The sequence below is a fragment of the Scomber japonicus genome, chromosome 11 (genome assembly GCF_027409825.1).
Source record: "Scomber japonicus isolate fScoJap1 chromosome 11, fScoJap1.pri, whole genome shotgun sequence".
Lineage (NCBI taxonomy): Eukaryota > Metazoa > Chordata > Actinopteri > Scombriformes > Scombridae > Scomber > Scomber japonicus.
Window position 1 is genome coordinate 13,929,852 of NC_070588.1, and position 576,716 is coordinate 14,506,567.

Below are 576,716 nucleotides of genomic sequence, written 5' to 3' on the forward strand. Positions count from 1 at the left end.
AGAGGAGCATCAAACAGAAACTGGACAATACAGGAAATATTGAGTAGCGTAAAAAGCTTAAGTCTCACCTCAAGAACCTCTCTGGATAGTCTCCTCCTTTCTTAAAATCTTAAAACGTCATCCTTTCAGTGTCATTCACCACACGTGATGGTTGTGATGGCAACCAGATCTGGGGTGTAAACCCTCTACTATGTCTGTTCTTTGGTCTGTCAAAAGTGATAAAGGCTAACAAGACAGGCACAATGGGAATATCACTAAATAATTGAAAAATGCTGGCAAATGCAATGCTGTGACAGGCTGATGTCTAGTATGTTGCATCAACAAGTAACACTGGTTAGTTGTAACATTGAAATAGTGTCACAATGTTAGTGACATTGTTGTAACCAGTCCAACAAATACCCTGCCAAATATGCATTCAGCTCTGTGTCCAGCTTTGAGTCCAATGATCCTTTCAAATGCAGTTCATATGTCCAATCAAGTTTATTATATATAGTGCATCGTGGGTAACTCATCTTCAGAACGTTTAAAGCCTCAACAAATATAAGTAGCAGAACTTGGTATTCATCAGCAATAAAACGATCCACATTTGACAACCAGCATAGTTATTTATTTATGGTCCCAGTAGGTTACATATGCTGTTTTATACCTTTTTAAATTAAAGGAATACATGACACAAAGAAGGACCTGAGCACCAAACATCACTTCTGTTACTTTTTTGGAAAGGCCATGGCCTATTTGACCACATTACTTTAGTTGTTTTTTAGTGGAGATGGTATGTTTAGTAATAGTGTGCATTATGTTGTTCCAAGATTCAAGGTCAAATAAATGTTATTGTATTATCACAATTTGATAGAAATTGTCTTAGGTTAGGGACTCACAAACAATATAAAACATACACCCATGAAAGACTCTCATAAAGTTGGATTAAAACACAAATAAATCCTTATATAGAATAGAACAGGTTGTCAAAGCTGCATTAAAACGTAGTGATGGTCTATTTGGCCTTGTTTAAAGTGGACATTGCATTAAGAATGAGATCATATTTGTAAGTTCACTGTCCCAAGGTGTTCTGAAGCAGCTGCCTGAAGGAAGAGTGAAGAGGTCGTGAAGGCTCCTCATTGATGGAGTCCGCCTTTCTTATTATGTGTGTAACTGTAAAGGTCAGAGAGTTTGGATTGAGTGGTGCCGGTGATTTTGATTTGGTTTGGCTGATGAGTTGTTTGGGTTTTTTTCTCTCTGTGAGGAAGTTGTACCAGAATGCAATGTTGAATGTGAGGACCAATTCAGTATATTCTATTAAAATGTTAAAACCTTTCATCCTCTTCAGACAAAACATGTGCTGTTGGGCCTTTTTGAAGATCCCATCCACATGTTGTATGGAGGACAAGTGGTGGTTGATCTCAGCGCCCAGGTACTTAAAGAACTTGACCTGTTCCACCACCTGCCCCTCTAGTCTGAGTGGTCCAAAGAGAGGGTGCAGGGTGTCAGGTGCCCTGTGCCCCCTGCAACACAGCTCTTTGGTCTCTCTGATGTTCACTTCCAGGGAGCTCTCCTCGAACCAGAGGACCATGGTGTCCACATACTGCCTGTATTCCCATGTGATAGCATAGTCTCTTATTTTTTTCTTTTTTCTTTATTTTTAGCCAGAAGTGTGGTGATCTTTTTGTACCTGCACTCAGCAAAAAGACCAAGGATCTTAAAGGAGGCACAGAGGAGTGAGGGTGGGTGAGAAGGAAGGAGGGAGGGATGGATGGATGAAAGTTGGCTGGAGCTGTCAGTCTCATCTCTCTCCTGTCTCTCTTCATCCATCCTCACCATGCTGACAGCAGTCTCCCAAGCAGAACACTGCCTGCCTGCCAGGTAATTCATATTCCCTACCTGCACAGCCACCAAGGAGACAAACATACAGTGAGGGACTGGTGGAAGGAATAGAAAAGCACCAACAATTTGGATGGCAACACCAAACAATGAAGATGTTGGATAATTAATATAATGAGGCACTTTAAGGTATTTTTTAGCATGCTCATTTTGATGCAGGGATTCATAGCAGACTGCACGTCATCTTTTGTTCTCTGCAAGTTAAATGCCATCCTTGTTCAGTTACAATCAGTTCCTTTAAATTGCTTATATAGAGATTAATGATAATGAATGTAGCTCATCCACATCCCCATCCACTGAATCACTGTGCAACAAACACATGATTAAAAGGAAAGGCAAATCATCATATCCATTTCATCCTGATCATTATCTGCTCCAACATTTGCCTTACGGGAGCAACGACAGGTCTCCTTCCACCAAAACAAACTGCTTCAAGAACAGCTCTGAACTTGGCCTTCTGACTCCAAGATATATAAACCTGCATTATTGCAACACGTTTCTGCACATGCAGTTTTCTCTGTCTACCTCAGAATACTGTGAATTATTATTTATGGTATTATATTTTATATTGATGTATTTCTCATAGCTATGAACTGAGCCTTTTTACTGTGTTGTACCAAAAACAACTTCCACAGAACATGGTTGTGTGATCATTAAAAGTAATGCCTCAAGACAAAGCGCCATTGTGAAGCTTTAGTATATTGAAACAAAGTGTTAAACAGCTTTTTTCCTGCAACAGCATTTGAGCAGCACCAACAAAGTGGCTTTCTCTCGCTGCTTGTCACAGCTATTAACAGTAACCTCTATTTCCCTTTATCCTCACTTTAATTAATTGCAGTATGAGGTGAGAACTATAGCTTGGCGACAGATTTATTTGATTTATAAGCTATTGTACATTGCTTAGGACAAATATCTGTCAAATGTATAATGTAATATTTTTCTCTGATATCCCGAATTCCCACAAACCAAGCAGGGAACAACACAGTGACTGCTGAAATGAAATAATGATATGTTCAACCCATGAACAATGATACCATCCTGCTGATAGGGAAGTCAGATCAGATATGGATTGTTTTGGAACGCAAAAAAGATTTGGTTCGAGGTTTGAGGATTTCTTGTGTATTGTACACAGTCTTTAGGTAAGTGTTATGGAAAAGACATTACAATGTATATTTGACATTTTGTCATCACAGCATGACTAGACAATGTGACACCTGCGCCTTAATCTGACCATTCACTATTGGAAACTAGCCTCCTTATTTGTGTGCCTCTCTTTGTCTTCCTATTTGTCCTTTGCAATTCAGGAGCCATCACAAAGAAATCTCTGCCATTGGATGAGGACAGATTGTGGGCCTCTGTAGCGTAGCGTAACCAATAGGTGATTGGATTGAGAATAATTCCCTCTAATGACGAGGCCGGCTCAAGGCTGTTAGTGGTAATGAGAACACGGTACGTGCACAAAACCAGACACTACTTTGCCTCCCAATGCTCCACTGGAGGCCAGGAAGCAGCACACATACATACACATCGACTCACAAGTAGAGACCCTGATACAAGGACAAAGCACACACTGTACACTGTGATAAAACAATCAAGTCCTACCTTGCTAAATATTTACTCAGCTGAAGTAGGCAAACACATACACTAAAGTTCCAATAAAGATGTGCATGTATAAATTAAACAAATGTAACAAACTGCACTTATATTCCTGTTTTCCTTAATTTAATTGAGTATGCTTCAGAAAACATTGTTTGGATTGGTGAAGGACATTCATTTATACGAACTACTGGCTGTTTCTCTGCTCTAAATGAACCCCATGGCAGTGGCAGGAGATTGGCATGGCTCCACTCTGGTGCTTAGTGCCTCTAACTGGCACATGCAATACCACTGGTGTGTCGCAAGCCACATACCAGGCACACATGTTACATGCATGTTGCCAAGAATGGCATTTCCGCACCCCTGCCGTACATAGTGTGAACGCAGCAGAGCGTCCCTCTGTCTACCTGTGTCTCCATCTCCTCATTCCCACATGCACACAATGTAACACACACCTGCAAATCATCTACACACATGCACACTTATTCACATACAAGACAACCCATCTAAACACGAGCAGGTATAGCAGGTCATTCAACAACAAACTGACAGATGCTGATGCTGGTGCATTCACAATCTCACAATAATAGCAGGCAGATTGTGTACCACAGTATTGGGAGCCTAACCAAATGATGCATGGCTGTGGTTGTGTAATCATAAAACTCATCGGCTGTCCCCTGTGTGGGAGTCACAGCAGAGTATGTGAATACTAGCACTTCAGATGCAGTCTGTAATGACGGACCGCCAGATGCTCAATGGAATGCTCAATAGAGCTGATCACTGCTGAGTGTGATCATGAAGCTCCATGTATAGCGACTATTCCCACTTCCACTGGCATGGAGACGACCACTGGTAGCAGTCAAGCAGGTCGTTCCAGTCTCCAGAGCCAACTGAGAGGACAGATGCTGAACCCCTTATAACCACTTGAACGCTCTATAGCTTTGTTTTCAGGGAATAGGGTTTCATGCACAGGTACACTCTTGTTCAGCAGTTTAGGTAGTAATGCACTAGAGGAGTTGTCTGGTAAAGCTGTTCACCATGACATCAACACCCTGAAGATGTTGCTTTATATGTTTTTTTATGATTCACGCTTCATTCTGCCCATTAGTAGTATGTTTAAATGGGTCGCCTTGCATAGACTCAACTATAAAAATTAGTATATTTATGACTCAGCAGCTGAATGAAGGCCTGGTCTATCAGGTTTGTACTGGCTCTAAATAATATTTCGGCTGTGTTTTGTGACTAAGAAATAGTTATTTAATGGAAGCAGCAATGGATAGTTAACACACTGAACCTCATATTATTAACCTTTTTTTCATAACCTTTTTGAATTGACATCCTGAAGATATATCTCCATGAAGTCACTTTTAAATATTCATCATAGAAAGAGATGTCCAAAGAATGAAAACTCTGGTGGTTTATTGTAATTGATCTTATTTTGATTTGAGTTAAATTTGAGGCCTCTATGGTTCTCTGACTTTGTCTCCATGACTTTGGCTTCAGGTCAGATTTTATCCACACATGAGTACCACAGACGCTGAAGTGAAATCTCTCCTCAGAGAGGGATAGTGGTCAGTGTTCCCTAAATCCAGCAGGAGGAGCTATTGCAGCTCTTCTTGACTCAAAGAGAGCTCATGGGCCCAGGAGTTGTGTAACAGTTGTGTACAAAACACACCTGGGTTAAAAAAAAAAAGAAGATAAAAAGTGCTGTGACTGAGCAACTAGCAAGTAACTAGGTTGGTACTTTCTAAATCCATTTTGATTTTGATTTTATTTGGAATGACTTGTCCAGTAAAACATGCAGAGTCCTGTAAAAGCTGTGAGAAGAACTGAAGTTACTTTAAAGCCTCCGTTGGGTCTTTAATCTGTCACACGTTACTTTGCAAGTTATCTTTGAAATCTGTGCATCAAAAATTATGTCACATGTCAAAAAAGCCAGTCTGAAAACGTTCATTAGCCTGGAATATCCAGGAGCATGTACAGTAAGTGTAGGTATGACTTTTAAAGAGATGAAAGCAGCTGAGGGACTTCCAAAGGTGCATATCTGTGTATTAAAACCAAGTGAGTGACAACCCAGATCCTCTACACAGACCTGCACACACAAGTGTATGACAAAAAGGTATTCAAATATTCACTGTGTATCAGTATTTGTCAGTGGCATTTGATAAAAAGTCATCAAAAAAAGGAGAAACATCAGTCTCTGTTGTGCTTCATTCCAGGAGTCAGTTTCTGGTGTTCGCCACAGATGAGAGAATTAACTCACAATTATGATTGCTCCTCATCATCCATCTACCTGCTGTGACAGTGTGACAGTGATGAGCATGGGGATAATACTACTACCCATAGTCATATTTAGCAAACAAACAATGGAAGCTTAATGGGAGCACAACAACCACAATCAAACTATGATCTCAGCTTGTCGCCATCCTAATCTTTACACCTGTGTCACAACAATTGATATTCACCTAATAATATTCTCTTGTAATAACAAAAATACTTCACTGTCCCATTTAGCTGTAAAAAAAATTAGTTATTATCAGACTTCAGTTGTTTCACCGTTTTATTCTGATGTGGAAGGTTTCTTCATTCCCTTTTTCAAAGCACACAGACATCCACTGTTTTCACTTTTCTCAAGTTAAAAAAATATTTAAATCACACTTATAATAATTTCGACATGCTTGCAATGCTTTTTCGTAACATAGATATAAAAGAGGAGAATATTCTACTGTCTTTGCAGTTTCATATTACCTCTGGACCAGCAAACACTCCAGCGCTGCAGTGCAGGCTCCCAGCAAGTCAAAGGGCCCCTATGCACACATGTGAATGACAGTCCCCATGCTTCTATGAATCGGTGGATGGCTTGTGGCAGTACTTGCCTATTCTGCCTGTAGTGGAGAGTAGGTAAGCCCCCACCATTCAAAAACCTTCTGGACTGAAGGAGTTCATTACTGGATATCACTATCACTTCAAAGACAAAGTGGAAAGTTTGGTACAATGAAGCATATGTCATAAAACATAGGTCACAGTAGGTTTGGAAAATATATATATATATAATTTTTTATTCAGCAGTCCACATTGCAAGCCCCAGACACAAAATCAGCCAGCCTTTTAGCATTAGCCTTCTCTACTTTACCTTATAACAACTGATATGCATGCAACTGCAGTTTCCAACAACTGCAATTATAATAAAGAGGTGGTCAGGTACAGTCAGCAGCTTAATAGATAATTTAGTAAATAAAAGTTTTAAGCCACAATTAATTAAATTTTGATTATTTCAGATTCCATTTTTCATACTCCTTAAAACTTGCATTTTTTCTGAAATAGCGATTTTAGTATTTATTTTCTGTTTGTTGACATTATTATAGTTTTCATTGTTATTTGAAGTTCTGCCACCAAGGCAAGGCAAGGCAAGGCAGTTTTATTTATATAGCGCATTTCATACACAATGGCAATTCAATGTGCTTTACATAAAACAGAAAATCATGTAAAATATACAATTAAACCCCCCCCCCCACCCCCCACCCCCCATAATAAAAACAAAGTACAGAAAAATAGAAAGACATAAATAAAATGATTGCAGCATAAAATAATAAATTAGCTTTAAAATCATTAAAAGGACATAGAGTAGTAATAAAGATTAACAAGAAATGATGCACACATGTTCTTCCATGTACCCACATTAGAACTGTATTAAGTTACTGCTGATGCAAACTGAACATCTCCAAATTCAGTCTTACGGAAAATACTCAGTTAATGCAACCTCTGGTGTGCTCTTGTCACTGAGATTGGTGTATTAGCAAAAAAGACATAGTCATTTGTGATGCTTGTTAACACATCAGTTTAAATTATTATGAAGGAGGGATGAAACAAGAGCAGCTGTTAGATGAAGAGCTGAATGTCATCAAGGTAAAAAAAAAAACCCAAACCTATCTTTTCTGCGTCATTCTGTTGTGTGGAAGATGACTCACTTTCTTCATTAAAATTTACAAATGTTCTCATGCCACTGTTTGGCTGTGCTGCAGGCAGATAGACGAGTTACCTGCATTGACCTACAGTATGTTTATGTTTTTCTGACAAGTTGACTTCTTGTGCCTCCGTATGATAGGAGCAATTCTCAGAAGCAACAACAGAGGCACTGTAATGTTATTATGCACCAAAACTGCTTAGGAAGGAGGTTGAGTTTATATAACATAAGAGTGTTATGTCCTACAACCTACACATTAACCTAGGTTTCTTTAAATTATTACTGTCTTTCCTATCTTTTCTTAACTTTAACCAAGTGATGTTTATGCTTAAACCTAACCTGTTACCATAGAGAGGGCAAATCAGAGAAATCACTTTTATAATTTGTCATTTGTAATGATTTTGGTAGAAAATGACAACTAATGTCATCATACTAGAGATCAGAAAATCATCATATGGATTGTTTTTGAATGCAGTTATCAACAAGTTATCTTGTCATTTGTTTGGAGGACTTGTCATCTATAGACATGGCAACCTTGGATAATCCCTGATTCAGAAACATGCAGCACAACCACAACCAATGTCTTAGCCTCCCAACAGGCCAAAGACCAATAGATGCACTTTTGCTTCCAAGAGCACCTTGCTGCTGAATTCACTGATTTGGACTGAATTGTGTTGTTCCTCACTCCTATAAGACCTCATGAAAAGGAGCAGACTTTTATTCAACATTTGCGGTGTATATACTTAGAATACAATTCAGCAAATAATAGCTCCAGGCTTTGTTTGATGAGTTCGTCCTCACACAGATGCATTTTAACCAAACAAAGGAAGAGTGAGGCACTTCAGAGCCAATCATTATTAACAGAAATTCTCAACTTGATGGCATAAAAAGAGCTGTATTGAAGATGCTTGTCAATCAGGCTCCATAGTCTGCCTGTTCTTCGCTACAGAGCTGTCAACACTGACAACTGACAGCAGCCAAACCCTGTCTAGTGTGTGTGTGTGTGTGTGTGTGTGTGTGTGTGAGAGTGTGCGCAGTCGCGTGCACACTATACCAGAGACAGATTTCCACAGCCTAACTGCATGGTCATTAAAGTGAATTGGGATTGAATGTATGCAGGCTCAAAGGAATAATCATATCTTGAGTGCAGCAGTTTGGCCATTGGGACTAATAGGTTACCACATTGACCAATAATTTGTTGAGTTACTTTCACCAGAAATGTACTAAATTTTCACCACTGAGGTTGTGAAGCTAGCTGTGAAGGTAGCTTGGGGTTTAATGGATTGGCGCACTGATTGGTTTATCCTGTTTTCTGATCAGACATGCTTGAGTTTGTTACAAGTCAAGTCATAACCAAATCCACTGCCAGAGGCATTACATTAAGAAAATACATCACTATTAATATATGTAGCAGAGTTGGAGCCACAGAGGGGTTTTCCCAACAGAGACCACAGACAGGCAGGTGTTGTTCTGACCTTTTCATTTGAGAACTTAAACTGTTGTGGAGCTATCGTGTGTGGCAGCCCAGTGCCCAGTCTCTGCTGACAACACAAACTTAAAAGACCAAAAAGAAACTTAAACTTTGACTCTGTACTTTTCTTGTGCAGCTCGTCCCAATCCAGCCACTATTGCAGAGACAAAGAGGGGTTGATAAGTCACCTCACCCCAGCTGAGCTAATCAACTCACCTGGCGCTGCTCCTGCTGAGCCAGCTCTGCTCTGCCTCTCTCTCCTACAGCTGACTGCCCAAACCACGCCTACCTCCACAGTATATTTTTTTCTGTATGAATGAGTGTCAAATGAGGGAAAAGGCCATAAAATGATCACATTGAAAATTGCAGTACATTAATGGTTTGGGGAACTTTGGACCAAAATATCACAAAAGCATGTGTGCATTTTTTTGTGCCTATAGTGTGGAGCAGCTCCTTTAACATGGGAACATGGCTAATTGTAAGCAAGAAAAACTGACTGACATAACTGCATAAAGTTCCTTAGCAGGGTTATTAAACGAGTGACCACTGTGATTAATTATGTAAGCAGCAACAGATATGGCAAACCAACAGTCCAGAAAAAAAGTAGATTTGGTGTTTGTGTTGTTCTTGAAACTCAAATAATTTACTTAAATTATATGAGCAATATCGTGCTCCAATAACTGTTGAGAAAGTTAGTCCCATTTGCGGTTATGATATCCTTTCCAAAGCAATTAGATAACAGATAACAGAGGAAGTGAGTTACACACCCAAAGCCAAATGCTTTCTTAAAAGCTAACATTTCAAAGTTTTCTCTGCAGTGTGCATTAGTTTTTAAAGCAATGTAAAACTGAGAGATAAGAGTAGTGGAGAGGAAGATGAAAAAAAGACTGGAGCAGTGTGTCCTCATCATTGGAACAAGAGAGATAATGAACATTTGTTGGTAAACACACACACGTATACACACATGCACTTCATCTTCAGGTGTTAGCCAGCATAGCTTTGGTGTTTAGTGTCTTTCTCTAAGCTGAAGAAGGTATTTTATGTTAATTGCCCACTTTCTGCAGCACTGGTTATCATCTGAATGCTGTTAGAATTGCTTGTTTCTCTCTCAACCACCTGTCACACAGAATAAGATGAAAAGATGAAGGAGGGGATAATGGGAGCGAGTGAGAACAGGGCAGCTGTACTTTCTACCTTTCTTTTTGTCTTTTTGAAGAGAAATCCAGGATTCATCTCGGCTGTCTCCTCCATCTTCGCATACGGGCCTGCCTGTCCACAGCTATCACGTTAGAAAAGATGATTAGCAAAATCTGTGATTGCCCCTGATCCAATCTCTGAAGATATCCCTTTCGCTGCATGCAAGAGCGCAAATAGGAAGAGGATTGCGAGAGCTGTTGCAAGAAAAGCAAAAACGACCTCATCCTCTATTTGAAATGAACCCTTATTAATATTTCAAAATGTTGGATATGTGTGGGGCTTTGAAGAAAAGAGCAGCCTTTTTCCAGTCATTTGCTAGTGGAAAAGAGGGACCATGATTGGAAGCTATGGTATTAAACAAGAGTGAAAAAAGGCTCAGAATGGAGTCCTCTTTCATACAAAAAGAGCTCAGCAGCATTTTACTTACACTGAGGCAGGAGAGCATCGATGTGAAGTGGTTAAAAAGATCTTGTAGAGGAAGAAAGGTAGAGGAAAAGTACACCTGGTAGTGTTTTTGTCATTACCTCTTCACTTTGCACGCTGCCAAGCCCATTACTTAATTTCCCTTGCCACCCTTCACTATGTCAGAAGTTTAAGTGAGTTAAAAGCAGACCGGCAGAGGCATATCGCCCCAGAGAAATGTGATGAAAAAGTCAAATCAAACAATATCAGTTTTGGAATATGGTCAAAGATGCTTCTGATTGTCGGATGTAATTGGCCCGAGGCCCAAAGGATTCTACTTATAATACATTACACAGATGTTAGCATGCAGCACATTCACACATACACGTACACTCACAGACTGACACATTTGTGTATAGAAAGCACTTCCCTGCTATCTCACTGAGGCAGCACTTTGGCCAAAGAGATTTGTGAGCTCAGTTGCAGGAACATTAAAGCTCAACTCACTTCATCTTGAAAAAAAATGTCTCAGCCTTTTTGACAATTTTTTATTGTAGAAGTGCAAAACTCATTTCGGTGGTTGACACTTGGGTATTGATATCAGAGATACATGTAATTTTGGAGAGGAGCTAGTGCGTGGAAGCAAGGTATGTCTGTAAATTGGATGTGCAAGCATTTTTTGGTGTAGGCTGTGGTGGGTTGGGGGACATGGAAATTAAGTACACCATTTTGCTTTAATGATATAAACTAAAGTGTGTGTCATCTGAAATAGCAAGTGAGAACATCTTCTGAGATGTCTCTGATAAAAGTCCAAGCAGTTGGCAAAAAACACTCCACTCTTATCAGGCTTTATTTCCCCAGAAAAAATAAGCAAAAATGTTTTTGTTTTTTTGTGGGGCAAAAAAATAAATAAAACAAAATTGTGCAGGAAGTATTTACTGCACCAGCAGAATAAGTATGGGAGCTTTGGATTAAGTCTCATTGCTCTCTTGCTTTGTTCAACCTACGGCAGCAGTGTTCTGAATTCATATGCTTTAAAAGCCCTCTTTTGCCAAGCAGCCAACAAATGATTAGCAGGGACAATTACCCAGGAAAGGCCCGCCAACCAAATAGGGTAAACAACAAAGGCCCATTAGTTTGTGGAGTGCACCACAGCTCCACTGGGGACCGTTGTACTGGGCTTCTGGCAGAGGTATACAGACGTAATGGGATGTTTTCATGTAGCCCCACATGTGAATGCAGTACCTTGACGTGTTAACAGCCAAGGAAAGCTGACATGGTTGCTAATTAGCTGGAATCAAACACAACCTCACAAAGAAACACAGCCCTGTGAACAGGACCTGCATGATGTAGAAAGAAAAGGCAGAGCATTGTTATAAAGGGTTCTACCTGATGTTTGATGGAAAATGAATCAGAGATAATCAACATGTTTTTCTCATCAGGTGGTTGAAAGTAAACCAGAAACTACAGACAGATATTCATTTTAACACAGACTGATTAAAATGATCTATGCTGGATTTTCTGTACCCCCAGACCAATAATTAAGTTTTCCCATGTCCATACAACTAGTTGTGTGCTGTTGCTGACCTTTTGTGAGCCAGATTGCAAGCATTCCTTCAGCACTCTGTTTCTATGCTTGTGCTCCATTTGGCTTCTTGTTACAGTTCGTAGTGGAAAGGGTAGGGGAACCTGCTTGAATGGAGTGCAGCCACCATAAAGTTCAGTCAGTTGATTATCAGACACCAGAGACTGTCCTCCCAAGAAAAATTACACAATAGAGTATAATGTCAGTTGCCCAAAAAACAACTTATAGTTACTTTTGATGGACAGATGCCATCTAGCAGCTGTAGTAATTATTACTCTGAGCAGTGGCACAGTTCAGATGACGTCTATGTAAGTTGATAAATGTATTATTTGGAGGAGCAGGAGGGATGGATCACTGTTATATCCCAACAGTGGACTTTGCCACTGGAGAGAGCTGTTCCTTTCCCCTCTCTAACTGTGAGTCATGGCAGTTAAAAAAAAAACAACATAACTATGATCATCCCCTAATTAGGGCTGGGCGATATGACCAAAATCTCATATCCTGATATGTCACTTCATATCCCAATAACAATACCTATCCCGATATAGTACATTTTAATTCATTGAATAAATAGTTGGTCTGTATTCTAACAAAGTCAGGCTGTGCACAGAGCGGATTGAGTGAAGGTGTTTCTGGCTGCCAGCGCTCCCTCTCTTCGTTAATGGTGATAAAGGTCACCTAAGTGATTTTAAGTGATTTGTAAGGGTTTTGGAAAGCACAGACAAATTATGTTCTGCCCATTACTGCCAATAGAGGTGCCAGATTACAAAATGCTTCTATGTGTTGTTCTAGAGTGCACACGGTCAAATACCATATTTGCTTGACTTGTTGCACAGCAGTAGGTAAAGATGGTGATGTTTAATTTAATCTCATGAAAACAAGCAACTGTTGGTAGAAACAGTCCAGTACCTCGTATCTGTCTATATATGAGTGTATCACTTTGTATTGCTTGTACATTTTTTTTGTTTACTTGCACAAGCCATTGATTCAAGTCAGCATAAATGATGTGCTTTGGTGTGTGCTGAACTGAAATGAACTAGAATGAGAGGTACTACATTTCTTGGATGTATCACTATTTTCAGTATATGATCATGGTAAGCTGACCCAACACTCTTGTGGTGTCACCTTACAGAAAGTTACCTCACTGAACACCCACTCACTCCCATCACCCCCATAACAACCCTACCTCCAACTTTAACCCTCCTGTGCCCCAGAAATGCTGCATGTGTAATATTACAGCCATATTATTTTAATTCATGTGGATGGAGTTTTTGGGTGGCCCTGTTTAAGACTGGGACAAGAGCTCTGCTGCTGGTAAACACCAATTTAGCCAACCTGACAGGCTAAGAAGAGCTGCAGCAGCTGGGGGAGATGGCATGTATAAGAAATGAACAACAAGGATGTGTCAGACACAAGCAAAAAGCAGTGAGAGGGAAAAAGTGGCAGCAAAGAAAATGTCTCCGACTAGAAAAAGGCTAAGGGGGATGACAATGTGCTGGTGTGAGCTCTTGCAGCTCCCCCAGGGTGTAGGTACTGTATGCTGAAATACTCTGAAATATAAGTGCTGGCCCATTTTGCCTGTCTGGAATAGTAGTACAGATAGAGAATCATGTTGCATGCGTAACAGAAACTAAAAGTGACATATAGGGCCATGTTGGAGAGGCGTTGTAGGAAGTTTACAATATTCTGCACACAGGAGATGAATGGGAATGATCATCTAGGGCATCAAAGAGTTGAGAACATTCAAATAATAGAAAAACTCACATTTACCTGCACATATTTACATGCAGGTAAGTCATGAGCCCAGAGTAGTAAAATATGTCTATAACATTATGTTTGTGAAGAAGAACAAATGGCTGGTAGTTCTAGTTGTAGATTGTGCTAATTAGTAATTGGGTGCTCTTGGATAAGGGGGATCAGTCTATGACAAGAAAGAGATATATCCAGGCACTCCAAAAATATACAGGGCATTGAGCATGTTGGACCTATGGAAAGGGGTGGTAATAGGCTACAGAAATTAAATCAAAGGGAGTCCTTTTGGATACATCACCTAAATGCAACGGAGTATCCAGGTCTAAATGAAGATATTGATTTTACTTGCTTCTTAGAAATGTTTTGGATGGGAATGATGTGTTTTTCCTTTTGTTATGGGATCTGTAAATACTATGCCCATTTGAAGACCTCTGCATTAGGTCGAAACATGTTGGCTTTTTCATATGCAGTAGCCAGTTACAATAAAGGCTTTTTAATTAATCTGTTCCTCACTATCACCGTTTTTGGAGTACCTGGATATATCTCTTTCTTGTCAATATTATGTTTGTGTTCTCATATGTTCCACAGGAGCGTCATCAGTGCAAACCCTATCATGGTTAAAGATAGAGGAATGGATTTGGGGAATTGGGACAAGACAGCAGCTTGAGCTGAGAGGCTGAAAAGCCAGCAGAGCAAAGCAGCGCAGACAGTAACTCCCCACACAAATCAGCATACAAGAAATGTCCGCCAACAGAAAAGGCTTTCTCACACACACACACACACACACACACACACACACACACACACACACACACACACACACAGTTTTATATAGACTGAAAATAAGTCAAAAGAGCTTTCTTTGTTATGTCATATTTTAAAAATGTAATGAAACATATACAAGCATGGGGTACCCTTGTTTGGTAAAGCTTAATAAAACCCCTGTATGACAGTACTGACTTGTTAGCTTGTGACTCAGCGTGGTATGCAACAGTAGCAGGGGCTGGTACTGTGCTGATACTGGGTTGTTGGCTTCTCTTGTCTCCACCACTTTGCCGGTTGATTATTTCACAAAACTGCTGTCAAACTCTTATCCTGAACCTGACAGGTTTTCACAGTCCTAATAAAAATAACCCAGGGATGTAAAGAAAGGGGGGGGTTGGGGTGGGAATTGAATTAAAGCAAACAAAGCCAGATAAATTGGCTTGCTGGCATTTGTTATTTAGAGAGTGCTAATCCAGAGCAATGCTGCCCAAATAAAAGCGAGGGCAGAATGAACTGTTGCCTTTAAGCTAATGAGATATTAGCCAAATCCTCTTAGCCAAACTATTTTGTGAGGGTTCAGTGAGCGATTGCCTTGCTGGCACTAATATGAATGAAGAACTGTGGTTTTGTTAAGTGCCAGCCTGAAAGTGACTCAAGTTGAAAGACACATTTAACATGCTTGAATAAAGCAGGCAAGTTTTAGTTTCTAGCTTAAAGAAAAAATATAATTGAAGAATCTCCAAACTTTCTCACATTTTATTGTGTAAGTCTAGACTATTATAAGAGAAGTAAAAGTGAAATATGTGATATTCTTAATAAAGGAAAGGTTAAAGCTTCATTACTTGAGATTTTAGAATAGATACAATGAGGGACTTGATTTTAACCTTCCCTATTAAAATTATTTTGACAATTGTAGTAACCATTCATTTTCCGATGATTTTGTGCTTACTGTTGAGATTTCTATTTCAGCTCAACAATGGCAACATTTTCACACCTATAGTAGACCAAGGCTTCCATACTGTGCTTGTTGATACTTGTAATAGTTGTTCATACTTGCTTTTCAAATACTTTATATGTTGGCTGCTGATAGTGAAACAGAAGGCCCGTTTTTAGACGAGCAAGTCTTGATTTGAAATGTAAACCAAATAACCAAAATTATCTGTAATCTATTTCAAACAAACCAGTGGGGTATTGTACCAGAAGTCAACAGAAGCTTCACAATAGTCAGTGGGAGTGTGAAAGAGTGTGGTACCAGCCAATTCTTGATGTGAGATGAAGAGCTTAGAATAGACTGACATGTGCAGACTCTTTCCTTTGCCAATTCACTTTCTTTTCCACACAAGTGGGCTTGACACTGGGGTTGCATTAGCAATTGGATTTTTACAAAATATCATGTTAATTAAACAATAAAGTCCTGAATGCCATAATATTATAAATAGTACTTTGATTTTCCCAACTTAAATCAACTGAGCTTACATGATGTAAAATGTGAATGAATAAATTTTAAAAAATCACCAGTTGAAGGAGTATTCTGATTTTTTTAGTTTTTAGCCTAAAAGTACCTGTATCTGTAAATGTTGGTAAAATTGTCATTATTCCCTTATGTCATTGCATTTCTGAGGGGCTTGGGATGCTTGAAAACTGGCAAAAACGTGAAAACGTGACCCATTGGTTTGCATTGGTGCAAGTTTGAAGGCCAGAGTTGTCAGCACCATCTTTTCCTTGTGGAGCCAGGACGTTCCAAATAAGGAGTGCAGAGTGTTGCCCTTCACGTTCTAGAAACATGACCATCTTGGCCCAAAGTGAATGTTTGCTTAGTGGGAACATCGAAAAGTGCACACTCGGGCTTACATTAGCTACTTTAGCTGAAGGTAACAGGGCAGATCAATGCGAGCTGTCAATGCACCAGCAAATGTATTAAAGGGTCTGGATTTAGTGATTGAAACCTTAATGGCTAGTTGAAAAAACAAGTGTTTTGGCATTTTTAAATGGAGTCAATTGGAGCCAGGGATTTTTTAGAGCCAGAATCTAGTGGCCATTGGTGGATTGGCTCCAGCATCAAGCCTTGGTAGTTGCCACTTTGTCCACCAGCTAGCTGGAAACTTCTTCCTGCAATTCTGCAATTTAGTGGTAGGCAGGTAGTGTTCGCTGAGCTTGGATTTCTTTTTTTCTGACAACAGACTATGAAAGTAAAACAACGAGCCAAGATCTTTAAAGTCGAGGTAAACTGCACTTTTCTGCCTGCTGTGGATTCATATAACGCATTTGTTCCATCAATCATAAAAACATATTGTTAATGCAGCTTTAACTACAGTACTTGTGTAAATGTCCTTAGTAACTTAAACCATTAGAATAGGTGATGACTGTAGTGCAATGAGGCTCAATTACTTATTTAAACCAAGAAATCACCTGCTGTGATTAAAGCTGTCCTCCCTATCACACTGTAAAACTTAATTATTTAATCTCTCACCTAAATCAAGTTGTTTAACTTGCCTAAACTTAAAACATGTCTATAACGTATAACATGTTCATTTTACACCCTCATTATCTGTTGATCTAGCTTTTCTGACCTCAGTGATACAAGTATGTTTTATATAGAGCAATCACATGAACTGATAACAGAACCCATCTCTTTACTTACTCCCATGCCAGTACAGGGAGCAGTCTATTTTCTGAAGGGAACAGACTTCCGTTTCTGCTTTGTATGCTAATTAATTCTAAAGGCAAAAAATAAATAAATAACATAAAATAAAAAATACATTGATTTACAAGTTGACCCTTACCATCCCAAGCAATATTACAAACTGCTCTGATTTCCTTGCACCCAGGGATCGGGGAAAACAGAGAGGGCAATCATATTCATCTGTAGCCGCCCTCACTCTGCATTTGCCAGGTCTGACAGAGAAACCGCGGGGGTTGTGTGCTCGCTGAATGAAATGTGAATAAATAACAGAGGGAGCAAGAGGGAGGGAGAGGAGGAAGGAGATGCAATAGCATTAATTTCCCTCCTTCATTCATATTCACGCAGTGGGGCCATCGCTCTCAGATGTGTGATCTTAAACAGATTTCTTGGCGCTCACCCCCATCAGCGTATTTTCTCTGTCATGTATCAAAGCTGTCGTATATATGAATAAACCCCCAAACCCAACGTCATATCCTGCCTGAGCTAAAGCGATATTCAGGACAGAATAGGGATGGGTGGGGGGTGCCAGGCGGCATGGACCCTAGTGCACATTGCGGGGATCGTGGCAGGAGACGACACCATACATCAGTGGGGACATAGGCTGTCAGAGCGTGAATGGGTTTTGTCATGAATGAATAACTACCAGAAATGTGCGGTGAGGGGAAGAGGAGAGCTTTACTTGCCTAAGCCTTTTCATCTCCTGTGATCCACACTTCAGGGTTTGAGTGAAAAAACAGGGGGGTCGGAGTGGGGGGAGGCTTGTTGAAATAAACAGATTCCTTAGTGGGAGAAGATGAGGAAGGAGAGTGTCCTCTTCCCACAGAAGGAAGGAGAGAACAAGGAAACAGATAAAGTCTGTAACAGAAGGTGCAGTCAAGCCAATCCGACAGTGTAAATGGAGTGTGTACTGTCTGCGCTAGCATTTTGTTGTATACTCATGTGAACTGTCCCCTCAGGCTTGTGTCGTCTGAACACTTTTGTTTCTGAATGTTGAACTAATTTCCTACCCAAAGGAAACTGTCACAAAGAATATGCAATGAGAAAAAGACTTACTGGAACTATCAAAACATCACTGCCTTGCTGTCACCATTAATGTCCCCGATGGTGACTTTTTTTACAGCGCTGGTACAGTTAGTACCATAATGGCAAAAAATGATATGGACCTTCTGCATACAGGAACTGAAATTAGTGTAAACTGTAATAAGAATTCTCTCTGGTTAGTGATAAGGAGATAGCTGCAAAACCAAGTAGGATAAATGGGCATAGGGAAAAAAAAGTAGACCCTCCTACAGGATGAAATAGTCCATACTGTGAGGAGGTGGGTGAGATTGAGAAGGTGAGGGAGCTGGGCTGAAGTGGGAGGAGGGGGAGGGGATACCAAGACTTGCCCACCACACTGTGTGTTTGTACTTTACCGGCGCTATCCCAGAAAGCCGCCTGCTGATTTCCCGTCTGCCCTGGCACTGCCTGTCATGGCAGCTGGCATCTCTTCTCCACGTCCCTCCCTTCCAAGAATGGCAACAATGGATCGGAGGGCTGGACCACTGCCAGTGTCAAAGATTAGCTCCACCTCTCACTTCCATGCTTCTGCTCTCCTGTTACCTTTTGACCTTTTGCCGTTTTCACCCAAGGATATGATATGCTGATGCATGCATACACACTATATGCATCCATATCTGCTGAAACATTCACAAGCATGTATGCCACCTCTATAGCTCTGAACTCAGGGATCTGGAAAAAGGAAAACCAATGTAAGCCTAGATTTACCCTTTTCATATACTGTTCATATCAAACTAATATAAGGTGACTGATATCAAGCTATTACAAAAACTGTGTTGGTCATTTATGTATTGCATTGCCTAGGTTCATCTCGTTTGTTTCATGGATTGTTGTAGTATGGTGATACCTTGATACCAGCAGGAGTGTAGCACTAGGTTAGTGTCCCTGTCAATGCCACCTCTCACACACAAGCATATTACTTTGTATTGTCCACTGTACCCTTGACTGTACAAGTTGGGTGTGATTTATGTATTTACAGGGACAGTGAACAATGAAAAACACTTATTAGGTGTCATGTTCTTCATCGTTCATGAGCAAGGTTAAAGAAGGCTTTTAAGCATGTGCTGCAGTATAGAGTGTGTGTTTGCCAGTTCCCAAAGGCCTAGTGGTTCCCCCTGACTAACTGTGTAATCGATCATAAAAAATGCTGAATAGCTCAGTCTGGAAAAGAGACAGGAAGGCAGCAGTGTACAAGGGACATTGACCGAGTTAATGGTGGTTTGTGTGATGGGCTGTGTTTAACTGTCTTTATGGTCACTGGTATGAACTCAGTTGCACTGAGATATTTTCAGGATTGAATAGTAATTTCTATTTTCCCCACAAAAAAGCTATGACAATGTGTGAGTAGCATGCTGATTACTTCTAAAATATAAAGATCTTTGAGTTCTTGACTTTAGATTGTAGTTTGTATTCTCTTATTTGCCCACAAATACTACTAGAAGCTTTAAGGAACACCCTGTTTGGAAAAAAGTTTGTTAGCTGTTGTCTGATGAGAATATTAACTATCTCTCTGTAGAACAGAGGTCTGGTGTGGGGTGTAGTCAGCAACTAACTCAAAGACTGGTGAAACAGTCTGCTAGCTAGCAAGTAGTGAATACAAGGCTTAATCTGTAATAGTTGAGCATTATTATGAAAGGGTACAAAGCCGGCAGAAAGCTGCAAACGCAAAATGAAATGTGATCAGGTTCTAGTGGAAGAAGTTAACAAATATATTGAGTTATAAACATAAACATACTAAAAATAAGCAGAAAAGCTTGGAAACATGGTCAACACCTATCTCAAGGATGAAGCTCAGTGTGAACACAGTACGACCCCAATATGACCAAACCCCAAAGTTTATTCACCATTTGGTACCAACTGCAGACACGTGCTTAACAATGTTTGCACCACACATTAGATTTTTGAAATAGAAAATAATAACTGGTATAATTTGTGGCTTTGATCATTAACATGTAAATGCCATGAACATTTAAAACCACACTAAAACCTGCCCCTCTTTAACAATGCAGTTTGGTTGCATTGGATGGGGTGTGTTGTTTAAGGTACTAGTATCACAATGAAATATAACCCCTAAAGTCATGCATTTAAAGGGTACCAAAACCCATGCATGCAGCCAGTAGCATACTCTAGCTGCTAATAATGAAACACAAAAATACCTCCACAGAGCACATTATTATATTTGGAGAACATCTGCACCATATTTGGAATTATTCATACCTTTTTCTTTTTTAAGTAGACCTCACTTTCACTTACATTCTGTCCCAGTGTACTGTGGGCCACAAATGGCCATCTTATAAGAAATGTTAACAGATTGGACATTCTGCGCCCCCTTGGCAGTGCACCTATAGGAGGAGTGCCACCTTCATCCCAAGATGCTGTGCCAGGATTGTAGGCCTGCTCAGAGAAAAGAGAAGTTATTTAGTGGAGGGGGATGTTCCCATTAGGGTGATGAATGGCCTAATTACTGGAAGTAAACAGTCCCTGGGAGATAAAAGACGAACCGGGGTCTGCCAGGAGGGATGAGTTGCTGTATTACAGGCCCCATCCAGCCTGGATTAAGGTGGGATGCACAGCTTGATTATGTGTTTTTGTGTGTGTGAGTGTGTACATATTTCTCAGACTATCTTAATCCTTGTTACTTACTTTGTATTGGCATGTAGTTGCTTCCTTTATAGATTTACATCCTGTACATGATGTGAAAGTTCAGCATCAACCCAAAGACCACTAGAAATGTTTTCATCTATGTCTCTGAAAATAAAGCAGCTAATACCAATGACATAACATGTAGTCAGTGTTTGCTGGTGTTGTTCTTAATGGCTTTCTGTTTTTCCACCAATCATTGTCTAATCACTGTGTTACATACAATAGAATAGAATACAACTTTATAGTCAGAGTTGAAAATGACCTTAGGCTCACCAAAAAAAAAGCAGCACGAGAACATATGACATATAGATGAGGGATAAATTAAAGGGGAAAACCTGAAAAAAACAACAACTGCAGATGTTTTCACACAGGTGCACTCCATGGTACATTAACATCTTGTCATGCTCTGTGGCATGTATAAAAATTCTGAGCAGTCCCAGTTGACTCTAATTTTGTATCAAAATGGCTAGAGGAAAAGATCCTTCTCAAATCTGATTTTTAGGACTGTCCACACTGTTTTTAGCAAGTGTCCAAATCAGATTTGGCTCTGTTCAGACTAGGCCACATTAATGACCAATCTGACAGGTTGCTGTGGCAACGTTGTCGGAACAGAGGCGTCATCTAAAATCGGATTTTGGCTTGCAGTCTGAACGCAGCCTAAGTGACTTTGAAAGAGGATTGATTGTTCAGATGGCAGGAGTTTCAGTCACAAAGACTGCTCAACTGGCCGTTTTGATAGGGGCAGTGACTAAAGTGACATCTGCATTTAAGTCACTGGGAAAGACATACAATAAAAAGTGAATAGGGTTGTGAATTGTGATAGACAGTGCACATTTGATGATTGTGATGTTCGTGCATTAGTGTGATATGTAAGGAAAAACAGAAGAGCAACTCTTTCTCAGGTGACTGACAATGTCAGTGCAGGACATGATCAGTCTGTCAGCAAGAGCAGTCTGTCGACAATTACATAGAGAGTGATATTATAGTAGGGTGGTAGTGCATAAACCTCATTATAAAGATGAATGCACATTTTAGAGTTCAGTGGTGCAAAAAACATAGGCACTGGTCTACAGGGATGTGGGAAAAAAGGGATATGGTCAGATGAGTCATCCTTCACCTTATTCTCGACAAATGGGTGTGTGTGGCTTAAACCAAGAGAGCGGTACAGGCCTGACTGCTTGATCCCCACAGTAAGGGAACCTGGTGGCTCTGTTATGCTGTGGAGGGCATTTTGCTAGCATGGTTTGGGTCTACTTGTTCTCTGTTAGAGGGAAGAAACACTATAAATCAATACGTTATTCTGAGTGATCAACTGTATCCTAAGATGAAACACTACTATTCTGATGGGAATGGTTTATTTTAAAATTTTACTGTTGACCTTCAAGGTTTTGCATAAATTATATGAAAGATCTACCAACCCTTTATGAGCCCACGCAACCCTTTAGCTGCTAGTGGCTTGCTAGTCGTTTACAGAGCCTCGCTGGTGACTAAGACCAATTAAGCTTTTGAAGTCCAAACTCTGGAAAGACTTACCTACTGAGATTAGGTTTGCTAAATCTAACACTGCTTTTGAATCTCTTCTTCAAATATTCTACTTTAAAAAAGCCCTTTTCTCTGTGTACATTTTATTCGATTTCATTTTATCAATTTATATTTTATTATTATTATTGTTTATTGTATTTTATCTGTCTGTGAAGCACTTTGTAACATAGCAAAGTAACAAGTTTTTTGTAACATTATAATATAATTCCCTGGCCACAACATTATGTGACATTAAGGTTATTCTTCTATATAGTCTGTCACATCCTGCACTGTTAAATCTACTGTAAAAACCATTTCATTAGGACAGGACTGGTTGTTACTGAGCCTGCCCATTAGTGCATTTAAGCCTTCCCATGCTTGTTTTATGTTAATTGTTAAACAATTGATTTCTATCTTGTTAATGTTTCTTCTCTTTCAAGATCTTCCCACATAGTTGTCTCCTTTTTTAGATAATAATTCAGCTTCACCACTGCAAAAGGTTGTTTCATTTTCATTAAGAAGTAAATTATCTTTAATCTACTGCAAGTTTTATTACTGTGACACTAAATTTAATTTTGAATGTGACTGCTACAGCTCCCTCACTTGTAACAATGAAGTGAGGGAGGTGCAGATGGAGGCGAAAGGCCCTCCACAGACCCATATCATCAGCATTGTCTTGAGACATATGCTTGGTAAGCCACATGCACTTTTTTTTCTCTCTCAGCAATCCAGTCAAATCCTTTTAGAAATGACACGCACACACTACTGGTTCTAGTCAGATATACAGCATGTGACACAGCTATTTTACTGGACTAAGAGAGCTGGGCACAGTGTGTCAGAACTTGCTGCCAATTTGTCCCAGTGGTGATCTGTGGAACTGCAACAAAAGCACTACCCTTTAGTCAAAAATGCTGCAATTAAAAAAAAGACACTTTTTTAAAACTGTTCTCAGGGCACTTAAAATGGTACAAGGTCATTATTGAAAATATGTAGAATATGTTTTTTTTCTATTACAACTTGAAAAACATCTGCTAGTGAAGACCTTGTGTTGAGATTGTTTTCTCAACCGCAAAAAATTAATAATTATGATGTCTTTTTTGTATGTGGTTTGTGTGTTTTTCAGAAAATGCTATTCTCACCGTGTGATATCATCTCACTTTAAACTCTGTTCGACAACCAACAGGTTCAGGTACAAAATCACTAATGTGTTGTGGACCACAAACCACTGATGCAAACTTTTTTAGACATATGCACTGGTTGAGCAAATTGAAATGAATATCTGCCTTCTTTGAGCACTGCATCAATCCATAATACATCCATGTTTTTGAGTATTAAAATGCTTCCAGAAACCCCTAAATTGTGAGCATATTCCCAGCCTCTAATGATTTTTTAAAGCGAGCAAGCACTAATTATAGTTAATACATAAACAGATGGTTCCCCACAAAGCTAAATGTGTATAATGGTGCAGGCTTTTTATCTCATTGACAGGCTTGCTGTCAGTAAGAACAACTTGGGAAAACCTCATCTTGAGTGGAGGTCAGTAAAACCAAATAATTGCTAATTATTTTCCCCTTCAAGGAGCTCTAATGCTGCTTCAGAGTGAACAATAGCTATTGTGGCATGGACAAACACCTCAGACAAAGCCCAGGGAAGAGAAAGGGGGTATATTAATGAAACACCAGTGGGAACTGAGCGGAAGACAGATTGGTGAGTTGATGGCTCCAGTATTACTGCCTTTCCATTCATTGACCTGTCCCGCTATATTGGCACAGGCTGAAGTCCAAAGCCTCATCTTGTCCACTGGGAAAGAGTGGACAAGCTGGACTCCTCATCTACCTCTCTGATCACCACTGAGCTCTCCGAGGGTGGCATTGTGTGCTGTCCCTCTTCATTAAGATACTGTAGGCCTTAATGGACTTTTTCCAGGCCTTGATGTGCTTGCAGAGACAGATAGAGACTAGGAAGATGTGAAAGGTCACACATGGCTGTGGATGAATGTGCTCCCCTTCTATTGCCACCTACACAACAGGTTAGACTGGCTAAAAAGAAATTCCCTTTCAATAAAGAAAGGCTCTCTTTCAATATTTGGTCTCACAGAGAGAAATAGAAAGATAAGAATAAGGAGGGCAGTGCGTTCCTCTCTTTTCAGAGGTCTGTCTACAGAGGGTTGTGATTTGGGCCAGCAGCTCTACCTGCTTTGTATTGTGAAGTTATTCATATTTGAGAACTGTAAAAGATCAGGCGCAAACATGTATCATAAAAAAGACATGAATAGAGTCTGTGCTCTTTTATTTAGATGTGTTAGTGGAAGTTCCTCTCCCTCTTTTGCTCGTTCTTTTCTAGGATTGTGTCCATTTGGTTCATGGCTCCTACTTCATCCAGATGTATTTGCTCCATGTTATTAGTCATCCTGGAAACTAAACCATGTATTTGCTCCATCTCTGTTCATAATAGCTCATGTATTGTGTATTTTTTCACAATTAACTGCAGTATCATCTCTCAGTATGTCATACCTCTTGTCCTTCTGTGTGAATGATAACACTGAATGTTGCCACTTGTCAGCTTTCTTTACACATCTGCAGTACCAGTCAAAAGTTTGGAAACACTTTCTCATTGATGTGAATTGGAAACTGTCTGGTACTGTACATTTAAGTGGTTGTGAAACAAATAACAGGATAGGAAAGCAGGAAGGTGATTCAAAAATTTTTAACAAAATTAAATATTTTTTTCAGATATTATATATATTTTTCAGATCTAATATCCAGATTATGCTTCCCTTTTTAGGCCCCTTAAGAATTATTCAAATACCCAGTTGTTGGTGGACGTCATAAAACCTATGCAGTCATTGATGATTTGTCACAAGTAGTCGTAAGAACCACTGCTCTAAAGTGGTTTAATTGTGCTTCAATAACTATTTTATTTCGATGTCACAGAGAGTGTATAGCTGTAATGGGGTCTTGTGATAATGGAAGGAAGTTGAGGATGTTTTATACTGTACATACTACATACACTGACTGAGCACTTTATTAGGAACATCTGTGCAATCTAATGCAATCCAATACACCACCACCATCACCCACTATGACCTCCATAATAAACATAAAGTAAAATTATCACTATACAGACAATTAGATTGCACAGGTGTTCCTAATACAGTCCTCTGTGAGTGCTCTGTGACTACTTCTTTCCATTATCACAACACTCCTATACACTTATACACTCTTTGTGACATTACATTTATAAAAACATACTCTGGTAAAAGCAAGTAATTAATGAAAGAAAAGAGTTTAATGAGATACAAAAAGGGTGAATTTAATGAAGACTATGAATCCAGCACAGTCATGACAAACACAACTGACTGTGTCTCACGAACACAGAGCCACTTCATCTGCCCATCCTCCACCACCCTTATCAGATGCAGGTTTTGTATTCAGCAAAGGATCACTCTCATTAGTCAAACCCTTGTATGGCATGGTAATGAATTAAATTAGGTAGCTCATTAGCCAACAACTGGGTGATAGGCGAACTTATTTGAAGTGCGTGTGCCTTCTCTGGTTTCAACACTGATGAGGATATTATTGGAACAGGAAGGTGTGCTGCAGTGGGATGTTGTTTTGCTGCTCACCTTTGAAGCTTTTACAAAAGGCAAGGGAATGAAACCAGTTTCCATCCACCAGAGCCAGACTGATGGGAGAACTGGGAAGTACATTTACAATGGAGAGAATAAAAGAGAAAAATGAAAAGACCCAATTGCAAAGAATAAGGTTTGGAGCAGCATTGCCTCAACACTAAGTTGCTGTGTTATTATTTCCAGTGTAGAATCAGATTAATATTTGTTATGACATTAGAATTAAACTTATTCAGGTGAACTACAGGTTAAGCTACAGCCCAACACTTTTTTGTATAACTTTGTTCAAATTTGGTAGAATTGACTAAACATGAAGGCAGGAATTCTGAGTAAAATTGTTCCTCTTTGGCTTTTCTACTTATTCTTCATTAAAATCAAACTCAGAAAAGGAAAAAAGAGGGGATTATGGATCCACACAGTGCCATCTGCAGCATGAAACAGGCTGTTCTTCTGTTGTTCATGCATTCCTCATGATAACGCAACCACTTCACGACTAGAAAACAGCACCTTGCACTTTTTATGGTGGCTTAAAGCTACAGATGAAAGTTTATTCTTGACCTTGAAAGTAGTAGTTTGACAAAGCAATCTCTGTGCAATGCTGCTGAAAGCTTTGAAAGAAAGCAAATAAGTGGACCATGATTGTTTTTCAGTACGTGTTGAGGCAGTGCTGCTATTTCTCAGTTGCAGTTGTTATTCCTTTGAAAGTATTCCTTAATATTCAGCACTCTTACCAAAAATACAGCTGAATAGTGCTACAATCAATATCTACATAGGTTCAGGAAAGCCTACCTGAGGAAGACAAACTAACAGTGTATAAAGTTAGTTAAATATATTCCCTGTAGAGTAATGTAAACCCTAACATAACAGCCATAGTTCATGCTTAAAGTCAGTGTAAAGTAAGAATAAATATGTGTTCTGAGTTTGACATACCACAGAAAAATGTGTTGTTAACCACCCTGCCAAATTTGAATGATTAAAAAAATTGCCAAATATAGGAAATTGGGCTTCAAAACGAATTTCCCCACGGGACAATGGCTATCTATCTATCTATCTAGCTACCTAGCTAGCTAGCTATCTATGTTGCATAAAAAGCAGCCTCTTTCTCTGCTCCCAAACGCTGTGGGAGTGCCCGCCGAGTCTGCTGAAACCCCGCCCCCTACCAAGTGTCACCTGTCAATCAAAGTCACCACTATGGAGTTAGATTTGTTTCATAATGTTGTGTGTGTGCAGATCGACAATCTGTGTGTAAATGTGTAATCTGTAAATATAAACACCTTCCACAAATACAAAAAAAAGATTTGTATATTCACAAAAATATTTTGCAAATATAAAACGGATCTGCAAATACACAAACAAATTCCACAAATATAAAAAATGCATTAAATTAATTTTGTGAACTCAGTTTTTATTTGTGAATCGAAAAAACATTTGTGGATCTCAGTTCTACGCTTGTGGATTTGCTTTTTACACACACGGAGTTTTGAAACAAACTTTCCGCCGGTCCGAACGAAAATCCACTCGTATCACTCGGCTATTTTCGGATAGCAAGTGATCGCCTACTGGTGACGTCATTTCCGCATATCAAAGTAAGAGCACGCAGTCTTTCTATGAGCTTTTTAAAATGTTTATCAGCGATAAGTGACGTGCATTCATGGTTTCATGTTAATGTCATACAGTGATTATTAGTGTGTTTATTTGTTCTATGTATATTATCTAGCACACACTTTCATATACATTTCTGTGTGAGTATGAAAGGCACCAGGATGCTTGTGGGCAATGTTCAGACAATTTTTATCGTTAAACAATAATAAAAAATAAATAAATAAATAAACACAGCTATTCATAAAACAGAATGAATACAAATGCAAAATATATTATCATTATTATTATTATTTTTATTATTGTTTAACGATAAAAAATGTCTTTTAAATGCTGTGCTGAAAATGTCTAAATCTTAAACCCCATAATTTTCTACTGATTACACTAGTATTGAAAGGTTGTGAAGAGATGTCTGGATGTCAGTCACCAGCATCTTCTACAGGGGCCCTCTTTACAGGTTGGATTGTTATGACTTCTGGTCTATTTACAATGCATCTTAATCATATTTGCAATGTATAAAATCCTGCACCCTGTTCGTTCTCCCAGCCCGCAACATGAATGCTTACACATAGACATTAGAACTACATTAGTAAGAGTACACTACTAATAAGATGAAGTGCGTTATGACTTTTACCCATCTGAAAGAATACATGAAAAATATAAAGGATGAGGTGGCTGATAACTGCTTACTGAAGAAGCAGCCAAGCCACCGCTTTAGAGAGCTGAACGTTGCCCACAAGCATCCTGGTGCCTTTCATACTCACACAGAAATGTATATGAAAGTGTGTGCTAGATAATATACATAGAACAAATAAACACACACTAATAATCACTGTATGACATTAACATGAAACCATGAATGCACGTCACTTATCGCTGATAAACATTTTAAAAAGCTCATAGAAAGACTGCGTGCTCTTACTTTGATATGCGGAAATGACGTCACCAGTAGGCGATCACTTGCTATCCGAAAATAGCCGAGTGATACGAGTGGATTTTCGTTCGGACCGGCGGAAAGTTTGTTTCAAAACTCCGTGTGTGTAAAAAGCAAATCCACAAGCGTAGAACTGAGATCCACAAATGTTTTTTCGATTCACAAATAAAAACTGAGTTCACAAAATTAATTTAATGCATTTTTTATATTTGTGGAATTTGTTTGTGTATTTGCAGATCCGTTTTATATTTGCAAAATATTTTTGTGAATATACAAATCTTTTTTTTGTATTTGTGGAAGGTGTTTATATTTACAGATTACACATTTACACACAGATTGTCGATCTGCACACACACAACATTATGAAACAAATCTAACTCCATACACCACCTCTACCAGAAACATGGACGCTATGTCTGAGCTGCTAACTCAGCTGCAAACTTGGCGGCTAGCTTGGCGGCTAGCTCAGCTAACTGGCTAACTGTAGACTGTAGTAGTAGTAGTGTGCGCTGAATGTATGTATACCTCTACAGCAGCAGGGGCAGGTTAATGCCAATAAAGACCTGCCCACTAAATCCTGAACACAGAAATCTTGAAACACAGTTTGTGAAGCCTCAAGTCTAAATGGTTGAAATGCTTTTTACACCTTTTTTTAGAAATACATTTATGACCTATTTAATGTGTTTAGAAGAAAATGTTTGAATTCACTTTAGGCTACAAGGTCTTTAACCCCAACCTAAAGAAAGCGTTTTAAATCTGATGTCTAATGACTCACCAGGTTTTGAGCACATATGATAGGTGAGACGGACACACATACACACGAGAAACACACATATTCGTTCTTTTTTATCCCCAGATTGTTGCAGGCCCTTTCCCATTGCTTTAGTTTGCCTGTATGAAGGACACATAATTCAATATTTGAGTGGTGGAGTGTACAAAGAGCACAGCTGAGGCCCTGTTTACTACATAATGGAAACAAAGGGACAGAGAGTGAGAAAAGGAGAGAGACTTGCTTTCATGAGGCTTTACCATTTCCAGTGAAAAAGACAAGTTTTTTCCCTCTTTATCTCCCCCTCTCTCCTCTCACACACAAAGTACACACAGTCCCTTCACAAGGACAAAACGCACAGTAATCAGAGCTGTGAGTATCCATTATGTTATAAAAGGGGGAAAATGATTGATGCACATATGAATTAAAGTTCAATTGAAGGACACAGCTCCCAGTTATGGCTGCTATTCATCAATTAGATCCTTAAACACCCCCTTATAAAGAGAAAAAAAAAAGGTAGCACAGAGTTTCCTCCTTCCTCCTCCGCTTGGACATAGTAAAACTCATTGGTTCCTTTTAACTTTAAGGAGAAATGGCAACCCTTTTGCAATAATTTTGAGTTTACAGAATGTTTGTAAACAGAAAAATATATTATGGAAGTGAGGCTGGCAGAATACTAATAGAAAATGAATCTCTCTTGTTGGCTTTACGTGCACAGCCTCCAGAGTGTGATGTTCAAGAGCAAATGTACTCTACATCTAGCTCAGTTTGTCTGTCGTTTTAAAATATTTTCAATGTTGTATTAATTTTTGTAACCTTGTAAACAAAGGGTTGTACCTGACTTATTATCAACTTTTAAATTGATATTGCAAATTTGTTAAACAGTGGCCTTTTTTTTTTACACACCAATCCGACACGAAACCACACTTGCATATACCTGCAATTGAGTTTCTAACCACCTGATGAATATGAGAGTGGTGAGACTGAGCTGAACAGTAAAGCTGTGGACCAGCAAACAACAAGCTGAAGATGCTACAATGCTCAATAGAGCCAAGGAGAACTACAGACTTGTTTGTCATTACTAGCAACCCGTTTCACACAGTTGTGAGATCAATTTCTTAGATAAAAATGTAGTTTAAAGCCTTTAAGCTACAAGTAATATTTGTTTATTCATCCCTATATAACACATATAAGTAATCATACTCAGTGTCTGAAGAAAAGAAAGATGGAAAAAGAGAAAAGTCTGTCTGCTTGTAAGATGGCAGAAAACAACCGTCACTGGTTGTTCATATGTGTGCTTCTGACACTAACAGCAGACAACATCCTCAAAACCTTTTTGAAAATCTCAACACGTTTTTCCACCATGACTGTTGATGCTTTCTTCAAATACCAGACAATATTTCTCATACTTTCGTACTACAATTGAGCTGAAAACCAATAAAGAACCAAGCTTCCTTGACATTTTGCAGCTTTACCTGTGTCAATTCTACCGTACATTGTTTCTGAAGGAGATAATCCGTGACACGGAGCTTTGATCAGGTACTTGTTTATGGTGCTGCAATCTAAGGCCTTAATCTGCTAGGGAGATATCAGGTAGTGTCATCCCTGGGTGGTGTTGAGTGGATGGGAGAGTGTCTGGTCGTGACTCTGTGTGCATAGGAGGGGATTAACTGAGAACAAAACAGAGTAGAGGAGAAAAAGAGAGAAACTTATATGATGATGACTATGCCTCATATTTCTTTTTTTCAGTTTTCCATTTTTTTATTACAATTATCTATACATCATGGATGTTCACGGATCCTCCTTTACAGCATGACCTGGGGGTGGGGACTGCTTGAGCTTCTCAGCCTTCTTCTTGTTTGTCATGATCGGTGTATACAGGTGTCTGCAATGCACCTTGAGTTTCAGCCTGCCAGGGAGGGGATGAAAAGAGCTATGTCTCTTAATTGAAGGAATAAACAGATTAATGGCTGCTTTCAGAATGATGAGCAAGACCAGGTCCAGTGTCAACCATGTATTCTGTACTATTTCATTAGAGGAATACAAGGCCACTGACTTAGTGGCATTAGTTGTGTATCCAAAACCATACAATTAACTGTCTCATCGTACACATTCAGGAGTCATTTCACACTAGGATGAACATGTGTGTGATGTTCTGACAAATGTGTGTGTATTTTCTGATCTGAAGCCACTTCAGTTAAAGTATGTTCACATTTTGGTAGGTTTGCAACAAATGATTATTTTCATTACATATTATATCGTTTTGTCTGTAAAATGTCCCATAATAGTGAAAAATGACTTGCATTTCTTGGAGCTCATGGTGACATCTTCAAATATCTTGTTTTGTTTAACCAGTAGTCCAACATCGAAGACAATATCTATAACATAACATATAACATATAACATCACAATATCGATATAATATCAATTTATTGCCCAGCCCTAGTTATAAGCTGTCCAGTGAGGGAGGCCAACACTTTTACTGCAGCTGGACTTTTTCATATATCACTCTTTTCACTTTTAAGTAGTTAAAAACTGTGTTTATGCGTGTACGTTTATGTGTGTTGATACATGAGTATTTACAAGAGAAACATCTGCATAGTTCTGTCTTCAGATATGAAATTGCCTTTAGGGTAAGCAACACAAAGCAGAAAACAAAAGGTCACCTCCACATGACTGTGCACACACAGTATTTACACTGACAGTCAGTATTGGGTCAGTAACACATGCACATTCATTTATGCTGCACATTCACTGCCTATATCTTTTGGTGCAGCAATGCATTTGTATCAGCTCTTGTATTGTAGCAAAGGGTTCACATCGCTCATTATGCATCACCATGCCAAGTGGAAGAGAGATTAGATAGAGTGCAGATTAACGAGACTCCATTATTTTATGCCCCGAATGATTTTGGAATCAATGATCCAACAGAGGAGCGTGATTTTCATGTCAACGTTGGCACACAACTACAAGTTAGTTTTTACTACCAAAAGAGACACATTCTTAACAGTATCGAATCATGTGTGCAATATAAGGCACACTAACAGATGCTTAGCGTTTATTATTGTTTTAAGGTTTTTTTTTATTACAAATGAACAAATTGTTGGTTCTACAATAGAGTCTGTGTAGCGACACTGGATATAGCTTACACCTAACTGCCTTTTTGTCCAAATCTTAAAAATCTATAAAAAAGACATACTGTTGCATTAGGAGATACATTATTCATTGTGATGAAAACAGCCACTGTTACACTGCTAGCTTTTTGAGCTATTATTGATTATAGCTTAAAGCTATCAACTAGTAACTGTGATAGTTTTCAGTAAGTCAAATGAATGAATAGGAGGAAACTTGTCTCCCCTGAACTTAACGGAGTGTCCATACTGTTCGTGAATAAACATGAACCGCAGACTGCAATTCATTTCTTCTCTCTCTCTCTCTCCATTTCTTTTTCTCATATATTTGAGGAGAGGTGAGACTGCTGTGGACATTTTATAGACTTAATTCAGAAAGAAAAATGAAGTTATAGGAATGACCCGTCTTCCCTTTAAATTACACCCAAAGTCCAAGTGCATCTCACATGGAGTTGCACTGTTTAGATTACAAGAGACAATGAGATACGGAGGGGAATTGCCTGGAAGGGTTAACGAAAAGGTGGCTGATCATTTTTCAAAATGATGTTTTCCTCGGGACAAGGCTGGGAGGGGGACGGAGATGCAGCAAAAAGAGAAGAAAATCACAATAAGAAATGCTAATATACACTGAAATTAATTAAATGATGTCGAGTCTGATTTTATCTGACAGGGAGGTAATTTGTCTCTCTTTGGCTGCCTGAGGACGATGGCTTTGTGTGTGTGTGTGTGTGTGCATGTATGTGGGTGTTATTGGTTCTGTAATTGCTTTGTGCCAATGGGGCACATTCTCTGCATTGTATGTGACTGTAATGTGAGCATTCTTTTGATTTTGCACGTACTTTCTTATGATTCTCCAAGTGGGATGTGTCAGCTGAATCACACAGGTGAAGGACATACTGTATGGTGCAGTCATAGCTACAGATGAATGGGAGAATAATCAGAGCAGACGGATGGTTGGCTGTTACTTCCAGAGATACAGTGGCCATTCAGTTGGTGAATGTGAAGGACTTTCAGTGCAGTAAGTTGTACCCTGCAGAGATTTTAAGCACTATTGCTTGTCTCCTACAATGTTTTATTGAAATAATACGATTTATTGCACATTGAGAGACAGAGATTCTATATGTAATCTGGCAGCAACACTGACAGTACACCACTTTAAGCAGACCACCAAGGAGACTGCATGCCCTCACTTGAAAAATGACAGCATTGGTCACTTTTCCAAAACATATTTTCTTGACATATGACCTCTTGTGGTTGTGTGATAAGTAATTATTTTTGCAAAAGCATGTAGTATGACTCAATACTTTGGCCACACCATTTATAACAGCAAGAAAATACTTAATATTGCAAACATCTTCTACAATAATGCAATTCAACAAGACAGGTCCAACAAAAATGGAACATTATAACCTTCATGGCAGACAGAATGGATGGAAAAAAGAATCCAACTTTGACTGATGATAGGTGACAGGATACAAACTGTGTCTCTGGTGTCAAAGTCAGACATCTTGCCGAACCATTCATTCCAACTTCTTATTTTTGAGCATTTTTTGCCTTTATTTGAAAGTACTTGGCATAGTGGTCACCAGGAAACAGGGAGAGAGAGGGGGAATGACTTGCAGCAAAGGTTTCTTGCTGGAATTGAACCAAGGACGCTGCCATTATGTGGCATGCGTGGTAACCACTACCAAGGTGCTCCACCCCAACCTCTATCTTAGGCACACTGGCTCCATTACTTCTCAGTGAGGAAGGTTAGAGAACAAACACTCTGGTGGGGAGAGTCTTGAACAAATTTGCCAAAAAGTGGCTAGGAGCCTGTAACACAAAGCAGAATATTTGAACATTTCTTTTCGAGGTTTTTAGCTATATCAACCACTGTGAACTGAGAGACTATAGACTTTTTTATGCTATCAAAAATCCAAACCAGTTGATTTCTTTGATCTGTCTCCGATCTCCTGCACTGCATACACTAGTGAGTAAAATCAAGTTTTGTTGTGCCCAGTTGGATTGAAAGCTTCGCAATCAGTATTTATAAATTCAGCCTACTGTCGTAAATCTAATCTTACAGATATCTTTAAAAACAGAGTCTAAATTTTCCACCTTACTCTGAATCTATTCCAGTTAGTTGAAGTTCAGTCTTGCTCTCGTAACCCTTTCCGGAGACCCTGAGCTTAGATCTTATTGATAGCTTTTCAGCAAACATAGAAGTGGTGGACCAGGAGGGTCTCCCACCAGACTTTAATCCTCTGCCCTCCTCCACAGCCATCTTCTACAGCCGTCAGTGGCTCTTGTGGTTTGACTATGTGAAGGGCTAAATGAGAGTGGGATGTCTTGTGGGAGGATCTCAAAGCTTTTCAAACACTACTGTTCTAATATAAAAGTGCTGCAAAGATGAGGTCAGGAAGGGGCTCTGCCATCTGCTGTATTTTAGTAGCTTGGATCTGTGAACTTTAAAGGAAAGAAGTACAATCGCCTCTACTTAAAAAAAAAAAAAGTAATAAAATTGCATCATGTAGGACGATGGTGACAAGGATAATGGCACTCTGCATGATATCAAGACATAACATGTTTCTTCCTCTAGCACCAAAAAACACAATTGTTTGTTAGGGAAATGTGTGGGAGCATTCATCAGCTCTTCTTTTGATGTGGTGATGAAACATGTAGAAAGCCAACATGACCAATCAGTGCAGACTGTCCACTTTCAAGCTGCACTTTATAACTGTGTGCCCCCAATCACAGCAAGCACAATGGAGGCACACTCATTGTGGGAGCTCTAGCTTCTGCAAATGACCATGCACTGATTGTCATATTGTCATTTAGAAAAAGATTAAGTTTCTGACAAACACACTCAAATATGGTGGATACATAATGACTGTAATCAGCCGTACTTTGATCATGTCTTGTTTATTCTTGTCAAACAGCTATCTCTTGATGTTTTCTTGTCCTCATATCATCGCGTGAATGTAAAGATGGGATGAGGCGAAATGAAAGATTCATTTTGGAGGCAGACAGAGAATGAAAGGGAGAAAATGCACGCAAGCACACAGACACACAAAGTCACATCCCATCGACTGTGTTCTCCGTCATATAGTCAGTCTGCACCCTTTCCTTTCAGGGGTAGGGGTCTCCGGGCTCTTTATTTTTCACTCACATTAAGTGGACAGAATAAAAGGAAAGCATTCAATAGAGGCCAAATCTTGTCCCCAGTTACTTTCCCAGTCAGAATTTTGCAATAAAGATGGCTGGATAAGCTGCTACGAAAAAGGTCAAATGGCCTCCAAAATCAGTAGGTTTCTCATTGTTGGTTACATGACTGTGAACAGCAAATATTGTAGCAATCGGAGTTCCAGGGTAAACTTTAAAGACTGTGTAAAGTGAATTCAGACTTTTTCTTCTAAACACATTAAATAGGTCATAAATGTATTTCTAAAAAAGGTGTAAAAAGCATTTCAACCATTTAGATTTGAATTTTGGAGCTAGGCTTCACAAACTGTGTTTCAAGATTTCTGTGTTCAGGATTTAGTGGGCGGGTCTGAAAATCACCGCCGAGTTACGCAAAGCGGCGGTGATTTGCATAAACCCGCCCCTGCTGCTGTAGAGGTATAAATACATTCAGCACACACTACTACTACTACAGTCTACAGTTAGCCAGTTAGCCAAGCTAGCCACCAAGCTAGCCTCCGAGCTAGCAGCTGAGTTAGCAGAAGAAAGCTCTCAGACCTAGCGTCCATGCTTCTGGTAGAGGTGGTGACTTTGATTGACAGGTGACACTTGGCGGGGTTTTAGCGAACTAGGCAGGCACTCCCACAGCGTTTGGGAGCAGAGAAAGAGGCTTTGAAGCTCAATTTCATACATTTGGCATTTTTTTTAATCATTCAAATTTGGCAGGGTGGTTAACAACACACTTTTCTGTGGTATGTCAAACTCAGAACACATATTTATTCTTACTTTACACAGACTTTAAAAGATCAAATTTATAATAGTCTGACCTGATGATAATAACAGTGGAAAGGTCATTGGATTGCCAAAATCGATTAAAATTGAATGAATGAGAACAGCAAATTTCACCTCATTCTGTAGGCCCTATAATTCTTTTAGCCATGCTGACAGCTGAAAACAAATCACTTGCTGGAGGATATATTTGAAGAATGACAGTGTGACAGTGAGCCAATATGCACAGTAACCAAAGCAGCAAATGGAACATAGGACATCATTAATGTAATTATTTACACCTGTGCTTTTCTTATTGTCATATGTCAAAAAGTCTCCTGTGAAGAAGGCTGATATGCTTTGACAGGATAAAGAAGTAATGTCTACCTTATTACTGAATGAGTCAAACAGAAAATTGAGATGTGTCATTTTTACGTGTGAAAGGACGCAATTATGCTTCCACTGTAAGCCAACAAAGAACTGTCGTTAAGTCATTATGTTACACATGAATAGAACAGCATAAATGCAATGGAGGGTTGACTTTAACAATGACGCCTACTCGCTTAAGACTGCTGCTTAATTAAAATTCAGCATTGCCCACAATTGGTCTAATTTATCACTCCGCTCACATGTTAATAGTATATTCTATGAGCGGAAGTCATTTAAAAACCTTACCTCATTGTCATTAACTTTGCAGACATGAGGGAGTGTTAGTTTCCCTGTTAATCCTTGTCCTTGATTAATCTCTAAAGTGAGTAAGAGGATGCTCATACACAACTTAATTAGCAACTCTTACCATCATAATGTGGCCACTTGTCTCCATGTTTAGGAACATTGTATGCTTGACTGAGTTCAACAATTATGTAGCAGATCTAATAAATAGTGTGCTTGGAAACTAAACCAACAGAATAAACAGGCATGACTCACCACTTAAGCGAAGCAGAAAATAATTGTAATATTAGTTGTCACTGACTCTGAGGACTAAAATTACAGTCATAGAGAAGCAAAGTGTTAGTCAGATAAACAGGAGCTTCCTCTGTTAAGTAAAGAAAGACTTCAGTGCAATATTATTTCCAGAGCTCTAATGATCCACCTGAAGATGATCTGATTGCAATATATATGAATTAAGTTGGTTTAGAGCTACCTGTGACACACCTAAAATTTATGATAGAGATGACAGGGAATTTAATGCTTGAGTTTCACACTAAATGGGAGCACAAGTACTTCCAAAATCCAAGGGGGGGGGGGTATGTTTGACTGTGTATCAAATTTGATTGGTCAAATGTTTAGTTGCATTATTTTAATATTCCAGCCAGTTATGTTACAGGTTGGGTCATGTGCTATGCTACATATAGAATTAATTGGGCTGGGGTCCACCTGCAAGTTCAATTTAGCTCTTCTTGGATTACCTGGCATCAAAAAGCCTAATATTGGTGATAATCAGTACCCTGAAGTTAGTTAACATTTGGTTCTGTAGCATGCAGGTAGTCCAGTGGTTAGAGCGCATGGTCGAATGGTTCGAATCCCGGCTGGAGGTCCTTTGCTGCATGTCATCCCCCCTCTTGCTCCTGTTTCCTGTCTATCTACAGTTAAGTAAAGGTGTCTGTGCCAAAAAAATCTTAAAAAAAAATATACAATGTATAAATAATACATTGGTTCTGCTAACTTTGGGATTTCTTATTTGGCTACAAGTGCATTCATGTGGAAGAGAAATGTTGCATTTATAATCTACTGGGAGATAATTAACATTCTGGGGATTATTTTTCTAATAAAATGATGTATAATTTCTATTTTTAATCACAAAGTCACCATATGTTGTTTTGAAATGCAGTGATGGAGTTTAAAACTGCCACAGATACTGGGATTTAGTGCAATTAAAACAAAGCTATAATCACCATTCATTATGTGGTTTAATGTGTTAAACTTTCCCCCTGTTTGTTAAAAGCTCTGTCGTAAATCCAAAATGGACTCGTGAAAGCCCGGAATAGCGAACTCAATCTGCTGGTCTATAAAAATGTCAACTGCATTTTATTACTTTATTGTAAACTCAATACTTTTCTCCATGTCAGGACCCCATAGGAATAATAAATCAATCTTTCCAGTGATCTGATTGGTCAGTAAACAGGCTGTTGACAGCTTCATCAGGCACAGATGACTTTCACAAGCATCTCATTATACATAGATCTCTTAACGATGACAATAAGGAACAGGTGTCCAGTCTTACAAGTCCTAAAGGCCACTGGCTACAATCCAAGGCAACCGTGTATTTGTATATGGAGTATTCATCAACCACAAGTGACAACAAGTGGAAGTCAAAGCAAGATGATAAGCCTGCAAATAATATAAAATAATATTAAAATAATTAAAATACAAGAAAAACAAAACATAGGAGAAGAAATGAAAAGGAAAAGTTAGATAATCCAAAACAATCACAACAATAACTAAAACAAACATGTGACTGGATATGTGGCACATGCAAAAGAAAACATTTATGCCATATGAACTAAATTTTAGTTCTCTGGAAATTATCCATTTATAAATCACTGAACCAATAATGTCAGAAAAGTTCACAAACAGTGAGTTCAATATCAGATTCATGTATTATCATGTGGCTATAGTGGATACACTTTATCAAGATAAAAGATGGCTAGATCACTGATCAGCAGTGTCTGCTGTAGGTTAACATACATTTTGACTGGCTCAAGTGAAAAGACTTTACTTACATTTTTTGTGTAAAATTAGGATTCAAACTGTTACAACAGCAGCAAATACAGCAGAAGTATGATTGATTTCCTTCTTTTATTGAATCCTTCTGTATGGGCTTTTCACACAGGCAAAATACTTTGAGTACTTTGGTTAATTAGCATTATAGAATTTTTGACAAAACGTAGCTGAATACTATCCTGCAAACTAAACCTATTCCTGTTGGTGTCTGCTTTACTTCTTCAGCTGCAGAACGTTGACATGCTTTCACTGAACTCAGATGGGGAGCATTATGTATTTGGCATGTTCTTGAGTCAGTTAACAATGCTGGCAATCCCACACAAACACTCAAACACACACTCCCTGGAGGTATTCAGTTATCACAGTGTATCTTTCAATATTGGAAGAGAAGGGAGGTATAAATGAGTTGTAATGACCACTTTCTCATTTAAAATGCCATTGCAGTTTCGGTAGGAGCCTCTCTGCGTGAATATTGCCTTGCCTAACAAAGCGAGTGATAAACACTAAATGCTGAGCAGCTCACATTCAACAGTAATCAGATGAGTTGTATTTCACAAGCAGTATGCAAATAACCAATGAGATCATATTATTAATCTTAATGTATGTGTTGTCAACCACTACTTAGTGATAGTCTGGACAGTTTTAGGTCTCCCCAAGCTTGAAATGACAATTTGAATGTAGCCAAAATTAAGTAGCTTTTCCAAATCTCTCCTTACTGCTGATTAAATTTTAATGTGTCTAATAAATCATTAAACGTAAATGCATTTGGGGTAGTTGGATTTATGTTATGAAACTACTTGATCATTCAGTATCTTGGTGTAATTGTTCAACACAGGTTGTGTACTTTGCCTCAGGCCATCATTTTAGTGATGAAGAGTATAATATAACCATGATATGGCAACTGAAAACCCAGTCGACTAAATGTTAGCATGTTCTCATTACACACATGTTCAAAGACACTCTGGTAATCACATTCCTATGGAAGAATTATCCTATCTTTATTCCAGAGCGTAGATTTTTAGTTTGAGAACATGATTTTATTCCTTTTCAGTGACACAGCTCCTTCTCGTGCTCAGATTTATTCTCCTCATGCTCACATTTTGTGCTCGTACTGAGATGTCTGCTGCCACATACTTGTGCTCACATTTCTTCTTCTTGGATACAAACATTTTGCTTGCATTCAAATATGTCCTGTGTGTGCTCAGATCTAAAGTCCATGCGCTCAAATCTAAAGTCTATGCGCTCAGATTTAAAGTCTGCATGCTTAAATCTAATGTGCACGCACTCAGAACCTCTCAGGTTGAGGTATCTGCTCAGACTAAAGGATGTCCCTCCCTACGCTTAAAATAGTGTGTTTCACCAGCCAATAGGGAGACAGCTCGAGTGTCGACCAATCAAATGACGGATGCCGTCTTGGGTGCATTCCTTCGCACTTTTTGAGCGCTCCCTAAGGGCGGGTATATGGTCTGTTTGTAAAACTGCTTCTCTCAAAATACACCAATTTACTATATTAGCCAGCTTTTTGAATCGTCAAAAAATGTAAAAATCCATGACAAAAAGTTTGCAGATTTTTGCATATAGAGTTAGCTGAGCTTGAATATTGTCACAGTCTTCTGTGGGTGGCTTGTTTATGCTGTTAAAGTCACTGCTCATTCTCTGCTGGTGCCTGTGCTATTTCAACAAGTCATGTCCACTACTTAGCACCCATGGGCTTTGTTTTAACCTCCTTCTGTCTCATTTTTGCAGATATAAATTAAGCCACGTGGGGAGAGATATACAAGACATATTTATGTGGAGCGTGTTCCAGACTGTGATTTGAGCTGTCTTTAAAGAAATTTACAATGTAAATACAATTGATGAATGGGACTGAATAGAAATGGCCAGCAATGTCTGTCTAACTGTGACTTAACATTGGAGTCTCACCCCTGAGGACTGACGCCAAAGAGTACTAGAATTGAAATATGGATGCATGAGAGCGAGAGCAGTGTACTGTAGATGAATGCAAAGAACAACTGTTCAATGAGACTGTGATTGACACTGAATGATAAGCCCAACTCCTGTAGCATTTTATTTTAGTGTCCGTATTTGTCTATTTCAATCAAGTCTGAACTTTTAGTTGCCCATGTCTCTCAGCCACTGATGTAAAAGCAGCTGGATCCAGGGTGACTATACAAAGTACATTTCAAAAAGCTCAACAAGCAGTCTGGTTGAGATAGATTGCTATTGTTTAGTAGAAAAAAGTTGCCTAGCAAAGATCACCAATTGTCATTTTCTGGTAATCATTCCAACTGGATGATGATTCCATTCAAGGTATGTATATGTATCTGAACTTGTACTTCTTGGTGGACACTGCATTGTTCCTACTATAATGGTCATGTGAAATACTAGCAGTAACAGTATCATGGTGCACTTATTGTGTTTGCGCTGTAAAAAACAGAAACACTGGAAATCAGAGATGTATCACAGCATTGCCTACATGTTGTCTTTATTGTCCCACAGAATATGAAAAGACAACAACAATCAACATAATAAAACACAGAGCAAGTGTGCAAATGTGCAAAGGAAGTGCAAGGAATACAACCAGAGCGCTGTTTGCTATTAAATATATCAATAGCAGTGTGAACGAATTAGACATTGAATCTTTTTAGGGTGCCCTGAAACGAAGTCCTGAGGGCAATAGCTTAAACTCCCTCTGGAGTGGATGATGCTTTGTGTTGTGTGTGTGTGTGCACGCACGTATGGGTAGCCTCCAGAGACGGACAGTCTGTGAAGAGAATCCAATATGCTGTTTCATAATAAAAGCTCTCAAGGGGGATAGCAACAGTGCTTAGTGGGCTTTGTACAGTCCATTCAATCAGAGGCTGCCAGCATGCTGGGATTTAGAGGCAGGCGCCCTTTCCACTGGCTCTCTGAGAAAAAGAGATAGCAATGCCAAAACAGTGAAAACAAGACAAAACAAGTTTTCAAGCTTTGGTTTAAAGTTCTGCCTTCATTTGAATCATAATATTATTGTATGATTATTATTATTATATCAGGTGATAGGATGTGATTGTCTGAGACTGCAACACGATGAGTAACCATCTGCTCTCGTTGAAACATCCACAGCATGTCTCGTCTACACTGAAGGTCGCATAGCTTAGTTGCAGTGCAGTCAGTTCACTAACTAAGGATAAGACAGCTAAAACAGAACACAGTGTGTACATGACACCAAATGGTACTCTGTGGAAAAATGTCTTCTCACTGGTGCAAAAAAGAACAAAAACAACTGCTCTTCTGGCTCACAGCCATTTCTTAAACCCCTTTTGGTCTTTGGAAGTGTTTACATCAGCACATATTAAAATAGCTGCACATGAAAACGTGTGGGGAGTAAAATGGCTCTGCTGTGCTGTAGAGGTGTTGTGGTAAAGATTGATGTACTGTCAAATAGAGCCTTCACTTTTATTTGCCACGAAGCATCAGTCAATCGATTCACCTAAAGACATTAAAGATCATTTACATTCAACTGTGCCGATCATCCCTCATATCAGATAAAAATCCATACACTTTGTCGGGAGGGGTCTGAAAGGGAGAGGAGAGGCAGTGACAGATTGTTTCGATCACACTCTATTACCATCTTAAGGCAAGTGATTTGACTTTACATGGGGCAAAGGCTCCAGGATGCCGATCTCGTTATTGGATTTCCTATGATAATGCCATAAAATGTCATCAGCTGGCAAAGAGATGCATCTATCACACACGAGCAAGTGTCAGAACAAATGACAATTTATGATTGGTGCTCCTGTGTGATTTTTCCTGCAAGTGTACAAGTTTGTATGTGTGTGTGTGTGTGTGTGTGTGTGTGAGACAAAGTAGTTTTCATGTGGAAAAACCTGAAGAATAGATGTTGTGCTCATGGCAGTGGAGCTATCTGACTCCTTACTCTTTCTAACCTAAAGGCATAATCTGCTGAATGGTGAGAGATGTCTGCAGCCAGGCCTCATCTAGCCAGAATTAATATGTCATGCTGTGACTACAGGCTACACAATACAGCCATGTGTCTGGTTGAACTATTTAAGAGTGGACTGACATTTGAAGTATGTGGGTGTAAAGAGCCCTCAAAAGTGTAACGGTTGAATTGAAAGTAGCACTGGATCCCATCTAGAGGGGAATAAAGAAAGATGGCTATATTTAAGCCAATCATATTTTGAAAGAAACATTGAATGATTTATGTGCACTCACTTCTGCTATTCCTGTAAAACCACAACCAAGTTGTAGTGGACGACTACAAAGGATGGGTCATTTATTATAACTGGATGAAAGGTGAACCATCAGTGCTGACATTAGTAGCCTATGTCTTGTGAACCCCACCAGGATTTAGATTCCCTTGGGTGACCCATTCTAGTATGTATGACCCAGGAGTATACTTTTACACTGGACCATACACGGTCCAGTGTAACTTCCAAGACATTGAATTTCATTGCACACGCCAATGTCCCAATGGGACCCCAATGGGCCTTCCCAAATGTAGTGAGTTCTACTAGTTCATCATGACAAAATGGTAATATACATATTATGGCCAAGAAACCACAAGAATAAACACAATCCATCTTTAAATATTGACTGATCTTTATTCATATTGAATTAAAAATATATTTTAATTCATGTAACAAAACAGAGAGAATACGCATTTAAATGTTCTAGCTTGGGAAATGTGTCAATTAACCAGTGAAAAACAAAAACATTTAAAACTGGTAATATGTGACATGGCATGGTCTATAAAACCTAGTTTTCAATCACTCAAATGAGTTGATACAAAGAAATTATTATTTATGATCATTTTCATGTTAGAAGATTAGAAGGTTTCTTCCAAACTTCAATGTATTTTAAACTGACAATAACTTTTGAGGAGCTTGCCACTTTCACTTGTCACTTTTCAGAATATATATGTGAATGCTGGATATTATAAAATGACAGGATTGCCACCAAATTCATCTGTGCAAATGCCCATACACTTTTCAGTGGTAAGTGTACAATAGGCCTAGAGTATTCTGTGGGCAATATACAAAAGATCTGACCAACATTTAAGTAATCCAAAGTTGATACTGGTTATGTTATAGCCCGTACACTAGTGAAAACAACTATCAGTATTCATCATTTGTCAGGTTTACAGTTTAATGGAAAAACAGCACAAAACCTTTAGTTGTCTAGCTCACTTCCTGCAAATGCAACACAGGTTGTTTATGAACTCCTATTGTGTGTATTCCAATTCCAAATTGTGCAACCACAAAATGTTCCTAAATGTTTTCCCTGACATGTTTAGATTGTAAATTTAATAAACCACCCAGCTTCAGTTTTTTCCGCTCTGCAAAACTTGACATCAAAATTGAACTGCAACACCATTCAACTTTGGTGCAATCATGTTCACAACTAATGACCAAAATACCAAACAAATGCTGCTGAGGACTTTTTCTACAGCTGATGAAGTCCTCCAGTTGATGATATCGCGTTAATGGTACAAAGTCTTACTGTATGTGCACCATGAGCCACAATGAAGACAGTTCACCTTTTTAAGATTTTGGTTCCAGTCATATCAAATATTAGGCAAGGTGTCAAATAGGCCAAACTCTCAAAAGTCCTGTAGAGATCCAGTGAGATGAAAATATTGATTTCCTGCAAAAGTGACTTCTGGAATAGAGTGAACATTTTAGTCCTGGTGAAGCCAAAGAAGTATAGCCACTAACCTACCTGTACAGGCAAATTACAGTGATTTAAATGATCAGTCCAGCCCATGCAAACTGTTTTCCATTTAGTTTAAAAAAAAACAAAAAAAAAACACATTAAATCAATCTCAGGGCTGTGACATAATATTGCTACACCATTCAATCAGTATTGCCCCAAATGGATGAAAAGCTTGATATCATCTGATAGTAAACAATAACTGAGCTCAGTGCAAATGGAAATTAAGTTATCCAAGGAAATATAGTATAGGTCCTCATAACTCAGGATGTAAAGTGACACTGGTGGATTAATAACATTGGTGAGATAAAAGACTGAGGGGAAACGGGGGTGACATATTGAATATTGATTAGTATTGCAAGAGCATCTTAAGAGTGTACAAAATCTTTAAAAAAATCTCAAGAGGTGGATAATACTGAGAGAAGCGTGGAGGGTATAATACACCCAATAAAAAAAAAAGAAAATCACTCCCACAAAGTGAGCAAGAGCAAAGGTCGAAACACAAAATCCACCAAGTTGTGCTGTAAACACAATCACGCAATCACAGGGGGAAAAGATGGGTTGGGGTGACAAGAGACCCTGCAAGCATTTTAAAAGTCAGAGTTCACTCTTCAAATTACATTTACAGAATATATATACTGTATATATATTTATATACATACAGAAAAGATATTCCCCCAAAAGAAAAAAAATACAGATTCAGTAGACCACTAAAATGCAATGATGCAAGGAGAAATAAAAACAACCAACCAAAAAAAAAAAAAAAAAAAATCTTCAGCTGGAAAAAGACGCATCATTGTCCTATTTACAGATGCACCTGGCCATCTTTTACCTATCTATAAAAATACTCTCCACTTTTTTATTGATTTTTACATTTTTTAACAATGGTAAAACCGTTGAGCAACCCATTATTTAAATGTTTAAGCCATTTGGTTAAAACATAATTCTTAATTTCATTTAACGGTTTTACCATCACTTCAATATATTGTAAACTGTGCTTACTCAACCACTGTCATCTATCCCTGTTATTGTGGCACTGTAGAATACACACATATAAATCAGTGTAGTATGACAGCCATACACACTTTGATTGTGTGACAGAGAACGTAATGGTAAATAGTGTCAGCTGCTTTATAGTTCTCTTTGAAAACATGTGATTTGTTTAATGATGCTTTGACCCAAACTATTTCTAGTTAAGTAATTAATAGTAAAGTTCTCTGAGATGTAACATGTGTTTATCTGGTACAGTAAGACCATTTAGACAGTTTAGATGGATTGAATAAAATGTCCTCATGATATGAATAATCAAAGCATAGAACAATGAAATAGTGCACACACTATAAATAAATTCACTGTGTTCCACTTCAGGGGTTGAACCATCCTAATTTTGGGGCTGTTTTGGGCGATAAAAGGGTGACATTGCGGGGGAGGAGGGGCCCTATTTCAAAGGTCCCACAAAATGTGGCTGAGAAGTGAATCCCAACCTTAAACATGAAGGGCACAACTTCTTTGCAGCCCTTATTATCACACTATCAATTGTTCACCAATCAGTTTTGAAGTTGGTAGGTCAGGTGATCCTTGCCAAGTCATAAAGCTGGGTTATATCATGTGACTATATGTGTATTTACCAAATGTTTTACTTCAGGTTATCTATAACTGGTAGTCATATCACGTTTACTAAACTAATAAAAAAGGAAATACAGAGTGTAAATAATGGAAGCCAGGCATGGGCTCCTGTGCTTGTTAGAAGCCTAGACATGTTAATTACAGGGAATTAAAGATAAGTGGATGCAATATTAACCAGATCTTATCCGCAAGTTGTCCATCATGTGCTGATGTTGCTATCAAACTTTTAGTGTAAAGTCAGGTGTCATAAAACCAATTCCTGTTTAACACTTTTGTCTGTGTGTCTGGGCTGTTTTATTTGGCAAGGAGTGGCAGATTCAGCCTCACCTTCAGGGCCCATCATAGTGGGCTACATTCTTGGATATATACAGCCCCTGAATTGGGACACAGCTTGTAATTGCTTTAGAATTGATCAGATAATATGATAGACATAAGACAATGAAGCCTTCACAATGCATATCAAAAACTCTGTTGCCACAATGAGACCCTGAAGAGCAAAAACAAGAGTATAAACAAACCTTTACACAATGTACAATACTTGGGTTAACATTAAAATTCACTAAACCCCCAAAACAAAAGTAAATGCACCAAATAAATATAACCGTTATTATAAGGCTGATTTACTGGGTGAGAGGGAGTTATTGTGCTCCTTGGAATGCCTACTGTACTTATTAGGCTTACATTTTCACCAAACATTATCTTCTCACATGAACTTATCACTCATGTTGACTACAATCATTTTTCTCCTCCATTTTCTTTGTTCATATTCACTCCAAATATAGCTGCTCTTCGGTTTTCACTGCTTCAGCACTGCACAACAGTGTTTGCTACATACAATCCTACAGTCATCTCTGAGGAGAAAGAAAGAATGGCAATTGCCTCTAGTCTCCATTGCCAGTTACAGTGCACTTGCAGCGTCTCCGTTGCTAGCTTTTAACATTGATGCATTGGCCTGGTAACATTTCTGGAATGCTAATACGTTAGTTCTATCCCCGCTGCAGGATTACAACCTATTGCCTGTCGTTCAGGGTTTCTCAGCTGGTGCTCTAGTCAAGATGTTGGGTAACATGATTTCCCCCCAGAACAACAAGGGAAAGTGGATGAATTAGCATTCAAAAAGCTAAAATCCCCTTGTGATCGTTGCTGGCTGAAAGCGCCAGCAGGTTTTCTCCTCCAGAAGATTGGCTTTATTTTTCCATTGAGATCCATTACGAAGCCTTTTGGTGACTCTCCACTGCTGCCATTACACTTATACACATGGCCATACAGTAGTCCACAAGCGCTATTACTGATACCTAATGGGCGATGGTAAAAATAGACTTGCGTAACTGACTTTCAACAGTAAAAACATAGAGAGGACATTTCCATTGTACACATTTACATGAATGTATACATGGGTTAAAGCTCAGACTAGCAAATCTGAAATCAGCAGTATAATCAAGACCAATAAATCAAGGAAGTGTGAGAGGACAGATCTAGCACAGCTAAATCAGGTTAGTAACAGAGCAATGCCAAAGTGATCCTTAACACAGTGCCGACTTCAAGAGTGACCATTTAAACCCTATCCCCCCATAACATCCCTCCCACCTACAAAATTCACATTTCAGTTGAGTTTCAGCAATGATTCCACTCTGGTAATATGGTACTGATATGCCCTACATTATTCTTTTATTCCAATAGGTTTGACGCCTCTTTATGCTGCGGCAACTTGTGCCTCAGCTGGCGCTTAACTGGATGATAATTATTCCCATAAAACCTGAGAGGGGGAGAAAACACTACGCCTGGGCAACATCTGTGTTTTGGACAGTAAATCATCAGCACTGTTTGTCTGAATCTTCGCTTTACCGTTTTTTTTTTTTCAGTGTAGAGGCACAAAGTTGTGTAACAGTGGTTGTGTATTGGTATGTCAGCAGTGAGACGTGCACAGGCATTAGTCGGTCTACAACTTTCATGATATTATCATTATAATCTAATAAAGGTGGGCGATAAGGTTCATTTTATTTTGCTATGGATTTATAATGCAATATCACTATACATTTATATTGTGATAAAGTACATTTCTTCTCTGACTATAGATAACATAAGCTGATGCAAATGTCAGTTTTTCAGTTAAAGGCCCACCAATTTTACACATTATATCTAGTTTGCTTGTCACGAGGACCACTGCTCAGCCTGTGAAAAACAATAGGTTGTATAATTTCTTCTGTTGCTCTTTAGGGATTTTTCTAAGGTTTGAAAGAATAAGCCTGAGGATATAATGTTTGCTTGGGCTTGAGACTTTTTTTTACCGAAAGCCCTTGTTACAAATTGGAGATGTTGGGTTTAGAAGAAGTGGGCATTTAGGTGGCAGAGAGGGTCTTATGAAAGAGGCTGTTGAGCTGCACAATGGTAAATATAGTCTTTTATGTTTTTGGAGGTTTAACCATACTAGCGATTGTTTAAAAAAAAAAAATCCTGTTAATCAAATATTTCCACCAGTACCTGTAATACTGTAGTAAAATGAAAGATATTAAAGGGATAAATACATATATTCAAAAACTGACAAATTTCTATCCCCTGGTGTACCGTCATATCGCCAAGCCTCCTGTTACGAATATGATATTCATTAACGTGGGGATATTCCTATACTAGCAACAGGAAACACAAGGCAGTGGAAAGAATTTGTCTCACTGTAAAATATAATTGCAACATGATGAAGAATGAACTGCTGCCAGAGCATGAAGTGCTATTAGATTATCAACAAAGTCATTGAATGACAGATGCACGTGGGATCCATCAGCAACAGAGTTTACTGTGGCATCTGGCAGTATTATATGAGCACAGAAAGTGTATTCAGTGATAAGTACTGGGCAGTATTATGGTATTTTTAAATACATGATTTAAGATGTATGGTGTATTATTCTACAACAGTAGTACATAGAGTTTACATGAATCACTTCAAAAGTTTGTTTCTGAGTCGGAATGAAAGTAAACACAGGAACTAGCCACCTGTAGCAGCATTCTAGCTAACTGCATAGAGATCTATATTTTAAGAGATGAAAGATAAAACAACTGTAAGAAGACAAAGCAAAGCATGGAGGCAGAAGGGTGACACAAAAGTCAGTGTATAGTAATGGTGACCTCTGAGAAACTACTGCTGTTTCTGTGGTTACTGCGAAAAACTTTCGGACCCGTAGCTGCCAGACTTGGAAAATCAGTATCCATGGATGAGCATTATCCCAGTTTTGATTTACAGCATTTATCAACATTGTTATTTTAGAGATTGTTTCACCTCCATAGAATCAACTGGAAGAAAAGAGCAAGCCAGGGTGGGTTAAACATTTCAGAAAAAGAAAAATGTGACTACAACACGCAGCTGTGTGGAATTACAGTATGTAGTATATCCAGCAGTAGTCTATAAAAACAGCACAGCGTAGATCCTGACATTTTAATCCTTGACATGGACCATTTTTAGTTACTACTTCTCCTAGCATGAACATATGCTAAGGTATCCACACCTTCAAAAAACAATGTTTAAACTGCCCTGGATGAAGTTTCTCATACAGTTCACAATAATGCTGCTCCAGGTGGCTAGTTTCTGTTTAATTTCATTACATTCAACAGACTTTTAAAACAATTCATGTAAAAGTTCATGTTTATTAGTAAAGCAGCAGGAGGCTGACCATCATTATGCGCAAGGCCACGTTTGCCCAAATCTCAATCTGAATCTCCGCATCTCAGTAACAGCACAATCGGTTAGCTACCTTGCTGCACCCGTCGTGCCGTTCAGTGGTGTAATTTTGTAAATCATTAGTGTTAAAAATTATTTATGTGTCACAAATTGTTGTGTGCCATGGGGTTTTGTCCTGTTAAATAGAATTAACTGTGGGTTATCAATTGTTATTATAAAGTTATGACCGTAAGTAAGAAGGTTAGACAGTTAACAGGGGTCCCCTCTCAATACACTTTACACAGCTTGCCCCTTTTCACAGCGATTATATATTTTGCTGCCTTTTGAAGAGTTACATCAATTATTACTGCTATGCATTGGAATGGCGGTATATGAAATATTCATATGGCACAGGAAATTTAAAATGAATGAAAATGATGGTCTAGTATACTGCCCAGCACTTTGTCTCAATATTATTGTAAAATACCAATACAACAGGAAGTGTCCCACTTGTAGTGTTCCATAGTAAAATATGGAAGAGGCATCTTAAAACAGTTCTGACAATCTCTCTTCCTGAACCAACCCTTAACCTAAGAAATAGAGGAAGGCCTTGTAGGCAGGACTACACGGTTAAAGTTAGTTATCTGTTTTTATGTAATACAATTGTATGAACACAAGAGAGGTGAAAAAAAAGAAAGAAAAACATATTTTTATGTACTTTTCCAGAAACAGCTTGGTTCACAGAGCCTTTTTTCCAGGAATATGTCTGTCTGATAATGACATGTAATTGGCTTATTTACAGCTCTGCAGAGTTTGCCTCTTTGCCATCTTCACAGTTCAGTTTCATAGCTGGATGTCTGTGCTGTTTATCCTGCCTTTCATGAGTCAAATCCAGTGTAAGACAAGGTGACAAAATAAATGCATTCCTAATGCCTAAACAGAGGGAAAAGAAAGAAAAATAGATTACTATATGCTCTGTTCCAGTTTCAGATTTTTGTCCCACATGTTCTATTTATATGTGCTCAACAATCATACTTGTTGCCCTTTTCAAATATTTGTCCATTCTCTGGCACCAGTTCCATTGCAACATTATTCCTTGTCCTTTAGTTATGTTAGTCACAATGGTGCTCACAGCAATCTTAAGATGAACATACTGAACTGGATGATTTGTTGTCTCTTTGAACTGCATTGGTGTGGAAAAGGGAACAAGAGGGATACCAATGTGGGAAGTGAGGAGTCATCTTCTGAGCAATCAACCTTTTAAATCCCACCCTATCCATGCCAATAATCCGTCGGATGCTTTCCACCAGGTACTGGGTGATATCACAGCTTTCCATAAAGCTGCAGTGACATTTACTTTGGTGATGACCGCTTCTCTGCGTTACACCACTGACTGCCATTATCGACACATTCTGTCTCCCAGCTCAAGGTCAATCAAGCTTCCCCCCCAGAATGTATTTCAAGTGGCAGCAGGCTTATCTGACAGTATGTGTATATGTAGCCATGAATTAATGTATGGTTATTATTGGTGTGTCAAGGGTGGAAGCATGTAAACATGTATTAGGTATGATATGAGCTGTATGTGATAAATATTTGAATTCCATTACTGGTGCAGCAACATGTAAAAGAAGCGTGAGGACAGACATGCAAGCCAAATCTGGGCTCTTCAGCATGACTGCAGGTTTGCTGGTAGACACAACTCAATGTGCATGTGTCATTCATAGACTGCACCAATGTGTGCATACTGCAATGTGTACTTCTAGTTGGGTAAAAAATGTGCTAAAACGATGCAGTGAAGAGTAATTTATGGGTGCATAAACAAAAGCAATGATAATTTATGTAAGGTCATGGTAATACTAATTCTCTCTTTGGGCTAACCTCAGTCATTTATCCTATTTTCCTGTTAAACATCTCATTTCAGTGTTTGACTGTGTTGTTCTTGTGTGTTTCTGGTACTAATGGTGGCAGGACAATTTGCTTTAGGACAGAACCAACCTTTAGGGGTCATGGTGCTTGAATGGAGCTTAAAAAAGATGGTCTGAGTGTCAAGTGAGGCTGTCAGTGACTGTAGTCAAGAAAAAAGGCAGAACCTTAGAGTGAGAATAAAAGACTTGCAATCAGACATGACCGAGAGAAGTGTTCAGGGAGGGTGCAGGGACAACTCAGTTTGAGAAATACTGCATGGAAATGAAAGGACTGTTCAAGGTCCATTCATCTCCACCCCTATCCCTCTATTCATCCCTTTGCTGTGCTACAGGTGGGTCACTAAACCACAGTGTTCCTCTGTCTGTATGGAGGGGGTGGCAACACATTGCCGGCTTTCATAGCAGCCTCAGACAAGTATTCCTGGTTTTCGGCCACAGCAGGGCGAATGCGTCCATTCTGCCTGTAGAAGAAGCGTGTGCTGCAGTCCTGCAGGTACTCAGGGTTGTGCATTGAGGTTTTCGGGGGGAGACTGTGCTGCCAGTATTCAGGATTGTCAAAAGTGGCCTTTTTGCCTTTCTTATCAAAGACGATGGTGCTGCTGGTAATCCCTGAGTGCAGGGCATGTCCTGAATGCCCCGGATGCAGGGTGTGTGATGGATATGATGGATGCGGGAGGTGGCCAGGGGGTAACACATATCCAGAGGAGGAGACGGTGTGGCTTGATGTTGATGGGTTGACTGTCTGCGATAATGATTGGGCAGCAGAAGACCCAGGGCCAGAGATGGAGACTGCGCCAGCCAATCCGTTCTTGTCCCCAGGGTTAACAAAGGTATTCAGGTACAGTGGCTCGTTGATATACTCATCGTTCCCGTGAATGGACTGGCTCTTAGGAGCAGCAGCAGCTCCAGCCATGTGCAGGGTGTGGCAACCTGCTCCATCAATCACTGCGTGGGCTTCACCATTCCTACGACGTGTGACGAAGGGGTTTTCCTCTACAGGGTTGAGATAGTCTGCAAACAGAAAGGAGAGTTTCAGATTACCTCTTCTTACCTCAGTCAATTTTGCTGAAGGTAAATACAGATTCTTGTGAAATGATTTCATAGTCATCAGAATGAATGCGTGTAGAAGGTCTCCTGTTCATGTGACTATATGCTATTGCAGCCAATATAATGACATGAAGGCAAAATAATGCTTATAATATAAAAGCACAGAGTTGAGCATTATTTAAGTTTGCATTACATATATTAAAGTCTAAAATATGATGAAATTAAAACTATTCTATTTAATTTGTTAGACATCCACTACATTTGTGGATATGTACAATACAGCTCAAAACTGTCAGAGTACAACCTGAGTTGTTCTTGTCTCTCATGGCAGTCATGTATGCATCCTGGTCTTTCTCTCCTTTTGTTCCTCGTTCTGCCAGAAGACCGGTTGGATCTGCACTGTAACGCTGCCCACTACTGTCATCCCCTCCACCTTTGGAAGCAGAAAGAAAGAAAGTATTAAAGACCCTGTAAAGTGAATTCAAACATTTTCTTCTAAACACATTAAATAGGTCATAAATGTTGTTTAGGCTAAGAACATAAAAAATAGGGGCGTGTATTAAGAGATTAACCTAAAGCACCAATTTCTTACTTTGAAAGACACCCTCACTGACAATGATTGCAGTGAGAACTATAGCTGTAAGTAACCAGCAGGTAACCCTCCACACTGGGGTACTCTATCTCAGCAGGGGCAAGGTGTAGGCCACAATGCAACAGCAAGATGGGCTCATCTTGACCCAGTGCTGAGGAAAATTTGAGAAAAATATCCAGGTGCCCAAAATATCCACTTTATTTCAGATGGCCCCACTTCCAATTATCGGAACAAAACATTTTTCTACCTAGCCTCCACTGTGCCCTTCATGCACATATTCCAATGGGTGACCTAGAACTATACTGAGGCATCACATGGCACAGGTGCGTCAGACTGAGTAGGTGGGGCCTTGAAGCTCACAGAATTGTGTCTTATGAGACCAGTATTCCTGATGCAGATTCTCTGTATGACCAGCTGAGTAATTCGTCCATGACTCTGTACAAAGTATCAGACGAGAATTAAGGCAAGCAGTGGACTGGTTCCTCCATACCTGAAACCAGTTCCTGTGACAATGGAAATACATCAAGTGAGTCAAAAGTTAATTAATAAGTTAAAATTAGTTGAATAAGTTAAATTTAAGATAGACATTCCCACACAATTAACTTTAATAGCAGTCTACACGCACCATTACCTCAAATAAGCTCACAAAAAAATCTGTCTATAACTTGGTAGTGTGTTACTTCAATTCATGTTTTTCTTTTTGAATTTCACCAAACCGCTGACATCCACAAAACCTGGAGTCATCAACACAAGGGAAGTGTCATGCTATTGTGAGGGAAATTGTCAGTGCTTTTCTCCATATTGCCATGCCTTCTCCGAGAGGGGAGAGGAGGGCCCTGAGAGCACGGAGGCCACCATAGAGGTTGGACAGTGGGTCCTGGATGAATGTGATGCCAATTTGTTCCCTGGTACAGTCACACAGGTGAATTTCAATTCAAGATTTCTATTCATCTTGGAAAAAAATATAATGACATTCTTGTTGGACTAGCATAGTTGTCCTGTTACATTACAATAATGTGCCATTCAGCCCTTTTTAATAAAAAAACTTCAACAGATTGCTGATGGACAGTATGAAGTTGTGCAGGGAAAAAACACTTCTTTGTCCCGAGCATCAGATATCCAGAAGAAAGGGTCTACTATCGTCAGGACATAAGGGACATAATCCCAGACATTTCTGTGTTTTGCCTGATGTATGGGCAAAATGCAAAAATCACACATGAATGTATTACAGTTGGGGAAAAAAAGACTGGTAAAAGCAGTCGTTCCAGTTGGTCAGTTGTTGGCTCAAGTCATTCATTGAGTTGCTGCTATTTAAGTTCTTGACATTAAATTATTCCCACAAAAGGTTGTGTGGTTGATTGATGGTTAGGACCAAATGGTTTTTTAAACTAAAAGTAATTTTACAGGATGTTAAACTAAAACGATTATTCAGACTAATGGTTGAAAATGTGATTATTGTTAGTGCTATAGCTTACATGCAATGATTCTTTATGGACAAAAGATTGTAGGTTACATTAATATTAATTTTGGTAGTGAGTAGTCAGCAATAACAAGTATAAAATAAATATATAAATATATATATATAAATTAAGATTCAGCATTAGTATTCACTGGTATTATGAATGCCCCCCCCCCCTCACACACTAGCACAATGTGTGTGTTTTTTTTTGTTTTTTTTCCTTTTGTGTGTTTTTGATTGCTTGTTTTGTGTTTTGTTTTTGAATGTGTGTATGGTCTTGTATTCAATGTTTTTTTTTGTGACAGCAGAAAGCTGTGATCATATGTTGCCCTCTTGATGAAAATTAAAAAGAAAGTTAAGAAGGAAATAACAAAACACAACAGCATTAGAGAGACTCAAACCGGAAAAGGTAGGTACATACCTACCTGTAGGTATTCTGCGATTTGCTGTTGTGTTTTCTTATTTGCTGTTGTGTTTTGCACTTCAGGGCCACCGTATTTTAGTGACCAGAGATGCTTTTCATTTTTTTTTTTTTTTTTATCTGCCAACAATAAATAGATCACTAAGAGTGCTTGAATAGGATCGCCTCTAGTATGACACACTCATGTCCTTTGATTTCATGCCTTACAGTGTACAACCACTCTCCGATGAATGCACAGGAAGTAGATGTACATGCATTGATAAAGCTTATTTTAGAATAGATTTTTCCCTTTTTACCCGAACAGTTCCAGAAAGGAGACAAGAATGTGCTGTTCAGTGGTAGAAATATAGACAGGTTGACTGACTAATGCTACCATCACAAAGGCTGTGAGTCACATTCAGAATATGTTTTAAAGGTCTCAGTTTCCCACTTTGCAAGGATGTGTATTCAATGATTCAATTTAGGCCCTGTGATTTAAAGACATGTAGGAAATGTTGTCTTTGCCATTGTGTTGTCTACATACAGCAACCCAGTCTCCTAGAAATTGGAACAGTAAATATGTTTTGCTAGATAATGCTTTTTTTTCCACCAAAATGTTTGATCTTACAATATAATATCTGCAGCTTTTTTATGATTATGTTTAGGAACTGGTAGCACTTGTTTAAGGTTAGGGAAGGGTCATTTAATACAGCAAAAGAGCCACACGATGATCTTTCCAGTAACCTTAACCAATGTCCTTTTGCCGCCTAAACCTAACCACATGTGAGACTCAGGATGCGATCCTGGGTCTGTGGTGTCAGAATCCTGGATCTTGTGCATTCCCCTTCCACCCTGACCTCCTCCCTATGACCTATGACTTTGGGGCAATATATAAATGTAGTGCTTCATTCATTCAAATAAAGGTTACTTGTGAACATAATCCAGGTAGTGTGTCTTTGTCAAAGTAACGTAATTGGGAAAACTGTTAAGTTGTATATAAACATTATTATGAATGTACCAAGACATGCTTTACTGCCAGGTAAAATTTGATAGTGGTTAATTAATGTATGTACTTTGCTGATGTAAAATATATATAATGAGGAGAATGTAAAAATAATGGCCGAATCAGACCGTTGCTATACTTAATGTGTCATCCTTATTTAGATTACTATGCAGATTTTAACACAGTAAATATAAAGAATAAATATCAATATTCAAATTGTAACTATCATATCTTAAAGCTGTAATATCTAAAATCCACAATGCATTCAAACACTATGCATCTTTAAAATATGTCAAAAATATTTTTTATCAGGATTGATGCATTGGTCCCATAGGCCCTCATTGTTTCTCTTGCAATATCCATCACTGTCACACTGACTCCTGCTCACACACACACACACACACACACACACACACACATACATGCCTAGTGAAGAAATTACTCATCTTCTCAAGTTTCTATAAGTCTCAGATAGCACTCTACCTTGTCCAGCAGTGAGAGCTGAGCCAACCCCAAGGGTACTAGACCTTGGAGAGGCCTGCTTCCTCAGGGTGCCGTTACAGCGTGGGTCCTCCTGGTTACCGCGGACAAATCCACCACCAATCTGCCCCACTGAGACCAGGTCCTGGGGTGCTAGGCAGACTCCACTCACAGGAGGAACAGAGACCACTCTAGGCAGGGTGGCGAGCATGTCCTCCATGCTGAAACTGGGGTCCTGGTAGCTAAACTGGTTCTGAGTAGGAGAGGAGACAGAGGGACAGAGGAGCAGGAGTTTTTGGTTTACATGCTAATTCCGAAAACTGTGATTTGATTTAGTGCAAACTACAAGGAAGGAAGTAAATAAAACAAAAATAAATAAATACATTCTACAAATACATTACAAAGTTTGAAATTGTATATGATGTCCAAAAGAAAAGGCAATGCAAGTTCTAAATGTGACAGACAGGGAGAAGACTAGCATTGTCAAACAATAACATAACAGCATGACTGCCAAGGACAATTTCATTAAAAGGATTTTAATTAAAAGGCTCCGTGCAGCAAAGCCTTAAAGTAGCCATATCAGCCCTACCCTGCTGTGTGCATTTGTGACTACGCTCATAACAAAAAAAGGACTTTTTCAGAACCTTGCTGGGTGCTTTATACTGAATTATCTTTTTTTTTTCTCTCGGTTATCCAGCTGTTTGGGGCTATTTTTGTTTCTTACATTTTGTGTGTGTCAAAAGTGAAAAGTTTGTTACCAATAACTTAATTTCCTGTTGCACTAATTTTTCAGTAAAGTGGGTAAATGGCTGGTAGGTGTGGGTTAAAATCACCAGCTTTGATTATCATTAATTTATCAGGTTCCCTAATTATCCAGGACTTTTGACCTCCTGTATACCAAAAGACACTGGTTCCTCTTCATAAGACTCAGAACTATATACAGTATTGTATTATGATTGTATTGAGCCAGTCAGATTATATTATTACTAAAAGATGGGTTATTTTCTTATTTCATGAACATTCATATTCAAATTTAGTAAGATATCAGCACAACAAATGACAGCTTTAAATGACTGTCCCTGGTCGAACCCTGCTTACATATTTATATAAAGTTATAGTATATATAGTATATATATTTAAAGAAAGGACTTTTTAAGAGGCTTGCTCATTGTAACTGCTTCATTCACTTCCACTGACTGTACGTTAGTGTCAGATTTTTTCTCACTCTCTTATGCAGTGATCTGTACTTAAGGCTCGCAGGTATCAGATGAAGCTCCAGTGCTCATCCTGTGTTCCTACATCTACGATTCTATGAAATCATTTGAGTCTTAATTTGCACCTCTTCATCCTCCTTCTTCCTTTATCATTTTAGTATTCTGACAGAAAATGCTATCACTAACTTAAACACATTGCAATCATGTATAAAAGTGAGCAGCCACAGTCACATTATTTCACTAAATCATGGCCATCTTAGACAAGCCCATCACATGTAATTCATGCCATTATCATGCTTTAATATTCACTGAAGAAAAGTGACCCATCCAAATGTGTCTGAGCCTGTGGCTGTGCCCACCGTTTCGGTTACCATTAAACTTGCAAATTACATGCACTTGGGAATGTTTTCATGGTCATCAGTAACACAATACAAAATGAAAGAAAACTTTCATTGTTTGGCCTTGGTAGTGAGGCAGGATACACATCAATAATGGCAGTTTAAAGTGTAGCGATAACAATGTGTTTGTTTGTAAATCTTGGCAAACCTCTTTCAGTTATGCTACACCTATGCAAGTGAAGATAATCGTTATGTGTAAATATTCCATTTTGCAGTAATTGAGTCCATTACAATCATCTGCATGATTTATGTGTATTTATAGGCATGAATTTAATCAATCAGTATCCACCCCAATAAGAAAGCATCAAAATGGTGGAGGATAACTTTACAAATATTATGCAAATAAATAATATTTCATCCTCTGAAATGCACCAAATAGAGCTGGGAAAAGAGTCACATATCTCTTTGGCATTCAGCAGGCATTTTTATCCTGACACAAAAACAGGGGGATATTGGAATACAAAATGACTGAGTTGCCTGGCGGTGTGACTGGTTTTGCGATAGATCGAAGTCCAAAGATAGATGGTGAGCAGTTGAAGAACTGAAAGGAATCTGGCTGTAAACTCCAATTTTGAAGAAGGCAATTACCAGAATTTCACAATTGAAAAATACAGAGAAAAAGAGCAAGAGGAAGATGAGAGTAAAACTGAGAAAGCTCTGTGAGCTGTGTTTTAAGATCTCAATCTTCTGTGTTTGAACTGGAGAATTCTGAAAGACATCTGTAGAAAACTCTCTCACTTCACTAGTCAGACCATCTAAATGATCCTATCTGATAAATATTTTGACTTTATATTGTATCCTTTTCAGTTATGGTTCAACCCTTCCCTCCCTGCTGCTAAACTCAAAAAGAAATGGTAATTAGAAATGGTAATCAAAAGCCTATGTGAAATGTAATAATAAATTATAGATAAATTACAATTTACTCTACAAAGAAAAAGATTAACCAATTAGTAAGTCAAATATTAATGTTCCAAGCCCCTCCATTCAAAAATGTATTTTGGTCATTGCTACTTGACTTGGATGTTTGACCTGCATTGTGCAGTATGCTGTTTATTGACGCCTTCATATTTCTGTTAAGCAGCTGAACGTAAATGTTTGTGTGGAGGCTGCTGGATCTCTGAAAACTGAACCGAAATCTGAAATAATTGTGATTGAATGGTTGGTATACACACGACCCATGCAACTCTTGGGCTCTGCTTTTGTAAACCCAGAGCGCGGTGTAGATCAGAGTCAATTGCGTCCTGCGCAGTTTGCCGGGGGTGTGCCCCGAGCGCTTTTTGGTATTGCCAGGCGCACGTGTTACGCACTTGGATACCAGGCAGGATCAGAGAGAATATATTATCATACTTTATAGGTGGGCATGTTGGAGGTTGTGACAATCATGGCCAAATAATTTCCTACTTTCATCAACGTTTGACTTTCCCCGTCATGACTGACAGTTTGGGAATCCTCAAAGGAAACATATTGCTTCCTTGGATGTAATACGTTTCAAATATGAATACATGATGCCAAGAACGAATGATGACTCTTTTCAAGTTGAATTTACTTCTCTGGACACGTTTTTAGTGTGTAATAGCCCGTGATTTTACTTTACAAGAATTCACACAAAAACCATTTGTACCTTCATAGTACCATCTGAAAAAAATGAAAGTTATATTTAAAATGTGGTCTAGTATTTTTAAATTTTATTTCTGAAGATATTTTTAAAGTTTAAAACTGGGAATAGTTATTAGTTTAATTATTATATTACGTGATGTTAGTATTGGTCTCGATTTTTAAAAGATGCACAGAATATAACTGGTGTGTGTAATTGTACTGTGACAATATGCAACATCATTATCATTATCGGCCACCTTCAGATGGGTTTAGAGTCTCAAGAGTAAAATAATCTGTATAGGATGCTAGGTGTTGTGAATGAGAGATGCTGGTAGGAATCACTCATTAATCTTAATAATCTTAAGTGTAAGAAAAAACTGTTTGCATGTTTCAGAGAGGTTTATACTGGTTTATACTTCACCAAATAAAGTCAAATATTACAGAACAAACATCCACTGAGGCATGCCCTCTAGTGTACTGTGGTGCACGGTGGGTCACCAAGGAAACAAACCAGCAAGGTTGAGGAAATAATCGTAATCGCTGCAGGAAAAACTAGTTTACTAGTGCATCACTGCGCTTTGCAATGACACGGAAAATAGGGCCAAATATATTTAACTTAAATCACAACTTTAGTCTGTTACAACCTTTACTATCATGTTTTCAGATATCAATTTTTTCATCTGAATTCTCTAACTACAAACTAAACAATGCTTAAAGCTGCAAATTGTGTTGTTAAATCACTTAATATTAGCTTGTGCCCCATCACAACCACTATGGCACAAATGCTAATACAATCACATATCACAACACAGTTCATCCTACTGGTCAGCCAGATATCAGATTTTAGATTTTATACCTTGAGAAGAGCCAGTCATTTTAGGACTGCACTGCTTATATCATTCCTGCCATCTGGTAGCTAACGGTAGCTAACAGTAGCTAACGGAAATAAAATGCAGATGTATGTCTCATCGAAAAGAATTGGTTCCCCCAGACATCTTAATAAATACTTCAAACAAAAACTAATAGGACTGAAATTTACTGACATTAGAGACTCTGTGACCTAAATTTCACAATTTACATGTGCCTAATGCTTCCAGGTCTAACTTGTTCCATAAAGAAAATACCTTGTTAGAGTCCATGCGTGTTCGTGGAGTGTACGCCAGTGGTGGAATGTCAAAGGAGTGGGGCACCAGGTACTCCTCAGCGTCCATCAGGTCCTCCAGCTCCTCCTCGTCGAGCAGACTCTGGAAGAACTTGCTGTCGTTGGGGCTTGGGAGCTTCATGCGGTCATCGCCCTGAGAAAAGTTGTGTCAATATGTGTGTTTGTGGTGGTTTGAAGATGTAAAATGCACACAATCTATATTTAATACCTCCCCATACCATGATCAGATTAAATTCTAAATCCATGTTAAGATTGTATAGAGGACTACACCATATATTAAAAGCAATTAATGTAAAGGCTGACATTATGGTCGTAATGTACAGTCATTACAAAGATATATTTGATTCAAATCTTGTGGGAAGTCTTTAACATTCACATACCTGGATTACCAGGTATCTCTGGGGATCACGAGCCATCCGAGTGAACTCTGCAGCCAGCTCCTTGAACTTAGGCCTGCTGTCTGCATCAATCATCCAGCCTGGAAAAATGTATTAGTGTATGATGAATATGAGGTTTCAAAGATAGATATAGATGTACTAAAACAGTGAATATATTATACTTTTTGCCAATAGCCCTTGACTTTAAAATCGACCAATTAATGTGCAACTTTCAACAGAATGATATTCTTGGCAGAAAGCAAAGGCTTCATCTATACCCATAAAGATCAATTTATTTCCTGACTCCCTGTGAACCTAACTGCATCCAAGTGGGAGGAAAGGTGCAGTATGTAGGGTATGTGTCAGTGATGATATTTTAAGTATTCTACACAGTTCAGACAGTCAACAGTTCAGACCTTGTCAGAAATGTATCATGTTATGTTCTGTACCATTAAAAACATTCCTAACAATAGGAGCATGCGCCTGTAGTGTAAATCACAGTAATTCAACATGAAAGTATCCCTATGACTAAGAGTAATAACTGGGGAGAAACTACCAAGGCACCTCTACCTTCTTACAATATTCTTCCTGATTCAACCCAACTCAGCCACTCATTTCAACCATGTCAACACAATGTTGAACTCAAAACTGCTACAAGTAAGTCAAGCTACTTTTACTACTTATTTACACATCAACAAGAACAATAATAATGCAGCGATCACATTAGTTAACAATGAGTAACTGACCTACAATAACACCTCAATGCATTTTGTCATCAAATTCCCACTTCTCAAAAGATTCTCTGTTTTAAACAAATTTCTTTTGTATAAAACCACCCTATTTGTTTCACAATGAACAATTACAGAATTTTTAAATAGTGTTGTCTTTATTGTAATCACTTTTTCCAATCTAAAAGATAAATACTGCTTCATCACTAGAATGGCCATATGGAGTATTGCGCTCTTCTGCCAATTTCTCTGTGAACATATGAGTACGATGCCAAAGCAATCATGTGATCTGGCCCTGAGTGGAGCCTGTAGGTATCCAGGGAAATAAGAGATAGAGCTCGAAAGAGAGAGACGTGGCACGTTTACACACACGCACACAAATACAGATACAAGAGATTTCATATTTAAAAATGATCATCTTTCATCTTGGTGCTTAGTTTCATTCCAGTGAAGCGAGAAGTAGTGAACTCAACTGAATTTGAGGAATTCTTATCACATGTGGGCACCATGTGTGTGATTGTGTGTGTACTTAGAGTGTATGTTATGTGTGTGTAGTGATGCAAAGAAAGCAACATAACAGGCAGGTGACAGTGACCTCTCCCTGCTGTGCCTGTGTGTCTGCTTGCCAGGTTGGCGCAGGTTCTGGGTGTCAGTGAGAGCCAAGGTGACAGTGAGGGCCAGAGGCTTCAACTCAGAGACTAGAGGACAAGGCTGGGGTGGCCTGGCACTGAGTGTTTGTCCTGGCAGTAGTGGCCAGAGGTTATGATGCCACCTGTGACCCCAAAGCCTGACAGCATGTCGGCAGTGACCAACCAGTAAAGCCAACATGTTGGTAGTGGTTGATGAGTTCCTAGTTCTACCAGCTCCTCATAACCTTTGTCATTTTTGAAGGATTATCTACTACCAGAGCCATTAGAAAGATATTTCAGTGGCATTCATAATGTAACACTAACAATTGAAAAGATGAACAGAGACAGCTGGATTTAATTTTTAGAATTGTAATATTTCAGATTTAAAAACATCAATCTTTGACACCACCTGGACCCTTTTGCACAAACCAACTGTTGTGGCATTTTCAAAATCACTCAATAGAAACATAATTATTTTTGCTTGCTTCAACTGAAAACCACTTGGTTTTCTCTTCACCCTTAAAAGCCACTGGCATTTCAGCTGTTTAGAAATACAAGGGGTGGCCACAAAAACTGACAAACCTTTACAAAATACTGAATCCTATACAGAAGTTCTGCAGGACCAGCATATATTTCTTATTGCTTTTAATGTTTGATGATCACTTCTTTTCTGTGTATGCATAGAAAATACTGCATGTTTGATAAATGAATCACAATCATTTCAAAGTACAGTTATGACTGATAATTTGATATTTTCTTTTATTTATCAGTGGTATCAAAGGTATTATAAGCACTTATAATATTACACTATAAGATATTAATACTTCAGATATTCAATTCATATCATGATATCATTTTGTAAACATCTTATGTCCAAATTATTGATTCAAAGCTAATTGTAATTACACACTACACCACAAAATAAGTTGGTCAAAGTTTTGTTTTATGCATTTGAAGAGTTTTATCTGATCTCAGGCATAACAGTGAAAAACACTTCCTGAATTATTTTTGAATACATTTACCATATCATGATATATATTGATATTTCTTATTAAAGGACCGATATGTAATATATTGTCTGTACTAACTTATATGTTATGAGAGATTAAGCAAACATAATGAGTTGAAATACTGGCTTCTCCAACTTTAATACTATACTAGTACAAGTTTGATCTTTTTTGAAATTTCCATACTAGTTCAGAATGTTTGATTTTGTTTTGGCCTGTGTGATTCTGCCTACTGCTCATTCAACCTGATGCTAACCCATTTTGATACCACAAGTTGCCAGATATGAAACATTGGCACACAAACATGGAAGCAAGCAAACAAACAAACTAACTCGATCAACTGAGACAGAGTTCACCAAGTCTAAAAACATGTGAGCTGTGACTCTGGGGAGCAAGGGCGGGGGGGTAGATAACTCTTTCCAATATTTTGAATTTGGACTACAGTACTAATTTTAAATGCTTGCTGTCAGTTACATATATCTATTTTAATGCTGTGATATTGATCAACGCTATCCAGTGCGCTCTACGTGCACTAGAACTGTATGTGTATGTGTGTGTGTGCACTGCTGGAAAACCCTGTACAGTTAATGCTGTTAGTGTTTCATTTATGGATACAGCATCTGAAATTGACATTTAGAGGAGAGAGAGGGACTGCGACAGGTCTCCTCACTGTGGTTGTTGTTTTGCACACAGCAGCAGTTTGGCCATTAAATGTGTGCGCACCATGTTGCAGTGTCACGGCTATACCGCAGCAAACTGCATCTAGTTGATCAATGTCCACTGGACGAGTGTGTCTCTGCTATTGTGACTGAACTGGTGAGGCTAACACTGTGTGTGTGATATTCACTTGGAAATATATATCTTTAACTACTCGTGTTTGACATATCTCATAGTTCATCACATTTTTAGATAACTATAATGGTTCATGTCTGAGGGTCTGTGTTCTTATTAAAGGCTATTCACACCACTGTACAGACAGGGGCAGTAGAATTATAGTGTATTAAACTAAAAATATATTCTTTTTTCTGCTAATATCGTTCTCACTGGGGTGCAGAGAAAAGAGAAAGTGCTTATGTGTATGCTCAACAGACTGAGAAACATTTTTTAATGCATAACTGATGCCAGACAATAAGAAATAATGCATGAAATAGCTCATTATCTGTGTACTGTAGTACAGGTTTGTTGAAGACTCATTACTTCTCAAACTCATTCAGTGGACATCGGACAAAGGCAGTATTCTAACTGCTTCTCCTATGTTCCACAAATTTCAAATATTTGTCCACACAGTCTACATTTTACATGGTGCTCACTGAACACTTTATTTGGAACACCTGTGCACCTGCTTATTCATGCAATCATCCAATCAGCCAATCATGTGGCAGCAGTGCAATGCACAATCATCATGATGCAGATACAGGTCAAGAGCTCTAATGTTCACATTAAACGTCAGAATGGGGAACAAATTTGATCTCAGCAACTTTGACTGTAACATCATTGTTGTTTCCAGATGGGCTGATTAGAGTATGTCTGAAAAATACTTATCTCCTGGGATTTTTATGTGCTCTCTAGAATTGACTCAGAATGGTGTGAAAAACAAAAAATATCAGCATCAGCATTTCTGTGGACGGAAATGCCTTGTTGATGAGAGAGGTCAAAGGAATGGCCAAATGATTCAACCTTACAGAAACTCAGATATCTGCTCTTTACAACTGTGTTGAGCAGAAAAGAATCTCAATATGCACAAGTTGTTGATCTTTGAGGCGAATGGGCAACAAGAGCAGAAGACCACAGGAGCTTCCACTTCTATCAGCCAAGAATAGAAATCTGAAGCTGCAGTGGGCAAATGCTCCCTGAAACTGGACAGTTGAAGATGAGAAAAACTGGTACATAGATGGTAGGGTCAGAATTTGGCGCCTACAGCATCCATGGACCTAACCTACCTTGTATCAACAGTCCAAGCTGGGTTGTAGTGTGGGAGTGTTTTCATGGCACACTTTGGGCCCCTTAACACCAATCAATCATATGAATGCCACAGCTAATCTGAATATTGTTGCTGATCATGTGCATCAGTTTATGGCCCATTTACCCATCTCCTAATGGCTACTTCCACCATGTCACAAAGCAAAAGTTATCTCAACCTGGTTTCATGAACATGACAATGAGTTTAGTGGACTTAAATAGCCTCTCCAGTCACCAGTTTTGAATTAATTAGAACACCGTTGGGATGTTGTAGAACGGGAGATCCGTAGCATAAATGTGCAGCTGAGAAATCGTCCAAAATTAGGTTATGTCAGCATAGACTAGAATCTCAAACTAATGTTTCCAATATCTTGTAGAATCTATGCCATGAAGAACTGAGGCTGAGAAAAGAGAGACCCTAATTGGTATTAGTATGGTGTTCGTAATAAAGTGCTTATTGGGTACACTGACCATGTGGACATCCCCCCAGGAAAGATAACATGCTACTGAACCAAACCATTAAAACAGTAAAACATTTATAAATCTATTTTCCAAAAGATTTTGGGCTGAAATGTTTTTTCTGCAATGTTTCCAGGCCTGGAAAGCATCATTTTCAGATTTTATGACTTGTACAGGTTTTTCATGACCATATAAACCTCTGTTCACTATGTTGCTGCAATTGATTATATTATATTGTAAAGTTTTTAGTACCCCAGAGCTCTACCTACATTTGACCATAACCATGTACACGTCAATGGTGCAGATGGGTGGCTGAGGAAGACGTTCCCCTTTCTCTAGCAGGTCTGGGATATCTCGGGTGGAAATCCCGTCATATGGCTTCCCTCCAAAGGTCATCAGCTCCCAGATGGTTACCCCTAAAGAGAAGAGGGACGAGAGAAGAAAGGAGAGGGGATGATGACAATTTAAGAGAACAAAAGAAACATGTTCATCGAGGAAGGAACAAGGACAGAATAAGATAAATAGAATCAAGATGAAAGGAAATGAGTGTAAAGTGAGTAAAGATGAGTTTGGAAGATTAAAGAGTTGAGAAGAGAGAGTTTTTTCATCAGGAGACGAGACGAGTGAAGACATCGAAACAAAGTGGGAGATTTGAAAGAGGAAAACAGAAAATGAACCAGGGCAAGTGAAAAATAATAAAAGTGAAGATAGAAAGAGAAAAAGAAGAGGATAAAAAGGAGAAGTGACATATGAGAGAAGCAAAGATGTGAGAGATGAAAAGATCAGAAGGTAGGTAGGATGGAGGGACAGAAGAGTACAGAAGCAAAGGAAAAGTGGATGCAGCAAAACAGTAGTTAAGGAAAAAGATGGCAAGATGAGAGTTAAGAGATAATAGAAGATGAGTAGAAGAGAGGAGGCAATCAGAGTCTTGAAAGTCATCAGTCATTTTTCAACTTCTAGCACCCTTCAGTCTTAATCATGTTAGTGTTAATGAGCTAATGAGTGGCAAGTGGAGTTAATGCACATTATAAGATGGATATATAATAGCCCTCGGCCATAGAGGACCACTAGGGATTGGACACATCAAACCATATGATACTTTTAATCAAACACACATTATTCTCTTTGATATGACCAATCACACGTTTTTAAGAGTCAAGATAGAAGGGGAATTGTTATTTGAACTATAGTAATAAAAATCTCATTAGGCTGAGGAGTATTAGTGGACAATGGTCTCCAGATCTAAATCTTGCTGACATACTGATGGCTGTAAAGACTGATTTAAGTATAACAGGAGATAAAGAAGTAGATCACCCAGTCTGCATTTTACAGTGATTGTGACTGCCACATGTTCCAGCAGTTATAGGAGTACTGGAAATCATCAGTCTGCTCCCATTTGTCAGCACTGCTACGGTGGCAAAACTCTTCCTTGGCTCGATACATTTTCTGCCGGTTCAGCAAGTAGTCTCGAGTTCACTTCACACGCCATGTGCAAAATATCCATTCCCAAGATTAAGTTGCATCAATGATTACTCAATCTACAGCATTCCTATATTCGTTTTAAATCTCTCTCCTTGTTCTTCTGCCTACATCTAAACGATTCTGACCAATATGGATTTTTTTTTTGTTTCTGGCATGATCATTGCGCTCCGATTGTCCTTCCTGATACTTGGAAGACTCATGTGGTCACTAATCTCAGTCAAGGCGCTTTTCTTTTCTTACCCCACAGAAGTGGAATAAACTCCACACTGACATCAGGATGTTGTAGGAGTTGCTGCCCTAATTCTGACGACAGTACATCAACATGTGTCACTTTGAAAAATAACTTAGGAAAGTCAATTTCTTTCTAGGGCACATTTAAAAACAACCAAATAGCTTTGCTGAGTCATTAGAAAAATAAAGTGAAATGATTAAGATTAAAATATAAACAACTGTGACGAAATCTAATTATATAGTTGTATTAATAATTTAGGGCACTCATACACAGTTGTAAATCTTGAGATGGGAACTAATAGTGATGATAGATGAAGACATGGAAAATGCTCAGTCACCTTCAGACTTGGACTGGAAATGCTGAATAGTAATGAGTAATTGATCAGAGAATATGAAAGCACTGGACAAACAGTATGCTAGTACAGGCCCATTTAGTGCTTCAAAATAAATAAATAAAATAAATTCACACATTGACAGGGATCCAATAAAAGATAAAAGCATATAAGACAGTCTCCACATCTCCAAAATAGAGAGAAAGTTTGATTTTCACAATAGACCTGATGTAGAAAAGCGTTTGTTTGTGAAATTGTAAAAGCCATGGCAAATGGTTACACTCCAGTGCACTTTGCAGGACCAGTGATGAGGACCTCAGTCTTATACAATAAAGCTGGAAAACATGTTTTGACATCTAGATTTCGACATCCATTTAAGTACTCATCAAGTTGTTTAGAAGGTTTGCACTTAAATTTTTTGACGTCCTACTCTTACTCCTGTAGAGACTAAATACACTTTCAGTCACTTTGCACAAAAGTTTCTGCTAAATGAATCTCATGTCAGTTTGTCATGTCAAGGAAAATCACTGAAGGAATATACAGTATTTGCACTCCCTGATATACAGAAAATATTGGGGTCATAATGATTTTGTCCTCTGCAAATTTCCCAAAATGAAAATTTGAAGCTTACCGTAACTCCAAACGTCACTCTGATGAGTAAACTTCCTGTAATGAATACATTCCAGGGCCATCCATTTGATAGGCATCTGTCAAGTAAACATAGCATGTCAGTATTGTATACGTACAGCATCCACTTGACCATGATCTCCTTTGCATATATTTCTTTAAGTAAAATTGATAGTGAACTGTCAAGAGAGGAATGTCACTGACAACTCATGCATACATACACACAAGCTCCATCTGTATTAGATTACAGTGGGGCAAGTGGCAGGCCAGTCTGGGATGCATTTTTAACACTGTGATTAGATTTTGAGGCCAATTCTATGGATTACAGTGATGGCGATTAAGAGGAGTCAGATGTCGAAGGTGTCTGTCGTTCATTCAGTGGAGGGGATAATACCAGAATGTTCAGCAGCACTCACATAAAACATGATGGACAGACTGGAAACGGGGGCGGTTTGAGACAGGATGAAATAGTGTTTCATGAGAGGAAAGGGTTTAAAAACAAAATACAAAAGAGGCAAAGGATGAATAAAGATTAGAAAAGGCCAGAAGCCCACGGAAAGAGAACCCCAAGGATGGATTTGTTTACTATATTTGTACAGTTTTGAGATCTCCATTCCCCAAAAGTAAATAAAACGGTCCAGTAGAGCAGAATAGTATCTCACTGACTCCACGAAAACTGTCCTTTTGTGATGGGCTAAGTTCCTCCCTCAGGATATAAAACCCCAATTAATGTTAATGTCTATTGTTGTCTTTAAAGCATGTCAGTGCAGGCTGAGCTTAGAACTGCACAGTTTTGCAGTCACAATACCACCAAAACTACTAATGCCATAGTGCTAGTAATTCCACTAATAATGCTGATTTAATACTAGCAGTGTAACTACAAATGGTGCAATTGCCACTAGATGCACAAATATTCCTACTTATAGAAATTAATTCATAAATTAAAGACAATATAATGAAACGTATTTCACATAAAACATTGTATACATAGTATTTAATCGTATAATTCAAATACAAATTCTATTTGAGCTTACAATCTTTTTTTTCTAAATGTATCAATTCAGAATTTATTATAATTAGCCATTCAAAATGTTTTGACATATCCCAGGAGCTTTTTCTGGGCTCCATAATCATGGAAAGTACAGCAATGTAAAGGCTTACAATTTCGGTGTAAACAAACAAAATAACAAATTACAACTGTCAAGTGAGTCAATGACTTACCTTGCCTCCATCTGCATTATATTCCTTCTCATTAACATCCAGCAGGCGAGCCAGGCCAAAGTCAGTGATCTTGATATGGTTGGGAGATTTCACCAGGACATTTCGGGCTGCCAGATCCCTGTGGACCAGCCTGCGTTCCTCCAGATACATCATACCCTGCAACACACACACACACACACACACACACACACACACACACACACACACACACACACACACACACACACACACACACACACACACACACACACACACACACACACACACACACACACACACACACACACACACACACATTTTCTATTGCGGTCATTTATATACAATACTTGTACCTTCAGGCATGAGTGTGCCCTGGTATACTGCACAAACACGCACATGCAAGCTTGATTTCTGTTCAACATCACCATCTGTCTTCATCATCATCATCACTACCATCATCAAGACCCCATTAGAATTTTTATAATTATTCGTGTCATCATCATTACCACCACATTGTTATTTTTATGGTTGTAATTCTCATCAATCAACAACTAGACTGTGCAGAAAACCTTCTTTATTGCTAAATGCTTGGTGATGCAATAACAACAGCATTCATAAGCATCAACCCAGAGGCAGTTTTTCAATTAAAAACGGGACCCATAGGAGCGAGATATGTTGGAGTAAAACATTTCATTCAGTACATTTATTGAACAATTAAGAAACCACCTAACTGCTCCTTCTCTCTGTCCTTACTTTAATTAATAATGATTATCTGCCTTGAAAAGAGGAGATATTTTTTTCCTGACATTCTAAGATTAATTTTCTAGATTAATTTAATTCATTCCCAGGGGATAGTAGCCCCTTTCTTCAGTAAAAAGAGTAGCTCCACCCCAAACCCTTTTGAGCGTCAATTCAATGCAATTGAGACATTGAACATGCACACTTCAATAAAGTCTTTTCTTTGTTATAAAACAAATAAAAACAGTATATTCTACCAGCAGCATCAACCTAAAACTGTCTGCATCCGCCTTCAAAGAACCAACTATCAATTATGACAAGTAATCCCAGACCCATACTCACACATGTACACTCATATTGTAGAAATAAAGTAGGCATCACACTTTGCATCACCACAAAAAATGATTGGATAGGCTAGTTTGACACAAAATGCCAATAATGCCCTAAAGCTATGAAAAACAGCTTTGTATAGTTGTGTAAAAGCTTTGTAGTTGCTGCATCTTGTGCTTGACATCTAGAGTTTACACTGCACATTAGAGCAAGAGTGGACCTAAAGAGAAAGAAAGATAGTACCTGAAGGGAAAGAATGATCTGGAAAAAAAAAACAAAAAAAAACACAACAATTTCAAATTGGATGAGCAATAACAGAAGCCACTTTGTTTGAAGTGGCGAGAGGACAGAAAAACGAGGTCTTATTTGAAACCATAACAAATTGGATTTAGTTGGAATGGGCTGAAATGAAAGGAGGAGTGGATGGAGGAGGAGAGGGGAGGAGGGCTGAAAGTAGGTAGGGGTTGAGTGGTGGCAGCCTAAGAGGTGAGATTACATTGGTAAGGCTGCCTCATTTGGCTCCCTCCTAGGAGAGAGTGCTGCACATTTTAGCACACACCTGCACATTTACACACATACCTGCAAACATGCAGCTCAGATGGAGATACACCTCCATTTAGGTGTATGTGTGTGGGGGGAGGGATATAAGTTTGACCGTACATGTTGAGCTTTAGAAGAGATTTAAAAAACCACAGTAAGAAAACCGTTTTTATTGGATGTCATTATGTGACCCAAGTGAAATAATGATTAATCCACTTATATAATTCATATATCAATGCACAGCCATGTCATAGAGACATGCCCCCCCCCTCACCCCATAGCTTTTAGCAAAGTTCTAACCTGATGGTCAATTTCATTAAACTTCATTATTCTGTTACTGACAGCAAAGGAAAGGTAATCAGTACTTCAAAGATTGTATAATAAATATGACTTTTTTCAACTATAACACAACAATTAGTACGAGTTGATTGCCAAAACATTTTGTGATAAATGAATATGATAGCTTATGTATTTTTTTACATTTGAGGAATACATCATTACTGTATATGTGGTCTAAGAGCAGGGAAACATAGCAAATAGTATATAAAGTAGTTCATTACCTCAACTGCTGATATGTGATATGTGTGATCTCCTCTGAACAGGACAGCAACATACAGCTAGGCTAGAGGCTCTCTGAGGCTGGACTAAGGCAAAGCGGTGATTCCAGTTAAATTTGTGGTGCTAGATGAGAAGTTAAGGTTGTCATCCAAGTTATCACAGTTTATCCTGAAGGGGAGTATGAATGTTATACTCATGCTAGAGAAAACATCAGGGGATCAAAAAAGTCAGTAGGATTAATTCTCTGGAGACAGTAAATGTCTTTACAAAATTGTATGGCTCTTCATCCAACAGCTGCTGAGATAATTCAGTCTGGATCACAGTGGTGGAGTAACAGACCAGTCCAACATAGCCAAGCCTTGATCCTGCCCACTAGCATGGCTAAAAATAGCTGATGCCAGTGTTGTTGGCAGTAAAAATGATGCTGGGTGTGCAGCAGTGTGAACTGGTGTTCAAAGTAAAGGGAAAATACATGTTAGGACAAGTGACACTGATGTAGACTAACAGTTTGTTCATAAGTATCAAAGCACATTAAGATTTTTGTTTTTCTTGATCTCGCTAGTATTTTGTCCTCTTCCTGCATGCATGCACTGCACAGTCTCAAACTGTGCAATTGAAAGAGATAAAGGTTGGGATTTAAGGTATCCCATGCTGCCCATCCCATAAGGCTTACAAATAATCAAGTGTATGTGTTTGTATGCCAGGTACATGCCAGGTTTCTGACAGATTCATATTTGTACATAAATCGCACCCGGTAATCTCCTCAATTTTCAAGACAATTAAGCAGTGGAGGGAGAATAGATGGCTTGGCAACCCGTGAATTTTAATTTGCCAGCACAATGCGATGGAGAGGGGGAGGTGTTGGAAGTGTGCAGAGTGGGAAGTGACTGCAGACGTGTGTTAGGAACAAACTTTTTTTCTCCTTTACTCGGCTGCTCTCATTTACTGCCTTCCCATGTGGACATGATGAGAACAACTCACGGCCAGAGGTTTGTAATTGCAGCAAACTTGGATGCGACAGCCAGGAAGATGCCAGTTGTGGAAGCATTATTTCAGGTAAGCCTGCCACCAGAGAAAATCCAGAGGCTTCAGACAGATTCTGTTATGATCGCACCTCCAGACGAGACCTGTTTTCCAATCCGTGGGGATCAGGCCTATGCCCTAAACCCTGTACACACAGATTTCATATGGAAAAGCAAGCCAAGGTAAAAAAAATCAATGAAGTTGGAATATAAAGGCTTTGAATCATCCAGATTTACTTTAACAAGTATGTGTCATAAACCAAAGTACAAAGTTTTCTACTTTGTGACCGTGCTACATTTTCACATGGCTTCATAACAATAATTTTGCACACAGAGACCAAGCTTCACTCAATGTTATATTTTCATTTTTCAAAGGTCTCTATGTAAAGTCCATTGTCCATCTTTCTGACTACCTTTTAATGGCTGCAGTGAGTGCAGAACATTATCGCATTTATGCATAATGACTGCATGTTTGTTAAAAGTAATAGAGGTAGGGTTAGGGTTAGGTAAAAGATAAAGAAAATCTCTTTTACTCTACTTTCTTGTCTGCAAGTTTTACAGGTCTGAATGCCCTCTCACTGGTCTAGAGAATTACTGTACTCACTGAATTTTGACCTCCTGTTATTTATGCTTATTTCACTGAGTCATATGAACAAAACCTGAGTGGACAATATTGTACACAGATGTGTTTTGCAAAGACAAATATGGCATCAAGTGGCAGAGGGCTGGAGATTAAATCAATAGGAGGAGAGAGTGAAGAGGTGGTACCCATTTCTTCAACAGCTGGCACTTCCATTGTTATGTATTCTGGCAAGATAGACACACACACACATGCACACAAACACACACACACACACATAGAAAAGCTGTCAACACTCACAGGAAGCACACACACATACATACACACTCACAGAAATCTATAATCAAGTGATTCATCCTGATAGAATGTTATTCATGAGGAAACACTTTTAATGAGATTGAACATATAGAGACTATATAAATCTCGTATATATCTTTGAGTGTGTGTGCACGTGTGGGTGTCTGTGTGTGTTCTGGTAGGGGTTCGGGAAGGGGTGATACGTCTTAGTGGGGATTTGTGTTCATAGTGATACTAGAAGAATTTATTCTTAGGTCTCACTGCAGGCCACCATCAATTGTTTGTTTTAATTTAATAACCATCCATTCGTTTTGTTGGTGTGTTTTTTGTTTTGTTTTTAATGGAAACTGGCTTTTTTGCTTATCACATCACTTCCACCAAGCTGATCTTGATCTACTCAATTTCTGTTCAGTTTAAAATGTTTCCAAATAGAATAAAAACCGACATTTCACTATAAGTGCACTTGCTCCAATAGACAAAGTGCACATGGAGGTAGGAAAAAGTCTTTATGTAGCTCAATACTCTTCAGATAACTCTCGTGACATATTATTTACTCTCTAATGGTTGCTTCCATGTTTCAGTAGATTTCTAAATAGTCAAGACACTGCTTGGATTTCTACAAGTATCTATCTATAAATGACAGGAACGTCTGTCTGTCTGTTATTCGCATATCTCTTGAATCATTCATCCAATTGATTTCAAATGTGACAGGTGTCTTGCTACGGGCACAAGTAAGCGCAGTGCTGCTCTATCCGCTGGCCACTTCTCCTCTCACACAGCACACTGAGCACAGCGTAGGACCAGAGTTACCCGGAATTTCCATCGGGTCTGTCAGCGGCGCGAAACAGCAGCCCAATAAAATCTGACAGAGTGCCTTTAGGCTACTGTAATTACTGTAGTAGCAGCACAACTAAAAGTTAATTTTGTTAACTTGCTCAAATTTAGTTGATTTGGTCATTTTATTAGATTTTTGTGCTGAAATACAATCGGGAGGCTGCACGGGTTGTTTTATTTTGAAAGACGGAAGTTTTATTATTAGCTTGAAACGATTTAGAAACGGCTCCGTCAAAAATAGAAATAAATGCTGTGGAGCTTTGGAGCTAAAATGTGAAATACACTTCAGACCCTCAAAAAATGGATGAAACTGAAAACACTTCGAATAGCCCAGGCTACATTGTAGTAAAAACACTGCTCACAACCCAGTAACACATCTTATGATTGGACAAGAGAAAGTTAACATGTCTACCAGCAAAATCATCACCTAAAGTACATAAAACATAACATTAGCGCTTTTTAGAATTTCTTGAAAGTCTCCAAAATAACACATTGGTTCCTTGATAGATTGTCAAACCCCTGAATGGATTATAAGAACAAGTGATGGCTTGTTTTAACAGCGCAGGACAGGAAAGATTTTAAAATAAGTTTCTAGCTTGTAGCATGGTCAGAGATAATCTAAAAATAGTAACTAGAGTACTTTTATGTTGTATATGACATTGTTACAGTTAATCAAAATAGTCATGATTTGTTTTAGTTGTGGGAAAGATAAGAAGTTTGGCATTGTGTATTTACTGGAAATTTTGCTGGGGATCACAAATGACCCTGTGGCAAGAGGCCCAAAAGGAAATGTTGTGAAATGTCTGATGTGGATCAAAGGTAAGGTATTTGAGATTTAGCTGCAAGAAAATATGACATCCAAGCACTGAGCATTTGTGTAGAGACAATTGTGCAAAGTACACAGATTTGAAAGTTCCCCAGTTTTCCCCAAAACTGACATAATCAGGATAAATATGATAAGACATACAGAACCAATTGAGTGTTGCACCAGTAATCCTAACCCACATCCTCAGATGACCTAATAAAATATTATGGTCAATGGAAATCGAAAACAGCACTTTAGTGTAGAAGAAGTAAAACAAAGCTTTAGGCATGATCAGTGTGTAACAGCATGTCATTTGTGGCCATAAGCAGAGCAGTCTCTTTGCTGTTTGAACCTAGACTGAATTTTATCAATTAAATGAGTTTCTATGTCTAAAAGCTCCTTTGATATAACTTTTCTCAAGCTGCTCTTCAAGGAATGAAATGTCACCAAATCACAGTGAAATTAATTTAGATTAGCATTTTATTTCAACAATGCCAGAATACTGTATGCGCTCCTCCTTTCTGCAGGATATTAGACTTATTATAATTACAGTGAATGAGAGTATTTTATTCTTTTTTTTTATCTTATTTTATTCTGAGCACTGAATACTCAGCAGCAAGAGAGTATGATTCATCTGTGTTTTTTTTCCTCTTTTATTATACAGCCTCTGTGGCTCATTTTGAGAGGGATGCCAGTATTTCTGGAGGGCACAAGATGTTTGGTGACTATCTGTTTTGTGTTATCATATTATGAATAACGGTGCAGCTTATTGGCGGTTTGTGACACCAGTACAGCATCTGCTTGACGTAGTACATGTTTAATGTATGGTTTGGATATAAAAAGATCCCAGTGGGCATGGGAGAAGGTGAATCATTGTTTTGGGATTGATGTGAAACAAATCAGACCAGTGTGGAGGAAAAGCAAAAGAAAGGGGAGGAAATGATTACACAATAATGATGAAAGCGGTAGGCTTTCATTTCATTTTGAGCTCCCATGTCAGAATGAGTTTAGTAAATGACATTAGGGAGCAGCTTGAATATGAACAATCTGTCTGTGTGCAGACTGGGTTAGCAGTGTATGAGGGGAGACCTTGTCCGTATACATATATTTTGTCTGTTGAATGCTTAATGCAACATTCACTACCGTACCAATGGCTCAAAGGTGGATTTATATCTCTTATAAACACATGCACACGCACACACACACACACACACACTCACACGCACACACACACACACACACACAAAAACACTCCCATGAGTGTAATCAAACTGACACAATATACAACCATCCCTTTTAATCTAGAAATCACCTGACTTGCACTGATTAAAAAGGAAAAGATAAATGACTGTGCATCCCATATTAAAAAGTGTCTGCAATATTCAAAATGGTTATTTGCCATTGTCAAAAATCAAAAATCAAGGGCACTTTCTGTATTGTATTTTTGTTGGGACAAATGCATAATGCCAGTCTATTGTGCCTTCATCTTTGTTTGTGTCCCTGGTAAAATTATTTGTGCCCACTGACATGGAAATCATAATATTACGAGAAATTAAATATTTGTTGGAATTTCCTTTGATCAGCTCAGATTCTGTATAGGAAGTATTTTTGTTGTATTCCAAGTATCACGCAGTGCTGAGTTCTGAGCTTTTTGCATATTTTGCCTGAAAAATTTGTATGCAAATATGATGTGCTGATGAGAACAAAGAACAGCACATTTGGCTTTATTGCCAAGTGTTGTGTGCAGAACTATTACACACTCACACACGCAGTGCACCCAGACAGTCCTCAATTGTGCGTAAAGCATTCATGAATGCCTCGGAGCCAGCAAGCTGGCCTGAATCTTCTTATAGAATTAAGTCTTTCTTCTCTCTATCGCTGCTATCTCTGGTTCAGCATTAATAAAAGAGGTTAGAGAAGCAATTCAGATGCCAGCTGAAGTCAGGTCAAGGTCTTTACTCACCGAGGGCCCGTTCACATAAATTTTCTGACCTGTGCTCCAACAGAAGCAAAGTTGAAATGATGTCATGATAAACAATAAGATGGGTTGGTATAAGTACACAAAAAGGATAATTTAAAACCTCAGAGCCAAATTGCTTTGTATAAAATCTTAATGGGGAGAGTATATTAGTGTATCAGTGGTGAGATTTTGTGAAAGCGATAATTAATGCAAAACAAAATCATCTTTGCCTTATTTGTGGAAGTTGGCAATTTTGTCAAACTATTTCCATTACCATCATTAGGAAAAGGATTGTTTTTAGACTGAGTTTAACTTTTTTAAATCACTGAAATTAGATGAGAGCTAAATTATACTTATAGCTTCGCAATGCAGCTGTAAATATTCATTATTACACACTAAAACATTATGACAATAACTGCAACCTTTTTCACCAGCTTTTTACCTCAGACTTTGCAGAGCTGCTTGTAGCCTGTCCTACTTCCCACACCACCACCAACACAGGTTCCCTGACATACAGGGTACACCTGTGATTGACAGCTCACACAATTGATAGATTCATCCCCTAGTTAAATGGATAATAATGAACATTTATGAATAACTAATGCATAACATTACAATAATATAAAGTATTGCAGGCAAGCTCCATCCTGGAGGCTACCATTTTTTTTGGTTTTCTCTCTCTTTGACTTGTAGTTGAAAGAGTAGTGTGGGAAACACATGGGTTGGCTGAAAATCTGTTGCTCTTTGTCGTATTTTTGAAGTGTTTTTATTTTTATTTTGGACATCTGTGCAGTCCAGTGAGGCATCAGGTTTACCAACAGATCCTGCTCAAGGACATATCAGTGTATTTGATGTTTGCCTGCATGGAGGCTTGTCAAGCGCAAAGTGGCTGATGAATATCAGATCAACATATCAAACTAGGCAGTGCTGATCAAATATGATCAGCATTCTTTAACTGCATTGCCCGTTTCTTGCCTCAAAATGTTTTTGGAAACTCTTTAGCTGTAAAATGAGTTTGTGATGTGGCCACCATGTTGAAAACTGCAGAGCAAAAACCAAGGACAGACCACCTGTAGTACATCACCCACCATGTCACCCACCTGCTGGGTTGTTCAGTGTGTCCAGATGTGCCTGCAACATAAGACTAGCTACTCTGGTTACTATTTTACGTTACTGCCTAATCAAGTAAATGCACTTTAAAGCAAAGTTCAGCTGCCAGTACAAAAAGTGCTGATAATGTTCAGAGATGTTCAGAGATTACAAATAGCAGAGGGCAAGAATACTCCTCTGATCCTAAAGTAATCATGGATCATGGAAATTATTTGCTGAAAAAAAATATAATAAACTAACAGTCTAGCGATGATTGAAAAACATTGTGTTTTACTTCAAGACAGCGGCAGACTGTGTGGGAGATGAGGATGTGGTTCTGGGGGAGATGGGTTGTTCTGTTTTTGCTGAAAAGCTGTCAAGCAGTCATCATTCTAAATAGGATTCAGCCTCTTTCCTGTAACTGTCACTGTGGCGGCTTAGCAAGGAATGACCTCACTCAGCCATGATTGTTTTATTTTTTTAAGTTAACAATCTTGCTGTCATTCAATGAATTCATTCTGTACCTTTATGTATCATTTCTTTAATGTAATCTCACTTTAGCTCATGAATGTTATTAGATGGTCCAATAATTTGATGTTTGTATCCAGTCAGTATTTTTGAAATAAAACATCAATGATATCTTTTTTTGCCTTGCAGAAAAGACGAGGGTTGATAAGGTTGCATAATTATATTTAAGTAGATAGGATGAGCAATAAAAAAGTATAAGATTTGAGACTGGGAGGGTAACAAGGAAGGAACAAATCTCATCAACAATCCACAAAGAATCCCCATTGCCTCTACTTTTGGGCTCTAAAAAGTGCATACTTCAAAAAACGACTTTGCTAGTAAAATACATACTTTATCTCAAGCCTATTAGGCAGTTGGAGCACACATTTTTATAGACTAATGCATTAAGCTAGAAAATGAGTTAAGTTGTTCTTTCTTCTACAAGCCATGAATTCAAATGCTGTTTTGATTCAGTGGAACTAATGTTCAAATGAACTGTAATTTAAATGAAGAATAATGAACAAAAAAATTAAACCTGAGACAATAAATGAGAAAAACACCAGTCTCTTTTGATTGAGAGAAAGGTAAGTGTTAAGCTAATATTTTTGAAAACCTTCATCCAGCTTCTTATGAATAAATGTATGAAGGGTATCCTTTGACCTAGCCACCCACAGAAGGTAAGACAGAAAAGAGCTCAGGCAGAGAGACAAATAAAGAGCAACAGCACAGCAATACAAATAAATCACAGTTATTTAAAGCTGCTTTCACTCAATAATCTTATGTATAGTGTCCATTTGTTGATATCCACAAACATAAATTGTGGATTCAAACATAAAGCAATGTCCAACCATACCCACATGATTACCAGTTACTTGTGTTGGTTACTTCTGTGCATATGCTGACACGCCATGCACTTCTAATAGCAAATATTACAAGGCCAAATAATAAAAATAAACCACTTTCTGAGATATTTGGGCCAATTTATACATGACTAATTTATCATTGCATAAAAATATCTATTACACTTTTAAATCTTGATTTGTGGCTGACATAAAGATGAAAGAAACCAACCAATAAAGCTAACATTAACATTATTCCTTAAGTAAAGTAATTAAAGATACCACTGGAAATTATTGATAATGGGCTCAGAGTTAACAAGTACTTCCAAACCAAACAAACCATCGTCCATTTCCTTTTGTTCAAGTTTACATAATCGTAGGTACAATATCACTGGAGTCCATCTTTGTTGAAAACTCTCTCTGCATTTACTGTTTCCTTGTCAACTCCACTAACAGTTGCCTTGATGGTCAATGTGCATCTAATCTATTCATTCTTTACTTGTAGTTTAAAAACAGACAGCGATATCCACAGGGGTGAGCTCACCTCTCTCAGAACCCATCCACTCTCTTGATTGTTATTCCATGTCACCACAGCACTGAGATAACCTGCCTAGAAACAATATGTTGAATTCTGATTTTTGTTTTGTCCTATAAATTTGGATATGATTAGTCCAGCCATTTGGATGGGCCAGACTGGGCTGAAGGGCTGAAACAAGAAATCTGGGCAACATAAATCTTCTCAAACATGTGTTGTGTGATCTGTCTTAAATAGAACTACTCTCCACAGACTGAAAACATGTTATTAGTCTTTGGGGCTGTTTCTAAACTAGTCATGTGATATCTAACTTTGGCCACCACTGTAATTTGGCTTCATGTAATTGACAAGCAAGCAACCTAATTGCTCTGTTGCCCATCTAATAATATATCTATTAATAAATCAAAGACCCTCTCAACTCTGTAGGTTAATAGCTCATTCAACTTAAATCTAGTGTTTGTTTCATACTTATGTTATTGCTTGTGCTTGTACTCTCTAGTGTTTTAATTTAATTCTCCAGTTCATGCTGTTTTTCAAGCCTCAGTTTATTTATCTTAGAAGAAGATATGGCAATTATTTCCCCTCGCCTTCCATTAACACAGAAGGAAAGACACTCTCATTATCATTAAAAACTTTCTGCTGTTCCTGATGTATATTTGGGCTGTCTAACAATGAAACATTAAGTCTCTGGCATTTAAAATGTGTGTCTGGAAATAAACACATTGTTCTATGGCCACAAATAATGATATAGTCTGTTTTACTTCATTTTACTCTATCTATCTATTTTTTTTAAATCCAGAAGATCTATTCTATATTAGCCCCAGAGACACATATATGGAGTCCCTTTCTGTGAGGTAGAGTGAGCATCTACAGTAACTTAAACTCAATCTAACTGCTAAATTCCACCAGATCCGGATCCGCTCCGGAATAGCTGTGCTGTGTTCGGGCTTGACTAGAATGGAAATGGACTGGATCCGCCGTTGTGCCGGAGTGGAGGCGGACCGCAGACGCAACCGGTGGAATTTAGGGGTAATTCATCCCTCAACCCTGGGACAGTCTTAGATTTTTTGGATTTAAGTCCCTTGAAATTTTGTGGTCTAATATGCCGTTGAAATGTTCCCCTATAAGAATTAATTAAACAATCATTTACATAGGAAATAGATGATACTCTAATATACAGTGTATATATTTGCTGTAAAACTCCCTTTGTGGATATATTTTTAATCTTCTTGTTTTACTGTCTCTGCTCTTCACCTATGTATGTATAAGGTAGAAAGGAGCCAGTCATATGACAGAATATCATCAACATCTAAAGTCTGATGGGGTCTTAGGTGTTTAGGTGAGGTTGGAAGAAGGGTAGAGTGTGCAAAGTAACCCATTTAAGCCCACAAAATAAAAGGACACATCAAAAAGAAGAGCAGGTGTATATGGGGTGAGGGCAAAGAAATGCTAACACTCAGCAGAAACACATCCATCTTCCCTCTTGTTAATCGAATCATCTCATACTGATAGGTCAAAATGAAAGACTAAACAATGGTGTGGAAACAGCTGGTTTCAGCAACTCACTATTCATTTCTGTCTCAACCTCTGCAGGGGCATCGGCTCACTAAACTCTAAGTGAAGTCATCGCTTCTAAAAACCCTCAAGGGCCATTTTCATTTTCTCATGACAAAGAGAATGCAGCATCTAGACCTGCTGATTCAAAGTTAATGTAGGGCAAGAGACAGTGAGCCATCCAGTAGCCATTCATCTGAAGTGTTCATCTCAACTTTCACTGAACACTTCCCTTTTTTATATTATTTTATTGCAATGCTAAAATACACAACAAAACAAAAACTGGTCTATCCCACAGTTGTCTAAATTGTAACTTTGCTATGACTTTAAACAGCCAACTTTCTAGCCCAACTGCCCCACAGTAACAATGCACAGCAGCTTGTCACTAAGGCAACAGAGCATCGTAAATGAACACAATGTCAATGCCACGGCCTAGTTTTGGATCAGACAACTTGGGCTGTGTTCACATTAATTCACACTAATTAAGTTTTACTTCTCACCTGGCTTGAATTCTCTACTGATATTATTATAATTTTGGCTAATGCTAGGTACTTGCTCTCTTTTATACAAATAGAAAATGCATGGCTTGGACTCACTTGAGCTGCAGTTTAAGGTTTTAAGTTAACTCAAAATTACTAAACTAAATTAAACATCATATAGTGCAATTCTATTATATTTCCACTTTATTCACTACAGTCATACCATCTGTGTTAACCTGCCCCCCCCCCCCCCCCCCCCCCCCCGCCCCCCACTCCCATAGATATATAATGTATTGGCCACATTGTACAGTATTGGACACTTGGCCATTACTGACCCACATAGAACCTGGCTATGAAGCTGAAGGGACTGCCAATACCTGCAGCAGACACACAAACATACACACAGGTCAAGTCAAGGAATTTTAAGGAAAATACAACAATTATTTTCTAGCTAAAATATTATAGCCTGATATTAGAGTAATGAGGACAAATAAAACAAAGAGGTAAACACATAAATGGAGGAAAGACAATGCCAGAATGATGTAACTTTTTGGATTGTGTGTTTATGTATGACCCAGATTGTGTGATCTAGCCATGCTTCCTGTCAGTTTACCACTACCGTCTCTCTACTGCCAGCCTGCCAGTGCGCCAGGCCCCCACAGGCACCTTTGGGATCAGGTGGTAAATTCATAACATACGCCAACAACATGACCTTGTCCTGGAAAGGCTCACTCAAGCCCAGTGATGGGGGCAAGAGGGGCCAACGGGGTGAGTGGGAGTGCAGGAACAATCAGACACCAGATGGATATGTTAATGTACTTGGCATGGAGTAATACACTACTACTTGTTCTTTCTCTCTTTCAGTCTGACTCTTGTTACTCTTGCTCTCTTTGCCAGTGAGTATCCACAGGAGAAAATGTCATTCTTAAAGTGATGTCCATAAATATATGACTGGTCAGCTTATATCAGCAGCCAAAGAGCAGCTGCAACATGAACAGGTTTCTGGCACAGATCCACCTAATTTTTGTCCCCTTCAATTACAGTAGCCTCTAATTTGCACAGTAAATCACCACACAGGGCACTAATCTTGCTAATTAAAGCAGGGATCCAACCAAATATATGCTGAAAAAGTTACACAGTTTAACACCACACTACATAATGTAATAATAATCATGGATGGTGCACTTGGATGAGTAGTTTTGCAGTTTTTCTTCCCAGGGCTAGAAGGTGATAATGGACAACCATAATTCTCTGACTCATTGTTATTGATTAACAACCCTTAAAACAGCACTTATCTTTTTTTTAATAACAAAGGATCAAACAGCCACTTTATGTATAGCCTATGGTATCAAACCCACAGAGGTCACTTTGCAATTATCTTCAGCTTTATGGAGCATTTTAGCATCTTTCAGTCATTTTTTTTGGTTTCCGAGCTCACAAACTTTGCCATTTTATTAATTTCTTTTTACAGCCGCAGCAGCAGCAGCAGCAGCAGCAGCAAATGACAGACAGAAAAGACAATGACCAGATGTCGTTGAGTAAATTTTGGATGACTTTTTCTTCAGGTGTAAATATATAGTTTGTATATGTAAATATATCCAGTCTATGCTAACTTCAATCATATGCTGGAGACTGGAGAGTTTTCAAGCATTACTTTTAGTGGAAAGCTGGGAGATGTGTGGACATTCACACTACAGTAAGAGAGTCCTCATTGTACCTGTTTTTGGTTGTTGGAGGAAGCGGAGTACCTGGATCAAACTTAATATAATAAAGGGAAAACATTCAAAGCTACCTAATATTGTTTTTCATACATTTTTTTAAAGGTTAGTTACATTATTCCTTGCTATTTAGTATCTGACTAAAATGTACATTTACAAACCAGGAACACAAAGGTTTAGAACGTATTCATCCAAATAGAGTGAAATAAAAAGTTACATAAAGTGTGGACATATTTCAAGACAATACATCTTTATTCAGCCCCAAAATCAACATCATTTGTTAAAGTGATGTGTGGGTATGATGCTGAATAGATTGAAAATGTGCACAGGAATCAGTTTTCACATGTGAGTAAGTACACAACAGTATGTAAGTAATAAAACAAAGCAATCTGCAAATTATATATTTTTCTGAAGTGCACATTAGTAATTATAGGCATCAATTAAAACATATGAAAACAATTTTATTACTTTGTGAAACGTGTTGAAATCACTGGCTAAAGTGGGTTTGTTAATTTATTTTTTGACAAACTGTTAGAAAATAGAAAATACACACTGATGAGGAGGTGTAACTGTAATTTGTGTGCATAGAGAAGAAAATAATGGAAATAAGAGTATCTACAGTAATTGTGCGTGTGAGTCTGCATATTTTTTTGTGCTAAAACCTTTTAAAACAATGACACCAGAGGCAGTTTTGGATACAAACATGATATAAAAGATTTTTCAAGTAGAGCTGTTCAAACGCAACCCCCAAAACTATCAATGAAATAATTCTTCCTTAATGGCCAATAAAACAAAAAATGATAAAGTAATCACCATCTGAAAACTTAAGCACCACAAGTCACACATTAATGCAGAAAGAATAAAGCATGCAAAAAATGAACACCCTCCACTGTGTCAAATGAATGACACAAAATAGATGGATAAGTAACACACACACGCGTACAGCTATGGTGTGGCAGTGTGTACCAACCTCTCAACCTGTAGAGGTATTCAAATTAAGAAACAGAAAAGCAGTAAGTGGAAAAACAAACAAACAATTGTATCCGACCTCTCAAGGAGAGAAGCCGTTTTGTATTCAATCAACTGGTTTTGGCAGGAAATGTATTTAGAGATTTTCCACACTCTTTACCATTTTCTCCTGCTCTGTGGACTTCTGCTTGTAATCATTGTAGTGCAGTGTGCATTTAAAATGTGCCTGTTCAGTATGGGCTGATTGCTTGGCCCTGGTATTGCTATTTCAATGTTTAGAAAAATAAATGCTGTTGATGTGAGGGCTGTGAGCGCCTTTTGAAACACATGTGACCTGTGCTTAACAAAGCAACCTGAACACTTCCTGTGTAGTCACTCGCTGCTTCTTATCTGCTAAACGTGCTGCTAACGCATTGCTTTCTGTCTGGACATGGGCTAAAAGCGTCCATTCTTCATTAAAAGTTCTGTTTTTGCTGTCTACTTTTCTCTTTTTACATCACTTGTCTCTGACTTGTGTCACACCTCGTCTCTGGTCACTCCTTGACATGCTTGAGTCTGTTGGCAGAGTCCTGACACTCCACCCTGCCCCCGCACAGAGCAGAGGGGCTTACTGATTGCTGGTTTATTCAAAGTTTATTAATATTAAATGTTCCCTTAGTAATTTGACCTTTGTTTCTACTATGGCATGAATCTATTATAAAGTGAAACTCTCTTCCTGTCCCAGCTTCTTTAGTTTGTGCTCCAATTTCCAAGTTGAAGACATGTTTTGAGCCAAAATAGAAATTGAGGTTTAAAAGCTATACTGATACTAAGGCCTATATGTATTTCAATCACTCAACTCACAAATAATTGATTATTTGAATATAGAATATGTATAGCCTTTGCCTCTCCTATACAGCAGGTAGTGGCAGACATCCCAACCTGCAAAAAGTAATAAGCGGCAACACAGAGCTATAACACACGCACTGCATTTATAGTCACACAAACACACACACACGTGCAGTCACTCTCTGGTGCGCACTCTTGCTCGCTCACTCCAGATTCCAGGAGATTGGATCTCATTTGCGGGCATCAGGGAGCTGCTATCAATATGCGGGAGATTCCTGGAACTTCCGGGAGAGAGTGGGGATGAGCTATATAAATGAGCAATAGCAGCAAGCAACAATATCGCTTGCGTGAACTGTGAGAAAGCAGGCATGTGTCAGAAATGAGAGCACTGAGTACGTCACTATGAGTGTGCTGGACACAGTGAGGGGAATATGCGAGTATGTGAGTGGAGCGGCGACTTGAGATGGGCTGCCAGAACTAGATTGCAGGCATGGCTTTATATATTATATAGGCTACTGTACATCCTGACACCAAACTGACAGGTAAAATGTTGAAGCATTTTAGAGTCAACACCATATGTGGAAAAATCATAGATAAATATGAAGCTCTTTGCTGTCTGCAACTGCCTTGCAGTATTACTATGACAACAAGAAGTCCCCTGTTAATGTTTCACCAAGACAGCAAAGCTACCATGAATAAAAACAATGTCAACTGTAAACCATTGCATTTTGTGTTTAAATTAATTTGAAATAAATCCAGCCTTAGCTCTCAATGATTCAAACTTTATTCACTGAAAAAGTGACAGCCCTAGTGTGTTTTGGCTATTCATAAAAAACAGATAAAAAAATGCCCACTTTTGGAGGTTTTTGCCTTGTTTGTCATTGTGTTGTTTAGACATTGAAGCAAAGTGGCAAGTTGTTTTTGATTTACTGTAATGCTGTCAGTGATTTGCTTCCTGGTTTGTTTTTTTGATCGTTTTAGGGTGTGACTTGTCAGTGGGGCTGAGGTTTGAACAATCTGCCTCTGAACGCATGATGGCTGGCCCACCCTACTGATGATGATGTTGTCTTGATATTTGTAGTTAATTCACTCTTCATAATGATGGATAGGTTGATGGATAGACTGATGGATAGATGATGGATAGGCACTTTTGCAATTTTTAACTTTGTTAAATCTAAACTCAGAAAAAGACCCTTTCTTTGTGCGGCTTTTAAATGAAACAATGTCTAAAAAGAAGAGAAATGAGAAGGTAGCCTACATCTCAATTCCCCTAAGTGCATCCACATTTCCATCATTGGACCTTCTTTTTATTGCATCTTCTCCTCACATCAAATCATAATTGCTACCTGAAACACGGAGATTCACAGCTTCACGTGACTGAATAGACATGGTGATATAAAATTAAAATGTGTCTCTTGTTGAAGAACAATAGTTTCTCCTGACTATTATATGTAATGATTAAAATGAAAAATAACACATTTAAAACAACAAAAAACAATTTTTCTAATTACTGAATAAACTAGCACATTTCCAAGTAAGGGCTTTGTTACCATGGTAGTGATTTTGGGTCAGGTTTAGTTTGTTTGCTGTGCTGTGCTGGGATACATCACACCGATGAACATATATTTTTTACTATATATCAGATCGCTATGGAGATGAATACTGTTAGTGTACTTCTCATATTTTTCCTTGAAATAAATCTAGATATGTTTCTCTGTGGGCTGGGAACAGTGCATGACCTTTTGGCTTATGAAACTATTTCAAAGCCTTTTGCATTATTTCCTAAAATCCATGGTTGTCAGTGTAACCCTAAGTGTATTTGTCTTATTTAATGAAAACTTGACATTTGTGGAGAGAAAAAAAAATGTTCTGCCAACAGCAGCGTAATGCGACATTCTTCCTGTCCTTAATCACATTGGTACAGCTTGTGTGTCTGGCATATAGCAAACAACTGAGTTTATGAGTCAGTCGCTGACTAAGGTTGGTGACTGTGGGAGACAGCAGCTATTTAGAGGATACATTTATTCTAATTTCTTCAGCTTTTAGAGAAGGGACAGCTCCCATATCTGGTGAGCCATCCGTCTGCCCATGTTTAAATGTAGGAAGCCTAGTGTGTTTGTGCTTTCCAGTGAGGAAGTGTGTGGAGATTGCCTCAGGTTGTTTGCAAAGGGGGACAGTGGGTATGTTGAAACACACTAGTGAGACACCTCTGAAGTAAACATCAACAGAGTACACGATTTGAAGTGCAATGTTGCTCACAGGATGGGCCTTAAGGTGTGTACACTTCTTTGTTTTTTGCAGATACTTCTGGTTAGTCTTTAAATCTCCTTCAAATGATACAAGATAGTTGCACCAATGTAAATGTTTAAAGCGAGCAAAGAACTACAAAAAACATATTCAAAAACAGAGTAAAACAGGTTACTGATGACTGGCTCAGACTGGCTGATATTTACTTAACTGTTCATGAGATTGGTAATTGGTTAACCTATGATACTACAAACTGGACGTTAATAATAAAATCTTCTTTTTTAATTGACAATTGCCAGATAGCAAAGACTGTTTAGTCAATCATATGAGTGAAGTACTTAATTTTGCCTCCCCACTCTATTCTTTGTGTGATCTGTACTCTGAGTTTGCAAATTTATGACCCAATCGGTCAGACCTGTGGTAACTGGTGGAGTGGCCGGTGCCATGTCAGCACTCCAATAACTTCAGTTAGAGCAGAAAACAGCATGCAACAAGGTTTGTAACCCCCAACCAATCAATAAATGGAATAACTGCCACTTAGACCATTATAGGATCCTGTTTCAGGTCTGGAGTAATGAAGTGTAATAGAGAAATGATAATAATGATGATAGTCATAATTAGTATGATAATAACAGGGCAATCACAGAGTGCCATAACAGGAGACATTAGCTGCGATCTATGATTGATCTGTTGCGAGGCTGGAAGCTTGGCAATCAAGCAGGAGTTTCCGGGAATGGGCTGATGCAGAGAGTGTGCATCCAAGTGTGTTTGTTGATTAAATTTCAGGAAAAAGAATAACAAATAATAGCAATATATATTTCCATGAATCAGCGTCCCACTTTTTCTAGATAATCCATGGAACACACTGTCAACAGGCTTCATAGGGTTTTTTATTAGATAGTAAGAAGTTCAAATAAGTCTTTTATTTTAGATCCAAATGTTTAATCACAGTATCACATTTAAATTACATTGACTTTATTGGGGTGAAGGCAGACATATCTGAGACAATGAGGGTAAATAAAACCAAAACTATCTGTATGGTATTTGTATAATATGCATTACAGCCAACTGCCTTTTACATTTTCTTTTGTTTTTAATGCCCCTGCCCTGCTCTGCATGAACAACATGTATATCAATATTCATAAGGTCATTTATGGTTAATTGTGGGAATGTAGTGGACGGGATGTGAAACTTGTCCACATGTGCACATTTTGATTGTGATTCATAAAGGGAAAATGTCATGCCGGTGTGCTCTTTGGTGCACAAGCAAAACAAATTTCATGTGAATGCTAAACACCATTTTGTAAATGAGGCCCCTAAAAAATGACCAGGCCTGCATGCTGAAAGTAAAGTAAAATAAATAAAAATAAATAGCAATGCTCTGCCCATTTCTTAAGCTCTTGAATCTATTTCCACCCACCAACCCGTTCTCTCTCCTCCCAGACAGTATTTACTCATTCCGAGTTTGCTTTGTCCCCTGTAGTTCCAGTAAATAATACATACAGTATCTCTCTTCAGTCCAGGAGGTGTGTGAGTATGTGAACACGTAAATCTGTATATTATGGTCTGTATTTGAACCCCCCTGCAAGTGTGCATGCTGTGTGTGTGGCTGTAGGTGATTGTGTGGTAAGCCTCGGAGAGACTGAGGTCTGGAAGCTGCTATCAATATTGTACGGTTTCCTCTTCTGAGCCCTGGGATGTGTTGTTGTGTATGTGTCTGGATGCAGTCTGAGTCTGAGTGTGCAAGGCCTATACAGCCAGCCCCAGTTTGCTGAAGGGAGTTTGAGACGTGCTTGCATTTTGTCCACTAGTTTTAACAAAAGCCATATTGTAACAGGAGGATTCTGTCTTGACCATGATAACGGATTCAACAATGCAAAACCCTGCGCCCCGATCAGGACAAATGAGCGGGACAGGTTTTCTATAGTTCTGTTTCATTTGCTACATTTGTCAGATGATACTGATGACACTCCAAAACAACCTTGAGCTGTGACAGCTCCACAGGGCATCTTGAGAGAGTCTGAATGAGCTGTGAGCTTTCAAAATATGCCATTTTAGCTTTTCAGATGTGTTTGCATATGAAGCTGCACAAGCTGGGTCCACAGGCACAAGGTTACACAACAGGGTAAGGACAAGGAAAGTGAAAATATAAACAATTTGACCCAAAGACACATTAGTATGCTTACAAAGTCCTTGTGATAAGCACACCTGTGTGTAGGTTATGTTCTTCATCATCATTTTTTCACAATTTCATTTTTTTAGCGCTTTGAATTCAAATTAAAGAACTGTAGGCTATACATCTTCACACCTAATGGCACTGACTAATCATTGTGTCATATCATTATGTCTGTACCTCTATACAAAACACATCCTACACACATACACACACAAACACGCAATGTTTGCTATAGTTTAAGTTGGAAAATGACCACATATTTCATTAGTCAGGTAACAGGTAAGACATGATATGATTGTTTACATTATTATTAGTAGTAGTATTGCATTGTCCCGTGTACACTTTTGCAAATTTAAGAATGAACTGTAAACAGAGAATACATGTGCACTGTTCTTTCATTAATTCAGTAATAATTATATACTGCAGTATCCCCACACTGAGGGAAACAAACACATGCATATTATGAATGACACTTACATACACACACACTCACACTCTCATTCATGGGAAGCAGCTGCACATAAGTACTGGATCTACAAGATAAATCTTGCATATTCATACATATGTCCATACATACATACATATATTAGTAGTCACGATTCAATATTAATGCATTATATACCTCTGAAGCCCAATTTGCAACTCATCTTCTATACTAATTAGGACTGACTACCAGGTATGCAGGAATGACTCCAATCTATTTTCAGACATGTATAATAACCTTTCAAATGGAATTAAATTCAGGAATGCTTCAAACCAAAGTGAAACATCAGGAGGTTTATCACCAATCCACATTTGAAGATTACATAGCCTTGCAGCATAACAACACATTTTCAAAATATATTTATACTTCGCAGCATTCTTTGCTGCTTCACCTAATCCTAATTTAAAGATAAATTACAATAAAAATACAACAAATTATATTGCAAAATTAGTTCACAAACAATTTAGTGTTTATTATTTATGACTCACTAATTGAAATTTGCCTTCTTACGCTTCTTGATGGCATCATTGTACAGTAAAAAGAAGAAAAACAATCAGCCAGAATGGGAGGTACTTACATTTCAATGCCCTCTGAATGAGTCAGACACCACTGAAAATAACAGATGGTGCAGGTCTGTACCATATAACTTGACCTGCACTCAAACAGCTACATCATAAGTCCACACCCGTTAAGAGTTTTATTGCTAATTGCAGTGAACTGGAATATGGACAGGCTGAGATCATTAAAAGGTTTAATGGCATGTTGGTTGTGCTTGACTTTGATTGCTTTTTCTTCAGTAAGCCCCACTCATCTTGATAACTGCATTCTTACAACACCAAAACTGTAACTAAATCAATTGGATGTTTAACACATTTTGGGCTTTTTAATAGCTGATATTTTTTGGGTCAAATGTGGTCACAGATTCGAAGGCATTTACTTATTAAAGATATACCTATAAATGCATAAACTCATCTTCACACACAAAGGAAATGTGTATAGACTCCACATTTCATTAAAATTCATTAACGCTGTATTAAAATGCACATGCATACATACAGTATATGCACATGTCTATATACTTTTAAGATCAAACTGTTATATAGAAGGAGAAGGCTAAACACCCCACTCAACAAACTAGAGTCACCCTCAAGTCTCTCATTCAAAGATCTGGCAGGTGCCTAGCAACCCTGAGGGGTGAGATGTCACACAGCCTTGCACCTGTCTAGCAAAGGGATGGAAATGTCAACCGGACATCATTGCACACACACTTGAACACAGACATTCATGAACCACCTTCCTCCTTCCACCACCGCTTTAGGCAGGACAATGCACTAACACACACTTTCACATGCACGCGCACACACATTTTATTTACATAAAATACGTAATAGGGATGTTCATTCCCATCAGCTATCACCCATGCAGTTGCTCTCTTTTTGTTACAGACACACACACGCACACACGCACACACACACGCAAAAACACACACACACACACACACACACACACACACACACACACACACACAAACACGCACGCACAAACACGCACGCACACACACACGCACGCACACACACACACACAAACAAACACACACGGGGGTTTGAGTCACTTCCAGAGAGACTGGTGAGGAGGCATCTACAGAGGCAGGCGACTAATTGAAAGTGAAGTGGGTCCAAGCTGTCGCAGAGTTGGCCTTATGCCTACATGGCTAAGAGATGACAAGCTATTCACCAGCGTTGGCACCAGAGGCCTCAGAGCTCACATTGTCACATACATCTACACAATCATATACACATGGATGGATGTACAAATTTATTCACTTGAATAAACCAAATTTCAAAGCAGTTCCAGAGATTTAATCACCAACATTTCCCACAATAAGCTTTTTCTTTTCTACATTTTTGTTTATTACCTAACAGTTATTATACACACGCAAAAAAATAATGCACTATGGTGCTTACATTAGAATATTATGCATTTTGCTACATATTGCAAAGACTCAACGAGTCATTCACTTGATGTGTCTCCAACTGTAAAACTGTAGGGAAAATATGTCAGTGGGCAAAATTGTGCTGAATTCATTAGACGGGCACACCGGAGTATTAAATACTATCTGCAAAACAAGTTTAGCCAGCATGAAAAGATAGAAGAACCATCTATTTCACTTCTGAAATTATAATCTTTTGTCAAACAGTGGCTATAATAATGTCTTCTAACAATGTATGTAATGGCAATGTGTAAGGTGAGAGACGTAAGTCACAGTTATGCACCTGCAGACAATTATCAATCGATTCTGCAGCTCCTCTCAGCTGTGCAAGGCTTTAATGTTTTGGTTCACTCTCTCACCACTTTCTTAGGAAGCAGGAAGGGTTTTTTTTTTCTTTAAAAACTCTAACACACTATACACTACCTGCTCAGCACCAAACGACAAACAGACACAGCTGGCAACCATGCTGAACTAGCTGAACTTAGTTGAGCATTTAAAGATCCAGATACTTTCCCCAAGAATTAATAGAGAGACCAAAAACAGCTACAAGAGAATGAACACTGGACTTACATTTACAACTGTTTTTATAGTAGTCAAACCTTAATTTAATTCTGTGGCATTCTCTTGGCTACATTCCTCACTTTCTCAAATTTCAGTTCAATTGCCTTTTTGAAAGAGTTCACTTTTACAGCCTCTAGGATACATAAAGACTGGCGTAGAGAGGCTTAACACATACACACTACTGACACAAACACACATACACATAAACACACACAAAGAGAGAAACAGATGTCTAGTTGCAAAGATGTGAGTATTGGTATATCTATGTCCTTGGGGAAATAAATATAAAATCACAGGGTACACCTGTTCTGTAATGAGTAGTGAGGGGAGCAAATATAGGGCAAAGTGTTGACACAAAGCAGTGGATAAAGACACATATATCTGTCACAGTGTGTTTGTGTGTGTGTGTGTGGTGTGTGTGTGTGTGTGTGTGTGTGTGTGTGTGTTTGAAAAATAATAAAGAAATGGTCAGAACATTTGCAGTTTGTCACTGATAGGTAGAGACAAGAAAAAGATAATTAATTGGTAAATAAAAAAAGACTGATAAGATACTTTGTTTGACATGCAGTGTCTGTATGGTTGGGTTTGTTTGTTTGTAAGTTTGAGGTAATCACAACACATCAGGTGTACATGCATCAAATCAAATTATGAAAATGCTCCCTTTGTTAACGTCTGTGTTTGCCAGGTTAGATACCTACAAGCCTTCATTTCCCTGTGTGTGTGTGTGTGTGTGTGTGTGTTTATGTCTGGCAGTCACTCATTAGTGTAGACCTGTCTCCCTCAGCTGCCAGTCTCATCTATTGTGAGGGCTGCCTGCAGTCATCCATTACCCCCAACCGCCCTACCTGACCACATCCATCTCTGCTCAGCCAGATGCTGTTAAAACTGTGTCACTGCCATATATATGTGCGAGTGTGTGTGTGTGTGTGTGTGTGTGTGTGTGTGTGTGTGTGTGTGAGATAGAGGCAAACGAAAAGATACGGAGAAACTGAGTCAATGTATTCTCTCGGTTTCTTGTTTGTGTGTGTATGTCTGACTGACAACACTGTCCTTTGCTGTGACTGCCTGCTGCTTTCAGGTTTGTGCTTTTGCATTCAGAGCACAATATGTCCATTGGCCCATGTGAATAATTTTTTCAATTTTTTAAAGCTTTTTCATGTTACAATCGACCAAACGAAAACGAAAAAAAAAACTACACAACTACTAGTTCAATTACTACAATGACAACACATCAATACATTCATTTTCCACCTTTATATACTGTAGCCCTGATGCCCCTCTTCCTAGCATTCCCCCCAGCTATTCCTGAGAAATTCCAACATATTCTCAGGCCAGATAGGATATATGATGCCTTCAACATTTTCTGCATCTGCCCTTTCAGTCTCCTCTCAGTTGGACACGACTGGAAAACCTCCACAGGGATCCTCACCTTGCAAATGAAACTCGTTTCCACCTCTGTTATCTTTCTGTTGGTCACCACCCAAAGCTCATGACCTTAACTGAGGGTTAGAAAGAAGAGTCACTTCAACTTCAGGCTAAGCTATCATTTCACCATGACAGTCCATACAGCGTCTACTGACACAGCACCAATCCGCTTTCAGTCCCACACTCCATTTTACCCTCAATTGTGAACAACACACTTGAATTCCTTTTCTTGGAGTACAGAGGTTTAGAGCCAACAATCTGCAGACTTTCATTACAACCGATCACCTGGGCAGGAGATTTTTCTGACACTGATGAAGAGCGGTACTCCAGACTTACAATTACCTGGATCTTTATGTCAAACCCTCATTTGAAAAAAGATCTTTGGATTTTAATCTTTGAGGCAGCAGGCATATTATGTGTGGGTATTACCACAGCCAACATAATGACTTTCTGCTGTTGGAAGCCCCTGTAAGTCTTTTCAGACAAAAATGGCAAAAATCAACTCTAATAAATTAAATGAAAATGGTCAAAAATATCAGAAACTAATGGAATGTTGGCTGTGCCTATAATAACAAACTGCACATTCATGGATTAAATGCACTGACAGCAACTGACATGTGCCAACTAGTTGGAGTTTTGCTCTTAATCAAGTGCATCATGTATGGCTAACCCCTAAATTCCACCGGATGCGACTGCGGTCCGTCTCTGCTCCGGCACAGCGGCGGATCCGATCTGTTTGCATTCTAGTCAATGTGTGTACTTCCACCGGCTGCGGAACGGCTCCGTCATGACTGTGGAACGGCTCTGACAGTCCGGAGGCCTCCGGAGGACATACGCAGAGCTTCTATTTTTGCCGGATGCCGGATCACAGTGCAGCAATTCAGCACAGAGCAGATCGTGCTGGACAGGAGGTCGAGCACAAATACAAAATAAAAATGTCCGGTTTTCAAAATAAAATACACTGTGTTCACGGCGGATCATATTTCCCAGCACTATACCTTGAAACTGACAAGGCAGATCAACAGGTCAGCACCCCTACTACTCCTCCGAATGGATGTGTTGGTTTTGTGGTTATCTATATAGAAAGTACTTCCCGCTATACTGCGTGATTATCCGTGAGATCTCGCAACACGGACGGAGGCGGTGGGTGTTGACGGACGGCGGAGGACGGAGCCGGAATGCAGCGCAGCCATTCCGGAGCGGATACGGATCCGGGGGAATTTAGCAGTATGTCAACCCTTTTATCTAAAGGATAATTTAAGATGGGCGATGTTTAACGTCACAAATCACTATTACTTTCAGAAGAGAATGAGATTGCATTTTCATTCAAGACTACATATCAAATATAATTTCATTTAATAATGGATTTCCCCACAACTTAAGGAAGACACTATAGATGATACATTACATTGCACAGGTGTGGATTTGTGTCACCTGACTTTGATGCAAATCCGACTTTGCTATTCATGTGATTGTCTAATCCTAATTTAAATCCTATCTGTGTTTATTTTTCAGTTTTTTCTTTGAGGCAGCAGTTATATTACTGCAGTCAAAAGAACAATTTCCTGCTGTTTAGAAATCCCCTTAATTCTTTTTACTCAAATAATTCAAATGAAAATGGTCAAAAAGATATTTAGGTTGTCAAGTAAGTAACAATTGCACATTCATGGATTGAGTGCAATTGAGCAATTGATGTGAAGTCTATATAAATTGATTTTCCTAAGAACTTTAGCAATATGAATGATGACTCTGACTTGGCAAATTCATACAGGACTCGACTTGGACTTTAACACCATTGACTCATGACTTGACTTGGACTTTGACCTTTTGTCTAGGAATGACTTGATATCCTCCCTATGCCCAAACATTCAATGTATGTAAAAAATAAATTAAAAAAAGAAGAAAAACAGCGTCCTGCAAAACCAACTCACAACTGATAACAAGTTAATCCATCCGACAGCAGCCAATCATGCTACCCAAGTGAGAAGAAAAGGTGAGTGCAGAATAACCTATTATAATATTCAGATTTTTTTTTATCTAAACATCTCCATATGGTATTTTACTATAGAAGTGAAATAGCAGCAGTAAGTTCCACCTCTGTTACGCTGTACTTCAACACCACTTACATAAAAAAAACAAACACCCATTAATTCTACCTAACCACTTCTTCACTTTGATGTGAATTGCATCTGATAAAAACGTGCATAAAGCTGCTGTCAAACTGTACAGAGCATTCAGGCTGATATTTAACCCAAGAGGAGGGAGGTATTCTGGCTGCTAACATTGAATCATATACTTATTTATGCAGTCATGAAAGACCACTACAAAAAAGCCTCAGAATTAATTAGATTGAAAATCAAAGAGAGGCAGACAGCAAGAGCGAGAGATAGAGCGGGGGGAAGGGAGATAGGCGGACACTTGTTGACATTTTTAAGGGTTGGTATGTATCAAAGGCTTGACGCCTGTGATCTGCTTCTAGCTCTGTAACATGCAGTCTTGGAGCAGGCATGCTATGTGGCAGTACTGGCTGGAACTGAACATCTGAATGCAACTTGAGTACTTTCCATAAGAGTGGGAGAAGAGAGTGGAAGAGGTGTTTGGTGAGTTCTTGTTGGTTGATAGTCACACAAACATGGGTGGTCCATATCAAATAAGAAGGAAGTGAGCAAGAGAACATGGGATGTAACTGGAGCAACAATGTTAAAGTTGCAATACATGTTGTTCAGCCACTAGATGTCACACTAGAGCGCCAACATTTCCGACCAAACAAAGTTGTTTACTCAATGGAATTGAAAAAAAATAAGTAATGGACCCTGAACCAATCACACACAGACGGAGTGTGATTTCATTCACTGCTCAGGTCTCTATTACTCCACTATATCTTTACCTAGCCAATAGTTGTTTCCTGACAACTTTCAAGGCTGAACGTCACTTATTGCACCCTTAACACATTACACTCAATTGTTTAAAGTCAAAATTGCTGCAGCACTCCTTACTCCTGTGTACAAAGTGATGATAAGGTAGTCATTACCAGGCAAGTCCACTGTATTACACCAGGAGAATCATATCAGAATCATAGTCATTCCTTCATTGAAATCATATAAAAAGTAATCGCTTTCATTCAAGGACAGACCTTAGTTGCCCTGAACTAGCTGGTGCCCTTAAAAAATGGTCCCAGAGGATATAGTACTCTAGGAATTTTTGCATGTTGAATATTTTACTTTTACTGTGATGAACAGATGTCCCATTCAAATGGCAAACATTCTGAATGTATTCTATGAATATATGTTCTTTATTTATATAAAGAATGAATTAATGGACAAAATATGCTTTTCATACTAGTGCACAATAAAAAAAAGCATTAAAAGGAAAGCATCATTAGAGGTTGCCTATAGAAGTGAGGGTTTAGAAAGTAGCAATACAGGGGAGACAGTTGGCTAGTGAGTGGCTTCATACAAGGGTACATTATTACTGACATGACAGCACTGATACAATATTTGTACCAACAAAAGATAGAGAACTAAAATGAGCATATATGGGGGCCTACTGTATATTCTTCTTGCACAAATGTTCAGAGAGAGACACACAGAGAAAAAAAAAAGAATAGGATAACACACTAAAATAAATACAAACAGAGAGAAATCAGAGGGAGAGTACTGTAGACAGAGTAGGATGGGACGTGAACTCAGTTTTCATTGGAACCCTGGGGGCGTATGTAATGAGTTGAAGGAAGGCATGTTTGCGCAGTCTGGTTTACCCAGAAATGACCCTGTGATACACACTGTGGGGCCTTCTTACTACACACACAGATATTCTCACAATACCTGAGTGAGACAAATCCAAAGCAGTAATGTAGGAAGGTTTTCCACTGTAACGCTTGCTTCGATGAAGAACTCCTATAGTAAAACTGAGATTGACAGCTGAAACTGAGGCCACAAGAGTCTGTTGTACTGATGCTGTTCTGACAAAACATATCACCTTACATCATCCTGATACAAGCCCCACAGATACTGGGACAACAAGTTCTGCTTCAAAGGCAGAGGTGTGCAGTTCACACGAAATATTAAACAGGAAAATTAATCATGATAGCAACTGTCAGTGTTATGTATACCCTGTGCAAATGTATGACATCATATCCCCTTTTTCTGTCTCTTCGTGTCTTTTCTACCAGTTCAAAAGCATTCATGCAGAAGCCTCCAAATTGTTCCCTTTCATACCAGGGAGCGTGTCACTACAGTGCCTTACAGAATCAGTGCAATTTTCACACTACAATGCAGCAAATAACTGGAATAATTGGATCATCACCAGTGTTTTCAAATGAAACTTAAACTTCAGATGCTTTCATATTGGATAACAGTGAGTTGGGCACAGTGTTAGAAAAAAAATCATCTCCTATTGATTTCTATTTCAGCTGTCCCACATCTATAGTGTACAGGTGTGACTTGTTTTTTAAATGCATTTAGAATGCTGGAGCAGTGAGTTTTAATAGCTGAAATATACACAGTCAAATGTGTGTACTAACTCTGACAGCACACCGAATTACATATAAACTCCAAAAAGTGGCACCTCAGGGTAAAACAGTTTCAGCAGCAATGGAGGAAATGTTAATGCACTGCATATGTAGGAGTTAAGTGCTTATCATTTTAAAAGACAATGCCAGCAACATACAATTTGTTTGGCTTATTGACAATTTATAGCAAGTAATAATGGTGGAATATTTCTTGCTATCTGTATGTTATCAGCTCCTATTATGACATCATCTCCCCTCTGTCTCTTTTGGTATAATGGAGTATTGGCAGACACAGTAAAAGTGTTGCATTAGTATTGGTATTGGAAATGCAAACGTGGTATCAAGCCATCTCTACAATTAAAAACCTTAAACAGATAACCATGTCTGAGAATGGATTTCACATTCTCTAATCTGCTTGACAAATTTGTGCAAAATACGGAAACATTTCATACAATAAAGACAAAGCAATATAATATCCATGTCCATATCAACTGAACAATGCATTGTTTGATGGTATCATGCTATTGATATATCATTTTTAGAATGGTAGGAACAGTTCCAAAGTCAAAACCTAGCAACACCACACTGTAAAAAGGGAAGCAATAAAGGTGTTAAACAAGAGGGAAACTAAAAAAGCAAGCAGACATAATGCTGAGAAAATGATATACTGTAATGGGTTGTAGTAAGGGGACATGGAGAGATGAAACAGGAGAGAGAAAAACATTTTGTGGCATCAGAGCCCTGCATGCTTCTTAGTTCTGATGAATTTGCTCATTAGTATGACTCTCATGGTGGATCACTCCATTATTAATCTATGGCTGTGATTGTGGCTATGACAGAGAGGGAGGACCACAGGGATTCTGCCTCAGAGAGTGAAGCTCTGTCACTTGCAAGAGTCCTGAGAGCCCCGTAAGACCCAGCAAGAGTGTATGTATACGTCTGTGATAAAGATAATAAAATCATTTGCAGAAAAGATGTTTTAAAGACTCGAGTGTCTAGAATAAATTATTATGAGTGCCACACTTGGAAACGTTGATGGTGTTTTGTCTTAAGTATCCCAAGTCACCTTGTTGGAGGCCTTCATTGTGGAGGTCACATGACTATGTCTATGTGATAATGTGTGCATGAACCCATGTGTGGGCATCTTATTAACTGCAACACCTGATGGCTATTTGTGTCCCTAGGAGGTGTAGCCAATTATTGAAATGAGTAAACAATACACGTGTGAGACACAGTATAATGGTGGTAAATAATACATCATCATCAACCCTTCATGAATTATACACATCTCCACAGCAGGCATATATTTTTGTCATGTGTACATAGCCGACCTCCCTCCTTTTTCCAATTTGGGTGATTAATTCCATACCATGAACATATTTGTGTTGCGCAGCATGGGAAGTATGTCAGTACGGCAAGACTTAATGCATATCCCTTTGGTATGAAAAAAAAGCACCTTATGTGGTATGATTGTAACTGTGACCCAAAGTTTAATTGATGGTTTAATATTTTCCTGCGGATGCTCAATGTTACTGCCTGCCTCTGATTTAGCCAAAAACGGCAACAGAAATATTTGTCTAAGATATTAAATCTGGGACTGCAGTGATTGCAAAGTCATTTTCATTCTGTTTCCCTGTCTTTTCAACCCATTACTTTTCTCTCTGTGCATAACACTTTCATCAGCCATCGACCTATTGCAGCATTTTGGAGAGATAATTATATGGTATGATATAAACAGAGGTATAATGCAATCTAATACAAAAGCAGTGCTATAAATACCTTTTTAGTAAATAATGTTAGATGAATAAAAAATTGTTTTTCAAGCTTATAATGCTCATATTTTACAAAGGTGGTTAGACTGTGCCAGAGAGGTTGACTCAACATTATGGTGATTTGTGACCCTGTAATTTCCCCCCCAAACCCTTAGAAACAAAGACAGATGGAGTAAGAGAGATGTAGCTGTCAACTATTAACATTGACAACTAAATTATAACTAATTATCATGCACACCGTCATCCATGATCCCATACCAGTGAGTTCCTTGCACTCCACACTTTCCCCTACAAAGTCAAGCAAGGCTTTGAATTATTTACTTCAGCTCTCCAGAGAGGCTGGCAAGGGGCGCCGCTGTCTGCTGTTGAATCCTCCCCATACACCAGCACACACTCACAGGCACTTTACCAAATCTCCAGTCCTTGTCTCAGGCTTGCAGCTATTTACTAAAGACCAACGCAGATAGATTTTTCACTCTGGACAGAATGTGGTAATTCACTTGGCCTCTCTTGGCTGAGACATGTTAGAAAAGGGTATGTGTGTGTCTGTGTAATCCAAATAAAACATCTATATAGTATTATTTCTGTGCAGGAAACGATGCTTGGCAGCCTGCGACAACACAACACAAATGTGGAGGAGAAGGAAAAATGTAAAACGATTGTAAAACTTGTAAAACAGCAAAAGCAGATGTAGTGAGACAGTGGCATTACTCACTCACTGCAAACCAAAGAAAAGGTAAAAAAAAGGCAGAAACTGAGAAACAATGAATTATTATAGGAACATAACAATCACAGTAGATGAACCTCTACAAAATATCATTAAAAAACACTCAAAAACAACTTAATGAACTATATATCTTGTACAGCTTTGCAAATATGATTGCAGTATTACAGTCTTATCCAGTGGATTAATAGTCTGCAGTAGAGGTCCACTTGCAGTTCAAGGGCTTTCCAACTCTCCAACCTATCACATATCATTGATCCAGATAATTGCTGCAACCGTCAAAGGTGCAGAAGTACAAATCACGATAATGATCCACGGATTAACAAATTGTTAATCCACAGATTAACAACTTTGAAGTATCAAAGTGAATCAATACTAAAAAACAACACCTATCTTATTTGTCAATCCACCAACCTGACAACTACCCATCCAAGCATTCAAAACATCCAACCAGTTAATTAACAAATAAATACACCAACCGCATCAACCAACCGTTGATACAGCCAGTCAAACAACTAATGAAGCAGCCTTTTCCATCCTTACCTTGGCAATCTGGACACACCAATTAAGCAACAGCTGGGATCCGATGTTGTCCTTGTGCTCGTGGACGTAGTCAAGCAGGCACCCATGAGGCATCAGTTGTGTGACCAGCTGGATGGTGGGGCTCAGGCAGACACCCAGCAGACGGACCAGGTGAGGGTGCTCCATGCTAGCCATGATCAGGGCCTCCTGAATGAGACAGATACACACTCAGGCATGTGGGGCAAAGGCTTAGGGGTGAAGTTTTGAACATTAGGTCAACTGATTCTACAATGTTATTTAGTTCAGGGAAAAACCAACCGTTAAAAATTGGTATGCTTAGATTTGAAAAGCAGTAGTAAAGAACAAACAAGCATTCAGTAGATAATTGAGTTTGACATTCTCCTCCAAATATGTACATTAGAAGGTCACTGTAATACAGGTAAAAAATGGCATCTATATAGTTATTGAATTGTAAGCTAATGTTAACTTGTTTGTAATGAGAATAGCATATTCGTCTTTTTATTCAAACTATAATATATTTGTCATATTAACTAAAACACATTTAAGCACTTGTAACTATGTGTGACATTTCCCTGATACTGAGCCTAAAGATGTTTGCCAGTTAGTACCAAAGGAGAAATGAGAGAGCAAAGGTTCAAAGACTCAGCACAACTCAAGAGCTGGCAGACAGACCATCCTGTGTACAAGTATAGACTGAACTATCAAAGATCATAAGACCCCTTATTCTGTTTTAGGCTAGAGTTTCTCTTGAAGCAAGCAGCAAGGTTCCACTAGGTCAAAAATAGTAGAATTTCATTTAAAACATATAGACATCAAAGTGACTCACTGCTTCATAAGACTGTCAGCAGTCTTTGTGTTAATTAAAAATGTAGTAAACACTTAGGTGTGAGTGTTATATTGCCAAACAGTACAAAGTTTATAACAGCAAATATGATAAACTGATCTTCAATATTGTATATACTGTAATTGAAGCATCGTAAACACCAACATAGGAAACTTATTATGCAAATGATACATATCTAGCAAATGTACCAAAGATAAGAATAGGCCTTCATCTATTCTGTGCAACTATGTAACTACTAACACACATGAATTCACACACACACACACACACACACACACAAGCACGCACGCACGCACGCACACACGCATGCACACACCCACGCACATACGCATGCACGCACACACACAAACACACACACACACACACACAGTGACTACAGGGGTTATGGGTTAATATGACAATTCATCATGAGATGGATAGCTGTGCGGCAAAAATATACAGCATACCGTAAGTGATAGTGTGTGTATGTGTGTGTGTGTGTGTGTGTGTGTGTGTGTGTGTGTGTGTGTGTGTGTGCGTGTGTGTGTGTGTGTGTGCGTAACGGAGAGACAGATATATACCGTGTGTAAAGCTCCACTGAACACTGACACTGTGAGATACAACCACACCACAGTCTAGGATTTATATGGCTCAAGTATCACAACGCTTGCATATTCAGATCCTGCTTGCTGGAGATGTTCTGAGATGGCAGTACATGAGGGTGATGGTAAATCAGACCCCATGTCTATGAAACACTGGGCCTTTCTGTCTGCCTGCTGTTTGACTGCCTTCAAAGTAAACATATGTTTAAAGGATGACTGTAGGGTTCAACTGTCACTGTGACATGATATCCTAAAATGTGTTCACTCCTGTATTATCTTGTATCCATGCTGCCTACATGAGTGAATATTCAAAATACAGGGAGAGATTATTTTTGTTGTTTGTAAAAGTATTTTTTTTTTACTTTTTGTTCCACTGTTGCACCACAATGGGAACATTGTTTTTTTGACTGAGATAGAAGAGAATCTACTTAATAACTCAAAAAGGCTATTTCACTGTGTTGCATAGTTTATTAAACTGATGTATTTTCTTTGAGCATGTTTAGGATTGAGAAATGCACTGCAGTGATGTTAAAAGGCTGAACATGGTGCTTTTAATCTCTCTCTTGGCATTTTTACCTCATGCTGCTACAGCCTGAATTTGACCTTGTTGAAATTGATACAGACATGTTAAGATTACCATTGTGACTTATGTAAAAATGTCTACCACTTATTGAGGCATGATAAATGTTAAATTGCTATCAGATGAACCTAAAATGGTTCATATCAAAAAGGGCCTTTAGGTTAACAACTAACAGAACTATTGACTACACAACACTCAGCTTTTTAGACATAGACTTAATCAAACTCTGTTCCAATTTAGCTGATTTGTCTGAATCCTTATCTTATAAAAACATGCTGTTTGGAATTATGCTGATAGAGTTTAAAGTCATCAAGTAGATAGTATGTGTTTTGTGTTTATGTGTACAGAAAGGTACAAAATTAAAGGAGACCCCAACCCCAAGTGTCTTAGTAAGGTGTTGGGCCACCAAGGGAAGGCAAGGCAGCTTTATTTATATAGTGCATTTCATACACAATGGCAACTCAATGTGCTTTACATAAAACAGATATTTAACAGTAAGAATTGGAAATAAAAAAACATAAAAATATGCAATTAGAGAAATAAAAATAAAACCCAATAATTGTGTAACACACAATTAGAAACATTAAAACATACAATTAACTCCCCTAACTCCTCTAAACCATTCAGTGATTTGTAGACCAGTAGCAGAACTTTAAAATCTATTCTATAGCTGACTGGGAGCCAGTGTAAAGACTTTAGAACTGGAGTAATGTGCTCTGATCTCTTTGTTCTGGTAAAAACTCGAGCTGCAGCGTTCTGAATGAGCTGCAAATGTTTAATGCTTTTTTGTGGGATTCCAGTCAGAAGACCGTTATAGCAGTCGAGTCTACTTGAGATGAAAGCATGAATCAACTTCTCCTGGTCTGTTTGAGACATAAAACCCTTTATGTTCTTAAGCCGATAGAAGGCTGTTTTTGGTGATTGATTTGATATGACTGCTGAAAGTCAGATCTGAGTCTATCAGCACGCCAAGGTTTTGCACTTGGTCCCTAGTTTTTAGAGAGAGTGACTCGAGACCAAAACAGCTTCAATGCCCTTTGACATTCATTCTAAAAGTCTCTGAACTCTACTGGAGTTCTACAGTACCATTCTCCCAGTAGATATTCCCTCATTTGGTGTTTTGATGATAGTGGTGTAGAGCATTGGTCCAAAATCTCCCACAGGTGTTTAATGATGTCTTTTCCTAGATGTAAATGCAGACAGCACTTCAGTCACTGTTCTTATTCAGCCAGCTCAGAAGTCTTTGTTGAATCTCTTGCCATCCGTTCCCCTAAGTGATTTAAAATCCTCTTTACAAATCACTTAGATCTTTTCCTCTTGCCATCTTCATACAAAATCAGGATCAACTGGGCCTTTCATACATGCCACAGAGCATGATTGGATGTTTATTGCTTAATTGTACCATGCAGTGCACCGGTGTTGAAGCAACTGCATTAATTATGTTTCTCCACTCATTTTTTCAGGTTTTTCCTTTAATTTGTCACCTGTCTGTATATGGCTGTATGTACTGTATATGTACTGTAAAAGAGAGAATACTGTGTGTGTGTGTGTGTGTGTGTGTGTGTGTGTGTGTATGTATAGTTATAATGTATCCAGATAGCCACAATGTAGACTATTGGCAAAAAAAATACACTGAGAAACAAAAGTACTGTAGATATTCAACATTGCTTTAGGCTCTGTAAACGTAACTTTTGAGTTGAGATAACCTACAGTATGGCACAAAATAACTTTTTTTAAATCCGTGCCTTCAGAAATCATGTCATTTGCCACTGATTAATTTCCGTGTGGCTTTAATACCTAAACCGGAAGGGAATTGTCTTGAGTAATCACATTAAATATTGAAACAATGAACACCCTTTAAGTGTAAGTATTGTTGTGATATATTAATATAATTTTATCTTTTTCTTTTTTTCTCAGTTTTTTCTCGCACTGTATAACTTTGTCAAAAAAAGTACTTCATAATATTTATTATAGTTTTAGAATTGTGTTGTATCTATACATGTTTAATACTAATCAAACCGACTAGAGCAACAAAAAAAAACAACTAAAATCTAAGCAAAACCTTACTGAAAAGTACAGATTATTATCATCTTCATGAACAAGGGAAAAAAGGTTAGTGAATACAGTTTCCAAGGACAAACCACAAGAGTGTATCCTGCTACAGTGAAAAACAAGCCTTGAGCGGTAGTTTGGCCTTCAGCAGGAATAACACAGCGCACCCTGTCTGCCTGTAGCCACTTCTACGTTTACACACAAGCACACACACTCTTACACACATGCATACATACATACGTGTGACAATCTTGAACTGTATTGACACCCTCAAGCAGGGAGGCAATTTTGTTGCTGGGGAAAACATGCCCATTTGACTCTATGTGATGCTGTGCTTTGATTGCAGTTTAAAAGGATGAGCGTGTCTCCTCAGAACCCTCTACAGGTACGGAAAACAGGTGAGTACCAGAGATAGGGACAGAATAAGAAAGACTGGAAAAACTCCAATCTACTGGCAAGCATACACACACACAAACATCCACACACAAAAACAATCAATCCTCAGTGACATTCTTCAAACAGTGGCAAGTGAGTGTGGCCTGCAGTGAGAAGGTCAGCAGTCACAATTCCCAGACGGGATGGGAAAATATGGATGGGTAAAGTAAATGAATTCCCTTCTCTTTTTGTAACTAACGCAGATGATCCCTTGAGCAAAAGCGGAGTTGCTCAGGAGTCAATAGAAGAAGAATGTTGAAATGGATGAATGTGAAGTGAGGTGCCATTGGTAAATGTGATGGAACCCAAATGATTTTACTGGGAGGCATACAAAATGAATAAAGCAAACATCAACAGAATTGGACTGTACTTCTCCACTGTTATTATTTTTAGGTATGTAAATGTATTTTCTTCCACTGTATGTAAATGTACCTTCTAGTTAATATCTTAAAACAGAATTGGATTATTCTCTTTCTTGCTGCTGCTGTTTCCTTACACACATTTTGTTTAAAAGTCAGTTATATTAAAAGTAATGTGATCTAATTTGTAAAAAGTGTTATTCTTTGATTAAAACACATTATTATGTATATAGGTACTCTACTTCTCCACTGCCTAGGTCACCTCTCAATGAAATATAGGTGAACTGTATCTTTTCCAGTTGTTATTGATTGGTTAGCTCACAACAGCCACAGTGTAAAGACTTTCAGCATGCCGTGTTAATGAATGCTCATTTGCAAGACATGCAGATTTTGTCACACAACCCATCTTGGTGAGTGTTGTTTGTGTCATGCTACAGTATGCATACATGGAGCTGTGCATTCATGTTTTTGTTTTTTCCTCCTAATACATGAATATGCATGGCCTATATGTTATTGTATCTGCCTCTCTATATACACTATGACCACGTAAAACCTTGTTTTTTCTCCCTTCTGATTGTCAGACAAGTGCTCAAAGCACACAGCGCATAAAATATACAGTAACACACGTAGGTTATTCATCAAAGACATCCTGATAAAAATAGAAATGCTAACACTCCAAAACTCTTCCTCTTAGACTGTCAAACTAAGTGCAAAACATGAGTGCAATTGGGTCGCTTTCGATGTGTGTGTGCCTGGGTTTGCATGTGTACGTGTGTTGATGGAAAGTTATTTCATCTGCATTGCATCATCATGGGGTAATAATTTAGATTTTTTTCACTTTTCCTTTTGAAATGAGCCGAGCTGTGAATGTTTTATAAATGGGGGCCATGTGCACTGTGCGTGGAGCCAGTGGCATGGTGTATGTGTGTGTATGTGTGTACGTATATGTAGGGGTCCTAGGAACCCCTCATAGTTTCTTTTCTGGTGTGTATGTGGTTGAAGTGTAGTACTTAATAACTTAATTTCATCAATGGAGTGGATGTGTAAGTTGTGAGAAGTGGTTCAATATTTTGGCAAAAGCTTATGAGATGGTCATATTCCAACAATTAAGTGTGTACCATGGACCCAGCAGCCTGGAAGGTTATATGATGTATGATCTTGAAATACTTCTATATAATAAAATATACTTTGAGAAACCAACTCATTTTTGTAAGACTCAAATTAAAACTGTAAAAATGACTGTCACGTTTAATCTGGCCTAAAATACAATGAACTGCAATGAATTCTCTTTTTGTTTTGGAGATACTCACGTCCATGAACTCCACATTAGCCTTGGGTCCTGTGGCTTCGTTCAGGATTTTAATGGCTACAGGAATCTTCACCGTTTCACCCTCTGGGACCCAAATACCCTTAAAAGGAAATAAACAGATCATGACTCATTATAGTGAAGTCACAGAACACCCACTCATTATTAAAAGAAAGTTATACATTTGAACAGGATGATGCCCAATTAGTAAATTGACGATTTCTCACTCTCCATTCTCCTTCTTTAAAATAACTTCCTTCCTTATTCTCACTGGCCAAGTATGAGGATGTAATGCCTGATTGTGTGAGTAAAGGTTATTTTGTCCTTCAAAAAAAGCTTGGGTAAAACTATTTAATCATTTTGAAGTATCTAATTTCAGGTGGGATTAAAGTGATTTAGCAGCTGCCAAATTGGTCAAAGCATTTAAAAGAGGAGATGATTCAAGTGCCTCTCAACTTTTTAAAATGCTTCAAATGTCTTCCACCTTTGTTCAGCGTTGATATGACTACATATCCCCAGTGACAGCAGGCCCAAAGCCTCCACTAATAAAGTTAAAAAAACCTGTCCTATCAAAGCCATAATTTCAATGTGATGCCTTTTGTTTTGATAGTCTCTTCAGCCGCATGTGTGTACTGTACATGATCATTATTCAGCAGAGTCAATCTTACTTTTCAAATTACCTACACAGACAGCATGTAATATTGTGCAGTTATTCCATAGATAATAAGTTTGAAGCTTGTACATCCCTCAGTATTTCAGCAATAACAGTTATAGCTACTAAACAATGTGACGTATTGCTTTGAAAGGAGCCAGCTGTGTTTTTATGGTCTCTTTCCTAATGGCCAAAGACATGTTCTCCCTTTTTACTAAAGCTTTAATGAAAATGTTTTCAGTTTATCGCAATATCAATATTAATATTATACGTGTGTAGGAAAGTGTATGTAATGCAGCTCAGTGTGACATACTTCATGTCAAGGTGAACTGTTTGACCAAGTGTTGAGTGAGAAAGTGAATAGTAGAGTCAGACAAATAATGGTACAAATGGACTGATTCCTTGTTAAAACTACCCTGTAATGTAATTAGATGTGGTTTAGATTCAGTGTTTCTCACCAAAACCCACTTTGTGTATCTCTAAGGCCAATAATGTGTTATGCATTTTTAAGATTTAAAAAATACTTTTTGAAACCTGACTGCATCTTGTTTCACTTGTTCATCATATTTTTTGTGCCTTTTGGCTTTCACGTACTACACCTGTGTCCCCTGTGTGCATGTATAATGTGAGATCTATATTTAAGTATTGTCTCAGCATAACTCCACTCTTGCTCAACTTTGAGAGGATCCAGTGGGGAGATTTACTGTAGGTAACTGGAGCCTCTTTGATGCCTCCTGGTCACTATAAAGACTACCAAGAGGTACCTTGAGATTCTTCTGGGGAATGTGCAAGATGTTGCTTTAGAAAATGACACATGTTATCCTGCTACCTTAACTCTGACCCAGAAATGTGCTGTAATATGAATGGATGGATCTACAAAATGACCAGTGATGGTTTCAGTCAGTCCATTCATTCTAATTTCAGCCGTGTCTGTCTTTACCTCTCCCCCCTTACCCATCATCACACTTCTGGTGACCTCAGCTACCTCTTTTTTCACTGTAACCCCAAGGGTCTCAATGTCTGCTATTACTTATTCTTTTCATCTCCCGCCTCCAGCCTTCCATCTCATTTCCTGTCATTAATGATCCTGCAATCCGTCTCTCTGGTCTTCCTCTTTTTTTAAAGGAGTCACATTATGATATCAAATTTAGAAGTTTATTAGTTAATTTGGCCACAATCCAACACAGACAGAATGCAACTGAAACACAAGCAAACAGTTATTTTGAATGTCTGATTTGTGTATGTGCGTTACCTTGTAAACAGTCCCGAAAGCCCCAGAACCAAGGATCTTCACCCTTTTTAGCTCTGTCTCTTTCAGAATGCGAAGCTGGGCTTGGTTGGGTGCTGTTCCACTGGGTGTTAAAGGCTCCACCAACTAAAAACACACACAGTAACACAGAAGACACTCAGTCAGTAAAGTGTATAACACAGAGTCACAGAAAAATTACTTATTTTGTCATGCAGTCATCTGCCAATAACTCATAAGTATTTATGGGTAGATGCTGGGAGAGAGTTGAAATACATCTCATATTGTTGAGTAATTAGTGATTATTTAAAACGTAAGTAACACTGTAGCTCAGTAGGAACACTTTACACTTTCATGGTTAAGGTATATTACACATATACACCAGGGACATCTAATTACCCCCTTTACTGTGGATGATGCGACCTTACACACACCCCCATTCAAGCAAAAAAAGAAAAGACAAAAAAAAATACATGGTATTGCTCATATTCAGTTAAAACATTGTGCCATAAATCAATGGCAAAACAAACAAGAATTAAATTTTCTAATTTCCAGGAAGTCATACCATGAAACTTTAATCATAATGCAAAGAGAATTACCATTTCAGACTCCTTGAAGTAATGACTAAAAATAAGCACTTCTTCAAATAAGAATAGTTTGCGTAATAGCGTAATTTGATACCATAACTGTATCTAACTGAGGTTTCAATTACTAAGAAACCTGGTAATATCACCATGTGTTTTACAAAATAATAGTAATGATATTCTTAACAATGAAAATAACTTGTCACAACTGGTAATTAGTAATTACAGTCAGTGTGCAGTACTTATGATGACAGTAGGGTTACAATGGCATTTTATCTCAACAACACAAATCCATACCTATTTCAGTATCACAAATGAGATATTTAATATGTGAACAGAAGAGGAAGATGGAAATAGGTGTATGGAGAGTGAGAGAAACAGGAGAGAGGTGGATAATTGCAGAGTCCGAAAAGGAGTTGACACTTTTGTTGTCTCATTACTGTTCAAGTGGAGGAAAGAATGGATGAAATAACAAGAGAATAAGAAAGATTATTTGAGGAGAGGGAGGGCGGGAGGAGGATATGAAGTGGGAGTGAAACTGTGGCAGAAAAAAACAACAACAAGACGACGATGAAGAAGCAAGCAGCAGAATTAGTCAAAAGGATGCATAAGTGTGAGAGAGGGAGCAATATAAAAATAATTAGGAAAAGGGTGGAAGATTAGAGGGAAGGAGGGCGGCAGAGAGAGGAAAAACAGAGAGAGAGAGTGTAAATCAGCCTGGCTGTAGTCGGCAGCTTCTGTCCCTCTGGCTCATGGTTACCATTTGATTAAAAACAATAGCCATTCTTCATTTAAATTGAACAACAAATCAGCTTCTGCAGGGTGGAAACAAGAAGGACGAGGGGATGAGTATGACACACACACACACACACACACACACACACACACACACACACAGACACACACACACACACACACACACAAACCCACACACAAACAAGACAACACAGATGTCTTAAAAATGACCATGCACACACATGCTATCCAGCATTAGTGGTGCTGAATATGTTGAGGTTGTTGAAAGCACAGTGGAGCTGTCCACCTTCCTATTCTGCAATGGGGTGCTGAAACACTGAATAATGCATAGTTACACTAACCATTCAGTTATGTTACCATGCTACAGTTGAAAAACATCTCACAGTAACAGTTGACAACAGAATGATAAGAAAAATACTCAAGACATGCTGCTCTGGCATGTTACAAACAAAAAACACTAAAAATATCTACTGACCACTGCTTGATAAACAGCCCAGCATGTTGAGAGTGACAGTGAAAGTTTGGATGGTTGGATTCAAGATTGGCATGTGTACCCCCACTAATGAAAGAAGGCACTGTAGTATGTGTGGCCATGGTTATCACAAATGCTTTGGTAGATACAATTTACATTCAAGTTACCGCTTTTGACTGATCTCCACAGGATGCATGTCACATAGCTAGCAAAAGTAATCACTCTTCATTTTGTATTATTATCAATCAATACACATGCAATACATAATTTGAGGTGGACAAAAACACAGTTTAATAGAAATGGGAAACATTTGAAAAAAGTGAAATTGTTCCCTTTGGGACCAGATCACAGAAGCAGACAGTATAGTTTCAATCATAACATGAAGATTTTATATGAAGATTTCAAATGATACCTTGTGAATTTTGCATTCATTCCAAAAGTTGACATTTGCCTCTACTTTTGGAGCAGCTTGAAACAGCACAGTCCAGTAAGCTTAGTTTCAATTGTTTAAGCTGCCAAGGTAGCTCATAAAAGTTTAATTTAGATATCTCCCTTACATATAACTGAACACAGGGACAAAAACACTGCTTGAACAGTGTTCAAGCAGTGTTTTTTATCGAATAAAAAGCAGTAACAAACTGAAAAGCTTCCATAACTACAGCAGTATTGTGTAGCTTTACAATGCCACTGCAATAATAGAGGTTTGTAAGCTTCCGCCTACTTCTTGGATTGCTGACTGAAAAAGACGTTTCATATATTTATTAAATACTTTCAGTTTGGGTATGCACCTGACATTTAACATTGTTGGTAGCACATTTTATTATAGCATCATTAAGATTGACAGCAGGTGCATATTCTAAGAACTCTTTATTAGTGACAGTGTATAATGAGGTAGGCCTCTGCAATATATTGAGCATTAGTCTAACCAGGATTGTGTGTGTATATAAGAAAGAAAAAATAGAATAATGCAAACACTTAAAGAGAGAGAGTATAAATGTCAATCATATATGAGAGGAAGATGTGTGTAATAATGTGCGATATCAGTGTTATATAGTCAGTAGAAGCCACACTGATACTTGATACTGAGCTCTGAAGAGTAAGAGAAAAAAGCAAAACGCATCCTTCTTCTCACTATAGACCCACAAGTGCATTAAATGATATACTCTTCTTGTTTCTAACACAGAGGAAGAGTGCTTTCTCCTCTGCTAATGGTGTGGTCCTTTACTTTTTCCCAACAGAAGTGTCCTCTCCAGTATACTATGACAAAATCATCACCTGAGCCTCTAGGTTTCTGACACTTTTCTCTACCTCCGCAGTCACCATCTGGAGACATGAAGTCTCATTCTCTGTTCTCTCTCTTTGAGTCTGACACACACACACACACATCCACAAATGTACAGAGCCTTGAAAGCATACACACAGATATGTGCACAACAATGTAGTCAGACAAATCCAGACAAAAGTCCTCAGGCGTTTCCTCTGTTTTGATCCTGTTTTCTTTAGAAATGAATGGGAGACTCTAAAGGCTGTCAATCATGTGCTAAATAATTCTACCCCTCTTTTAATGAGAAAATGTACAATAAATATACCCTTTTCACTAATTCCCATTTAATTTTGCATCTCATACTGTATTTCTTATATGGTTCCAATGCTTTCAAATCTGTAAACCCAGGGTTATGGCAATATTTCCCACGAGTCCTATCCAGTAAAGAAGTAAAGATTCACTTTGGCCAAAGTAGGATAAATAGTTGTCATAGTTGTCATACAACTGTCTCCTATGTCCTATGTTGTGTCTCATGTGTCATGTACAGTCTCCCGCCACCCTTATCTTCCAGCGCTACAGACAGCAATTACCCCCTTCTCTGTTTATCTCTTTTTCATCTACGTCCCTACTCACCTCTGTCTCCAGGAAGCGACGAAGAGCTCTCTTCTTCTTAATGTTCTTCCGGCGCACAGACACAGCTACGCTCAGCCCCATGATCACCACCATGAAGAGGCCACCGATCACCCCTGCTGCGATCAGAGGGGTTCTTACGAAATGTAAGTGGAAGAAGGAGGTAAATAAATTAATGATGAAGACAGAGGAGGATGCAGGCGATGATAATGCATGAAACATTATTAACAGGAGGACAGAGACAATGACAGAAGGAGGGCGGGGCAGACAGGTTGAATAGGTTGAGTAGCAGCAGGGAGGAAAAGGACGAAAAGACAGCAGTTGGCACCAGGCTTACACTGCCACGTGTGCATAGACTCACACACACACACACACACACACACACACACACACACACACACACAAACAAACAAACAAACAAACATGTCTCGACAGTATATGCTTTTGTGGGCGATCCTTAAAAAAAACCTCTTCACCTTCATTTTTTGTGTGTTTTCCACTAAGCTTCATATGGTAAGAAATATCCCTCAATACCCTCTCATTAAAAGTGAGACTGGGATAAAAAAAATGGAAATAACCATCAAAGTGAATTCTCAGCACCACACCAACGCTGTCATTTGAAATCAAGCCTCTCAATAATTTTCCTGATATGGTGCCCAAACTGTCTACAAATTTGCTGCAGAAATGAGGAGGAAGAGATGGTTTTCCAGTATTCCAGCCCACACTCCCCTTTTTTTTGTAATGAAAGAACCTAATTTGGTCAGGGCATACTCAAGCTCTGCCCTAAATCAGTAAAAAAGGCTGTTATTCAGGACTATATATCACAGACTGAAAGGATACACCCTATAAAATGTTATCACAGTGAGCCATCTTCACGGGGTGTGAAGAACTCTGTACTCCCCCTAATCTCTCTTCAGCTTGCACAGGGAGAAAACCCCTAGTTTGGGGACTTAAATGTGTGGTTGTAAAGAGCCTGTGAGAACTAGAGCCTGCCCAATAAATCAGCCTGGCGGATATGGCCATTATTAGTTTATTGTAGACATGTCAGTAACTATACTTGACAAGAAATAGAAGTAAACATTCTTAAGATTTTATTTGAGCTAATTAATCCATTTACTCGACAGTTACTGGGAGTTTAGAAAGAAGTCCGATTTAAAAGCACCATGATTGTATACAAAATCAGTGGAAATATTAAACAGGAATTTGCCTAGGGTGGTATGAATTAATGCTAAAATATTGTTTTCTGTATATAGCTTTCTGTCTAAACATACCTTCACATGAGAAGATCGATACATTTTCCCTGATCATGAAGTTAGAGACAGGAGAGGGCTAGCTTACCTTAGCAGCCACCAACAGTCCCTCTAAAGCTGACAGATCAATACGTTATCTCTTTTGTTTAATCTGTATATAAACAGAGATATAAGAAGGACAAGTTCCTGGTGATAACATGTGGTGTTTTAATATGTGTGGAGTCTATATTTCATTATGTCTATTTCTAGAAAAACAAATAAATCCTGTGGTAATTGTAAATATGTACATTTCACATAAAAATCCTAATGCATGTGGTCAGTCACAATTGCTGTTTCTACATTAGTATGACAAATATTTATGTAATCCAGGTATCAGAACACATAAATAAAGTATGTGCGTGACTTAAGCAAAATGACCACTAAGGGCCAGTGAACCACAAATGGCCACATATCAGTCTGTAAGAAAGGCCACAGAGGATTTGACGCATGACCAAATGTCATTTTAGCATCAAGATCCACTTTAGATGTCTAATCTTCACGCTTCACTTACATGGTCTTTCCAACTGACATTAACAGGTCCCTTGAGTGATTAGATGAAACCCAGCTGTGCTGTAAATGCACTCAAGACACACAGTTCTAAAGATCGCACAAGACACCTTTGCACATGGTCAGAGCGTTTGACCACATAAAATGCAATGTTTCTCCACCATACAAACATGAGAATCTGAAAAAATGACGTCAATTATATGCAAGAAGCCAATCACAGAATATTGAGATAAATAAGCAGTTTTGATTACATGGTATAGGACCATGTCAGATGAGGTATTGTCAGACTATATATTACGTTACATGAGTAAGTGACAGATTAATCCATCTTAATCAGATATGCACAGAATCCCTAGCACCAGGTATATGTTAATGCCAGGTGGAACGGTGGCCTTTAAAGGCTTAGTCTAATCAGGTATTTCTGATAAGACACTCACAGACATGCTCAAAAGCCAATACCCCAGACACGTAACAGATTTACAAGATGTGTGGCAGCTCAGAGCAGGCAGCTGTGCCTGAGGTTAGCTGGAGGTCTGCTGTAGCCCAGCCAGTGCTATCGGAGATCTGATAAGGGCTGATCTGCTCACCAGGTCAGGTGATATTTACATTCCCCCTCACCTGCTGCAGGAAAATACTTTTTCAAGAGGAAAGGTGTAGATTTTGTTTAGTTCTCATAAGGGGGGCATGGATTTGTTTCCCTCCAGATTCATAAATATCTCCTTCATCGACTTGCCTTAGTAAGTTTTAAGAAATGGAGTTAATAGCCTCAATAAACAAACAAATCTATGTGGCTGTGATTTATAATGTTATTAATAAATTAAATACTGTCAATTTGTCTCTGTTCCAACTGCAACTGTATGCCTCCCTTTTTACAAGCAGCCAATATTGTCTCTCCTTCTCCACTGCTACTGTTAGACAGTTAAAATGCATTCTAATTTTCACCAGATGTAGTTTAAAGTCATACATTAGCTTTTAGCATTCTTGTCATGTTCTATATATGTCCCTGTTCTTTATGGTGGCAGTGTTGTAGATATCTAGATCCACATTTTGTTGTTGTTTTTTTAATCATCCCCCAAACCACACCAAACAATTCTCAGTGCCACCTGATGCCCCAAACTGTTTCTCTTGAAATCTTGAATCCATTTGCTGTAAACTGTCGGCAGCATTGTGTTCCCTTTTCTCGCCCTCAGTCTCAGAACAAAAGCGAAAGCGCTATCAATTGATCAAGAACCAGGCAAATTGTGTGCACAAACACATACACACAAACACATACACACACAGAGAGAGAGACACAGACATGCATGCATGCACAGAGAGGCATTAAGGACACTCAGAGATTTTGGGCCTCAGAGCTACCCATTCATCAAAGACTTTCTTACTGAGATTCCTTTGTATATGTGATGTGTGTGTGTGTGCGTGTGTGTGTGCAAATGGTGTGTTACAGTGTGAGGTGTTTTTGATTAGAATAAAGGAAATCAAGAGAAAATTATTTTGTACCTGTCCATCCAGCCAATACAGTCTTGCAGCCTTGGTCCAATACACCTAAACAAATAGAACAAAACAAAACACAAACATTCACATTTTTTCATATTTTTCACCATATCTGAAAACTATGAGACCCTTCTTACACCAAGGACCTGTGTTCATCCTGTGGTTCTAGCACTGGGATGATCAATGTTTTATATACAAGCTAATGGCCTATTGTATACTCTTACCACCCATTTACACACAATGATGTACAGGATGAATGCAGTATTAATATTGACACTGGATAATATAAATGCATGGTTGCTCTCTTCATTTCAACATCTGTCAATATCTTACCATGTTTAATGATCGAAACAAATATGTATCTAGGTTAACAATCAATTAAAAATTTAACTTGTAAGAAATGATTTTTGTTTTTTTCTGTGGCCCTTATTAGCCTTTTGCTACATTATCCAGTTCAATAACACAAACCAAAAAAATGTGGAGTGTGCACAGACCTATAATGCTGACTAAAATTACATTTTCCATGCATGTATCTGTATCACAGCATACATCTCTGGCAGCCTTCACATGTCAGCAATATAATGTATAATACATTTTCTCAATAATGAAGATTGAATTTTTAAAGATTTATATTCCCTACTTTTTTTTTTCTTATTCAGCAGTGATGCACAGGTTATGTTTAGATCTGCCTGGTGGACGCTAGATGTTTTAACCCTTTGTAAATACAGCCCCTGAACTGCCTCACTACTTTTCAGCCACTTTATCCTTTAGTTTCAGTGTGTGCACATGGGTGACAGATAAAAAATTATGTTTCACATTTCACTAGTCGTATGATTTTTAAAATATATAATAAAGTACTAAAAGTCATACAAAAGTCAACAAAAAATCAACACATTATAAAACACAAAGGGAGTAAAGGCAAAATAAAAAAAGCGTGAAAATAAAAAGAAATAAAATCAAGTAAAATAAGCAGACTGCTGAGGTGAATTTCTGGAAATGTATACTGATAAAAGTACATTTTAAAAAGAGACTTGTTGGCTTTTAAAATCTCCCATTGCTGTATGCTGCATTTGACAAATGTATAACTAGATCCAGAAATTTGGTGTTTTCTGAATATTTAGAGGCAAAGGATATTGGTTTCATTCCTATCTTCCTGTCTATTTCTCTTTGTCGGTCTATCTCTCATCCCTCTCCCTCTGTCAGCTTGTCGTTTTTTGAGAGGCGGACCTGCTTATGAAGCTGTACCTGTGACAAAGTGTCAGCCTGGTGTTTTCCATTTACGACTACATTGTCATGCTCCAGCAAGCTGGAGGCTGTCACTCAAGAGAGAAGAAATAACACCCAAGAAAGTGACATAAACTCCCTGTGGACAAAACTCCCTGTGAGACAAAATACTGTCTCACCTACCCTTGTTGAATATTACATTGAGAGATCAGTGGCTAGTGAGTAATGTAGAGTGGCGAGGGACTTCACTGACTAGTATCATTTTCATTCTTCCTCTCTTCTATCTCATTTTCTGATTCACTTCTTTATTTATCTCTCCAGGCTTGCAAGATGTTGGATTATCATTTTATGTTTGTAGGACATGGATAGTGAACAGGAGTTTCTGTGAGAGCTCTTCAACCACAATTCATATGAAAGCCAAATGTACTTACAGCAAGACAATGACAAGATGTAGTGAGAATATTCTGTTAGTAATCGGTTTCAACCAGAAAATGGTAAAACCAGCAACATTTATTTGAAATTCTCTTGTGAAACAGGTAGTGTAGGAAGCTTTGTGATGTAGTGACTATGTGTAAGCTCTGGCAGTATATTTTACAATCGGTCAACGGTGCCAACGTGCGTATTAAAGCTTACCAAAGTGAAACTCTATACTAAAGCTTAAGCACAAATTCATGTCACCTCTGTTTGTAAATCCACTAATTATGGTGATGCCTTTGCAGTATTAATATTGGAATGATATTTTGCAGTTCAAATAGCTGGTGTGACTGAGCCTTTAGGGTTAGTGCCAGGAATGTAAGGTTACACCATTTTAAACACAATTGGTTGGACTGTGTATGAATGTATTGTTTAGTTATATTTTTAATTGATTAAATTTAACAACACTGGACATCTCTGCTGTTTATTTCCATCCATTTACATGTACAGATTGAAGTAGTAGTGTCTTCCATGCATGAATTATTGAACCCAACATTTAGTCCTTGTCCTGATGGTACTCACCCCTGAGTGCAGTTGGCATGGCAGGGATGACATTCATTGTTGGCCTCTGCGTACTTGAAGATGAAGCTGTTGGCACCTTGAAGGCCATCCGGGCACTTTTCCACACAGTTAGGGCCATCCTTAAAATGGAGGCATTTCACACAATGGTCTGGGCCCTGTGGGAAATAAGACAAAAACCTAACTTTACATATGCACATATTTACATGAAATGCATATAATGTATGTATATAATGTTTGAGAAGTAAATCTTTGACCAACAATGAGGTGCTAAGCTGCCATTTGGCAATCAAGGGAGGCCTGCAAGCGGTTCAAATGCTATACTCTTCTCATTTCAACATCACTTAATCGTCACGGTGATGCACTTAAGTTATCCGTTTTCTGCTCACCTGCTGCCACACTGTTCACTCAAAGCTATGCCTCCACTGCCACTGTTCATATTACATTTTAGAGGAACCACTTTTACCCCAGCGTCCAACTGAGAGAGAGGGGGGATGTGACAAGCAGCCGGGATTCTAACCGGGGTCCGCTACCTATGTGGCATCCGTTCTTAACCACTAGACCACCTGCGCGTCCCATGTGCCATTTCTGATGAAGCATGTTCCATAAGAGTTTGGACATTGCATTATAGCAAAGGAAGAATTGAACTAAATGAAAATTTGAACTGAAAAAGTCATGTTAGTAGCAAGTGGAAGACTTTTCATCAGGTTCAGTTATCTCTGGTGAGTCCAGCTTGCTGTGTTTTCTGAATACGAAGCACAAAAAGAACATTTTTTCCTATGTTTAGAGAGGATACACTATACCTATACCTGACAATGTTAGGTCAAGCATAAAGAACAAATCTATGTTGTAACAAATTTAGGGGGCTAGAATGTCTACTGTAGTCTCAATTTGTAAAGCATAATGATCGATGAGTATATTTCTACTTGATCGACTTGCCTAGTTTGTCTTGTTGGCTTTATAGATTAAATTGCTCTACTTGCATCTGTGCAGCAGTGAAAGCTGGAGAGTGAAAGAAAGATAACAGGGAGAAAGAGACAGAAGGTGAAAGCAGGGAGAGGAGAGACAAGGAAACAGAAGTGCAGTAGAGTAATAAGGGAAAGAGAGAGAGAGCGTGGACAGACGCATACAGAATGCCAGAGCAGTGGAGAGAGGCAGTAAGAGCGAGCAAGATATAGTGTGAATAAGAGAGAGAAAAAGAGGGAGAAAGTCGAACTGGGAGGGGTGAAAGCAGACAAGACGCATAAAGCAGTGTGAGCGGAGCAGGCAGATAATAACCATCGCTCACAGCACACACAATGACCATAACAATCCGCCTAGAACAGGATTTATGGAGCTAATATAGGCGAGGGGGGAGGTAGGGGAGGAGAGGAAGAGAGGCGAAGAGCTCTCCCAGACAGGCCCCGTATCATCAACAGGCCTAAAGAACACCTCATTGACAAATGCCACACGCACTCACTAACACGCACAGACAAAAATAAACACCGTAAGTGGAAATCTACAGTAATCAACAACCATAACATAACACATGCACAATAATTAACATACGAACATACATTACACATACTGTCTGACAAATACAGGTAAGACAGAATCACACATGAACATACTGTTCTCACTAGAAACCCTAAGGGATAGTGATAGTGAAGGCAGATAATTATGTGGAGGAGTGTTCTTGTATGAATGTGTGATTATATATAACCTGAAGTAGTAGCTGTGCATGTGCACATGTGAGTGTGTGCCAATGATGACCACGACAACCAATGTTTCTAGGCTACACTGGATATCTGTACCCAGATGTCCTTGTTTACATTCTGATTAATAACTTGCTAAATTAAACTGCAAGTGCATTAAGATCAATTTGTTTCTTTTATTACACAAGTCGAACATTTCTCCATACAAAGCACACGCATTTATACTTTTTGAGGTGTTTTAGGTCCAGAGGATATTTTGGCTAATGTGTTCTGTCTCTTTCGCTCCCCTCACAGACTGTTTAGGGAATACAGGAACAGAAATGGAAACTTAAATGCTTCTGATACCAAAATCTTGTCCCTTGCCTACAGATTCTGCATTCAAATGCAGATATCTGTTTATAGAGATTAGTATATGAGTGACTACTAATGCTACTGCTTGAGTTCTTTGTAGCCTTTGTGTGTGAATATGCATTCACCCTGGCATAATTATGCAAATTGAAAGTCTCGCTGCTCTCACTGGCTTTAGCGTCGAGCTTGGCACTTCGCTTTTATGAGTGTCTTCCCACCTGTGGCTATTAGTGTGTGTGTATCCAATAAGCCCATCACATCAGCAAGCTAAATTATGTGACAGAACAAACAAACACGCTTTAGTCCAGCAGGGTATTGGGACAACTAAAAAATGACAGAGAGGCACCGTGTTGTGACCAAAGTACCCCGCTGTAAATTTAAATTAGCCTGCTGGTGTGCTTGACTAAAAGTGTGACTGTATTTTCCTTCCCTTTTATGCACAAACAACACTAGTATCCCCGGGAGATTAACTGTTACTCTTTACGGTGTCAGAGCTTCTAAGCTAAGACTTCTTTCAAGCAGTCACATAAAAGGCTTCTCAAGTCATGATCAGGTACATCAGAAAGTATTAACAAGATATTTTACAATGATACAACATCACACTCTATTTTACATCGTGCTATCTACTGGAGTCTTAAAAAAATGCTCTTACACTAGTGGGACAAATCAGAATAAGATGGATATGGTACTGTAGCTCCTATGAATAGAAACCTAGTCACTCACAAATCAATGTCCACAGGAATGTAAAACCATTCCACTGAACTTACATGTATTTTATTTAGGTAGATGTTGTCAAGTAAACAGTTTGTATGTCAGAAAATGAAACTTTGTGTATACATTGATGAATGTGTGTGACTGCATGCAGTTAAGTGTACATGTTACATTGTCTTAACATATAGTCTGTTTTTCACTGTATTTTGTACTACTGTATGTTTGGAGTGGCTATAATACTCAGATGGTTGCAGCATATTGGCTGAGAGAGTGAAGTCAATACAGTATAGACCTGATCGACAGCAAAATACAAAGTGTCATCCTCACTCAAGGGGAAACACAAGAATTTTAAAATATATAATTCATGATGATGCTATGGTAATTTAAACAGCAATGTTGTGATTTTTCAAGTTAGGGTAGAAGAGGAGGAAACTAATTGTCTTTAGCAGATTCTATATAGGTATTCAATTACTTTCAGTAAAGATATATTAATAGATGGGCTTTCTGGAGATGAAATGAGCAAGTCAGGAACAACAGCAGCAACACCAGATCTAGCATTCATCACATATTCTGTTCCATAACAGGGCCTGTATTCATGGCTATTGTCATATCTCCCATCTCTCCACACAGGACATTAGGCCTATCAAATCACCGTGGTAAACTGTAATGTAATTACTATGGGCTCTGTGGCCATAACATGATTGCTGTAATCCATTTGTGTGCCTGTGCTGCACATGCAATGTCTACACAGGGTCCCTGTCCCAGGGGGTTACCCTGGGACATTTTCCATGATACACACCTTGATAAGTCACATGCACAAATACATACACACACACACACACACACACACACACACACACACACACACACACACACACACACACACACACACACACACACACAAGCTGAAATACTAAATTATGCCATGATAAACACATACTGAAACAGTCATTATGGGTTATATTGAAAACAATATAACCTTTCATATGCAAGCTTAAAACTTTAAAGATAATGATGTATGTATATGGACAAAAAAAAAGATATTTACAATGTGAACATAGCCTCTATTGATTTTTAATTTGTTCTAATTAACTTTTTGAGGCATGCAAATATTTACACTGCTAATTAAATCATTAAGAGTACTGGTGCACAAGTGTCTGCTCTCGTTTTTAATTTTTTTTTCTCAAACTGCTGGAAGTAAGTTGTGTGTTTCTACATTGTTTAAATGCATTTACATTCCCATCACTTGTCTAAGAGAGCTGACTGCAGGGCAGTGAGGTTTCAAGTGGACAGCCAAGATAGTTAAACAACCAAATATTCTCCAACAACAACAAACACACTCTACCCAAGCCAACAGCCATAGATGTACTTACTTTGGCCTTTGCTTCCAATGCTCAAACACAGACATCACTGTGGCTTTCAAAAAACAAAATCATGTACTGTACCACACTTACAGACTTTATTTAGAAAACTATCTGACAGGGTGTGATGGGACACAAACGACAGCAAATGGCCCCTTTGGCTTGCATCTGTCGCAAATCATCCCTCTCTATCAAACAGCAAGATAGGATTTTAAGAGAAAGCACAGGGTCAGGGGCCTCATGTGGCTGTGGGTGTAGTGTGCAGAAGAAGCAGATGGAAATGAAGGTCAGATTTTTTTTCCTCATTCTGGTATTTTTCTAATGTACAGCTGCTAACAAACAATCCTTCAACAAGCTGCTATACTTCTCTATGAGAACAAAAAAAAAACATATTTCAGAGTAAAAAAGAAGATATTTCTGTTTCTATTTCATCACTACTGGTGCCACCCCTATGTACTGATGCACTGACATAATGTACTCCTGTCCTTGTCTGCTGTCTGATGTCTTGCAGTTATTGTTATTATAACTGTTTATACTGAATTGCCCCTTGGTGACTAATAAAGTTGTTTGACTTGAATTGAATTGAATTTGTGCATAAATGTATGATAGACATCAAATAAAGCAAGAATCATACAATGTGCACACATACAAGTACATGTACTAAATGCAAAGTGCAAATTTACACACACAATAATGCTGATCTTAGCTAGAACAATCAGTTTTACCTTTGGTTTGCAAAATGAGAGCATTGGCTTTATAGACAATTCTTACTCTAACAGTATTTTTATGTAACTTAAAACAAACAGAGAAAAATAACCAGTGTGTGGCCAAGAGAAGTTCTGACTAAGAATGGGCATGATTTATCGATTATCAAAAATTGATCGTTAAGAATTTTTCACATGAAAATTGTATTGATCAAACACTGGTATCAAATAGATGTTGTGTTGTGTTGTGTGAATCTTGAAGCAATGCAATGAATTTCACTATGTGGCAGCAATGAGACACCTTAGAAGAATCCGTTCATTGTTGGTTTTGCTCGACAACAAAAATACATGAAATTGACAATATTATCCTACACATACAAGTTTTTTAAGGTACACTTGATCTGATCTTAGTTATCTTTTCACCCTTAATTTAACATTCTTGATGACATTAAAAAAATATATAGACCTTTTGTTTTAATAATACTACTGTTCACTATCACATTATGGAAAAAGCTAGATAAAGGCAAACATAAACAAACTGCTCAGACAGTCAAACTCTTCTTGGTCTATATTCACAACAAATATGTGAGTGAAATGAATACTTCAGTCTGCTTCACTACTTCTGTCTCTAAGAGCAAGCTTACCGGACCGTGGCAGGTCAAAGAGTCACCGTCAGCTCGCTCACACTGGGCGTCACACTCCACACACACTGACCTGTTGGCATACTCTCGGAAATCCCTGAAAGAGATGGAGGAAAGGGGGGAAAGGAAGGATGGATTGAGATAGATGGGGAATAGAGAGAGATACAGGGGTGAAAGAGGGGGGGGCATAACATTATTTGCGAGAAACAACACAATGTTGTCACAATGTGACTTTTTCTCCCAGCCAATCTAGATATGTGAACACTCACATTGTTGACGTTATTGTTATTGTTCTCAGTGTGGACGACACTTTATACCACATCGACCCCTACCAAGGTCACATTTGATCCAGAACATCATCTGAACCTGAGCAGTACACTGTTGGTCTGATGGATCATTGAATAATCATTTTTGATCAAAATATATAAGTTAATTGAGAGTTCAAGAAGGCAGATGGAGGGATAGACAGAGAGAATAACAATCCACAAGCATTGTAGCTAATTAGCTGGCTGTAATACTGACACCATCAGTCAGGGGGGTCAACACAGTTTATAGGTGAAGCACCTGTGAGGGGTGCAACGTTTTCAAAAAATATTTAAATGAAGTGTCTTGTTATTCCCTTTCTGCTAGCACCTTACAATAGCAGAAAAGCAAGTGTCCTCAAAAAGTCATGAGATTTGACTACAGTGCAATGAGTTGGCACTATAGGACAAGGAAAATGAGTTTTTGGTACTACTCTTTTGGTCAGTGAGGGAAAACAGAATTCCATCAGTGCAATGAAAAAAGGAAATGGCCCAGTGGGATCTAAATCAAATTAATATTAATTATGCTTCATCTGGCCTTCATAAAACCTTCCAGGAGGCAGGGGATTTAAGCCTTTGTCTGGGTGTATGCTTGGTGAAATAATAAAGGCTGCAGAGTAGATGAAATATAGCACTGACGCTTAAGACTAATAAGCTATTACATGATGTACTGATGTGTCCAGCGTACCTGTACTTTCTGTGGAATAAAAAATGTCCACATTATGGCATTTAATAGTAAACAAAACAAACAAACAAACAAAACAAAAAAAACTCATGGATTTTATGCAAATTAAACAATCATTTCTAATGGCTTACACAGACAAACAAAATGTTTGGAATGTTGAACAGCAACTTTAAAACTGTGTTGACTTCATGAACATATTTAACATATTTATTTAAGTATCACTTGTATTGGGATATAGGGCAATTCAAGGTCCTTGTGTATTCAAGCAGACACATGCAATATCCCATGCAAGAACTTTTAAATGTGTCTTTCAGGAGCTGTTGAGACTATATTTTATCTGGTCAAATATGTTGACAATTTATTCACACTGAAATCAGCATCCATGGTTCAGCACGCTAAACTTCAAGGCTAACTATGTCCTCTAAGTTTCTGATATTCACCAGAAGAGTCCCTTTCATGGTAGCTTAAAAGCAAGGTATTTTATACTGCTAAACCAATCAACATCAATTAGCAATGGACAGTGAAATCAAAACTGTATTCCCATAGTATGATTTACTAAACACACAATGTGATAAGGGAATGCTAAGACAGTGAGGGATTGGGATGTCATACAGTGACACTGTGTTTGCCACCTGTGTTGGTGATGCTGACGGTGTAGGTGGTGCTGACGTGCAGGTGGACAGGTAGGCAGGGCGTGGCCCCGTGCGCAAGTAGTGACTGTGACACGCAGTGACACGCCTAGCCCCCCTGCCCTAACAGCCATTCTGGTTCTCCTCCTCCTCATGTGTCCGCCAAAAAAATTGAGGTTGGCACTACGAAATTAAAGCATCTTTCCAGCAGTTCTGTAAGACAAACTATCTAAGAGGATGTGCATAAAACTCAGCATTGTGAGGTGGGTAACATCAAGCTATACATCCTTTTAAATTCATGGTACCCTTATTGTTTCAACACTCTGCAGGGGTGCCTTTTAAATAGAGAGCTACCGCCAGGTCTTAAATTGTTCTTTTCGCCCTCTGGCTTGTAATTATCATCCATAGTAAATAGTGAAATTATTGTTGAACTTGAAATCTGTAACAAAGAGCCTTGGGATGTTCTTGAGTTAACATTTTACTTTTGATTGGCAGGCTATGCAGTGGGTGTTCCTGCAGCTGATATGTAGTGATTTATGCTCATATTTGTTCTTGATTAGATCAATGGAACACATTTTACTTTTCTGAAATGTAAGAACAATGCTCCTGCAGAGTTTTGTCAAGTTCTTCATGTGGTAATCAGTTTGATCTTTAACAATCAAGTTATTTTAAGTAAGAACATGGTGGTGATAGAGCAATATTAGTAAATTAGAAACAAACCCTTGCTCCAACCTTTTCCATCTCTTCGACAATGGTTATCATAGACACTTGAAAATTAAAGGTATGTAAGGTCTGAATCTGACCATACTGTACATGCTGCTGATGGACTGGGACAGCAGGGAGGGAACATTTTTGAAATTAAGTCACATTTGCAGCAAACAAAAATATTTAATATAGAAATCTACACCATAATTTGAATAAGGAGAGCAAGAAAAAAACTGTTTAACTGTCAATTAAAATTCTCTGTACAGCTTAGGGGCTGTTTTTGGCGAAGTACAGTTTGTGGATTCAAGGGTTCTACTGGGGACATGCAGTTACCTTGTTACTTTAAGAGTAAAACGATTAAGCAGAGTCAGTACATTTATAGACAAGTGTTAGGATCTTAAAATGTAGTGTAAACTCTAAGGACTCTAAAATAGGAGTGATGTGAACTTTTGTTTTGTTCCAGCAACATTATTGTGTGCAAGCTGTAACTGATAATGGTAGACCTAAGAGCAATGAAATGAAAGCATTTTTCATGTGGATGATGCAATCTGAGTGCACTCAGTACTCTGTGCACATAGAGCACCTGCATTTCTTCAATAGCTATATTTTATTGATCTTTCTGGTGATTGGCTCAAATCTAAAATTTCTACTACCTCACTTTTAGAGGTTGAATGTTAAAATGCTCAATGAAATGTGGACTCTAGGCACCATTTCAATATTTTAATGAAGTGACAGAGTGAAGATTTCATCGTATTTTGTAGCAGCAAAATATACACTCTGATAATCAGAAGCAAAAGAATGAGGTATTGTTGCATGACCATGACAAAGTCCTGTGTGTTATAAAGCATAAATATGCATATCTATTGCTTCAGAGTCTGTTTGACTGTCAACATAGAGGTTGAGGTCCCCTGTAACACTACTTTCATTATAATTAAATTATTGATAACAACTCTGAGAACCCATCCAAAAATAAATACATTTGTTTGGGGGGCTTGGATGCCATTTTTTGATTTGGAGTTAGGGCCTTGAGTTTGTATTTGATTAAAACAAAGTTAAAGTAATGTGTTTTGCCATGTCTAATTACATACTAACATTTATGTTTACATTATGTCAGTGGTAATAAAAGGCTCATTTAATGACCTAATGGGGAGGAATATGGGCAAGACAAAGACCATATCAGTCCTAGTCATAAGTGCGAGCATGGGGGGTTTACATGTAGTCTGAGCTACAGTGAAGTTAAAGGGGACCTACTGTAGTTTTCCTTTTTTCAGTCATAATGTTATAATGTGCACATATTTATCCTGCCAGTCTGGGGACTGAACCAACCACCCACCGATCATAAGCTTGCTTCTCTAACCTTTAAGTTAGTAGCTTCCACTGCTTAGCAGGCTCCATAGCCCCCACATACCCACCACTGTTTACCTGAGGTGTGCTGGTCATCTGCAGTCTTTCATCAAACATGGTCATTGCTGTGGCTGTTCTGCTAGTACAATTCCTCCCTGTGTTATCTCAAACTGGTCCGCTGAACAAATAACTCCAAATATCTCCATATCTTGTGTCAGCAGGTTTTTAACGAAGCTGTGCTAATTCAGTGATGAACACATTTAATTTCCTATAAATGCAGGAAATGTTGGATATTCATCAGCAGCAACTTAACATGACTCTGATATGGCTGCCCCCTGGCAGACTCCGGAAAGCTGGCCATCAGAACAGAGTGGGCTCATTGGGAAAGGGCCTTATAGAGACATGAGCTAAAATTGCATGTTGAGAGACAGAAGGTGAGCTGAGGGACTGCATAAAGGGCCAATATAAGATAATAAAGTGTTTTGTTTTTTTTTAAACAGTGAATCGTGCAAAGCAACTCTTGAAGAGTCCCTTTAAGTAAATCCAGGTTACATTTACATACTGTCCACTGCACACAATGATGTGAACATGGAGTCAATTATTTTCTCATCCTCCTGTATTTGATAGATTGGAATTCTGCCCTCAAGTTCTGCTATTGTCATGGTCTCTTTTCTATTTTACTTCCTAAATTAGTCTCAAATCTGACCCACTTGAACAGCCAGAGTGCTTAGCAGAGAAAAGAGGTGGTATTTTGTCAAGTATAGAGCCATATTGTTTGAGAAATTTGCAGAGAATCATAGTTTTTGTATTCATTTTTGGTCAATAGAAGTGACATCTGAAACATGGGTCTCCTGGTATCAATCCAACTGGAACTATTGATTCAAAATAATCCAGACTACACATTGGGGGAAAAAAATCATTTTTTTGATACATTCATTATTCGCTATTGGTAAATGAGTCAGTTTAGAGTTAAGATGTTATCATATCTCAGGTAAACCACAGTACAGGAGAAAAGATGTTCTGTTTGTTTTATAATGTGAGCAACAAGAAGAAAACAGAAAAAGACATGTACAGAGGTAGTGGTTAGATTAAAAAGTTCTTCACAATTTGGGAAGACCTCAAACTGCTAACTTGTAATAATGCCAAGCAAGACCTTTGCTTTCTGTACCTGTCCTCAGGATATGGAAGGACAGCATGTCTACACAATGAACTCCAATCACAGCTGCTCACAGAAGCTCAATGTAGTTTTGAAGGTCGGAATTTCAGCACCAGTGAACCCACAAGGAACTGTGTGTTGACTTTGTTTGCTTGAAGGAAATATATTTGCTGCTCTTTTTAAAAAAAAAAGTGACTATTTTTTAAAAATTAATTTCATTTTCAACAAGGTTAAGGTGTACATCAAGAAGTAACTTATGTCAGTAACATAGTTATACTACAGCATTTATAGACAGGAACATAAATAATACAGGACATGATAAAAACAAGTAAAAATGATTTCCTTTCTCTTAATAAATTCACAACAATGGTTTAGTCGCAATACAGCGATGCCATTATGACTAAGAAAGTAAAAGATTCAAAAAAGTAACAGAAAGCATACACCTGCACCATCGATTGCTCCTTAACCCTGACCTACCCCATCCCCATGTCTGTTTCTCTAAATTTCACTATCCATGCAGGGTATTTCCTAGCTGTAAGTTGCAAAGAAAATAAGAATAAAAATTAATATCATTGGTCAAGCTAAGTTAAGTGAATGCAGCTCTATGGTAGTTTAGAGCTGGCTCTAATGTCTCCATAGCTTATATATATATATATATATATACATAATTATTTTTGGAAGATACATGTTGGTGTCATCCATCAAATTGTAGCTGTCACATTAGTTTGAATGTAAAGTGAAGATTGATGTTTTTACTGGGCAGAAACAGTGCTGTCTCTGGGGCTCTGTATGTACACATATCACTACCTTTCAAAAAATACAAATAAATTCAAATGAGCAGATCAGTTTACATTAAATTTGATTTAATTTATTTAAGCTACAGTACATAGCAGTTTTGATTTTCATTGTGGATACAATACAAACTGAATGCACATCTCTGTCAGTGATTATTTTTGTGTGAAAAATAGTTGGTGGAGCTTTAAATTGAGATTTGTCACAGTACAATCAGGTAGTTGTATTGAATCTGAGCTGTACTGCATCCTCTCATCCTCCTGTTTGTACTCCCATGTTGAACTTGCCAAGTGTGAACTAGTAAGTATGCAAGTCCGAACTTGGTACTGTGAAAGGCCCCAGGGGCTTGGTTGCCACGGGTCACCACTTCCTGTATTTGTCGTTTCAAATTAAAAGCCCTCTAGTGTTTCATACATGGTTCAGCCATATACAAAGTTTTGACCTAGTCTTGTTCATCGATGCATTGTCTGCTGTCTCTCTAAGTCAGTCAAGGAGCAAGAATGCTCACCTTAACCTCTAAACAATACATACGTTTATTCATCTAGAACTACATATGACCGTACGACATACTGTATGAACAAGGTTTGCTGACTCACCCATCGTAAAGGTTGCAGGTATCCACACAGGTTCGTCCACGGCTGAAGTCTCTGCAGGAGAGGCACTGGTCTGGGCCAGGGCCCCAACACCCTGCGTCCGAACACAGCGGGTCACACACCATGCGCTCCTTGGCTGCTCATTACACACAAAAAAGACAGCATAAGAGCAAAGAATATACAATGCAAGTGTACTTAGATGACTCAGAGTTGATGCAGAGGGCAACAATAATATATTAGCTAATATACACAGGGTTAGATGAATGACATTGATCTATTTGTGGTGGCCTATAAAATGTGTTTTTGTCTGGATCACTTTCCAGACACGGGAAGCAGTAATTGCAGTTACACAGAGGGACAGGTGTAGGCCTCAAAGACTTGCTGAAGGATCACACTGATCAAGAAACTGCCAGACAATATAGAATGCAACTATCACAACAAAATGCCCCTTCTGAATGAACTGAAAGACAGTGATTGTCCCACATAATGCCCCCATTCCATCCCATCAACAGTTTATTATTATTTATAAAATGTATTGAAACACTACAAGATGGCTGTCAAGTGTGTGTGTGTGTGTGTGTGTGTGTGTGTGTGTATGTGTGTATATACTGCATATTCTGTATCTATACAAGTTGTGTCTGTGCAGTACTGTGCCATGGTTCACAAATGAGGGAGCTATGCTGCTTCATTATACAATTGTTGAGCCAACGATGACAATGGGACCCAAAAAGCAGCTGTAGATGCCATGCAGGTGTTTGTTTAAAAAGAAGAAAAAAACAAGCCTTAAACTTTATTGTCTGTATTCATTTGAAGGGCATAATAGCAATTAATTATTGGTAACTAAATGTTTGCCACTGGCTTCAACCTAACAATATCAGTATTTGCTTTCAAAAAGTCATACTTGCGTAACACACAAATATATAGCTTCACAGGATTGTTGTGGAATCAGGTAAAGCCCTAATAAAAGTAACCTGGCCTTTTACAAATACAACTGAAAAAAGTATAGGTTTGATTTACTCTGGTCATAAAAAGAAAATGCCCCTTTTTCCCATCTCATTCATAATGAACAATCAGTAGCCTATGTTGTTCTTTCTTGTTCTGCCTCTCTGGGTTTCATATAGGCCATTACATCTACTACATCTACTATAGCTCTTCCATTTTCTTTTTATGTCTATCTCTTACTCTCTCTGTCTCTCTTTTGTTCCCCCAGAGCACTCGCTTCTACAAAGGTTGCTACATTGGAGAGCATTACAGTGACAAAATGAGAGTGTGTTGAAGTAACACAGTGACAGCGCTACAGATACACTGGGAACTTTTATCATCCCATCTGCGTCTGACATGGTTTTCCCCTCATCAGTAGAAAAGAGTCTGTATGCCAGTAGAGTTGCCAGTCTACTCTTCTCTTCTCTTCTCCATAGATACAACATGTTTTTCAAAAGGGGCCCTGCTGTTTTTGAGGTCCTGGCCAGAGGTATTCTAGGGGCTATGCCTCAGTGTCAGTCATAGTCATGTTCAGAATGCTTAAAAATTCAGAGAGAGGGATGTAGATACATGGAGAAAACAGAAATCAAGTGCTCTTTTTTGAGGGCAGAGGATGAAAGCATTCACAGGAGGCTAAACCACCTCTGTTGGGTGTGCAGTGTCACAGGTAAACTGACCAGGCAGAGGGAAAGATGAGGAAAAGGATGGATGGGTGCAAAACAAAAAGGGGAAATAATCAAGGGAGGAGAAGTTGGATGGATTTTTAACTATGCAGCACTTGCAAGATCAAAAAGATGCCTACTTCTGATGTGTCTGACATGGCTGGAAAACAAAAGTCCATGGGGCTCAAGCTGACAGGTGACTTTTTGAGTCCCATGGGAGAAAGGAGAACAGACTGTGGTGATGATTATGATAAGGGCTTGGCAAGAAAGAAAGAACAAGACAAAGAAAAAAAATATGTCAAATCAAAGAGAATAAAAGAAAAAGAAAACAACATAACACAAAACACAATAAAATATTGAGTGAAAAATAAAAACCTTTCTGTGAAATATAGTGATGGTTATCAGATTGAAAGGGTTGAGGGGAACTCAAGAGTTGCCTCTGGTTTCCTGAACTCCTCTCTTCTGTATCAAAGGCATCATTGAAAGCAAAGCAGGCCAGCCATGGCAAAGGCTAAAGTGTGTAGGCAAGCAGCTTGGGAAATGCTTTCTGCCTTGTGCAACAACACAGGACAACAATAGGTGTGGTATTTAAGAGAGTTTTATTTTTTACATATCTGGAATTCCTTACAGTATATGTAAACTGTATTGTTGAAAGCTTGCACTGGGCTCATGTGTGTAGGCCTTTGAGAAATGTAATGAACTGACTCATGACTGACTGTCTTGTTTTCACACCATCTAAAGGATAATCTGTGTGCTGATGATGATAATGCTTTAACTTTGATACCATGGTTTAGCTGGTTAGTACTGTAATACTGTTCAGACTTCTTCTGAGTACAGACTGTTTAATCTCAATTAAAATTAATCTGGCAGTTTAATGCACACTTGAAAAGTAAAACAAAATAATAAGAAAACAATAATTTAGATTCAAAGCAGACTTGAAAAGTGTACACACATTGAAGCCCAGCTTATAAAGCTAAAGATAGAATAACATCTTACATACAAAAAGGACCACTGTAATTTACAATTATGTAGTCAAAAACTGTGGCCTTGATCATTGAGCAGAAATTTGACATGTTTGATAGCAAGTAGGATAAACCTTAAACTTTAAAAAAAAATTGTATTCTTTTTTTATTTTAATAGTGAAAAAGTCAAGCCAAATAAGAGTATCTAATGGATATGGATATGATTTGTTTTTAATACGATAAAAAATCATTATACCAGTGACTATCAGCTATACCACTACTAGTAAGTTTCAACTGTTACTGTTAAAACCTGCTCTCTTATTTTCAGATTTCTACCTACTGATATTACTACATCACTACAACTACACAGATACTCAAAGGAATAAATGGCCATATGCAGGGTCCTTGTCCTCTGCCTTTGCTGTAAGTCTGAGTCCTGCCCTTTCAAGTTCCTGCTAGGCTCAATCAAGTGTAGACACACACACACAACCTCACTTATACAGTGCATACACACTCTGATGCACACATGCTGAGCCATGACAAAGAGAGCTGTGTGTGACTCTTGTGTCTCACCCAAAGTCTTCAAAGTCACTGAAGAGTATGTATGTGAGTGTGTGTGTGTGTGTGTGTGTGTGTGTGTGTGTGTGTGTGTGTGTGTGTGTGTGTTCTCAACACTACACTAAGGAACTGCTCTGGGGAAAGGAGCACATGAATAGCGAAAAGGGGCCAACTCAATAATGCAAATACTGGCTCATTAATGAACATTATACATAAATTAATAATGTCTTAACACTTGTGGCAGTGATATAATAAAAGCTCTTCCATTTTTAGAAACACAATTTTTGTCTCGTCATTTCAGTTATTTGCCTAATTTAATTTGGCCAGATCTTGCATTGTCTGAATGGTTCTGTTGGTTAATTAGTCTAATTATGGGATGATTTTTAAGTACTTTTATTCTATCTCAATTAGTGACATAATAGTTTCCACTATTATTCCAGACAAAAAATAATAGGTAAGACAAGTGTTTTTTTTAAATATCTAATGTTATTGTTCCTGATTTGCTCATCCAGAAAGCAGTATACAAAACTGCTTTGATGGAAATGACAGGAATTCTGTTCCTGTTGTCAAAGTTTGCCCAAAGTTGATTTTGTGTCAGGTCAGCATTCATAAATTCTTTCAAACCCTTAGTTTCTGAGCCCTATGGGTTTCAATGTAATTCTCAAATATATTTCTCCATAATCTTACAATCAGTGGAAAAAAGTGAATAGATTTTGTCAAAATGAGAAACAAGGAAGAAATCTCTCTGTGGTGCCTGCAGCTGTACAAGTGATGTTGAAAGTAAGACTAAAATACAAAAATTATTCTCCAATATTCAGTCACTCAAAAAGTCACTCAACAATTTCCATTTGTCCATCCATCCATTTTCCACTCCTTATCCAAGACTGGGTTGTGGTGGCATCAGACTGAGTAAGGAAACCCAGACATCTTTCTCCACTGCCATGCCCTCTAGCTTCTCTTTGTAGATCCTAAGGTGTTCCCCGGTAGGGCGAGATATGTAATCCATCCAGCACGTTTGGGGTCTGCCCCAGGGTCTTCTATCAGTTGAGGGAGCTGAAACACCTCCAGAGTGAGACATCCAGGAGGAAAATTAACCAGGTTCCCAATCCACCTCATTTTTTCTTTTCAATATGAAGGAGTAGTGGCTCTAATTCAAGCCTCCTCCAGATGTCCAATCTTCTCACCCTATCTGTAAGGCTGACACCATTTAGAGGAAACTCATTTCGGCCAATTGTATTTACAATCTCATTCTTTCAGTTACTACCCAAAGCTCATGACCAGAGGTGTGATACGATGGTCACAACTGTTAAATTGAGAGCTTCTGGCTCTCTTCTTTCTTCAACACCACACTCCTTTACAATAATTGTATTACTGATGATACACTGATCTGCCTGACAAGGCTCCATCTTACCCTCACTCGCAAATAAGACCCTGATATACGTTAACTCCTTCACTTGGGGCAGTAACTCACTCCCAACCCAAAATGAGCAGTCCACCTTTTTCTGCAGAGCAAGATGTTCCACGATTTTTGGCTGATACTCTGGCTGTTCATATCGAGCTGCAAACCATCCTAGTGCTTACTGGAGATCACAGTGTGTTGAAGCCAACAGAACCACATCATCTGAAAAAAGCAGAGAAGCAATCCCAAGGTCCCCAAACTGGACTCTCTCGTCCCCCCAGCTGTACCTTGATAATCTGTCCATGAAAATCACAAACAGAATCTCTGACAAGGGACAACCGTATGACTTATTAAGGAAAATATGGACACAGCTCACAGTAAGTCCATATAGTAGTGTGATAGTTGGAGCACACCCTCTGGTTGACCAACTTTGTTTGCCCATCCACAGGCACTGTCCCTGGTCTTCAAGCAATACTGAAGAGGCATGAAAGCCATGACAGCCCAACAATGTCCAGACTTCAGAATCTCAGGGCGAAACTCATCAACACCCCTGAGGAGCTTTTTGACTACCTCAGAGACCCCAGTCAGGGATATGAGTGACCCAGGACATCCACCGGGTCCGTCAGCGGCACGGAATGGCTGCGCTACGGTTTTGATCTGTCCTCTGCGGAGGGAAATCTGCCTTTTAAAATGAAGTAATAATACTTAATACTTAATACAGTAATTGCGGCAGCCCAATCAAATCTCAACGAGTGCCTTTAGGCTACCATAATTACTGTAGTAGCAGCACAACTAAGTTTTATTATGCCAATTCTGTGTCTGACTCCCTGTCTGGTGCAATATGCTCTGTTGAGCTTGTCGCAATTTAGAATTGGCTCGGTCCAAAATAGAAATGCTGCGGATTGGTAGCGCTGCGGCGCAGAGAGCCGCTGCTGGGAAGCTGCTGAGATGCGCCCGGTGGAAATACTCTCATTGATTAGAGTGGCAGCGATCAGTTCCAGTGACCGTGGCGCAGCCGTTCCGCGCCGCTGACGGACCCGGTGGAAATTGGGCTTGAGGCTTCCCCAAGTCATCCAATTCAGCCTCCACTATAGAGGGCAGGTCAGTTAATTAAGATGAGATTTATTCTGGATATTTAACTGTTACAGCTGCAGTGTAATTTTATAAAGCTTATTTGTATAATTATCTGTTTATGGTAACACTCAATCCTTTGTATAGTATATAAGATGTACACTTACATCCAGATTTGGAGAAAAAAAAGTGATTTTTCATTTAGTTTCTGTTACATGTTCAAGCTAACAGCAAAACAATATGGACAATCAAACTGGGGACATCATATTTAAATGTTACGTGTCTTAGACCACTCGCCTATGGCGAAGCAAGGTGGACTATTTTTGATGGACCTTTATTTCTGTTTTAGTATGGATCAAAATTGATTGGAACTTACAACATTCTTGCGGGCTTCGGTTGTTACGGATCAAAACCTTCTGGTTTACAGTGCGGAAGAGTCTTGTCCAGTTGACAGTGTTGTAGTAGCAAAGCTGGCTGTTCTCTGCGATGTGGACATTCCCAGCGCTGATCTCTCTCAGAGACTGAAGCTGCAGTGACGAGATTCCCTGTTGCTTTAACACCAGCAGGGATATCCCACTGAGAGGGAAGAGTAGGTGGATTTGGGAGTGAGAGAGAGAGCCAGGCAGGAAGGACAGGAAGATTTGAGGTGCAGGAGAAGGACAAATGAGGTGAAACAGAAAAGGAAAGACAAAATAGGAAAAGGAAAAAAACAGAAGATAATGTGAATTTATATTTTTTTTAAAATGCTTTCATGTTATCCCATACATACTCATATATAAGTATAGTCTCCAATAAATAATGTTTATTTGCCAACTACCTTTTTAAGAGTACACATAATGTGGAATACATTATTCTTAAGCCATTAGACTATGTATAAACGTTGTCTGAACAACATATTATTATGTTAAGGAATCTAAAACCCTGTGGTTAAGGTTGGATGGGGATTGTTACCATCGTAAACAGGTTGTGAACCACTGATGTCAAAGGGAAATCCTTACACATGTACCCTACTGACATTATTTTGTTAGCACAACATGGGAGTATTGATGAGTAATTTCCACTGAATTTAAGATACTGATGCGGTATAGGAGCGTACTGCAGCACAGTAACATAGCAACAGACAAGGACACTTCAGATGGTGCAACTGATTTCTGGAAAATATGTTTTTTACTTGTAACTGATATATAAGTAGAAAACATGTGCAATTAATACGCATACATAGATATAATGCAACTGTTCTCCCTCTTCACAATAGGAATACTTTAAGCACCTATTCTACTGCATCTTGAAATCAATTAATCTGAAAAAAAGAAAATCATTTGTATACTAACCTTGTATAAATAACCTTTACCTCAGTGTGCTCTATTGCTGATTTTTTAAATGGGACCTGTTAGCCCCTAATGTATGAGTCAGATTTTGATTAAGATAAAATAAGATAACATAAGATAACATACGAAATATAAGATATTTCTTTATTAGTCCCACAGTGGTCAGATTGAAAAATGCTCAATTTCTTCACCAGCATATAAACATTGTTCATTGTTCACATTGAGGAGGGGACGGACACTTCAGTAAGTAAACTCACTTTCTATGTGTAAACACACAGAGACAACAAACACCATTGAGGTAAGATTCCAGTTATCTCCATCACGGTCTTGTTTGTGTACAATAATTAAAGCACACTATCATCATTTCACTATGATACAGTCTGTTGACGTTTAAATATGTTCCATCAAGTGCTGCATCTGCTTAATTCTTACTTTCATTTATCTTTCTTTGGTTTTACATTCTGTTATATACTGCTGCATAAACGGAACTTCAACAGATTTTTCTTCTTTTTTTTTTCCTACCCCCAACCTTCCCCATATGCCCCACTTGCACAGTTTAAAAATGACAGGAGGACAGTGGGGTGTCAGAGCCATCAGATAGACAGAGAGTATGCAGGATCAAGCATGGAGCAAGGGTAGGTGGCAGGCTGTAATTTGTACTGCAGCCTGCTGTTTCCATCTGCAGGTGGATGACACACAAGTGCACATGCACACACACTCTCAGGCACACACTCACTCACTCACACACACACACACACACACACACATCAAGGCATGTTGCATCACACAGTCCACTATGCCAGCCACACAGACACTCACTTTGTTTCCATCTAAATGTCACAGACAATTTATAGAGCACCTTTGGAAAAATCACTAAAACTTTAATGATGAATTATTATGTTCTATCAGTTAGGTTAAAACAACTAAGCTGGCTTTTTAAATGTCATCACAGAAATGTGTTTTAGGCACAGTGTTCCTTGGTTCAAACTAATAAAAAAACACTTATTTAACCATTGATAATAATCAAACTAAATGATTACAGTTGTTTTATAATTGGTTACATGCATGGTTTAATACTGAGTGTGCATCTCCAAAACTCTTCACACAGTCACCACAACAGATACAATTATGGACCAAACTGTGGCAGAATTTGCATTGCTTTCACACAAAAAGCATTCAAAGACTACATCCTTCAAAGTATTAAAACAGACAGCACATTTATATTGTTGTTCAGGATAGATGGAGTATGTGTGCTTTTTCGTTTTTGTTTTTCACTGTATTTGAGAATTTGCAGTATTTTATTTTGTTGTTTTTAAATTTACTATATTGATACTTTATTACAGCATTAAAAAGTGCAGTCAGTTTTTTGTTGTTTTTTAAAATGTATGACAATAAATGATAAATTGCCAAATATAAAGCACACTGAAAGCTTTCCTGCTGCATTTCAATGATTTGTTTCTGAATACACTGCAGTACATTCTATAAAGAGGTACAAACCTCACTGTGTTTGGTAATGAAAGGTTTTTTTTTACTATACACTACAGACATTTCATTCATACCAACAATTAAACGACAATATACACAATAAAAAATAAAGTAGCAATCATAAAGTGATTTACTACTTCTGCTGCCTTATTATTATCATTGTTATTATTATTTTAATCTCAATGTGTTCTGATTCTGGCACATTTGTCTACTAAAATCAAGTGTTAGTGTCTCCTTGAAGGGGTTTCTTTTGTGTTTAAAATGGACTTCTGTGTCCAGCAATGTGTTGGTTAAGTTAGCTGTATTTTGGAGATGTGGACTCAGTACTGAACCCTGAATGTACAGTAACCAATCGTAAAAAATGCCATTTGAATTGTAAAATATATATTTTATTTTATATTTTATTGCATGAAGACATTAATTTCTATTGAGTTGAATTCAGTTGATCCAGAGCTTAAATGTGATTTGGGTTTTAGTAATCTTTGAAAGCATTAACCTGCGAGTTAAGCTCAAACATTAATAGTGTGTGAATATTAATTGTGCATGATTACATTGTCCTGATGTAGCTGAAGTTCTACTACACTATTAATTTGATTTATTTTATTAATTAAACCTAACTCACCAAGGTCTGAGCTACATTTGAGGCATTATTTACACAGTTATGATATAAATCATACTCATATTCTCAAAAAATATCATTATAGCCAAGCTGTTATGTTCACATGTGTACCTGTACAGTGCTCTCCCCCCAATAGTTGCCAGGTTGCTGAAAACACTCAAGTCTGTCATGTTGTCAGGCCAAGACTGGATGTTCAGAAAGCCTAAATGGGGACAGAGACACACACAGATACAGTACACAGGTTATAATGAGTCATCAGGACTGACAGACTAGAATCAGCTGTCTATCATATCCTCTACTGCACACAGTGACAAGAATAAAATGAGCAAGAAGAGTTGGCATCTCTCTGGAATTAGCAACACTCCAGGACGCTGGTAACCACACCACCTGAGTCTCATCAGAAAGCAGCCAAGCACTTCTAAGCCAGAAAATGTTATGGTGTATGTACAGCAAGTTCAGAGAGGAGTTTGGTGGCAGCTCTGATGAGTGTAAAGTTTGATATATCAACATTTTTGCATTTCCTTTATCTGCCTCCCAACTGTTGAATCATTTAGAAGACTAAATGAAGAGTTGAGGGGGTGGCTGTGGCTCATTTGGGATTTTCAATAATGGATTCAAAAATATGAAATATTTAGTAGAGAACGGTAGGGGGTTACAATCCCCAAGCCTTCACCAGAGGACAAACAAAATGACTGGGTGAGGTAGTGAGACCAAAGAAAAAATGTACAGCTAGTGGAAGAGTAGAGAAAAGGGAGATGAGGAGGGAGACAGTGTATTATATATAGCAAGTAAATATTACAACAAAGAACCGCTGATGATAAGGAGGAAATGGCAGTGGATGGCAGAAATAAACCTTATCAGTTTATGGACATGGTTTTGTTTGTTATGTCAATTCAAGATGAGTAGCAGTGTGGTCTGAGTGAATGCTATTAAGAGTGTTCGATGAATAAATTAGAACAAAAAGCCAGGTAATTGTCAGGAATCACACACTCAAACTCATTCAGATGGACTTATAAACCATAAATTCAATTTTAATACAATACAGTATCAACTCTTATACTGTTTTTCTTTTCCTGGAGAGGATACAATATGGGCATAAATGCCTCTTAGCCCACACGCAGCAGTGCTATAGAATTGTTAGCAATCCACTTGTCAACATTAATTGTCTTAATGGATAAAACCTGCAGTTCTCAGGGACCTCACAGCTCTGCCATAGTGCTTTTCTAAGAAAAGGGGGTGCTTCCTAATCAAGGTAACAAGCCACTGCCTGCTGCACACTGTGCTAATGCAATAGTGGGTTACCAGCATATATAGTCTATACCAGTGCAACATAGGTATAGGATATCTCTCCAGACACCAGATGCAAACCTCAAAGTGTAAAAAGAAATGTTATATTTTTAACACTTGAAAGACTTTAGAACGCTTTCCCCCCCCCCTTAGCTGGATGGTTCTCAGAAAATAAAGGAAAAAAATTAGGTTTTAACCGAAAACCTTGCTAGTTTGTATTTCAGAAATGAAATATTCTCACCTTCTAATGCTGACATGCAATTCCCTAACACACTGACTCCTGGTCAGTGCTGAAAGACCCCCCTCCACTCAGTAAATAAACATCAATATGCTGTTGAACAATGTCAGCATTTAGAAAAGTGAAATGTGGAATAAAGGTGTCCCAACCTTAGAAATGATGACATTTGTCCTGTAAGGTTTCAATTTTCACACTTTATTCCATTGAGATTGGTTTCACATATTTGTATACTGAATGAATCCCAATAGCTAGTATTGCGTGTGTAACCAGAGCCTGCTATTGTTTATCTTGCTGTGCCATAAATATCCATTGCTGTTCAAAGCTATTAAAAACCCACCAGTAAGCCACATTGTTGCACTGGGTGACATGTTCCTTCATTATGATGAAAATGGGCACTGCAGTTCCTGTTGAGTCATGCACCATTCTTGCTCCCTGGTGCACTAAATGCTTATTAATCTGAGGCTGAATATAGAAACCAGTGAGTGCACTTATTTACTTATCCCACTACTGTGTGACTACCATTTGATGAAAACTACAGTGCCAAACTGTTTTAGAAAATAACATAGCCTTTTAAAAAATGACACTGTATATTTGACCTAATGTCTTCAGTAGGAATAATGCTTGGAGGTGAGTGCTACAGACAGATGAGAAATACAGAATAAAAACTGTAACCTTAGAATTATTTTTGAAACCTCCAAATTGATTATTTTATATCAAATCCATTAGGAAAGCACATGTTTGTTATGTCTAGGCTGGATTATTACAGTTCCTTATTATGAAGCTCTCCTGCTGGTCCAGAATGCAGCTGCACGTGAACTGAAAAAAATTAGAAAAAGAGATAATAATTCTCCTATTTTAGCTTCTTTGCACCAGCTCCTTGTAAAATCCAGAATACAATTTTAAATCCTTCTCCTCACCTACAAAGCCGTTAATGGTCAGGTACCATCACATCTTAAAAGAGCTCATAGTGCTCTATTACCCCACTGTGCTCCTAGAATACAGGCTTACCTATGGCTCTGGTGTCCAAAAGTAGAATGGGAGACAGACCCTACAGCTATCATGCTCCTCTCCTGTAGATGCACATTCAATTTCGGGTCTGGGATGCAGACACCCTCTCTACATTTAAGAGTTGGCTAAAATATTTCTTTTTTGATAAAGCTTTTAGTAAGGGCTGGCCCAGGATTGCCTTGGACAAACCTCTAGTTATGCCGGATGGACTTCTCATCACGGACTGAGTCTTATTCTTCCTCTTTCCATCTGTACGTATTCATGGTCCATTAATGCATGTTACTAACTTGCCATCTTCCCTTGAGTTTTGGGCTTTCTTGTCTAACAGGTGACCTTTGGTTGTGAACCGCCTGCTGCTGTGGTTACGGACTGCCTGCAGTCCCCCAGGTCTACCCTGACGCTGACTGCTGCTACTATTATTATTAGTCATATTTGCCCACTACTACCACTTTTATTAGTCATATTTCTAGTATTATCATTGTTATCTTTCTTGTTGTTGTTATTGTGCATATTGTGTGTTCTATGTCCCTCATTCTCTCTTAACCAAATTGGTCAAAGAAAATGACCTAGAGCATGGCTCAGCAAGGTTTCTTTCTGTTAAATGGGGATTGTTTGGTACCTGTAAATGATATACAGTCTAGACCTGCTCTATGTGAAAAGTGCCTAGAGATAACTTTTGTTGTGATTTGGTACCTTATAAAAACAATTGACATTGTTTTCTCTGATGCCCCAGCTATTATGCCAAAAACTGAGGTCTTAGAGTCAGAAGATTCTATCTGAAAATCTGTAATCATAAAAATCCCATTTAAAAATGTGACAGAATTTTGACAATACATATTTAGAGTGCATCAAGTTTATCTGTTATTTTGACAAATAAAAGAGAACTATACTATATATATCAAGGATGTCAAGACTTCTTCCACTTCCACTTGGAATGTAGATAGAGCCTTGTATTTCAAGGTCATAAAATAAAGAATAACATCTTAAAGAAAATGGAAGGATGTGCTAAGGCAACCACAGTAATACAGTATATATGACATACAGTGACACAGGCATCTGAAAGCACTTGGTTCTGTTAGGTGTTGAAGGTGCTATAGGGAAAAATGCATTTAGCCTCATTTAATCTTCCTGTGTCTTCACCCCCCTCTTACTTCTGTCGATGAGTGGTTTTATGCAGAAAAAGTGAATTGAAAAGATCACAGACATCAGCAGCCTGTATATTAGCAATTTATGTTCTGTTGAGAACCACATCAGTGGCACACCAATGCACATTGCAAATTACAGAATGGAGACACTTAGAAAAAAAAGACCATGAGCTCACAAGCAAAGGTTAAGAGTGCTTAAATTGTGGTGATTACATTCTGAATCACAACACTGAGAAACCCACTTGTGTGAAATTGCATGAGTTGATCGCCCACTCTTTAGCTGAAACCTGACCTGGTAATATGTCTTTGAAGATGCTATAAAAGAGAAGCAAGAATAACAGAGAGGACGGAAGAAAGTAATGAATAGGAAAGGAAAAGACGAGCATGCTTTGTGTAGGATGGGAGTTGTTATCCTACACAGTTAATTTGAAAGCAAGAGCGATGCTAGTCTTGACCTTGGGGTCACTGTGGCAGGTTGGCTGCCTCTGTCAAAAGTCACATTCCCTTGACAGCTTGGAGAGATGACAAGCTGAGCAGACACACATCTCTGACTGCACAGTCAATGGTTTATGTCACCATCACCAGCTCTCACACTGTCATCACTCACATTAAAAAAACAAAAAACAAAAATTATCACTCTTGGCATTACCACTCATCCTGAGAAATCAGATTTTTATGAGATGCACACAAATGCATTCAGGAACAAATCAAGGGCACTATTGTGAGGCAACATGAAAGACCCAATGATGCAAATGTTGCTGTGCTTTTCACACATATTGAGCTCACAATCTGAAAACAATGTGCAAACTGATTACGCAATAACAGTAATGACTGAGATTGCTTACTACTCACATTTTATGGGTGAAGGCAAGTTTAAAACCATTTGAATCTTTCATCTCCATGTTGTCCTTAATACTTTTTGTTGGGCTGAGGGTTTCTTTTTTGTGCTTTTGTAGTTTGTTGTTAGATCAATACATATTGGTATTGTTTCCCTTTCCTATCTGTTTTCTGTTTCTATGAAGTTTTGTTTGTGATAAAGAATCAAGCCATTGTTGACCAAGGGATTGCAACTTGTTGAAAAGACAAACAGCCAAATTAAGTGGATGTACTCTGGGGGCTGACCTTTAAAGAAACTCACAAATGGGACATAATTATGACTCATGAATTCTGTTGGTTGCTATTTTCCATCAAAGAGTAATTTGACACATTCATTAGATCAGGTTTACTTTAAGTGACAATCTTTTTTGACACGCCAGTTATTAGTCAGCTCATACTCATACCTGAACTACCTCCAGTACTCTATTTTCTCTTCTAAAACAAAATTTAATTTCATACCATCAGCTAAAAAAAGGTAACATATGTATGATTAATTATTTATTTCAGTGTGTATTCCAGAAATGCTTTTACCTATGAAAATATGATAAATGTAATCTGCTACATAAAGACATAAACATAAAATGTGTATTCTTAAGGGGAAGGGGAGATACTGTTTCATGAGTCTTTTCTGAAGCTATTCCATAACTCAAGAGTGTCACACACAATTTTTCAACGGTAATATTTTCTGATTTCATGAGGGATTGTCACATTGGAGAAACAAGGTTCCCTTCTGATGGCATTGTCAAAACTCTAGGCAGGAGGGATGACAGTGTACATGCAGCTCAGAAGTGGGGGTCGGCATAGGGGAGCTGAAGGATTAACGATGCACACCACATGTTCTGGATCTTTTCTTCATGGTGCGTGAAGGGAGAGCTGGGACTGTGGGACTCAAGGCTAGGGATTCCCCGAGGGAGAAGCAGTGGAGAGACAGAGGAGATTGAAAGACTCATCTGATATTCATCTTATGCTGCAATGTCTGTCCTTGGTGTGGACAGTCTCAGGGGGAGGGGTTGAGGTAGACTTGAGCAAATATGAATGCATGCGCAAACACACGCACACACACGCATAAACACACACACACACACAATATATGGCATAAAGAGCAATATATGGCATTGAGTTAGAGAGAAAGGATATAGGTAAGTATATATTTTATTCAAATATTTGCATTTGTTCATTTGTATCCATATGCAGATTCACATGCTGTATAAGTGATAATACTCACCTGTGATCTCCCGGACAGTGCGGAATACATTGAGTTTTTCTGGGTCCAAAGCTTCAATGTTGTGATATACATCCCTGTGAATGATAATGGGAGATTATAACATCACAAACAAAAAGTAAAATAACAAGGCATCTGCATTTTATTCTGTACAGAAAAGAGATGCACAGGATCCTCTTAATAACAGCAGTGGAAAATGAGCTGCACTTAGACAGGCATAGAAAATTACAATTTGGAATTACAGATCAAATCAGTAAAGCAGATGATTCATGTGCAATGTGGATTATTCTTTTTGCTTGCTTAAGATGCTAACATACTTGTGAATGATTACAAGCATTCTCAACCATCCATACATAATATATACAGACGGACACTTAAAGGAAAAACAACATGTCTTCATAAGTCTCTGAATTCTGGAGGGATGCCCAAAAGGTATGCCTTCATTTGGTGTTTTGATGATAGTAGTGTAGAGTAATGTCTTTCTCCTAGATCTAAAATGCAAATGTTAGTTTAGCCACTGTTCTTATTCAACCAGCTGAGCAGTCTTTGCTACTGAAGTTCCTGCCATCCGCGCCCCAACATTGAACCCTCTTTCAAAGTCACTTAGATCTTTTCCTCTAGCCATCTTGATACAAAATCAGAATCAACTGGGCCTGCTCAGCATTTTTATGCATGCGACAGAGCATGATTGGATGTTAATTGCTTAAATGTACCATGCAGTGCACCTGTGTGAAATCATCTGCATTCATTATGTTTCTCCATTCATTTATTCAGGTTTTTCTTTTAATTTGTCACGTGTCTGTTAGGTTTGTCCTCTACAGCCACCCACTACAATCTCACACAGCACACTTATACAGCAGCTTTCCCTTTTCACTCTTTATTCTAATTTATGAGCATATTGTATGCCAGCACTTTTCTCACTGTCAAGGCACTTTCAGTTTACTCACTTCCCACTTGTCAGCTCAGACACTGGTAACATTAGTGATATTATTTTAAACAATTACCAACAAGCTTAAACTTTATTTTCAAGCTTTTAGCTGACACTCTTATCTCAAGCAATATGCCTTATTAGCAGGTGAAAGCAAATGAAAACAAACAACAGCGACACCAAAAAGAAACAAAAGTATCCTTATTTGCAAGGTGTTTAAGCCCAAAGGGAGTCATGTTGAATACCTAGTATCCCATTTTAATACTGTCAATCCTGGACTAAAGCTGAATACCCTATAGACACAACATAAAACTTGCAAACATGAAGATATAGTTCTAGTATATCACCTCCTATTTTATTGTATTGAAAAGCTGAATATTGCCAGCTCTCACCCTTTTATTCCAGTAATAAGAAAGACCAGGTTGCCGTTGATTTTGGTGCAGTTGACAAACTTGTCGATATTGCTGGAGTCCACTGTCTGAGCTGCCTGTAGACTGGCTGTCCCAATGCCATCACATGCTGGAACACACAGTGGGACATCAAAATACATTTGCTTAATTAAATGTCCTAAATAATCTCAACACATTGCATAGTAACAGACACAAAAACATAAGACCATAGATTATACATCTGTTAGTCTCATGCCAGAGATATTCTTGGTATTTCTCAAAATCAAAACTTCTATACAAAACTTCTGCTACTGTTCTGATATTGCTCAAAACTTTATCATTTTAAAGATTTTCTTTGCAAGAAAAGACATTTGAAAAAGATGAGGCCTGGTTCAAAATGCAGTTCACCTTTTGGGCAGATGTCAGTACAAGGAATGCACATCTTAATGCGGTTCTCCTCCACCTCCATCTTGTTACTGGGGCAAGCCCGCACACAGGAACTATGGTCCACAACAAAGTTATCTGAAAAACAATTTGTAAAAGTTGTAAATGTCAAATGCAGATGGCAGCTGTTTTTTTTCACACATATACATATAGACAGATAAAAGGTACTTGGTGTGGGCAATCACATCAAAACACACAAAACTGTTGAAATGAACTTTGTCTTTCTGATGCAATGCATACAGTATGAACTGCATTAGAGGGTAAAACGTTAATAGTATGTCCTCTGTGGAGGTTAAACTGCAGAGACTTGAGCATTTATGACATTCACATTTAAATAACAGTTATCAGAACTACTCATCATTATAAGAATATGTAAAAGGTCATACAATACCTGACTTCAGATGAGAAGTTTTATATTGTTGTTTTTTGTTGTGTTTGCATATGTATTCATAAAATTCAAATAATAAAATAATATGTGCTGACAATCTGATATATAACTTTCAAAGTAATTGGTAAAACTCAAAACGTGTTTGTCTTCTGCACTTTCATTTGGACCATGTAGTTTATAGAACTTGGACTGCATATTCTTAGCTCAGGGCTAAGGAAAGCCCTGGGCCAAAAGTTGACCCTGGCATAATTTAACTCCCTTTCTCTCTCTCACACACACACACACACGCGCACACACACACAGACACACAGACACACACACACACACACACACACACACACACACACACACACACACACACAGTTAACCCCGAGATACCCAAGCCCTGGTCTATACAATTCACAATGAACCTCTACTAGCTTTTGGATTTAATGTCTGTTACAACACAATCACACTTTAGCCCCGTTTTACACTGGCACCTTTTTTGTTGATTTTCAGGGGATAACCCAAAAAATTGGGACTAAGCCTGCTTCAGAGCAGGGCCAGCAAGCCCTAGGCTAAAGTCGGGGTTGGCCCACTTTGGCATGTGGCAGGATTGTGCCAGTGTGAAAGCTTTCTTAGCCTCAGGTGAACAGCTCCCTTAGCCTGGGGCTAAAAGGATCAAAGAATGATTTTATTCCTGGGCTAAGCACAGTGTGAAAAGCCTTTAATAGCTGTCAGTAGGCTCTGTGTGGTCACTAAGACTAACAAGCCAACAAAAAAATTACTTTTAAAAAAAAAGGAAAAGTACATATAGGAACGAATACCAAAACAAAACAACATTTTGCCTGACATATGCACACATCCATGACTCACAGTCATTTACTTATATAACAATAAACACTGAATTTGATACAGTACATATCTTATGTCTGTCTAAAAGTAACAGTTTAAGTGAAACTCTCCCTTCCTTCCCTGCTGGTTGGCCTTTTCAATGATGTTGGAAACAGCATGGAGCATCCACAATTAGCTGTGGGCATGGTGAGAGGTTAGCAGCTGGCTGGACTGTGGCCACATAACAGAGGAGTAATACCAAGACTAAGTAAGAGGAGAAATCATTTTTTGCTGTTTCTTTATCACTAAGGCTATGTGAATATCAGTTACCTTAACCTATGACTAGAGGTTGTTTCGAGGTAAACAGCTAAGCAAGAATAATAAGTGCTGAGGACAGGACAGGGGAGTTGGGATGGGCATGGTTACATTGGGCATGGCTTCCAGTACATTACATTCAGTGTAGCAAAATATGTGAAGTCAAAACTCAACACTAAAATGTATTATTTTTGTTCATGAAGTCAACTGTTTGCCATTAAGAGAAAGAAACATAATGACTGATATATGGTCATTTTGATCAGTGAGATGCCAATCACAAATGTCTGCACGTCAGATCACTCCTTCTCTGTGGCTACCTGCAGCTACACTTCCCCTGCCCTCGCAAGTAGTAAGGGTTACCTCAGAAGGACGCTATAACTCTCACTTTCATGTCGAAACAACTGAACCCAAGAATCAAATGGGTGGCTTAATTTCAAATGTCAAAAGGATAAAACTGTATAAAATAATTTAGAGTAACATCAGACTCTACCTCTAATAATTTTTATTAATATTATGAAGATCGTACAGATGGATTAAATAGAGAGATAGATAGATTGGCTTTGAGGATATGAAGCATTAAAAATTCCTTTGTAGAAGTGAAGACTGGCATCAATGTCCTCATTCTGAGTTCTAACAGGTTCTCTACTGGTGTGTGTCTGCTTTCACTCAGTATGCACTCTGTTCATTGTCAAATATCTGTTTTACTAATGTGTCTGTCAATCCTTGTTATTTTGTCATTTGTCATTTTATTTAACAGTTTTTTTTAACAGAGGCATTGCTGTAAAAAGAGCACGATTCCACCTTGTACACATAAAGGTTAAAAATATAAAACTCAAATTGTTCCTCACAAACAAAAATACACACACAGGCTGTGTTAGGATAATATAAAGCTAGCTGTATCTATAGTAGCAATATCTTCCACGGTCCATGTTGGCAGTTATGAGAAGTTTATGAGAAGCTTAATAGGAAATGCAATTCAAGCTCCCCCATTATCTAATTGTTGCTCTTGATCATAGCAAAACTTTGATTTGTACATGAGGGCACACCAGTGGGAAGAGGTGGTGGCATTTATCTGTTAAAATGCAAATAAGGCATTTAAAGAACATAACTGTTCTTGCTCTTCAGGGACTTGAGTGCACTTGGCTTGCATTCAAGTCCATGGTAATCAGTATGTAAGAATACACATGGATGCATGTGTGTCTGTAAAGAGGAAAATAATATGTTAATGTGGCAGATGTGCAGAAATGGCAAATGGCAAATACCCACAAGATATATACATGTATGTTACATAAAAATTATGGGTCCCCAAGACACAGGAAACCAAGGGCCCTGAGCCAGATAGGACTTTTGAACCCTAAATGTGTCCTGCTCATACCAAAACCCAGAGCGTTTAAGTTAGAGTAGGTGGACATGAGCCAGGATGTGAGAGAGAAATGGGCCCTAAAAAATAAAAAAACATTCCTTACTAACACACACAGTAACACAGTAAAAAGTAATGATTTTACTTCCATAATATTGTATTAAAATGTTTTAAAAAAGCCATTTGGTTTTTCATTACAGAGCCATCAGCTTGACACAGGAACCTAGTTTACTGCACACTACATTTAACACTTGTAATAGAAGACAAAGGAAATAAATTACAGTGAAAATCTGATTAAAACATGGTTTAAATGTATGCTGCTTCGGCAAAAACCCAGGTGATTTTGGGCGAAACTGATAGAAAGCTAAAACAATGAGCCTTTAATATTATAAATGTCAGGTGTCACAAAACGCAGTGATCTGATTTCAGGTTAATATCAAAAATATTGATTATGCTCATTTGAGTATATCAATGCGCCCCAAGGACAACACGTATGAACATATTCGCTCTTAAAATGCATTTATGAGTGATTTGAGAACATTTGTGGCATTTATTAGTTTTCTCATACTTACAAGACTCAAATTAGATTATTTTTTCACAGGAGAAACACTTGCTTGACTTACTGTTGTAATGACCTGTTATGAATAAATACATGAACATACAACTAAACTAACCCATTTATATCCTGCTTCATCATCATAGGTTAATTTACTGAAATGTTTTTTATTGCCATATTTACAGCACAGCAACTTCTACATTTCAGTAGTTGCTAGGAAACTTCTCTCACTCTGACAGCTGCCTCTTCGTCTCTCTGTAGCTCTCTGTCCAGTATCATCTTGTGTTGCAGCTGACAGTGTAACATCACCTGTAGACTATAATATTCTCTCATCTGATATCTCAGTGATTGTCACATCCCTTGACCGCCTCCTATCAAGGATCCCATTGCTTTAGAAAGATGTTTTCTCAGCATTTAACTTCATGTCAAAGCATTTCGTCTCTGTCATAGTGCAGAGCTGCTCTGATGAGACAATGTTGGCAGCTAGATTCATATGATCTTAAGTGTTAAATAATTCATGAAATCACTGTAAGATAACCATAAACACGTATTGTACAATAGGAAAGAAAGTGTGTGTTTGAGTATGTGTGTATTTGTGTCCAGGCGGTAACACTTACGTGGACACTTCTTGACACAGAAGGCTCCATAGGTGTACTTGGCTCTTGGGTTATGCTCCAGTTGGAAGGTGGTGGGGTTGTAGACAAATGGCTGAGGGCACTGGGTCACACATGCACCACTGTCATTGAAGTTGGTGCAGGCCTGAACACACACACACACACACACACACACACACACACACACACACACACACACACACCAAACAGAGTGGTGAAATAAATATTTAGATCCTTACCAAATTTAAAAGCCAATGTCACCCAAAAAAGTCAATCATTAAACAAAAAAAACAAACAAAAAAAGCTCTACTGGGTGTGCCTGAAAATAAGTATACCACCTTTCTAAATGTGTTGTCACACGTGTGAGTCAAACAAAAAATGTATGGTGATATTGTTGAACCCTAGTATGTATTAGTCACATCAAACAGTTTGTCCAACAGTGATTTCAAAACCGAACTTTACTGAAACATAGATTATGGTTGACAGTCTTGACAGTCAGTCAAGACTTTGCGTTTTCATTTGGAATGTGGTTTAAAATGACATCTTATTTATTCATTCTTGTTTCTTTTTAAAGATGAAGTCTCATTCAAAGAGAAAAATATACAATGACACTGAGACACTGTGAGAGACACTTGTTATAAAATTAATGTGTAGTCCACAAATGTAAGACTTTACCAAGTGTGAACTGTTCTTGAGTGTGATAAAAGATGAAGCGTGAAGAATCAAGACACTCAAAAAAGTAATGAGCAGGAACTTGTCTGTCCATGAGCAGACAGAGTAACAGAGTTCAACACACAGAGGAATTAAAATAAAACTGACATAGCACACAGCGTAGAGCCGAGATCAAGAGGGTGGGGGTGGCGATACTTGTGAAGTCTGTATTTAACACTCATGTCATGAAAACAATGTCATTTAATGATATTTACCATACAAGTGGCAATTTAACATAAAAAAAATCATTTCTGTGAAAGTACCCTGAATCACAAAGTCACCAGTAAAATTTCTCCAAAAACAAATTAAATCAAATTAAAAACAGGACATGTAAGGTATACATAGCTTGATCTGGAAATGTTTTTGGGCTTTGTATATTACCACGTAATATGGTTTGCACCAGCTGTTTTTTTTTGCAGGCTGTTGTGAAGTAAATGTGTGGCTGTGTGTGTGTGTGTTTGTGTGTGTGTGTTCACTTACAAAGCAGTCTGTGTCCTTTGGACCAAAGCAGCCACCTGCACACTCACGGTGGCAGCAGTCACTCACATAGGGACCGAAACAACGACCGTCACACTGCTCTGCACACACCGTCTTTGTTACTGTGGAGTGACAGATGTAGAAAAGATAGAGAGAAAGAGAGCATAAATTTATCATTAACAAGTAAACTATGATAATTATTTCTTAAATATGAATTATTTCTTTTGTTCTTCTGTCCATGAAGAGTTCCCTTCTTAATGTGATTCCAATGCCCTTTTTCTTTGCAAAAATGCACTTGCAACTTTAGCCAAAGCTATTACATGATGGTTCTGTTGTCCAAGTAGGTCAAATCAAGTCCAAAATTACACTCTTTTTAGTACAAAATATCAACTTTTTGTTTCCCTGAACTGTATTTCCTTGGTGAGTTGCACTGGAGGAAACACAAAGTGCAAATTTTACACTATAAAGATTGCAATTTCATAAGAGACCTACTTGATCTCAGACTGCTGAATGTTCATATTAGCTTTGGCTAAATTAGAGATAGCATTTTTAATACAGAATAAGGACTGGATTTTGCTCTCTCTCTCTTTTACATTGGAATTGTAAAAAGATGTCTTTCAATGGTCACAGGGAACAATTTCAGTGAACACAAACTGTTTCAGTGCACATATATCCATCTGAGTGTTGTTTTAAGACACACTTGAACAAAAATGTGAGCCTATCCAAAGAGTAAAAAAATATACAGTCACTGAAAATTGTAAAACTTCAAAATTGACAAGGATATAGTATATAAAGAATGGCAAAATAGAAAATGAATGTGTTTTTATAGGATGTTCTCCTTTATTGAGTGACTCCATTTGTCACCTTCTGCTCTGGCAACATATATATAATGTGGGTGTCAAGTACTGTGGGTTAAGCTTTTCAAGTGAAATGAATTTGAATTAAATGGATTTAAATGGAAAAGCTTCCATGTCAAATGTCCGTGCACTATATTTATTCACAGCAGGACACTCTGGATCTGCCAGTCGTAAGTCTGATTGTCTAAAAACTGCATAGCTATCACCTTGTAAGCATGTGTGCCACTTTTGCCACTCTCAGGTCCCCCTCCCAGATTTGACACATTTCACATTTTTCAACACTTCACATTGACACACAACTTGACACACAACTGATCTTGCAAATTAAATCATCCACCTGTTATAGAAAATGTCCCTACCAAGATTTTAATAGGGTTATTTCTTACTGGTAGTCATTTTATTCGATTGATTATTAACAGTTCATTTAAGACCATCACTGAAGAAACACAATCTGTACCCCTCCTCAATTAGCAATTATAAGACCAATTTTAAAATTAATTTTTTTATTTTAGGTACTTGATAAAATGATTTCAGCACAGTGAATTTCTTTTATGAATAATACAATGTTTTTAATGTTTTCAGTGTAGTATTAATGCCTCTCATAGCACAGACAACAGCTTTGTTAAGGTCACCGATTACTTTTTTCTGACAGCTGACAGAAGTGATTGTTGAATCCTTGCTCCATATATTTAAACGTAACTTTTAATTGTTCACGCTGTTCTACCTTTTCCGATAGAACTTTCTTGGTTGTCACAGTAATCAGAGGATCCATTCTTGGACCACCTGTATTGTCATTGTGGTAAATGGTAAATGCAGTCAAATTATATAGTGCCTTTCTAGTCTTCCACCCACTAAAACACTTTACATGTTAACATTCACTCATTAAAGCAGCATGCCAAGCAGCACACACACACACACACACACACACACACACACACACACACACACTCAGAGACCATTGGCACAGTCATTGGGAGCAGTTTGGGGTTCAGTATCCTCCCAAGGACATTTCGATATGCGGACTGCTGGAGCTGGGGATCGACTGCCGATCTTCCGATTAGTGGACAGCCCGCTCTAACACGGCTGCCCCATTATACATACATGCACCCTCTTAGGTTATGATGACTTTAAATCAGTGGATGGTGCTATGCTGGTTATCTCTATAGGTCTTAGCTGGTGATAAAAGGAGAAAGCCCCCAGATTTTGAATAGTGTTCTTGGCCCAAGGAGATTAGACAGGCAATTGTAATGTCTTTCAAATCCTTTCTTAAAATCTTAAAATTTTACATTATCCCCTGCTTTTAACTTTATAATCTCCTTTTATGATCTCATTGTTTGTCTTTATGATCCCATTGTTTGTTTTTATTTGCATGTGTCATTGTCTGTATTATTTGCATTTGTATTATTACTATTGTTGCTATTATTGTTGTGTTTGCATTTGTGTGTGGCAGGTTCAGCATCTCTGCCACCTGCTATCTATCTTCAATCATGTTTTGGTCTCCCAGCTTACTCCTGTGAGGGTATGGAGTTAGATTTGTGTCTTTATTGCATGTGAGAAAATACATGATCTGAGAGGGAAAAAAAAGGAAGAGAAATTGAGAGAAAAAGTTATCACACTGATAGCAAAAAAGCATTTTATGACAGAAAAAAAAAACATTTGAGAGATAGCACGAAATAATAATATTTGAGACTAAAAAAGGTTTTGAGAAAAAGTATTTTCTCATAGAACATACAAAAAATATAAATTTAAAATTTTTAGAATTATTTCAGAGAAAAAAATTTCCCTCTCAAAATACTTTTTTTACTGTCAAATATAAATATGTTTGCTATCTGTGAAAACATTTTCTCTCAAAAAAAAAGTGATTCTCTCAAAACATTTTTCTTCTCTCTCTCGTGTCAGGATTTTGCTCTCGCTACAAAAATAATGTCATGGGCGGGGCCACATTCCTATTGGCCAGTCGGGTGAGAATTGTCTTGGGAGTCGAACTGAATCATTACACCATTGTCTATTCACCGGCATAGATGCACTGCCTTTATTGAGCGCGGAGACTCCAATGTTTGGGTAAGATGATGACACACACAACTCGAAGGGTAGCTAGCTGAGCAAGTTGGTAATCAAAATGATTCCCATCATAGGAATGACTGTCTAGCCCTAACAGATTACAGAGTAACAGATCAGAGTTATTAAATAATGTTTAACTGGTTAGTAATGTGGAGTTCAGCTCAGCTAACATCACTGTAGATTAAACATTAAATAGGCTATCCTAAATGTAAGCTAGTTTGCCATTACTGATGTGTTTGTCAGATTGTCATGGACAAAGAATAGCACTCATATTCATGAATGTGTATCATATTATATGCATGTTAATCACTAATAAAGCTAATCGCTAGTAAAGCTAATCCCTCTTCAGGTGCTTTGAGGCTAGCAAGTGCAAAGGTAGAAACTAGCTCACTACTCACTAAATAAGGAGTCAAACTATCTAAATCAACATATTCATTTGGCATTTGATTTAAAAATAGTATAAACCAGGTGAGTTTGCAAGTTTCCCTAGCATGATGGCTAATTAGCGATTAGCTTTACTACATGCATGTCATAGCACTAACACAAAGGGCTCTCTAGGTAGAAGAAGAGTACAGTCACTTGTCACTCAATAACACAATACTTGAGAACTGCTATTAATTTCAAATAATACTTCCAATGATATCATTTTACCCCAGGTATCAGTAATTTGTTGTGATTTGTTATAAACTTGACAGCTGATCTGTGAGGAAAACAACCAATGACGGGTTAAAAGCGTAGAATGTAGTTACTGGATAAGTCAGCTTCATTTTCATATTCACAGTAGCTGATAAAATAATATTAGTCTCAGATATTACTGACATTGAAATTGCAAGTTGTCACACTTATTTCTGGGAAAAGTATCAATGTTAGTGTACAACATAATGCAGCGCTGGTGCATGTATGTATTTGTGCTTGTGTGTGAATGCACACAGTGGTTTGGTGTGTGCTGTGTTTCCCTTTGGGTATTGTGAGACGAGATACTATCACAGTGATGGATACAAGCCACACCAAACACACATGCAAAAACACACACATACACACTTCACCGTACGTCTAACCTGCCATCAGTGGTATTCCATTAAAGGTGCCTCCGCTAAAATGAAACAGCCTACTTTACTCAAAAGACACTTTGTCAAACAAATGACCTTGCCAAGAGAGAGACGCAGCGCTGTTGATCAATCTGGCTTTAAACTTCCACTTGAAGAAAAAAAAAAAGGAAAGAAAAAACTGGTTGACTGGTGACAACAAATACAAAAGGAATTCATCTCATAAAATATGCCCGGAAGCTTCCATTTTAACAGGCTGTGGACAGCGGCATCAGTCACAGGAACTCCTCTCACAGTTTCCATTTACATGAGCTAAAATGTGCTTTTTTTCCACATCTGGTTTCCAAAAGACTTTCATAAATAAAGATGGGAAATTTGTTGCAGAGGAAACACTGAAATGTTTCTAGAATATGCACAAATTTCACCAACATGAGATGTAACTGAACCAGATTTTGTTGGTTTTATGTCGTAGGCCTTCTGTCTTTATATGAATCATGAGTTTGTCAAAACCCCACCGTACTTTATTTATGTCTTATCGATAAGATGTTGAATAAAAGACAGTCAATCTTTCCTAGTCAATCAAAGTGAGATGTTTCTGAATACATGTCACTAACTTGCTGTCAGCTAACAGAAGTGATGCAGAAGTTATATTTTAATCATTCTTTGGTAAGTTTTAGAAGACACACTATTCCTCGAAGCATTATTTTATAGATTTTACTGATCCACTTGTTACATATCCCAAGACTGGTAGTGGCCTTTAGATTTCAGTTTTCAGCAATTATTTTCTAAATAAACTGTAATACAGAACAACATTTCTATATGATCTTTTATGTAAATGAGTCAAATTCAAATATAGTAAGTGATACATATTTGCAAATACTGCCCAGAAAGTTTGGGGATTTTTGTTTGGCATAATTGCATAGAAGCTGATTGTTTTTCTTTAAGCACAACTCTACTGCCTAATTTAGGCCGGATGATTGCATGGTTGGACCTAAGTAGCACTTCCCTTATTTATTTTTAGGCACAATTAAGGGACTACAGTAGTATGGATAATTTGAGATTTTGTACGAGTTAATGGTATTGATCTATCGACTTTAGATTGGGTTACAAGTTGTAGTCTGAGATCTCCTCTCCAGCTGATGGCTTCCAAAACAAAATGAAAATCTACATTTATGGCCACTGTACCCTCTTAGAAACTATAGACTTAGAGTAATATCACTGAAAAACAAATTACAAAGATGATTGCTGTTGCGGAGATTCTTTCTGGTGTTAAATTATGGCTTAAAATTATTGTCACAGCATGGCTCCATCTGTTCGCAATGTTTGTCTGGCCAGTCACCAGCTGGCTAGAAGATCTCCAATTACACCAACTATCACCATAAAATGTAAGTTTTCTTATTCAGGTTGCATATACAATGCTAGAAATGTTACTTTTCATGTGGTCCTTATCTCCAAACAGAACCTCTCTCACAGTGAACATTTTGACCTGCCATAGTGGGAAAATAATAATGACTTTAATACTAAAATAATAACTTTAATGATGGCACTGTTCCATATACAGAAGATGGCAGCATTGGTGTACCATACAGACATTTTGATTACATTTTATAAGAAAGAGTAAACTTGTCACTAAAGAGGTGAGGGCATAAGTATTGATTGCTTTTCTACACTGAGCCTAAACCACAACAGTATCCAGACCACAGTTTAAATTTGTTCTTCATCTACTTCAAGGAAAAAAATGTCTACATATTCTTATAAGGTGACACTCACTCCGCTAGTGTTATACAGCTGTGACTCTCAATTCCAATTGCGTTGAGACTGTCTTTTCCCCTGAGGTGCTGACACTGAAAGCTCCTGTTTATTGTTGATCTTGAGACAGTTGAATAATTATTCATGAAAATGTCACAAACACATCTTGGAAGTTGTTTTTCATTTTACATTTTTACACGTATTCATTCCATGTATTTCAGCACACCAAAAATTAAAAGGGTTTGAGAAAAAAATAATCATGACGTCCACGTATGGATGAAGATGGAGAGATAGTATGATATCGGCAAAAAATGAGGCAGACAGACAGGGCCAGGGCTTATCAGGGGGCTGGTCTGTGACGTGTCGTTAACAGGTCCTGGTCAAACAGTTCATTCCTCATTATCTTAATGAGATCGAGACTGCAGAACAAATAAGATGAGACATGCTCAGGTTGGAAGGCATAGATTAAGTGGTCTGTGCACAGAGTGATGGAACGAGAGGAGGAAATTGATGGTGAGGGTGGCGCAATCAAACTGGAAGAGGAGGGAGAGAAACAAAGAGATATTTAATGGGGGGAAAAAGTGTGTGTGTTTTTTTGGTCTGCATGAATATGTGTTGTGTTCATATTTAGAGCTGTAAAGTTTCTTTGTGTGGAATTTGTTGTGTTTGTTGTAATGCACAACACAGAAAAGGCAAACATAGTCATATAAAAGACCAAGCTTCCTGTGTATGAGTGAGAGTGTGTGTGTGTGTGTGTGTGTGTGTGTGTGTGTGTGTGTGTGTGTGGGTGTGTGACGGGGGGTGGGGAGATAAAATAATTGATGGATGAGCATCTGTAGAGACAGTGGTAGTATCTGTGACAGCAGATTGACCAATTATAGGCAGAAGGACCATGACTTCACACTTTCTCATGTTCACTACTTATATATCAGGTTCCATTGTTGGTCAGCTGAAAACACTCAAACTTCAAATCATCAATGTGTCACAGGCCTCTATTGCTCTATGTGCTCAATGCCACAACTTGAGTGATAGTTTTTCCCTCCTCTGACACTGGATGTTAGATTTACACTGTGCTGAGTGATTATGACATCTATGCCAACAACGGGACTGTAATAAGGTAGATTCAAAGTACTGCAGTTACCAACAGTTCTGAGTACCGGTACTTTAGTATTTTTTTTTTTTTTTTTTTTATGTTTTAACTATTAATACATTTCACCCTGAACACTGTTCACATCAACCGTACTTTGTCTTTTAGTTTGATGGGACTTGATGGGATCTGAAGCAAAAAAAGAAAAAAATATACTTTTTCTTATTTATTGGTTCAAATTAACTGGTGGCTAATATGTGGTCTGCATTGTACATTGTCCCTTGCCCTAAACATGTATCAGGTGAGAGGGGGAGAGCCAGACAGGAAGGGTGTAATGGAAAAAATGATGGAGAGAGACATTGACAGAGTTTGAGAGCCTGGGAAAGATGACTGAAGGAGAGGGAATAAATAACATGGAGCTCTCCCTTGCTGATGGACTCAGTAATGCATCATTCTCACACTCTCTCCCAGCTGCCATTAGCTGGTATGAAGGGTGGGAGGTCCCAGCAGGAAGGTGTGTGGTAGATGTGTTGGGGGTCTAGGTATGTTGTTGGGTAATGCTATGTTTTTGTGAGCCATTATTTATTTTATTTTATATTTATTTATATCAGGGACCATCTACAAAATACATTAATCTCAAAAAAGAGAAAATATGTTTTCCACCAGATTTAGCTACCAGTTTATTTCCATCTGCAGTCCCTGGGCAGGTAAAGGAAACAATAAAACTTTACCACTCATATAAACCAACTTACTATTCATACCCACGCAGACACACACTATCAGGGGCATTTTATGCCAGCACATTATACTAAAACGTGTGCGCAGCGTCTACACGATGACATCAAACTTATAAGTGTCACGTAGCCGTCGTACAGACACTGTGCATGTGTTGTTGCGCATACGTGTGCGTGACGGGTGAATAGCGCCTCAAATACGTGACATGAAGACGACACGTAACTGGCGCACGCTGTATAATGTTTGTGGAAATCAAATAGCGAGTGGTTATTCGTGCCGTGCCATGTGCGAACGCAGCGGGCACCTGTGTGCACGCTCATCTCAATGTATAAATAATTACTGTGTGCAGCAAGCGGGAGGGAAAAGTTGAAAAAGACATTGGCAAAAATGTTCATCATCAAAATCATTATGTGAAAATGTGACACAATGTAAATGTGGAACTGGATTATAAAATCATGCACATGAAAATCTCTTTCTCAGTTAGATAATTCCAGTTACAATTTTACCCCTTCAATGAATGAAGATGCAGATGACCATCCACTTTCTAATAAACACTGAACTGAAAAGTGCAATATCGGCATATATTGTAGTTTTTGTCTGTGTGTTCATAATTTGAGTTAATCGTTTCTCTTTAGGTATGTAAACACAAAAATTATGAATAACATATATATGAATTATACATTGTAGTTTAAATATTAAACATGGGTGGTTTTCTCAGGCAATGTAAAGGGCTACATGGTTGCAAAATGCAGTATATGACCCAGCTACTCAAGTTACCCGATTTTAGTTTAAATAAGTAAATATCACAACTACATTTTTTTAAACCAAGCTCTTTGAAAGCAATCCAAGGTCACAGACTTCGTGTTTTTTGTTTTCTTGGTGTCTGAGTCACATATAAATGTGCATACAAAGATATTGTGGCAACAAAAGGCAAAAAGTGTAGAATTTTGAAACAGAAAAGACTACAAAGACACAATCTACATGAATGTAAACAAGGTGTTGATAAAGCATCTATGTCCATATCAGAATATACATCAACAGAAACGGTGAAAGGAAGCCAAAAGCAGATCATGTTCAGCTAATAATAGTGGTGTACTTACAGCTTTGACACTGTTCCTCTTTGGGTCCCCAGCAACGACCATTACAGGAGCGATGGCACTTTTGACCTGCACATAATGTCAGGGAAAGAGATGATTGGCATTTCGAATGGCAACGTAATCACAAAATATGATCAGTATCCATAATAGCTGACTCTTAAAATAAGCTAGAAGTGCTGAGCTGTAGTCTGTGTGCCTTCAAGCCTGCCAACATCCAAAATTGATCCACACAGTGTAATAATGTAGCTGCTCCTTTGGCTTACTTGTAAATACACATCTTTGAATAGACATAATGTGTAATATTAACATGTGTAAAAAACAGGCTGATAATACACATGCATGTGCTTGTATGTGCATTGTGCATCTCACATTGATTTATTTGAAGTGTTGAAAATACAAGGCATTAAAATGTGTATTTCGAGCCCTTTTTGAGTCAATGAAAATGATTATAATTATAATTAGCAAACATAATGAGCACAGTCTCTAAGAAACACATGCACTCAGGTACTACACGGGACTGGTGGGTTAATTATACAAATGATGATATGATTATTAATTAATTTTAATTAAAATAACTGCTTATACCTGTGTAGTGGCAGCATAGATTTATTTGTACAACATTCACTTCAAATTAAATTTAACCAGGTTTTCAAGGTATTTTTATTATTATGCAAGAATGACAATAAAACTCGTCTTTTGGTAACAACACAGCATCTACACTAACTTGGACGTGTTGTTCTAGTCATATAAACTTAAATAACCTTGCTGCAGGTTGTTTTGAGAAAATGAGACAATACTTTTTTGTCACTCCACTCTAAATCAGCTCAGCATGAAATCCGCACACACCAAGTTGAGATAAAAGCAGTAAAGCAGCAAAGCACAGCATTATACCCTCAGAGCTCTACCCAATGCCTTTCTGGTGCCTTTTTGGAGGACTTAAATGACTGTCTGGTAATTGACTGTGGGGGAAGTGAGCCTGGATAAGTGCAGAAGTGCTGTCCTCTGTCCATCAGCCTCTCCAGATGAGAGCTATTAGCATTGAGACTGACTCTATTCCCCAACACGAGCCTCTCCATCTTCTACCACCCTCTTCTTCCTCGTCTGCACCCCTCTCCATTGCACATTTCATCTCTTTACTCCATGCCTCAACCCCTCCCTGATTCATCGCTCCTCTGTGTTTTTTTTTTCACTTAATGCCTATCCTTGTCTCTCTTTGTCTTTTTCTAATCTGTTTCTTTGTTTTTTTCTGTCTCTTCAGCCTATTTCTTTGCAAACTTCACAATGCTAAAGAGAGAGAGGTCAACAGCAATGAGTCTATGAAAAGCAGTATACAAACAAGATAATAATATAAATATCAGCCAAACCATAAGAGATGAGTGCCAAGTGTGTAGTGCCTCCACTACTCTTAACTATATCCCTGTTCTCCTCTGAGCCTGGTGCCCTGTGAAGTCAAGCCAAGGAGTTTTCATTTAGTGTCCAAGGTCTTCACTATCTCAATTTATAAATTCCCAGTGACCTAGAATAAACCTGTCCCACCCCTCTTCCTGCACCATAATCTTTTACAGCTTTCTTAAAACAATCCCTGAAGGTTAAAATGTTGAGAATGCTGCCATACCAGGACTGTTGCAGGACAAAAGACAGAAGGGGCGTATCAACAAAATCATTAGGGCATGGATTTCAAATTATTTTCTTGTTTTTGAAAAGTGACCAATAAACACAACATCCAAGGCACAAATAAGATGTAATAACAATGTAAAGCTTATGTGTCCCCAAAGAATGATGTGGAGATTACATTCCCAATAGTGGATTACGACGACCCTTGAACTTTTGGCAGAGTCCCATGAGGTCCTGCACGTGAGTAAGGGTCGATCCAGGGGACTGCAGGGAGGAGGTTGATTGAGCAGAATATCAATGCTTAGAGTTGTACATCTGCATAGAAGCTCCATGAGTGTTGAGAGAGAAATCCATGGATATATATTCAGAGAATATCTTTTTTATCTTATACCAAATCATAATTTCATATTTGTAGACAAATGAGCTTAAATAAAATTAAAAACAGCAACAACAACAGATTTAAATGCCAAACAGCTTTACCAATAAATTAATAATAAAAGGAGGGTGTGTTAAGAGCTTAAGTCAATGAATGAGCAGAACAGGGTCAGAGTAGGTTATTCCATCTTTACTTCCCTGACAACCATCTCATCATCTCCGTAACCCTTAACAGATTGTAATGTTTATTTCACCCTAATAAATCCCCTCATAACTCTAGGTATCCATTAACTTGTCTACCAGCTGGCTACAGTGAGAGCATTAATGTTATATGAGCGAACAGTCATTGTGGATTGTTCTGGTTCGCAGACTGACAGAATGGGGTCACCGGGTGATTTTGTGATGGCAATGTTTTGCTTCTCAGTGGGTTAAGATTTAAGGTCTCTTTTGGACCATTTTCCTTGCCGCAACTTACTAACCTCAGTTTTTTTTTTTACAAAATATTTCCCAGAGTGTTAAAGGTATGACTTTAGATACAGTATAATATTTAGTACTATGCTAGATTTGAAGTTGTCTCAGAATTCTAGCAACCATCACATAGCTCTATGCTTTCAAATTAGTCATCACATCTGTAATCATGAGCTATCCTCATTAGCAAGGTATACTACCACAACTATTGTACCATATCAAAGTGTTGGAGGAGAAAAAATAATTAGAGCTTGAACTGGGTGAGAGGAATGTAAGAGTGACAAGGTTGTGTCAGATGCACAACTTGACATTAAAATAATCAAGAAATATAACCACTACAACCACTAAACACTTTTAATGAAACTATTAAGTACAGTGGAAATGACAGACACTGTTGAAAAAAAGACCTTGTTTAGAAGGAAAGGAAGCAACTCATGTTAGGACCTAAAACTAAAAGAGAAAATGAGGAAAGTCAAAGAGATACACTCAACCCCCTTTATAGTTCCTGAGGTGCTCTTTAGCAAGGCTCTGAACCTTCAACTGTTGAACTGAGTTTGGTTATACTGTGCAGCATCCAAGTTTGAATGTGTGTAAATGAATGTATAGCACAAAACCAAAACCAAAGTCAAATTCTTCTTGTGCTTGCTTGGCTACTCACATGTAACACTGCTGTTGGTGGGCACCACCACAGGATGGATCCGTGGGTTTTTGACAATGTCCTGCCAATGGATGGTATCTGCATGACACAGGAACTTGTTCTGGTCCACATACACACCTCCACTCAGGATCTCTGTGGAGTAGATAGAGAGTACACACTCAATATGGATTTACATAGATTTTTGGGTACCTAATTGTGCTCCCTAAGGATACATGTAATTCAGCAATAATGTTATAAGAAGTACAACTGACTTGGATGAACACTACACATTGAGTCAAAATCATTAACATACTAATAAAATACATTGTTTAGGTACTTTTATCCTTTTCTTTCCATATGAGAGAAAGAGCAGGGTTGGGATTTAGAGCGATCAGCTAATCTGGAGACACACACACACACACATACATTTGATGATGGTTGTTGTCGTTAGGACAGCCAGGACAAAGCCATGTCATATTGCTGTTATTACAACCTCTGATCTTTTCCCATTTTGTTGTTTTTCTCATCCTTCTCTTCCCACGCTGCAAGCAAACAGAATCAATTATGCCCCACTATGATCACAACCTTAAATCCATCTGGGATTTAAGCCCCAGAAAAGCACAATAGCACCAACATGTTTATAATTTTATATTTAATCAAGGTGCTGGGACAATGGGATATGAAGGGATCTTATATGGGATAATATGTATCGCCTTGTTGAACCAGACGTGGACCAAGAGTTGATTTCTTTCGGCCACATACACATACACAACACACACACACACACACAGTCTGTTGAATGATTTGAATGGTGGTTTTGGTTATTGTTGTGCAGGAGTTTAGAGAAAGCCTAATCCTGACTTTTGTGTGAGAGAGAAAGAGTAGTCAAGACAGAGAGACAAAAAAGACGAGAGAAAGCCACAGAGGGATGGATGGAAGGAAATATAGACAAAGTGAAGCCCAGTAGCAGATTTGCATTATTTACAGAGCTTGTGTGTTCTCTATCTTCCTACAAACAGATTACTGACACAGGGCTGAAACCGATGAGACACATAATCATACACACGGCACCCTGGCAGCACCATACAGAAACAGCCAAATACAATATCGGCCCACAAAGGCCCGATTAAATGATACTTCTTGGATAATAGGTGGTAGGTATTACCTGCAAACCTCTCCCCCTCCCCCAACCCCCGAGTTCTCCCTCTCTCTATCTTTCTGCATTTGTGGTGGGAGTTAGGGAGAGAAATTAATCCTGCCTCTCACCACAGGAGCAATATCGCTCGGCTAGGAGGAGACCACGTCTCAAATTCAAATTGTTTGCACAATGGGATGCTGCTGGCAAACTGGGGCAATGGACAAACCAGCAGACAAAGCAATGACAAAAACACCAGCAGGACATCTCAACTCTGGATAAGCAAGATACATTCATATCCTCTGGGCATTCACCTTCATCCTGGCTGGTCGGATTGTAATTGCTGCCAAAATATATCAAATTCAGGTGTAAACATATTCAAGACACATTTTGCCTGAATTACGATTAAATGTAAATGTCATCTCAAGTCAATATGCAATTCCAGTGGGCTTTTAGAGTCCTTGAGAATGTATATTGTTTCTTCATTATAGTTTGAATTAATGAATGTCCTTAATTAATATGTAAATACAGTACATTCACACAAGCTGTCTGTCTCTGTCTGATTTATCTTCAACACTTGACATCTTGAGGAAATGGTGACATACAGCAGCAATCAGAAAAAAAGGAAAATAAGAAAATATTTTAACATATAACCACAATATCTTGTCTTGACAATGACTAAAAAATGAAGACACATTCAATTTTGAACACATTTTTTTCTTAACCTTCAGTGACTTGTGAGGTCTAATTCCATTAAACATACCTTGAACATCATTGTGTAGCTTGGGATTGTTTTTCTGTACAAGACTTACTTTGGTAGACATGCAACCTAGACTTTTCTCTATATTACTCAATATTTGAATATTCCCAAATGAGCGTGGACAACTTAAACAACATAAACCTAGATGTCAGGGATCCCTTAGCAAAGTTGTCCATCTTTAACTGCTCAAATAAACGTTTTGTCCCAAAGTTAAGTTTAACTTAATAAGTAACAACTTAGCAGAAACTAATTGTCAGGATTCTTGTGTGTGGTAAACGAGTGAAGGCAAAGTGTTTCTGACTAGCTGGAAGTGAGGAGCCACTCTCAAACAAAAAGAAGAAAAAGAAAAAAGAAAAAAACACACACATTGTTTAACACTGCCAAAACAAGTGACCATCAACACCACCCAGAGGGCTTCACTGTTTGCTAATGCTGTTACACACACATGTTGCACTTGAATATGTACTGTACACATAACACACTCATTTAAAGTGTGACATGACTAACTTTAACACACTAGTTACAGTACAGTGTAATTGGCTGGCACTTTGCCCAAGACCCAAGTCCCAGCATTTCCCATGGCCTCTGTCACAAGATATGAATAATTAACAAACATGTATTAAAGAATACCTACAATAACACAAAACACTCATACAGGCCTTGCTTTCATTACATGTAAATGCTTGGCTTGCACATTTTGTGGTAGTGCAGTCGGTGGCCAGGGGGAGATCAATAGTTAAATTCTGTTGTTGATTGTTTAGCGGATAGAGAAACTGTCTTAATTAGTTCGCTCACGTAGCTACGGCTCGTGTTTACAAACTACCCCCTCCCCTCTCTCCTTGTCCCGAGAGGAACTCCAAGCGTCTCTGAATGAGTGTATGGCTTCAAAAGGCACAGCAATCAACAATATCAGACCGCATGGCCGTTGGAGGAAAACAATATGAAATTCAGGGAGGCAGAACAAATGTATGCAGGCAATTATTTTGATGGTAAGTGCTTGTTGTTATTTTTTTTTTCTTTATTGCAGTGTGGGGATGAGTTTGATTAAGACTGGGAGGCAAATAGAAAACCAATGATCAGAAAAAAAGCCATATTAATGAGTTTGTGAGAGTGAATTAATAAGCATTGTGTGGACTGTTTAATGAAGAAATATGTAGGACAACAGAAACACAATAATAAACGGTTGATTTGCTCCAGTGTTGGAAGACTGCATTATTGAATAGCCACAATAGAGTTTATTCTTCTGTATACTAAAGTAGATCCATGTGCTCAACTACTACAATCAGTACATACCATGCTCAATATGAACTTTAGTCTCTTTACATATTGTTTGCCACAGACAGGTAGACAGACATGAGGAAAAGCAGATGAACTTGATAGATAAGTAAGAGCAAACACAGTTAGCTAGATGACAGTAAAAAAAGACAGAAAGGCAACAAGAGATTTAGAAAAAACACTCCAACAGTTATATAGCAGATAGACAGGTATTCAATCAGGACAACAGAGCAGTTTCTTTTTCTTCCAGCATTGGGACTGGGGATTTTACCCTGGGTCTCCACTGTGCTGTCTCATTGACTCTGAGAGCTTCAACTTGGTTTCGGCTCAGTGCTGCTATCAGCTCAGTGGAGCAGAGGGTGAGAAACTCTGCGGGAAGATGAGGATGCATTCTGGGTCAAAGAGGCTAAATGCTGGGACGCAGATCCTGCTGTATACCCCACAAGCAATGTGAGGCTGGAGTTGTTGCTAGGCTGCGATCAACAGAGAGACTGGCAGAAATGCCAAAATAAGACACTCTGTGGACATGAATAGTCAACACACAGAAAAAAGCATGCTCAAAAACACATTCATGCACACACACTTACACACATGGCCCAGGGTTAGTACTAATGAGTCATTACTATACTCAACATGAGCATCAATTAAATTACCAGTATGCTTTATCAGTGGGCTTGCAACCAGAAGGTCACTAATTTGACTCCTTAAAAGAGCTGGGTACATGTGGGCGGGGGATGTCAGCTCTACTCTGCTATCTCTCTGCAAATGCTATTATGAATCGCTTGAGTACAACACTTCATCAGTGAGTGTTTTAGTGGCAAACAACAATAAACTGTGTGGCATCTCTGGGGTAAAGTTAAGAAGAAACTACACCTAGCAAAGTGTTGGTGGAAAAGCATAGATATATCACATTTCTTGATACTGTGCAGTTCGTCTGAATTCCAAATAAGGTTGTTATGTTGTGCTATGTTGCTTGTTCATTGCAGCATCCCTAAATGTTGATCCAGCAACTAAAATAAGAACCAAATAATATATCCATTAACCTTCCGTCTGTTTTGACTGTTCCTTCCTCCCTCCTTTCCTTCCTTCTTCTTCCCTTCCTTCCTTCTGTCTGTCCTCCCTTTCTTCCTCCCTTCCTCTTTTCCTTCCTCCCTCCCTCCTTCTTTGTTTCCTCCCTCCCTCCTCCCTCCCTTCCTTCTTTCCCCCGTCCTTCCTTCTTCCCTCCATCCTTTCCCTTATTCATCCCTTCCTTCTTTCCTTTCCTTCCTTCCCTCCTTTTCTTCCTCCCTCCCTCCTTTACTTCCTTCTTCCTCCCTTCCATCCTTCCTTCCTCCCTCCCTCCTTCCTTAGTTTCATAAATTGTATGGTTTTGCTGATTGTAAATGTCCTGTATCAGCCAGCAAGGCATGAATATGTTTTATGAAAACAATCTGATTCATTTCAAGTTATGGTACCATGTTTTTGTTCACATGAAGTACAAACATTATAGGAATGGTGAGGGGATCTAAATCTTATATATAAAACAGCAGGATCCTCTCTACCTTTATTACTGTTTTTGTTGGACCCTCCCATTGATCATACATGTTGGTTAAGTTTCTTCCAGAAGGATGTTCCAAAGAGCCAGGCAGAGTTAAAAATCTAAAAACATTCAAACTCATTATCATTGGTAATATTCAGCTTTGTGCAACATGTGCTCTCACTCTATGGTACCAGTAAGCTCTCTTACGTGCAGCTGCGTTAGCGCTTACACACGGTGACATTAAGGCACAGCTGTAGATGTGAAGCTGCTGAGTAGCTTAAGCCCTGCTGGATTCTAAATAAAAAACAAAAAACAAAATGAATTTGCAACGCCACGGCCTCTGTATGACATCAGTCTGACTGGGTGTCATGACTAAACTAGTTCCATCAGGTTTTATAACCAGGGATGTTGAATACTCATAGATGACTTTTCTCTTTGCAAGTGTGTCAAACAGTGCACTGTTAAATAAATATCACCGCTGGTAAGTCCACTGTCAGCTGAGAGAGGATGAAAGCTGTGTGTGGTAAATACTTTCTTGCTAAAAGTACAAGCAAGTTCTGATTTTGCTTTTAGAGAAAAGGTGATGTGTAGGTAAACATTAAGTGCATTAGGCAACTGTGGGGTTTCTGCTAAATAAAGTAAAGGCAGGAAATGCTGTAGTGAAAAAAACAACATATTCCATTGAAAGATAACATTCATTCACTAATAACTACAATGGTCCTATGATTTGATTTTGATTTTTTTTTTATATTGATGCTTGCACTAAAACAAATTCACTCCAGGATGCAAACTGGACATGAACCATTTCATATGCATAACAGTGGAATGAATGAAAAATCACTTGATGAAGAGCCACTGCAAAAGCCTTAGCCTCTGGATGCATCACCAGCACTGCAACGGAGAGAGAGAGAGAGAGAGAGAGAGAGAGAGAGAGAGAGAGAGAGAGAGAGAGAGAGAAAAAAAAAAGAAGCCCCCCCAAGCTCCAACTAATAACAGCACTGAAAAACAACCAACAATAAGCCTTAAGAGATGACATATCTTGTGCACACTTTTCTGACACTGCTTATGTTGTCGCACAGTGTCATGTCAATCACCTTGCTCTGAGTTGCTCAGTTGGCGACAGGAGATGTCAGGACAGCAAAGCTCTGCCTTTGCTCAACAAATAGGTGATATCCCCTCCCATCCATCATCTGCTGCTACTGCACAACTCCATCCTCACCCCCCCCCCCCAGCCCCCTCTGTTCTCAAGGAAATGCTTGCAGACCCTGAATGTAAAGTGTATATGTGTATGTGTGTCTATGTCTAAACATGCATGTGAGGGAAAGACAATAAAGAAGCTTGAGTGATTTCACGAGTGCCTTGTCTTGTGCATGTGTGTGTATAGACATGGAAGAGAAAGAGAGAGAGAACATCAGTGTGTCTGTGTATACGGCTTTAGTTGAAGTAAAAGATTGTGTTTGCAAATCTATACAATAAACAGTACTTTTAATCAACAAATGTTTAACCCTCTGAAAATGCCATACTAGTCAGCTAATGAACGCTAGCCCCGCTAGCCAGCTAATAGACGTTAGCCCCGCCCCCAGTCCGCTGACATAATCGGTTCTTGCTTTAGACCAGCAAAGAGGTGGTGCTTGCTCTGGCTCCCGTTCTGAGGCTCAAGGCTGGAGCTTTGGCGGTGGAAAAGCAAAGAACCGGTGCTTAGTCAGGCTCTGGCTCCGAACCAGCACCAGCTCCAGCTCGGTGGAAAAGGGGTATTATTGGTGTCATTAGGAGCCATGGTATCTCTTTCCAAATGCTGATGACAAACAACTTTATGTGGCTGTGTCATTTGATGACAGATTACCAGTTGATGCTCTTGTTAAATTAATTCATGATATTACTGCCTGGATGTAATGCAACCTTTTAAAGCTGAACTACAATACAATTAAAACACTTTATATTTTCTAGGACATACCTGTAGGCAACAGGCAATACATCTTGGTGTCATCTCAGACTCAGACACCTTAGAATACAAAGAGACAGGTGCACACTTCAAGGCTTTACTGTTTAAATGCACTTCTATTTGGCTTACCGATCCAATTAACATGAATCTAATTACCTATCCAATTCAGTATCATTTCACAAATGAATTCCTTAATTCAGTCTCTGTATGTGAGGTGTGTTTCCACGTGTATCAAAAACTTCATCATCTCTCTCATCTCATATAAGGTCAAAGGATGGAGCATCTCCCACAGGAACGGCATGCAATTTTAACACAGTCCCCAAGCAAAATGGCGGTACCCATTCGAATGTAATTGCACTTTTATGTGTTTAACTATTGACCTGAAAAGAACAACTACATTAATTCGACTACATCAAAGTGCTTTACGAGAGGTTCACCAGAGAGATGGCAGCACTGGGATTTGACTGCCTCTGAACACACTGTGGTCAGAGGCAGCAGCGTGGGCAGTGTCTCTGTATGTGTGTGTGTGTGTGTGTGTGTGTGTGTGTGTGTGTGTGTGTGTGTGTGTGTGTGTGTGTGTGTGTGTGTGTGTGTGTGTGTGTGTGTGTGTGTGTGTGTCATTGTTGGTAAAAGACAGAGAAAAACTAGCAAAGGTTTAAAGAGAGAGATGTATTATAGGACCAAAACAAATAGATGGCACCATGTTGGGAGATTAAAGAAAAACTGAAATGGAAGAAAAAGGATGACACTGAAGATTGAGCCGAGAGAAACATTAAGCTGTAGATCAGTGTTTTCCTCATGAGTAAATGTGTACTGTATGGTATGTGTATGCCTATTCCTGAGTGCATATGTGGAGGGATCTTACACATTAAATGCACGTTTAATTTTCATATGATGACTGACATTCACGGCTGAGAAGCCGCAGCAGCACACAGCATTACATGCATAGCATCACGTGCACATTGGATATATTTGGGGGTAATGGATAGCTTCCACTTCACTGCAAAAAACTGAATTTGAATCTGTTAGTCTCACCAAGGTTTGACCTTGATATAAAGTGTTACCTTATTACTTCATTCAAGCTAAGAGTTGTATCTTTCTTCACCTGGCAGTTGACTGTTTGGGTGGAAAACAAGTTGTGGAGTCCCATATAAAGGCAGCTGAAAATAAGTGGCATTGAGGATAAATAAAAGACAGTGGTGGAGAAGACATAAATCATCTTGAGAAGGGGTAAGGGCAGGATGAAACAGTAACAATAAATGACAAAGGAGAGGAAGGAGATGAGAGAAGTGTCTTAGAGAGAACAAAAGGAGAAAAATAACTGCCTGGATGCACATCAGTGGTTGTGCAAAAAATTATATTTAGTAAACCATACATTTGACACTGGAGTACAAAAAACGATTGAGGTACTGGTTTAAATGGAACAATTTGCAAGGTGAGATTATCTGATAATCCACATAAAAACTCACTTATCTCTCAATATAACAAATATGCAGCATTTATTTCAACCTCAAGACAGGACAATTTTAGTCAATGATAATATAACTTGATCAAAATGTATTGAATTTGTCATTACAAAATCCTTTTGAAATATTATTTTATATTTTTTAAATATAAAAAACATAAAAACATTGTACTAGTCTTGTAATATCCTCTTTACCCTTTGTGTCACTCTGAAGGAGAATGTTGTTGAGATCTTTGCTGAGGCATAGTAGATGGCATGGGGGCGTCGGGCATGGCCCCCATCCCCCAAACATACGCCTCTCCTCCACCAAGATAATTGCATTCACAGGCTGCTGATTAAATTTGGCCCATCCCTCACGCAATTGTTTCCTATGAGTCTTTATGAAAAATGGCTGAGATTTGGGGATTATGGAATTAAATCCGAGCAAAGGCAAAGCATCTGCTTAAAGATGACAAGAGGAAAAAATTAAATCATGACAGAATGGTTATGGGGGGTGTGGGGTTGCATCTTTGCTTGTTTTCAACTTAAACTGTGATAAAGCCCTGGTAATCTGAGCTTTATGGGAAGGGTGGAGGAGGAGGAGGCATATTACAATACCTTGAGATTAGATAAATCTACTGTATAAGCAAGAAAGAAAAACAAAACAAATAAAGAACAACATAAAAGATGATCAGGTGGACAAACAAGTGAGTGATTAAAAAAGAGTAAAAGGACCTTCAATTGCTCCTGCTGAGGGCCACTTAGCTTATCAAAGCTGATGTGTGATCAGCCTGCCAGCTGAATTAAAATGAGCCACACTCCCTGGAATGGACAAAACAAAACAGGGTCTGAGAAAGGGAGAGAAGGAGAGGGAAAGACGGGCAAACTGAGGGGAGAAAGAGTGCTTCTTACCACAAGCATACCAAGTGTGTTGGTATTACCACAGAGGAAGCTGGCTACAGTCAGTGCATGGTTTGCTAAGACAACAACACGCCATTAGGCCTTGTTTTTCCAGGCCTGCTGAGAGACATTAACACACTACAGGCCACGGCTCCCACTTTGTTCACACACTCTTACGTGGCATGTGTCAGCCAAGGTGGAAAAATCCACCCACAAGACTGTACAGAAACAAAAGTGAAACTAGGAAGCAAACAGAGAGTGTGCATAGTCTTTTTGTTTGGTAGCTTTGGTCATGGATTGGATGACATTAGAAGGTCTGTGCGGAGGTTACACGAGGGGAGATAATAGGTCCGATACACTTCTGCAAACTATTGAATTGCTTTGGATTTTGTAACAATTTGACAAATTTATCATCCACCTTTTTACCCATAACATAAAACCTAAATGCTGAAAAGGGACAGGCTGGGTAAAGCCAGAGAAGGCCTTCTACTGTAGGCTCTAGGGTAGAGGGTTCTGATGTTTTCAAACTTCCCACATTAACCTTGTTTTCATCATGTAAAAAGATGTTTTAGATTTTAGAAATGCTTAGCCATTCTGCAAAATGAAACTCAAACACTCAGGAGAAATAATAAGCAAAAAACATTTTTGAGTGGTAGATGAAATTTTAAAAAGAAAAAGAAAAGTGCAGCAGAATAGATAACCTTCTCTCAAGTGATTGCCACTGATTTGTAGCTTATATTGTCTAACCTCTGGCTCTCCTTTTCTCTTGAATCCAAATAATATAATATTTGTCCAAAAGACCATATAAATGTACTTGTGTTTCCATCAGCTTCACTGTAGGTAAGGTAAGGTAAAGTTGTCTGAGATATCAGCCATCATTACAAACTGTATCAATTGTGTAAGCAAACAACATTTTCAAATGTGTGAGAGAAAACCCTACATATGAGCAGGAACTGTGTAAGAACATGGCTATGGATGAAGTGCTTTCAGACCACATCCATGACCAGACATCAAAAAAAGGAACACCTTGTAAATATGTTGAAAATTGGCACAGAGCTTTAGAAAAATAGTGTCAATGGAGGCTAGATCGTTTTAGCACTGTAACAAATAAATGCACCATGGAGAGGTGCCAGGGAACACTTTCTGAAAAAAAAAAAAATGGTGAAGTCATGCTTGGTGTTGCATATAGTAACACCCACTATATCTCTGTGGAGACCTGAGATGAACAGAAAAGTCCTTTTCATGTTCCATTACCCACCACTGCTTCCATCAATAGCTGCTCCACTTACCCAAGGCTTCGGCCTAAGAGGCAAAAAATAAGCATATTAATTATTAAGCTGCCAGGGGAGAAAGGGGAGGTATCGTAGGGTTGGAGGGTAATATGTGTGTGCATGTGTGTGTTGGAAGTGAAGCAGGGTTATTAAATTAGTTTTGGGAACACTGCTTCTTTCAAACTCATGGAAAGCATGCCTCAGTGATGAGTATATAAATGGGTGGTTACAACTGGGAATCTTTTTTTTTATGACCAGGCTGTTTAATGTATATCTTGTCTGGAACTCATATCTATGTTGTGTATATATCCGTCAGTGCAAGAATAACATGGCCTTGCATTTAACTTTTTAAACAAGGCAGATTTGCTGTGTCTATCGTTTATCAGTGAAAATCTTTCATCACTCAAAGTTCACAGGTGTCCATTTAGGCCTCATATAAAAAGTTGATAGAAAGTGACATTTTCTTCAGTGGCTTTTTGAGACCCACCAAGCTGCCAGTCCTCTTTCTTTTTTATTTGCTTTCCTACTCGTTTTGCTCCTCCTCTGAGATGAGCACTGAGCATCTCTGACATCAAAGACCTGTCTTAAACACAGTCTGGCCTTCAGAATCAAAGTAAGAACTGGCTGCACAGTCGTGAACTGACATGATGAAGCTGCGATGACAGCCAATCAGTGACAGAAAACTGAGCATGACAATCACAGTGTGACTGTTTGTTTTGACTTTCATATTTATGGAATGATTTGCAAAAGCAGATGAATGATTAGAAGGAAGTGGGGAGAATGCATACTGGATGAACAAGAAAGAGATTCTGAGGTTAAAGTCCTTTGTTTGTTTGTGTGTGTGTGTTCAGTTCAAGTGGTCTGATTGTTGTGTCACAAAGCTGTTTATAGTGTTAACAGTACCATACTGTGCAAACGTGTTGCAAAGTGCAGGTTTGACTAAATGTGAAATGGGTCATAGATTTCCACCAGTGTTTAAAAATCATGACATACACTTGGTCGTTTAGAACATTTGATTCTAATTGGCAGGGGACAAGTGTTTGTTTGCAGTTCTGATATGCCAATATTAAACTAAAGGTATAAGTGTGAATACATGCAGAATAACTGCATATGAAGACACAGTATTTGCTAGTTACACACTACATACTGTATTTTACATCTGTAGTGTAGATTCTGAACAATGCACAATTCAAGTGGATGAGAAACACATGGTGGTATACAGTATGTAACCTTCAGAGCAAATTAATCCCAGGCACATATATTGAAGCAGACACACTCACACTCATTCTGTCCCTTACTCCCTGCTTGAACAACAGGATATAATTCAGAAGAGATTTCAACTAAGTGAACAGCATCCTCTTGGTCTCTGAGCTAGTTTTACATCTACATCATAGCAGATCTTAGCCTGATCTAAGCCATAGCCTGGGGGGATGGGAATGTTGGAGACAGAGAGAAAGGGACTGTGTTTTGATTATTAATTGGCATTAAAATTCCTTCCACGCCTACTTTAACTTTTAATGAGGTGAAAGTTGGCTCTCACTTCCAGTGGACCGTAGAGGTTCAGTTTGGAAGGCAAACTGCTAATAAAGGGTATATAGTCATGTTTAGGCAATGAATATTTTTTTCAAGTCGACAAAAGTTGAGGCAGAGGTAGAAGCTTGGACTGGACAATATTTTTAATCAGTGAATATAGTGTCCTCTTAGGCTTGTCCCAAATGCAATTATGAGCTTAGGCAATATTAATTATTTATTGGAAACAGACACATACTGTACTACACATGTGAGAACAACTGTACGGATGTATTCACACACTAACATGCTTGCGTGCATACAAAACTAAGGTGTAAATGGTTCCCAGAATAGAAATACATAACTACTGGGTCTGTATGTCAGATTAACATCTAAAGAAAACACATCCAAGTAACACTTTTGTTTCAAAAAGTGTTTTCCTCAGATTCATCTGAAATGTCTGATATTAACAATAACAAGTTGTTTATCAAAAAAAAAAAAATATTGGTGTCTCTTAAGGTAGCTGCATCAGATAACCATTTTCTCAACTATCTCTTAACTGATAGTTACACAGTTACATGCAATGTTTCTATAATAGGAATATATTGCTGAGAAAATATGGCTTCTTTCATCTCAAGATAAAAATCATGGGTCATTTATTTATTTGTAGGCAGAGATTTCAGGGGAGGCACAGAGATACAGTTTGTGCTCTTTAATGTCCAACAGATAGAAAAAAAGTTGTAAGCAAATTATTAGATTGCTTAATTTGAAATATTATCAATTTCTAAATGTATAAAACCAGTTGATAGGTTCTAGATGTGCTTTGACCTAGTATCAGTCCTTGCGTGACCACACTGAAGTAGTAAACAAATGAACAGGTCAGACATAAAAGACTCAAAGATTACAATCATTAATCTGCTTCATCTTTCTAAGGAATTACAAACATTATGCCATAAGGACTGTAATATCAGAGCTATGGGACGTATACTGCACCATGAGGAGTCAGTTTGAGGCTGGATATAGATGGATTAGATAGATTTAAAACTGTAGAGTTAGCAACAGCATGTCAATTTGATTTAACTGCAATGATTATCCATCTTTTAAAAACTTTTCAAATGGTTTTCTCTCCTTTATGAATTTATATATGGTCTCTAAAGGCTTAACCAAACAGTTCTTACAGTCTCTAGTTCTTTGAGTCAGGGTGAGGGAAAGGTCCTGTTTTAGGTAAATACATAGCTGCCAAAATATGATATAATAACGGTCGCCTTGATGGTGTTTAAAACATTTTTCAAGTCTTGTAACAGTTGTATTAGAAAAGGGAGCCATGTTTGACACAAGGGAATTTTGAGCAAAAACTGTGCTAAGGACCAGAGTCCAGCAATATAATATGTGCAATACACACAGACACACACACTCATTTTTAATTACCAAATATCTATTTTGTATTATTAGTTTTTCTTTCTCAAAGCAGGTTGTGCTGTTGTTTTTCATTAATATTTCATAAAGCACAGTTATTCCCTGCTTATGAAATCTGAAACATCACATTATTAAAGAGTGGAGAACACAACAAATACAAAAGCAACTCTGCACCCTTAAGCCATTCTGTAAACGACTGTGGATGGATCTGTATACCAGAAATAATCCAGATAGTTGTCCTGGTTACAGTTTACATTGAGATTAGGCACAGAAGGATTCTACAATTTGAAAAACAAGATTTGAAATGATATGAGTATTATTTTTCAAATGTGCAGAAACTTGGCCATCATCGGCAGAGGTAGCCAAAAGTATGGATATATTAAACATAAAGAGTATCCTACCATGTTAGCTTTGTTTAGTTATAATGACGCAAAAACAAACAAAACTTTGAAATATAACTTTTTTTATAGAAATTCACCCCTGCTGTTCCCGTGGCATACCACAGACTGTCCATTGGCTCTAATAGTCTGACTATCTCTGTCACACAGTGGTATTACAGAGCAATCAATTAACACCAACCACCACTGATGGCCCGTTCCGGACTTCAATTTAACATGTGCCTCCTCACGATCCACATTAGGGGCTCACAAATGTGACAATATGAATGTCGTCCTTCAGAAAGAAAGTCCCTCTTGCCCCCTTCCTGGAGCAGTGAAATATTGAGTGTGACACGGGAGTAATTGCATGGGAAGTAATCAATTAGACACACAGTTGAAGGAGACCTGAGGTCTGTGGGCTGCCAGGCAAGAGGCCCGACTGAATTCTGGTGACGTGCACTGAACCAATCTTGCCTCCTGTGGCAGAATTGCTCTTTCTTCTCCTGGTAGAGACAGTGAATGGAAGTCTCAGGGATCAGAGAAAGGCAGCAATTTTATGCCCCCCCTCTCAGCAGTCCCTTGTCTGGGGGAAACGCACTGACTCGAATCGTCCCTTTCACCTTGCCCCATCCCATCCTTTCATAAGATGCAAAACAGGAAAAGTTCAAGCGATGACAGCATACGTTCACTAAGATTTCACCCTCAAATAATTGCAGTAGGCTTTGGACAACACAGTAAGACTCTAACTCTCAAGAGTGGTACATAAAGTACAAAATGGTACAAACATTGCATTGAATGCGTTTGTGTAAATGGCATCAATGTGACAAATCAAGACAGCCAACTGAAATATGATGAGAGATTGAGAGCCAAAGGAAGAGGGGTGGAAGAAAGACAGAAAATGGGATAGATAAAGAGAGAGCAGATGGGCCATGAAGGAGTGGATAACGCCTTGGCGTATAACACAGGCTTGTGTACATGCATGCAACGAGAGAGGATCATTCAGCAGATGGGGACTCAGATTGGATGCTTCATTTTGGACAGACACAGCACAGGCATAGGGTGGTTAGAAAAATGAATCAACAACACTAAACAAATCTGAAAAAAAAAAATCATACAGGATGAAATGAGGGAATGCAGGGTGGCAGTAAAATGTGTTAAATCAAAGAGCTCATCTGTGTTGTGCTCCTTATTGAGGCTGTTATTATTTTGCCAGGGAAGCAGGCTGTAATTAACAAGTGAAAGGACAGAGGCTGTTTTGGGTCGGTGTGAATTCAGACGGAAGTTCTGATAATGTTTGCCTAAACAGAAGGGAAGACACTGTGGGTCATGAGGAACTCTGAAAATGTCAAGAGGTGGCTTTGTTTAAGCTTTTCTTTGGCTACAGGGAAGAAGAATGTATTTGAAGTTTCTCTCTGCAGCAAATCAGGAGGTTCACTTGTAGACCCCAAGAACAAAAAGAAAAGAAAAACCATGTGTGGATGTTTTTGTCCTTAAGTGGGAGGTGAGTCCCCACAATGTCATTACTATTAAACAAACAACACAACTAAACTTTCCACATGTACACAAAGACTGTCTTTTACATTCCCTATTCACTTCTTTGCACCCTTGTGCACACACACCATCCCTCAACTTATCCCAGCTTGACTTTGCCTTATATTTCATATTCATGAGGATAACTTGGCTAAGCTTGATTGAAAGGTGCATCGGAGGGAGTCCTATCCCTGCTCAGCCAGAGACCTCATCCACCACATCCTCCAGTCCCCTCAAATCCAGAGAGTTCATTCACAGCTCGCAGAGAGTGCACCAGAAAAATCAATAAGTGCAATGCTACAATATACTGGCGACAAATTGATTTCATCCAAGGCAATTTCGACCCAAGTAGAAATGCGGGTGGGTTTCATCACTGAAGGGGTCTTTTACTGTGCCTTCTCTCGTTTAGCCCCTTATGTAGTTAATACGTTTTATCCTCTTATATATGTTGCTTATGGATTATATCGATCATTTTACATTTCTCCTGGGAGCTGCTGGCAGAGGAACGATGGACTAATTTGACAGCAACATCAAAGGCCTTATAATGAATGGAACAGCTAGTCCCCAACTCACTAAAGCACTTAAAGGAAGGCCAGAGTTTTGATCTGTGCTGCTTGATGTACAGAAGTTGATCTATCTCGATGATTCAAAGTTATAGAATGGTGACAACTGCAGCAGAGCAATCTGGGACACAAATGACTTGTTTCTTCCCTCCAGCAAGAGCTTGTTTAACTGTCGAGGCCATCTGTGCAAAAAGCAGTGATATGATAGACCCCCCCCCCAAGACAAGTTTGTTGTTGAAGTTGATATTTCAGGGGTCAAAAAATTTAGACCTAGTCCTAAACAGCCCTGTGGAAAATGTACTTGAACTTGGGCTATTTATGAACTATTTATTTGTATCAAAAAATAAAAATAAAAATATAAATAATAATATTATATAATAATATAATAATATTATATTATATATATATTATATATATAATATATATAATATATATTATATATAATATAATATTTTATTAATATAATATTTAAAACAATATGTATTTTCTTTGGACATTAACATTGCCTCCTAAAATATACTCAGTATCCTAAGGTGTACCATTTAGGATTATTCATATCATTATGCATACTCCAAATGTACCAATTAAACTTTCATTAATAATCTTAGCTAATAAACTTAAAATTTGTGAATCAAGACCTATCCAGTATTTGGATAAAATAGCTTGTGATAAACAAGGTGTAGAAGGTATTAATCGCATATTTAATCAATATATTTCCTATATAAAGTTCATTTTCATATTTTATCTATGGGTTGTGAAAAAAGAATTATGTTGCCACTCAACACTATAGGGTTCTGCCCTCTCAATCAATACAACCATCACCATAAGCTTTTGTGATAATGTTGTAAGCTGAGGGCAAACTGATTTAGTTAGTAATTCAAAACTAGATTCTGATTTCATACAAATGCTATCAAACCCTAATTTTAGTTACCTGAATAAAATACCAAGGCGCATACCAGGGTGACAGCAACAACAAAAGATACTAGTGTGAATCTCAAACAGTCAGAGTTATGAAGTAAGAGCAGATTCAGGCCATGCATAACTTCCCCTCTACTTCATGGCTTGAGGCCACGGATGGCACATCAAACAGCAGCTTCTCACAGAGTCCAGCCCTGGCTCCCTTAGCTCTGGCTTCAACTTGGCACCACAATGAAAAGGACTGGCTTGGCAAAAATGCAGCTGTGGTGCTGGACAAATGCTATTCCCTAAGTATAGTGCAACATACAAGAAGGAATACAAGATGGAACATTACACACAAGCACATACTGTACTCCACATGCACTCGCGGACGGCTGAGTTGTTTCCTGTAACTCTGGGGGATCACCAGGAAGAAAAAGTTGAAGAGAACAATGAGAGACATCTAAATTATTTAGAAAGAGGGTTTGGAAGCGACAGAGACACAAGCTGTGTGATGTGCTTCCTCCTTACAAATCTAAATTAATTCAAAATAAATTCCATTCTTTCAATATTGAATGTGTACTTTATAATTATACAGAAGACAGCAGATTTCTCATGTTGCTTCAGTATATCCTTCCTATTCATGATATCATGCTCATATGTCATATATATATATTTATATCATATTATTTCCAAAACATCACTGGATGGAAGCATGGTTGCTCTGAACTATGTGCCACCAGTCCTGTTTGATTGCCCTAGGAGCTCATCCCAGTAGTGAGATAAGCAAAAGTCATTTAAAAAACACATTATACTGACATTGCTCATCAACAAGGACATGCATGGCACTTTGTGGTGCTAACTAATAAATCATTCAAATCTCATTTCTCATGCTCCCCTATGTGCAAAAGATAATAAGGGGAATCATTTTTGTTATGACTGCACTCAAGCGCAAAAAATAGAGAAAACATTTGCAGTGTCTGCACCATGGGGCTAAACATAACTGACCAAGGCTTACTGATAAAGATTCTACTTATTGTTATTCAACCAAAACACAAATTGCTTTTCTCTCCATTTTCACTCACTCAGAAGATTTGCGAGGTTGGATCTAACTTTAAAATTAGTGAATGACATCTCTGATCATGTATTTCACACATCATGAGTTGGCATTCCCTGACATTCTCGACTTAGCCTTGTAGTGGAAAAGCTCTACATTTATCAAGTCGAGAACTTCATTTCTTTCTGACCTCAGGGTCAGGATGCTCGAAGGAAATCCGAAAGCACAAGGATCCATTGCTCACAAAGAGCCAGAGCCATCCACATATGGCTTTCCTACTTACTGTAGTACGCTTTGTATCAGCAATCACATTAATTGTCTCTAACTTCTTATGGAACATGGTTGGGTCAAATGCTGAGTGGGTTGTAAATCAGACTCTTCACATACCAACAACAAAACACAGTACACATACAGAAAAGATTCACTCACCTGTGAGGTTTTTCAGGCCCAATTGGCGCAGGCCAAAGTTTCCATCACGTCGGTAGTTGAGGAAGATTGCAAGAGAGTAGCGGTCCTCATACAGCTTGGTTCCTCGGATGATCCTCAAGTTCTCCAATGGCAGATAGTCAAACTGGTTCAGAGCCACCAACACATAGCCTGTCACTTCTCGGATAGACTGTGGACAGATTTATTGAGGGAGGTGTTAGAGTATGTTTTACATGTTTAAACGTTACATAAATAAAAACACTTTAGGAACTCTTCCTGTCAAATGAAAGACATGACAGGAGAAAAAAACACTTTTTCTTGATAAATCTAAAATTCTTGATTCAACTGTACAATACATGTACAGAGGATCTGGAGGATAGAGAGAAAAACAGCTGTCAAGCTGCCGAGACACATAATCGACACGGAAGTTTGCTTACTCTGATATTACATTTGTGATTTTTAAACAAACATCAGGTTTTTGGTTGTTTTTTTCAAGTTCAGATGGGCTGAGGTACAGAGCTTGACAAGTGTTTAGGCATTACTTTTCACAGATTGTCAATGAATGCACTGATCATCATCTGTTTCAACAGAAAGCACGCAACAACAAGTCATTGCAACGTTTTCTGCTGGAGCTGATCTTTTATTCAGATATGTTTTCTATTTGGATAAACCTGAGATACTAAAGTGTAGATTGTCAGATGATGGGAGCAACTTGGTAAGGAGCATAGATCTTTCTTGTCCTGTGTTTAAAGGAAAAATATGTTCAGTATCTGGAGTGTATATCAACTACTACACCATCTAGCAGCTGTGCTGCCTTAGAAGCTATGAGTCCATTACTGCTCATTATTTCAGCTAACCAACAACAACTACTGTACTAGCAATGAGATACAGTGCATAGTTTTACAATGTCTCTACATTTTTGTAAAGCTTGAATGAAGTCACATATAGACCTAATTCATGTATAATATTTTGCTATAATTAGGCAGGCGGAGAAGACCAATGCCATTTCATACATTGAGATTTATGCCAAGATTGTTATGTATTTTGCATTTTAAATGTCCCAATCCCTTGCAAATTTGAGTAACTTAGTAGAATCAAGTGATGGGTTTATCTTGTATCCTTGTACAAATCTTATTTACAGTGTGTGCCCAGTATTACTAATTCAAGAAGTAGAGTGAATGGCAGATAATGAAAAAGAAACAAACAAACAAAACATGAAAGGGGGGAAAGCCACAAGTATGAGAGATCATTGACAGCATCTATCTTCAAGGTCACTCTCTACATATTCAATCATGCCAATGAGCTGAGTTAGAGCATCTGAGCGAGGAGAATTTGCTCCAGGGTTTGTGACCGTGCTGCAAAACTTGGCACAGGGTTCAGCTCTCATGCCTGGGGCGCGGCCTGGGGTGACTGAGCCACAAGGACAGCCACAGATTCACACTTTAAATGACGTTTAGGAGTGGATATAACAACTGTCGAGACTTTGGCAAGGAGCCACCCAGTTGGAGTTGCTATTGCATGAATCAAAGCGACAGGCTGTGTCCTCTTTCTCCCATCTACCCTCATGGTGGCTGTCATTAGTAGACAAGCGGTCAGAGAAGTCTTTCCACGCTGGCCCACTGATGCTGATAATCAACAAGTTTGTATGTGAAGTGCTGTTGCAGCTGATATACTGAGCAGAAATAAGTCCTAAGGAGGGCCCTGGCAGCGTAGTCATGGCGGCTGACAGCTGTCAGAGACTATGGCCATCAGCCACCAGTAAGTAAGCCACAGTCAGAGCTCTGTCATCATTACCCTGCTGATCACCATTAATAGAAACAGACGGGCCAGAGTCTGGTGAGTCTATGCGTATTTATGTGAAAGAGTGATGGGGAATTTATACTCAGTGTGTGTTTGTGTGCATGTGTTCATCTGTTTAAAACTAGCTGGAAAAGAATATCAAGTTAGCTACTTTGCGTAGATATAAGTGATATTCTAACATTTACAGAATAATGGTAGGTTATTGAGACAAGTGTGCATGAAGTACTTTGATGTTTTTTCTACATTGTGCTATCAGTGAACAAAGAGTTGAACTTTATTTTACTAGCCAAGATCTGAGGTCTGCTGAATGATTTACATTCACCCTATTAGGTCATTCCTGTAAGACAAGCACCAAGTCTAAGACGTCCAGAGACATTGCCTTGGGAACTGTGCCATAAACTATCCTTCCCATCAACAACCATCTTGCTACTTTTTTTTATTTTTTTTATTCTGTGAGCCTTTTTATTACTGCACTTGCACAGTTGCTGGTTTGTTATTTTCAAGCCACCAAATCAATACTTTCCAAAGTGCAGTCTTGCAGAGCGAAATAAAACGAGGGAGAAAGAAGATGGCAGGTACACATGCTTTTCTCTCCATAGATTGTTTGTTCAATAATGAACTGCATGAAAAAAGGGAAACAACTTGTAGTGATTACAGGCCCTTGCTGAGCTAATGGCCAAATCTGCTCTGCGTGGTCACTTTCATTAAACACCGATCAACAAAACAAGCAACCCCCACACCACCACTGGTGCAGGCCAAGTGCACCATATGCCCACTTCAGGGAAACAGGCACCTGAATTAAAGCAGGCTGTAACATACACAAGTCCCTGGAGGAATAGAGCTGGAATCTGATATTCAAAACCGAGTTAATACACAGGAGTTTGGCACAGGTGCCAATGTAATTTCATTTTTGTGTGTGCTCATGCTAAATTTATTCCTGAGTCTTGCATGGCCTCATCATTTTAGCTACAATACAATTAGAACAGTAAATTATCTGCTAAATATAACATGACCCATTGTTGTCCTGAATCTTTTGCAGCAAAAATAGCTTGATACATGTGCTCGTGACTTACAACCAGCCTCATCTCACTCAAACCCAAGTTGCAATGCAGTCTATCTTCATATTCTATTCCAGTTGTTAACATTGTCACATTTTATGATGATATAGGCACAGCAGGAGGGAGGGTGCAAATTCAGCAATCCCTTTTGTGAATTAATGTAAGTAGTTTGTTGTACAACTGCACATAGACATGAAGTGTGTAGCAACCACCCCATTCAACCGACCTCACCACCACCTCACACACACCCCACTTGCCTCCCATGAGATCAATGCGTCAGAGTCCCAATAACAGTGAACAAAAGAGAGAGCCAGATTCACTAGATTAACAGGGATTTCTCCCCTCTCCCTCCTCCCCAAGCTGGAGCATTTGTGAGCGGAAGTGTGGCAGCGGAACAAACCCCTCACTTGAGTCACTGAGACGTGCACGGCTTTGAAATCGAGTCCTTCAATCCTCAACTTCTAAAAGAGAAGGAAGAAGGAGGGACGTTTTGGGGTAGAGTCAGCGAAGGGAGGAAGGAGAAAGGATATAAGGAAAGAAAGACAAAGAAGAAGGATACAGTGCAGGAGGAGGAGCTCAGTCAAGTAGATCAGATTGTTTCTATGTATATTTGAATGCATATTTAAAACCACACCTGTTCCAGTTCAGGAAAAGTGAGAGAGACAGCAAAGGGTCTGAGGAGGGGTGGTGGAGTGTTATGTCACCATTAGCATGTTTGAAGAGACTAAACACACGTTAGCATGATTGTCTCTCATTTCCATACATATTGAGGTGTACTGATGTGCTCCACAAGGCTGCGGTCATTGGTGTCAGAAACACAGGAGTGTTTTGGGAGGGCTTAAGGTTTGCCTTGCTTCAGTAAACCCTCATCCTCTATTCCCATATCGCTTCCCTAAACTCTCTGCCTGAGCTCACATCCACGTCAGTAAACAGACACAGAATCCGGATGGAATGTCTACATGTGTAAGTGTGAAAATCCTCCGGCATTTTCCCAGGAGATCGTCCTCAATGTAATTGACAACAACCATTGCCGGTAATTGTCCCATTTTGAAAAGTAAAGGCTTTATTACTGTCTTGACATTCATTTCTGACATTAAATCGTTAAAGATGAGTGTTAACTCTTCATTGTGAATAAGTCATATCACTCAGGAAGTCAGTTATAATATGATTTTATTATACCATCATATTGGCGCTGTGTGAGTGCAATATTTCCCAGTAGGAGAGTTTTCACTGATGGAATTTGTGAGCTTTCTTTTCACTCACAGCAGCAGCACTGCCATGCTTTGCTTTAAGTCGCCTAAGTGCCCACCTCCAGCCCCAAAAACCACCAGCTCCCCAGTAACACCTCAATCCCTCTGGAGTGGCTCAAACCCAATGTGAGCCACTTCAAACACCTGCTGATGCTGCCTTTGATGTGTGTGCAAGAGTGTATGTATATGCATGACTCAAGTGTCTTTTATTGCTTGGAAAAGATTATTATGATGACTCATCTTTGAAGATGAATAGGAATTATGTCTTCTGTTTTCTTACATCACACATGTCTCATGAAACAAATCTGTGTGTGTGTGTGTGTATGTGTGCATGTGTGTGTTTGTGTGGCTGTACAAAGGAATTGTCACGTGAGATTAGAAAACAGTAAAGAGAACAAGCAACATGGAAGATTATAAACCTCTCTGTTGGTGTTCCATGTCCTTCCCCTGCCTTTACAAAGGGTCATATTTTTTTTTTTTTTTTTTTTTTTGGGAGGTGGGGGATTTCACTGGTGATTTCAATGAGGAAAATAAAATTAACATTTCCCTAATTTTAAGGTAAGCGTGGCCTTTTTATTTATTAAAAAAAATAACTTTAACAGAAGAATATAATGTTATAGAACATTAATTGTCTGAAATATTTCACTGCAATCAATGTAAGTAGCTTTTGTTTGAGATATTATTGGAGGGCATTGGCAAGAATGGGTGACTTTGAGAAGTCCCTGTTAAGAGTGTGTATGCCATGAACACCAAGGCAGTGTGCAGTGTTCAGTCAGTGTTTGAGTGTCATTGGTTGTGACAATGTGACAGTCTACTTGTCAAGCATGATGACAAGAAAGCCCTGTAAGGTGCATGAATCATTGACAGAAAACTCCATGATGTTCAAACTCAGAGAGGATAGGCTGACTACGGAGATGATCATGTAAACACACAAAGGTGGACAAAACACTACAAACACCTGTATTAAAGATCCTATATGTGAGCATTGTGAAGTAATTCAAATGTATTAACCATTTTTTACTGAGTGAACAGGATGTAACCCAAATTAAAAAACTAGTGCAGTGCCCATGCAAAATCTGTTTGTAGTTTGGGCTAGTCTTTCAGTTTTATTTACCAGACAGTAATAAAACTTGTCTGTCTTTCTAAATTAAACAACCCGTGCAGCCTCCCGATTGTATTTCAGCAAAAAACACGAATAACACAGACATATAAAGGTACTATCTAGCTACGTAGCCTACTGACACATTGTATAAGCACAAACATCAAATAAAATTACCAAATCAACTAAATTTGAGCAAGTTAACAAAATTGGGCCTTTTGGTTGTGCTTAGTGATGGATTTCATGATTTGTTGTCGAGATTCAGTTCCTGCTGGTCAGTTCGGGAGGAAGAATCGGTTCATATAGTTAGTTCATTAGTTCATTAGCCATGTTTCCGGTACAACGTTGTTTAGCTGTGAATCATAATGCACGGTTCTCAGCTCCTCGTTCTCAAACGATCATGCGAGCAGTCAACACAACACAGTAGTTCAAGGTAAATACATAGCTGCAACTTCATGATTATGTACAATACAACAGTGGCTAATGTGTATACACCTTGACATTAAATTTACATGTATTGAAGATAAATAGACAATAGACTCCGGCTAAATCAGCTAATTTGTTGTCTTCATTTTTTGTTCACCTTCAGCAAGGGCTACAATAAAGACCCAATATGCTGACAAACATGTTTAAAAGCTTGGCAGAAATAATGTAACAAACTGGGCTACGTTACGTTGTTATTAAAAAAAGAGAGATTAAGCCCAGATACTTAAGTCACTCCGTTCATATCTCTCCTGTCGGTGTCGTTCAGTCAGTGATTCGCTCTCATGGGCTCATAGACACTCAGGAAGCTAGCACTTAGCTTAACATTCGCTAACACTCAACATGATGGTAAGAGATGTCCTGGAGGTAATGAAGCCCACTGTGGACAAAATGAAGGTGATAGTGGAATTCTTTCATCAAAGCATGATAGCCACAGAGAAGCTTAAGTCTTCTCAACATGCCCTGGCCATTATCAATGAAACCTGTTTGTGCTCAGATCCAAGAAGAATGGGAGGCAGTGCAAGAAACATGGACTGTTGTGGAACCCTTTTAGGTCATTGTGGAGATCAGTGCACATAGGTATTATGTAATTGCATATCACAGGTGCATATTAGAGGTGAATGTGAGTGAGGAGACAAAAATAAAGTGAATAAAGTCCATATACCACATACTAAAATAAAGGATTTTCTGAGTTACTATTTTTTCTTTTTTTTTTTTGCTACATGAGTGCTTCCAAAATGCTGCTCCTGTGTAAGGGCCTGCAGAGAATAATACTCCACCAGCAGAAAGAAGGAACAGTAACCACAGGGAAAATGCAAGTGTTGGTGACTGTTCTATGTGCATCTATAGAATGAAAGTTCCACAGTTCTCTATGAAACCAAAATATAGGACCCGAGGTTCAAAAAGCTGGCCTTAAATGACAACTATGCAACAGAGCTGTTGATGAGGCACTTCAAAGAGTAAGAGCAGCAGCAGCAAAATTTAGACCCAGCAGCTAGCCAGCTCCATCAACAGGAGACCAAGAGGGTGAAGAAGGAGCAGGGGGACTAGAAGTGCAGCCATAAATGTGTGCTGTTACGAGGCTCTTTGATGATAGTGCAACAGGAGACACAGCATGAAGGAATCCCTCAGCAGATCCTATCTTGAGGAGCCCCTTATCCAAAGAGCCACAGACCCGCTGAGCTGGTGGGAGATGAAGGCTTCAGTCTACTCATGACTTGTCAAGGTGATGGCAGGGAGACTGTGCATCGTTGCAATATCAGTCCCTTCAGAAACAATCTTCTCCAAAACAGGGCAGATAGTAACAGAAAAAAAGAAACCAGATCAGTCTTTCTAAGCTCAGGCACTTAGTGTTTCTTAATGCCAATCTGAACCTTTAAGTATCTGGATGTGAGAGTGCTCACATAAAGTTCAGGTTTTCTTGGAAGGACACTACAAAATTCCTGCCTTTTTTTCTCAACATATTCATCAATAAGCAATTTGTGTGACCACGTGAACTCTGGCATCCATACACTCTCATACACACCATCAGTGCACACACACTGCTATAAAGCTTACAGCTAACGTCTGAGTTCATACACTGGCTGTGTACGGCAAATACAGATGCAGATGTACACAGGCACAAATGCTTCGGTTGTTAAATTCACACACAAATGTAACCAACTCTGAACGAGTTGTGGGGCAAGGTAGGATTTAGGCAGATACTTGTTCCAAATATTAGCGGTGAAGATGATAGCTGATGTCATGCAGCAGGCGGTTAAAGTGCTTTTTCACAAAGTCATGTGCCTTCGGTTGACGGCCGATGATCAACAGCTGGTCACCAAGAGCAGTGTTCAGAGGACCTGCATGTATGTATGTATGTAAGAGCTACAGGGTTGCCTGGGTGCTTCAGAGCTAGCTGCAAATTTGGTTGTTGTTACTGTTAGAAATAGCAATAAGGGCCTCACAAAGGGGACACCAAATGTTGGAACCTAGTCGTAACTAGAAATAATGGTCTCACTACGCAGCACCATAATGTTTTAGATCTAGTCTAGTCACAGAGACACCAAAATATAGGGATTTACTAATCACTAGAAACCATAATGTTGGTGATAGCCTTGCTACAAGGCAACCATACATGTAAGACTAGAAAGGAATGTGTTTGGTTATTAATAATGACTGTTGATGACTCATGGCTCCTGACTAAGGAAATGTTTTGTTTTTTAGAAAAAACAACAGTTCAGACGGAGCGGCTTGTGCTGTGGCTGAAGTTCAATTTATAGTGCAGTGATTACATCAGTTTGAGAAAATTACTAAAGGGGACGCTGTCTTGAATCAAAATGTAGTTGAACTCATTCGGTACATTCGGCTCACACCTACATTTTACTGAAATTAAAGAATAATCAATTCTAATGATTAATATGGGGCACCACTGTTTTTTTTTGTGATGCTGTTGTTGGCACATCCCTGTCTTCAACTACATAGATAGACCAATAGATTTTACAGATGTTCCACAAAACCTAAAAATGACTTGTTTAGTTTTTGTGTTTGACGGCAAAATAAAGGGAAGGACAACAATTGAGGAATTATTTTGGAAAATGGAATAAAATCAAACACTAATATTTTGACTGTGACTGAAATGTAAGCGTGAGCTGAATGTACCGAATGACTTCAACTACATTTTGATTCAAGACAGCGTCCCCTTTAGTAATTTTCTCAAACTGATGTAATCACTGCACTATAAATTGAACTTCAGCCACAGCACAAGCCGCTCCATATGAACTGTTGTTTTTTTCTAAAAAACAAAACATTTCCTTAGTCAGGAGCCATGAGTCATCAACACTGATGCGCGTGGGTTGCTGCATAAAGTGGTACGTTAGTCTGGCACTACCATTACTGTTCTTAATCAGATTCTCCCATTGAAATTAAAGGATGACTCTGCCATGCTGGTAAAATGCCTCCCATATATTTGATAAATGGGTTTAACACATTTAAATGATTTAGGTTTAAACCATACAGTCAAAACCATGATTTAAAACTAAATATACAGCAATGTGCTTTATGTGCAGTAGTGAAAATAATTCATCTTTTTTTTCCTCTTTAAAAAAAAAAATATATATATATATATATATCCTGAATATTCCTTGCCTTTCAAGGGCAGGTAAATATAGACCCCACACACAGAAACCCATATACTTTCTCTCACTGTCTCTCATCGTGGCAGCTCTTTCCCATTTCAGCTCTGTGACAGTTCCTAAATTTACGTAGAAAGCCCACCATCATTAAGACCGACTTTCACCTTTGGCAGGAAAATAAATACTGTGGCGTTCACCTTATGCTAACATCAATACAGAGTAAAAAGAGAGACATACTCTTAAACAGGACAGCACCCAATAACCAACTCCAGTTATCAAGCCAAGATAGAAATGTCCTGTTTTAGAATAGGGAATGACTGCTAATAGGGTTGTGTATTTCCTGAAAAGAACAACATTAAAAGGTCAATAATTGCCAAAAGTCATATTAAAACTGACAAACTGCTCTGTATGCTATTACTTGAAGCTATGATAGATATAACGACACTTAGCATGGTTGTAGCAGATTGGTACTCAAAGGTACCTTTATTTACTTCCCACACTTCTATAGCTGGACAACACCAATAATCTCATGTTATTGTAGTAGTTTAAGTGGACATGTTAATAACTTGAAATGTAATTCCAGGTGGCAGGCAGCATCAATTTCATCCTCCATTTGTCTTCAGCATCCTACCTTGAGGAAAGAGATGAAGACAGATAGAAGGAGTGAACAGTGGAGTGACACCCCTTCCCATGAGGAGAACTCGCGACTCCATCAGAGCACCGGTAATGAGTGGACTCCTGTGGGGAATACTCCAAATGGACTAATTTGTAATTGATTCAGTGCATTAATTACCGTTCTGGTTACGCCTGTGTCATGGTTAATATTGTGCCGATCTGACGAGGCTGGGAGGCCCGTCTGCATTGGGACTGTTCGGGTGAAGCAGCCATTATTCAATTATGCCGCACATATCAGCGGCGAGGCAAGTCTTAATCCGAGAGTAATCACTTCCCCACGCTCCCCTACTATGAGCTGATGTGTGGGAGGGTGGGGTAGGTTGGGAGTTAGTCCTAGATCCATGTAGCCCATGGTTAGCTCCTTAATCAGGCCTGGGAACTAAATCCCATTGGCACTTTAAGTTTTATTTCAGTAGAAGAGAATTCTGCCCGATAATAAAAGTTTACAGTGATTACATTGTATTGGTGATGTGTCTTGACTCAAATTTACCTTTGTGACCTTTTTATCAATGATTCTGCTAAGAACGTGAGACATAAGTGTGTACATGTTATGCAAACTCATCAATATACGATCATAAAGTCAAATTTTAACAACAGTATGTCACCAGTAGGCCAAAGTGAGGCCGTAAGAAAAAAAGATAACCTTTTAAAAAAGTAATTGATATGCTGAAGAGTCAACGTATATGGTTTTTTGCCTCTCTTTTCCTTTGGTATCCTTAAACATGACTGACTGGTGAACATATACATGATGTACAAATTTAACTGACACAGGTAGTGAGTAATAGTGCACATAGCTTTCTCCCAAAGTGTCTTTGTTGATACAACTTCTTTTCCACCTACAGGCTCAGCAAGATGGATGTTTATTATTCTTAAGTCATTATTGTCTATTGCATGTACTTGTATCTCTGTAAATCAGTCACTTTGTAAATGTGTTAAGAAAAAATAGAGATAAAATATGAAATGCTACTTCTTTACAATTTATATAACATATTTAAACTCTGTATTACGTTATACCGTGGAATGTAACTCTTTACATGTAATATAAATATGCAGGGTAACAGATGTTGCCAGCGTAATGCTTTAAGTAGTACTGTAAGACTAAGATATGAGAGGAGAGGCCATTGGTCCTCTTAAGTATACCATTCTTCACTGTTGGAGTACAAATACCTTGGTAGCAGAGAGACTTAACTGTGATTTGTTTATAATGGATGCCCTCTTTGTAGGTATAAACACCAATATAATCCACCAGCCATTAATTAGTGTGTGATGTGACAGCGAGACTTGTTCTACACGATCAACTAAGAAATTGAACGTCAAACTGCACTTTAATGGTCCATTTTCTTCTTGGTGTACAAAAACTTGATGCAACAGTAGGCAATTAGTATAAGTGGCTCAGTTTAGCCGCCTCATGTTTACTTCACACTGTAAAAATAAGGAACTGAGTGCTGTCCATGTAACTCATCAAAACAGACCATGTGCATTTTCACTTACAAAAACAAGTGAAATGTACTCTCCTTTTTCCCTTTATCAACTTTTAGTTCAACAGCAGTCTGTTTTCAGCCCTGAGCAAGGAGAGAAGATAAAATAGAGGGCTCTCTCTCCCTCACAGTTGATTATATTTCTGCTTTGATCTACAGCGGCCATCCCCTAACCATTTTCTAAGAGTTTGGACCCAGCACAGCACAACAAAAACAACACCCACGGCCTTGGGAGTAACCAGACTCCATTGTGCCCTTCACTGAATATTTCAGTGCGGCTATCTAAAGAGTGCCTGCAGGTGCTTTAAATCATCTACTGTCTACTATCCACTCTATGAAGCACATTTACTTTCTATTTGGACAGGGCATCTTAACACAGAAACATAGAAAACATTCATTCTCAAACTAAGGTCCCAGCATCTGCAGGAAACCTTCTGGGCATTACAGCAGGTGATTATAAATGATCTCTGAATGTAAGATTGAAAGTGTAGGTTTCCCTCTCATCATTGTGCAATGTAAGCTGTACAGATCAGACAGTTTGGAAACCCTAAGTTTTTTTTTGCCAGATTTAAGTGACATGCCATTTACCCTCTGGGGGTATTATGCTGGTCTTAGTATCATCAAATTAGAAGTCTAGTCAGACACTGTTGTGTGGTGGTGGTGCTGGTGGGGAGGTGGGGTGGGTCACACAACGTTCCTGTTACTCCTGCCCTCCGCTACTACCCCAGTGAGGTTGTTAAGCATTGCTGTGGGGTAGCCTCGGCCACGCTTAATGGCCCTAACAGCATTATTAGCTAATAAAGGTTGATGGGCCTCACAGCTCTATAAATTTAAGAGGACAGGAGAAGAAGAAGCACTGGCTGCTTTAAGGTGAGGTTTCAGTCTAGGAATTTATGTACCTTCACAGTCACAACCTGCATAGGGATCATGGTAGCATTTGCTAGTATAAAAGTCTGCTGGTTTTGTTGAAATAACAGTATTTATTAAAGTCTAAGACTGAAGAATGTTCTTTCATAAGAAAACTGACAGCTGATATTCTAAAATCTAAACTCTTGTCCAATTATGCAATATTTTCATAAAAAGATTCTGTCTTAGGGCAAAAAATAACATTTTAAAAGCAATTTGAGTTGGTAGGGCTCAATCACACTAACTGCTGAGGTGCTTTTAATCTGGGTGTTGATGGTTTAGAGTGTGGAGTGGGTACCTTCTTACATGCCAGAATGTCATACTCATTATTAATAAAGAATTATTTGCTTTCTTTCTTTCTGTGAATCTCTTCACATTTGATAATGGCACAAAGGGTGAATGCAGGTCCACAGATTTTGAATACATTCATGCCATCTCTCATTTGTATTTTGTATTATGCAGATGACAAGTGGCAAAAAACATATGTGGAGTGAGCAAATGTTCTTCCTGAAGTAATAACAGAATGCTTTGACCTGGAGCGCTGTCCTTCCTTTTAGGGTGAATTTACACTTCTTTCACACATGTATCTGCTAGCTCATTGATAACTGATTTCTAATTTGTACATCTTATCTTTATGTAAGTGGGAAAAACATTCAAAAACATGACATGACAAACAGGTGTTACCATCAGTAATACCAAGCACCAAACAACACAGATGAATGATTTGGATAAAATCAATGCAGTTAAAAGTAGAGCGTGAAATAAGAAAAGGTTCAAACGATATGGCTGGCAAGACAATGTGCCTTAAAATGCCCTCTTTACATCTTGTCTTGTCTCATCTGAGTTAAGCGATGGCCCAAATAAACTAGTATAAGAATGAAAGAGAAATAGGTGATGTGGCCTCTTATTCTGACCACAGAGGATCTCTCTGAAATTGAAGATAAAGGTCTCGCTCTCTCCACAGGGAACCAAGGAATCTGATTTCTGACCCACTTGGCTGTCCTCTCTCTCTCTCATATACAGACACACACATACACACAGACTCACACATAGAGCAACAGAGTGGTTGTATCTAGCCCATGGAGCTTTATTTGGCAGCCAGAAACCCAGATAACAATCATGTTTAATTAAGATGTTGAAGTGTTATGGTGGAATTAGAGCAGAACACTTTGAACTGATGTGCCTTTCCGAATGTTACTTGGAGATCATGTTAAGCAATAACATAAAACATATTAGCATATAGGAGCATGTAGGCGAGTATAGAGGAACTTTTAATATTTCAGAATGAAGAGAGATGTCTATGGTAAAGACGTCTCAGAGGTCTTTTACGTCTGCTGTGAAAATTTACAGCAAAAGAAGTGCAAGATCCAAATTGTTCCCTCCCAGTAGTATCTCAACTCAGAAAATGTGTTCATGTGCCAATCAGATACTGGTGTTGCCAAACCTCACCTTATGGAACTTATTTGAATCATTTTTATGCAAGGTAACATAGAGCCAAGGATTGCTGTGGCACTTTCTGAGACCACATTAATGCAACTGATGGCAGGAACACTGAAATTTATAATGACACTCATCATAGACATTACCCAATCTATTTAATATGCTCAGTATCAGCACCAAAACAGATCTAATGTATTGAAATGAATCAGTGTGACCCTGGAAAGGTCCTATTTAATACACTTAAAAAAAGACAATTTTTTTTTCCAATTTGGAAAGGATGTTTTAGAGAGTTTATCAGCTGAAAGTTCGCCAGTTGAAAGAAGTAATTCTCTCTTTTGTGTAATGTTTTTCCGACCCTCCTGAGACAGAGGCCGCTATCAAACATGACACAGTTGTGTGTGTATGCATGCGTGTCTCTCTGTAAGAGTATATTGGTGTTGGGCGCATTGTCGTCTTTTTTAGGGCTAGTAAACGGGAAATGGGGGAGCAAGTTGGAGCTGTTACAAGTAAAAAATGATGAATATTTTAATTGTTTTAATGGACATTTCCTGTTTGAGCACCAACAGTACAGTGCATGACATAGAAGTGAACTACTTCACAATCAGAAACTGGAGCTGTGGCCGGACCCTCTGCGGTTTCAAGTGTGTCTCTATATCTATTAATCCATGTTTTGTTTCTCCTCCTCACAGTAGGTGTGACTTTGACCACACCTGGAGATGATATTCCAGATGCATAAGGGTACTTCAGATGGGTTATTGGTTGCCTGACTGTTGTTTTAAAACAGAGTTGAAAAAGTGGGAACCTATCCTTTAATCCAGTACTGTGCAAAGTTGTGATTGGATTATTGCTGTGTTATGTAAGAGCAAAGCAAATGGTTAGAGAATGGTCAAGTGCACAGTGAATTTGTAATTAAACTGCATGATATCCGTATCAGATTTCAAATGACTGTATGTGGAATATCTTCATATATCAGCAATCTGACACATCATCCCAACCACTCTTCAGTACATCTTTGAACTGCTATTCTCCAATCAACTTTCCCTCTATTTTTGTCTCTTTGTCTCTCTGTCTTTTCATTGAATTGTCTCTTTTGGTTTTATCTTCTTTTTTTTTAACTTTTCCATATACTGCAGATGTCAATGAAAGAGATGTAGAGAGCAATTTTTGCCTCCCAGATAGTTGTGCACATCTAGACAAAAGCCTATGTAATTACAGTTGTAGTCACTGGTCCATTAGTGATAAAGACATGATGGCTCACATGGGTGGAGCTGGCACCGTTTGCTCCCTTCAATGCATTCATTGCATGGTAAAAGCTGCAATTATACTAAAAAAGACTCTTTCTAATTCTCTATCTCTTGCTGTTTCTTTATGTTTCTCTTTTTCCATACACTCCCTCTCTCTCTCTAATCCTCTTCTTTTGCAATTCCTTTATCTACAGTGTCCTTGTCAAGCAATGGGATATTATCTGCATAAAACAGTGTCATCAACTCAATGAGCAATTAAGTTATTCTCTCATCTATTTGGAGGAAGAATCTGAATCACTCTGAATAGAAAAAAAAACTCCACCACTACCTCCTAATAGGAGGATTTTTGCTTTCTTTTGTGCTTCCTCTTCAAATGACACAGCATTACTTTTGGAAGAGAGATTGCGCGAACAATGAAGTCCCCTGTTGCATGGCTCTAGGTTTGGCTATGGAAGGCCTTTTCTGTATTTCAGTCACAATAATGAAGCCCTTATTTGTCCCACAGTCAGCCCCAAATAGTCATACCTATACTGATTGATCAAATTGCCCACCCTGTGAGAGAAGATGAACAAAGGGGCATTATGCTATTAAACAAGTTAAGCAAGGATTACTCACTGTAATGCTGTGTAGAACTCACAGAGTAAGAAAGGACTTATAGGAGGCCTATGAAATTGGAAACCATACCATAACTCGGAAAGACTTCACAGCAGTCATATAAAGTCAGTAGCGTGCTAATCCTACATAAACATATGGATATCCATATGACTACATATGGTGTCTCTGTAATAACAAACTACAGAATTATTTTGTTATAACAGAGGGCCTTTTGAGTGGTGTTGTGTTGCTGTTCATGTGTAGATAAAAATACAGCAAGATGCACTATTTGTGACAAGAGTGCCACTCAGCAGCAACACGAGTAACCTCTTAACATTTTTAAAAACAACACATCCTGAAAGTTATAAGGAGAGAGTAGTAAAAACACATGAGTATGTAGGAAAATGAAACTTTTTTCCCCCCCAGATACTGCTATTAGGAAGTGTAGAATGTTCTCATTGTGTAAAAAGATAATTTTCTTTTTTATGTAGGCTTAAAAAGATTAGGAAATATTTAGGAACGATCCAAAACAAAGAAAATAAAATGTCAAGATCTTTCTGTTTGGAAGTGTCAGAATGCAATAAATAACTAAATACAAAAAAATAATGAGTTTTTTGTTGCTGTGGTTTTCTGAACATTGCTGTCGGGAAGCCTAAATATTTTAACATGGAGAAAGTAGAAGTTGCTCTGAAAAAATCATGACCTGTTTAAGAGGATTAAGAAATCTTCACGAAAGTGCAAATGTGCTCATGTTTTATGTTGCTGGTATTTTAATTCATTTGATTAATATTTAAGTCATTTATTTATTGTATTATTTAATAATAGTGTTTCTATTAAATACTAGACTATTTGCTTTACTTATTAACAGAAACAATTCCATTTAACTGTACTCATATTTCTTTTTGTAATAAAGTTGTTATTAATGTGTCATGTGATTTTACATTAAATGTGTGCTGTCTGCTGTTGTGATGCATTCTGCCCTAAACACACACTGTGTATTCATCAAAATGATGGTGCAGGCTGGCATTTTGTGTGTCGTTTGTGCATCTATCTCTTTCTTTCTATCTTAACCTCCACCTGCTCCCCTCTGGACTACTCCACCTGCTGATGTGTATTCATCTCTTTCTCTCTCCACTGGTTGTGTGGTGCCTTGTGTGAATGATTGATGTGTCTTATTGTTTCAGTTCATCTCCTTTGTGTTTCCTTGCAACATGTTCCCAGGAACATGCTAAAGATTATAATATGATTTTATATGTGAGGTTTTCTTAGTTTGTCAAAGCAAATATTTTGGAATCAAGATCACTATGTTTACTAAGTTCACTAATTTATTTTAGTGAAGTCACATAAAAATCCCACTGCTGAACTGTGGCCACTGAACTCACTTTGACTCACAGAATGTGTCTGGAGGGCAGTCACAGGTGCAGTCACTGACTGCGTAATGAGCTGCTTTGTTAGTAAATCAGACACTGAATACATGCACATTGCGGCTGCAACCTCAATAAAAACCGCAGCACCCATCTGCATTAAAATCTGGCCTTGAGAGTTTTTCATGAAGGTTTTCTTTAATCAGTCTTTCTGAAAAGCTAAAACATGTTGCCTGGTTTTATGTTCATGCTCTAAGTCTAATTAATATTTCTTAATGAACTATATAATAACGTTTTATCACCTTGAAATTTTAGAAGATAAAAGATAAAACAAGAAAGTTTTATGTTTGTTTGTTTGTTTGTTTGTTAGCATTTTTAGCAACCTCTTATTCCATGACTTGCATAGAGGCACTTTCTGTCCCAGCCTCATTGGAAGCTATTTGGAATCACTGACACTGCAAAGAAACGTTGTTGCACAGCTTTACAAAAAATAAAATATCAGATATCACTGGTTTGTTTCCAATAAAAGTGTGATGAGTGTGGGTGTGTGACAAAGTGAAAAAAAGGACAATAACACAGGACAAAAAGTGAGACTTTGCTTGTCTTGGACACTTATTATTCATCACTTCCAAGTTAATATATGTTGCATGGGTCAGCGCCCCTGACCGCAGCTCCCTCCAAGGCGACCCAGCACCCCTTATCCCATCCAATCTCCAGTGGCTATTTATTCCCAAAAGCCACTGGTGGAATTGGCTGAAGGCTAATCAACATTTAGCTCCTCCGAGTGTGTTATTACACAGCAATTGATGGATGGTACAATTACACCCTGTGTCACTTAGCTAAATGGCTATGTAATCCTAATGAGTTTTTATTCAAACACTCACTAGTTAGCACAAGGAGAGCTCGAGGTGGGGGGTAGAGAGCAAGCGAGGATGGAAATGCAGAAGGAAGGCACAATCACACAAAGGAAGAGAGAGTGAGAGAGAGGGGAATTATGGGTAAACAAGATAATCAGGTAACATGATGAATGTGTGTTGCTCTTGTTAACAAGAATCAGCAGCAATACAGCCTGAGTACTTTTCAGCCTAAGTGTGAATGTAGGGTGCTACAGTGGTGTGAGAGTGACAAATAAAGCACTTGTAGCAGATGTCACCATGACCTGCATCTCAGGTCAGCATACCAAGGAATTACATCCACATAGGTCAAGTCTGTTGTGAAAAGTGAGGGCGGTAAATGGTTATGCAGGAGATCTTAATTCACCATCCAACACTTACATTCAATTAACATTTGTGTTTTTATGACTTAACATTAACCAAGTGAAGCTCCTGAACCCTTACCTTGCCAACATATTTAATTTATCATAAACAGGACCTTTCCTTCACCTTAACCATACCAAAGCTTCCTTGTCTAGATGCAGCATGAAGAAAGATTTTTTAATGTTTGCATTAAACGTAAAGAAATGCATTACATAAATATAATATAATTAGCTACTCCGACAGAATAGAAGCAGTATGTTTGTTATTTTTTCTCAAACCCTGTGTCATAACCAATTGCAGTCTAGTGCTTTGAGACTACATAACTTTCACATTCACACGGACAACCTTAATCTGTTGAAGGAGGTGAATGCAGACCATGATGAACACAAACATATCTGCCTTCATGGTCAGTGTAAATGTGTCTAGTTCCACTCTGCTACCATAATAATGGTTGCTTTGCTTAAGTGCGCAACACGTTAATCCCAGGCGGGGAGTTCTGGTCCTCTGAAATGAGGCCAACGCGGAAGTAATTTAGAGCTGCATTATATCAAAAGGCCACCAGGGGGCGGCCGTTTTGTGTTCAAAAGGACTTCTGTCTCTATACAAGTCAATGGAGAATTCACCAACTTCTCAGTTGATTTCTAACCTCAGTACATGTTTTCAAAATGTGTTTATGGTCTCGATCGCTAGTTTAAAGCCTTCTTCAATGCAGTCTGGTTTTCATTTGTGAAATTTTGGCCTCCCTGATTTTATATTTGACGTTAAAGCAGGGTATGCATTAGGGCGTGGTTACGTCGTGATTGACAGGTTGATTGACCAATGTCCTCGAGATCCAGCCCTCGCAACCAATCGCAACCTCCCCGCTCTGCCGTTGGCTCCGCCCATGACTCCGCCTCCTGCCCATATAAGTAGAATCCGTGTTTTTATTTTTCCCCAGCATGCACCTGAAATTTTCAAGATGGCGCTGCCTAGATTCGAAACTATTGGCTTCCGAGCAGCAGTCCACAAACCAATGGGTGACGTCACGGGTGTTACGTCCATTTCTTTTATACAGTCTATGGTTAATCCGCTGTGGTGGTATTGTCACCTACTGTAGAGGCAACATGGATGAACCCAGAATTAAGTATTTCATAGGAACAGTTTACATTTTATAAATTCAGGACTATGATCTCAAAATTGTGAGTTTAAATACTTGCTCAGCCAGGGCAATAAGGGCGCAGCTACTATAGTACTGTTGAGGTGCCCTTGAGCAAGAAACACTATCTTCTCCATTACAACTAGCAGAAGGTTGTGATTGTAGTTTAAACAATAGCAACAAGATGGAAACAATAATGAAGTCACAGGCTGATAGAGATATGATGGAGTCTCACCACTCTGAGAAGGCAAGCCAGATTCACAGGATTCCTTATTATCATGCAGAGACAACTCACCAGCACAGGTTGAATGCACAAAAAGTAGGTGGGGGCCTTAATAAAGCCAGAGAGGATTAGATGTGCTGGTGGCTGTTTTCAGTAAGTGCTGTTATCAATAGGGTGTTGTTAATTAGAAGAACAGAGTCTGGTTCCAGAAAAAAAGAAAAAAACTATTGTACACTGACCATCTAAGCCTTAACACCAGCAATTCTTGAAAAGGATTCCTTCATCTAAGTCACGGTGGGTGGAAATTGATTTCGATCCTCCTGAGAAGTTGATCTATCATTCAACTTTTTCTTTTTTTTTTTCCTTTGGCAGGCCGCAGAGATAGGCATATATAACATTTGGCGGGCATCAGAGAAGCAGCGTGGACTCTTGTCACACTGCAGTTCTGCATTTTCTCTTCACGGTCTCTCTTTTCAGTCCGGCACTGCTCTATCCCAAAAAGTACTATCATCTTATGGTTTGTGTGTGTGTGTGTGTGTGTGTGTGTGTGTGTGTGTACCAAGTATCAAGTTTATTTATTGTCATTCCACCTACATATAAACAAATACATACAGAGGAACGAAATTGCATTACTTAGGATCTTTGTGCCAAAGTTAGATAAAACGACACACACACTCACAAAATTGAAAAAATCCTAAACTAAGACAGACATAAAAGCAGCAGTATGAGCAAAGCGTGTGTGTGTGTGCGTGTGTGCGTGTGCACACACACAATGTGTCAGTAAGACTTTTCATCTGAGCATTATTAGTTTTCAAAATAGTTGAAGAACCCCTCATGCGGGGCAGACTAAAGGGGTGACCAACTAAAGGGGATCTAAAACATGCAATTATCTTACTATCCTAACTGTGATACAATCTGCATTACTTTACAAACTCATTCAAAGTGCTTCTTTTACAGTGTAAATGTGCAACCCCCATGCATACAGATTGATGGACCATGCCATTACTTGACAAGTCATTGCGCTGCTGTACACCACTCACTTGAGATAACGCACAATTCAACACAACATCAAACACAGAAATGCAGTTATCACAATGAGCATTATTTGAGAAAAATGAATTAAGGCTTTCACTGTAAACATATGACGGTAGTCTTCTTTTTGTGTTACTCCCCGTGACACTACAGGAGCATCATTTTCTAAAGTGAATGCATTATGAATTAATTAGATAATAATAATAATTATTATTATTATTAATTCATTTATTTGCATGAGACTTTTCTTAGAATTCTGAGAGAAGTTTCATGCAAATAAATAAATGAATGAATAAATAAATAAATAATTCCACTCTTCTCTCCTGGCTCCTACTCATTCTGGTGTCCCTCAGGGATCAATTTTAGGTCCCATCCTCTTCTCCCTTTGCATGTACCAGGAGGCTTGTATGGGCAGAAACAGCTACTTCTGCCTTGAGACCAAACCAGATCCAGATTCTGGGGGGAAACTGATTTGCACTTTTTTTTTAGCAGCACAGGGACCGAAGTGTGACTAAAAGGAGAAACTAAATGAATCAGTAAATCTGACAGCCAATAGGAAAATGACAAGCAGTGAGGAAATGTTAAAGCAAATGGAAAAGGGAATTTATCTTTTAAATGCCTGATTAAAAGTTGTTTTCTTAATTCAGTTATTTATTCCCCTTTTTAAAACTGGATTTCAAATTGTTTTTGAAATTCCATTATTTATTTAGGAATTAATTCATGCATTTTTAAACAAGGTACATATGGACTATTTTAATGTTGTTTTTGTAAATGATTTGAATGATTTATTGATGGATTATATTATATTATATTATTATATAATTAATGAATAGTGTATTTATTAAGGATTTATTCATTGCATTGATTTCAACATTGATTTCAGTTTTTATTTTGGTTTTTACTTATTCTGTTACTTCTTTTATGAAATTTGTTTTTATTAATTTGTATTGTTTATATGTTCATACTTTCATATCTCGAATTGTTGTATGTACATCACTTTGTAACACTGTTTTTGAAAAGTGCTATATAAATAAAATATTATTGCAATTATAGGTCAATAGGCTCAAAGACAGGAATATGATATGGGCTGCCTATCAGTGGGAAAGGGAGTAAGAAAATGTGTCGGTCAGTCAAATAAGGAGGCAGGTTTTAACGCTGTGTATTATTACAAATACACACACATACTTGCAGACACAGATATAGAGCTGGACCTGACCTCCCTGGGGCCTTAAGCAAAATTCTGTTAAGGGGTCCTCCTACCTTAACTGTGAGCCTTTTACACAATTTGCCATTGCCACACAGTAACACCTGACACCCCAGTGCTCCTACTACAATCCTCCCTCCATAAACAGTTTGCTCCATCTGTCGGTCTAAGAATAAGTAGACCTATACAGAACAGAATGAGGTATAAACAAACAATATATATTGAATAGAACATTGTATCTATCATAAGATAAGTACATATCAATATTAATATAAATAAGACATATAAAAGGTATAAAATAATAAAATAGAGCACTGAGCTTTGACTCTGTTAACTGGTAATTAAAACGTATACAGTTGAGTGATTAGCTTTAGTTCCCTTTACAGCCTGAGCATTTCAACATCAGCATGGGCACCAGTGTATCTGGACTGTCTGGGAGAAATTGATATCACATAGTTAAGTAGTCATTTACAAAATACACGTATTTTCTCTCTCTCTTTCTCTTTTATTATTCTGAAATAACAGAACATATCAAGGTAGGTATAATCAGATTACATGCCTGATTTACTGGCACTGCAGTCCCAGCATGTGCACAAAGACAAAAATCTAAACAAAAAAAAGGTATTAGGTAATGACAGGCCACGGACAACTACAATACAGGTGAAGGGCAACCATTCTTTTACAAAGTCATCAAAGATTTTCTTGCAATACACTGGATAACTTCTCCTATCTAACAACTGATAGTAATTTATCACACTACATTAACAAAGCAGGTAGATGTGCATCAAGCCAAATAAACACTCTTCCGCCATACAATCTTAAATGTTATTAAGAGTGTAAACATTTGAATCTTGCCATCAAAATATTCATCTTCCTCATTTTTCATGTCATCATAGGACGTGTTTCCCCACGTCATGATTTATACTCATGATGGTCAGACCACTGAAACATTCCTATGACATGGGAGACCTCAGGTTGCTGACCTCAGGTATCCAAAGGTTAGGATAGAGCTCCTTATTAGTAACTAGTTCATCAGGTGCTCTTGTTGTTTCTCAGTCTCTTCTCTTTCAGAACAGCTTTCACATTAATTTCTTCACAAATACTTTTGGCTGTTGTCTGGACCTCAGAAAATCCTGTTTCCTGGTATGTAGTGAGGGACTCCTTTGGATTTGAGATTAAATTCACTGCTATATCCAGCTGCATTGAGTTGGATTGTAGGAGCTTGTTTTGTCGTTTGTTGTCAGTATCTCATACCATACAACACAGCAAGATGCAGTAGGACCCGACTTCCTCCTCCTCTTGTGCTTCCACTTTGGCCACAGGATTGTTGATATCCTGTTTGGCTTTCAGTAATGCCTTCTGAACTTCAGAAGCATGATACGTGATTGTATTAACACCTTGGAGCTGATACTTTCTTGTATCACGTTTCCTCAAAACACTTCATCTTTGTGTGCGAGCTAAAAAGAAGAGCTTTTGCACATGCCCAAAATAACCCATGCATCTTTAGATGATTTGGCAGCATCTGCAATGGGACGAACATTGCTTTGGTACTTTTTCTTTGAGTAGTCTGGCCTATATTCCTCGGTTCTTGCCCTTCATACTAGCCCCGTTATCATAAGCTTTCCCTCTGCAATCTTCAAATGGAGTCCTCTGCTCATTCAGCTTATCTAAGATAACAGTGGACAGATTCAAGCCTGTTGTAACCTCAACATTCACAAAGCCAAGGAAGTGTTCATTGATCTTTGACTTTCCCTGTAAAGCCATGGTTCTCAGAAAAATGGACATTTGCTCCTTGTGACTAATGTCAGGTGTACAGTCCAATGTACACCATTTTTCTGATAGTGGAGAAGTACTTTGAGTCTCTTGCTCGAGTCACTATTGCTTGCAGAATCTCACTCACAATCTGCATCAGTTCATTCTGTGTGTGCTTCCCAAGATAATGAGCATGTGTCTCGCCATCTTTAATTTTGCTGAGATGATTTTTCCATGGCGGTGGGGGAGGGGGTCAGATTTTGTCAGTAATTCTAAATCTTTTTTAGGCAGTTTGCATTATACCAGTAGAATAGTTTTTCTAATGGACCCCTAAATGCTTCTTTCAGCCAGGGACTGGGTGAAACATGTAACACTAAAGCTTTGGCTCTGCTGACTGACTAATAATTAGTCCAGTCCTCACCATATTATAGCTTTATGTCATGAAATACTCAAATAAAATCTGTACACCCTTATGATAGTTTTGGTTATACATTGTAAACATACACCTAAAGGCTATGGTTGCAACTATATGTTGTCAAATATGCCTACCTGTACTGTCTTGAAAAATTGATGTAAAGTAAATGTAACACTGTTAAGCAGTCAAGGACATCCGGAAATCTCTTTCTTTCAACACCCGAAATATCATTTATATCTTGTTAAGAGACTGTCCCTGACTTAGGCACAGGTCAAGTTCCCTCCACTTAATCATATTGTTTGTGTGTTCAGGACTACCCTCCTGGTGTTTCAGAATGGCGTTCATATTTGACCTGTCATTCACGTCTTCCTTTATCATTTTGTAGTCTGTCGTAGAAAAGAGCTTGCAGCGAAAACAATTCACAGCGCTGTTTTTGATTGAAAATGAAAGCCACATCCTGGTAATCTTTTCCTCATTTGATATCTGTCGTCTAGACTTTTCTTTAGAGTAAGAAAAATCCAGTCTTGGTCTGAATAGACCTGTGGTCAGTCCTCATAATGGCTGTTAAGACTGGGGGCCAATCTGCTGGGTCATTTGGTATAGAGCAACAACTGTTAAATTAGAATCTGAGCTGATTGTATCTGATGTACCTGATACTAGTTGTATACCTTGTGTGTTAGTACTGGCTGATGTTGCCTGTACTTCACTTGAGTATGTGTTAGTACTTGATGAAGCCAGCTGTATTGGGTCTGTGTTAATACTGGCTGAGGCTAGATGTGGCTCAACTGAGTCTGTGCTTATACTGGCTGATGATCCAGAATCTCCTCTACTGATAAGCATAGCATCTGTAAATTATACATAACAATGCTATTATTAATGTTATCAGCTGCATTCAAACTGGCTCAACCATGTTTCATTTCACACATTTTCAATTATAAAGTACTCTTTAAACCATGGCTTGGCTGAATATTTGATGGTTATTGTTTACTAAGATGGGCATTCATATGACCCAGTATGCCACGCCAATCAGCAATTCAAATGTAATATTTAATCTAAAGCCAATGCCAATCATGCAAGAACATGCTGTATGAACGCATGTTCACATGCAACATGGTTATCTTTTCCGAGCTGCAGTTTATAAACTCTGTTGACAATTGTCATTTATAAAACATATTAGTTATATCTCACTCTCAAGAAACATACAGAACACAATACTGTAAGCGGCTGCCAAGCAAGCTAGCAAGACAGACCAAGAGATGCATTGCTCAGCTAAGTTAGCAAGACAGACAGCCTAGAGAGAGACAGGTAGACTACAGAGAGATGCACTTCAGTCTAGCACATCAACTTAACATCACTGTTATTTGCTGACATCAAACTTGGAAAGGAAATAAAACAAGTTTACCTGATTGCTGTTCCCACAATTCACAATTTTGTTTGTTTTTGTTTTACTCTTTTCGTGACCAGAAGGATAGTTCCACTTCATCCTCTCATTGAGGTTGTTAACACTAACACTTGCTTTGACACGAGGGGGAAGCAGGGCCCTTGCGTAATCTGTGGGGCCCTACACAACTTGTGTAGTGAGCATATACTGTAGGACTGCCAGGCTCTGATAACTTCACTAAATCTGTGAGAAGATAGGTTTAAAATAAATGTCTCTAAGGCAAAGAGAACATTTTCTGATGCCACATTTCCTATTAGTTAAAATAACACACACACAGTCTCATACATATAAGCTTACTCACATTTTTTCCTGCAAAACTATGAAGAATCATTAACTTCCAGCTGCTGCTATCGCAGCATTTTACACACTTGTTTTTAGAGGTGAGAAATAACATGTGGGAAGTGAGAAACTAACAAACAAACACACAAAAAAAACATACTGAACTTTACAGGCGATTGTAGAAACCACACAGTGGATATCACAGCCTATATCCGGCTTAAATGTCTTAAGATGGATTTGACTGTACCACAGACTTCACTCTGGCTGCTATTGTACATAACAAAAAGTAAAGAGAGAAGAACTGTAAAAAGTAAGCTGCAGAAAATCACTTCAGATATCATTGAGGTAAGATTTCTAGCGACTCTTCAATTTCTTTAGTGTTCGCTAAAGTATGCTCCTCCTCTTAACTGTCTAGCTTTCAAACTAATTCCCGATCAAACTCTTTCACCCCATTTTCCCTGTCTAATCTTTCTCCTCAGGATTTCCTTCTCTCAATGTTCTCACTTCCCACCCCACACTGTCCTTCTTCGTGTCAAATTAAAGTGATGGAAATGAACTTGAGGGGACGCTAATTGCAATTGTCAATCCAATCTAGGTCAGGGCTGAAAGACAGGGGCTCCCAAGCACTTCATCAGTCTTCATTAATATTGAAGGAGTTTGCTGAGGAGCAGGGGGCCAACGTAATCTGCACTCATCTAACAGTGCATCAAAAATTAGGGAGCTGGGGAGGGCACCATTGGTGCCTGAGGGACAAATATGCCAGTCAAGAAGTATGAAGAAAGATGTCAGAAGAATAGGATGGAGTGCAGGAATAGATGCTGCTTTCAAATGCAGTGGGAAATGGCATTTAAAAGCTACTTATATAAGCTATGTATATGTATATATATATATATATATATATGTATATATATATATATATATATATATATGTATATATATGAGAGAGACAGTAACTTTGAAAGATATTGTCTTGATTTCACTGATGCCTAGGATTATGTGAAGCCCAGGATTATCTTCAAATACATTTTTAAATACATTATTGATGTGAATATTGTCAGAGTTTGTTTGAGCAACTGCCTATTGTTTAGAACTGACTTGAAAAATTGTGAATCTATCCTTCATGTGCTGCTGATCTATCATGTTCAACCACATTTGTATTTTACAGGTGTTGCTTTAATTTTGTCCAACAACTTAAATCAGTTGCTGTCATAGTAACCCATCATAACTTGTATAACTCTGATATATATCTGACAGGCACCTGAAGGTCATATAATGTTGATTTGTTAGGTCAATCCAGTGATAATTTACGAACCATGAACCAGCCTGTCATTGTCAGCTCAGGTTACAGGTAGGGCTCAGCAAAAAAATCAAGACATTTGACTGCTTACTTTGCAATTATCACAATTAAAGATAGAACATTTGCCACCATAATAACTTTCCAGGTTGTAAAATCCTATCCTATCCGAGTATTCCATACCTTGCAGTGTTTTGACTTCTGATAAGTCTTTAGTAAGATTAAGTTATCAATGTCCAACTCCACTTCCTGTAAAGTAACTCATTGTCTAATTGGTACCTCAAACACCACCACACCACCACCATAGTAATCCTGCCCTGTAGTGCCATACTGCTGGTTGTGTTCTGAATGTGAACTTAATGGCTGTTAGCTGCACCAACTTTTTTTTTTAAAAAGTTAAAAATACTGCTTCTCCAGAGCAAGCAGTATAATCAAAACCTTTTTTTTAGTTTTCAACAAAACATCTCCCCTATTATAACCTTCAGCTTGCTAACATTGATGAACTGCTGTAAACCTTGTTTGCACAATATGTCTCATGGAGTGGCGGCTCTCGCTCTCTCTGCTAGCTACTGTGCTCTGTGTTTGTGCAGGAGAACAAAGCATTTCATCATGTCCTCAGTGGTTCATATTAACATTTCAGCATAGAGGGACAGCAGGTTAGTCCTACTGCAATCTAATTTTCCCTTGGCCCTAAATGCTCATTTGAAAATACAATAACTGAAGACATTCCTGTTGAACTACACCTCTCTTCACCTTGTATTGCCAGCGTTGCATGAGGAAGATGATTCTCTTTAGCAGAACGTTTGCTCATCACTATTGACCGATAATGGAATTACTCAGAGCAGCATGTGTTGACATTCTGTACATACAAACCTCTGCCTTCATAAAGAAAGTTTTTTTGTTTTTTTTTTCCCTTTAACCTCGTCACATTAGTCTATGTCCCTGTTCACTGGGCTGCTCACAGTGGTTTCCATCTGGTACACATCACTATGACAGCTGAGAGTCATTTGAACAAGAGGAGGGTCAAGTGAACACTTCACACAAGTGTCATTCAGGGCCACATTAGCAGACCACTACCCTTGGTTCTTACAGGGCCCCTTCAGTACATAGGCAATGATAGGGTGTGAGGACTAGGTCAAGACCTAGAATAAGCTGGATCGTGTATGGTCAATGTGTGAAATTGTGGCCAATTTGATAAGGATAGTCAATTGAAGTGTGAATTATTATTATTAAGTGTATTGTGAATTATTGGATATTAAATGTTCATAAGTAATTTTCTGTAGTGGTCCCAGTGATATGTGTTGCTAAGTGTACTGAAGTAGCATATCACATGACATGGTTAAATCTGAGTCCACAAAAAGGTTATAAATGATGTTTGCAAGAACAATACTTATAATACATTCATGTCTCGGGATGTTTGATTTAAAACATAACTTACTTTCATTTTAATTATGACTGTTGTAATTATCTGTTAACTTCCCCTGCATCTGTTATAGAGGCACTCTGCACAGAGTGCCTCTATACACCTTTTTTAAATGGAGGTTGTGGTGGAAATTGTAAATGAAAGTTCTGACAGCATTTTGGGTGCAAATTCTGACTCCACACATTACCACAGTTACAGTCAAATTAAGCACACCTGCAGAGCAGCTGCCCCACAATAAACTGATATACTGTAACAGCCTACATGAGTCACATGTTTTCTTGGAAGACTTGTGTTTTAATGCTGTTGTTAGTAATTTGTGATGTGAAATAAAAAGCTTGCGCCCTGGTGGTTGAGTGGTTAGTGCGCATGCTATATAATCGCCCTGGTTTGAATCTAGCCATGGACCTATTCTGCAGGTCTTACCCTCCCTCTTTCTCCCTGTTTCCTGTCAGCCTCTATGCCAAGTACTGCCTCAATATAGGCAAAACAAGCCTAAAATAAATCAAATAAATGAATAAATCATACCAAAAGCTTGCATCCTGGTATAAGTTCAGATATAAAATGGAAACCACCACCGATCATCTTTCTTTTTATTAACTCCAACTCTTTATAAACTCCAACACTCAGCCAGTCAACCAGTAGTGTAACTTCATCATTCACTCACTCATTCACTCACTTATGGACAATTGTGGTTATAGAGCTGGTTCCTGACTGGTCGAGTCAAAAAAAGGGAAAAAAGAAAATTCATCATCAACAAAGAAATACATGTGCAAAGTTATTTTTTTAACAATACTGGTACAAAATTATTGTGAATTGACTCATTTCTATGGTATATTATAAGGCCATAGTTTGTGAGTCGGTTATATTGGATTTTATTATATTGAAAGCTGCTTATAATACCGTTTCTACCTTATTTACCTGTATGTGTATGAGTGGAACAAGATGAAGGGAAAACATTGGAAGGTGGGTTCATATTCTGATCTTAAATGACGCATACTGTTTGTAACTAAATGCAGAAATACACTGTATGATGACCTGATTCTTACCTTCTTATCTTATTTTAAATTCTCTTTCTTCATACTAACTACACAGACCTTTCCATCTGTAAATGATAATTCCATAACTTATTTAGAAGTACAGGGATAGAGGTGGGGAATCAGTGAGTCAGCAATGCGTTGATAAGGAGGCTGATCATTGCATTAATACTCTGGGAAAAATTACATGTTTACTAATGGTTGCAATGGTAAGACAAACAATCTGATCTGAGTGCGTGGCTGTGGGTCCCTACTGAGACTGGGAAGAGAGGAGGAGAGGGAAAAATTAATATTTCATCATCACAGATCCGTTTATGTGCGCATGCAAGTAAGTGACATGTGGGAAAAGAGGGACGCCAAAGTGTGTTTGCTTTCTTTGGTATCCCATTCAAGAAAAAAAGAAACGACTGAATTAAAAAGAAAATATCACATTCGGATACGTTGAGCAGGCTCCAACTTCATCTCAATTTTTTAATGTGCAAGCATTCAGTATGCAAATACATATCTTATAAAATTGGAGAAATATTAAAAGGAATTGGAATATAGATTTAGGAGTGATTTAAACATTGACGATGTATACACTAGGTGTGATTAAACCCTGATGCTGGTTTGCATGTGCATATGTGAGAGAGGGGAGAAAGCAGTGTTGAATTGCAGTTATTAATCACCATGTGAGCGTTGATTCATCTGTTGTGCAGGCAGTTTGGAAGATGGACTCTATTTACTGCTAAAGCTGTTTTAGGGGCTTTGGGAGGCAGCCATCAATCTCTTGGCTATCTTGAAACCAAGGAGCCAATGCACAAGCATCAGTTTCAATCACCTCCCTGAGACAGGTGGTATGGTAAGGTGCTGCACAATAGTTTTTTTTCTTTTTTCTTCACTTCTTCTCTACCTCAAGGTGACGTTTTTTCCCTCCCTGGGGAACCATGTTATTAATGTGTTAATGTGTCATCATAATAATAATAATATTTCCTAAAAATATACTGCACCCTGCCCTCTTGCTCCCTTGCTGTTTGGCACCCTGTGTTCTTAATTAGCATGTTCAATTAACCCGTGTTAATTGCTAGCCATGGAAAGGTGGAAGAACCTGGTAAGTTGGTGCCACAGGGAGCTGTTTTGTAAATGAGAGGTGGTGTAGTGCAGAAGCAGGCAGGTATAGAGGGGATTGTATTTAAAAGCACCTTTAACCTCAACCTGCAAGTATTCCTTTATGTAATATAATCTTGTACAGATGAGACTAAAAGACCAAAACTAGACCAAACGTAGAGGTGTGACTGTTGTTTTAAGACAAAAATTGGTTCTGTGTAGTTAAACAACAATCACACTGGGCTTTTGAACTGCATCTATCCCCCCTACCATCTTTTTTCATCTGAGTCAGAAGGGCTTATTACCTCTGCAGGGGTCTAATGGTAGCACTTTACCATCCATTGCTCCCCTTTCTTAATATCATCTTGGTTTTGTTTTGCATCACAGGGGGGGATGTCAGTATTGCTCTGCAAAATCATGGAACACTTAATGACTCTGTTTTGTTTTGCAGCTTTGATCAATCTTGATTTTTTTTGGTCCATGCAAACTAAATACACAAGATGCACTCCATTACTTTGTGATGTAAATAAATCATTTTGCCATTTTAACTTAAAATCATTACTCTATGGAGCAAAATATGAAAACACAGCTTTCCTTGTTGGGGGACTGCTTTCTCTACAAAGTCTCAGTAGCCCAGTTTATTCAAACAGTCATCCTGGCCCATTAATGCAGTCAGCAGTTTAGCACAACACCAGGGGAGCTCTGCAGTCCCTCAGATAGACTGGAATCAATTGGAGTTGGGCGGTGTTAGCTGTGCAGAGTGCAGCCAACATGGTCCAGGATGATGTTATTGAGAAGTGGAGGGCCAACAGAGGTCAACAGTAACAGCTGATTTCACCAAAAAACCAATGTGTGTGTGTGTTCTTTCTCCTTCAAATTTCACTACAGTGACTTCTCCTGCCACCTTCTGACCTCTCATTACCACACTATTACTGCTTTTACCCCAAAGGGCTGGGGGCTGACATCAACTGACACTGTGTTTATGTGTATATGCATGTGTCTGTCAAACCAAACTAGAAATAGGCATTCATGTTACAATTCCGCCTCAGTTCCCTCACCCAAACAACATCCTCAGCATCAGAGCACAACAACAACCACAGTGTTCTTTCAGTCATTTACCACATCCCAGTGTTTCTTATCAATCCTGCCTGAATCATCTGGTTCACATGGTCAGTTTAGGAATATGATGGTTGATAAAATAACTCCTAAATGTGATACGAAAACTGAATGTTTTCTAAAAGGCAGCAATGAATGTTCAATGCCACATAACTTTTCCTTTTCTGTCTGTGAATCCTGTTTAAGCAAAAATTAGATTTTCCAGATGAAGTTATATTTGGATTTTGATTATTCTATGCCTCAGACTTCAATGGTGTGAACAATCAGTCAGACACCCAGACAAGAGAAGAAGTCTGATTAACCTTGATTAGAACAACTTTCCTCTCCGCTTATCATTGGCTATGAAGACACTAATCTGAGTGCTGATTGGGAAAAAAAAGGATCTGAGCACAGGACATTATCTGGGCCACAAGGTCAAATAAGAAGACAATGATGACAAAGTTCACATTCTGAACTTATTCCTTGGTTTTAGAAAATTCCTACACATGTTGATATTTGGTGGTTATTCTCATGTACTGAAAGACATTGTGGAAATTAATGTAATTCACATTCATCATGATAATAAACATGATTTTTTTTGTTTGGCTGGAAGTCTGTCTCATGTTATAGAGCTACGAACTTTAAAGCTGATCTAATTTGTAACTTTGCTTCTGTTCACGTAAGCTGAGACAGTCAGTGCCTGCAGCCTCATTCAATCACCAGACTGACAGTGATTACTAAGTGAAAATCACTTTAGTAACATATTGTTTAACTGACAACATGTCAGTCAATTCTCAAATGAATTAAGCACATTGAATATACAATCTATCATTTTACTGTATCATTCTGTTTAGTCCTTACTCTGAGGAAGGTGAGGTCACGACTGCGGTCGATGCTTGTGATCTCAAGGTTGCCCATTACGACTTCACAGTTCTCGTAGTATTTCCTCAGGGTGCGGTACTGCTGCTCCAGGTCTGACAGCGTGCTCAGCTTGTTCTCTGTGCCAGCACATACTAAGCAAATAAGAGACAGGGACAGAAAGATAAGACATTGTTAATTAATAGTGCATATAGCAAATTTTAGTATGGAAACAATGACAGAGAAAATGGCACATCAGTTTAAACAGACCGTCAGCTTGAAAACTGACCATAAACACGACCGCAAGGGTCACCATGATAAGATTTTCTTGTAATTTGAATGTAAAGACTACACACATACACACAAAGGTTTGTGTATATATATGAGCTGTGCTGCAAAAATCATTCAAAGACAATGTGGATTAAACATCAGTCCAGAGAAAGTGAGCTGCAGCACCTGCTCTGCTAGCCTGGTCATGTTTGACTAAGAACTCCCCAACCCTTCCTCAGATCCCCTGCAGGGCATTCAGGGCAGTTGACAAGTAATTAAACAGAACCCTTTCCACCCATCACCAACCTTAACCATCCCCCACACCCTTGCCCCATGACGACATGAGCCATCTGCCCAATCAACTGCTGCCCTATCTAGCATGAAAACATTGACGCATACACACATAGAGCCTGATTTACTAAAGGTTTACATGTGTAAAAACATGTGCAAACTTCACCCGCAAAAAATGTGCAAGCTAATCTATTAACGCGGTGCACTGTGGCTTGCGTCTTTCAACTATGCAAGATAGTATGCGCTGTCCATTTAGTACTTTTGCCATAATGAATATTCAATATGGGGCATTTTAACCCCAGTGTGCAAAATACAGGGAGGAGAAAATGTAAATAATGTCAATGCACAGGCATTGTGATTTACCAAACTAGAAGGTAGTTTTGCTGACGGTAACTGTGTCTATAAATAATACCTTTAAAGGACAGGTATTAACCTGCTGTGCACTGCGCACAGATGACTGCTATTAATGTAGAGAGGAGGACGGAGGCACAATGACAGTATACGCAAAGGACAGATTTTGCCCACCTGTGTTATAATTTTGGAGTGGAATATTTTTGGTTTTACTAACAACATTGACTTAGTCACAAATACTCTCCCATATGTCGGTTTTTCTGGTAATATTTGTTTTTGTTATAACTCAATGTATTTGTTAACCTCTTCCACTAGAACCTGATCACATTTCATTTTGCACTTCCAGCTTTCTGCTCGTCCAAACTCCAGACACCCAAAACCCTCATTTAAATACTGCTGTCTCCACCCTGTTGCTGTTTTCATTTACGCAGTTATTCTTAGTAGATCACCCGCAAAATGCATGCACACTAAAAGCACAATCTATTACTGTACATACAATTTTGTACCCTTTATTTGGGATCTTCGTAAATCAGGCCAAAACTGTATAAGTACGTGTACATTGACTCAAAAAAAGCATTTGAATCCTAGTCTATTGCCAGGCAAAATTTTAACCACATTTCCCAAAAATCAGAAAACAGAAAGTGTAAATGTATGTGTATTTCTGTCCACTATCCATATTAGGAATTGGTTTGTCAAAATTCGATAATTGGTGGACCTACATTTTTTCAGTCAGGTGCCACTGAACCATTGCAGAAGTACACACAACAACATGACACAATTAACAGAATGCCAGTCAAACCTCAAATAGTGAAAAAACTACATAGAAAATATGAAGGAAATATGGCATTTATGCTTCTTTCATGTATTAATTTGAGGAACATTACATTCACACAATACAACATTTTTTTCCACCCCAGCCAAGTGTAAAAACCTTTTTTTTTTTTTGCAATATTTTCAGATAAAAATTATGTTTTTGAATTTTTGCCGTTTTTACTCAGTTATTTTGTGCAGATATTAAAAACCTATCGAGAGTTTGTGGAAGCCTTCACTGACCTCTTGTATAACCTACTGGACTTAGAACAATATGTCCTCAGTGATTTTTTAATTATCTAAGCATATTTTTTAAGAATGCTGAATTGTGGCTAACATACATATGGACACTGACATTCGCTCCTTTGAAGCATTATAATTAATTTTAATTTGCATTGCAATAGTGGTGTGCTTTTTCCCCACCTGCACCCTCTTCATGCTGGGTGACAGAGGAGCCATCACTGTGACGGAGGGTTGACGGTTCCTTCCCTGAGTCTTGTCACACTGTCACCCATGAGTTGTTCCCTCTCTCTCTGAACACCTCACCCTGAAAGATCTTTACTGACGCTTTGCATTTTAATCAAAGATCCCTTTCACACCCTGCTATACACTATACTGTGCTATCTTTTTTATACCTTATAGTCCCCTCAATCCAACCTGAGTATTTGCACTCGATCCTCTCAGCAAGCAATAAACTAGGCCAGACTCATTTTCTCCATACAGCCACTATGTGGCGAAACCTTTCAATTCCATTTCCTATTTACTCCCCATCATTACACCACAGATACATACGGGGAAAAAAACAGAGATTTAGCCTTAAGGCCACACATGCTGCGAAAATAAATGGGATTGTGTTAAAACACTTCCATACCTAAGCAGATATTAGATAAGAGGAACTTTTCCTTGTGACCTGGACAATACCCATACGAGCTGGTAGTGATTAGCTGGGTTGCGCATAGCATAGCACGCTGCTCCGGAATGATATATGGCAGACCTGGGTGTTTTCAATAACAGTTGAGGGAAGCGGGTTGGGGGTAGGGGTCATAAAGTGAGGATAGGTGTAATAAACTGTTATTGCACCCTTGGGGCAGGGCGCCAAGATCAGAGGAAGGGGGTATTGTGTCATGTGATGTCTGGTGAAATTTACTTTTTATACCTATTTGCTTCCTCAAGCATGCCTTCAGTAAGTCTGCTGACTTTTGGAACCTGTCTGGAGTTATGTGAAATCCATGTGATTAAATTTATTTTTTTTAAATCCATGTGTGATTTCTAATGAAACACCATGAACAATCCTATAGCTCTGCATGAGCCTGAGATGGAGCTGACTGCCAAATGAACCACAACAAAACCATCTGTGCTGTGTGGAGCATATATCGAAGAAGTATGAACTGTTGCAGGTATACTGCAAAGCTCAGGGATCCTACTGGTGATACGTCTGCATGTGTGTGCATGAATGTGGGCAGGCTGTAAATAATAGACCTCAGGATGTATTTTCCCCCTCTCACTGCATGATCGAATCCATTTGTCTCCATGCTCAATATGTTACATCTGATCCTGTAAATCGCAGTTAAGGTTGTATAAAACACAGTCTCTGCTTTTTATACTGGTGCAACCAGCCTGCCCAGGAGGACATGCTATAAGACACTGAGCCGCCAACTGTTTAACATACTGCCTATGATGCAGGAATAGACTGCAAGAGCAGATGAATCTTCATATTGTTTAAAACTTACGGCTGTTCCATGAAAGAGAAAAAGAGAATCCATCTTCTCTGTTTGATGGATTTCACTCCCCTGTGCATGTAAAGCAGAAAATGCCAATGGAATTCAATGTCTTTGTTCCATATGTGTGTGTATATATATATATATGCATGTGTGTGTTTGTGTGAGTATACTGATTGAATTTGTTCATTTCATCTCAGAAGTGATGGATTAAAGGCATACTGTACAGGAGTTTCCCAAAAACACAATGTATAGACTCATACAAAAATACTGCCTCTCAATCATTACTTATGACCCAATAGAAGTCTGTGACAGTGTACATATCAACAGAGACCCTGCCTTCTGCCTGTCTTTGTGTCTGGGCATCAATCTTTGGGCAGTGGGTGAGTAGCCCCCAGTTATTAACAGCACGCAGGGTGTGAGGTCAGGACTCATGACGCAGTGACCAGGTTAAATCGCTGTCTCCTTCTCTCTCATCTGCTCTCTGTCTGTGTCATAGATGTATAGAGATAACAGGTCTCTGTGGCTGTTTGACCAAGAGCGGGGCGGAGCAACATACAGTACACACACATGGAGCAGAGAGAAGTCACAGCAGACAGGATGAATCGCGTGCTTTGACTGCTTTAACACCAAATCCAACAACGTGGAACGTACCCGCGGGGTTGTGCGGGGGTGTGCAGAGTTGTGGGCGTGTTCATATGGGCTTTAGAATGTAATTGCTATGAAAATGCTATGTTTTATTTATCTGATTCACTGCTTTGTTCTTGCTAACGCAGCTCCCTCTCTTTATTCATTCTATAGCTCTCTCTGTCTCTCTCTCTCTCTCTGTGGCGTTGTTGAGGGAGGGAAGAGGTATGTTTACAAAAGCAACCAACAAATCCTGTATAGTGTGCCTTTAAGGCAATGAATTATAATTCATGATTCAACATATGTAATTAATGACAAGAGTATGTATACATATCTGCCTCAATATATGGTATATAAGTTTTTTGTTTGCTTGTTGTTGTTTTTTCCTCCAGTGGACACCATCTTGTGAGTAGCCTTGTTTATCTTCTCATTAGTTTGTAAATGGCAACAACAATATTGGTAACAACAATATGGATATAGCAAACTTGCAAAAAATCAGCAACCAAAGGTTTGTAGGGACCAACTTCCAAGAAAGGCATAATGATAGATAGATAGATAGATAGATAGATAGATAGATAGATAGATAGATAGATAGATAGATAGATAGATAGATAGATAGATAGATAGATAGATAGATAGATAGATAGATAGATAGATAGATAGATAGATAGATAGATAGATAGATAGATAGATAGATAGATAGATAGATAGATAGATAGATAGATAGTGATGTCTACCTGTAATCGAGTAAAGAGGCCAAACAAGCTCTCTCTCCCCCTTCTACATCCATCACTCTTTCCTTCACAAATCAGTCACATACTTTCTGAGGGACAGATGGGGTGGTAGCTGGGTTTAAATGGCTTCTATACATCATGAGTTTTCAACAGACAACCACTAGACAAGACCACAAGGCATCCATCACCATCTCTGGCATAATCACCACATGCAGTGGGAATATAATCAGTGAGCTCTTTCCATAAATGTTTGTTTTAAATGTTTGCAAAAAAAAAAAAGACTATATTTCCCCCAAGCCACATTTTCATCAGTTTTAGTTTCCTAAATACCCTCATCAGGATTACATAGGCACTTTGCTGCTGTGGTTTCTGCTCCTTGCCCACTTCATTTCATAGGTGGTGCACACAACAACTTCATCAATAGTGCCTTGTGCAATTATTGAATGTCTATAAAGCTGGCAAGTCTCTGAGGTTTATAGGTTCCTGCCAGGGAAGCCAGCAAAAGGTCATCCCAATAGCCAGTAACTGACTGAATTAAATAAAGTTGCAAATGTCACTTCTATAAGTAAACACTGTCAATAGTTGAGCTTGGCCAACGTGCCCCGAATAAACAACAGAAGCCAGTCGAAGTTTAACTCAAATGCTGCCTCATACAACATTTTCTCTCAAGCTTAACCAAATAAAGAGTGCCATATCTGAGGTCAGAGCTGTCCTTTGTCCCCTAATGTCCCCCAGATGAGCCTTGGTGGCTAAGTATGAGTTACAAGCCACTGCTTCTGATGGTAATCATGGCCCACATTATCGTCCATCTGCTGAGCAGCTTAATAAGCATCAGAAACAATAACTAAATGAGTGTTCGTGATGGCTGCATGGTCCAGTGAAGCTAACCTCTCACTGCCCTCCGAGCTCTGGTCACCTACCAACAATGCTGTCACTGTCTCCATATGGTCTACCATAAATTAACATTCATGCCTTCACTAGTGCACTCAGACCTAACACCTTGTGGGAGATTTCCACAGAGAATAGCCTGCAAATGCCAGAGCTTGCACACTTTTTCTTACAGAGCCTGATTACATGCATCTGATACATTACTAATTTGACTAATAAGTAGTCTATAGATATGATCTTTTTTTTCTGTAGTGTTCCATGTCACCATTCTCATTAATCCATTTCCCGTCAGCAGGCAGCTGTTTTCAGCAAATACGCTTTAATAAACAGATATGCTACCTGCCCAGTATCAAACAGCAGACAATCAAGTCACTAGTGGGTGAAGAAAGTCAAATGTTAAGCAAGTAAACACCAATTTTTATTTTCAGGTAAAAGAAAAGTGATATTGAATATTTGTCTTACTGTATATTGGTCTGTTTGCCAGAAATACAACTCCAAATGAATGCTGGTGTTGCTCCATGCCTGTTAGATGTGTAAAGTTGTTTGCTAACATGTTAGCCATGACAACTTTATAAGGTAATAACCCAGTATGTCAGAGCTATGTATCTTTTAAACTGTTTGGGAGTTAGTCTTCCCCAACAAGACAAGGAAAAATAAAAAGTCAAGTTTTCAGCAATTGGAAGTGAACATAAGAGCTCAACTTCCTGCTATCCTTCGTTTGTGACTGAAGCTAATCCTGCAACCAGCTGTTAAATGGATGTGATACTTCAAAAAAGAACAACAAAAGGACAATTTTTTTTTTTTTCCAAGACAAATGTGAGAGCATACTTCTGTAAGATATATATGCATAAACTTCCTGTGGGAAGTGTGTAAACTTGTATTGAACTGTATTGCATTACATTTCACACAAACACACATCCATTGGTGTATCATTATTTCTACTTAATTTATACCACTATTTACACTCTCATTCACTCATTTGCTATCTATTATGTCTGATGTGGATGCAAACAGTAATTCAGACTGCCACAGATAATACACTACTGTCACCAAGGTTATCTGTGTGTGTGCCCTATGTGAATGTTTGTTGCTGGTGTTGTTAATGATTACTTTTGCTATTAAAGGAGTAAATGAACATTTATGTAACAGTACGTGCATAGTATGCACATTGCAAACATTTCGGTATGAAGTTTAAATAAAATGTCTCATTGACTGTTGTGGAAAAACTAGAGCTGGGACTTCATGTACATTAATTAATTATTTTCTTTTCTAAATGATAACTTTAAGTAATCACCAAGAAGATTTTTGTGAGGAAACCTACAGTGGTCAGTGCAATGCCCAAGTAGTATGGAGGGTATATCCTATCCATTTACTCTCTCTCAAAACCTTGCTCTCTTTTTCTCTGTAGGATTTAAACATGTCTCCATACAAGAAAAAAAAACATCCAAGTCACAGGGGAGTGATTGGCTGACACTGACACACACTTCATTACCTCTAGCTGCTTCTTCTTGACTGAATGAATTGCTGACGGTGGGTCTGGTGAAAAGTGTTTTGGGCCGTACACTAACCAGTTTTTGTGTGTGTTTTTATGTGTGTATACGGACCAGATTGTGAATTACTGCAAAAAATATCTCAGTATTCACTGAACTGACTTCAGATTAAAGAGGCTGTGTGGTAACTGCACTGTGGTCTATTTTAATGCTTTCTGTTGTCTGGTATGTGAGATGTTTTTTGTTTGTAATAGCTTAAATGATAAAAATCCAATATTTACAAATATATATATCAAATATGTTTTTGTTCTATGCAATGGCTTATTTCTTACAATGAACACACGGAGGGAATTTATGTGTGAGAATACTCGGATGATGGTGAGAAAAGCTGTGATTGTATCTATGTATTGGCCTCGGTCCAGATATTCTAAATGGTTGCTTTGATGCTTTTTCCCTTCATTGTTTTAGATTGTTTAGTGAGTTGCCACAGCATCCAGTGGTTAAATAGAAAATACAGTTTTTGCAGCGGTGATCGATATAATGGTTTTCCCAGCATTGATTTTTGGTTGTTTATAGATGGAAGCTTATGGAGAATGGATAAGCTTTGAATGACTATCGTTAACTGAGGGCAATTGGGCTGAGTTGGTAAAAAGAGAAAGGGTGAGTATCTAATATAAGTGTACACTGCATGTGGTAGCATTTTTTTGTAACTGAATAATACATTTAGGAGAATTGTCCCTGAGCATGAGTGCATGACCACCAGCTGCTGATACCCCACCATAATATCAATTATACTTCAACTGCTGGAGGGCAAAATGAACCTGGTTTAGTGAGATGCTGACAATAAGATACACATGATTTATGGTGCATTTCAAAACTAAATAGTACCAAAGCAGGCTCATCATTTTCTCCAGAGGCTTCATTACCAAGAAAGTGGGTGTAGATGGCTGCTATGGATAGTGCTGTAGAGTTTGACTTTTTGATGAAGACTATGTGGTTTCAGAGCTTAGTTTAAATGTGAGAAAGGGGGGCGATGATTGCATCTGTTAAACCTCCCCCAAAATGGGCGAGGTCAGAAAGCAGGTGTAGAACAAGTTCAGCTTGTTGAGCAGGAAAGAATGGCACCTGTATTTCTTCCTTCTGACAATTTAACTGTAACAGTATTCAGGTCATGTATCATACCAGGAAGCTTCTAACCAACTACAGTAAGCACCTCTGACTTTGGTGGTGTAACTCACATCATGAATTACACTGTAGAACAGGGTTACTAGTATATAATGCATAGGGTCATCTTTATCAACTATACCTGGGCTTCATTTCCCTTGATAATAAATATTCCAGTATGCACACATTTTTAGTTATAGTGCATTAATCACAGTAAGCATGCTCAGTTAGATGGTCTTGCTAAAACTGTTCCTTTGTGGCTAATTAATCAATACAGTACAGTATATATAAATGCCATCAGTCTTTCAAGGTGTGTTTGCTTTACTGTGACTTCAGGAGATCAGTGCGATGACAACTCAGGATCAAGAGAGAGTCACACAGCTTTTCTGTGTCAAAACACGCTTGTGACAGATGTGATGAGTGATTTACAGTCAGGCTCCTCTGTGTTACTAAACCTGTTTTACATGTAGCCTGAACAGTATATGTATTTGTGTGTATATGCGTTGCCTGGATGATTGTGTCTTTGCACATGTATCTGCACATGTGTATTCATGTGATTACTCTATTTCATGGCAAAACCACCTGACTTTCCTTTGGCTTCAGGCCGAGCCTCTTTAATTACAAACAGTTTTGGAGTTTTCCCAGAAGGCATTGCCTTTGCTCCTGCAGTTTTAGAAACTTCCTGCTAACACAAAGGTGGAGTGAAATACATGCTCTTTATATGCTAATAGTAGAAACAGTAAACCCCTGAGGTGATTCATATCCCAGTAGTCTGCTAAAAAGAGACGGCAGATAGGCTGGGCAATGGGTTCGAATGAACAGGCTCTGTGTGTGTGTGTGTGTGTGTGTGTGTGTGTGTGTGTGTGACAGTCTTGAGTGTGTGTGCAAGAGGGACAAAATTTGGTACATTTGTATGTTGGCCGGAAGGTATTTTGTTTCCAAACAGCATGGTCAACATACTCGACTGGACATCAGGGGCTGATCAGTAAAGTACACACACACACACACACACACGCGCACACACACACACACACACCACACACACACACACACACCTGACATTTAGAAATCAAATTTGGTTTTTCATGATTTTGAAACAAACATGCAAGGGTCTGTGTAAATCATGGCACAGCAGTACTGAACAATACCTCTGTGAGCATAGATAGAAATAGTGCTAACCATAAATTGACGCATCAATCCTTTGTTTAAAAGCTTAAAAAATGACTCACTCAAGGCATTTTATCCAGCTCCCTCAGGAGCCACTAAAGGCTTTGTTTCACACATGCAGTAGTAGAGGACCTTTAAATAGACTTTGAAATGTAAAATTCCCCTTTAAAAATAACATATGTTCATGTTTTCCAGACAAGGGGACACTTGTTGCGCGAATAGTGGCTGTTATCTCACAGATCAATTACACCCAGCATGACATAGCTGATGAAGGCCGCAAGCCGAAACACCTTGGTCTACTAATAAAGTTCTCTTATACCACAGGCTTCAAGTGTTTCTTTCTTCTTGCACCTTGGGAGTACATGAAGAAGTGCTAGAAACCTCCACCCTGTTACCACCATAAAACTTCTCACGAAGGAGGGTGGAGCGGATGTATCATGGTCATACACAGGATCTGGGATGCTGGGAAACTATGTAAGAATTATTCTTCAGTGCTGACCTTGATTCAAGGGTACTGGAATGTACTGCATCCAGGAAATAGTCATATGGTCATTACCATGACCACAATCGTTTCTTTGCTGTCTAGTATGTCGAGTCGTTGGATCTAATTTTGTAATGGAGTGCCTGTCCTGTTAAGCAGTAATAAACTGAAGTTACACAGACACATGACAACATCTGCATAATTCTAATTCATTCTAATTCACCTGACAAGCTCTTGATAGACAAGTGAGTCATTTTAAATGCTTGGCACATGTAAAATAAACCAAATGTTGCTATGTGGTGACAGTGGTTCTCTGAAATGCTTACACTGCATTACAGAGTTAAATCTGTAAAGTATTTTCATACACTGATACATCATTGTCAGGTTAATTGTTACCTTTATTAATATTACTAGACTATGGAGCAGATAATCTCACATCAGTGCTTCTGTATTAGTGCAATTAATTCTCGGAACGGCAAGCGTATATAACAGACCTCTTGGCTTTCTGAAGAAAATACTTTCATTTTTACCTTGATGGTAGGGCATCAATATACTTTCTACATCCTTAAATTTAAGAAGACAGCCTCCCTATTTGGATCCTTTCATTTTATAGACATATTACCGTGCTGTGAAATAATCCAACATACAACCAAAATCTATATGTTGAACACAATGTAAAATAAATTCTTCAGCGTGGAGGCATCTGCTCTCACAAATGCTTCCATTTATTTACAGTAACTATAAATAATGTCAAGACTAACTGATGCTAAACTATTAGATATACTGCCTTTAACCTCGATTTTGCCATCTCCCTTCAGTTTTAATCTTTTTCATTTCAGATTCTGTGCATGAATTCCCATTCATTCTTACTACAGTATAAATCACAATCAGTTCAGTGGGTCAGATATTTACCATGGGCGAACTTGCAAATTGCTGCTATAAAGACACCTCATAAGACAGCATGAAGTATTCTATAGCTGGCCCCTTTGGGAGCTATCTGTCTTCATAAAGGATCAAACACTGACTGGAGCAATGGCTCATAGGTATTCATTATATAGAAAACTGATATGTTTTTTTTTAAACATAAGCCACTGTATCCATAAAAACTGAACTGCACTTTTCCAACAAGACCCTACTTTACAATTATACAGTGGTCACATTCACAGCAGCTATACCCTCTACTGTTACTGAGCAGCTCCGCTGGGGCAGTTGTGTGTTACGCACATTGCTGAAAGGCTCCTTAAGGGAAGATGTTGAGGGGTGGTAGTGTTACTCACACATTTTCCCATAAGCCTTTTTTTCTAGCCAGTTTGGGGATAGGACCTGGACTGACCTTCCACATGCAAGCGTGCTTCTCTTGCCTCTAGGCTTCCACTTGTTTCCAGCTTTCTCTGTCTCTATCCATCCTTTTCAATCCAGGCCCAGGTGTTAGAATCCACAGACCTCAGTCCAGGAGTGACTGAAATCCCCTCTGATGGTTGTTTCTTTTTTATACTGCATCTGGGACAACATTCAATCAATTAAGCCAGCAGGCCAGTCAAAGTGTTGCCTCATATCCTTCATGCCTCCAGCACATACTGCTTTCCAGCGCCCATGTGTGGTCCTACCCATGAATCTTAATCTTGTACCCAACAGTTGCCATCAATTATCCTGGCTGCTACTGCTAACTCTTCCCCTGCTTCCCATTTTTCCCCATTAAAAAAACCCTTTTTTTCCCTCTTCACTGTGACGGAATTGCCTTGCACGCTTGCTCGGGAAATGATTTCTCAGCAGGCTTGTGGACCAGGGGCCAGATGCATAAACGATGCATACACCCAAAATCATGCATACGCCATTTCCCGCACATAAACTGGTATTTCTAAACACAGACTGTGCCGTGAGAAGTAAATATGTTTTTCTAAAGCAATCTGAGGGTGACGTGATGACATGGAGAATAAATATAATGTGAGAGATGGAATCTTTTAGTAAAACATTGTTTGTTTTGGCTGATTATCAGCTGTACTGATTGTAGATTTTTGTTTTTTTACACAGATTAGTAAAATGCCAGGCGTATTTACAAAAAGTAATATTGATTAATAATTTTTTTTTGATTCACGTTATAATTCTCTCAATTGACAGAGGAGTCAACACTTCATTTTGCTGTTAATATTGTTTTAGTTGGGACACACTAAAGTGCATTGCCTCTACGCACTACCTGTTGACTGTTGCTCTCTCCTGACTAGATCCTTGCTCGTGTTGTGTCTCTCATGTGTACGTCGCTTCGGATAAAAGCGTCTGCCAAATGAAACGGTAACATTGTAACCTTGTAAAGTCAGTTTACATATGAGAGCACAAACTAATCAATGATAACATTCCTGAGATATCTCTGCTGACAATGGTTTACAAGTTCATGTTATGAATAAATAATAAGAGCTGCACAGCCGTGTGTAATGGCAGCTGTTCTTGCTGTTGGTGCAACACAATCAGTGAAATGGCACTTCTTCTTTTCCATTTGTTTCATTGACAGGTGTAAATACTGCAGGAGCAGGTGGCAAATTGATATGAAAACGGCTGGTCAAGGGCCGTGTCTTTTTCCATTTACGGCTAATTGTGGGAGGGGAAATTAGGGTTATGCACATGCGCCTAGTTCCACAATGACTGAAATTTAGGAAACAAAATCATGTGGATGCACAGCTTTATAAATCTGCCGAAAAGAATGCATATACATATGTACACAAAGTTTTATGCATCAGACCCCTGGTGTTGTTTGTGCTACGTATAAAATGCTCCTTAGCGGAAAGCAGACAGTGAGGGACAGACAGCTGTCTTCTTTCCGGTTGAGTCGACCTGGCTTTATCATTGTTGCCATAGAGACGGCACTAAAGTACACCAATTTTAAAGCAATGTTGTGACCAGGGACAAGGTCGACCGGGCGCTGCCTGAATAACAGAGTGGTTCAACTCTTTTGCTTCAGACTTGATGTGGCATTTCAATCTGTCAACACTGGTACTTTGATATGTACCTGTTGTCTCCTTGATCGATCAGGTTTGTGTGTTAATAAATCTCTTTGCTTGAGACATCCATATTTCCTGGGGTTTCACCCTTTTTTTTGGCAGAGAAACCCAAAGTGACATGTTTGAAGTCATAAAACAACACAGACTATATTTGGAAATGCATATCCTGTAAAATGCAATGAGTAATACATCAGCAAAAGCAAGCAACACTTTTATAAATGCAGCATGGAACAAACAAATAAATGCAACACATAGCTTTGAGGATGAATGGTTTGAAAGAGTTTATAAAGGGCATCAGACATACCATAGTGCTGTAACTGAATAGGGGAGAAGTCTGCAACTGTCTCTGTCTGCTACTTACTTGTGCAACGTTAACATTACTACCTCAGAATTTCTGTAAAAAAGCAAGAAGGCATGACATCCCTGCACAGTTAATTTTTTAATGAATGTAATTATCCCCATCTAACAACAGAACAAGTGATTCAGATGAATTTCTCCACCAAGCTTTAAACCGTCTGTTGGACTGATCTGAACTTTATTGTACAGCAATGTATAAAAGTTTGAATTTGAAAGTTTTCTGTCACGCCTCATCCACACTTTTCTCACATTTCAGTAAATGTTGACGATTTCAGAATAAGCCATGCTGAAATTAGAGTTTGACCAGAAAAAAAAAGAAAATGCTGAGTAACTTGTGCAGCACAAATACATTCTAATCATTTTGGATGGAGAATGCATACGTCTTTTTCTAGAAGGAAGCATCTCTGGGTATCTCTCTCTTTTCTCAGCCTGTCAGATAGTGACATGATTTGTCATTCAGCAGACTGCATGTTACATACAAAAGACATGTCTGAAGCTGTCAGCATGGTAAGATAATTTATTCCATTAAACTGCTGGAACATGCTGACAGGAAGACAGGTTGAATGTTTATGTGTGTGAGACATCAAGATGACAAGAAGACGCACTGCTGGAGGCATCTGATTGTCTGAGTACATTACTGTGTTATTGGTCTAACCTGAGATATCTATGTTGTCTAAACAGTCTTTCAGAAGAATGACAATTGTGTTTACAATGGGATTTTTGGTCCTCTTAATATTTAGAAGGTGGAAGATACACCTTCACCAGTGTAGCATCTCTAATTACCTCACATTTCTTAGTAAAGTTACTTCACTATTGAATTTCTCTAGGAGATGCATTATACCAAAACAGCTACCTGGAGGCACTGCTTGAAGGCAAAGCCAGTGAGAACACATACTCCATATCCGACTTGTTAACCACAGAGTTTATAGACCTTCTCGGATACATACAAGTACATTTGAAAATGCAAGTTGTTGTAATTATTATTTTTTTACTTCCTTTTTGGTCATTCTCAGTCCGGTTAATCATTTAATAATAGTACTTAAGAATTTTAATGATATTTATGTTTTCAATGCTTTTGTTTTGACTTTCTTCTCCAGTTACAGGAATCTTGTCATGTGATTAATTATCAATGTATATATTGTAATACTCAATGCTGTAGATGAATTAAACAAAAAGGCCTTCTTTCCTTTTAACAATTATTAGTCGTTGTCATGGGGGTTATATTTTAGAGTTAAAATTAACTTTTTACAGAACTTTGCCTGCATTGGACAGCTCACAGTAGCTCACTGAAAACACTGCCAGAGAGTTTGTGGTCAGATTTAAATGAATAGAAAAGTTATTTGTTACTCCACATAGTATTAGTCTTAGTCTGAAAATGTCTTTAGACGTCCAGGTTATTGTGTTTTTTTTATTGCATCCCACACTCTGAGTCAAGCTGATTGTGAGTCCGCTGTCCTTGTCACCTTGCATTCCTTTTAATTTGCAGAAGGACCACCCTTTTCATCACGCCCCAGATCGATTATAATTTGTTTTAAGGCTTAGCGGATGAATGTAAATAGCCAGGCGCTGACGCTTAAAAAGATATAAGCTAACACACAGGCAGGCCAAGCAATCAGCTGGGCTGCAGAGAGTGAATTCAGTGTTGCTTGTAATCTATGTTCTTATTAGGGGAGAGAGCAAATACATCTTGTAATACAATATCAGACTCAGCAATAAATTACCAAGTGGAGGAGAGCTGCAGTAGTCTGGCAGAATGGAGTGTGCCTTTGTATGGGTGTTTATATGCAATATGTGTTTGTAAGTGTGTGTTTATTGGTCCTGTATTACAACAAGGAGAAGATACAGAAAGAAAAAAGAAGAGGACATAGGGAGATGATGGCTTATAAGTAAGACTATCTGAAAAGTGGGTATCATTCCGCATTCAAGCAAAAAAAAAAATGGTGTTGGTGGTGTGAAAGTAAAAGGGGCCAACCCCAGGACTTTGTGATAGTTGATACTGTATGTGAGTTTTACATGTACTAGGCACTACAGTACCACTCCAGATCACCAGCTCAGCAGGGTCACAAGTACAGAGTCTTGTTATTGGGTGTAGTTAAACAGACATACAGAGGCCAGAGAAAGCTGATAGCTCCCATTCTGTAAAGTGAGGCAACTGGGGAGGTACCTTAACCCTAACATACTGTTCAGGGTCAAATTTGCCCCCATTTTTTTTACATTTGAGAACTCAGAAAACACCCTATACACATTTCATTTTGACAGACTTTTCCTTTTGTGACCTACAGTCCACAAAAAATATTCTTCTTTTTTTGAGTGTGTGTGCAGCTCAAACACATGTTTATATATAAATGTACAAGTGTGACCAGTCAGCATTCAAACATGACCATAACATAGTGGTTGTGAATGTCTTTTTGTCTATAAGATTAATCAAGGACTTAATAATGACTGATGGAGAAATGATGAATGTGACTTGGTGTAAAGACTAATTATGAGTCAAAATATGAACAGTGTTTGAGGGTTAAACCTGCAGGGGGTAACTCGTTGCAAAAAGAAGTCTGATTGTATGAAAGTCTATGACAAAATTACTTTCAAAATGGCTTCAAAAAAATATATATATATATATATATATTTATATATATATTTTTATGCTGACTTTATAATGTCCTGTTTGATGTCACAACATTTACTTTTTTTTGAAAGACTTGTTTGTGAAAATGTGACCGGTCAGCTTTCACAGCCGATAAGATCGTAAATGCTTTCTTCAAGCCAACCTGATTCTGATCTTTCTTAACCCCCCCCCCCAAAAAAACCCCCAAAACAAACAAAAAACAGTGGTGACTGAGGTATCCAGCTGTGCACATTTTTATTTTTTATTTTTTGCAACATGGTCTATTTTGTTTCACATTTTAATTAGCTGTTATATAGATACAAGCCACTGTGTGTACAAAGGATACAGCCGAGTGGAGGGGTGAAAGTGATGAATTTTGAGAGTGCTGAAACAACAGGGTCCTTCTGCATGAACTCCATCATGCAGTGAACTTGAACAAACAGCGCACTTATATACCTTCCACACTATTTTTAATTGTTTGTACAGCGAGATGCATCTTTGTTAGAATGTGTACATCTGGGTAGCTCCTCAGTTACTCATTAATTGTGCTCTGGTGGGTCGTTGTGTAATTGTTTCTACCACCACACTGGAAGTAGCTGGCCAAAGGAGCTTAGTATTAATTTTTCCCGGCCACAGCCAAGGGATTAGATGTGCTTTCCCCTGGCAAGGCTGTTTGGCAGCCACACTTATCTGCAGCGACTTACAAGGCTTATTGAACATTAGCATGCAATTATCTTTGATGGTCTAACTTTCCTTCTGGCTGACAAGACCCAATGATTCCCCGTTAGGGCTTTTCTGAAGACATGACATGAATATCAAGGTGCCTGGAAAGCAGGGAAAATAAAAAAGTCATCTAGTTGAAATGGACTCTCAATAAAGCTGGTGGCACACTGGAACACGTTTAAAATCCTGATTGATTTTGAAATGCCTTGCGCCATTCATCACACACAGCTATGGATTTCACAGATTGTTTTGACTCTTGGTTGTCGATAGGCTCAAACTATATGGCAACTGTTTTTAAGGAGGAGAGTTGTGCCAGTTGTGTCTGTGTGCCACATATACAGTAAGTCATTGTCATATCAAAACCATTTGAAGACAAATACAATATGGTCATCATTTATTGTCTAAGAATGCAAACTTTGTATGATGCCCACTATTCATTCAAAGGACCATCATAAAAAGTTGTGAACCATACAGTCTAAAACACATTGACTTAATTATACAAAACTAATACTGTACTGAGGATTATGATGCTCAATATGTAATTTAGATTTTTTTCAGACCTAGAGGTAGCATAATGTTTATCCTTTGGGGTGGATTCTGTCTACAAACAGCCTGGGGCTAGATATACACTTTAATTATTCAATTTGATTGCATTGCACCACTGAGTTTATGTTATTTTTATTTAATCCTTTATTGTTATTGAGAAGTACTTCGTAGAGTCTGATTGTATATGAGAACTTTAAAGTAAATCATCATTTTAGACTTTAGATGATTATCTCTGTAATGTCATCAATGGTGTTTTATTATGGGTGCTATAAAAGGGCAATAACTTTGTGCTAACATGCAATTGGTCTTCAGAATGAACATGTACCACCTTGTAGCAAGTAGTTAATCGACATATCTCTCCACTTTCCACATTGTCTGCATTACCTGTATACCATATAGCTACACTGATCCCAGACTGGTTTTATCTCCTTATAGCTTTATCAGAGCCAGATTCAGTTTTCCCTTTTCTTGATTACTTCAGAGCCCCCAGATACTTCCAATTAGTGACGACTCTACTCCCCTTCAGATCACTTAATTCCCTTTGCACCTCTCCCTCTCGTTGTTTCCCATTCTCTGTCAATCACCCATTTCCTCTCATTGCCTTTTGCTCACTAAGTCAACTCTCAGTGAGAGTGAGCGAGGGAGGGCATCAATTCTCTCCCTCATCAGCAGTCAATAACTGGTCGATGGCAAGAAGAAGGAGAGGAGGAACTCTATTGATGATTGAGGAGATGTTGTCACACTTGATTTTCTCTTTATATCTTGCTCACCTGGGGCCCTGTGATAACACTGGTATTGACTGTAACCGTGCTGGCTAATTCAATAATGGCAGAGATGCGGGTGGAATCAAAGGCAATTACATTTATGCCCTGTTTTCTCTGTGGCTGCAGACATGTTGGTAACAGTTGAGGTTAATATACCTAAAACTAAGTGATTGATTAACTGAACTGTCCAAGTTGTTGAAGACAAGGCAATGACCTGTCTCTTGACAATATGCCAGCTCATTCTATCTTCACCTCAAACACACACACAGACACACACAACCTTGCTCTTAACTGTTTATTTTCTAGCAAACAGTCTTACATGATCTTTAGTCGCTGACCTCTGAATTGAAGCATAAGCCAGTCCATATTTAAGAGTCACCTAAATGCTTAAAGTGTGCCTGTAGAATGAGGACAAGAAAGATAGATACATAGACACAGAATAAAAAAAAACACAGGTAGCCAAAAAGAAAGAGGTGGGTACAAAAATAATTTTACCCTAATGTAAGTGCAGATCTCAATGGTAGACCAAATGGGTCCCTTACTGTACACCACTGACTCCTACAGTAGTCATTCCTCATCACATTATTTTACTCTCCAGTGGAGGCCAGGAAAAACTACAGAACCTCTTCTCTTCCAATGCTTGAAAGATAGGATTTACAAGGGTAATCCTCAATCTCTTTATTATTCTGAACTTTGTGACATACTGTGGCATTTTTACACTTCACACCAATCACTTGTCAATTAAAGTGAATCAATATATTGCTGTTCCTAAAATCAAACTGACAGATGCAAAAGAGTCAGGCTTTCTTCTATTTTAATCTGCTTTGTTAGAAGACATAATTCATGTGAAAATTAATTGAGTGCAGGATTCAATCAAGATTATCAAGAGAAATCGATAAGAAACGTAGATAATCGTATTCCCTAATTCATAACAATATTACCACGGCAACTACAGCATGAATTCCTTATGCCCCCCATTAGGGTACCGATACTAGACTACTGTACATTATTGCCATAAATTGATAATAAGTAAAGCAAAGTGTGTGTTAATGTGAACATAAGGACATAGTTTGTTTGTCCCATAGTAACCTACATGTATACATGAGTCACAGAAATAGTTGTACTGCAGAGGGTTAAAATAAGTCTTTGTAAAAACTTTGTGATAAATGTACAGTAGCTGTCAGGTGCACAGAATGAGCAGAATGAGCAGAAATGGCCTAGCAGACTGTGTAAGACAAACAGACACGCAGTGATGCAAGACAAAGAGCTTGTTGAGCAATAACTGCTCTACAGCACGTACAAGTTATGCTTCCTGACACATAATTTGATTTTAATGAACAACAAGTCACAAAGAATGAAGCTCAAAAAGCCTGTTTCCATCGGCGTCCATCTGCAGAGCTGGGCTAATGAAGTGCTTGGCACAAAGCACCTGGGCACGGAGAGGAGGATGTGTGCATTTAGTCAGATACACAGCCTCCTCTCCAAACTGATTGTTTATATACAGTAAACACATGAGCACATGCATCTGTGTCGGATCAGCACATCATCTTTCATGCATGTAATGTTTTGCACCATTGGAATAAAGTGTCAAATAACATAACGCAATATTTGGAGTTTGCAATATCCAGAACTGTATTTATTTGTTGGTTATTATTTCTCTGAATTTGGTATCAGTGACAGCACAAAGGATCTCAGACTGATATATATAACTGATACTGTCTATTGGATGGTACTGCTGTGTAGTTGCTGTATTTACATTTATTACCATCACTCTCCCCTGGCATCAAACATTTGTAAACTTCCATTAACTCTAGCAGCATAAAATATTAACTTGTACCTTCTGAGGGTAGCCTAATATATTATCCAGGGAGTGACAAGTGACAACAAGGGAACACCATTCATTTCTAACTTTTTGTAACTTCTGTACTTCAACAATACTTGCTAGCAGAGCTAATTTTAACTATTGTTAGGACTTAGAAAACGGGACCAGGTGGGCCGCTCCTCAGGTTGAAATGGCTGATTAAGTGAGACTGATGAAGAAAAAGGGAAGAGAACAAACAAGAGGGAGAAATGGAGCCAAGCTATTAAGATGAAGTCAGACCAGCCTGAGACTGAATGGTGATTTGCATGCAGTGTAGCACATTCCACTGACATTTGTTCATAGGACTGTGTGTGTGAGTATGAAGAATTGGGATTATCAGTTCTACAGTCAGCCGCCAGTCTTCACATATCAGTCAGAGTCAATGTATACATACATCAGTGATTCCCAAAGTGGGGTCTGGGGACACTGAGGGGTCCTTGAGGGGATTCTCGGGGGCCTCCAGCAAAAGTAACACAATGAGAACTATTTTGGTCATGGGTTTCATACAATTTAACATTTTTTCACATCTAAAAGCAAAAATCTTACAGATGGGGGGCACTTGGAATGAATCTTAGCAAATGGGGTCCCGTGGTAGTGGTGGTATTTAGCTCAGTGGGGTCGCCTACAGTGAGGACTGCGAATCCCGCACTGAGCAGTCCTATCCTGCGTATCATTGCCCCCCTCTCTGCCTCCCATTTCCTGTATCTCTCTCTACTAACCTGTACAATAAAGGCAAAAAGCCCCAAAAATATACTTAAAAAAAGGGGGGGTCCCGTGGTCTAATTTGTGTTGGTTTAGGGGTCCTTGATGTGACAAAGTTTGAGAACTACTGACAACAGACTCAAGCAAACACACTCTGACTCTCTCTCTTACTCACACAGGCATTTGTCTGTTTTGTCTCTATCACGCAAATGTTCACACCCCACACACATTCACACACACTACACACACAATACTAAACAAGATGCTCAAGCACTGTATCCGTCCACTCAAAGTGACAGCATTTCTGAACATAGAGTGAGTTAAAGTGTTTCAGACAGCAGTTTTCAGATTTATGATACATCACATCTCTCACACAGAGGATGCTGCTAGACAACTCTTTACCATCGAAGAAATCAGTTTCACTTACAGTAAGTGCTGTGGCATGCCAAACTGGCCCAGATTATGCCTCTGTGATCATTTAGCCTACTTTACTAAACATTTTAATTGGCTATAACTGCACATCCTAATTATCTATAAACTAATGAATGTGCTCAATGAAATACAGCCTGACATCCAGTAGAGTAAGAAAACTGGTTTTAATTCCACTTCAGTGGAGTCATTTGGTATCATTACAAGGACAGTAAAAACAAAGAAAAAATGACAAGGATGCTTATTGCAGCAAGGGCACATGCAGATAATATCTTAATATGTATTTTTGTGGCTATTAAATATAAATTGAACACAGTAGTTAAAATTGTGATCATTCATAGTGCTGTTTTCACATTTCCAGGATTTTCAAGAGTTTATTGTCATGGTTTTAGAAACATTTTTGGAAGTGCATGTCAAATAGGGTTCAAGGCCATTACGTGACAGGCAGTTTGACCAGATCGACTATGTCAACATTTTATCTGTCCTTATCTTTTCCAGGCATACTGACCTGTAACACAAGGCTGGATTTAAAATGATTATTTATTATTTTAAATTTGAGTTTTTTGAGTACAGTACGTCCACTGCTTCCAGAGAGCAGAGTTACTGCATCATTGAGTTAATTGTGTCAACTCTGTGGGTTGTCATGTTGCCTTTCCCAGCCTGCTGAGTTAGTTCAGTAAGTAAAAGTTGCATTTGTAGCCTTGAAGGAACACTGCACCCAAATATGTTTTGAGTACCACTCACTATCTGTAGGCTAGAAAAGAGTCCACACATTCAGTCTTTATAAAGAAAAAGAAAAAGAAACCCTTGTTATCTGACATCTGTGTTTGTAGACTTAAACTGAAAGGAAAAAAGTCAAAGAAATCTCAAATGTACAAAAAGAAGATCTCAAAGATGTAGCAAAAAGAGATGTCCACAATACAGCTAATAATACCAGAGTGAGCAAGAGGGTAGTGAAAGCAGAGTGTAGCACTATGCTTCAATCAACCTGTTGTTGCCAGAGCATCAGAACAGTCAGCACAATACAAGACTCAGGAACATGAACCTGATTATGTGAAATGCCAGACTCCAAATGACACTGGAACATGTTTACCTCAAACCTCAAAATGTTCAGTAAGGATGATCAATACTTTTCCAGAAAAAAAAAAGAATAAACTGAAACAACACACACACACATACATAAGTGTAACTGAAATAATCTTACTGAAGACAAAGGTACATTCTGCCACAGAGGTGGGATTTTCAGAGCTGAAAGTAACAGAAGATTGTACTGTATATATTTCACATGCATGATGCAGCGAATGGAAAGCCTCCCAAACAGAGGTGGTGGTGTGTAACTATAAGTGTGGTGTTTGATTATGTGGCCGTTCAGAGCAAAGCTGTCATGTTGCTTTCCCATTTAGATCGCATCTCCTCGGGGGGAAACACTTGTTCGTGCGTCTGCCGCATACAGTCACGGCATGGCAACCTCGATCTCATCAAAGAGATGGGCAAAGAGGAAAGAGAGAGAGAAATGAGGGTTTGTAGCAGTGTTTGACTGCGTTTGAGATGTGTTCATGCTCTTTTTTTCCTGCCCTTGTGTGTGCTGATGCATGCCTTTTTGTGTGTCCTCCTATAATATGCCAGTGAGTGTGTGAACAATGAAAATTTAATGAAACCAACTGGTAGTGTATGATTGCAATACATCATGTTTCTATCCTTTCAACAACGCTTTGGTTAAGCCTGTTTCTTCATTTTAGAGTCAGTGTTGTAAAGTTCAGGTGCACGTCACAAAAAGTATTGACCTTTCTGCCCGAATGCCGTCAGAATTGATAATCAAGGAATTAAGTGAATTAGAGGCTGGCAAGGGCATTTAGAGAGGGTGAGGGATGGATATGTGAGAGGGACTGTAATGAAGTCAATGGTGCGAGAGTAATGCCCCATCACCCGGCACTGACAGTCCCCCCGCCACACACACCTCCCCACTCCTCTCACCATGCTGCAATACCTCTGGGCATCAAGGCAGAAGATATTAAAAAACTGTGGCACATCCTTTTCAAGGACGATTAGACATTTCTCCCCTTTGGTCTCCTTATTTACAGATTGCCACAGACTCTGCTGAGACGGCTCAGGAGCAATATTTTGCAAGTTAACATTCGTATCAGCCCTTGCTTAATAGGTGGTGCCTGGCATTTCCTTCTGTTTTCACCACAAACAAAACGGCTTTACCTGTCTTCACAAGCTAGCTTTGAGATTAAAGCCTCTAAAATGGAGCTACCTCCAACAGCCATATGCTAATTGATGATGATACTCAATGAAAAACCCCCAGAAAGCTGATAAAGCTGCTCTGCAACATACTGAGCAATCTATATGAGCTGCACACCTTACCATCAATGACTATTTACAATTAAGCTTTAACTATCTTTAAAGCACAGTCATTGCCATTACTGCAAATCCTGCTGAGAGGCTGTTTGTTTCAGACATTGCCAAATTTCAAAAGATCTATCAGGAGCATCAAAGAAGTATGGAGGTTTTGACATTAACACTTGCTGCAGGTAAGAGATTAAATGACAAGGTGTGTTAGGAGTATAACGCAAGATGAAGGATTGGGCAACTTTCTCAATGGGACAACAACCTTTCACTACTTCTTAAAACTGCTCTGACTATTTAATGACAAATGGTAAATATTTTAATAAATGTATCAACTTGGACCAGCAATGTAAGAAATGTAAAAAGGAAAGGATTATCATTTGTTCACAGAGTGCAGGGAGTACACTCTCAAACCCAAAGTAACACAGTATGGGATATTTTTTGGTATGATGACAAAAAAGAGAGGAGGAAACAAGAAGGGTCATTCATTGGTTTCTATGCACGTGCAATCACTAAACATCCAAATTGTTTCTATTGATTCTCTGTTTTTGGATAATGAAGTCAACTTTTAAACTTGAACACATCACTGATGGTGCATGGCCCTGGAAACCTCTGTGTCCCTGGCCTACATGTGTTTATATTCTGGTTTTAGACTCTATTACACTCTCTGCAGAACCTGCTCTTTAGGCTGAAACTGAGGATGGGGGACACCACAACAACCAGAAATGTCCTGCAGCAAACAGAGATGGTCATATGCTAACACACCAAGATGGGCAGAGAGTAAGTGTGGGGGGAAAATTATATTCTGTGGACGTGGACAACTCAATTTTCTAAATATTATTTAATGACGTGACATTGACAGAACAACAAAAGCAGAACTCAACTGTAAAGGTCAGTCTATAACATTTACACTCTGGATTTTCACTTTGTAGTCTATCTTACTTTTTTTTTATTGCAAGCATTTTTTGATTTAATGACTAAATAATTACCTTTGCAAGACCACCCTGAAGTATGTATGAACTTCCCATGCCATCACTCAGCTAACACTAACGTTAGCAAACTGGATTAGCGAACAAGACCAGCTGACCAATATACACTGCAGCATTAAACAATTTAAACCAACTGTAAGGTGAAGAAAATAAGTCTGTGTTCAGTCTGTCTCACCTCAACAACCCTGTGCCGGCTCAGCTTTGTGTACAGCGACATCTTTCCCGGAGCTAACATTGCAGCATAGAGGCTGTTCTCCACTGCTGGAAACATGATGTTAATAACAACACAGTGTTGCACTCCACCCTCAGTTTGTTATTCTCATACAGGCAAGTGAGATTTCCACTCCTGCAAGGCCTATACTAATTATTCATTTCGGTTTACAACTTACTTGAACGTGAAGACATTTATGTTTAACATGTATGTTGAAATTCTGATTTTTGAAGCACTTTGAAAAGGGAGTTCATATTTATCTGACTTCTTGTATCTACTCATGATAAATTAGCCATGCAGTGATATAGAGAATTTAAGATGTTATACGCTGAGATGCTTCATGATGCATCATAGAATCAAAGTAAGAAGAGACCCGACTCCCATTCACTTACATTTCTGTCCTGTGTAGCATCCTATTTGGTGCACTGTTTTGTAAGTTCTAAAGCTATTGAGATTGTGTGATACACTGTGGCAAGTTGCACAAAAAGTCTCAGGAGGTCTTGTTAGAGATGTCTGTGGAGCGGTGGATGAGAGAAAAATGCAGTCATGTAAACTTCCTCTTCCTCTTTCAGTTTTGATGGTTAGAAAGTGACTAGTGGCTACCCCAGGCTCACTTTGCACCACTGTTAATCTGACTCAGTAGGCAAAGGGCACTTGTGGGCACAAGTAAGGCCATATACTTCCAGAGAGCAGAGAGTGACTGCCTCATTGGATTAATTGTATCTACTCTGTGGGTTGGCATGTTGACATTCACCGCCTGCTGAGTTTATTCAGTAAGTAAAAGTTACACTTAAAGGGATACTGCTCCCAAATAAGCTTTGAGCAACACTATACGAAGGCTTAAGAGATGGCTATGAAAAGTTCTACAAGCAAATAAGACTTCTGATTCATTGTTACAAATAATATAGCCGACTTTTTATGGTTTGTATAACTGCTTCACTCACATGTCACATTAGACAAAGTTCTGACTGTTACAGCAGCACACTAGACTGCCTTACCCAAGTTCAGTGTAATCACATAAAAAGATAGATGAAAGGATTTTTGCCCTTGTACTTTGTAGTCTAAAATCAAAACTTCACTGTCATCTTTGAGAGAGGTTTATCTTCAAATTACTGAAGGCTAGCTTTCAGTCTTATAACTCCCAAAATTAACCTTCTGGTGCCAGAAAAGGCAGCGCTGCATGCACACAGAGGCGTGGAGGGAGCATAGCCTGTGAGATACCTTATGCCTTAAAAAGACATTTGCTTTATCTTTCTTTAATTTATTTTTGACTATATTCACTCAACAAATTTGGAACATGTTTACAGAAATCAAAAAATGTCCCAAGGATTTAAAAGAAAAAAAAAACAGAATGTGGTAATGAATGAGTCAGCTCCCCCTCCAGCATCTTTCTGTTTCTTTCTCTCTCTCTCTCTCTCTCTCTCTCTCTCTCTCTCTCTCTCTCTCTCTCTCTCTCTATCCTCCATCACTACCCTTCTCTCCATCTAATTAGATTTGTCTGTAACCTCACTGTTCCTGCCCGGCTTTCAGTTTTCTTTGTCTAGCAGCAACGCTTGATCCCATGTACCACAGCTCACTTCACAAATGGGATTTCAACCCACCACAGGGATTTTTTTCAACTTCTTTCTAAAACAAGCCTACTTTAATACAATGGAAACTAACATGGGGTAGGAAGCAGGCCGTTTGAGGGGTGCAGAGAGGCTTGCATAGCGTTGGTGTTCAAAAATATATATAAATAAAAATGCATGCTATGTTTCCATTATGACTGGTCTCTTTGGAGGACTTGTGTAACAGCTGGGAGTAAAGGGCAAATCTGTCAATGAATCCCCGTTTGGTTCTTCTTTTCTAGTGCCTCTGAAGGCTTTCTCCTTCATCTCTCTGACTGATGTATTTTTAAGCAACGTCTATAGCCAACATGAAAATGAGTGCTAGTCTGCTCACAGTGTTCAAACAGTGAGGTAGAGTGTTTCATGAGATGATGGTGTATAAGGCCCCAGAGCTCTGACAGACTGACCATCTCCTACTCATCTCACCACACTATCTTTGTCCTCAAACCACTGTGTTCCTGTTTCTGCAACCATTTAAAAGAGGCGAACATATTACAATGATGATGTGTGAAAAGATTAGAGAACACTAACTGGAGCAAATCTGTAATTTTTTTTTGGCTTAACTTTGAGCATAAATTAAGAAGATAAATTGTTTTTTAATGGATGTCTCTCTGTTTTTGGTATAGTGTTCTTGCAGGAATCCAGGCACTAAGTTCACTAAGTATGGTGTCCTTTGTTTTACCTCAGTTTTTCTCTGTCCTCTTTCCTGACTTTCCAGACTAAAAACATCACAAGAAAAACATCACAAGGTTGCCCAGGTAAAAGATGAACCTGGGCCTTGGTCCATCCACATGTACAACTGGCCTATCGTAAATGACTGAAAGAACATATATTTATTTTTAATTATTATAATTAACATTTAAAAACACAATAAAGGCTAAAAAAATGTTCCCCATGCTAAAAATATAATACACAACATTTATCAGGCTATGATCATAGTAACATGTCAGTTTCCAGCTGTGTGTGTGTGTATCAGTGGTTTAAAATTCAGATGCAGTCACTGTCTAATTTTAAAGCTGCAAAATGCATTTCCTATTGAGACTAGAAGAACCTAGAAAACTACGTAGGCAAGGCAGGAGGCAGAGCTGAAAAATACCACCTGACTTGATTGTCTCAATATTGCCTTGAAACACAGACTGTTTCTGTCGAGACAAGCTCATGAATTGACAGCGTAGTGTGCTGCTCTCTCTCTCTCTTGTTAAAAGTCAATCTAGCTCACCCAGCAGTTGATTTCTCTCTTTCTCTCTGCCTCTCTTTCTCTCTCAATCACCTTAAACAAATAATGATCCAGTCAGATCATCCAGATAAGATGGTATTTCCTTCAATAGAATTAAAATGCCACTGTTCTAAATTAATTGGTCTACACAGTCCACAGCTGTTTTATAACATGATTTAAAAAGTGTCTTAATCAATCAAATGCACTAGTTGCCTAGTTGTCATTTTTGGTTTAGCGAAGCTGCCAGTTGGAAACCATTAAAGGCAGACAAACAGTATTAACTTACATAGTTCAAAAGGCCCAGCCAAAATTACTTTAGCCCATCCAAAATTGAAATCCTTGCACCGTTCCTGTCTCCAAGTCAGGGGTGCCGGGAACCTTTTATTATCCCACACATATCTCATCAAGAACCACAACTAAATAAAATATCGCTTAAAATGTTGCCATTACTTTAAAAGCTAAAAAATATACAGAATATTTCTAAGTCCAGTGCACTCATTGCAAGTGAAAAGACAGATCTGTGTTTTGGTTTTCCACGTGACCCTACAGCTACATGGGTTTAGTCTCCACTATGTCTACATGGGAAACATTCTGTCTGTTTTTAGCATGTCCCTTTTCTAAAATCAACAGTGCCAAAAATGGATTAGCACTAGTATATCTGTCAATTACACTGATGACTAACTATTCCAAATACTTCAAATTTACTTTGGCACCTTAATTAAATATAAAGTATAGTATAGTACAAACTTGACTTTGTATGTCTATATTTGATAAATAAATGGCAAAATTCTGAGCAGTGAGACAGACTGTCCGCTGTCATGTTTCCTGCAGCCACCAATTCATCAATCGCCTGGAGTAAAACCCCAGCACTTCAGGAGCCTTACATGAGTGCATTTCCCCATCCACCATTGCTCTTCTTCCGAGTCCATCTCTCATCCACTTACTGTAAGCAGGGGTGATGAGATTGTGGGTGAAAGGGCCTGCCAGTGGCCACTGATCCCATTACTAAACCTGTTTTCCCAGTGCTGAGGTCAACTGGCTGTAGCAAGTGATGCAGGAAAAGCAAGAGGGAGAGTGTGTATGTTTTTTCTGCAGTCATGTGTGCATTTGAAGATACACGGTCAGTGTGTGTACAGTACTTGGTTGTGTGTGTTCCAAAGCCTAATGGGCTGTTGAGGTCCACCTTTGGTCCAGGCTAACTTTAGAGAGCAGACCACATATTACTATTGAAGCCCTCCTGGCCAAAATAACAACCCTGTGTACAGTTTTCTCATTCTGGTGATGGACTCTGCTGAGACTCCTTTGATAGAGTTTAGAGAGGGAGTGAGAGAGAAATAGTGATGAAAACACAGAGATACAAAGAGAAATATTGACCAGCCAACACAAAGACAAAGAACAATAAAGTGTAAGAAACGATGAGAGATGGAGTGACAATCAAACAGTGATAGCAAAAGAGTAAAACGCAATAACAGTGAGAAATGCCTATGTTGTCCACCCAAACCTAACAATCTGTCTGCTGAATGTAGGTAAGGAATTATAAATCTATTGCAGCAAGGCAATGCTGAAACCAGCAGGATTCCACCAACATATAATGAACTGCCTATGGTAATGGAGATAGAGGAACAAACAATGTTCCATATAAAAGTCACATTCATCCACCCGACCCCCACTTCCCCCTGCCTGGTTTTGGCATCAAAACGAAACATTTCCCTAATCAATTTCTGGGCCTCAAGGTGACAAAGCTGTCCCCATTGTTCTGGCATTCGAGGGTCTTTACTCAACACTCGCTTTGGGAAATGTTGTGGTTGTATGTGCCTTTATACTGCTGGATGTCAACAGGGAAAACACCGACAGGGAGAAATAAAGTCTACAAAATGGTGGTGATTTTATGTCAGAGTAGTGCATTTAAGTTACTTAAAAAACACATCTATCTTTGGCTGTTCGATTTATCTCTGATGGACAGTGTATTCACCCTTCATAGATACTTTCTCTCTCTCTCTCTCTCACACACACACACACACACACACGCACACACACACACACACACACACACACACACACACACACACACACACACACAAACCAATGTACAGGGTTTTTTTGCCAGGAGGGGAGGACATGTTGCCAACATAATTCCCCTCCCTTCTCTCTCCTCCATATCTATGTGGAATGCTTTTGAAGATGATAAACTGCTATTTTTTCGATATGCCCTCTGTAGGACTCCTCTATCTCACTGCTTTGTCTGGTCCAGCCAGACCAGCCGTCACATTCTCACATCCATCATGCATGTAGAGATGTGCATAGTGTACTGAGCCAAGGCTCTGGCTTCAGGCATTGTGGCTAGCTCTCCAACTAGCGACCAGGCTGTCAGATGTGACCCTGCCAGAGCCTTTAGTCACAGTGTCTTTATTTCATCTACAATCACAGAATGAACAAGGCAAAGCCTTCCAGAGGATGGAAATTTACGTGAGGAATGGCTGAAATTAATTTTTGGAGACGATCTTCCCTCCAATATCAGCAATTGGTGGTTGTGTGCGCTGCACATTTTACAGCCGACTATCTGCTTAATGAGTCTCAGTATGCTGGAGGATTTTCAACTTTTTCATCTTCAATTCTGGATGAAGTTTTAAAACAAGCACACTCATAAACATTGTTTCTTTCTGTTACTCAGATACAGGAATATATCTGCACTAAAGCTAAGCTAGCAACCTCCGGCAAAGTCAGAAAAAAAACCAAAAAAACCTTTTACTTTGTCAGGAAACCCACCGCTCTGAAGCATCCTTTTGATATCTCAACTGTGCAACAGCAGGCTCTTCCCCTTCCCATTCACTATATACTGTCTTACATTTCCAGCGCAGCCATTACTCCAGGTAAAGTTGCAGCGTAAGGGAACCTGCATTATTCATTAGATAATATTCCAATTGGTTGGGGGTGAAGGTAGGGGCCACACTTCCAGCCAATCGGAGTAGGTGGTCATTAATAATGCAGATTTTATGTGACTAGCTTCAAAAACAGCCTGCTGGAGTATAGAAGCGAATCTGCGCTATTAGAAGAGTTGGATTTGAAGAAATCTAAACAACTGTTGGTGAATAAAATGTCACATATTTGCTTAAAATAGATTCAAAAATGAGTGGAAAAAGGTCATAATATTGGATCTTTAAAATTGTACTAGGCAACAGAAAGGCAACAATAGTGGTTCCCTTATTATTGTCAGTAACAAAAGCATGATGTCAATTACTGTATGTATTACTATTTATAATAGAAGTAGTTATATATTAACACTTTCTGTCTGCAAATTAACAACCACATGGATGTTTATGAAAAATGCAATAGTTTTTGCAGTATTACTATTTATTAACTTTTTTTTTGCTGCCAAACAATTTCAAACATTGTTGTATTGATTCCAAACTTCAGTATTTGCATTTTGCCCCTGGCAAACACAACAATGAGAATTAGCCTTAAGGAAGGCTCCACTCCCTCAGAAAGAACAGGTAAGCACATAACAACTCACAACATTTACTTGTTAGTGTATGTGAGTCAGTAAGAAGGTGAGAAAGAAGCATGTGTGTGTATATGTATGTGTGTTTGTGGGCGTCTGTGTGTCAGAGAGAGCAAATGTGCCATATATGTTTGTGTTTGTGTGAAGGAAACTTTTGGTTTAATTTCAACCTTAAATATTTCCTATCAATGTGGCCCTTGTGGCTCCATGTATTATGCTAATTTAGGTCTCTCCAAGAACGTTATAGAGATTCAGGGGACTCAAAAAAAGATGTAAATCGCACAAAAAAACAAACAAGCTGCTGAGACGCCTACATCTTTCTAAATAAACATGATTTTTACATTAATTGCTTTAAAAGTTTTCTTCTGAGTCTGAATGAAAGTGAAAACACAATCTAGCTGTCTGTAGCAGCCATTATGTGTGACTCTATAGAGATCCGGGGCATCCTGCATATTTATCTATGCATGCTGGTTTGTTAATGAGGCTGACTTGACTGCAGAGTTAGTCTGTAAAGAAACTAAAAAAAACTAACTAAAAACTAAGTGCAAGAAGAACAACCTTAATTAATTGAACCAAAGTATACAGAGGAGCTAAAATAACCGAAAGTGGAAAATCAAAGAATGGAGACAGAAAGTCAGAAAAGTCAATTTACCATAACAGTATCTTTCAGTTACCTGAGAGGGACTGCTGGTGTTTCTGCAGTCACTGCTGTCTGCTCTTCTGCTGAGTAAAGAGGAAACATTTTGCTACAGTTTGACCTGTTGCTGTCAGTGTACATGGACAAGTGTAATCCCAGTTTTACAATTACTACAGATGGATTTACAACATTGTCATCCTGGAGACAGTTTCAGCTCCACAAAATCGAATGGATGAAAAGAGTGCGGCTAGACCAAATGTTCACCTCCACTCAGTAAAAAAAATGTGATTACACCATATAACTGTGTGAGGAATTACAGTATGTAAGTCTCTGTCATCCAGCACTATGGTTCATGAAAACTGCACAGTGTGTATCATGCCATGTTATCCCTGCAACTTAGAAACTTGCAGGCATGAAACATTTTATTTAATCTACTAAGTTACATCTATAGCAGGAAAGCTAGCCCCAGCCACAGATCTAAACAAACTGATTTGTCCAGAGGAATACGCAGGGGGGTCAGGACAGCTGGCAATTTCTATTTCTATACAGTTAGCCACAATGGCTGCTATAGGTGGCTAGTTTATGTGTTTACTTTTATTTGGAAAGATATGAAGCTTGCCTGAATCTCTATAGCAGAGCTGGAGAGAGTATGACCCATAGAGACACAGTGGCCATATGTATGGGAAATACATCATGTTGGAAAAAACCCTCAGAATTTTCCTTTATGAAGTGGACAGCCTTTGGCGTGCAGGTGGTTCGAGTGGTTAGGGCGCATGCCGCATACGTAGTGGACCCCGGTTTTAATCCCGGCCGGAGGACCTTTGCTGCATGTCACACCCGCCTCTCTGCCGTGATTTCCTGTCTCTCTACTGCTCTCTCTGTCTTTGCCAGAAAAAAATCAGCCAGAGATAAAGTCTATGCATGTCTGGGTGCATGCGTGTATGTTTGTGTTGCATGTGTGTTACATAACATAGAAGAGATTCCTGTGCTGAAAAAAAATGTGTTTGAAAGCATCAGTGTCAAAGTGTAAATCCTGTGAGATACAGTAAGTGTTGATTCAACTCTTGTTACTTTGATGCTGTAGTATTTTGCTGGAACCAAAGGCATAGGTGTACAGTACAGATGGGCTTTGTTCATGCAGTGATGTGCCCATAACTACTGTACTTGTCCACAGGGACAGTATACTGTAGTTATAATGAAGGGTTGGAAATTCATAACATATTGGTACAAGTATAGCATCATTACATGTCATAGTAGACTAGTGGTTAAACTCAATTTAATTTGCACTGCATTGCAATGTTTTTTCTTCCATTGAGGCTCAGATTCCTGTAGCTATGGTATACAGTTTTGGTCAGAAGTGAATTGCTGAATAAATGATGTAGACAGCTTTTTATAGCAAAGTAGTGACAGTTTGATAATATTCCTTCCTTTGTCCAAGAATATAAAGCCTGTGTGCAACAGACAAACTATGGTCAAGTTATTCTCATTTAGCAAATATTGAATGTATGGATGATATGCATAAAGCACTCTGGTTTTCATGAGTCATCGGTACTAAGGCAGGATTACTGTGAGACAGCTACCCAGACATCCCTCTCCTCTTGACTGACAAAACACCAGCTCCCTTAAATCCCAACATACTGCACAATCAGCTTTGGAGAACCGCATTTCATTCAGGGCTGTCTTAGTCCTTTTCTCACCTAAAAACTGGCAATGACAAAATGTTACTTGTATCAGTAAACATAAGTACAAACAAACAAGATTCAACTTGCCAGGGAAAAAAATCACAATAAAAAGTGTTTGTGATGGTAGCCAGCAAAGCCTAAAATCAGCTAGTGGCAGCACTGTCTACACCCACTTCATAACCTTAAAGTCATCAATATTTCCAAGTGTAGTGTTTCCAAGTTGTCAGTCGGCATTCACCTCAATGGTACAGAGATACAGGATACTTTAAACCAGGGGTCTTCAATATTTTCCAGGCCAAGTACCCCCAAACTGATGCATGATGGAGCAGGGACCCCCTACTTATTTGTATAAAATTGTGTTTTAAATTAAACTGGTCCAATAGTGCCATGTATAAATGTATCTTGTTATTGTGCATTCAATACTAATGTAATAATACCAGACATCCCAACCTGCAAAAAGTCATTTCAGGGAGGTCCGTTCCGGGGGAGGGGGGTGGGGTTCCTGTTACACTTGGTGTCGGTCCGGGTTGGGGGGGGGGGGGTTGTGATCGGTGCTGGTCCTCGTTGGCGGGACAGGTGCTGTGAATGAACCGGTGCCCAGCTTGAAAGAGCTCCTGTGTGTCACTGATGTGTGCATTGCTGACTGAAAGACGTCTTCTGCCTCCATTTATCTGTTCACAGTGTGTTGGATTCATGTTAATGTGCATATAAATCAATTTGTGGAAAAAATATTAAATCATTAATAACTAAAACGTTTGCGACCCCCCCTGCAGCACCTCCGCAGATCCCCTGTTGAAGACCTCTGCTTTAAACTACAGTTGTATGATGTGGTCATTTGCAAGAAATGTGTTTGTTTTTGGTGACATATTTGTTAAATTATCTTTAGGACATTGAAATGGAAAATGATTTCATGCTCAACACCTTCAGGGTGTTCTGAGCTAATTCTTTTTCGTCTTGACCTTTATGACATTCACTCTCTTCTCTCCTCAAATCTTTTCACTTTTCTTTATCTCCCTTCGTTGCCAATGGCATAGGCCTATTATAATCATGTTTAAAAGGGAGTTAAAATGTGGCAGACTGAGTTAAAGGGATAAATGCACATCCAGTAGGCAGACAGACAGAAAGATTGGCAATCCCTCTTATCGCATTCTGAGGCGAAGTGGGTTGCCAGGTTGAGATGAGGTCACACATGATCTATAGCCCAGCGACCGGACCCTGGCTCTGCCTCATGGCTCTAACAGTGCCACCCCACACACACATACACATACACTCACAGGAGCTGGTGGCTTAGAGAAATACTCTCAGCACAGGGGCAACGGAAGTCTGTCAGATTGAAGCTGCTCTACTGAACTGTGCGCTGATGTAACTGCCATAGAGTTGGCAGCACTGAGGTCTCAGACAAATAGACACGGACAAAAAAAAACACTAAAAAAATCTGACTGGCTGAAATATTGCAAATATTGTGAGACTATAGGCACTCCTATACAGACTAAGCTGTCTGACAAAATGACAATGTTTAGCCATTCAGCTAACATAGATATAATCATGTTGAGATATCGTACAGGTTTGCATTTATTTGCACATTGAATCGTCATTCACTCCTCTCCTGTAGCCATAAACGTTTGTTTAGATGAGCACAGGAAGCCAAATAGAGATACACTGATTGACAAAACCACATCTTGGCCCTGAGAGTTTATGTGTGCATGGCGGGCATATTTACAGCTGTTAACAAACAGCCTTAGGGGGGAGATGGTGCACCACAGAGTTAGAGTCAGAGGGGTGGGAGCTAGTAGAGATATAAACTTTATGGAAATGGTGGACCAGCGGAGACCCCCGACTACAAGCTGCATAATGCAACAAAAGAAGGGGATGATGTTTGTGTCAGAGTACTTTCTAATATTCATACGTTACATTTTCCAACTTAATTGGAATCTGTCAGGGCGCATTGGCCATGAGTGGCATCACAGCGGCAACTAGGCGGTTTCCCCACGGCTGATGAGATGCAATAAAAAGAGAGAGAGAGGGAGAGAGAGAGAGAAAGAGAGGGAGAAAGAGAGTGGGTAGTGGATTTCAGAGTGCCAAATGAAATGCAATTCAGAGTCAATGGGAGTCAAAAACACATTACTGCAGGCATGGCTTGAGTAAACCTGTAAAGGGAAGACTTTAAGACACATACTTCCAGCTATTCCAACCCAACTGTTCCCTCTGGTGTCTGTCTTTCTCTTGTCATCTGTTTGTCTATTTATCTGGATGTCACACATCCAAACAGACCCATGCAAAGGGTTTTATAATAACTAAAGCACTGGACTTTTAAAGACAATACCTTTGGGGATATGTGAGAATTTACAAATACATGGGTATATAACCAATATTTGTTTTGCACAACACATTGCATAAAAAACATTGTTGATACTGTGAATCAGTGATGAACTAATGTCAGCCAAAAATATAGGCCTGTCTAATGCATTGGTTAGGCTCTAGTTTTAACACACATCAGATGATAGAGGGACACATTTATGTACCTCATTACCGGTGCCAGTGATTTCCAGAGGTGAAAACACATAAAGGATTAAGAAACAATTTATGTAAACAATAAAAAAAAACATGTTACCTAGGTTACTGTATCCATGCACACTTGCATTCATACTTAAATGAATATTCAGACACACTTGCCCAGTGTTGCCCAGTGTTGGAAAAGGCATATAAAGGTGTCATTGCTGAAAGAAGCCTGTACATACATGCGGAACTATCTGCCAGTATAATGCCATTTACAGCACATGATCTAACAAAGGCTGACACTTCAAATATCAGTCAGTGTGTTCTAGTATCTTGAATTTGTGATAAGAAGGTAGAAACACCCATTTAAATATGTTCCAGTACCCAATGACAGATGGCTTAGGGCTTGTAAACATGTAATTTCCTAAAGCTATAACTGAGGGACTAACCTTAAAATGTGTCACTTCCACACTAGAATTGGAAAATGAATTCCTATTTGGGTACAGCTCAACTTAGAATACTGTCTCCACAAATCAATACTAAATAATATTGTGTTTTTGGCCCCTCATTTTAACCCAATTTACAGATTGTTCAATGCTTTATTGGCCACTAGTGTGCAGCAGTGTTCATGACAACTGTTCAGGGGGTGAATTTTTATACTCACTCGTTTAAATTTGATCATCTTATCTTAAAGTTCTGCACAATTAAGAGCATGGCTTCTCTGAGTGACAGGTGGGGTCCCTTCACAGGTAAGTCGCTACCACAGCGACAACATTGGTTAGGTTAAGTAACCTTGGCGTAACCCCAGATTCACAAAGTATTTGTGTAGCCGTAGTGTTTTCAGGTCATACTAAACAACCTTGAAGGGGTCCAATATTCAGTTTTTTGTTTAGTTTTTTCAGTAAGTACATTTAGTTTTAATAGTTTTAAGCTTGTTTTTTGCTAATAGCTAGCTTTAGGTCCAGCTCCACCCTCTTGTCCCAATATGCTCACTTCTGGCTCCAAAAATCAATTTTACTTGTCACAGTGGCTAAATCCATTATTTTTTATAATATATGGCATTAACACATTTTGAAGCTGCCTTTTTTACTGACACAAAGTTCTGTTTACTGTGTGAATTATTGCCCTCAACCAATGGTATGCCATAAAATGTCCAGTAGTAGCTTGAACCTTTATACATTCTAACAACACAGATGAACACGCTTTTTCATGTGAGAAACTGCTGTTTCATTTGGGAGGTGTACACTAACTGGGCAGCCTCACAGTGATACAATTTATCAGCAGGAAATTAACCATTCATACACATTCACACACCGTTGACACAGCAACAGGAGCAATTTGGGGTTAATCAACATGTGACTTGAGGTGCCAGGAATCTAAACGCCAATGTTCCAATTGGTGGACAACTGAGCCACAGCCATCCCCGAAACTAGCTATGCTATACATCAATTTGTGATGTTCAATATACAAAGAATATTATTTGTGGTGTAATTAAAATGTTGTATTGTGCCATCTTTTATGATTTAACAATACTCATAATCCACAGAGAAGAGTTGTGAATTAGTCGCATTTAGTACAGATGGAGAAAGTAGCAAAGTACGAAAAAAGTAGTGATAGTAAAAGGTGAGATTTATATCTTGGTGCAAAAACAGAGCTTTATACCTTTTTTACTTTTTAGTTTCCTGAAGCTACTGCTGATGGTATCTCAGCCTCTTCTGTGACTAAGTTCTTTTGCACAATGCTTGAATACCAATGCAAAATACTGACCCTTTTTTATATATGAGGGGCTGATTTCCCATTTGTCATTCATGTTTTGCATCACTTAAAAAAACAATGTGGGCTGTCATTTGCATTTGTCAATTAGAGATTTCACTGTGTATGGTCATGCACAAGAGATTAATGCAAGGTGAAAAGGAGATAACAGATGAAAACACACACTAACACAGCATTACTGTACACATATGCATATTTCCAGAGTCAAACCCAGCCAAACACACACACACACACACACACACACACACACACACACACACACACACACAAACACACACAAACACACTGCATATAGCTGGGAACATCTGGAGCTGAAGTCGATTGGAAGTCAAACCACAAAGCTGGCAGTGAACCAAAGCAGAAGGCGACAGATCTAGGCAGTCACAGCTATCTCCATCATTGGCCTGTTCTGCCTCCCTACAGTCGCCGACTTCCAAATTCACCACAATGACTTTGAGAAAGAATCACAGGCTCTACACAAGTTCAGGACCAAAGGCAAACCAATGACACTGATAAGTGAAACTAATTCAGAATTTTAACTCTATTGGCACCCATAGCAGTGCATACTGAAATGACAACATTTTTGGTTTAATTTTGTAATTAAGGCTTATAATGCTTGTTTTATTACCCAAATACGTGTTATGTTTATACACTATAGATAAGGAATGGTGACAAAACAATTGCTGTACATATCAAAAGCTTTATAATGGTAGCATTCATTACAGGGCAATTGTATTTGATTGCATTATACAGTATGCACAGGGGATTTCATTTTTCTGGTCATTCAATACAGAAAAAGCATGTGCAGGAGAGAGAGAGGGAGAGTGTCATTTTTTGAGCACATCAAGCATTAGCAACACTAGACCGTGATTGTAGTAAATGTCATGAAGTAGAGGGCAAAAAAGAGAGAGCTTGCAACGTCCCCATCTACATGGTTATGATTCGTCTTGTCCTCCACTCTCCTCCCCTTTCCTTACTTCACTGTTACTCACAAAGTTAGAAGATGCGACACAACAGAAATTACATTAAAATAAACTGCAATTCACATTGTACAGTAAGGAACACTGTACATTAGTAATGATGGATTCAGAGCTATACTGTGTGTTTGTGTGTGTGCAAAAAAATGATGAAAAAGACAAAGTGACAAAGTGTGTACGCATCAATACGATTCAGTGAATGCCTTATCATTTAAAATGTCTTACTAGGTGAAACCCTGAAAAAAGCGCTTGCACTGTCAGCTCTTTCTGGTTGACATTTAATAGAAGTTTTCGTCCAACAAAAATTAAAGTCACAGATGAGGGAGGAATGGCAAGGAGGAGTACACACACAAACACACATCCTTGACTACATTCATTCCCAAAAACTTAAACTAACATAAATATCTCAACTCCATATGAATATCATAACAGCAATAACTCAAAAATGTAATTCAAAAAGAATGTGAGCTTGTATAAACATGATCATTTTCATCTATGACTTGCCACTATAGGCAGAATATTAAACTTTTGTTTGGGTTCGACCTTTATTTGTGTTTTGTTTTTCAATTACTCAACACTACTATTTGTAATGCTGATAATAAATTATGTTTTTTTTTACCTTCAATTATTAAAAAACTAATTATTCATGGCCACTGCCCTGTTATACCTGCACACAAGCCACCCAACACTTTAGCCTACGTAACTCACATTTTAGTGTCTTTGATCATCATCATGTGTGATCTATACTGTAGCATTCAGCAACAGAGCTGAGAGCTTCAAAGCAGTAGACAGAAACAAGTCTGTTTCCATTATGGTTACTTTTGTAATTAGGTTATGTTCAGGTTAGTAAGAGTTTAAAGCCTGCCGAGTTTTAACTCTGCGTTGCTCCGTGTACGATGATGCAGATAAAAAATAAAAAGGATTCAATGATTCAGATCATTGACATTTAGGAGGCAGCTTTAGAATGTATGGATTAAAATAAATTGATTTGTATTTAATCATTATCAAAAAAGAATACCAAGATGATGGAGAGGATATTGAAGTTTAAATGGTTTTGTTCTGTTTTTACAGATACTTTCCAGTAACTCCAAAACCCTCAGAATGTACATGATCACTTTCCACATTTCTACAAAAATTCTGAATTTACAATATTAAATACAGGCTTTGCAATAACTGCAAGATCAAAAAGGTATAAGAGGAGCATGCATTTCTTGATATGGTGAAAGACTGTGCACTGTATCCACTGCAGTAATGTGGGTTGAAATATTTGCCTGGGTAGGCAGTGAACTATCAGTGTGGCATATGCCTACATTTATTGAATACAGCAGCAAGCTCATAGTACATATGGATAAATAAAATACAATTTACATTGGTTAGGCTATAAATCAACAAATATACCCAGGCCCTAAGGTGAAGTCAGTGTGATGTAGAGCTAATGCACAATCAAACCTAAAATGGACACATCTAGCTTACAATTAGTTCACACTAAATGCTGTGAGAGTGAAAGCTTGGTGTAATTGCACCAATAAGTAGGGAAAAAAAGCGTATTCACTACTATAAAATGCACAAAAGCACACCAATAACCACAAAGATTAAGAAAAACAGAGAAATCTTGGTGTCAACGCAAAGTAGCCAACACACACAAAGCGTGTAAAAAAGGAAAATAAATAAAAAATATGAACATCATTTTTTTCCCTCCGTTTTATTTTAGGAGCATGATGTGGTAAAATATGTATAATATACTTATACAATTATTCTGACAAAGCTGCCTGTAGGGATTTCCTTCCATTCAGCCATGTGAGCATTATTAAAATCAGGCACTAATGTTGGGTGATAGGCTTTGTCTCACACTTGATGGAAATCATGTTCGTTGGGGTTGACATTAGGACTCTATAAAGGTAAGTCAAGTTCTTGCACAACAAAGTGGGGAAGTAATTTATTCTTGCATGGACCTGGGATTGTGCATAAGTGCTTTGTCGTGTTGGATCAAGGGGACATCCACATACAGTACTTGAATTAATGTAAGGGATAATACTTCACACCAGGTGGTTCTTTTCATCTGTGTCATCCATTATAACTGTGGAACATGCAAATCAGAGAGTTTTATCCCTCTTGATCAGTCATGTTCATCTATTGGGCCATTCAATGGAAAAGGCAAATATAAGATAGATAAATCACATTGTGTGTATATACGGGAGACACTCGATGACCTCACTTCAAATAGTCACATCATACACACCTAGTTTATATCTAACCCTAGTTCAGGCTTGGAAAAACATAACATTACAAATGGAAAAACAAATTTGTCAAGACAAAAGCACAGAGGAAATAAAAGAAGTGGCCCCAAAGGTAAGATGTGCCTTCACAAGATGATAGAGACAGTTTCCAGCAGGCTGACAAAAATATGTATATATCTCCCACGACAGTTCTTTCATGCCGCTATTTTTTTCCCATGTCAAGGGCCAAGCTTCTCAAGGTGTGTTATCATTTAGTGCGGTAAAGAAGTTTTTCTGCTGGTGAATTGATTCTGTGGGTTGAAGGCTACCCATCTCCTAAGCATCCTCCAGCTAACCCCACTAGACTGAACCTGATGTATTTGTGCCCACATATTCTCTCTGTTCTTGTCCAAAAACCGAAAGGGGTGAGCACGAAAAGCCTCCTTCGAGGGAGGAGTGTGAAACCATCCTTGAAGGAAAAATAGGGCCTTCCATCGCTCTCTTTTTCTCTCTCCCCAGCTTGAGCGTTGCTCACAAAGGCAGCAGACAGGCGGGTAGAAATCAATTCCATGGAGCCAACAGATGAAAGTAAGGAAGAAAAAGAGTAGAAAAAGACAGAGGAGATGTATGAAGATTTCAGCAGGCGAAAAGCAAAAATAACCAATGGTTATTGGCTGGTCTTCCACCTGTGTCTACGCACAGTCAAAATATGAAAATGTGGAAAATCTAGAACTGTAGATGCTAGAGTACATAAGCTCCAAAGAAGTTGTCACGGCAACAGTCTGACTGTCTCTTAACACACCCAAGAACAAAAATGTATCTCTCTCTCAGTGTGTGACACTTCACAGTTAAACTCACTTCAATTTAAATGTGTCAGCTATAATTTTGTTAACAATAATCCACAATGTGTTAGTATAAATAAAATAAAACCATTCCTGCACAAGGAACATATGTTATTTGTTGGGTGTCAAGCCAAATTATCAAATCATGCAGAAAACAAGCCTTAAACAATTATCCCTCATTTTATCACCTAGACAGAGCGACAAAGAGAAAAGAAGTCATGACAGGAAGAAACCTGAACCTAAAACCTGACAAGACAGGATGAGAGTACATGAGTGTAAAGAATCACACAAGTACACACACCCGATCATAAGCAGCTTCGAGCTGGATCCCAAACAGCTCACTTACAGGCAGGATTTTGGCTCTATCTGCAGACTGTATCACTGCTGTCGTGAGTGTGTTTGTGTTTGTGTGTGCACTCAGACCAAAGAGTGCCAACAGCTCTCAACCAGTATTAGGATTAACCTACTGATCGATGCTCTAAATGCACAGGAGAGATAGAGAGTAAGAGAGAGAGAGAGAGAGAGAGAGAGAGGGTGGGAGAGGGAGGAAGGGAGGAAGGAAGGAAGGAAGGAAAAGAAGGAAAGAAGGAATGGAGGAGGAGAAGACGAGTATGAAACTTGAGTCTGGAAAGAGAGAAGTGTGTGTGTAGGTGCTAATGAGTGGGAGGATTAGTAAGAGAGAGGAGGGAGGAATGGAAGAAGATGAGACACACACACACACACACACACACACACACACACACACACACACACACACACACACACACACACACACACACACACACACACACTACCCACTCATAAACCTACGATGGTAGATGGGACATAGCACATTCCAGGCCATACGGTCATGTGTGTATGAGTATGCATGTGCGAGTGTGTGTGTGCATGTGTCTGATACCATCTGAGATTCACCTGTCAATGCCCCACCTGTACTCTGTCCATACACAGTAAGCAGTAGTCTCACACTATCTGACTCTTTGTATATTGTGTATGAGAGTTAGTGTCTGAGTGTATTTATAAGCATTTGCCACTACATCCAACATTGTTTCCTTTATCCAGATGAATTACAACCTCTTATCGGCCCTGTGAATTGCAGCAACTACCCCAATATTTCTTTTAGCCATTCGCCTGGTATTCTAGCAAAAAAAGAAAAAAAAAAGAAAAAGAAAACTGCACTTCACATCCCAAGCAGCAGATTTGAGCTGACAAGATATCATTGGATTACAAAGCTCATTTCACCACGCTTGACACACTAGCGCCTGGGTTGGTCAGGCATGCAGATGGAGATGAAGATGGAGCCACAGTTCACTCCTACCCATCGTTGTCAGTGGCATTTGCAAAGGGCACTTGCAGGAAGCCTTAGACATGACAAGCTCCGGCTCCATCTGCATCCCATGATTGCTCTGTGGACTGAATATAACAGACGCTTTCCAAACCAGTGGAGCGACGGGACACTTTAGAGGCAAGGCGGCAAAAGTTACACACACAGGTAAAAACCATTAGTGCAATAGCGTTAATACTTTCTGTGTAGCACACATCCTCTTCTACTGATGGAAGAGGCCACTTGCTAGCTAGATCGCTGGCCTTTATGTAAAAGAAATAAATAAATAAAAAACACACCCATTCAAGCGAGATAAAACAAAGACATGCTTGAGGGTAATTGGACGAACAGGCAGGGCATCGCTAGGCTGGAGATGGGGAAGAAAAAAGACGAAAACGCATGGAGCAACGAGGCAAGGGAAAGCATCAAAGCTTGATTAGCGGCACATTAGAAAGCAGGCCTACTTTCTTTATGTAAGTACTTAGCCCTCACTGAGACCCCAGAGCCTTTCACCCCCCCAAGCCTCCACCGTTACGAAGAGAACTTGTGTTCTCTTTCATGGTACATGTGTACTTCTGATGTGGAGCAGGGATTGTAATGTTCCTGATGGCTTGCCCCGGTGATTTGTCAAGAATGATGGTACATCTGCGGGAGACAGTATTAATGATGCACTAGCCGTGGTTACAAGCTCCCTCTGTGCTGAGCAAAAACACTCTCACACACACACGCACACACACAAATAGAATAGAACGCGCACATGCACACAAGACAGATTTCTTGTGGTGAGTGTACTTGTACCCCTGCTCCTATTTTGTTAACATATGCAATTGAAAATCCCATCACTGCATCTTAGTTAATTCATCAAATAAGAAACAGACACTATTTAGATTAAATGAAATCAAACATTTGCAAGTTCAACCTTCTGAAATGTGATTAATCACCTATTCTGTCTATTTTTTGATCATTGTAAATTAATTACTGGGCAGTTCACTTACTACATAATCAGTGACTCCAAAAGTTTTGATGTGATGTGAGCATTACAATTCGAATCAGTAAAAGTGATTAATAATATCCACCTCTTGGTTGATGTGGATCCTAAAAAGCTCTTTCAAGGGCGCGCAGGTGGTCGAGTGGTTAGAGCGCATACCATATACGCAGCCGACCCCGGTTCGAATCCCGATCGGAGGTCCTTTGCTGCATGTCACACCCCCCTCTATCTCCCATGTTTCCTGTCTATCTACTGAAAAATAAAGGCGTCTATGCCAACAAAATCTTTAAAAAAAAAAAAAAAAGCTCTTTCAAAATCCCAAACAGTCAAATATTGAGACAGCTTGCAATGCATGTATGCTGAATGGAAATCAAGATGAAGAACAGACAGAGTAGGTATAGAAAGCAAGGAAGAGGGCAACACAGCCTAGAACACAGAGTTTAGTGGGGTGTATTCAGCATGTGCAGTGGGTAAGAGGGTGGGGGGGCTGGGGGGGCATCTGTCTACTGTTTAATTTGCCATCTGTGAGGCATACTACTGCCAGGGTCTCTAATCAGGCAATCCATCACAACCCCATTGAAACACTGTCGATTACACAACGTCCTGAGGCTGACAGTTGACCCCATGCCATTCAAAAAAGTTGCTTTCCCAGGTATCACTGGGTCAGGTTCAAGATCTTTGATATTGTTTCCACAGACGCAAGATTTAAAATCACTTCAGTTGTACGTACTTCACTGCTTTTCCTTGTCAAGCTGCATTTTTAGCGCTGTTGTTAACACACCACCCCAGCTACTGGTGCTGTGACACATAATGTTATGAATGGGACATTAATATTAATATTTACATTAACTGCTATTACATGTGCATGAGTCTATCAAGATTTAATGGGTTCCAGATCTACTCAGCTAGTCACAACTGGGACTATCAGCTTTATAATTAAATTATAGTTTGTTCCTTATTAAGTATTCATTCTCAAAATTATTTCTTCCAGTTCTCCCATGTTCACTGTTATGTCACACGCTATTCCAAACACAATGATCAACTGTGTTCACAAAAAGCTTCCGACTTATTTTGAACATGTTCTCCAAAGTTGTCTTTCACCTTTTTCATTCTCAGCGAGAAGTTTGTGCTCTATGATACACTCAGACAGTTATAAACTGAAGCTATTCCTAAAGAACAGGCAGACCATATTTATTATGTAATCCCTGTTCATAAATTATTACTATGTGTCTCTACAGCCAGATTGCTTTTGTTTTCAATGTGTCCTTGTGTCTTGTTTTCAGTCTACAGTGACTACGGTGTGACAACTTCTATAGACACCACTGAGTCATTGATACATCATACATCTGTCACTTTCTTATTCTGATCATTTTAACTAAATACTGTGTTTTCAATTCAAATCTAATCTATTTCTTCTGTCATATCTGAATTACGTTAAATAGCACCTGCAAGTCACACACTAAAACTATAAAGAATGCCCTCATTCATTAACTCAGCATTGATGAAAGAGCCCACAAACGACTGCACTGCTCATTAAACCAACAATTAACATTGAAACACACTGAGTGAGCTGTCTTACCTTAAACCAGGTGTTTGTTATTTCCCTGGCTCTGTGCATAAGCAATCACCAGTTGAATGAGTTTTCATTGAAAACTGCATGAAGATAAATTGCAACAAAAGAAGTAGCTACAATCGATGCTTCATTACCAAGGAAATAAATACTAATGCGACAGAATGACCAGAAAGAGTACTGTACATGATAGTCTAGTCAAGCACAAAACTCAATCTTCATTACACTCAAGCAAAGGGTAAACAAAACATCAAACTACTACTATATGATAAAAAATCTCCTGGCAAACAAGCACTACAAGGGTGTGCTAATGTTATTTAAACATGGACTAATTGGTTTTCTTGGCAAGCTGTAAATATACCACTGATATTATGAGACATGTGACCTTCTGATAATTATAAATACAATATTTGTTGTTTCTAACTTTGTTTGCCATTTGGTGCTGGATATGTAGCTTAGAGTCAATTTATTAGAACTTCTTCACTGAAAACAGCTGCATTTTCCTGCTGGAAATTAACACTGACAAATGTGGTAAAACTGATCAAAGACAGAAGACTAACATTGAAGACTCAACAAAAAAGCATTTCATCAAGGTGAGGGGACCTGAAGAGTAGAGAAAGGTCCAACTATGGACCTCATTGATGGGGACCCTGAGTTTGCAAGCCTTTGGGACTAAAAAAGGACTCCCTGGCATATGGTGTGTTGAGATAGATATTGTTTTCCAGACCTAGGGGCAGCTATAGTGAACCTAAATAGTAGACCTAAAACTAATAACATCACATTGTAAAAATACTCTGGTTCTGTATTCAAAATAGTTTCTCAGTAAATGGAACGAATCGATCCATTTTTCATAGATGCAAACCAGTTCTAATTTGGGAACCACGAGCTTGCTAAATGCACTCTAACTGTCTTCAGTGCTGAGGTCACTGAGCCCACCGAGCACACTCATAAACAAATTAGTAGGCTTGCCAACACTATTTATATGTGCTACAGACAAAACCCCAAACACACACTTCTTCCATCCCTGACAGTATTGACCTGGTACATTGTGGTCTGGACAGTAGTGAATAGCTGTTATACACCTCTGCAAAATAATATCATTCCACTCTAAATGGACTTCGATCTGAAACTACTTTACAGCTTCTAATATTCCTACTTCTTTGTTCTAAATCTGAGTCAATTTTGAGGCATACAGGACGTTTATATTTTTTATTCTTTAGTAAATGCTCATATAATTTAAGTTACAATTACATTTGTTTATGGCGAATGATTAGGTGTCAATATTTGTAAGAATAAATAATGAAGCCAGCATAATTCATTACATTATTTGTGGCATTATGGCTCTATGCACAGCAGGTGACGAATGAATGTTTTTCAGAGCAAAATCCATGATAGAGAAAGCGAGAGGGAAAGTGAACAAGCTGAGCCTTTTCAACTCCTCCACCCTTTACTTCAGGACCATGCAGTCTGACACCAAATTATATTACTTTAGGGTTTTGAAGTGTCACTATTCAAACCATTACCTTGTGCTGCTATTTTGCACTTCTAACATGGGAAATTGTCTGATTCAGGTTTAACAAGAAAGTTTGTCACAGAAAACAAAGCACTAAGTGATTTAATGATCTTGGTGACATGCTTTAGGAAATTAGGTCTTGAGCATGCACTGTGCGGTTCAGCAGGCTTTTACTTTTACTGTTATAAATGATAAAAAAATATTGTTTCAAATAAAAGAAGAGACTGTATTCAGTCATTCAGTTCCATTTGCAATATGTGCTCAGTTGCCAATAAACAGACACTTAAAGTCTGTGTAAAATAAGAATAGATATGTGTTCTGAGTTTGACATACCACGGAAAAGTGTGTTGTTAACCACCCTGCCAAATTGGAATGATTTTAAAAAATCGCCAAATATATGAAATTAGGCTTCAAAGTTGTGTAAAACTCATCCTTTTTCTCTGCTACTAAACACTGTGGGAGTGCCCGCCGAGTCTGCTGAAACCCCGCCCCCTACCAAGTGTCACCTGTCAATCAAAGTAACCACCTCTAGCCCGAAACATGGACGCTACGTCTGAGAGCTTTCTGTTGCTAACTCGGCGGCTAACTCAGGTAACTGGCTAACTGTAGACTGTAGTAGTAGTAGTGTGCGCTGAATGTATTTATACCTCTACAACAGCAGGGGCAGGTTTATGCTAATCACCGCCATGTGATTCAGACCCGCCCACTAAATCCTGAACACAGAAATCTTGAAACACAGTTTGTGAAGCCTAGCTCCACAATTCATAAAATTCATAAAAAAAAATATTACATAGGCCTACATACAGCAGTAAATGTTATTGATATATAATGAGGATATAGCACTTTCAGAATCTCAAAGCCTTTCTGTCTTTCCGCCATTTTGATACCTAATAGCTTGAAGGTTTCTTATACTTTTCCTTAAGAATTCTAAATTGGCCTTCAGATATCATAGCCTGTAGCAGGCAGTCTTAGAGGGCTCAGAGTACAGTGCTAGATTTAAAGAGGTCATACTCTTGGGTATTATACCAGAATTTTATACCAAGTTATGTGTTCTGAGTTTACTCACTCCATTGGATGAGACAGATAGGCTGTCTATATACAGTAAAGATAGTCCTTTGATTTTTGTGGGAGGCAAAACTGAACTACAGCTCAGCCAGCAGATCAATGCGAAATAAGAGAGAGACATTTTGAAAAGGCATTTCAATCTATTATACTTAGCTATAAGCTATAACAGTCTGATGACTGGTGCAAACTGCTGATTGGTGCTACTATTTACTGTGATGCTGACTTAAGTGGTCCAAGTTTTCAAAAAAAACAACCCAAAAAAGATTTTCACTGGGGTTGTTTGCAATTCCAGAAGCACACAAGCTTTGCTAAAATAACTGTACACTACCTGCCCAGCACCAAAGGCAAGCAGGAAAAAAACAAACAACAAACAAACAAAAACAGTTCAAATGAGTTTGAAGGATTCAACTTCCATCCATCAGGTGGCTGCAACATAGCCCCAAGTGAAGGGCAATGCATCTGTTTACATATTCAACATATTAGCCATAACGACCATAAAGTGATGATATAATTAGCTTGTTATGGAGTTTTCAGCCCCAAGTGGCCCCCAAAAAAGCAATAACTATATTTGTAATGATTTATTTTGTGAGGCATGAAAGACACATGATCAGTAGTTCATTTGCATTATTCCCTTTTTACTTTTCAATTTCTATTGATGTAAGTGTTTTCTGGGCATAAAATCTCAATGAAGATCTGTATAAATCAATTTGCCACTTGTTAAATATGTGGGCATTTTACCATGTAAATCAGTAAAACCACAAACAATGACTCTAAATCAGTGGTTCTTAACCTTGTTGGAGGTACCGAACCCCACCAGTTTCATATGCGCATTCACCGAACCCCTCTTTAGTGAAAAATAAAATATGTTTTTTTTTCAAATTCAAGACATAGATATATTTTTTTACTGGTGCACAAAATGAGCCGTGCATGAACATCACCTTGTTCAAAGAACAAAACCAACACAATGCATAAACTCACAACAAATTACATACCTGCAAATCAGTGTGACTTCTGCTGTTGCCTTTGAGAGACCAGTTCAGATATGCGTGGCTTCACCTTGGCAAGTGCCACTCTCATGTCATTTTCAAAAAATATGAGGCTCTGCCGAACCCCTGAGACCGACTCACCGAACCCCTAGGGTTCGATCGAACCCAGGTTAAGAACCACTGCTCTAAATATATATATCTATATACCAAGCACACATTTCTTTTTTTCTCTTTTGTTTCACTTCCTAACACAAACTCACACAAACACACAAATGCACAGTGAACATCAATTAACACCCACACCCACACACACACACTTATAGGCCTGATAGCAAAAAAGAAACTTGCAGTTCAGACAGGTCATAGAATGAGGACATGAGAACAGACCTAAATAGTGGGCTTGTCTCCAAGTATCATTTACAACAGACACACACACACACACACACACACACACACACACACACACACACACACACACACACACAAACACACACACATCAGCATGTCAGCTTCAGGCAAAACGGTTTACATAAAACCTCAAATCACAGTTGGCACACACATCCTTGATAGGTGCATGCCTGGTCTTGCTAAAGTAGAAATACAGCTTGATCTGGGAGGGATTACACACACAAACATACAGTATGGTGTACAGTAGTGTACTATCTCCATGCTACTGAGCAGACAGGTGGTGTGAGTTCAAATGCTTTCACAAGGATAGCTAGATGCTTTCCAGTGCCACTAGCTTAAGGGCTATAAAGAACCAGGCACTGGTTTTAGAGTTAACGTTCAGAATAAATGAAACAGGGATTTTAAAAGATGGAATTTGGTCCTGGATTTAAGCATCCCTGAATAAATAAGTCTTAACTGGGCAAAAATTCTTAGTAGGTTGCATTTTTGGTATGACTTTTAGGACTAAGAGTTGAGGAAACGTATCAACTTTGTGACAATTCTCAGCCAGCAAAAACTAGAAAGAGAATACAACCCCAGTACTTAAAAGACACTGAATGAGAGTTAGTGGAGTGACAAAATCAGAGTGTATTGATGTTTCCACAAGGCCAATGACAGATGGAAATCAAAGATCTTACTGGTATGTAAAGTTGTTGTTACTTTGTAGTGTGTGACATCTTTTTAAATATCTGAGTGTTTTTTTTCTTTCTTTCCTCCGTTTTGCATAGGAAGAAAAATAAAGGAAGTCTGACTGAAAATGGAGACTCCACACCTCTCTTGACTTAATTCTAACCTAGACCCTAAAACCAAGTTTTAACAGCCTCTGCTGCTTCGTACTCACTGTGTAATTGCAGATACACACTCTCTCTCTCACACATACACCCACACACAGAGATTAGACCATCTGGCATCATCTCAATTGGACTGTAGCCAGGCATCGCTCATCCTACAACCACTGCCTGCATTGAGCAACCTGGGAAAGACTTCAACACTAAACTTAAAGTACAAATGGATAACAAAGGGTTCCTTTGTTATCCACACACAGGAAGACACACAAAATCCAAAGCAAGCACACATTAAGTATGCATATGTATTCATACACTCAAAGAAGCATTTGTGCCCCACTCATATACGTACATAAATAGGCCATGAGAACTGACTGTACCATTCTATATGATCAATCCTCATAAGGAAAGAGACGAGAGAGCTTTCATCAATCAATGCAAAATCAATCTGAAGATGAATAAGAAGGACACAGAACACAGAGCACAATCAATCCCTTTACCTCAAGTCAAATCTTCAAAGTATTGCTGCCTCCACAGCACTCATTTGACCTATATGATGAAACTTTAATGCTGCATTCAACAAACCGGTATGCAAACTTCATTTTGTGGTTGGGTTGGTGAGAATTCTGCACATCCTCCTGTTACAAGGTAAAATAGAAAAGGTGGTTTAGCCTTGAATTATGAATTGTTCTGAAGTTTGCTGAGCTTTGTTTGCTCTTTGTGATCAGAAAAGAGATAATGATGACAGAGAGATTATAAACTACTTTTTAATGCATTTCAAAAGGGGTTCACACGAATACCAATGTCTTCAACTTAATTCCTCTGTTCACAGATTAAGCACGGCACCCTGCTCTCAGTCTGGCCTTTTGAAACCTTTTAACCTTCAGCCTCACTGATGCATAGAATAATCAGCACCATCTCTGCTGTGGCACAGTGCAAACTCTTAGCATTTATCTTACGTAATATACATAAATAACTACATTATTAACTAAAGGAAGTGTCACATTTATATTACTAGTATATGTTGCTTGGAGTGATGGATAAAACATTGCTTCTGAAGTTCAAAATGGCATAAATCAGCTGTGTGAAATGGAATACTGGAAATGGAATTCGGAAAATTTAGATCGCAATTCACAGCCAGTGATTTCGTAACAACATCACACCCACATTTAAGACTCTTTGGACAATATAATTTTATAGATCGAACAATAGATACTGCTGTGGTAATCTCTATCTCAAACATACACCCAGATATCTGTATGCACTCTGTAACAAGCCTGAATTATATGTGAAATCACCTTAATTTAAATTTCAGGATGATAGTGCATCAGAAATAGTTTTAATTGAGGCTCTGGGTTCATCAGAATGACAGTCAGGAAGCAAGAGAGGACAAAGAGAGGAGCTTTTTGCTTCCCATCCTCTTTCAGACAACCCTCAGGAGTGTCCAGACAAGAAGGTATTCAAGTGCTAAATCCCTTTAATCTCACACATCAAAAAGCAACTCACTTACAGCACTTGGCTATCTATAGCCGCTGAAATAAACCGGGAGCTGCAGCTTCATCTTTTCAACAAAACACCAGAGTTTTCTGGCAGTAAATCAGGATGCACTTCCCTGGTAATATATATTATGTTTGATTTTTTATCTCCTCCTCTTTCACACAGCATTTCTACTCAGTTCCTATTCTCTACCTTGTTTACAGCCTTTCAGTGCAGTACCCCACTTTGTAGTCATAATATGCTCCACATTGTTTACTCCTCTGTTTGCTGTAAAATGCTGTTTTTTTTCTTCTTTTCTTCTTGTCTTATCAAATTTCTCACTATCTAATATCATTCTCGACATAGTCTTTCCCCTGCAGAAAGAGAAGTGTATGGTAATTTGTGGCAGACAATACTACTGTGCCCCCAAGCATTTGTAATACAGGGAAGTCAGTCAAATGGATAAATTAGTGTCAGTGCTCTTGTCCACCTCCCTGTTGAGGGTTATCTCCCCTCCACATCATACCAACATGCATCATGTTTCATGGCTGTAGGCGACAATTCATGTCAACTCATACCCGCTGCTTTACAACTCTGGCCTCTGCACTATCAATCATGGCATCCTTGGACACACCCACATATTCAGTATATAGCACATACAGTGTACACACATCAGCAGCCTTTTTTACATGCAAACACGTGAAAATGCAAGCCTATACTGACACATAATATTGTACACAATACAGTAGTTTGCAATTTATGATACATTTTGAGGGCTGCTGCTAAATCAAACAACCAGCCATACATGTCCTGTGCATGTGTGTGTTTGTGGAGGATATTGTCACATCTCAACAGTCAATGAAGAGTGTCAGGCTGCCATCAAATTAAAAGAATGGAGGGAAGCAAGAACGAAAGCTTCATTTAGATGAAGAACTGAACAAAGACAAACATGTCAGCTAACACTGGTGGCTCGGCAGCATACGCCTCTGTGATCGCACAGCTTAAAGATGACGGAAACGTTTTGTAGGATGGGATTTGAGACACTTCACATGTAATTATAACAACAAAAACAGGTCAGGGTTATTACTGAATTGATGTGGTTGGGAGAGACTAGAGGCTGTTATTGAAGAAATTACATGATCATCATCAGCTCAATTTACTATTCCAATTTACAAAACCCAAGCAACTTTACTAATACCATAAAGTGAGAGAGGAAACTTTTTTCTCATTTGCTTTCTGGTTGAGAATCTTTCATGCGCTGAAACTGTGCAAAGTTCCTTTTTTAATTTAGAAAGAAATTACATTAGAATTAACCAACAGATGATGTGAAAAAAAGCTAAATTCTGTGATGAAAAAGAGAGTCCTAAAACAATCAGGCTTTACATTTACAGATCATTTAGTCCAAGCATTTGGAAAATAATATTGTACGCGATTTAGTTGTCCCAAATCTCTTCAATATTCTGCCTGTAACCCAAAACACCCAAAATGACAAATTTAGTAATAAAACCATGGCAGTGAAACACACATCACACTACTGAAGAGACAGTTTTACCCTAAGGCAATCAGAATTATGAACAGTGGTTGTGCTGTCTGACACACCGTTCTATTATACTGCTATTTGTTGTTTTTGCTGTCCTTTAATGTCCTTTAATGTCTTTTCATTCATCCACGGCAGGTGCATAGCCCCAAGCATCATATTTTTCACATGTATATGTAACATTGGTAACTTAGGAAAGTCATATATGTTTGTCCTTACCATGTCTATGAACTATATACTCAGCCCTTGGATACACTATTTTTTATTATGTCATGGTATTAATGGTAGCTGGTCAGCAGTCTTTTCCCTCCTAAAAAACATGATAATTTCCAATTGGAATGGCCCATTAGGGGTGGCATGGTGAGTCTGACAGATATTTTTGGATACTTTTACCGATGACAAAGTAAAATGAGTGCACCATGACAAAATGTCAAATAACCAACCAGTTGTGGCTGTGCCTTTAATGAAACACAGATTTTACTGTTTTATTCAGACTTGATTAGCTGAATGGAAAAGTTTTCCATCTAAGATCACTTACTATCAGAACAAGATGCCACAAATGCTCAAAATATGTTTTCTGCTTTCAGCTTCTCAATCTGCTTCCTCTTCCACCCTGCACTCTTCCCTCTGAAGACATGTTCTCTTTGTTCTTTACTGATAAGTTATCTGCCATCAGTGACAAGTTCTCTGAGCCTGACCAACTCAGTCTGCCACTGCCAGCTAAAAGGGCCACATTCCTCTCATTCTCCCCTCTGTCCAATTAAGGACAAAGTCCCCAAGCTTCTACTGGATTCTTGTCCCACTACCTATCTGTTGGACCAGACACCATTCAACCTGATACAGACCATTTCCCATGTGCTTAATCCCACAGTCACACACATCACCAATTCCTTGTTTACAATGGGTGTGTTTCCTGCCAGACAGGATCTGTATCTTTTTGGCCCGTCGGAGGGGACGTCTCGAGTAGATCTCATCTAGGCATGGGAGTGGGGAGCCAATGATCCACTGAGCTGTCTTGATGACTCTATTCAGCTGCCTCCTCTCTGCTGCAGTGCAGCTGGCGTACCACACCGTGCACCCGAAAGTAAGGACACTCTCTATTGTACAGTGGTAGAAGTTCGTCAGCAAAGGTGGAGGGAGTTTGCTCCTCCTCAGCATTCTCAGGAAGAACAGACGCTGCTGGGCTTTTTTGATGATGTGGGTGGTGTTCACAGTTCAGCCCAGGTGGTGTGGTCCTTGACTTCCGGAAATCAATGATGATTTCTTTAGTCTTCCTGGTGTTGAGGTTGAGGTGGTTATCACTGCACCAGGTGGCCAGCGTCTGGACCTCCTCTATGTATGGTGCCTCATCATTGTTGCTGATCAGTCCCACAACTGATCAGCAGTTGTGGGATATCCTTACACTGGCTCCCAGTTGCTGCCCCTATCTTTTCCAAACCTTGACAGTTGCTTACAAAATTCTGCCATCTGATCTTCACTGATGATACACATATGTTTGGTATAATTAATTGTCAGCAAATCCAACTGAACATCTATACATCAAAATTGACAACAATGTAACAAGCTGTTCATTAGGGTCTGGTCTTGTGTCACAGGAATACAACAGCATGATTATTCTGTTGTCATATACTGTCCTGCAAAATCACTCTATATCACTCCTCCCACTGAATATAACTCAATGAAGGTCATTAATCATTACAGTCAACATAAAGGTTTTTTCTGAGCTATACTGCATTTATGATAATTATGATATTCCTGAGAGTATAGAGAATATATCTCACCTTTAATTATCTACACCTGTGTAATATCCATGCATACCCATGGCTGGATCTGCTCAGAACAAATGAACAATGATTTTCTCATTTTATTTCAAAGTGTGCTCTACGCATACTGCTCCAGACATAGAGCAAAGAACAGCATAGATCTATGCAGTCCTTTCACTCTTCTTTATAATGAATCGGCCGCCAGGAAAGATTCTCTCTAGACTACCCATTGAAAGCTTGAGAGGTCATTGGTAAATGATTACTTTTAAAATGTACCTAAGATCAGAGGTGAATACAGATGAATTGAGCTGCTGGAAAAGGAGTGAAAAAACACACAAGCCCAGACCAAGGACAAAGTAGTACCATTTTTGAAAAGGTGCTGATCGCTGGAAAAGAACAGCACTATACAAGCATCGCCATATAAAGACACTTGATGGTGGGAACAATGTAACTTGGCATAATAAGAAATTACTGAGGGTCTGAATGGAAGGAAAGCCCTTGGAAGCTGAGGGAGAAATAGACCTTGTAGAACACCACACAGCGAAGACAAGGAACGTTGAGCAGTGGGTGGTAGTGGTGGATGACAAGCAGCTGAAGTGAGAAATGTAAAAAGAAGGATGTTTAGATGGGAATGAGGGTCAAATAAACTTAAAGATATTCCTTCTTACTGGAGACTGCTCTCAACTCCTCATCAACCTTGTCTTTACCTCTGCTTGGGTCCGCTGAGCCTGCACTTGCTAAACCTTCCTCCCACCCCTTGCTGTCTTCCATCAGGCAAGACAGCACATTGTTTTAGTTCATTAAAGGGGACATATGAGCAAGGCCTTGATGGGTAAGACTGTCTGTCATCTAATGCATCTAAATGTATCTGTCCTTGTAAAAGCAAGTAGAGCTGAAACAAAAGAGGCTGCCTATCTTTGGACCAGTGAATTTTATTGATTGTGCCATGTAAGCAGGAATTTGTGTGTGTATATTTGTTGCATGTGTATTGCAGGGATGTATTTTTCTTCAGTGTGTAGGTGGATGTGCAAATGACAGTTTAACCATTACAGTCTGTAAAAGTTGATACAGGGCCAAGCAATTTCAGACAAAAATCAACAGTTGATTCAATTCTTAGATATAAATCTGATCATCCTATTTCCTTTTCAATTTCTATGTGCATGTGTGAATAAATATGCACATTAAAAAGCATTAGAAACAGTATGTGGTGTTCATTTTAATGTGGAGGATTTGTGTCTACACACATCTGTATCAACAGTAATTCATTACTACACAACAAGGTAAAAAATTAAAAGCAGAACCTGAGGAGATGAATCCCTAGGGAAGCTTAGAATATGCACGAGTGAGGTTTTCTGTTCTTAGTCATATGCTAATTCTGTCCTCATGCTAAAGCATAGAAATTGGATTTTCTGTACTCGGCTATTAAATAATGAGCTCTCACTATCCAGCTGTTTCTTGCTTTACAATTGCAAGTTTATATCTATGCACTATTTACTTGAATCTTCTGTCATCTTTTTGTGTAACTGAAACAAGTAATCGCTATTGGTGCTGATTTTCTTAATATTTCAGTATCTCACTGATGGTGTTTGACATCTTGTTCACTTGCATTTTACTAATTTATTACCCATTTTTCTTTTTTTTCATATCTTGAAGGTTCACATTGTCTTGTTTGATCTGAAAGAAATTTAACAACCTCAAGGCTTATTCAAAATCCATGGCAGAGTTTTGAAAAATGCATGGTCCTGAATCTCTAAACCAGTTTGGTTTTATTGATTCCTGAGAGGCTTTTTTTGGCTCTGGATAAAAGGTTTAATCAGATATCTCTGAAGGTTTCCATATGTAACTGACAGGGACATCATATTTTAAAAAGTTGCCTGCATTTTGCTGCATTCAACCTCTAATTAAGCTTCCAGTGAACGTTAGGTCTACAGTTGGAAAAAGCTTAGTGAAACACACAATATTTTATTTATACACCTGAGTAACATTTTCCATGCTTTTATCATTTTTTAAATCATTTTTAATCAAATTTTCTTATTTTACTTCACAAATTGTTTCTAAAATAATGACAAAAATGATCATCTACATGACTAAGCCATTTCAGGAGAAGACCAAATCCAGACTAACAATTGTGAGACTAAATCCAGGTGCTATCAGATCCAAATGGCAGATTATGATATGTAAATGTCTGAGGCCTGTCAGAACTTCAACACCCATAAATTAGTTAATATCACATGAGATACAAGCCTGTGAAGATAAGGGTGGTGGTGAAGAGGTTCAGTTTTTATTAGTGAACACTTGTCAGTATTTATTCACAGAATACTCATTCACTGTTGCTCCAGTAGCACTTGTGCACAACTCTTAATAAACCAACTGTAATTAAATGATTTTTTGTCTACCACAGCATATCTGCTGTCATTTGTCCTATGTTCTCCTTTGAGAAAAAAAAATCAATTTTATTTATTCATTCATCTATTTATTTATTTATTCATTCATCTATTTATTTCTATTCATTAATTGCACCCACAGGTTTTGCATTAATTCAACAAAATACCATCTACATAGTCAGAGACCCTATTTCCATACAGCAAATCAAAAAGCAAAAAAAATAGCCTGGCATTCCATTAAAAAGCAGAGCAGGCAGCCACACCTAGCCGGATAGCATCCTGCTACACAACAGACCCTAAACAGCTAAGGACCCTAAACGACAACCTCAATGAGCTGTCCTGCTAAAACCTCCTTCTTATCTAACTTACAAACGTGAACAAATGTCTATTCCGGCACCTTATAGCTTGTGTGGGTATTTTTCCCACAGTTACATTGTGCTAAGAAATCCACCTTTTCTCGCCAAGTTTCCCTAGGATTTCATGTTTATGTTTCTTTGTATCAAATGCCTTCCTGTGAATGAAATTATATTTGCCACCTTGTTTGTACTGTATTTTAGTTTTAATAATTTAATTAAGAGTCTTAGCAACTTTGCATATTGGCAGCCCAAGACAGCTGCAGCAAAAGCAACCGTTTTAAAAAATTACACTTCAAAATCAAGAAATCCAGCAGGATGATACCACAAAGTCACCAAAAGGATGAGATATAAAAAACAAAAAACACCTGGGATTACCTAATGGGGGTCATCTGCACATCCTGCAGGCAGAAAAAAGCCGAAACTAAGCACCAGGACCCATATTCATAAAACATCTTAAGGCTAAAGTGGTGGTTAACTGGTCAAAATTTCAGCAGCAAACAGGGTAGATCCTTAAATACAAATATTTGTCCCTCAAGTAACCTAAAAATAGCAAGGCTATGATTTAAAAATATGGAGGAAAATACATTATTACAGAAACAGTCAAAATATATGGACGGCTCTGCCTAACTGACAACTACAACTTAACACAGTTCTCCACTCTTGACCAGCTGACAGATTATAGGTGGGTGTTGCACATTTTCACACTGCAAGAATGGGGCCTTAGACACCCTGCTATTTCATTATTGCGCTCTCATGTCGAAATGACACCACAGAACAAATACACTCACACAAATAATCACAAACAAACAAACAAACATTTGCAAACATGTGGGCCCAAAACGGTCTGCCAGCTAATCAGTCTACTTCCTGGAAAACTGAGTCACCATTCCCACATGATCCTATCATGGACATCTAATACACTGTGTACTGTATATACAAAGTGACAAGTAATAGAGAGCACTGCACAGTTCAGGAGAGGTATTTTGCTTTCCACCATAACTCAGACAGCACATTTGTCTACTCTGCTATTCAACAGCAGGACAGCAGGTGACCACTTAGATGTCAATGAATGACATGAAAATTAATTGTTCGGCAAGAATTGTAACAGTAATATTGCACTCATGGGGAAAAAAGTGACAGTGTGTATAAATATTTTTTATGGACTCACTGAGGAGATGATGATTGTAAATAAAGTCTGCCCCCTTAAACCTATTTATGAGGGAAAAAAGTATCGGCACACTTTACAGCTTTTACACCATTATAACTTAGACGCTCTGTATTGTTCATATTATGTTTTTATAATAATTTGTTCATCTTGAGACGTAAGGCCACAGACGCAGATAAAGCTTTTCTTTCCCACATTCATTCTAATGTAGATTATTTATTAACAAGTGGGCATGTAAACCATATGGATCCCATACTAGTCCCACACTAAATTCTATTCAGTTACCTCATTGTGACTGCATATTTTCTATCCCTACTGCATTGTTGTCTATTCTAGTTGTGCAATTATGTATTTTTATCTTGCTGAGTATCATTCTCAGCTCAGGCAGTGAGTTAATTTCTCCACAGGGACAGACACTTTTATCTCATTTCATATTAAACACGCTGTTCTTGATCTGTTTATGTTACATGTGACTGTATATGCAGACTCTGCATGCGAGTATGGTCAAAACTGCATAGGTTAACAGACACAGCTAATAATTATTTTTCTGAATCCAGTTACCCAGGATTGAGATCCCCATTAAATCAAGATAGCCTGAATGTGTTGAACGTGGTTTCCAATAAGATTCACACAAAGCACATGACAGTGCATATGTCATAAATTGTTTCTCCCTTGTTCTCTTGATAAGACATAAAAAGGAAATATGTGTATGAATCACTTCAGGAGACCCTAGAACACCACACTAATAGAGGAAGTCAGTGGATTACAGAGATGAGAGAAATATGGTTGCAGGAAAGACACAAACACCATACGTGAAGATTAAAAATAGGTAATGGGTAAGACTCTCCCTTTGGTGTACTCATCCTTCCTTAACCCACTGTATGAGGGGAAAAATCCTCATTTCCATAAATAGATATGTGCTGAATGGGGAAATATTCAAGGTCTAAAATTTTAACAAAATTAAACCAAAATATTATGCAAGACCAAATTGAAGCCGAAGAGAGACAATCAAACTGACCTTTAAAGCTTAACCAGGGACAGAGGCTGCAAATAAGCTTCAGCTAAGCATCCTATAAGCATTTCATTTATTTCATTTCATTTGCTTAATGTTTATCTGTATTCATATGTAAAAACTAACAAATACTGTACAGTAATATATATGTACATGCATATATGAAAGTAATCTATACCATAATAAAAACAAACCTCCCCCAGCAAGTCGAACTATATGAGAACAGCCATCAGACTAAACAGAAAACAAACCAGACCAAATCAGCCAAACAAATGCAGATTTGACCAAACCACACAAAATGAGACTTGACAATATCAAAAAACACCAGCCCACACAAAACCACACTGATCCTCACCAAACACAATACAAACTGCTATGTTAAAATAAAGCTTAAAGCAAAGCAAGCAAAACAAAACCAAACATCTGACCATGAAATTACACAGGACAGAATCCTATGAAGATTGAACTTTATCAGTAAATCATCACTTTTGCCTCCAATCGTGATGAAGTAGGCATTTATGTACAACACATTCACAGCAGGTGGAGCCATAAGAGTGTCACAGTCAATGTGAATGCCCTCAAGAGACATGAACAAGTCAAAAACAAGCACACCTCTTCCCTTACCATCCGAGGCAATGAATAATTGCTTACATGTTGGTTTGTCTACTTATGTAAGAGCACTGTGCAAGAGGAGCACTTGCAATACCTTTGCAAGCTTGCAACTCTCTTGTAGTCCAATACTAACTGTGTAATATTTACTGTCAGTCTAAATGTAAACTTAAAAGGTAAAATTCTTAATGGAAAATTATCTTAATGTTAATTAAAAGCATAAAACAAATATAATTTAAATACAAATTAACCTGTTCAATTAAATTCAATTAGCATTATCAACCACAGAATGATATAACAGACAAAATAATACATTCAGCTGCTGCACATTTTTGAACTAAGAATAGCCTACATACCAACTATACTACTATTTCTTATCATTGGAAATTATTTCACAATTTTCTTTATTTCATAATAAAAATAATAATAATGATAAATTCACACATTCCCAGTTATGTGACATGTCATTCAACACAACACTGCTCACCTCCTCCTTCAGTTGGGAGTAGGGTTGGTTCATAATTATGGGGGGACAGGGCTGCTGAGCCTGAAGATGTATCTGCTGGTCCTGGCACCACGAGTAGGGACCAATGATTTAATATGAATGTCTTGCTAAAAGTTTACCTGCATTGATTGAATGAGGTGAAAGAGATTTGACATGCAAACAATTTGAATATGAGAAATAACTAATGTTAGTGAAGCAGAAAGTAACATTAGCATGTTTCACTGTGGACTAAACTTAACCAGCAGGTTCATTGCCACCACTCATGAATTAGACCCACCTGACCCACCTTCTCTATGATAAATTGGATGACATATTGACACCCTCTCAGTTCAGTCTCTTGTCTTTTGTTTTCTCATGCTGCACTCCTCACACAATTCACTACTAGCATGCGACGCACCTGGTGTGGATGCAGGACTGAATCATTTCATGTAAACACAATGGGGTGTTTGGATAATATAGACTATATATTACTTATATTATAGAGGCTTTGGATAGTTCTTTTTTGCCAAATACGAGAAAAATAAACCATAATACAATGTAAATGAAATAATGTTAACTTTCAATGTCTATTAATGATGAATAATGATTGGTTAACTAATGTTCTAATAATTTTTTTTAGGGCCTTGCAATCACTGGTCTTTAAAATACGCTGTGTTTGTGTACTGTATGTGACCAATTGAGCAAGGACCAATTTAAAGCTGTGTGACCACTGGTTCTTTGACCTACTCCTGCATGTCCTCTTACATGGTTACTCAGTATCGGCAGACATACAAAGGGCTGCCACTCAGGTCATGACCTTTCCCTTCACCTTTTCACTAGCCAGTCATGGGTCAGCACTAATGAGTGGCAGGTCAGTCAAATAGCTAAGGTCCTAGTGACCTCATACTAACACGTACACACACACACCTCGGCAAACGCCAACAGGAAGGTCAAAGCTTTGATGTTGCGGCTAATTAAAAAAACTGAAATTTGAAAAGCAAAAAAAAAAAATGTATGTGTGTAGGCGAGCAGGCAGATGGTTGTACTGTAAGTTGAAGAGTGGTATTATGGGTCAAGTCACAGCAGGAGGAGATGAGGGAGAGAGGTAGAAAGACAATTTTTAATACATTTGAAATGTCTGACTCCCTGCAACATGTGCTTGAATAATTGGTCTTGACTCTGCAATCAGTCGCAAAGTTTGATGTCTGTATGACATATTTGATAAATCGTATGTGTGTGTGTGTGTGTCTGTGCGAGGGGGTGAGGGGGTGTGAGTGTGTGTTATGTCGGGAAATACCTTAATGGAGGCAATGGAGGGTGAAAGTCTTTTGGGTTATTGTGAGCATTTATGTTTTTCTGCTTACACACACACACACACACACACACACACACACACACACACACACACACACACACACACACACACACACACACACACGCACACGCACACGCACACACGCACACACGCACACGCACACACACACACACACACACACACTCTCATGTTTCACCATTATAATCCAAACTGGTGTATTTGTATTCCTCCCAGTTTCTCATCACTTCACCAGTTCTCACTCTATTGCTTGTTTTTTATGCCAACATTAAGTTACTCACCATAAAATTTATCCTGTGCTCAGCATAATAAGGAGCTAATTTATTCAGCACACACACACCCACATGTGAAAACGCACAGGTCCGTTACATTGTTTGCAATGTGCTATACAGCAGTTATAGCCATGAGGTGATTTCAAACATCACCTCAAACTACAGAACAATTTAAATTCCAGGTAAGGCTGAGGATCAAATTAAGGCAAATTGACTTGCTTTGATTGAGTTTGCTTTATGTCATCTCTCTCTTTCTCTCTCTCCCCCCCTCTCTCTTTTTCTCTCTCTCTCTCTCTCTCTCTCTCTCTCTCTCTCATTCTTTCTTTATACATACTTTCTCTCACAGGATGTAAAACACCGTTCTGATCTCTTTCTGCTTCACTGCCTTCGCTGGAGCTGTGGGGCTTTGCACACTTACTGTTGACTTTTCGGCAGATACGCACACACATGGGTGGTTGACATATAGGCCGGAAAAAGTATTTTTTTTAAAAACTTCATTATTTTCCCTGAAAATTATTTTTTTGTGTTGTTATGACTCATAACTTTCCAAATATATATGTGTTCTTTTAGATTTTGTGTCGAAATATGCATTTTTTCATCAATTTGCTGCATCAGTGCCTTAAATTGTCATATGGTGTGACGTGAAAGCTATTTCATATTAAGTGAAAATGGGTTACTTTTTTTTTTATAACTCACTTCATCAAACATTTTAATTATGACTGCTTTGATATTTAACATTTCCTTGTGAAATTGTGCAATATTTCTGTTTATTATTCTAAATGATCATGCAAAGGAGTACATCGCTCCTCAATCTCTCAAGATATTTTAGATTAATTCTCTTAAACCTTGTAACAACTGTAAGAAATTGCTTGAGACTCTTGCTGATACTAATTGCCTTGTGTTCTATTGATATTTTCATGAATTACCACTAACAAAGCTGTTTTTGGTCACAATTGTGAACGTCACACCAAATGACATGAGTGTCACGCCATATGATAAACTGCACCACACCACAATATGTCAATGCAAAAAGTATTTTATATGTATTTAACACAAACAAAACAATTGAGGAAACAGGTTACACATGAATTTCAAATATAGAATAATAACAACATTCACATAACCTTAATGGTTCAGTATAAACTCCACTTAACATTGTGAATTCAGTAACAGTATTGAAATGACATTGAAAATCTGATGAATTGAAAGTGAATATTATGTTTATGTTAATATTTTTAAAGCATGACAAAATTATCAACACACTTACAAAAAACATGTGTGTCAGCATGAATGTTATCATGAATGAACATTGTAAAAATTAGTGTGTGAATGAGTTATAACAGTAGCACCTTTGTAACTAACAGATTAATGTTCTAAACTGAATTAAGGAGATTCACAGACATTCATAGAATCAGTATTTTAACATAACAGTTAAGATTACAATGTACAATTCATACATTAATATTCCAATGAATCATGACATTTGATATTTGTTTTGTAGTTCACGTGTTTAGAACTAGAAACTGTGAAAAGCTAAAAGTCTTCAGACCATATGAATGGACACTGAAGAGCTTAATTTTTCCTTTTTGTTTCTTCTCTTCATACCTGTTAAAGGAAAATATAGAATGATTAAGATTTTTAAACATTTCATTTCAGATTCACTATGGTAGTAATAGTAGTCATAATATTACTATGCTGGTTGTGGCCTAGACTTTCAACCTCTGCTATAGCTGTGTCTGTCCTATGTGAACTGGCATGATCTATTTACTTTCTTCTCCTTTCCCTGAGGACTTCCTCTCTCCTTACAGGGTCTGCATTCAGTCTTTCCCTGTACTTGTGTGACCTCTCCTTGCTGGACATATCTGCCTCACTCTGACAAGAAATGCAGGACAAAGATCTTTTAATATGCACAGTATAGCAAACTGTACAATATGGTCGCATGAAATATAACATTGAAAAGTGGATTATTTATCATATAGATAATATTTTTTTCTATCAAACCTTTTTAAATATATAAATATTCATGTAAAATAAAGTGAATGTCATATGGTGTGACAGATGTGTCATATGGTGTGACTTGGAAAACCAGTCACACCATATGACACAGTGTCACACCATATGACATTCTGATCAGTAAAGCTAATTTATTAGCAAACTAAAATCAGCTAGCTGATAGTTACCATGTAATTAGCCACATGGCAGCAATGATTTTTAAGAATTATTAAGTAAAATCTGTGAGAAATATTCATTTTTTATGCAAATAATGTCACACCATAAGACACAAAACATCAACCACTACTGGTGATGTCAGATTCATAGCTTTTTAACTAAAAATTAAAAAAACACCACTCACCTCATGAATTTGCAAGTCACTCCAGAGATGTTACTGTAACTTCCTGGTTGGGTGTGGTCCTCTTCATCATTAAGATGTCCAAATTATTGCCCGTTGAAAATATGCATTATAGTGTCACACTATATGACGACCATTTTGCGGACAAAATGTATTTGGTCAGAACTTGTTTTGACATTATGCATAGACATCAACACTTTATGTGGCTATTGATAACACATTATTATTTTATATGCACTGTAGAACTATCAAATATTTATAATTTATTTGGAAATATGCTCTTATTTCTGAGGGCACAGATATGCCGGACAGTCACACCATATGACATTTTTGATGTTTGGATCAAAACTCTAAGTATAAATCTTAATACACCCACAACACCTTTGGTATTATTGTACTATATCTTGTCAGAGGAACAACATTTAAATATATATTCTTAAAAAATATTATTTTTTATCAGTATGTGACACACGGACTGTCAGAATTGTGTTATTCGTCAACCACCCACATACAAACGCACACACACACGCACACACCAACATACGCACATGCATTGCCTACTGGCTCAGTGCCAGGTACAGCAACCATGCCAGCAGTCAACAATGTATTGGAAGGGTCTATTTGTGTTGATATCTTTATGAGCTACAGTGATTGGAATTACTATTACGACACAAACAAACACAAGCATATTGCACTTCAGCAGACTTCAGATCAGTTTTTCGTGTTGTTGAAGGACACCCTTCTGAGCTGATTAAGCTAGTGAAGACTATTCACTGTCTGGTTATCAGTCATATGCACAGAAGTTAAGTTGTACTAGCTCTGAGGGTAAAAGGAGACAGTAGCACCAAGATAAACAGGTAAGATTCAGGATGCAAAAAATTATACTGTTTAAGGCAATAAAAATGCACTCCATCCCCCTGTCAAATTAATATTCCAGGCAGAAGGCTGTAACTCTGAAGGCCAGGGAGGATTTGCCAGCCCTGACCTCCTATCAAGACCAAATCACCTAAATTATGCAGACAAACGCCTCCATCAACACTCAGATACGATATACTGTATGTTACATGCAAATGCATAATAATCATTCTAATCTTCAATATGTAATCCCGTTCTTTTTTCTCCAAAGTACACTTGTGGGAAGCTGTAAACTAAGAACTAACTTGTTGAATTTGACACATGTTCAGCCCTATTTCAAATGCAATAACAAGAGCGAAGTGGAAAGTCTTGGGTACATGGACTTTGTGTATGTGCAGCATCGCAAAGTGGAAAAGAGCTTAGGAGAAGAATGATGTAGCTTGGAGGGTGTAGCAAATAATAACTGTACTCTCAGCCAGTCACATCACTGCTTCAATAGATCTGAAAAAGCATTTAGAGGCAAATTTGTGATTTTTGGGACGTATGAATAAAAGTGACATAATATCATCTCTGTGAGACTGCAGCAGAGATTCAAGGAAGTGACTGCACCCCACCAAGTTCCAGCACCTAAACAACCTGTAAAACCACATCTTCCAGTTTTTGTTGTTTGGAGTTTTTTTTTTTTTGGAGAGAGAGAGGGAGAGGGAGAGAGAGAGAGAGAGAGAGAGAGAGAGAGAGAGAGAGAGAGAGAGAGAGAGAGAGAGAGAGAGAGAGAGAGAGAGAGAGAGAGAGAGAGAGAGAGAGAGAGAGAGAGAGAGAGAGAGAGAGAGAGAGAGAGAGAGTTAATTAGTGAGCTTTTAGAGGTGCTGAGTATCCTGGCTCTACATCCACTCAAACATGAGAGTGGTATTGGTCTTTCCATCTAACTCTCTGCAAGAAAGCAAATAGTAGTGCTTGCCAGAATGCTGAACTATTCCTCCTAAAGTCACATTTCAATTTGCAATCACCATTCTTTTCTAAGAAATGACATTCTTAAGTGGCAAGTCAATTTCTTTATCATTTTAAATCATGTTTCCTTCATCCTGTCTTTTCTAATAATAATTACTGGACACCATGGCATCCTCCAACACTTCTCTGCCTGGGATCATCTTGACTTAATTACCCTGCCAGTCTGCATCTACCTACAGTCAGTCTCTTTACATACACCTACCTGTATGCTCATCAGCACCTACACAAATGAATATAGATAGAAATCAGATAACAAATCTCTGCTGTGTCCCAGCTGAATGACCTATTTTTTTTCTGTATGTTGGCGTGGATTTAGTATTATAACTCACGCTCCTTGCATCTGAGCACATGTGGGCAGGTGAACAATAACAAAGTTGCTGTAAAAGCGTAAAAAATAAGAGCAAAGGTACACATGACTTAGAAATCTGCAGGTCAAGCTTATGCAAGTCCAGTCAACCGCATCGTACGCTCAACCAGTTACACCGCATTACAGTGTATAGGAGAAGAAAAGCAATTGCACAACTTTGGCAGTTCACTCTCACATCTCATGTGTGTGTGGCACTCCCATGACTATCTCTGATACTTAAGCATGTGTTACGTATGGTTAGTGTATGTGTTTACATGATATACTATACTAGTATTGAAACAAATATTTGTGTTTGACTACATTATTGAAGGCAGTCAACATTTCCAAATATTGCCCAAACTGCCCACATGAGGAAAATGGCTTTACACACAGATTATCCATGTTTGCCGTCACCAGATCAGGCAAATAAAGCTATTTGTGCCAGTGTAAATAAAGATGTGTGTGCTGTCATGCTGTTGAGTTGTTGTATTCATATTTTATTTTGTGTGTGTGTGTGTGTGTGTGTGTGTGTGTGTGTGTGTGTGTGTATAGAGTGTTCATAGAGGGTGCTTGCACGCTCTATCAAATAAAAACAGCATGGGTCAATTCCTGGCTTGTGTCTCTAGAATGTGTGGTGAAATAAAGACAGATACCATGTATATGTATTCCAATGCATGCAGTACAGTATATTATGCCTGTTGTACTATTTTCTGTGCATTTGCTCACATGTGTTTGTATTAGTGTGCATTAGTGTGTCTCTTCTGCTCTGTGTTTATACTGAATCTGTGCCCCACAAAGTAAAGCTGTGTTACTCATCACATCTGCTGTCATCACTGAGGCTGCACCCATGGGGATGAATAAAGATATACCACATTACCTGGAAGACAAGAATGAGAGAAAGGACAATGTTAGATGACAGAAGCTGAGAGGCTCATAGAAGTTAAAAAAGAAAATCCTTAAAATCAGATCATATTTTACTATAACATATTATTGTGCCATTCATGTTTGCATTAATACAAAAAAAAACATTATCCATGTGCAAGTTGAGGCCCTGGAGTTTTTCATTCAATTTGCTAATTTTCTTTGCAGCTCTCTCTGGATTTAGAAAACCAAGAAAACTGTGCATGTATGCCACTTTAATGTATTACCTAGATATTTAAATTACTGCATTAACTGTACTTGCATGCCATTTGCTGGGCTACCAGTGTATAGATTTCACACGTTCCATATGGATTATAATAATGCTGTAATAATCATTTTCTATTGTATCTTTGTTCTTTTGAATAAAATGTGAGCACAAAAGAGATTATTGGCATCTGCTAATGATAGTAAACACAGCTTGGCAGATTTTATATTTTTTTCAGTAAATTGATGCAAAAATATGTTACAAGGAATACAGGCAAAGCAATCTGGACAATTTGTTAGCCAGGATTTAGTTTCAAAAGATGGACAAGGAAAGAGTTAATTAGAAGACAAAGGGTTAAAATTGGCAGGTAACAGCCAAATGTTTTATAAGCCCCTTTTTCTTAACTTGTTGTTTCTTTCTTTTGCCTCCCTGCCTTCATTACCTCATTCTTCCTTTAACAGACAGACTGGTTGCCTATTTGGTTTGGCAGCAGCAGCTAAATGCAATCTCTCTGTTACAGAGGTCCTGGTGATGTTTAACCCGTTCACGGCAGTGAGACAAGGAAATCAATCACAAGGTTAAAAAAAAAAAAAAAAGCTCTGTCCTGCCAGTTCCTGCCTCAACACCTATTTCTGTAGCTGGCTGACATGGAAAGGAAACCCATGGGAGTGAGACAGAGGTCAAACCCATTTAGGCAACCATAGAAAACTGTCTACAAATGGTTGACCCCTTTAAATGGCTGTTTGTTGGTGTCAGGAAATGTAGCTTCTATTACCCAGTTGCACAGAAAATATGCATATTAAAACATTTCATTTTTAAACATTGTTGCAGGTTCAAAGAGGTGAAACATCGCTAGCAAGCTAAGATGAGTCAAGGTCTGCTCATCTTATTTTCTAACATGTCCATTCCTACTGTACATTATAATTGCATGTACTACCCCATCCTACTATACTGTATGTTTCAACAATAAGCAATTAAGTTTTTTTTTTATCTCAAAGAAAAAATATCTTATGCAGTTTAAATCAGTTTGATATTGCAATATGTACCATTGAAGATATGTGAGACCTGAAAAAAAATGTAATTGCTCTCTATGATGAAACCATAACTATAATATTTCACTATTTCATAATGTTTTTTATTCTATCTTAGAGCAGGAGGTTTGGAGTGAACTATTCCTTTAAATGACAGTTGAGCACCTTAAAGCATTTTAATTAGCTTGGATTTTACTCACATTTGAGGTGTTCAGTGATTCAGATGCTTTTATAGAGGCAGCGAGAACAATAAGGCTTACCGCCCACTACACACTACTACATAAGTGATAGACTTGTGCATAATTTATGTCAGACTGCACATATGCGAGCATCTACAAAAAAGTGCTTTTATTCATAGAGAATCTGTGTAAGTATTGGATGTCTGCACCATTTATTTTAAATAGACTTTTAAGTCAGCAGTGAGTCAATATAGGGTGGGAAGATGAGGAAAAGGAGGTGAGGAAAAGGAGGTGAGGAAAAGTCAAACCACCATATCAACAAGTGACCCCCCCCCCTCCCTTTCCTTGAATTCATGTAGACATGCTACAGATACGCTTGAATATCCCTGCAGACTTTTAAGATGGAAGTATGTAGGTCTATCTGACACAGAAATACTCTAAGATATACTGAAGCTTTTGAAGGCCATGTAAATTAATATTTGATTGTGCTTTCAATTATCAGTTGAGTCAAGATGCTTGATGACAAGACGAAAAAAAATTAAAAAACTCAAACCAAAACAAACAACAACAAAAACAAGAACTCCCTTTTTATAAGAACTGTTTAACTGTTTTGCCCGAGTCTCATGTCACTGTCGGATCAGGAAAGTTCTCTAATATAATATGGCCTTGAAAATGATTAGAGGCAAAGACAAAACAACCTCTTTGAAGAATATTGTCAAAGCTGCCTGTGAGAACATGTTTATATGAGATTCATGATCACTGATACTTGGTAGAAGGTAAATAAAGGTGAATGTGCCCTCAGCCCCACCACCATCATGTTTATGCATCTCTGAGGAATTTGTAATAAATTCTGTAAATCTGTGTAGTCCTGATTCCCTTTTTTCTTCTCAATTTCTTCTCCTGTCCCTTTTTCACAGAAATAGTGTAGATGCAGAGAAGTGTTGATGCCCCTTGCAGTGTTAATTAATTGTGACTCAGGGCCAAGAAACAAGTCCTTTCATTTGAACAGTGAGCAACACACTGTCCATTACTAGCCGTGCTTGGTTTTAATGAGTCTCTACAAAAGCCCTCCACTTCAACAGTTTCTGGTTTCTGACTTTTTTTTCCCCCTCCTGCTTCCCTTCAGTTAATCTCTCACTACCAATTGATGTCCTTTGCCATTTCCTACTAAAATGACCCATATAAGCATTTTCTCTCCAACACCCTATCAGCCGGATGACATTGTCTTTTTAGCTTTTGATTGCTTTTTGGCTTATGATAAAAACAAATATTATATACATCATTTAAATACTATAAATCATTCAATGCTAAAGTATTATAACATGCCCCCAAATTACACGTTGCCCTCTACTGAATGATAATGAGATTACAGAGTGATAATGCTCTGTGGGATGAATTCAAATCAGTGGAGATTCAATTTTACAGCCAAAGTTGGCACAGTTCAATAACATTATTGAAAGAATAAATAAATAGAAAAACATTTAATAAATGGTATACAACACATTATAATGTAAACTTGAGTAAAGCTGATGACAGAGGTAGCAGGGATGTCATGGATTTGCAGTATTATTTAGGTGAAGAGGAGACTGACAGGGTACTGATCAGGTCTGACAGGGCAGAGAAAACTGTAACACGGTATTAGTGACATTAAACCTATTTTATGTAATAGATTTCTCAAATTGGAATAGTACCTTAGCACATTGTTCCTCATTGACAAGAGCAATAATATTAGGCTGATGTTAAAGGCCCAGCATCGGCTGTAAAAGCTACAGTATACTTTTCTCACAGCCAGTTAGTTCTCCCCAGGTGCCACTTAAAGAGAAAGGTTAAGCATATTTACCCTTGTTGGATGAGCAGAGGTGGAGATCTCTATTGGGCTCAGTATGCCTGTCCACCCACCAAAATTTGCAGAAACAGCAATGCAAATCTACTATCTGGATGTTTTTATGTTACAAAAATATCACTATTCATATCTATCTTTGAGTCTATACTGAAAGTTGGTGTGACTTATACTAGACATGTTCTGCTCTGCTTCATTTTCTGCATTCAGTTTTTTTCTACTGCCATTTATAATCCTCATACAAGTTTAGCTGCCTATAATTTTTCAACCACTGAATAAATCAAATTATAAAATATAAGTTGTATTTTGAACCTCAGCATAAAATAAAAACAGAAGTAAAACATAAAACCAGTTCATGGTCCGTGGGAAATCAAAAGTGAAAATAGAATGTGTAAAAATCTAATCTAGTGAAAAGTGATGAAACATTATTGCAGCACTACTACTATGAGTATTGGACTGGTATATTAGCACATTCGTTCACATTTTGAATTTGAATTATGGATTTTAAAAATTTAAACTCGAGGACCTTCTTGAAAAGATAACCACCCTTAGCCACCATACATGACATCTAAAACTTTAGGTATTAAGCACATATTTGAAACTTTTGTTGTTTTGTAATCACTACAAAACAACAAAAGTTTCAAATATGTGCTTAATACCTAAAGTAGTAGCATATGTTAATACAAACCAAAGTAGCACTGCAGCGGCTTTAATTCTGCTGATTGTCAGTGAGCACTGGGGGGGAATACCATAAGGGGAGAAACTGAGGCCACCATGATAAAGTGGGGTAATAATTTCCCCCCCATGCTATGGCCACATAGGGCTAGCCTTGGCCCCGATTCCCTCTCTCCTTCTCTCTCCCTTTACACAAAGAAGACAGCCCATATGTGCCAGAGCGACATATCCTTCCCCAGATAATGGAATTGCCTGGCTGTAATAATAATTTGAATTTCACGCCCTGGTGCCTTGGTGCGGAGGGATTGCCGGAGTAGTGGCATAAATTAGCCTCCATGCACTGAGCTGATCGATAACTGCCTCGTCCGCCACCTATTGATCTGAGACAAGTCCTGGGGACACAAGTATACCCTGCAACTGTGCACAGACATGCGCACCACCGTTCTCTTTACCCAAACTTAGCAGGAGAGATGTGAAAGATGTATTCTGGTGTCATTAAAGCATGGTGTTTGCCTTTTTAAGGTACAATAAATATGCATAAGAAAACTGGATAATCAGCATGTGTCTTAAACATGGTCAGAGCAGATAGGACAAGTGAGAGTTTTGCATAAATAAATCTTTGTTTATTACAGAATGCCAGAACAGAGAGACAAAATAATATTCTCCACACAACTGTGTTTAAACATGACAGCAATTGTAAATGTGCACAATGTCTTTAAACACACTTTGCTTCAGGCCAGAATGTTATTCAGTCTGCTTGGAGAGAATAACTTGAGACAAAGACAGCTGTATTTGAAAGCTCAACCTTGCTTTAGGTTTGTGAAATGCATTAAATAATTTTTACTGCAGGTATTTGCAGCATTCCCATGTGAACTTACAGCCACATATCTACAACTAAGCTGTAAGCTATAAGAGCAGCTGTTGACACCAAGTCTGAGCAGATTTTAAAAAGTGCCACCTACAGAAAATCCATCAAGTGAAATAAATCAGCAACAGTTAAAAGGATCTTAGAAATCACCACTTTAAAGTGCTGTAGTTTTTGATAGAGCTGACTAAAATAACACCTTGGCATGAGTACATTTACTTATCACTCAGAACATAAATAATGAGTGATTAACAGACATAGTATATTATACACCATTCAGGAAGTTTAGAGGTAAAGTAAAGAGTAGGAGGGATCACTTATACAAAATGAATCTCTGTCCTTTGATGCTTGAAGGTATATTTGAAACAAATGTATTATCTACAATCATGCATTTACACATTCATAAAGATGTGTGTAGATTCCAATGATTCATACACAACACAGTCCCACTAAAATACAGACACACTAATTAACCAAGTTACTCAAATGAGCCACTACGCTGGAATAAGCACATCTGGGAGCGTGTTCAAAGCATCAACTGCACAGTGGGTGCTCTAGCCAAAGAGGAATGCAAATGGGCCCCAATGGGTGCTCCTGCCAAATAAAAAAAAGGAGAAAAAAAATCACATACTGAGCAAAAAGACTGTGCTAAAATATTGGAAAAAGAAATCATAAAATTCACAAATCAATAGAAGCACAAGCAGCCAAATCCTTCTGACAGAGAGATGGGAGAGATAATTTATCTGACCTTTCTACAGGTCTGTGACTGTGGGTGCAGCATGAGAATTGGGACCAATAATGATGAGAATCAATTCTCAGTTCAGGTCTTTTTCTCCCCAGTGTGAGGGTGAGAAATGTAGAGGAATCAATGTGTGTCATAAAAACTCCCTGCATGATGAAGAAAGCCCAATTCTCACTAGCGTCCACACATCACGCAGGGGGTAATGGTTTCAGGAGCAGGCATGTCCTGAGGCAAGGCTGAACAGACTGCAGCATTACGAAAAGACACCTCGGAAATATCCTTCCACTTATTAGAAAGCTGCCCATTTTAAAAGTACAACTCATTTCATTGCAGCAGTTAAGCAGTATGAGCTGTGACAAATGGTAGGTTACACACACACTAAATATAGTTGCAGCCAAATTACACATTTGCCACTGCAAAAAAATAAAAAATAAAAAATAAAAAACTTAAACACTGGGACCATTAAAAGTTTAACCAAATCGAAATCTGTGCAAAAACTGTGAAGCATAGTGAGGTAGTTTGCAAGGTCAGCAAGTTACAAAACCTGTTATTCAGGCCTCTGTGCTTTATCTGTGAAAGTTGTTAAAGCCAGAATCACTGCTTTTCTAAATGTTTATGTCATCACATCACAATGACATAGTCTATGATAGCGCTATCTAAATTCATAAGCCAGAAGTACTAATATAAATACAGTGTTTACTAAAATAATAGTTAAATTAAGTCTACTCAAACACAGAAATGTATTAATGTGATGCTAACAGTTGAGTGTGGTAAACAAGCATGACAGATAAGAAACAAGACTTGGCCGATTAACTGCTTTCCCACACTAACGCAGTCTTTATCTACTGACACATCACTATATTCCTCTGTGTGAGAGAGGCACAGGTAGACAGAGAGAAAATCAGTGGGACGTTACACAAGAATATAAGATCCAAATTGGCCTCCCACGTTCTGCCCACCGGAGTTGGTTGGAATGTCTAGCACCTGAAAAGTGCAACGGGTGGTCATGCTCTGCTGGCATCAACTATGCATCTTTTTTTTACTGACTTGAAATTTAAAAAAGGTCTCTTGAAATAAGGAACTGTTTTTTTGGGTGGATATAAATCCTTTATCTTTATGTGTTGAGGAAATACAGAGAACTTAGTTACTGCAATGCTATTTCATTCTCTTAGGAAGAAACTATGGTAACTGTGCTGCAAAATTCGATATGACAGAAAAAAACAATTAGCCAGCATACAACTTTGAATTTGCCAAATAGTGAGTCATGGATTTAAACTGCCTGAGATTAACTCTGGTTACCACTTTTCAGAAATACAAAGGTCTCACTGAATCATATGCACTATTTTACTTACATAATTTACATTTTATGCCTGATCACAAATGCTCATAAGTGTCTCAAAGAGAAAATGGAAGATCATCTTGTGAAACTGTGCAGAAAAAGAGCAATTTGGCTGCCAGTTCTCTCTGAAGCCACCGGTTAAGCTTTTGATCTCCGCAACTGTGAACGTTACTTTCACACTTACAAAACGAAACACAAAGACTTCACCAAAAGCCATCATGTCTGAGTGACGCAGCCTACTGCAACACTGGTCAGCTAAAGATGGATGTTACATACTCTGCGATCATCATACTGAAAGTGATTGGCTTTTTTTTCTCCACACATTTCATACCATAGTCTTATTATCCATCAGAAAAGTGTTGAGTTGTTGCACACTTGGCAGCCACTGGGCTAGACTATAAAAAAAAGAGATATGTAGACATAATGCCAACTATATTATTATTTTTTCTTCCATCTCTGTCCGGGAGGAAAAACAGCTGAAGGGCATGAATTGTGTTAAGAATTCCCTTTCAACCTCTCAGCCATACTGGGCCACGCTCCCTCTGAGGATCAGACAGAAGCAGAATCACATAATCATGTTCACAATTACATATGACATAGAAACTTAGAAATGCAAGAATAAAGTGCAGCCCGTGTTATACAGTAAAGCACTGCACGTCAAGGACAAACACTCACTTTTATTCATCTTCATTTCATCAGACAATATAACTTGGTGCTGTATATAATGAGAGACGGCTATAAAAAAAAGTTACCCATTGATGTTTACTTTTGCTGCAAGGCCAAACAGTTATTACCTGGTTTTACACTTACAGTACTATACACAATTCTTTGCCCTACAAACAAGCACCTATGTTATTAGTTTAATGTTGCAGCTAGAACAAACTGTCATTCGCCTCACATCTGGGTGTCTAATCAAATCAAGGATGGTATCAATTCAGTTGCATATCAGCTGGTTCAATTGTAAATTGAAACTGCAATTCACATATCAAAGACAGTCCATTCATTCCAAATATATATATTTAAAATGTTTTTATTCAATGCCAGATGGAAGGTAAAATCAGACTCTTGAACTCCTGAACAGTGTTAATATACTGGATCTAAAATATATATCTCAATACAAAGACTTCAGGAAGAGTCTTAGTCAGGAGGCCTCCCTTTCCACCTACCTATCTGCCATTAAACTGAGAAGCAAAGCAGAAAAGCCATTTTACAAAAAGAAAAAAGAAAAGACAATTAAGGAAAAATCTCGCCATTGTGCTTCCAAAGTTCCAAAATGTGCACCCAGTTGCAGGCTTCAGCCCACTGGCTTACAGGCATCTGTGTGGTAATACCATATGGTGCTTCCTAATGAGGACGTTCTCGGTGCTGGGATCGGTATTCCACTCTCACTTCCTCTCCCCACAGGAAGACCCCCCCCCTCCCCGCTCATAAGGAACTCGCAGCACATTGTTGGCCCACTTTGTAAAAGAAAGTCTCCTTGAATCATTGAAGCTGTGAGCTTCTGTTTCAGTCAATCCTCTGTGCTCTGAGGGAAGCTTATTAGCCAAGCTGAGGCATTACAAAAGGATTTAAGTAGGAGAACAGTGATTGTCCAAAGCCCTCTACTTGTTGTATTTTTTTGCTAAACCCAAAATTAAGTCAGGCGCATATCCAGGTGAAAAGAGATTGTAAGAGACTGTAAACTCACCAACATTTTCTTTTTTTTCAATACATAGTTGGCAGCATTTAAACACCCATATACTGTATGACACTGCTGAGGATTAAAAAGATTAATTTCAAAAGTGATCTATTTGAGCCCTTATTAATTTTACATTATACATGCCTAATATGCTCCAATCTGGAAATGAAAAAAATAATATTTTCATCCTGTAATCCAAATTTGAAATTCAACGACCTGTTTTGCATGTGCAACACGTATGCTAGGGTATTTCTATTATGGATGGGGTCATTCTTTGTACAATGGGAACTGAAAGGTTAAACACACACACACACACACACACACACACACGATATACAGTTTAGTCAGTTATTTTAAAGAACATTTTGTAAAAGTATAAAGAGAAAACCACATCAGTGTGTCGCTAATTTGATAACTAATATATCCCTAAAAATGCATCCATCATTACAATAATACATTTATTGTCAATCCAAAAACCCTCTATGTTCCTGTGCAGAGTGTACAGTGTATACAAAGTGTAACAAACAAAAACCAATATCATAAGCATGAGATTAATAATTAATATCGCTATCATTGCATGTTTAACTGAGATGATTCTGCTAAACTCAGACTAAAATAGTCATCTCCTGGCTGTTATTAATGTGGTTAACCTAAAACAGTTTGTGTACCCTCTTAGAAGGGCAGGTGAGAAACATTTCTTTCCATCCCCCTCCTCTCATAAATAACCCAGGTGAATAAATTACCCTGTTCATTTGACGTTTAACTAGATAATTACGTTGTGCGTTGCAGAGCTGGGAGCTCGGTAGCAGGGCAACTCTCTTCTTGGCTTGCCAATGGGCTGCTAACCCAGCCATGACATTGGGCACTCCTCATCAATCTTAATGAGGCCAGCATCACCACTGGACTTAACAATGAGACTCACACAGACACCCTTCCTACAGAGAGCTGAGTGACATTCATATACACATGCATTCTTAAATGAGTGATGTATATACAGAAACATGGAAAACACAGAAATTGTTTTGCTTGTCAGGATGTAAATTTATGCTGTTTTTACAATAATGTTATGTTACTAATATTGACATGCTAACTACTGCTAACCTTGCAATTGGGAATCTCACCATATATTTGAGTGTGGTAAAGATACATTAATGCCATAACTCTCTTTCATCAACATGCTCTGTACTATGAAATTGGTTCTATTTAAGCTATCATTTTCTGGGGACAACTGTCTATACAATACTTCAAAGCAATCTTATATAGTAATAGTTTTTGACATATTTCAGTCTGCACCAAAGTGGTTGGCAGACCGGCAGGCTGACATTGCTATCCCTGGAGCTTTGCTGCTAGCATATAGCAGTAAGGAGATTGACCTCTCTTAATTAAACTTTATGGATATTTTTGTTTGTAGATTACTATATTGAAAACCTGAACTCAAAACTGCTGATGTAGCAGTATTCAATTATTTATTTCTGTTATTTCAGGTGAGCTGTTATGTTGTTTTTTAGGGGGGTGGGGGGTGGGGGGGGGTTCTTGCAAATTGACATTTTCTGGAACAGTCTCACATCACCACTGCATCCACACTTCATAGGTAGTTTGGGTTTTAAAATGTAAACTATTTAATATTTCAGTACTATACTTATTTCCATTTTCTGGGATGAACTCTCAACATCTTAGATTTGATAATATACCACTGATTCATCAGATCTATCTGATCCTACCAGTTAAATGGTCATTTGATCAAAGTAGTCAACTTTTTTACACCAAGTACACCATGATTTCTTTTAACATCTGGACATCAGGAGTAGAATAAGGAACCATACGGAAACATGTATACAAATACAAATGTACAGGGTCCTCTCTCAAAATGAGTATCAGAATGAACACCCAGCCTCCTCACAGCATACTTTAGCAGCGTCTAGCAAATGCTGAGATACATGCTTACACCCACCCACACACAGACACAGACATACACACACATGCACGCACACACACACACACACACATAAACACACACATGCACACACAGAAGACTTGTGGTCCTGTATGTTACATGTCCTTGGAGCAAATCGCTTTCAACTGCAGCAGGTTGACATTGTTCGGCACCAAATGTGAACAAATTAAATGAGGCAATTAAAGAGTGAATAAGCCAGCGTTGATAATTGCGACCTGATATGCCAACAGCAGTCATAATGAAGCTGCCATTCTGCTCGGCTGGCTTAGTAACGCTCCACAAGCAACCGCAAGATAGTGTGTGTGTGTTTGTGTTTGTGTGTATGGTAACATGCACTGCTTGGCTCAAACTCTGAATCCATTCTCTATAAACACTTATTCAAACCTTCAGGGTGGAGTTTCAAGATTCCCCTGTCAGGATCAGTGCCATACAGTGCATTTGTGTGTGTGTGTGTGTATGTGTATGTGTTATCAGGGGCATTTTATATACTAAAAATTCCATTCAATTTCAATGGACAGACAAGCGTCACGTAGCCATCGTGCAGACACTGTGCACACGTTGTTGCGCATATGCGTGCGTGACGGGTGAATAGCGCCTTAAAGCTGCAGTTGGTAACTTTGAGGAGAGAGAGAACTTAGGATCAAATTTGAAGAAGTACAACTGTCAGATTCCTCCCCCTCCCTCTCCGCTGCACTCCTGCCCTGCCTCCAAAGTCCCTCCCCCCAGAGGAGGCGGACCTGCACGCGACGGCACGCGACCACGTGCACGCGATCGGTAATACATGAACTACACTCCACACAACTAGATGTAAAACGCACTGCTTGAATTGTGAAGCGAAGCAGCTATTAAACTCAAAATTCGTCATTATAAAAGTTAATAATTATTTGTACATTGAGACGAGCGTGCACACAAGCGTCCACTGTGTTTGCACGTGGCATAACACTTATCACCCGTCACCCTTCATTATTTGCTATTCTCACCTAGCGTGTGCCTGTGCGCACGCGTAGTTAGCACTCTTTATCCAGGCGTAGGTGATGGGGTTAAGGCACCGAGTGTTTGCTGCGCTGGCATAAAATGCCCCTGATAATGTGTGTGTGTGTGTGTGTGTGTGTGTGTGTGTGTGTGTGTGTGTGTGTGTGTGTGTGTGTGTGTGTGTGTGTGTGTGGAGTGAGAGTGAGAAACAGAAAAAGCATGTAAGAGGGAGAGGGATAGATGTGACACAACGCAACATGAACTACACAGAGAATCTGAATTACAGAGAAGAACAAGACCATCTAAGAAGAAGAGATCATCTGAATAAGAGACACACACATAAACACAAAGGCAGAACAAAATGAGAGAAGGTGAGAGGCAGTCTGGCAGAAAATTGAGATGGTCGGCCACTTTCGACTCTCCCTCATCCCTCTGGGTTTATGGCCCGTGAAGCCTCTTGTCATTGGGACTCGCCAGTGAGCCAAGTTAACAGGGCCTGTCCTCACGCCACCAGCACAAGAGAGATTCCTCTTCATCATTAACCCATCTTAGAGACATGTGAGTATACAGCTGAGGTACAAAATAATTCCAGAACAAACAACAATTATTACAATAAATAGCTAACCATAACTAACCTGCCAAACCTGTCACCATCTCCAAATGTAAAACTAAAACAAACCAAACCATGTTATACTACGGCACTCTAAACCTGACAAACAATACAGGAAAGATTCCTTGTTAATGAAATGAAAAGAAGATATGATTTTAGTTAGGGCTGTCAATCGATTAAAATATTTAATCACGATTAATTGCATGATTGTCTTGAGTTAACTCAAGATTAATCGCAAATTAATTGCACATTTTTTATTTGTTCTAATTGTACTTTAAGGAGATATTTTTCCAAGTTATTAATACTCTTATGAACATGAGAAATGACACATATGCTTGCTTTATGCAAATAAGTTTATTATTATTGAAATAATCCAGACAATGATATATTGTACTGCATGCTCAAAAATATACTGAAAGCTTAACATGACAAACCACTTGCTGGCCAAGCATACAGAGAGCCCTCCTCCTGCTCACCAAAGGCAGACCACACTAGATAGTTAGCAAAGGAGACGCATGAAAAGCTCTAAAACAACAAACTTTCAACAGCGATACCTAAATTGGTGTCTACAGCATACAGGCCGGTTGACATTGTGGAGGACGAGGGTCTGCCTCTGGCGAGCGGGAGGAGGGATCTCTGTATCAGCTGGTGGTATTTGAGACTCATCTTACTCCAATGTTTACTCAGTTCACATCGATAATAAATGCAAATAACTTTGGTCTTGTTGATAGAACCATCTGGTAGGGCTTTGAAGCTGAATTTGCCATCCATAAGACCCTTTTCTTTATCCATTACTGCTCGTTATCCAAAGTGTTACTGCTGCATTGCTTCCTTATTTACCAAACTACTGGCTGGGCCAAGGGTCAACCAGAATATGCGTGTCAAGAAAATAGTGCCATTAAAATTCATTTGTGTTAACGCCTTGAATCACTCTTTTATTTTCGAAAAAACAAAATCAATAAAGTTCTTAGGCACGCTGCTATTGGTTAAGAAAAGAAAAGGATTAAAGAAAGGGGAAAAAACACACACAAAACAAAACACAAAACAAGTCGAACACAAGAATTGCTGTTATGTTCAGACCATACCATGCACAAGGCCGTGACAGAAAAAAAGCCTTCAATTTGGAAGCTTTAGAGTAGATGTACAAAAAAACTTCCAATAGACCTAACCTGCCCTATCAATGGCCATGTCTCATGTTGCTCTAAAGCACAGTAAGATATCTCCATGTTATATATTTGTGGCATTGGAGATGTTTATGCACCAGATGTGAGATATATATATTGAAATCCATAATTAAAATAAACTAAACAAAAAAAACTCTAACTCACAGTCACATCATGCTCAATGCAACCTCAATCATCCTTGCCGCACCACCGCAGTAAACAATCTGGCCTTGAAACTCCCTGTTTTCAAGCCTACCACTTTCACACACTCTCAATCTCCTCTCCTGTCACAAGGGATTCAAGCAGGCAGTGCTGGCCAACCGCCATGCAGTCCCACTCTGTTTATCTGTTTGTAATCGCTGCCTTTCCTCTGCGGGGACAAATGCAATCCAATCAGTCTAGCTAAGGAATGACAGGGTCACAGGCCTGACTCACTGGCTGGCTATCTATTTGTCAATGGTGTCAAGTGGAGGGGTGGTCCGACATGTTGCTGGGCCAATAGATCAATCTGGTATAACACTGATGGTAGACAGAGGGAGAGTATGAGAGAGAGACAGATAAAAGTGTGAGAGAAAGGAAATACACAGCTGAATAATGGACAGGTATGTTAAGATAAGCTAAATTGTTTGCAAAATGTCTGTGCACAAACATCACATCAATGCTTTTTAAAAAACATTTCACAGTCTTTAAAGCATTTAATCCTGTTAAAGACACATACACTAAACACTTGGCATGAAATACAAAAACAAAGTGCAGACAACATCAGTCAAATGTCACACACACACACACAATCTAGAGCAAGGTGCATGTATGTATGTGTGTGTTTGAAAGAGAGAGAGAGAGAGAGAGAGAGAGAGAGAGAGAGAGAGAGAGAGAGAGAGAGAGAGAGAGAGAGAGAGAGAGAGAGAGAGAAAGAGAGAGAGAGAGCGACCGAGAGAAAGTGAGAGCAGGAGTATGTGTGCATGTGAGGGGGATGGTTCTCATCATCATAAAGGGGGACTGTTATATACAGGAGTGGGTAAAAGCCCCACTGGAGGCCCATCTCAATGTAACCTCTATTAACAACACCCGGGGTATCTGAGTGTGAAATGAGAGGTCTCTGTGTGTGTGTGTGTGTGTGTGTGTGTGTGTGTGTGTGTGTGTGTGTGTGTGTTGTGTGTTTGTGTGTGTGTGTGTGTGTGTGTGTGTGTGTGTGGTTTTTTTTGTGGACAGGGCAGTTGAAGAGCAACTTGCATGACTATAGCAGAAATGCAGACAGGGCCTTGTTTATATCATTTTGTCTTTCTCCATTCAAATTTTAAATACTTAGTCAAATTTAAAAAATTAGGAGATCCTATGTTTGCAGTCAGACAGTGACTCCCTCTCTGCATGTGAGGGAGAATACACGTCTTTTCAATAGACAATACAGATGTCCATATAATCACTTAGGGTACAATATTATATATAAGTCCCATATTCTGCTGCTGGTCTTTTTTAATTTTTGGTTATGGGAAAAGGAAAACAAATGATGCAATAAAATTATGTTTAAGACCTATAACGTATATATAACAGACTGAATTTGGTACCAATTCTCTCTTTTCAATTGTCTTTATTTAATAGTAGTCTAAATACAGTCGGCTGGTGAATACTCAAAGCAAAATTGACTTAAAATTGAATTCAAAATTCAACAGAAACCCTTATCAGCTCTTCTTGTAAAATAGATCTTGAAGTTGAAAAAAAGATCCATGGATATGAGATAGTTGTGTTTTTGAGCATGATCTACAAGGAGACAAGCATTTTAGAAGTACATTTTACCTGTCACTCTGTGGCTTCCAGAAGGAGAAGTTGACCTTTTTGACCTTGAATTTTATCAACTGATACATTTATGACTTGTTTTTAATGTTTTTTAGTGACACAATGACACATCCCAAAGCGAATCACAAGCATTTTTTAAATCTACATGGACAATAGTGAAATCATGATTGTGACTTTCACAAAATAAATCCACACTGTGCATCCCTATTTTTCTGATGCCCTGTGCGTCGGCACATGAATGTATATGTACTGTATGTCAGAACATGAGCCTACTGTGTTCAACAGTGACGAGGAAGCAGAGGTTAAGGGTTTAACTGTGTGGGGCCAGAAATCTTCTTATGCATTGGCAGCATTACAGCCAGTTAGCATCAACAATTACCTCTCTCTAGGCAGTCAATTCTCTCCCCCTGAAATTTAGGAGGCCATAACCAAATGCCTTATGACTGCCTGCCCTGCTGACAGACGTCAAACAGGCAAATAAATCATTCAGAGTGCTGGATGTAAATATGATATAACCATGCACACCCTGGCTCACACATACAAATAATAATATAAGATTGGTAAAGGTGCTGCAAATCTGAGTAAATCTTGACTAAAACCAGAGATCTACACAGCTGCCGGTGCCAAAATTATTGCAGAAGATAAACTTTTAAACTTCTTCTTTGTCAGAAATGAAAACTCTGAGTCAGTACAACATTATTTTATTGGCTGTGAACCAATTTGGGTTGGAGTGGATTGAGAATTTGAGGAAAGTTCTTTTTGAACTCTGCTCAAGCTCCACTCAGTGCCTTGTAGCACATAAAGGGCAACAAAAAAGACATAAATAAAAGTTAGGAGTTGTTTGAAATTCCTTAATGAGGCTAGTGAAAACCTCCCTTCCTTTGTGTTTCATTATTTAGATGAACTTCCGCCTGTGACTTTCAACACCTTTGACGTTTCTTGCCTGCTTGGGAAAATGTAATGTCTAAGCACAGACATTTCTACCATAAAGCAGGTTATACTTGTACAGATGTCTGCGAGGATCTCTATACACTAACAACTGATACAAGCTAATTGTACATAATTGAACAACCTGGTTTGAAGGGAGGGGATGTGCCCATTCCCAGGTCAGTGAGGAGGTCCCGAGTTGAGGTGTGGAGGTGCTTTGAGCCTTGGGGCCATTCTTTGGCATAAGGAATATGATCCAATAATTAGTATGATTATGTCAAAGGTGGACTGGTGTATAGCAATTGAAGTTTCATATAATGTGAAAGTATATCTGAGTTGACTATTTATGATAACCATGAATAAAAAGGGAAATTAGATCAAGGCTGACAGGAGATAACTTTTGGCATTACTAATAAGAGTGTAAATAAAATTGATGTACCACTTGATGCTATTATGTGTGGTAACATTAGCTGTAAGAACCAAAACTTCACTAGTGATCTATGTATATTGTATGAGAAAACTGTGAAATATCTAAATAATATACAAATAGGCATGGGCCAGAAGGAATATGCAAACGTTAAGACTTAAACAAGCTGTATGTTTGATTGAAAGAATTGAACGGGCCATTAGGGCAAACTCCATGGCCAAAAAGGTCAATAGATTAATGTTTATGAATTCTGAAAAGATGTTAAGGATATCAGTAACAGTAAGATGCCCTTGCCATCCAGTATTGACGTGGTTAGTGGATCTGAAAATATTGCAGTAGAGAAAACATTGTAGGGTTATTTTTCATTGTAGTAAGAATGAAAGATGAATTTAATGTTGGTAATCCTTCTAGGAATGTTATAAGACCTGATGAGGTGTGCTATGCCATTGAGAATTGACAATGAATAAAGCATGTGGCATTGACCAAATAACCGCAGAACATCTTAAGTATACTAGCCATAGAATCTCATTGTGTCTTTCTGGATTGTTAATGCATGGCATACTACCTGACTCTGTGTTATCTGTTTTATTAGTGCCAGTAGTCAAAGACAAAGCTGGTAAAATATCAAGTAGAAAAAAATATAGACAAATAGCCCTGGCTAGCTTACTTTCCAAGATATTAGAACACATTTTCTTGGATAGGCCTGGATAGTAAGTATAGAATATTTAACACTACAATATGTCTGTGTTTCCTGAACCAAAACTTTTGACCGAATTAATCATGGTAAATCATTCGTCAAATTACATGAGTGAGTGATCCCCCCCATATTTGATATACTGATATTGGAGTTTTGATACTAGCATCAAACCATGGAAGCTAGATAGGCTAAAGGGTATGACTGGGCCCTTCCTAGTGACCAATGGGGACCAACAAGGTGGAACACTGTCACCTGTTCTCTTTAATCTGTATATGGATGATCTCAGAGTGGATGTATGCTGGGGGATACAGTCTTGCTAACAATCTGATCTATGCTGCTGTCTTTGTTGTCCTTTCTTCTTATAGTGCTGGCTTACAGAAACTGCTCAGTCTGCTTTAGTTATGATGTGCAGTACAACATTGAATTTAATTCTAAAAAGAGTGTTGTCACAATAGCTAAACCCAAAGAGAGGCAAAAAAAAAAATCTTCATTGTTTATGGCAGACCAAGCTCTAAATGTGTTGAACAAAGCATGATATTTGGGTCACATCATCAGGAATGATCCATGTGAAGGCGATGATGTGCAGCACCAGTGTACCAAACTGCATGCTCAAGCCGATATCCTGGCATGCAAATTTCATGTGTACAGATAATGTTAAAACAGCCCTTTTTAGAACCAACTACTCTCCACTCTAAACAGCCCACTTGTGGTTCGGTTATAATAAAGAAAAAATGAAAAAGCTTCAGGTGGTATATTGATGCATTGAGAAGTGCAAGTCATATATTTGTGACTGGTAATGTTCCCACCTCTCATGCTGTGTTGAGGAGGTCTATGTGCAAATGTATGTGTCATTTAATTGATTTCAAAAGCATAATCATAATGGCCTTAGCTGAGCCTACACAAAGGTACTCTTATTTTTGGAAACCCTGGAATAAATGTCTGTATGCATTTTAATAACAATGGATGCCTAAACTGCAATGATTCTATCTCTGTGTTGTTTTCCTTGTACTGTATTTTATTTTTTCTATGCTGATATGAAATAAAGAGTCCATATAAACACACACACAGACAGGATATAGGGCAGGTGACAATCAATACAATAGACTACAACAAATCCAATCTTTTCAAAGGTTAAAAAGTTCAGATTCTGTACCAGAAAATGTTTGGATTTGAACATTTGGATTAAGATGGCAAGAGAGAAAGATGTAAGATACTTGCAAATTGTTCATTATTCAGGCAAAGATGGCAAGAGCATCAGTGACAACGACTGGTCAACTGGTTGGTGTTTCAATAGAAACAGTGACAAAACATCTGCATTTAGATCCATAGGAACAGCACAGCTCCTACAGACAGCAACAGAATATTTGTGGTGGCTTTGTGATTCAGTGTAAATCAATGCAAACTTCTGAACAATAACCTCTGACCTAACATTTTTATCCTCCTTTCAAGATAACAATGCAAGAGCATGAGGGGAAACTGAATGGTTTGATGAGAATTAAATTGATGTGAATCATACAGCTGTGAAAGTCACCTGACCTCTGATCAATCAAAACATGTCTTTTACAAGAATAGATTTTAAGATACTTAAATAAATCTGTGCTGCATTGAAGCTGTCCCGATGGCTTATGATATCTAAACTCAAAAATCTAAAATCATCTTCCTGTAATTTTCTGTATTGTCGGGTATTGGAGTGCATCACATTGAGGGGTGTGTCAGTATAGCTGTAAATCATAGATGGAAATGGTGTTTGGAAAAGAGAAAGGTTAAAATTATTAGAATTTTCCTTTAGTTTAAGTTTTTTTTAATTCTTTTTTTAGAAGATCTTCAGCCAGTGTGTATACAGTACCTGTCATCAGGACTGTATATATACTGTAGCAAAAAAGGGCAAACCCCACTGTGTCTTAGTTAGAAAGCCCAGTTGTTGATTTTGGTTGATAAGGTGAGTGAAGTTTTACAGTGATATATCTTTCTGATGTCCCTTAATAACTACCTTACAGGGCTTCCAACTTGGCTAAATGATGTAAAGACTGAAATAGATTGTGTTTTTTAATGGTGTTTGCTCTGTATCTTCATCATTCTGCAGGGCTGAGTATTTGTAGTTCTACTTGACTTTGCAAACTGATACATTTTAATTCAAAAAGTACCAGATGTACCAGACAGAGCTATATTAAGTCCAGCAACTTACTTTTAAGACTAATCAATTCATCTCTCAATCTCTGTCAGGCTGTCTAAACCAACAGCCAAAGGCAAAAAAACACTAATGAATTCACCCATGACACCCTGCTGGTTGAGAGAAATATCAATGTTGCAAGCTTCGCCTGAAAAATGGCTCTCGCTCTCTGAAAGCAAATTTCATTGGGCACTAGATCGTAAACAATTATTCCAGTCTTATGGGATGCGTGGTGTAGAAAAGCAGCCATTTGAGTCAATGCGAAGGTTGTTGTGTAGGAATAAGAGGCGGTGTCATATTACAGTGATAAGAGGGGAAGAACAAGATAACCCTGACTGACTGAGTGGCATAGAGCAACATTAGGTGTTATCATCTCCTTTCAGAGAGGCATGGAAGGTGAAGCAGGTAAGAGAGAAAGAACAGGGTGGATGAAAAAAAAAGAGGAGAGTTGATGATAAGGAATAGGGCTGTTCAGGTATTACAAGGGAGAGAGAGTCAGGAATGAAAGGGGAGGAAATAGAGAGAAGGGAGAAAAATAAAAAAGAGGAAGACCATTTGGAGAGTAGGAGAAATGATGAAGAGGTTGATAGTTTGGAAAAATAGGTGATAAATAAATGAAAGAATGATATAAAGGAAGGCGAAAGACGAATAGAAGACAGAAAATTGAGGTGACAGAGATGGCAGAGATACATGAAGGGATGAAAAATGTAAAAGAAATGAGTATAAATAATGAAAAACAGGAAGAAAGATTAAATTAAGAATGGACAAATGGAGAAAAATAAAATACAGATTAGAGAACAAGTACCGAGGGAGAAAGGAAGAGAGGAGAGACAGTGATGAGTTGGATGAAGCTGGAAGAACTTTGTAACAATGGTATGAATTAGACAAAAAAAATAAAGTTAGACAAAATAATGGCAGGATTCCTGATTGAGGATCATCCCCTGCAGCTGAGAAAACAATCACCAATTACAGCTCTGCATTATAAAGTCTGAGGTGGTTAACTAAAGATAGACAGACAGTGGAGGATGATCTTGATGTCTGCCTGATTAGTCATACAATCATAGTTATATTTATCTTTTTTTGTTTGTTACCATCTTCAGATAGTGTAATGTTTAAAGAAGGTGAGTAAAATATAAACATTTGCCTTTGTTCACATCCCCTTTATTTTATCTACCGTAACTATGAACATAAACTTATTACATACATATTTAATTTCGTTTTCTAAACTTTATCACATATACCCCTTTTCCACCGAGCTGGAGCCAGTGTTGGTTCGGAGCTGGTGCTAGAGTTGGCGCTAATCCAAGCACCTCTTACGAACCTGTTGCTTTTCCACCGGCAAGGAGCCACGCGATTACGTCACTGTATAACGTAGCCAGCGCGCACCTTTGAAGCACTTCCACGATTCACCAGTGAGAGGCAGCAACATGGCGCAAGGCATCTAGCCTGCCAGAAATGATGAAGAAGAAGAAGAAGAAGAAGAAGAAGAAGAAGAAGAAGAAAGCTCTGGCAAAAAAATGCTAAAAATAGTATTTTTAATCAAGAAATGTTTAACCCTCTGTAAATGCCACGCTAGTCAGCTAATGAACGTTAACCCCGCTAGTCTGCTAATAAACGTTAGCCCCGCTAGCCAACTAATAAACGTTAGCCCCGCTAGCCGGCTAATAAACATTAGCCCCACTAGCTGGCTAATAGACGTTAGCCCCGCCCCCAGTCTGCTGACGTAATCGGTTCTTGCTTTAGACCGGCAAAGAGTTGGTGCTCGCTCTGGCTCCCGTTCTGAGGCTCCAGGCTGGAGCTTTGGTGGTGGAAAAGCAAAGAACCGGTGCTTAGTCAGGCTCTGGCTCCGAACCAGCACCAGCTCCAGCTCGATGGAAAAGGGGTAATATATACCCTGATGAAGTCCACAATCTGAAACGCGTTGGTCCACTAATACAGTTCTCCTATACTGCAAGTGTTGCTGAAGCCTTGACTTTTTTTAGATTATTTTCCTTCTTTATGCACTTTGGAAGTAGGTAAAGTTGTGCCAGAAACTTCAACCCTGTTTCTAACCTACTACAGCCATGGAACCAAGCAGACACTGTGACAAGCAACTGCTAGAATTACATTATACTGTATTATTTAAGTTTCGCAATGACATGTTCAGATTGACTGCCTACACATGTCTCACCTGTATGTCTGTTTGTCTAAATTCAGTTCACAATCCCTACAAACTACATCAATATCGGACAATATCTTGCATGCCAACATTCAGTATTGATGCAGCCAGTAGTGTACAGAGTCACGTCCCATCACAGACCTGCAATTATGATGTGACGTCTCTAACCTTATCCAAGTGTTGTTGTCATCTCATCCTGACCATTAGAGGAAAAAAGTGCACACATCCAAAAAGGCCCTTCACAGGTGCTGGACCAAGCAGGAGATATCATGGCAAGAAATATAATGTGCTAAGCTTATTTAAGTGTTTTAGTTGCCTTAATGTAACCATAGTTCATTTGCAACAATCACAATCTTTTCCTGAGATGAATTAAAATGTTTCTGAATTGCTACTGTATGTTTAGATATTGAAGAAGGTTACATTAAATCCAGAGTTTTGTAGAATCATCCAGTGTCAACTTTCTTATCTGGCAAAATTGGGTGAGGATGCACTTTCACACACATTTCACACATCTTTTTTTCATAGTTAATAAATTAAAATACATTACAACATTTGCAATGAGCCGCATATTGCCAGTGCATTGCTCTCTTCTTTCTGCTTGCGCTCATTCATGAAAAATAGAGGGTGTACTCAGCATCTTGGGAGTCTTTTGACTTATTCCTTTTCACCGCTTGAGACTTTTTTTCCATCAAGTTTCTGATCTTAGCATAAAACAACCCAACAAGAATATACTGAAGGGAAGACATGGGCCTTGAAATTCACTTGTATCTTTCTGGGAAGAGTACATATCAGAGGTCATATCTTCCCATTAGAAGCTTTGAATATCCTGCAATCTCACTATATTGCTGCTTTGATCAAATTAGTGTGATGCTATATGTCTAAAAATAAATGCATCCCTGTGGAAAGAATATAGGCTCTCAAATGCTTTGATCAAGACATACAAGTACAAATGAATATCGATATACCAATAAATCATGTCAGAATGGAGATAAAGTGCTTTTAACTTCAAAGCCAAAGAAGACCATCAGTAATCTAATAATTTTGGTTAAATAAACTTACAAAAAGATGTCCACTCAGTAATGGCGTCCGACCTAGGTCAAATATCTACACTGCATTTCAAAGTCTATTTCCAAACCCAGAGATACAGCATGCACACATACAGAATAAAAATCAGGTCACTCATGCTAACACATTCATTATTCAAGAGGATATGTAGCTTTGAATAAGCATTGAGGTTTGCATCTTCATTAGACATTGAGGAGGCTTCAGTAAGCCCACGGATTCTCTACAGTCTGGTTTTCCTGAAAATAAACTGGCAAGAAACATCAAGAGGAAAGGAGAAAAAAATCCAAATTCATGGACATCAGGAACAGTGTCTCTCCAAACAGCTGAAATGGCAAAATGTGACAGCCCCAAAAAAATGACATGAATAGCAATAAGGCCTTCGCAAGGCAGAAAACAAAGACCTGACAAAAGGTATTTCGGAAATTTCTCGAGTTGTTTTCATGGCGTGGCCAAGGAAAAGAGATGCCTTTGAGGAGTGAGATTTCCAAGTTACCAAAGTAAAGAGAGAGATTTGTTGTCTTTATCTTGCTTTGAGGTTTCAAGGGGAGCCGCATTCAGCCACACATAGATTGTTTATTAGACCCTAAAGCACATGACCTCAAGATGCAACATTAATACAAGCCCTGCTTTGTCAGCTTATCTATCAACATCAAGAGCTTTATCAACAGCATTGTGGTAAATGAAACACAAAGCACCATGTCCATGATTTAAATGCTATTCTTTCAACTCTTATCTGCAAGATTTTGTTATTTTCTTGAGGCCCATAAGAACATAAAGAAATTCAACTTTTACTTTGCTTTCAGTTCAGTACGGATATGTTTCTAAAGCACACACTATAATGTATGTTACTTGACAGTAATGCTCTGGAAACGGCTCAGTATTGCTTTTATTTTCAGACACTGCTAATGCCTAGTTTATTAACTTCCTCTAGTCATTTTCAAAGGCCAGAGACATAAACGTCAGTCTTTAACTGAAGCGTCTGCAATACATTTCTTCTTCCAATACTGAAGTCATTATGCTACCTTGTTGAATATTCAGACGTACCACCAAAGATGACAGACATTAGTTAAAATGATTGGGTTTTTTTTTTGCAGACCTTTTATAACTGCTTTTTGTTTGGTGTAAAATGTGTACAGCTGGAAGAGCAAATCGGAGCTAGCAGAAATGATATCCCTTGCTAGAATATTTCCCTTGCTGGCAAAGTAAACATGTATTATTAAGGTATATTATGTTACTGCTTCAAACTTGAAGTGGTGATAATTTACTTCTATTCTGCTACATAGAAGCATATTAGATCCACTTAATTTATTCACAGAAACAATTTAAAATATTTATCTGCAACAAAGGCAATCACAAATACGACACGAATGATCACATTCCTATGTATTCTTAGATTGTGATATTTTGTAGCAATGTTTACACCCACAATTTCCATCAGATTGTACTATTTTGACAAAAGTGTAACTCCACTCTGCTATTCAAATCACTGCCACTGTTTTAGGCTCCACTTTCAAAAGATGTGCTGTTGGTTTACATGTTTCTGTTGTTACTTTTACACTGCAGCCAAGGCAAACTCCCCAAGGTTTGTTGACAGATTGTCAGTGTACACATCTGACCTCATAAGACTATGAGGCTATGGAGTAACACCATCACACCTAGTCACTGCTCATTACAGACACACTCTTCTACTTGTGCTTGGGAGAGTTGCCAAGTTCAACCATATTTACACTGGTGGTCACTTTTGTAGTTCTATTGGAGAAGTCAGGGGTTTGTTGCCTGAGGAAAACAACTTTTAAAAACATTCAAAAGAAACACATATTCACTTGTGTCAAACCAAATGAACACAAGGATCTTCTAAACCAATGTTAAATATTTGATTTGACCCTGTTACTGGCTAGCATCACTATGCCCTGCTCTGTTGAGCATTTGTCTTTTGGCCTTAGATGTTTACAGTACGATATGTACGGACTCGCACACCGGTGCCAGGCACATGGGTTTGTTTTGGCGCAGTCAGTCTACCACACACAGAGCAGAACAGGTGGAAGTGAATTCCCCAGCTGTACATTCCAGACAGACGGCGAGCAGGCCACAGGCAGGGCCGTACTCTTGGGGAAAGAGTGAGTCGCAGAGTTGGGGGTGAGGCACAGTTGAGTCCGTCATCTGTCATTACCAACTGTGGTCCTTTTATAGCCACAGGACTGGATCATTACAAAGTATTACACCAAACTATCCCTCTGAGGTTGGCAAGCCACCCGAAGATAGGGCTGCAGATACAATCTTCTGATCTTGACTCTCCTGGCTGTTGTAATGTTTTGACACACATTCACACAGATACACATGCACAAACATAGGCATGATATCTAATGGTCACCCACATATTCAAATATTTAAACAAAAAGGTGCATACAGTACTTGCAGTACAATGCAATAGGCACTTTAGATGTTTAGAGCCTTATCCATTATGTAATACCATCAGGGAGGGTCTAATCCGTCCCAAATCCATTCTACAGTATGACAATAAGCCCCAAAATACAACCACAGTGATAAAGAACTAACTACAGGAGACAACAAAAACAATGAGTCCTGCAACTTAAAATGAGGCCCTCCACAGAGCCCTGATCTCAACATCATTGAGTCAGGCTGGGATCACATGAGGAGAAAAAGTATACAAGTTTACAGAGGACAACCGGTGCTGTTTTTAAAGGCAGTGTGTGGTCACACCAAATATTGAATTAATTTAGGCTTGTTCTGTTTACTGAACTTTAAATGAAGTTTGTTGAAAAATAAAACAAAAACTTTTCATGGCATTACTTTTGAAAGAACCCTCACTCTACTTTTAGAGCCTACAGGTTTTGCACGGTATTGCATATGATAATGTGTGTCTTTGTGTGAATGTTTGATAGCTCATGTTCTAAGCCAGGGGTTCTCAACCTTTTGCAAGCTGGGCCCTCCCTTCCTCCCGTCGCCACCCACTCAAACCTATTGTTATTATTATTATTATTATTATTATTATTATTATTATTATCATCATCATCATCATCATCATCATCATCATCATCAGTAGTGGCCTATTATCATTACTAGGCTATTGGTATAATTTGAAGTAGCACCAGACTTCTAATGTGAGCTTGCAGGCATTATTATTATTATTATTATTATTATTATTATTATTATTATTATTATTATCATTATGAGTAGTGGTAGGCCTATTATCATTATTAGGCTATTGCTATAATCATATGAGGTTACATGCTTAATTGTTATTATTATTATTATTATTATTATTATTATTATTATTGTCATTATCATTATTATTATCAGTAGACTTATCAGCGGCAGCTTTGCACATGCGCAATTCATTTGCAGTCTGGACGCAGAGTGGTGTGGGTGTCCTCTCTGCTCTGACTGCAGCTGGGACTGCTGCGTGAGGCCACTGTGAACCTGACCGCCTGTGAGTGCTTTGGGATGGGGGAGGGGCTCACTGCAGCACCCGCTGCTCATTGAGGACAGTAACTCCAGTGTGATACGTGCTTTCATGTCAGAGTCTCCAAAACATCAGAAAACTATCCAATAACACCAGAAAAAGTCATTAGATTTGCAGCTAGTCGCTTTTGAGAAAAAAAGTCGCTAAGAGTTGGCAACACTACGTGTGTGTGTAGACGCTTATAGTAGCACTTACGTCACGTCACAAGTTCAAAATACTACCCTGTTTTAATTGGTAGATTTGAAATGAAACTGTGTGGTTGATTTGTTTGTTGTGTTATAATAGTCCAACCGCTTGCATTTCAACATGGGGGGAATCTGCTGCATCTCTCTCTGTCAGTGAGTCCGTGATCTTAAAAATAGCAGGGATACTAATGAAGGTGTGACATTTTTTAAATTTAGTTTGCCCTTAATTTTTGAGCTGCCACTAATTTGGGAGGATGTGGAAGAACATAGGGCCTAAATAGAGTTGACTGGGGGTTGAATTCTAGTTTTACCACCCTCCACAACCACCACCCCCTCTCCAACTTTTAGAAAATCGTTACTCATTAGCGTGTCCACCTAATGAGTGTCAATAATCCACAATCATTACAAAGATTAACTCCAGCCATAAGGTTAGTTATCCGTTGTGCCTGGGGAAAGTGTGGCATTTAGAAGTGAAACCCTAAAACTGCATCAATCACGAAGTAGTAGCAGTTGAGTCAATACTCCAGGGAGAATAGCAAAGGTTAAAAAAATCTGGTAAACAAGAAAGAAGACTAGCTTGTGGATGTCAGTGCACATTCAGTGACGACTGCGGCAACATTTCTAAATTAGCACATTTTTCTAACAGCCTATGAATGGCTGCTTAAAGGTGCAGTGTGTAGGATTCAGTGGCATCTAGTGGTGAGGTTGAAAATTGCAACCATCTGAATGCCCCTCCCCCTCCCCTTATAACGTCCAAGCATGTAGGAGAACCTCTCTAGAGTCAGTTTTTGGTTTGTCCGTTCTGGGCTGCTGTAGAAACATGGAGATGCAACATGTTGGGCTCTGTGGAAGTGGACCTGCTCCCTATGTAGATATTTCTGCCAAGTCGGTTCCTCTACATGTCACTAAATTCTACACATTGCACATTTAATCAGCCATTTACAGACTCCCCATGAGACAGATAAAAAATCCAATCAGTTTACATTTGTCTCTTATTATTGCTATTATAGATCATGTTAGCAAGCTAACCCTAACCCATCTGCTAGGTAAGCAAGTGGACAAGGAACCAAAGTCAACCTGTAACTGGCACTGCAGTGAAAGACAAGTTAAAAAGCAAATATATAGAAGCAAATAGTAAAGTTTCAGCTTTGCAAGTCTGTCAAAAGTAGTTCCAGCATAGATTTAAAAATGCAAGCTGTATTCAGAACCTATATCACTCATAGAAAGGTGTCAGTGAAAAGTTTGTGTCTTCACAGGGAACAGAGGCTACTGTCAGCTTGAATTCATGGCAGTTTTTAGCCTCCATTCTCCAAGACATGCAAATTTTGTACAACCACCTTTCAGATATAGTTGTAGGTTAAGGGTTCACAATTAAAAAGGTAGACTGAGTAGTGTCACTCAAAGATGTTTAAGTCTGATTGTGGTAATTACATTATGTGACCAAAATGTATGATTTTATGGATGTGAGAGAAGTATGCATATCACCTTAACAGCTTAGACACATGTTGAGAAGATTTCAACGTGTAGAGTACAAGAGCTGTTGAACAAACACAAAAGAGCAGATATGGCCTGGAATTGATTCAACTATGAACACAATCTCATAGCGGTATGCACGGCAGAAGAAAAGTTTTAATTCACTTAACCTCTATTATTTTGTGCTGTCACACAGACGGTCATTGATTCCTTCGCTCCGACTCCTCTGCTGTTATGTGCATTAACACACACACACACTCACAAATGGGGGTACATCCAAGTATCTGTACAATCACACATCTCTGAGTCCCAGCACAGGGTATATGCAAGAGATGAATAAAGAGAGACAGCCATTAGAATAGATCAGATAAGACCTACGATTGCTTGAAGTCATCTGAATTTCAGATAACAAATAAATAATCAGAAAGTGTTACACAGAGAAACATAGCTGTGCAATCATGGATCCAGTTCCAATGGGCTACATAGTCATAATCACTAATAAGCCAACTTTCAGCATAGGGCATGCCTTAGAATGATTTTCACAACATGATAGTCATATATGGGCTCAACTTTAACATGATGTTGTGGAAGATTTTTAAATCTTTTATATCAGAGCAAATTTAAAAAAAAAAAATGGTACGTAGTTTTTGGACTCCTGTATATATATATCCAAGTGTAAGTGTGAGATTACAGAACCTTCACAATTGAAAGATCCTACGCCCTCCCTTTCAATGAATATGCAGGAGGTTTTGTTGGAAAAAAACACTTTACAGTAAGTGCACATAAATTGTGATAAATCCATTAAAAAAACATTAATTTAATAATTAATTTAATTTTAAGATTGATGCATGGTATGTTATTAATGATGACATAATTGAGAAGTTACATTAATTAACCATTAAGTGTGTAGTTATCATAAAGGTACAGCCATCCACAGACTCATTAAAATTATACCACACACAATGCACAATGCTTAATTCATGAAGATTTTTTACAGTGCAGCATGCCCAGCGTCCCCAAGTTCCCCCCAGGGTATACAGTATCTGTTGCTTTCATAAACTAAAAGAGTGGCTGCAAAAATAAAGGAGGCCCCAGCTGTGTGAATGCTGCTGCAACAGAAAGCACTGTCTAGACAGCACTTCCTCAGAGGAAAAAATAATTTCTGTGTCCACACAAATCGTGACAAATCACTTTACCCTAGACAACGGAGGGGAAGCAATATAGGCTTTGATAACTGTGAAGGTTGAGGAGAAAACACAGGTGAAAAATAAGAACAAAAAGTCACTGAGGGGAGCTGTGGGTGTGTCTGAATGTGTGTGCATGTGTGTGACAGTATGGGCATGTGAGACAATTGAGTGAAATTACTCCTCACTGAGTACTGGGCCATTAACATCATTGCCTTAACACATTCCCTCACACAAACACATGCAAACACACTCACATACTCATACACACAAGGCTCCCTTTCCATCCCTTTTACATCTCGTGATGTCATTTGTTTCACCATGCTCGTCCCTAGGGATCAGGGTCGCAGGCTGTGTTGGTGCTGCGGCCAGGGCCTGGTGGGCCTCAAAGAAAACCAGTCTGTTACCAGGTTTACCCATCCCACCCCAAAACCCCCACCAACCCACCCCCTGACTCTGCCATCTGCAGCTTCATCTGTTGCATTCTTCCAACACACTGAATGAATAACTTCTTGGCCCTCCTTGGAGATTTTGTGGCGTAATAATCCCACAATTTATGAAATATGCACTCAATGGAAAAGTAATAACACTTTTTAACTGTTCTGTGATTTATGGTAGCGCATAATTATGTATGCTACAGTGTCGTCCTTGAGTTAGTGAAGTAGCACAGAACAGCTCTGTTGAAGTCATCGCTGGTTGGTGCTAGAATTCTATGAATGGAACTAGAGACACAAGTAAATACTCTTGTGGGACTAATGAGTAAACAAACATGTGGTTGTTTCCATAGCTACATGATAATATTTCAAAATGAATGAAGAAACTAATTTTTTTTTGTCTCTTTTTTTACTGTTCATTTGGATTAATTAATTACCAATGTCAAAAGTGCACACCTTGCATTTGAATGTGGACTGTGTTGATTATTCAAAACATCAACAAATCTAATGTTGAAGGGCAATACCAAATCATTGGTTTAGTTAAAAAGAAAAAAACTGTACAAATTGACTATAGTTTCAAGGATTTCCTACATTTTGGTATAATCCTATCACAGGTAACAGATTATCCCTACTGTTCTCTATTTCAAGATGCTGACATGTAATCAATCAGAGGGAAAAGTGAAAGTTCAACTGATAAACAATACCAAAACTGATAATACTAACAAAAAGAGACAGCAAGTTTAATATGGTATGAAGAACGTTGTGCAAAACTCTCATCACCTTTATAATAATTACACAGACACAAAGATACTATTAAATGCACTTAAACAAATTCCCTCTCCCCAACTCACTGTACAACTCCCTTCTGTTCTTTCCTCTGCTTAGCTCAGTGAGAATGAGACACCAGAGAATCTCATTCATCAGGTTTACTCTCTAGCTAAACAGATGGAGTTTGAGCAAACTCCTGCAGTTCCCCCTGAGACAGATTACAAACCACATCCATTGACTGCTCAGAGGGAGAGGCGAAGAAAGTGAGAGTGAGCTTTGAATTTGATGGGGAAAAATTACATGTGAATTCAAAATACATAAAAAGAAAATAGTAATTCTCTTGCTCTCTCTCACACACACACACACTCACACACAAATCCCTATACTTGTGAGGACATTCTAAGACTGAGTTCCTAATATCATTTGCACATAATTGACCAATGGCAAAATACACATTACTTACTATCAGCTGTAAACTAGCTGGTGACAAATGCACAGATAATGTATGTGGGAGGGCTTCTGTCTATTTGTGTTCAGTTCAGTCTCTGAAATAAGAACTCACTAGAGACTCCAGTTCTGTCTGTTATTTTCAACCCACATGACCACATCTTTGTGTCAATTTGTGCTACCCTGCACACATTTGCATCAGCCTTTGTATGTGATTGAGCTGCCTCTAAAACTGGCTTTGCATTCTGTCTGAACACACAGTAAGACTTTCACAAAACCACATTTTAGCATAAATGACCTTATGTTACCTTAATTTAGACCTATGAAACCTAATATGCAGATGTCACATGGTCTTGAAATTTAAAAACTGTGGTCTATGATACAAACTGCATTCGACCCCTTGTTGATAATTGGCTTTTTGGTCTGTCATACTCCCCAGCCAATCACTTGCTCTTTTACCTTTTTCAATAGTACACCAGCACATGGAAAGCAAATGTATTTTTGAGGGCAAGAGGAACAGGGAAGAAAAAACAAACAAAAACACAACAAACCAAATGGTGTAAAATTGTGACATTCCCTTTTCTTTTCACTACTTTTGTAAACTTCAATTGTACCCTTTCTGTGTGCTTGCTTTATATTTGTCCATTGCAATTCCCTCACTGACAAGCATGTGATTTCCTTGAGTTTGTACACAATAATTGTTGTGGACAGTAAACACACTTTTGCAGTTGGGATGGTGAACTATTCACACAGGGACCGTACTAAGCCCTTTATGCAAATTGTAGACTTTGACAGATCAAACTATAAACTAAACTTGCTGAGCAGAGACTCAGCCAAAACATCATATTGGACTCCACAAGACTGACATGAAAGGGTGTGCTTTATGAAGATAAATTCCTCTCAACTATTCAAATGCAATAATTGCAGCACATACACACACACACACACACACACACACAGATTTATCAACTATGAGTGGTGACAGATTGTGTATTCTGTAACTGAGCTAATCTGGGAATTAGCAACATGGAAACCACTGAGGCTCTAAAGTGCTGTCTAAATTTAGAATTTGAATATGACTCACTAACAGGAGTCACAAAGAGGTGAAAAGTGAGGGAACTTCAGCACACCTAACTCACTCTACACTCTTCTTTACCTGAAACATGAATTCAATCTGCCAATATCATCTAACAGTTATTGTAACTGATGCACATCACACATTTTTTCCAGTACAGTTTAACAAGCAAATAATAAAGTGCAAATTAAGCACTATTGATTCCCTCTTGTAGCTGGTAAAGCAAAGGAATTACCTTGGAACAGCATCAAGTAATGACAGTGTGACTCCCAAATGGGTATTGTAAATAGAGCATTTATACAAGTGGATGTGGCTGATTGATTCCATTGGCTCTCCGTTGGCAACAATGCACAGCAGCTTGCCATTGTAATAGAAACTGAGATCAGCCTCTTCAGTTGGAGTATTTTTGCAAATGCATTCTTTTTTTCCCCCAAGGGAACTGAACAGAAAGGCAGACTCAGGGACTTGTGCCAGACTCTGTCCAAAATTGTACACCTACTCCACTCAGCCCAGCTGGGATCTGTTGAAATCATTAGAACATATTTCCACCTTCTTGAGGGAGCACTGATCACAGTGGTCTACCTCTATGCCCTCCAAAGAAAAGATGGGACAGATTGGCAGAAGTTATTGTTTGACAGGTAACAGAGTAATTGGATGATTTTGGGATCTGATATAGTTTCTGTTAATACAAGGTGTCTGGCACATTAGACACACTTTTAGACACCTTCCATATGTCCCATAAAAACATGTTAATATATCTCTGTGTGCTGCTGATGGTGTTGATGATCTTTACATTAACAAACCTTATACTTTCTTCTCACTCTCAGAACAATACTCATTCACATCAGGTTATGCATGTCTTCATATGTACTTTAAGGCATTGTCTCTAATTTCGTTGTACTACCTGTATAATGACAATGACATTTGATTCTGAACATGGTCACAATTTAAGCACTCTGTAAGTACCCATTTAATGTCTGTGATCTATAAGATAGTGTTGTCAGTGAAATGGTTGTGGGATATCAGAACAATTTCCTTTTATAGCCAAAAACACTGACATATGATATTTGAAATAATGAAGTGACAGATTGAACTGTGAGTGCTTCTCTTTCTTGAGATTTATCATGTTACAATATAATATAGTGTTGCAATAAAGACAAAATGTATGAATGCCAAATGCATGCATTTGGTCTTTATTGGAACATGAATCTGTGTAGCCATTCACCCTTCTGCAATGTCCGATATCAGGAAATAGATATTAGGCCAGACATCTGTCACAGTGTAATTCTAATGAACATGCTGACTGGACAAGCCAAGTAAGACATCAATTAGACATTTCTTCTCCCTGGCTACATATTTGCATTAGCATAATTTTACCAGCTGTGTTGACTCTTCCTCTAAGTATCAAAATCAAATGAGAACTGAAAACACTTGGTTTGCAATTTAGCCTGTACTTGTATGTTGCCCTAGAGACATTGTAAGAAATACAATTGTACCACCCATTATAATAAATTGAAGCAGCCATTACATGGTTATACAGTGCTTTTTTTTATCCAATACTGACTGGGCCATTACTTTCCCACCACCTAACACTCGACGGGGTTTCATATGACTGGCTCCCATGCGTGTGCTGTGCATGTGCTCTGATGGCAAGCTGCAGGAACCCCCATCATCTCACAGATCAGGATAAGAAATAAGAACCCGCTTATTTAGTTGAGTAAGCAACAAGGCACTAGCTAGGTACTAGAAGAGCAAATGAGACAGGGAAATTTAGTAACCTTGGGAAGACAGACAACTATATAAAAGCACATGCTGAAGCGCCTCTAACTAAAGATCTAGGGAAAAAGTGAAATCACGTCTGCTAGATAGTAGGATGACACAGAGTAAACAATGGTTGGGTAATGGGAAAGCATATTTGGTACATGCTGGGTTCTGTGAAGTTGCTGCAGGTAAGAGGATGAGATAATTTTGCTCTGCATTTGGAGAAGTGAAATGCTGAGGGGTTTCAGTCCTTTTGATTTACATCAGAGTACATCCTAGAGGGATTCACTGTGCCACTGTGTTTTCTTTTTTCTTGCACACTGATGAATATTTACATTTTATTGAAGCAATCTTCAGAAAAAATTAAATGAAACGAATGAAAGCAAATTTTACTGTCAGATGAAAAGTCGCACAATGGCTTACAGTGTGTGTATGATGTGTGCGTGTTCTCATTTGAACCAGTTATGATTTTGAGATAAAGGAGAACAAATTTTGATACAAATTGCATCCTACGGGAGCAAAGTGTTAACCACTAAACTATAGTCAGTTCTATACCCAGAATAAAATAATATCAATATAACCCAACCATAAAATGATATTTAAAATAGAAAGGGAGAAGTAAAAAATATATATATATATATATCCACCTGAACAATCACAGTACCTTAGGATTGTGAATGTAGTCAAGTCTGCAGCAGTGTTCATTCAAAGCATTAAGTCAATGTAAGAAAACCCCTGCAAGGCTATCCATCTAGCTAAGCCATGTTTCTGTCGGTGCTTATTGGCTCTCTTGCTCCCCTCTTAAATCTCTATGCATGGTGCAATTCAATTCACAAATAAAAACCTCATCGTCTTTAATTATATATTTCCCAGTATTGACTTGAATTTCAATAGTGCTGGTTCGCAGTTCATTAAAAGTCAGCCGAGTCTGAAACTGATCAATATTATTAAACAAACGGCCTCCGTAAAAGGGGGCTGCTACTTGCAATCTCAGCGACTTCTTATACTTTTTTCAAGCCTGCTACCCTTTGGAATATATGTAAGATGCAGGTTAATTTCAAGAAGCAACTCCATTACCACATCCCACATCCTATATCCTTTTTGTATCCTTATTCATTAACTGCCCAGTTAAGAAGTATCAAAATAAACAAGTTAAAAGGACACTGGAAGTTGGCTGCAGAAAGCAGTGTAGGACGTGTGCATAAGAAATGTGAGAATTGTGGTGAATGAATAAATCAAGACTTGGTGTTTTGGACTCAGTGAGCAGGCAGAGTGCCAAACTTCTATGCATCCTGAGAACCACTCCTCACATTGAATCACAAGTCATAAATAACACAAACAGTCCTCAGACAAAGCAATGTTCATTGTAACAAAAACTGTGGCTGTTAAGTTGTTAGTGACTGCAATAGAGTCGGTAGGTTAAAAGAAATGTAGTAAATTTGGAGTAAGTTTGTAGGTATTAAAAGGTAATCTCAGGATATTTGTAAGTAAGCAAGTTTACACACAGAGACCTGTTTTCATCACTTCAGAAGACATTACATTGAGCCTTGCTTACCTTAACTTAACTCTAACCTTACTTTAACCTCAAACTGAGTGTTTACCCTATGTCTTAATGATTTATATTATGTGGGCTTGTTTTTTTCAGTGAGTCCCTACTATGTGACTGTGCAAACAGATTTATGCACCCACAAGATGAGAAATACAAGTAGACACTGCACAAGTACACACTCCATTTTTAGAATATATTTACTGCCTTGGGCATCTGCAAGGTTTCCAAGGGACACTTTGACCACAAATACTTTTAAGGCGACCTATTATGTTCATTTCAAACTCTATATTTTTATTCTGGGACTTCACTACAGTAGCTTTGGATGGTTCATAGTAATGAATAAATAAAAAACTCTTATTTATCTTATATTGGCCCTTTATCTGCCGTCTTAGTTCAGCCTCTGTTTCTAACAGACTGTTTTAGCTCATGTCTTTTAAGGCCCTACCCCTGATGAGCCCACTCTGTTCTGATTGTCCAGCTTTCTGAAAGCCTGCCAAGGGGCAGTCATATCAGAGTTGTGTTAAGTAAATGCTGATGCAAAACCAACATTTCCTGCCTCATGGCTTCATATTAAAAGCTTTTAAATGACTAAATAACTGGAGACTTTTATTATGAAGAATTTCAGAGGAAATGAAATGTGTTCTCCAAATGAGCAGAGCTTTATTAGCAGTGCTAAAAACTGGGCGACACAATGAGATATGGACATATTTGGAGCTCTTTGTTCAGTGAATCAGTTAGAAATACTGCAGGGAGGAATAGTACAAGCAAAAACAGCCACAGGGTTGATGGTGTTTGATGAAGAGCTACAGACAACCAGCAAACCTCCAACAGGTAAATAACTTATTTTACTTTGTCCTGCTGTGTAATGGAAAAACATTCACTACGTGCCAGTTCCCCTCAAATCATGGCTCGGCATGACTACCCCCAAAACAATGGATAACAATGTTAATGGAGCGGAGCATTGAACTCACTGACTGTGCATGAAGCAGATGACCAAATAAAGAAATCCGTCAAGAGTTGATGTCGGCTTGGGCTAAAAGTAGAAAATAACATTGGAAACTGTGCATTCAGAGCAGTCTGAAGCCAGTGCTTTTTGCTCACAGGGATTACTTTCACATGCATTTACCTCATTCTTTCACACGTTAAACAACATCTGAAATTGTAACATTAGTTGACTGAATATCAGTGGCGGCTGGTGACAAAAATGTTTGGGGGGGGGTGCAGTTTGATGGTTGGTGGTCCTCGGGTTAGTGTCAAACAAACCGTAGCACCACTTCATACCGCAGCAAAAAAATAACAATAAGAAAGAAAAAACAATCTAAAAACAACACAACACACTATAATGTCCCCTGGTTTGTCCCAGTATAGTATCTCAGACCCACAGAGTGAGGAATAAAAATATATAATTAGTGATGAAATGCCCATTTCACTCACATCACCTAAAGATACCAGCAGTTAAAGCACGGTTACCAATAAGGTAATATACTTAAAAAGAGACACCACCTATATTTTAGTTATTGTGTCTTCAGTCCTGATTTCACTGTAATCTGTTAGTTGTTGCAATACCTATAAATGACAATAGATGGCGCATTAAGCACTATACACTACTGTGATTAAGCATAATTTATTTAACTTCTTATTTTAATAATGAGATGTACCCCAAATTAACTGTCATAGTCAAAATTACTTCCATCATTTCTTATCCTGCATTTATGCATTTTAATTTTCTACAATTCATAGTTATGTCGTTGATAAAATATTACTACCTGATCTTTTATATGTCCTGTTGGAGCTGCTGGATGCAGCCACTGATATGGACTGAATCTATGTTCCTCTTGTGGAGCTTGGCATAGCGGAGGTCCACATGTGGGCAGATGTGGCCAGCTGCAGAAAGGGCTCAGCAATGCTAAGTCTGCTAAAAACAACTTAGCTCCCTGCTATTGTCTTGATGGCTGCAGCTACTTTAGTGTTTGCATTTTTTCAGAGAGATGTTTTAGGTCTCGTTCCCCTGTCGTTGTCCACAACATTTTGGGGGCTGACACTTTAAAAACAGCAAACAGATAAAGCAATAAAATGAATAACTCATACCACATCCAGCTAGCCAGCTCCGTTTATCATAACAGCAGCGGGAGAAACTCCGGGTCTCAGCTCGTCGTTCATCACCTGCTGCTGCTGAAGTCGGTTCAGTCTAAACTGCTTTATCCTCTTTCTCTCTTCAAGTGAAAGTCTTGTGAAATTATATTTTTGTAGAGAAATAACCAAATAATCTTCTTTAATTCCCACGGCTCCACTTTAACGTCATCTCCTGAAACTACTGTCAGCAGGAGTTTGAGTGACAGCAGCTGACGGGAGGGCATGAATGACAGCCGGAACTGTCCAATCACAGTAGATTAAAAAACATAAAACAACAACAATTCGCTGCCAATAAAAGTGGGCGTGTCCGGGGCGCACGAGCTGCGCCAGAGCGCCGGGGGGAAACTGAAGGAGGCCAATGAGAGAGCAGCTTCAGGTCATGTGCTTGTCAAAAGTTTGAGGCTTATATTGGGTCTGTTCAAAACCGCATACTTTCCTACTACTCGTGCTAACTCTGACATCATTTGAAGTATGTAGTGTGTTTCAACTGCGTGGTGTGTGATTTAGAGTATGTGAGAAGTTCCCGGATGGATGCATCAAGAGCTGACTACTCACACTCAAATTACCCAAGATGCAACGTAACTTCTGAAAAAAAAAAAATACAAACGTCACAGATCACCACCTCAGTGGTTTCAAGTTAGCTACAGCGAGGGTATGTTTGCTTCCTGTTTTCAAAATAAAAGCACCAATTCTATCGTTATGGTATTATTTTATTTCATAATTATTTAGCATGATCTAATTAATTTGTATTTAATATGTTTAAGTAGACTTAGATATTTGGAGGGGGCGGCATTAACCAGCCGCCACTGCTGAAAATCAGGAAAAGTACAATAGGTCCCCTTAAACAGCTCTACTCAGTTTCCAACAACACACTGGGTTAATTAAAATTAAAATCCTTCAATCTACCACTGTTTGTAGAGACTACATTATAAACTGTCAACATTCAGTAGAGATGGCAGATGTGAGATGGTTATTGCAGCGCAAGTTCACAAAATATATTGAGAAGTCAACACACTGCAGAAGATGACAAGTAAAGAAAGTATCAAAGGGATACAGCACATAAGAATACTTTGACTGTGAGGTTATGCTCATGCATAAACTGATGCAAAACCATTTCTATGTTACATATGCAGGAATAGCCATAGGCTATATATGTGCACACCCTCACACACAATGGGCTTAATAGGGCCTTTGGTTGATAAAGTGCAGTGATCCTGCTAACATATAGGCAACAAGCAGCTTGTGATTTAAAGGCCCACTGGTGGAAAAATGAAATATCAGGTATCCCATAACACCAAGGATGAAATGTTTCAGCATGTTTCACTTCGTAAAAGTGAAAGAAAAGATAAGAAACACTTTAAATAACTGCAAAATAATTTGCATAAAACTACTTAAAGCTGCTCTAATCAACATCTATTGATCCATTGTTAATTTAAAATGTTGTGTTGAAACATCATGGCACATTTCAGGAGCATCCAAGAAGCGGCTCTGCATTAAACATACGTGCCTAACACTAATTTTGATGGAGCTAGGCATTAAGTCAGACACAGAAACAGCATGGAGCATCTGGTCAATTCTTGAAATAAAACACCCTATTCAGACTCTCAATCATATATAAGCAATAATAAATAAAGAAACAATTTAACTATGTAGCCTGCTTACCCAAAGCAGAAGCACAAAAATCAAGGAAATTGACCTATTCAATGAAATCTGAGCAAGTCAACAAAATCAGGCCTAAAAACACTTGTTCGGCTCCCGGTGGGATTGGACGCCGTGTGGAGCACGACACAAAACCGCAGAGCTGGAACACACATGCGCCCAGTGGGATCATATGTAAGTACTTGGTATATTTAACTAAATGTAAAATCACTGATTTAAAATGAAAAAACATAGCAAATAATACAAAGTTAACCACTTAACGCACGCTGTTCCGTCTACGAGACGGGACGGATGTTAGGAGGTAGCCACAAGTTCTTCTGAATGTTTTAAACACCAACCCTTAAACATATATATATTCATGCCGTACATCGTTGGAAACCATAGGTTGCCCTGATTCATTCAAGACCACTCACGACTTATATGGTTGCTCACAGTCGTAATAGTATTAGCGATTAGCTCGGCTAGCCCCTGAGCTAAGTAAGAAAAGCTATAATGCCTACATACCTTCAAAGTCTTCCCTTTATCCACAAAGATCATCTTATGACTCAGGACTTTCTGTACAGCTCGCCAAATATCCATTCTTGTGAAATATGAAATCCGTTTCCATAAAACCGAAATACTTTGCTCAATATGTCCATGTATTTAGTCCAACACGTAATGTAATAACACAAATAACAAACCATATACGGTCCGTTTACGTCATTTCCTGACCTGCACGTCCATCTCAGAGTACACGTGACTAGATGTTTACGACCGTGAGCCTCTTCTGCTTCTGACGACACCACACGCAAGCCAATCGGTGTTTAGGATTAGGCAGTACATGTCTCCAAAGCCAATGAGGACATGTGACCGACAACAATGACGACATGGCTTTGATTGACTGCTGTTCTAGCCTATGGAAATATTCGGTGAAATGAAGTTGATAACCTTTTAGCCAATAGTCTGAGGTTTCCAGCGGTGTATGACACTAAGCTATTAGGTTTGGCTGTCCATAAACAAACTCCAAGCGTAACCGGCGTGCGCCCTGTGCGTAAAAGAGTTGAACCATATATCATTACGCACACGGCATTCTGGTACACGGTTGGTTCTTCTTCGACTTAACATATGACTTATACAGTGTTTCCCACACATTCATTTATTCGTGGCGACTCGCCACGAAAGAATTACGTCCGCCACGAATAGAATTTTCGGCTTTTGGCCCTCGCTCATAAAAGCATTATAATGGGACTCTGTCTGTGAATGTAGCATGTCGTTACAATTCCGGTGCAGTAGGTGGCGGTACTATGCAGTAACTCCGGCAATAAAACCAAAGAAGATGCACTTAATGCACCTGCTCGGCCAGAATAAGGAGAAGAAGAAGAAGAAGGAGAAACGGATTTCATATTTCACAAGAATGGATACTTGTCGAGCTGTACAGAAAGTCCTGAGATGATCGTTGTGGATAAAGGGAAGACTTTGAAGGTATGTAGAGATTATAGCTGTTTTTACTTGAGCTGAGTGGCTAGCCGAGACAATCGCTAATACTATTATAGCTGTGAGCAACCATATAATTTGTGAGTGGTCTTCTGAATCGGGGCAATCTAAGCTTTCTGACAATGTATACAACAATATATGTTTAAAGGTTGGTGTTTAAAACATTCAGAAGAACTTGTGGCTACCTCCCAACCTCCGACCCGTCCCGTAGGCGGAACAGCGTGTTTTAAGTGTCTGCAGTTCCGATCCTTCATGTTGGCTGAAACAGACAAGTCACCCTCAAACATGCTGAACACCATATTGAAGTTTGGCTTGCGGTTAGTCTTCCCTAATGTTTATGTGGCTTGGAGGATGTTCCTCACGTTACCGGTGACAAACTGTGAGGGGGAGCGCTCATTTTCTCATTTGAGGAGAATAAAAAATGAGCTGAGAACAAGCATGAAACAAAAACGCCTGAAGTCCTTATCATTACTGGCAGTAGAGTCTGAACTGGTCAGAGACCTGGACTTTAGCGATGTTGTAGAGAAGTTTGCTAGGAGAAAGGCCAGGAAAAGGGTCATTGCATAAGGGAGCTACTGTAATGTGTGTGTGTATTCTTGTCTCCCAAGTGTTGTTAATGTCCATTGTTTTTTTATGACTCGGAAAACATTTGTTGTTGGGATGTTTGATATTGTGGAGATTCTAAAAACAGTTTGTTTGCTATTCTTTTAAGTGTTTCTGCATATCTGAGTGTAGACTGTTTGATAATACACACACACACACACACACGTACACTGCATGTGCTGAGAGTCTTGTGTTGAATTTATCAGTCAGTGTGAATCCTGTGCAAGTACAGGACTTTCCAACAACTACTACATCCACACTTGTGCACTAGTAAACTAGTTGTCTGTTGTGTTGGTGCACATACAAGTGTGTGTGTGTGTGTGTGTGTGTGTGTGTGTGTGTGTGAGGGCCTATAAGAGTCTGGCCCAAGGGCCTCTGAATTCTTATTCCTTAATCCAGCCTTGGCTATCTGTATGTCTATTTATCAATATATCTAATCTGTATATAAATATGTACATAAAGTGTTGTAGTTCTATTCAAGCTCTGCATTCTTCTTGGTCGCCGCCGCACACCCGGACCACACCACCACCACAAATAGATGCCTGTCCTGTGGGAAACACTGTTATACCAAAATAGATAGATAGATAGATAGATAGATAGATAGATATGGCCAAACAAAAAAATATGGTTATATGTAGTAATAATAATAATAATAATGATAATAATAATGATGATAATAATAATAATAATATGGCGTCAGCTTTCATTAGAGACCAAGATTTTGATTGTAGGCAAAGGGGATGTGAAGTTATAGGTGTTTGATTGCGGTTATACAGCTTTGGTAACCAAGTGTCCATTTGGAGTCTCCAAAAAGGACCTAAGGAAAACGCATGGACATACCTGTTGAAAAATAATTCTGAAAAATTCATCTTTTGGTCTTTTGACTCCAAATTTGGACTGCATGAAGCCAAGACCTGTGGCTGTGGCCTCATTGTGTCTATATCCTGCTGAGAGGTCCCTGAATGTCTGTACACATGTCATTGTAAAGGCAAACCTATGGGCGAGTAAACAACCCCATCATTGTAACCTCTGCCACTCTTTGTCAGTAAGTCACAGAATCACACAGACACTTTTACAAGAATCCTGAGAGTGTTTCCTTTCCAATGATACCAGACATCTCTGAGTCTCAAACTATGTGGGATCTGTGCTGCTCACAACTTGGGCATGTTGTTTAGGCTAACAGCATAAAAAACAGGGGCGTGTGTTAAGTGGTTAAACAACTTTGTTTCAGTGCACAAAGTATTTTTTTTACTACTATATGACACCAGTTTAACTTTGCAAGGAAGAGAAAGACAATGTTTACATTTAACAACATGTGTAAAAGCTACAGCAGAAAGTTGTCTTATCTATGCTGGAAATTATACAAATATTTGTTTCTGTGAAGTTAGTGAAACCTCTTGTTGACTTTTACCCTTCAAAAATTTTCTGTGACAGTGACTAGATTTTAAGATTCATGGTCTGAAAGAATTGTAGGCACTATTCAATACCCCAAGAGGGAAAGATCCCTTACACTTGAGAACACATAGCTGCATCAACCAGGAAAGCTCATTTTACTGTAAAAATAGTGGTTCCCTATTCCCCTAGAAATACACATCAGAGTGGACTTTTTTGTACACTTTTGTAGGTATGGATATTGAAGTAGTTTGATTTAATGAGCTAAAATAATACTGATTGCAATATGCCTTCACATGTTTGTGATTGAGGCTGACCTTTGTCCTCTACTTCTTTTGTGTGTGCGGGTACCACTTTCTACTCTGACTTCGGCTTTTTTGTTGTTGTTGTTGTTGTTTTTTTTTCGTGTTATTGGTATAGGAGCTGTCTACAGTGTTTTTCTCTACGCATACTCACTGGGGGATTTTAGGATGCTTCTGTAAAGCCCCTGTAGAAACTTCAAAATTCTTCAGGCCAACTGTCCAAGCAAAAAGAGTGGCCATTGAGAATCTAGGTGAGTAAAAACACTTGTGACTTGTATTGACATGTATGAGCCTGACCTCATCTGACCAAGTGTATGAACACAGTCCTGTGGGAAAGCGGAGACCAAGAAAAAAAGGATTGAGCGATGTATCCTTTTGACAGATATTAGAGCCTGAGCAAATAGTTTGGTTCAGAGCCAGTTTACGATAACTCATTATGCTTAATGCAACAATTTGCAGAAACAGTGTACATCGTTAATGTGGCCTGTACTCAATATCAATAGTCTTTATTCATTATTACAATACTTTAGTTTTTTTTTCCAGTGTGGCATTTTTGCTTCATAAATCATTGTCTGTAAATCAACCACAAAACAATGGGTGGATGTTTTGATGAAAGCATTACATATGCCATTACCTTGGCAGCATTACATTTAATTTAGGAGTAGTTTGCAGAGAGGAGGTGTGCTCATATGGTCTCAGTAGGCCAGCAGATAATCCTTTCACTCATATCCGTAGGACACACATGCAGGCAAGCACATATGCCAGGTGACAGCTAACTGAGCCAAAGGAGACACATGACATCATATCCGATTTCATATGGAGAGCCTCCTATGATACACTGTAAACTCACACATTACAAGTATATGATTTGTAGTGACAAGAAAGAGATCACTCCAAAAAACGGTGAGCAAGGAACGGATAAATTAAAAAGCTTTTATTGTAACTGACTACTGCATATTAAAAAGCCAACATGTTTCGACCTAACGCAGAGGTCTTCATCAGGGCTTACAGCTGAGGCCATATGCCTCCTACCTGATTACCGTGGATATACATCTACAACTAGAGCTACCAGTCACTTGTTAGATTTGTAGCCTCATTATACTATAACTCAATTGCAGTGAAGCTTAAAGAAAAGCAAAGTAAAAGTAACATGGCAGAAGTCAAATAATTATGTTACTTGAGTGTGTTTATGCCAGTGTACATGTGCATGCCCTTCAGTGTTTATATGGTGAAATGTATGAGTAAAGAGAGACTGAACTTGTTGTTATGCTACCAGCATCAACCTCCTTCTTTCCTCCAACCAAGTCTCCAACCCAGACAATCTCTCCCCCAACCATCACACATGCACACACAAGCATAGACACACATATTGCTGCCAGGTCACTGGTTACTGTGGTAACAGTGCATTACTGAACCCCACGCCACAGTAAAACACAAAATGTGTTTTCACTGATCTTGTTGAAGGGGATGATAATCACACATAGCATAAGAGGAACTATGTCCATCAGATTTTCAGTAGAGGTATTGCTGATTCATATACTGTATATATTCGTCCTTGGGGCAAGTTTGCAGCAGTAAACAATGTTTTGACTAAATTGTCAGTTGTCTTACTAAATAAAATAGAGTTGGAATGAAATTTGGGTAAGGCAGTATCTCTAGTTATTTACACTTAACAAAAAAGCTACAAACATAGGCTGAAATGCCTATCATTCTGTCCCATTTTTTAGCAAACCTTTCTTTTCTTCTTTGTGTTCTGTGTTTATTCCTTGTGGGAATCCCTTGAATTCCCTTGGTGATGGCGTCAAAAGCAGTTAAGAGTGTGTTGTTTTTTTAGACACTACATCGACATTCTTTACTTCTTTTTTTTTTTTAAGGTCACCCTGAGGCATTTCATCATATTTGAAAATTCCAGAGCTGTCACTGTCCTGAATGAATCCCCTGTTTCTAATGTGATCTGTTAAGATCAATTTCTCCTCCTCCTTTCCATCTTTTGTCACATTGTCCTGTGTAGTCTACACAACTCAAGTGTCAAACTGCCCTCTGTCTGACCCTCCACTGCCACTTTGTATGGCTCATAAACCTCAGTGCCTCTCAACGCGCCACCCCCCGCCACTGAAAGTACCACCATACACCCAGCACCATCATGGGTACGACACCAGCCTTAGCCACTCCAACACAACTGAGTGACCAAACTCAATTACATGTCCCATTTATCTCTGCTGGGGCCGCCTGGCCCCGTGGCTCCAGTGTAAATCTCTGGTCCCAGTCAATAATCTATTCTCCAACTCGTCCAAGGGCCTTCCATTGTCATTAGACATCTGTTTGGCAGAGGAACGATGAATGGTGGAATGGGGGTGGGTAGGTGGGAAATAGAATAGAAGAGGGAGAAAGTGAAGTGGTGGGAGGTGATGGGGGACTAAGAGACCAGAAGCCATCCATCTACCCAATGACTCCTGGTCACAGTTCATTGTGGGTCGTAATGCAGTCCAGCATCGCACATAGCCAGTGTTAAGCCCTATCAGTGCTCTGGCGAAGGTCAGGTTGGGGCCCCCCAACTAGCCTAATGTGAATACTGATCCTCCACACAGCTAGATGTAATACTTAGTCAGATATTGTGGGGAAACATCTAGAAAGAGACAATGGTAATGAGCAACTATGTCCCCTTTTTTCTATTCCTTTGAGCTATGGTGCTGTAAGTTATACTTTCCACGAACATTGCATGCTGGATGATTCAATGTAATGTGCCCTTTGCAATGATTCTTGACTTCAAGTTAAAAACTTCACTTGCTGGACATCGATCAAGCACTAGACTCAGTAGACCCAGACAGGGGCAAGAAGGACAAGGACTGAGCCAAAGCCATCAAGCTTTCTCATACCAAACTTGTTATGTTGATGTCAGAAGGTGTGTGTGTATCCCAAATAGAGAGTCAATGATAACCAACAGTATCAGATGTCAAACTAAAGATGTCATATTAGATAGATAATTACAGCTGATATAGTGGCGTGGGCTGCTGTTGTGCTCTCCCACAAACTCTAGGCAAAGCAATCTAATTAAACGATGAGAGGGCATATTCATCCTGTTGTCTGTGAGTCCACTGGTGATGGATGGGATAATGAGTTTCCTGAAGAGCAGCAGACTGGGATAATGAGTTTTATCCAGGAGAGGCTCACAGGGTGCTTGAGGAGGGCTGCCACATCCCAAGCTAGGTGACAAACAACTCAAGACACTTAGTCAAGTGTGCCTGCAATTGAGGAAATGGCATCATAACTGTTGGCCAACACAGCCTATTATTTTGTGTGACTGGCTTTTGGAATGAAAACTGCCAGACGTGTTGGCATAGCAATCTATTAAGGCGATCATTCTGCATGATGGTGAGGGTGGCCTCTGGTATCATTTGCAGACAGATTAAATGATGGTTCATTCTCTCTGTGTCCTTATGAGTCATGGCACAAGCCTGCTGTCCCTATAACAGCTCATCCCATGTAGAATACAGAAAGACTTTTTTTTATGATATTACATTGAATGGGTTCAAGGTTTTTATCAGCTGTCCAGATGGCTATATTTCTCATACAGTATATCTTCAGCGCCCTGTTTTAGTGCATCATGGTTTGGGTATTTTCCATCCTTATTTCGTTCTTATGTCTGTTGTTTTTGTGCACTGCAGCTGGCAGAAAACCTTTGGATGCCAACTGTGTGGACTTTGTCAGTCACAGACACAGCCGGCTTGCTCTACACTGCCGCAGGCGGTTGATTAAGATAGGATGAGGCAAAGCTAGCATATCTTTACAGTGGTCATAAAGGGACAATGAAGTGACTTCTTACTGCAGCTTAATGTCAGCTGGCAGCTGCTGCTGGCTCCAGCAAGTGCAAGTTACGGACAGGCACAATAAACAAGGCTATAAGAAACAGAGCATGTATTTGTGTGTGCATGATTGTGTGTGTATGTTTATAAGCATGTGTACGCATTTATAAAAATGATCTGCACCATGCTGTAAAAATAAAAATCATTCATTTAACTTGGTAACAAAGTTGGAATTAAATGGCCATGTTGGAGAAAAATAAGAGCTAAAGATCCTGACTAATTTCCAAGCAAATTAATTGTAAGGTCTGTCACTCAAATTCAAGAAGTAAATGGTATGAAAATGTTTCCAAATTAGCATATTTGTTACACATTCTCACAGTTTATCAGCGTAGTTTATGCAAATGGAAAGCTGCTTTCTGCAGAAGTGAGAGTTGATCACTAAATGATGTTTTTGCATTCATTGTGGTCATGTTCTGCTGCTTGTGGGTAATGAGGTAGAGGCTTATTCTAAATAGTGCTGGTGATCCTATGCCAATACAGCATCTTCTGTGAGGTTTTATGCAGTATACCTGACAAATACACACATGCACACACACATCTTAAAACTGTCTCCATTCCATGTTGCCATGCTTGAGCTCAAATTAATCATCAAAACCAGGAATACTGATTGCATTTGTCTTTAGGATGACATATGCAACTGAACAGTTTGCATGGTTTAAACTGTACTCATTGTGTATCCTGTGTCCACCACTGTGTTTCAGCTTGAGTAGGTGTTTCAACCCACTCAGCCATTTCAAATTAACTTCCTTTAGTTTAAAAATACATAATTGTTTCAATAATGTCACTTCAACAATTGTAGCATTGTAATTTAAAATGTAAGTAGTACCAATATAGTCTTGCATCTCCTGTTAACAAGCATGGAAATATACAGACTCTGAAACAGCATTAGAGAATCCAGGTGAGACCAGTATATTATCCTAACTGTTTAAGGTATTGTAGGAGATTATACCATTTTTAATTATGCGAGCATTACTTTTTTTTAAAACATAACTTAAGCAATATATAATAACTCTCTTCGCCTACTCATTTTAAAATTAAAACACTAACACCAGCAGTTATTACTTATACCTCAGGCGACAAAAAATACCAAAACAAATTATAAAAAGGAAAGGATGAAGGCAGAGTGTTCCAGTGAGTCAGAAAAAAAACACCACAAAAAAAACAAAGAAACCCCACAGTAATCTTTCCTTTCAAGGTTGAGATACAGAGCATGCTACCTTTCCCCATGTCGATTTTAAGGCCTGTGTGTTGCAGCTATTGAACTGTGGCAATCAGTGTCTTAAGTGAACACTAAGCTACACTGCTGGCGTTTATACAACCCTGACCTGCTTGGTGAGAAAGAGATAGAGAGATAAAGAAAAAAGACAGAAGAAGAAACATTTCAGAGCATGTGGTAGTTGAAGTAATCAATAACTCATACCATAAGGGTTTGGAATAAATAAATATAAAGAGAGAAAAAGAAGCAATGAGTGTGCTAGTGTTTTCAACATGATTATAGCCATTATGCCTCTAACCAAGTAACCAGCTATAAAGTTTCAGGAAGATTTTCACAAGTGTGCTTTTGAGAAGCCTGGCCTCATTTTGGAAGCAATAGGTATTCATCAATGCATTAAGCATCACGTCCAGGTCCACTCACATTCGGAAAGTTTATTAAGGCTTTCTTTTAATGATATATTTAAAATGTATCTACACAAAAGTGTCGCTAACAACTCAATGATTCCATAGGTTAATGTTAAGGCCATCAGTTTTAATTATTTCTCCTTCAACTCTAAGAAAGATTTTGTCAGTTGTCAATTACGGAAGCAGTTGCATTAGCCTCATCGCCTGTTACTATGGAGACAAAGAAAGTCTGCTTTGTTACCCTGAAAAACACACACGCACACACACACGCACACATCATTGGGGTGCTTTATTGTCTGACATGGCTCAATATTAATTGAAGAAGACTTTATGTTTTAAAGCTAGAGTGAGGGATTTGTTTTTAGTCCTTCTGGCAGTGGTAGTAAATACAAAAACAAACTTGACACAGGCTTACGTCATAGGTTCTGCTGTAGACTTCTCCGTCACACAACCAGACCAGACCAGACCAGACCACATACCAAAAAATACTGTGAATAACAGAAAGATTTAGTGGTGGTGATTCGGTTTTATCAGCATTGCGTGAACTCATTTGGCAAGGTCTTGGATATAGCAGACATCCATTTATATGTAGAAATTCCACAGTGCAGGTTTAAGAAATATGATTTCATATTAAATATCTTTTGCTAAGTATTCTTGGAAATATAAAATTAAAAGAGCATCTTCCCATTTTACACTCACAGGTTATAAAACAACCTTTTCTTAACAGAGATAGTGGCGTTTGCGTTTGACCCATAACAGTAGTCGAATGTCCCAAGTCTGCCCACAACACACAAGCCACAAGTTTCTTAAATTTGATCTACATTTCCCTTGCATATTTTCCTTGCATGTTAGCATGTTTCCTTGCACTGTGGATACATGGGAAAAAGGCAAATAGAAAGGAAACAAGGAAATATAATTTTCGAGAAATGAGACATCCTTTCCTCTGAAGCGTCACCTGTTTCTGAGAATGGTGGCAGCTGATCACTGCTGGATCAGCTGTCAGTCAGCTTTAACAGCTGTAGCGACTTTTGATGGAGTTTGTGTCTGCACACATGTGCACTGTGCTAATACTAATGAAGGTGTACAGTTATTATTGCCAGAGCAGCTGTTTTCTCTCTGCACCCTGTTACCTGTTTAATAAATATCTCCACATGAATAAAAACCTGCATTCTGTATTTATACTGTGTACTCTGTCCTGCTCAGAGGCATGAACCATTTCTGCTGGCAGAATGTATTTTTATTATTTATTCATTATTTGTGGCTGCATTTATTGATATTCTGATTGTGAATTCATTATTTACTAACACAGAATATGATTAGAATGTCTTTTACATACTGGAAATTGTTTATTAGGCTAAATGTTTCAGAGGCAAATGAAATGATGTAACTCGTATCAAACGTGGAGCTCCGGAATTTTCAGCCTTGTGACAGAATGGACATAACAACAAATTATGTATAAATGTGTTTCAAACATGGTTCTTGCTGACATACATACTCTTCCTTATATTAATTTTATCCCTAATAACAGTGGGGTGAAGGGGGTGGGATGAAGTAACAGATCATGAAAAGAACCTACTACTGTACTGTATCATTCTACAGTTGATTCTGCTCACTCAAGTTCAGCAAAGAGCAACCTACAATAGCACTGATGATGATAATACCTTTCCCTTGTGATGATGGCAATAATGTTGAAGTCTTACTTGTGAAACTGATTTTAAGAATAGAAAAGAGCAAACAACCGGTTGATGCTAATGGATGAAAGTTGGTCGTAAGTGAGATTTTCTTTATCCCAGCAAGTAAGAGATCTGATGTGTTCTTGCTGTGTTGCTTCACAATGCATCAAAAGGTCTGAGTGCTTTGGTGTTGTATAAAGCTCACACATTCTGAACAGCATTTGAGTTAAGCTTCATAAATATGATGCAGGCTGTTTGACGTATCATACTGTCCTGTTTAAAGAGCTACAACTTGTTTCCTATCTACTATGATACTTGACACAACAAGCGTCATTCATTGTTCTGGCTTCACATGGCAACATTCTCAGCCTCACAACACCCAAGGTCAAACCTCTTTAACTTAAGAGATTTCAAGACTGCAAAACAGTATAAGGCTGGCAAAAAAAAAGGAATTTAATCTATCCACTTCATCATCTCATCTTGGAAAATATAGCACCTGCCAAGGAGCTCAGCATTCACAAGACATCAGGAAGACAAAATGCTGGAGCAGTGTCTATCTGACAAAATGCCCTCAGAACTCAGTGGTGTCTGAAAGCACAGAGAAAGAGATATAGAGGACAGCGGAAGCACTCTCCTGCTGAAAAAGTCAAGTCAGTGGGAGAAGACAGACAGTGGTATAAAACAAAATCTTGTGCCCTTTAAAGAAAGATTGCAAAGAGAGTATGGTGTTCGTGGCATTGCTGGTAGATAGCAGTGGTGGAAAGTAGCTATATACATTTTCTCAACTTTGAGGTACTTGTACTTTACTTGAGTATTTTTATTTGATGCAGAGGGAAAATATTGTACTTTATACTCTACAACATCCATTTGCTTTAGTCACTTTTCAGATGACGATGACACAATGGATAATCTAGCAAGTTTTTAAAATACAAAACATCATTAAAGATGAAACCAGTTTTTTTTTTTTTGGCTTATGATGTCTTATGAAAAGCAGTGTGTAGTCGGGGTCACATTTCAGATGTCTATGGGCCTGATTTACTAAGATCCTAAATAGTGGGTACTAAATTGCATGCACAGTGCAACAGATTGCGCATTTCGTTTGCATGCGTTTTGCGGGTGATCTACTAAGAATAACTGCATAAATGAAGACAGGTGCAACAGGGTAGAGACAGCAGTGTTTAAATGAGGGTTTTGCGTGTCTTTATGGAGAGTTTGGACGAGCAGAAAGCTGCAAGTGCAAAATGAAATGTGATCAGGTTCTAGTGGAAGAGGTTAACAAATATATTGAGTTATAACAAAAACAAATATTACCAGAATCTTTAAGAACAGGAATGTCTGTACGTGTGTACATAGTAGTGGCATCTTTGGTATAAGTTCCTGACGCTGATCCCTGGAGAGGTGAACATGTAGGGCTGCAGAGCTGACAGGGACTCAGGGAATTAAAGTACTGAAACCCAGGAACTGATTTATGGCCTATAGGTGTCCCATAGGTACAGGAAGATTTTCATATCACAGACACTATGCATGTTTCATTAGAGGAAATAAAAGCATCTAGCAGCCCATCCAATAACTCTGGAGATTTGTTACTTTAACTGTTATCATGGGTCAGTGAGGGGTTAGCAGGACGACAAAGATGGGCAAGATTTATTGGAGCAAATTGAGAAGATGAGGAACCTACAGTATACAGATGATTTTCAGTAGTTCACATCTCTCTGTTTCATTATTGCAATACTATCCAACAATAGAACTATGGCACTTGTGAACTAATATGTAATGAATCTGAACAACTACATGGTTCCTTGCTTGAAACATATTGACTAGTAATTGCTTTCTCAGCAGTCTTAAATTTATGAAACATTCTGATATAAACTTTGAGGATTTTCAACACAATATATTCTCTTGGGTAAGTATATAAAATGTCTTATGAACTTGAAAACCATACTTTACTATCACTAGTGTGGCTTTGGGCCAAAGTGTTTTTTTTGGGCTTTCTTTTTTTGGATGTTGGGTTTTCTTTCTTCTTCTTTTTTGTCCTCATTCTATTAAGTTTTAATTAACTCAGCTAGGATTCTATGTCCTTTAATGCCACCGCTTGGAGGAGACATTCATTAACAATCAATAACTCTTACACCAAGTGTAAACAGAGCAGAATGTTCTCTAGCTGTATTATAGGCATATAGTGAGAAGATGTGCTTGAATATTATTTCTCTCATCATTTTCCATTGAAATGATTTGGAGAACAGAGAAAGAAAGACATCAGAGAGTGGATGGGACTGAGGTACTATAGTGGGACAAAATTGAACCAATATTAACATTCACATTTTCTGAAAAGAGTATATAATGACATTTCCAACAAATATATGTTTGTTTGCAAAGATTTGCCATTACATTAATTTTCAAACATTTTCTAAAATCTTCAAAATGAACACCTTTGTGAACACTTTGTGAGCTAACAAATGGCCTGTGTGTGATGTAACTCGTGGAGCACAAAACTGTTTGATAACACATTTGTCATTAGTATTCTCTTGTAAAATTGACAGTGCTGAAACATGTGACTTAAATACTGTGATGATTATGATAACTGAAGTGAAATGTTACCAGCACAATAACATTACTGCTGGTAAACAAGCAAACAGATGTATTTTCTACGACTCTGGATCCTCTCAATTTCCGCACACAGGAAAAGTAATTTTTTAGCTAGCTTAGTTTGCTAATTTGGGTGATTTTGTACTCGGTTTTGGGTGATGTCCACCATTTTAAGTTTTGTTCCCAGTTAAAAATAACAACAACAACAACAACAATAATCCATCTTTTTATTGAAGTATTCAAGTACAACTTCAATACAGTAGGCTGATTTTTTCTACTGCTGCAACAGTGAAGCAATAGCGTTGTGATATGAACACCAAGTATCTCTGTACAGTCCTCATGATGTAAAGTCATTACTTTGGCCCAGTTTAAAAGCCATGAGTGACGATCAAGAGGTCATGTATTCTCATAGCTGTCCATGTGCTGACAGAATCAGGCTGCCCATTATCATCACCACAGCAACCCTTAAATCCTGATAAACAGTAATAATTACACAGCAAGCATAATCAATGCAATCACTTCTTTTTGTTTTTGTTTGTTTTTGTTTTATGCTCTTGAGTTTGATGAAGTTTTACCTAAATCTTGTTTGATTTTAGAATATGCCTTTTGAGCTGAAAACATTAAGTTTTGTGAGTTAATGCAAGTATTAATAGGAATATAATACCACCTGCACACTGGCCTTGAATCACCTGTTTATCCCAGTCAGAGTCATCAAGACTGTGGACAAGAATTGACAAGAAGTTTCATGCATCAATTTAAACTTACTGGATATAAATTTACAAGAAATGTATTTTATATTCTTGGTTCAGATCTATTGGTGCCAGAGTTTAAAATCAATAACTCTCCATAGCCTTGATGATAACATAAATGTATGTTAATAGAAAAAATATTAACAGGAGGGGAAATAGTTTACTTTATGTACAGACTAGGAGTGCAACGGTACAGGTAACCCACGGTACAGTCCGTACCTCGGTTTTTGGGCTACAGTTTCGCTATGTGTTTTGTGTGTAAAGAGAACAACTTTTTTCTCGCAACATACAGCTATAAGGATGTTGTGCTCTATTGATAGTCACACAAACAAACACACGTAGCTCATTTGCGGGTTTCAGGGAGCCGCTATCAAATGATGATGGCTTTTTATAGTGGTCGCGCACGCGTCAAACTCAAGGTGAACATACTCATAGTTGATTGACCTAATTCAGATCAGCTGTTCTGGAACCGGATACTCAGAGTTTCCCATCTCAGAGTAAGTCAACTCAGAGTTCAGGGTTAGGCTCAGAATTTGTTGAACCTCCTATCTGGAATACCCCCCTGGTCATGCCTCTTTGTTTTCTTTTTTCCGCTTCTGTGTGTGAGCTGCACTTTGAACTCGGCTCCACTTACAACAGTGTGAGAGGGGGTGAGTGGGGTGGAGGCACAACAGTGATTGGACATTAATTCGCGGGGAGGGCTTTTCACCTGCCTGGACAGGCACACACACACACACACACACACACGCACACACACACACACACACACACACACACACGCACACACACACACACACACACACACACACACACACACACACACACACACACACACACACACACACAGTGGCCTGTAAAGCATCAATGCAAAATGAATTACAAAACCGAAAACCTGCGGTCTATAAGGTTGTATTGTTCCATGCAGAGCGGACCGAACTGTTCAATATTTTACCGAGTACCGTTGCATCTCTAGTACAGACTGATAAATGCATGCACTCCCTGTTTGACTCCTTTGTGCCTTTGTGGTGTTAGATATTGTTGGCCAGCAGTAGTCCGGCCACTGCAATTAATCCTTATGTGTTTAAACTCTTTTAAAAATCTTTTTAAAAATTGTCATATTTGTGTGTGTGTGTGTGTGTGTGTGTGCGTGCGTAGGTGTGTGTGTTTTTTCAAATATGTTTTTAAATGCATGTCAACCATACTTGCCTCAAATTGTCCCTTGAGGGATGGGTTAAGGGTTAGGGTTAGGATTACTAAGTATTTTTGAATTGAAAAAAGAAAGAAAAATACGATGCATGTGTGTAGAGATATTCTCATGAAATAGTTATTGAATGTTGTTTGTCACAAACTAAATATTTGCATTTCCTTTCAGATAACTCACAGTTGTTTTGGATATTCTTGTGATACTTCATATCGGTGAGTTATTATTGTTTCTGTGCTCCAATCTTTACAATTGATATATTTTTAATTGAAGTTTCATTGCGTTGGGTGGGTTAGGTTGTTATCTTTGCATAATTGTTACAATGGAGCCTACTGCTATATACAACCAGTGTGAATCTCATTGTTAAACATTCTGACCTGACAAGGATCCAACTGGGATTGAAACATTGTCCATCTAAATACATTTGCAGTTGGGAGTCAGCGTGCAGGCATTAATCTGTTCACTAATGCTGTTTTCCAATAGTGTTGCAATTACAAGTGATGTGTGTTTAATTACGCTCCTTTGAAGTAGCAGGGCCAAAGTCAATACTTAAGCCAGTCCTATTCAGAGGAACAAGGCTACAATATATAATTAACAGTGAACACACTTTCTTCTCCATTTCTTTTAACGGAAAATCAATATAGATCAACAGATATGTAACATCTTTCTATAGGAGCTCAGCACATTAATATTTACACACACGCACACACTCTGGGATAAATGTAAAGAAAATGGAAAATTATTACATACGCAGTGCTATAAAAATGTCCCTTGTCATAAACATAAACCAAACACTATTATAATTGCTCATTGATCTTTCTGTATTGGGGGCGGGGGGGGACCCAAAGCAGTCATGGGTAGTTTCTCTTCACAGCATTATTATTTGAGGCCCGTTTTTGTCCACACTGTGCCATCCAAGCGTCCCTCTGATCTAGTTGTCCTGAATGCTGTATACCCTTGAATATATTTTCCATCTTCCTCTGCTGTACGTCTGTCCATCTGTCTATGTGTTGCCCTCCCTCTCTCTAAGGAGATGGTAATGGGATCTTAGCAGAAGTCTGATTAAAAGGACACTTCCTCCTTGGAGACCACCCGACAGTTTCCCTTTTTTCTTCCCTTCTTTTCCTCAGAGCGTCAGAAACCTTGGGTATGGGAACAGAAGGGCCTGATAGCAGGCTCACGCAGTGCAAGCTAATTAAATTAAGCCTCCTTTAATAAAAGAGGAAGTGAACTTAATGCTTTTATCCCAACTCTGCCATCAAAGGAAGAGGAAAAATAAGGCAGCAAAGGAGAAAATACACAACCTGAAGATATGAATTTCTTCCTGTTACGTTACATTCATGCTACCCCTGAGCTACGTTCAACCTCATGCAGGGAAAAAAAGAAAAAAAGCAAGGAAATTGTTTTCAGAGAATGAAAGAGTCCATGAAGACCAGAACTCTTGGAAAAACCATTACAAACTTTTCTAGTCTTGCGGCTCAGGCTTGTCTTTGTAGTTTAAGATTATTCCTGCGTTGAAACTCACATGCTTCACATACTGTACCACAAGTGTGTGTATGTGTGTGTTTTGCTATGAAATGACAATTATTGAGAATGAATGTGTTGGAAGTACTTCTCCACCCTGATGTCATCAGAGCACACTGAATCCTAGCTATGTTAATTACAGCCCAATGAATTCTGTACACTCAAGAGTAACTAATGGTTACTGCTGAAAAAACAAGTTTTTCAGGTTGATGAGTTTGGTGAGGACTTTGTGTACTGAGTTGAGTTTTTTCACATTTCATAACAAAGTATTGCAGACTAAATATGTTATGATGTTAGAGACCTCATAAAAATCCTTTAATCTTTATAGCCAAGAGGAACTACGATTAAGGATCCTCGAGGCATGAAGGGTAGATAAGGTAACTTGTGGTTTGAAGAACGGTATATTCAATGTATTAGAGGGAGAAATGTCCCTTTAACCTGTAGCTGTGAAAAATTAGGGGGCTGCCCTTCTGAATATTTTTCATCTTCCAGACTTTAGTCTGAGTCCATCACTTTCCATATCTGGGAGGGAGGAAATGACAGGTACGAGTGAGGCAAAGGGCAGAAGGAAGAAGTCAAAGGGATTATCATAAATGTACATAATCAAACTCTTTGCTTTATATGCAGAGAGTTTAGAAATCGGAAAAGAGTAGAAAACAAGTCCCATACAAAAGCAGACCTAATATATATGGCCCAGTACCAGAGAATGATCCATTTTCAGAGTTTGGTTCATTTAATGAACAATTTGAATTAAAAAAAAGAAAGAAGCAATTTCCTGTCATTTTCATGAGTCAAATCCCACTGAATATGTGTTATGGTATCAGGTCAGCAGGAGCTGTATGATACTGGTCATATGCAATAGCAGGAAGTGCTGTTCTGCTTTGGTTCAACAGGGCAAACACAGAGAACGAGAGGGAAGCAGGGAGAAAAGAAAGAGGAGAAAAAAAGCCTCTCCTCTCATCCTCATTATGTAAACGAGGTGCATGACTGTTCAGTGGGTCCCTCGAGAGTTAATTACCAGTGGCTTCTCAGCCTAATTGGCTGAAACTAAAGAATTTGCCATTTCTTATTCCCATGCTCACTCGACCCCCTCTCTCTCTTATTCTGTCTTTCTTTGTTTCTCTCTCTCTCACATAAGCACATTTTCACTCGCCCGCTTTTCAACCTGTTTTCTTGTTTTCTCCTCTCTCGCTCCTCAGTGTCGGCCTTCCAGCTTAGCTTCATGCCAGTCGAAAATCTGGCACTGATGCTTAATTTGAGCATCTGCTCCAGCTGGCAGTGGATAAACAGATTTTTACATTGCTAATTCCAGCTATTTGGCTAGACTAATCACTACTGGATAAAGAAGAGAAACAGGGGCTGAGAGTTGCCCATCACTTAGAAACAAAAAAGAGATAGTGAGTTGGCATCTCATCTATTTCTAAATGGATGCAAATTAAATTCAAAAAGACAGGGATAACAAGTTGGAAGCAAGAATGAAAGTGAGCAATAGTGTGAAAACACATAATAAAACAGGGCAGGCAGAGGATGAACCAAGGGATCCAGAGGGCTTTGATTTCCATAGGACAGTCCAAAGCAACCAAAAGCTATTTTGGACATGCTGCTGTGCACTAAAAAAATCCCAAAAAAACAACAGCTTTTAAATGTCTCACTCTCTTTCTCTCTTTTTCTCACTCTCACTGTCTCTCACCAGCTCATTTAGGCACTGCAGGTTTAAATACCAAATTCAATGCTGATGAGTCTTGTGGGTGATGTAACACTGAACATTACAAAAATAACTTGTAAATAACTTGTCTCAGCTCAAAAGTTGCATTTTGTTTCAATCCATAAAAATATTATTTGGTGAGATCATTCTGAGGCATTTCGCCTTTTTTAGACTGAATAAAGCAGCAAGGTGGAGAGTATACTCAGAGAAAACTTGCAGACCAGAATCTAACCATGTTGTGCGGTTCAGACTGTTGGCCACCAGGACACCCTGAACATATAAATCTTAAAACTGGATTGTAAGGTTTGGACATGACAGCAGGTGATTTACAGCCTGCCTCACAGGTGTAGCTGGTTGGTTGAGGCATTTTAAGTAAGACTGATCTTTAGAAATGCTAGTCTTCATACAAACATGTCAATCAGCTGACAACTCTTGACAGCTAGAAGTCTTCGTGATTTCCACTATTACATTTAATTTTCCCACATCTTTCACACTTTAGATTTTGTTTTATGGACAGAATATATTCTTATTTTATTCACTTCATTCACTCATCATCCCAACCTTTTCTCTAAGAAATGACATATACATAATACTAAATTGTTTCCCCAAATTGCGTTTTGGATGCAAACACATTTGGATTATGAGAGGCAATTTCGGAATAAAATTAATTTAATTTATTGTCAGTGAATATTTTACTAATAGATTCAGTATCATCATTTTTCTGCCTTGCCAAACATGTTTATTGACAACAGAAAAATATATCTTCTATTATTAACACATTTGCAGATGCAAATTAATTGTTTATAAATGTATGTAATCTATGAGACAGAGTTGCTCCCGTGGGTGCTGTCATGGTACAGTATAATACAATTGATCAATTCTGATACTGTCCTCCCAAGAAAAAACAACAAAATTGGGCATTTCAACAAGTGCCCACAAAACCAGATATGTTTACATTCATGTGACAAAGCTCATCTGAAGTAATGATAACAGGAGCAAAGGAGGAAAGCAAGTAATGTTTGTATAGTGCAACATATTCCATGTAGGGAGGAGGTCAGGGAGGATGGATAGGTCAACAAAACACTGGACTTTGCTACTGTTGGTTTTTCATTTCCAACTGACTAAAGCCGCCCCTTAACCATATCCAACATGATTGTACAGTAACCATGAGGACTCTGTCGTCATGGTTTCGCCTAACTTTAAGAAAGTACTCATTTTAACCCAAACCATGATCTTTCTCTAAATCTAAGTGTTTTTTGTGCCCAAACCAGACATTAACCACAGTGTTTTTCAGAAGTGATTTGTAACGGTTCCTTGGGGCACAGAGAAATGATATTGTCAATCAATCAGAAAATCCTTTATGTGTCAGTTTGGAGGAGGTTGACAATTCTATAGTCCATGATTTATGTCCAATGGCTAGGTTTACTGAAAATGGAGGAAATACTGTAATGTGCTGTTTATGTAGCGAGGCGAACAGTGTGGCAATAACAGTTAATGTTTTCATTTGATTGGAATGGTACTAGAGTTGAGAATTCTATAGATCAGGGGAAATAAATTAAAAAAATCACAAAATAACCACAAAACAATTACAGTCAAAATGTAATTTTCTAATAAAGTACCTACAATGACAGTAACTCTCACAAAGAAGTGTTCAGCAAAACACAGCAATGAATTGAAATTCAGTCATTTTGATATCACTGTGTTTGAGGAAAAACCGAGACATCCAAACAGTCAGAGAAACACTGAGAGACTTAATGGCACACTTTTGTGTATAAACACTGATCAGGCCCTGGCGGTGGCACGGACAAAATATGATTAGCTGTGCTTGTAGTTCAAAGGCCCAGCACAAATTCTAGTTGCTCTGTGCAGGCATATCTGTACCTTCACAGCTGTGTTTTTAAAGATAACCACCATGTTCAATGTGTTCTACCCAGAAAATACTATTAATTCAGTGTAATGAGCAGATATTAAAGAGTAAATGAGAAACCATGAAAACAGAAGCACATTGAAGTATGACAGAAAAATAATAATGATAAAGGTAGAATAAAGAGAACAAATAAAGGCATTAAGCCCATGAAAGAGAGATGTTTTTTTAATGAAATGTCATTAGCAACTTTCTTTCTGGCCTGAAAGTGTCAGACACTCCTCAGAATGTGAGGGGTCTAAATTACAGAACGACACTCTTTTCCCCTAGTGTATTGACTGTATTAAGCAAGTATTCACAGGTCAGTCTTTGATGTAGACACTAGCAGATCCTGAAATGTGTGAAAATCAGGAGGACCTGAAAGGACGTTGGTCAAAGAAGTGAGGGGTGCCATTTGAGTAATCACACATTGAAGTAGTCACAGTTGATTGTCACAAAAACATTCAACCTTATTCTATTACATTTAATGAGAACATATTTGTTGTATTTCATTGTAAATAAATAATCAAGTTCAATTAAGAAAGGAACACACCCTTGAATGCACAGTTCACAACACATGTGACATCCCAACAGAGCAGAGGAGAAATCCCTGATCCCTGAGACTTGTCAGACCCACTGACCTGATCTTGTCAAAACTGACCTGATTTATAGTACTGTGCAAAAGTTTTAGGCACCAAAAGCAAAGTGAGCATGTTATTAATAGTTTTTATTTATCACTTAGCTTCATAAAAAGTTAAATAAATAGAAAATACTTAAATCAAATCAGTATTTGGTATGATCACACTCTTCCTTTAAACAGCACCGGTTCTCCTTGGTACACTTGCGTGCAGTTTTTCAAGGAAGGTTGTTTCAAGCATTTTGGAGAACAAGTTTCTGTTCTTCTGTGGATTTAGTCGACTTTGTTGCTTCTTTCTCTACATATTATCCCAGACTGGCTTAATGGTGTTGAGATCAGGGCATCTGGGTGTCATACCATCTATTGCGGGACTCCTCATTCTTCTTGAGATGAAGATAGTTTTTTATTACTCTCATTATATGTGTGGGGTCATGTAGCAGAATAAAACTCAGAATCAATCAGGCGCCTCTCTGATGGCATTACATCATGGATAAGAATCTAAACATTTAAAGTGCCTAAAACCTTTGCACAGTACTGTATTTCAGGATGATTTGTGTGAGACTCATAGCTTTAACCCTGATCCTATGAACTACAGAGACTAAGTTATAAATACTGCAAATTAGTTATAAACACTGATGATTTAAAAATATGCAGTGTTAATATATAAGTGTTTGTCTTATTTTTCCTGAATGTAATTTACAAGCTGTAAACGTTACATGTGTTTTCAGTATGTACGTCACTACAGCACACACTGAAATATGAATGCACACTGTATAATGTAAAAATCAAAACAAGATTAATAAATTAATTTACACTAAATCATGCACATTGAGGGATCTGTTGTGAATTTTAGTATGTGCAAAGCTATCATAGCCAAACTGGCAAGAGCATAATTACAGCCAAGAGACAAAACAATGAGATAAATCTGTTACTGTAACTGTGATGACTGATGTTTTCTAAAAGATAAACATATATTGTTCCCACTGTACATTTAGAGTAAATATTGTTCATTTGTCTTGCTAAGGGGTCTAACTTTCATACAGATATCGGTCAATTCTTAATTGATAATTACTCTCCATTACATTAACAAAAGCTAAAATAAAGTGGGCTCAAACAGGCCGTGACAGATAATATCAATGTTAAGCCAAATAGGTCACATCAGGTTTGTCTTGATGGGCAGTACAGGCCATCAAACATCAACATGTTTGGACCATAGAAGAATGTATGATGGACGTAGTGAGGTGTGATATCACCCATATGTCTGCATTTTTGCCGGTTTGAAACTTGAAAAGAGTTGCTGCTTATGGTCAACGCCTTGTTTTCCATTTGGAACCAGGATGTGGCCTATCACGATCTGGAAACATATCCTGTTACCTGAAGCCAAAGCTAACGCTAGCTCACTGGGAGCACTAACCAATGCTCACTTAAGCTAAGGTTAGAAACTATAGCTTAACTGTGCTAACAGGGCAGGTATCATAATAAAGTAACACTAAACTTACCAAAATATTGCAACAAAAGTCCCACTCATTGTGTCTTAAAATCTAATTGACAAGCAATCATTTCCAAAATGCCTACCAGCACACTTATTAAAGGGCCTGGTTTAGCAATTAAGACCATAATGATTACAGTTTTGACTTAGTGTTTCTAGAAAGAAATCTGCACTTTTACAATGGGAGTCACTTGGAGCCAGCATCTAGCAGTTGTCGATGGTATGGCACTTTAAGGTGCTTCCACACTGGCTTTAGCCTCAAGCCCTGGTAGTTGCCACTTGATTTGGCCCCAGTGCAACTAGCCTGGGTAAACCCATGCTCTGATTCCAGCGAGGTTCTGCTTTGCTCAGAAAGTTAGCATGGCCACCAAGACAAAATCTTTGCCTGAGATAGGGAACCAATCACCGAACGGGGAGGCGGGCTCAAAGCGATGACGACCATAGAGCGACTCTGTTTACATCCAGCATGGCGGCCACGGAGGTGCAGCAACCGTTCGAAGCAGCAGTAGTTTGTGTGCTAAATAAATTGGAAAGCAAGTTCACTTTGAAAATAGAACAAAAACTACGTGATTTTTCCTTCATAAAAAGGATGTGTTCGCTCTGCTCCCTACAGGCTCTGAATACGTCATTGTGTATCGTTGATATGATTGGCTGTACGTTTTGGTCCAGTAGCATACACAAGCATTTGATCGACATTCGTTGATCCCGCCTCAAATACGAGGAAATGAACGGCTCCTCGCCAGACCTTACCTCAATCTCACATGAGATTGAAACGTGGTCTGGTGTTAGCCATGCTACAGTGCAACCTCTCTATGAAAGCAAAAAAGAATACTCCTCAAAAATGTGCTTAACAGATTGGGGAAAAAAAGAAAAAGAAAATGGAGGACACTTCTTTAGAGGTTCTGCTGCTTCTTAGATGGCCAAGGAATAAGAATGAATGTGGACTGATTCAATGGCTCTCCTCACTTTGCCACCACACTCGAGTTTAGTTTTGTTCCTTCAGAGCAGATATTTGACAATCACACAAGAGGAAGATGAATGTGATTTGTCTTCTCTGGCTTAATGTCTTGCCAGCCCTCAGTGAGCAACCCCTCTGTTATCCTTCCTCTTTTCTTCCTATTTTTCTTCTTCACTTCCTTGGTCCTTTCCTGTTCCTCTCTCATTGTGTGTAGAGTGTAGGTTTATCAGCAGAGTGGAGGGTGCTGGTATTTAGGAAACAGCTGCTTACTTCCCACTTTCCTCACCCAGCACCTATTACAGTGATTATCAGAACTGTCAGTCAGCACACATGCACATGCACACACGCATGCACATGCACAAACACACACACACACACACACACACACACCTCAAAGTCACTGTCCACCCCTCTGCCCCACCCGTCTGTGGCCTGGAGGACTGTTCTGATAGATAGATCCAACACTCCCCTGAGATGGAAGGAAACACAGGGAGATGGAGGCAGGGAAGGGAAGCTTCTCGACACCTCAACAGGAAAGAAATGCAACAAGGGTAGAGGAGGATGGCATTGTTACTGTCACTCTCTGTCGGTTTTATTCTGGGGAATGCATATGATTTGGATGAGGTCCACTGGGCACCAGAAGGAAAAGTTACTTACCAGTGAGTTTCTTTAAACAGCTAAAAGAGACTGTATAGAGTAAGCAACGAGTCAGGCATTGCAAGTTAACTAAAATTGGTATGGATACTATGCTTTTCTCTACTTAACTTTATTGTCCCAAAGGGGAAATTCCTTTCCACAGTACTGTACATATCATTGAACAGAGTAAAGCCTGTGCCATAGCAGAGCTGTGCCATCTTGCCCAATGACCTAAATTCTCTAAACACAATCTAAATGCTACTGACCAATAGTCTATAGTTGGAGAACCATATTTTTAAGACCAGTGGCGGTTCTAGCTTGAATGACGCCCTGGGCGAAGCCCCCACCCTCGAGCGCACCTCCCAGGAAAAAAAAAACACAACAGAATTATATGTCCACAAGACAAGGACATCTAAAAATATATATTAAATATAAAAAATGTAACAAGATCTGTGGAAAAATATAGAGAATAATATTTTTCAATTGCACAAATCCTTCAGAACAATGGAAAAACACACTTAAGAGAATCCAGTTATTACACTATTGCACTTAGAACAGGAAACACACTATTTAAAGTGCACAATCACCACCTTGTTATCAGAACTTTGAGAACCACAAGGACATCCATAAATATACACTATATACATATATATGCCAAAGATATATACAATCAGAAATGTAAGAAGAGCAGAAAGCAACAATAATAATATAATACAAATAAAATAGAGAATAAATATTCTTAATAGCACAAATCCTTCTTACACAAATGGGAAAACACACTGAAGAGAATCTAATTATACTATTTAAATGGCACAACAGCCGACTAAAACCTGACCTTGGAGGTGCACTGACTTGTTTTGTATTACCTATTTTTTTAGCCATTTCACACAACCCAGAAAAATAAAAATGTGCATAAACTATAGGCCTGTATTTATAATATTATGAATGACATGTGCATTGTTTGGAAGAAATTTGAGGTGTGATTGACTGTAGTCCACAAATTCCATTAGAGTATTGCTCTATTAAGTGGATCCCCCGTTCCCCCTGCCCGTTCCAGTAGGGAGACCCAGAGGTGAACCCCCCCCCCCCCCCCCCCCCCCTCCCCCCACATGTACCATCTCAGCAGGCAGGGGCGCGCCAATTTGCCAATTCCCCGGCACACAGTGATAGATTGACTTGACGTGCAAATAATAGAAAACCACTTGGCGGTGCAAAGGATTTTTTTTTTGAAGAGCTCATACTGCCCCCCATAAGTCATGACAAAATGCCGCCCTTCGCCCATATCAGGGACCACTACTGTTTAAGACATTGGTCATCATGCACTCATCTGAGTTGATTTTGGAACAAGTATTGCTTAAACCACTCTCTGTCTCTCTGGGCCTGTCACTCAACTGCTCTTTAACATGCATATCACACATTTCCTACATTGTGAATTCAGTTAGAGATCAAACAGGATTCATCAAGTTGTCCACATGGTTACAAATCAATCAGTGGCCTGTATGTAGATATGTTGTAAGATAACCAGTTTCCTTACAACATTAAGAAAGAAAATAGGAATGAAACCATTGTGCACAAGGTCCAATGAGTGAAAATCTAAGCCAAGTAAGTGCAAAGAACAAAGCAAAACCTCTCTGGAGAGACAAAGTTGAAAATGACTTTCAGCCAGTAGAGTGATCAGACTTGGTTTGCCTCAGAAAGTCTCTGCAGAAATCTATACTTGTTTATCATTTGTATGCTTGTGCAGGAAGAGCATTTGGTGGTCAGAGAAACCAAGTACATATTAGCATGGTAAATGTGTTCAATTCAAAATGTTTTAAAATGTTTTGGGCCTTAAAATGTTTTTTTTAATGCCAAATACATGTTGCACATCTGTTTATGATCTTTGTAAATTACACACAGTACCATAAATGAATATGACATGACGCCCAGCTGTGCTGTCTGCCAACAAGTCCTTTTCATGCATTACCTGTTAGTTTTAGAACACACTCCAACCTTTTCAAAAAAGTAGCAAGTACATGTCGTCTTTTAAAGCATATGCTTCTGTACATCATTAACCCACGTCACTGGACCAAAGACTAAGAACCAGTGACTAGCACCACTAATATAAAAGGCCATCCCTTTGATCTTTTGTTCTGCTTATGCCATTAGTGTGGAGAGCCACACACAGTGGCTCGCTGCCAGGAGTTTGTTAGATCTGACTAACGAGGAAGGCTCAGGTAGTCCTAATAGAATCTTTCCTGCTCTTATCTGTATTGACTTCAAACGGTGAGGAATGAATGGAAAACAATCTGGATCTTTCAGGGTGAGGTTGAAGAATACTTATGGGTTCAGGCTTTTCTACAGGCTGGGCACCCAAACTCCTACTATACTGCGGCAGATCAAAGTTAATTCCCCTCTTAATTAAGCTGAAATTGGATGAGAGCAGGCAGGGACTGGCTTTTGTTTTCCTTTGTGCCAGCAAACATTACAAGCTGCATATCTCTCACTCTGAGAGTGTGTGTGTATGTGTGTGTGTGTGTGTGTGTGTGTGTGTGTGTGTGTGTGTGTGTGCGCATCTGCAAGAGGGAATGATTTCTTGTATCTGTAGCCATAACCATAGGTGTTGGTGCATCCATGCCTACTTAAGTGTGTGAGTGCATATCCTTGTTAAGTGTGTGTTAGAGCTGGTTGTTCTCTCTCGACAGCCAATCTGCCTCCATGTAGCCCAGGCGTAAGCACAGCGGTGCTCCGTAATGAGACTCCTTCTGCCGCTCTCTTTTTCATGGCCTTGTCCATGTGTTGTGATGCTAATGAGCCCTCGCTACCACAAACACCCCCCTTAATTGTCCTCTTTGATCTACCGCTAATTCTGCTAATTAGGAGCCCAACTTTCAAAGTTAAACGTTTTGCTTCCACCTCCAAGTGTGCCCCGGCACGTGTGTGTGTGTGTGTGTGTGTGTGTGTGAGTGTGTGTGTGTGTGCCTGCGCGCACACAAGGGAAAACTAAATAAAATGGCATAAAGAGAAGCAAATTGTCATCCTCTTTCCCCCTGAACTTGGCACAGGTTATGTTGGGTGAATTTGGTTGCAGGGCATGCGAAAAGAATGCATTCACCTGGCATTACATCAGCTGCATTATCAGCAAACACACACACACAGTAAAATGTATCTGCCAACAGACACTGTATCATGCTTCAAACAGATGTAGTCATCTTCTGCACAGATTATCACAGATGCTTATGTCTACATTGGTCTGTGCAAAAACATCTGTAATGCACAAACAAATTAATGTACTGTATGAGCATGTTCAGCTCAGAGACATGAGCAAACATTTGCTGACATAATAGGAAGGACACATCCAGCAAAGCCTCTTTTTTGCCTACCAATGTGTTGGCTCTGTCACCTCACACACTGCACAATTATGAAAATAAGCCCATCTAATTACACCATGAGAAATCAGATAAAAAAGTATAAAGTCTATCAGTGCAATCCATTGAGAATCCAAAGGGAATCAACTTTTTTTTTTAAACAAAAAAACCTTCCTTTAACATTGATGTGTCGATTTGTGTATCAGATATCATTCCTACCAGATTTCACACTAATTAAAAAAAAGAAAAAGAAAAGAGGATTAAAGAGGTCTGAGTGTACTGTGCAGGAATTTCTGACACAGCCACAAATAGCTCCACTGTCATCACACTGTCCAGTCAAGTTGTTTTCACGGTTCCTTGGACATTTTTGCTTTAAAGCCTTGAGGGATCCAGCTATCCTTAAGATACATCCTTCTTAACTCTACTGACCACTCGCACACACATCAGTGAACATACACAAAAGTACACATGTGCATGAGCATATGGACACACATACAGTAGATCAAGTATACATACATATGAAGCTGCCCTCTGTGGCCTGTGCCAGTTCCTGCCAGCAGTGTCCTCCCTGCTCCATATGTATGAGCAAAGAGACAGATCTGGGCGCAATCAGCGGGCATGTCACTGCTGCAGCTTTCCTTAAAAACATCTGACATGTCTCTATCTTTAATGTTTTGTATTAGAAAACACAACACCCCGCTGCATTAGAATCGTAAGCCAGTTCATTTAGCTAAAGACTTAATTGAGGAAGCTACAGCAGTATTAAAACACATTTAGTAGCAGGGCAAATTAAGGGGTTTACACTTAATTAAATAGGGTTAGTGAAACCTAAAGAAAACAAGTGGCCCTAACCTGCATTCAGAGTTGCAAAGGCACTTGGTTTTATTGGTTTCTGTGAGTAATCAATATCAATCACTGGCCCAAAAAAACAAGTTTAAAGCTTCCCTCCACCTATATAAAGAGCCCGTGGTTACTTCTCATTCCTGTCAAACTGGATAGTGATTAGCTAAAGGCATCAGATAAAGCGAGATGAGCAGTTAACAGTAGTGTCAGGCCATTGGAAGAATTTTGGCTGCACTTCATCAGCTGACAGTGCTTATTTTTCAGCAGTTGAATTTTATGGTGTCCAAACCATGAAGGTGAAGGAATGGGTTCAACTTAATTTATTTGATATCTCTCTCAAAAATCACAACTTGAAATTTTTTTTTACAAAAAATAAACTCCTCTAGAGGCGGTAGCCATACTCCGACCCAGTGCTGGAGGGAGTAGATATCTTTCCAGATTTGAGAATGCTAATAATGTGGAGAGGAGAGGAGAGGAGAGGAGAGAAGGCAGTAGTCTGACACAGCACAGCCAGGGGATCCCATGCCAATCGGAGCATGGCCTTTTAGCCGAGTGCTCTGTCAGAGATGCCAGTTTGACGGACGATGCCGACCCAAGTGACATTTCTCCAGGGTAGGAAAGAGGGGACAAAAGTGTGAGACATCACAGGTTGTTAAAGAGAAAGAGGGTAAAAAGCACAGAAAACCAACTATAAGCAAAAAGGGTTAAGGGTAAGATGGTTATTTTTGAGGCAATTTTGTGTTATTTCCCAAGGTGTGAAGTGCACCAAAATGTCCTACTGAAGTGGAAAAAGTCCAATTTTCTTGTAAATTTCCTTGAGAAGAGGTATATTCTTTGAGTACACTCAAGTTGCTCAAATGCACTCAAATTCAAACTAAATATTTTCACATTTAAAGTGTAACTGCACTGAGGGCATATCATTTAAACTATATTATTTTAACTAAAAATGTAAAACTGTATCAAATATAAAATGTACAAAACCTATGTAATTGTTGGATTTAAAATATTGTGATGCAATACTGTGAGCTCTTGTTTCAATCAAGGGCTAGACTAGAGTATTTAGATAACATTTAAATAAACTTTCATTGTGATTGCAGCCTGTTTTTGTAGTTTCTGGCAATGCAGATGAATAATCCTCATCTTACCTGCAAGGGCATTAAACAAACAAGAGAGGAGATCAGAGGTGAAAGAAGGAGAAGGGAGCACTTGTTTATTGGCTCGGAGCTCATTAGCATCACACCCATTAGCGTCCTGCCAGCTTTGTTGCCCCTCTTCGTCACTCAATCCTCTGAGACAGATTGGCTGTCAGTGCAAAGAGAGGGCCAACATGCCCCACAGAACAAACACAACCACTGCCAATTTTTGTTCTGTCTTTATTTATCCATTTGCTGTCTGTCCATGTCTGAAGTATAAAGGACAGGTAAACAGATGGATGAGGGAAGTATTGTGTAGCAATATGCACTATGCCAAGGCATGAACTGTAAACATCTGTTGTCAGCTAAAAGCAGGGCTGGAAGTAATGAATTACAAATACTCACTTTATTGTAATTAAGTAGATTTTTTGGGTACTTGTACTTTTATGAGTATTTTTTTTACTATTGATGACTCAATAAAACATCCATCGGTTAAAAAGTAATTCATACTCTGAGTAGTTTTTGAGAAGAGTACTTTTACTTTTACTTAAGTATTTTTTTTAACACCAGTACTTTTACTTGTAATTGAGTACAATTTAACCACTGTAACAGTACTTGTACTTGAGTACAAATTGTAAGTACTGACTAAAAGGCAACCAAAATAGTGGATTTGATGGACCTTTAAAAGAAAGTGGTTAATAATGATTAACCTATTCATTTTAGAACACTGTTAGAACACTAATTTGGTAGTCTGACTGATTTGACAGCTGATTTGCTGGCCTCTGCCTCTTGATTTACTCTGCTCTCCTCCTCCATTCTGGTGCTTCTGATTTTTTGTCAAGTTAAAAGTATCTTCAGATGAACAATGTGACATGCTAGAGTCATAAACACCTTCACCCAATAACAGCGTTGGTGGACGCCAAAGATGCATTTGAAGATTTGAAGAAAAGGAAGAAATCTTTATTTATTACATAACTTTTCATCATAATGGATTTTTGCCAAGAAGGAAGCAAACATTTGGCTACAGTCCTATGGATGAATAAAAAATAAATAAATAAATAAAAATCAAGAAGAAAGAAAAAAACCTCTTCTTTTCCTGAACTGGCATAACTTTCAGCCACTTAAAAGAAATATTTTCAAAAATACTACCATATTATTCTGATGTAAGACTTTGGTTGTCATGTAATTATGAGAATCTTGACTTGCTGGAGCAGTTGGTTCTTCACTCTGTAACGAGCCTGTGCTCGGGGCCAGACATTTCCACACTGCTGTTTTAGCTTTCCAGTATGGATGATAATGAAAATGATCTGAAAATACTTGGGAAGAGTGCATATAGTTTATGCTACTGAATCCAAATGACTCAGTAACTCTCCCTGCAGCTCATGACTGAAAAAAAACTGAATGGCTGAAAGGAAGTATTGGCTCAAGGGGCTCCATCTTCACTTCTCTCATCGTTTGCGTTTTTCCTAAAGGATAAGTTCACAATGTTTTAAAGTCTGTCTTAAAATAGTCAGTATGTCAATTTAAACAGTTTTTACTCGCTGTAGTCATTCCTCCTGTTCATATCAACCATTGAGAGATCCTCATGAAATGCACTTTCAAAGAGATGAGGTACTAATTAAACAGCCCTCGTTTTAAGCATAAATGCATTTTAAAGTTTATCAAATGCTTATATGAGGCTTTAGCTGTCTGAGTTAGTCAAATAGTGTGTGTATCTTCCACAGTTACAATCTTTTTAGTGAAAATGTTTTCAGATTTAGCTGCAGTGGAAGGAAGGAAAGAAGGGATTTGGCACCAAAAAGGAGGGCTGAATCTCCATATGAGCTTCAAGTAAGTTTTGAAATACACTTTTGACTGGCTGTGGATTTTGGCCCTAATCACTTACATTGTGCGAAGAAGTGCATTATAAAGAGATCTCTCAGTGGTCAGTATGAACAGGAGAAATGATTATCACAAAACAAAAAATGTCTCAATGCTCATTTGGGCACCCAACTATTTTTTAGGACAGATTTTAAAATAATGAATTGTCATTTAAGATCATTTATATAAAATTACATGATTGTCAATCTATCTGTTGTCAATTATTAATGTTTTTACTCTGCCTTTTGTAATTTTTTCTCCTTCCCTGTTTTATGCTCTCCTCTACTTCTTTTCCCTCTGCTGATGACAATGTCATGATACTGTGTTTTTAGAAAACGTAGCCTCTCTCTCTGTCTCTTCCAATATTTTTTTCCTATCTGTGTTATTTACAATTAATTATGGGTTAGCCCTCCTTCATGCTCCTTCCCACCCTCCCTCTCTCCTGTCAACGGCTGACCTCTGAACTTTCCTATCAGTGTCTCTCCAGCTCTCCTACTGCCGACATGTTTGGATGGACCTAACGAGTGTTTCGTCAGGTTGCATGTACCAATTAAATCAGTTAGAGAAATACTACGGCAGATGCTGGGTGGGAAGAGGAGGAGAAATTAAAACTTATAGACTTTCCCCTACTGGCAGCCAAATACGGGTATGATGCCAAATCACACGACATGTATGTAATGTGTGTACCGTATATGTGTGTAGTCAGGGGCTTGTGCGTGTGTGTGTGTGTGTGTGTGGGGTGACGGGGTGGGGGGTGGGGGTACAGACACAAATAGATGGAATGCAGAGCCCACTGTGCTGTGTGTGTTTTTGTGAATGATGGCTTTCAAAACTCATATACATATAATTCCCAAAAATGAAAAACAAAATATGTGTCCAAGAGCACTAAAAGTATACAAGGCAACCTATACACACACATACCCCTGTGTTTTTAGTGGTAACAGCAGAGTTGTGATTTCCACAGCACAATGAGATGGCAGGAGAATAAAGGTGACTGAGATCTGTGATCTGTGTTCTGGTTGGCTACAGCCTCCTGTTTTCATACGACAGGATTTTTTCAGAGGGTGGCTAGCCTACCTCACACCAGATGGTTACAAAGAACCAACAGACTAATCCATATTACAAATTTTCTGAATAAGTGTAGCTATGTGCTTGAGGATAACTATCGACCACTCAGGAGGTTTGAGAATTTTAAATCACTTTTACAAGTGCATGCTACATAGAGAGTTTGCTCGTTGTTAAAACAGGTTCGACTGGTAGAACTTAGTGTTTGTCATTCATCACATAAGTATCTCTGAAATGTGAGATGGCAATAAACACAGAGAAGACAAGTTGAGACAAGTTCAGCATTATACCTAAGTAATGACTTAAATGATGTGATTAAGTAGTCGAACTTCTCTGCTGAACACACATTTATGCACAACCTGTCTCACTTTAACTTCATTATGTTTTTTATCTTGCCTATGGTTGGATAGTTCTGTGTGTATGTGAGTGTGTGTGTGTGTCTGTGTGTGGGTCTTGGTTGGCATAAGGCAGAAAGTCGAGCTAGGCTGTCAGCCCCCCGAGGGCCATCAGTGTTTGAATCTCCATTAGGCTGATGAGGTTTGGCAGCTGAAGTTGCTGGAGTTAGCACTGAGCTTCAACCCTCCTCATGGCTAGGCCTAATTAAACCTAGACCTCATCCCTAATTTAAAGATTATTAGCTGCAGGGGTTAGCTACCACTACCACAGGCTGAAATGAGTGTTGTGTAAAATGTGTAGTAATGCATGTTAAATGGTAGTTTTTCACTGACAGGACCAGTTGAATGAAATGAACATTCCGTATGCAGTAAGGTGAATGTTTTTACCCACACCATTTGCAATACCATGTGTGCAAACATATTTCCACACTGGAGAGCCCCAGTGGAAACTGAACCTCTAACTAAGTGAGAAAATGCACCATTTTCAGCATGCTGAGCCATGAAACTAAATAGTTTTTTTGGTTTGTTTTTTGTTTTTGTTTTTTTTGTTTTTACAGAAAACCTCTTATGGCACATAAACATTTAAAGTTTGTTTACAATAAATAAAAACAAAGCTATCTTGTTCATTATGGTCATTCATTGAAAATATGAATACAGTGTTTGAAAACCATTGTATTCATATGTGTGTGTTGACAAGTGTTTTGACAAGCTTAAGCCAGAGTTCATGTATTTGTCATATACAAAGCCTGGCTGCATTTTGTAGGTGCTACGCGATAAACTGTCCAACCCTTGGGACCAGCCCTGTGTTTTCTCATTAAGCTATACTGACAGCTTGACATTTCCCAGGGTAGAGGGCTCTGATTCAGGTATGTTTTATTCATCCTATTGACTTCACGTTGCTGCCAAGCTAGACATGCCAGAAAGAGAGCAAATGCCTGAAGTGTGGTCGGCAGCAGTGAGAGGCAGAGCAGAAGATACTTCTTGTTGTTGTGTTTACTGCTCAGATAGCCAGACACAACTCTGAGACAGCTGGGTGACATATACACAATATACTTATCACCATGCAGACAGAGATTGTGAGATATCGCCAGAGCTGAGAAGATGAAACTTCCAATTTACTGGGAAAACTGGAGGCAGGCAGAGTGCAGAGGCAGGATTACACCCCTCAAGAAGTTTTCTACTTTGCTACATTATGTCTTAAGAAACTGGGAGTACATCCACACTAAGCCAGGAAAATTATAAAAGGCATCTTCTCTCCTCTTTGGCCCTCAATCTGTCCACTGTAAACTGAGTTCTCCCACCAGCTAAACTGAGATGTGGTACCTGAGAGTGGGTGAAGCTGAAATGTACCAGCTTTGTTTTTAAATGTTGACATGGAGAATGAGGTTTGTACTGCCTCAAACCTTTTCTGTGATCGCTCATTTTATATCGCCCAGCAAATATGTTATAATCTACTTAACAGGTAACATGTATGAAAAAAAATGTAGATGAGAACAACTTAATTTCAAATGTATCTGTAACAGTATATGTACTCATTTAAGGTAAAAAGGGACCGAATGTGGCTTCAGTAGACAGAGATATTAAAAGGGGAACAATATTGAGAACTATACCTTTTGTATTCCTAAAATTAGGCTTGTTTATGTTCAGTTCTAATGAGAATGCTTCATGGCATTTCAGGGATTTTAGGTATGCTGCTTGTTGTTTGCTTTTCCAAATAATTCAAGTCCACCCCAACTGGTATAAACATTTGAAACCATATTCAGATCTATTCAGCCCAGGTCTGACTTGTTGAATGCAGAGGGCCCATCCCTGTGCTGGACAATGTTCATGAGACAAGTGCTTTCCTCATCTCCAGGCCTCTCACGTGGGACTGGGCGCCGGGAGCCGCGGCAGGAGCCTCCTCCAGGACAAAGCACTTGGAGCAGAGAGACACTGTGGGCCTTGTTCCCTTTCGCCTGGCTCTTTGTCAAGTGGGTGTTTGCTTACTGGGAGGACCGGGACCCCCTGGAGGGGAACACAGTACACAGCCTCCACTAAATCCAACCCAGAGACACACATACACTGATCCTACTGCCTTTAGTAAATTATTTATGTCTTTATATCAATACACCCAACAAAAGCTACAGCTTAGTTTAATATGTGACTACTATACCTAGAGAAGTTGATGTGAAGATGTGTGATGTTAACAGATTGTTATACAGGCATTAATTTCCTAGAAATTAACAGTATTTCTTTCATGTTTGGTATGAGGCCCCATTGTTGTGCACTATTTGCTGCCAAAAATAAATACATATGTTGCTTAAAATATAAGTACCTCATTCCCCTTTAGTATTTAAACTGTATGCTCTGAGATCAGCAACAAGGAAAAAAAAGAAGTTTAAAATCCCTGTCATAAATACAGAAATGCACTGATGACAGTAATCACTGTCCAATCCAATTCCATCAACAACAATGTCTATGTATTGCACTTTGCCATAAGGTACATTATTGAAAGTCATTGCCTTTAGTGCACATTCAGTTACAGTCCCATCATTACAACACAGCCATAGTGGTAAAGCCACATGGTGATGCAATGGAAAACTGCGAACAGGTGCACAATTTGAGAAAAAGCTTACTCACCACAGCAAACCTGGCAAAGCACGATGGTCAACAGTGTCTAGCTCAACCTCATCCCTTCCCTTTCTTTGTCTTTTACTTTTCCTGTCTGCCTCTCCCTAGCATCTGGCTAAATCTCACCAGTGTCCTTGCTAACGCCCTCGGGTGAACCAGGCCATGTCAAACCTGAATCCATCAATCACTCAGCGCCAGCCGTGGGGAGAGAGGGGGTGGAAAGCCAGAAATGAAGGGATGAGCAGAGGGAAGAAAGGAGGGGCAGTTAGGGTGAAGCATAACCACCAGTCCATCCTCTGTCACCTTATTCCTCCTCTCTCCCAAACTCCCTGTGTCTCTGTACAGCTGCAAGAAACTCTTAAAGAGTTTGGAGTCAGCTGTCGAATCACAAGAGGGACTGTCAACTGATTCTAATCAATAGGATCACAAACCTAAACATGTTTGAACAGATGAAGAGAAGAGAAGAGAAGAAAAGGAGATGAGAGGAGAGGAGAAAAGAGAAGAGAGGAGGAGAGGAGAAGGAGAAAAGAGGTCAGAAAATAAAATTGGAGCAAAAGAAAGTGACAAAAGGAAAGTCAAGGGTAGCATAGAAGTGGACATACAGTAAGAGGAACATTAGAAGGGAGATGAAAGGAGGACAAGGAGGAGGATATAAGATAAGGCATGACAACAGAGGAAAAAAGAGAGAGATGAGAAGAAGCTACGGGTGAGCCTGTCAGCAGGTGTGTGTGTGTGTGTGTGCGTGTGTGTGTGTTTGTCCTGTGCAGAATGAAGTGTCCCTGTCGGAGCCCAAGCTTCCCTCTGGGCCACTGCTGATTAATTGTCCGTCCAGCTCCTGTGATAGCGACCACTTAAACCAAGACTCCCAAGACACTCACCCATGTTCCATCCAAGCTAAAAGACACCTCTCCTCCTGTGTGCCCGGCTGCCTGGCTGCCCTTCTCTGGGTAAAATTAGGAGAACTTCTCTCTCTTAATACCCCACCCTCTTTTTTTCCTCTCACTCTGACTGCTACAAATAATCTTACATCAGCACCCCATTCACCTTGCCATCGGGGGATAATGTCTCTCTGTGGGAGAGAGGTTTTGGAACAAAGGCAGGGGGCTGGAAACAGCATGATATGCAGTGTGCCCCCCCTGTGTGTTTACACATGCACTAGTGACTGGCTGAGACAAAGCACCCCTGTCTCAGGTAAACAGTCTAGCACAGCAGGCAAATGGCAGGGTTGACTTTGGACCTGGATTGTACTTAGTCAGCTCCTCTCAAATTTGATATACACTCCCATTCCACACAACCATTACAACAAACACATCCTATCTCTGCACGCACGCGCACACACACACACACACACACACACACACACACACACACACACACACCCTGTAAGGCTTGCTGTCACAGTGTCTATCTCAGGTTGGTCCTGTATGTTATATTCTGTACTACTATAACTTTTATTATTATTATTGTACATTATGTCCATTCCCAGTAATTTTGGTAAAGATGTTACCAAAAAGAAGGCTGTAAAGGAAGTAAGTCCTGTACAATGGTTTATATTCAACAGTTATGCATAAATCTTCTAAAATAAAATGAAAAAAAACCTTTTCTAGGTACACTATGAATAATAACTGTCATACTCAGCATTGTCCCTTTGTTCCCCCTCCCTCTCTGCCAAGCTGCAGAACCATAGCATCTATCTGGATGGCTATATAACCAGCCCCCAAAAGCAGCCAAGGTCAATTGCATTTCCTGCTCCTCTCATCCTGTGCTTTATGTACCTTCACATCCAGGAAAAGAGAGCTGCGCTATTTCTGCTCTGCTCCAAGGTGACTGCTGCTTTACACCAGTGACAGTCACAGTAGTACACGCTAGAAAGAGTAACTAGCATTTCCCTCGAATCAGAACGGAAATGGCATACCATAAAAATCTAGCTAAACATTTGTTATTTTATTGGTCATGACTATTGATCTGTTAGTCATACTAATATTGTTAAAAGTCTAAAAACAGAGCTTGACGACCACACAAAGGCATTAGTTGTATAGTAATTGATGGGTGTGCTGATGTAAAGGGGGTTTAAATGATCATCACGTGAGTTTTGACTGTAGGATGATATTTAAAAAGCCTGTCACAAATTGCTGTCATGGGCTCAAAATGTTGCATCATCACAATTCCCCCCCCCCCCCCCTAAATGAATAGGGTATTTATAAAGACTACAGATGTAAGTGAGCAGATACCAAGCTGTTTTGACATGTCACACATATCTGGAAACGGACGGAGCTATTGAACTTGGAATATTAGTTACAGAAGGCACTTTTGGGATTGTATAGGTTTACATCCATCCCACGTGCAGCAGCCTTGGTTGTCAGCTCAATAAAAAGACCAGTGATTAAAATGGTTTTTGGTAAACTCCTTTGACAAGATCATTTCTGTGAGCTGATAAATAAGGATATAACTGTGTATTTAATTACTGGCCACTTCAATCATAAGCAGGAGGGAACTTTGGGAAACATAAAGTTAAGATATATGAAAAACAACAGGTTGATTCATTGTTGCTCTTTCGTCATGCATTATGATGCTGTGATGATGCTTAGGTAAAGTAAACTTAACAGTAGCCATAGTAACAGTTTCCTTCTATTTTAATAACTATTTATTGCATAAACCCTTTGTCAGTTGTTATCTTACCTACATGTATGTATTGGTATGTGAGTCCAAAAATAGATAGATTGAAGATATTTACCTGATGACAGTTAGGAAAATTAAAACTCAATACACCTTTTTTTCTTTTTTACAGGCTCTCTACTTTTCTGTTTTTTTGTCTCAGTCTGTGATTCTTTCTTTATTGCAGCCTTTGTTTAATCTCATCTACAGCCCTGATGAAAAAATAAAAAATTGCCTCAAACTCAGACATAGACATATTATGTGCTCATGCTCCTCAGTCATAGTTAATGTGTTGCACTCTTTGTTATATTTTCTCCTATTGGACTCAGTAGTGAGATCGTTATTACAGTACGGTCCTCTATGGCATATAACCCTACATTCACCTTTTTATTTCTGTGACACTTGTACAGCAACCAGCTAAAATTTTACAATAGGATTAATAGTATCAGTTTTTTATTTAAATGATAGCATTTTTGGTGCAGCCATGTTTCACTGTCATATAGATAAACTGTTTGTGTGTGACGTCTGAATATCTCTCCCTCTCTCTCTCCCTCTTGCTCCCAGATGTCTCCTTACAGCTGCTATGACTGACTGCAAACTCATTTATTACAGGTCACAAACGCCAAGTGCCTCATTTAAAAGGACGCCGCCACCCCCTCTCCTCTAACACAAGTGAAAAATCGACCTGCAGGAATAGCATACAGGGCACACTGTTTCATTACCACGAAATGCAGGCCGAAAGTGGGGAACAGGGTTTGACTGTTGGGGGCAAAACACAAAGACATAAAAGATGTTCATTCTAATGGAGCTATGATAACAACTCGGTAACATCACAGAATGTGAACAATTAAAATCCTTTCATAAGGCCCCCAAATTAATAAATTATCAAATCTATTATATGTGTTATATTGTTAGTTCTTCATTGTGAACTTTCAAAGTGTACTGACTGCCTGAGTAAAATATTTTGTTTGTTTTAACAGAAAATGAATAAATAAATTACACTTTGCCTGCATAACATATCCAAAGCCTGTTTCATATTTGTTCAGGCACACAAATCACCAAGTCAAGATTTTGCAAGAAGCGTGTGTTCCGCCGGCCATATCCGATATCACTCAAAGCCCGTCTGTAATTACATTGTAAATGCAGATTAGCTATGAATATTTTAGAAGGGGATTACTAAAAGAGGAAAGAGACAGAGAGGGAGAGAGTCGAGAGAAATCAGCCCTTTAACACGCACCCACATGCAGAACTGCATGAAAGCCTCGTTTGAAGGTGGAGCTAGTCTTTCATGCCCAAGTTGTCAGCCTATTATCATCCTTTCATATGTTCGCCACCATTATTAACTCTGAGCGGGAATAGGAAAATAACACAAAAAAGTGAGAATAAAACACGTCACTCCAATGTGTCAGGCTGTCTCTGCAGAGAGAGAAAAAAAAGCATGGCAGACCAACTCTTATCATTGGACCCATTCTAAAACGTGGCAGTAGTGAGTGTGTCTTAACAAAGATTAGCCATAATTTCCATTGTCATTTTAATGCTCCCACATTATGTGGAGGCTTACAAAGCCACAGATGAAGGCAGGCGGTGGGCGGAGGAAGAGGAACAAGCAGACACTGGAGCAGAGAGAGAGTCTCTGGAGCTTGCTTAGCCTGTCAGTCACACTCCATCCCTCCAACCATACAGCCATACACAGACAAACACTGACAGACACAGTTACCACACACACAAACACACACAGAGTATAATACGCATGTACAGACCCTTTGTCACCACAGTTTGAAACCCTCAAAATGTGGTTTACAAAAGGGTCAGTGTCTGACAGCCTCCCGCAGCCCTACAGGAGGGTGAGGAGGACAGACAGTCTTATTGTGAGAGGGGGTGAAGCAACAACAATGGGGATCAAAAGTCTCATAAACTGACAGACATACATGTGTTCAGACTCCGACGTCTACATCGTTTGGTGAACACAGGAGTCAAGCTTTCAAGGGCCTGGATCTTACACATTTTCCTTGTACTACAGCGTGATGGACCAAGGTTGAAGGCTGTATGAGTGTGTGGGTATGTGTGTTAAGTATGTGGGAGTAAGTCTTGGAGTGAGTGTGCCAATGTGTGAGGCACACTGGCACCGGGTTGCACTGACAGATGACTTAATGTGAATCCTATAAAAAACAATAGACAGTATTTTGAAGAATATTATGCATGTATCACAAGAAAACTGTGTTTACATATCATACAGTATGTAGAATATGCTTGTTTGATATTTTGCAAAAACAACTAATTTCCAATGTGATATTTCCAATATGATATATTTTGTAACATTACTGTGAATGTTACTGTGTATTTTTGTCATCTATGTTTTTGTTAATAATAATAATAATAATAACTTTATTTTGTATAGCGCCTTTCATGAAACCCAAGGTCGCTTCACAGTAACAAGAACACAGACAAAAACACACATTTAGCTGGCAAAAGCCTGCAGGAACAAGTTAAGGAACCTTTTCTAATTTTGAGAATGCACAGTGAGTGAGGTGAACACCAGCAGGAGCTGAATCACCCTGAAGAATGTAAGACAGATGAACGCTGCCAAAATATGCCATTTCAAAGTCAGAAGTAAGGCCACAGTAAGGCTTTGGCCATAGTTTCACTTGCTTTAAAAGGTAAAAACAATGCTAGTTAAGCTAAAGTGTGATGTAGTTACAATACTTACAGTTTATATAATTATCAGACATTTCATTTTGTACAAATGACATATTTACCCTGATAGCTGAACCTCGTAAGAATTATGATGCAGCAGGAATTTTTGACTGACAGTTGTCTGCACTCGGCATGACACTGAACCATTTGGTCTCTTTTCTTGGAGTGTTGTTTGTGTCTACTCCATTGAGACACACTCATAAAGGCTGGATGGTCGCACAGGCCCTGAGAATGTTCTTGTTTTTTATGCTGTAAGCTCTTCTTGGTGGCCCTAAACACACATTTGCCAGCCTAATTAAAACACAGTGGATTGATTTTCCCGCTACTGAAACTGAAAGTCCCCAATCTGTCTAAAGTGATGTGGTAATTTTCAAGAACATCAAGCAGAACCTTGCTTGTGTTTGTGTATAGCAGCACAGTGTGATTAGCACTGTTGCGTCACAGCAAGATGGTCCTGAGTTTGAACCCTACCCATCCCAGGTCCTTTCTGTATGTCTGCATGGGTTCTTCTGTTTCCTCCCACCATCAAAGACCATGCTGTTAATACTCCTGTCAGTGCCCCTAACCAAGGCACTGGCAAAAAGAACTGGAGTTGGTCCCTGCTCATGGTGTATAGTAGGGTTCAAATACATGGATCAATTTTCCCCATTGCGATCAATACAGTACTTCTGCTATAAGAGTGTTTGTTGCTATACATTGTTAATGATGGTTAGGTTGCTGTGTATTCAGTACTCAGGCACTGTGTGGCACAAAGGTTGTCAGTATTTCTGTTTTTCTCTATCTCTTGCTCCCCTCACTTTCTTTTACACACCAAAACACAAAGCTTACTCAATTTACCAAAAGCAAGGAGAGAACATCTAGAGAGAGAGTGAAAAACAGCAAAAAGCAAATCAATTTTCAACAAACCTTGTCAAGTCTGTAGTAATCTAATTGCTGGTAAACCACACTACGGACACAGCATTTGTATTTTAAATGCACGTTATGAACAGCTGTCCAGATTAGGCATGTACAGACATGGGTGATGCTCAAATCCAATTATGACATCCTTCACAAAGAGGACATTTAATAGCTGAGCTGACAATGATGCATGATCAAACACATGCACATGTATCGTGCATTTATAACTGCAAGTGATAAATGATGGTGCAGCACTTGTAAAGGTCACATCAGATATGGCCCAGTCATTTTTGCTGTGAACCCATCAACAAGTCAAAACTGGAAAACATTGTCTCTAGTTGTGTCTTCAGAAAGAAATATTAAAAACAATGTCCTTGTGTTATCCAACAAACACTATGGTTATATAATCCATTTTAGAAGGATAAAAGCATGGAAGTTATAGGTCCCTGAGGTAGTAATTAAAAACTATAACAGTAATATCACAGCAGATTAAAAACACCATTAGGGACAATGAGGTCATAGACTTCAAATTGAGTAGGCCAGTGCACACATACGTTGGGTCCTTGTAGGGATATGGGAGTGATTTTTCATTATGGATTCTTGGGATACATTGTGGGTACTACATTATTGATGCCAGTGGTTCAAATGCAGTTTGTTTGCTGAAAAGTGGAGAGATTTATAGTAAACTTAATGGTTTCCACTACGCTCACAATGAAACCACAGTCTAGATTGCACAAACAGAAGGTTTTTTTATTTATTTCTTATCTGGCTTCAGGGGGAAATCCCCTCGAGAAGAAAACACAATAAAAATGGTTAGCATTTATTTTCTTCTGCAAATGTCTTATGGCATTGTTTTGTTATTTGACTGTCAGCAACATATATCGTATGGGCAACAGAACATATAATTTCTCTTACTAAGATCCTTTCAATCTGACTAGAGAGGGGAAAACAATAATGTGATAACCTACACCTAATAATTTATCACATTCAACAAATAATCACACTTTGTGTTTGTCTGGATCAATAGCTTTAAACTGCTCTTCATCTCTCAGCCAAGCAGAGACAGATGAGATGAAAGTGCAGCTGCAACTAATGATTTTTTGATTAAATGATTAATCATTTAGTCTTTCAAACACCAGGGGATTGTAAGAATAGTTTTCACAATTTTTTGATTCAAGGTGATCTCTCCAAAAGTCTCATTTCTTGGATCAAAAGTTTAAATCCCAAATAGAATCACTTTACTAAGATGAAAAAGGGTATTAAATGATCACAGTATATATTTTTGCTTATAAATGACTTGAAACTATTAATCAATTGTCTAAATATTTGCTGACTAGTTTATCATTGCCGCTCGAGCAAAAAGATTTACTATTGTTTCTACAACAAATAGATGAGGGTCACCACCTAATCAAAGACTGCCATTCTTTCAAGAAAAAGCGGAGGGTCAAAGCTCCTCTAACAGGCGACAGAAGGAAAAGACATCACTGTGAGAGGGCCTGGTGGCAAAGTAGAGCTGCATGGGTTTCTAAATGTGACAACATTCTTTCTCCATTTTTCAGATTGGAAGAAAAAATGCACGACAATAATTACTGTACAAGAAGTGTCAGTCTTTAACGTGGTGAGCGTGCAAAAGAGAGAAAAAGAAAATAAATAAATCCTCATGTCTTTTTCTAACATCTCTCTTTGCCTCACTTGGCCCCTTGTAAATAGCTTCAAACTAGAACTGCACTGTCAATTCCAATCAAGTATACAGTCGGTGCCACAGAGAATATCACCACCTAAATCGTTCAACTAATTTCCAGAGGAGAGTCCATCCCCTATCTGAATTCTTAAATATAAAACCTAACTACTTCATGTTGAAATAAGAAAGAAGAAGCTGTAGAAAGTTATTTACTCACATTTCACTGATAACTCTAATTGAAAGAGCACTCACAAACACACACGCAGTTGCATTCGTAACAGATGACTTCACTGTGCTCCTGCGCACAAAATATATGAATATTCATTAACATGGATAGAGCGTCGGAATGTGGCCATATGGTTCAGAATCTGCAGCTGTACGCTTTTCCCACCTCGACCCTCAAACTCCAGCATATAGTTGCAATCAAATGAAGAGCAGGGTAGAGTGCAGGAACTCGGTGGCACACTCAGCATCATGCAGACATGATGTACCCTAATGGCATGTGAAAACCTCTTAACTCCTCTTAACTGTTGTGGTGTTATAATTTCCACTGAAATACTAAATAGTTTTCATGGAGAGCCAGTGAAGTTACAGAATTCATGAGCTACTCCATCAGTGCATAAATTCACTTACCATATGTAAAGATTCTGATTTTCACAGTTGCTGAAAAGGTGACATTTTGAAGATGAGAAAGTTTCAAGCAGCATGCATGGTATAGAATACAACATATATTCAGCCCACTTATAATGGGGCCTTATGGGCGTTAATGACTCATCAAGGGAAATGCAAGGTTGTATCAAAGAACCTCATGAAAAATCAATTGCGCGGGTGTGCGTGTGTGAACGTGCATGCGTGTTTCCTTATTATCCCGTCATATCCCATGCCTCACCCCTTTACTACTGCATGCATAGTATACTAGAGGAAAGCAAACCACGCGCAAGCAACACACACACACACACACACACACACACACACACACTATAGGGCAGACATTTTCCATCACTTTGCCTTTCTCTGCCTTTCCTTCTCACAGACAGAAATTAATCCGTGTTAACACAATGATATTTGCATAATCTGCTTCTCTCGCTTGTCTTCGTCTCTCTTTGTCTCTGTTGTGTTCATTTGACTTCCAAACGCATTTACACAATATTTGGAGCTCTATCAGTATGTCTATGTGAAAGAAAGTGCACTGCCACTGTCATCTTCATGCTGGATTCTCTCTTTTCCCGAGGAATGAATCAGGCAGGTTAAATCTGCGAGGTAGTCCCAAAGGAAATAATGTTTTCAGATTAATTTTGTTAAAAAAAATCCATTTCATTTACTGGTATTCAGGTTGCGAGCTACAAAACATTAACATTTACAAATAAGTCAATGTTGGGTCTTAAAATCTAAGTTTACAAAAAAAGAAGAAGAAAAAAAGAAAACTCATTTACAAAATACCCCGACATCCAAAATCTAAATTGTTTTCTTGAATAAAACACTATTTCCTTCGCACTGAAGGGAAGGGGGGGGGGGGGGGGGGGTCACCTCCAGATACTATCGTGTTTCTTTAGCATTATTTTACAAAACTGATAGAACATTGGTTTTTTTGTGTGTAGAAGACAAATAATACATTTAATTGTGTTTTCATCTCTGATATTTTGCAGCAACACAATGTTCTGAGCGTAAAATGTCAGGAGGAAACACTTAGAAACCGTATCCAACCACTTAATTCAACCGCCCCCTGTTCCCTTGAAGGCTCTCCTGGATGCGGCTTTAATCAACCATAAATTACAGTGGTGGGCCTGTACATTAAACTGCGCATTCACTGGTTGTGGGATCAAATTTAAAGAAATGCATTGCAAAGCATTCTCCTTTAATGTTTTCCTCAAAACAAGTTTGAGTTTTAAGATTTTTAGCAGTAAGACCCATGAGGCAAAAAGAGGTAGAACTAAGCACTTAAAAAAGAGACTACAGGAAAAATATGATAGAAGTGGAATGAAATCACATCTCACAGCTTTCAACATTGGCTTGAAAAATAAAATACATTTTAGACTGGTAACGATTTTTATTTATTTTCTCTGTATGCGTCATTGTCGATTTAATCCATTATTTCACCTCTCCTTGTAGTCAAAATGATTTCAGACAGGATGGTAACTGGGGGCGTAAGAAGCATCATTAAACGCAGAGAAACGCAACTGATGAAGGAAGGGAACGTGTGTAAGTTATAGACACATGCCATTGGGTGGAAATTCACTCATATCGTCTCATTTCAACCGTCGTCCTGTGTGAAGGTGATTATGCGTAATGATGATGATGAGGGTGGTGACTTTTGCTTTTGTCTAGTCGGTGAACATTTGTCAGCCATCCATTCTCTCGCTTTCACAACACACGCGCGCGCCTCACGACACGAGGAATACCTGGACCACTCTGTCAATGAGCGCACCTATATCTCCCTGTGCGTAAAGAGCGCCACTTCATTGTACAGACGGTACTGCCACTGTCAGTGTCAAAGTCCTATGCGCTACAATGCTGATTGTCAAACTGTGGTGCACATGATCCCTAAGGGGAGTCACTATATATTCAGTAATAATGCAATGTCACGGTAATCCATTTATTTATTTTTATATCCCGATTGCAGAATGCATATGGTCCACCACTGTTCATCCCGAGAGACTGTTTAAATAGTCCTATCGGGGCTCACAACTTTAAGTAGTTTGATCAAACGAGTCTTTGGAATGACAACGCTCCTTCAACAAACCGATAGACGTGCTATAAATAAATCAAAACATAATGCAGGAGGGTTTTAGCTTACTACCTCTACTATAATAGTCATTCTAGGTATCTTTTTTTTCTTGGAGGAAGTAAGAACTTAATCGACAAGGAACTTTTCATACGGATACACGCAGTAGACCGCCTGTCTATCAGCAGGAGGGAAGACAAGAGCACAGTAGCCTGTTTTGAAGCAAAGCTGTCACTTCTTGTGTTTGTCCACGTTGTATCTAAAGGACACGTGTGATGGACATAAAATGCTCCCCTTTCTCTCCAAATTCAATAGTGCCGCTCTGTGCACGAAGAAAGACAGAGCAAGTCAGTGGCTTGGATTCAGTCAGCTTATCACAACAGATCTACTACAACCTGCCATCTGTTTGGACCCGTCACCTGTGTCTCAGTATCACAGCGCGCTGTGCGTCAGCCCTTTTTTCTCCAGGGCAATTCTAAGACTGTTGTTTATCCAACCAACATTAGGATTTAAGACTGACGGTGAAAATGACAGCAGGAGGTGTGGATTGGGTCTGTCAAAGAACATCATGAATAAAAGAAAAAAGTATGCTCGGTGCATAATTGTGCCACTGCGCTCCATGCGCACCGACCCACTCCACCGATACACACAACTGCGTACCGAGGAGTGGACGGATGGCGTTCACTCACCTGATTGTGACGAGCTCGACCCAAACAAGACGCAAGTCAGGAGAAAGCCGAAGCAACACAGGGCAGTCGTTGGTTTCATTGTTGTTCTTGGCAAGTATCTCCTTTAAATTCACATGTCCAGCAGCGTATCCTTCTCTGAAACAGCCAGAAAGGATGAATCGTTTGCGTTTGAAGCCCCTTCAGCCTGTGAGTTTAGGGACTTTCGTCGCTTTTGACTAAGTTTGTCCGAGTGTCCTCCGCCTCGCCCCTCGGTGCCTGCAGGTCTAATTTGTGCCAAATGTGAAAACAGAAATAGTCGAATATTAGTTTCCAACGCGCGCACAGAAAAGCTTGTCTAAACAGTATAAGCAGTACTCATGCCATTACTCCCCGACTTGGATACAGTATGCAGCTGTAGACTCGTATTCTTCAGACACACCTCCGAGCCCATGAACTCCTCCTACGGATACTGTGATTGGCACAGGTGCCCGACGATCACCCAAAATCCCGCCAGCTACAACTCCACAAGCGCAGCCATTGGTTTACATAAGATGCCCAAAAAACCCCAGAATTTGTGCATCGACTCCGTTGCACCTGTCACACAGTCGAGATAAATTCTGCAAGAGGGATTTATAGGTGTATTGGGCAAAATAGAGTTTAATATGACTTTATAGGTGGCTTTTCCCATGCGTTTTTGAAGATATAGTCTTATTCTCAAGACTAATATTTGAAGTGTTTGTTCATTTATTACTGAGCTGAACTGTCAACTCTGTACTTCTGGATTGTAATAGTTATTCCCACAACTGTATATATTTTCTATGTTTTTCCAAGTTTATAATGAATTAAATTGTCATTTTGCTGAACCGTTTCCTTTAATCTACATTTATTCCCCCATTTATTAAACAACATGATCATGCAATGAAGAGAAGGAATTTTGACAGCAAAATTACAACTCAAGAGACTTTTTCATTTTTCATCTTAAGCAACGATTTCTATTATCCTCCGTTATCACAGTGCATTACTGATTAAGGCAATATCTCTTTATACCCAGGGTAATCATTTCTCCAGGGGTGGCTCAGTGTAAATGACATAAAAGTCAAATAGAGCATTTACAAAGTGATTTTATTACACTCACTGTGGCTATGTCTAATAGTTTGAAAGCAGTGACTTTGCAGTGACAGAAAAAACTAAGATAGTGGGAGTATAAGAAACAATGTGACAAAAGGTTATTATTTTGTGAACCTGCTGCCACCTACTTTTGCACTTGAGGAGAGGGTTGAATGCTTCCTGGAGTTGCAATATGTCCCCAACATCTGGACCAAGATCATGCACTCTGACTGCCCCCCCCCCTCCCATCACACCCACCACACTCTGATCCTCTCTCTCTCTCTCTCTCTCTCTCTCTCTCTCTCTCTCTCTCTCTCTCTCTCTCGCTCATCCTTTCTCTCTTGCTCTACACAAACACAAACACACACACACACACACACACACACACACACACACACACACACTTAAGACACTTCATAACTTGAGAGAATGCGGTGAAATAAATACTGTCCTTGTTATATCCTATTTATTACATTCAATTTATCACATTTGGAGATAAACTAAATTATACTGGGCAAAAACTAACAAGTGTATTTTACTTTTAAATTTGAATAATCCTTAGGCTCATATTGAAGATGAAATAAAATGCATTCTTGATATTTGATATTTAGCACCATGTTATCATAGGGTCTTTAAAGGGATAAAAGTGTGATATATATGCTCTTCAGAAAGGAGTTGTTAACTTTATTATGACTGAAGGAGGCAGTTTACCTTCCCTCCAGTTTTCCAAAACATCAAAGTATATGCCGAAGCAATAATCTACTCAAGTCTATAAACATTCATTTCAACATTCATCATTTGCTATAGGCAGGTCATTCCTCCCCAGAGATCATTCAAGGCTTTTGTTTGCTTCTAATGGGGAGGCATACTGCTCGCCCACACACACACCCACTGTTTGGCCTGGTGCTTTTACTGATCCTGGAACTGTGAGCTGAACTTTCCTGAGTGAAGTGTACCTAACACTTTAAGAAAATTTTATGCGCACAGTTTTCACTTTGAAGAAAGTCAAAAGGCTGTGTTGTTTTTAAGCTTCGTCGCAGAATGAATAGTGCATTGAACTGTGAGGGGCACTTCTTGAACCTCCATTGCAGTATTGACCCTTCACCAGTGGGGGGCAGACCATTTCTCACCTCATAGGTCATAGGAGCAGCAGAGTGACACAGTGGGGGTGGGCTTGCCAAGCTGCCACCAACTAGTTTCCTGACTCTCCAAGTGACATTGGCTTCCTATCACACAGAAGCTTTATTAAATATTCCTCAGCAGAAATGAGCTTTTAATATCACTGACACCACAAATTTATTAAGAAATATGGAAAAATGAGATCTGGCAGCATGCTACGAGGAGAGGTTTCACTCTAAATACGCCCCAAATGGCTGCCGTTTATCACTTTTAATACCAAAAATGCAATTTAGGAACGTTGTGTATTTTCATTATATATTATGCTTTAAGAGCCACCTTCTGACAGTATCACCCTAATGCTGTCAATTAGGTAATTTATTCCAGGGGATTATAAGAGGGAATGAGACGAGGTTTCATGTGTTCTGCTAGGCGTTCCCTGGTGCCTGCTGTACAGCTAATCTAATACATAACCCCCTGATTTGTTTAATGGATGAGACTTTGCTGCTGCAAGAGGCACGCCAATAAAAGCCGGGGCCCTCCAGAGGCTATTGTGCCTCATAATGATGCCAGACACACAATGTGAGAGTTATGAAGCCATTTTTTATCATGCGGTACATTGTTTTGCTCCGATGGTGCTGTGCAAGTAAAGGCAATCTCTCCCTGCAGCACAGCACTTCTCCCCCACACTTAGATAAACCTTCAGTATGATAAACGGTCCCAGCCACATGTTGCAGAGATGAAAGAAGTTTTGGATTGAAATGTTCTGTGCCAATGATTTGCTATTTACTCAAAGCTATGTAGGACATTTTCTTAAATTCATTAAACATGTCGTGATAGGTTTTTTTGTTTATTTTATTCCACTTATGCTTAATGAGATTATTCCTTGGAAATTATTAAAACATGTTTGAAAATAACAATAGCTCCTCAAACAGCAGATCCTAAGTAGGCATTTTGAAACAGCATAAAGTAATTGAGAAAAGAAATGATGAAGAAAAGTGTAAAATATGCTGGTCCTTCGAGATATATTACATGACTATGGATAAATTAAAAGTATCTATTCAACTGCAGTAAAACACTATAATTGATCTCTGTCTGCTTCTGCATATGTTACAGTGTCCTTCAAATAGTATATCAAGAGAGGGATATATAAAACAACAGCACTGAGTATTAAATTGCTTCTTTTGGAGCAGGACACAGGTGACAGTTAAGTTATATGGATCTATACAAAATACCCTATGATGGCAGATAGCACCAAAGGTCTTCTCTCATGCCTCTGAGTGCTCCTTTCTTTTCAAAACAATAAAGAGAAAGAAGATGAATACCTCTTTCAAATATATATATATATATATATATATATATATATTTAGATGTCAAGGCTGCAAAAACTTAGAGGCGTTTGTTATTGTCAAAACAAAATGGTTTGTTCAATAGTAATGCTGAAATGGGTTAAGGAAGGTAACCAAAGAGCTAAAAGACCATTACAACACCAGGGAGTCTTTCAAAGCCACAGTCTTTTTACACCGTGATGGAATATTAAATCAATATGTCTGCATGCACTAATCACAGCAAACACTGGTAACAACAATTCAATAAGAATATAGATTTAATACCCAAACTGACTCTTTTTTGCTTTCATTTCAATCTACAATGCAAATGGTACTCTATTTAAACATTGCAGATTATTAATTGTCTTAGATCAGATGTGGGTTTAGGACAGAATCTCATTCCAGGATGACAAGTACAAACAGCAATGATGAGAATTTTCCAGCATAGATTGCCATTGATTGTATCTGTGTCAGTTGACATCTCAGGCTGCCGGCTGTTCTCAAGTCATACAGGACAGTGGATAGATGAACAGAGATTACACATCATTTGACATGTTGGTAGATAAAAATTCAAACAGAGAACCCCCCCTCGGCCCACCCACCACCCTGTTCCCCTTTTATCATTATTCATTTTTAATGGATGCTTCATCCTTTTTTTTTAAAACTGTACCAGTAAACTGTGAGAAGCTGTCTGAAGCCCCTTTTAAACAAAAATAATCATCATCAGGATCTATTTACCAGATCTTAATGAGTTGCTACAAATTAAAAGGAAGCTTAATAATGTGATATTCGATTTCTGTGGGGAAATTAAGCTTCTTCTTCCTCCTTGTGAGACATGAAGTGATGCCTTCTTGCTAGAACATGACTGCTGGAGCAAGTGTGGAGGTGTCATAATATCCTATTCCGATAGTTGCTATGAGGGTTTCATGGCTCTGTAGAAACTACTATTTTAAACAAACAACAACAACAACAAAAAACTCCTCCAAAGTCAATACATGTTTCCACAAGAAATGAGTCATTAATATCACATATTCTAATGTATATGATAGTGATGACTGTGAAAAGCATAAATCCACTGGAGATTTTAAGGATGAGGATTAGTTGGGGTACATTTGTCTATCACACAAAGATATATTTTTTGCTGCTCACTTGTACTGCCTCAGTTCCATCCAAACCTTTTTCTTAAACCAAATTTGTCCTATCTCACTCTGCATCTGTTGAGTTATGGAGACTCTACTCCCCAAGCCAAATCTGCATGTATGGTCTTCATTAGAAAAATAACCCTGTTAATGACATGTTGTATGTTGTGATGATACATAATGTGCAGGCATTGTGTAAGTAAGTAAATCTATTGTTTGTTATGTTGGGTTTTTTTATTATCTGAGCAATGACAATGAAAAAAAAAACAATAATAATATTTATGGTATATTATGGCATGGTTTTGCTTTATGGGTTAACGAGAAGTAGCTTCTAAATAACTTGCCAGCAAATACTCCACTTGTGCAATCATTTTGGACCTTGCTGTGGGCTTGAATTCGAACATATTTATGCCATAAAAAGTTACACTGTTGCTTACAATTTGCATCAGCTTTGTGCGTATAACCAACTTGATATATGCAAGATCAGTAATCATCATGCAAACCAGGAAATATAGCGTAACACAACATAAATGAGAATATTTGTACAACAAACCAGTTTTAATTCTTGTGTCTGGATCAGGAAGCTGTAAGCATTGTGATTTATGTCAGAAAATATAAAATAATTCAAAATCCAGATCAGTGCAGATGGTAATGACAGCATGAAGATGGGTGGTGTGTTTATACACATTTGATTTAATTATCTAAAAAATAATTGTGCCTGCTGATGACAGATAGCTTTCTTATCAGCAGCTACAATGATGTAATTATTGTCTTCAGGATTGCAGTGTTAGATTTGAGCATGAGGCCCTCACTCATTCATATATGCCACTATCACTGATTTTTTTAAGGTAAACAATTTGTGACATTCATTTGATCTATCTGTCTATCCATCTAGCTATCACATGCACATTTGGTGTATTCTTGAGTGCTGACATCAGTGTAGTTATCCAGCTGTGTATGAATGATCAATAATAGTGATAATAACGGTATTAATATAGCACCTTTAAAAACTGAGTTTACAAAGTGCTTTAACAGAAAAAGCTAAAGCAGTTTACTCAGGAGGAAAACAGTTAGCCAAAAAGCAAGGCCAAACAAAAGTAAAACAAAATTAAAGTCAAAACAAGAAGACAAAAGATGCAAAAACACACAGTAGAGAAGTAGAGTAGTAGAAGACAGGCAGATGATGAAAGATAGAGCAAAGAGACAAAAGACAATTAAAAAAACATAAAACGTGAACATAATAAATACAAATAAAAAGAATGACGGCAATAAAAATATTACATCACATAAAAGCAAGCATAAAATGTTTATATTTCCCAGAGTCATTAACTCACAGTCATTCTCCTGAGAAAAAGGAATCAACAGGAATGATTTGAGTTTGTGTGACACTTGATTCTGTACACATATTTACTATAAACTGACAAAGTCCAAGACAATAGAGTGTGTGTGTGTGCATGTGTGCATGTGTTGTGTATTTTTTTCTTCTTGCATTTCCCCTCGCATCAAACTCATATAGTGGCTAAAGAGTCAACTGAAACTCTGACTAGCTCTGCATGAGCCAGACTCAGTGAGCAATAAGCAGCGTTAGCCCATTACACACACATGATTACGTGGCCATTTCCTCAGTGAATGAGTCTCATCAGAAGTCACTGAAGAAGTCACTGAGTGTGTAATTGTTTCCCATTAGGGGAAACGTTGACTGCCATAGAGTCGCATCTCACTGCAGAGTTTGCTGACGAATGCTTGCTGTCCACTGTGTGGAGCGGGCTAATTCTGCTGTGGGTTGTGATGGAATTGCTCAAAACCCCAAAACCACCAGATCAGTTTTAGGGGGAGGGTGATGCATCATTTTTCGTAGCGAGAAAGGAACTGCAGGGCAAGAGTTCAGATGTTTGTTGATTCATTGAAGTGACATCAGACTTTAAACATTATTATCAGTCATATCAACGCCTGAAGCACTAATGTCTCTGTAGCTCAGATGTAGTCAGTGCTCTGTATGTAGCAGATCATCTTACTCTCTCTTTTTATTTGCTTCTTTTGCTATTTTAAAGTTGGAGATTATCAAAGTAATAAATGTCCAGTGTGCTTCAATGTGTACAACTCTGAAAAGTATTATGTGCACATATGTATTATGTACACATATGTATTCTTGTTTGACAATTCTTTTCAGGGCCCTCTATAAGCGAGTAGTGTTTCTACAATGATACCATATCATCTGCAGCATCACACACTTACACTCACACACACACTTGCTCAGAAGCCTGCACTGCAGCGATGAAAAATCGTTAGCATGTGCCCTTGTGAAGGTGTTGTAAATTGGATAGCTTACATTGCAAATTACAGGAAGGTTAAAAGTTCAAATGAGGCCAACCATGTCAAGTGAGACCCGAGGATGTGGCAGAGAGACGACTTTTCTCAAGTTATTAATGGCTGCCTGAGATGGGTTTTGCTACTGTGCTATTGCACTATTATGCTGATGAGGATGGGAGAACAATCACTGGAGCGCTGGGCTGGGGTTTCTTTTACACTGCTGCCATCTGCAGGATGGAGCTGAAAGTATCATGACAACTGCTGGGGAGATGAGATGGATGGATGGATGGATGGATGGATGGATGGATGGATAGATAGATAGATAGATAGATAGATAGATAGATAGATAGATAGATAGATAGATAGATAGATAGATAGATAGATAGATAGATAGATAGATAGATAGATAGATGGATGGATGGATAGATAGATAGATAGATAGATAGATAGATAGATAGATAGATAGATAGAATCCTTCAAATGAGGTTCAAAAGCTTCCCAATAATAACAATTGAAAATAATAAAATAATGAAAAGAAAACCTTTTTTTTATTTCAATCTCGACACTGTACTGAGATTAAAAAATTAAATAAAAAACATTTGAAATGTAAAACCAGCAAGCTGGCATGCTGTTATAGTTTGGCTGCTTATATGTCATAGCACCAAGGCACCACTGGATGGCAGTAAAAGCAAGGGTCTGAAATTCAGTACTGGTGGCCCATCAGTGGTGTAGCTACTGAAGAAAGAGGGAATAAAAAGTTGTTTTCAAAGTACTCTTTGAGGCACACACATGCAGTGTTTCTTGTGTTTCTCCTATGCATAGCTGGAGGGAGATAGAGAAAAGAAAGTGTAAGAGGGATAACCAGATGAGAAATAGTGAAGCCTCGCAATGTTTTAGAGCAGTCAACACGATTCAAGACAGTGCGTGCCACAAACCCCCTCTGACTCTTGTATACAACATGTGGTAGGCCACAAACATGAAAAAGCGAGAATTTGTAGCTATAAATACATAAATAATGTTTTAAAATATTTGATTCATAAAAAGTAAGCAGATCTCTTAAGCAGATAAAACTTTCTTTTTTGTCTACATAGAGAGAAAAGCTGTTTAAGGATACTGTGCACAGCTCGAACTCACTATACAGTGAATAAATACATGGCTGCACATGTTAAAATAGTTTCAAAAATTAATAGGCTTAACAGTATCTCATGTTGTAGTAAAATAATTTAACATACAATGTAACAGCCTGAGTTCCCTTCCTATGAACTAGCAGTAGCAAAGCTGGGAAAGGCCAAAGTGCCAGAATGTGATCTTGGTTCACATTAGGGCTGATGTTTTCCTGTTTTGGATGTTGATTTACTCAGTAACAGCAATTTAATAACCCCTTCATGCATTTTATAAAAACAAAAAAACAAACCAAAAACAAACAACACCAAGCCATGCTGATGCTAATATTGAATTTACAGACATGAACATAACCTAGTTCTTTTGAAAGCAACTGAGGTGATAAATAAGCATAATTGGTCTGGTTTTTAAATCAGCAGGATACTATAATATGACCATCAATGACTATCAGCCATTATAAAAAGCTCCAGTTGGATTTTCCAGTATATTTTCAGTGCCACTCTGCTGTTACTGACATGACTGCAGACATACTTAACATATTTTTTCAAGATTAACATCGCTGTGGACATTCATAATTTCATTATAAAGCCATTGGCTTATATGTAATTCATTTGAGTGACTTTACTTTAAACACATTTATTTGCCGTCATGATGAGTACGACGATGAAAAGTTCTCACCTGTCAAATGAGAACATAACTTATGATTCTCTGTTGCAGTTCAGTTTCTCTTAGCCCTTGTAAAATAGTGGCTATGAGTCAAATGATAACAATGGAAAGGATTCTGAAAATGTTTTCATTTACACTCCATCATACCAATTTATCCAAGAGTGAGGAATCTCTAGCTAAGCAGGAATATTTCCTCGAGGTCACTTACTGTAGCGGGCCATTAAAGCAATCGAGAATAATCATATAAAGAGGTCTCCTGAGGGTGTTGTAATCAAAGATTATAGACAGTTCGTCTCGTCTATTGTAGTAAATTTCCTCTTGACAGAAAGTATTTTTGTTTAAACAGTGCTCTGTTTGTTCTGGAAAAGGATCAAGTAGGCCTCAGCACCGGTTAGAAATGTGTCAGTCTTTCCTTCTGAGTCTCTTCTACTTGTTGTCTTGACCCAAGAGCCTCCACAAGAAAAGAGCGAAGATTTTGAAGAAAAAAAAACGAAAAAAAAAGGTGAGAAATGAACCAAAAGTGCCTTACACCAGCTGTTTCATTCTTGACTTTCTTTCTCCATTTTACCAGCGTTGCAAGATGAGCTGAACGTGTGAAGTACTGATTGGCAGAGTCTAGCAAACAGCTCCTCCACTAAATACATTTCTTAGCAATTAGTCAACAGTAAAAGCAACGCTTACTCTAATTACTGTTGAGTTATTTGATGAATGCTTTTCCTTGAAGGACTTCAAAAACTCTCCTCTAACTTCAGCTGTAGACAATTTTACTTTGACATTGTGAACATTTATAATTAGTAGCTTTATAAAGTAAAGTATTACAGTAGACAGTTTTTTTTATCGTAGCTAACCCATTTTAATGATTTTTTTAATGGTCTTTCATTTGTGAACTCATTCACATGCTAATTGCAGGTTTTAGTGCAGTAGCAACATTTCACTTTGAGTAACAGTAATGTCCCAGCCTTTTCTTAGAATTACAGTAACGCTAACTTACTGACAGCTCGTCAGCATCATTGCACAAAATCGATATGAGTGTGATCCACTGTGTCCATAACTTTCAGCCATGTCAACATGTATTGTCTATGAAGCAGAATACATTGCTGTCAAGGGAAAATAGTTTTATTTGATGTCGACAGATGATAAAGTGCAGGGAAAAAAACAACAGATACAGAGAGGGGCCAACACACAATGTTTCTGCAACCCACATTTAGCAACAGTGAATATGATGCAAATGGAATAACATAAAGGGCTGACATTTACTTTTCCACTTTGGTTTAGAGTATGTGTGGCTGCCCTTTAAAATCACTTGTGATAATTTTGAACATGACTCCTTCTGTCGACCCCTTTTAGGTCCCACCCCCGAAAACTGGTAATATGCACTGTGGAGGAATTGAAGGTTTGTCAAACTGAAAATGATGAAAACATATTTACAATCCAAAAATGACAGTGATCATATATGTGAATCAGTCTAGTACTGATACACGTGTGTTAAGGTTAGACTGAACATAGCTTTGAATTTATGAAACTTCCTTCTCTTTACTTGTCTGTGTAAAAATAACAGCTTTTGTGTTCACATTTATTTCCTGTTTTCAGTTCAGCTCATTGCAGCTGTGCATCCATTTATGTCAAACCACCAGTGCCTGTATCCTCACATCCCGATGCCAGGTTCCTACAGTAAAACTGTGGCTGTCTACTACATGACACCCCTTAAACTCTATCTCACTTCCCAGTATATGTTCACAGTTCAAGCTGATCAGCAGGTGTGCACTGCTCTATAAAACCCCACTTTCTCTCTTTCTGTCACGTTCACTATCTTCCTGTATCAGATGTATTCATCCTTTTCTCACTCTGTCTCTCTCAGTTTCTCTATTATTGTTTCTCTCTGTCTCTTTCCCACTCTCTGTCTGATTTCCCAAGAAGTGACATGTATGGTGATGTGGTTTTCTGGTGACCTCCCTAACTTGCTTTTACTATCTTTACTCTCTCTGCTACTGTTTTGTTCTTTTTGACTTACTCAGTGTGTTTTCCATGTTGAGATGCAGCCATTGCAGCTGCACATGCTTGTTTTTTTGCTTTTTTTTGCTTGGTTTTTTTGGTCTGAAATGCCTCTCTCCAGTTGTCTGCCTCTTTGTGCGTGTTCACCACTAGACATGGCTGCATAACACGGGTAAAGCTAAGGAAGGAAAGTGGAAGTTCCCCCACAGTCCTACTTCCTCCCCACATGAAATTGCGACCTCGCTCTTTTAAGCGTTGACCACAAACCATTACCCAGAGGCCCTTGCACTGACACCAAGATCACATTATGGTGTCTGTGCACAGGGTGTCAAAAAGTTGGCCTCAAACTACCAGCTAAACTAGCTGCTTGTGTTCCAACTAACTGCAAACAGAGGTGAATGGTAATTAGCTTAACTTTGTGGGAAGTAATCTGTTTATTTGCATAAACTGAAAGATTTGTAGGGACTTTTATTTCATTGCTAATATCATGACAACCCCACCACTGAAAATGTTACATCAGCCAAGTGGGTTGATACAGTAGTATCAGAGCCACAGAGGCACAGATAACCACCCATATACCCATGTATATGCAATAGATTCTAAAGCTAGGTAACACAACCTCTTCTACTATCTCAACCCAAATGTTTCAACACTGACATTACACCATTAACTGAATTGCAATAATCTTTTCTAGATTCCCACAGTAGGTTACATCAAACAAAGGCAGCAAATACTTCATGAGGCACTTAACAGAGCTACTGTATGTGATACACATTTCTACAATGCTTCAACTACCCTTAGTAACTTCTAAAGTATGGGTGTGTAACAAAAACTGGGCGTGTGTGAGTGCGGGTTGTTACGTGTGTGTGTGTGTGTGTGTGTGTGTGTGTGTGTGTGTGTGTGTCTGTGTGTGTGTGTGTGTGTGTGTGTGTGTGTGTGTGTGTGTGTGTTCGTGTGTCTCTTTGTTGTTGTGTGTGAAGCTTTAAGGGCCAGTCCAAACATCCACCACTACCTGGCAGGAAAAACAGGAATAGGACTTGTCACCAGGTGATTGCACAACTTGCTGAGGATTCACATTCGGCTGAAAAAGACCTGGAATTGCTCCCTGCTCTGTAACTTGAAACTCTGAGGACAGGCTACACTACTTGTAGCTAAAACAAACACTGATTCTGAGTCGCTCAGAAATTACAGTGGAAATCTATGGCGCTGTTTTTGATTTAATGACTATACATCATGTACATACATCAAGTGAGCATGCCTGCTTAATATCTGTGCCACGTGTCACTGTCAATTGTGCAGTATTTCATCTGCAAATACAGAAATTACATTTATTTGGCCCAAAGATTATGCTTTCGTAGAGTTAATAGAAATCATGTTTGTTTGAGAAATATTACACTCAGCATGGTTCTTGACATGCTGTGTACTTACTGCATGTTAGACTGCAGTGCCACTGTTTCAGTAGTAATCTGAATGTGTAAGAGTGTCTCTGTATGTAGGTAGTTTTCAATGCTTTGGGCACCTGCAGACATGTTTATCATCTGGATCCGCAGAAGAAGCTGCATGGGCAGTGACACCTGACAGAGGTAGTTTAGCAACCAGAATCACAAAGCTGCCTCAGCCCTCTGTCCTCTGTCCTGAAAAGAGAGAGAGAAAGAGTGAAAAAAAACAAAACAAAGCATTAAGCTGTCAATCGATTAAAATATTAAATTGTGATTAATTGCATGATTTTCATGAGTTAACTCGCCATTAATTGCTAATTAATTGTACACTTTCAATTTTTTTCTAAGTGTACTTTTATTTTTCAAGTTTTTAATGCACTTATGAACATGTGAGTGGACACATGTGCTTGCTTTATGCAAATGTATGTTTATTATTATTGAAACAATTCAGAACAGTGATATACTGCATACTCCAAAAATCTGCTGTCAGTTATGATATCAGGAACTATTTACATTTACTCACCCATGCACACACACAGTCTGTCTCTGTCTCTTCCTCGCTCACACACAGTCTCTCTCTCTCACACACACACAAACACACACATTTAGTGTGGTCTGCCTTTGTGAAGCAGGAGGAGTTCTCTCTGTATCAGTGGCTTGGCCAGTGATTGGTATTTGAGACTCAACGTACTCTGTAATGCAAATAACTTTGGTCTTCTGTATAGAACATCTGGCAGGTCTTTGGAGCCGTATTTTCTGTTCATAAGACCCTTTTCTTTATCCATTTCTCCGCTCCCTTATTTCCAAACTACAGGCTGGGACAAGGATCAAATGCAAGGTGTGCGTCAATCGCGCGTTAAAAAAAATAACGGCTGAATTCTTTGGCTTAATTCTTTGGCCAAAGAAGTTATGTGTGCATAATACTCACAATGAGCATTCAAAGAAAAAACTTCCAGTTTGCAGAAACACATAAATAATGCAGAGGTACATGCATATAAATAATGCAGAAGTACAAAGCATGCAGACAATGTTCAGAAGCTTGACAGAATGTTAAACATGTAAGTAACTTTATGTGTTGCAAAACATCTGTCACACTACTGGGATTTTCATGCACTACGTTATCTAAAATTGGTAAGATGTGTCAGAGATGAATAACTTCTTGACGCTATACTAACTGACAAGAAAACTTTTATTGACCCATGCATACATGCATCCCTTCATGGCCAAAGTTTATGTCTTCACAGTGGTTTCAGGAACATGACATTGACTCTCCAGATTTCAGATCGCAGGCCATAGTAATTTCAGATACTAAGAAAGTTATCACTTCACACATCACACTTAAATGATGAGTTACTGATAATTTGATTGACAAAATGCCCTCTGATAATCTCTTTAACATAGTAACTATTTAAGACTGTCAACAGTACATCACATCCTCACCCAAACTAAACAGTACAGTTAATAGTAGGGAAGGAATTGAAGGGGTGATCTAACCCTAAACAAGAGGAAATTATCTTACTCTAACAGTTGATTGTCATGCCAAGAACAATGTCTGGTCTCTGAACACAGGAAACATTGACTATTTACTTTTTTCTCCATTCAGTGATGATGACAGCTTTATTTTCAGAACATTCTCCTACAAGTCTTTATTTTCCTGAGCTGAGGCCAAGAGTTACATTAAAGTTAATATGTGGACTTTCTGAGAAAAAACTATTTGCTGTAAGAGTGCCACAAAGTGAGGGCAGGTGTATCACTCCTGTTATGAAAGTATGAGTCAAACACAGATATGATCTATGTGGGAACAAACAATCAACTGACAAGCAGGTAAATAGAGGAATCTGAAGATGAAAAGATACAGTTTGGGGTCTGTTCAGACTTAACACCTCTCAGTTTTGCTACCGCCTTCACTGAGCTTTGATTTTGTGTGTCTTTGCTGTTTGAATATGTGTGTGAGAGTGTATGTTTGTGTGTGCAATAGACAGATTAAAGAAGTAAGGGGGTGAGGAAGACGTTTCTGACATTTAGAGGTTTTGACAGGCTATAGCACCCATCTGTTCATAGATAAAGACTGGGGAGAAACATCAGTCATTACACTGCAAGTCAAGACACTACTAAAGTATGGTAGAAGGTCTTTCCACACGTGGAATTTCGAGAAATCTTGATAGAGATAGAAGATTTTATGGACTGAACAAGGTATTTTACACTAACTTAAGGTTTCCTAGAAAGTCTACTAGTAGTAAAACTGATCACCAACATTTTGAAGACAGCGCTATCAGTCCACTTATCAATCTCTGTTATACATTATATCACAAATACTGTATTTAATAAACACAATCATAATTAAAACAAGTTCAAATGTATCACTGGTTTTACTGTTTAATGTGGCTGTACTTGAAGCAGTGATCCATATGATGGATTTCTATCTAATGTTAAAAATAAAATGAACGCTGGCTTGTTTCACCAGAAAACTGTTACATTGTCAGTATAACCCCAGTGCTTTACATTCAGGGTTTAATTGTGTCACTCTAATTATCTCATTCTTTTCTTGATTCATGTCCAGGAAATTGGTTATAGATATATTGCATAATAGATTCCCCATAGTGTATGCTATTTTTCTAACAGGTTGCACTGGTGAATTTGAATGAGTGTCTCTTTAATCTCAACAGCAGAAGGACAGACTGCAGTTAGACAAATCCTGCCTCAGGTAGTATCATATAGTAAATTAAACTACACTTTTAATTATAACACATAAGAACGCATTCTCTGGTTGAAGCGTTCATTGAAATATATTATTAACATTCGAACATTATTAAAATTCAGACATCATCAAGTATCACCTGGTGAGCCAACACTTAATCCTTGTCTGTGTTTTTTTGATTTTGACTGGACTGTTCAAAACCACTGGGATAGGGCCATATAAAGTCTACTAGAGGTGAAATTCCCATTCACCTGAGATTATGGTCAGTCATTATCTCAGTTATGACAAGAACAATTCATATCCGAACAGTAACAGAGAATCCCCGGACTTTCAGTTTTATGAACTTCTCCTGATATGATGTGTTGTTATTCACAATATTCAAGCGTTTATTCATCCCATGCCACAATTTTTTAATCGCAAGTAAAACACATTTTGTATGTTTGAAGAAATTTTATTATAACAATGTGTCTGACTTCCTGTTTCAAAATTCATAAAACAGGCAAGGCAGCAAAATCATATATTTAATAGAGAGAAACCCATGCCTCAAAAATATACATTGTATTCTTCACAGCAGTGCGTCTTCATTTAATGTCACTAATATCGAAATCAGGGCTGAACAATCCTCCTAACCCTAACCCTAAACATATTCAGTGGACTGTCATGAGAAATTAACAAACAACTTCAATTACTGTGCATGTGTTTGATAAATAAATCACATATTTTAGGAAATAAAAAATACACAACCATATGCAAATACCTGAGAGCCCTCGCATGACCAATCAGCACACACTTCTGGATCATTTCAATATTCAGCGCCAAAATATACACCTTTCATATATTATTTTTAAAAAATACAATACACCTGAACCCTGTATTTTACATTTTGTAAACATTTTTAAACTTTAAACTAAACCACACACAATTTCACAAAACTCTTTGCATTAACATTTCAGCAGAAAAATAGACATTTAGCACACTCAATTTTTAAAAAAGAAATTTACAAAAACATCCCCATATTCAGAAACAATAGTAATGATTTTGATTTTCAAGTAAACTCCTCACTTGCATGGAGGGTTGACAGAAGACCCCCCCCCTTTTTTTCTTTCTCTTTTTAAAATTTTCTTTTTGTTCATATGGCTGCTTCAGTTAAATATTCTGTGTCCAAGTAAGGCTTTTGCTATTACAATATGATTATAAAAAAAGACAATTATGTCTTTCAAAATATATCATGTAGAACAAAACTAAAGACAAAAAAGAGAAATTGATGGTTCAGTTTACCATCATGTAATTATCAGTTCAGTTGAATTGACCTCTGGTCTGTTTATTTTTTATTCCTTCTGAGGTGAATTAATAAGAAAATTCATTAACTTTGATCATATTATAATTAAAAAAGAAATAGGAGAAACAGGACCCCAGATAAGGCTTTTAGATAATAAATATATACATGAACAGTATAATAGAGGAATGTATAGAGTCAGTATCACAGCTCAAGGTGTAAACAAATTCCAGTGCCAATACTTTACAGACAGTAAGTTTTTATGCTAGCTGGGTACCAGTTCCACATAAGAGAAGCAACATGTAAACAGAGAAAAAAGCTGCCTTTTGATCACAAAAGATGTTAAATGTAGACAAGTAGATCACTGAGTTTAACCCTAGAGAGTAGTCAACTGTTTGTGATAGAAAACTGACCAGTAAAACTAATAATACCAAACTTCTTGCTTGTACTGATTCAATAAAAGGATACGTTCATCAGGCAGCATAGCAAATTTCCAGTGTGCATCCCCAAGATTGTTCTCTAAGACAAAAGACTTTGTTCTATCAATGATTGTCTTCCCCTTTACTTTAATGTGACAACTACACTAAATACACACACGCACACACACACACACACACACACACACACACACACACACACAAACATTAAAAGAAAAAAAAACAAACAAAAAAAACAGTGCTGCCTTGTCAGGGCATGGACATAAAGTGCATGGCCAATTGTACAAAACAGTCTTATCTGAGTCTTTTCACAGGGAGAGACAGTAACTATGAAAGAGCTGCAACTGGCCTTACAGATCTTAAAATCTGTTATCCTTCAACATGAGAACTGTAGATGATGGACAAGGGCTTTGAAAGTGAAACGCAACTTATCTCCAGCTCGTCATTTGCATTTTGCATACATGAGATTTGAGCAAGTTAACAGAGGTGATTTGGAATGCTACAGTTTTGGGAAGTGCCTTCAAAGTAGTACAGTGTGCTAACCGCACTCATCTCACTTTTCCTCTTGCTCATGCTGTCTCGCTCTCAGTCTCCTCCGTAAAAGGTCATGCATGAATGTGGTGACATAATGGCAACGCAAAAAGGAAGATTGTGAGAGAGAGAGAGAAAGAGAGAGAGAGAGAGAGAGAGAGAGAGAGAGAGAGAGAGAGAGAGAGAGAGAGAGAGAGAGAGAGAAAGAGTGAAACACATTAATGTGTGTGTGTGTATGCTTGCGTGTTAGATGGTGTTGATGGGGAGGAAAGAAGCAGCCCGGTTCAAACAAGGTTAATAATACCACGGTAGGAAACCAAAATGACAAAAGCCCACCATGTACGTCAAGAATTTTCTCAATTTCCTCGATTCCTATAATGCAGTTAATTGTAGATCAGCTTCAATTAAAGCTGATTTAGGCACAATTTTAAGGTGCAAGTGACAAAGTGCCTCAGAAAGAACATTTTGTGTAGTCTGTGATGTGTCCCTGTACTTGTCATGACATACAAATGATGGCATTGAAACTGGACATATAAGCATGTATTTACTGTGCTAGAAAACAGTATGAATAATGCATCTGACCTCACACCCAAGAACTGAAAAAGCAGCACAACACATACACACACCCATCCAACCTAAATCACAAAGTGTATTACATCAAAAAGGCCTACAGCATAAAGTGGGCTACAGTAGAGAAGACCATCCTATGCTGTATCTTTAGCCTCCTTTATCCCTGTGGTAACTGTTGCTATAGAGAATCACTCCAATAGTTCAATGATTTAAATCAAAATTTATACCACCCTCCTCCATTTTAGGCTGTCAATGTGCAAGTCTGCTTGGAACAGTGTCAAACAAAGTGCGATGCTCCATGTTATACTGTGTGCTCACACTGCAAACAACACAACCGATGAGTCACCGAGATCTAATAATTTTCTATAAGAGCAACCAGGCTAAGACACAAATGGCCAGTTATTTGTGTGGACTAGCCTGGCAGCTCAGAAAAGGGTGAGAAAAATGTAGCCATGGCAAAACTTTACAGTCACAAGGCTGACAACTGTGTACTTTCTTGTTTTCCTTCAATGTGATTTTGCTTCATGATCGACAGTTCTGCCTTGTATGTTCAAACTGGATGGGGGCTGATGACTATGGAGAGTGTCCCAATACAAGCACCAAATAGCAGTTTCATGATACATAAATAAAAAATAATATTTGATTTGCAAATATGCTGTACATGACAATTTTAAATGCTAATTTTCTAATTGCATTAGATTAACAATTTTCTATTTCCGACTTGGTGTTCATTAGAACTTTTGCAGTTGACTCTTTTCCCAAAAACATGCAGTGTATTCATGTAAGTCTATGTTTTAAATGTTTTAGAATAATCAAACGTCAAGTGGCCTTAATTTAAACAAAATAACAAGCTGAGTTTTTTTTGTTTTAATTTTTTTTTGACAGAACTATACTCAGAGACAACCACACCACTGGCAATCAAGCCAAAATGAACACCAAGTTGCTTGGAGTTTGAACACACAGCACCAGATGATCATCATATGCCCTGACAAACAACACTACCTGTATGGATTCTGCACAGCATGCCACAGAAAGTGGTCCAATTCATACCATATTCATACCATGACTTTTGGTGAGGTCTGTTTTTAGTAAGCATTTAAAATGGTTTTAATACACATGTTTTTGAATACACAAATTCCATAGCAGCATACTCCGCTATTATGTCTATGAAAGAACTTTGTGAACTTGAGACTACCTGAAGTCTTGTTATACTTTGGCTCTGTCATCAGTGTTAGTCATGACGTTCTTTCTGGTTTAACAGTTTATCCAGTGCATTAAGCCCACAATGTTGGAATATTTTCTAATATTTGTATACATTCTTTACTACTTAAGAGTGACAACATTATTTCACTAACAAAAGCATTATGAAGGGGACATTTCCTAACAAGACCAAAATTAAAACAAGACAAAGTCATCTGACAGCTGCTCTGTTACACAATTCATGAACATTTTCAGAAGAAAAATGCACATTCCTTTCTCTACAATACATCTTAATTAAATATGTATAAAATGTGTCTTTGGCCCATACCTTCATATGATTGTTCAACTGTTCAAATTCACACTAAGTAGCTTAAAAAAAGTCTCTGATTGTGCTACACTTGTCTACAGTGCCATTCAACTGTGGAGTCTCAGAGGTCTGGGGACAGGGATGGATATCAGGCTATTGCTCCTTTCCCTTCCTTGTCTTACCCGTCCTCTTACTGGAATGTGTGCTCACCACGGACTATGTGAGAGGAGAACTCATAGCGGTCTTTGCTGCGGTGACCACAGATATTGCACTCCAGGGGATCTCTGTAACCATGGCAACCCATATGGATGGTATACATGACATGGTCCAAGAAGAGCACCCGACAGTGCTCGCACTGGAAGGCCCGCAACTCCTGGCCTTCTCGTCCAAACACCCGCACCCCTTCATGACTTAAAGGCCTCTCTGTGGCCACTCGCATTATCCCAGTCGCCATTCCTGTCACACTTCTGGGTGATGCTTCTCTCAATCGGTCTCCTGAAAAGACTACTGATGGACTTGCTTGTGACCTGAGGCCAGGAGGGGGGATGCTACCATGGTAGCTGTGCCTCTCCTGAGGGCTGCTGCGAGCTGAGTCAGCAGATTCAACTCCACTGTTGTTGGGAGATTCCTCTTGCCCTGGCTGAGCCTGCTTGACCTGCCTGGTTGAAGCAGTTGGGCCATTTGAGGTGGGAAGGCAGGGGAACTCATGAAGCAGTGGTAGCTGTGGTGGGAGCGTGTCACAGTTTCCTGGGCGATCCGTTCGTTGAGTCAGGGGCAGGACATGATGGAAAAGGGGGTTGACCATGGGCACCACCTCGGCCATAGAAAGATGGGGCCCTGGATGGTGGAGCATGGGCCGAAGTGTGTCTGATCCCAGGTAAGTGATGGCATTGCTGACGGCCTGGTCCATCAAGTGGGCTGGCATCAGTTCAGCCTTCTTCTCGTACTTGAGGCCCATCTCATAGCCTAGTTCAGGGTAGCTGAGGCGTGGGATCTTGTCACCTGCATGAAATAGAGTAGCACTATGACTATGTAATTTGGTTGATGTAACAATATAATGCAATTTCAAAGACACCAAACATATTCAATTCAGATAAAAAAGCACATGTTGCTTTTAGCTACTCACAAATCGGTCTAATAATATGCACAGGTAAAAGCGTAACTTGACTTCACAAAATGTCCTCCATAGCCAGTCAACCATGGACTTGTTTTTTTCACATTTTGTACTTGATGTTCTGTGTGTACGAGTCTAATGGGGTGGAAAGCCCCATCCATCTACTACTGCACTGTTTAACCCCTCCTGAACAGGGATGCGGTGAGCTGTTTTCTCTCGATAAGAGAAATGGCAAAGTTACAGGTGTACCTAACCACAAAGTTAAAAAAAACAAAACATTTCCTTGCCTCTCAGTCATCCGCTTGCTTTAGCTTGCTTAAAGTCTATGTCTAATAGTTTGACAAATAAAACCAAATTCAGAAACAATTGGGCTCATAAGCAAGGCAGGACTATTGTGTGAACGATATAATGTTGTAAGTCATATAGTACAATGCTTGATGAAAAGGAAAGGGAAACTAGTTAATAAAAACATTTACTTTGAAACATTTATTTTGATTAGCATAAAATCAGTAGCAAAGTGCTTTGCATAATGAATATTTAACTAATGTATATGCTCCAAGAGTACTGCAGCAAAAAGTCCAAAGTCCAACTCACTTCATTAGAGTCTACTTTGACAAATACTAGGTCTCTTTCATGTCAATAACAGAAATCTACAAAAATACTGCAGAAATACTTGTCAGACTCAGGATGGTTAGTGTGGTTACTGTACCCTAGTGTGCCTGACTGTGTTGATACCCACCCACAAATTTCTGAGGTGTGGTGCTCTTTCTCTTGCCCACATTGCTGTGCAGTCTTTCAATAACAGGTGGCCGATCAAAGGTTGCCATGGGCCTTGACTCTTTAGGAACCTCACCTTGGAAGGTTGAAAAGGGAAACGGGGTTGGAGAGAGCAGTCATACATTTAGGTGTTAAATAATGGGAGACTGAGAGAGCAGAAAAAAGTGAGTTTGCTAGATTAAACATAGGACTGTTGCTGGGATGTGAAAATGAAAAATGAAATCAGAATATTTTAATTGTCATTAAAACAAATAACAAAATCTCAACCACAACCCATTAACCATTCAACCACAACTCAACCCCCACAAATCCCATATCATCGGAAACTTTGTTTTTGTTAATATGTTGTATTTCAATAATTCATTAAATTCATTATTTTAAGAAGTTCAGTAGCTCTAGATGAATTACAAAAGTGTGTAAAAATAAAATGTATTTATACACTCTTTTATCAACTGATTTAAATGAATGAAAATGGAACAATAAAAGCTTTAAACTTTAAGCCTTTATAGTGGTCCAAACATATGTGCCAAGTGTACATTTTATATACCAATTTCTTCTGATTAGCTGCTGCATTTCATTGTACTGCATTATTATCCCCTCTCCTTTACACAGTAGGCCACCATCACATTCATGGTTTCAGTTCGAGTCAACCTATTCACCTGTGTAAGGCCTAGTGTTAGTGGTTGGATCCAAGCCGATACTCTGCAGGTAACTATGGCAGCGTTCCTTATGCTCCTCCAGAGAAGTCCGCTGCTTATAGCTCCGTCCACAGTAGTTACACTTGTGTGGTTTGCCAACTAAAAGACATTTAGGAAGAGCATGTTAATTTCATTCACTGCTGTACAGACAAAGAGAGTGGGTAGCTTCCAATAAGATAATGCAACCTGCTGCGGTGTTCAGGCGGTGCGTAGTAGTAACTGCTGTGAAGAGTCAGCAAACAAACCAAAAGCAACCCTTTGAGCTCATGGATGTTCCACTACTAGTGTGAGGATTCCACACTATTGCCAGACAGAAAGACCAGTTGTGGGCGACAGAGATAGTTGCACCATGAAGTCTGCGTTTCAAATGCTTTGGTCTCTGAAAATGTAGAGCTAACGCCCACCTTTTTGGCAAAGCATGAGTGAATAGCAGAGTTAATAATGAATCCCATAGTGGTGGTAGGAAACAAACTCCAATGTTAAACAGCTATGGAGGTGGAGTGTGATTCATTGAAGCATTACTATTGTATTCAATTCCTTCCAACCTGGGCAAGTGGAAAGATGAAGACATATCCTTTCAATTATATCTCGATCAAGCCATCAACCCATCCATTCTTCCATCTACCTGTCCCTCCCTCTGTTTGCCAAGTCATTGGTGGATATTTCAATGAATACATTCATTCATAAGTGATCTTATCTTGATATGTACATAGCTGGATACTGGTCTTACACATTATTTCGTGACACTTTCAGTAAAGACATGTAATTATTTTTTGTAAGATGAACAATGATCTTGGATTTTAGAAATACATCAAGGATATCAAGGGCTAGGCTAACAGTTGTTTGGGTCCTCGTTGCCATTGGCTCTGTGCAATGGAACCACTTGAGTCACTTTCCATATTGAGGTAAGAGTGAAATTAAAAATGTGTAAAAACTTCATTGTGTTATTGAAGTGAAAATCCTACGCAGGCTGAAGAAATAGGTCTGTGTGCTGAGCTAGAGTATTCTAAAAACTAATGTAATGACTCATAAAGGGACTTGGTGAGTGAACCGTAGGCCACATAAGTATACCAATGTGACCCAGACACCAATCAATAAGCGACGAGGTAGTAAGACATTGACTGGCGTAATGGTGACAACAATTACTAAAAGAAGATTCACCAGTTCTCTTCTCACTGTGAAAACAAAGAAACCAAACATGTTTCAGTATGATGTATGGCGGCTGTGACACATCACACACACACACACACACACACACACACACACACACACACACACACACACACACACCGTAAATAGTTTTTCTCCCAGAAAAATGGATATTTCTGCTTTCTTTTTGTTTTTGCTTTTTTGTTTTTTCTCAATAGACCACTTAATATGCTCTACAAGAGAATATATTATTAAACTGTGAATATTCCTTTAGCTGCAAATGTTACAGTTTCCTCCTTGGACTATTTTGTTGATGATTTGTGTAAAAGAAATGAAACCCACTGGTTACAGAATGACATGGCCACCAGTCATTGCTGATCTTACATCAGCAAGCACTTTTTTAAGTGAATCATGTGGAATGATAATAGCTTTTCTGCTTTATCTGTCATTCAGTACTCTTGTGGTCTACGAATGACATTGTATCGATAGAACTCGAAACTAGGGTTCATTATGATGTTTTTTCTTTAGTATGAACAGATGTTGGTTAGTGACAAAGGGTTTCAATTCTATTAACGTGTGGGTAGGTGTAACTGCAGGGTCATTGCAGTAATATTCATTTTGGATAGTGAAAGAGTAGCTTATAAATGAAACATCATCATGGAAATATTTTTTTTTTGCTGCTTTTCAGCCGTGAGACTAAAACAGCAGCAGGCAGTATTCAATCAAGTATCACTCCCTTGTTTTCAGTGGCTCAGATCTACACACTCTCTCACACACGAAAGACTTAGTTATTCTTTCATATTTAGATAGCCACCCACACATGACCTTCTGCAGATGTTGGATGGACCTTAAGAATCCACCTTTCAGCTGCTATTCTTATTAATGCAAATGGCCCATACTGTGCACTTGAATGGTTGCATTTGGCTAATAAACGGGAACTTGCACAAATTTACATCTTCTAGCTTACAAAATGTAAAATCTTTTGCCTCTCAAGCAATGCTTCCCCTGTATTATCATTTCACTGATTAACTGAGTATCGACATAAAATGTCATTTTCAAGTGTAACATTTAACCTGGCCTTATGGATAGCTACTAAATGCAACACACTTTGGTTCTGCTACTCCTCTTCGATATTTCTCACTTTGGTCTTACATTTTTCTTTGCCTGACCTCTCTGTCTATGCTTTATTTCCCTCTCATGGCTACACCTGTTCTTCCTGGCAGGGCACCAGGCCAGAGCTGCCAAGTTTTCAGCACCCATAGACTAGAGAGTAGTGAGTCCATGTATGCAAACGAGAGTCATGACAGCACAACCTGACGACATCAAATTTATCATACTCCTATCCACAGCAAGGCAATTTACTAAACATGATTTTACATGACAAAAAAGGAGTTGGTGGAGGTGACAAACATAATCAGCTGAACAGAAGTAAGGAAGTAAAAATAGCAAAATGGTCACAGTTAATGATGGAAAACAGAGAGTAAGCTATTAAGATATGCACAGAGCAGGCATCTGAATGGCAAATAAAACCTAATCTAGAAAAAAATTAATGAATCTGTGTGCATAAGTAGGCCATGGCTATTGTGTGAAATATACAATACTGTATGCTGCAACACTGAAAGGGAAGCACAGAACTGAAATCAGTTGCAAATTGCATTGCATGATGAGAATGTAATTGAAGAAACAAGTGAGATAGCGATTACAGGCATGCAAACAGACACTGTGTGAAAACACACGGACGCACACCTAAACACACACATTACTAAATAAAAAGAGAACTGTGTATGAGAAACCCCACCATCACAGGCAGAAATGACAGTATTGTCTGACCTTGATTTCAAAGGTGCAAAAGAGGGGAGAGCACATCCTCTCTGATAGAAAAGTGGGTTACAGTTGAGACACACAGCCAGCACTCCCCATGTGTTTCTCAACTGACAGATAGTTTCCTCCTTAGCAAGTCAACCAGCTAACAGTATGTCCTTGGTACCTAACCACAAAGCACTCTTAGAGCTGTCTACAGCAAACGAAAAAAGCCACCACAGCGTCTATCCAACAGCAATATAATGTCATCAAGCAGCAGGTCAGGCTACTGTGGCTAATGTTGCTCTGCTAGATGTTACATAAGCTAAAACAGAGCAGCACAACAATTCAGAGAAAATAAATATCTCAGGAGAACATTCAAAAAGTACTTAAGCCTGTAGATGGTGCTTTGAAAAACTGGGGAGAGAAATTATACTTACCACAAAGACTGGAGTTATGTTCAATTTGGTCTATATGGCTTGATGTATGTGTAAAGGAACATGGTTTGGCTTTCCTAAAGTACATTTTAGTTAAGCATAGCACAGGAGTGTGGGCATGTAACACAAGCATAATATTAGGAAAACTATCTGTAAAAATAAATATAGTCCATTCCATCATTAAACATAGTATGGATCTTTTTTTCCTTCAGTTCTCTGAAGCGCTTCTGATGAAAGAAATTAAGTCTCTTCTGGGTAAAATAAGTGCATTATTAAAAAGGGAAGAGGGTTAGAAGAAGTCTTACCAGCATGAGTACGCAAATGACCAGTGAGGGCATCACGCCGTCGGCAGGCGTAGTTGCAAAAGGGGCATTTGAAGGGTTTTTCGCCTGTATGCAGCTTGATGTGTCGAAGCAGGTTTCCCTTCTGGGTGAACGAGACGCCACACTGGTTGCACTGGAACGGCCTGTCACCTGAAAGAGGCAGGCACAGGAAGTCAATACCACACTCATTGTGGATGATGTTTTTAGAAAGCATCAACAAGCCTGCAAACAGTTTTTGTCTCTAACTGAACTCATTTACCTTCTCTGAATTTCCCTTAACCCTAACCCTTTGTTTCATTGTGTGGGGGAACCACATTCCACCATGCTTTATAGTTGATATATTAAAATGTCATGTCTATCAAATTATCCTCACACTATAATAATGACAATCAAGACACAAAGCAACTGTTAAATGTAATCTCTCAATAGGATAACGAACCATTTTCTGCGTATTCACTGTTGTTATAGGAAAAAGATGAATATCACTACAGTGCATATACTGTACTTCTGTATATTTTCTAAAGTACACAGTATATTTTCTATAGTTATGAATTAGAGTATGAGTCTGTCTATCTGTATTCACATCTAATGTATGGTAGACTTTTAATCATAGAGAATAAAGCAGTTCAGTACACACTTCTGATTCAACCAGAGAAATATGATCCCAATACTGTGACAACCAAAGTAGTCATGGCGTCAGTTGGAACAGGTTGCGGGGGATTCCAAGGATATTTTTTCCCTGATAATAATTCTAAGTCTAAGCTGTTGTCTTTGAACAAAAAAGACAAAAGGAAAAAAAAAACACAGAAAGCATTCCACACCCACTGTTGAGGAAAGCAAATTATATCTGACTCACTCTGTAGATGAGGAATCATATACAACACCCTATTTTTAATGCCTGACAAATAAATAAATCCTGTGTGGATGGTTAATGTTTAAATATATCCATGAAAACAATGTCACATTTATACAAGAAAGCTTATTTAAAGCATTACAAGCTTTATATTGGAATTTGGAAATATACTGATCTGATACCATTAGGTTGTCGACTCTCTGCATCAGCTGTCATACTCTGACCAGACAATCCATCCTGTATGTTGCTTGGGCTGCCAGTCATGGATTCCTCCATTGCTACTCCCTCCTCCTCCCCTGTTTGGCCTAGCCCTTCAAGTGCTGGACTTTTGTTGTCAGCCTCCTCCCCTGTTTCTTCCTCTTGCTTAATCATCAGTTCTGTAAAAGAAAAAAAAGGACATCAGTGCTATGCAGTGCTAGGGTTAGGGTTAGAGGCATGAACAAGTAGGTAGGCATCCATCAGCCTCGGGAGACTATGGAGTTGTGCTCTGGATGACAATTCTAGTTCAGTGTCAATTGTGGCTGGACAGGCCAAGGCTGGAGTGACAGTTCTTCCCACACTGGGCACAGTTGAAGTTGATGCTGGCCTGTCTGGCTGGCAATGGGCCTTTATCCTCAGCCCTCTTGCCTGTAACTGCTGGACAAATGTCTCTTCAAACTTGGAGAGGTTTGTCTGCACCATTTGTCTCAAGCCAATCTGTGTCTACAGCTTCCCAGGTGTTCAGGTCAACACTCGAGGCTTTCAGGTATCTCTTACAGACGTCTTTATAGCACAGTTGGGGTCTGCCTGTGGGATTTTCTCCCTGTACTAAATCTCCATAGAGGAGATCCATGGGGATCCGGCCATCATCCATCAATACTACACGACTGAGCCAGCACATGTGTCTCTGTTTCAGCACGGTGTACATGCTGGGGATTCCAGCTCTCTCCGTGATGGTGTTATTTGGCACTTTGTCCTGCCAGGTGATGTTCAGGATGTGCCTGAGGCTGTGCATGTGTAAAACATTGAGCTTCCGCTCCTGTGGGGTGCACATGGTCCATGACTCACTATATGTGTATATATATTCATATATCATAGTGATATAACATATCAAAGTAATTTATCAGCTGAACATGTGAGCAGCATTAGGATGGAGTGACATACTGATAAGAAAGAAAGAGAGAAAGAAACTGGATGGTCTGGTTCCTGGCTGTCCCTGGGGAGAAAGGGAGTGTCAGAGGCCCTGTAGTTTATAACATCTGATTAGCAATGGAAGACCGGCTGGATGACAAGAGTAAAAGATTGTATAATTGTCTGTGTGTGTGTGTCTGTGTGTGTGTGTGTGTTTGTTTGTGTGCGTGTGTGTGTGTGTGTGTGTGTGTGTGTGTGCGTGCATGCGTGCGTGCGTGTGTGCGTGTGTGTGTGTGTGTGTGTGTTGGTGTGTGGGTGGTAGTGGCGGGAAACTGTTCACCACCTGCAGTCTCTAGTGATCAGTCACCAGCAATTAGTAATACTTGCTCGCATGTACACTAAAATAATTCAGAAGATCAGAAGATAGCGCTTCTGCACATGCAACAGACACAGCTAAAACCAGATGCATTCACCTTCAGTCTGGTTCCAAAATAACCACTTACACTGTACATATACAGTGCAGTTAACCAGGAAGCTCCTAAAGCTAAATACTCAATCAAATCCACCATTAGATAAAATGTATGCTGTGATCAAGCAGAATGTATTATGTCACTCTTCAGGAAATCTGCCATATACAACAATATCAAAGTCTTTTTTTATGTTTTACACAGTATTCACACTCTTTTGTTGTTTGAATTGTGCTTTTTTCGTACAGCCCTTTGAGCCAAACTTGTGATTTCGTGCCCTATATTAAAACTTGACTTGGTCCCCTATAGTACACTTGATTCTGTTCCAATCCCACTACAGTTGTTACAGGAAACATAATAGGAGCGGGAGTGTCTAATACTTAAAACAACTATGTCCTGTTAGTGGCTTAAGATATATATGAAAGGGGCTTTTAGATGTAGTGCAGTAACCGTTTGGACACTATCCAAAAAAAAACAAAAAAAAAAAAACGTACTGATCCTGATGATCCGGTTTTGGGATTTACTAGGGTAATAATCACAGTGTGAGTATATGTGGTTGTTTTACTAAAGCTCCTCATTTGACTGCATCCATCAACTGTCCCCTCAGGCTTTGAAGCCCTATCCATTTAACTATTGGAGGTCAGTGAAGGCAATTTAGACTACAGCAAGATATTTCCACAAAGAAACTGAAATCTTTAAGCTCACATTGTATGTTTTCAATGCCACCGTTTGTTCAGAAGAAACACTTATCCCAATACCTACATTGTGATCGAGCCTTGTCTTTGACAGCTGTATCCTGGCAACACGGAGCAGGCATGAACGTCCTTGCTATTCAGCTCCCTGCATCTTTACATCTGTCTCTTCCAGTGTGGCAGAGTGGAATGCATAGAGTGGTCAGATGAGGATACACTTGAAACCGCTACAACAAATGCGGTAATATACAGCCCTGTTTCATATAGACTGAATATTATAAAGAAGAAATTCTATCACTACTGTACCATCCCAAACAATGTAATTCCTTTCTATTAATACCATACAGTGAACACATACCAGTGCCACATGCTTATTTTCATCAGATGATATGATGCAGTTCTTCTTTTGTAACAAAACCTCAAATAGCAAATCATGTTAGGCAACTTCCAGCATGACAACAGCTCTTTTCAGCCCTGTGAAGACCATTGCTCGGCCCACCTCCCTTTGTCTCTAAACTTGTGGGAAACAAGCTTCTCTTTTTCTCACTCAGCTCCCTCATCTCTCTTAGTTTCCCCTTTTCTGACTCTGCTGTTTCACAGTGACAACACTAGAGCTACTCTGAGGTATCGGAGCAACACTTTAGTGCAACATGTGTGACATGGTACAGCAAGGTGTTCAACGTTTTTGTACAAAATGTTTTTGTACTCCTACTGAGAAGAATTTACACATTGTGGCAAGGGTTCATCCTCAGTTATATTTATTACTAATGACTTTTTATTGTAAATGCTCAAAATTCAGTATTTGAGACACCTTTGTTTCTAGTTATTTATTTATTTTTGTTTTTTTCTATCGTAATTGGAATGATTTAATACAGCTCAATATGCAAAGTGATTTTCAGTTTACCTCTCACTGATTCACACAGGTGGCAGCAAGATACAAGACACTGGTCTAACCATCACAAGCACCTGTTTTCTGATTTTCTCACATTTGCCATGTTAATTAAAAAGAAAACTTAACATATCCTCTTTCTGTTTCACGTTCAAGAGAAATACAGTAAAAACAGTAACCCCTTTTCTTCACTGGAAGGTCTTTATTGTGCATGTGTTCAGACACTTAACACTAAGAAAAAAAAGTGCTGGTGGAATGAATTATGTGGCCAGTGTGGTAGAAGTTCTGCTTATTTCATTTTTCATCAAAATTCTTTTTTTTCAAGCTTAATTTGCAACTAACCTAAAATACTTGACTGTAGTTTATGTGAGAATTAATAATGTGTTTATGCATGTACGTGAACTTGTTCTTCAGGCTCTGGTCAAATAATTATATCATTATCATTATTCTTTAAAAAAAAAAGCACAATATATCTCTTGGAGATCAACGAGATATTTGTCTTGTCAGAGGTGGATGGCACTAAATGGACATTATTTGATTGTTTAAGTTAAGTACAGGCTCAACTTATTGTCAAACCCTAATGTAGTGGTCCATCTGTGTACTGTGTGCACATACTGTAGTTATTCTTGGCAGACTACACAAATGTCTATCTCTTGACTGAGCACTCACCACTGGGGGAATTAGGACCCTGAGGAACAGTCTGTCCATTAGGTGTTGACATATCCTCCGACATTCTTGACTTCTCCTTACCAGGAGAGCATTGGCCGTTACCTAGGAGACAAACAGAAACACAGCAACCTTCAGTGTGCTGTACAATACTGTAGTTCTATAACAAATACTGTACTACTGTTATGTGAAAAAGTACAGTTGTGCTCTATTTGCTGTTATGTTATGTGACTTTTAAAATCAGGCAAAGAGACAAATAAACAGATGACAAGAAAGAAACAGTAATCTCTGCAAAATTAAGCATTTCAAACATAACGTTTTAGAAGATCTGATTCTTATGGACAAGATACATTCCGCACCTGAGCTGAGAAATATTTCTTTTTTTCTCTGTTTTTATGAAGATAAAGACATTGAAAGTGAGTAGAAGTACGGCTAGCTAAAAAACAAACAAACACATCACATGTACAGAAACCTTATACAAGATATTTCTTTAAATAAAGGGACTTAGATTAAACGATCCATTTCATCCTCCTCAGATGTCCTTTTAATTTTAATGTGAATGCAGGTAACACTACAAAATGCAGAAAGCTAACTAAACTGTCTTTCTGCATCAACGGGATCCTAATGTCCAGCATATGTGGATCAGATTGCATCCTCTCAGCAGTCTGCACAGAACCCAGGCTATGGATAGCCCCGTGTCCACTCAGAGGGAGAGCAAACCAATCCCTTATCCCCTTACACCCCGGCCCCATCAGGGTCACTTGAACAATACAGTGGCAACAGGCGAACACCCCTGCTGACCCAGGTGTCAGATCCCTGAGGAACCACAGTGAGTCATCATTCACCACCAGTACTATTAAAGGTTTTCCTCAAGCACAATTCTCAACTGTCACATACAAGACAATTGAGAGCTAAAAATAATCCAGACTCCAGAAAGCTTAATGCTTTTAAAAATATATGGAGCAATAGCTGAACAGAGAAAGTTTAAGTAAAAATCAAAGGACTGCATGAAACATGCTTTATCTTAAACTGCTACAAGGAAGTCCTTGTAACAATTTGTCGGTGCTGAATATGTCGGCAATGATCCTTCATACATGAAAAAGAAATCTGTGTCAGATCTCCTTTTGCTGTGACAGCTCTTTTAGTTTGACAACCTCTTCTGTGGTATTGTTCTATTGTAGTGGTGGCCCCACTGAGTGGGGCATACTGGGAGACGTTGTCCATGACACAATCCCTGGGCTTGGGCTCAGGTTGCACAGGTTGGGGTTGGAGGAAATCTCAGGTGACCAACGCTGGCTATCCCTTGGCAATGCTGTCCTGGAGACAGGAGTGGCCCAGATTTGTCATGAAGGATTTTCCATTACTGTAGTAGACACAGACAGCTGCCTAGCAGCACCATGGCTAAGTTGGCTCAGGCTTATATTAATGGTTTTGGACTGTCTGTGTTACACACATGCCCGAAAGGGAAAGGCATTTTGAGTAATACACCAAATTGGGATAATTTAATGTACTAGCAAGTGGACAGGAACAAATGTGTTTGCATGATGAAAACAGAATGACACATGTACTGTAGGTGTAACAATTGACTTTCGACTGAGTTTATCACAGATGCCAAATGAATGCATGGCTTCTAAAGTACAGTCATGCTCTCAGGAATTTAGCAAGGGTCAATGCAATTTCTGGTCTTACAGCTTGTTCAAAAGGGAGCACAAGCAATTAGAAATAGTATCTAGGGTCAAGGACAGTATGCTATGACAATAAACCAATATTAAACCAAGGCTGAGCTCAATCTGCCTGCCTGTGATAGCAGAGATGAATGAAAATGATGCACAGAAAAGCATGTATCTCGCTGTCTGAGGAACTGAATAAGAACATTTTCGCAACAAGGCACTCCGTTCTGGCGTGCTGAATACACACTGTTTGGGATCTGGTTTTTCCTGTCAAACCCTCAGCCTTCCTTGAGTAAAAGATTCATAACACACAGACACACACGCACAAAGGGTTAGGGTTAGGGTTACCACTGGACCAGTAACAAACATACAGATATAAAAATGACAGCATTCATTTGCGTACTTTTAAAACCTTATTAATTCCAGCTGTATTTGAAGTAGCTGTTGTTGATTACCAAACAATAGAGTGCATTGGTGTGTTCCATTTGAAGTAATGTGTGAGGGGAACCCAGAAAACCTGCTAGGGTGTGTGCAGATAACTACTCTTAAATTATCTGCAAAGTCACTCTAGAAATCAGTGAAATCAGCAAAGAGTCAATAGTAAACTCGAACCGCTGATTACCTTCACAATATGCAAGTTGCATTACAGCATCCATGGAGGGTATTGACATTAACACTGCAAATGTTACAATGCACACAAAACAAGGGTAGCAGTGCAACAGAAAGCTAGCCTGCTTCTCACTGGGTCTGACAATGTTAAACTAACAAAAATAATAATCTGCTTTGTCTATGAAAGATGAAAGCCCAATGGTTATACAGTAAGTCCTACTTGTTCTCACATACACATATCATAATTTTACACATATGGACCACTATACTCCCTCACACTCTTACATACACTTATACTGAATCATACTCTCTCACACACAGTATTATTTGTGCAAAAAAATCATACTTATATTACAGTATTAAAAAGCTTGTCAAATACACATTTCCATGTCTATGTTTTTATTCTAGGGCTCACTGGAGTATCTTTGCATGATTTACAATTCCTTGTTTATCTTATACTGACCCTATATGGAGCCCCTCAGTTAAGCCTCTATCTGAAACACACTGTTTTAGCTTCTGTCCCTTTAGGGGCCCTCTGCTGATGATTCATCTCTGTTCTGATTGCATTTGAATGATAAGATCACACCTTCTTATGGACAGGTAGCCTTAACCAGGCTGAAACATGACATTTACCACAAATTTTGCAGTTAAGAGGTGAATAAAATTTTAGCATGTTTTAGGATAAGAATACAAATTTGCTCTTGCATGAAGCTAAATGTGTGTGACAGCGTATGTTGAAAAGATAATTAATAAATGAAAAAATAAAAGTGCACATGAGACAGTGGAATAACCTATGTGAAAGATTGGATATGTGATCAATTATAATGGTGTATTCTGTCATTTGCCTACCACTTGTGTGTGTGCTAGTGAACAGGATTACGTGTGTGTGGAGAAAGTATATTTGTGTGCGTGTGAGTATTAACCTATAACCTCTGAGAGAGAGAACAAATGTGACAATGACATGTGACAATGAGAGCGCAGAATAATCGTGTGAGATAATTGAGATCTTGGTTTCAAACCAGGAGCCAGCTTAAACTCTTGATTCCTGATTATCTAACAGGCTTCTTGAAAATAAAGAATGAACCTGCTCAGTGACACTATTGGGCTACAAAGACTATTTAAACCATCCTTGGTGCATTTTACTCTAGGTCACCATGTTGCATTACCACAAAAGCAAGTTGGATCTGATTTTTCCAGATATTTCACCTATCCTTATCCTTGATGTGTCTGTTTTTTGCAAGGCTGTAACCCATCGAGGAATCGAAACCACAAATATTGTCAATCACATGTAATTACATAAACTGTTGTGCTTTATGTCTCGTATTACTATTCTGAGTCATAGATACTATTTTCCTCTTTTACATATAGAAAATATTAGTATCTACAGTATATGTGAGTGAGAATAGCAATAGTAGTCTCTTATACACAACTATTTTAATTAAAATACAGAATTTTCTTCCCCTAAAAATAATAATAATTTTATTTCTTATGTATGTTTTCACATGCATAAATATTCACCTTGTTTTATTTATGCAAATTTGACTATTGGATGTTTTCTTAATGTATGCCAAGCAGCCAAAGTAACAACTGTACAGTTGTTAGTATTATTTGGCAAAAAGAAAACCATGGTGATAGTAAAGAAGTATATCCATCAAGTTTCACTGAATGTAAAAAGTAATCACTAATATGAACTGATGTGGGCTTTTACAACGTTTAACCACAATGCTACAACTCTGGTACTAGGCTGACTGGGGAATAGATTACAGTCTAGTTGTTATGAACTGAAGTTTTGTCGATCATCATTTATAAGTCACTCTGTGTTGAGTCTATTGTACTCAGCTCCTTGTCAGTCTAAATAATGAAAACTGGAGAAGAGAAGGGGCTGATACACTGGATTGTATCTGTAACTTGCCATCGGGGAAAACCCAAATTAGCCCAAATTACTACAAACCAACCAATACATATTGTAGTCATCTATCAAAAACAAATTTGCCCAATTAGGTAGAAAACAATAGCATCTGAAAAAATTGTTAATAGAACCTCAGATATGTGCAAATTATTAGGTAATTTTTAGCTATTTTCAGCTTTCACAGATGTGTCTTTGCCTAAATGTATCCAGTCACATCTTTGAAATGACTATAAATATACTCATTTACATGTATTGTTTTGGCACTCACCACATAAACTATCACTGCCTTGTGTGAAATTGTGTGTGTATACAGATATAGTAGTGAGTGAAAACAGAGACTCCTGCAGTGTGAAGAACACTATAAGTTTTGCATATAAGATCATATAGTTGTGTGTGTGACAAGCAGCATATGTAGGAGTGTATTAATGATTTTTTGATGCAGGAGAGGATAGCAGGGGATACTTTACCTTAGTATAGTGGGTAGTAGTGTGTGTGGAAGAGTGCCGTTGTGCATGTGCGAGATTATGATGTGTACCACAACACATGCAATATATGACCTAAATTGTCACTCACAGCCAGCAGCACCTTGTCAGTGTATTGAGAATTCAGTAAATGACATGGGAGTAGTTAGGATGTAAACTGGTGCATTCCACAAGATTTGTCTTTTCCGCGATATCGTGCTAATGGAACAGACAATTATTTGTTCCACAGCTATCATTTCAGAACCGTCCCACAGACAGACATGGAGAGGAAGAGCCTCCATTTTTTCTTCCACCACCACCCCTGCCCCGCCTGCCAAGTGTTCCTACAAGCACAAACCCCCAATGGAGACCTGAAAGTCCCCACTGATGTCATCAACAACACGCTACCTGTTTTTAGACATGCATACCAAGGCAAAATACAAGGGGGCAGGGAAGATATTCAAGAGACCTGCCCAAAGGAAGCCAGCAAAGGGCAATGGAGCACCACAAAGTGCATATCCAGTATCTGCTGCATTCAACAGGATGTACTAATGCATCGTTTTCTCTACCTTTGAGGGGTGAACAGGAAAAAGGCTGCACTAGGGGAAAATCCCTAAAAATGTTTACAGTGTTGTGATTGCAAAAATGTAATTTTTTCTATCAGTTCTGTATCAAAAAGGTGGAAGTGATGTGAAATGTAATATAAGCTAATAGTGTCTAAGTCGCAATAACCTAATAACACAGAGACAAAGAAGTCACCATTGTCGTTATCATGACCGCCATCATCATTGCAACAAAAAAACAGACACACTTTCTGATACACTGCATATATTCTGTCCTTTAGCCAAGCATGGACAGTGAGTGTCAGCATGCAGTGAATGTAATGTGTAAGCGATGTGAGGACTTACTAGCACAGTAGTCTTCAGGAGCCTCCATTTCGAGAGCTTTGGGAGTGCTGCAAAAATCAAGAAAATAAACATTAATGCGGCTTGTACATTACTATAACACAAAGACTTTTTTTGCATTTTTTCTCTATCCTTAATTTGTTTAACTGGATGTGTATATTTATAAAAACTGTGTTGCCTCAGTTATGCATCACATAGATTGTGTGTAACAATGATGTGCACTTTCAAAATGAAGCTTCGTCAAGCATTCACGCTAATAACATGAAAATATAAACTATTAATTGGTTTACAATCATATTAGTACGCACACTTTCACCTTCAGACATGGTGTTCATCAGTGTACAGAGGTGCATTACAACAGATACACAGATCTGAGCAGCTGTCTAATTTAGTGGTCATGTATATTTAGCAAGCTATTCTGAACTATTTAAATGTGTGTTTTAGTGTCATGTTCTCTGTAAAGTACTGTCTTGTGATAACAGAAGTTAAATTGTAGCTGGTATGGTCTCTGTTTGCTGCCTTTTATTCCATAGAAGTACACAACTATGGTTTGAATATCATAATATAAGTCCCAAATTTGATTGAGGCAGAAATATGTGATTGATTATTTAGTCCTTAGCGATTGATTAGTTAAGCCACCCGGAATAAAATTATTTGTATGTACACAGTCGCTACAATTTCAAAATGATAGTAATGTTAACACATTTCAGAGGTTGGAAATTAAATAAGTTCAATTAAATTAAGATGCATTTTGTTCAAAACTGGCATTAAACCAACCACGCAAGCTAGTTCAAGCACACGTTCACTTCAAGTGCAATACTAGGCATTCTACTCTGCAGACACACTTTAACACAAGCTTCTTTTTTAAAAACTACATAAATTAATGTAAAGCTACTGATAATCTATGATGCCTGCAAGCACTTTGAAGCACTCATAAGTTGCAAGCAAGCTGAAAGTTACTAGTTTGTTTATATTTTCATTAATTGCAAATTTAAGTTTGAGTCCATCTTCAACTTTCGACTCTAACTTGTAAAAGGTTGATTAAAGTCAAAACATACTGTTTAAATATAAAGTGTGTTATCATTATTATATAGCACACACATTGTTATACAAAATGCCATTATTAAATTATATTATTATACAGCATTGCATTAGAAAAATTAACAATAGACATTTCCAGCCTTCATATACTGACTCTGATCACACATTTGTATAAAAGCCACAACACAAATGTTGGCTTCCTTAAAGATCATAGATTTAACCCTTAAATTTAAAGAGGAAGAAAAAAATTATTCTAATCTGCCATTGCAAAAAACTTGTCTTTTGATTGTAAAACATATTACCCAACATCCTTCTTGAGTTTGTTTTTTAAAAGAAATTTGTTGTGGTAATCTGACTCTGAGTCATAGTAATCCTGAAAGATCCTAAATTACCCACCTTCATAATTACATAGAGGAAACTTTGGCTAATTTACAGTCCCAACAATTTGGAAAACCACACGATTTAGATTCGAAATTACATGATAAACTTCATAACAGCTAAAATCACAAGTGAAACGTGAAAGCAAAACAACACATGCAATAAGTAGACAAAAAAGGGTGAATTCGTATAGGCTATTACCTTTTAGTGTCTCCCCTGTGCAAAAAGAGTTGGTAATTTCAGTCAAGGACGGAGGGAGGGGGTTGGTAACTTGTCTCCACCTCCCTTCAAAGAAACAAAAAAGTCAAAATTACCTATTTGGACCCGTGATCTCTCATAAATGTATGAAAGGAAAAATAAAGTCAGGCCAGCATGTTTCAGTAACACTCCACTGAAAGTAATGTCAAAAAAACATCAGAATATCAATTTGAGCAAGTTCAGAGGAGCAGAAAAAAAGTTTAGGAGGCGCGCATCTTTCCTACAGGTGACTGTCGCTGCGTCAAAGCCTTTTCTGTGAGCGTCCGGTCGAGTTTTCCACTTTAGAAGCGACACCGACACCGTCCCGCCTGGCTCCACATGCACTCGATTCAAACTTGTGACATTTAGTTACAAGTCTCAACTACTAGCTCAGCCTTACACAATGCACACTTACTGTAAGAACATCGAGGAAGAGGACTGAACAAGTTGGCAATGGAAAAAAAGAGAGGGATGGATCAAACTGGATCCACCGGTTCCTAAGGAATTAGCCATAGTGGCAGGGAGCAGCCAAGTTATTTTCAACTGGAAATCCGTGGGTAGGCAATGTTGGGAAAGCTAACTATGGAGACTAAAGGTCGGACCGTCAGCGCCTCACGCGTTTTACCTGCTGCAGCGAGCAATGGGAATAATAGATGTAGTGGCAAATGAAACAGTGGGTAAACTGCTGCACCCAAGCGACCTTCAAAAGCCATTAAACAACAATATGACAAAATCTATAAATTATCCCATCAGAAAATATATCATTTAAAATGCCCCCACCCCCTATTCTTAATTTATAGGCCTACCACTTTTGTTACTTCCTAGTATGTCTGCACCATGACTTTGCAACCGAATCATGTCAGCAGCAAAAATGTGGGAGCATTCTGTACAGACAGGTTAAGCAGTAAAGACGGTCCATTCAACAACAGTGCATCTCTGGATCAGCTAGCCTACAAAAAAACGTGAAGTGCGTTTGTGGCAACGCGTTGTGTTTCTCGTGTTAGGTGAATTTTTTTTCTTTTTTTGGCTGGCTGTGGTGCCTGCGTGGCTTGGAGCTGACTGACAGCGGCAATTCAACAGGTTATCCGATCACCGCAGTCTACAGCAGAGCCCGTCTGGCTTTCTATTCATCACACAGACGCTCCTTGTCTGCCTTTGCTGCAGCCGCCTCCAGCAGCGTCTGTAGCCTATTGATAGTCGAATGATATTGAATGGTTCTATTAAAACAGCAACATGATGGTTTGTTAATCCGAACCGTCTCATGCACTTAATGTTTCTCTCGTTCTCTCTTTTTTATTTACCTTAAACACGTAGGAGTTTATATCCCATGAACTTGCACATTGATCCAGACTGAATGTCTCGGTTTGGAATAGACTTCATTCTAGCCCGGCATGCGCCATGCAGCGCGGACTGACAGGTAGTTTGGTTCCGCAGCGGCAGCAACAGCAAAAGCAACAGTTGTGTGATCCACCACTGACTTCCTCCTCCATCCTACAGCAGCAGCAGCAGCAGCAGACAACCCGCCCGAGTTGCTATTCTGGGAAGTTGGTCTGACACAGAGAAACGGATCACCAGAGTGTGGACCTAGTCTGCCTCTCAGCTCGGCAATCGATTAGGTTATAGGGGCCTCTTATTTCTAAGGCTGCAGCCAAGTTAAGTCTTTTGACAACAAAAAGCATCACTGTCATACTGTTATAATATTTCTACAGGCAGACAGTGTACTCAAGGACATAGAGTGACCACATGCATTTTTACATACCCTGCAGCTATATATGCATTGTAATATAATTATTACAATTATTTTGCAGGAATATGACTGATGTGTGACACATTATATTTAATTGTACATACTACTATCTACAGCAATTGAAAGATAATTAGTAAGGGATTGTAAGAGACCATATCAATATAAATATTTGAGAGTTCAAAAACTGCTGATATTGAGTTCGTAACATAATCATATAAAATAAACATTTTTGATCAATATGATAATGATATGATCTCTTATTGTTTTTACCAACACATTGCAACCAAGATGTGTCATTGGCAAGACAGTACAGTACAGTACAGTAGAAAAATAGACTTGTCAGTGCACCCTGGTGGATAATCTATGTAGTGGTAGCACTGTGTCAAAATGTTGTTAAATGTACAGTATTTGTTGGCATTTCTCTGTTGAAAGTTCTTGTTATTGTCTGCCAACATATACACAATATATCTGGGATAAGAGAAAATAGTAGATAACATTGGCCCCGTTGCTGTACAGTCCCTATAAAAAGTATTCACCCCATTGGATGTTTTCCCCCTTTTATTGCTTTTATAAATCGAATCATGGTCAATATAATTTGGCTTTTTAAAAACAAATTTACAAAAAACAACTCTTTAATGTCAAAGTGAAAACGGATCTCTACAAAGTTACGTCAGTTAATTTAAATATATGTTTATATATAGAGATATAAATATCTATATATTTAAAGTTAGTGATTGCATGAATATTCACCCCCTTTAAAGTAACTATAGTGAAATGGAGATCACCTGAGTACAGTGAATGTGTCTCAAGTGATTGTAGTATGAAGACACGTGTGTCTCGAGGGTCCATTCACTGACTAATCAGTATTCCTGGCTACAGTTACACCATGAAGACAAAAGAACACTCTAAGAAACTCTAAAGTCACTGGACAGCCCCTGGAGTTCAGTAAAATCCATCATTAAGAAATGGAAGGAATATGGCACATGTGTAAATTTGCCTGGAGTGAAAATGTGAGGAGACTGGTGAGGGAGGCCACCAAGACACCTGACTACTCTGAAGGAGTTAAAAGGTTCAGCAGCTGGGGCGGGAGAGACTCTGCATACAACAACAACTGCCTAATGGGAGAGTGGCAAAAAAGAAAGCCACTGTTGAAGAAAGCTTACAGTATATTACATTTTGACTAGAGTTCACCCAAAGTCATGTTGGAGACTCCAAAGTCAACTGAAAGAAGGTTCTTTGGTCTGATGGAACCAAAATGGAGCTTTTTGGCATCAGACTAGATGCTATGTTTAGCGGACATCAAACACCGCACATCACCACAAACACACCGTCCCCATCATGAAGCATGATGCTGCCACCATCATGCTGCTAGGATGCTTCATGGCAGCAGGCACTGAAAGGGTAGAGGCTAGAGGATAGAATGAATATAGAAAAATATCAGGAAGAAGACAATCTGATTCAACCTGCAAGAGAACTACGACTTGATAGAAGAATTACTTTCCAGCAAGACTATGACATAAAGTGAAAGCTACACAGAAATGGTTTAAAGACAACAAGGTGAATGTTCTGGAGGGGCTGAGTCAAAGCCCAGACCTCAATCCAATAGAGAATTTGTGGCTGAGCTTAAAAAGAGCTGTTGGCGCCTGATCCTCATGCAACCTGACAGAGTTTGAGCAGTTTCACAAAGAAGAATGGAGAAAAATTGCAGTGTCCAGATGGGCAACCCTGATTGAGACCTATCCTCAGTGCTGTGATTACGGCCAAAGGTGCATCTACCAAAATATGAGTTGAAAGGGGTGAATATTAAATATTCATGCAATCACTTATTTTATATTATATATTTTTAATTAATTGACATTACTTTTTAGAAATATGTTTTCTCTTTCTCTCTTGACATTAAAGAGTTGTCTGACCATGATTCAATTTATAAAAGCAATAAAAAGGGAAAACAACCAAGGGGGTGAATAGGGTGGCACATTTTTGTGCCACCCTTTATCCCTCTAGCCCCATATCAGTGTTCATTTTCAGTCTGTACTCTTTTGTCACGCAAGTACACAAACAACTCAGAAACTGCAACAATTTTCCTGAATGAGTAGTCAGTCCTGTTCTCTTTCTCATGTTAGTAGGGGGCATTGTTGAAAAGATTTGTTTCCCTGAGAAATAAGACATCAGTAAGTACTAGCCTGGGGTGCTGAGGCATAGTCCGAAAAGGTAGGTTTTCAGCTGTAGTGGCCTTGTAGTCTTGCCTTCAGTGAAGTTATGAAAGAGAAGAACCTTCACAATGAAGTTTATCAGGACTAAAAGCAGCGCAAGCTGAACCAAATGGGATTTTTTTTTCAACAGGAAACAAATGCATCACGCCTTCTTTGTTCAATTGATAAGGGTTCCTGTTGCTGTATCGGTTTGTCTGTGTTCTGGTAAGATAGTGACATGTCCTTTTACAAATCTTTTAGGATATCTAGTATGAAGGAACAGAAGTAGCTAAAGCTTAAATGTATAGGTTGATAGTTGTCAGAGTGCAAATTAACACAATGTTAATTTATGTAATACAATTGTCCTCTTTAATGTTGCTGCTGTAAAGTAAAACAAGAACTTCTGTGACTAGAAACATACAAGCAGTCAACAAATAGAGTGACAGCAGTTTCTGCTCCCTGCTGAAAAAAAACTGCCACAATGATCTATCTTTAGTTTCACAATACACACACCCCAACTATAGTGGTAGTATTGATAGCCTACCAGTAGTACATAGTAATAGCCTAATGTAGTATAATAAATGTTTCATTTTAAAGGTCAAAAGCATAGACAGTGGCAGCCCAGCGAGTGGTGAGGTCATCCAAGGATCCACGCTGATATCTGAGTTAAAGACAAAACTATCAAACATCTCTCTTCAGCCTACTTGAAATTATGCATTTTAAGCCAATTAATCCATGTCCCTGCCAGACATCAAAGAGCACAGTGAAAATGGTGAAGTGTCACCAGGTTTTAATTGCGCAAAAAATGAATATTCATAGTCTTTCCAAAATCTTTTAAGTCTATAAGAATCTCATGAAGAAGTCAAACATAAAAAAGAACAACAGAACATCACTTTTTTTCCTTAATTAGGAAAGCCCATTAAATAAGTTATCTAAAAAGTATAATGAGCAAAAAAACTTGATTCAATTTTTTCAAATAAAACTCAATCGGCATAAATCATGATAAAACAGGAAATAATTGTCATTATATAGCTAAGATCAAAGTAGAAACAGAGCACTTCCTTCTTGTTAACGCCACCCACCAGTCTCATACGTTAAGAGACCATACTGTATGAAAAACAAGCATGTGATCTTTTTCTGTTATCCACACCCTGTAGCACCTGCCATTGCTCTCTATCTTGTTCCCGTCAAGAGGCCAACTGCTTATTATTGTGAACTGCAATAACCAAGGTAACAATGTATGATTTTGTAACAGTGTTTCTATACGTGATCTACACAAATACAGTAATATACATTGGCCAGTCACTATACTGTACATGCAACAGCACATTCCTGGTAGATTACTTTGTAACATGAATACCATATTTGACTGTTTGCCTCATGATCATTGCACTGAAAGATTAAACAGTTGTCCCTGTTATAACTTCCCAGCGCTGTAAAATCCAGTCTGTGAGTATTACAAACTGGTTTGCAATGTTTTGGTTTAGGATAAGTCCTTAAACATATTTATTTATCTGTAATTCCAACTCGACTTCCTGGATCATATTTCATTGTCTCAGAGGAAGCTCAATCGACAGGCCCCAACAACCACAGCCACCTGCGTTATGGTGCTGAATTGCCTGATTTGGTATAGATACAGCCAAAGTCCAATTTTGCGGGCAGATAATCTGCATCTGAAAAGTAGAGTCAAGGCAGTGCCTTAAAAGGATCCCTGACTATTAAGACTTGTAGGCCTTATTAAATTCATTCTTTGGTCCCAGTCTCTTGACACTAAACCGAGATAAACATGTCTTCTGTTCAGCCTTTTCAATTTGAACCCAAGCGCAACATTTGTGAGGAGAACAACACTGAGGACATTACTGCAATTTTACATCAAAATGAATACAATCAGAGAGGTAAAGAGGAGAAGAGAGAGTGTCTGTGCAGCAGCTGTTCACCCATGCTAACTGTGAAGGAGAGTGCATGTCAGCAGCTGTTCAAGGTAAGCATTTGGCTCAAACTATAGTTGTATGACAAAACTGCATTGGTCCTACTTGGAGAACACTGTACACAAAGTAAAACTGGTTCCTCGTTGTTTATCAGGGTTGTGTCCGATGGTTCATCTTCAGAGACTGACTATGAAAACTGCAGGAGCGGGTTGTTTAATGTTACATCCTGACAGGACGGCAACCAGACTTCTGTCTTTGATATTTCTTATAGTGGATTCTACTTGCTATCCGAGGGCATTTAATGTTAGACTCCTTGTGGGAGAAAATTGTAGGCACGGCATTTGGTTTTAGTCACAAACATTTATCCCACTTATTTCTCTTCTTTTTGCCTGGAAAGCTGTGAATACTTATATCACTTACTTGTTTTCATTTTGACTAGAAATTACAACCAAAAGCAGTAGTCACCTCTTTAATACAACCATTTTACATCATCAACCCAGAGTTCATTGCGCATGTAGTGAAATGCCGGCCCGGTATGTCAAAATATGTATTAAACGCTGAGGATTTTTAAGTAATGAAAATATTTCATGTGTTTTATAACAACAGCGTTTTAGTAGAAGAGGGCACTTACAGCATATTAAGTCATATAAGTCTAAATAATAAGGGTTCTTTTTTAATTTGATTTATTACCCCAGTAAACTCTTCCTTATGAGTTTATTGTTTCAATTGCTAGTGTTAAGTCTTCTTCAATACAGCATTCTGTTCATTTTGTAAATTAGTGTCCCATTCAGTGCAAAATAGACACTAAAGCAAAATATGCTTTAGAAAAGTACAACTATTACTCTACTAACAGTGTGTTCCAGCTAGCAGAGCACCAAACACAAAGTTAACACAGACAAAGTTGCAGTGAGCAGCATTATATCTCTATACTGAGGCTCAATTTCATTTACAAAATGTTTTTCCTCATTGAGTCCGGATAAATCGCAGCCTTTTTCAAAGAATCAAACAGCATACTGGAGTCAGTTATGTTAACAACTGCATGCTCTGGTGAGGTGGTCATTTTGCTCTGTTATGTCTGATTCAACAGCCCGATAATCAGCCTTATATCATGAAACTAGTTTTCTTCCAAATATACTGACATTTTTAAGTAATTAGTAGTATGATATTTAATGTCTGCTTTTCCCTATTGCTAGTGGAGCATTGGATGTGTTCTGGGAGACCTACATTTTATTGAAGGCACCACTACTGAAAATGAGGAAATGTAGCTTGCAGTCTAGGGCAGATCTCCATTGTCTACTGGATGATACGTTTTATGTCACCAGGTGCAAATAAGTTCTCTCTTTCCAATGACTTTCATTGTATCCACCAAACACTCTAGCAGCTGACATTGCTTTCTAACTTGTTCCCTTTAAGAGGCCAACTGATTTTCACTAAACATGATTTTAATATACAAAGGCACAGGTCTATTGAGCCATATTTGGCTCTTGTTATTCAATGCACTGGTGGAGGTGTCTCCAATCTTTCATGCCACTTACGAATGCCAAGGCACTAGAGGAGTTGCCAGATGCGATGCAGATTAAACAGTGCAGTGTATGATGTTCTTTACAGGTAAGCCATTTCTGTTTCTGCCGTCTTTGTGGAATACTTTCTTAATGAGTGTTTCATTTGTTTCTTATTGGGGATGGTAATCAAAAAACAACATCAAGAATTCATGCTGAGGACGAACAAAGAAATCATCTTCATTCACTTCTCTCTCCTCTTCTGATTCATATATTCTTTTTTTTCTTTCCTTGTTACCTCTGTCTTCTCCTCTCTCCCCTTCTCTTTCCTTTCCACACACGTAGCTCCTCATCTCATCTCTCTCTTCTCTCCTTTACCCTCTCCCCTTTGCTTTTACATCCTTCCATCTTTCCTCTGTTATATTTTTCTCTTTCATGCCCTCTCTCTCCTCTCTCCTCTGTGGACACACTGGGCATAGTTTGCACATTAATACAAATATAATAAAGGAAGGGCAGCCATGTTGCACTTAATTTCACTTTTAGTTATTTCTCAGAGGAGAGAATACCAATTAATAAGCCAAATAAATCACCTTTCACATCAAGAACCTCTAAGGAAGTCCTTTATGCATTATATAAAAGAGTATTCTATGAATAAAGTATATGATTGTCACTGTTTATTCTTATTTTTATTATACTAGGCTACTGCAATAACAATAGGAACAAGTACAATGCCAGTACATTTCCACTGGCACAGGTTAAAGGATGTAATTTTGTGATGTACTACTAAGGTATGTCTCTAGAGGGAGCTCATATATTTGACACACAAAACCAATCTATTCAATGTACATAACCCCCCCGCCCCCCCTTTTTTTTGGCTTAGCTTGTCTTTCCATGCTGCATAGTCATAGTGTCAGTGTTGCTAGCACTGCAACTATTGTTGTTATTGTTACAAGTCACATATAAGTTTGCAAAGCACGTATACATACAAAGACTTGTAAAAGTAATAATTATTTGTCAATCACAGCACAGCAGGACAGAAAAAAACAAAGCTGCACTTCTCTCTCCCCTTAAGATATACAAGGCCACACTGAAGGCCAGCAGCAACAGTATTAAAGGAATACATGCCTGATGATGATGATAATTGAAAGCCTTTTGTTTTAATCGTCACAGTAATTATATTATATAAATTGTTATTTGTTCATAGTTCATTTTCTACCTTTATCTTTATACCAGTTTCAATAGGCACTAGACATAATACTTTAGTTGTTTGATGGTTTTGCAGTTATATCCTGATCTTGCTAGTGTCACTTTATAAGACTTAATTTTATGTGTATTCTTGTTCATAAATTAATATTTTATTCAAAATATTCAACAGTGTTTTATATTTATTTTTATATTTTTTTGCATATTTTATTGGTTCATATTCATAATCTGCATGTCTGTCTTGATTCTGATGTCACCAATGCAACTAAGTTCCTTAAATTAGACTAAGTTATTTATGTGTAAAAAGTAGCATTTAGTCACATTTATATGCATACAGAATATGATGCAGATATGGTGTGTATTCATGAGTGCTTAAAATATGGTCAAGGGCCAAAAAATGATTTTGCATTGGGCCCCCCAAACGGTAGAAACCACCCTATTGCTTGTAGAATCTGCTCTACATTGAGAAGCAAAAAGGGCCTGATTTCACTAGCAACAGCAAGAGTCCAGCCATTATTGTTTCCATCACTACCATTTTCATGTTTTCTTGCTGCACTTAATTAATATTGCTGACTATCACCTCTCTCCTTCTTGTGGTAAATAAGCAATAACATCAGTTGAGTTCTGTTGAGGCCAATAATTTTATTTTGCAACTATTATAAACTATGATGTTGAAGAAAGATAATCAGAATTGTTATTCCCTTTTAATTTTAATTTTTTCATGTGACCTTAGATTCCTGGAATTAAAGAAACATTTGATGTTTATGATGGAAATTATGATATACTATAAGAAGCACCTGACAACTCAAATATGTTCATATTAATTTCTTCTGTGTGATCTCAACCATATGTCCTCAATCAGCTGCCATTAAGTGGCTGAATGGTTCCCCCTGGTGTCTGTATGCTGACATGGGCTATATATCTCGCTAGTAGAGGAGCAGCATAAACTGAACTGTAACTTCTCATTTGAAATTACATGCAAGGTCCCACAATACATGGAGTAACCACGATGGTAGTTGTGGCAGTATTCACCTGAGGAGGGAAGGTTTTTGCCATCTTAAACATTTCAAGACATATCTCATCTGTACCAAAAACAATATGAAAGTTATGAAGCAATTGTAACAGACAGTTATCAGCATCTTCCATTTGACTGATATGACCATTTAGTCATTGGATGACATCAACAAGTGGGAGAACTAATCCACACAATGCCTCAGAGTGATCAAGCAGAACACACATTTCACCCTAAAATCCTGTCAAAGTAACGTCACAGTGAATACAATTACTCACAACTCATGAAGTTGCTGCTTTGTTTTCTCTGTATCGGATAGAAAAGATAACATTGACAAACTCAGACTGGAACATGTTTACCGCAGTCTAGGGCAGATTAAGATATCACTAAGACAGAAGCAAGGCTCTCAGTTCCTTTCCCACAATCAATTTTCGGTTTCACACACACCAACACGCACACTAATAGCTGCCTGAAGACCCTTTTACCACAAAATGAGCCTATTGCCAGTACACCCACAGCTTCGGTTATTGCATGAATTTGTGTTAATACACTTTATATACAGCATATACATAATTTTACAGGTACAAAAAGTCATACACTTTGGAATCTACAGTAACCAAACAACATTAAAATGTGTGTATTAACAGCTCAACCAAAGCTTAAGGGAACTGTAGGCTGAGAAGATCGGTTGTTGAAAATGTAGTTTCACATACAGCATGCACTGAACACTATTCTAAAATTGGAATATGGTTGTGAAAGGCTGTATATTAAATAACAAACATTCATTTTCAAACTAGGTAATATCTTTTAATTATTATTTTTTTTAAATTTTTAAATTTAGTGCATTAATAAATAACATAGTACCCTTTGATAGTATCGTAATAATTGATTTAAAACAAAAGTTATAATATTTAAAAAACATCAATAACAAACTTTACTGCCTGAAATAGAAAACAAAAATACATTATCAAAATAAACAAAACAAAAACAGAATGTTCACCTTTATCATGAAAGTCAACAAAACTTCAGTACATATACAATAAAATCCAACACTTGTGTAAAATAGCATATCTGCTAAAACAAAGGGAAGCCACAGGAACTTGCAGAAGAAAAGTATTAGATATGTGATATCCTGTTTGAGACTGACAGAGGGCACTGGTGGTCTACCTATCTATCTACACAAAAAGGAATTTAACTGTATAGAACTTTAAAAAAGAGTGTGCCCTGACTGCTTTAATAATGCCTCACAAGCACACTCAGACACTTGTAGTGTAAAGCACTCAAGTAATTCAGGAATTCATTACGTCTCCAGGGGTTGAGACTGAGATTGTGGGATACAGAACACTGAAAGCAAGACTGTCTTTGTTTAGGCCTGCAGTACCAGTGGCCCGTGATGTGAATACCACAGTTACATTTCACATTGGGTGTCATGTCAAGGTCATGGCTGATTATTTTTCAAGGGATAATGTGCTAAAATCTGAATCTGGTTAAAGGAACAGAAAAGTGACTTTTGTTCAAAGCTTTTTTTTTTAATGGGAAATCATGCAGCACTTTTGCAGCATGCATGTGCTACAAATCAGATAATGAAAAGGGAATCAACACTGATATAATCTTAACTGATATTTTCCAAACCCACATTTTCATACAGTGTGTGGGTGTGGTGGTAGTAATTGTGGTGATGGGAGAGTTTTTGCTTGTTTCTGTATGTGTGCGAATGTAGGTGGAGAGTGGGTTGATCTAAAACTTGCCCATACACTATATTTTATGCTGGTATTTAGAGATGCAACCAGTGATACTGTTGCTGATCAAGGCTGCTTATGATCCTTGCTTTCTCAGACAGTCAAATTGTGTTTTTGTTGTGAGCTGCATGCTGTGCTGTGTGCACTTAGTTTTGCATGCACAGACACACAGAAAATATAATACTGATTCAGGGTGTGAACATTATTTAAACAAGCTACAATGATGTTAACATTAGCCACACAATTGAATAATGTTTTTCTTTTGTTGATGCATAACAACAATTGCCCCAGCATTGCAGTGAGCTGCCACCTTCCAAACATCCAGCAATGAGTACTCCCTGTCTAGTCATGTTTATATACTGTACCAATAAAAGAACACAAATGATACTTTGAATGTGAGGCATGCTACTTACCACTAGCCCTCACCTCACCTAAAGTAGTTTGAATTCATGGTGTAGGTACGAATATTAATTACTGCAAAACTATGCCAAACATTTGAAATGCTTTTGAAAAAAAAGTCTGCATTGGGAGTTTGTTTGTTCCAGCAGCTTATAACCTTAACCTATACTTACCTTACCTTAAGGGGTTAGCTTAAAATATGTGAGTGAAATTCTGAATATTGCCTTTAAAAACAGAAGATGTTTGTGATGTTGTTGTAGTTTCTAATGGCAGCCTCTATGTCATATCATAGTATGGTAGCCTTGATATCTTACACTGTCCTTTAACATTGTACAGCCTTTAAAATGGCAATGATGATGACTATTTTTGACTATTTTTGTTCACAGCTAACAATGTAAGCAGACATCAGATTCCTAGCAATAGGGACAAGGCATAACAATGCATGTAGGTTGTGTATATACTTTCCAAATTGGATCGTATGATCAAGCTATACACAGATATGTCACAGTGATCCATGGACAATCTTTGTCCACCATGAAGGCTTAGACCCAGTAGCAACACCTGCATGGGTGACTGACTAATTGTCCACAGTCACTGACAGCCGTTCAACCCCACATAACACCAACACCTCCCAAAGCTCAGCCAAGGTTTTTACTGAATCTATTTACTAAAAAAACATGAGGTTTATATACAGTAGAGTGCTCATCAGACACTGTGGCACAACAATTCAGCTACATTTGTTATTTTAACAACACAGTGTAAACAGAGGATATTGATTTATGTTCAAATGATGTTCAACTGGAATTCAAAACCATGTGAGGTTTTTCAACATCTCTATAATTATATTATATATATTTTCCTCTGTATCCGTGGTGCCAGGGGAAGCAACCCCAGAAGACAACTTGATCAATATTAAGATAGTATATTAAAGCTTGTTTAGTTATCTTAACATATCTTTAAATGTCTCTGTTCACAGATAAGCAGAGTAATTATTTATGATGTGTGGGTGTGTGTATATGTGCTAACACAAAACATTCTGCTAATACATTTACATTCAGTTCACAAATCTGCCCTGAGGATATTATTGGGATCATATTAAAGGTGGCAGGGATGTGTTAAGCAAAGTGCAAAATGGACATTTTTGATTTTAGTGTTATAATAAAATAAATATTTGCCTCAATGGTTTTCTTTTTTAAGAGGCTTATTTATTTATTTTCAGAATGATCTATACACATTATGCAACTGTTGAATATCAAACAATGTCTCATAAAATTATTTGGACATCCATTATTCAATTTGCACTGACCTTGTCCATCTCCTGCAAATCCTGCAAAAGAAATGTTTTCCTTCTTTGACATATATTTGGTGCCTTTTGATTCATTTTTCATTGAGTACAATTCATTCTTAAGTTGGATGCAGACAAAGTGAGGTCAACAGTTTAATTTACTCTCACCGTGTGTGTAGACCCTGAGCTGTGAAATTACATAACAGCAGCTGAGGCAATGCAGAAACGTTGAAAACACTCCCAGAACACATCTGCCTGTAGAGCATACCCTGTGCCTTGCCCCCATCATTTTGTTGTTTGTTCTTGTGTACAGTAAGTGTGGACCAGAATGTATGAATTTTTGTGTATGGTGTATCGCCATCTATTTCTTGCAAGAACTCCTATCTCCACACACAAACAGACAAGTACAGACAGCGGTCCGTTATCCTTGACCTTGTGGAAAAAGTGATTTACAGATTAGAGAAAGGGGTTTTGAAGGCATGACATATCAGCTTACTCTGTACTACATTAGAGTCCAATCACACATGGCCTCGTAGTACCGCTGCAATAATTCTCTGGATTTGTTATGGCGTTTTGACGCTCACTGTTTACCCAGGATTTATAATCATGACTTCAGTGCCCCACAAGGGCTCAGCAGATCCAACTCGAGGCTTACAAACTGAAAAAAAAAAACATGCAGAGGAAGCTAGCAGACAGTTCATCATGGCCAAGGTCAAGAAGATCTCCGGGTTTAAATAATATGAAGATGTGTGCTTCCTCTCTATGTCCACTCCTGTCACGACCACTTTCAAAGAAGTCTTTTTTTTTGTTGATGAGGCCTTGGAGTCCAGCCATAGCAGAGGAGCCCATCACTTCTCTTTTACTGTCAAGCAGTTCTAGCAGTGTTTGTCCCAGATTGATCTGAGCTTGCAGATGACAAGACCATTTCATGTCTGTTGATCAATGCTTTTCCACCTCAGGGAGCAAAGACTGTAAAGGACAATTCATGCCTTCCACTTTTGGAGATCTGTGGACACAGCCTGCTAGTAAACAGGGTTACAGTGTGATAACTTTCTAGAGTTGTAAAATCCACTCTGTGATTATTACAAACCGCTGTGGAGTGCTTTTGCTGATCAGCCTTTAAATGCAATAATCTGTTACACCAACCACACTTGCTGAATCATATTTTATTGTCTCACCAGCACGCCCACACCAACACAGTTCCACATATTGTTTTAAACAGGGCTGTTTTCAGTCTTACTGCAGCCAAGGAGTTCTTGTATGTTGCTAAAGAAGAAAAAGTTTAATCAAGATAAACCACAGCTTCATGAGAATAAAAATACAGTACATATTTACAGTAAACATTTCTGTCTGCTTTTCTGACACATGTGCAGTTGACATGCTTGCTATGCATACATTCCAGGTGGTCACAAATTTTGGGCAGCATGCAAATGTCCACAGAGGGACACATGCCCTCATGGATGTGGGCAGATGATGAGATTTATGTCATGTGGACCAATGCAGGCCCTTATTGCCACATGAACATGGAAAGTATGAATTGGCCTTAATGGCCCTCCAACAGCATGGCACACGTTCCACTCTGTCCTGCAGTAGTTAAAAACAGTGTTGTCGTTAACTGCATTTTCAGCCAAAAGGATAAGTAAGACCTTATTAATTCACCAATGAAGTGATACTACTGGAGAACGTATATTCGAGGATTATTCGGGTATAAAACTAAATATGTGATAAAAGACTGGATTGGGGTTGCAGACATACCTTTATTCCATGACAACAGATCAAACAGACAAAAAATCAGTATGTCGACTAAAAGACTTTTTCATTTTGTTCTATCAAGGGTTTGTCATAATTTCATATCCGCAATGTTATCAGATTTGGGTCACAGTGGAAGGCAAATGTATTTCAAGAGGCCTGAGGAAAATCTCATTTGCCACGCACAAGTCAGCTGCAGTAGCTGAAGGGCATAGGATGAGCGATGTCATTACACATGTGTTGTGAATCTGATTGGTCACAGCTCGTACTGTATGTGGCAATGACCTCATTGTACTCCACTGGTTATTATTGAGGGTGAATGAGATCAATGGATCTGTTAGATTAAGACAATACCAAGGGAATAACATGCTTTTGTTATTAAAAAGTATTATTATCTTAATGACAATGCCTTGTACAAACTGGGTTTATTTACATTAGTAACTTTTGTCAACACTTTTTGTCAAACTTGTAATGTTTAAGAAGCAAAACAACGAAAACATATCAACAAACAACAGCAGACAACTGAAATAGTCATCTTTTCATTCAATATAGCCATAATTTGAAAGGTACAAAATAAATCACAGATTCAGCCTTGAAAGAGCCTCTCAATATTGACAGAAATCTTGTCCAACAGTGCTGGATGGCATTGCATTTTCTCAACTACTGCATCTGTTTCAACTATGAACAAAAAAGAGGGCATAGAAAGGGCCTGTACAGTTTAAAGATGTATTAATAGATTAATTAATAATGTATCTGTGCCTTCAGAAAGGTTAAAGTAAAACAGTTAATTTTCAGGAACAATATCTCAGTGCATTTTGAGCAATTATGCACTGACTGTTGAGAAATTTTAAAAGTCAGCTGGACTATCAACATAGTCATAGAGGAGCTATGCAAATATTTAGATTATTTTCCTCATTTGAAGCAGTTGAAACTTGGCATACATATATGCAATGTGCATTTTAGCAATTTGGTAAATGAATAGAAAAGCTCTAAACCTAATATCTAATATTGCATTCATTTAATTACATCCATCTTGAAAAAAACTGGTAAATGTGATTTTCCTTGTGATGTCCTTTAAAGTGACCATATTTTCAAATACATTAATGCTAAATTGAAGCTAAAGTGAAATATATGATGACAATACATCCAAAGGTTTTACTTTTATTCTAACCATTCTTTTGTCAAACTGGTGGATTCATTTTGATATATAATTTATTGTTCTGGCCTTTCTCTGAGGAGTTGCCCTATGCTACTAGTCATCACTTTGTGCTGTGTAGGCATCACAAGTGAGAGGAGTTAGGCCCATGTTTAGACTTGATAACATGTCCACATGCCTATGTTTAGAATTATCACACTTACGCATTTGAAAACCACAGAAACCAGGGTGGAAATTTTACCAAGTGGGGGTGTTTACAATTTGTGGACCACCATTTCCCATACAGTAAGTGACTATGCTCCCTACCACAGAACTGGGAGATATACTGTGATGACAAATGAAACCTTCTCACGTTCTCTTGACTCCCCTTGCATAACCACAATAGGGTTGCAGCATGAAAACTTTATCTTCAAATCTGTTGAAAAATGCACCTGACTTAAAAGAGATTTTGTGGTCTCCATGCAGCTGAGTGTGTGTGCCTGGGTGTATGTGTGTGTGTGGAGGGGGTAGTTCACAGCCAGAGAAACAGAAAAGTTTCATATACACTTTCTTTCATTTTATATTATTCTCATCTCAATAGTGCTAATTAATTAAACAGACAGTAACTGTGTTCAAATAAAAGGTTGCTATTATAGTGAAATTTAAATGTAAATTTTTTCCACCATTTTCACATTTGTGAGTTAATGATATTTTACACTGAATTTGTATTAAAGCACTAGCTGTTTATAAACATGCCATGTGATGTCACACTTATATTTACTCAATTTATCTTTAGTCAGTTTGGACAGCTTTATACCAATGGAAATCTGACTGATGAGGCATTTTGCAGTGTGCAACTTTAAATTGGATATTTTCTGCACTGTGCTGCACCTGGCTGCTGTGCTCTATGGCTTAGCAGAGAAATAATGATTTGTACATGGATAATCTCATTAATGGTTCCAAAATCCAGGTGCTCAGGTAATCTTTTCATTACATTCTACTAATCTTAATCCTGACAAGATAATTCCTGGACTGCACCATGCTAATCTGATCTCTATCACCACTTTTCTTTTAGAATATAGAAATGTTTTTTATGCTGGGAATTGAAATAGCTCTACTCACAGTAATTACATGTAGAGTGTCGATACTGTATATAAAAACAAAAGTTAGGCATGAAACATGAAAGCTTGACTATGCACGTCTTTCATTTAGTCATTCTGTGTGAAGACCCTTGTGTTGTTTGACAGTTTCCTACCCCCCCCCCCCCCCCCCCTCCACACACACACACTTGAATCTTATGAAGACACCTTTTAACTGTTTTCCCCTTTGCACAATTGTCAGTTGTTGTATGTTTTTTATGTTGTGTAGTGTTGGTGTATGTTTTTAATGTTTTCATGATATGGTATGTATTGTTCATAATGTACTGGAGGAAGCCGAAGACAAATTTACACTAAGCTCGACAATAAAGTCAGCTCAATTCAATTCAATTCAATTCGATTCAATGCCTAGATATACACTAACTCTAGAATAAAGCAATACTCATACATGACCATTATACAGTGGAATGACATTCACTGTATTTAACCAATACCATATGACAGGACAAGTCTAACAGTCATATCCGATTTTATTAACCTAAGTTAGCTAGGCTTTAACTAAAATTGCTGCATTTCGCAAATGAAAAAACTAAATTAGTATCCACTTCTTCATGGTCCATAATTGGTTCTTGGTTCTTACAGTATATAAATAAAGGAACCTTATTCTATGTTTTTTTTTTTTGTATATAGGTCTAAAATTAAGACCGCCAAAAACCCTATAATTACATTATGCCATCTAGTGGCTGTTAGGGAGTGATGCAGTTCAGATGACATCAATATAAGGAGACTTTATATTGATTATTTGCCTTATTAGGAGGAGGCGGGCTGGGTGGATAGCTAGTTTACATTCACACTTCCAACTCTGAGTGTCATGTCTCCAACCGCAACTTGATGATGGCCATGACAATGATAGTTTCACAAATATATGGAAGTAGAAACGACATTTCAAGTGATCATCTTAACCCAAACCATGATCTTTCCCTAAATATAACCAAGAGGTTTTTGTGCCTAAACCTAACCAGACCTTAACCACTGCTTTTTACACCATACAACATTTATTGCACACTATACAGGCTAAGACAGCTGTTCCTTCCATCCGGCTGTCCTGAGAAATTGGTTTGACTGTCTTGAGGAGAGTGTGAAGGCTTATCTGATACAATGGTGCAATAATCAACAGGGCCTCTCTGTTCCTTCTGCAACAGTACTGAGTATTCTCAAATCTCTGGTAAAGTTTTGTTGATCTACCTGAAAGCAGTTTTACTTCATACTGCATGTGCTCAGAACTACATGCAAGCACATTACATTTAAGAAGTGTCGAAGGTCGAAGACATACAGTTTCATAGGTCTAACTGAGCTATTACATTAATACAGAAGTTTGTATTCTATTTTAGTTTGTTTGTGCTTTGTAACATTAAAATAGCACATGGTTGAAATAAAATAGGACACTTGTGCGTGTCCTATTTCAATATATTTAATAATTTAATAAAAACAGGTGCCACATGATAAATGGCTTCTATGCATTGTTTTGGAGTGTATAGACCAACAGTGTATTTTGTCATTTAATTTGGAAGACTTGGTGAAAATTACATAAAGATACCCTGATGAATGCTTGCAGATAGAATATGACACAGTCTCAGAAATGAAGCAAGTTGAAGAGGAGGTTCACATTCCTGTCTGTGAGCATTCAAAATGAAAACCTCATGAATGAAATTCTGTCAGTAGTGATGGCAGTGAAATGGCCCAGGGGTCCATGCGATCATTTTTGATAAAAAATTTTGCCACTGTTAAATCAGACTTACTAATGCATTATGAAGCCAAGGGGCAATTAGCAAAGAGATGTGGTTGTAAATACTATGAAATATTTACATGTGAAACACTGTCATGAAATATGTAAAACATTTGCCAAACAACAATTTACATCAGAATGTTAGTCAACAAGTTAATTTGATTCACTTACAGAAACTAACATATTTTTAGACTTTTCCTTTTATGTGCCTTATGTCCAACCCCTGCACTTTAATAAGAAATATGCCACAGCTGTCACTGTTACTGTGGGGTGAGAAATATACAGTAGCATATTGGTCTCACATTAGCCCACACCCTCTGTCTCCTTTATCCTGCTCACACAGATCACTACAGTGTGTCTGGTGTACCTTTTTCTCCATGGCACTGTCTGCTCTGGTAATTGACTCTTGCAGTCTCTGCTGAGCCGTCCACTACATGGCCTCTCAGACTCCACACCCAATTACAGGCTGCAGCTCCCTGACGGGCTGAGGTGGATGACCAGGGGGAGGGCGGATGAGGGGGGGGGGGTTCGTGAGTGGAGTGTGGTATTATTAGTCTTTGATGTGAAACTCAGAGTTAGGTGGATATACATGGGAACACCTATACACCTGTAAAACTATTAACTTACTAAGTTGGTAAATGTGTCACAGCATTGACATTGGCCTCATTTGACACATCTGTTTCACCGAGGATACATTGGCATGTCAGTTTAATCAATTAGCTGACTCACTTTTGTACAAGTGGAATGTGAAGGCAGCAACGGAATCTGACCTGTTCCATTTATCTTCTGGGTAAGGCAACTGATTGGATGAAAGTACTGTTCACTTTTCTGCCCACATTAAACACAGAGAGAGGTCTTTTTGGCCACCTGGCATACTCAAACAGCCAACAATAGGGCACCATTGGTCAGTGGCAGGCTGCCAGAGATAATAACCATCACTGCATTAGCTCTGTTCGCTAGAGGGAATGCCTGAGCAGTAGTGTCTGTTTTGTATGCATGTTTCTCTCTTGACTACTCCCAATTAAATCAATTGTCTCTTTTCAGACAAAAACTTTGTTTTAGCCATTAGTTATGTTAGTTTTGATATCATTGTAGATAAAGTAATTGCTAAGATCTGGGCACATCCCATTAAAATCACTACAACAAAGTCCAACAGAGACATAAACAATAGACAGCCAAACTGTATTATCTTTGAGGTAAAAATGAAAGTGAGCACATCCAAAATCTTACAAATAGTTGTTATAATACAGCAAACACAGTCCAGGAGACAAAGTAATGGTTAAAAGGCAGTTCATTGTGACTTGAATTGTAGAAATATGGCTTGGTTGACTTTTGGGATTTGGATATGCCAAGGGAGGGCTGGAAATGGCAGTGTGGCGCAGGCAGCAGTAGTGATAGGCTGCAGCAGGCACAGGGGTGTAATGCAGGGCAAAGAAAACAGGAGACCCATGATCCAAACTGGCAAACAGCAGAGGAGGACAAGGCTGACATGGCAGGTGTACTGGAAGCTGAGAATAGGATCAGTAGAGTTCAGGAGATTAGAGAAACAAACTAGCAGGTTCCAAGGAACTTGGCCATAGCGTCTGCACTGCACTGGTATCTGAACAATCTGGCAGAGTCTGGAGGGATGAACCAGGCCTTTATTCTGCTGTGGCTTGTAAAGTTGATTAGTAGACTTGCAGGTGCTACAGTTGAATGGGGGAGAGGGAAACCATGAGGCCACGCCCAGCACACAAACACACACACACACACAGAGACAGACTGTGGTGACAAACATGAACAGGAAACAAGGGAAAACACAGGAAAGTATAACTGATGCCTAACAATAGTGCCATGCTATGCACTGTTACACCATAACAGTAAGTATTGTAGTTCTTCTTAAGCACGACTTGGCACAATTCGGCGCATTTAAACCTGTAATGGAAAAGCAAATCAGGCTTGACATGGTTTGAAAAGTGCTCATGCAGTTTCAACCAGGGTCTCAACAGAGATGTGGTCTGAGGAGCCAAGCTAAGGGCAGGAAGATGGCTTGTATGCCTTCTTTGAGCTGGTATAAGCATTGTCCAGTAGTTGTTTCCCCCACTTTATGTGCTGGTAACATTTTAGCAGGGCTGTCTTCAAGTTGTCATGGTTGAAATCCTTTAATACAATGAAGAATCCATCAGAGTGGGCTGTTTGCTTCTTGCTGATAGTGCTGTTCAGTTCATTCAAAGCCTCCTTAGCATTGGCTCTTGGGGGGATGTACACAGTCACAATTATAATAACTGTGAATTCCCTCAGCAAATAGTATGGTTGGCACTTTAGAAATATGAGCCCCACTAGTGCTGTGCAATGCTTAGAGACAACTACAGCATCCTGACACCATGCTTTGTTGATATGGACACACAAGCCAACCCCACGGGTCTTTCCAGACAGAGATGTCCACTCTGTAGATAGAGAATCCAGCTGCATGGCAGAGTCTAAAATGCTTTTGTTCAGTCATCTGTCCGCAAAAGCAAAGACGCAGATGTCTCTCATCTCAAGCTGTGTTACCCTCTGTAATCTCACCTGTCTATTGAGCTGATGTGCACTTCTTCAAAAATGAAACTACATGGCTTTGACCCACCACTTTAGATACCATTTGGAGGAGGCAAGAACTGTGATAGGTCAGAGTTGGCTGCTTGTGTTTCACAAACAAGTTTCTATTGCCAAGTTGAAGAAAGTCATTTGCTCCTTTTTTAATAATACACATCTTGTAAAGCCATGACTCTGAAGACAACAATATAATAGCATGAGTCTACTCAGTTATGAGAAAGTGAAACAGTTATTGTATGTACTCACATGGTCCACCATAGCTCTGTCATTAAGTACATAAAATAATGTTAAGGCACTACTGTGGGTGTATAATTAAAGCATGGAACAGCCTGATCATGCATTATACATCCATATTGTATTATGGTGGTGCTTATATATTATATAATTGTACATCCAAACCTAAGTCTTAGGTAACAGCAGGACTGCCCTGACCCCTTGTGTCAGAAAATGCAGCTTTACGTTAATTCACAGTAACATGGTCACTAAAACAAAACCCCCAATCCAAAATGCTATATTCCCTACTGTATGGCCAAGGAAATATGGAAGAAAACAGACCAAAAGATGAAACAATCAATCAGTCATTTTTGCTTGCTTACACATGTAAGCCACAGATTGCACTGGATGTTATTCTTCTTGTTGGACCACTATCGCTGCCTCCCATCAACAACTCTCAAAGAGAGAGAGAGGGGAGGGGGGGTTAGTTCAGTAGCTGTGCAGGCTAATGGTCTTTCTAAGATGTGCACAAACCAATTAGCCTGGGTGACCTTAGAGATGGTGTGTCAGCCTGTCAATCTCGAGGAGAGGGGGTGAGAGGCACCTCTTATCTTTGCCTGACTGTTAAAGGGGGTAGATGAGTTGATGTGGAGGATGGAGGGAGTGAGTGATGGGAAGATTTTATTGATGGAAGGGCCTGGTGGAGGGGTCAATTAAGAAAACCACTAGTGGCACTGGCCCCTGAATGAAAAAAAAAGATCCAATAATAAGGACTATTGTATCAGCATGTTAGGAAGAAAATCACTATTACTTCTACAGTACCACTGTTATCATTCATGAATGGAATTTCTTGAAAATTCCTATTATTACCATCACCTTTTTGACTGCTAACACATTTTTACATCACCTTCAGATATTTCTAACCTGAACATGTTTTTTTATAGAGTTTAGAATGATACGCTGCATAAGTGCTCTTTGTAATTGTGTTTTTCAACAACTTTTACTCTTTCATACCTATACAAGTGTCATGTCAACAGACCCACTATCAAGAAGTTAATAAAAAAGGTTCCTTAAGGGTCTTTAGTAGGTAGGTAGGTAGTATAATTCTCTATAGTGTTGTAATGGCTCAAGTGACTAATTTTTCAAAAGAATAATCTAATTTTAAAGACCATATGGTAAAACTGTATGTTGTTCTTAAGGGTTTCAACATCTCCACACAATTATTGTGTGGAGATGTTGAAATATAATACATGGCAACACGACTCACAGTTAATACATAAGAAGATACATATTGAATATGGTAAACATGACTGCCACTGTCAGATGATAGCTGGAGACGTGTTTTGGCATGCATTATTTTGCTTAGACCATCAGTGTGTCACTCAATATCTTGATTTCTGTTCGCATACTAGAGCCAAATCACTTCATTATTAACACATTACCTTCATGAAGGACTTCTATAAAAGTTTGCATTGTTTTAGCTCAGCATTGCAGAGGGATTGATTTACAGGAAAGCCTGGCTCAACAATGGGTCACTGATGCAGCTAAAATAATTGTCATATTTTTTACCAGAAACATCTAACAAGTAGCAACAATCCACTGAAGAGGCTTATATCACCAAGAAAATCTGCAAAACTTGCTTCTTTTAGATGTTGGTAAGCAACATATAATACTTGCTGATATATATATTGCTTGGCTATGAGGTGTAGATCACTCTCTGGACATTAACATTGACGCAACTATCCCAACGGAGCATTTCTCCTGCTTGCTTTGCTCATATGCAAGCTCATATAAATATACACAACATTTAATCTATAGGCTACATCATTTTAAAACTACAAGTGTTTTGTAAGAAAGCGCTCAAGGTAACCAGCTTATTCAAATTATTGCTACCGAATATAGACCAAATGAATGGTAAGACAGTATAAACTGCAATTAAAGTCATTATTGTGTATACAGTGTTTTCTCCGATAATACAACAATAGCAATTCATACTTTATTCGGTGGGTGACACTAAGGCCACATTTTCCATTAAACAGAAATCTATTAGATGAGTGTAAAACAAATTCTTACAGCTAAGTGAACAGTCTCTTGCTTCAGTTCACTTCCTCCCTTGTTCTTTCAGGTGCATTTTGTCCCTGAGGGCCCCATATAGACTCTTTACTCCTTGATTATGAGTCTTGTCAAAGCTAGTAGAGAAGATAGATCATTATTTAAGTCATAAAACATAAAAATGGATCATTGTTAAAGATCATAGTTAAGGTCATGGCAGAGTCTTCTTTGTCCTGGCTGTTAGCACATGATGTATCACTGTTGTTGTGATCTTCCTGGATCTGGTGCTATATGTGTGTCCTCATAGCTAAGCTCATGAACACCAAACCAGCAGCACCAGGACACTGTTATCAATACCCTGTAACACTTACCCACCAAGGGCACACTGGAGCAGAAACATTTGCACTTTATGTGTAATACTTACAAACTGCAAAAAGTAACCCAGTATGGATGAACTGCTGTATAATATCCTGATTCATCTCCCTTTAAAGTGAAACCTGTTTATAAAGGAGGTTCTTACTTACATACATATGTCATGAAAAGCTTTTGTTCTGCTGCCCAACCACTTTTCTGTCACACTAGACACAATAAAAACAAATATAATAAATTAAAATACAGTGACCATATTCCTCTTCTGTCTTGGAAGATTTAGATCTTTTTAGAATACTAGTAGTTGTTCTTATGACTGGCACATTCTTAGCCTTGATTCATCTAAGGCGCAACTATACTGATAAATGTCTAGTCCTTGTTTATACATTTAAGTCATTCAGACAAGCGGAACACCAAATGACCCTTGAGGACCCTGTGTTTATTGACTGTGATTATAAGCAATTTAGTTATAAACCATGCAAAAAAATTCTGAACGTCTGGCTGAATCTAAAATAAGCACTCATTATTGATTTTGTATTTCAAGGCATGGCTGTGTCTGACATGGTAGTTAAATGCAAGAAATAAGTCCAAGATAGAGCATCTTTTGAATGTGTCAGTAGGGGGCAAAATTGGTCCAGCATCTCAGAGTCAATGACCTCATACCAGCTGTGAGAGAGACATTGCCCAGAGAGACGTCAGAGAAAAGGATGAAATTATTTTTTTTATTGACAGCTGCACACTGAGAGCCACCTGTTGACAGCTGCACACCTTTCCATCAGCTGTTTCACTGCGTTTACATGCTTGGACGGTAAACGTAAATATGTCTGACTATGAAACAAGTGATGTAGACATTCCTTTTACCACAGAGCCAAAGGGATACCTTTATGAACCCGAATATATAGATACCGAGCTTCGTCAGATGGAGCTAGAACAGAGGAGAGAGACAGAGAAACGGTCCAAGCTGAAGTTGGACCTCCCTTTAACAGAGATGTATAAGGTTTGACTTTGTAAACAACAATGCCTTAAAGTCTTGGGTGAGTCACTTCCTGTGTAACTTTCTTATGCATCACCAAAATATAGTTTAATGTCCCCTCATAAACTAGAATGACTTTGGCATCTTCCTGTCAGTAAAACATTCTGTTACTGGAAATACAAAAAATGCAAAAAAGTTTGTTGTTTATTTTGTGAGCTTGAATCAGCAGCAAAATTATATTTAAACAAATATATCAAAGGAAGAAACATGATTGAGACAAAAGACAGAAGCTCTGTGGAAGATTTTTAAGTGACTTTTAACATCACTCTCAACCATATTCAAGCTTTTTATTCAGTTTAAGTGAAAATGAAGGTCATATTTTACTTTGTGAAATTGTGGTACAGAAAAGTAGAAAGCCACCTGAAAAGTCTAACAAAGTACAAAGTAGGCTCAACTAGAAAGCACAACATATTAAAAGGATGCTCAGACTTCAGATATCACAATTAAACAAAGTTTTATTTTTAAATCAACAGTAAAAACAAAAAACAAAGTACCACACAAAAGAGGATGGAGATCCCAGCCAAAATAAAGAAAAGATGGGGAAATCACTGGTCCAGCTACACAGTAATCTAATCCCAGTTCAACCAAACAAAACTGAAAACTAGACTAGACTAGACCCAAACTAAAATAACAAACTAACAAAACAAAAGCAAAACCCCGGGACTGGGGGAAATAAAGCCCAATTTCCACCAGGTCCGTCAGCGGCCCCTTACGGCTGCGCCGTGGTCACCGGAGCTGATAGGTGCCACTATAATCAATGAGAGTGTTTCCACCGGCATAACCGATAATTATTATATTAACAGTTCAACTTCATTTTAAAAGGCAAATTTCTGGCGCGCAGGTGGTCGAGTGGTTAGAGCGCATGCCATATACGCAGCCGACCCCGGTTCGAATCCCGATCGGAGGTCCTTTGCTGCATGTCACCCCCTCTCTCTCCCATGTTTCCTGTCCATCTACTGATTAATAAAGGCGTCTATGCCAACAAAATCTTTAAAAAAAAAAAAAAAAAAAAAAAAAAAAAAAAAAAAAAGGCAAATTTCTCTCCCAGAGCACGCTCCGCTGCTGTTATGCTCCCGGTGTGAGTTGACACCGGGCAGAGGACAGAGCTAAACTGTGGTGCAGCCATTCCACGCTGCTGATGGACCTGGTGGAAATCCCCAGTAAGGGGAAAGACACAAAAAGTCCCCCGATCTATGTTTCGGGCAGTCGCCAGAGAGTGAGAAAGATAATAAGAGAGACAGAAACCACGCAGCAAGCAGGGTGCAACACCGCCACTACAGGCCAACACGTAACAATACCAATATGCAAGGAGGACTTGGGAGACTCAGATTTAAAAAAAAAAAAAAAAAAAAAAGACATTCCAACTCAATAGTGTTTTCATTAGACCATATCTTCCTGTTTGTGTATGTACTGCAAAGTTTGTCAAAAGCAAGAGAGGCAATAAATGGTGCAACGATTAATGACAGGAATAATGAAACTACCCACTCATTCAGACTATATGGTATCTATATGATATCATAATAGACATCTTCAAAACTAATATCAAAGTACTAAATACATTTATGTCTATGGCTTTGAAGCTGTGATCCGTTGGAAATCATCTTTGAAATACAGTGTGTGGAAACTAGGTGCTGGCTTGTTATATGGAGTATACATTCCAAAGACCAAACTTTCTGCTGGTTACAATACAGACATTGCTCTGAAAATATTGAATATAATGTTGAGACTTCATGAAGAAACATAGGGATCATGGTATTGGAGCCTGGTTTTAGAGAGCAAATTATTTAATTCCTGATCACTGAAATATAGTTAATCTCAGTTCAGATATACACTCCATAAATGGTTTAACTTTTTTAATCTTCTTTTTTCTATATTCTCTGCATTCAAATGTTAACATTGTTTATTTGGGCTAAGAGTCAAGGAGACAATTCATCTGATAGGCTTGGATATATTTGACTTGATAGTGACACATTTCATCTGCTGGTGATGCATATTAAAACAAAAGTAATTCAATGAAATGATTAATTCCCTTGACCTTGGATATTAGTACCAAATGTGACAGTAATTTTGAGATAGTTCACTAAAAACCTAAAACCATGTGACCATGTCATGTCATTAGGATGCATCATCTGGGTGCCATGAATACCTGGCAAATTCCATGACAGCACATTTATTAGTTTCTGACTTATTTCACTTTGAACCAACCATCTAACTGATAATTATCATCTGAGGCATCTGTGGTCCTTCACTAATGTAACAACCTATGCTGCACATTGTTTTAATGTGTGTATGAGAGACACTGCCAGTCTCCTCCACTTATAAATGCTTATTTTTTTCTATAAAATAATCTATGATTAATGCTAAATGCCTGATATCAAGTTGAAGATGTGTAGTGCTGAGTTGAACATCTGGTGATCCTGGTTGGACTGATAATCAGAAATGCAGATGAAAAGAGTTGAACATGGCCTGCCCTCTTTTGCTTCCCTCTTTCCCATTAGACACAATAGAGGCCAGAGAAAAACAACCTCTTGAAGCCTTATTTATATGTGGAGATGAAGTCCTTACTGGATAAGTTGTCAACTATTATCACTGTGTCGAAGTCGAAAAGCTGGGATTCAGTAAACAGTTCCAGCTATTCAGTAACTAATTTTACTCTAGTAATGCCTGATTTTTGAAGACCCTGCCTTTTGGGGCAATGACAGGCCTCTTGAATATATTTTTGGGGAAGAGGCTTGTGAAATTGGCCAGTATATGCATCTGGACTTTTGCCCCCTGGCTGTTTATTGCTCTTGCATGAAAAATGAAAAGCCTCGAAATGAACTGGAGACCAATTCACTGCATGCTGAAGGCAAAGATCCACTGCTGTTAGAGCCCACCCAGAAACAGCTCATAAAATGTGGTGGTACTACAAGGCCCTTAATCAGCTCACAGGCACACAAGAATACACTGCAAATGGGTAACATTTGATTTCATAAGAGAAAGTTTTAGTCATTGATGTATGCATCATTAACCACATGCTATCACATGCCCTGTGTTCTCCTTTAAGAAAGAAAAGTCACAAACCGAAAAGGAGAAATTAATATTTGTGTTTTCTTTTGGTTTCATAATTGCTCCATGATTGCATTGGGCAGTGACATCACAACATTATATCTGAGGCAGATGGTTTTCGAACAGTGAAAGCACCTTACCGTTTCTGCTAAGGCTAATTCCTCACTAACTTACAAATATAACCCAATATATATGACCCAATGCCTCTATGCCATAAAAGAGCAAGTATACAATAAGCAGTTGATATCAGAGAGAATGTCTGGGCTGATGAAATACCTTTTTTGGAAATCTTGTGGGGATAATATCTAATTGACAAGTGAAAAAAAATATGTGGGAATCTAATATAGACATAATAATCTGATAGTAATTCGCTCAAAATAAGACATATTGTTAGAGGGTTCAGTACAGATGAAGACATTTCTCATCACATATAATAATATGGAGCCTAATACCATGTATTTGTGTTATGAAATGGTGGCCAGCATCAAGCTCTTGAGGATATCAAGAGATACCTTGAGTTTGTCTTTCTCCCACTTGTGCTCAGCTCTCCCACATTGCCTCTTTAAACCCCTTATATGGTCATTAAGCCAGTGAGACTGTTATGTTTTGCTTATTTCATCTTGATCTGGGCAATGTCATCAAGGAGAGTCTAACATGTTCTATCAAAACGATCTAGTAAATCATTTACAGAGAGATCTTTCTGATTAAGGGTATTACTTGCAGAAGCAGAAGAACTTTCTGCAAAAACGGCTAGCTGACTTGGAATTAAAAGACAGAGCTGATATAGGTACCGTATGGCTTATAAGTGGGAAGTTGAAGCTGCTTGTTAGGTAGGCCATGAGCTTATTCAGTGGTTATTTCATCACCCCAGTATATATACTGTATATCTAGGAATGACTTGATGCATTGAACTACTTGTATAACATGGCTCTGGTTGTTTTTTGGTGTATGGTCTTTATAGTGGATGAGATTCTGTCTTGCTGTATTGCTTGGTTTGGAAAACACAGAGCTGTGTTTATTGAAGATCCTCTCAAGTTTCTCACACACTCAGGCAGTATGTTTTTGTATTTGCTCTGTTTCGCTCTCCTGTCTGTTGTTCTGGAGTCACACTGCTCAGTATCTGACTTCTCACTTTCCCCACCCACTGGAACATAAGTTAGGGGTTTTAAGAACTCTCTACTGCTTGGCTAAAAATGTGCCATACTTAATAAGATGGAATAACCACTGGATGTGCATATGGCCCAACATTCTTTAACTCAAGGACAACAATGTATACAAATGTTTCACACCAATACATTCTCTAATTCACGTGACCCCAATGACATTTTGGTGACTGCTTGGGATTTCTGTCAAAGGATTTGATGATACTGTGTCTCCTGGACAAAACATTATCAGGACTAAAACAGCAAGTCTGGTTGCCTTGAACTACATGTAACATCACCTGAGTGACTGGGAGTTAGTGATGGGGTGACTGGTATCACCAAGTCCTTCTTGATCAGCACTGTTGATATCCCCTGCTGGTAACCAGTTTGTTATAGTCACAATCATAGAAGAATGACATTATAGAGGAGGATAGATAATGACTCTTAAGCCATCTGGAGAGCTGAAAGAAAATTGCGGGCTGCCAATTTGCCCCAAGGCCAAAACATTAAATGGCCTTGTCATACAAGTTCTCAAAAGATTTTCTTCTTCTGTATTCTTAGAATTAATCAGCTGCACACACACAGCAGAAGATAGTATAAGCACATATTTAAACCATCACATAAAAATGAAACTCTACATAAAAATTCAATTTCTCTTTCCTATACCAAAGAGAGCATCCATGCAAATCGCTTCAAACCATAAAAAACAGTACCGATTATGATTAGAGTGCTGCCACAGGGAAATATTTACACACACGAAGCAAAATCATGTGTCCACTTCCAAGAGAGTAGGTTTTTACAGGACTTTAGTATGCTATGTCTGTGCTCTACAGGTTCAGAAGATGAGAAGAGAAAAGTACATTAGTTAACTGTTAACACTGAACATAAATCAGCAATGCCTGTTATCATAAGCAGAGCCAGAAAGCAGCACAACACAAAATACAGACTTTAAACAATAACCTGCATTAACTCTCCTGCTTAAATCTCATTTTTGTCCAACTTACAAATATCTTGTCCTCTATCAAGCTTGTTAAATGAGTAGAGTGACTATAAATGTACCACACCGTCATGATAAAAAACATGTACCATTGATGCTGTTCAGCACACCTTCCGAGCGCAATTTTCAACACCTTGGACATACTGTAGTCTGGCTAAGGCTATACTCTACCACAAGTGAGTTCATTTTCTCGTATTTGAGGAGGGATCAGGGAAAAATCATCTTTTATGAGTGTTTTACAAACTTTATTAAATTTCATTTCATTTCACAATTTCATTGTTTATGAGCACATTACAAACATGAAACGTACAAGTCTGACAGAGGTGTGTGTGTGTGTCTGAGTTGAGTGAGGTGTGTGTGGGTGGTAGGGGTTGCCTGTGCCTCTCCTACCTCGACATCCATGAATGATTCAGCCAGTCACTTCCTCTAATTCTAATCCTGATACAATTGCAGTTTTTGTATTGCATTTGTATTTTTTTTTTATTTAATATGGGAGGATCCCGGTAAAAAACGGGAGGGTTGATAGGTATGGAGTAAACCTAGAGCCCTTTAGAAATATTTTACTCTTTCGTTAGCATAATAGCTAACCGTTAGCATACTGATTTCTTTTCTATCATAAAGAGCTGTAGTACAGGTATCATAGGTTAGCAACAGCCTTGACAGCAACAAATTGATTAACACACATAGGCCTACAGACAAACAAGTGTTGAATTCAAATGTGGGGTTCATTGTTTATGTTTATATTTATATTGTGTTAGGTGTAAGTAAGTAATAATATGTAATATGGAAAAAAGTTTAGGCCTGATATTATAATTATTGTTTTGATTGTGGTGAAAACAACAAACCAGGGCATTTTTGTGTTTTATAGATGTAGTTTTTTCTCATCAAAGAGAAAGGCGAGAGAAGTAGAAAATGAACAACTGAGCAAGATAGATGGAGGAGATGAGGTGAAAGGAGAGAGAGAAGGCAAAGACAAGGGGGAAGGAGAGAGAGAAGGGCAACAGAAACGTGACAGAGATAGAATACAAGGCCAAGGTGACCAGGGACAGAAGGAAGTGGGAGAATACCACAGTGGTGAAGATACGGAGGAGGAAGAGCAACACCAAGATGAGGAGAAAAGCGAGAGACAAGATAACATGCACGTCTCAGAAAGTGAAAGGGAAAGGAGAGTATGTATGTGTGATGAGATGGGGACAGAGTTTTAATATTTTGTGTACAATGATTTTAGATCTATTGCCAATTGAAACAAATTAACCTAAAAATACCCAGGCTAAAATGTTAGTGTGTTTACTGCTTACTGTTTCTGATGGTTATAACTAATCAATAACAGTTCCAAATTGATTGTGTTTTTACTAGTTGTTATATTATTGTTTAATTAGTTCAGATGTAGTGCAGTTTGAATCTTTCCTCCCCTCCTAGACGTATCCAAGTCCAGGTTTGAGGTGCCAGCGCAACCAAAGCGAGAGAGTTTCCCCAAGACCTTCCAGGGAGGAGCCAGGAGAAGCTTCCGCAGCAACTGGTACAAATCTCATCCCTGGTTAGAATACTCGCAATCGAAAGATGCAGCTTACTGATTTGCTTGCAGGCACTGTTCCCTCCCCGATGCTCCAAGGACGGTTTTCATCTCATTCAGGGGTCATCGTAACTGGAAAAAGGCTACAATGAAAGACAGTGGTTTCTGTTCTCATGCCAGATCTGAAGGCCATGTAAATTCAATGTTTGCATGGACAGAGATGTTTGGGCTAATGGATGAGCAAAAAAAGAAGCAGGTGGCTGAAAATCAATACTACATTAAAACAGTAGCTGAAATTTTAGTTCTAACAGCCACAGAAAACATAGCACAGCGGGGTCAAAGGGAGTCTCTCGACTCAGAAAAAAAGGGTGTTTTACTTGCTGGGTAACCATAACCCCAGCATTAAAAAAAGACTTGAACAACAAGCTAAAAATGCAAAATACACCAGTAAAACAAGAATGAAATACTTGGACACTTGGCTGCAATGGTTAAAGAAGAAATCATCCAGGAGGTTAAAACGAGCAAGCAGTTTTCAGTTATTGTTGATGAAACTAAAGATGTTCAGAAAAAGAGCAAATGTCATTTGTTCTGAGATATTTTTACAAGGGTGTGGTTCATGAGAGCTTTCTGGAGTTTGAAGTGGCAGAACACCTGGATGCTACCGCCTTAAGTGACCAGATTATATGGTTCCTTCGGAAGCATGGGCTGGAGTACAAGATAAACCTTGTAGGCCAGGGCTACGATGGCGCGGCAGTGATGCGCGGGGCACATGCATAAATGACACACATAAATCAGTTATTTAAAAACAAGACTAAAAAAGTAACTTACATAGCCATTCCCCTCCCCCCAAGTCTCTCAGGAAAGGATATTTCACAATCAGCGCCTTGCTGACTTGAATATACTCAGCATTGGTTAGATACCTAGCTCAGCAGCAACAAACTCAAAACTGTCTATAGATCATTTCACAATCTATGGAGCTGTTAATAAGCTGGTAATAACAGTTATACTTACAGGGTATATCCTGCCATCATTTCATACAGCACACTAATTATTTTGTTGCGTAGTTTTGGCACTTTCTGACTTTCTCACTTTCTTTGGCATCAAGCTTAATCTGGACATCTTTGGGAAAGGTTGGAATGACAATCACAAGAGGTAGTCTCTTGTGAGCTGGTTCACCACTGCAATACAGTAAGATTACATCAGTGTTTCCAAATTATGGGCATTTGAACAGCAGACAGGCACAATATAGGCAAGTCTGTGACAAACTATAAACTGAACCAAATATTAAAAAGAATAAGAAAACATCCTGTAATTAGGACTGTTCTCCCTGCTCACGAGGAAACAAAGCCTGGCAATATTGACAAAATCAACTATATTAAATGTAAAACATTTCCATCCACACAGCTGAGTTACCTCCCTCTTAAAGCTTCATGGTGATGCACTTGAGTTGGATCAATGAAAGGCTGAGGTTGGAGCTCTGCTGTAGGTTGACAGTAGACCTGTACTAGTTCTAATGTAACAATGGTCTTACCCTCCTTGTGTTGGCGCACAAACTGTTGAAATTTGATTTGCTTTTTGAAGGAACCATCAAACAAGTATCCAACCATGGCTTCAGTGAGTCCACAGTCCACAGTTTCTCCATCCACATCATTTTCTGAAATACAACACACAGATGCAAAAATTACAATGCAGTTATAAGTCATTAAGTGTAAACACACACACACACACTTCCGTGCGACCAATGTTTTGAGGAGGAGAGGAAAACCGTTGGAAAATGGCTGACTTTAGCATAGCTCAAGGCGGGAATGTCGCACCGTTCTGTACAAATGCGGTAACCACAGTGCCTAGTCAACGTCTGTGTAAAGGGCAGAGCAGGTGTTTTGGTTCAGCTGGCGACAGACTTTTCACAGCAACTCCACGTTACATAAAAAGCCTAAATGTGCGGACTATGGAGCCAAAATGTAATTCAAAACTTAAAACTTATGCAAATGGCTGCTAGCAACCACGCACCATCAACAACAGACAGTTGTTGATGGGCCTCATTTTCCGTCATATGATGAGACTACCAAGCACAATGCAGTTACATGGTCAACCAGTGAAAAAACGTGATGGTGTAACGGTAACGGCATATTAACATTATTAAGAAGCTACTTCTGCAGCATCAACAACAAGCCGACTTACCAGGAGGCCATGCCACGCTAGACCAAGGGTGGAAAAAATGGGCTGCTCTACCCAAGTCCGCAGGGGCTCCGCAAGGGAGCGCCAATCCCACCCCCCACCCCCATGTAAAATCTTAGTGTTTTTTGTAATTCTCTGTAATGCAGAGAATGGCAAAATATATCCACAGCGAAGCACAGATAGTAATAAAATAAATTAAATATAATAAAACTTCATGGACCCTGAATGTATGTGAGGGTTAATTGACCCAAATCACACTGAAATAGCTAACCAGAGTGTAACCTATCTAGCAACAAGCCATAGCGTGTAGCTAGCTGACATTGTTAAAGTTAGTTAACTAGCTAATTTACAGTAGTATGAACAGAAACGTTAAGAAATTGTTACTTACCCCTGAATTTCCTTGCCTCCTCGTCATTAACTGGTATTCCAGCTTCAATAAGTGTTTCAATTAGTGCATCCGTGGACAAACTTGACAAAGTCGACATGTTTGCTCTCTCAAGTGCAACTTCATTGTGGGAATCCAATGGCGGATGATCCCTGACCACTGACACTGACCCCTGTTGGTCTTTCAAAGTAATGACACGAGGGTGATAGTCTCTCTCTCATTTGAATAGAACAACCACACCATGATATATATATTTTTTTAACTATTCAAAAAAGCTATTCATTTATAAATTGCATGATACCAATGTAATTTAAAGACTAGCTGAATTAAAATACACAACCAGCTAATTATTAATTATTAATTAAGCTCATACAATTATCTCTAGGCCAAACTGCCAGTAATTGAATGGGAATTTGCCAGTACCCTATCTCATTTCAATAAACTCAGCTCTCTATTTAAATTGAGATTTTGTGGTCATTGATTTGCTGCATCATTTGCTTGTACCTTAAATTTGATAAAAGTACACCTATGTACCCTTTGGGTTAACCCTAACCCTAACCCTTTAAAATTAAACAAAGGTTCACAGTTATCACCTCAAGGACTATTTCCATACCTTACAGGGTACTTCTCTGATAAATGTACCTTTGGGTACAGAAGTGATACCCCTATTTCTCTGTGTGCAGGTGTCCAAGCAAAAATAAACGAAGAAGCCAAACATGCCTTCTATGTTCACTCTCGTGCACACTACTTGAACTTAGTCATAATAGACACTGTAAAAAGTGTGGCGGATGCAGAAAACTTATTTTCATTATTGGAACGACTGTATGTATTCATGTGTGGGTCCTATGTGCATAACAAATGGCTGGAAGTGCAGCGGGAGATGTTTGATGGTGCACCAAGGGAGCTCCAACAGCTAAGTGATACACGTTGGGCCTGTAGGCACATAGCATGTCGCAATGTTATGGACAGGTTGCCTGCAATAGTACAGGTGCTTGAAGAGATTGCATCTGAGAACCATCCACAAAGAGCTGTTGAAACAAGAGGGATATTGGCTCAGATTGATCTGAATTTTGCTGGATCTCTTGTTCTGTTTAGAAAGGTCCTGAGTGACTCCAAATTTTTATAAAAGCCACACATTCTAACTTCAGTGTGTTCTGTATATTCATTCTGCAGCTGTGATGTGCTCTGCCAAAGTTTCACATAATGGCCATGGTTATCAGTGGGCTACAAATGATTTTCACTCACACATTGTGCAAGCATGATACTCTATGTTATTCTGGAATTCCTTTGAGTTATCAACTAGTGCATCAGATTCTAGAATCCTCATCCTCATTTTTGTGAAAGGTACAGTTTTAAAAGTAGTGTAGCTTATTTTAGGAATAAGGCAGTGCCTAATGTGTGTGCATAGTGATTGTGTGGTTGAGCAAGTGTGACAGAGTGAGTGGCAGAAAAGTGAAATGGGGCAGAGGAAAAGGTTAGTAAGTTGTCAGCCTAGCAGTAAATGTACAGTACAGGCTACAGTGTGTCAGTTAATTAATGCTGCAGCAAGAAAAGTCTCATCTGTTGTCCCTGACTGCTGGAAGAGTGAAAGAGGTTAGCCCTGAAGTGACAATGAATTGGACTAACCTGACCAGGCTCACTTAAAGTATACTAACCTTGAAAGTGGACCAGCTATTCTCATGTTAATGTCAATCTCACCTGCTGCTAAACAGGGAACAGATACATGTCCAGGTGCTGAGTCTCTCCTGCTGTCACCTCAAGGAAATCAACCTAGGGGAATACTGACTTAGTATTTCTTAAGGACTGAACACTCAATATATATTTTACTGTGGGGCCCTGTTCCTATCAAGGGCCACAAAATAGCAAGTCAGTCCAGAGATCCACTGCTGAGCAACTGCTGTCAAAATGCATAATCTTGCTCAACTGGGCCAGAGGGAAAAGGTCACGGAAGGCCAGCTGAGGCTACTCCCAGGAGACTGAAGCTGCCAACTCAACCTGGTGCTGCCTCTGTCACCAAGGAGTGCAAAGGAGAATTGGATATGGCTTGTTTCAAAAACGTGGCTATCACTTAAGGGTCCTGACTTTTTGGCACTTATCAGCTATGTCTATGGTAGCAAATATGCCTCACACTACTGAGAACAAGCAGTAATAGAGAACAATATCAGGTGCAATGGCTGACGGGTAAATAAGGATGCCCTTTCCTGCCCGCTGTTTTTTTATCCAGCTGTGTGTTCCAGCACCATGTTAACATTAGTATTGTTGGGCTGCTTGAAACATGAAAAAAAAAAACTAATTATTTATCATTTAAAAACCAACTGCTAATTACTTCACAACATAAATAATTAGTTACATGTTACTTTCTGGTACCCAGGTTAGTGTCATCAAACTGCCTTACAATACCAAAACATTGTAGTTTTATAAGCAACCAGTCCACTGTTTGAGGCCATTATCATGACTTCACAAAGCACTCTTCACAAAAGTCCCATCCTCATAGTGAAGTCATAGTGAAGTCACAGTGAATACACTCTCCCCTAAAAAAGTCCAAGTGATTCCTGAATGTATTCTAACTGGAGCTAGCTAGCAGCTAAGAACACAACATACAACCCTAACCCTAAAAGACCACTAGTTACTGGAAGGGGTATTCCTCCTCTTTTGATATCAATAGCAACCTTCAGCCCCAAGCTAATATGTCCACTAATGGATATTTAACCTCCCACCCAACTCTTGGAGAGACAGCACATTTAGCCTATTTCTTTTTTCTTTGAGCAAAGTCCAGGAAGACTCTGAAAGGGTTGAAAAAGGTTAACACATGCATTTTCTTGTATGGATATTTTTTAGTATTCAGTGTGATTGCATGCATATCGCTATTTAAATGGAGAATAGTGAATGGACTGCAGTTATATAACTCTTTTCTAGTCTTCTGATAACGTAAAGCGCTTTTAAACTACAAGCCACATTCGCCCCTTTACACACTGATGGTGGCAAGCTACGCTACGGCTAACTTGAGTGGCTCTGAATTCGCAGGAACAAAACTTTAAACAGGTGTTATTTGGACAAATAAGTGTCACATTGTGGATTTAAAGGGCTACTTTCTTGCTTAAAAAGGTTAGAAATGTTGATAAAGTGGTATATTTACAGAGTTAGAGCTAAAATGAAATCAGCTTCAGCCTGCTGATTTCAGCTCGGGTAGGGATGAAATGCATTGTGGGTTGTCGTATAGTTTACTACAGTGTAAACGGTCTGCTTACTATCTGGTCGCTTAGTGTGTAGGATGGAAGTATGTAGTATAGAAGTATGTAGTACAGTATGCGGTTTCGAACACAGCCATGGTCTTTCATACGTGTTGTTACATATTAGGTTTAATATACATTTTATGGTCAATACTCGTCATGTTTGTATGTGTTTTTGTTATTGAGGCTTGGTGCACAAATCAAGTGTGAACAGGACTCTTGTTGGTGTAGTTTTTGATGGTGTCATTCACCTTGCTATTTGGAAGTACAGTATATGTCATCGTTGAGAACATATCTTTCATTTTTAAAAGGCTGCACATGATACATTACTATTCAGTGGCTGCATCTGTCTTAACCAAACCAAAAAGTGATCAAATCTATCTTAAACTGAGGACGAAGAAGGCTATAGGAGAGTGACAGCTTGTATGAGGAGGCCTTGCAGAAATCTCCCTGTGAAGAGAGATAAAAGCAGAAAGTAAAGTGATGCTCTTCGGGTTAATTGCATTTGACATTTGTCTTTGCCTTGTGTGTTTCTCCTCTGTGGTTGCACTCTGTAAGACAGGACAAAGTGTGGGATTGGGTGCAGATGAACAGAGGGAATCTCGAAGCAGTGTGTCAGAGTGAGGGTATTGTAAGGATACATAGGTTTCACTTTGATCATGATGAATGTTCAGCTGACGCTGCCATCCTTTTTGGTCTCCAAGGAGACTGGAGAAAGGAGGGTTTAATATTTGAAGTCTCATAATAGAGCTGGGTGGAGGAGAGTTGAGCTAGTCACAGTAGGAGTATATTTTATCTGTAACTTTAATTATTTTGCTATTGACTGAAATGTTAACTGCCATGTTAACATTTGGCAATGAGTAGATTTGGTTGCTATGTAGTTGTTATGTAGAATGGGTTCATGGATGTTTTATACTTAAAATTCTGGTTGAGCAGTGTAAATTATTGATGCACACTGACATTCAAGAAAATACTTAGTTTGAGAGGATAAGAAGATCAAGGTCAATTAGTTTATCCAGCACATTCACCGCCAACAGAATATAATATCTATACCAGCTATATGTAACAGGTACCCAATTACATTTTTCCAATGTCACAAGTAATGTGTTATATGCATCAACTGAATCATGGCGGACAGCAGCAGCTAATGTGAAGTAAGAGTGCATTAAAAGCTAGAGAAACCTGAGACCAAAACATAATTGATGGCACAAGAGAGATGGTAAGAAAGAGGGGGAGCACATCACAGAGACAGAAATGTCCCTTAACAGTCTGCACAATTCTCCCTCTTTAAATCGATAGAAAAACCTTGCTTTTTCCTTCCAACCCAAAATCTGTCTGTATAAATACCTCCTTTGGCCAAGAAGATTAAATCACCCATCTCTCCTGGTGAATCTTTGCCATCTTTCTTTCACCTATATCTGCATAAGCTTTTATTGCCCCAATCGTTTATGTGGATCAATTTGCATTACAATGATATTGGCAGCCATGTCTGGACAGCTGGACACTACTGTTACCCACAAATCCCTGATACACCCTGTTTGGGAGCAATAATACTTTCAGTTTCCTCTGAATAATTTTCTGACGAAATTAGTCTGACTCCCTCAAGCTAGACACATGCCAGACCAGACTGTAAATGAGACTGAATTAGGCTCTGTTCATCCTGGAGCTGCAAGGCACAAATGTGAATGCTTAATGTTGTTTTTACGGAGAGATTGGGATCTACATATGGCCTAAGTGATTCAGCAATTTACTGAAGTCAGTCCATGAGTCCACGAGTCAGCCAGACCAAATTTTAACATCTGTCTCACACACATATTTATGTTTGGCCAGCCCCCCCACCCTCACTCCAACAATTGCTCTGTTTCACTCATTCAGAGCAGCACAGTCACTGATGCATAACCTCCTGTTTTCACTTTTTCACCCAGTCCCTGTTGCTGTTCACGGTTATTCACTCACTTACTAAACCACTCACTATCTTAATGAAGTCTCTACAGGCTAGTAGTGGCTTTACATTATCTCTCATGCAAATCAAATTGTGTCAAATTTATTACCTAGAAACCATCACTTCCATTGCATAAAGGATTTGGACAATGCCCCAGCGTGACAAAAAACATATGTTTTAGATGTGGTGATGCATGTTTGTTAGTATGACAACTATGCATACAAGCTGACATTGTGAGGATAAGTCATTTTGGACCAACAGGCGGGACTCTGACATTCAACTAGCAGCAGTTCCAAGGAAGTTTTATTTAGTTGTGAAGATGGAGGTGTGGAGAATTCAGCCAGAGTGGGGCAGCCAGATGGAGCTGAGCTGTTGGCTGCAGGCAGGCTAGCAGAATGCTGGGTGAGGTGAGCAGGCAGAGACTACAGACGGAGAATGAACCTGGGCAAAGGTAAAACAGGATTTAGGGTAGCATAAGAGATATGCTGACTTGAAAATCTGTAACTTGGCTGTAACATCAGTACCACATTAGCAAAATGAAGGATCTTCTGAAAAGTGGAGTGTCAAACTGGGGTATCTAGCTTGATGAATAGATGGGTTGCAGGTGTGGTGATTGATGGCAGCAGGAGGAAGATGGATTGTCATGCCCAGACATACAGACAGACACGCACACACATGAACCAACAACAAAGTGGGGTTATAGAGCAGAAACACAAGAGATGTAGGAATGAGGGTGAGGCACAGCCAGGCCATGACAGATATGCATGCAACACCATTGAAACTCATTCAATTGTAGTGACAAATAAATATCTAGATGAAGAAAATTAGTGATAGTGATTTATTGCAAGCCACTGTTTGAGCTACTCTCATGAAATGGGTCTACAGCCAACCTAACACTGTGTGGCAGCACTTACAGTACAGTGGCCAAGTTAAATGCTGATGTCAGCATGCATATATTAAATTCAATAAATACTCAATTCAACAGAGGTAAAACCAGCTCCAAACAGAAAGGAATGGGCAGTGACAATAACTTTAACACTAGTGAATTCTCATTTTAGGATGAGTTGTTATTGTAATACCCAATAAACATCACTGTTCCTATTTTAGGACTTATCATACAATATTTTGAAGAATGTTCTGTATTGTTGATGGACTGAAACTATTTCATATTGTACAAATGATATAGGGATAGTACCTGTGATTGACAGTCACAAAGTGATTTTGATTTGATAAAATCACACAGCACACACGTCAAAGCCTTGAGGCATTTTACCTGCTAGTGCAGATTTATGAATAATCCAAAACAATCATAGTAATGTGATGGTCTGCAGGCAGACTAGTGATGTGTTGCCTTTGTAAAAGGACTGGACCAAAACTAAAAGTGGTGGACTTCATCTGAGCCAAGTGAGGTTTGAATCAATTGATCTAACAAATGAGGGAGAGATTTATATGCTTGCTCATTAGTGTCACATTCACAACTTTTTGTTGGTACTTAGTGGGACTGAATCAACTGCAAAATGTTCACACGCATTTTAGTGCGATGATGTATTGTGGTTAATGTGCAGTTAAAATGATAGTAAGCATGTCAGTGGTTTTCCACTTTCAAATAATATCTCTAAGAGCCCCCCAAAACATTGTCAATTTGGGTGGTTATACAGTCCACTTAGGGAGTGTCATTAAGCTGACAATGATCAACGCGTTCATTAGCAGCGCCTAACAGCTTCCATATCTGAGGAATTTTCAGAGCATGGAAACTTTGACTGTGTGGACCGATCCATCCATTGAGCTGTTGATTAGATATGTCAGGCCATAAAGTACAGTCATTTCTCCAAAACTCCCATACACACGCGAGAAATCAAGCGACTGTATCTGTATATAGGAAAGGCAGCTGCTTTTGTCTTATAGAAGAAGAGTTTCTGGTAGCTCAGTGAGAAAATAATAATATACAAATTTAGTTTTTAAATTGTCCTTGGACTGTTGCCATGAACTGCATTTACATAGATGCTAATATTCCACTAATAATTGGAATAATAGCCCAATCAGATTAAAAATGCCAGGAAATGGAGGGATATATCAGTCGGGTTGAGAGGGGTGGTGTAAACCTTTGGTAATCCATTCAATTTGGAAAATATTAGTGTATAATAATCATGTAAATTCTTAATCTGATCGTTTTTATCTGGTAACATTAGATGATGTGATGGTAGACAGAGAGAAAGAGAGAGCGCATGTGTGTGACAGAGTATGAAGTTAGCACTGTGAATGTACTGTAGCAGAGCAGTGTGTCTACAGTTTGGGCTGTTTGTCAGTGAATTAATGCCACAACTCGATTGGAATGTAACATTCAAGCAAGTACTGGTCAAGAGTACAATTTTGACTATTTCCATTTTATGCTACTTTATACTCTTATAAACTAAAATACAATAGTTCTGTATTCTTATGCACTGTTCAGCTGTTTGGGTTATTAGATCAGACTGCAATCAAACTTCACTTCTCTAGAGATTTCAATGATAGTGCATGTTTATGCTTTTTTCAGGCTGCAAAGAAGTGTCCCATCGCCATATAAATTTCACCTTCTTCCATACTGTAGGCCTTATGCTGGCCCCAAACTGAAAGATTATTGGACAGATGTTTGGTCTGATTTGCCACTCCCAACAACTGTGGGAATGTTCCCAATTTATGGTTGGTCTAAACAGATTATCTGCCCAAATGATCCTGTAGTGTGAGGGCTTTAAACTCATGATTTGCATAATGCTACCGAAGTGATCAGAGTCTTCCTAATTTCAAATTCTTAATATCAAACATGTTTTATATCAAACTTAAAATGCGAAAAGGATCACTTGAGCACACTGATATTCTTGCTTCCTCACTTTATGTGGAAGTGTACCAACGTTTCAGTCAACAGACCTTCAGGGCATTTACAGAGTTGCAGAGTTTGTGGCATCTATTAGGCCTCATAATTATACTTGGTTTTTCAATACACACACATTTCGCCCAATATTTGTCCCTAGCCCTTGACAGAAGCAATTGAACAGCTATAAACAAGCATGTCATGTATGTTACTTGAGAGGAGTAGTACATCATAGGAGGCACCAGCTGATAAAGAAGCTGGCAGCATCTTTTTTCCACCCATGAGGAAAATCTACCTCACAGGCACACATGTAACTCAGATTTGTAGGCTGCAGCAGCTGAAGACCCCAGTCAGTTGTCTATCAAGAGGTGGACTGTGAAGGAGCCCCATCTTACGCAACTGTTTGTAAACTGTCATCAGTTTTGCGTTGCCATTGGTAATAGGAAAATCTCCAGCTCTGTGTCCAAGATAGCATAGAGGAACTGTCTGGCTGGGCACAGTGGAGTGTGGCAGTCTTGTCCTGATGTCAGAGAAATGCCAGAAAACAACCTTTTGTCTTCAGCAGCCATTCTTTTCACTGTCACAACAGACACAGAAATTTCATAGTGGGCTGAAGCTTTAAACTTACAGTTGCCAAAGAAGACAGCTTATTATTCTGTGCAGTCTGCGTACCTCATACCAGTGATTCATGATGCCTATACAGAAATGCAGGATAAACTGATGACATATATGAGGGAAATTTCAAGTGCTGGTGCAAAGTTTGATAACAGATCCTACAGTAACAGGGCAACTGGAATCAGATTAAACCAACAGCCAACCAGCCAATTCCATTCCTCTAGAATTAATTAATGATTCCTTCACGTATGCGCAAAATGATGACATTTGTGCCTTTACATGTACCTAATATATAATGTAGAGACAGAAGGACTTCTTGTTGCACTTTCTGCAAGACTATGGAATTGAAGATGAAGTCTCTATACTTAAAAAACAATTAATAGGTTATGAAAATATGAATGTATATCATTTACACAATGAATAATCTGCTTCAGTATACAGTAAAAGAGTAGAAAATGCTCTGATGTCTGCAGATCTGTCAAAATACATCCCACATTAAGGAGACAGACTGGCAGCTGTAACCTTCTGCTGCATCTACATCTTGACGAGGTCAGCTACTAGAAGGACTAAGAGGAAAGTGCTGTGGTCCAGATAGCAAGGCAATTAAAAGACAGTAGATTTTGGATAAATTAAAAGGAAATACAAATTCAAAGAAAAAGAGATCTGAAATTGGATGCATAAATTTCAGTGAAGAAGACACTAGCTTCAAAGAGAGCAAACTGGAAAGGGTGTGGGACCTGGCATGCCTATGTGGACAGAGAGACAAAACTCAGAGATATTATAGAAGTGGCTGAGTCTATTTTTTCCCCTAATGTTGTCTGCAAGTCCCTGGAACTGACAGACCATATTCGCAAGATCCGTGACTTTGCACAAAACAAGATTGCCCCAGATTTTACAGTTAAGGATCTGTATGAAAAAAATCTCAGATTGTGTCTCTGCACCAAGAGAAATGTCTAACACACAAACAGTTTTACTGATACTCTTCAAGTGACAACTTAAGAGGTCATATGAAACATTTCACAGTGTCAAAAAAGGTCAGGCATCAGAACCAGCAGTCATAAATGATTATCTTAGTTCACATCTTAGTTCCCCCTGGTACTGTAGCTACCAGCTACGCTCCTCCAGCTGGTTGCTTTTTAATGTACCACAGGTTTTGACAGATCTAGAGAAAACTCCTACTATGCACCATGGGCATGTAGTAATCTACAAAATAATTTAAGACTAAACGCATCCATCTCCATTAATGTATTTAAGGGCATCATCAAGAAGGTGGTGATGGAAGCATGTGGTTGCTTTTCAGGCCACTGTGTTGCTCTTATGTTATTGTGGTTCTTTGTATATCATGTTGTATGTATTGTATTTTTAATATTTTGTTTTTTCTGTACAGCTGCTATCATGGCAAGGCCTCTCCTGTAAAAGGGATCTTTGATCTCAATGGGACTTACTGGTAAAATAAAGGTTGAATAAAAATAATAAATAAAAATCTTTACTGCCAGACCCAGATGTGATAATCCCCTTAAATCATTCAGAACTACTGATGTCTGAATGGATACATAATGGCTTCATGAAAGCACTAAGGCAGATATAATACATATTTAAAGATACAGCCATAAGATGATAGGCTGACAATGAAGGTGTGTCATTGTGATATTGGATCAGAAGTGACCAGCTGATCTAAACAGCTGACATCACAATTGACGGCTCAGGCAATTACATCAAGGAAATCATGAGTGAGCTTGTGTGAGGGATGGGAATGATGACAGATGCTTTGAGAAATAAAACTACAGACCTGAGTATGGAAAAGATGAGGTTCCATTTGAACGGTATGTGCAGTTGTGTCATGTATTTATCCCACTCATTGCAGACTGATGCTATAGTTGCTGTTATAAGTTTAAACGTTTTGGTCATATTGCTACAGGCCAAATTCTTGCAAACATAGATATGAAAAAAAAATAAAAAATTGATTGGTTATGAAGTGGACAGCAAAAAGATAAAATGTCTTTTTTTGTAGAAAGAAGCTTTAGCTGTAGTTAATGTAAACACCAATATACTGCCGGAGAGAAGATACTAGCACTTTATCATTGATTGAGATGCACATTGCTTTTCTATGACAAAACAGTAACAGTAAGTAAGCAAAGCATGGTTAATAAAGTGCAATAGATTAAGTAGGCCTATTTGTGGAATTAAATTAACTTCACTGACTCACACAACTGGACAATGGTAATGTGTTCAGTCATCATGTATGCAGATTGCTCAGGCAAGTCAGTGTAAGATGAGGGAGTGAAGTGCCTTCCCAATTGTCTAATAAAACTCTTGAGGTTCTGGTATGTTTATGGGGAAAGTTAGGCCTGACCCTACCATATCATATTATGGAGGTAAAATACATCCTTGTTGCCAGGGATAGTTGACAGGAATGCCACCAAAAATGCCACTTTAATGCACACACTCTAGACTCCCAATGCGCCAATGGAGCATGCTCACTAGAGACCTCCATCAGCCAAGATGGCTAATTTACAGTTTAGCCTTGTCGCTAACTTGAGTGGGGATAAAACAATTCAATCATGTGGCTCTTATAGATTTCCTAAACGTGATCAGATGGAATGGATCAAATTCCGTGACTTCATTTTATATGCGACACAAACACATACACAATGGAGGACATCGAGGCGATGGTGTACTTGTTGCTCGGTCTTTGGCTTTTTGTCACACACAAAGCAAGAAAAGAGAGCCAAATAACTGTAACGCTGTTGCCAGTTTTTAAAAATGGTGGGTTTGATTCTTGTGTCGGATGCTGCGCTCATGACTCTTCCAGTGATGACACTCTCTGACCATTCAGTGGCTGGCAGTCTGTTGACATCACATTTTAGTATCGGCTCAGCTCTCTTGGAACCTCGCCAAAGCAGGTACCAAAAAAAGCACCAGGTACCAGGTATTATCCCTAATGGAAAAGCAAAAAAACTGAGTTGAGCTGAGTAGTGCTAGAACTGTATAATGAGAAAGCCCCAAAAGGTTACTGTGATGGTCCTCAGAATCTCAGCTGTCGTACAGTATGGTACAGTGTGGTACAGTTGGATGCGGTGGGTATTCCACCCTGCTCTGATCTTATCCAGGTCTTCCTAAAATGAAAAAAGAGAGGGAAAGATTGAGAGGCTAATCAAAGAGTATTGTAAGATTAAGATAAATTAATTTCAATTTGAATGAGATTATGTTTTTGTTGAATACTGATTGCAAATGTTTCCTCCACATTATAGCAAAATTAATGTCCCTTGGCCACTATATCTTGTGATTAGGTGAAATGTTAGAATCACCTGACAACATCTATGATGAATATTCATCAAATATTGTTTGATTTAAAAAATGAAATAAAATAGAACACCCACATGACCGACGCTGTCATTACCCAACCCATTATCATTAGGCTACAATCAAATAATTCCAATCACATACATATTCAGAGGCCTACATAATTTCCATCTCTCCAAAACACCCATCAAATATTAAGTCAGGTCACTGGAATCATGTCTGTTTCATTTCTTCATTCGGTTTTTTTAAGGGCATGTCTATGTTTGGATTTTTAAAATAACAGTGACACTACCTTCCATCAAGATGAAGATGTGAAGATAATTAAGCCATAGAGATGGAGATGTTCAACTGAGTCACAGACATGTTTATTGGCACAGAGAACTGTCTGAATATGAGTCAATACCATGTTTTAAACATAGATTAAACAAACTGATGGACGATACTTCCATTAAAAATGTCACTTCAGATCACATACAGTAATAGCTTGAGCCACAGAGTTTATTCAAACTTACCTGAAATATTTTCTGAAAACTCTACATGATGTGTCCAGGTTGTCACTAACAGACTGGCACGACTTTCCTCTGTGATATCTGTTTGCCTGTTGTCAGCGTGTTTTGGTTATTTTCAGCCTCCTTAGTGTGAACGATGTGTGCATGCACAGTGTGTTTTTGTTTTGTCAATTTGTTTCCCTTCCCTCTTGCCCCCTGTCTCTCTCTCTGCACACCTGCTCATCATTGGGAATCAGTGCACCTGCCTGTCATCAAGTCATCACCACTCTTCTACAAGAACTCTGCACAGCCAGTCCCTGCTGGAGCGTTGTGCCATTCATGGTTTGTCAATGTGCCATGCTCCTAGCACTGATGCCAGTCTATTTGCCTACCTGCTCTGCCTGTCTGATTGTTGGTTTGTTTCCCTGCCTGCCAGCCTGTCTAACACCTCTTCTCTCTGTCTCCAGAGGGCTATTGCATGAAAGCAGAATTCAGAACTTCAGTGTAACTAAAAAAAGCTATGCTCATTCTAGTCTAATCAGTGAATCCTGGCTTAATCTGTTGCATGTTTGCCAAGCCAGGATGTGGAAGTGCAACTATGTCAAGTCAGATGTAAGTCATTTGGACATTGAACATTCACAGCTTTCTTAAATAAACCATGAGGTTGATGACAGATTTACTGATACAGAATTGGAGACGACAGGTGCTGCATACCTCTCACAAAGTGAGTAACAGCTTCTAACTTATGAGGGGGTAAAACACATGTAAAAAAACAAACAAACTAAGAAATATGGCCACTGTAATTAAACAGAGGAAAAAGCCTGGCAGACAATAGCAGGCTGACTGAATGCTAAAAATATACACTTACTAACCACTGCTCCATGGAAACGGTCATAATTACAATTCAAGGACTTCTTTGTGATTTTCATAAATTAACAGTTGTACAATTTGGCTTAAATGTAAGCAGTGGAAGTTAATGTTATTCAGGAAATTTACCATGAAGATTAATTACAAGCACTTACCCATAATGCTAGAATATGTATTACAACCATAAATCTATATCAATTAATTTTCATAGAGAACAGACATGTTTGGGCAAAAGAGGACCTGGCAACAAGTCAAAATTAAGTATGTAACATTTTGCAGGCTGATAAGCGCCTTGGTTGTTAATAACAATGTGTAAATAAGGTACACAAATTATTAAGAAGGTGCCTGCTCACATATTTTATTGTCTGCACTGATTTTACCAGTTAAGAAAAATGCTCATGTGTCTGGCACGGGGGTGGCCCACCAACTCAAGACTTCACCCCAGCAGAGGAGTTGGTTCTTTATAACAGGTGAATTATTACTCCACATGGAACACAATCAACCATGGTGTCATGTGGACTGTCTGAATTTGGCTTGCCTTGCAGTGTCTACACCACACTTGCTCTTCTGGAGCCACCAGACGATAAGCTGGTAAGTATTATTCATTAAAAGCATAGGCTTGCACATCCTGTCAACGCTAGGTCACTTCTGAAGCAGGGAATGGCACTTCTGCAACAGATGATGAGGTGACTGTGTCAACTCCGGAAAGCTTGAGGTATCAAGTTAATCTTGTGAAAATACTAATTTAGTCTATAATGGATAAGAAGTCAATGATGCAGTGCTTATAGAAAATATTTGTAACAGGACCCAGACACTGTACAGCCTGATAGTCAGTCAGGCGACATATTGAGTATTGCCTTAAAGAAAGTCAGATTATTCTCATGACTTAATAGAAATAGAAATATAACTATCCCTTTTTCTACCACTGTCAGGCCCTGACCAAATGTATTCATATGTTCATTTCCAATGTTTTATGTGTTCAGACTCACAGCAAAGTGATTTTTCCCTTGTGTAATTTAAGCAATTTTGACAGCCTGACTGTTTGTGTAGTTCTTGTTGATTTGACCCAAGCAGCCAATGTAGTTGTTGGCTCGCTAGCAATGGACACACCAACCAAGTGCATTGAGTGTGCCTGTGTGCTTGTTCAGCTCAGTGTCTGACTGCTCTCAGAGCTACACCACTTCTGTCTGTTTTTTCCCCTCCAGTCTCTTAGTTTTCCTCTTGTCTCATCATCTGTACTAATCTGTATGAAGTAGATTCATGAAGCCCCAGGTTAAGCATTCATTTTTTGCTCATGTAACATTTTAGAAGTCATCCTTACTTGGATACATTTTACAGAGCACCCTCTAGCACCAATCATGATCTGTTAAATACAAATGCATATACATTTGTGGCAGTAAATGGTTCTTAATGCTCTCGTTTTGGACTGAAACACAGTCAAAAATAATTAAAATAAGAATAGAATCTTTATTGTCATTGCACAAGTACAATGGAATTGGATTCAATCCTTTGCAAGAAAAACAAAAATGCAGAAGATAAAACTATGAATAAATAACTAAAATGAATAACAGCTTTATATATTGCACTTAAGAATGAATGGCATATTGCACACTCCAATTAGCATTTCAACAGCTTCACATATTACATTTCAGTTTTTAGCAGCATTCAAGGCAGCAATGGCCCTGTGATAAAAAATGTTTTTAGTCTATTTGTTCTTGTCTTTAAAATCCTGCATCTCCTGCCTGATGGCAGCCGCTCAAACAATGGATTAGGGTGAAATTAGTCTCTCAGTATGTTTGGCTTTTTTGAGGCAGCGGGAATGGTACAGTTCTTCCAGTGAGGGGAGAGGGCAGCCGATGATCTCTTGAGTGGTGATGACGACTCTCCGGAGCGCTTTTCTGTCTGCGCTGTGCAGCTGGCAAACCAAACACAAACACAGTAAGTTATGGTGCTCTCTACAGAGCAGTGTTAGAAGGCTACCAGCACCTTCTCAGAGTAATTGTTGTTGTTGTTTCCTGAGGAGTATGAGGAAATACTGTCTCTGCTGGGCCTTTTAACCAGTACTGTAGTGTTAGGGCTCCAGGTGAGATCCTCCTCAATGGTGTCGCCCAGGAACTTGAAGTCAGCCACCCTCTCCACACAGTCCCTGCTAATGAACAGGGGCTGAATATCCGTTTTGTTCCTCCTGTAGTCAACTACCACCTCCTTGGTCTTGGTGGTGTTGAGGACCAGTAGTTAAAGTATTACAGTAAAAGTAGTGGTTTGGTCCCTCTGACTGATTTATTATTAAGTGTGTGTGTGTGTGTGTGTGTGTATGCACACTCGGGCTTAACATCTATTTGTTCAAGCTGCACCTTTGGAGTCTTGGACTGGGAGTTATTTTTTAGTTGCCCAAGGAAATGCTGAACATTCCCTGAATAAATGCTAACCTGTCACCCATTCATCTCACTCCATTTGAGATTTAGCTGGTTCAATTAGATAGAAACTTGTACATATGTTACGTTATGTCCAAGCTTGAATAGTTGATTTGATCAAGTTTGAACTTGGATGTTTTGAGACCATTTAAAGGTACAGTCAGTCGTTCTTGAAAGAGATTGTATATATTTGAACTAAATATCCAAACTAATACACCCCTCCCTTTGTGCTCCTACAGAGGCTCTGCCCCTGAAATCATGGAGATTTCGGGGGCAGAATCTAGAGTGTTGTCAGGTGTAGAGTCACCTCTGTTCCTCCAACACATTATCAAACTGGAAAGTGCCTGCTCACATACTAACTACTGGTTAAATCACACATTCTGTGACACACTGATTCAACTAGCTGCCTGCTCAGATTAGGCTTCACTAAATGTTACAGAAACAGACTTGGAACATGAAAACTGTGGTGCTCTCCATGAGACTGTCTTGGATTCAGTGTGGATTGATACATGTAATAAAATGCAAGCATATTCTGTTCCATGAGAAAACATTTTGTGAGTTGGCTGGAATGGTGTTGAGTGGTTTGCTCCAAACCCATGTATTCACATGCCCATTTACAGAGCCAGTGCTGTGTGTGAACACCAGATTTTTGTTCAGCACACACACGTAAGGGGCAGTTAATGGACTGACTGAATTTAACAAAAACTGTATTGGAATAGAATCCCTTTGATTGATTTCATTAAAATCTGTTTAATCTAATTTATTGTTGAGACTTGCCTAAGAGCATATTCCATTTCTTCTTGAGGATGAAACTGTCATAACATCGCTTCTCTTTGCGTTGCTATCATGATAAATGTGGTGATTCCACTTCTGCCTAAAGTAAAATTATATTACAGCAGGGTTATGAATCAAAGACACATTGTCATATAGCCATGACTAATAGTAATAGGACTCATCAGGTGAACGAGGGTGCATTTGTAATCCTTCCTTGTTTGACTGCAAGGTAAAAAAAAAAAAGAAAAAATCACAGAAATTAGAACACTGAACAGTCTAAAAAGACAGACAGATTTGTCAGATATCGAACCCATGCTTTCTCATTCGTACAGATGATTTATCCTACTATTAAATCCTAGAGACAGAAGAATGGAAGGAGCACAGCAAGGTAGATAACAAGATCTACAACACATTCAAAACTCAAGGGTAATCATATTTTCTTTAGTTTTACAGTGCCAGAGAATGCTTTATCACATTGTAACTTTTTAGCAGTCCTTTTAGAGTGCCATCATATATTTCACCTTTTAAAAATGTGTGCCTACACTGCTCGCTATGAAAGAAGCATTGGACCTTCACCAGTGGACGATTAACACCCTAGAGTTTATTGAAATTACTCATCTCTTTAGTTTGAGATTTATTTTTTTTAATGAATTCTGGCCAAGCAATGTGTCAGTCAGTCAAATCAATCCCTTTTTATAGAGGCATTTAATGAGATGCACTTTCTCCAAACTATACAAGCGTGACCATTTCATATTTGCATATTACTAAGATAAGTGGCATGAGAAAACACTAAACATTCAGCTGTGAAACAGTTTGAACTCATATTAAAACAACATAAAATCATATTTCCACCAAACAATGTTGGTATCGGCTAAAAACTATTTCAGATGTTTAAATTTGCTGCAGAAGATGATGAATGAACTTTGAGAATCCATGCATCCATTTTTTTCTTAACTAATGCTGTAATTTGTTACCCAACAAGTTTTCAGTGCAGTTCAGGGTGTTATATCAAAACAGATTTCATGTCAAAGTGTTCCCTTGGAGAGACATATGGCCTAATGAATAAGAAAACAAGTAGGCATGCCCAAAATATATATATTTTAATTTATAGGTGTTCATGCACATATAATGACAGAGACACAAACCCATATACTCACAGCTACATCAACACACACATCGGCTAACATTCAGTCATAACCCATGGGGTCTCATCAATGTCAGAATTCTCTATTTTCCATATTGATACTGGGAGATATTTCAGGTGACAAAGTTATTCAAAGTTCATAATCAGCTATAACAGATGGGCTTAGCTTTGGTTGAATCACTGCTATGTGAATAAAGGATCTGCAGGTCACTGAGAGCCAAAAATCAAAATCCACTTAAAATTCAACAAGGTCACTGGCTGGGTGAGCCATAACCATTTTCTGCATTATCTTTCATTGATAGCCTTTGTTAAAATTGTGTTCTGCTAGTTCACTTCAGCGAATACAATTAATTACAGATACTTGAAAAACATGTTAAAATTCGATAAATCTCATTGCTTTTTCTTATTTTATTAAAAAGGGTTTACTTTAGTTAGTTAGTTGCTGTGTTTGGCTAAATTTACATATTCTGTCATGGTTACCCATTGACAGTATTGCATAATGATAAACTGACAATTTCTTATCTTGTTGTGATTTTTATATGTATGTCAATGTTATTATTAATCAATACTCATTACTTTCAAAGATAAAAATAAAGAGACAAGGTAAGAGATATAAGATAAAAATAATAAATAACATACTGTATATTAAGAGTACTGTATACTGTAGTATATTAAGAGAGAGAGTCAAAAGTAGGCCAAAACTAAATGCTCTCATGCGTGGTGATTCTAATGAATGGCTTGTGTGTCTGCACTATTGTGAGCATTTTTCTTCTAGTGCACAGTACTTCACGCTAACTTTCAGCGTGTTTCAGGCCTTAGAGAGCCAACACAAAATGCCCCCCTATTCTCAAAGGCAGCTCAAGTGACTGATAAAAGGCTTTTCTGGCTGTGAAGTGTGCCGGCCTTCTCATCAAAACTCAGCCCTCCCAGAGGACTCACTGCTGTTTTGAAGTGAGTAACAACTTGTTCATGGTGTCACATAGTATTTTCCTTCAGTCACTGAGCCCAGGTCATCATTTTTAGCCAGGCTTGGAACTTTCTAGAAGAAAAATGCACCATCTTTCATTTTTCTTTGTTTAATATTGGTTAACAAGGGCTTCAAACTTTCAACCTGCAAGTAGTTGCAAGCTACATCACTTTTAAAACCTGACCAAGAAAATGGTCACCGTTGACTGATGGCGGGTTTTCCTTCCTGACTCAACATATGGAGGAGGCAGAGACATACTGCTGCTCTCCCTACTGCCTTAGACACTAAGGGCCTGATTTACTAAAGGTCTGCATGTGTAAAAACGTGTGCAAACTTGACACCACCCGCAAAAAATGTGCAAGCTGATCTACTAACGCAGTGCACTGAGGTTTGCGTCTTTTCAACTGTGCAAGATAATACACAATTTAGTACGTTTGCCATAATGAATATGTAATATGGGGCGTTTAAACCCCAGTGCGCAAAATACAGAGAGGAGAAATTGCAAATATGTTATTTAGCACACGTATTGTGATTTACCAAACCTGAAGGTAATTTTAAACATCATTGATTTCCTGGGATTCCAGGGAAGTGTACCGTACAATTGCACTCACACTAGCCAAATAATCCGGACTGTAGGGGGAAAACATGCTTGGGCACGGTACAATTGCCTAGTGCCATCTTATTCATCAATGTCAAAGAACATGTTGAGATGTCAAACTATAAACAAAACACAATTCTGACATGCTAGACTTTTCATCTGGGTGTTGAGCGGCATTCCAAGATGCCACATTGCTGTTCTTTCATTACATCACACTACGAGGTGCGTTCCTCATTCCCAGTGTCCGTCGTTCCCATGTTTCAAGCAACTAAATTTGCATGAAAGTTTCACCATGTAAAGCCAGCCTTATAGTTTATCAAATAGGAATATAGTACAACCTTATTGGAAGGGTGATTATAATGAAAATGCTAGCTTTTGGCCATCAGAATTCTTTTTAAGTATTTAAGCAATATTCTGACACTCCCAAAGATGCAATGCAACGAAAGCTAATGGATTGGCCTGCCTAATAAATAGAATTATTGATCTATGTATGCCTGTGAGAGCATGTTCAAGGCCTTTCCACATTATAAAAGAATCCCATTAGCCGCCAAACTCGAGAGACACAATAATTCTCTCTACCTCTCTTATCATCAATACAATAAATATGTTGAAAATTCAGCTCTGTAATAATCCTATCCTAACAGTTTTCCTGTTGCTCTAAATCAATTCACCTTATTAGTCTTAGTCAGCATTGAATTATGTGTGTTTATGTGAGAACAGCAACAGTGTTTCAGAGAATACTTGCTTAAGCAATTTAATTAAAACAAAAATGTAGTAACAAGCATTTCAAGCAAAAATGGAAAACAACATTATCCCTACATCATGTTCTGCAGTTACAATGCTTGTAGGATCTAGTAAGGATTTCAAGACCTAATATTTCAAGGAATTGATCACTGGTAAGGTAACATTGATAATATCCTAAGTGCCAATTAACCTGATATGAATACCATACTGTATATGTCCACCTTGGGTTTTACAAAGGGTTGAAAATACATGGGTTATTGTTGACCATACTAAAAGCTTAAAAATGACATAAAGTAGTTACATGTTTTTTTTGTGCTATTTTTTTATTCCAGGAATTTTGACAAATTGATCAACTGTACAGTAGTTGCAGCTAGTATTACGTATGAAACTCAGCAGAACAGGATATTTTTATTATTTTTTGGAGATAATGGCCGTAAATTAAAAGTATCCCCACCATAACCTTATTTTAAAATCACAATACAAAATAACAAATAAAATTAAAAAAAAGTGAAATATCTGCTCATGCAATTCTGTCAGATAAAGATCACAGACAGACCAAAGACAGTTGGACCAGCAGAGCTTGCTTGAAGATACAGGCCTCAGATGAATGAGATGAAGCACTCTGTCATGTCACCATGACAGTGTCCTTCACTATTACTGTCAAATCTGGAAGAAGAGCCAGCAGAAATAAAGAAGTGTGGAAGTGCATACCCTACCTGCTTGCTACATTCATTTTTTTTCACACATTTTCAAGGTTTAAATGTGACTGGAGGGAGCTTTTTTAATGTTATCAGGTCCCTCAGAAAATGTCCTTTTATCACTTAGGACACCTGTCAACAAAACAGCTTCCAGACATTGCCTCCTCTAAGCACACACTAGCAAATAGAGACATAACCCTGAATGCAGCAAGATAGCATCATTCAGCAATACACCATTATCCTTCTTTACCATTCTTTCCCTTGACTCCACTAGACTTTAATCATTTATTAATTTCCCTTGTGGTCTGAGGGCAGGCATCAATTTAAACGGCCAAGATCAGAGGATTGAAGTGTCATTTTCTCGTATGAGAAAGAATATGGAATGCGGTGCTTTCATCCCAGCAATCAGCCAAATCCACCATGGACAAGCATAGCAATGTAGTGGTGAGTGATAGCTTCAGGGAAAGTACATAAAGAAAAATGTAATAATCTTAAATATTTTGTGTTGACAGTTTTGCTTTACCATCTGGCTCTGGTAGGAGAGCATATACAGTGACATTTTCGTCATTTATGAGGACAGGTTTGTAATGCTGGGTGTGATGGCATATACAGTTCCCCTCAGGTAAAGAGCCTTGGTGTCATCCTGGACAGCACATTATCTTTCGAAGCCCACATCAGTAACGTTACTCGGTCTGCATACTTCCATCTATGCAACATCAATCGTCTCCGTCCCTCACTTTCACCAACCTGCACCGCTATCCTGGTAAACACCCTGATCACATCCCGTCTGGACTACTGTAACTCTCTCCTCTTTGGTCTTCCGCAGAAATCTCTTCACAAACTCCAACTGGTACAGAGCACAGCCACTCATATTATAACCAGAACTCCGCCTATTGAACATATCACTCCTGCCCTGCAGAAACTTCATTGGCTCCCTATCAAATCCTGCATTGACTTTAAGATTCTGCTCTTCACTTTCAAAATCCTTCACAACCTGGCATCATCATATCTCTCTGAACTTATTCACATCTACACAACTTTCCGAACTTTCTAATCCTCCTCTACCAACCAGCTCTCTGTCCCATCTGCCAACTTAACTACCATGGGGTGAAGAGCCTTCAGCCGATCTGCCCCCTGCCTTTGGAACTATCTCCCACCAGACATTCACACTTCTGACTCCGTCTCCACCTTTAAATCCTGCCTGAAAATGCACCTATTCAGAGTGGCATCAAAATCTCACACTGACTATGCAATCACAGTTTATTTATTGTACTAATGCACTTTGTAGTCACATTAATATTTATTCTTTATCTTTGCACTAAATGTTACATGATGGTGTACTGTTGTTGTTATATGTGCCTTGTAAGGTGTCCTTGAGTGCTTTGAAAGGCACCTTTAAATAAAATGCATTGTTATTATTATTATTATTATTATTATTAGTAGTAGTAGTAGTAGTAGTAGTAGTAGCATTGAAGCCATAATACATGCCCTCAATTGATCTTGGGCTAGAGGTTCTGTTGGGAAAGACACCTAATACTAAATTAATCATTCACTATGGAACGCGCATTTGGGGTGTACGTCTGGATCCTTGAATGTCAAAAGGCTTTTGAGGCCATCAAAGCCTTGTTATGTACTGCTCCTGTTCTTGAAACACCACGGTTTGACCGTCCATTTTCACTGCAGGTAGACGCGAGTCACGTGGGTGCAGGCGCTGTTCTACTGCAAGCTGATGATCTGGGCCTTGAAACACTTTGACGTTTATGTAGTTACAGGTGCTGCACCTGTGGTGGTCTACACGGACCACAATCCATTAAACCTTTCTGAATTCCTTGAAATGTCCGAACCGATATGTACTGGCACTCTCGCACACACAATCAGAGAGCCTCACTGATAGCTTAGAACAGGTATCCACACAGCGAGTTAGCATACACATGCTTTTAATGACTGTTGACGAAACCACAGAACTCCATGTCTTTCTGGCACAGACAGCCTGACAATAGCTGCTCATGACAGGTTTACTCTGAATACCACCACTTTCTTACTGACTACAGACTCAGGTAACGTTGCAGAATTGTTAAATGTCTGACATTTACCAGCCATCACAACTCAGAGGGTGCTGATACCTTCAAGGAAACTATGAAAACAGTGAATATATGGCTGTGAGAAAAGAAAATTATTAAAAGACAGTGATAGCTATTTTACATACACTCCCCAGAGAACACACAAGTTTGGCCAGGTTTGTTGCTACAGGGACAACATGCTTCCCATATTAAGTGTATGTTAAGTATGCTTAGTGTGAATTGTACATTTATTATAATATGGATAAGCCCCTTGAGATGAACCATCTGGTTTTCATGTGGTCCGTAAAACAAAAGGTACAGAAAAAAAGTACATAAAGCAAACAACCACAAATACACTCACACATACACACACAAATAAAGATGTTTCAGACCTAGCAACTCCTACGCCCACTTCCCTCAAAAATGTACAAATACATATAGTAAATGCACACAGGGTGTGTGTGTGTGAGTGTGGATGGTTGAATGTGACATATAGTGTAAAAGCACACATATTTTTAGCGGAGCGATGAGCCGCTTCTGGGGTGCTACTAAGACACGCTGCAGCTCGCCTGGTGGGATTATAAACACTGACTATAATGGCTGTGATCAACTCCAGTGGTCGTGTCAGAGCCAGAACGTGACACAGACAATTGGTAGGATCAAGTCATTAAACTATACAATGACTTATATGGAAGTAAGAATTGTTTTAAGTAAGAGGAAAAGGAAAAATCGTTAAGGAAAAATAAACTGCGGTCAGTGAAAATGTCTTCTCGATTTACGTGTTGACCACTTTAGCGACTCACACATAAAGCAGTGATGGATTCTATCAGGACACCTCAAAACAAATCTACAGACAGTATTAAAAGCTATACTGAGTGGTTGAAGATTTGCTTCTGAGATATTCTGATAGACAATGTCTGCATAATCTAGTATTGGTAATATCAACTGTAAAATAATCATTATCCTGACTTGTAGAGTGAAACAGTTGATTGATATTAAATTAAAAAAAGCGGCAACTTATTTTCTTCATCACTGAGTCAATATGGGGCTTAAAAGAAAGTTGAGGCCAGAGATTTCAATTCCTCCACTTTCTTGAGTGGGGCCCATTTTAACACATTAATAGACCAATTATTGGTTAAATGCAATGGATTACCTCTAGTGCCAAACAACATACTACATGATTTCTCCTCTACTACAAGACTTTTTGAGTGGCATCAAAATCAGACTGTCCCGCTTGGAGAGTAAATCACAGTATCATCTGCATATACTCGAGTATGTCAATCAGAATGGTTTGTGGGATGAATTGGGAATAATGAAAATGGAGAACAGCAATGGCCTTAGACATGAACCTTGAGGTACCTTGCATAATCATATCTGACTAACTGCCTTGGTAAGAGACAAACTGATGTCGGTGGCGAAGATATGAATTGAACAGAAGAATGTTTTGAAAGACCCAATAGCATAAACTGTGTCAAGTAACTGATCAGCTATGTCAAAAGCCTAAGAAAGTTATATAAATATTGTGCCTGTAAGCATGTAGTTGTCCAATGAAGAGGATACTTGATTAGTGAATTTTTAAAGAGCAGTGGTTGTGGAAAAAGTTAGGTTTGAAACCAGATTGATAAGAAGATAAGTCATTAACATACGGAAATCGTTTATTAAAAATGAAACTTTTGCTATACTGTCAATAATGAAAATAGGTCTATAGTTATTGGGATCTAGAGAATCACTACCTTTATGCAATGGGTTAACTCTAGCACATTTCTGCATTAGCAGAAATAGAGGAGTCATAAACAACTTCATTATTAACCCAAATATGAGTAGTATGGGTTTTGGTGGATCGTGGATGTATTGATTTTCCTCTTGATTCTGTTCTAAAACAAGTGTAGGATTATTAAAATCATTAGCCTAACGATATTTATAATAATTTGATTGTGTTCCTTGTTGTGGTTGTACATATATTTTTTTAATTGCCTTGTTTATATGCATCCCAGCCAGCAGAATCCTTTGTCGAACCAGGCCTTTTCCATGTGTTTAAAGAGACTTATAAGATCACCATTAATCCAAGGTAAATGTTTATCTTTAACCTTAATTGTTGTCGAGGGGCATGTTTGTGGAGAACATTAATAAACCCAGTGTTAAGGACAAAGAAAATGCTCAAGAAAAGGTATTACCTGAAACCAGTACTAATATATAGCAGTTAAATCTGTAAGTCAGTTAAGTCAGTATTAAAATTTTACACTGTCTTACCTTGATATATCTTGGTTGAAGATAAAGCACTTTAATATTCTGAAAACAAAAAACAATAATGGAATGGCCACTGAAACTGACAGATAATACCCCAGGTTTTATAATTATATCAGGATGGGTGGCAAGAATCCAATCTAACAAGGACTTAGACCTGTAATCAACTCTGGTAGGCTCACTTATGAGTAGAGTTTGATTAATACTGCAAAATAAGATTTAATCATTGATAGTGGAACAATTGATGTTAAAGTCTCCCTAAATAATAATTTCAATTTAATGATCTAAAGAGAAGTTAAGGGACACATTTAAGAAGCAGAGATTTGAGGACCATTTCCTTCACGTGGGAGTTTTCTTTCTCAAGTTTTTGGACACAATATTCCAAATCTGATATGTTATCCTCATTAGAGCTGACTCTGTGTTCAAGCTCTGAAACTTGTTTTACAAGTGTAGACAGCAATCTGTGTATGGTACTTAAGCTTGCTTGAAGATGATCCATTTTTAAAGCAAAATGGGAAAGTATATCAGACTTTAATTGCTGTATGGCATCCCAGATGGTTTGCTTGGAGAGTAGTGCGTGGTCCATGGCAAAGCACAAGATGATTTGGAGTCAGATCAATAATGAATCCACAAAGCTACCTTTTGCTATAGAGATTATGTAAGTAAACATTGGTTTAACAATATAACAATCACAGATGAACAAATGAAAAATTACAAGTCTTAAAGGCCAAGAAAAACTAATTCAAATTGCAGACTGGGGCTTTAGCAGATGCTCACACCAACGCTATCACAGCCATTGTAATAGTCCATGAAGTGTTTAGCATGAATGAGATCAAATGACCCAAATCACGATTTCTCTATTCCACTCAGGGCCTCGTTTTTGCAGTATACTGAACTTCCTTCACCAGAGATGCAGCAAAGTATTCTTTCTGTCTAATTATCATATTTGTTGATGCTTTATTCATTGCTGTCATACCTGGGAAATGATGTGGTCTGTGTGTATTTTATATGAGTTGCCTTAGGACATTATCTGACACTTAAAGGAAAACCCATATACACCCAGGCCTGCAGATATTAGACTTTTATTTTGGTATGGATGTTAATACATCACATATGACTTTCTGCCAGGCAGCAATTCTGCCATGCTGTACAAATAGTGGGCAACATTTTCAAATGATTTGCATGGAAGAATGTAAAGTTTGTAGTAATCCACATTCAACAAAAAAGCCAAAAAAAAGAAGCAAAACTGTCACTCTGTCTTTCAGCACAACGCACCTCCTCCCCATCATCATCATGATCACCATGTCATACGGTTATATGTATAGGTTTCCATCAACGATAGGGTGGTTCTTTTCCAACACCTGCATAATTTTTTGTCTTACAAGAGGGTCAAGACAGGACTCTGCTGACACACCTGAAACATGTTTTTCCTTTCATGTTTCCCCTTGCCATTGCTCTAAATATCATATCTCAACCTTAAATCCAATATCAAATCCATACACATGATGTTATCGTTTAACATGTTTAATTGCACATAGCTGTTGACGTGACACGGTTAATTCAAACCCACCACATGAACTTGTTTAATTTTCAGGCTTTAGACAGAAGTTGTCAATCAGAAATAAACCCTTTTTGGAGTTAGGTAGTAAATGACTTTGGAGTTATATATTTAAATATATGCCAAACCAAAACACAATTTTGAAGGATATTTCTGCATTATCTGTCTTACTGATGGACAGATTCATCTGTACTTATATTTTTAAACTGCACAGGTATTACACATCTAGCAACAACATATACAGAGTGAGAATGCTTGAACAAGAATTGTGTCCTTAATTGGTTCCTATGTCATTAATATAAATTTCCCTTGGAGTTAAACTCTCAACGAAGCACACATCTAGAGAGTTGTTCAGTTGTTGACATGGTGCTTTAGATGCCTTATGATTTGCTTGATAGTTTTTGTACTGTCTAGAGAGCAATATTAAGTCTCTCTCTCTCTCTCTCTCTCTCTCTCTCTCTCTCTCTCTCTCTCTCTCTCTCTCTCTCTCTCTCTCTCTCTCTCTCTCTCTCTCACATAAAAATACCACAATCAATGACTCCTCAAACAACAGCACCTATCCCATCCACCCACCCAAGGGTACACATAGTATACACACATACACGGTTAAAGAAAATACAAAAACAAAACAAAACAAGAGAAAGAAAAAAAAAGTCTGCCACCTTTAAGGCTAAATTTAACATACTAAAAGACATACATAATGTAATTGTACTACACCCGGCTTCCCTCCAGTCCGGCTGTTGTGTGCAGCCAAGGTTCAAGAGAAGGGCAGATTGTCTGTGAATTGTAAGAAAGGACTCCAGATGTTATGAAATCTGTTAGAGGATTTACCCCTAGAGTGGTCATATGAATATTTTTAAGGGTATAAGCATATTTATACTAAGAAAACTAAAAAACACACAAAGCAGTATAACATGTAGATTATTCAACCCACAAAAGGGAAGAAAGTAATAAACCTCTCTGCTGTGTCAGTTAGTTTGAGTTTGTCAAATAGCAGATGTCAGAGAAAACAGGACGTCCTTGGTGGTACATTGTGATTGATGACGAAGACTCAGTGAAAGTAAATGTGTGTCTCAGAGACTGAGTGTCTTGGCCTCCATAAATCTGGGGATGAGGCCTGGGTGCATACAAGGACCACCTCTTTTCATGTATCCAAGCTTAAGCCTCAGATTTATGGTTAGGATGAACAACAGTCGATAGTCAGTCCTCTAGGACTGATTGTGGACTTGCATGAGCACACGTCATTGCATACCATCATTCACATGATATAAGAGACAGTAATATGATTGGCACCATGTAGGACACGTTTCACTTTAAATTTCATTCTCTCCACCGTCATGACCCAGCTTGTAAGCCATGACAAAAATTACAAAAAAATAGCCTTAAGTGCACAACAATCAGCTTTCCAATGCCCCTCCTCATGATCCCTCACCTCACATTTACCTAAAAATACACACGCATCAGCATTCTCCCCCAAACCAGTGAGTGTGTAATTCCCCAAAATTACAGCTCTGTGTTAATACATAGTCATCTGCCAAAGTAGCCACTTCAGTAGCAGTTTTTACCTTTTGTTCACCAATATTATGTGGTAATATGCTCAAGTATGGAATTTTTAAAGTGCCCCAAGACTATCAAGTCACAGAACACCATAAAATGAGCCATCAGATAATGTGCACATTTAAGGTATGACAGCTTATCCCCTTTCCTCCAAGTCCAAAAACATTAGCAGTAAACCTCAGTCACTGACTCATAAGCCCTTAACACACCTGGCTTGACAAGTACTTTTGACTATCTGCAGAAGACAATGATAAATAGGCCTCCTGCGCTCTACTGGTCAATACGCACTGCAGCATAACGTGTGAGCAGACTCCGGCCATCCCTTGTTTTCACCAGGAAAACTGGAAAATGTCTCTGGATTTTTGTCATTCAGTTTTGGCAACAAATGCAAGTCACCCAAAATGCTCCAGCTATAACAAGCAACTATTTTTTCGGCTCAAATGTTAAACTACCCAATGCCAAAACCAGCAGAGATGAACAAGTAGTATTAGTCAGACAGGGAGGTTGCTCCTGAGTAACAGCCAAAACACCATTTAACTCACATTTGCATTAAAAAAAAAAACTTTAACTGCAGATAATAGACCTCATTTAACTCTAACAAATACAATGGGCCGAAGCAAATCCCCTCTAACTAATCTGCCTATCCCAATCTAACTAATATTAAACTTATCCCTAAAAAATCATCATGCAGTGTCAATGGCAGATACTTCTGCACTGAAAACTGAGAGCACAGAAAAGGCCACCAAACATGGGCAACCTCCAAGGCTATGGCTGTGCTCCTGAGCAACTGCTCCAAGTATGTTTACTGTAAAAAGAAAAAAACACAAACCCAACTAACCCAATAATCCCCTCTACCTAGTGGGGGTTATGCACCCACACAAACACATAAGTACCTGCCAACACTCAGCTTAACCCTCTGGGACCACACTGAAATGACAAAACACAACCAATCATTAAACCTATCTATAAACCTAATTACTGTACATCTCCATAGTATTGCATAGCCTGCCAAATAAAGCGTTGTTTCCGTGACAAGAAACAATGTAGCTCAGTATTAAACTTAATGACATCAGCTCATTAACAACTTTCTACGAGCTGATTTATTAGCCAATTCAATGACCTACACTTATTGAATTGTAGACTGGATTCATCACAACCTGGCCAAATGTACACCAGGATCAAATCAACTAATCAAATGCTCCAAACAAATAAAGAGACTCGATCCAATTCCCATCAATGCCATGCTCAGATACATCAAACTTCCCACATCAATATAAATTAACCCAGACAGGACAAGCCCCAGTTTGTCATAACCCGGATTGTGAGCCATGACAAAATAGTATAGATGTGGTTTTAAACTGAAAGTTTATTACTTAACATACAATGAAGTAAAAAACAAAAAAAATTATGAGGATTGTTAATCAGTGTTAACAGTATATCAGCAGATGCATGAGTGGTTCATTGATAAGTGGAGAGTGTTTTATCATGTAAAATCTAAACTAGTAACAGGGTCAAAGCCAACCAAACAGTAACATGGTGCTGAAAGAAAGGTAGGAGAGAGACTGAACTGACACAGCCATTTCTTAAATACTCCTAGGAGACTGCCCAGGTGCTCACAGTTGCACTGATGAACTCTGACTACCAGAGACCTGCAAGGCAACACAGAAAAACAAAAAAACACACAGCAGGCCCTGCTAAAGCAGGAGGGTTGTCACACTACTTCCCAATACTTGCCTCTTAAATTACAATATCAATGGTGACGTATAGTGTTTGCTTTTAAATGCTGTGGTGCTGATCACTTTCATACAACACTACAATGCATATAACCTGTTTCCGTTTCAGATCCATCCAAACTGTCCATCCATCTGTCCTTCTTTCCATCTATTTCTCTGCCCTCAATTGGAAAGTAATTGGACAGGTCCGAGTGGCAGCTGACAAGGCTTGCTTGGCAGATGTGACCAGGAAACATGAGCACAATGGGTCCAATTGAACAGACTGGTGGTGCTTTCACAACCACAGATGGAGCCCTGTAGAGGAAAGGAAATTGTACACCATAATAGATGAGGAAAAAGATTTCCGTTTCACCAATAGCTTGTTGGATGAAGACCAAAAGTGAACAAGTGGAATGTTGAAAATCTGATCGTTTTGCACAGTGAAATGATGCTTTGGCTGAACCACATTGAGAAACATGTGATACAGAAAGTTGCTGTATTTACCTTTAATTTATCTTTAAGAAGGTGGCATGTCCATATGCATATGTCCTATCTTATTATTTATGCTGACAATGTAAATGACTGAATGTTTTGTTGCTATATACTGTTTAATTCAATGAAACAGATCTTAATTGATCTCAATGGCGAATGAAAAAAACAAACCCTGAAAACATGTCAACGAATAATCCAAATAAGCATAATGAAAAAATGAAAACTTTAAACGTTGGTTTCAAATGCACTTGTACTGCTAAATACAAAAAGCCTTGTGCCTGATATACTGCATGTAGTTCAAGGGGATTTAGCTGTTTGACTCCAGTCATTTATCAACGTTGTCTCAGTATCAGAGCCTTGTATTTAACAAGATTAATACACAAGTGAACAGGGGGGGACTTTTTATATAAAAGTGTATCTAAGACAAAAATGTATGCAAAATATGTATGTTACAACTTATTACTATTACAATTACAGATCTATGATTTCTGTTCTTTACAGTTAACTATGCTAGATTTCTAGTCTATACTATAGGATTTTTCAAAACCTGGGTTATAAAGTGCTTCACATTTACAAATGAAGGTAGATAAGTACATACTAAACAGAGAGGGAAAATAACATTTCAATACATTATAATTCAGGTCTTACTTCAGTGATTCAATTTGAAAAAACCCTGTCTTGATATTCATTCAGCAGTAACTTGTGAGCCTGCACAGCCAAAGTTTGGTCACAACGAGTGGTAAAGTTTGGGCACAAGCAGGAATTCTGATTACCACAAATGTCTAGTGGTCTTGCAGGGGATCTAATATATAGTGGAGAAAAATGTTGTTATGTCTTAAAAAAAAGTAACTAAAAAAATTTTGAATTCAGTCCAATATTGTATAGAAAGCAATTTTAGCAAAGTCAGCACCAACACAGGAGCCGTATATAAAAGCAGCATTTTAAACTAACTGTAATGATGAACTGATTTGCTGTAGTTGTTGGATAGATTAAAATAAGTCAGTTTCACAATTGAAAATAAACACAATTAAATATAAACATAATCATAACATAATGTAATTGAATAACTGTCTCAACATTTTTCTCAAAGTTGAACCAGAAACCTAGGGATCATATGTGGACCCTCCCCCTGCAGGACAAGCTCTTCCAGATCATCATTTGGTAGAGCTCAACTTAGAGCTCTGCACTCAAAAGACAGTGGCAATTGTTCTTGGTTTCACAAGGAACAGAAGCCCACCTGCCCCTATTAGCCAGTGTGAAACCCCAGTCAACACTCTGGTGCCCTTCATGAGAACCATCATCACCCAGGACCTCAAATAGAAGCAGAACATCAGCAGCTTCACCAATAAGGCTCAACAGAGGATATCCTTCCTGTGGCATCTGAAGAAGTCTAACCTGCCAGAGTCAGTGATGGTGCAATTCCACACCGCCATCATTGATTCCATCCTCACCTCCTCCATCATCATCTGGTACGCTGCTATAACTGCCAAGGACAAGGGCAGACTGCAGTGTATCATCTACTGTGCAGAGAAGTTGATCGGCTGCAATCTGCCAATCACTTCAGGACCTTCATGCCTCCAGGTCACTGAGGCAAGCAGGAAAGATCATGGCCATCCCTCCCGCCCCAGACATAAACTCTTTGAAAGACTCCCCTCTTGCAAGTAGCTGACATCTGTCAAGCGCAAAACCTCACGCCACAAGAACAGTATCTTCGCGACTATAGCTGACCTTATCAACAAGGTCTCATGGACTCTGTCCTCTCATGGACATCACATTATATTAATGTAAAACCCATAATCTTATATGTGCACATCTGTGATCTCTGACATGGCACATTATATTAACACAACTTGTATCATCATTATTATTTTTATTATCAGTAATAGTAATATTAATAATTGCACATCACATGTACTGCTTATGCCTAGTCAACATGTTGTACATTTCATCTCATTCTCTTCAATTTAAAATTTAAGCCTGTTGCAGCTCTTCTAGATTACATTTTACAAACATTTGATTGTAATTTTTTATAGTATTTAGTACTACTTAATTGTGTATAATGTTGAGTGTTCTGTACCACAACACTAAGGCTTGTCTGTGCCAACCTACTTGGCAATAAACTCAATTCTGATTCTGACACACTCAGCAGTGGACATGAAGGCCTTTCACCCCTCTGTGAGATAATATTAACTATTCATATTATTAAGTATATTACAATATACACAGTTCTGTTTCAGCTTGGAACAGATGCATTTAGTTCCATTTTTTTGTTGATTAACTGTTTATGAATTATGGCTGAGCTCAGAGAGACATTGCATTTTGAATGACATTTAAAGTGTTGTGTGAAGTAGCTACCTTCCGGAGAGAGCACAGATAGCTATAAACTACTTTAGATTTCACAGCTACATTAATATCGCATTTGAGTCCTCTGTCAAAGCTGTTTTCTCCATAATTTATTAATTTTTGTCCTACATTTGACTTGAGAGGACAGAGTCAGATCTTGTCCTATCCTCCCTTTACGTTTAAGAGGAAATATGTGACCTCAACTCAGTCCATTTCCTAAATATAATCTGTATAAATCACATTATTTGTATTTATTAAGTGTATATGTTATGTGTACATGTTTGTATCTCTTACACCATGTTTAGAATGAAAATAGTACTGCATCCAAAAGGTAGAAGGGACTACACTAGTGTTCGTATGTTGCTACAATGGTCAAAAAAAGAAGAAGAAAGAAATACAATCCAAGAAGTCCACTTGTCTTTGAAGGCTTCTTAGATGCAAAGACACTGCACAGCTGTAGAGACAGGATTTCACCTTTGTGGATAAAATTGTAATGGCAGCAATCAAACAGTAAAAGTGGAATCAGCACAATGACATGCTGTTTTATTGGATGGTACTGCATGCACTGTCTGGCCAGGATAAACTGTTTTGCTGGACAACTGTTTATTTAATATAGAGCCCTCTACATGGGAACCAGTGTGGTTTCAGTGACCTCAATGAACAGAACAGCAAAACTGCTCTTTTTTCATGCAGTTCTGTTTCCAGTCTAAAATCAGCCTCAGTGTCAGTCTTGAAACAATTTCTGAGTAGCACTTCATGTCATCGTTAAAATGAATTCTTGAAAACAAAAACGTCAAATATTGGTCAAACATCCAGCTAGCTTTAGGTGGATTGTTTTGCAGCCTGGTTGTAATTCATTCCATGCAAGTGAACAATTGTTAATAACCAAAACTAGGCCCCAGAGGTACCTTATTTTTGACTAGTAGTGACTCATCAGAGCAATGCTTTGAATAGTAGTTTCCTTTACTCTTCACATTATGTTCTGCCAGCACAAACTTGATGATACACATGCAAACACAGGAATGATGTGTAACAGATTTCTGGGCAGTGATGCACATCAACAGTTGGTGGCAGTAATGGTCTCTAAAAGGTGAACCAATAAGAGAGGGAAGGATGTTCAGTAAATATGCAGCTTTTCAGTTTGGCTGGTAAAGTGTTGTTTTTTTATAGAACTATGGCTAAATCCATCGTTAACTAACTAATCCTCTCTACACACAATCAATGATGGACTTTGAAACATTTATCCTCTGTGTGAATGAAAATAATGCTCATAAATTGGGAAAGCTTAATTTAAACCCATTTAACACACTAATGGCTCAAGACATATCTCTGGATGATTATTAACATACAACCTGGTGTGTTCCTTACTTGGGGATTGTGATTATTGGTGGGATTATGAGATCCAACAGTTTGCCTGCAATGAGATTTGCACAGCATTTAACTCAGCATCCATTCTTGTAAACAGCACAGTGTGACAGAGACAATATGTGACAGATGAAATGCCACACAGGCTACTATTACTCTTCTCCTCCATCTTTCATAAAACCCAGCATTAGTGTGATATGCATGTCGTGCCTCTGCAGTTAAAGCAGCTGATCTCTGCAGGAATGCAGACAGTAATTAAGTGAAAGCATACAGATGGTGTTTAAACAGCAAGCCGCTTGGGGGAGTTAGATCATGATGACAATAAAGCCAAACAAAATTTAGTGCATGGATTTTGCATTGTGAAGGTATCACATGTTTATACAGTCTGACAAGTATGACATGCTAAGCACTGCAGGCCAATTCTCCAGCTGAAGAGGGCTCACTGTGTTATCATGAAATCTTCCCAGACCTTTGTTGTAGACAAACAAAAAGTAATGAAGTGCAAAGCTGAGGGCTGCATTACTTTGTTGGTGTGCATAAAATGGCAGTAATTAGTGATATGGGATGACAGACACATGACAGACAAATTTGGGTTTTTAATTTGATTTTGAATAGGCTACTTAACATGTCTGACAATAGACTTACTACAATTAAAACACATGTACTGTTTTAATTGCTTGTTGTTATTGATAATTGTTTATGGCCAACATAAATATATTACTTTAGTTATTTTAAGACTGACAACTGTAAAAAATAAATTTAAAAAAAAGGTCAGAAGAAAAAACAAACCAAAACAGACAACATGTTTAGTCATAATGCATATTTACTATCCAGGGCAATGTGTCACCCTAAACCTGACAGAACACAGAAGTGTGTTGGTGCGTCGTTAAGCTCTGGCATCCTGCCTTTGGCTGTTAAACTGGACACTTCAATTCAGCCCTACAGGAGGACAGAGAGTGGTAGAGGTTGAGAAAAAGAAATGTATATCTCACTGTTCACTCTGCTATGATCTCAAGCTGAAAGCTCAAATGCATGCCTGGAATATCCCATTAGACATGACACACAAATGTACACACATAAATTACAATATCAGTTTTTGTTAGATGTAACCATCAATGTATGAGAGGGTTGCATGTTTCATTTGTGAAGTGTTTTTTATTGTATCCTATTTTTGATGTGTAATAGAGTACCATATGTGTGCTTTTTTTAAATGTCTTGTACTGTAAGTGTGTGTACATGCTTTCCACCCGAGCTTGTTGCCATCCGCTTTAATGCTGCTATCTAAAAGCCATTACAAGAAAAAGTTGTACACATTTATCTGCAGCAAATGGTGGAAAATTGCCAAAAACATCAAATTTTTCACTAGGCCTGTGGAACACTGTGTACTGTCCACAGCATTGAATCCTTATATCTTGTAGTCACAACTCTAGTCTGCAGCTCTGTCTGTCTGTCTATCTATCTATCTATAATCTATATATCCATCTATCTGAGGAAATGTGGCTTACAAAACCTTAAAGCCTTAGAGAACATGATTGGTTTACGATGAAAGGAATTGACATCTAACTGTTATTCACCTTTTTGTGTTTTGAAGCATAGGGCTGTATTTCTGTGACTGAAGTAGTTCCCAGCAGAGCTTTGTGCAGCTGACAAAAATACCATTTTACAAGCTGTTTTTTTTGTTGTTGTTTTTTTCCCTCACCTGAGAAGCAGCTGAGAATCAATTTGCTTTGGCACTGCTCGTGGTGGTTAGGAGGCCACGTCATTACGTCACCGTATACGTCAGTTACATCGCTGCTTTCCCATAAAGACTCTTCGCCAACTTCGAAGCAACAACAATGAGGAAAAGAAGGAGAAGTAGAAGGAGGAGAAGGAGAAGAAGCAACAACAACAACAATGGCAGACTAGGCATTTGTACAGCTGTTGCTCCTGGCTCTACAAGGCTTCATTGGCATCCAAACATGGCAGATGCAACGTATTGTGCTGCTCGACAGGATTTACGATCATTTACGATCTCGAAGACAGGTAATAACTTAACACGTTTCGACTCGTACTAACACTGAATGTGAGATGGTTATGTTAGCCTTTGTTGTAAGCTTACGTTAGCTGGCAGCTAACTCACAACACAAATGTGTATGAATTTCACCATCAGTCAAATGTTCAAGGGATAATTCACTCCTTATTTGAAAAAACTTATTTAGACAACTGTGGGCTACTTTATTATAGTTTCACTTAGACCAGGGAAGGGGGAAAAATCACAAAAGATCATGGACTCACCGACAGAGAGAGATGCAGCAGATTCCCCCCATGTCAAAATGCAAGCCGTTGGACTATTATAACACACAAACAAATCAACCACACAGTTTAATTTCAAATCTACCAGTTAAAACAGAGGGTAGTATTTTGAACCTGTGACGTGATGTCAGTGCTGCTATAAGCGTCTGCACACACACGTAGTGTTGCCAACTCTTAGCGACTTTTTCAGGTGTTATTGGATAGTTTTCTGATGTTTTGGAGACTCTGACATGAAAGCACGTATCACCCTGCAGTTACTGTCCTCAACGAGCAGCGGGTGCTGCCATGAGCCCCTCCCCCATCCCAAAGCACTCACAGGCGGTCAGGTTCACAGTGGCCTTGCGCAGCAGTCCCAGCTGCAGTCAGAGCAGAGAGGACACCCACACAACTCTGCGTCCAGACTGCAAATGAATTTGTGGGCTTGAGCCTCCATTACAGTCACCATGCGCCCCATTAGTCCCAGAAACGCACTGGTGTCCATCTCCAGCTTTTACAGCAAGGCATCGTTTAGGTCCTTACTGTGCTGTAAGAACCTCTCATCTGCCCTCTCCAGATATTCCAGCAGCTCCATGTTGCTGTCTCGCTTCCTCTTCCCTGTGTTTAAGAATAGAAGAATACGTTAAAGTTTAACACAGTCATAAGTAGATTAACACAGGTTCAGCAGTACAATATATATTCATTTATATTATATGTTTACAAAGTGTCTGGTGAGACAGACTACTGGATACTCAGCAGAACAACTCTTACCTGTTCTGGTCTGGTGGCTTTGACCTGAGCTGCCCAATGGCTGCAGTGGAGTGGCAACGTCAGCTCCCAAGTTATCATCTTGGTCGATGGCAGACAACTCTATAAACCACAAAAAACAGTGTTTTAAACAAACTTGTCCACTACACTTTATATAATGTTAAGCCAACTGAAAGTTGCGTTGGTAGGTGAGCCCATGGCTAAGTAGCGTGCTAACATTAGCTATTGTTACCAAATCTACCCTGTTGTTCAGTTTACGTCAACCCCAGCAAACATAAACATTATCTGAACAAACTAGTAACATAAACTAGTAACAGCCATTCACCAATTGACTATATGCAAGGCGAAAATGATTGAAATGAAACTTACCATGTTCCGTTAGTGGTAATATTATGTTGTCGTTCACCATCGCCTCCAGTGTTGCCGTTGCGGAGTTTAGTGCTCCGGTCACCTGGTCCAGGATATCAAAATGAGGATTTCTCCTTGGCCACCCATTGCTGCTTCGGCCAATGTCCTTCTTTTGGTCCAGATAATCTTTTTGTTAACTTTTTCAGCTTGTTGCTTATCTGTTCAATGGTCCTCTCGTACCCCGCTGCTGCCATCACCCACTGTATCGAAACAAATACCGGCTTGGTCTACGAAGCTCCCTTGAGTTTTCCCTGAACCTCTGCCGTCGACCATACAGCAAGGAGGAAGCTTGTCTCCTCCACAGACCACTGCTGTTTATTTGTGTCCATGGCTTTACTCTTCGTTGGTGTTTTAAAAATGGTGCTTCTTGTGGTCTTGTTTATTGTGGTTGGTCTCAATAACCCCGCCCCTAGCGTAACCAGTTCTTTAGTCCAGCAAAGAACTGGGGCCACTCTGGAACCGTTTTATTTTGGCCAAGAGCCAGTGCTTTGTCTGTGGAAACAGGAAAACCGGTTCAAATTAAGCACTGGACCAGAACCAGCACTGGAACTGTGTTGGTGGGAAAGGGGTAACAGACACTGTTTTTTTTTACATGTCTGTGTTTCACCTCCTAATATATTATGATGTATAATAAGTTGAAGTCAGACAAAAAAACAAAAACAACTTAAAATGACTTCTAAGTAATCATATGAAATTACTGATTAGATGACTTTCGTCTTAAGTGTTAGAGCTGTATAATATATACAGATAGTGGATGCTATTGTAATTGGTGGAGGTTGTTGGAATGTGACACAGTCTGGCAGAAAAGCTGACCTCTGGGGGACTGATTGTACTGCATAAGGACTTGACTTTTGATGTTTTTGGTAAGTTAGTTTGTTGAAGCCCAGTTCTGGGTCTTTCTAGGGGTAGGCCTACTGTACTCAGCCATGATTTGACCGCATAGACAGTTGATCGCAACAGTTTATGAAGCCACTTGAAGAAGTATTTACCTTGGCATTTGAGTGATTTTCTTCTCTCTCCTTTTCCTTTAGCTTTCTTTGCTTGCTTCAGAAAAATGCTGTTATTCATGCCTTGTACAGATGACTTAGTCGAAGCCAGGGGTTTAACTTGGATTTGTAAAGAAGGCGAGCCTTGGGGCTTGGAGGTTTAGAGCCTGGGGATGAGGTTAGAGTTAGATTATATTAATTTTGTTGATGTTACTGCATAAAACTCAAGTAAATAAAATGGCAAAAATAAAAATATGTTATGGTCAGAATAGTAGAAAATAAAAAAATCAGTGTTAAAAAATTTAGAGTTTCGAGATCATGACATCATATCCATGGCTTACTCATCAATATTTGTATCATTTACTACAAGTTATATAAGCCACATGTGAATGTAGTCTGTGCCTAATGTAATGGTTCACAGCAGGCAGTCGTACAACATAAACATGCACATCATATTAGGTCATACTCCTGTGGGTATGACCTATTTAACATAATTCCTGAAGGCTTTGTGAACAGTTTCACCAACATTTAGAGGACACATACACACATTAACCTGGGCAATCCTACAGAATGTGATGGCATTAGCCTAAAAAACAGCACAGTTGACAGTATATGTACTTTAATGGAAATCTGCTCAAATCTCAGAATTATTATTTGGGCTGGCCTCAAGTCTGTGTTACCAACAGGGCAAAGTGGGCTCACTGCCCCTAGACCACACATTCTGTGGGGGCTGAAGGCCCCGAGCTCGCTGTCTGGGAATTATTTTAAAATAAAAAAATGTATTTTAAAAATTTATTGACTTCACATTTGTTTGGTAATATGCACCATTAAGCAATCTTAATGGTGGTAAGGGGCATACAGTCAGTCAGGTTAAGTTTAAACCTAACTAATCTCAAGGCACACCAGACAGGGCTGAGATCACTTTAGCTTTAAATAATTGTGTTCAATTACTGTAATTGTTTGTGTTTAATTACTGCAAACTATCACAAATATACATACATACAGCTAACCAAAGGCGATAATCCAGCGTAAGACCATTGCTTGGTTTCTAGGGCTAAATTGATTGAGGTGACATGTGTAGAGGGGGCTTAAGCAGGCCCAACAGTTCAATTTTGCCCGGAGGCACCATGGCAGGTTCATCCAGTCCCTGGAGGCTGCAGCTCATTTAGAGCAGGCTGGCCAGGTTGGTGGTTTAATCCCTGGTACCTCCTGTCCACATGTCAAAGAGTCCTTGAGCAAATACACTGAACCTCAAATTGCTTTCAAGGTTTGTGCATGGGAAACCAGTGTGTGCAAGGTGAATACAATGCAGAGAGGAAGACTTCAGAGAAAGCCAAACATATTTGTATACAAATCATGCCCCAAGGCCTTCCTGAAAGCCAGAGCTATCTTGCTTGTAGCTTAGCTAACTGCATATAGGCCTACTGTAGTTGTGTTTGTCATGTCTTAATTCAAGGCTGTTTGTAGGTTTGTTTGTTTGAAAGAGCTGCAACAGATGTTTCTTGAAATACTAGCCTTGTTATTTAGCCATATAACAACCCCCTTAGTCACTTCATCTTGGTGCTGAGTGCTGAGAGATTTGGTTTATGTGTGTTTTTGGGGGGAGTGATTTTGTGTGAGTTGAAGGCCCAGCTCTAATAGTCACGGTTCACCACTCACATAATGTAATGTAATATTAAAAACAACACATTTGGTGGATTCCACAGCCTTGCAGAGCCTACGCATACATGTTTTGTGGCCATCAGCTTTGATAGTCTTATAGTTCACCATGACCTAAGACCACAAAAAAGGATATATGCTCCTAAAAACATTACCTTACATTATACCCAACATGACAAATAGATATTAAGGAAACAAGATTTTATTTTAAAATGATTCTAAATGAAATATGCATGATTATAGCATATAACAGACTATCCGTGTGTTCTATATTGTGTATCAGGAATAGTCGAGACATTTAACCCAGAGTTCTAACTATGAGACATTTTATTTTGAAGTCTTTATTGTGCTTCTCATACTGTAGGCATAGTGTAGTTGTCTGATGAATACTTTTCCAAAGTTGCCCAAAACAGCCACAAGCAACATCTACTTCCTCTCTCTCTTTCTTTTTGTTGCAGGCCATGGCTCTAACTTTTCCCATTTCAGCATTGTGAATTATTGATATTTCCTTTCCAGCCATTCCATCACTTTCCTTTCTGCCTGTAACAGTCTACCTTTCAGCCAACTCTAAAAATGTCTAACAGTCTGACTGTTGAGCCTTTCAAACAAAATTCAAAAATATCTTAAGTACTTCTGATGATGAATTAGTGTGATACAAACTGAGGAAATAAAGTCATTAAAAGTAATTATTTGAGACTAAAGGTCTGTATGGGTCCATTCACCACAAATGATTCAGAATTCTGTCACAGTTCAGTTGGCAAAGATGTTCATTGAGTTTTAGTATATATCTGCAATGGATCCTCATTAATCAATTTGTTGGTAGCGCTTAATGACACAGAATGAGTTTGACTGTTGTCTGCCATTGTCTTCACTCTGAATCCAAATGAAAGACAAATCAATACCAAAACTGGATTCAGGGAAAGATTGTGCGGCAAAAGCAGGTTAAGGGCTCACATCATCCAGAGAGGGTTGCAAAATCCAATTACTTTCGTTAACAAGCTGACCTTCGCACGTATAATGCCACTGTGTCCCCCTGCTTATTTTCTTGGCAGAACGTCAGTACTCCAGGGCCTCAACAAACCTCTAAATATTGCAGTGATTGCACTCAAAAGTAATGTCCACTGAGCAGCACATAGGAACAGGCTGATAAAACAAACTAATCAAGAACTAAGGAGGGCATTGTATCTAAAAGCCAAGCAAAGTACTGCAATGTGTTTGTGTGCATCTTTTCTGTTTTGTATGTACAAGTTTAGTTTTAGTTGCATGAATATTCATCAGTGAATGCCATTACAGGGCTGCATTATTCAAATCTACAGTAAGGATCCTAGGAACCAACAAAAACAAAATGTGCTGATTTACAAAATTTTGTAGTACTAGGGAGCACATGTGTGGGAAAGCCTCTAAGCATGCACTGGGGTAAAAGACTTATGGACGTAAGTCTCAGTTTATGTGTTTTGGTAGAGATGGGCAATACCATAAAATTTGGTTCCAACACATTACCAACTAATACCAGGGCCAGAATCAGCACAAACACTTAATTACACATCACTAATGTGCTACTTCTTACAGAGCCCCTCTGGTAACATGGTCAAAAAATAAAAATGAAATTGTGGCCACAATATAGTTATAACGTGCACAAAATACTAATTCTTGGCCACAAAATAGGTATAACATGTGCACTAAATACTAATTAATAATATTAATATCATTCCTGGACAGCTGGGTAAGCAAATCGCATTAGAGGGGCTAAAGCGATGGACTGGGAATGAGCTACAAAGACATTTTGAAAAGCCTGGCATTGCAAGGAACCATCAGAGAAGGTGCGAATGATTTGCTTACCCAGCTGTCCAGGAATGTTATTGATATTATTAATTAGTATTTCGTGCGCACGTTATACCTATTTCATGGCCAGGAATTAGTATTTTGTGCGCATGTTATAGCTATATTGTGGCCACAATTTAATTTTTTTTTGACCATGTTACCAGAGGGGCTCCGTAACTTCTGGATACATTGTCCGGAGAAGTATTTGTGAAACATTAAACTCATTTTTATTACAATTTTTGTCCATTATTTATTCACTGGCAGGGGAAAACTCCAGACAAATTTTCATGGTAAATAGTAAATGCTTTGTATTGATTCTCTAAACTAACAGTGGTCGCCTTGCCCATGCACACATCCAACAAAAGCAACATAGCAGAAAATAAATGCACTAAGAAGAGTTTTTGTGTGGTTGTGAGAGAGAATTTCAATTCTAGTATGCTCAATGTTCCCGACACATTGCCGATCAGACATATATTTGTCGATTTCAATATCTAACATGAGATCCATTTCATGTATTTTTTGATATTGATCTAATTGATGCTAGAGTTTGAAATCATCACTTCACCTCCTACTCCTCCAAAGTATCCATAATATACTAACACTTATCACATTGCTATCCTCACTAAAATGAAAACAGTTATATACGCAGTGTGTTCATCTGTTCAAATGTATTCAGTTTATACAGATACTAATTATGGGTCTTGTCTCTATTCAACCTGTGAAAGCTTTTAGATGAATTGCTGTGGATATGATGCCTACTTAATAGTTTGGCATGTGCATCTATGCAGAGTATGAGTAAACAAAAGTGGGCTTTCACTTTTGAGGGATAATATATGTGGCAGCTTCAGAAATAAAGGCTCTCTCTCCCTCTCATGTTGAGCCAACAATGTATGCTTCCAAAGGTACACCCATTAGCATAATTGGGTAATTTACACCACTAGGGGAAAAAATAAAAGAGCAAAACATATCAGCCTACAGTATAATTCTCCAGCTCTTGCATTTGCTTTGCAACCCTGTGGGAGGTTGTGCCAAAAGTGCTCTTTGGATAAACAACATGGATTATTGGGTGTCTCAGGGTGATGAGTTGCTGAAAGCCCCCACAAATCTCCCCTTTAAAACACTGCCCAAGTTTCACAGGTCCTAATAGAAATACAATGTATTTAGGCAGAGCCTGCCCGGAGCAAGGTTAACTCTAAGAGAAGCCTTCTTGTGCCATATATCTTAAGTCTTTACTTATTTATCCTTGCCCTATACAATTTAAAGCGCTAATCAGTAATAGTTTACTGCCTATTTGCACCAATGATGAAAAAATATTGGATTCTTGGCTCACAAGTGCAGATAAAACTTTGAATCTGAGGAGCATTACTATGCTATTTTTAGTTTTGGCTCAAGCAGTGAGTTTTTAACTCAGACAAACTCAAACAAACACACAAAAAGCTGTTGTTCTCTTGGTGGAGACAGAAGAGCTATATGTGTCTGATAGCACCTCATGGCAAACTATAAATTAAAGATATCCTTAATGTGAAGTTCCTGAAAACAAAAAAACAACAAGTGTGCATGTTGCCTGTAATTGCATTGGTTCACAAGTTGTTGGTAATTTAGTGAAGTAAATCACTTTATAACTCAGGATGCAGTATATGCATACATTCATCGACAATATTGTAAAAGCAACTGTGACAAAAATGTCTATCTAAACTGCATAGTTTCTACTGCACATGGAAAACTACATGGATGGTACAGTACATGCTAACATTACATTGATATTGTGATGAAGAACTGTGCCAGGATAAAAACCATGTGCCAAAGAATATTGTTAAGTTAATAGTTTCTATGACCATGAGAATTTTTTGTGTGCTATAATATTTTTCTACATATATTTTTGTAATTAATTGGATTACTTTTAAATTAGTCACATAAATAAGCTGTGCGTTCATCAAATGCTTATTGGGGTGTTTCAGGTCCATTCATCTTATCATCTAGGAAGCATAGACTATCTTGTTTGAGTGAACATGTAAGCCTGGTGGATGATACTGTAGGCCAACTGCTAAGGCTATACTAGTGTAAAAAGATCTGACTGCCAGGACAGTTGAGGAACAAATGGCTCAGTTGTGTCCCACACCAGCATGTTCCATCCTCAACAACAACCACCTAAGGATAGAATGCACAAACAACAAGCCCTTCACCAGCATATAAATGATCTTAAGAGGGCTTCAGCAAGCCAGTCTTTCAACAACCACAGTATATGTCTCTCAATGTACTACAACACACTTACAAATGCTGACAAGCAAGACAAGTTGTTACAGCTTTGACAGGCTGTACTCCTGTTGTGGATGTTCACTCACACCTCCTGAATGCTTCAATGATTCAGTGCCTTAGTTCATACAGCCGGGGATGGCCTAATGCCAGCTTTATTGGGCCTCATTCACTAATCTGTGCATAGAAATATACAATTACTGTCAAATTCATGACTGTGTGTATGTTAATGAATCAGAATCATTTTAAATTGACAGGTGCATGCCTGATATCAGTATTATCATAGTGCCACACCCCGATTTCTCTATTGGAGCGGTGTAGCAATGGAGAGAGCTATCACTCATTGCAAAGAGGGCTGTGATGTTAAAAATGTAGAAAAACTTTACTGCTAGTGAAATGCAAACAATTTCAGAAGTAGAAGTCATTGTCTTGTAAACATGTAATTGGCACAACCTTTTGGGAGCATGATTGTGAATCCTGAAATCTGCAAACCTGTTGCACCACTACCACACCATACGTTTGTTACAAAAAGCTGGTAATTGTGTAGATCTGTGGAATTGATACAATACTCTCATGCTGTGCCAGGTGTGTATTGTGTTTCACCTCTCTCCACAACAGGCCATGACATACTGAAAACAGAGCACCCCTCCCTATGCCACTATTGAACTGTTAGACTATGAGGAACACTGAACAGCCTGCTGGTTTACTAGCTGCTTATATCACAGTGAATATGGGAACTCCAGTATATAAGCTATTGTCATCTAAAAGCGGGGACAGGACAATTTTAATATATTAATAAGTTCACTACATTTATGGTGATTATATATGGATTATCTTATTCATTTTTTTATCATATTCATCTATTCATTTTATAATTAGCAAATAACTTGTTTATTATTAGTAATTCCAGACCCTAAAATCTCTATTAAATCATGGTGGTTATAATATACTTTACACTGAATAAATATTGATTATATAATGTTTTAAGAACATGGGATGTTTATGATTTTGTGTACACATAGGCAGTTCTAAATATGTTCGCAGAGTAAGGATGAATTTAGGGAAGAACATACTTATGGATCCCAGATGTGTGTGTGTATGCACTGTTAGTGAATGAGGCCAAGGTCAAAATCATAATGTTCAGTAATACACTGGCTAATGTCCAACCTGTGGGAACTGTATCAGTCAATAATGTGAAAACACACTCTCACACGCACACACACGCATACATGAACTGACAGAATTATAAATATTTAAAAATAGGTTTACTATTGTTTTATGTTAGTTTGTATGGGTATAACATGTAATACATAAATATTAAAATATATGTTCATTAACTTGCAAGCTATATGCTTTTTGGTGGAACCATAATACTACTGATACTTTTTGCTACTTCTCATGATGATGATGATGATGATGATGATGATGATGATGATGATGATGATGATGATGATGATGATAATGTTGATTGTGATAATTGTTGACAGTTATAATAATATGCTAAATGGTGGTTGGAGGGGTTCTAGCATGAACTGATGTCAGAGCATTTTAGAGCTTAAAAGGGATCCAATATTTGTCACCCAGAAGTTGTAAAATACATCAAGATGCTGTGTGTGTGTCCGTGCGTCTGTGTGTGTCTTTTTTTATTTGCTGCCTATAATCATTTTAGAGATATGATGTGATGTGCATTTTCAAAGCACTGCACAATTGTGTGGGTAGCTACTGTAGATTAAATCTTGCTCCAAAGTGGCCAGCTATTATTCTGCATTCTGCCTACCTGCCCAAGTTTATTTAGGGAAATTTGTCGCTGTCATCATCAGCGCTCCAGGAAAATGAATGGATCCTGGGTATACATTGGACACAGCATTTCACACATTAACATTCCATTTCAAAGCTCTTTACTCTGCACCACTGAGAGAGTATTTACTGAGTGTCTATTCCATCAACTTACAAGTAGGTGATCACTTGTATTGATCACCAGTTTCTTATACTAATAATAATTTGTGCAATAAATACATGATCTATATATATTACAAATATAAAAAAATCCTGAGTGCATCTTTAAAACAAAGCCTCACACACCACCATAGCCATACACCTGTACATACATCAATCACTTTAACTCCTTGTACAGCTGCTAGCATGATGCCTTTTCCATCTGCTGATGAACTGCTCTGTTCCCTGATAGACAGATGTGAAGTGCATATCATCAGCACCCCCAGGTACATCTGGGAGAACAGCATGCCAAAAGGTGCCAGGGAGCAGACAGCTGTCAGACCCTAGTAATGCATCCCAAGTAACATCCCTGTCAGTGAAGAGGACCAAGGATGACCGGCCTATACTGTAAGATGCACCAGAAATTTGAAATCATTATATCAAAAAACATTGTGCATATTTCTGTGATTCCAGATTTAATGTTTTTTATTATTATTATTATTGTTAAAGGAAACTTTACAGTCAAGTGTTTACTGAAACCAGTAGTGTGTTAATATTGTGCAGTAAACCGATATTTAGCGAACTCCCAGTGAGAAAATTAATGACAGTGGGCTTCACAATCAAAACTGAAAATGGCATATACCTCAGGAACAGCTAGACTTTTAATTGATCAAGTATTTCACAGAACACATGATTAATACATTTAGTATTCATTTTTCATTCAAGATAAAATGTGAAACAAGTATTATGATGAATAATGAGCATGTTATGTCAACAAATAGACAATTATAGCTGATTATCGTTCTGCTTTTCCACTAAATGCCACAACATGCATGATAATATACTATACTATAATATACTAGAAGTCAATGCAAATCAATTGTGCAACCACTGTGTTTCTGAATAAATCAGCATTCAGTGTGAAGTTTATCAGCTATGGAACCAAGAGGCAGACTTTATGGCAGCTGAAAAAGCTAGAGGCAAACACTCTAGTGATGGGAGAGAGATGAAAAACACGCTCCCTCTCATCATGCCTTCATCACCATAGCACCAGAGGATGCAGAGAGAGGTGGTGAATTATGTCAGCTGGAAGGAGAGTAAATCTTCAAGACCTGCCCCCCTCTCCCCTCCCCCCCATGCTCCCAGGCTTGACCATTAATTTCAATCACCACAGGAGGGAGGTTTCACATCTACAGTATGTTCATGTTGGATGATGCCAAACTAGTGTGTCCACATACAGTGTAAGCTAAGTGAGGTGATGACATGCCTTACTTAGAAAAAGCACAAATATATGTATCACCAGCTGATAGCGATATGACACACCACACTTGTCATTCACCTGGAGCATTATACCCAAAAGCTTGCAAATGTCATACTAACTAAGGATCATTAATTTACAATTGTGAATCACATACATATTACAAGCATTTCTGCAAATTATTGTGTTATGAATTTATTTATTCAATTGTTTGAAATCACCAAGGGTGCTTTTCATTATGCTTACATGTCTCCTTGCTTCCCTCCCTCGTGTCTCTCCCTCATGTTTTAGCTCCTCCCAGTGAGAATTTAAGAGAGAGATACTAGGAAGAAAGGCAAAGACAGAGGAATTTAATTCACCAAACAAGATGTCTTCGCTCACTTCAGCATCATTTTTAGGAGACGACACGTACTTATGACGCAGAGCACATCGACTGCCAAATATGGAGATGTCAGCTATTAATATGTATAATATGTATAAAGTAATAGTTTCAATTCAAGTTTATACTTAAAATGAATGTATAATTAAGTACCAATTTATGCTGTTACTTGATAATCTCTAGATAGTGATATCTTGAAAGAAACACCTGATAACGCCTCCATTCGACACAGTGTATGGGTGTCACAGAATAAGACACAAATAGACTATTTAAATCTGTTAATTATTGAAAGAACTGCACAGACAAAAAGGAGCTGTAAAAACAGCTGTAGACTGCACAATATGTTTAAATAAAATATAGCTTATTTAGTTTGTGACAGTCTGACATCCATTTCAGGCTCAGGATGATTTTAGCTGTGCGGCATCATATTTTGATGATTTTGAGGGAGCTGAGTGGTACCTTTTGGCTTCTGAAGAAAAATAGTAGTTTTTTTTGTAATTGATTTATGATTCAGTAATTCGTATTTCATGACTAAATATGATCAGCTGTTCTTGGTGCTTTCATTCTGTATCATGGTTTTCTTGATCTGCTGTATTATAACAGCAGCCCAACTGTTTCCTTTCTGGTCAGATCAGCTGACCAGTCAGTGAACACATTAGATCAAAGCGCGTTGCCAAAGATCCTCCATGAGGATCATGGCTAGAGGACAGAGGAGAGAGGATGTGAGGAAACATGGAGTTGGCATAATGAAGAGCACCCCAGGTGATGGCGCAGCAGGCAGTTCCCCAACTGGATGGCTCAAGTTCAAATGTGCGCAAAGTTGGCAGTAGCCCAGAGATGAGGCAAGGAGGCTTGTTCAAATGTTGCCTTGGGTTCACTCACCCCTAAGCAGGGCTCGCAGCTGCTGTAATATAAGCTAATACTGAAACTGCTCAATGGTAACCAGAAGAGGAACTAGGTTGTACAATGTAACTCTAATGGCCCCATCTTGTGGTCAGCGCACAGCGGATGGTGAGCGCATGTGTCTTTGTTAGTTTCCCCTGGCATAGTTGTCATTTTCTCGCCTTGTGCCCACGTTGTCTAAATATCAAATGCACTTATAGGCGTGTTGGTCTCAAAATGAGGTGTGGTCAGGTGCATTGGTGGTGCGTTGCTATTTTGAGTCAGAGGAAAGCGACCAAAAAAAACCAGATCTAAAGTCACTGGCGCATATTTCATTGTTATTTAAGGGAAGCATCATCAAGAGTCCAATATGCTCCTATATAGGCGGGTATTCATGAAACTTTTAGGAACCATTACAGCTTAATTTTATGCCTTATCTGATTTTAAGTGTAACATCTGCCTCAAGCAGCAGGTTAAGCTGCAAAGTTAATTTCCAAAGAAGAGTAAGCTGAAAACTGTAGACAGTAGACTAATGCTCATTAAGCTTCATTTCATTTCACTTCAAGTATAAAACATATTTTTGTATTGTCTAAACCATTTATGCTTTGTGACATATGTATCATCTTCAGCACCATGGACAGCTGACATTAAGAAGCTCTTAATGAGAGACAATATACTGTACATGCATTCTCCAAAACAGTTTAAGGTTCAAAATGACAATTTTCAGTACACGTAAATATTACTACTGTCAGGTCTGAAGGCATTGCAGATAACTTCAAATTCATGATATCACTGCTCACTGTTACTGCTCATTTCTCTGCTTTGCCACTCTTGAGGTTTGTTGTCAAGGTGCTCCAGTGTTCAGAGAGGGCTTATCGGCTGACCCTTCTCAAGAATATACAGCTATGAGGAGTGGGATTGCAATGTAATAATGTCACATTCAAACAGTGGTTTGATAAATTCTACACTGTCAAGATATTCAGAGAGGTTGTAGCAAACCTACATAGAAAATGTAATACAGAAAATATAATACAGCCATCATTGGATGTATTTACTGTATCCACTGCGTGGTCCTCTCTGGACTAGTTGCCAGGCAATCACAAATTTATACATATTTAAGAGCTTAGAATTTAGCTTAAAAGTGACTATGGAAGAAAACTAATTCTATGAGACAACAGTGCAAATCATAATGCACCATTGCAGGAAGAAATTTCAATATTACTGCACATTATTGGGATGAGTAACTGTCATATACGTTTTTGTGTGAAGTGATGAGTCTTGGACTTGGTTGGTCATTTAGAAGTTTCTTGCCCAAATAACTTCTGTGATACATTGTCACTTGAGATTTGTATAGGTCACAGAGGCTCATGGGTACAAGGTAGTTATTTGACAATTATCAGTGTTAATTTACAGTTTTAACTTTAATGAAACTGACTGAAAAATTAAGTCAGCAACTCACTTGGCAGAAACGTACAGCACTTTACATTGCTTCAAAGCACCTGTCTTTGAGATGTAAATATCCTCCAGTAGAAAGAAATGAAATATTATGGGTGAGTGAATACACATCATGGATACACATCTTCAAGACCAAACTGCAACATCAGTTGCCATTGATTTAAGACTTCTAGACATCCTTTGTCTGTCTCAGTCCATCACCTTGAAAATATATGTAATGACTATATGCTTGTTTTACTGGAAGAATAACCTAGAAAAAATAATAAATTAGCCATGCAAAGATTTTCACAACTGATGTCTAAAAACATAATGGTTAAGAAATTGCAGAAAATTCTAAACCAACTGTGTAAATGCTTGTGTACACACACACCTACAGTACGTTGGCATGCATTCATTTTGCTTTGCATACCATATCGGTAACACAGAAATATTGTAAGTGAATGCTGAGAATGCAAAGAATGCAAAAGGCAACAGTGAGCTCATGTTTATAGTCCATACCACTAGAGTTCATTTCACTTGTTTGATTGTTACTTTGATTTAAAAATAGATATATAATAACCATCGCTGCTTTACTAGATGTAGTAGCAGCACACTAACAGGGCCACTATCACATCCACTTACACTGTATTAACATGTTTCAGAGTTCAAGTGGGCTGCAGTCTGATCAAAATAAGACTCCACTTTAACATTCTAAATAATTTCCTTTTAGCTAAATGCTCTGACGTTTCTCTCTCCTCCTCTTCTCTCTTTCAACCGTATGCTTTTTTTCTGAGTCAGGACAGGAGAACATTCATCACCCGTTCTAATTAAACATACCCTCATAGAGGAGCTGCAGGGAAAGGAGACAAGAGAAGGAGATCAATTGCCATGGGAAAGATGGAAAAAGACAGAGGTGGAGGAGAGAGGGGGCGGAGAATGAGACAGGCAAAGACAGGGAGTGTAGTAACTGTGATAGAGAGCACAGAGAGGACATGAAAAAGCTGTGGTGGCTAAAAGTCAGGTCTCCTGCCAGATGGCCCAAGCCCCCTACCTGGGTAATAAGAAGAGTGACTCCCTCCTCAGGAAACCTGACAGCCCCGCCTTAGTCCATTTCTTTAACAACATGTGGCCCTTTTCCCATTCCGCTGGAGACTGATGGAAGTTGTGCGTCACAGCAACCGCAGCCTCTGGGATGGTTGGACTGCACAACAGGCTGGAGATTGATTCCAATAGGACTTCTTGATTTCTGACCCCTTTTCTTCAGTGACAGATTGGTTAGATAATGTTGCTGGTGCTAGATATTTGTGATGTGTGTTTACACCTGTATCACTCCCAGTCCCCATATACAGTACATAGTAGGTACACACAAAAAGATTTATCTATATGGTGACATGGCAGTGCGTGTCAACAATTTTGCAAAATACTTGATTGAGTACATGTGTAGTAGTATGTCATGTGGGATTTTCAATCTAGCAAGATGTTTATTTATTTTAAAAAAATCATAGATGTTTGAACTTCAATTAAAGTGGGTATATTATGCACATATGTTCATTTTCAGGGCCATAATCTGGGCCTCTACTTGAATATCTTTGCATGATTTAATGTTTAAAAAAACAATCAAATCAATCAACAATCAAATGAAAATCTATTTAGCTCATACATAGCTTTAAGCAGCACCTCAGTTAAGCCTCTCTCTGAAATTTTAGCTCCTGTCTCTTAGAGACCCCTCTCCCGATGAGCCCACTCTCTTCTCATTGGCGAGCTCCTGGAAATTGTGTCTTGGCCAACTTCTTGCAACTCAGGAGGCTATGTTAATTGAAAGAAACAACACATGGAAAAATGTTAGCAATAACTTTAGCAATCAAAGAGTACTTGGACTGCCGTTTATGGGCATGCACAATGAGCTGATGTCAGCTTGTTGGCAGGGTAGAAAAAAAACGTTCCAAAATGAGCATTCAGGGCTTGCTGATGTCTGAATTGTTAACCATGTTTAAAATAGATATCTAACGTCATAACTGTATATCATAAAAAAACACACAAAGCATATTTTAAGCTCCAACTGAGAAAATGAATCTGTATACTTTAGGTATATAACATGTGTCTGCTATCTGCATCACTTGGCAAAATATATACCTTTCTGCAAATAACAGCTAAAACTCTTTTCAAAGCTGTTTTAAACAGTTGTACACATGGTATAGTAGTGACAGTGGTGTGTATGTCTAGTTTTATGTAAACATCATGTTTGTAGTTCCCATATTGTAGATATACTGCGATGGCATGATCAGTCATACTACAGTGAAGAGTAGCTGTCATCAGGCTCGAAAGAAAGCCATCCTATATCCTATATCCATCCTATATCCTATTCTGTTCTCTGTTAATTCATATCTGTTGAATTCTTGCATTCAACAGAGAAACACATCAACCTGACCTTTTCCTATATCTGCTCAGTTGCATTTGGTTCAATGCACTGTTCATGATAAGGATGATTAAATATTTTAATGTGACTCATTGACCTTTACATAGCGACACAAATATCAAAACTATCAGTCTTTACTGCAGTGTACTACATGAAATGGCTGGGGATGAGGCAGCCATACAAATGTATTTCAAAAGACAAAAGTGTGAACATTTTTAAAAAAAATCCATCTGAAACAATAATTAGTTTCTGGTTGCATAATTGCAAACTCTATCAACCAATAATGCCATGGTATGAGGTTTTGTTTCTTTATACATGAGAACAATACCATTAACACACAGTTACACCACTATTACCGAAAATCTGTATGATGTTTTATATTACAGTGTAAAGTACAGTGTAATTCTTCGCAATGTACTCCTTAAGTCCACAGGATCCATGTAAACCTGGTAGATGGCAACGGATATTCTCTGGCAACCACACCGGAGCTAAAACACAATACTAGGGCTGGGTAACTATCGATTAGATTCTGATTAACAAGGTCCTGATTCAGTTCGATTCTTGATTTAATTCCATATTGATTTGGTTAGGGATATGTCCATTACAATACCAATTTTGCTTGGATATGAAAGCAACTCAGAGATCTAATGTTGTAAACTGTACTATCTGGTGCACTATTAAAAATCTTAATCTTTACACTGAGAATTGACCCCAAAGCAATTACACTCACATGTACTTTTTATTTAACATGAACACACTACAGCAGTCAACACAATATCATGCAATTCTACAGAGTACTGAGTGACCAGATCAGTATTTTCTTTAGTGCAGTGTATAAATCAACCAGTGTTAATAAGGTGGTTACAAACATACCTACTAATACCTCAGGAAAACATACAGTACACTTTGGTTTGATTTCTGTGCAACAGGCTTGGTGGTTCCTTTAGTGGAGCAGCTCCCATCATGTTCAATGAGATCTAGCTACAAGTTCTCACACAACATATCTTGTGCCACATCTCGTAATCAGTGCTCTTGTTGACCATGGTGGGGACTGCACCGCCAAGCCTAAAGGCAGAAGTCGGGATTCATTTCAGATTTAAAATCCACAGGGAAAGACACTGAAGACTGAATCTCTGATTTCATGAATCAGTTTCATAAAATTTAAATGAAGATCGATTTATATCAAAAAATCTATTTATTTAAACCTAGCCCTATGTGACACAGTCTACTATTAAGACGAGGGGTTACTGTGAGTAAAGCTACATTTTTCATGCAGTCCCACAAAATAACATGTGGCTTCTCCTGCTGTTTGGGTGTGAATGTGAAGAATTAAAGTCAATCCAAGGACAAAATACTGTAAACAAGGCATTTTAAAGGTGGATAGTTTTGTTTTGTGTGGAAGATCAAGTGTGGAGGATCATTGTTGAACTGAAAATGTACTGAGCTGAAATAATAAAATGTAACCTATGAAAAGGTTCATTTTATCACTATATGGCTGGACAACTCACAAAACTCATCATATTAATGAGCTCAACCTTTTCACTCATGGATTATCCATACCATACCTGTCATTTTTACTGGTTTTTAAAGCTGAATGACTGCCATCAGACCAGGGTTCAGGCAGGATGATAAAGTGATGGTTAGGCTATAATAAGGCTGATGTCCCCACGCATCTGCTACACATCCAGAGGAAAGTGGATTATCTTAACACTCAGGTCCATTTGCTGGCTACTGCTGGAATTATTGTAAAAAGTATAGATAGATCTAGATAGATAGATAGATAGATAAATAGCTAGATAGATAGATATCTTCAATGTCTTAAGGTGTTTTCAGACATCAAGTGGTTGCCACCATGGCAACCAGGGAACATTGATATTCTGTGTTTTGAATCAGTGGCAGTAGGGCTCAACTCCTGTCTTACAGTACAGTCTCATCATACAGCTAAATCGAGTGGGCTGTAGCTTAAAATAGAGCAAATAGTTTGAAATATGAACATAATTTAAATGGATAATCAGACTTTGAAGCTGATGTTTCTCCAATAACAGTAACCTCATTGATCTGAATGCAGGTGAAGAGGTGTAGCTTATAATTCAGGAAAGGCAGCAGTAAAATGTTGATGGTATAACCCAACAGTAGACTTTGCCAACAGTAGACCACTGTTGCTCCCTGTTTCCAACTGCTAGTCAGAAGAAGAAAACCTTTCCTTTTTTTTTTTTTTTAATCATTCAAATAGCATGACAAGCAGTACATTTGAAAGTACTGTACATAGCTGTTTGGTCACAAAACAACTGGGCAGTGAACAAAGTAAAAGCAAATGCTGTAGAGTGAACTAGAAGAGTAAAGAATAAGGACACAGATAGAGAGTAGGGTGCTTTATGTTTTTCACCCATTTTTTCGTCTGTTATTGACCCAAACCCCCACAACAACATGTAACAAAATCAATTTATTGCTGCTGTGAGGGCAATGGGTTGCCACGGCACTGGGAAACAACTGCACTGAAGGAGAAAGGGAAAGCTTGCCATAGAAAAAAAAGGCCTTCCACTGTATTGATAATTAAAATAGAGTCCATGGTGCTTGAAAAAGAGTCACGGTACTGAATGACTGATGACTGCAATCACAATCTCTGAAAATATACAAGCTACAACGAAATTAGAACCAGCATAGGCTGTCCTGAAGGGTGTGAAGAAAAAAGGGCACAAAGTAGTGTGGACATGCTCGTTGTAATCTGTGACCAGTAACAACACATTAGGCTTTAAACATTGTGGACTTTATTGCCAGATAATTTAAGTTGGTGATGCAATATGTCTTCTTCATGTTTTGAAGCTGTCAAATTTTTTGTATAATGTTTTGTTTTACAACTGTATTTATGTTGTATCTTTGTTCTTCATTTACTTTATACTTTACTTTATACCCCAACACTCTCTGCATGGATCTACAGGATCTACCATACAAACAATCCAGGCAAGTGCTCAGGGGTCTTGAACCTTGAACAGAAAGGGGCCCTAAATTATTGCAGTAAAAAAACAAATGGTTTCTTTCAGAAATACAACAGAAGGCTAGACCCATTCTCTTGATGTTGATAATTATGGTCACTGTGAGAAAACGTGACAGCAGTGTTATCCAATCAGAATAAAATAAAAAGTTGTTTGGGGGACATGAGCTTCAGTGCCCAGGGGTACTAATGCAGCCATGACTCCCTGTACTGTTATTTGTATTGTATTGTACATTACTGTTGTTAATAAAGTTTATTAAAAAAAACAGTAATAAGAACGAATGAGGCCGTTTAAACATCTTTATCTTTATCTTTGAACATCATTTCCAAACATTTTAAACATCTTTACTTTTTAACACTGAGCCATCAGTGGTAAATCAGTAAATGAGCTGCACTTACATAGCACCTTTTTAATCTTCCAACCACTCAAATCACTTTTATAGTTCAAGTCACATTGACCCATTCATGCACTGAGTAAATGAAACACATGGTGCCCACCTGCTCATCAGGTGAAGCTAACACTATGATATTAGAGTATCTTGCTCAATGACACTTAGGTCATGATTAGTTTATGAACTGCTCTACCTCTTGGGTAACTACGTTTTGAATAATTTTACATAAATACTTTCCCATCAATAAAAATAACAACTTCAAATTGAGAAGAACACAATGTGTGTTATGCCAAACATTACTTCTTGCTGGAGCCAAAGTTGTTGCTGGAGAAAGTGTTTGGTAGCATTTGGAGTTCTGCATTAATCAGAATGATTGACTTACTTTAGAGGGTGACCTTTTGTATTGAGACACATTCATTCATTACCAGGCCAAGGTGTAATTGTCTTCTGCTGTGACTCAGAAACTCCTCCTCAATATAACAAATAATCTGAGTTGTGAGGCCGAGTGTGAAATTAATACTTCTCTCTTCTCTGGGGAGCAATAAATAAAGTCCTTAGTTTATCAAAGGAGAGAGCCCTCCTCCTTCCTTATTACACAAACCCACACAGTCAAAAAGGCCATATGTGTTTGGGTATGAATTTTCAAACTGAACTGGAAATGTGAAAATGAAACATTACAGTTGCACTATAATCCTTAAATGATGGCAAACACTTGTTATTATATTGTTGTGTTGATTCATGACTCACACACATAATGTGTACAGGGCAAACAGGAGGAAGACCCACATGCAGATACCAAAGAAGAAAGGACATACTTGGGAAAAGAAGCTTTAAAAAATCAAAATCCAAAGAACAGGTTGGTAATGGGAAGACAGTCCAAAACAGGCAAAAAAGTCCAAAAGGGCAAGGCAAGCAGGAAGGTCACAAGGTCAAATTGGGGGCAGCTCTATGTTCCCACAGCTCTACTGTATGTTCCCACATTACTGAGACTTTTTTTTTCAAAATTTGGCCCTATGTTCCCACAGCTCTATGTTGCCACAGCCCGATGTTTCCACATTTCTAACTTTTCTTTCAAAATTAGGCCCTATGTTCCCACATCTCTTAAAAGAATCACGGATTCTCTGTCTATCGTCCTGTGTGTCCCCTCTTGTCCTCTCTAAACCCCAGAAGTGCACCGCTATTTTCTGCCATTTTTTGTACACGGCAGTTAATGGGACTGTTAAAACTCTGAGAATATCAATGGCTCTAGGATTGGTTAAAATGAAAGTAACAACGACCAACTCTGGCTTGAGGGAAATCATTTTCTAGTGAACTTGAATGCGCTCAAAGCCCATGTGCCATGCCGTATCAGATGGATTAGTCAACCCAATGAGGAGAAAAGCCTGGTCTACCTGATCATGCAAGCGCAAAAAAACGGCCCAATAAGGACGGCGTTGTGCCCGCTCCAGTGCTTAATTTGTAAATTATTGCTCATGAGGGACTTTCACTCGTAGCCTCACAGAGGTACCAGGACACCCCAAATGTCTGAGATGGAGGGCTGTGGGAACATAGGGTCTAAATTTTAATAATCTCTTAGAGCTGTGAGAACATAGGGCCTAACTTTTAATAATCTCTTAGAAATGTGGGAACATAGGGCCTAAATTTAAATCATTTCTTTGAAACGTGGGAACATAAGGCTGTGGGAACATAGAGCTGTGGGAACATAGGGCTCAAATTTGAATAATTTATTAGAAACGTGGGAACATAGAGCTGTGGGAACATAGGGTTCTCTGTGTTTCCTATTGGCCTCTATGCCATGTCAAATAAAGGCAAAAAAATGCCCAAAAATGAATCTGATAAAAAGAGAAAAGAAAAAGGTCCAGGGAGCCGCAGGTTCCATAGTAGGGAAAGGCTGATGGAGTGGAGGTCCAGACAAAGTCGTGAAGTGTTTTAGATCTGTAGTAGCAATGCCAAACCCTTTGGCATGAAACGATTTTGTTCTCACTTTAGGCAGAAACTCTAAGCTACCATTTGCACGATTTCAGAAACCCAGTTTTCAAGAGCTCAGGCTTCCAGATGGGTTACCAGGTGCACAAAATACATTATAGTGTACCAGGCCCACTTGACAGAGTAACAGGGGTGCTAAATACAATATAGTGTACCAAGAAAATAAATTAAAGCTGCTTGCAGCGATGAATAGGCCCTCGCACTCAACGCATGTTGGTGCTGTGAAGCAGTCGGTGAGCTTGCACAGGGGGCATTACAGATCTGTGCACCCAGACTTTCATTGAACATTGCATGATAGGGTTAAACAGCACTTTCACATGGTCCCTTTTGTTCCCCTGTTTGTTTTCTAAGGCCTGTATGTAAAAAGGAAGGCCTGAGTCTGAGACACAGAAACCCAGGTAACCCCTGGGATTCTCATCCCTCATTGGCTGAGTGACACCCGACGTCACTCCCAGCTGCTGAAGTCAAGGTTTCTTCTCTCTCTTCTCTTTTTTTCGCCATCCTTGCTCCAGGCTACACACAGGTGGGGCACGAGTGTCCTTCTGAAGCGCCAATTGCCAACAGGAGAAGACGACGTACGTGTGCTTTCTCTTCTTTTCCCCCTCTCTTTTAGAAGCTTCTTCCAACTCGCCAGCCGAGAGAGAAAATTCCCTGGAATTACCCTGGAAAGCATCATCTAAACGGATCTGAGGCTGCAACAGAGACACAGCCTACAATTTATCTGCAGATGGGAGAGAAAAGTTACAAACCAAGTAACAAGATCTCTTCATGTTGTGGACCGCTGGTTAACTAAGCCCTGGCCAGCCACCTTTTGTCGACAAGGCTGATCTTTGCGCCAGAAGGCCAAAATCAGCATCGCTTCAGATGAAGATCAGGACAGTGCTCACAAGATGACCGCATCTTACCATACCTGCTTTGAATCCCACACACCGCTCGCATCAAATTCACATTGGTGGATCAGTGGATAGTAAGATGTTATTCCTCTGAGCAGAGCTAAATTTTGTGTAGTAATGCTAGTTAGCATTTTATCTCATTGCTGCATAAGCGTGTGTTTTGGGACCGTCACGGCCCGTTTGATGACTCTTTGAGGAGCCTTAATGTTTGTGCCAACATGTCTTACATGTAATGCCATTTTGAGTTTATCCTGTCAGGATGTTGTTAAAGCTACTGTTAAAAGACAGCAAGCTCCTTCAACATTCAGCCGACACACACGCAGATCCCCGTTGTGCACGTGTGGAGCTGCTTTGTTTAGCCAGCACAGATGTGCCACAGCCTTCAAGCTGTGTGCACATTTATCTGTGTACCGTCCCTCTTTTCTCTCTCCCTCTTTTGGTTGCCATCTTCATTCTAGTTACTATTGTATTATTCCTATATATGTCCAGATTATTCATTGGTATGATAACCTTTGCAGAAAAGTAGCTTAACAATATTCATCATGCATTCACTATTTTGACAATAAAAATGCCAATACACCAATAGTGGCCATTCTCCGATGTTGCACATTTCATAATTTGTGTGCCACTGCTGATGATTTAGATCACCTTTGCAGTTGCAGAAAGGCCCTGCAGATAATATTTGTTTGCACCACTAGTTGGCGCCAATTCCTCTGGGTGCATGAGCAAGCGAGGGAGAAAATTGTCTTTAATACTGCTGTTAGCAGGTACTGTAGTAGCAGAGGCCTTTTGTGAATCACATTATACAGGTAACATTTTTAATGGTTTATATACACATCCAAGGTTAAGAAGGCTAAGATGTAGTGAGTAAAGATGACATTAACATCATAGCTCTGCTGCTGACCAAATAATATAACTGACTTCACTTCTGTTGTAATCACAACAAAAACTCAAAAATCAACATTTGTTATTGTTTCAAATCAACTCAGGGGGCTAACAGACTGATTATGAGCAGAATCAAGTCAATGTTGGCAAACTATAATAAACTCTAGTAATCTGCATTTCATTATCTGATTTATTTGTATGTTTTGCCTGATCATTTTGCAGATAATTATCTGTACCGATAGTGCATTCCTACTGAAATCACTGCATGAAAAATGGCTGCTCAAACCAGCGAGAATCTTGAGGAATGTGCCATCCACTGTACTAATGACACCTCCAAGCTGGTGTCACCCAGAGATCTGGACTCCTGGAAGACATTGGTCAAGGCGGCAGAGATCAGAAATCATGTAGGCCTCATGGACCTAGCCAGAAGAACACCAGAAGGGGAGTGGCCCCAGGTGTTGTATCACATAAAATGCAGGAGTGTCTTCACCATGAAGAAACTGTTAGATGCTCAGGTCCCAAAGGTGCAAGCTGAAGGGAGTTCAGCCAGAGTAGCACGAGCTATACCAACCAGCTCAAGGGTTCTTGAGGAGAAATGTATATTCTGTGACAAAGCTAGCAAGTACATCAAAGGTCAGAAGACCCGTGAGAACCTGATAAAGTGCTGTGAGTTGCGAGCAGACAGTAAGATACGAGAGAGACTGTTGGCGATCACCAGCATGGAGCTTGTTGCAGCAGAAGGGCACTACCATAGCTCATGCTATCGTGCATACACCCTTGTGGGGAGTCAGCTACACGCAGTGGACTGGCTGATGCTGAACAAGATGCTAATGATCTGTACAAAACTGCAGAAAAACAGGCTCTTCAGGAACTTCTCTGGTATATCAGGACACAACTTCTCCCTAGCCATGATATAGTGCCCATGGCAACTGTCAGGAAGCGATTTGAAGAATTAATGATATCTCATGGTGCCAGCAAAGTCACCAGATCTTCCATGAACAATCTTCGTTGCAATCTAGAGAAAGAACTGGCAGAATCTATCCATATCTGTCCTGATGACGATGGAAAACTTCTATTGTACGCTGACAATCTCTCCAGGAGTGAACTTGTGAAGAGAACATATGCTCTCCAGACTATTGTTATTGCATGAAAAGTAAAAGACTCCTTGAAGTGATTTAGGCACCCTGAGTGGTCAACAAAACAGCATAATATCGAACAAGCACTATACACAGTTTTCAAGTTTCCACTCTACCTGATCTACCTATTCAACGCATGAAAACCACCACTAAGCTACATGTTTGCAATGGTTATCATGCCAAACTGTTCACTAGAGATGTCGACCACGTCAAAAAAACAAACTAGAAATTGCCCACCCGTTCGATTGCGAGAGGCCAATTTTGGGGTCTTGGCTCATGGACTAATAGGCACATCCCGCATTATACCTGTTGGTGAGGTAAACAAGGAAAGCTAAGCTACATCCTAGCCTTATCCTCAGCCATGTGGTTTGCGGCTGAGCCAGTGTTTTAGGAGCGTTGACCACGAGTCAGCCATCTTAATTTTTATCTAGCGGAAACGTCCCCCATATCTGGCCCTCCTGTTCCCACATGGCAAGACCACGAGCCACCATCTTAAGCCCCCTCTCCTAAACACACAACACCTCCCCTTTTTGCACCCACCTACACACACACACAACCCCTGCACACATGCACTCTCTTACTTGTTCCAACATAATGGGTTCCCTGTGGTAATGCTAATATGGCACAACAAAGGTATAAAAAAGATAATAACAAAATGGTCACCAAAAAAAACAACATTTGAGTGTCTTTTTCCATTCAAGTGATCTTGTGCTCAAAATGTGTCTTGATGAGGCGATTGGTGGCACATGAAGATGTGTGTGTGTATTATGTTTTATAGTTTTTTGCAATAGCTTCCTGTTTGCCTTTGTGTTTTTCTTCATAGACACTTCAATATAACTATATTTAATCTAGATTTCTCCCCCCAAAAAAGTCTTGCCCAATTAGTTATTATATGTTTTTTTACAACTTTGTCCTGTAATTTCAATCATACACACTTCAAAACACTTACTTTCATCTATGCTTCCTTCCATTATATACATATCTTCCAGTTGTTAATGAAAATTATGAAATACAGTATAGTGCAATGTATTTCTGACTTATATTTTCCATTAACTTCCCATTCTATTTCCACCATTGATATCCATTAAGACAATGCACTGTTACACAGTTTTTATTTAGATTCAATTTAGGCTTGTTTTTGCATTTTTTTGCATTTTGGTTTCAAATACAGACACTAAGAAAAGGGTTAATTCAAAGTTCAAATCAACAGGCTCATATATCCAGAGGTGTTTGGTAGGAAGGTTGGTCATTAACAGCATCAGTTTAAAAACACATATAGCAGATAACAGGACAGGGAAATCAGAAACAGGGAAACAGTTCAGGATATGGTAAGCAGGACTGGGAAACAGATGGCTGGACTACAAAACCACACTGCAACATTTACAACTATGGCAGCAGTCGTGACAACAAATGTTTATTAATTAGGATACATGGTTATTATGCTGATGGCTACATTTATAGGTATGAAAATTGCAGTAGAAACCGATTTAATTCAGTAAAATGAGCAGACTAGACAATTTATAACAACATCCAGTATACTCATTTTGCAGAATGAGAGATTGGGTGTTGAAGGGAATGGAAGGGAAATACATATCCTGATACAAATACTGCATAACAGGATAAACCCTGCATGGTTCATATCAAATCAGTGTGAGGGATTGCTGTTTTTGTTGGTGGCTGAATTTGTATTTCCACCTGACAGAACAAGCGTTGCTCTCTCTGATATCCCAGTATCATGTTTTGACACATTCTGTTAGTCCAAGCAGGACCAAAACTCATGGAGATAAGCTGAACTTGGAGCACAATTTGTTGCATCAGTGATACACTATGTGAAGCCAAATAGCTATCAATACAATGCCTTAGTCTCTACAGGATTGATTTGATTATTGTACATAAATATTTCACTTTGTAAAATCTCCTCAGCAGGCTGTCATATTTGAGGATTACATTCAGTTCACATGTTTTGTCTTTGACCAACATGAGGTCACACACTGCACACTGAATATGTGCTAGCTGAAATAATCTCTGCCTAGAATTTCTGCTTTCCCTCACATACATTTGTGTATATAACTGCATGACCACAAAAGCCTTGGCATAGTATCTCTTAGAATACTGCTTAGCATGACCTGTAAGCTTATCTAGTTTAATATGCACTCTGTCACTGTTCAGCTCTCTCGCCATGCAAGGAAGCTTTTTTATCCTGTCTCAACAGAAGTTCATCCTCAAGAGAAAATTCATGTGAAAATTCATCCTGGAGTGAATTCTAATCTGCTGTTCCCCGGGTTATATCTACAGCCTCAGTCAGTTGTATACTGTCGGTTAAGCATGTGGGTTCCCATGAGGGTAGTTTATTCCACATGGACCCCTGCCCTCCAAGCTGACTCTAAGCCAACCAGCATCAGCATCAGTCGTTTCATCTCAGTCTCTTGGTCATAAAAAGAGCTGTTTCATTGTGCATGAAACAATTTTTTGCCTCTGAAATGCAGACTGCCAGTTCCCCAGTTTGCACCTATACTACTGTGAATATAATATCTTAAAATATGCAGTATATGTTGTCAAAGCATGGCGCCACACTGTGCATTATTGATTTTCCACCACCAACTGTTTCAAAATGAGACTGAAAGCAATGAAATATCACCAGGTTGCAATTAAGTTATGACAGTCAAATCACAAATAAATTACCTTTTTATATGCAGTGGTGAGTCTGGTGAAAACCTTTTGATTAGGTTTTAATTTCATATTCACAATTGCACAAACAGGTCATGTTTTGTGATACGTTATCCACTACTGTAAAACATCAAACCTTATTTTAGTAGCTTTCTAAAATTCCACCCCTAGAAATCTTGTGGCCCAGCAGGAATACTTTATATTTTCCCCTATCTTATTTTGATCAAATTAACACTAATTAATTTCCTGTCATGATCTCTCTATTATTCAAAATGGCATTAGTCTCTTAGACCCCAATCTAATTAAAGCTTAAGAAAATGTAATGAAATCCAATTCGACAATCTAGCTCTGGTTCCCCACACCATGTCTAATGATCCATTGCCTCTCCTATATAGGAAAGGAGCTGGAGGGAGTGAGTAAGAAAGCAGGCCTCATCACATCAGTAGCTCTTCAATCCTCCATTGGCGACGCTTTTCCCTGGGTTATTAGATGAATCTCTTTTAATCAGACAAAACTATTACACAGGCGCATTGGTGACACAAGCCTAACTCTTCCTCTGTCAACTGCTGATTCATTTGATTCGCTGCCTTCAGTGCCATGGGACAAAAATCTCCCTCAACACATTATCTAGAAATTAACAACCATATTGTGCCATATTCCTTCTTATGCAGGCATTACCTTTATGCAGTATGTGTTATCTCCTATAATAGGCTCCTCTGTCATTCATGTCTTTTTGTCACTGTACTGTACATATGAATCACTGAGGTGAGTATAGGGCTGGGCGATATGGACCAAAAGTCATATCCCGATATATTTAGGCTGAATATCGATATATGATATATATCCCGATATTTTTATCGCAAAGTGAGAGCAAATGTTTAGTCACAGTCAAATCCAAATATGACATGTCACAATTAATTTGATTGAAACCAGCAGGATGAATTAATGCTCAGCTGTTCAAAGAACAATAAAATGTAAACATAAATACTTTATAACCACAGGAGTACGTTCTTTGAAATCAAAGCTCCATAAGGTGCACATTTAAATGAAAAATATAGCCCATCTTAAATAAAAATAGACCATAAAATAAAATAAATATATTTATATGAGAAAAGCATCAACATTTTGACAACTATAAATGGCAGCGCGCAGTTTCACACACCCTTCGTACTGCAGTTTGTGCCACTGTCTGTTTTAGGTGGTGAAAAAGATTTGCAGTGCTTCCACCCCTGGCTGTAACTTGTTTATGTCACTGCCTACATATAACGTGATTTTGTTGCTCATCTGATACTTTGAATCCGAACCATCTCCATATTACTGAGCCACTACTTTTTCTTTTACCAACCAATTCGTCCTCCGCACGCTCCACGGACGTTGTTGCTTCCTCCAAGTTTGTTGAAAAGTGCCGGAGTGTGTGCTCCAGCCCCTCCCCCTCTGTGCGTGAAAGAGGAGGGGCGGGGGCGCGGGGAGCAGTGCAGTGCAGAGAGCTCCGGGTCAGCAGCTTGTTTGGAGCAAGGATCACAGCGCAAATTTGAAATATATATACGTAAATCGATATATGCGATATGGTCCAATTCCATATCTCATTAAAAAATATATCGATATATTTTTTATATCGATATATCGCCCAGCCCTAGGTGAGTAGTAAAAAAATTACACAGTACCCTTTTTTGTGCCAAATGAAATATGATTTATTTTTTTGTTAAGAAGACCCCAAGGGCTTTCAAAGAAATTAAAGGTTGATGTTTTTAACAGTGCTCATCTCAATCTCCATTCACACACCCATTCAATGTTTGTTTGTTTTTTTGCACATTATATCTATTACGAAATCTGATATTAATAAGTTTTACTGTAATATGAATGTGTTAATTTATCATGATTAAGTGAATGTTGATAAGTCAATTATGATTCTGTCATTACTGATCATTGTTAATTCATCAGAATTTGCTAATGCGATGAATAAATGCATGTATGTTTTTGTTTACTCTTATTCCATTTAACAAAGCAGCCAGTATTTTCTGTAAGTCCATAGCTGCACCATCATGCTCAGAGTGGGAGTTAGGATCATTTTAGTAACATGTGGACTGTTTCAAATCCACTTTATCAGACCCTACATGCACACTGACACTAAGGTGTGGTCACATTCTCCATCATTAGTTTGGATGCAGCTAATTTAATTGTTATCTCTACTATGTTCCCACAGCCCTATGTTCCCACAGCCCTATGTTCGCACATTTCTAAGAAATTATTAAAATTTAGGCCCCATGTTCCCACAGCTCTATGGTCGTGCAGCGACCGCGGGTTCAATCCACAACTACGGTTCAATGCTGCATTCCCCTTCCAACACATAGAGCTGTGGGAACATAGGGCTGTGGGAACGTAAAGCTGTGGGAACATAGGCCTAAAGGCCTAAATTTAAATAATTTCTTAGAAACGTGGGAACATAGGGCTGTGGGAACATAGAGCTGACCGCATAATAATTATCCTTAGCATCTCAATAAATTCCTCAATACACATGAAATCTCACATACACAACCACCCGAAATATGTGTATATCACATATAGATAAGTGAGAAAGAAAAGAGACTGTCAGTGCCACAAATATAACATAAATGACCGTTCTATCATTACTGTCGATAATGAGCACCTTCAATCATTAGCGCCACACACTCATTAGCACCAGATATAAACCTGAATCTAACAGGTAACAAGTAGCAGCAAAACAATTTAATGCATTTGGTAATCAAACATAACTCAAACTCACATTTCTTTGGATGCTCATCTAATTACAACCAGTGGATCAACTGATTCAAAGCAACAATCTTATCCACTCTATGTAGGAAATAATACTGCTCCCGACAGTCTCCACTTCTCTTTCTCAAAACCAGCAGTACACTGCTTGACCAGGCGCAGCAGCGCCCCTAGTGGTTGGGCTCTGTTCATCACCTGCCCTGTCATGTATCGGTTGGGCCCTGGTTGATTGCATTTTCTTATCATAAAACAAAGCTGATTTCAAACATATTTCTTGCATTGTTTATCTGTGTTAGCTAGCAGTCCTTTCCCTGCCTTTATTGGCAAAGTGCTACAATTCTTGTGTGCATTATCAACAGTAAAAATAATGTGGAACTGGCAGTGGGAATGTGAACAGTGTTGCTTGCATGCCCAAAACAAACAAAACGGGTACCACTCATAGTAATGGTCAAGAACATCAGTTGGTCACTAATAAGCAGTAGATGCATTAATATACCAAAAAAAAAAGTATTACAAATATACCACATGCTTAACTGGCAAAGTGCATCTTGCAAATACCATTCAAAGTACAACACCACATTTTCTGCTTGTTGCTCAGTCAAGTGGAAACAGACAGCAACATCAAGATCCTAATAAAACAAAGAGGCAGTGAAGCGTAAAGAAACTTTACACAGATGAATCTTCCCCCAGGTTTCTTTTTTCAGAGCAGTCCAACAAATGCCCGAGTCTGATTTTTCTCTCTTTCACCCTGTCTTTGACTTTCCCTCTCTGTCATCGTTCCCCATCCTTTCTTCCCAGGAAATGATCCAGCTAATCAGCAGGGGCCTGAGGACCATTTGCTTCCTCCAGCCACTCTAGCTTCCCAGGACACCCCAGATGGATTCCATTCTGGATGTTCATTGAAATCATCCCAACTGCCCACTCCCTCTGCCTACAGAAAATCCCTCCTATACTGTTTTGCCTTGTGAGTGAACTTATTGAAGGGATATTGTTTTTTTCATTTGCACTGTGTGGATGGTGTAGCTGATCACAGGCAAGCTGGAGTACTGGTTTATTTTCTTCAGTTGATGATATGCTACAAAGACAGAGCAATATCTAGAATGCCTATTGTAGTTGTCTAAAAATCAACCAGCCACAAACAGAAAAAGTTTCAACACTTTTCTGTTTCATTACTTAATCAAATATTTGTAACCCACAATTTGTTGCTTGTGTTGATAGCTCTGGGTGGTGATGGGTAATCAAACGGAAGCTAAATGTACATGAATTGGTGTGTGTGATTGTGAGTGTGTTTGCATGTACGAATGGGCCATGTAATAGTCTAGCCCTTCTTCAAACAAATTGTCTTCATTGAATGCATCCAGAATAGGCAAAACAGTGTGTGACAAAGGATAAAGAGACAATAGAAAGAGTACAGAAATATAAACTGTGAAGTAGAGTTGCAACAGAAAATATATCCTTGCTTGGCGTCAGCGCTTGTGGTCCCCTTAAAATGTAGTGATAATTTATTATGGGAACCAAGCTCCTGAATTTAGGAGCTAGATAGATCGATAGATAGATAGATAGATTGATAGATAGATTTTATTCATCCCCATTGGAGAAATTCAGGTACACAGCAGCTCATACAGACACATGACATGAGTGATGCAGCGCCCCCCTATAGATGGTGTGTCATAGACGGTGGCTATGCTCTATTCAAGTATGCCAGTAAGCCATGACAGTAGGCCTTTGCCTGATCCAGTGAGATCCATTTGTGTGTATGTGTGGAGTTGTGAAGGGATGCACTGGAAGTTGAGGACCTGGATTTATAATCTCAGTTAATATAAAACAATAATTAAGTAATTGCACTAGCATTGTTTCAGTCACAATACTGCTCACACACACATACACATATTTACTGACAGTGACGGACTGGGATAAAAAAACGGCCCTGGCATTTGCACCCACAAATTGCGAAGGAGCCTGCTCTTTTTATTGGACACTTTATATTGTATTGGTCCAATTTTTGAGACAGTGCTGATAATAAAACAATCACATCTTTTCTAACAAAACAATTTTGCTCTTGTCCTGTTGGTGAAATGTCTCTGAGATACTAGTAATTCACAGAGTACTCATCCTTGTACCTTTTGTCTTATAAAAGTGACATTATAACATCAAAGCAGAAGACAAATTGTATATTTGTGTAACTTGTCACATAATCACATTCACTTGCATTAAGCTTTTAGCATTCTTCAGATTGTTTTGTCTTTTTTGAGCTCCCCATCATCTGTGACAGCAGTAAGTCTTAGTTGCTTGACAGATAATTTGGTCCGCAGTCCATTTCTGCGGTGAAGATGTCAGAAGATGCTCGTTTTTGTAATTTATTTCCTATGTGCCAGAAAAAAATGTTAAACAAGCTGACAAAAACTGATGTATAGTATGTTAAACAAGGTTAATGAAACACTTTTAGGGCTGATTAACTCTGAAAGACACACTATAAACAGACTTGAAGACACTAGACTAACAGCATAGAGACATTCATAATGCATGCAACACATTATGTAGAGACCAGTGTTACACTGGTACTCTCTCCATCCAAAAGTAATATTTGATCTTGTGAACATGTATTTGTGAAATCCTCAACTATAAGATGACCCCCGCTTTTTTAAACATAAATGGAGGCAATGTAAATATGTAAAAGTGTAAAGATTGACAGAGGCTGTGAGGTGATGAGCAGATGAGCTGATTCTAAGGTAATTTTTACCTTTAGGGTATTTTTTCTGTTGAATGCCATGCCCAAAACAAGTTGCCTACACTACCAGGCTCAACCATCATCCCCCTATAAACTCATAAACAATGGTCCTTTATTTCAACCCAATCTCACATCAAAATGTAAAATACCTACGTTGGTCCACACCGTAAAATGAATTAATTTCACAGTAATGTCTCCAATATTTTCTATTAGCCTGTGTCCACGTCATATGTGTGAAGCCAAGTTTCACTGTCACTCTCAAGTTACTGTCTGCTCAAACAAACAAACAAAAAAGGGCAATATTTTAAAATGGTTTCAAGCATTAAAATGTGTTGTGATAACATTTTTGCAATAAATGTTTTATTTTCATAATCTTCAGTCAGTTAATGGACGCAGGGCAGTAATAAAGAATTGGCAAAAAGAAATTAAAACATTTTCAAAATCTCACATTTTCTGGACATGTTACTGTGAAATGAATATGTTTTGCACTGTGGAACAATGTAGCTATTACACAGTTTGATGTGTGACTGGGTTGTTTATTTCCTCTTTCAATTTGAACTTGAAACATATACATAAGAGTGTTATCAATCTTCTGAACTAATTCTCAGGAAGAAAGGAAATAAGTCAACTTCCCACAATTCATTTAAATGCCTTGTGCAGTCTTAAGAAACATATTTGATGTAAATTAACTAACCTCTCTTTCTTTTTCTCCTAAGCAAACTCATTATAGAACATGACCTTCATGCTTTCAGAAAAAAGAATCTAAATTCAAATGGTGATCTCTTCCCACATCAAAAAACAATCAGAAGTGAGGACAACTTTTGCTCGAAGCATGAATGCCAAATGTGACATTTTTCTCTCCATACCAGGGCGAAACAAAACTGTCATAGACAGCACTGATCTCACTCTCAAACTGTAAGCACAGCACATAGGTTGCTAGGGGGGCCCACTGGGAATGACACCATGTCAAGCCTCCTTTCGATTGGAGTTGTCAGTGAGAATGAGCAATGTAAAATGCTGATGTCAAAAAGCCCTGTGTTTAGCTTGTCTGTGCTGACAGGTTAGGAAATAGAACGTGCTACCTGACCAGCATAAGAGAATGGCTGCCCTCCGGTGCTGCAGCAGTCACATCTGCAGGCTGACGATAAACAAGTTCTCATGCCGTCAATCAGCTATAATACTCCCTTGTTTTCTCTATTTTTTGCTCTCTCTTTCCCTGTCTCTGTCTGACTGGTTCTCCACTGCCTGTCATATTAATAAAGCAATACTGTGTATTTCTACAGTAAACTTGCTTGATTGAACTCTGGTTAGTTTTTTGACAAATAAGAATCTATGAATGTCCTTCCTGTATGGTGGAGGGTTAGTTTACTATGCAATGTGTGATGCATCCATGTAATTAATGTGAAGGCATAGGTTTTTTAAATGTGTGTACATTTCATGGAAAACCATCAATAAGCAGTAAAGACATTTTAGTCTGGACAAAAATGGTCAACCTTATGGTGATGCAAAAGGAAAGGTCAAGGGCTCAGCAAAGTCAGTAAGCATCATCCTCTGAGAACTATGCATATGACAGGCCATCTTGCATATGTTTAAATGTTTGACTAAAAATCAAACATGTCAAACTGATGATGGCAACTGATGAAAAGCTGGGGGATTACCATCATCATTAGAAATAATCCTCTGGGGGCCATGGATATGTGCAAAATGTCACAGCAATCCATTGTTGAGATGTTTCACTACTAAAGGGCGGACCTGACATTGCCATCCCTATTGAGCCATTCCACTAGCATGGTTAAAAAAAAAACACAACCAAAACACTTGGTTAAGGTGTAGATAAGATTGTGGAAATTGTTAAAAGAGTTAAAGTCACACATGAGTTATATTATGGATATTTGGCTTTACAGAGTGGAGTTTAGATTATTTAAGTTTGTTTTAAAGACGGTTACATTATCTGCTTCATCTAATTATACCAGGGTGACATGTGCCTGTATGCACATGCATGCACTTATACACACACTTTACCTGTGGCATTGTAACAGTGCCACAGGTAAACAATTACTAATACTTAATTGCTGTACTAATTGCACAAATGAACATCTTTGGGAGCTTCCAAGTCTGACTTACCATGAAACATCTGAATTATTTTGCAGCAGAACGGGTAGGCTGATTTTTCATAAGCATCAGGAAGGAGAAAAGCATATCATTTGAGACTACTGCAGCCCTCATAGTCAAATTCATCCCAGCATACCAGAATCTTGATGAGATCACAGTCAAAGATTGGTGAGCTAAAATGCAGCCTAGGGATTTTATTTTATTTATTTTTTGGTTGTTCTTATTTCATGGCCCTCCTCTGCAACATTTATGTGGGGATGCTGAAAAAAGAATGTGCAATCCTTTTCCAAATAACTCTCTGTCCACAGCAGCTACTGTTTTAAACCTTTGTCAAATGAGATTTATGTCAAAATGAAGATCTGGAGGATAATAACTGATAATTATAATATACATAACAGATAACTGAAAATTACAGACAGTGATTTAAAGAAGTATTTAAAGAATTTGCTTAAGTAAAAATATCAAAACCATAGTATAACAATGTTCTTATACAAATACAGATTTACTGTGGTCAAGCTCAGAAGTGTTATGAACAATATGTATTTCAAATATCAAAGTAAAAATACTCCTTGCAAAAATGACTACGCCCATACTTTATTAACTGTTGGGTAGTCTAATTTATAACAATTGCAATGCATTTTATACACTAATCATTATGTTGTTTTTTTATTATCCTTATCTGTAAAGAATTAAGTGTCCATATTGTCAAATGAATGCAGTAGTGTAAAATGGTATGAACAATATTAAAATATTCCCATCTGAAATGTAGCTGAGAATAACTTTAAAGTTGCATGAATTTGAAACACTCAAGTAAAAGTAACATGTATTAGTTACATCCACCACTGATTAGAGACAACCATTGGGTGAGTCAGCTCTAATGCAGTGTTCATAAAAGAGTATTACATTGTATTGTATTTTGTATAACAACCCCTCAGTGACCTTGTTCAGCAATTTATGAAAATACATATGAATTGCAATCATACCCCATAAATTCCATGGCCCAGTGCCTCAAATGTGCATAAACCCATTAATACATTCATTGGATATTAAGAAAGTGTCATCAAGCAGACAGTGACAAATGACTATTATTAACAGCACAAAGCCTTCCATATGTTCTGCCACAAGTTTAGAACTTTTGGATCTGATTACAGATTGGTCTGAGAGCCAACTGTGGACAATAATCAAGTGGAATTAATGTCATCATACCCTCAATATGATATATAGACGCTAGGCTAGGCTTTGTATTGTTCAGAAATAGTGATACTGTACTCGACTTGAATTATAAATGAGAAGGTGGATAGCTGAGGCATAAAATATATGACTGAAACTATTGATACATCCTGATAAATTATATTTGCATTCATGTTAATTCAAGTGATCTCTCTAGCAAGGATTTAAAAAAAAGTTTTGTTTTAACTGACGTATTAATAACATACAAGCTATAGACTAATTACTTTTTTTCTTCAGTTGTTTTAATGTCTCTAGTGAATTGTAATACTTTCAAGAAAAACCCTTCGCTAGTCTAGCCTTCAAAAACAATAAAGCTACAATGTGCAAGTTCTTCATATTAACATAAAAACAAACTAATGTTAAACTGTATGTACTTTAATTTATTAAGCCAAAAAGATTTTTTTCCAGTGGTGCCTGGAACGGTTTGCTGCTTATTAGTGATATTGAAATATTTTTTTAGCAGATTGCCTGTGCCAAGTGTCCCTGTCTTACCTGATAAGAGTTGCTGTTTCTATACTCTGTTGGGAAACTGCTGTGTCATTATTAAGCTTAACATATAGGCTACTTAACACCAAACATACTTGTGTACTGCAGCGTTGAATGCCAGTTGTTGAGCTGTGAACTTATTGTTAAAGAAACATAACATAATTCATACTTCAATGATTCTACTTCAATGATTCAGTGTTTTCTACTTAAATGATCTTTATTGCTGACATTTAAAGGTTTAAATGTTGAAATCAAATTGTATTTACAGCAAACCTGAATATACTGGAGATCACAGAAATTCTTGAACTGCATTTCACAGTTCATATATCTGTGGATCTGATTACAAGTCCAAACTATTATTGTGTGAACAATACCCAACTGACAAAAACTGTATATTTTTTCTATCTTTCTATCTTTTCGTTTTTAATCTTTTTTTTTATCTATTGGTTTCCAACCATCTGTCCTGCAATCTTCGCCATCCTTGCTGCACATCCACAAAAGAGTACTGGTGTTCTGGTAAAATATGATTGTAGCACTATATCCATTTATATTTCTTGACAGTACCTACTGTAATATCTCCCAAATCAAATAAATGTCATCATTCATCACACAAGCTAGTCTCTTCTGATTTGAGAGGTAGAGGAAAATTCAATTCAATTTGGCTTGACATCCATCTATCAAAATTGTAGTCTGTAACTGAAGTTTAAGGTTAATATTTTTGGTCTATACTCTGTACGATTGTATATTAATCTTACAGGCCAAAGAAACTTTTCATGTCTTTGCAATTCAGGATGAATATAATACATTTATTACAACTAAAGAAAAATCCAGATACTGAAATCATTGGCTTGGGAGATTGCATCATCAACTGTATACCAAAATATGCTTTGCCCGTATTTAATTAAGGACTGTGCAAATCAGGTGGCAAAGATGAATCTTTGGCATTCAACAGTTGGACCACACACCAGAATTGATTTCCTTGTTCACTATCCTTGTGTTTGAAAAAACAAACAATAAACAAATAAACAAAAAAAAAACAAAAAAAACACTGACACACTCTCAGCCAATATCTCACAATAAATAAAGGAAGGCATTTGCCTTCCTTTATTTACTGCTGTGGATGTATTACCAACAATACAATATTAAATAAAGCTTATCATTATGAAAATGGAGCTGTATCTTATACATTCAGGTAGGGAGATGCACATATAGCAAAGTAGAAGCTGTGTGATAATATACTGAAGGCTTGGTTATAGGCTGATATGGCAAAACTGTTAATGAATTTTCTGGTCACACACCATCAACATTCTTGGAAGGTATTGCTTGGCAATTTTCAAGGCCTGCCCTGTGTGCACATTGCAAATGTGGGAAGCATAAACAGATGTTGCATGAAAAAACAAGGCAATCTGAAGCAAGGCAAGCCAAGATGATTGCATTTTGGTGAAAAGTGGGTTTTTGGCATTGAACTCAGAATAGACATCCAAAAATTAAACCGTTTTCAGTAGAAAGCCACTATATATATATATATATATATATATATATATATATATATATATATATATATATATATATATATATATATATATATATATATATATATATATATATATATATATATACATATATATACATATATATATATATATATATATATATATAGCACTCTGCTTGGAATAGTAATGTGTGTCTAATATGCTTTTTTGAACAAAAAGCTACCTGTTAAAATCCTTCAAATTAAATCTACTCCTTATTCCTCATTGATAAATACAAGATCTACAAATATGCAAATATTGTTAATTTCAAAGTTTAACTGCAGGAGACAAAACATCTCCGACTTCACTGAAAGGTCCATTCTCATTGTGTGTGCACTGCAGGCTTTAAGTTTCCACATCACACTGGAGTAAATTGAAGTTTGGAGCACAACTGGCATCACAGACTAGTGTTGTAACATCACAAATTATGCTCGCAAATACTCAAAATGAAGCAACAGGTTAGTTCATGCAGGACACAGAAGTCATACGTCCCAGCTGACAGCCAGTGACTAAACCAACTTACCTTATCAGTCACACATCAATCACAGCCATTCACACAACAAGACCCATTTAAATCCATTTAAATGTGACTCCCAATGCTGTCGCTCAAGCTGCTGCTGCTGACAAAGCTTGCCTCCACCACCCCAGCCACCACCTTTCTGGTTCAAGGTCCTATCATGGCTCAAGGGTCAATCTGGATCATGTTGGAAATAGTCATTCGTGTTCTCACATTAGTTAGCTTGGGTTGAGTATATTTTGATACCAAATTTAGATCCACAAATAGTTTCCCTTTAGACCTCAAAACAAAGTCATCCTTTCTCTCCATATGCTTGTTGAAAACATTGTGTTGCTAAGTGTGGCAGCTGTTTGCATGCTGGCTTTTTTTCTAACTGTTTGTGCATAAGCAGTGTTCATGTTTTAACTTATCTGCTCATGTAATTGCAGTACAGTGTGAATCATATGACTGTGGATGGTTTGGTTTGTCCTTATGTTTTATATTTGGTGAGCCATTGTTTTCATGCAGCCCCCCTAGACAACAACTAAATCTTGTTTTTCTACTATACTAAATGGTCAATACAATACTAAAACAGTTATGTGTGGGTTGAGTGAAGAACTCAATCCACACGTCATTTACATTGTTTTAGAAAATTCAAGGATAAGATTTTCTTTATACTGGATTGAGAACGTGGTGGAAACACTCTTGATGGAATATGGTATATGCAAACGCTGAACTTAATTTACAGAGATATGGAACAGGGAAAATCATAAAAGGCTTTTCACACTGTGAAGAGCACAAAGACACAGATCTGAAAAGGCAGTCCCTCAGGATACACTGCCATTCCCAGCTGAGGTCACCCAGTCTGTTTGTTTACACTAGCGTAGTGTTCTCTGACAATTTCCACACCATTCTGAATTAAATCCCTCAGAGAGACATACTGCAAATTCTCCATCTGTTTTGGCACATTTGGGGATTCAGTATTTGTTTTCTTGAGTTACCAATTGCTCCATTCATTTAAATATCTTGCTTTATCACAAATAAATACATAAATAAAATAAAATGTCATCATTTAAGTAATGATAATGGTAATGAGACAATTAAACTACCTAAGAGCTATAGCTTCAATGATATAGCAGGATCTGTATGGGAAGTAGTGAGAGGAGGGCTTCTTTTTGGTTGGTCCATGTGTCATCTGGGATTATATGAGATATCAAAGTCAACTGTGTTATTCTACTCAAAACCAGCAGAGCTGTGCTTGTTTGCAAGAGAGTAAGGGGAACTTGTCTTTCATAAATAGGAATTATTTCTACCAAATGTAGCATGTGTAAATGTCAACCTATATTGAGCTAAGAATAACAGCTGTGTTTTTCTAGCTTTGTACAATACATGTTTCTGATAATCCAATGATTTTATGATTCATTTATCTTGAAAGGCAGGACATTTTTCTCAATCCATAGAGGAACTTTCACTGGATAACAACAATTGTCATATAAACAATGGACAAGATGACTACTTGCATATGAAATGGATCATTCATACTGTACATAGAGTATGAGCGTCTTTTAACTTAGTTAAGTCTCATTGCTCTCATCAACATCATTAATGGAGGTTGTGCAGGTGGTTGAGTGGTTTAGAGTGTATGCCACGTACGTAGCAAACCCCTAGTTTTGAGCAAAAAAGCCCTTATAAACCGACTTCACGATATAGCTGGCCGACAGAACCAGATCATTTCCTCAGGAGTTGGTGTAGACAAAAATTGATCTAAAGGAGAGTGATGAGTGGACAATCACTGCACGGTCAGAAACAAAAATCCAAATGAATGCTAATGTTGGTTTATATCTACTCAATGTGTAATGTGAAAATAGGCAATGTTTACTTACAAGTTAATTCAGTTAATGCAGGTTTGAAACCTGTATTTATATTCAGCATACTGTATAGAGATGTTTTCATTTCAAAGATTATCAATGAAATGTGAGCCTCTACAACCACTAATCTACCACTACATCAATGGTGGTTAGATATGCTGATTGTTATACTCTATTATATGTTTATAGTTTGTGCATTTACATGTCTATAAGAGAGGTAACTAGCCAGAAATCTGAAGGGAACACATGACTTGTTTGTTTTGGTTTTTCCACAGACAATTTATTTTCACTGTACTAACCTGAGAGCACCCAATACTTACAGAACAAGTGTATGGGAGCAGAACAAAACAGAACACAAGACATCAGGGCCTACAAGTCAATAGGATTGAAAGGGCTGGCTGCACAAAATGACAAGCCATAGTGTGTACACTGTGTATGGACTGTGTCACCATGCTCATGACTTTCCCTTAAGCCAAACACACTGTTGCTGGTGGATATTCAAGCTATAGAAGAATCAAAACCTGCAAAACAAGGTCAAAATTAATTCCTAAAATATGCTACAGTATTGTGCTTTTTGAATTGGACTCCAGTTCCACCCGTTTTTTCAGATTTTTTTAAATTATATTATTTTGTCTGTATTCTGCCATTGATATAGTATTTTGGCACATATCTGAATACTCTTATGCCTGCCTCACCAGTCTTCAGTGATTCTAATGCGATTATTGCCACCTCGTTGGTCATTTGAGTTGCCAGGGGAATTGCTAGCACGGTGATGCACTGACCTCTCCACTCACTATAAGGCTGTGTTTCTAATTAAATGCTGCTTCAGAGTGGAGAATCTCTGAATGATATTGCTGCAGCCGTTCAGGCAGTTTTACTGCACATTTTACACGTACACTGTGAAAGTGCTGTATACAGTAGTGTATGCATGAGTAAATACCCACAGCAATGAGAAATCTTGGAGCTGTATGCCTTTTTGCTGTGGGTATTTGCGTTGCCCAACACTGTTAGAGCTGCGCACACCTCTGCATATATTTATGAGTTATTTATTTCCTATGCTATCAGAAATTCCTTTAAGTTGCAAAGGCAAAGAGTGGAGAATATTGGATGATATTGGGTCATTCACACTGAGATTTCCTTTTTGACAGTAAACACATCTGGACTCTTACCCAGGTCAAAATGTCAGCATCAACAACAAAAAAGCAAATGTAGGCCTGGTGCCAATTTTTTATTTTTATTTATTTATCTTTTTTTTTTTTTTTTTTTAGCTCAGTCCATTTCATCCCTGCATTCAGTTGGGGCACGCCATGGTCCAGTGACTTTACACAAATTCTACAGTATGTATCCTTGTGGAGAGTTCATTTTGGGTTTTTCACCTACTGTGTACAAGCCATTGAAGCATAAATAGCACTTCTAAAAATAAAGTGGGTCAGTGGATTGAGGCACAGCAAGTCAAGTCTAAATCCTCGAGATAAAAACAAGTGGTATTTTGTGTCTCTTCATGGTAAGATGAGATAGTCTACTTACTCTCATGTTAATAAGAGATAAAGCCCTTTCGTCTCGTATTAAGTAAGATGATTACGTAGCAGCAAAACCTTTTTTTGTGTGTTGCTATCGGTTTCAGAGCTTTTGACTATTGTTGGAGTTTTAAAATTGTTGCAGTAGCCACCCAACCAGCCAGCCAGCCAGCAAAATTGACTTTCTGCATAGAACATTTTCCTGTCCATTGTGTAGCCTAAAATTACTGTATTTCACTGCTACAGGGTTGATGCTGCAATCAGTGTACTACTGTTTCTTCTGTTGTCACAGGCTCAGTCAGAGGAGCCAATGGTGCAGAAAGGTTCTGGGCTGATGAACAAGCACACAGCCCACTGATTACAGCAGTGCTCTCTATTCAAGCCTCTGTGACACTCAGAGACACAATTAGTCTTGACGAGCAAAGAGCCCTCTTGTGCCTGCCTTTTACCTGCTCCCATTCCTGCCCTCTAATTCAATTTACAAGCAGCAAATATGATTGCTATGTGGATTCCAGACAAAACTGATCATACTGCTCCTTTGTTGTCTTCTTGTAATTGAGTCACAGATGAGTGACTGTCTCTCCCCCCACATGTAATGAAGATACACATGAGATACTTGGTACTGTCAACCTATCACAAAACAAGCTCACATCTGTGGGGGCAAAGGCATGTTGAGTTAATTTTCCATCTGCTCTTTTGGCTGCTTAGGTGGCATGATATGAAGTTGGTACCAATAGCAGCCAATGCTGCTCTGTTTATACAGATATTCTGAATGTGGTTGCAGCACACTGACACACATATAAACACACATGCAGTACCTGCATATATCAGAACCTGAGAAAAAAGATAGGAATCTGAAAATTCTCAAACCATACAATAAAAAACAATTGAACTAACCATCATCATCACATGGGGCAAATGCAAATGAAGATGATTTAGTAAAAGTCATTTGCAACAAAAATACATTCATGTTGGCCCTAACCTACATCAACAGTGATTTCACCCAATTTCAACCTGAGCAGAGGTCTAATCAGCCACTATAACAGCAAACACCAGTTCAGGGCCTTTAAACCATGTTTTTCAATAAACAAAACAGGCACTGAGAAAAAAGAAAGCAGTGCTGAGATGACTAAAACTAAAAGCTTTTATTATTATTATTATTATTATTATTATTATTATTATTATTATTATTATTAGTAGTAGTAGTAGTAGTAGTAGTAGTAGTAGTAGTAGTAGTAGTAGTAGTAGTAGTGTGTAGTAGTAGTGTGTTCAAATGATTAGTAGTAGTAGTGTTGTCAAATGATTAGTCCTTAAACTTTGTATTGCAACATTAATACTGACACAGAAAAAAAGAAAAAGTGTCTACTATTTGACATTAAAAGGCAACGTTATGGCAAAATACTCTGGTTTTCTACACAAAAGATCTGAGAACCTTTTCTAATTATGGTCAATTATGTAGAGTTAATAAACCATTATGCATAGCCTCCAGGAAATGGAGGATTTGAGCGTTATCAGTGTTTTAGGGTAATTAGTCTGCTTTTGAAGACTCTGATTTCAGCCCCTCCCTCTCATACATTCATCTCACAATCTGAGAGTTTGACAGGTTCTGAGGTTACATCACTTCACCTGAAAATGTCCTTCTTGATCAGAGGTTTATTTTAGTTCCAGCACTGAGCTGCCTAATTTTGCATGTACTGTGTCCTCAGAAATGCAAGAGAAATGGCAAGAAAATGCACATGGAATCTTAAATCAATCACCCTATTCCCCCAAAGCTTTGACACTGTGCCAAGGTCACCACTAAAAAACAACAGGGACTCATGGATTTGTTGGTATGTCAAGCAAGATTTAGAAGATTGCAAGAGGCAATTACTGCAGGGTCGTGGAGCTCTGTGCACACAATAAGCCGACACAACCTGATCAGGATTATGATGCCCTAATTTCCATAAATCTGCCATCACCACTGCAGGAGGCATGAATGACTGATTGTAATCACAAAGAATTTGCCACGATTAACAAACCTGCCAGGTCAAAGTGCCAATCAAAATGCAGTAACACCCTGGTTTCTTATTACTCTAACTCCCAGTTTCAAGAAGTTTGTTGAGATGCAGATAACATTGCATGACAGATTATTTTCCTAGTTGTTTTCCTGGCAGTAGGTACACCCTGTGATCTCTCCCCAAGGAGTGTTTTAGTTCCACAGCAAACCCTCCCTGAATGTCTCTTGTCAAACAATGGGGGCTTGATAAGAACCTGATCAATCATAATCAGGAAGCCTGTCTCTGTGGCATTAAAGGGTAATATCAACCTTGCATTGCAGAGGTGATACTCATTACAGTACCATGTATGCAGCAAGAGCAGAGGTTTTGCTTCATGTGTCCTTCAGAAAAACAAGACAGGAAAGGGTGCAGCACACTGCTACGCTCTATTTCTGAGAAACTTGACCCATTAGACATATTTTTGAATTTCATATACTGTTATCACTATTGGCAATGTTGAGTGTAGTAGTGCATTTATGAGTAAACTGAATTCATAACTTCAATTTTGTATTATTATTTATTAATTCCTTTCTGACAGCAAATCTGGATTCAGCCACAAACACACATTTGAGCTAACCAGTGTTGGATCACCTAGCTGATGAGTTCCCTTAAAGTATAAAGGCTAATTTTACATTAACTAAACTTATATGAGGGTTGAGTTAAATTTGTATTGTTCATGTCTCTCATACACAAACATGCAGCCCAGTAGACTGTCTATGCCCACAGTTTCATTTTGATTTCCTTGGTGGTTACACTGGAACAACTTGTACAAATTCATGATATAACTTACTGTACAGAAAATGTATGGATAGTGTGAGAAATGTCAGTAGAGTGTGTTTGGAAATATGAAAATCATAAAACATAAGTATTAAAACTGTATTGAGTGTATCTTTTTTTAATAATCACTGTAGGCATGTTGCAACAATAAAAACAATAATTAGAATATATTACAATAAGAAAAGAGAACTTCTAAAATAATTGCTAAACATAGGCTCAATTTTATTTTATTGTAGTACTATTGGCATACTGCTACATGGCATTACACAGAAGTATTTTGGTATGGAAACCATCATTTTTGATCAACAAAATATTCTGTATGAAACAAAAATATCTAGCATTTAGCATCTAGCTGGGCAGAGGTGGAGCTTTCCTGCATTGCTCACCTGCACACATGCAGTTCCTCAACTCATCAAGCCACCTGCACTTCATCAACTCATCAAGCCACCTGCACTTCATCAACTCATCAAGCCATCTACTCAACTCGCTGTTTTGCTCTTCAGTCTTTGCCAGATTGCCTGCTCACCACAGAGGTATCATGCCTTGGCTTTTTTCTCCATTACGATTCTCTGTTTAGTTTACTTGTCGACTCATGTTGTGTTCCTTGTGTAGATGCCCGGTTTCCTGATTCCTGTTGCCAGTTGCTTTACTGGATCCAGAACTTCACCCCACCCAGCTTCTACTGCCATGGATTCCCCTGTGCATGGAACCAACTCCAGAGGATTTTTCCACCCCTTGCTCAGCCACATACTGCCCCTGCTTAGAAAACTTACCAAGAGAAACCCTGAATTCCCTCCCCCTGGACCTTGGAACCGTCTCAAATGTATTATCCAGCTCCACTCAGTTAAAACTCCCATTTGGACTCTTTCAGTACATTTTGACTCTGTTGTAAAATAAATCTGATTATTACTCACTCGAGGACTGATGTCTGAGTCTTGTGTCTGCATTGTGGGTTCAGTATCCTAGATCCTTTGTGACAGTTCCACTCACACAATTCAACAGTGTCTAGTCAGCATTAACACAAACCAGCCTTGAATAATATTGCATTGTGTGTGTGAAAAAGAAGGGAAAAACTAGTGTGTTGTTCTTCTCAGCCAAAAAGGGCAATACTGTCATAATTAATGGCAAGGGTGGTGGCCTTGCTGACAGATTAAATGCACAAAGTAAACAAGCCTACTGGTGTGGGCCGTGGCAAGCCTCTGACCAGAAGGTTATCAATTCAATCCCCTGGAATGGCAGGATGAGAGCAAAAAGCAGCACTTTCCCCTACTTACGGTTTCATCTTTATTTGATAAAAAATGAACACACAGATCACTGACTCTGTTGGCTAACTTGAGAACCAACTTATTATTACCATTTACATAATCAGCTACTCTTTGAAGCACCTTCTAATTTTTGAATTAAAATAAATAAGTTGCAGTTGGAGATAAAGAAAATTGGAGAAGGATATTGGTACAAGTTTAAACACAGCAGAGGGCCATGGTTTTATTTCATTTAACAAAATGAGTCTGTGACACTAGAACTTTTATTTTTTACATTATAGATGTTAAGGTATAAAAGGGTTCACTCCACAACAAAGGTGCATGAATAAAACTGAAATAGGTATTTTTGTAAAGTTCCCTCTCAGTCTTTCTGTCTTAGTTTCCAAACACGGACATTACATGAGTGATGTGAGTGTAAAAAGACACTCAAGAGAGTCTTTTGGGATTCTGTTCCACAGTAATGGAATAAAATGCACACTTAAATTAGCGAGACTTATCAAAATAAGTCTGGCTTTTCCTTTAACCACCTTGATGGAATACCCCCCACGTAGACCTCACCCCACAGCATATTTGTATATACATTCAAAGGGGCAACCTATTCCAAAATGTTGGCCGCTATGATACATGGATATAATGACTAGTGGCCCCCACGTGGTATCTACATGTGTATATGAGTTTCGAACTATGCATTACAAGTGAGTCAGTCCTTTGCCACTATTTCCCAACATGAAAAAGTTAGTTCAAAAGATGAAAGTTATACAGTTGTGCCTTGGGGCTTTGGGGGAGGAAGGAGGGGTGGCTACATCACCATAATAATTAATTGAGCTGTTTCTGCTCCGTGAACAAATGCTGTTCCCTAGTGCCAAAACAATGATTCTTTTAAATGCAGTTTGAAATCTATCCTGATGTTTTAAATGCTTTGAGCTCAACCCAGATTAGGGACAAGTTAATGTAGTGTATGGTGGTTTGTCTTGAGCTTTGTTTGGAAACAGAAATCAGCTGTTGCCCTGTGCTGAAACTTTCTGGGTAGAGACAATGTTGATAACCAGTAATGACATATGTTCCTGTGCACCTGTCTGAAGGGATATTCGCTTATGTTGAGTCTCTGTGATCCTTACCCAGCAGAGATAATGGGGCTGTACACCACCATGCATCAAAGGAAAATGCTCAGCCTGCTTTGTTGTCATGGCTCAGTCGTTTATTTTAATATTTACCTCTTTCTCTACCTCTTCCTCATACTAATGGTTATAATCATAGCGTTGTTCAAGGTCATCAGTAAGAGGACAATTTTCCTTGCACAGTCCTTTTAAAATGATACATCTTTAATGATGATACAGAAAAACAAAACAGGGTCAAGGTATATTTACCACTAGGGCAGAGCTTTGTTCACACACTTGAAAATAATATGTTGCACATATCTGTTCATCAGACAAATGGTGAGCAGTTATTGAACAGAACTTGCATTTCAAACATTTTTCACTCAGCCAGCAGCATAAAAGATGGAGTTGTGACACAGAATAAGACTTATGGGTGTAGATCAGACTAATAAATACTGTCCAGTAGCAGAAAGGAGACGGGTGCATTAGTTTAATTCACTTACAGTACATAATGCTAGAGAGGCTGTCAGTGCCAAAAGCTGTGTCAGTCTACAGCTTCTGAGACAGAGGCTTCACAATAGAACCATTTACTGTGGGGCCCATGATATTGGATTGTAAATGTCTTGTTCTGCACTTGGATTAAACTCAAGCTGTGTTTCAGGGAAATTAATATGGTGCATTAAACAAATCTTTCCTATTTTATTGTCTATAAAGTTGTATTAATTCTCTCACAAATCACACCATTTTAAAACATGTTTTTTACAGGTAATAATGCAATCCTTTCTTCCCTAACCTTTACATGTACACAACATTTCTACCTGCAACAGCAAACCCTGAGTGGCACAAAAGCAATCCAGTAACCTTGAACCACTATCAGACCTCCTTCAGCACATACCCACAGGCATCACCAACTGGGTATTCATGGAGAGAAAAGATGACCGAACAGACAAAAGTCAGCACATGTCTTTTTTTGCCCCAAATGGCTTGTCTCCACGCTGGCATGTCAAAACCCAGCGGATCGTTTATCTCCAGAAAGATAAACAAAGTTGTTTTTGTCAGGCACAAAAGGATTGGGCCAGATGTGAAAATTGTCAATCAGTTCTACTTTGTAAGTAACATAAAACTGTGAATGGAAATATGTCCTTGATCCTGTATTGTGATTAATGAGGACTCCTCAGAGAAAATTAAAGTGTGCCTGACACTGCATTTGTTTGCAGCCAGAGATTGGATATGACACTAATCTATGAACTGTAAGGGTAATTTTAAAGGCTGTAACTTCTACTACTCTAATTCATATAAATGGGATGAACTAAATAATGAGAGTTCAGGTCTGCTAAATGTGAAAAGAATTCAGGTTGATGTTACAGTCAGTGGCGCATTATAAAAGACACAGACGCTCACGGCGAGGCATCTAGGAGCACACTTTGAAGCGAACAAAACAAGCACACACTTCTTTTCCACTGCCCTTCAGGGCTCAATTTACCACATCACTGTGTTATAAAAGGCATGTTGTTTGCCTATGGCCTTTTTCAAACTGACAAACTGGTAAAAGAGCAGTACAGTAGAATCAACATCGTTATACTAAATAATTCTTCACAATCTTGCTTAATAACCTGCGTGCATTTCTGCAAAATACAGTTCATTCATGTGACTGGAAAGGTACATCGCAAATTCTGACTGGTACTGCAAGTATATGAAATTGAAAGCTTTAAGCTTTAAATGTTCAAGCTTTAAAAAAAAAGGTCTAAAAGTAACGATTAAATGTAAAGGGCACTCCACCAATTTTGCACATAAAGTTTAGTATTCTAGTCATGAGGAACACTGGTCAGCCTTTAAAAACAGTTGTATAATGTTGCCTGTGGCTCTGGAAGCAACTTTCCAAAGAAAATAAATTACACTGATCAACCCTCTTAAATATATTGTGTAGGATTGTATTTTGAGTTAATTTATGTGCACAAATTAGAGTATAAATTACTAATTCATCTATATAAATTATTTAAAAATGTGCCTGCGTTACCCGTTGGGTCCCACACAGTATGATTTTACAACACCAGTAACATAAATAATAATACTTACAAGGCATTGTCTATGCATGTCACACAACTACAAATATAGTACGTATATTATATACAAGTAAGTATATTAGTTTCTTGTATAGTAACTAATCCTCATTCATTAAAACAGCATACTATCAAGGTTTTATACACTGTAGAACATGCAGTAGTGTACATGAGTAGTGTAACAGATGTAATTGGGGAAACTATTACGACTTTCCCACCACACCTGATCTGCAGACCAACTTAAAATCACAGTATCTGTTGTAAGAGACAGATGAGTAAAACGTGCCTAAGCATGCAGGCCTGTGACTCAGTCACTAAAATTGATGATTACTGGCATCACTTTCTGAGCTCAGTGGTAAATCTGTTCTTACAGCCTGAGTAGTTCAAAGAAAAATACCTAATACAATTCCAGAAATTATGACAGTGGTATGATTTATTTGTCCTGAAAAGACATGGTGGGACAAGCAACATTGCGTCTTTGAAATGAAAGCCTGAGTGCTGGCAATCACTGTCCTTTTTGGCCAAATGGATTGGTATGCACATGGCAAATAGAGCATGCATTTGTAGCATGCAAGTTGACAGAACTTTTGTTCCACCCGACCAGCTTGGTATAATTTGCAGGGAGCCACATTAGTTTGCATACACCACAGTGGACCAAGTACTTGTGCCTAATAAATGGAATGGTTGCTAAGTAAATCACTTTTGGTGTTCATATGTGGGTATTATTAACTGTTTAGTTGAATGTTCTTATTGTTCATTACAGCATGCAATATGTTCAGGGTCATAGTTTCTTTGTGGCCATGGTGGTGTCTATTAAAGTATATGGATACTGCTGCTTGTAAAGTGTTGTTAAACACAGTATTGTTTGTTGTCAGGCTTTAATATTCTTCCAATAATATTGTAAAACCACAACATGTATGTTCCATTATGTTATCTATAGCTATGGCAACAACAAGAAAATTAATCATTTAAAATAAAGAAGGTTTCATTTAAATACTGCCGACCAACAATTCAGCCTGACCTCATTTCAGCATTTATCCAAATAATATGCATGGATGAACTAATACACAACCCTACAAACAGCAAGACTAGTCTACACAAATCCTGACTTCAGTTACACCTACATGTATCCCATAAAGATGCTTATTTTCCTGCTGGTGTTTGTTTGAGTTTCCGGCCATTAGTCCTTCAAAAAAGTTTCTACTGCCTTGTCAGCAGGCTTCCCCTCCCAATTACTGCCACTGCAGAGGCCATAGCTATGCACTCTGATTCAGCAATTAATGCTCTGCACCACTGCTCTGGACAGTGACCCAGTATCTACAGTACCCCTGCTGCCTCCCCACTGACTCCTTAGGCTTCAGGGTCTGTCTGGAGGGGACTTGTGATGCACTTGGAGCTGAACCAGAACAATATCAAATGTTTTCCTGGGAAAGTGAATGCTCAGAAAAAAAGGGGAAAAACTGCTGATTAGAATCATTTTTAGTCCAAAATTTTCATCAGTCTTTTCAGTCCCCTCTCCATTCAAATGCACTTCAGTTCATACGACAGTAAGTGGATACGACACTATTCAAATGATGCGGCTTTAAGCACTGATTTATTTCAGTAGCACAGTCTGTTGCAAGTTCAAGCTTTCATATACAGTTCAGGACAAAAATTTGGCATATACAAGCACTTTTTTTTTAGCTTAGGATCAACTTACTTGCAACTGTTACCACATCATAGTTTCTGTGTTTCATTGATGAGATTTTAATGGGGAAGTAATGTACTGTGTATCATAGCTAAACTGACAGCTGTATCTTTAGTCAATGAGGGGAGATCCTAGCCTGGCTAACACCAGACCCTACACTACTGGACAAACTTACAGCCAATCATATCAACGATACACAATGACGTATTCAGAACCTGTAGGGAGCAGAGCGAACACATCCTTCCAATTTATTTAGCACTCAATCTATTGCTGCTTCGCATGGTTGCTGCACCTCCATGGCTGCTATGCTGGATGTAAACAGAGTTGCTCTACGACGTCATTGTCTTGAGCCCGCCTCCCGTTCTGTGATTGGTTCCCTATCTCAGGCGAAGATTTTGTCTTGGTGGCCATGCTAACTTTCTGAGCGAAGAGGAATGTCGCTGGAAAGAGAGCATGGGTTTACCCAGGCTAGGGAGATCCACTGCTGAAAGCTAAGATTCAGTGTTTAACGTTTGTAGATGAACTGAACACCTCTAATATTTTTCTTTGGGAGAAAGACACAAAAAAATCATGTCATGTCTCACAATGTAGCCAACAGATTCCAGATGATCTTACATGTTTACAGGCATGACGTTTGTGAGGATGATTATCACAGATGGAAGAAAACAAACATCTTGTCACATCTCATCATGTGCAATGGAAAAGTAAAGTAAAGATAAGGGCAGGGTTATTTTCACTAACGTCTCTGTGCATTCATCATATTTCAAACTCATCGACCCTAAAGGAGTCTCTCTCAGTCAATTATTCAGTCCCAGATGCATATCCATCATAATCTGAAAAGGCAATAGCCAGTGACAATTCTGATAATTATGGAAATAGCCATTGTCTGTGTCTAGCTATTTAAAGATGATGATAGAAAGTTGTTTATGCAGCCTCTCCGCACTCTGCTGAATTAGCAATTACTCTGAACAGCCACTTTTGTTCTGCTTTCTGCACAAAAGAGGTATTTACAAATGCACACTGTTTTCATTAAATTGGTCCAATACAGTTTTTTAACTTAAAGTCAGACCACAGTGTATGCATGTACATCTGCTCTGAGAAAGTGAAAGTTTGTCATAGATCTGGTTGTACCCCTCTCCTCTAATGGCAAACAATTACTGTGAATAAAATACATTTCATTTGAGGCAAGCACTTGTGACTTAAAGGACATGTTATGCTTTTTGTGATTTTCTGAAATGTATATACAGTAATGACAAGATAAGTTGAGATAAGATATTCCTTTATTAGTCCCACAATAGGGAAATTTGCGATGACGTCGGATGTCTATATTAAACATTGTCAAAGTTCCACAACATAAGGTAAATATATGTAAAAATGGTCCCTGCAAGACACAATCCAGATTTCAGCCTTCCCTGAATGCTTCATTTGCCTTACTTGCCAAGAGGAAGCTTCAGGGACCTGGCCAATCAGAACAGAGTGTGCTTGCGGGTGGGTGGGAGTTAGTAGGTGGATGTTTAAAGAGACTGGAGCTGTGGTCCAGGTGGTTGAGCAAGTTGTGGAAAGATCGGCAGTTCAGTACGTGGCTCTTCCAGTCCAAAGTACAAAATACTGAACCCCAAATTGCTCCTGTACACTGTGCCATCGATGTGTGAGTGTTTATGTGAATAGGCATTAGAACCCTTCATGAACAAATTGGCACCTTGCATGGCAGCCTCGACATCAGTGTGTGAATGCATAAATGTTGTCTTTTGAGTGGTTGGAATACTTGAAAGGCGCTATATAAATGCAGTCTATTTATCATTTTACCTTTCAGCTAAAACAGCTTATTTCAGACAGAAGCTGAACTGAGATTTAAAATTAATTGAGTTACATTTTTTATAATGATTTTGTACCTTAAATCATGCAAACATGTTCCAGTAGAGCCCCATAATAAAAATATGCTCCTTGAACTGTGATGATACATTCATTTAATGACACACATCGGGATATAAAAGGGTAGAAATAAATTATTTAACTGTGCAAGGATGCATATTGTGGATATGACTCAGTATGTATAGTACCAGTCAAAAGTTTGGACGCACTTTCCCATTCACTTCCCATTCACTGGAATGGGAAATTGTCATAGACCTAAGCCATGGGTAATACCTTTGAATTGCTCTTTGCTCTTAGTTGGTTTCCCCTGCTAAGACAAAGTTTATCAATCAACCAATCAATTTTTAGGCTTCTAGTAAATTTGAATCTGGAGGCCACGTTATTAAGCTTGGATAAGAACTAAATACAGAATAGAGCTTGGCATCAATTTTTTATCCATACTCCTATTCCTGGTACACACATCACATGAGATAGTGTGGAAAAATACACTCTATGTACTGAGAGGATGGTGACAAGCAGGATGAGTGTGCTTCAAATAGAGTGTGGTCTCATAGGAATGGAGCCTGGGGCCATGCCATCCATCAGACCATAGACGAATAACTCTGGCATATACTCTTCAAAGCATGTACCTTGTAAACAGAGCAATACTTCATCCAATCTAGCTCAATGTGTTGGAAAACAAATGGGAGTCTGGAATAGCTGGATTCCCTGTGAGTGACAAGAATGCATGAGCACAGTGTTTATTTGTTTAAAATGTGCCTTTATTCCACATGGGTCTATATGTTTTGCTTTCTGTGTATGCCTACATGCCTCACTACACTTGCTTGTTTGATAGAAAAGACTGGTTAAAGACGTTGCGTTCTATTAGTCCAAACATTGATCGTAGTAATATGCCAGTCTCTGCTGTACCTGGGTGATCAAATTAACTTGTCACTCTACTGCTTGCTTGGCAAGAACAGTGCTTACTAACTGGAAAGGACAGTATGAAGCTGATCTAAGAGTCATTTCCTCCCAGCCTGGCCCACATGACAAAGTGTAGGTTCTGGACCATCAGGTTGCATTGAGGCATGTAGGAAGCTCCTCTGACAGTTAGTCCCCTTCATGCACTGTTCCTTTGTGGTACAACTGTCAGAGTGTATACATGCGTGCATGTTTATGTGCACTTACTAATTTCACTTGGGATAAATAGAATGAATATTAAGTAGATTTCACTGACAGTAACAAGACACCTGGGATTCTAGAGAAAAAAAATCATCCACAGTACAAGATCATTTTCTGATGCGTGTCACCAAGCTAAATTTGTTTGTTGTCTTGCAAAAAAAGATGGATAGAGTGTTTCATGCACCTGTGTAACATGAGTCTCAATGACATTAACACTTTTGTGATGACTTTGGCCACTGAAGATGTATATAAAGTCCTTATCGTATACATAAATGACTAACTGCCATTTTGAGGAATAATGGGGAGAGAGTGGACAAAAACTCTTTATAGAGCTCTGTAAGAAAACCATCAGGTAAAAATGTTCAACACCAGCACCAACACCTTATCTTGGAAAAGAAAATAATTTATGCTATCTATGGGGTCCCATTCTAAAGTGAATAGTGTAATATAAATGTATTGGAAAAGGGTATTATGTCCTTAAGGGGGTAGAAGATGGCCCCTGCAAAGCCCTTTATGGTTGCTGTTGTTTCTCTTTCTGCTGCTTTAGGTTGTTTTCCAGATATTTTCCTAATTTGTTATTGTACTTCAAATGTATCATTTTTCAGCTCTTGTATTAATAATTGAGCTTTGTTTTTGAGGGTTTAAAAAATATACTGTATATGACAAGATGTTTTCAACTGTCCCCTCCCTTTCCTTGAGGGCATAGTAAGGCATTATTCTCACTTGAGTGGATACTTAGTGAAACACGAGAAAAAGTGTGCAGTGACTGTGAAGGCTGAGGGCTTTTGGTGTTTGCTGTGTCTTGGCAAGGGTTAATGATTGCATTTAGGACACTATATTTTTATTGTAGAATCCAAAAAATTAGAAAATCAAGAAGTTGGCTGTGTTTAAGTAATATATATATATCCGCAAAATAGATTGTAGATAGGTCGATTCTTACTTTATGAATGATATACTGCCCTTCTGGGTCTGTGAAAGAGGTGATACATGATCAAAGGCATCCTGCTGTTAACACCCTCTTTTCTATAAACAGCAATATGATGGGGGAGATGCCACTATTTTAATAAATGGTTATATGCGTTTACAGTATGACTGTCCTGCATCACATAGAAAAACAGTGTACGTTATCAACAGAAAACATGGTGACAGGGATTTTATTGGGGTAGCATATATGTTTCTGGCTTCCAATTCCAAGATGAGAAGATCCATTTTTGAGGGGAGCAAAAGCAGCCTCCATTATAATGATGGAAGACTCCCTGCTTTTACAGGAAATGAGCTGATTTGAATGTCCATGATTAATGGCAGCACCTAACACAACTTCTACTAATTTATTTCTCCTAATTCAACCTGTACAACTGGGCTGGAGGTGTGTATTGACTGAGCCAGCACCCTGATTGTAAAATCTGGTCACACCTATGTGAGACAGCACTATGAGGTACAATTATTCCATTCAGCTTCAATTAATATTAAATTATGAGAAAACCCCTTATATGGTTTGCAGTATTATTGAATTCATAAATGTACAGGGTAACTCTGGTGTGAATTCAGACTAGTTAAAATAAATCGTGTGGCATCATTTTGATTTACAAAGCACATGATGTTGGCTCTCAAGGGTGACTTTATGCTACTAAGGTACTACAAGAATATTTATCTGGGTTGCTTTATTGATCAATATCCTTAAGTCCAACTGAAATTAAATTGCCTTTTTTGCCTACCACAGCATATGTTTCTCCTCTGTATATCACTTGTCCTTCGTTTTCCTTGCTGGTTTGTTCATTGCTCTTCAAAATCCATATTAGCAACACATTGTCTATGACTTGCAGCTACAGCAGTTTGTCAGCGTTGTCTCCATCTGTACAGTCTAACAATGTAGCCTGCCAGTTAACGTTTGTCAAACAAGCCTCCAACACATCACCCCAGGCAAAAGGAGCATTTCTGCTATGTTTCCAAAGACCTACACTATTAACCTAAAAAAAACATGTTGACATTATTTTGGGCTGCAAAGAAGTATGATTAAAGGTGATTTCAGTTGCACTTACTGTTAAGACTGTGCTTTACATGTCACAGTCCCACATCTGCATCATCTACAGTTTGTAGGTTCCATTTAAGATTTTATTTCATTTTGTAGGAATGGCTCAGCCACTCATGACATATCATTAAATACCAAACAGCAACCTAGTAACTGTTAAGACTGATTATTGTCATCAACAAAAAAGCCTTTCTCTGTAAAAAGGGAGTAAACCACTAGATAAAAGTGAGACACAAGTTACAGTACAGCCAACACATCTAGAAATGAATGTGTTTATGGCCTCCAGTTTTTAAAGGCTTACAGTTATAAACAGAGAGTAAACAAGCATAATATTAGCAAGGGCACAAGTTGACTTTTCTCGTTGTGGCATTTGTGGAATACTGAGATGTAGGGCAGGGCAATATATTGAAATTATATCTATAGTGATATGAGACTAGATATCGTCTTAGAGTTTGGATATCATAATATCGCAATATGTCATCAGAGTTGTCTTTTCCTGGTTTTAAAGCTGCATTACAGTAAAATATATATATATTTTTTAACTTAACAGATTGTTCTAGCTGTTATTTTATGTGCCTTTTACCCTCTTTGTCATTATATCCACATTACTGATGATTATTTATCAAACATTTCATAGTGTAAATATTTTGTTAAAGCATCAACAGCCATCTCTATAATATTGTTGCAATATCGATATCGAGGTATTTGGTCTAAAATATTGTGATATTTGACTTTGTCCATATTGCCCAGCTCTACTTAGACGTGACAGTGAAATGTCTTTTGCAGGGGATATGGTATATTTCTTTGCCTCCAGCTCCAGATATTACTGTAAAAATAGACAGCCATTTACTGTATGGCTGGGATGGATAATGTGCTGCGTGCCTGATGTATATCATGCATGTCATTTACAAAGAGAGAAAGGCAAGGAGTAGTACAGTGTCACACAAAGCTGTCCCCTTGAGTAAATTTAACTACTATAGCTTTACTGCTGCATTACGCTTTCTGCTCTTTTGCCTTATTTATTCTGATGTTATCATCTCATTTTTTCCACAACTCTTGGCCTCCTATTCAAATCCATCCAGTCAGTATGTTGGTGGTTGGTACTGTGTATGTTCAGGCACTGAGGGTAATGTACACAATGATAACATTTATGTTTAATAAAGTAGGTTATTTTTCCCATTCAATGTTAATGTGCTAATGCAGCTGACAAATAATAATGTTTCACTTTCATACATTTGTTTTTTTATTTAGCTCATCAGCAGATAAACTTTACTTACTAAACACATATTTGAAGCCAAAACAGAATCAAATGCAAAACCACACACAAAGCAAACTGATGTGAACTGACTTCATTAGTACTGTCAAAAGATCAAAACAATTGCCTTGCATTGAATGTGAGTGTCAAAAATTGTCCATTTAAAAGTGTGGAAAAAACTTGCACAGAGAAAAGAGCCCTTTGTAAACTATTGTTTTGGTTCCAGGGTACAATGCTGAGACATTTAATATTCAAATCCTGCTCTTTGCTTAAATGTCAACATCAAATACCTTCAAATGGTACACTTAAGACTCATTCAGTGGAACAGACACATAGCGGCATGACATCATTACTGCCTTCCTTGTGCTAGGCTTTTATACAACCTTTAACAGCTGAGAGCGCAACAATAGCGGTAAGCTGCTTTCCATGGTGTCTGACTCAGTCAGACTGTGTGGAACAGACGAACACTTATAAGGACATCAGTTTCTAAGGCTTAAGCTTCACACAGAGATTTCCTTTAGCCTCTTTTATCTCACCTCTCTTTGTCCCCTTGGAGACTTACCAGGGCTCAGCCATTTGCCGTCATGGTTGTCTGTGCTGTGATATCTAAATCTTATACCATTGTGTTACCAATTCTTAACTGTGCACATAAAGGTGCAGTGTGTAGGATTTAGTGGCATCTAGCAGTGAGGTTGCAGATTGATACCAACTAATACCCCTCCCTCTCTCTTTCCAAGTGTGTAGCGGTAGCCGCAAAATATGTAAAAGGCTGCCGCCTCCCTGTCCCCCATATGGGGTGGAGGGCAAATAGCTGAATAACCCTCAACCTGAAAGCTGATCAGTGTGCAAACTTGCTCATCGCTGAAAAAGAATAGATGCTGGACAGTGGGCAAGCTGCCTTATATAATGTGGGCTCTACATGTATTCATGCAGGCACATTGTGATTAGGGTGACTTGCGGAGGGTTTTTCCCAGAGGGGGCGGGGTTTTGTCTAATAAGCGGCAAAACAGAGCCAACAGGACGGGAGAGTTGGGATGTCTGATGTATAATGCATAATGAATGTAGTAGCATTATGCTATCATTTGCAGTTAGTCATAATTCCCACAGAATAATCCATCATTGCACTTAGTTTTTGTAGTTTCTAACCGTGGTGAAACTCAGCATGGCATGGGCGGATGAATATGCACAGGGAGGTTAATTTGGCCAGCAAACTGTCCCAGATATAGATCCCTTTGCAGTTAGCCAACATGCTGCAACAAGCAGCTAGTTCCTGTGTTTAACGTTACTTTCGTTGTCAGGCACTTATAATTAAAATTTAACCAAAAAAAGTGTTTTTAGTAGACGTACATTGACATGCACAATTTCTCCATATTGCAGGGTGTTTCGTGGCTGCCAGCTAAAGCACTCTCGCTTTGATCCAATTTTTAAAAAATGTCCTCATTAGTCACTTAGACCTAAAGTAATGGGGAAATAGGGTTAAGGTTGAAAAATACAGAAGTTTCCCTTCAATCATAGCAGTGTCAGATCATGAAACCTTTTGTTTTTTAAACTGCAAACTAAAAGTGGTCCTATTGATTGTGGCGTCAGATCAAAAACCAGTAACTACTGGTGTCATTTTGGGCGGCATGTATCAACAATGTATATGGAAGCTTATATTTTAAAGGACTTGTTGTCTAATACAATCTCATTCTACTTCTTGTGTTTGACCCAAAAATGCAAATGTTTGTAGCAGTCTTTTAACCCAGTAGGTAAACTTAAAATTGAGAATTGAGACTTGTCTCACATAGATCAATGGTTCTTAATAGTCATTACTGGATACCTTTTCTGTTTTTCTTGCCATGATTAAACAACAAAAGTCAAAGCATTCCTTCAGACAGTCCCAAAGGTTGGATTTATCTCTACTTTGTAATTATTTCCCTCAGTGAACAAGTAAATAACTATGCCTTGCTCATATCCTTCAGAGCAGCAGCAGCATAGCACAGTACTCCAGAGATTTAAATGCACTGAAATGCTTTACAACCTATCTGTTATCCTTTAATCAGTGATAGTCCAGAATAAACATTATATCAGTATCATTGTCATGTTTTTTTTTTCTCTGTGTTGCTTTTGTATTCTGCTCTGCACACCTTCATCTCTCCTCTGTCATCATACCTGATTAAAACTCTCACTATGGCTGCCAGATCCGTCATTCATGTCATTCCCGAGGACAATCCTATGATTTCCCAATGGTGTCTGGAGCCGGGGACAATGCTCTACTTAACAATTTCTCAGATGGATCAATCTATGTGTGCAAAAACTGAAATAGTTCCACAAGGCCGAGAAACTGATTTGGTGCCTGAGAGAACTGACACACCTGCCAGATAAGATATCATAACGGCATGAAATTAGAATTTAACCCTTCCCAGTGTAAACTGTAATCTCTTACTGAACTCTGTACCATCAAACAAACAAAGATGTCAGTGACAAGCTGCAGGCACACTCAATACCAACATGAATGTTGAGGTGACATCCACTGTCATAGGCTGCACTGTCTTGTAAACTTGTAAATGAATAGTTATTCATATTTTAAAGTAGTTTTAACATTGATTTTACAATACCATCATTGTGTGCATTTTACAATTGAACTGAAACCCAGAATGAATTAATGAAAAATAGAAATTTACAGTATTTAAAAAAAAAAAATTCTTTGTTGGGTTGAGATGTAATCAACAGTACTTTTCTACTGAAAGCATAACAGATAGTTTAGAACTGAAAATGATGTGAAATTTAATCTGCCAAAAAGGAAAAAACCTCTGGAAACCCAACAATATGTTTGTGTTGAAGAACAGGGTCGACCTTGTCAGTATTGTCAACTAAATTAAGAATAAAATTAAATGCATCTCGTTGCTTCCTTATGGAAAATGTTGGAGTTATGAAAATCATTTGTGGATTGGACATTTTTGCAAGTATTTGTGGGTTATTTGGATGTCTGGTAATTTAGTATTATTATTATTTTTACATAGGTGTTGTTTATATTAGTTTTTAGTTGTTTATTTGCTTTGTTGTCAAGCATGTTTTTTCCAAACTACATATAGTCTGTCATTTGCAGCAATCATTTTTTTCTGTTTGGAACATGAAGGTTAATTGCTGGAGTTGTTATTTAGACAGTATGTGGTATCATTATATGCCATACAATCCCATGTGGGATGGAATCATTCATATAGTACAATGCAGCACAATAATCATTTTCAGGTAGCAGTGATTTATTTATGTGCAGGATGCAATCAAATCATACAAAAATAACACTGAGTACAATTAAATTAATTAGGTTTGTGCTGAAATTAAATCTAATTTAAAGTAGTCACAGTGTTACAGGATCCAAAATTGTATGTTTTTAGTCAACTGCACTTTTACAATATTTTTATAACAATGTTTGTATTATGTTGTTACTGTTTTGATTGTTTATAACTTCAAACCATACGTATGGCATGAAAAATTCACATCAAAAACAGCTTTACATGGAACATGATCTGTAGACTGCATGCAATTACATGTGACATATTTCCACTCAGATGTGTTTGGTCTAAATTCCTCTGCCCTCATTCCTCACTACAGATCTAAGTACATTATAAGTGAATATAGTTCAGCAGTTTCCTTTGATAAGATACTATACACTACCACAGAAAATTGATTTTATAAAGCAATGTGACAATAAACAGTGCCTGTGTTGTGTACAAGGCTTCATTAAAGCCACATCAAGCCTTTTTCAAGCTGAACCTCATGGCCCGAGCTCTTTCTCTGCAGTATAAAGCACATCGAATAATGGAGGAGGCATGCCCACAAATAAAATGCAATCTGACAGCACCTCACCTTTTAGAGCATGATGTAATTATAATTCAGTATGCTTTAATTGTATACTGTCACAAATCACTGACTTTCCTCTATGAGAAAACATGTCTTCTTCAGTTCTCTTATCCTGACACAAAAACCCTGCGCTTAATTGATGGAAACATTTTTAGTACAGCACATACCTGAAGTCAACAATATTCCCAATATGATGTTTAGTTTAGTTTAGTTGGATCCCCATTAGCTGTTACCAAGGCAACAGCTACTCTTCCTGGAGTCCATGTTAAAATAAATACAACCAATTACAATCACAATATAACAAGAGTCTGTTATAGCATGTTAAAAACAAAAACTTGGAATTAATCAGCAGTAAATACTACTTAGTAATGTATTATAATAATGTGACTGTTTGCTACTTATCCCAGTAACCTTTCATTGCTTCAGAAATGTGCAGGTTGGCTTGTTAGCTGTCTTAATTGGAGTTTAATGGAAGGTTGATGACTGTGGCCTCTGTGTGTTCAGCAGTGTTGTAAAATTGTATTTAATTACTGATTACATATTACTCATTGTAGAAATAATTACCTTATGTATTACTTGATTTATTACTCAGCAACAAAAGTAATATGTTATATAAGTGGTCACTTTACCTTTAGCTGTACTCAATTATCAGCTCAGTCCATTGTTTCCACGCGTAGTATACAGAATATATCATGTGTGGGTGTGGAAGATATACGTAGGTGTTTGAAAGGCACATTTTATGGAGCTGGGCTGAGTAACTAAATAATTGTAACAAAAGAAAATGGTAAAGAATTATTATTTTATTTTGAGTCAAGCTACTTAGTAAAGCAATGTAATTACTTTTTCAATGACTAATTATCAAGTAACATGTCCAACACTGACCATAATGGCTCTGATTTAATGTTGGGGTTCAGCATTTAGTAGGAAGGATTTAGTTCTCTGCATGAGTAAGTGAGTACACACACACACACACACACACACACACACACACACACACACACACACACACACACACACACACACACACACACACACACACACACACACACACACACACACACACACACACACGCACACACGCACACACGTAGGCACAGAATGACATTATACAATGACAATTTATGACTTTTCAGGCTGTGTACCAAAGCAACATAAAAACTATTCAAATAGCCCACAGCTTTAACAATGAAGGATTGCCCTAACATGTAATGACATTCAAATCCTCAAAACTTTATCAGCCAAAAAATGTCAAGTGTCTGGCTCAGTGTCAAATACATGATGTCTATTAGAAAAGTGTCCAATGATAGAAACTTTACCATTTTTCTGCCATGTAAAATATTTCAGCTCTCAAAATATCCTGAAAGTCCTGCAACACTGTGGGTTTCTTGCCTGATATCAATTGTTGAGCATAATAGGTTGACCATAATAATAATACTAAATACATTTATTTTTACTTCACTTTTCATTTGCAGTGAATCTCAAAGTGCTACAGCACTGAAAACATATACCAAAGAAAATAAAAAAGCCCTTCCTGGATAGAGAGGTTTTTAAGCCTTTTTTTTAAAAGAGTCAAGTGTTTGTCTCTGATCATTTAGGAAGGCTACATAATGCAGATTGATGTATGTAATGTTTCTTAGTACAAAGAATATAATATAATAAAATATAATAAAGTATATAAAATGAACCTATGCCAGATACCACAGCATCTATGGCCTGTTTGCAATGCCTGGCTATAGATTGTCCTTAAAATAATACATCAAACTCACCAGTAAAATACATATGGAATTGCACAAAATTCAGCAATACATGTACATTTGTTATTGAGCAAGAAATCCTGATAGGTAACAACTGATAATTTAGAGATAAGTTTAGAATCAGAACATTTTATAAAAATGATCAACTTAACATATTTCATTTCTTAAGAGCATTGCAGTGGTGTGATCTTATCGGTTTCCTCTCCAGATTTTTAATTGCTTGATTATAAATCATCATAAGAGTTGTAGATGCTGCTGGTGACAAGGAAGTACCACAATAATTTAAATGTAGGTTAGGTGTTTGGTCTTGTTCCATTTGTTCAAAGGATGGACAGCTGGATAACAAGCATGGAATTGTGTGCAATGTGAAAGCAACAACATAAATAAACAACAATAAAGCTAGACATTATAAATTAATGTAGGATTGATATTGTGAATTTTATGTCTTAAGCTTTGCTAAGCACAGATTGTTCCTTGGAAAACTAGGAATAGCATACAAGTACCATACTAATTTGTCATTGATTATAATGAAACATTATTATAGAGCATCAGCTGTTTAAGATTAGTATGCTATTATCCTTTAACATGGTAAGATGCTCTGGGTTTAACCAATGGTTATGTAGACTAATGGTTATTTATTATATAGGTTATTTATAACATAGAACTAAACTGCAACGTCATCTCTTTCTCTTGCAGCACACAGACAGTCCTGATGTTTCTTCTTCATGGCTTTTGGTTGCTGAGAGAATTTGCTATAGCCCTATGTACTTGTGGTGCTGTAACTAACTATCTGCAGTGACCTTCCCCCTCCTTTGTACTGATCAACCCAGTGGGCCTGTTCTGTTTCAACGTGAATCTTAACTTGATTTTTGATGTTTCCAAGTTTTCGTTTCTCTCATATGTTGATCCATCCACCACCCAGTTCAAATGTGAACTCCTCTTTCTGTCACGTCAGTCCAATTGGCATTAGATTTAATTTGGCAAATGGAAGAGCAACACATTTGAAATCAGTCGACAGATTTCTGAAGTTATAAATTGGTAGAATTCATTTAAAAGCTCACCGTGTCCCTCTACACAGCTGGTTCACGGGTCAACATCAAAGCAGAGTTTGTTAACATTAATTATACATGTCATCACTCTGTTGCAACAGTGTGGAAAAAAAATCTATGCTCAACAAAGAACTCTGAAAAATGTACTGTAGGGATAAGCCACGTCAATCCCAATAAATGTAAATATAAATCCCTTTCATTTGCCCTTTTATTTTTTTATGGTCGCACGATCATCCCTTGAGGCAAATAGAGAAGGAGATTTTGTTTGGACTAATTAATTGGTAAAAGTGCATGTTTTCAAGGTTTATTTATTTATTTAAGTTATTTTATTTGTTACGCTTATTTTCCTGTCATTTGTGGTAGGTGTGTGATGCATTGATCTGAGTTGATGGATTTACTGTGAGGGGATTAGGGGATGATATTGATCAAAATTAATGTCTCAGTGGAAAACACACCTGTGGCTCCAGGACTTTGTTCGATGTTAATCAGTCCAGTAAAGAGCACTGTGCTTGATATGTTATCCAGTGTGTTTGTGATGATAATAAATCTTTTGCATTAGGAGCTGTCAGTGTTGATTCTACTTTTTATATTCTTGCTCATACTGTACTGCCTGCATCTCTTCATAGGAAGTACATCTTTCATAGTTGTCAATGGCCTGGTTTAAGCAGAATGTATTTATTTGAGAGCAATATATGCTAAACTAGAGCAGAGCGTATTTGGTTGGTTTCTCTCTGAGATTCAATATGTAAGTGACAGTCAATGTGTGAGATAAATTCTTGGTCCAGTTTAAAAAGCGCAAAAAAAATCATCAGGTTATTTTTAGTTCTACACAATTTGTCACTGAAATGAATGCACTTCCTTTTTCGTCTACAGCAACGTTCAGTACACTGACTGTATAATCTTGTCCGTCAGTGTCACATGCATGCTGATTGTATTTATGAGCCTACTCACGCTGCTTTCAGAGTCATTGCCCTGCCTCATCTCAAACAGCACTGGCCTGCACATGGCCCCTTAAACCATGTTGGTAACAGCCGAGATAAGTGATCATGTGAATTCACTGTCTATTAGTGTGGTATCCACTGCCATCAGTGTAGGAATATGTGTGTGAATGGGTGAATGTGGCATGCAGTGTAAAGTGTATTCAGTGGTCATTGCCCTGGTGGTCAGTAGTTAGAGCACATGCCACATAATCGCATCATCCCTGGTTCGAATTTGCTCCAGGGACCTATGCTGCAGGTCATTCCCCCTTCTCTCTCTCCCTGTTTCCTGTTGGCCTCTATGCCATCTACTGTATGAATAAAGGCAAAAAAGCCCAAAATAAATCTAAAATTTAAAAAAAATTAAAAAAGAAAGAATGAAAACTACAAGGACTCAATATAAGTGAAGTCCATTTACCATTAGTCAAAAAAACAGGATATAATACATTCAACAATGTTTTCAGTATGTCCAAATAGGGTGTGAGGTCAACTAACATGCACGTTTGGTTAATTTTGCAAGTGGATGCAGCAAGTAATCACTGACGCTTTGAGAAACCCTTGCCTCTCATGCCAACAACTGTTGCCAGGAGACAACTTCCACTTCCACAAAACACCAAGTGGAAGACATAGCAACTTGATACATCAGCAAGAGAAAATAAGTATAGAAGAAATATAAATATAATAAGAATGTCATATTATACTGTACATTTTTCAAAATCTTATCTATGATAGTGATTCCATGTAGATTTTGACCATATATCCATGAAATACTGAAATAGTATTAAATAATATATGAAATATTAATATAGCAATGTGTGACTATCCCTTTAAAATGTACATGTTACATTGTAAAGGTTGTAACTGGTTCATGCAATTCTTTTTTCATGTCTCTTTTTCCCTGCGGGGATAGATCATGTCAGAGCCAACAATTTGATGTCTCCTCCTGAGAGATGGTGACTGTTTAATATTGAAGTGGCAATCTGGCTACCTCCTCTTACTAAAGTACATCTCACAATTTCATCCTCATATTGTATGTGTTCAGCGGAAAACTGCGGCACCATTCCACCCTGTTGCTATTTGAGTCCATATACATGTGAAGGCTTAGTGGTTCATTCAAGCACTCTGACTTCTACTCTGAGTAGAATTCTTTCAGAAATCAACTTTAATTTCCCTATGACTGTTATGGCCAATGGCACAGGTAAAGGGCAGGTGGATTAAGTGAAGTTGGTTCATAGTGAAATGTAGGCTGTAAAATGTAAAAGAGCTCCTCAATGCATTTACTGCTGTGCATAAAATGTTACTCCCCAGTAATGGAGAACCACCAGCTCTCAACATCTATAGTGCATCTTTATCCAGTCATCATGCAGAGTTACAATAATAAGTGCTGAAATCCCCATTACCATAATGTCATTCAAAGCATTGGGGAAAAAACAATAGCCTGTCCTCCAATCTTTCAAACATATTTTTTTTGTGTTTGTAAGATTTAATACATATTATCTGAGACAATATGGTGTAGTGGTAATGACAACGGACCAAGTTCAATTACCGGTTGTTTATCATAATTAGAGTTGGTAGTCAGAACGTCTCTCTAACTATAATGAATGAGCTGTGCTAAGGGCAGGATGTTGGTCAGTAAATGAACATTCAGCTTCCCTGTCCATAATGTCTGTCATTAATCTTCCTCAGCTCTTGACTCAGTCTGTAATGAAGGGGTCATTTTCAAGGCCACATTATTGCAGACACATCCCATTCTCATCCATCACTTTTTTAATGTATTGGTTTAAAATGCTAAACAACAACAAAAACAAAATTCATTCATTACTACAAATATACAACACCAACAGAAGGAAGGAGGGAACATCAGAATATCACAAAGATAATTCACTATTTCAATAAAACTAACACACAACAAAAACATGGCAGACCTTCTGAAATCCTTACTGTAGGTCCATCAGATTAATTGTCAAAGTTTTAGAGGAGAAATAAAGACCCTTCCCTTTGCCAAAAACGCCAAGATATCCTTGAACCAATAGTTAACATTAAATCAGTTGGGTTAATGTTGTTTCCAATTTATACTATTCACATTGCTGACAGGGCACCCAGTATAATAATCTGGTCCAAAATTTACAGGTCCCAGTGCAAACGTGATAAGCCGCATCTCGTTGCCATCACCATCTCAGACAACAAGTATTTATATTGAATCATTCAGCAAAACGTTTGCCAACTTTTGTTATCTCAGCTATTACACATAAGTTAATGAAGCTAAGCTAATTAACGTTAGTTTAACTAGAGCCCATTGGACAACAGCTAACAATGATGTACGATCAACAAAGTACAAGAACTAGAACAAAATAGGCCAATGAACTCCCAGCAAACAAAGTGACATGATGAACAATGTAGCTAGGAGCTAACATTAGGCTAACATTAGCTAACGTTAGAGATGTTAAAGCTAACTTTATATTTCTTTCCAGCAAAGTGACAATATGTTGCCTCAAATATGATGTTGACTTAGCTTAGAACAGATGCAGATCCTTGTTAATTTTATTTATAATCATGGAGGCCAAAATTTCACTTACTGCATTGAAGAAGGCTTTAAACTAGCGATTGAGACCATAAACACATTTTTTGAATGTTTACTGAGGTTAGCAATCAAGTGAGAAGTTGGTGAATTATCCATTGACTTTTATAGAGATGGAAGTCCTTTTGAACACAAAACGGTCGCCCCCTGGTGCAAGTTACTTCCGCGTTGGCCTCATTTCAGAGGACCGGAACTCCCCGCCTGATCTCAACCGAGAGAAGTGTCTTCTTTGGATAAAGTTGTGCCGTAGACCCAGGTGGGGAGTTCCGGTCTTCTGTAATGATGCAAACGCGGAAGTAACGTAGAGCTGCATTCTATCAAAAGGCCACCAGGGGGCGACAGTTTTGTGTTCAAATATTGGTCATGTCCTGCATAGGATGGCTAGATGTAAAGAAAGCATACTATCTTGTTGAGTTTATTGAATGCCCTGGATAATAGCACAATGACCACAAGAATTTAGAGCAAGTGTTCTTTTAAACAGTAAGATAAATTATGAGTTACTGGGTGATTGAGCCCAATGTCACTTGACTGTCTCATTGAAGATGACAGCTTATTTGTAGGTCACTGCAAAAATTCAAACTCACATTGTTGACCTCTTTATCCATAAATACATTGGATTAAGAATATATTTCCTATATGTGTTGCTTCTGTTGATACAATTCAATGATTTCTTTTTATCACAGTGATTTATAAAGCATCTGTGTACAGCAGCTCTTTAAAGCCTTGCTACAATAAAACATTTTTCAAAACCCCCAGAATTGTATTGATTTCTCTTTGCTGGGGAGCATATACATGTGTATGAAAAACATTTGAAAATATGCGTTATGATTAATGTTTAATGCTCATAAATAAACACCATCATCACCTGTAGCAAAAATTGTGTGTAATAAGAGAACCAAAAGAACATGGTTGATATTGGCAGGTCTACAGATGTCCAGAAGTGCTTCTTTGATGGCCTTTAATTATTGAGGTAATGAAATAGTAATGCTGCTAGGACTTGAAATATTCCTTTCCTCTGCTTCAGCAGAAGACCAATTTTCTTTTTCTAAAAAAACTGCATTCAATTTAATTAATATATTGATTTTTGCTCTGGTTCTATTTTTAGCCGTCAAACAACACACCATTCCAGCTAGCTTAACAAAGTTGCAAACCAGACTAATAATTACATCAATCAGAGAAAAGCAGTAAATGGGATGGGGAGTTTTCACTTGATAAATCACTTAATCTATGTATAATCAAAACAGACCTCAATTGGTGTTCTAGTAACTGATTTTACAAGAGCAAAAGCAGACATACTGTCAGAGTTCTCTACACTTGATGTAAACTTCCACTTGGCAGCCCTTGTTTATTTTCCCTTGCAGAGTGGATAGATGGCAAAATTGCCCAACCATGATTACAAGTGAAATTGCTCCTGCAACGGGGGTTGTAAAGTAGCCCTTCTAGGGAGTTTTAAAATTATGGAATTGCCAAATTGGATGACCAGGCTGCAGTGCATTACATGAAGAACAGACATATTTTCATGTGCCTTTTTATGCAGTCTGATACAATGAACACAAGCACTGCCAAACTAGTTATAGTTATTGCATGAATAATACCGGTGGCTGAATATAAAAAGGTTTCACAGGACATATGCTGTACATATTTATCATGAGTGCTTTCAAATAAAGTAGGGTTGACCACTACTTTATAATTGAAGAAACTCAGAAATGGACAGCAATAAAATGAGTAAGAACTGCCTTTGATATACTGTGGATGCACAGTAAAACCTCTGCAAATGGTCTAAAATGTCCGACCTCAACAAGCCCAAATCGCTCCATTTTTCATTACTCTGCAGCTGTTTCCCTGTTGCTGTTCACATTAAGTTAACGACTGCTTGCCTACAGAGTGGCCACTAAAACAGCACCCACCTACCAGACTTCTCTTATTCCTTCGGTGATAGAATGAGTTATAAAACTTGACTAGGTCATCAAAATATCTTGCTGCCTTCAAATATTGCTTGAAGACCCACCTCTTTGAAGTGTATTAACTCACTTAGTATGTTCTTTCTCTCTATCTCTCAGTCTTCCTTAAGCTCGTCCTCAAAAATATTTGTTACTTGTGTAAGGTGGAACTTAAAGGAATTTATTTTCAAAGGCCTCTTCATGATCTAATTTGGCTTGGATTGGTATGTTTCTGTAGACAAAACTTATGGAAGATTTAAAATGCTTAAATAAAAACAAACCAAACAAAAACGTAAGGTGAAATATAATACACATCTTATACGTATTTATTTTGATGTGTGCAATTAGTGTTTTATGACTAATTGAAAAACAATAATATGCTTGTCTTTAAAAACTGAATAGTTCTTCATTGTGAATGTCCCATGCCATGTTTAAAATCAAACCACATCACAGTGAAGATATGTATTAATGTAATAGGATAGACCTGCAAATATGTAATGGAAAGTCATTACTTTCACAGAAATGCAAGCTAGCTTTTTCATTTTGAGTTGGAGAAACACTGTCCATAGCAAAATGAAAAACAATCAACTGTCCAATCACAGTTTGGGATTAGTGTCACTGATGGCAACCATCACAGACAACCAGTCACATTAAAAAAGTTTCCTGTGAGACAGCTGGGTCATTTTGTTGCATATGTAATTGACTATCAGCAGTTGCAGTAATTCTGAATCACCCTTAATGGAATTAAGTGTACATTTAATGGTAGCATTCCTACATACAGACTTGCAGACTGCATACAGACTCCATTGGATTATATAGATTTTAGGATTAGTATAATAATGTAACCACATTTTAGGGTGGTAATATATGCCTGAAAGATAAAGTCTGCATCTCATCCTGCGTCACCTTCTGATAGTGAATACTTTGAGCTGCATTTTGTGTAAAAGAGGTCCAATATCAAGTTTAACATTAACTGTACTTACACCATTGTCTTAAATTGCAGATGGCAGATCACCACAGTAACTAACTGTTGAGGGTGGTGAAATGAAAAATGTATATGTTGCATCCCAGAGTTGTTTGTAATTGGAACCACACACATGCAACAGTCTCTCATTAGAAGACTGAGCTGTGTAATGGGGTGGCCATTTGTCTAAAGATGCTTGATGGGACCTAATGGGCACAGGATGTGAATTAATAAACAACGCCCCACGGTACATGTGTGGACAATTAATAGTACTTAACAAGAAAGAAGATGGATGACTGAGGGTCCAGTGATGGACCTGAGTTTAACAAAGTCGGGTGTTCAGGGCAACTCTTGCATTGCCCTGCTCAGAAAGACACATAACTTAATGGGGGTGAAAAGTTGGGGACAGAAAGCTTTTAATCATGGTAAGGCAGGCACTGGTGGAGCTAGCTGAAAGCTAAATAGAAGTCATTACTCTTCTATGGTAATTGTATCATGATCCACAGCTGTATTTTACCTTACAGTAGGACCTACACCAGTTGCACTTTCTTACTCTCCACATTTGCCCATGTAGAAATAATAAGGGTGAAGAGTGAGTGTATCAGGATTGTGTTAGATTCTATCTGTATTGCACATTGTATTGCACTTATTTAGGTTAATAATTTAAAAGAGTCTATTTCTGGAGATTTCTGTTCAGCTCCTTGATGGCACAAGGATAGAAGCTGTTCAGGAGTCATGAAGTGCGGGTTTTAAGGCACATGTACCGCCTACCAGAGGGCAGTAGCGTGAGGAGGTGGTTTCCTTGATGTGATGAGTCTTTTACTATGTAAGTGGCACGTCCTAAGCACAGGGAACTGTCTTCAAGGGAGGGGAGGTGTGTGTTGGTGATGGTCTGTGCAGTGTTTATTACTCTCTGTAGTTTTTTCCTCTCAGCCTTGGTGCAGCTTGTAAACCACACCAAGATGCCATAACTGAGGATGCTTTCCACAGAACATCTATAGAAGGACAGCAGCAGCTCCTGACAGAGGTTAACTTTTCTTAGTGTCAGTGCTGCTGTGCCTTCTTCACAAGAGCTGTGGTGTTTGTGGACCATGAGAGATTCTGAGAGATGTGTGTACCCAGGAATCTAAAGTCACTGACCCTCTCAACCCCAGCTCTTTTGATGTGCAGGGGAACCGGTTCCACCTTCCTCCCCCTCCCGAAGTCCACTATCAGTTCTTTTGTTTTACTGGAGTTTAGTGCCAGGTGGTTGTTCGAGCACCAAACTGTCAGTTTGTGGACTTTGTCCTGGTATGCTGACTCATCATCATTTCGGATCAAAACCACCACTGTTGTATCATCAACGAACTTAATTATATAAGTTCAGTCACAGATAGATTCTGCCCAGTAGATCTTTTACAACAGCCCTCACTGACATTGAAAACCGTGGAGTAGGCATAATAGCACCATAAGATTTGTCAAATCATTCATTGCTGTGTAATGCTATGAAATGAAGATCCAAATATTTTTCTGATATCATATCAGCACAGTGACTAATCTTGGTCTACTATACCAATATTATATGGAACAATTTGGTAGTCATTTGATTATACTAGCTTGCTCTTCTTCTGTATATTTTCATATTTTAGGATGTGTATTTGCTTGTGTTTGCATCACCCAATACAACTTTTATATACTGCAAAGTAGAGGAAAAGTTTGAGAAGGGAGTGTAGATGCCATACATATTCATAAAGGATGCGAGTGAAGTGAAGTGCATTACAAAACATGGAGCCCATTCTGAGCTTGGTGATTCAGCACTGGGCTTGTCTCTATCAGATAAGATGACAGACTAATATTGATGGGTCTTGTCCTTGCTCAAGCTGATACTGTACAGTGTACACAGATGCTGGGCCACAGTATTCCCCGGGGCTTCCCTTTGACTTTACAGCACAACTAGAGTGACAGCCAACTGCTGCAGGTGGATAATCCTCTGAGGAGAAGAACTGCATTTGTAATGAGAATCTGAGCAAGGAATATGGCCATTGTATTCAAAGCAATGAAGAGCAAGCACTTTTTAAAAAAAAATATTGACAAAATGCCCTTCACCTGATGAGTTCCAGGAACAGTGTCTGTGCTTGTGATGAGTTGTTGGTTATTCTATTCAATGCAAAAACTGAGCATTCATCACATCTTACTGAACAGGGAGAACAAAATGATCATGTTTACTTGAATAAATACCAGCAGATTAAATAGTATATATGTAAAATTCATATATTCATATCTGTAAAATTTGGTTTTGTGTTTAGAAAGGTGACATACATGACAGTTAAAGTATCTGTTCAGGTGTCCCTGCCTTTTCCAAGTGAATGCTTGGATAGGCTTCAGAAGCCTCATTGAAGTGTCTAGTAGGTATAGAGGATACATGGACTGATGATCAGATGGATGGACATTTATGCTGCCCTTGATACAAGGTACAACTCAATTTCTGAAAATCCTATTTATATTTCTCAACTATTCACCAATTACCTGATTGAATCTGTGATTAGATGCAAATATGCTGACCAAAGACCAGTGTTCTCTGTATTTACTGAATTTGTATTACATTTTGAAACTCTTAGTTTTGTTTCAGTTCCCACTATCTTAAAGCTAGTGGCTATGTGTAGCACAGAATCCAATATGTCCTCCAATAAGTTCCACTGAAAAGCCATTAGACCCTCAGAGCTCCTTCCATCGAAAGCCCTAATGGCCTTCTGCTTGGGACAGGTGCTCCACAAATTGCTTCCTCTAAATGATTAATGAGTTAAGATTTATAAGAGGAGCAGCCCAATTGTGAGGATCCTTTGTGTGGAGAGTGTGTGTGCACATGAATGTGATGGTGGTTAACAGAAGTGTTGCATAGATGAGCATACCTTCTGACCAAATCTACTCACTGATCTGTAGTCAAAGCATGTTGCTATCGGGTCCCCTAGTTCCCTATTATTTTCCCAGAATGGTACTGATTGGTAACATTAGATTCTTAGTTGCCTGGAAGGAATTTTTTTTTTTTGGTGCTAGTTAAGAGGAAAATAATAAATAATAAATGGTTGCTTGCATAACCTAAAGTTTACTTATAATTGATGCACAGAAAGCCAGCTGAATTTGCAAACATGTTAAATGCAAGCAATAAAAGAACAAAGATAACATTTCAAATGACATTAAAAATAAATGCTTATCAATTCAATGCAATCATGTAACTACTATATCATTACTTGGTTCCATGTTCAAAACTAAAATAAACCAGTGGTTTACACACACACAACACACTGTCTGACAACATCATCTTCTGTATCTTTACCCATAATTAGTACAACATTGCATAGCTCTCTGCAGAGGAATGTTTTTAGGAAATCAGACCAGGAACTAGAAACTTTACTCTTGATTGTTGTACATTATTGTGTTGGCCATTATGTTTTTGATAAATGTGATGTAATAGAGAATCCCAAATAAATAACTTCACTTAACCTTGTTACAGTCTTCAGTGTAAAGATGGTTGAAACAGCAGTTAACTCTGCTATAATAACTTTAGCTATAATAAATAGTTGTGTAACATCAAGCACTGAACCTGTCTGAAAAAGATGTCTTCTATTGGTATGTTGCATTATGTGAGAATACCTTTTTCCAGAAGGACACAACTGTCTTGGTAACGTTGGGTTTGACAAGTTCTTCATGGAGTGTGTGAGTCACGCACAACATAAATTTGTCCGTCAGGGTCACAAGTAAAGAGTATAAACCTGAGATCTGGGACTTAACTGTTAAACACAGAATACAGAACCAACAAGACACACAACAACATGGCCTGTTTTGTGTAAAAAGTGCAAAACCAACAATTTTATACCAAACATGAATACAACACGAACACTAGAAAAATGACACACAGTAAAAGAAAATCAAATATTGTGCAACAGAATCTTAAAATGTTAATATGTTATGCCTCTGTGAGGGGTGGGGGGGAATAGAAAGAAAACACAGACTCGATGTGACTTTGGTCAAGTCCACTGTTACAATGTATTCAACATAAACATGTTTAGAGGTTTACAAAATGTTTGCAATGCAACCATTTCTGGTAACACTTTCTATGAAGACCACATCTATAGTGCATTATGAACGCATTCATAGTGAATTATAATCATCATAATCAATCATAATGCATTATGACTACACTCATAAACACACATAATGCTTTATGATGCACTATATCAACAGTTAAGAATAACTATAAATCTAGCTTATAATGACTTATAAATCCAAGGGTCTTATGAGTGCTCTTGACTGGTTATAAACTACAGGCTGACTGATGGGGCTTATAATACATTATGTCTACTTATACCCCTCTATACACACACCTCAACAATCAGTATGCCCCTCATGCATTCACATCTCCGCTCCTTGGCATATGCCATCCGGCTGATGTAAGATTGCCCCCTTGAAGCTTGGCAGCAAATGAAAATGATGAATGACAACTTGTTACCATGACACTGTGCCACAATACATTGTTCTCGTAACTCAAACAAACACCAAAAAAAAAAAAACTTTTACATGGAAAATTGCAATGGAATGACCATTCAAGTCGAAACTCCAAGTCAGAAACCCAGGCAAGATTCAATCTAGCCTGAATTCATACAAAAACACACACTTGAAATAAAAGTAGCATTTCTCTTTGCTAATGGCACTGTGGTTATTGATACTGGTCCTCAGTAGACCCTTGTGAAGTTCAGGGATAGACATAAATAAGCTGAATGGCAAAACCAACATGGGCTGCAATACTGAAATGCACTGCTCTATCACCCAGATGGACTTTACCAACTCTATTGACTGACTTTTACTTCATGTTCCATGAGAACTTAGAAAAACTGCTGTTAGTTTTAGCACACCTCACTCGTGGAACAAAATGCTGCCTCTCATTAAAAAAAAACACACCTAGACATTTTAAAAATTGGATCTTAACCATTCCAACATCTTCTTGTAATTGTTTTCCATAATTGTATTTCATTTTATCTATTTTTTCTTCTTTTTCTTTTCTTTTATTTATTTATTTATTCATTTATGTATTGCTGTTGTTTTCCTTTTCTCCTTTTGTAATTGTCTTGACTCGAGTATAAATAAAGGTTACTACTGCTACGTTCAGTATGTCCTGTATGTACTGCCAATAAAAAAGCTAATAATAAGGACCTTGACAAGATGCATGCAGCAGTCTGATTGAAACCAATTGTCCAGTTCTACTTGCAACTCAGAGAGTGTTGTCAAATATTAAAAAATATTATCTCTGTGTGTTTGACCTAGAACCTGCATAGTTTATCATATTTTTGTTCTAAGCATTCACAATGAGTTCAGCTGATGTTTTTCCTTGATGTAACACACAATGTATTCAGCACATTAGAAGAAGTCAGTGGTGTGTCAAGAAGTAAACTGGTGTGTCTTTGTTCAACTGGGCCCAATGGCAGGCTTGCACACAGTCAGTAGTAGAGAGGTGCAAATACAGTCACAGTGATATTGGATGAAGAAAATATTTTATGCAATTTTTGCTCTTGTACTTCTTTGGGATTTTTGTGTATATGAAGCACTATAATGTTGCAAGTAGGTTGGGTGGATGCAGAGGGGATCAGATAAACGCTATAGCAGTATGTTACGTCCTCTGTATGACCATATATGATGAAATCACTGGAACAGTTTCCTTTCTGTGTTATGTCATCCATGAGATGGAGGATGACAGCGAATTCCATTGTATTTCAGTGTCACTTCAGTTACCATTATCACTGGGGCAGACTCTGCAGAAGGGTATTTCCATAAACTGCTCACTAATGTAGTTACACTTGGAAGGAGAAAGTTCACTTATGCATCTTGGAGAGATGATGGCTATCTGTTCCACCCAAGATGCATGAAGTGTTAATGGGGTCTCGGTGTTTCTGAACATTTATAGTGCAAGGCTGTCAAAGAGCACACTTGGGTGTATGAGAAGGATAGATGCGCTAGTGTATGTGTGCACAGGCTTAGGTTTAGTATGTTGATGGGCATTTACCATGTCTTGGGCATGTCTGACACTGACAACAAAATATGTTTTCAGATTTGCAGATACAATATGTGCATTATGAACATATCTGTTAAAAGCATTTTTATAATGTATGATTGTATATACATGTAATGCATAGAGGATATGGTTGATTAGGGTTAATGTCACCCCTAAAATGGTCCACTTAAAATTAAAACATATTACATTTCGAATAATAATTACAGCTAGAGAGACTGTTTTATCACTCAAAGAAATTTTGGATTTTCCAACACTTTTAGCTGCTCCAACACTTCATCATAGCTTTTTAGTTTATGCTGAAAATTTACCTTGAAAGGAAAAGCAACATATTTCCATTATTTAAGATGTTTTAATATTTTCTTTCATGACAAAGTTGAGGCATAGCAGTCCTGATGCATTAACCCCATAGAAATGCTACACCAAGGGCAGCGCTGCAGTGATATGTTAATGTTACTTGACAGACATTTTGTTTCAGGTAATTCATCGGAGAGATATTCCTTAATGTGCATCTCACCAATGCCGTGTGTACGACAGACGTTGAGCTTGTGTTCAAGACTCTTTTCACTTTGAAAAAAGGGACTCCCTGCTGTGAAACTGAATGAAGGAAAAGTCTCCCCCCAAGCTGAAGACTCACTCTCTGCAGTGTGTGTGTGTGTGTGTGTGTGTGTGTGTGTGTGTATGTGTGTGTGTGTGTGTGTGTGTGTGTGTGTGGTCCAGGCACACTGCTAGGCAGTGATGATTAAATTTAGAAATTGCTGGGCTTATTCTGCCAGGAGTGCTCACATTACCATGCTGCTCATTTAGAAGAAAATATAGCTTTGAAAGATGAAATACGAAATAGCACATTTCCCCCTTCCTCAACAACCATATGTTCACAGTTCAGAGGCAGAAACTCTGTATTGCTGACGAATGTCAGATAAAAAAGCATTATCTCTCCGCAATATGGCTGTAATTATCTTGACCTAGTGTCCTCCTGCTCAGTCAGTTCTTTGGCGCAGCGACATGGGGCCACACTAATGGCTCCCAAATCATTTTCACCTTCACCACTGCCATGCTGAGAATTCAAATCACATAAAGAAAGCCGAAGCATAGATTGGCTCCAAGATTAGCTGCTTATCCTGAAAATATTCCCTTCAACCTCCAAGGGCACCAATCAGAAAGAAAAATGATTTCCTCACTGTTTTCTCAACCCTGCTCTCAGTTCTGGTGAATGTAAAGTAATGAAAGATGCAATTTTACTTGGGGCATTTTGCTGAAGTGCAATATTAATTGTTTTAGATAGCAGCAGGCCTATTGCTCAGAGCCTCTGTGTTTGCTGATGTCACAGCCCTTTAATTTCAGGGCATCACCACTGCTTGACTCTTGACTAAACTGCTAAATGGGTACAGATTAGTTTTTCAATCAATGCATGAATGCATTGAGCTTTGAAAATGTTGAAGAATGTTGACACTTTTGAATTTTTAAGCCTTAATCAGCCAGCCATTTGAATTTTTTTCTGTAATAAGACATTTGTGGATATTTATTAGAAAATTAGCCATGTGATTTATTGCCCCGATTTGCAATTTCTGACTTACATTTCATCTGATGCAAATGTAGCAACTGTCAAGATATGGTACATGCCTACATTTTTTTCTTTTCCTTTTTTAGGAGGGAGCCTTTGAATGAGGATATAGACTTAATTACAAAACTAATTTTAGTATGTTTCTTATGGTTTATTTTTAGTAGTGGTTTATTATCCAGAGTGTGTGCACTGCTTACTTGTAAAGTTATTTGTTTACTTGGTCTGGTACTATACAGACTTAATTTCCTTTATACAAAATCAAATCTACCTAGAGACTAATCAGCTTACCACATGTCCTGGTTGGACTGCTCTTTCTCTTCATGGTTTCAGTCTATTATGATTGATCAAATATTAATAATCATTGATTAGCACCAGTTCAGGAAATGATCAGACAGCAAAATCAGCTAGTTTGATGTAAAGCCAGTCCCTCATCTCTCCTTCAGGGTGCCAGGTCATTAATCTGCCCCTAATCACTGCAGTGTCCATTGCTGCACTTCCTCTGGCTGTCAAAAACCCATTAGACTCTTCTTAGATTGAGAGAAGTTCTGGCCCATCACTTATACTCCCGGCCACCCCATCACATCACCAGCCCATTTAAACATCTTGTTAATCTTTCTGTTACTGGCAGCCATGCAGTAGTCTGGAGACAAACACTGTCATTGTTAAATCTTAAAATGGGAAACGGGGTGTAGTTATGTCTTTAGGACTCTTAAACTATTAACTCTTAAGGACTATTTGGAGATTTGGAGACATTTGCATTTGAGTGGCACCTGAAAATACAGGAGACTGAAGATGCACCACACCTGCTGCGAATGGCTACAAGTATTTAAGTGAAACAGGAATGTATACATTCTTACAATGGTTGTGATTAACATTATTATGCTTGGCAATTTTGGAGATGTCTTAAAATTGCTTAGATCAGATGGTATGAGCAGACAGAAACACAAATCATCATAATCTATTGAAAACATAAAGGGTGCTTTTCCCCTCCCAGTTTGCCTGCATCATGATGTTAAATCTTTTGTCTGTCTATCTGTCCTTCTTTCTCTTTCATCCACCATGAGCACCCCATGCATGTGCTTATAATACCTATGCCAACTCTGTACATAGATGTGATGAAAGTCAGTCTGTGGAGTTTATGACCACTAGTAGAGCTATAGAGTGGTGTTCTTATGAAGGTGTACATATTTCGTCTGTTCACAAGTGTTTGCACAATAAACCCTTGCCAATGGTTTGACATTCAATCTACAGGTGGCAATAATGCACTAAAAATGCAGCTTTGTGCCAACAAAGACAAGAAAACATCAATGTAAACAATGCACATTTCAAATCAGCAACCATCCAGGATACACACCATTACAATCCAAATACCAAACACTTAGTGTTGAATGTAATGTTTTGAGTGTTGAAACTTTGTTTACAAGAAATAATTCAACAAGATACCTTTAACAATAAAGATGGACAGGAAAGCCAGGTTCTCTCAATTCTGGATTCTGAATTCACCACAACTCTGTCATTGAAATATTTTTCAATGACATTTTCAACCTCTTCACATTTCTCTGGGGAGGTTTTGACTGCCTGACTGCCTGACTGCCTGACTGACGGACTGACTGACTGTGAAGGGAACTAATCCAAAGGAATCGTCTTGAGTAGGACTCTGAGATTATAACCACTTTAACCTTCAGACCTGCATTTTTTTTGGCTGGGCAAAAAAAAAAAAAAAAAAATGGTAACACTTTCTATGAAGGTCTCGTGTATAGTGCATTATGAGCACATTCATAAGACATTATAATGCATTTATAAGGCTTTATAGAAGCTGTTATGAAGGTTTATATTCATGTATGGCAACTTATAACAAGGTTTATAAAGCATTATAAGTGGTGGACTTAATGCATTATAAATTCAGCATTCATAATGCTTTATAATTCCTTGCCAAAGTGACAACAATGTTTGAAAGAAGAAATTGAAGTCGTGGGTTACATAGCACATTATAACTAGCATTACTTAATCCAATTATAAAGACTCAAAGAACTGCTCAGGCATATAATTAATGATTAGTTTCTGAAATAGAATAATGCCTTATAAACATCAATAATATATAGGATGACTTTAAGAGCTTTATGTAAAGCAACAACACCATATAATGTTATTACAAATAAAACTTTATTCTCTCAATTCTCACTTTGTACATCTTTTCAAAATTAAGTCCTTATTCAACAGCTCAATGTTTTTCAACACAAAATAATAAAACCTCTTTTTTTAATTTTACCCCTCTCCTAATGCACTGATAACACGTTTACTTGGAATGGAACTAGAACTTGAACTTGAGATCTAGTAGCCTCATTCTTTTCATCATAATTTGGCATGTAGTCAACCATGTCATACTGCACTTCAGGTAGAGGCTTTACATCCTGAACTGGTGAGCTGGTCTTTGGGGGACACACTGTGGTTCTGGAGACATACTTCCTTCGACTTTATACTCTACAAGAACATTATGCACAAAAAAATATATATTTAAAATTTTATAGTGATGAATAAATAAACTGTGATACCATACTTTACCCATGAAAAGCTTACACGTATTTTGTTTCACTAACCCTAACCCTAACCCTAACCCAACTCCTGATGTCCATTACAATAGACATCGGACTTTGAAAAAATCCTGTAAATTAATGATATGTGATATGTTAAAAATAACTTCAAATATTATCACTTGTAACAGTTAAAATTATACTGACAACACATTTGTTTGGCCAGCATGAACATAAATTTATACTTTTGATTGAAAATGGACCCTTACTCTTCCCTCTCTGCAGTCGCTCTGCCATGCTTGTCTTTTACAATCTCTGTCCCTCTCCCAGAGCGTGCTTGTCATGTCATGATTGTGATTGGATAATCAGGATCCAATAAGTAACCAGCATTGCTGACATCATTCGATTACAGTAGAGTATTTATTGGTTTAGAGACAGAAATATGTCATATCCATTCCAATGTACACCGGCTCCGAAGGGGTTAAGGAATCAGATGAGAGAAACAAGAATTCATGCAGATCTGACTGACAGGTGTAGCAAAAGATCAGTTTTTGTGGAGAACTTGGCATTCAGTATGTTCATTCATTTTCCATATTCACTCATGTAACCAGCATTGTCTCTTTAAACTCCTGACAGCAATTATGAGCATTAATTTCGGCAAAGGTAAAAAATGGTTAGCTAATTTGTTGTGTGGTTTCTATTTTATTATTCATTTCTTTAATCTTTTATAGAACATATTATACAGAAGTTATGTTATTGTAACAATACAGGATAAAAACTGGTGATGCATCCATAATTAATGTAGAAAGCTAGTAAATTCAGAATAAGGTAATGCCAACATATGGAAGCTTTTAGTGGAACAGAGGTCTGATTGAATGCATTTGATAGCTCCCATTGATTCTGCTAGTGTGGCTGTTTTATCACAAGACAAATTGCTTCTGCAGACAAGCTTGGGGACTCAGACGTGACTGCAGTCCAAGGGGCAGCTCGAGACTTACCTACAACAATTCCACCCACTTACAACATAAAGTATTCATTGTGTCTTGTTAATTACATCCAAGTTTATATAATTATTGAAAATAGGAAGACACCAAGGCACTCATCTTGGAAAAAATAAAATGCCTCTATTTTAAGGGCAGGACATGTTAAAAACTGTACTTCTACGCGTTTCGGCTAAGGAGCCTTTGTCAGGAAGTGAGCAATGAATCTGCAACAAGTCAGGTTAAAAAAAAAGTGACATCCAACAGGTGTGGACAATCAATAATTAGTCAATGGCAGACTCAGACAAAGGAAGCCAGAACCACACAGGGTAACCAGAAAACAAACAAAACAAAATACAGGTGGACAGCAGGGGGCTTCGTATCTCCCCAGAGGAGTAAGAATCACTATAGAAGAAGAAAATCAAACATCTACATACAGGCAAACAATGGAAAACAATAAATGCATGTATTCACAGAACATTTTCTAAATCATCATTGAGACCCGGATAAAGGGTTGCTTTTAACTTGAAGATCCAAAAACTCTCTCGTTGGTTAAGTTGTCTAAGTCTATTACCTCCCCTTATTGCAGGTGGTATTGCATGCTTGATTAATTAAGCATGTCTGTTCTATGAAATCCATGTATCTCCAAAATGTCAGCTTCTCATGAGCTTCTCATTTAGTTTTGTGCCGAAAATCCAGTCAGTTCATGTTAAAAATTCAACATCAAACTTATAGATAACTGGGAAAACCATATATGAGCAGGAAAGGCTTTATATTCTTTATTTCCCCAACTCTCGCAAGTCATTTTACTTATTTGCCGAGCCACAGAGCACATAGTAATGATACTTTTCATTTCTAAACTACTACACTGTGTCAAATACTAAACAATTAAATAAGGTATACTAGGAGGGAAATACTTAACCCTGAGCTATTGTAGAAATAAGAAATCAAACTGAGAAAAGAGGAAAAAGAGTGTTTGTTGTTTATCAGCAGTATCTTTTAAAGAACCCATACTGCAAAATCACAATAGAGTCCCACTGGCTCTCAACCAAAGCTAAAATAATAATGTGCATTCCTAACCCAGGAAATAAAGTCTTGAAAGGAAATTAAGAGATAAAAAAAACAAAACAAAAAAACAACTTCTGAACAATTAGTAATACTCTGTGGGGTTCTTGGTGATAAAAAAGGCCCCTCTGTTCTGAAACTGCAAATTATGCACATAATATTCTCCAAAAAGGAGATCCATAACAGTGTATGATGATATAAGTAAACAGTGCCATAGAGACAAAATATGACTTAAAGGCATACTGTGCAGGATTTTCCTAAAAAACAGTGTATAGACAAAAATAATCCCTCTCAGTCATCACTTATGACCCACTAGGAATGTGTGGTTGTGTATTCACAGAGACTCTGCCCTCTGCCTGTATTTGTTCATATTATTTTTCTGTGTTTGTTACGTTTCTGGGCATTAGCTTTTGGGCAGTGGTTGTGTAGCCTCCAGTCAATAATAGTGCACAGGGCATGAGGTTGGGTAGTGACCACATTATATTGCTGTTTTTTTATGTGCTTCAGTGTTTTCCATAAATGCTTTCCACGGCAGCGCTGCTAAATGATGAACGCCACTGCTGCAATTTCTCAATATAATTACATAATAATAACGCTGAACGCAAACCATGCTCACTTTGAGGAGCTGACTCGAGCTTGTGGGGAGAAAATAAGATGTTTGCTTCTCTGTTTCTCTCCTCTGCGCTGTCTATCTGTTTGACCGAGGGTTGGGCTGAGCTACACACACACACAGGGTGAAGTGCGCTTCTGCTTTGGTTGAACTGGGGAGTAGGGGCCGACTGTGAATGTTGTGTTTTACAAACAGCAACAGACAAATCCTGCACAGTATGTATGTATGTTACAAAGAGGATCTACCAACACAGGGGAGACATGCTATTGAAGGCAGAGGAGAGTTTTCACAAACACAACAAAAAAGTTATCAAGACTTCACATAAAAATGCTAAATGAGCTAAATGGCCAACTGCAAATGGGGTACTATTGCTATTATTATAGTGGCCACAGCAGATTTGTGTTAGTAGAGCACTTTTGGGGTTAGACTGTTGGTCTAATGGTGGAACAAAACAGAGCTCATGCATTTGAGACATACTGCAATGGACTTATTTTAGTGACTCAAACAAGCAAAAACAGAAGAATGCAATTAGGTTTCATGATCAACATACTGTATGAATCAACCATATGTTCTGGAATGTGTTCTTTTTTTAACTTTTCCATAGATTCAGAAGGGCCATCATGCAAGAAAAAATCCCACAAGGCAATAATGGTCTCATTCATCTATTCATGCCAAGTAATGCAAGGACCAGAGGAAGTGAGTCGAATGAACTGAAGTGAGGTATATTATACACCCACACACATTGGTACTTAAAGGTCAACTGTGTAAGATTTATTGGCATCTAGCATAAGACACTTGGCAGAAATTGAATAAATATTAATATGTATGTTTTAATTAGTGTATAATCCCATGAAAATAATCATTGTTGTATTATCATTACCTCAGAATGAGCCTTTTATATCTACATAGAGACTGGGTCCTCTTTCATGGAACCTGCCATGTTGCATTTCTACAGTAGAACAGAACAGCCAAACCAAGTACTGACTTTAGAGAAAGTCTTTCACTTTTTTTGTTTTTTTAATGAGTTTCGCAGCCATCATATGTTCTCATACACACTTGGAAAAGGCGGATGAGGAGAGCGGTATTCAGCTGGTTGATCAATCTGCAACCTCACCGCTAGCTGCCACTTCATCTGACACACTGGATCAGAGTCAGCAATCTTCAGCGTCACAGAGTGAGCAGTATTAGTGACTCAAACTTAAGTTCCTAAATTTGTTGCTGCAAAAGGAAGACACGTTCAGTCAACCACACATTAGGAAAAATGAAATATATAAAATGTATATGTGTCAGTTCAGATGTAAAGGATTCAAATGTAAGGTTTAATTTTAGCACATTTAAAAAAAAATTAAGGACCTCCAATATTCTGCCAGCTGAATTACTAGCAGCTTATTTGTTATCATGCTGTTAACAGTGTATCTGATATTATTTGCTCTCTTTACTACAAAAACATCCACAAAGATTGAGGACACAGAACATGGTTGAAGCGATGTTCTTTCGAGTGAGCCTGTCGAAAGCAACTGACAATCTTTCAGGAGCTTTCATTATCCGCTGACAAATATGTCTTTTCTTGTCTGACTGATGGATCATTGCGAGCCAGAAGACAGAGAGAAGTGGAGGTTGTGGGGAGAGTGATGACTTTTAAAGGATCATAAAGAACCTCTGGGGGACAGCTCTGTAGAGGATTATTCAAAAGCGTTATAATTTATTGGGAAATTCTAAATGAAGGGCTTTCCTTATCAATGAAATGGCTCCAGTCTGAATGTGAGTCTTCTGACATTTAATTTGGTTCCCTCCAGAGCTCCTGGTCTTAAATAACAGCAGCAGCAGAACTCTCAAATGGATGCCATTATGAGCAATATCACAACATCCTCAGAAGATACTGACACACAGATGAAATACACAGCATGAGCCAAAAAGGCACATAGAGTATTTTGGAGCCTATCATTATTGGGCACCTTTAATGTTGCCATTTACTTCACTTCCATTATTCTGATGTAAATTCTATAGATTACAGTTTTTTAAATATACCTTAACATACCTTGAGAGCTGTTTCTGTTTAAACAATGATAGGATTGGTATCTTGGTAACAGTTTTTTTTTACATGAAAAACACAACAACATTTGACTGACTCCTCCGTTTGTGTTTTTCAGAGTGGGAAAGGAGTGTAGCTAACATTTTGATGATGTAGTCTGTGGTAGTAGGTTTCTGATGGTGCCATACTGTGCCACTAAAATGAGGTGATTTGATATGTTTTCTTTGTTCAAATCATTGTGTTTCTTGGTGGCAGGATGGGAAATAAGGGCAAATCTCACCTCTGATTTGAATAATTTCGACAAATGTTGCATTTGGGTGTGAAATTAACAACTTTCCTCATCTGAGCATCACTTTTTATTAACTGCATAAACTCATTTTGTTAGTTTAGCAACCCCATTCTAAAATCCTCATGCTACACTTAATAGTAAATGGACATATTTTTTGTGTGTGAGACAATAGATATTGGGACCACCAGTAATGACGTCAGAGTGAGGAGCCATGCTTGCAACAGAGATGAAGAAGAAAGTTGTCTGAAACAAACAAACGACCCCAGTCAATAGTAAATCTGTGTCGGTGAATTGTTGGAGGGCATCTATGTCTAGAGCCAGACACAATGCTTTTGAGTTGTTTGAGTTGGATGCGACCACAGCAAATTATGTCCCAGAGACAGTATTTTGTGTCCTTTGCCTGTGATGGAAGCATAAGTAACTTCAGGGATTGTTTGACAGGTTTGGGCTAAATAACCAGACTTTTTATTTGGCACTGTTCAAATCATTGCCCAGAGTTGACAGTTGGAGATGTCCTCAAGGAAGTCACTAGACTTAATCATTTGAAGATTTTCTTTGACAGACTGCACAGTTTGTACCATGCTCAACAAAAAAAAAAAGAATTGGTCTTGTCATAGGACATGTCATCCGCTGGGTGGCTTCAAGTGAGAGAACTGTCAAAGCTGTTTGGGAGAGCTACAGATTGCTTCAAGTGCATTTTTATAGAGCTGCCAGTGATATTACCCAGGATTCAACAGGAAGCCAACAAAGGACTCCATGATGTTCTCACCTATGTGCCTTTTTTTAAATGTTGAAGTTATGTATGATGCCTTCACAAAACTCAGCGAGCTGTCAAGAATGCTCCAAATGAGAGGCATGATGCTGCCTGAAGCAGACAAGCTGACGGCTTGGCAGATTCATGATTCATGAGTCCCTTTTGTACTGACAGTGCACGAGTACAGACCATAATAACATGTATGTAGGTACAAGGGAACAAGGTGTGACGTCAGGGAATAAGGGGGTAACAATCAATTTTAAACTAATGGGTACCTATTATAATATTGTACAGGGTACAACATGACTATTACTGAGTAACAAAGCTGGAAGTTTGGCAGAAGATTGGATTCTCTTTATAAATCACATGCTGTTTCATCTGCTGATGATGAAACAGCACTTCACCATTAGAGCTAATATAACCCCAAGACATGTTTTTGGTGGAGACCATAACTTTTGTTTTATAATATTGTATTTAGTGCATGCATATTTTTGTTACTCTGGGTAAGATTTCATATTTCAGTTTTGGTTATTTGTTCTGTTCTTGTAATGTAACATTTGGTCAACCTTACCAATATGTTGCATTATTCCAAGGTGCTGGATCAATTTAGCATCAAATGTGTGTAGGGGACGAAACCAGGAATATAAGAGAAAAAAGTTTAATTCTTTCCAAAACATCATGATTAATTCTGCTCTAAGAGTCTGTCTGTCTAGATCGTAGGTTGGTAATCTGCGGCTCTGGATCCGCATGCAGCTCTTCAGCCCCCCTGCAGTGGCTCCTTGTAGCTTTGACAAAAAATTACATTGAAATAAATAATGCTCCCGAATCAAAACAACCAATCAGAGCCCGGAGGAGTGTCAATGATGCTGTACACACTGGTGTTGCTGGCAGCCCCCCTCCCCCGCACAGCGCTTGCTCTCACTCAGTAGCAGCCCTCCCCCGTGCAGCGTCTGCTTTGCTCTCACTCGGTCAAATCATAGGGTCAAACAGGCTGCCTCTCTTATTGTGGGGACGAGCCTTCACCTGCGTGCAGGGTGCACGGCAGGTTCCTCTGGGGAGGGGCTTAAGGCTGATTTATACTTCTGCGTCAGAATTACAGCGTACCTACACAGAGCTCTCTGCGTCGACGCAGACCCCTATGCCGTAGCCTGACGTGCACCTCCAAAAAATCCTAACTACGCCTTACGGCAACACGGACCGCAAGGGCTGTGATTGGTCCGGTCAAAGCGTCAGTTCCTCCGGCAGTTGCTTTATTTATTAATAATGAACAAAAGGTTTGTGTTTTCTGTTATTACAGCACATAGCACAATGCTACATGCTAATGTGACCAGAAGATAAACAAGGATATAGATAGAGACTCCTCTGAAACCACACACACACAGACACACACAGACACACCATAGACTGTGAGACACACACGCACAGTCACACCCCCTAGTAACACGTTCCCTCGATGCAGAACGAAAGGACAACAACGGCGTAGCAACAGCGTAGCAACGGCGTAGCAACGGCGCCGCTCCGACGCAGAAGTATAAATCAGTCTTTAGAAGTCAGGGCTGCAGCACAGCAGAGAGGAAGAAGGAGGGACCTGACTTACTCATTCAACTTTTCTGGCTATGTCCACTTTTTTCTCATAACTACATACTGCAGCTTTAAGTCTCTTTAATTACTCTGATATTATGGACTCTGCTTCAAAATGTGTTATAGGTCACACATATTATTGCATTTGATTTATTTTATATTAACCAGTGTAAGTATGTTATTTAGATATTGTTCGATTGTGAGTGTACTGTTTTCTTAATATAATATATTAATATTAAATTAAGGTTGATTGATTTTTTCTGTATTTTATTTGATAATCAATATTACCAATATTGTGTTCTCACTGTATCTCATGATAACAGAATGAGTGAGTATTCAATTTGCATATGAAAATAATCTTTTCTGTTTTCTTTGAAAGTCACTTTTTTCTCTCCAAACAAATGAATGAATGAATTAATTAATTTATGTCATCCCTCAAAAGAGCACCAAGACTCCTCCTTCCCCAAAATCACGCCTCCTAGACTATGGACTAGGATTTTTTTTAGAGATATTCTCCTGACTTTTTTGCTTGCTAACCACTGCTGCTTCATCCGTTTCCTCTTAGATTTATCAGTCTTGATAGCTGTCCATGCAATTTGGGCATTGTCTTTTTTCTTCTATTGATGAGCTGAAAGATCCAGAAAGAGACTCAACTAAGAAGCAAAACACTGCAAAGATGCCTAAGCCACACCGTTTGCATTTGAAGATATATTATTTCCATAATTTTTATCATGTTTAACTTCTGATTACTTTAGAGCTCCATGTATCCAACTCTGCAGCTTGTCACTGAATGCACCAAGACTAGGACATATACCTGTTGTGTATGTCGACTACATGGCCTTAGCTAGTCTGAGACTGGATTCATCCTCCTGAGACGTAGTGACCTGCCCTGCACTCTCCTGGAAGTTCATCATCATCAGCCCTTCATCACCATGGGGACAGCAGGAAAACCATCTACCATGCTTCTCTCTCAGAGGTGATGCAAAGAGCTATTCATTATTTGCTTCTTATTGCTTTTTTGACTCAATTTATACCATTCATTCATTCATTCTGTTTCCTACTTTTATCTGTGTTTGTCTCTGTTGTTTGTGTGTTATAGACAACCTCCAGTTCAAGTTTTACAGCAGAAATAATGGGAGTGGAGTGGGAGTTTCTTCATATTGATTTCCTACTGCTAAACAGACTTCGCCATTGCAGGCCTGATGTCTTCATTGCACCCAAAACAAAACTAGTGTATATGTTACTTGAAATGGATTTCCCTCCAATTAAATATAGTTATGTTGCAAACATAAGCATTATCTTCTATAGTGTCCTAGAAAAATTAAAATCAAACACTTCAAACACTGAATACAAACACATGCTAAAATAAAAAGGGTATCCTCAGCAAGTGCACACATTGACCCAACCATTAATTTAAAAAAAAGAGACATTCATTGCTGAAGAGGCAAGTGTTTGTAAAAACAGACAAATACTTACTCATGCTTGTACATGTTAGCATGTTGCTAACTGTTTCCTGGCACCTTCCATTTCTGTTGGTGGGTTCTAGGTGAAATACTAGTGCTAGAAGTAAAACATGTAAGTATTGTTGAGGCTATGACATGTGTTTTGCCTGGTCCTGTGGTATTTGTGTGCCTACCACAGCATGCCATGATGCAAAGGTTGATGGAGAGATGTGACATGATGAGAGACAGGGCAAGGTGAGGTGTTATTTTGGTGAAAATTAGGTCATTGACATGTCAACAACAAGGTAACTGTCATCTCCTTCCTACTAAACTCTACACTTGCTCATGTCTCATTAATATTTGATATTCTATCTGTCAATCAGCTCTTAAATGGAAGCACTTTCCCTGTGATGTAGAGCTAAATATGTCATAGTGTCAAAAATGCTTTCATAGTCAATGAGTCAATGGCAGTGACCTTGCCACAGCAGAGACAGGTGAAACACTGCTTGAATGAGAATGTCCATCACAGGCCTAATTAGTGAAGGGCAGATGACAATTCTGAAGGGGAGTTCACTTTGGTGGATAAATGTACTGAATACTTGGTAATAAAGTTAGGATCTCTTAGGGCTTGCAGGGACAAAGATCACATTCCTAACCATTATTCAAGGTTGCTTCTGTACCAGACTTTGACCTGTATGATTGTACAGTCAGGCACTGTAATGTAAGGCTTGACTTCACCTTGAAAATACATTATTAACTGAGAAAAGTTACATTTTTTATATGTAGTTGACCAAGAATTAAGCTGACATGCTGAATCTCAATGAAAAAACCTTTATATTGTACATTGTTATTAGTATCATTGGACTATAAAAGGACATAGGACATGGCTAATCATACATATTATACAGTAGGCCTTACTGATTAAGTGGTTATGTTTATGATCAAATTTGAATGGATATATTCAATTATCTTACTTTTTTTATTTATGATAAACTCCAATGACAACTTAATGCGATTTTTCTATTTCTTTCCCAGCTTGTTAGCATTAGAATAAACATTTTGGACATGTAGTTCCCCCTAGATTTCCCTTCTTATTGTCTCACTGCATTTTCTCTGCATGAGCTTTGAGCCTTGACCCTTTGAGATCTCAGAGAGATGAGTGGAGTGCCTCACTCTTAAGAAACATACGCACTACCACAGGAGGTAGGGACTGCCAGGGGGCAGAGACTGACAAGAAAAACAAGGCCCTGAGCTTGTGGGATGAAAGAGAATTGGAGCTAATGAGCAGGTAGTAGGCTTTCCTGCAAATACTGAGCTCACACAAGTTGTCTGTTTTGATTGTGCACCCAAACCTCACTGCTTTAGTATAAGGAGTCTGAGAATGACTGATTCACTCAAAAACAAATCTTGTACTTTGGGACTTACACATAAAGCTAGATCTATCAAGACATGAACTGAAGAAGAAAAAAATAGGTGTGAATTAACTTGTACTACAGCAAAAATAAAACCAATTATGTGTTATCCATTATCACTAATATTAACTCTGGATTGTATTTGTCTCACAATAAGTTCAGCCTTGAATGGCAGACTTTCCATTTCCACCACTCGCAGTTTTTTCAAAAAATGAAATGATGTTCAACTCCAGCCATATGTCATTCTCTCTTTTGGAAAACAAGGAGGCAATAAAACGACTGGAAACAGTGGCAGAAGGAAAAATGAAGGGGCTTTGTAATTATGCCTGGAGATTCCAGTCCGCTTGAAGATAATTACACAATTAATCCTCCATCGCTGTCAAGTGAGCATTACTCGCCTCTCTCTGTCATTGCATTACACTTCTAAAGCTATGTTCAGACAGAAATTAGCACCACATTAAAAAGAAATGCAGACATTTCATTCATTCCTACAGAGACCACTGCATTTGCACAGTGGGGTTGCCGATGCAAAGCTCTGGTAAAAAAAAAAAAAAAAACTTAAGGTTGCGTGGCAAAAAAGTTCAAACCTAGTTCAACTTTTGCCGTAATGAAATGTGATGTCATCCAACAGGCTCTGCCTTGGCCAATCAAATACATCATTACAGAGTTTACCTTGCAAAAGTCGAGGCAACTAATTGTTAATGGGATTTCCTGGTTCTTTAAACCACTGTCCAATGTTTTTGGAATATTATAACATAACATTTCAAATCCCCTAGTTGCACACCATCAGTTGACAGGCAGAGTGAGCTTCCTCAAAGTGAACTGATTAATAGAAAACATCCTTCTTGTTTGTCTTACCTGTAAATAAGCACACTCTCTATAGTAACAACACTATTATGGGTGTTTTTGATCATTCTGTAGCAGTGTTTTTAATTTCTGCATGTGGAGGGAGCAACTGTGAACTTACATAATTCAAAATGTGCAGGTATTTGATTGAAATTATCTTCAACTAGTAGTTTATTGATGAACTTTCTGATCCCAGCAGAATGTCCTTTGTAAAATAGGTATCCAAACCCATTGAGTCAAAGCCATACACTGGATACTGTGCATCATGTGTGTTAATTCATCCACCAAGGACTGGTTATCTTAATCGAACTTGCAAGTGAGCTGTTAATTAACTATACTGAAAATGAATAATTACTTAACTATTGATTACATAGCACTTAAGTGTTGCATTTAAGCTTATGTTACTTTAGTTGACATAATATACATTGTCTTTCTTTTGTACAAAAATATGAATATGTGGCATAAACTAGATAATGTTACATCTATTGGAGACAATTATATTTAGCATAGTTGACTTTTTTTAATGTTGTGTTTGGAGATTTATATAAAAATAAAAGCGTATTGTTCCTACAGTGAAACACGAGGATGATGCAGGAGAACATGATGAAAGATATACCCTGAGGCTTGTGGTGCCATGCTGTGAAATGCAACCTGGTGATGGCATCAAAATGCTGGTCACACTCTAAAACTGACAGGATCAACATGCAGCTGCAGGTCATGGACTTGGGTTCACCTGAGGGTGAAACTGTCAAAATATTGTTACATTTCAGTGTCTCATTAGCATACGTTAAAACTAGAGTGCTGGACAAATATGATTGCTAGTGCATAATCAGTATCTCTTTTGTTCCTGTTTTATTTTCTGGGGAGGCTGATTGAACATGATATTGTGATCTAGTGACATCCAAAAACAAGTCATTACACAGTGATTAGCAAAACAATCATCTTAGGTTATTCAAAAATGAAACAGCCCCTCACTGTGTGAGAGAAAAGCTAAATAGTTAGTATATATCGCATTTGTGTCAAGGATAAAAGAAAGATGATTCACTAACCTGTTTTTACAAATATCATTATTGAACTCATATGAACATGGTCTATTTTATATTAAGTCATGTCAAACATAATTAAAAAGCAAATGTTTGCATGTTTGGAGCATACATCTAAGATACATGACTGAATAAGAATAATGTAAGCAGCAGTGTTGTGACACTCCACTCCAAGCTGAAAATTATCCTAATAGATAATGTACAGCCTCAGAAAGTCATACTCTCTAATCTTATTCCGAAAGCTATCACAGGGATATTTCAGTTTGGCATTCAATACATATTAACAGGAAGATTGTTGTAAATAAAGATGATAAATCATAGTCTCATTTTGATAGCCTTTAGCCACCAGTGGTAGCTGCTTCTCTCTTGGCACTCTCATCTGCAATACACAAAAAATCTCAGCACAGACTAACTACGTCAGCTCAACAAATTCAGAGTGAAACAACACCTCCTCCTCAACAGCAATAATTTAAAGTATCCTCACATCATCCATCTCGGTCTGGTACAACAGTTCAGAGAGCAAGATTCACAAAGACTCCAGCAGATTGTCAACAAGTCATCTAAACCCACTTCCATCACTGAAATTCCTATACCAAATATTAACAGTGAAAGCAGCACATAAAATTATTTCAGACCTCACTCGTACAGCTCACCTTCTGTTCCAACCCATCACCTTCTGAAAGGCACTGGACATCATTGCTGACCAGAACTAACCATCTCAAAAACACCATAGCCTTCTATTGCACTCCAGTCAGTGTGTATGTAGCTGTTGTGCTTTGTGTAATTGTGATTTTTGATGTTGGCTATGAAAGTTCTGTGCAATGAGGTTTATCAAACTGGGCTGATACACCTTGTAATGGAATCAAATTCACGAGCTTTGTGGGCAGTCATGGGGCAAGAAAGAAATCCTCTTTGATTTGACATGGGTTTTACTTGGTTTTTAATGGCTTTAATGGGAATTGTGATTTTAGCTACTACTCCTGAACATGTACCTATTGTGGCCCTAATTTCCTGAAATTACTAGCATAAACAAGGGCTCAAGCACAAGCAGGTGTGATCAAATAACTTTTGCAGCATGGTGCAATGTTGAGAAAAGGTGAGAGCATTAGTGGCACATTAGTGGCACATTAGTGACGCAACGAATTTGATATGAGCAGGTGGAGTCAGGGTGACTTCAATAATGTCCAATCATATCAGCTGTTTTAAGAGCAGTAGACATTTTTAATAGGTGTTGGGGGTGCGTCCAGGGTGGCTTCTCTTAAGAAATTGGGGTTTGCAGAGCCACAGGGTACAACAATATAACCTTTAAAACTATATATACAGTACCCCAAATTCTGTATGTTCTTAAGTGCTGAATCTTCTGTGTCATTAAGCTTTCAATGTAAACAGTTAAGGTGAGATGTCCTGGTAATAATCCTGTTGATAGACCAGACATAAAAGTAAGTATTGATTTTCATTATCCAGGTTTTAAGTAATTTTTCAGGTGTGTAAACTCCACCAATTAAGGCACCCGTTTTCTATTAGTGCAATTTCATGCAAACTGTGTAGCAAATTTGCACTCCATCAGTTATCTTGCTTGGACCAAACATTGTGTTACTTTATAAAAGACTATGTTTTGACATTTCTTAATTACTAAACTGGTTTGGCCATCAGGATCTACATCATCTACTATCCCTGCTACACATTGCAATTTATTAACAAGACACAGTCCTGCAAGACAGATAACAGTTCTCTATTTTTGACCACAGTCATTTGATTTAATGAGCACTCAAAAACATTAACTTTCAATACCAGCTTTGAATTTTTTTATGTTTCATACAAAAAATAAAACCCACCTCGTTTAAGCCAATTGCTAGTTAGCAGTGTCATCTCCTTGTGCACTGTGACTTGTATGTCTTGCAGAAAAAGAAAACTGCTGTTTGGTCAGTAAAGGGTTGATCACACTATTGTAACACTTAAATAATAGCATTCCCACCGAAATGGGCTTGTTTGTTGTCATAAGGAAAGATAACCAATCCAATTATTCTTCTTTAATCGGAAAACTTAACTTGATTACAACTCTCCATAACCATCTCTCACTTTTTCATGCCAAAGTAAAACACAAGTAATGACTAACATTACCATTGCAGCCCACAGAATGAATAAATACAAGTTCCTTGGATTTTTTTTTTTCCAACTGAAAAACTGAAAGTAGATACACTAAAAATAAACAGGGACGATGTAAATGCAGCCTATGAATTAATAACTTCATTATAAATTACATTAATCAATGAGAGGAACCGTCGGTAGAAGTAGACACATTCCCAGAGCACACTCCTTTTATAAACGAGCTTCTGTGTTGATGATTGTGCAAAATGGCCTGTGAGTTATTTAGTTGATTCCAAAGTCTCTTCCGCGTTTTTCTTTATCTTGACTAAATTTTTTATCTTTCCTTTACTTTGTAGCCATGATTAAGCTCTTTGGGACTGTACCTTAATATGAAGCATTGTGGATTTTTCCCTCTTTTGACTGTTTAAATGAGAGGGTTAATGTACACTGGCATAATGACATAACAGTAACTGAGTGCATCGCTCTCTGTGGACTCTACGGATCAGCACGTGTCTATGAGTCCCTGTCAGGCTATTAGCTGAGCTTCTGCTCGTGGCCAGTTGTACTGATGGATGTCTGGGGGGCATTTAGAGACTCTACCCTTGTTTATGTACTCATGTCAAAGTCATTTAGACCTTTTGATGATGAATAGATGGAGAGTGATTCAAAGGCCCACTATGTAAAAAAAGTCAGGTGGAAAGAGATGGAAATCCCAGACATTGATTCACTTCAGATTCACTTTAATTGTCATTCTTATGCAGGTAGACTACCGGTCAAAAGTTTTAGAACACCTCAATTTTTCCTTTTCTTTATTGAAAAAAGGTTTTCAAGCTTATCATCTTGGTCTTTTTTCCTAAGGTAGTTCTGGCATAGCTTGGACTTATGTTTTGGGTCATTATCTTGCTGTAGGATGAACTCTGATTAACTACGTGCATACCAGAGGGTACTGTGGTAGCTGACCCTGGATCCAGAAAAACAGCCCCAGACCATCATGCTTCCTCCCCCATATCCCCTTAACATCCTTCGCCCGCCGGCGGGCGATTTGCCCCTCCCGCGACTGAAATTATGATACGCAGCAATATATACAGCTTCAACTTCCGTCAATATGGACATGCTATACATCGTTAGAAAGGTTAGAATCTCCGCAATGCAACCATCCAGTTGATTTTACAGAAATCATGAGCACCAAACCATAAATCATTCATATTTACCGGCATGGTAAACGTGAGGTACATAAAATAAACAGCAACTCCCTACCTTTGAAGCAGTCATGAAGCCCAATTATGTGTCCATTCCTCAATTGTTTATATTCATTCTGTTCATAAGAATCCACTGATCAAAAGAATCAAAATGGTTTTTCATAAAGTTATTCCAGCTTCTGAATATTGTCCTGTAAAGTCAATTGTTCTCCGTCTGCCAACTTTGTTCGTCAAATAAAATCCAAACTTTCCCGAGCCTTAGCGATATGTTCCTTAGTTCCTGCATAGTGTTGTTGGGTATGCTTGTTTTCCTTATCTTCTTACCTACAAAACAAAAGTGTCCCTATCTTTTTCTGTTGAGTTTTCATCCCGGTACACCCCGTGAAATAGACCAAGCGCTCCCAGTTTGGAGGACCAATAGGCTCGGTCTTCTGTTCTTTGAGGCCCTAGTATAGCCTAGGCTTATTGGCTATCGACATGTCAATCATTCAGGATTGTAGCCAATAAATTTACCTTTCCAACGATGGTAGGCACGCACATAGACATATATACAGGGCACGCATGTCCATGGGGGGTTTGTATGACCCAAATTATGGAAGAGGCTTTGGAGGCTTTTGGAGATGGTTATGGTATCTGAAGAAAGTGAAGATAGTGAATATGACTCTGAGAAAGAGGCGATGTTTACTGACGGACTTCACTACAGCTTAGATCGGTGAGTAACGGTATCTTTGATAATGCTTTATAGATTGTATCTATTTATTTATTTATTAATTTAGCCATGAATGAAAGCTGAATGAACGTTAGTGGGTGGGGGGGTTTCTGCTTATTCAGAAGTACAGTAGAAAAAAGTGAAAACAGTACAGTAAAGTAGCGTTTCACAAAATGGCTGCCAGCCACTAAATCAAAACAACACAGTAAAGCCAAGGAGTGGTGGGGGAGGGGAGGGGATCTGCTTATTTAGACTTATTTAGACTGTAAAATACAGTAGCGTTTCACAAAATGGCTGCCAGACACTAAATGACAACTACACAGCACAATACTTTGCAAATTGTCCACTGGTAGCTGTAGTTTCAACTGTAGGACTAAAGTTATGTAATCCACCTCTTTCTTTGTGTGCCCCTAATTCCACTTTTATTTAGATTTTTTTTTATCAAGCTTGTAAACAAATTGAACTGATTTTTTTATTTACTGTATTGACTTTACATTAGGCTTTTATTTATTGTGAATGCCCAGACACTGGGAATATTACCCCAATACAATTATTCTGTTTATTACAGTTATTTTTCTGATGTTTTTTCAGAAACTAGAGTTTGTCAGCTTTCAAATGAGGTATCATACATGCATCTAGGACTTGCAGTTATTGTGTTTATAAGCTTTTCCATTTGGGTATGCCAAATAGGCGAAAATTACCCAAAACAGGTGGATGCTAAGGGGATATTTGAGAGTTAATGTCAAACACTGAGGAACCATCCTTTCGCCTACTTGACAGCGTACAAAACTCATGCGTGTTGAACAGAATATTTAAAATGTTGATTCATCAGTCCATAACACCTTCTTCCAGTCTTCAGTAGTCCGTTGGTGGTGTTTCATGGCCCAGGCAAGCCTCTTCTTCTTATTCTGACGTGTTAGCAATGGCTTTCTTGCTGCAACTCGACCTGTCAAACCTGCAACTCCAAGTCTTCTCTTCACAGTTGAAACTGAGACTTGCTTACTACGACCACTATGAAGCTGTGCTTGAAGCTGTTGTCCTGTGAGCTGCCTATCATGCAAGCTGTTGACTCTCAGAAAATGTCTTCTGACTCTGTTGTGGCTTTTGGTCTGCCAGACCTCTTCCTTTCAGAGTCTCCTCCAGTTTCTGAGTGCTTTTTGATGGTGAAGGAAACTGAACTCACTGACACCTTGACTTTCTTCGGAACATTTTTAAGTGTTTTTGTATCATTTTCAGTTTTGGGCAACCTTACCTTTTTTTTAACCTCTGGCTGTTCACCACTTACCCTTGTACCATTTTAAGCTATTCATTGGACTTGAACTGCTTGAATTTCAATAAAAAACTGGAAAAACCTTTGACCGGTAGTGTACATAAAATGAAAATTTCAATATGTTTCTAAAGAAACCCTATTTTCCCAAATATTTTGAGATAATGGGAGATGATTTTATGGTTGGGTACTTCATTGGATACAGAAACAGATCTGTGTACTTTTACTTTTTTTTAAATTTAAAATTAAATTCATTGGGTGTACAGTATGTTCACCATTACTAAACCATTCCCCAACAAAGGCTGTGTTAGCTTTCATTTGGCACTATTATATTTCCAGTAACGCTTATATTTTGCACTTGTGTTCACCGTATCAGCTTGGCTGAGAATGGCATAGGTGCTATTTTTTATTAAAATGTTTATTCATAGCAAACAATGTTTGTGAAATTAAATAAATAAACTTTAAAAGTGATTTTCCACCTTTAAAAATGTAATATAAAATCTTGTTTTTTAATGGTCTCTGATTTGACAGACTATAAGCTTTAGACTATAGATTATTATCATTTGAATGATGTACCATTATTTAATGCCATGAGTTGTATCTTAATTTGTCTTTTATTCTTTGCAAAACTCATATACAGCAGAAACATTCCAGAGGCCTCTGTAATGAGGGCAGGCCCTTAGTGACCACCTCTATATGCACTTTGTGACAGTCCCTAAAGGCTACAGTTTTCAGTGAATATTTTCGAGTGCAGCATAGAGTTGAGTTCAGCTAAAGCTGCTGACCTCAGCTCTCTAACCTTCCCCATTAGCAGCCCAGATATCTCTTTGCATTTACCATGCAGGAGCTAGCTCCAGGGTTGTTGCATAAATTTAGCAATGGTGGATGTTTGTTCTAATTAGATTTATGGGTAGGAAATATTTGGAGAAACAAGACAGCACTGTTTTATTATTAATCTTGGAATCAGGTCAGATGAAATGAGCAGCAATGAAATGCACTTTGATATGTATGAGCTATGAAAGCGACACAAGGTACCAAGCTGTAAAAACTGGGGTATACATTTTTCAGGATGAATACAAATTCCAGGACAAACCATAAAGAACTGATTTCCGACCACAAACCCATGGCATGTTCAGTCAAATGAACAATATCAAAATGGTGAGGAAGTCCTAGAAATAACATAAAAAGACAAAAAGATCAACAGTAGATGGTTCAAACACAATCATTTCCAAGAGTCATCTTATTCTTTCTTGTCTTTCACAATCTTATAGAATTCATCGTAATTAAACATAAAGTTTATAGTTAATTGGCTTCATAATTGAATTTAGAATGAAGAAATGAGATGGGAAGTTATAATGCACTGAACCGACGTCAGCTTATAAATCATAATATTCATAATGAAACATTTAATCTGTGTATTTTAAATAGAACCAGCAGAGCAATCAATCATCAACACCAATCAAGCTTAACATCTAAAAAAAAACACTCTGTACTGCATATTATGAGCAAAAAATACACACTGTTAGAATTACCCTTAGCATGAATAACATTAATAATGTTTGGAATTAGAGCCTCCTTCATTACAGTACTCACTCTGCTATTGTAATCAGCACAAGTTATCATAGCTCAGAAAGCATTTTCATAAATAATTCATTAAAAAATGTTGTATAACGTCTAATTTTTTAATAATATGTTTGGCAGCTTTGCCATATAAATCCATACAGTGCGGTTTGCTGTGGTAGATTGAAATAGAATTACAAGAGTCCCACCTGGCCGTTGTGAGACTCAGTGGAGTCAGCTAATTGAATAAGCCAAACACTCCAATTGAGTCTTTCAATGTGACCTCGTACAGTCCATGGCACATCCATTTAGATTCCATCTGCTCTGAGTTAAGGAT

General features: G+C 38.5%; 2 protein-coding genes and 1 pseudogene across 2 annotated transcripts; all 3 read right to left on the minus strand.

Annotated features, from left to right (window-relative positions):
- Nucleotides 1–50,432: 50,432 nt before the first annotated feature.
- Nucleotides 50,433–369,581, minus strand: LOC128367544 (receptor tyrosine-protein kinase erbB-4-like). Its single transcript, XM_053328130.1, has 28 exons — nucleotides 369,249–369,581; nucleotides 215,690–215,841; nucleotides 183,659–183,845; nucleotides 165,656–165,787; nucleotides 162,544–162,609; nucleotides 153,912–154,030; nucleotides 152,724–152,865; nucleotides 148,639–148,752; nucleotides 148,234–148,360; nucleotides 146,917–146,990; nucleotides 141,249–141,339; nucleotides 138,082–138,281; nucleotides 132,076–132,208; nucleotides 125,870–125,963; nucleotides 120,411–120,565; nucleotides 118,197–118,241; nucleotides 114,907–115,039; nucleotides 111,204–111,326; nucleotides 109,304–109,402; nucleotides 103,143–103,328; nucleotides 70,550–70,705; nucleotides 69,333–69,408; nucleotides 66,926–67,072; nucleotides 61,878–61,975; nucleotides 61,460–61,630; nucleotides 57,131–57,380; nucleotides 53,498–53,626; nucleotides 50,433–53,157 (listed from the first exon to the last, which is right to left on the minus strand). Exons 1-28 carry the CDS (start codon nucleotides 369,325–369,327, stop codon nucleotides 52,487–52,489), a joined length of 4,149 nt encoding a protein of 1,382 aa, XP_053184105.1. The 5' UTR covers nucleotides 369,328–369,581; the 3' UTR covers nucleotides 50,433–52,486.
- Nucleotides 369,582–388,392: 18,811 nt separating this feature from the next.
- ikzf2 (IKAROS family zinc finger 2) lies at nucleotides 388,393–406,751 on the minus strand. Its single transcript, XM_053328513.1, has 8 exons — nucleotides 406,615–406,751; nucleotides 404,998–405,044; nucleotides 399,444–399,545; nucleotides 395,799–395,993; nucleotides 394,746–394,913; nucleotides 391,016–391,153; nucleotides 390,319–390,432; nucleotides 388,393–389,467 (listed from the first exon to the last, which is right to left on the minus strand). The coding sequence occupies exons 2-8, from the start codon at nucleotides 405,023–405,025 to the stop codon at nucleotides 388,656–388,658; spliced, it is 1,557 nt and encodes a 518-aa protein (XP_053184488.1). The 5' UTR covers nucleotides 405,026–405,044; nucleotides 406,615–406,751; the 3' UTR covers nucleotides 388,393–388,655.
- A 70,692-nt stretch (nucleotides 406,752–477,443) lies between these two features.
- On the minus strand, nucleotides 477,444–478,661 carry LOC128368365 (uncharacterized; annotated as a pseudogene).
- Between the last annotated feature and the right edge of the window lie 98,055 nt (nucleotides 478,662–576,716).

Bases quoted from the DNA above. Each gene is read 5' to 3' on its own strand.
- LOC128367544 (XM_053328130.1), bottom strand. From the start codon at position 369,327: ATGAAACCAACGACTGCCCTGTGTTGCTTCGGCTTTCTCCTGACTTGC. The intron at 154,031-162,543 runs GTAAGTACACCA...GTCACTCCACAG, and splicing joins AGAGGAACAGTGTCAAAGCT to TAACAAAGACGGTGTGTGCA. The intron at 53,627-57,130 runs GTAGAGTGCTAT...CTGCTTCCAAAG, and splicing joins AGCTCTCACTGCTGGACAAG to GTGGAGGGGATGACAGTAGT.
- ikzf2 (XM_053328513.1), bottom strand. From the start codon at position 405,025: ATGGAGGCTCCTGAAGACTACTGTGCTA. The intron at 395,994-399,443 runs GTGAGTGCTCAG...TTTCTTTTACAG, and splicing joins GGGTCCTAATTCCCCCAGTG to AACTGATGATTAAGCAAGAG. The intron at 389,468-390,318 runs GTGGGTATCAAC...TATTTCATGCAG, and splicing joins CACACCTCAGAAATTTGTGG to GTGACAAGATCCCACGCCTC.